A 576716-nucleotide genomic window follows, 5' to 3' on the forward strand; every position below is an offset into this window, starting at 1 on the left:
CAGGAATGTAAAAATGCCCTGTACTCATTACATAAAGATAGTAATGCTTAACAATTTAGTGTATATAAATTCATAAAAATAAACATTAATTAAAATAGAAAATGAGGGTCTGAATATGCATTCTCAGTTAGTACCTTCATTTTTAACCTAACAACTTTCACAAATACCTTTTAGTGTTTATATAAATCTATATTTTTTCTTTTTCTTTTAATCACAGAATATTTTTCCATTGAATAGATACATAAGAACACTGCATAGTGGTTAAGAGCATGAGTTTTGGAGTCAGTTCAACCTGGATATGAGTCTAGGCTCTGCTAATGAGCAGCTCCAAATCATAGTTTGCTGGTTCTTCTTTTTTCTTTTCTTTTTTTTTTTTTTTGCTCAACAGGAAGATAATGATAATATCTAATTTGTAGGTTGTTGATTGTGAGAATGAAATGAGATTAAAAAGTGCCTTGAATAGTATGCACAATATTTAGCACGCTGCTTGGGTTCAACAAATGTTAGGTATTATCATTGTCATAATTTATTGAGCCAGTCCTCTAAAATTTAATGTTTGGAACGTTTTCTATGCCCTCTACTATCTCTAACACTTTGAAGAATCCTTGTGAAACCAAATTTATGTACCTGTCTGATTATAAAATATTTTTTAGGATTTTGATTCCTCTGGCCAACTTTCTCCATGCTGAAAAGGTGGACCAATCTGAAATCCTATTAGCATTGTATAGGTAGGAAAGATTTGTCTTATCCCATCTGAACAGTTAAGATAGTAATTTTTTGATGATGAGCTATGTAGGTGAGAAAAATCTTCAAACTATGTGAAAAACCATTTTAAGCCACTAAAATACTCCTCTAATGGCCTTAAAAGATTACGATGTCCCTTGTAAAATATTTTAAAATACAATGAAAGCCATGTTTTTTTTATTCCCCAAATAATCATCTCTACAACTCCATGGTGCAACTTTTAGTTCTGTTATGAAATTAAGTATACTAATTCTAATGTTTAAGAAAAGCTATCCCTTTCAAGGGTCTATGAATACGGTAGTGGCCCAGGTCCTACACTAGAAAGAGTACGGGTTTTAGAGTCATATAAAACTGGGCTCTGATTCTCATCTATCACGTACATAGTAGTTGTGCAAACTTTAAAAGCATAACTAAACCTCTCAGATACTTCATTTACTCATTTCTACATGGGGAAAATTACACTCTAATAATCATTTCTTCACATTGGCTAGATCAGTAGTCCTCTTCTCTCTTCTATTTAACAGAATTCCTCTTTCTTTGGGGAGCTGCTCTTCCCCCACTTAACATGACCTCCATGGGCCTGTCCATTCCAGTTCTCTTCCAGTCCTTTGTTATAAGATTGCTCATGTGATGTAGATTTGACCAATCTTGGTATCCACCTCCTTGGCCACAAAGATTGGTTCAAGGATGCTCACGTGACCTAAGCCAGGGTAACCAGCATCCTCTGAGCTTCTCCAATGACTTAGGCCCAGAAGTCCAAGTTGCCAATTCTATCCCCACTGCAGTGCAACATGGGGTAATGCTACCACATTAAGAGAAAGAGACGGGAAGGAGAGGTAGAGAGAGGCAGAAAGGAAAGCATTTAAGATACATTTCCTAAGGCCTGTTAACACTCCCAGAATTCTCAGCTGCATGAGACCCTCAATTCCTGTATATGCTTAACATGGTTTGCATTATGATTCTGTCACTTGCAACAGAAAGAATCTAATACAAAAATCTATGCCTTAGGGTGTTATGTGTGTTGATTGAGATATAAAGTACACAGCACAAGACCTTCCGAACGTCAATGTCAGTCTCTTTCTTTTTCTTATTTGAAGCACTCATTCCTTTTGAGTACTGATCAAGTTCACTGAGAAAATGGATGACCTATCTTGTAGGATGGAGATCAAAGAGTCCAGATCCCCTTACTCAAGGAGAAGACTGTTGGCATATCTGGGAAAGTTCAAGATGAAAAGCCTGCTCAGTGTGTGGAAGTTGCTTCCTCCACTGTGGCTCCTCTTACCTAAAGAAGTAGCCGTCTCAATTTTTATCTCCAGCCACAACCATACCCAAGTAAGTACTTTGATCAGACACACAGCATATATGACATCTCTCTCCTGTTATCCTGAATAGTATAGCTCTTACTTCCCTAGGAAGTGAACTAAACTTGGTGCTGTTTCTATTCAGAGAAAAGGTTGTCCTAAGTCAAAGCAGCTTTTGGACTAGACTGGTTCTTTCTGAAATCGTCGGATGTCTTTGAGGACTCTTGCAGACTGACTTGATTTGGTAAGTAAATTTAGCCCTTACTTTTTCCCTTTGATAAGTTCTTAATTATTTAGCAATTAAAGCTTTACTACTTGAATACTGTATCCTGTCAATATTTATTACAGTTATTGTCAAAAGAAAAGGCTGGACTTGAATAATCGTACAAGAACAAAAACAACTGGCACCAAAGGGAAGGACTGTGGTATAACGGAATTCCCTTGGAATTCCAGGATTGATGTTGCCATTAATTAGTTGAGTGACCTCAGAAAATCTCACTTAACCTCCATGGATTCTAATTATAAAATGAGAGTTGGAAAATGATCCCCTCTGGTTCTAACATTTAATGATATTATGATTTCATAAAATAATAAACACTGTGGAACTTCCAACCTTCTGGATCAGTAGGTGGTTGGTATCTGTTTTACTATTCAGACCTCAGACAAGATAGTCTTTCCATGTATTCCTAAGGCAATTCTAGGTGTGCATAGAAAGGAAACTGGGTCTGGCCAGGAGCCTTAGGTTGTAACTTGCTGTGTGACTTTGGACAAATCTTTTCTCTCTCTGGTACTTTGCTTCCTCATTTGTAACAATGGGTTTGGATAAAAACAGTGGTCTCTATTATATTTCAAGCAAAGAACCCTTTTGCAAATGTGAAATAAGTACTGTAGATTGCTCTTGTCCAAGTGGGAGTGGAGGGTAAAGACCTCACTCAGCCCCCCTCCTGCTCCTGAATATGGTCTCAGGCATCTCACAAGCACTAAGTCCTCTCAGAAATGCATTTTGACAAATCTAGAGTCCTTTCAATTATATAATTCTACGGCTTCATGATTTAAAAGAGCTGATTTAGCTCATTTCTTTCTTGTGTCCTCTGTTAGATTAAGGCAATCCACAAAAATTTTAAACGTGACATTATTTCTCAAGATTGAGATATGTAGCTTCTGTCTTTATGGGAAGGCCTAAGAGTATCACATTATATGCTTTAATATCATGAACCAAAGTTTTCAAACTTTAATAATTGAATACTGTTTTTGTTCTTTTCTACTATTTTTTATTCCTTTTTATGCTAAACATTCTTACTTAAAGCTCTTTTATGGAGTAAGTGAACTATGATGCCATATGTAACGTGAGCAAAGACTCCAGTTTCCCTGGGACTGTCCTGATTTTAGACCTGAAAATCCCTCACCCAAGGGAACCCCTTAGTCCTGAGCAGACGACGAGAGTTGGTCACCATTATAGCCAGTCATCTCACTGAGAAAAGAAATAGTAGTTTTTTTAAAAATTGACAGTTTTTTAATGCTAAAATGATGAAGGAGTAGGCAAGGAAAAGATGTGTCTACCCTCTGACTGGTGAACCTGGCCCATTGAGCCCGTCTGTGTGCGCGTTCTTGCTGTGGCCTGCAGCTCCATCACCTGCTGGGCTCCAGGTTCCCCTGAGGGCATCCAGGGCAGTCACAAGTCCACTACTCAACACAGGCTGGTTCCCTTTCCTAGGACTACTGCACTTCTGCCCCCCTGTACTCCAGTCCAGGCAGAATTGTTAGTTTGTACCAATTTTCTATTGCTGCTGTAATAAATAATGACAAATTTTGTGGCTTAAAACAGCACTAATGTATTATCTTTCAATTCCAGAGGTCAGAAGTTTACTGTAGATATCACTGGGCTAAAAGCAAAGTGCTGGCAGAGCTGCATTTCCTCCAGAAGCTCCAGGGAGAATCTATTCCCTTGCCTTCTCCACTTCTAGAGGCCACCTGTATTCCTTGGCTCTTGGAGCCCTTCCTTAATCTTCAAAGCCAGGGATGTTGCATCTCTCTGTGTCTCTCTTCCATAGTCATATGTCCCTCTTATTCTTTTCTACCTCTCTTCCCCATTGAAGGACCCTTGTGATTACATCAAACACACCCAGATCATCCACCATAATCCTCTTATTCTAAAGTCAACTGACTAGCAACCTAATCCCATCTGCAACGTTAATTCCTCTATGCTATGTAGTGTAACATATTCACAGGTTCACCGGATTAAGATGTGGGCATTGAGGGGGTGGGGAACCATTATTCTGCCTGCCACACTGTCTCAAACTTTCTAGTGCTCCTTTGTTGAGATTAGGAACCATGGTTTACTGTTATTACCAAGACTAATCCATGACACTTGCTACGTATTTAGGGCAACTACATAATTTATCATTCAGATCAGGATACTTGTGTGAGTGAAAGAAGCACTCTTAGTAATTCCCACAGAAAGACAGACATAAATTGTTCTAGTCCAAGCAAAAAAAGATACCTGGTGACACTGCATAGTACCCATTCCATGAAATTTGTTGAATTTGATGTAATTTATAGACCTTTTGTTGAATGTTCAGTTATATGCTAAGTGGTTTGGGAATCCAAAACATACATTCAAGTTGGGTAGAAATGATTCCTGCATGCAATACTGTAGGTGAGCTAAATTTTCGGATACAATTTATAAAGCATAATTTAGAAAAGACAGAATATCGGTGGAAGCTGATGTTTAGTGGAAGTCACATGGAGGAAATGGGAACATGAAAATAAGATAGCAATACTGCAGAAAGTTAAATAAAAGTGCACATAATTTCTTGTAAATTAAATTCACATTCCTATATTTTCTTCTAGACTTATTCAAATGCATAAATATTACAAGGCTGGTGCTATTTTATATTCTTCTTCTTTTACTTAAAATGTAAGCAAATCTTCATCTTCCATCATTACTTTCATATATTTCAAGAACTCCATAGTCTCTAATTAAATGATATTGATGTGGCTTCCAAAATTTGTCAAGCATAAACAACGCTGTCATGAAAAATATCTGAACTATGGTTCTTTTTCTTTTATAGATTATTAGTAAATTATTAATGCAATCCCAGGAGTGAGAAGATGGGTGTGCTTTAGGTAAATTGAAGGGAAAGAACCAGGGAAGAGCAAAGACATTCCAGATGAGACCATACACAACTCTGTAGTAGCTGAATAATGGCTCCCCAAAGATGTCTATGTTCAAATACCCAGATCCTATAATGTCACACTGTACATGGCAAAAGAGACTTTGCAGATGTGATTAAATTAAGGACCTTGTGATGGGAAGATTACCCTGGGTTATCTGGGTGAGCTCAATGTAATCACAAGCCTCCTTATAAAAGAAGGCAGGAGAGTCAGAGTCAGAGGAGGTGATGTGAAGACAGAAGCAGTCAGTGAAGAAGATGTGACAACATGAGGCTGCTGCCTTTGAAGATGGAGTAAATGGCCACAAGCCAAGGAATGCACATGGCCTCTAGAAGCTGGCCAAGTCAGGGAAACAGATTCTCCTGCAGCCCTGTTGACATCTTTGTGTTAGACGAATGAGACTGATCTTGAACTTAAAACCTCTAGAACGGTAAGATGATAAATTTGTGTTGTTTCAAGTCACTAAGTTTGTGGTATTTTGTCACAGTAGTGACAGGAAACTAATACAAGTCCATATACCAGCCACAGAGTTAGGAATGAGGGTGGCCTCATGCAAAACTGGAAGAAGTTCATCCCCTGTGGGCACAGTGTTCACTTTGAGGAAGTGAATACATAGAGAGTAAAGATGGGGTGAAGGAAAGGGCTTCGTCAAGAGACTGATGGGTTCAAGTCCAAATTCTGCTATCAACTCTGGTAACTTTGTTGTTTTTTAAATACAGAAAATACCATTAGCCTTCTGGATTTTTTCTGAAAATCAAGCAGAATATCATAATAGTCAAAGCATGAGCTTTGGAGCTTAGCATAAGCCATTTGTTCAACTGTCAATTATTAATTATGTGGATTTAAGTGTATAACTTACATTTATTTCTAATGTGAAGTTTCCACATTTCTAAATAAGTGTTAGTAATAGTGCCTCCCTCACAGGGCTGTTAGGAGGGTTAAATCTATATAATGCAATATAATGTTAAGCAATGCAATATATAAATGTGTATATTGAGTCAATTTTTAATACATGCCAAGTCTCAATGCTTGGGGGTGTGTACAAGTGTTCATTCATTCATTCTTTCATTCATTTTTTATTTATTGGATCTCCACCCTGGTGTAAGTACTTTAAAAGTACTCAGTCTGCAGCAGAGCATAAAAGACAGGTATTCTGCCCTTGTGGTGCATATGTTATGGTTCTTTCCTTATTCACTGAAAATGAGTCTGGTTTTCAGTATCTTCTGATAAGCTCACCTTCCTGAAATCACTGCTTTACCCTGAAGTTATGAGGCTCTTCGAAGAAGAGTTCTATTTGTGGTTTGGGGAGCCCTCATGGGAACAAGTCACCCTGTGAGGCCACAGAAGTGCCACTGCTCCCTGTTACTATGGTTGTGCACCTCCATCTGACACCAGGTTAATGATGTATTAGAGAAAATGACTTTGAAGGCTTTCTCACTTACGATGTAGACCCAGGAATATTTCCTCTGCTTGTGACCCTGGGTTCATGGTACTCACCTAAGAACTAAACAATGAACCATTTTGTTATGTGACACTTGGAAAAACACAGAGATATTTATTTTCACTGTCCATAGAACTGAAAAAAGTAGTGATTGGGCTGGGCTAAAGAGATCATACTGTTATAATGAAAGGCGGCTCAACTAGTAGGGGGTGTAATGGATGTATGCCTGAGGTAAATGAATCATTATAAAATGTACACTCCATCTCCACAATGAGTCTATTTTATTAAAATAATCTCTGACATAATGTTGTCCTCTCTTGGCTTTCCCCTACTGTGAATCTATCCATGATTCCACCATCACAAATCCTGTCCCCTGAAGACAGATCCATAATGAGAGTGAAGGGTTTGATTATTTGCTTTTAATAACTCTGCTTCCCAAATGCTACTTAATGCAGCTGAGATTCTATACTAAAGAACATGCCAGAATTATTGGAAGATCAATCAAAATTGGCAATTAATCATAATCACGGCCAGTAATCATAGCTGCAATTACCAATTGATTAATTAGGACAGCTCTTGAAATGCCAGTAGAGATTTAATATCATATTAGATTCAGCCCAATAACCATAAACTTCTACAATTACTTTCCAGCTTACCATTATGTATGTCATATTTCTTCCTATTATTAGTTGCTATATTTATTTATCATTTTATTTGAGCAGGCCAAACTCTTTCACTGTCTTTTTATGTTGGGAATCTATTAAAAATATATTTAAGTCATGGCATTAAATAAATCTAGTGTTAGTACCAAGCAAGTATTTGCAAATTTAAGATATCTATTTGCATTGCTTTTTAGGCCAAGAATGATTTTTTCCAAAAAATGGGACGTAAGGAACATATTCTGCATATTGAAAATTGCATAATTCTGGTATGTTGGATTTATGTGTGCAAAGCTTCATGTGTTTCATTAACTAACTTTTGCATGCTTGGCACAGGAAATTTTATGCAACCTTCTTTGAATGATAAGCATAAGGTGAAGAGTAACCAGACCACTTAATATGGGCAATAATCCTAACACTGGTGAAAATACACCTTAAGAAAAATAGGAGAGGCCTAATATAAATAGAGTAGGGGATCTGTTTAAGAAATTCAGCATATATTCACTTCTTTGTTTTAAGGCTGTGAAATATATTGAACCAATACAAATCACCACTGCTTAAATCATATTTCCATTCAATAAAGAGTTTTTAAACACTTACTCTGTGCAAAATAGCATGTTAGGTGCTGGGGGGAGTATAGAGGTGAATGACACAACTTTCTTACCTCAGATTCATCGTCCAATAAGGGAGATGAGACATGGACTCCTACATAAGAAGAACAAATGTTAACTGTGCAGATGAATTTGAAGAATGAGATTTGAACAAGCAAAAAATGGGAAAAAGCCATTTGCCCAGATTTACTGTCTTTTTCATGGGTCTCAGCTTTTTCAAATCTATTTGCAAAATCAAAGATAAAATTTCAATTATCTGCATTTTGAAATTGTTTTTATTCCAAGATTAAATCTTCTCTTCCAAATCCCTATGTTAAAATCCTTAAATTTGTTAACATTAATTTGTCATTAACTTGATCTTGTGTCTCAAGCACAGAAAATTTCTTAAATCCTGATTATAACTCCTGATTATAACTGATTGGACAAAAATGACTCTACTTTTATCAGAGGCATAAAAACCAGGAACATCTAACCAGATTTACTTAACATATTAATGACAGCAGTAAATTGAAGTAAACAGTGAGCAAGTTTTTAGAGGCATATGTGTTTTGGTTTTGTTTTTTAGCCTGAATAGTATTTTTATTTTTTAAATTTATTTTATTTAAGTACAGTTGATTTACAATGTTGTGTTAATTTCTGTTAAGTCAGAAACAGAAAGACAAATACCATATGATTTTAGGTGGAATCTAAAATATGACACAGAAGCATTTGTTTTATTCTGCTATTGAGTTTCTGATAATTAAGAGACATACTCTGTCTCATACTGTCTGGGCATGGACCATAGGCCCATGTGACGAAGGCATGGTCTATGTGAGTAACTAATGTTCCCTCAGCCCCCTCTCCATTTGCAGCTATACACTGCTATGTTGTGCAGAATAATGTTCGCTCATCTTCAGAGAGGTTAATTCAAACTATGGAATCAAGAGCTGCTGCTGAAAAGGTAATAGACATATATGTTGGCTACATTACAGGGGAAATTTTGATGGCATTGTGTATTACATCCATATTTATGGCAAATTACTTTAGCATGGGTAATAGCATTTCACAATGAACACCCAAGGAATTAGGGACTGTTAGCCTCATCCTCAAAAGCACTATCTGCCTCTTAAGAGGTGAATTCTGAAAACTGGAGACTATGAGCGTAGTACATCCTTAGACATTCCAGTGTTGTCAATGCATACTGAGTTCTATCATCACAGCCTTCGGTCTGCTAAGCCATGCAAATTCCAGTGCTCCTGGGAGCAGAGTAATAGGAGTTACGCATTGTACTGGTGCTGCTGATTCAACTCCCATTTCCCTCGATACAACTCAAGGCAATGTCCTTTCAGTGAAACACTCTTTCAAAAAGAAAAGGAGAGAGGTGGTTTTTAAACATCATTCCTTTAACGGATGAGATGTCACGGTCTCCTGGCAAGTGAATACTTCAGTGGCATAGTACTTTGATTTGCAACAGTTATAAAACAGCTATTCCTAGAGCAGAGTTAATTACAGAGAGTAAGCGGTTTGGAGGAGTTAATTTATATTGCAATGATTTGGTTGGCAGGAAAGAGAAGGTTATTGTAAGTAACCCTTTTCCCCAACTCCCCCAATGGGTTGTTGCAAATTCCACAGCAAGGGTTCCTTTAGGATACTAACTTAAAGTCAAGCAATGATCTGAACAGGTCCACGCTTTTGACCATGACTTAGGTATCTAAGATGGCTAGATGGCAGCTAGGGTACGTTGAGGTTTGAGTTGCCATGCAATGTTACATATATCCAAAGAGTCATGGATAACCACTGTGAATATCACCTATATGTTGAGGCTTCAGATTTACAAATTTTCATGGTTCAATAAACTCAAACAATTCACAACATTTTATATAGCACAACACTTACCAATGGCATTGATGATGATAGTGATGGTGAGAGTACAGCAAGGATGTAGGGGACAATCTTGCCCAAAGCAACTGGGAATAGAGATTTTATCATCTAAGCCCTCATAAAATACTTGCTTAGATGTCTTTCATTTCCAGTAAAGAATGCATAATCCCTGAAGAGCAAAGGCAGAAGAATCCTTCTTATCTATTTATTCCAATAGTTATTTCCCTATTTGGCTGAAGGAGGAGGTTGGATTATAGCTCCTCTTTTAGAGACAGTCACTTTCATATACAGAAAAGTACTATGCCCACTTGTTATGATGCCCTTAGTATTAAAAAAAAAATTCCTTGATAAAGATCAAACTTCTTTCCATGATCATGTGACCTCCCTCTCTTTCTGCCCTCCTAGTCCCTCCTCAGCCAAACCCAACTATAAATCAGAGACCATGCAGTCCAGGTCTTTAATGATCAGCCTCCCTCACCCTACTGAGGACACAAACCAGGACATAGAAAGGGGAAGAAATGGTGGTGTAGGAGAACAAAATGAGAATAACCAGTAACCCTACCACATGTGTTGATTTAAGAACAAAATTGAAGTATACCAACAGTGTTTATTAATAGTAAGCTACTACATCAGTGTTAGTTACTTTATTGTTGTTAATAGTATTATTATCATCATAGCATTATGACAAAGTAAAAAGTCTTGGTAACACATAATGTTCTAGATGCCAACTGTAAATAGAAAAAAAGGTCGTATCAACTGCTGGAGCTGAGTGAAAGTCCGTCATGATTCAAGGATTTGACAGGGCTGATATAGCCACCAGGAAAGATCATGCCGGACTCCTTTCATTTCTGTACCTTTTCAATAACCATTCACCCTCCCTTAGTTCTCACCTCTCTGTTTCCTTTGTTTGGCTTTATTCACTCATAAATAATTTACAAATGTACCAATATGCTGCTACTCAGTCTGCTGTCATTCCAACTTCTAATAGGTTCCCGGAGAGCAAAGGAGCAGGGGTTCATAACTGACAGGTAGACATCATTATACTGAGGACAGAGCCTACTTTTTAATAAAAGTTGAATCAAGAGTCGCTTTTTCTTCCCACCCTTTCTTTGTAAGAGATGACTCTGGGCTTGAAGAATTTTTCCCTGCTGCCATGAGATTTATTGGACCTCCACTTGGAGGAATATACATTCTCCCACCCTACTGATGTTGGCTTTGATCTGTGTGACTTACTTTGGCAATGGGATGTGATTGGATGTGACAGAGGCATGACTGAGCACAAGCTTTAAGGTCCATTGAAGATTTAAAGGCCAGCCATCTTGCTCTTTCCCTCTGCCACAAGAATTCATGTCTCAAATAGGGGTTGCTTCTTCAGCCTGGCTCTTGGAAAAAAGACAGTGCATTCAATAGCGAAGAGCAACAGCTGACCTGGAGCCACCAACATGTAACAAGAATGAGAAACAGACTGCTGTTTTTGTAAATCAATGAGATTTTAAAAATTGTTACTGCTGCATAATTTAGAAAAACCTAATATAATCACAAATCACACTTAAAATATTTAATATTTTTAAAAATAAATTTTCTGAAAGATATTTCAACCTGTTTCATTGGAAGTATTACCAAATCCTTATATCATTTCTTTCCCTCCTATATCTCAACAACTTTTAATCTACTGTTTGCAATACTAGCTTTCCTTCTCACCCATGACTTACATATCTAGAACCAAGAAAATGTTATCTTCTGAGTATTTTATAAATCTTATCTATGTCTCTGAATTATTTCACCTACCTGCTTTTTCTGTTCCTGTCATGGGGCTGTAGAGTTGTAACGGAGAAAGTCACAAAATCATATATATATCTAACTAATTGCACATTCTTTATGTTCAAATAAACTACAGTGTTGGATGTATTTTGGATTCATTTATCATCTTTCTATTCTAAAAACCCCAGTTCTTCCCTGTTTACCAAAATTTACTCTCAGAAGCAAATCTAAGGCAAAACTTCAACTTCAAATAATGTGTACTTTCCCAGATATCTGCCCTTTTACCTCCTTAATTCATTATTCCTTTACCTAATCTTCAAATTTTTCATTTGTCTCAGAAAGCAAATTTAACTCTTCTAAAATTAATTTTTAGCCTGTAATTTTATTTTTTGAAATTCTTAGACCTAAGGTTTAGCTGAATTAATTATGTTGATCTGTTTGTGGCAAACCATCATCTTAATTAGGTGATGCTCCTTGTAAAGTTGCCTTCCTTGTTTTGTTCTGTTCTATTTTTTCTTTTCTTTTTTTTAAAAATATTTTATTCCTCTCCCTACCCACAAGCATTCATTATAATGTGTTTAACAAGTGTCTTTAAAAAATTTAAGTTATTGTTTCATTTATGTGCAAGTTTTTGATTTATATAAAAAAGTGTTATATATCTCATCTTTTAAAGATATATCCAGTTTGGTCAATGCACATCTAATCTGTTGCTCGTGACTATGATATAGTACCTTATGGCTTGTATCCATACCATTTAACTTATCTATTCCCTTTATGAAGGATACCTATGGTTCCTAATGTGCTGCCATTAAGAAAACAAAACAAAACACACCAAGATGCACTAGCTTCTACATTTTATTTGAAATCTGTAAGGCAGGAGTGGCTATATATTCAAAAGTGGCAATTTCTATGTCATTAGGTATTAAGTTTCACCCATCTGATCTACAGAATTTTTGTACCAATTTATACTCTTTCATTTACCTATATTCTTGCTAACACAATTTTCTGTTTGACTTGTTATATAAGCATAAAGTTATAACATTGTTGTGTTTTTATATTTCTCTGTTTACTAATTAAGTTGAATATTGTTGATTACTATTTTAAATTACTTTCTGTTCTAAATATTTCATATTTTCTTTATGATTTCTTCATTAATCCACAAGTTACTTAATCTTAGATTTTTAGCATTTCAAGATATATAGATTTTTATCTATTTCATTTTCTCTTAATTTCAAATTTTATTTCATTGTAGTCATGGATTGTAGTGTTATTGTATTGATTCTGTTCCATGTTTTAAAAGAGCACTTTTGCACTATTTGGTAAAAAGAAAGGGAAATTTTATTAATCACATTATTCAAATAGTCTGGCCTTTATTTTCTCTCTGCTTTATCAGTTTCTGAAAGAACTGTGCTAAAACAACTTAAAAAAAAAGTTGATTTTTCCATTTCTTACCTCTATCCCAGTTTTATTGGTTATTGTCATGTACATTAGAAGGCTATATTGTTATTACAATATATGGTAATAATTATCTTCTTGAACTTTTTTATCACAAATGTATAATATCAGGGCACTTTTTCATCTTGTTTCATATTTTTACCACATTTTCTTTTTTATCTTTTTGTACCTTTCTTTATAAAGATGTACTTTTTAACTTAATGATTCAAAAGTTATATATTCAATTTTTTTATTGTTCTGGTGATTTGGGATAGCCTATTAACCTCATCCATTTATCCATGTGTGTCTTTTCATTATTATAATTTTTAACATGTGCCATAATGTGAACAAGTTTGGGTCACTTTAATTCTGGTTCTAAATTTTTATGGCAAATTTTTATTAAGTCATTTGATCTTCTTTACTTTTCATATTTCCTAGATTTTTTTTTTTCTCTTTTTATTCAATAACTTCAAGGATCTTCAGACTATGCCCTCTGTTCTATGGGTCAAACTTGTTTGCAGCCTGTTTTGGTATACATCCAAACTAAGATTTTTTTTTAAAGTGTTATAAAAAGCAAACAAACAAAGAAGAATGTGCAACAGAAACTTTACGTGACCTGAAAAGCCTAAAATATCTAATATCTTGGACTTCACAGAAAATATTTTCAAGTGCCTGGATTACTTCATCTGAGAATAATTTCAAAGAACATTTCTGTGTGGTGAAATTTTGAAGGTCTTATATTTTTGACAATATATTTTACTTTCACATTCAAATGATAATTTAGGTTGATATATAATTCTATGTTCAAATTTCTTTGTTCTTTTCCTTTAACAGTTTAAAAATTATACTTCATTGTCTTCTTATAACTGTGTAGTTGATGGTAAATGCTGACGTTAACCTGATTCTTGTTTCTGGGTATGTCATATACTTCTTTTTTCTTGAGTTTTTTCAAATCTTCACTTATTTTTCATGCTTTTAGTTTTCATTTTATCTCTTTGTATTCTTATTTGATGGTGTATTTTTAATCTACTCTGAATGGCATTCTTTGAGACTGTTCAAATTTGAGGTTTTACTTTTTAAAAAAATTCAGGGATATTCTCAGACATTATTCAAAAAGTACCTCCCTCTGATTTTCATTTTTATTTCTCTATTTTTGGAGAAACAAAAATTTGACACATTTACTATTCTCTATACCTTTGAAAGTTTTTGTACAGTTTCTGTCTCTTTAGCTCTCTCTTATTTCTTTTGGGTTTATTTGCTTAAAAGTAGTGTTACAGACTGAATGTTTGTGGCCCCCACAAAACTCATACTTTGAAGCCCTAAATCACAGAGTGGCTATATTTGGAGGTGAGACCTCTAAGAAAGTAATTAAGGTTCAATGAGGTCATAAGGGTGAAGACCTGATCTGCTATGATTAGTGTCCTTATAAGAAGAGACACCAAAGCTCTCCCTCTCTACCTATGCATGAAGAAGAAGTGAGCACACAGCATGACGGTGGCAGTCTACAACCCACGTGGAGGGTCCTCACCCAAACCAACTCTGCTGACACTTTGGTCTTGGACTTTCAGTCTCCAGATCTGTGAGAAAATAAATTTCTCTTCTTTAAGCCACCCAGTCTCTGGTACTTTGTTATGACAGTGCTAGCAGACTAACACAAGTAGATAATTGTTTTTAGTCAAGATTTTGTTGTGAATGAAAATATTCAGGTGAGCAAATTACATGTTAGAAAAAAACTACCTTATAATCTAAGGTATATTAGATAGGGTGCAAATGTGACAGCAGGAGCCAGGGGTGTAGACATGGTAGTTTTGAAGGATTAACACATTTAATTAATACTCTTATCTGTTTCAGTGAGATATTGCTACAATCCAGACTAGAAAATGCTTCCTTCCTCTCTCTACCATCCAAATTTAATCTATACCAAAAACTCTATCTGTGAGTTTCCTTTTGAAAAAGATTTTTTTTAACTACTGTACAACATGATATACATAATTATTCCCTAATTGGTTCATGTGTTGATTTTGTCTTAATTGTAATAATACAAAGAACAGAGCGTAGCTCACCACCCAGTTCTACAAGAATTAAGTCATAACCTGCTGCAGTTGCTGACCTACAGTGCGCCCTGAGAGGAATTCAGGATGAAAAACAGTATGGAACACTCCATGCATTGAAAAAACAGGATCCATAGATAGTTAGATGTACACCTCAGGAGGAATTTTAATGAACCCAGATTCTTGCATCTTTTCATACATAGAAAAGCGTTAAAATCATTAACTTGAGATATCTGTTCTTTGTGACTAGCAGTAATCTTGTACAAAGATGTATGCTTACTGCATGTATTCCATAGCCAAATATCCTACATAAAGTAGCTCCCTCTCCTCCCTCTCTGGAGCAGTTTCCTCAGAACTACTGAGAGGCTGTCTACTGAACTATAGTCCTCAGTAAGACCCTGAAGAAAACTCAAACTCACAACTCTTACGTGAGTTTTCTCTTTGACATCCATAAATCCTTAGCTCATGTCAAATACATATTTACTTTCCCCAGTTACTGAATTAGTCTTTGGCATAAAATAGCATTTGATGTATGGCAATATAAAATCATCTGGTTACCGTGAATGCCATATCATAAAGCATATCTACCTATGGATCACAATTTACCAGAATATAAAAATCTAAGTGGGAAGTTATAAACTTTTATTCTGAAGTGCATATTGATGGTATTCAGTTTTTCACATAATTATTTTTACAGTAAATATCCTTGATTACACTAGACTTTACGATCTGCATCTAGGGCTTTTTTTTTTTTTTTTTTGGCCATACTGAGTGGCTTGTGTGACCAGGGACTGAACTCAGGCCCTCAGAAGTGAAAGCGTGGAGTCCTAACCACTGGACCACCAGGGAATTCGCTAGGGCTTTTATATCAATGATTTAAAATGAAAATACTTTGTACTAGACTAAAACATAGATTAGTTTGTCTAGTCTTATGAGTAAGTATAATTATTTTTTAACAAAAACTAAGCAGAAATGTTGTTCTCCCAGAGTTACACAAACCAAGCCTAAGAAGTCATTCCAGAAAATTCTTAGGTCCAAATTCATTTATTATGATGCAATTTTTTTAAAAAAAGCTTGAGATCAGAGAAAGAGAATCAGACAATCATAACCTTGAACTTGTGTGCAAATAAGTCCCCATATGCATTTTCCTAGAGAGGAATTTCATAGCTTTTTAGGATTCTCCAAATTGTTTCTCACTCAATTAAGAGTGAGAAATTCCTATTTCAGTGTGTTTCGAGAATTGCACTGTATCACAATTCAAGAAGTTAATGGAAGACACAGTCTTGAAACATAAGTGTGGAAGGACATCAGACCCAAATTAGGGGCCAAATAGTTTAGAGTTCAAGCTGTACTCAAACTTGGTAATGTTAGGACACCTCTGATGAAGTGAAAAGATTTTTTAAAAATCTTCTTTGAATTTCATCAAAATCTATTAATAAAACTCTGATAAGTGCTCTATAAATCTACTACTATTACATACTTAGAGGGATCCAGATGGCATCTAAAGATGGTCAGCAGCTATCTTAAAAGGCTGTCACAAGTAAATTGACTGCAACTGAAAAAGAAGGTAACCTGTGTACAATGGTACGGATGAGTTCCCTCTCTCTCTCTTTCTCTCTCTCCTATGATTGCTGATAGTTCTCCCAGTTATTCTGGGGAATTTAGAAAAGGAATTTCAAGTACAACTCTCACAAAGATCTTATTCACTGGGATGAAAAATATGTTTGAACATTTCAGAAGTGAACAAGTCTTGTATTTTCATTTGCTAAAATGTCAAATCACCAGTAGTTGAACTTCTGTCACTGAGATCCTTAAAACATTGTAAGGGAGGAAAAAAAATATTTTTCCTCTACTCATCTTAGGTCTCCAGCTGGAGTACTGTGAATTAGATTGGCAGAAGACAGATTAATGAGAGAAAAACAAACATAAGTTTATTAACATGTGTATTGAGTATGTACACCCAGAAATGAGTAACACAAAAGGGTGGTTTGATTTGGGCTTATAAACCTACTGCCTTAAACAAAGGAAAGAAGGTTTCTAGCTTCTGGGAAGGGGAGACAAATTGTGGGAAAGTGACCAGGAAAAGTATGGTAAAAAAGGGTTGTTTAGTAAGATCTGTTTTGCAGATTTAAGCTGGTGCCTTCTCCATTGATAAGAGTTGTTAAGAGCCTTCTTCTTCCACGTAGGAGAGAGGGACACATCTTTACAAATGTAAATTTCCTTTTTAAATGTAAATTTCCTTTACAAAAGAAAAACAAACATGTGCCCCCGTTTTTAGAGCTTTTCCTGCATCTGCTGGTTCTCAGGGGCCTTTAGCTCTAAATAAGCCATATGCCAAAGAGGTATATTTTGGGGTGGCATATTCTGGTAGCCTTCAAAATGTTAGTCAATACTTTCACTGGTAACTGACCAGGACCCTATGGGACTTTCCCGGGATAGACCCCTCCCCGCATGTCCTCTGCCTACCTCTTCATTGTAGAAAAGCTATAATCTCCCAAGCCTCCCCCCAAGTCACAAAAGCCTGGCTCAAGAATTAATGATGGGGAGGATGTGAACGTGTAGTAACAAAAGTAGCAGTCGGACCAGGAGAACTGGTAACAATTTAATCAGTAAATCAACCATATGGCAGTCACAGAATCTTTAGTTCCTCTCTGAAGTACCTAGATAACAGTATTTCTTGCACATTTCCTGAGTTGTTTCACAGATGCTAAAACCCCCAGCAAATGGAAGAAGTTAACTACTTGATGACCATGAGCACATAGCCCCCAGACCTACTGGAGCCTGAGGATTGATAATGTTAACCCCTATGACACGACCCTGTTACTTCACCATCAACTAATCAGAGAATTGAGCCAGTCACATACCTCGTGAATCACCTCCCTCACGTTGCCTTTAAAAAATGCTTCCCTGAAACCCATTGGGGCTTTTTTTTGAGCATTAGCTGCCCCGGATTCCTTTTCTGTTGCCTTATGATAAATGCTGCACTTTCCTTCACCACAACCCAGGGTCAATAGATTGGCTTTACTACATACAGGCTAGCAGACCTGAGCTTTGTTCGGTAACACACTCATTAAAAACTCCATAAAATAATGTGTCTATACTAATATTGTGTGTCTCTCTAAAAATAAAATTTTATAGTATCATTATTAATTCTAATTAGTTCTTTGCCGTATACTTTTAACAAATTTCTGTGTGAGCAGAGCTCTAAACACAAAGATTAAGCAGCTCCTTATATTAAAAAGTTCAGCTTCTAATCGAATTTAGCTTTCAAACCCATAAATCTCTAGCTCACCAGTATATGTATTGCATCAAAGGAAACTGACCACAGATAAGTGGTTATTCTTTCATTTCTCTGGTCTTCACTGATTAAACACAGTAATTTTCGGTGGTGATTCAGGGAGTTGTGTGAAATGCAATTCCAAAGAAGAGACATAAAGGTCTGTCAGCTGGAAACACAGTCCACCCTCAAGGTGAAATAAATAAATAAAAATACAGAGGATTAAAGGTACCCAAACTTCAACTGTTAGGGGAACCACTGACCAAAACCGCCTGCCCTGGCCAGGCCCAATAGTAACCACTTGCATGAGTTATCTCACAACAGGAAGTCCTGGTAAGGAACGCGTAACTAACAAGCTACCACCAACTGGAAGAATTCGGGTAAGGTCAAAGGGAGAGAGGAAATGTCACTTCATATGTCCTACCAACCTCCCAGAATCCTCCTCCCTGGAATCCAGCCTGGCTGAGCAATGAGCATACCACCAGAATGATTGGCCAGAGACAACCCAGAAACTAAACCCATTACCATAAAACCCAAGACTGCGAGCCACGTGGCAGAGCAGTTCTCATGGGTTCCCTTACCCGGCTGCTCTCCACCTGGGTGCCCCTTCCCAATAAAGTCTCTTGCTCTGTCAGCACGTGTGTCTCCTCGGACAATTCATTTCCGAGTGTTAGACAAGAGACCACTCTCGGGCCCTGGAAAGGATCCCCCTTCCTGCAACACAACTACCAGTTGAGATTTTTCTCCTTGGAGAAAAGCAGAATTTCTTGACATAAATTTCAAGTGTCAAATGCATAACATCCTGAAGTTTTTAAATATCCCCTATAGAATACTGTTTTTGTAGTACCTTCAGTGCAAATTCCCTTCCTAAGTCATGTATGTAGCTTGTCAGAAGTCTGAAGGAATACACTAGTGACTTGATGCAAGCACAACAGTCTGGTATATTTTCCTCACTTTTCCATTTGGAACATCACATGTCCTCAGGTGCTTAGGTGTCTGCTTGAGACATGCTCACCCACACAGACACACACAGAAGAACGCACAAAGAGATATGGTCAGCAAGTTACTCTTTCAAGTCTCTACAGTTAATTAACAAGTTTATTCAGGACAAAGAGGGAAAGGGCAGTGTTCTGGGTTGATGTGTGCCCCCCACCCCATTCACATGTTCAATTCCTAACCCCCACTACCTTAGACTGTAACTATATTTGGAGATAAAGTCTTTTAAAAAGCGGTTAAGTTAAAACAAGGCTGTTAGAGTGGTCCCTAATCTAATCTGAGGAAATTTTTGACATGCAGAGAGACACCAAGGGCTCAGGCACAGAGGAAAGACCACTTAAGGACACAGGGAGAAAGCAGCCGTCTGCAAGATAAAGACAGGCTTCAAAAGAAACCAGATCTGCCTTGATCTTAGACTTCTAGCCTCCAGAACTGTGAGAAAATACATTTCTGTTGTTTAGGCCACCCAGTCTATGATATTATATGATGGCAGCCCTAGAAAATTAATATAGGCAAAAAAAAATTAAAGAAAAAAAATGAGGTTTTTGTATCAAGCGTTTAAATTATTCTCCAAGGCACCGTGCTGTGGTTAGGTGATAAGTAATTACCTTTGAAAGTGACATTATTGTGTAGCTCAGCAAAACTTAGTATTTGGTGTAAATTTAAGGTGCTAATTAATTTATCTGTTTATTCAGTCATAATGATTGTACATGAATTATTTGCATATTTTTTTCCTAAGCCATGCTATCTTCTCTGAAGGAGTTTATAGCATAATTATGGGAATAAACTAACCAAATACAGTATATACAAAGTGAGGATATATGAGCAATATAAGACAAGTAAAGTAAAAGGGCTATGTGATTTCAGAAGAATACACATGCAGATAATTTATTTAATAATATCATTTGTTAATCAGTTACACTATAACAGGTACTGAGCTAATCCTTATAAATTCATGGACTCATTTAATAGTCACAAAAATTCTGTGACCTGGGCATTAATACCTCCATTTCTCAAATAATTTAAACTGAAACTCAGCATTTAAAGAAATTGCTCAAGACCACACAGATAGTAAATGGCAAAGAGAACGTTAACTGAGGTTAATCTGGCAACAGAGCTTGTGTTTAGATACCATGCTATCTAGAGATTCAGCTCTCCAATACTTGAAATACCCATAGGAATATTTTAATATTTTTTCAGATACTTCTCAGTGCCTTAATGTGAAAAATGAAGGCCTTTGCTATTATACTTACTTCATCCTGTCACTGTTATGTATGTTTAATTCTAAATAATTTATCATCATTAAATGATGCTAAGAGCAGGAAAAGATGTTCAAATTATTTTTGTTCAGATCTCTTTATTTTTGAGGTCCAGAAAAATTACACAAGTCATTCATGCTATGAAAACAGCAGGTGTAAGACAGTGCTACTCCAAGTGCCAATCTCTTTGTTAATAATTTATGATGAAATAAGCAGCTTGCAATAGAATGTTAAAGAAAATGTAACTCACTGCTTCCCTCATAGAAAAAGTTTTGCTATGAAAATAGTCAGTAGAACTTTAACACTCTGCTGAGTGGCTCAACTACATTTGAAGCAGTATTCTTATCTCACTGTGGACAATTAGTCTCAAACAAGAAGTGCTTTGCAGCCCACACTTCTAGTATGTATCGCTAGAAGACATGTGACTATAACCTTTTGTTTCTAACTTGGCTTCTCTTCTTTTTCCTGTACTTGATAATGAGGCAGAAAGACTTGAGTTCAAATTATAGCCCTTTACCTTATTAGCTATGTAAGTTAATTAAATGTTTGAAATAAAAAATTTTCATCTCTACAGTGAAAAAATAATTACTTCATATACAGTCTATCAGGTAAATTAGAGATCATTTACATAAAATATGACACATAGTAGGCGCTCGATAAAGTAACTAAAATTAATATGTAAAACCTATGGACGGAAGTTTATTTAGAGCACATATATCTCTGATTTAGTCTATGACAAAATTAGTTTACTAAGGAACACATTTTTGCCCAGAAAAGATCATGGCATTTACTAAAATACTTAAGTCTTCCAAGTGCAGTGGCAGCAGCAGGAGAATATCAGAAACGATATTGATGGGGTTAACTAGCAAAGTTATGGGAACAAAATGCACTCCCACTCTGGTAATTTCTAAAAGCAGCAATAATAATGATGGAAATTCCACCCCCAGCAGTGATGGAATAAGTTGGATCGACTTACCCTTCTGCTTTTAAGAAATTTTTAAAACAAAAAATACTATATATTTTTAAAAAGCTATTTTCAGACAGTGGATGACAGCACAAGATTGTGACACTTGAGAATAGGAAAGCAAGTAAGATGATCTTTAAATTTGCCACAGATTTTTGGCTGGAAGCAACTTCTAAACAGTGATGCACTGAGAGAGATCATAAGTAGAGAATGGCAGTCCCACTGAGTTGAGGAGACAGAGATAAGAGTTCAGAGAAAATAAGGTAGCTGGAATTTATAAAAAGGATTTCAGGAAAGGAGGAGTTATGCAGAAAACAACCCTTGAGCTTTGACTATGAAGCTCCATGAGGCTGGGCAAAGAACAGAGAATAGTAAACCAAACAATTCTGAGAGCTCACACAGAGCTTGAAAATATTTGACTTCCAACATCTCAAAATTGCCAGTCCTTGTTGAATACCAAGAGCAACCAGGAGAGAGCCCAGAAGTGTCATGCCTTAGGGCTATGGCTGAACTATCTCTAAAGTAAAGACATCGCTAGAATGACTTTAAAAACTTAAAACCAAGTCTGGGAAGGATTAATCCAATAGCGAGTAACTTAACTACCTGATAGAACAAAACTCAACATTCTCTAGAACGAGACAAAAAAATTGGACCTCCAACAACATAGTATATGATGATTTCAGCATTTAATAAAAAATTCACTAATCATTCCAAGAAGCAGGAAAATGTGACCCAATCCAGAAGAAAAATTAGTAAATAAAAACAGATCCAGAAATGTTAAAGATGATGAAATTAGCAGACTAGGATATCAAAACAATTCCAACAATATGTTCAATAATTTACAGGACATCATGAATATAAAGGTGAAAGAATCAAAGGGAAATTCTAGAAAGAATAATGCAATATGTGAAATGAAAAATTTATTGAATGAGATTAACCTCAAATTAGAGACTGCCGAATAAAAGATTAATGAACCTGAAAGTATAGAAATAGAAACTGTCAAAACTAAACACAAAGAGAAAAAAAAAGATTGAAAAATATAAAAATAACTTCAGTATCTGTGGGAAAATATCAAGTAGTTTAGCATACCTATAATGAACATCTCAGAAGAAAAAGTGTAGAGTGAGTAGATGGTATATTTGAAGTTATAATGGCCTCAAATTTCCCAAATTTGTTGAAAATTTTAAACTCATGGAACGAAATACCTCAATAAACCCTAAGACAGATAATACCTAAGCATGCACTCATATGTTTATGTACACACACACACACACACACACACACACACAGAAAAACAGCAAGCCATATCATAATACAATTGCCTAAAAGCATTGATAAAGGTAAAATTTTAGTAGCTTCCAGAGCATAAAACAAAAGCTATTCCAGAGCTTTCTATATACATAAATAATACACATACTGAACATTTATGCCTGGTATCTATCTAAGTACTTTACATGTATCAATTCATTTAATCCTCAGTATAATTTTGTGATGCAGGTACTAACCTCAACACTTCTCCTTTACAGAACCCAAAAGTGTAAGGCCATCTGAAACTTAGCTCCTCCTGGGACATCTGCTCCCATCTCCTCTGTCTCTGTAGACTTCACTTTCCTTGTTTTTTTTTTTTTTTTTCATTCATAGAGAAGAACATGCTTGTGCTTATCTCCTAAGTGTGTATGCTACATTTCTAATATATTCAGAAGCAGCTTCTTAACTCCAATCACAATTTCCAAGGAAATATAAACTGGCCTAAAGATTTCAGAGAATTGGTGGGTGTGTTATGGACTCATATTCTAAAAGGTGTCTGCTAATTGTAGTAATAAAGTTATGAAATTAGAATGCACAAATTCTTGAAGACACCAGGTTCTTCATGTGGATGTAAGAGTAAGGTAGATGAGGTACTCTTCTAGAGCTGAGGTCTATATACTCAGCCTTTTGGTCACTAATCTCATATGTACCTATAAAACTTTTTTCCATGATTTCTCCAGAAAACAGTGATAAAGAAAAGTTTGTCCCTATGGGGTAAATTATGTCCCCATGAATTCACTAATAGTGGTCAGAACACACATCTCTGTTTAGTATTTTGAATTATTAACACAACATTTATTTGGGTTACAGGGAGCTGGACTTCCACGCTCCATGATGGAAGACATTCAGAAGCCACAAGCTACTTATAGAGCAGAGTTTTCCAACATAAGTTCTACAAATCATTAATCTCTGGAGATGGATTCTGTCATAAAAACACATCAGGGGATAACTATGTATGATATACCTCCTTCCAAAGAAACACAGGACATATTAGTAGATAAAAAAGCTCTGACAAGACCTGTAGCAGGGGAGGAGAGAAGATGGCGGAAGAGTAAGACGCGGAGATCACCTTCCTTCCCACAGATACAGTAGAAATACATCTACACGTGGAACTGCTCCTACAGAACACCCACTGAACGCTGGCAGAAAACGTCAGACCTCCCAAGAGGCAAGAAACTCCCCCCGTACTTGGGTAGGGCAAAAGAAAAAAGAAATAACAGAGACAAAAGAATAGGGACGGCACCTGCACCAGTGGGAGGGAGCTGTGAAGGAGGAAAGATTTCCACGCACTAGGAGCCCCTTCGCGGGCAGAGACTGCGGGTGGCAGAGGGGGGAAGCTTCGGAGCCACGGAGGAGAGCGCAGCCACAGAGGTGCGGAGGGCAAAGCGGAGAAATTCCCGCACTTCCCGCACGGAGGCTCGGCGCTGACCAGCACTCACCAGCCCGAGAGGCTTGTCTGCTCAGCCGCCGGGGCGGGCGGGGCTGGGAGCTGAGGCTCGGGCTTCGGTCGCAGGGAGAGGACTGGGGTTGGTGGCGTGAACACAGCCTGAAGGGGTTAGTGCACCACAGCTAGCCGGGAGGGAGTCCGGGAAAAAGTCTGCAGCTGCCGAAGAGGCAAGAGACTTTTTCTTCCCTGTTTCCTGGTGCGCGAGGAGAGGGGATTCAGAGCACCGCCTAAACGAACTTCAGAGACGGGCGCGAGCCGCAGCTAACAGCGCGGATCCCATAGCAACAGGGGCGCAGAGGGAAAAACGGAGAGATTCCCGCACGGAGGCTCGGCACTGAGCAGCGCTCACCAGCCCGAGAGGCTTGTCTGCTCCCCCGCCGGGGCGGGTGGGGCTGGGAGCGGAGGCTCGGGCTTCGGTCGGATTTCAGGGAGAGGACTGGGGTTGGCGGCGTGAACACAGCCTGAAGGGGTTAGCGCACCACAGCTGGCTGGGAGGGAGACCGGGAAAAAGTCTGCAGCTGCCGAAGAGGCAAGAGACTTTTTCTTGCCTCTTTGTTTCGCGGCGCGCAAGGAGAGGGGATTCAGAGCGCCGCCTAAACGAACTCCAGAAACTGGCGCGAGCCGCGGCTATCAGCGCGGACCCCAGAGACGGGCGTGAGACGCTGGGGCTGCTGCTGCCGCCTCCAAGAAGCCTGTGTGCGAGCACAGGTCACTCTCCACACCGCCCCTCCCGGGAGCCCGTGCAGCCCGCCACTGCCAGGGTCCCGTGATCCAGGGACAACATCCCCCGGGAGAACGCACTGCGCGCCTCAGGCTGCTGCAACGTCACGCCGGCCTCTGACGCCGCAGGCTCGCCCCGCCTCCTCTGTACCCCTCCCTCCCCGCGGCCTGGGTGAGCCAGAGTCCCCGAAGCAGCTGCTCCTTTAACCCCGTCCTGTCTGGGCGGGGAACAGACGCCCTCAGGCGACCTACACGCAGAGGCGGGTCCAAATCCAAAGCTGATCCCCAGGAGCTGTGCGAACAGAGAAGAGGAGGGGAAATCTGTCCCAGCAGCCTCAGAAGAAGCGGATTAAAACTCCACAAACAACTTGATGTGCCTGCATCTGTTGAATACCTGAATAGACAACGAATCATCCCAAATTCAGGAGGTGGACTTTGGGAGCAGGATATATTAATTTTTCCCCTTTTCCTTTTTTTTTTGTGAGTGTATATGTATATGCTTCTGGGGGAGATTTTGTCTGTATAGCTTTGCTTTACAATAGCTTTATTTTACTTCACTATATTATAGCTTCTTTCTTTCTTTCCTTTCTTTCTTTCTTTCTTTCTTTCCTTCCTTCCTTCCTTCCTTCCTCCTTCCTTCCTTCCTTCCTTCCTTTCTTTCTTTCTTTCTATTTTTTCTCCCTTTTACTCTGAGCCGTGTGGACGAAAGGCTCTTGGTGCTTCAGCCAGGCATCAGGGCCGTACCTCGGAGGTGGGAGAGCCAACTTCAGGACACTGGTCCACAAGAGACCTCCCAGCTCCACGTAATACCAAACGGCAAAAATCTCTCAGAGATCTCCATCTCAACATCAAGACCCAGCATCACTCAATGAACAGCAAGCTACAGGGCTGAACACCCTATGCCAAACAACTAGCAAGACAGGAACACAGCCTCATCCATTAGCAGACAGGCTGCCTAAAATCATAATAAGGCCACAGACACCCCAAAATACACCACCAGACGTGGACGTGCCCACCAGAAAGACAAGATCCAGCCTCATCCACCAGAGCTCAGGCACTAGTTCCCTCCACCAGGAAGCCTACACAACCCACTGAACCAACCTTAGCCACTGGGGACAGATACCAAAAACAACGGGAACTACAAACCTGCAACCTGTGATAAGGAGACCCCAAACACAGTAAGATAAGCAAAATGAGACGACAGAAAAACACACAGCAGATGAAGGAGCAGGGTCAAAACACACTAGACTTAACAAATGAAGAGGAAATAGGTAGTCTACCTGAAAAAGAATTCAGAATAATGATAGTAAGGATGATCCAAAATCTTGGAAATAGAATAGACAAAATGCAAGAAGCATTTAACAAGGACGTAGAAGAACTAAAGAGGAATCAAGCAATGATGAAAAACACAATAAATGAAATTGAAAATACTCTAGATGGGATCAATAGCAGAATAACTGAGGCAGAAGAAAGGATAAGTGACCTGGAAGATAAAATGGTGGAAATAACTACTGCAGAGCAGGATAAAGAAAAAAGAATGAAAAGAACTGAGGACAGTCTCAGAGACCTCTGGGACAGCATTAAACGCACCAACATTCGAATTATAGGGGTCCCAGAAGAAGAAGAGAAAAAGAAAGGGACTGAGAAAATATTTGAAGAGATTATAGTTGAAAACTTCCCTAATATGGGAAAGGAAATAGTTAATCAAGTCCAGGAAGCACAGAGAGTCCCATACAGGATAAACCCAAGGAGAAACACGCCAAGACACATATTAATCAAACTGTCAAAAATTAAATATAAGGAAAACATATTAAAGGCAGCAAGGGAAAAAAAACAAATAACACACAAGGGAATCCCCATAAGGTTAACATCTGATCTTTCAGCAGAAACTCTGCAAGCCAGAAGGGAGTGGCAGGATATACTTAAAGTGATGAAGGAGAAGAACCTACAACCAAGATTACTCTACCCAGCAAGGATCTCATTCAAATGTGATGGAGAAATTAAAACCTTTACAGACAAGCAAAAGCTGAGAGAGTTCAGCACTACCAAACCAGCTTTACAACAAATGCTAAAGGAACTTCTCTAGGCAAGAAACACAAGAGAAGGAAAACACCTACAATAACAAACCCAAAACATTTAAGAAAATGGGAATAGGAACATACATATCGATAATTACCTTGAATGTAAATGGATTAAATGCTCCCACCAAAAGACACAGGCTGGCTGAATGGATACAAAAACAAGACCCATATATATGCTGTCTACAAGAGACCCACTTCAGACCTAGAGACACATACAGACTGAAAGTGAGGGGATGGAAAAAGATATTCCATGCAAATGGAAATCAAAAGAAAGCTGGAGTAGCAATTCTCATATCAGACAAAATAGACTTTAAAATAAAGACTATTACTAGAGACAAAGAAGGACACTATATAATGATCAAGGGATCGATCCAAGAGGAAGGTATAACAATTGTAAATATTTATGCACCCAACATAGGAGCACCTCAATACATAAGGCAAGTACTAACAGCCATAAAAGGGGAAATCGACAGCAACACAATCATAGTAGGGGACTTTAACACCCCACTTTCACCAATGGACAGATCATCCAAAATGAAAATAAATAAGGAAACACAAGCTTTAAATGATACATTAAACAAGATGGACTTAATGGATATTTATAGGACATTCCACCCAAAAACAACAGAATACACATTTTTCTCAAGTGCTCATGGAACATTCTCCAGGATAGATCATATCTTGGGTCACAAATCAAACCTTGGTAAATTTAAGAAAATTGAAATCGTATCAAGTATCTTTTCCGACCACAACGCTATGAGACTAGATATCAATTACAGGAAAAGATCTGTAAAAACTACAAACACATGGAGGCTACACAATACATTACTTAATAATGAAGTGATCACTGAAGAAATCAAAGGGGAAATCAAAAAATACCTAGAAATAAATGACAATGGAGATACGACGACCCAAAACCTATGGAACGCAGCAAAAGCAGTGCTAAGAGGGAAGTTTATAGCAATACAAGCCTACCTCAAGAAACAGGAAACATCTCGAATAAACAACCTAACCTTGCACCTAAAGCAATTAGAGAAAGAAGAACAAAAAAACCCCAAAGCCAGCAGAAGGAAAGAAATTATAAAGATCAGGTCAGAAATAAATGAAAAAGAAATGAAGGAAACAATAGCAAAAATCAATGAAACTAAAAGCTGGTTCTTTGAGAAGATAAACAAAATTGATAAACCATTAGCCAGACTCATCAAGAGAAAAAGGGAGAAGACTCAGATCAATAGAATTAGAAATGAAAAAGGAGAAATAACCACTGACACTGCAGAAATACAAAAGATCATGAGAGATTACTACAAGCAACTCTATGCCAATAAAATGGACAACCTGGAAGAAATGGACAGATTCTTAGAAATGCACAAACTGCCGAGACTGAACCAGGAAGAAATAGAAAATATGAACAGACCAATCACAAGCACTGAAATTGAAACTGTGATTAAAAACCTTCCAACAAACAAAAGCCCAGGACCAGATGGCTTCACAGGTGAATTCTATCAAACATTTAGAGAAGAGCTAACACCTATCCTTCTCAAACTCTTCCAAAATATTGCAGAGGGAGGAACACTCCCAAACTCATTCTACGAGGCCACCATCACCCTGATACCAAAACCAGACAAAGATGTCACAAAGAAAGAAAACTACAGGCCAATATCACTGATGAACATAGATGCAAAAATCCTCAACAAAATACTAGCACACAGAATCCAACAGCACATTAAAAGGATCATACACCATGATCAACTGGGGTTTATCCCAGGAATGCAAGGATTCTTCAATATACGCAAATCAATCAATGTGATACACCATATTAACAAATTGAAGGAGAAAAACCATATGATCATCTCAATAGATGCAGAGAAAGCTTTCGACAAAATTCAACACCCATTTATGATAAAAGCCCTGCAGAAAGTAGGCATAGAGGGAACTTTCCTCAACATAATAAAGGCCACATATGACAAACCCACAGCCAACATTGTCCTCAATGGTGAAAAACTGAAACCATTTCCACTAAGATCAGGAACAAGACAAGGTTGCCCACTCTCACCACTATTATTCAACATAGTTTTGGAAGTGTTAGCCACAGCAATCAGAGAAGACAAAGAAATAAAAGGAATCCAAATCGGAAAAGAAGAAGTAAAGCTGTCACTATTTGCAGATGACATGATACTATACATAGAGAATCCTAAAGAGGCTACCAGAAAACTCCTAGAGCTAATCAATGAATTTGGTAAAGTAGCAGTATACAAAATTAATGCACAGAAATCGCTTGCATTTCTATACACTAATGACGAAAAATCTGAAAGTGAAATTAAGAAAACACTCCCGTTTACCATTGCAACAAAAAGAATAAGATATCTAGGAATAAGCCTACCTAAGGAGACAAAAGACCTGTATGCAGAAAATTATAAGACACTGATGAAAGAAATTAAAGATGATACAAATAGATGGAGAGATATACCATGTTCCTGGATTGGAAGAATCAACATTGTGAAAATGACTCTACTACCCAAAGCAATCTACAGATTCAATGCAATCCCTATCAAACTACCACTGGCATTTTTCACAGAACTAGAACAAAAAATTTCACAATTTGTATGGAAACACAAAAGACCCCGAATAGCCAAAGCAATCTTGAGAACGAAAAATGGAGCTGGGGGAATCAGGCTCCCTGACTTCAGACTATACTACAAAGCTTCAGTAATCAAGACAGTTTGGTACTGGCACAAAAACAGAAATATAGATCAATGGAACAGGATAGAAAGCCCAGAGATAAACCCACACACATATGGTCACCTTATCTTTGATAAAGGAGGCAAGCATATACAGTGGAGAAAAGACAGCCTCTTCAATAAGTGGTGCTGGGAAAATTGGACAGGTACATGTAAAAGTATGAAATTAGAACACTCCCTGACACCATGCACAAAAATAAACTCCAAATGGATTAAAGACCTGAGTGTAAGGCCAGACACTATCAAACTCTTAGAGGAAAACATAGGCAGAACACTCTATGACATACATCACAGCAAGATTCTTTTTGACCCAGCTCCCAGAGAAATGGAAATAAGAACACAAATAAACAAATGGGACCTAATGAAACTTAAAAGCTTTTGCACAGCAAAGGAAACCATAAACAAGACCAAAAGACAACCATCAGAATGGGAGAAAATATTTGCAAATGAAGCAACTGACAAAGGATTAATCTCCAAGATTTACAAGCAGCTCATGCAGCTCAATAACAAAAAAACGAACAACCCAATCCAAAAATGGGCAGAAGACCTAAATAGACATTTCTCCAAAGAAGATATACAGATGGCCTACAGACACATGAAAGAATGCTCAACATCATTAATCATTAGAGAAATGCAAATCAAAACTACAATGAGATATCATCTCACACCGGTCAGAATGGCCATCATCAAAAAATCTAGAAACAATAAATGCTGGAGAGGGTGTGGAGGAAAGGGAACACTCTTGCACTGTTGGTGGGAATGTAAATTGATACAGCCACTATGGAGAACAGTGTGGAGGTTCCTTAAAAAACTACAAATAGAACTACCATACGACCCAGCAATCCCACTACTGGGCATATACCCTGAGAAAACCATAGGTCAAAAAGTGTCATGTACCACAATGTTCATTGCAGCTCTATTTACAATAGCCAGGACCTGGAAGCAACCTAAATGTCCATCGACAGACGAATGGATAAAGAAGATGTGGCACATATATACAATGGAATATTACTCAGCCATAAAAAGAAATGAAATGGAGGTATTTGTAATGAGGTGGATGGAGTTAGAGTCTGTCATACAGAGTGAAGTAAGTCAGAAAGAGAAAAACAAATACAGTATGCTAACACATATATACGGAATCTAAGGAAAAAAAAAAAAAAAAAAAAAAGGCCATGAAGAACCTAGTGGCAAGACGGGAATAAAGACACAGACCTACTAGAGAATGGACTTGAGGATATGGGGAGGGGGTGGGGTGAGATGTGACAGGGTAAGAGAGTGTCATGGACATATATACACTACCAAATGTAAAATAGATAGCTAGTGGGAAGCAGCCGCATAGCACAGGGAGATCAGCTCGGTGCTTTGTGACTACCTAGAGGGGTGGGATGGGGAGGGTGGGAGGGAGGGAGATGCAAGAGGGAAGAGAAATGGGAACATATTGTATATGTATAACTGATTCACTTTGTTATAAAGCAGAAGCTAACACACTATTGTAAGGCAATTATACTTCAATAAAGATGTTTAAAAAAAAAAAAGACCTGTAGCAAAGGAACATACTTAATATTTTCTAATCTACAACGTGTGTTGCATCAACTCACTGTTACAATTTAACAATAGGAGATAACTAAGCACTGGCACCATAAAACTGTTAAGATTTGGTTCTTAAAATTCAAGGAGATAGTTCTAAAGCACTGAAAATTCTGTTTTAATACCAACCTGCAGCATCAATAGTTTTAAAAGCTATAACCACGTGATTGGTTCTCATTGCAGCCAATGATTGTATTCCTGGCAACTGTAAGACTTCCATTACTAAAATGGGATTAAATATTTATTGCCTTGAAACCAACTCTTCAAATTAGAATTTGGGAAGAGAATGTTAATTAGCCTGATTTAACCTATGAGCCTATTCCTGAACCATTCACAATATCTCAGGGGGATGGGATAATTAATTAGTATATCCTGGGCTTCCTAATCTATCAATATTAGTTCAGCTAGGCTAGGTTTGGAGGTAACAAACAACTCCAAAATTTCAGTGGCTTAAAATAATGATAATTATTTCTCACTCATACCATAGTCTGTCATTAGATCAACTGCAGCACTACTTTATGTCATCTTTAATCCAGGATCCAAACTGACTGAACAGTATATCTATATGGAATATTTACAATGTCGTGAATAGGGAACACCATACTTTGGCTCACTAGACAGGATACACATTATTTCTGCTCACATGTCACTGGCCAAATGAGTCCCATGCCCAAGCCTGATATTGGAACAGAAAAGTGTAATCCTTCTACAGGGAAAAGTAGAAGATACTTTTAGGCAATAATACTGTCTACCACAGTTGACTTCGTGATCACAAGTATTCACACTTCTTCTTCTCCCATGTTCAGAACACTTCTATCACTAATATGGCTGATAGAGCAGCTTCTACACAGAACATTTCTCTTCTCATGGAAGAGGGAAGAGTACCACACACTGGCTCCTAAAAGTTCTCAGGAAATTCCGTTCACATTTTATTGGCCAAAGAAAGTCGCATGAGCAAGCCTGACATCCATAGTGTAAGGAAGAGAAATCCTCATTCAGGGAGGAATATAAACATTTTTTTAAATCAAAAATATAATTTATCCCCCCGGCCTCCCATTTGGTGAGAAAGCAGATACTATGTGTGGCAGTTTCAACAAGACTGCAGTCTGGGATAAATATTTGTCTTACTGATGATGTGAGTAAATAAATTCTATGGTAAATTGAGTTTGGAAACTGCTGAGGACAGGATCTTTTTCTTGGTAATTTGCTATGTGCACTAACGTATTAAATAATGTCAGTGGTACTGCAATAAAGATGCCTATATAATCTAACTCCAAATTACCCAAATTATTGATTTTGAGGCCTCTTCTCATGCTGGAAGATACCATTATGGAGATTTTAGTGCAACTTTGGAAATTTTTGTGGCACGGTGGAACCACGGCATTCACCAGAAATATCTCCTGAGAAGTCTGCAAATTTTTTAATTTGGTCATAAGACATTTCTCACCAAGCTTTCTTTTTTATCATACTACTGTGGATAGTCATGTTCTTCCTTCACCACAGTTCAACACTCCTTCAAGTTCATCCAGAGTTCCATTTTTCAAGAAATACCCTTTTCTTTTTTACCAAATAACCCTTATATTGCATTATGAGAGTTAACTACATTTGGCATGAGAAGACAATGAGAAGTCACACTACTATATACTTTTTAAAAATTGTAGTAATGGTATATATATATATACATATATATATATATAATTTGCCATTTCAACCATTTTTGAATGAAAAATTCAGCGACGTTAATTACATTCACGGTATTGTGCAACATCATCATTACTCGCAAAACTCTTTCATCACCCCAAACAGAAACTCAGTAACCATTAACCAGTAACTCCCCATCCCTCTCTTCCCGCAGCCACTGGTAAACTCTGATCAACTTTGCCTCCCTGATTCTGCTAATTCTATATATTTCATATAAGTGGAATTATATAATATTTGTTCTTTTGTGCCTGGTTTATTTCATTTAGCATAATTTTTTAAGGTTCATCCTTGTTGTAGCACGTGTCAGAACTTTATTCCTCTTTATGGATAAATAATATTCCATTGTATGTATATATTGTTTATCACTTCATCTGCTGATGAATATTTGGATTATTTCCAGCTTTTGGCTGCTATGAATAACTCTTCAGTGAACACTGGCATACAATTATCTGTTTGAGTCTCTGTTTTCAATTATTTTGGTTATATATCTAGGAGTGGAATTGTTGGGTCACATGGTAACTTTAGCTTTTTGAGGCAGTTTCCAAAGCAGCTTCCTCATTTTATAGTCCTACCAGCAATGTACAAAAGTTCCAATTTTTCCATATCCTCAAGTTGCTCACTTTTTAATATCTATAAGTCTTACCATGAATACCAGTCTCCTGCCATGCAAGGTTCAAATTCACACTTCGGAAATATTACAAATTATACATTGTTACTCATTTGTGCATCTTTGAAGGTGTTAATGTTATTTTTATTAATAATAATCATAACAATAATAACAATTATTGTGATGATAACAATAGTCACTGTACATCAAAAGTCTACTCTAATCAGGAACATTAAAAAAGTAGCTTAGGGGCTTCCCTGGTGGCGCGGTGGTTGGGAGTCTGCCTGCCAATGCAGGGGGCAGGGGTTCGAGCCCTGGTCTGGGAGGAGGATCCCACATGCCGCAGAGCAACTAGGCCCGTGAGCCACAACTGCTGAGCCTGCGCGTCTGGAGCCTGTGCTCCGCAACGGGAGAGGCCGCGATAGTGAGAGGCTCGCGCACCGCGATGAAGAGTGGCCCCCACTTGCCGCAACTGGAGAGGGCCCTCGCACAGAAACGAAGACCCAACACAGCCAAAAATAAATAAATAAATTAAAAAAAAAAAAAAAAGTAGCTTAGACTTGAAAAAGACTGAGTCTGATGAAGTAATTTCTTTATGTATTTTTCCTGGATCAGGTCCCATAAATGCATCAAGTAACTGATCTTAATTTGTTTTCTTTAAATAGATTTCCTGCCAAGGAAAGAGATATTCATCCATTGTAAATCATTAAATGAGCTCTCCAGTATGAATGAGTCCCTTGAGAGTTGGGCAAAGCAATGTTTCTTTATTTTCTAGCATATGAATCCCCAGTAATCCAAGAGCCACAGATCTGAGAGGAAGAAAGGGGAGTGAATACATATCCACTGAGCTCATATTTTGGAAGTTTCCCATTTAATTTTCACAGTGGCACTATGAGCTAGGGAGACAATATAAAGGAGCAGTGAAGCACTGTGGGTTCAGATTACTGGGGTTCAACTCCTAATTCAAATCCTGAATAGATGTATCACTTTTAGCAACTTCCTTTCTTTCTTCCTTCCTTTCTTTTTTTCTTTCTTTCTTCCTTTCTTTCACATGTATTTATTGAGCATCAATTTCTGTGTCTGCAGTGATCAAAAAATGGCACAATTTCTGTCCCTTGGAAAGTACACACTAGTTGGAAATATAAATATGTAAATGAAAATGCCATAAACAAAAAATAAAGCATGGATAGAGTTGGAGAGTAACCAGTTTTATCATCCGAAAATGGGGTATTAAAAATACCTACCTCAAAGTGGTGTTGTGGCAGTTAAAATGGGATGATTCATGTAAAGTGCTTTTCAGAATGCTTGATTCATAGGGAGTGTTATGAGGTAACGAAGAAACTAAGGTCCAGGTAGGTTAAGTATCTAACCCAGAATCACTCAGCTAGGAAGTGCAGAGCTAGCATTGAAATATCATTTGCCTACCCACAAGGATCTGTCCATTACTCTATGCTTCTTTCCTGAGATTCTAAGTGCTAAGGGAGATAGCAACACTGATGCACCTCCTGGAAAATATCTTTCCTCTACATTATTAAAGACATGTTTCTCATAAATCATGTAGCTACCATGAAAAGGGAGTTGAAATGAGTCAATTCTATATTTAGAGTCAAAATCAACATACTTCTTAAATGAAGTATTCAAGATAGGGAATTTATAAAATTCCTTTTTTTTTTCCTTAGAGTCTTTCATTATCTGGAACAATATCATATGATCCTTGACTTTGAGTTCCAAGGAAAAGTTATCTATCCATGAAATTCAAACATCTCCCTAGGCCAATGTGAGTAATGGCCAGAATGAGAATTTGGGGAGCTCACAAACTCCCCTGCCATCAACAAGCCCTACGAAGCATCTTTTGTCAAGAGTGTAGGAAATCAGTAGATGTTAGAAGCAGCACCCACTGCTAAAGTTGACAATCAGGAATATACTCTAGATCTCCTAGCTTCTTTGAAATTCCAACAAATCAGGTGACAGTGTATCTCAGTTAGCCTGGGACAGTTCACATAGATGCTGATTGTCCTGCTATAATTGTTAATATCTCCTTTTCCTGTCAAAACCATTCCTCTTTGGATAATAAATTGCATGTTCCTCCTGCATATAAGCACTCAGGCACAGAGCGGGTAACAGTCTGTGGTGTTAGAACTTCTCAATAAAGGAAATTTACTTTGGGTTATTTAACTGAAGTCCTGGAAGGCAGTCAAAAATCCATCTAGTTTGATATGATGAGATGCAGTTTGAGATTTTACATTTACTGGCTTACAATGAAATTGTTAATAAGTACTTGTCCATTATTTTCTGTGCTCAATTCCACATACCTACATTGTAAGTGAATAATTGACTGTCTAAATAAACACAGGAAAAAACCATCATCTTTGTGGTGGTATTTCAGGTCACTAATGAAAGCTTCATAAATAAGGTTTTTATCCCTCTTCTTGAATAGAGACAAAAACAAATAAGCAGGCTCAATAGAAGCAATGCTGATCTGAGAGGGAGGTGAGGATTACTGTGCTTCCAGACTTACTGCGGCTTTAGCTACTTTGTTTTCTAACTGCAAATTGGTAAGCTGATTAAAAAGACATCAAAAAGAAACATAATCTCATGGCAGGTGTTCATTGGTCATAAGAAAATATTTTAGAGGAACTTCAACTAATATTCCCTTCTCTGGTGTCTACTGAAACAGCAAAATAAACAAACTCTTAAAATGTCCCTTTGGTTTTGCATCAAGAGATAGACAATTACCCTGAGTAAAAATACACGTTTAAGCATTGTCCAAAATCTGATAGTTTTCTCATCCAACTGGGACTTAGAAATTAGAACTTTGAACTTCGAGTGAAAATTAAAGCCTAAACTTCTTAACCTGGCATTTAGAGTAGACAATCTGGCACCGACCTACATACTGCTCCCCTAATCTTTTCTTTGCTACAGCCAAATTGAAGTACTTATCTGGATACCAGAAAAGCTGCTCCTTTCTATCTTCATAAATGTGTTCATACTGTTCCTTTCACCTATGATGGTTTATCCTTGCATCACAATAAATATGAATCCAATTTATCCTTCAAAGTCTATTTTAACTGTCAATATTTTCAAATACAGTTGACCCTTGAACAATGCTTGGGGATTGGTTCCAAGACCTGCCCCATCTACTCAGATCCTCAGATGCTCAAGTCCCATAGTTGTCCCTCCGAATCCACAGTTCTGTGTTGGTGGATTCAACCAACTGTGGATCATGTAGTACTATAGTGTTTACCAGGAAAAAATCCACTCATAAGCAGACCTGTGCAGTTCAAACCCATGTTGTTCAATGGTCAACTGTAAATTCAATTTCTTCCTTCTTTGAGTATCTATGAAGTGGTCTCTCTGAGCCCCCCCTTTTCAGTTTATGCTGTAAGCATTTATACATTCATCTAAGGTCCTGAGGGCAGGCTTCATATTTAATTGCTCTTTTTTAACTTATTAATATCACCATGATTTTTGCTGAAATGTGGTGTCCAATGCAAGTTAGTTAAAAATTAAATCAAGGTAGAAAGGAAAAAAGGGAAAGGAAGGAAAGGAGAATGGGAGGGAGATAAAGAAATTATGGGGCTTCCCTGGTGGCGCAGTGGTTGAGAATCTGCCTGCCAATGCAGGGGACACGGGTTCAAGCCCTGGTCTGGGAAGATCCCACATGCCACAGAGCAGCTGGGCCCGTGAGCCACAATTACCGAGCCTGTGCGTCTGGAGCCTGCGCTCCGCAACAAGAGAGGCCGCGATAGTGTAAGGCCCGCGCACCGCGATGAAGAGTGGCCCCCGCTTGCCACAACTAGAGAAAGCCCTCGCACAGAAACGAAGACCCAACACAGACAAAAATAAATAAATTAAATTAAATTAAATAAAAAATAAAAGATAGCATCATGTAATGGCAATTCTATAAATCTGGGTTTAAAAAAAAAAAATTATGAGCACAATGTTTCCAGGATAGTAGACATCTCTCATTGTTATGCATTGGCTGACCAGAGTAAATAACACACCTCACTCAAAAAAACGATAAAGACATGTACTCTTTTGAAGTGTTAAGTCAGTTAATCTACATAAAGTGCTTAGAAGACCCTGGCACGTAGTAAACACTTTTTATGGTTATTATCTGAAATAATTTGCCGACATCATACCTTAAACCTACTGAAAATGGTAGTGGCTTAATGTAGTGCATGGACACATGATTTGACTCAGATAATTCAAATCTCAGCTCACCCACTTACAAGGTACATTCACTTGGCCAAGTTACTTTATCTCTTGTGACCAAAATTTCCTGATGTGTAAAATGAGGATTGTAGTAGAACTAATGTCATAAGGTTGTGCTACTTATTAAATGAAGTGGTGTCTGGGACATAACAGTCATTTAATGAATGGGAGTTATAGTAGTATTAAAAAGCACATTTTCTTAGTCAATTTACTGTTTTTTAATTTTTAGAAGCAGGACTCCAGAGTTATTAAGCTGTTAATTGTAATCTTTTCAATGGTACATAACTGTAATAGATATTACTGATACATCACCCAGATTCACTTGAATCCTTTTACAAATTTCCGGTATATTATCATATTCCCCTTGTGTTTTTCTTTTAATAGACTTTATTTTAATAGCAGTTTTAGGCTCATAAAAAATTAAGAGGAAGGTACAGAGATTTCCCATATATACCTGCCCCCACACATTCTATAGATCTGGATAAATGTATGACATATATCTACCCTCATGGTATCAGACAGTATTTTCACTGCACTAAAAGTCCTCTGTGCTCAGCCTATTCAGCCCTCCCTCCTCCGTAACTCCTGGTAAGCACTGAATTTTTTAGTGTCTCCATAGTTTTGCCGTTTCCAGAATGTTATATAATTGGAGTCATATAGTATGTACCTTTTTTTAGATTGGCTTATTTCACTTAGTTATATGCATCTGAGTTTTCTCCATGTCTTTTCATGATTTGATAGCCCATTTTTTTTTAGTGCTGAGTAATATTCCATTGTCTGGATATGCCGAAGTTTCCTTATCCATTCACCAACTGAAGGATATCTTGGTTACTTCCAAGTTTTGGTGATTATGAATAAAGCTGCTATAAACATTCATGTGCAGGTTTTTGTGTGGACATAAGTATTCAGCACTTTTGGGTAAATAATTCTCTTCCAAATTGGCTGTACCATTTTGCATTTCCACCAGCAATGAATGAGAGTTTCTGTTGCTTCACAACCTCACCAGCCTTTGGTATTATTAGTGTCCTGGATTTTGGCCATTCTAATAAGGTGTGTAGTTAGGAAGTGATTTAATTTGCTTTTCTCTAATGACATATGATGTGGAACATCTTTTTATATGCTTATTTTCCATCTGCATATCTTCTCTGTTGAGGTATCTGTTAAGGTCTTTGGCATATTTTTTAATTGGCTTGTTTGTTTTTTTATTGTTGAGCTTTAAGCATTCTTTGTCTATTTGGATAAGTCTTTTATCCGATATTCTTTTTGCCAAATTTTCTCCCAGTCTGTGGCTTATCTTTTCATTCTCTTGACATTGTCTATTCAGATTGTCTACTTCTCCTTATGTGAGTTTTGCCATACTGCCTTTCATGGTGTAGTTTGTTGGTGTTTATCTTACAGGATATTCTCCAAGCTTCCTGGATCTGTGGTTTTGTGTTTGACATTAATTTGGAGAAAGTCCCATTCATTATATTTTTAAATATATCTTCTGTTCTTTTGCTCTTTCTTATCCATCTGTTATTTCCATCACAAATATGTTATGCCTTTTATCGTTGTCCCAGAGATATTCTGTTATTTGTTTTCAGTTTGCAGGTATCTCTTGAGATATCCTCAAGCTCAGAGATTTTTTCCTCAGTCATGCCCAGTCTACTAAGAAGCCCAGTAAAAGCATTCTTCACTTCTGCTACAGTGCTTTGATCTCTAGCATTTCTTTTTGGTTCTTACTTAGAATTTTTTCTCTGCTTACATGACTCATTTGTCCTTGCATGCTGTCTAGTTTATCCATGAGATTCTTTAGTATATTAATCATAGTAGTTTTAAATTCCTGCCCTGTTGATTCCAACATCATTGTCATATCTGAGTCTGATGCTGATGTTTTTTCTGTGTCTTCCAACTGTGTTTTTTGCCTTTTCATATGTATTGTAAGTTCTTCTGGAAAGCTATACATGATGTGCTAGGTAAATGGAACTGCCATAAATAGGCCTTTAGTAATGTGATAGTAAGCTTTGGGGGAAGAGGAAGCATTCTGTAGTTCTTTGATTAGGCTTCAGACTTTTAGTGAGCCTGTGCCTCTAGGCTGTGAACTTCATACAGGCTTCTCAGCTCTCCCCTGCATTTAAGTGGGACAGTATGGTAGAGTGGCCTGGAGTTAGAAATTTTTCTTCCTCTTCCCCCAGGTCAGTTGGGTTCTGATAAAACCCCAATAGTTTAGGCTGTGGTAAAATAGATTCTTGTGAGGGTAGACCTTGTTAAGGAGAACAGAATGTTCTGGCGTATTTCAAAATGGTCCCTTTTCTCCTTCCCCTGCCAGAAGTATGAGGGAATTTTTTTCAGCATTCACTATGAGAACCTGATTAGAGCTCTGGAAGGTAAAACTCACAAAAGTGTGGGGTTTCCCAATGACTGAGTCCCTCTGTAGTTTTTAACTCTCAGACTTGTACACAATGAGTCTCCAGGAATTCATCAATTATAGTTCAGGGTTTCTTATCCTATATTAATTCCTCAGAGGTTTCTGCTCTAACATGTTGTTATTCTTTGTATTTGCCTGTCATTCTCTCCAATTTAGGGGGCATTGGCTTTTCCTGTGACCTCACTTCTCTCATGGATCCAAGAAGAGTTGTTGATTTCTTAGTTTGCTCAGATTTTCACTTCTTGTTAGAACAGAATGGTAATTTCCAAGCTTCTTTCATACTGTACTGGAAACCAGAAGTCCACCTCCTTCTGTTTTTTCTTTAACTGTCTTCTCCTGTGTCTCCCTTCCAAGACCTGCCCCTGAATTACTGGAGCTGCTTTTGATTTTGCTCATATTTGTAGTGAGATGGCAATGCCAGCACCAGGATGTTATTCGCCAATGACTGACTGCTGCCAAATATGAAACCCCAAACTTCTGGTCCCAAGTAAGGATAAATTTTAGTGTACAATAATACTTTAGATTGCCAATGTGAGATTCAGCTACAGCTGGGGTTTTGCCTGAAATTGTCTCTTTGCTTGGCTTCTTCCCTTTCTCTGCTCAGCTCTCCCTGGGAATATTTTCATTAAGAATCTTGTGCATGTGAATCCTTGTCTTAGGGTCTGCTTCTGGGGAAACCACCCTAAGAAAATGACATATTAAAAAGGAGAGTAGAGGGCTTCCCTGGTGGCGCAGTGGTTGAGAATCTGCCTGCCAATGCAGGGGACACGGGTTCGATCCCTGGTCTGGGAAGATCCCACATGCCTCAGAGCAGCTGGGCCCGTGAGCCACAATTACTGAGCCTGCGCGTCTGGAGCCTGTGCTCCGCAACAAGAGAGGCCGCGATAGTGAGAGGCCCACGCACCGCGATGAAGAGTGGCCCCCGCTTGCTGCAACTAGAGAAAGCCCTCGCACAGAAACGAAGACCCAACACAGCCAAGAATAAATAAATAAATAATTTAAAAAAAAAAAAAAAAAAAGGAGAGTAGAATGGAAAAGTTTGGTATAGAGCGTCTATCCCCAGTGAGTTGAAGATTCTTCTTCTGCAGCAATATTAACATCCCTCCCAACAAATTGATTTATTTCTACTTTATTGAGCTCATAGTACCTACCATCTATCACTCATTTGACAGTTAATTCAATGTACTGAATATTAGTTTTCTATTAGTTAGTAACAAATTATCTCAAACTTAGCAGCTTAAACGAATGTCCATGGGCATGGCTTAACTGGGTCTTCTGCTCAGGGTCTCCTCAGGCTGAAATCAGGGTGTCAGCCAGGGCTGTGATCTCACCTAAGGCTCAAGGTCCTCTTCCAAGGTGAGTGGCTGTTGGCAGAATTGAGTTCCTTGCAGCTATTGGAATAAAGTCCTCATTTGCTTGTTGGCTATTGGCCAAGGAATGCCCTCAGCCCCTAGAGGCTGACCTGGTATACTTGGCACATGGCTCTCTCTATATTCAGTTCACAACATGGTTCTTTTCTCCTTTAATGCAAGCAGGAGTAAACTCTCTCACTTTGAATCTATCTGATTTCTTTTAAGGACTCATCTGATTGGATCAGGTCCACACAGGATAACCTCCCTTTTTATTAACTCAATGTCAATTGACCAAAGACCTTAGTTACATTTGAAATATCCTTTCTGTTGTATAATGTAACATAATCACAGGTGTGATGACTCATTATATTGACAAGTCCCACTTACATTCAAGGGGAGGGGTTTATATAGTGGGGAAGGGGCAGGAATCTTAGAGATCAATGAAATTTGCCTGCCACACTTATTTTGCCCTCTGTGCTTATTCACTGCATATAGAACTTTTCCCTTGAGAGTGATGCGCCGTAATCCACAAATTATTGTGGATTTTAGGTGGTGGTTGTGATGGTGGACATGCTCATGGCTATTACTGTTGTTTTAAAAAAGGGGGGTAATATGTCTTCATTATATGATTCCCACAATCCAAATATCAAATCAGAAAACACTGCCCCTAACACTTTATAGTAATACAAATACTTGGATTCAAATTTTATTTATACAGCAAATGATTTGATTTCCACAATTCTTCCTTTGCCTGATGTGTAATATGTAATATCACCTATTTCACAGGGTTACCAAAAGGATTGGAGGAAATAATTAGAGGGGTGCCTGACAGATAGCAGGTGCCTAACACGTGGGAGGGACTTCATTTTCTTATTCCCTGTATTACAGAATGTATTCAGTGAATTTTCTGGAAAGAAAAGCGATTTTCACAAACACATGGAACATGTTTGCCTGACAAGCAACAGATGCTTTGGAAAGCAATTAACCAGTGCATATAACCAAAGAGATTTAGCAGTCACAGGAAATGTTTTACACTAAAAGGTAGTCTGAAAGAGGTGAGGAGAATTAGAAAAAGGCAATTGCCAAGTGACTTTTTCCCCCAGAGTAGAACAGAGGGGGAGAGGGGTTTGTGCCATGGAAAGTTGTCAGAAAAGCCCCACATTTTGCAAGTGGTAAAATATAAAAGCCTCAAGGTGTGAAAACTTGATGGATTTTATGGAATGGGGAAAATTAGATGTTTTCTAGTAAAGGATGTCTTATCTTCAGTGTCTGGGGATTCCAGGGCTTCTGTTACAGAAGGACAGAACTAGATGCACAGTAAGAATTTAACAATATTGGTTAATGAACTATTTAGCTATTTAGAATGTTGGTAAACATACTGCTTCTGTATTCAAACAAAAAGTATTTAAGTTTGATAGATTTCTTTTTGGTTTTGAATTTCAGATAACATTTATTGAGTGCCAGACAGCTTCGTGCTGTGCATTTGCATACATGGCCTAATTCAATCCATGATAAGATGAACACTACCTTTATTATCACTCATTTACAAATGAGGAAACTGAGACTCAAAGAAATTATGTAACTTGCCCAATCAGGCTAACACAAAGGACAGAAAGGGACAGAAGCAGGGTTGGAATCCAGCTCTGTAAAAGGCCCAAGCTGTCCTCTGAACCTCTCAGCCACACATATTTAAAGTCACCTGCCCTTAGCATTCTCTTGCATGAATTCTTGGTTGTCAGTTAGGAACCACCCTGCTAAGATCTCTTCAGGGGACCTTTTCCACAGGGTTTTCTGATTTGCATTCATTGATGTATTTCTATTCTTTCTATTCCATGTGCCTTGTGGGTTGGTTGGGGGATGGAAGTCAGGTCCGATATGAGAAATTCTAGCAGGAAGAAACCTCTGGTGAATGCTTGATTTATAGAGATGAAGGCATGCTCATGGGTCTCACCCATGCTCTCTAATGCCTTCACACATGCTAGTGTGTTAACAGCGAGACCCATCACAAATGACTATTTCTACTTTCAAATCATGTCTTATCACCTCTGCTCAGTGACTGTGAGCAGGTTTAATCTATTCCTTGCCATTCAAACCGTTTTATTCTATCTACCGAATAACATTTCCCATTTCCCATATTCAGGGAGAGGCCGAATCATTTAAATAGAGTTTTGCATGACTTACTTAAAGCTGACAGTTTGCACGTGTGGAATTCAAACTCTCTAGAAACCCGATGAATTCCTCTAGATTTTATTAGTTTGCAATTTTTTGAAAGATGCAATAACACCCTAGCTTGAAGGGATGATGGTGATATAAAAAAGCTTTCTTAATATCAAGACAAATCTCTCAGTCAGGGTCAGCACTGAATCTAAATGGTAATTCTCCCAAATCCAGATGTAGAATTATGAATTCTATCCTCCTTTCTTATTCTAAATCACTTTGCCATGAATTTGAATAGATTTCCCCTGGGGAATTTAGGCATCTTTGTATGGGCCATATTTGTATGACAGTAAACAGATGTGATTGAAAAGAGTTTACCAGAATGTACAGATGAGAGCATTGTCACAGAAAACAGTTCAGTGTGCTAATAAAATTGTAAACTAAACTATATATTTTTAAGAAGGTCTTTGACAAAGCCTTTACTCTGTCTTATTTAGGTAGATGAAAACATGCCACAAGGTTTTGCACAGAGAATAGTCTCATTAAGTGAAAACAAGTAGAAAGTTAATTAGCAATAGTTGCCCATATAGAATAGCCAAACTATCTTACACATTGAAGACACATACTGCTCCAGAAAGTCATAAAACCTACGAACAAATTAGAGCAATTCTAATTTTTGCACATTCCAACTGGCTAACTATGGGAAAGATACTTAACCAACATAGTGTTTTAAGTTTTATTATCTATTCAATGGGGATAATGGCAGGTATTTCACAGAGTTAGTAAAGATGAAGTGATATAGAGGTATGCACATAACCTTGCAGAAAATAACTATTTCCTTCTGATTCCTTCCTAAATGTACTCCAATTTAATTAGCAACTTGCTCACAACAAAATCATGCATCTAAAACTGGAAAAAAGATCATGAATATACTTAACTGTCTCAAAATATTATCTATTAATTGAACCATGAACAAAACCAGTTTGAATTATAACTTCTCTTTGTGTTTGTATTTAATTGAACTAGGTCAGAGCTAGAGTATCAAAATATTATCCTACTGAGACCTTAGTAAAATCACATTTGATTCAGTTTAGTTCCATCACTGACTCACTGTTTCACCCTGTGGAGACTGCCATTCTTTGCCATCTAAGAAATATCTTGAGGAGCTTCAAGATGGCGGAAGAGTGATACGCGGAGATCACCTTCCTCCCCACAAATACATCAGAAACACATCTACATGTGGAACAACTCCTACAGAACACCTACTGAACGCTGGCAGAAGACCTCAGACCTCCCAAAAGGCAAGAAACTCCCCACGTACCTGAGTAGGGCAAAAGAAAAAAGAAACAACAGAGACAACAGGGACGGGACCTGCACCAGTGGGAGGGAGCTGTGAAGAAGGAAAGGTTTCCACACACTAGGAAGCCCCTTCGCGGGCGGAAACGGCGGAGGGGGGCGGAGGGGGGCAGCTTCGGAGCCACGGAGGAGAGCGCAGCCACAGGGGTGCGGAGGGCAAAGCGGAGAGATTCCCGCACAGAGGCTCGGCGCCGAGCAGCACTCACCAGCCCCAGAGGCTTGTCTGCTCCCCCGCCGGGGCGGGCGGGGGCTGGGAGCTGAGACTCGGGCTTCAGTCGGATCCCAGGGAGAGGACTGGGGTTGGCAGCGTGAACACAGCCTGAAGGGGTTAGCGCACCACAGCTAGCCGGGAGGGAGTCCGGGAAAAAGTCTGCAGCTGCCGAAGAGGCAAGAGACATTTTCTTACCTCTTTGTTTCCTGGTGCACGAGGAGAGGGGATTCAGAGCGCCGCTTAAAGGAGCTCCAGAGATGGGCGCGAGCCGCGGCTGTCAGCGCGGACCCCAGAGACGGGCGTGAGACGCTGGGGCTGCTGCTGCCGCCACCAAGAAGCCTGTGTGCAAGCACAGGTCACTACCCACACCGCCCCTCCCGGGAGCCTGTGCAGCCCGCCACTGCCAGGGTCCCATGAACCAGGGACAACTTCCCCGGGAGAACGCACGGCGCACCTCACGCTGGTGCTACGTCACGCCGGTGAAACGCCACGCCGGCGCAACGTCACGCCGGCGCAACGTCACGCTGGCCTCTGCCGCTGCAGGCTCGCCCCGCCTCCTTTCCCTTTCTCCCCCCCACCGAGTGAGCCAGAGCCCCCGAAGCAGCTGCTCCTTTAACCCCGTCCTGTCTGAGCGAAGAACAGACGCCCTCAGGCGACCTACACGCAGAGGCGGGTCCAAATCCAAAGCTGAACCTTGGGAGCTGTGCCAACAAAGAAGAGAAAGGGAAATCTCTCCCAGCAGCCTCAGAAGCAGCGGATTAAAACTCCACAATCAACTTGATGTGCCTGCATCTATGGAATACCTGAATAGACAACGAATCATCCCAAATTGAGGAAGTAGACTTTGGGAGCAATAATATATATATATTTTACCCCTTTTCTCTTTTTGTGAGTGTGTATGCATATGCTTCTGTGTGTGATTTTGTCTGTATAGCTTTGCTTTTACCATTTGTCCTAGGGTTCTGTCTGTCTGTTTCTTTTTTTTTTTTTTTTTTTTATAGTATAGTTTTCAGCACTTGTTATCACTGGTGGATTTGCTTTTTGGTTTGGTAGTTGTCTTCTTTCTTTCTTTTTTTTAATTACTTAAAAAAATGTTTTTAATATTTATTTTTTATTTTAATAGCTTTTAAATTTTATTTTTTCTTTCTTTCTTTCTTTCTTTCTTTCTTTCTTTCTTTCTTTCTTTTCTTTCTTTCTTTCCTTTCCCCTTTTTATTCTGAGCTGTGTGGATGACAGGCTCTTGGTACTCCAGCCAGGCATCAGGACTGTGCCACTGAGGTGGGAGAGCCAAGTTCAGGACACTGGTCCACAAGAGACCTCCCAGCTCCATGTAATATCAAACGGCAAATTTCTCCCACAGATCTCCATCTCAACCCCAAGACCTAGCTTCACTCAACGACCAGCAATCTACAGTGCTGGACACCCTATGCTAAACAACTAGCAAGACAGGAACACAACCCTGCCCATTAGCAGAGAGGCTGCCTAAAATCATAATAAGGCCACAGACACCCCAAAACACACCACCAGACATGGACCTGCCCACCAGAAAGACAAGATTCAGCCTCATCCACCAGAACACAGGCACTAGTCACCTCCACCAGGAAGCCTACACAACCCACTGAACCAACCTTAGCCACTGGGGACAGACACCAATAACAAAGGGAACTACAAACATGCAGCCTGCGAAAAGGAGACCCAAACACAGTAAGTTAAGCAAAATGAGAAGATAGAAAAACACACAGCAGATGAAGGAGCAAGGCAAAAGCCCACCAGACCTAACAAATGAAGAGGAAATAGGCAGTCTACCTGAAAAAGAATTCAAAATAATGATAGTAAACCTGATCCAAAATCTTGGAAATAGAGTGGAGAAAATACAAGAAACGTTTAACAAGGACCTAGAAGAACTAAAGAGCAAACAGTGATGAACAACACAATAAATGAAATTAAAAATTCTCTACAAGGGATCAATAGCAGGATAACTGAGGCAGAAGAACAGATAAGTGACCTGGAAGATAAAATGGGGGAAATAACTGCCAGGGAGCAGAATAAAACAAAGATTATTACAAGAGACAGAGAAGGACACTACATAATGATCAAGGGATCAATCCAAGAAGATATAACAATTATAAATATATAGGCACCCAACATAGGAGCACATCAATACATAAGGCAAATAGTAACAGCCATAAAAGGGGAACTCGACAGTAACACAATCATAGTAGGGGACTTTTAACACCCCATTTTCACCAATGGAGAGATCATCCAAAATGAAAATAAATAAGGAAACACAAGCTTTAAATGATACATTAAACAAGATGGACTTAATTGATATTTATAGGACATTCCATCCAAAAACAACAGAATACACATTCTTCTCAAGTGCTCACAGAATATTCTCCAGGATAGATGATATCTTGGGTCACAAATAAAGCCTTGGTAAATTTAAGAAAATTGAAATCATATCAAGTATCTTTTCCGACCACAACGCTATGAGACTAGATATCAATTACAGGAAAAAATCTGTAAGAAATACAAACACATGGAGGCTAAACAACACACTATGTAATAACCAAGACATCACTGAAGAAATCAAAGAGGAAATCAAAAAATACCTAGAAACAAATGACAGTGAAAACACGACGACCCAAAACCTATGGGATGCAGCAGAAGCACTTCTAAGAGGGAAGTTTATAGCAATAAAATCCTACCTTAAGAAACAAGAAACATCCCAAGTAAACAACGTAACCTTACACCTAAAGCAGTTAGAGAAAGAAGAACAAAAAAACCCCAAAGTTAGCAGAAGGAAAGAAATCATAAATATCAGATCAGAAATAAATGAAAAAGAAATGAAGGAAACAATAGCAAAGATCGATAAAACTAAAAGCTGGTTCTTTGAGAAGATAAACGAAATTGATAAACCATTAACCAGACTCATCAAGAAAAAGAGGGAGAATACTCAAATCAATAGAATTAGAAATGAAAAAGGAGAAATAACAACTGACACTGCAGAGATACAAAGGATTATGAGAGATTACTACAAGCAACTATGTGGCAATAAAACGGACAACCTGGAAGAAATCGACAAATTCTTAGAAATGCACAAACTTCCAAGCTGACCCAGGAAGAAATAGAAAATATGAACAGACCAATCACAAGCACTAAAATTGAAACTGTGATTAAAAATCTTCCAACAAACAAAAGCCCAGGACCAGATGGCTTCACAGGCGAATTCTATCAAACATTTAGAGAACAACTATCACCTATCCTTCTCAAACTCTTCCAAAATATAGCAGAGGGAGGAGCACTCCCAAACTCATTCTATGAGGCCACCATCCCTCTGATACCAAAACCAGACAAAGATGTCACAAACAGAGAAAACTACAGGTCAATATCACTGATAAACATAGATGCAAAAATCCTCAACAAAATACTAGCAAACAGAATCCAACAGCACATTAAAAGGATCATACGCTATGATCAAGTGTGATTTACCCCAGGAATGCAAGGATTCTTCAGTATATGCAAATCAATCAATGTGATACACCATATTAACAAATTGAAGAAGAAAAACCATATGATCATCTCAATAGATGCAGAGAAAGCTTTTGACAAAATTCAACACCGATGTATGATAAAAACCCTCCAGAAAGTAGGCATAGAGGGAACTTTCCTCAACATAATAAAGGCCATATATGACAAACCCACAGCCAACATTGTCCTCAATGGTGAAAAACTGAAACCATTTCCACTAAGATCAGGAACAAGACAAGGTTGCCCACTCTCACCACTATTATTCAACATAGTTTTGGAAGTGTTAGCCACAGCAATCAGAGAAGAAAAAGAAATAAAAGGAATCCAAATCAGAAAAGAAGTAAAGCTGTCACTGTTTGCAGATGACATGATACTCTACATAGAGAATCCTATAGATGCTACCAGAGAACTACTAGAGCTAATCAATGAATTTGGTAAAGTAGCAGGATACAAAATTAATGCACAGAAATCTCTTCCATTCCTATACACTAATGATGATGAATCTGAAAGTGAAATTAAGAAAACACTCCCATTTACCACTGCAACAAAAAGAATAAAATATCTAGGAATAAACCTACCTAAGGAGACAAAAGACCTGTATGCAGAAAATTATGAGACACTGATGAAAGAATTTAAAGATGCTACAAATAGATGGAGAGATATACCATGTTCTTGGATTGGAAGAATCAACATTGTGAAAATGGCTCTACTACCCAAAGCAATCTACAGATTCAATGCAATCCCTATCAAACTACCACTGGCATTTTTCACAGAACTCGAACAAAAAATTTCACAATTTGTATGGAAACACAAAAGACCACGAATAGCCAAAGCAATCTTGAGAAAGAAAAACGGAGTTGGAGGAATCAGACTCCCTGTCTTCAGACTATGCTACAAAGCTACAGTAATCAAGACAGTATGGTACTGGCACAGAAACAGAAATATAGATCAATGGAACAGGATAGAAAGCCCAGAGATAAACCCACGCACATATGGTCACTTTATCTTTGATAAAGGAGGCAAGAATATACAATGGAGAAAAGACAGCCTCTTCAATAAGTGGTGCTGGGAAAACTGGACAGCTACATGTAAAAGAATGAAATTAGAACAATCCTTAACACCATACACAAAAATAAACTCAAAATGGATTAAAGACCTAAATGTAAGGCCAGACACCATCAAACTCTTCGAGGAAAACATAGGCAGAACACTCTATGACATAAATCACAGCAAGATCCTTTTTGACCCACCTCCTAGAGAAATGGAAATAAAAACAAAAATAAACAAATGGGACCTAATGAAACTTAAAAGCTTTTGCACAGCAAAGGAAACTATAAAGACAAAAAGCCAACCCTCAGAATGGGAGAAAATATTTGCAAATGAAGCAACTGACAAAGGATTAATCTCCAAAATTTACAAGCAGCTCATGTAGCTCGATATGAAAAAAACAAACAACCCAATCCAAAAATGGGCAGAAGACCTAAATAGACATTTCTCCAAAGAAGATATACAGATTGCCAACAAACACAGGAAAGAATGCTCAACATCATTAATCATTAGAGAAATGCAAATCAAAAATAAAATGAGATATCATCTCACACCGGTCATAATGGCCATCATCAAAAAATCTGCAAACACTAAATGCTGGAGAGGGTGTGGAGAAAAGGGAACCCTCTTGCACTGTTGGTGGGAATGTAAATTGATACAGACACTATGGAGAACAGTGTGGAGGTTCCTTAAAAAACTACAAATAGAACTACCATATGACCCAGCAGTCCCACTACTGGGCATATACCCTGAGAAAACCACTACTGGGCATATACCCTGAGAAAACCATAATTCAAAAAGAATCATGTACCACAATGTTCATTGCAGCTCTATTTACAATAACCAGGACATGGAAGCAACCTAAGTGTCCACCAACAGATGAATGCATAAAGAAGATGTGGCACATATATACAATGGAATATTACTCAGCCATATAAAGGAACAAAACTGAGTTATTTGTAGTGAGGTGGATGGACCTAGAGCCTGTCATACAGAGTGAAGTAAATCAGAAAGAGAAAAACAAATACCATATACTACCACATATATATGGTATCTAAAAAAAAAAAAAAGGTCATGAAGAACCTAGGGGCAAGATGGGAATAAAGATGCAGACCTACTAGAGAATGGACTTGAGGATACGGGGAGGGGGAAGGGTAAGCTGGGACAAAGTGAGAGAGTGGCATGGACATATATACACTACCAAACATAAAATAGATAGCTAGTGGGTAGCAGCCACATAGCACAGGGAGATCAGCTACGTGCTTTGTGACCACCTAGAGGGGTGGGATAGGGAGGGTGGGAGGGAGGGAGACGCAAGAGGGAAGAGATATGGGGATATATGTTTATGTATAACTGATTCACTTTGTTATAAAGCAGAAACTAACACACCGTTGTAAAGCAATTATACTCCAATAAAGATGTTATAAAAAAAAAAGGGCATTAAACCCTTAAAGAAAAATAAATAAATACATACGATCTTTACCCTTTAAAAAAAAAAATAAAAAAAGAAATATCTTATTTCACTCTGTCACCCAACCTGGCTTTTAGAACATATGGTTAATTTGTGTTAAAAATAAATAAAGACATTTAACTTCTGCCACAATTTCTCCATTTCAATTATGGTAATAACAATATATGCTTTACCTCACTAAACAGATGTTTGAAATTCTAAGTAGATAATAGACATAAAATGGCTTTGAATATATATTATGTGCTATGAAAAAAACATTATTTAACATAGGGCCAATATATTACTATGTATTTTTGATATTAGTAAAATTTAAACATCATTGCCAATATAATTCATCAGTTTCTGAGTATTACCCCAGATATAATCATAACTGACCCAATTATGTTCTGAGAGAATGGTTTTAAAATATGGATAGGGTCCTGTATACCCTGGAAGTAAGGCAAATATCAGTCAGATAGTCAAGACCCTAAAGTGTCTCATCAGTCTTCGTGATGCAAAATGGAGCAAAAAAGCTAGCTCAGATTGACTGCAAAGCCTTCAATTCCCTTCACTCTCAGAGTTACCCTCATATTCTAGGTTTTGTTAAACTTAGATGTCTATACACTTGGAACCAGATCATACTTTAGCTCCATTCTTTTTTAACAATAAGACTGACCTGGTAGGGCTTTAAGAGGTATTAACCACTTGGTAATACCTGTCAAATGCATTCTTTAGAAATACATGGATATTACAAGGCGGGGAGTAGAGGTGGTGAAGGGTCAAAATGCCAGGGTCACAAGTCACTTGATCTCTCCTTAATTACCTACCCTCATTTTAAAAATAAAAATGCTAATAAAACTTTACTTGGTTTTTGCAAGAATTAAATGAGATAATGTATATGAACTATACTTAAAACTGTCTCTGAAATATTTATCCAAGTATTTCCAAGGCTGAGAATTGGCATTATTTGTTAAGTTATCTCATAGAGAAATGTAAGGAGAGTTTCACACAATGCTTGCAGCTCATTCCCTTCAGAAACAACCAAGTGGCCATTCTAGCTTTGGGGAAGGTGTTTTTTGGCCATGTTTGTTTATTTTCCCTGTGCAGACATTAGGAACCAATAACAAGCCAATCATAAATTTTTTTTTCTAATGGAATCCAAAGATAATTTTTTTCCTCTTTTTTTTTTTTTTTTAACAGATAATTAGAAAGCACTGTGTTTCTTAAACATATGAAAGATTACACACTCAGTTTCCTTTCCATTTGGCTGGGGTCATATGACTAATTCTGGCCAATGAACTCTGAGTGGAATTAGCATGTGTCACTTTCATGTTGAGGCAATGAAGAGGCCCTGTGAAATAGTCCAATATTTCTTCCCATTCTGAGGCAAACCTGGATGGCTAAGTTCACTGCATAAGTGGTTCTTCCTCGGGCATTGCCAGCCGAATTTGTGTGAATGAGAAATAAACTTTATGTGTTATGCCACTAAAATTTTGAGGGTTATTTGTAGCCTCAGCATAAGCCTACTCCATCCTTACAAATACACGTTTTGTAAACAAAAAAGTTTTAGTAGAGTATTCACAGGTATTACACGTTCTCTTAGGAATCTGTCCCTAGTAAATGACACATGATTTTGACCTAATTTATTTAAGACAAATAGAAAATAATCACAATTTGTTAATGCAATTATTTTCCCAATGAGAAAGAAAAGATGAACTTGGTGATATCAGGATTAGTCAGCCTCCACATTAGAGAGTGAATCTTTTAAGAGCAACTGTTAAATATCACTGCAAATACATTAGCTATAACAAAATGCAATAAAATGCAAATAAAATAAGAACATTTGTTACCATAATTACAAGACCCTGCCCACGTTCTGTTAAAAACTTTGGAGAGGTTGAGGCTTTACCTTGCTTGCAAGCTAAAAAGTTGGCCTGCCACAATTCCACGGAGGGTAGCAGAAGACATGAGGCTTCTGGATCAGAGAGAAAATACTTTATCAGTTGCAGCCACAGCAGTTTCTAGAGTATCAGCAGTATCGTGCTGGTTCTCAGAGTCCCACATCCCATAGAATAGCACAAAAAAGGCTATGTGACGTCTACATATGCAGTATGTGTTTACAGGAGAGGAATCCCAGCTTGGAGAATCCGAGTCTTTGATAATAGGCAATGAGGCTACTTGACCTTTGCCCAGGATGGAGACACCATATTAATTATACTGTACAGCAAACAAATCTGCACTTTTCTCTAGAGGAAGCCATAGTATAGGACAAAAGGATTCAGTGTTTCTGCTTGTAAGACATGCAGAAATGTGAGGGACACATGGAGAATTACCTCCCCAGAAGATCTACCCCTCATTACTACAAGGTCAATAGAGTCTGACCTTGGTTTCTAGAACATGTTCTCATGAATATGATAGTCCATCAGCCACTCTGATTAATCCAACAAGCTAGTCTAGAAATAAATCAGTTCAATTTTTTTTTTCATATATAATAGCACTGAATAAAGACTTCTAACAATAGGACTCCAAGTAGCAGGATGAGGTCCACCTACAATGTTGACCACAACCATGCTTGGGGTCCTGGACTCAACAGGTTGAACAAATCCCAAAATTATCAGGGTCTATCTTAGAAAGTCAGGTGGCTTTCTCCTTAAAAGTCTCTATTAACTTTTCCATTTGGTCCATGGGCATTAATCCAGGTACAGAAGAATGTCTTAGTGATTATATTAAACTGGCTTGCAAGGAGGACGTCTAGGATAACTAGATCATCCATAACAATCCTGGCCAGCGAGTAGAGTCTGACCTTCAAGCATTTCAGTGATGAATTGTGACAGCATGACCCCTATCATCAAGACAACTGCCTGCAGGATATACAAAAATAAAAAGTTGGTTTTCCTTCTAAGAAGGTCCCCTAGTAAATAGGGAGGGTCTTACTTTAAAGAGATCTCTGCAGTCATCTGAGGTTTCCATGACCTCATAGTACTGTTTCCTTAAATACTTGAAGGTTTTTTGACCCCTAAAGTGTAGTCGCCATGTTCTCAGGAAGAAGGCAAGCTAATGTCTGACTTCCACAAAAATTGCATTCTCAAGGGTATACATGGTGCCTCCGGAAAGAAAGTGTTTTATACCATTGATTCCCTCTCCCCCGTTGCTATCTATATGAGTTAGAGGGCACAGGTTGACAGTGCCTCCAATGTAGACTTCAAGCTGATTGGTGGTCACAGGGTACCTAGTTCAGCTTGAATAATTGAGTTTCATTTTTCTTTCTGAGGGAATTATTTGCAGCAGTTTAACCTGTTTTGTTTGTTCACACCAACACCTGGGTGGCATTCATCTGTGCGCCACATAAATACTAGATGTCAATTACAGGAATGGGGATGGGTAGATAATTGGAAGTTTTGATAGATATTTTGTATGGGGGAGGTATACATCTTGTGTCAGGGGATTATTTGCACCCGAATATCCAGCTAAAGACATTGTGCCTATAATTTATGTCCTTACAGATTCAAAGTTCATATTGGGTCATTTTAGAATAGAGACTACAATCAAATTTGCTAACTCAGGAACTATTTCATAAAACTACCTAATAGCCTTTAAGATGATTTTGCTGGGGATGCTGCCACTGATAATGAGGATAATGATAACAGTGATGACAATAATAATAACAATAACTAAAATTTATTTAATGTTTTTAGAAGCCTGGCACTTTGTCAGATATTTTTGTAAAGTTTCAATAACCCTTATTACGTGCACTTTGCCCTACTCTTTCATTTGTCTCCAGAGGGCGGGTTAAGATTAACAAGAGAATATACTGAGGCTAGAACTTTAATCTGATGAAGAATTTTCAACCTTGTTATTTGCCCTTCTCCTGGCCTCCCTGATAGCCCAGGTTTCCCATGTTTCCCAAATCTCTATTATAAATGAGGTTCAAGCTTATCTCTCAATTAGGAATTGGCTTAGTCTGGGAAGTCCCAGGAGAAAGGGCTAATAATAAAATTTGTGGTTTAAGTTTTAGGTCAGAGACATAATATCCATGTTTTGGATTGTTCATGATTTAGCTACATTCAGCAGGGTGAGGGATTCCTAATAGACTTTAGAATTCTAGCCTAGATTTTTCTGACTGCCGAACAGTCCCTTTACCTTGGTTTTCTATCTCAAAACTATAGAGTTTAAATGATTTAGAATGAGCACACTGATAATTACTGGTAGCATCTAGAACTCTATCTTATCTCTATCCCCTATCTCGAGTCCATGGATTATCACATCCTGCCGTTCGGGCTTAAATAAACATCTCACATTATCGGACATAAATTCAGTTTGTTCAGACTTCATCCCCCTTCCTTTTTTCCCAGATTGTTATAGGCTAAGGTCAAAGCTTTTAAATGTTCCCAATGGAGTATAAAATATGCGTTAAATTTTTAAGACATTCCAAACATTTGCCTCTATGGTTTGTGACCAGTGTATGCATTAATTTGCTCTTCGGTCTTAGCTTTTGCCATGAGTCTTAGGTCAGGTAAACATTGATGTGTTCAATTTTTCTTCCATTCACTTAGCAAACAGTCACTCCCGAAAGCCCCAGGAAATGAATACCAGGCGAATCCACAACAGACAAGGATGTCAATAAATAGGCAGAATTGTTCATTTTCAGATGGGATTTGCTTTGCTCAACTTCCTTTTATGTTGCAGAGCAACCTAGTGTGATGGTAATGGCAGAAGTGTATAGACCTTTAATTGGATTGGGCTATTATGGATCTTGGAGCTGCCAAAGCAGATTGAAAACGTTGTGTTCTTTGTCTTCACCAAAATAAAAATGTAGTTCAAAAGCAAAATGGAGTTGCTTGAAGTTGGCTATTAGCCCACCTAGGTTCACTTTCAACAGCAGGGCTCAGCTTGTTGCTTGTAACACCATCACATGGTCTCTTCTCAAAGGTGGTCTTTCCTGGCCATTTAAAAAAGTGACAAAGCTTCTTAAATGCAAGAAAAGTAACTCAGCCCAAACGCTTCTGATTAACACTTGCTGTCTCAATTTTCTCATCTACAAATGCAAGAAACAGGTATCCATTGGAACCATCACATCGTATTGTTGTGAGAATTAAATGAGATAATGTTTGTAAGGGTGCTCTGCAAATTGGAAATCTCTTTATGGAAGTACAATTATTATATTGTTCACTGCCATTCAATCAAACTCTCCAAATATCTTCAAAGTTTGAAGGAAAGTTTGAAACATTTCCCCTATTTTTAAATCCCCTTAGATTTTTTTCCCCTTTTAATTTCACTTGGGGTGCGAAATTGCTCAACTACTGTCCTGGTAGCTATTGAAGCTGAAATTTCAACATAGACATTAGCAAAGCTTCATGGACAACCTTATGTGAAATTCTATATCCTTGGAATTTTCATCCCATTCCACATTGAGAAAGACCTGAAAACATGAAATTATTCTCTGAAAATGGAAAAATTAGTGAAGATTCCTCACTCTCTCTCTGTATGCTGCAAAGTTTTTAAAATAGTGAATTGAAAAAAATAGATGATTGCTCTGTCCAGCTAAGCCACGTTTTGGCCGGTGTTAAATCTTGACATTGTGCTGACTGGAACTAAACCACAGACCATAATCTATATAAGAGTGTGTGTGTGTGTGTGCCTGTGCATGTGTGTATATGCATGTGTGTTTGTGAGAGAGAAAGAGAAGAAATAAACATCTTGGGTAATTTGATACAGCACATAAAACTGATACATATTTACTGAACCTGAAATGGAATGGGTATAGAGAATGCAGAAGTAAATAAGAAATCATCCTGGCCCATAAACAGCTTTTCACCTGGAGGGCAAATAGAGAATGCCAGTGACATTTTCAGTTATTTTATTTTATTTTTTCAGTTATTTTATTTTATTTTATTTTTAAAAATTTTATTGGGGTATAGTTGATTTACAATGTTGTGTTAGTTTCAGGTGTACAGCAAAGTGAATCTGTTATACACATACATATATCCACTCTTTTTAAGATTCTTTTCCCATATAGGCCATTACAGAATATTGAGTAGAGTTCCCTGTGCTATACAGTAGGCCCTTATTAGTTATCTATCTTTTATATAGTATTGTGTATGTATCAATCCCAATCTTCCAATTTATCCCTCCCCCCCATTACCCCCAGGTAACCAGAAGTTTATTTTCTACATCTGAAACTCTATTTCTGTTTTGTAGATACGTTCATTTTTTTAGAATCAACATATAAGCGATATCATATGATATTTGTCCTTCTCTGACTTACTTCACTCAGTATGACATTCTCTAGGTCTATCCATGTTGTTGTAAATGGCTTTATTTTGTTCTTTTTTTTTTTTTTTTTTTTGGTACTGGCACAAAAACAGAAATATAGATCAATGGAACAGGATAAAAAGTCCAGAGATAAATCCACGCACCTATGGTCACCTAATCTATGACAAAGGAGGCAAGGACATACAATGGAGAAAAGACAGTCTCTTCAATAAGTGGTGCTGGGAAAACTGGACAGCTACACGTAAAAGAATGAAATTAGAACACTCCCTAACACCATACACAAAAATAAACTGAAAATGGATAAAAGATCTAACTTTAAGGCCAGATATTACAGAACCCTTAGAGGAAAACATAGGCAGACCAATTTTTCAGTTATTTTAAATGAGATAGTCGGATCATGTGATATTTAAAGCTGTCTCAAATACCAAAATGGTGTGATTGTACTTAATTTTTACATTTACATTTTCTTATTAGAAGAAATTTAATACCTTGGCTTTAGCAGGCTTCAGCATCAAGGAGGGGAAGGTTTTCACGAAGAAAATGGGGCATCTTTTGCCTCCCTGGAAGGATCAGACTAACCAAAACAAAACTTCAGCTCTTCAGGGCTGGAATCTATCTTTTTTTTTTTTTTTTTGGAATCTATCTTTTTATAATCATTAGAAGTAAGGAAGATAAAAAGTTTTAGTGGAAAAAAAACTGGTGGATGTCATTTTTATTCTTTCTTCTTTGGGTCATTTGTTCACTGTTCATTCCCAGGCCCAAAATTAGATCTAAATCCAGGTGGACATCCCAAGACACTGTGGTAGATAGATGATTCTGTTCAATGGCTGTCCATCAGAAAACATCAGCACTTTTAGAAAAAATATAGCTTTCCCTGCCCTATCCCAGATCTACTCAAATAGAATCTCAAAAGGCAAGACCCAATCATCTGTAATTTTTGAAGCTCCCAAGTTGATTCTAATCTATCCAACTTGGACAAAATTTGGCGCATCCCTGAGTTAGAGTATGTTGCTTATGACGTCACTTGTTCTCCTGTTTTCAGACTAATTAGTTTCATTTTATTCCACATCCAAAATTGTTCATTGTTTTTCCCCTGCCTCCAATGATATTTATTTATTTATTTTTTAACATCTTTATTGGAGTATAATTGCTTTACAATGGTGTGTTAGTTTCTGCTTCATAACAAAGTGAATCAGCTATACATATACATATATATCCCCATATCTCCTCCCTCCTGCATCTCCCTCCCACCCTCCCTATCCCACCCCTCTAGGTGGTCACAAAGCACCGAGCTGATCTCCCTGTGCTATGCGGCTGCTGCCCAATAGCTATCGGTTTTACATTTGATAGTGTATATGTATACGAAATTGAGTTATTTGTAGTGAGGTGGATGGACCTAGAGACTGTCATACAGAGTGAAGTAAGTCAGAAAGAGAAAAACAAATACCGTATGCTAACACATATATATGGAATCTAAGAAAAAAAAAAAGGTTATGAACATCTTTTAATTTTCCTTCTTTTTCAACCCTGAAATTACTCACTTAACTCTGAACTGTAATTGTTTAATAACTGACAAATTTGACCTGTTTCCCCTTTCTGCAAAGACTACTTATTTTTCAATATATAACCCATTTTAAAGTAGGTTGACTGTAGTCAAATTAAGGATACAGATCTCTGAGTTCTGCCACTCATTCTTTGTATCCTGTAGTTACAGTTGGAAAACTAGCAAGCCAGACTATTTTAATATCTCCCTAACTGCTCCCATCTGATCAGTCTTTCCTTTGGATCAATCATTCTTGATGGTTTCTGAGAATTCAAAGTCATATATTATATCATATCATTCCACATTTCCAAACATATTTAACATTAAACCTCAAATCTCTCCAAATCTGATGCTCCAGTCATAAGATGACTCATTCTTCCTGGAACATATTCTGTATGCCCTGAGTACCAAATCACACTCTAGGGCAAAGGTTATGTCTCCCTCGTGCATTTTCATATTTTTATATACCATGTAAAGCACTGCCTCTAGCCAGATCTTACTAAATGAATGCTGCATTATTGCTTATCATCATCAGAGTCTATACTACTAATCTATACATTTCATTATTAAACACATGCTGATTGAATATCTACTGTATGCTAGAACTATTTCTAGGTACCATGGACAAAGAAATCGTCAGCTAGAAATGTAAATTATTTGTTACAAGTTGGATCAAGCAAGAAAATGTGGCGTGTGCACTGCTGTCTCAGTTAATGCAATTCTATCGCCTCTATTGGAAAAACAGTCTGAAGTTCTCCCTAATGATGTCCCTAGTGATGTGTAAGTTTTATTCTTTCTTTATTTAAAAGGGCAGGTTTTTTTTTTTAATGGCTGAAATAGTAGTTACAATTTTTGAGCACCTCTTATGTATTAAAAACATTATATTAGATACACTCTGCAGAGGTATAACTTATCCTCATGAAGGTGAAATAGAAAGACCCAATAACTTAAAATTCTGAATCTAAGATCTGAACCCTGCCCTGACTGGTCCAAGTCTGATTCCCTCCCACAGGGTGCTTTTCAACAGACGTGCTCAGAAGTGGCCCCACATGAGTTCTGATTCCAGAACACTCTGCTAGCGTTCCATCTACCTTCCTGTTCCCCTTCGCCTGGCACCACAGGAGACCTTGAAGAAGGTGAGCAGTTTGCAGGGGTTCCTCTTTCATAGTGAGAAACTTGCTGTGAAATCTATCACAGCAGCTGAAAGATACAAGTAAATGTTTTCCAAATAAAAATCCCTCAGTGAGTCAAAGAAAGAAAAGGTATAATTTTCCTTTGGTAAACGCAACATGCACATGTTATTTGAAACAGCTGGTTCAAGTGGAAATGAATGACTTCCCCAGGGTCACAATCTGACAGTGAGTGCTTGCTGCTTACATGTGTGGAAGAGGGAATGGGGACAGATATTGTAACGGAGCAGAACAATTTCTTTGCCTCATCAGTTCATGAATATTTGAATGGAGAGGGTGTGATTTGGAGAGTTCCTTCATGGCTTTGCTTTTTTATTTTCCCTGCAGTATCCCTCTCATTCAGCGAGGATCTATCATATACCTACTACAGTCCAGACATATTTCTAGGCACTGTGACCATAGAGTTCAATATGACACATTCCTCTGCTTCAAGGAACACTCTTCTCTGTGTTATTCCCCAAATTATCATACAACCTTATTAGACAAAGGAGGGCAGGTGTCCTTGCTTATACAAAGTGAGGGTGAAGAAATAAAGACAGCTCGGCACGTCCCCACCGCCACTCTCTAGGACTATACTCTGTGCTACATGCATAGACAATTGTGAACTTTTGGAGAGAAACACTGAGCTGGATCTTCATATACTTTTCTAACTTACTTGCTATGTTATCTGATTCAATGAACATTTTTTTTGGCATCTATATGAGATGTAAAATTCTCCATTCTGGTGCTTTTTCAACCAAAGTCTTTTATTCTCCTGCATCGCAGGCTGTCTTTTGCTAAATGAGAACACTTATGTACCTCAGCTAAAAAATATTTGCTGAAAAATACATTCAAAAGCTTTACATGGGTAATGATGCTGGTTAGCAAGGACTCTTTACAGACACCAAGTGTGGTTGTTACTGCTCTCCTTAACCTACATTCTATAGTCTTTATTAGAGACAGTGAATTACATGGGGAACAGAAATCTAGTCTGTTTATTCATATAAAGCTGCCAAGAAGTCAATCAAGGTCACGCATTTCAAGTTGTGAGTTGGAGCTGGTGATAAACTGGTTCTATTTAGCTGGAGAAGGCGGGGGTTTATATTTAAAGGAAGAACAGGGGCCAACAATTCATCAATGTCCAAAAAAGAGAGAAGAAGATTAACGCAGGAGTTGAAGAAAGATTGATGTAGGAAAATCCCACTTGTTGAAGCCTGTGTAAAGAGCCAACATCATTTACTGATAGACAGGAGTCTGGAAATTCAGAACAAAATGAGCTAGAGAAAATAGCATGAAGGGGCAATCATTTCCAGTGAAATGTGTAAATGAGAGAGAGGGGACACCTTCTCAGTTCAAAACTCTGGGTGATGGTAAATTCTCAGTGAGGTGGATTTGTGATTCACAATAGTCTTTAATACATGGAGACTTCTTCATTTTCATCAGAGGGCTGAGAAACTTGTAATTTCTAAGAACACAGTGTGATACCAACAGGCAAACTAGAACCTTGGAGGGAAAAATCCAAACCTACTTTCCTTCACTTGTCTATTTACTAAATATGATGCTGGCTAAAGAGTATGCTTTTTTTCTTTCTTTTTTTTTTAAAGAAAAGTTATAAATTTGGAGGTGTTTTGGAGGAAATATGCTCTTTGTAGCATATTCTACTGTGTAAAAATCAGTTGATGACTAGGAAGAATGGCAATGATGATAAGGTCCCAGACCCCATGTGGAAGAGTAGCAGATTACAGAGCTCCAAATCAGTCTGAAGTCTCAGAGCTGAAGATTACTGTAAGAATAGTTATTCCATTGTATTCCTTGATTTCTGGGATGATACCCATTTATAGTCCAGTTCCAGAAAAGGGAGACTTATGGTAAGAATACAGAAGAGACTCTATAATAATCAAAGTGAAAGAATTGCAGCTCACCTTTGCCTCCTAAGGATGGGAACAGGAGCTATAGCAATTGCAAGGATTCTCTGTATGTGCATTATTACTCTCTTTTTTCCAACTTCCTTGACTAACTCACTGTTTTTTCTCCCTCAAAACCTGAGACAACCACTCCTCCTCAAAAGAGTAGTGGGTAGAGATAACTTGCAATACATTCAGTTCCAAACAGTTACTAAAATGTCAATCACTGCACAACTATTGCAGTAAATCATTGAGTTGAATTTAAGTTTTTCTGAAACTGGACATTATGAGTAGAGAATTGCAACAAGAGAGGTGGCAGTAGGCAATTGAACAGTAGTAGTGTCAGTAAGAGATACAGCATTGTACACACTCAGATTTGAATTGATACGTGGTATTTGACAATCTGGAAATGGTGGGTAACAGGTAGGTAAATATGAACTTCAAGTTCTTTGAAACTGTTCTCCAAAATTCAGAAACAAATCAGTGGCTAGGAAGTCCTAAGAGGAAGACATGTTGGTCAGTAGCTTGATTGAAACTGGTGCAAAAGGAGGAAATGTAAAATCGTGATGAAGGTGTCCCCACGATCAGGGATATATAGTGAGATGCATGCTGTAGATGGGTAAGGTCCAAAGTAACACTATCCTGGGAATTTCCTAATCCCTTGGGCTACCTGAGTCTGTTCTTGGCTCAAGTACAACCACAATAGATAGTGATCTTATACAGAGTTTCATTCTTTATATGGGGACACCAGAAATCCCTGATCACTCTGGCCAATATCTCAAATGGGTTGAGGAGGCCACAACAGTTTAAGTGCAGATCTGGAATCTTATTGGTTTATTCAGCTAGGCCATACAGTCATGTGGACAAGTCATGTCCAAATTGTGGTACCCAAACCAGCAGCTTGACTATCACTTTTGGGCTTGTTAGAAATGAAAATTATGAACCCTGCCCCTATTTAGTGAATCAAAATGTCTGGCTAGGGGAGGGGAGAGAGATCAGAATTTCTAAATATTCTAAAGTTTGAAATGCATTGGTATGAAGACAGTTTTCCCAGCATTCCTCTCTTCATTCAACAAGTATTTACTTTGTGCTACACACTTTTCTAAATATTGGACCTTCAGTGATGAACAAGGCAGAGCAAATTTTAGCAGTGAACAAAAATATTAAACAATAATTTCTTCAATTAATGATTTCAGTACAGTTGTGGTCAATGTGTTAAAAATAGACACAGGAAAATTCTGAGGTATTTTGAAAACATATGATGGAGAAACTAATGATGTCTTTGGTATATCTTGGCATTGTGATGATACATATTGAAAAAAACCAGAATGTCACATAAAAGCCATAAAAAATATTTTATATGATGCTGGTGTAACCCAGGGGATCACCTTTCATAGATGACAGACCCAAGAAGGAGAGGCCTGTGTGGAATATGGTACCACTGGCTTCCAGATATTTCTTATATTTAGGCTCCCCTCTCCTTTTAAATAGAATTAAGTGATTCAATAAAACCAGTATCAGAATCTATTCTAACTCAGTCTTCAAGGGATGATTTAACTCCTGAATGTTCAGTGCAATGGTACTTAAATTGATTTGGCATTTGCTAATCACAGCAGAAATATCAGGATGCTGAGGCTTGAAGGTTAGGGCATATGCAAAGGCACAGTGGGAATAAAGGATTGAGTCCATCATTGAACAAGGTACAGTTCCTGCTTCTGTGGTCCCCATTGAATACTTAACAATTCTATCCTGTTAATGTAAAGGAACTATTTAGATGAGATAGATAAGGGATAATGAACTGAAATAAATTGAAATGTACTTGCCAAGTACATTTTTATAGCTTTCATTCTTTTTTAGTCTATGAACCTTTCAGTTTTTCAATTGAAATTGAGAGAAGAATAATCTATCTTTGCATTCTGATATTATCCCTCTTATTTTTGGGCAGGAAGAGGGGATGTGATTTCCTCAGTGCTGAAACCTCCTATTCCTCTAGTTACCAAGAAGTTTTCTCTCTTCCATCATTCTCTTCTGTTTAAGTCAATACTTCATTCTCTGTTGGTTGTTGTGTTCTATTTGATTCAACACTTCATAGTACCAGTAAAATGTCAATTGTGTCATACAGTGCCTGACCCATATTCGATTCTTGATAAAGTTTTATTTGGCAGATAAATGAATGAATAAGTGTGTGTTGCTTTAATCACTGTCTACAAGCCTTCTAGAAAGAGTTGGAGCACTGAAGAACAGTTTATAAGGCTGTATTCAAACCTGGATTATGAGATGGGATGGTGATGAATCCAAGGGACTTGATACCTTTCATTAGCATTATATTGTCCCTATGCCATCTCGTTTCTCCTAATAGCAGTTAAACAATTTTAATTTCTTTTTAACATGATGAATCTGTTTCCTCCACCAAAATATCGACTCCATGACAATAGAGATGATTTGCTTTATAATCTTTTTTCACAAATGCAGCAACTCCTACAATAATACTTTGAACTTAAAAAATGCTCAAGTAAATATTAGTTGAATTATGTCTTATTTTGAAGGTGACCCTGAGGCAAGGATTTAAGCACAAGTATTTTTGGGGGGGGAGCTGAAGGAAACATCTGTGGAGGAGTAGGGAATTGGAAAAGGGAATAAAATGCAGTTAATAGAGGGTATCCAGTTAATAGAGGATATCAAGAGTCACAGCTAGCCCCCACTGGGAATCAACTCACTTTGTTTCATTGAGGCTAGATAGGGGTGGAGGCTCAGCTCCCCACTGCACCCCTCTGACACAGAGGTGAGGAGCTGTGTGTGGCTAGAAGTCGAGTGTTAAGTAGGTCTGCCTTCCACTGTCTTGGTCACTCTCATTGGTGCCAGGTGGGTTTGTGGAGTTTTGGCTCCCCACCAGCTCCCAGTGACAGCAGGGGTGGAGGAAAGTAGGATGCTGATTTCCTCTGACTTTCACCACTTAGTGGAGTCTCATTGCTACCAGATGGAGGTGGAGACTCAGCTAGCCACTGGAAGGCCCCTATGGGGCCTTGCCAGGACAGATTCCCCCCATGTTCTCAGCCTGCCTCTTGCCTATAGAAAAACTTTAGCCAAAGAATAAATTTAATCAGAGCAGTGAGAAAATGCAGAAGCAAAGGAAAGCAGTCAAACAAGACAAAATTATAGTTTAGCCATTAAACAAAGTCAAGGACCTTTAGTTCCTTCTCAAGGGCTATAGATAATATTCTGAGCCATATCCTTTGAGCTGGTTTGCAGATACTGAAGCCCTCACCAGGTGGAGAAAGTTAACTACACGATGACTAGACTGGAGCCATGATATAAGCTGCTCCAGCTTGAACAATTCCAAGAACTGGCCTCAAGGAAATGGAACAAACCAACCCTGGAACTGAAGATTTTTTTTTAATTAATTAATTAATCAATTAATTTTTTGTTGCGTTGGGCCTTGGTTGCTGCATGCAGGCTTTCTCTAGTTGCAGCGAGCAGGGGCTACTCTTCGTTGAAGTGCGTGGGCTTCTCACTGTGGTGGCTTCTCTTGTTGTGGAGCACAGGCTCTAGGTGTGCGGGCTTCGTAGTTGTGGCCCTCAGGCTCAGTAGTTGTGGCTCGTGGGCTCTAGAGCACAGGCTCAGTAGTTGTGGCACACTGGCTTAGTTGCTCCGCGGCATGTGGGATCTTCCCAGACCAGGGCTCGAACCTGTGTCCCCTGCATTGGCAGGCGAATTCTTAACCACTGCGCCACCAGGGAAGCCCCTGGAACTGAAGATTAACTACTTAAAACAATCAAGATGACACTGATCAGACTGCTATATGACCAATTTCAAGTTGATTTTTGGAGCTGACTGTGGTTTTGCATGTAGCCCCCTCCCTTCGCCTATACACCCCTGAAAATCCCCTTTAAAAGCTCTTGCCCTTGATCGGCAGTGGGGAGTTGGTTCTTTAGGACATGAGTCCACCTTCTCCCCAGGTTGCTGGCCTCTGACATAAAGCAGCTTTCCTTTCCTAGAAACACTTGTCTATTGAGTATTGGCTTTCAAGTGATGAGCAGTCTAACATGAGTTCAGTAACAAATCCTGCTGACACTATCCACAGCCTGCTTCTGCTGAATGGGGGATGGAAGAGCAACTCCCAGCTCAGACTCACATACACTACCTTGGCTGCCTGGAGAAACTGGGTGCCTCCTGCTTGCATTGAGCTGGGATGAAAGATTAGCAAGTTGCTAGGCACTCTCCTCACACGGTGGGGTAATCCTAGCACCTTGTCTGCTTCTGTGGGTTGGTGGGGTGGGTAGAACTCAGACAACTCAATCAACCCTCCTGAAACCATGGGGAAGGAGGTAATAGCTTTTCTGTGAGTGTTTGGCTTAAGTAGGATCGGTATTGCAAAAAAGGTTTTTTGCTGTCTTAGACCATGACTTCCCCAGTCATTTTACTAGGGATAACAGAGTTTCTCATATCTTCTTTTAATCTGTTGAATGTTCAGGATTGAGAGCTTCTATAATGCCCTTTCTGGAATATATGGGAGCCAACAAGCAAACAGGGAACTCGTTTTCATTTCCCTAATTCTCTAGGCAACCCACCTGATTTTCACCTTTTTACATTCCTGTGCTTGCTTGTTGTGATGTATCCAGATTTTTTTAGCTTCAAAGAGGAGAATCCAGTAGGAATGGGCTACTTCATTTTGGCCAGAACCAGAAATCCTCTCAAATTATCATTAAAGCCCTAATGCTTCTGGAAAACTTCAAGTGTTATGTTCTGATGAGTTTAACACGTATTCTATTTATGTTATTCATTTTCCTCCATAGTTAGTTAGGTGAGTGAGAAAAAAAGTTTCTATTTTATTTTAAGTGGTGCCACTAGTGGATGTTATTATACATGTTTCACTTACAATCTTCCTAGCAGGGAATTTTTTATGAGGGAAGATAAACAAAAGATATTACAGCATGTTTCACATGGTAAGTTTTTTTAAACTGTTCTTAATATTTTTTCTCAGTCGCTAGATTCAGGGTACCCATATGTGCCATGTACTATATTTTTCTGGCTCGTTTATTGAGAAATTAATCTCACACTCAAAATCCAAAATCATTTTCTATTCCCAGCTGCAGTGACATAAAAAGTTTGCCTTAAATATGACTTCATAGATGTATTTATATTTAATCAAGCCTCTTTACTGACACTCCTGGCTACAGCTGCTGATTCTGCTGCTGACAAGGGCAGGAAGGACTTTGAGTAAAGTGTCATGGGATCTAGTTAGTTCAAGGCAGAAGCTTTTCCTTTGAACATCACACAGGGGTCATATAATGTAATCTATTTATACTACCATAGTTTCCAATAATGTGGTTTGCAAAACAGAGATCCAAGAATGAGGAAGTATTAGAAACAACAAAAACAACCAACAACATTGAAGAAAATGTATCCAGATTATTCTACTCCTGAACTTCTAAAAATAGTCTTGTGAGTAAAGAAAACGCTCATTCAGTTCAGTGAGCACTCAGTTTGCCTGGGTTCAAATCCTCACATTCCCACTTATTGCATATGTGAATTTTGGAAAATTATTAACAAATTGACATCTGTGACTCATCTTCCTTATCTGTAAAATGGTCATAATAATAGTACCAACTTCAGTGATGGATATAAAATTAAAAGAAATAATAAATGTGAAACACAAAGAACAGTGCTTGGCAAGACATACGTGCTCAACAAATGATAGTTATTATTCAGTAATCATTGGGGCAATCGGTTACTAAAGTTTTGTCAACTTTAAAAAAAAAGGCTTAAATCTATCAACATTTATAGATTTATCTGGGACATCAAAGATACATAATCATAGCATCTGACATCAAAGAAATTATCATCTGCTAGAAATAAAGGAGAGAGAAATTATGCTGTTGATTAATACTGTGGAGTGAACACTACATGCCAGTTAATAACAGTCATTATTGTCCCCAATTTGCAATGAGGGTCAGAAAAGTGGAGGAATGTGGTCAAGGTGACAGAGTTAAATTTACAGATTCAAGTGCAGGTGTATTTGAAGTCAGAGGTTATAAGAAACTCTTACAGCATTAAAGTAATCGATAATCAAAGAAAAATTAAATGTTACCTTATGGGCTGAAGGTGATCCCGAACACCGTGAGCTAATGTCAGTTATACCTTGTTTATGGCCAGTGACTTCCCTGGAAGATATTCTAAGTCCCAGGAAAGGAGGAACCTTATCATCACAGTCTCCTCATCTGTAAAATGAGGTGAAGAGAGACTATATCTCTAACAATCCACAATCTTATGAATGTTTATGCCCTGAAACTTCATTTCTATATTATTAACCACAGTATTGGGTGCTATTTGATAAATTGGAATAAAATGTAGTGGATGGGCTTGCAGCTGACTGTGAAGGTTGATGTCACAGAGAAATTATTTTCAAAACTTTTATAACATAAAGTAAGAAAGAGCAAGACAGTTACAGATATTAGGGGTGAATTAGAGGAACCAAAAGGGGAGGACAGATATGAAATTCTTGGAGGTGCCACAAGATTCCATGCTCATTTACTGACTGACTAAAACACCGTGACTATACCCAACACTTAATGCACATTATCTTATTTAATCCTTACCAAAGCCCCGTGGAGTCGGAATATTTGATCCCCAATTTTATTGAATGATGGATTCTCAGAGAGGTTAACTAATCACAGCTAAAGGGTCACACAGTTAGTTTGCAGGGATGCTGGAATTAAAATTCAAGTCGACATGCAGCAATGCCCATGGTCTTTCTGCTGTTTTATAAAGACTCTCAAAGTTTTCTAGGTACACAAGGCACTTTGACTCTCATCTATTTATGTAAATGACAGTATGGGTCATTAATGAGGCAATCGGTATTTTAATGTGTATTGACATTAACCTTTCTGAACACTGAAATGAAAGTGCTATTTTCACTCACCGATGGAGCTGGTCCTATTAAACATTGTAACCTCTCATTGTAATTTTCTTAGAAAGTGTTTTCAGGAGATAGAAAGGCAAAGAGACTGACATTTGTGAGTACTTACTCTGAGCCAAGCACTTAACATTTATTATCTTATTTAAACATTACAATAACTTTGGGGGACAATATTATTTTCCCTTTCTAGTAGATAAAGAAATTGAGGCTCAGAGAGATTAAGTAAAAAGCCACAGTTTCCTGGGTTGCAAAAGTCCCTGTTTTATGGTACTCCACACTGCTTTCCATGGCCAATTTCCAAATCAGGCTCTAGTTTTTCTGTTTCTTTGAACTTACAGCTGGAATGTTTTCTTTTTTATTTTAGGGCATCTCCAAAAGTGCATAAATATACATTGACATCAATGATTAAATTATATGTTGTTCAGACAATGATCAAGTCATTTTCAAGACTCACATCATGGAAATCTAACTTACGCTTTTAAAGAGCATAAAAATACATAATATCAGTAATTCCTGATTTCTGTAGGCCTTCAGTATGCATTTGATTATTGAGTGACTCAGTAATTTTTTTAATGAATAACAACCAACATTTGCTGAGTACTTAGGTCTGACCACCATGTTGAATCAGTTTGACAGCAAATAGTGCCAGTTCCTTAATTTTTTCCCTTAAATAATTTTTTTTCCCCTAAGGATACTTACCTTCAGCCATTTAAAATTTCCTTGAGTTGAAGAATACATATCCCTTGACACACATACCTAAATCTTTGTAATTTTTGAGAAAGAATGTGATTTGCTATATGCCATAAGCTAAATGGAGAGTTTGGGGCACACATTTGTCTGGAGACAAACTCTTGCTCTAAGAAACAGTTTAAAATGTTTCAGTGAGCACCTATGGAAAGTGCTATATTATGCAAGCAGCTTCTTTGTAGTTGTCTGTAGAAATAGCTCAGCTACTTCGACATAAATGAGTGGTGAAGCCAAGGTGAGGTGTTCCCCAAATCCCCGTGCTGAGCTGCTCTGTCCTTTGTGCTCCCATAGCACTTTTCTCTTACTTCTGAAATAGCACTCACCAGCTTGTATTTATTTGTTTACATACAAGTCTTCTGCCACAATTGACCATTCACTTTTCAAGGTCAAGGACCAAGTCTTATTCCTCATTGTATCTCTAGCACCTAGCACAGTGCCATAGACATAATGAGTTCAGTAGATATTTCTTGAGTGAGCGATTGAATGAAAGAATAGAGGTCTCCGTTTTCTTCTAACATGTTAGGATTTGTGGGAACCTATGTCATGTGCTACCTGGCTTCCCCTTTGACATTTCACCCTAGCCCCCAGGAATATTGTCAGCAGCTAACCACTGTCTTAGAGTCTATTTCCCAAGGAACTCAATCTGCAACAAGTTTAAAAAATCATATTTAGACAAAAGTTGTGAGAATCTGCTTTAGTGTCTTACCCGTGCCCTTAGTCCTCCAATGGGAATCTATGCTGATTTATAGATCACATGTAAGGAACTATATTATGTACTTTCACCTACGTGATCTTATATCTAATTTTTAAAATAAATCCTCGTCCTTTTTTCAGGGATTTTAGGTTGGGTTCCCTAGAAGTAGAACTTGAAATGAGAACTTCTTATTCAAGTGATTTATTAAAAAAAGGAAACTGAGGAGAAGGGTAGTGAAGAAACCAGGATGGAGAGATGGAAAATACTAATCCAGGTTTTATGTTTTCAGCTGAAGACTAGCTTCAGTCTGACCACAGTGTCTGGACAATTAATGCACCATAATTATTCCTTCTTTGAGTCAAGAGGGCAGCCTTTTGTACCACTCTGTAACCAGACATTAGAGATGGGCTGTCTTTCCAAGGTATAACCAAACAGTTACCAACTGGTAGGCAGAGAAGGAAATGTCTGTATGCCATTAACAGTGAACTCACAGCAGCTGGGAGATGAGTGCACTGGCCCAGAAAAGTGGACCAGTGAGAAGTGCAGAGTATCCATTACCTCAGGTATTTTTAATAGCCCACAATCTACTTTATTCAATTAGCACTTATTGAGTGAGCATCTACCAAGTCTGGGTTTATGAAGAATAGAGAAGGAGAAGGGTTGTAATTTTAGATTCCAAGATTATCCTTAGGCAAGGAAAGCTTCATTGAGAAGATGATGTTGGAGCAAGGACCTCGAGGAGATGAGTGGACAAGTAATGCAAATATTCTGAGAAAGAACTTTCTAGGAGAAAGTATTGCAGGTGCCAAGTTCTCGAGGTGGGAGTGCTGGTCATTTGCAGAAATAACAAGGACACCAGTGTGACTGGAGTAGAAAGATCAATAGGATGAAGATTTATTTAAAAAAAAATTAGACACCCCCTCTTCAATCTATTTTTTGAAGAAAAATATAGAAGGCAGTGAAATGGAGAAGGTTACTTCTATAGAAAATTTAAATGAGCACCTATTAAAAGTGACATATTAAGCAAGTCCTTGGACTCTTTGCATGTGTGAAGGATAAAATAAAATCTCTCAGGCTTTCAATTTAGCTCTTGCCTTTATCACATTACTTGGGGATAAGGAAAATTTAACTACTAGCTTCAGATGAGCCATAAGATCGTGGACATTTTTGTTAGACTCTTTGAGCCACATAAATATAAAATTTAGAATTAAAAAAAAATCCCTAGCTATCAGGGCTAAAGTAAGAATTATGTAACATCATGTAGGTGAAAGTACATAATATAGTTCCTTACATGTGATCTATAAATCAGCATAGATTCCCATTGGAGGACTAAGGGCACAGGTAAGACACTAAAGCAGATTCTCACAACTTTTGTCTAAATATGATTTTTTAAACTTGTTGCAGATTGAGTTCCTTGGGAAATAGACTCTAAGACAGTGGTTAGCTGCTGACAATATTCCTGGGGGCTAGGGTGAAATGTCAAAGGGGAAGCCAGGTAGCACATGACATAGGTTCCCACAAATCCTAACATGTTAGAAGAAAACGGAGACCTCTATTCTTTCATTCAATCGCTCACTCAAGAAATATCTACTGAACTCATTATGTCTATGGCACTGTGCTAGGTGCTAGAGATACAATGAGGAATAAGACTTGGTCCTTGACCTTGAAAAGTGAATGGTCAATTGTGGCAGAAGACTTGTATGTAAACAAATAAATACAAGCTGGTGAGTGCTATTTCAGAAGTAAAAGAAAAGTGCTATGGGAGCACAAAGGACAGAGCAGCTCAGCACGGGGATTTGGGGAACACCTCACCTTGGCTTCACCACTCATTTATGTCGAAGTAGCTGAGCTATTTCTACAGACAACTACAAAGAAGCTGCTTGCGTAATATAGCACTTTCCATAGGTGTTCACTGAAACATTTTAAACTGTTGTTTAGAGCAAGAGTTTGTCTCCAGACAAATGTGTGCCCCAAACTCGCCATTTAGCTTATGGCATATAGCAAATCACATTCTTTCTCAAAAATTACAAAGATTTAGGTATGTGTGTCAAGGGATATGTATTCTTCAACTCAAGGAAATTTTAAATGGCTGAAGGTAAGTATTCTTAGGGGAAAAAAAATTATTTAAGGGAAAAAATTAAGGAACTGGCACTATTTGCTGTCAAACTGATTCAACATGGTGGTCAGACCTAAGTACTCAGCAAATGTTGGTTGTTATTCATTAATAAAAATTACTGAGTCACTCAATAATCAAATGCATACTGAAGGCCTACAGTAATCAGGAATTACTGAAATTATGTATTTTTATGCTCTTTAAAAGCGTAAGTTAGACTTCCATGATGTGAGTCTTGAAAATGACTTGATCATTGTCTGAACAACATATAATTTAATCACTGATGTCAATGTATATTTATGCACTTTTGGAGATGCCCTAAAATAAAAAAGAAAACATTCCAGCTGTAAGTTCAAAGAAACAGAAAAACTAGAGCCTGATTTGGAAATTGGCCATGGAAAGCAGTGTGGAGTACCATAAAACAGGGACTTTTGCAACCCAGGAAACTGTGGCTTTTTACTTAATCTCTCTGAGCCTCAATTTATCTACTAGAAAGGGAAAATAATATTGTCCCCCAAAGTTATTGTAATGTTTAAATAAGATAATAAATGTTAAGTGCTTGGCTCAGAGTAAGTACTCACAAATGTCAGTCTCTTTGCCTTTCTATCTCCTGAAAACACTTTCTAAGATGAGATGAGACCTTAGAGCAGTAACAAGGTCAGGTAGGACTTTGTAGGTCACTGCAAGTACTTGACTTTTACTCTGAGTGTGACAGAAAACTATTGGGAGGATTCTCAAAAGAGTGACATAATCTGACTCATGTCTTGAAAGGAACACTTTGCTGCAGTTTTGAGGAGAAGTGGGTGGACAGGGAAAGAACAGAGACAGCAGTTAGAAGGCTGCTCTCTAGAAGGTTACATCATCTAGGAGAGAGTTGACTATGGCTAAGATCAGATTAGAGCAGTGCAGGTGAGTGAGATTTTTTCAAATTCTGAATATATTTTGAAAATACAGCCAACATAACTTGTTAATGGATTGAATATGTGGAATGGAGAGAAGAAAATGAGTTGGAAGTGATTCCAAACTGCAATTGACCAGCAGCATTGGTCTTGGTTTCAGACTGATGGTCAAGTTCATTAGCTACAATATTTCACTAAGCATCACGTTTATTTAGCTTTAAGAAAGGATGCAGGATAAGAATCAATGTAGAATTCATGACAATAGCATAGCAGAGATCTGACTCACAATTTCTGAAACCCCCAAACCACTTTGCATTCTGCACGCATTCTGCATGCACAGGTTCATAAGAGAAGAAGCTGAGTGGAACAGGTTGATGTCAGCTCAGGGAGACCATCATCTCTGTGGTCCCTCTGTTTTTATATTTTGTGCTCATTTTCTGGTGCAGCAGTCTCTCTTAAATATTGGTTAGTCATGACTTGATAAACAACCTCAACAATGAGGCACAGGTGCTTGGTCCTGTATAAAATAATCTTGGCCAGAATCTCACTCAGCTTGGATCTGTTATACTCCTGTAAATCTCATGAGTTACTGTAGTGGGGGAAGATTTGATCAAGGTTTGAATCATCAGTCATCCCTGAGAAGAAAAGATGACACTAATCAACCAATGGCAATTTCCTTCCAACAATGGTTTGGCCTCAGCACCCAGAAGGATGGTGTTGCCATCCTACAGGAACAGTGGCTTTGGAAAGCATAGGAGGAAGAATATTAGGAATTTAGTTTTGGACACGTTAAATTTGAAATGCATTTTATATGGTACATCCAAGTGGAGAAGATGAGTGAGAAATTTGATACGTGAATCTGAACTTCAGAAGAGAAGGCTGGGATAGACATATATATTTGAGGGTTAATAACAGATAAATGGTATTTAAAGCCCTGAGTCTAGATGAAAACAATGAGACTCAAAGAGAGTGAGTATAGGTAGAAAAGTCTAAGAGTTGAGAATTTTGGTTGTCAAGGCAATAAAAGAGGACTAGCAAAGGACACTGAGATCAAGAGGCCAGTAAAATAAGAGAAAATCAAGAATCTCTCATGCTCTATAGGCCAATGGAAGAAAGATTTAAAAATTAAGGATGTAGCAATCAACTGCATCAAATTCTGACAAGCAGCTGAGTAGAATGAAGACTGTTAGGTTTAGTCACAAGAAGGACAATGCTGACAGTTACAAAGGCAGTTCTGTGAAATGGTGTGGAAAGATTGACTAGAGATGGTTCAAGAGAGAATGCGGAAGAAAGGAATTAGAGACAGCAGGTACAGATAATCTCTGCTGTAAGAGGGGCAGGATCAGAGAATTGCACCAATAGGTGGAGAGATAGTAATCCAATGAGTTTTTGTCGTTGCTGCTGTTGTTTAAGATGAGCAATATTGCAGGCTTGGGAGAATGATCTGGTAGATGAGGAAAATTAATAATGAAGGAGAGGAGAATTACTGAAATGATGTTCTTAAGTGGGTTAGAGAGAATGGGACCAAGGCACAAGTGGAGATGTTGACCCCAGAGAGGAGTGCACACAGCTCCTTCATTGTAACAGGAGGAAAGGAAGAAATACATGGGCAAAGATGCAGGTTAGTGGGTGGAAATTTGTGGAAGTTCTTTCCTCAGTATCTATTTTCTCAGTGAAATAGAACACAAGGCAGATGTCCGAGATGGAGGAGAGAAGAGGAGGTGTTGGATGTTTAAGGAAAGAAGAGGTGAACTAGGTTTGTAGGAGAGTGAATGGATAGAGAAATGTAGTTAGGATTGCTTGGCAGAAGTAAGAGTCCACCTGAGAATAGTGGCCAAGGTTTTACAGTAAGACAGAGCAGGATGGTTGTGCTTTTCTCCAGCCATGCTCAGTTGTGAGGTTTAGTCAAGCTATGGGAAGGGAGTTAGTGATAATCAAGGTTAGGATTTTGTCAGGTGAGTATATAAAGTGAGAAATGAGCAAGATAATTGAAAGCATGCACAAGGGAGTTATTGCAATGATGGACCATGAAATCCAAACTGTTTAAGAATCAAAATGAGGACACAGAAAGTAGGGGAAATGAGGGCCATTAAAAATGAGATAAAAATCAAAAGAGTGAAGGTTCTGGCAAAGTAGAAAATTTGTTAGACAGGCGCTCCAAGGAGCAACTTAGAAAGATAAGAGGTGATGGTCTAAACGCAGGATGCCTAAAATTTAGACTACAGAGAGACCGCATTTACAAGCCATATCTTGACTTAGGATATGACTTTGACAATACGTGGTTAATGTAGTAGAGGACACATTTATTGAATCAGAGAAAGCTAAGAATCTATAGTCCAATAAAATGGAACTTTCATCCTGATGGACATTAAAACCACTAATAGTTATGACGGGGTATTGTTGGAGTGAACCAAGAGCTACAATATTCAAAGAATTAAGAAGTGACCCAAGAGTATGTAGGTGAGGACAACAAGGCGGGGTGGTGAGAATTTGTGTAAAGGTGGGAAGAAGAATTGTCTGGAAGCAGCAGTTGGGAGCAGAGGGTATATACCCTTGTTCCAGCCCAGTGGTGGGCTGCAGGATGTGCAGTGGCACGTGGGAGCGAGCATATTACAGGTTTAGTGACACAGAGACTACCTTATTCACAAGCAATTCCAAATTCTGGCAGAAAGAGTCATATTTGTCCAACTTGTGTTTGGTGAGCACTCCTGATTCACATAGCTGTCACCGAGGGGTGGGGAGGGGGACAGGCACAGAGGACTAACATGGTTGCCAGGGCCTTCTCCTGTCACCTTAGAAACAGAGCCCAAACTCTTAAATATATTTACTAACTTCTTTCCACCAAAGAAGAGTTGCTTCCGAAAAGATCATTAACCTTTCCATTATAGCCCTTTTTTTTGTTTTCCTTTTCAAAATTCAGAACCGGCAGTTCTCTGTCTAGGAAGAGTTGCGTCAATGGTCAGGCAATGGTCCACACAGTTGAGCTCCAGTTGGACACCCTAACACACTCTTCGTAATTACATTGCTATTCCACAACTAGAAACTTCCCAGCTTGAAACGAGCTCAAAAAGAAACTGCAGCAACTTACCTGGCACTGCCACTGTCTATTGTTGGGCAAGCAACCCTGCTTGGCACAGGACATCTTGATTTGTGTTAATGTCCTAATGCACTATCTTTGTAATACCCCTTATATTTATGTATGACATAAATCAAATCCTGCTCAGAACTAAGTTGTTGCTGCTTTTTTTCTCCTACTCTCCGCTGGGTGTATTTATGTTATGCTGTGTCGTATTGTACCCTTGCAGCAAATTTATCTGAGCTTCGACTTTTACTGCTGATTCAGCAAATATTTTATATTCTGCAATGAACTGTAAACACTTTTTTTTTCTGACAGCTCCATTATGACAAGTGTTATAAACTCTTCACTGCAGACTATCTCTTCTATTGAGCTGCTCTTTATATCAATTTTACTATGCACAGAAAATGACGCTGGTAGTATTGTACTTGTCTGAGCTCGGCCAGGACAATCAATAAGTCCTGCAACATAGAGCATCTATATACTTAGTTTTATTGCATCTGTTTCTCGTTTATACAGCATGTTAGTGGGAATCAAGTTTTAAGAGAAGTCAAATGAGCTGAAACTAGTCCATGAGCTCCCGTTTCTTTCCATTTAAGAGTTTGTGTATAAACATACACAACATTTTTAAATAGCTTATAAAGCTTCCCATTTCCTATCAGGTCTAAAATGTCAAAATGTATCTACATTAAACCCATGCTACATCTGGGAATAAACATTGATCCCAAAGAAAAACCTTCACTCTGCTAAGCCACGCCCATAGCTTTGCTTACCTTCTGTGATGGCGGTAGGAGGTGTCTTTCATTTACCAGTAGCTTTCAGTGAATAAGAGTATCAAAATCCTACCCAAAAAAGTGAGGAGGAGATAAGAAAGGAAACTCAGGTGTTGTGGGCTGAATTGTGTCCCTCTCAAATTTCATATGTTGAAGTCCTAATTCCCCAGTTCCTCAGAATGCCACTCTACTTGGAGGTAGGATGTTCAAGGAGGTAATTAAGTTAAAAGGAGATCATTAGAGTCAGCCCTAATCCAACATGGAGAAGAAGAATAGGACACAGATGTAAACACAGAGGAAAGACACATGAAGACACAGGGAGAAGACATCCATCTCCAAGCCACAGAGAGAGGCCTCAGAAGAAACCAACCCTACCGACACCTTGATTTCGGACTTTTAGTTTCCAGAATTGTGAGAAAATAAATTTCTGCTGTTTAATTCACCCAATGTGTGGTACATTGCTATGGTAGCCCTAGAAAATTAATATACCATATTTATTATCTCTAAGTTTCATGGAAATTTTCACACATAATTTTATTTAACTTCCACAATAATCCTGAGATGTATCTAACCATTCATTTTTAAGGATGAAGAAACAAGCTCAGAGAGATTAATCAATTTACTCTAGGTCACCCAGCTAGATGTTAAAGAGCTATGGGTAAAATCCACGTTGTTCAGACTCAAAATCCATTCTCTTTTCCCTTTACATATTATCTATATGTTTAGCTTTCCAGTTAATTTCCATTACTGAGATGGAAAGGAAGGCCATGTCTGGGCTATATGCAAATCTTTGAAGAAGTTTTCCACCTGCAGTTAACGCTCCCATTCTTGCTGAATAAGGCATGCATTTTGTGAAATTTTCAAATCTAAGAACAGCTCATTTACATCAGACCTAATTATTAACATTCATGGAACCACCTCTAAGGAAGAATAGAAACCAATATTTTATTTGAAGAAGGAATTCTGGTTAACAATACCACATACCTTGAGAATACTTTGAGAGTGTCACTTTTCATTCATTAAATTAAATTTGAACAAATAGCTGTTGATGGCCTTCTGCATTTTGGGCACCATGTTTGGCACAAAGAATGAAAAGTGGATAAGACAGACTTTGTCCCTGCCCTCACACAGATTTCATTATAATAATCACACTGAATTAGGTGGGTTTTGCTTGCCAGCCTGTTTGTTTTGCTTTTGTTTTTAAACATGTCTCTCTTCTGTCTGAATGGAAAGCCACGAGATCACGAACTGTGTGTTGTTTGCCTTTGAGGTTCCTGTGCCTGGCAGAGTGCCTGGCACATATTAAGAGCTCAATAAATATTTTTAAATTGAATTGGGATTCCAAATTTACAGCTGAGGAAGATGAATGAATAATATCTTGTCACTTGACAGGTGTTCAAGCGACATTCTGAAAACTGATGAGAGCTCAGCCTTTGTGTACCACACATAAATACCAACCATTCAAATGGTTCATAAAGCTGCACTAATGTGAAAAGGTAATCTTAAACCCCAGATCACTAATTGTTGCCTTCTCTTTCCTATTTCTTCCACTCCTATTTTTATACCATAATGTGATTTTTATAACATTTTTACTTTGATTTAAGAACAAGAATTATAGAAATTATGAAATGCACAAAATATGACTCATCTTTGTGTCATAACCTAGATATAACCACTGTTACATTTTTTAAAAATAGTTATCCTAAATATATTCTTTTACATATGAGAATCATACTATACAGCAAGTTGTTCTACAACATCTCTTTCACAAAATATTTATTGAAAATATTGACCCATGTCATTAAATATTCAAGCATGATTTAACAGACTTGAATGGACTTAATGGATTTAATGAGTAGTACTTAGTTTTCATTCATTTATTCAGTGCATATCTACTGTTTACCAGACACTAGGGTAGACACCAGAGCTACAAAAATTATAAGGTATAAGACCTACTCTTAAAGGTTGTACTATGATCTTTGGATATTCTCTCTCCACTGTATGAAATTATCTAGTATTAATTTATTTCTTTACCTTGTATTAATTTTTTCAGTAAGTATTATTTGTTGAGCATAACTTATGTGCTAGCTCCCACTCCTTCAATCCATTCTTTCATTCAAAAATATTTATTGAGTATCTAACATATGAAAGTCTCTGTTCTAAGCAATGGGAAGATATTAGTGAACAATGCTGTTAATACTTCTGTCCTCACGGAGTTCATTTTTTATTGGGGGTATAGAAAAAGTAAACAGGATAGAGAATGTAGCCTGTGATTAGGGGTAAGAAGTATAGAGAAAAATAAAGCAGGTTTGGGGGAATATAAAACTATGGCTAGAAGATGCAATTTATATAGGATAGCCAGGGCAGATTTTTAGACATAAGGCAGCATTTCAGCTGTGACATTAATGATGCGAGAGAACAAGTTCTTCAGATGTCTGGGGAAAGGGTTTAAGGCAGAGGAAACAGCTAGTGCAAAAGCTCTGAGGCAGGAATATAGGCCTTGTTGGCTGGAGGAATACTGAGGAGGCCTGTATGCCGAGCATGGAGTGAGCGTGGTAGGGGATGGAAGAAGGAAATGCGATCAGATGGGGATCACAGAGCGTTGGAGCAGTAGGTAGGTAAAATGATATTGCGAACTTCTGGAAGTTCTTTTCTAAATACTTTCATTTTCTCAGTGAAATAGGAATTAAAGCTATCATTTGAAAGTTGGGAGAAAAAGAGGCAGAGGAAACTAGTCTTTGAGGGGAGAAGGAGCCTGATTAGATGACTAGGGCATGGTGTAGGACTGCAGAAAAGCACTAAGATCTCCCTTTTGGAGCCGTGACTCTGTATCACTTCTTCAGTGGAGCTTTCCTTCTTGTTCCTGTCACTATTAAGTGATTCTTCCTATTCTGTCCCATAGGACTTTGTGCATTACTCATTTACAGGCCTTATCACGTGTTATTGTAATTAGTCTCTTACATGACTTTCTCGCTGGATGGACTGTAAACTCTTCAAAGGCGAGGATAATGCTTGATTCACCATAGTAACCACAGCACAGTTTTAAACACCCAGTAAGTAACTAATAAATCTCTGCAGCATGAATGTGTGTAATGAATGAATGTTTTTAATAACCTGTTTTATTCCATTTTTTTGTCAAGGGTCTCAGCAACCAAGACCAAGCATAAATACTAAGATTTACCATCCAGCCTTATTGGAAAAAATCTTGGCCTTTCTTAGAATCTAAAATTACACACTTTTATCAGCAGCAGCTTTTTTATACTTCCAAAAATAGTAGTATCAGTGTCAACACAACACACACACAAAAAAAACATGAACCTAGGAGAGGCTCAAGAACATTAAGTCACCAGTTTAGATTTAGTCTGTATAGTCTAGGACACGGGAGAAAAATAATTTTATCCCACGTGGAAAATGCTGGTGGTTGGAAGTGGATGCATGTTTAGAGGAATTATAATGTCCTCCTTAAGACTGAGAATGGAAGAGTGGCATCATTGGTTAGGGACATCTACATTGGCTGTGGCACTGATGGATGACGGCAGGCCTGCTGTGAAATACCAGATACGGATTAAGGTATTGTTAGACTTTTGTTAAACCCAAGACAATGTTTGTTATCTATCAGTTGCTTAGTTATTCAATACTATTTATTGAGAACTTCTCTGCTTATTGTGCTCTGTACTGAGCCTACTTTGGTGAATGAGTTTAGATTCTTCATGTCTGTGGAAGAGAAGCAAGTAAGTCTAATTTATATTATGATCTGAGTGGGATTTCTTAGAGGAAGTTTAGGGTGCAGTAGGAATGCATATAATGAGGCAACTAAATCAAAATTGGGGGAAACAAAAAAATATTTGTCTGAATAGGTAACCTCTTGGTTCTGGTACTGTATATAAAAAGCTTGGAAGTCAACACTCCGTCCTAACAACAAGTGAAAAGCTGAACAGACTTAAAAATTGACAAATCTTTTTGGATCTTTAAAAGAGGGAAGGACACAGGGCAAATCTCTGCCCCCTGAGATTGGAGAGACAGACAGGTGAATACAGGAAGTCGTGGCTTACTGGAGCACAGACTCAGGAGCAGAAACCGCCATGAGAACCATGGGAGCCTGGCTAGGAAACTGGAACTGAAATTGATGAACCGCTGGCTGCTCAGTGGTGGACAACTATGAGAGTTAAAAACTCCAGGGGGACACAGTCATGGGGACCCCAAAATATTGTGAGATTTACCTTCAGGAGCTCAACCACATTCTCACAGTAAATATCTGAGAAAAATCCCTTCAAGCTCCTGGCAGGGGAAGGGGAAAAGGAACCATATTGCAATATGCCAGAGCACTGTTCTTTTCACAAGGCCTATTCTGAGGGAAAACTAGTTAACCAGAGCCTAACCTGCTGGGGTATTATCAGAGCCTAATTCACCTGAGGGAAGGGAAATACCCAACTCCAGCTGCTCTAGCCATCCTGTTCCCCCTTCGCGGGGAGAAAAACACTGCAACTCTTGTGAAGTTCACAGTCCAGAGGCATAAGCTCCCTTAAAGACTGAGTCCTAATTGTAGGAATACAGAATGCTTCCCCTCCCCGCACATCTCACCACCACGTTACCAAAAGACTATATATAGCTGTTCCTTTTACCCTGCTATCAAGAAAAAAATTTGCGAAGGCTTACCAAAATAAACAACTTCTGAGCAAGAAAATAAAGAATGAATAGCAGTTAACCAAGAAGAAGATAGAAGCATGGTTCAAACACAGATAAGAATGCTTTAGGTGGAGGGCAGACTATATTCAAAGACCCCAAGGTAGGAAGGAGCATGGTAAGTTTGAGGAAAACAAAGAAGGACAATGAGGCTAGAGTTAGAAGAAAGGGGAAAAACAGTATGAAAACTACTGCAGAGATAAGCAAGGTCCATATTATAAATCTTAAAATTGGATTAATAAAATTAGAACTTATTTTAAGAGCATTGGAAAGGCTTCAAAAAGTTTTAATAAGGAGAATGACAAAATGAATTATGCATGTTAAAATTACCATTCTGCCTACCTTAGACAGGGTGAATTGTTAAGAACCAGGTCTGATGATAGGCAGATAAGTAAGCAAATATTACAAATATCAGAAAAGAGAAAATGGTGGCCTAAAATGGGATAATGTCAAGGAAGATGAACATAAGTGAATGGAGTTGAGTGGTATTTATTAAAATCAGTGAGACTTGGTACATGATTAGAAGTTGGTAATACAAGAGAAAGACACATGACCTTTAGGTTACTTGTCTGGCCAACTAGATGAATTACAATAACATCAATTGAGATGGGGGAATGAGAAGCAGGTTTGAAGGAGGCAGATTATGACTTGAATTTTGCAGGTTGAATTGCTGGAGTTTGGGGAACATTTAACAGGAGATGCCCTCTAGGCTAGTTAGATATGTAGGTTTGAAGCTCAAAAGCAAGATACAGGTGGGACGAATAGGTCTGGGTGTTATAAATGGTAATTAAAATCATATGATGATGAGATGATTCAAGGAAAGAATATAGAATGAAATGAATAATTGTCATTGTTTCAGTCATCTGCCTGATTTTCCAAGTTCCACTGATGTTTTTTGATTCTGAAAAAAACTCTATTCTGAATTGCCATTATATTCCAAGCCTGTCGCTCCTCCTGGGCCTATGGTCTCTGGATTCCTTCTCATATCTGGTCTCGTTCTTAGATCTACTCACTATCAATCAACGAACTTCAGCATTTTTTTGCTTTCTATGCAATCCCCTTGCTCCTAAGGCAAACTATAACATCTGTGCTGGCATCCAGTACCTTCAATAAACCCTTATATTAGGGTGCCTAGCCATGGAAAATTGGTGGACACTTGCAGAGAAAGATTTGACTCTCAAGTTTCCTGTAATTCTTAGGACCAGAGCCCTAAAGGAACTATTTGCACCAAGGGCAGCAAGAGCCTCTTCATTACTGAATTTTTTAAGCAGTCTTAAAAAATGCATTTCTTGACCTTTTATCCACGTGTATTAGTGTAGAGAATTCTCATCAACCTAAAACAATCTCTTCCTTTAATTTTGTGCCAACACATACTTTACAATTCATTGTGGCCTCTCTAGATATTCATTAATACCGATATGGTTTCCTCCTCCTCTACCTAAACATAAATTAGAGTCATTCAAGGTTATTTTTATTTTTCTCTTTTCCCATTTTATTTCCTTAAGTCATCTTATCAATTTGTATGATTTCCTTCTCTCTCATTGCCAACCTTTGGTCATGTACCAAGTCCTGTTGATTTTCCCTACTAAAATACTATTCATCTCCATTCCTTTATCTTCATATTCCTTGACATTCTCTCACTCTAGCCACCATCCCATCTTGTCTTATCATTGCAATACCTGCTATGTATGTCAGTGAGGCATAGGGAACAGGAGCGCCCAGCTCCATGTACAGTCAATTAAAACAGCTACATTTTAGTCCTTTCTTTTTAAAATACATTACTTAATTAATGAATTAATACATTTCAAAAAAAGTTAAATTTTAAGACTTTCCAATTGCCAATTGTTTTATATTATATTATCCAAAGGAAATGATTTTACTAACAAGATGCATCACAAGAACAGCTCAGAAGTGCATTATGAGTAATTATATCTCAAGACAATTTACACTCTGGTATAAACAGTCTCTTGCTGCATTAAAACCCCTTGGGAAATGACCCTATTGTAATATTAATTCCATTTCATAAAGCTCTGGTAGATGTCATTGAGATTATAGCCAGCACTCTTCTTGTTAAATAATAAGTCATATTAATGTGTATATAAAGCATGTTTTGACAAGGCAGTATAATATTATTATTATTTATTGTGTCCAAGGCACCTCTCAGCCTGTAGGAAACTAGCTTTAATATAACATTATAGCTCCTCTAGCTTCTGCTTTAATGGGCTTCCAGACAACAGCCTGCTTCCACTCCTTGAAGACGGCTTAAGAGTCTGACTGCTCCTGCTGAGCTGGTCTCCATGAAGTGTGAAGTTTTTGAACTGATCTCTGTTCAGCCTCAAGCATTTAATTTGCAGCTTAGTAATTAGTAGAGGTCTGCTATGCAGATCAACAAGGGTAAAAATTGTTAAGATTTGCCAATACATATTGAAGAAAGCTGAGTGGGAAAGAGCAAACCAAGTGCACTGGAAGAAACTGTACGCTAAGACCTGAAGGACTGAGTCTGCTTTTTATTTAGAGAGTTTGAACTCTTCCTGCACTGCCCTGAGGCACCACCATGCTCTCTTCACAGAAGATTCTAAAACGGGGAGTTAGTGCAAGGACACCTTGACTTCCTGAAGCTCAGGAAAAGAATAGGATAATTCAAACCAAAAGAATACAACTAGACAAACAAACAAACAAACACCTAATAGTTACCCAGTGGTTCGAGCTGTGAAGTTTGTCATCATAAAATGAATACACATTTATAATTGTTGCCAGTTCTTTTTTTTTTTAACATCTTTATTAGAGTATAATTGCTTTACAATGGTGTGTCAGTTTCTGCTTTATAACAAAGTGAATCAGTTATACACATACATATGTCCCCATATCTCTTCCCTCTTGCATCTCCCTCCCTCCCACCCTCCCTATCCCACCCCTCTAGGTTGTCACAAAGCACCGAGCTGATCTCCCTGTGCTATGCGGCTGCTTCCCACTAGCTATCTATTTTACGTTTGGTAGTGTATATGTGTCCATGCCACTCTCTCACTTTGTCCCAGCTTACCCTTCCCCCTCCCCGTATCCTCAAGTCCATTCTCTAGTAGGTCTGCATCTTTATTCCCATCTTGCCCCTAGGTTCTTCTGACCATTTTCTTTTCTTTTTTTTTTTTAGATTCCATATATATGTGTTAGCATACGGTATTTGTTTTTCTCTTTCTGACTTACTTCACTCTGTATGACAGTCTCTAGGTCCATCCACCTCACTACAAATAACTCAGTTTCATTCCTTTTTATCGCTGAGTAATATTCCATTGTATATATGTGCCACATCTTCTTTATCCATTCATCTGTTGATGGACACTTAGGTTGCTTCCATGTCCTGGCTATTGTAAATAGAGCTGCAATGAACATTTTGGTGCATGACTCTTTTTGAATTATGGTTTTCTCAGGGTATATAAACTCAAAATGGATTAAAGACCTAAATGTAAGGCCAGACACCATCAAACTCTTTGAGGAAAACATAGGCAGAACACTCTATGACATAAATCACAGCAAGATCCTTTTTGACCCACCTCCTAGAGAAATGGAAATAAAAACAAAAATAAACAAATGGGACCTAATGAAACTTAAAAGCTTTTGCACAGCAAAGGAAACCATAAACAAGGCAAAAAGACAACCCTCAGAGTGGGAGTAAATATTTGCAAATGAAGCAACTGACAAAGGATTAATCTCCAAAACATAAAAGCAACTCATGCAGCTCAATATCAAAAAAACAAACAACCCAATCCAAAAATGGGCAGAAGACCTAAATAGACATTTCTCCAAAGAAGATATACAGATGGCCAACAAACACATGAAAGAATGCTCAACATCATTAATCATTAGAGAAATGCAAATCAAAACTACAATGAGATATCATCTCACACTGGTCAGAATGGCCATCATCAAAAAATCTAGAAACAATAAATGCTGGAGAGGGCGTGGAGAAAAGGGAACCCTTTTGCACTGTTGGTGGGAATGTAAATTGATACAGCCAGTTCTTATCTTTTGATGCAGCAAGAAAGGTCAAATCATCCACCCTGATGATAGCTCCATCAACACAACACCACAATCATTCTATCCATGGCACTCCACCTAACATCCCTCCCTACATCTCCCAGTTATTTAAATCCTGCACACCACTGGCTCAAACTACTTATACCCATATTCATACCTCCTCAGGAGCTTTCTTGATTATTCTAAAATCATAGCACACCCATTTCTCAATTATTTCACATATATATGTAGGTTACATGTAAATTTAATTTAGATATGTATTATTACATATGTAATATGTAATATTACATATGTAATTATTACATATGATTTACATATATACCGACACCATGAGGTTAATTCAGAACAAGTGATATGGTGTATGACACTGATTATATCTATACTGTATCACTTCATTGTTTTTAATTGTCTCACATATGTTGGTTCTTCCTCCACATTTGGATTATAATTTTAGAAAGAGCAGACACCTTCTCCAAGGTTTAGGTGGCCTGGATCTTAACCCTGGTTTTCATACCAACTTGCTTTAAGGCTTGGTCAGGGCTGCCACAAAATTACATGGAAAATTCATATAATTATGTAAAAAAGTTTTGTTTCTATTACTTGGAAACTTCATTTTTCACCTTCACAAAGATAATGTTGGAGTAGATGGATCTTTTTCTTTTTTACAACTCATATTTTAATTTGATTTGTGCTTCTTTTTCTCATATTTTCCATGAAAGTTCATATAATGCTGTATGCATTTTAATTAGTCAGTAAATAAATGAATTGCATTGTGGTGGTTGGCTGGCTGGATATATGGCTCACTGAATGGCTATCTGGATGGATGCATAAATAAGTGGAAGGATATTTATAGGAACTGGCTTTTTGGAAGGATTTTATTTCTTCCTGGCATCCAGTAGAAGGCACAGATTGATTTACAACTGAGTTCTTGCTTTACCCAACATAGAATGTTATGAATAGAACTCTGAGACTCTTCTCTGCTGGAAACATCACAGGACAGAAACTATCTGCATAAGAAATGAATTTCTCTCTGATCTATTTCCCTGGAGTACTAATCCCCAAGGGTTTCAAAGGTAGTGCCCAGTACTTTGAAAGACCCTTGGATCCTTAGCCAGGGAATAGAAAAAGAACTATTCCAAGCCATTTATTTTTTCAAAAGGAAAAGGTGCCCACTTTTCCTCATTCAACTATCACATAATGAAAATGTCTCCCAGACAACATCAGAGTTGATTGAAACTCATAACCCCCAAGCTCATTTTTTTACCTTGTTGCTGGCTGGTCTATTTTTCACTTTGGCTTAGTCTTTTGACAAGTCATATAAAAGAAAGGGTGAGAGAATGTCTCTGATGTCAAAGGCTGCCTCTCTCTCTCTCTGGAGCCCACAGTGTCATGTAGGCAGGTGAGAAATGACCCTATTATTGCTTCCAAGACCTAAGAATGGCCAAGACTTTCCAACGGAGCAATTTGCCCTGAACAAGTGTATTCCACAAACAGACAGTGCCCACTTGGCCTGTTTATGTGCAAAGCCATATGTACCATTTAGTTACATCCACCAGTAGAGAAGAAATAGACAGGTAACTTAATGCAGTTGCTAATTTTTAGACAATACAGTCATTTAGATTTTATTAACTGGTTGAAGAACCACAACTTAATTTTTGAGGAATCTAACTAAGCCTATACTGGCGCTTCCTATACATACTTGCTGCATTCTTAACTTTTTATACCGAATGGAGTAGTATAAGGTAACACCAGTAAGGATCACCTAGATCATTTCTAGATGACTCCATGTCTCTTTGCTTATCAGAAACCTCATTTTCTCTTAAGATAAGCCAACCCACCTCTTAACTTCCTGAGCTCCCTGTTTACCCACTGACAAGAGAAGCCTGACATAACCAAGTAGAATACCAAGCTTTCCAATTTAATAGAATCTGTTCTATCCTAGAACAGTGTTGGGTTCTCTGGTGGAAGCATTCTTACTCTGAGCATTAAGATGCCTGCACTTATAGGACTCAGAGTCATAGATTCTAAAAGCTAAAATGTCACTAGTAGGAATTAAGGGTAATGATAAACAGAATGACCTCTAATTATGTCTTTTGGTTCCTAGATTTATGTACACATACTAGACTGTATACTATACAACTGTATCACAGCATCTCAACATTATAAGGCATTACCTCCAAGCTAGGTCTTAAGTGAGTTTCCCTTGCTATTCTATCATCCTGCAAGTCTGTCTCCTTGAGTGATGAGGATATGGTAAGATTAGTGATTCCTATAGATATCATTGCTTCATTATGTCTTTGAAAAGTGAGTTCACTTTGCATGGGATAACATAATAAAGCATTCAGTAAGTTTCAGATGGCATTTCAGGCAAAAAAAGAATGATGAGCTAGAAGAAGCAAATACCAACTCAGGTGTGTTTCAAGTTAGGCTAAATTAATATTTCCCACCTGATAAGTGGGAGTTCATCACAATCAAACTATTGCTGTGTGGCTTCTTTATTAAGTCATAACTTTTGTGGGCCAAAGTTTGACTGCCATTGCTTACAAGTTGAACAGTAGCAAAAGTGAAATCAACCTAATGAAGGGAAGCCCATATTATTGAACCCATGCATACTTTACTTGTTCACAAGCCTATTGAGCAGCCTCTGGATTGCTGAGGAAAGAAGCTATTACCTGGCTGACCTCTTCTTAATTACCTTCTTCATAGGAAGGGTACGTAATAAAAATTTATTTGGAAAACAAATATTATCAAATTCTGCGCCTATTTCAAAAGATCCATCCATATAAGTCTTCCACAGTTATCTTTGCTATGAACTCTAGCTTCTTCCAAGTCCTTGACCATTTATCCAAATCATTATCTCACCATTTATAAATTACTAGTATTTTCCTTTCCCACTATCTTTCGGTACCTAATTAGGCTTAGAATGGATTAGCAGTCAATTTCCATTGGATGCCAATTTATCATGCAGCTCTATGTCTAAACTACTCTTGATTGTTTTCCTCCTTAGATAACTGGTCACAGGTAACTCCCCATAAGGCTATAATTACATGTTAAAAGAGAGATGACATTGAACCAGGAGTAGCCCATAGAAAATATGTGCAATTCTGTATTTTTAATACCTTTTTGATTTGGATCCAGCACTTTCACATGATTTTGAAAGTTTAGTAGACACAACAAATGTGAAGCATCAATGGATCAAATAATAAACATTTTATGATTGGCAGCTTGAGCTGCATGGTCACTGGTATTTCATAATTAGGTTTTAATTCTGTCTTAGTTTCTTGTAGGAGAGAAAAGCTATTTTGTTAAATGGTGGGAAGTTAAATTTAGAAGATGGTAAAATTTTTCTCCAAAATCATGAAGGTCTCCACTGGGAAGCCACTACTGGAGCATGTCAAAGGTACAATATAACATTTCCATCTTCCCCAGACATTTCAAGCACTCCTGGGCCTGTCCATCCATAAGGGTCAATGAGCAGTGCTGCTTGCTCATTTACCTACTGGAATATATTTTCACATCCTAGTTTCCCATCCCCAAACTAGAAGCATTTCAGTTCATCTGGCAAATACATCAGAGCAGCATACCAAAATGTGGTGTATTTTGCTATTGGAACTCAAAGAGGCATACCAATCATTGGGTATATTTCTTAGTATGGGGGCAAAGTGATGTTCTAGACTTTGCAAACGATATCTCAACATGTCCCAGATTATTGGACCCACAGAAACTTCACTGAGGTGACATGTATCTATAATGAAGTTTATCTCTAACCTTATTATGTGCACATGTCACCCTGAAATATCTAGGATACCAGCTATTTCCTGCTAAGATACTAACAACATGAAGTCGTCATTGAAGTCAACCTCTGCAGAGCTGTATGGGTTGATGAGATACTCAAGGAATCAGCAGGCTAAATTGTGATACAAAGCCAAAGAATGACATAATCCTGATGTATTTTAGCAAAGGTGTACTGTCTTTTTAGCCAAATAACTAAAGAATAGTGTTTTCAGTTTATTAGGATAGAGAAAAAAATATCAGATCAATAGCTGTATCAAGATGCCAAAGGCCATTTTGAATTTCTCAAATGATAAGATTATATCTGGAACAGTAGCTTTAATCAGTCATCCTTGGAGGAGAGCAGGAGCTATGGAGATGCTCCACTTAGGTCCCACTTCAAAGAAAGATTTGCTGCCCAGCTACACAAGGTGTGGTTCCAGCTGGTAGCGTCTTCAGGTTTCATTTTCACTGAGCTGAGATTCTATTCTACTCTTCTCAGTGTTGCCCCAGTCATCGATTTAGCAAGGTGATGGGTGGCAAAATAGCCTGACCATTTTTGCCCAATGTGGGACTTCTCTAACAGACAGTTTTGCCCTGGAGCTTCCTGTTGGGTTGGCAGAGATTTTGTCAGATCTGTATCATGGTCTTATGGATTCCCTTGCACAATCCTGCTTCCTCCTCCCTTCTTTTCACAGATGTTACAGAGCAGTAAAACTTTAGCACTCTTAACTCCATCTCAACCTCTGCTTCCTAAAGAATCTAACCTGCAACATGAAGTCTGCATTAATTTGCTGTGTTTTTGTTTTTGTTTTTTTTCTTTTTCTAGAAACTGTCTATCCTCTGTACCCATGCTAGAGACTTAAAGAGGTTTTTTTTTTTTTAATAGAAATCATCCTTTCTTCACCTTTACATTATTTTGGTGGTGGCACAAACTGTCAGGATTTTTAGAGGTGAGATATTGGTTCAAATGTACTATTTTGGTAGAAAAGGTTAGCAGCAGTGCTCCTTCCTTGACATTCCTGACATAATAATTGCCATTCCATAGATTATGGCACCTCTCCAGGGATGTTGGTAGGTTCCGAGCCTGTACCAACTATATATTCAGGAACTTGGAAAGAGACAACAGGGTCATAATGATTTTGCTTTAAGTGTTCCCCTGCCCTGATCTCTGCACTGGCTGTTTCCTTTGAGTTCTTTATTTATTTTTTTTCTTCCTATTTTCTTCGGTTTTTGTCTTTAATATTACAGGACTCTCTCAAATGTCTGGTGATCTTTAGCACTCTGCTCCTATTTAAGATTGAAACAGAGAGAAACTGGATTAGTAATGTGTTCTGTGTAGCCTGGGCTTCAGGACGATCCTCTTGAGTTGTTTCATAGGAAAGATACCTAATTATCTGTTTCTCTAGGTATTTTCTTCTGAACTAGTCACTTTACCCAGAGATATCTGCTTTTCTGCCTGAAAGGTTTAAGTCTGGCTGCCAATATTCTGGAAGCTTAGGAGGAGGGGGTGCTAGTAATCTCATTTTTCACTTAACTTCCTTGATGTAATTATGACAGCCCAGCTCACAGTTGTGCCCAGTGTCACCAAGATCAGAGCCTCTCTGGCTCACCTGCTCCAAGGAATCATTCCTCAGTTTCCTTCTTGGGTGGGGAAGAAGATATGAGTGTCTAAATGATTTTTCTCTAGCCCTCCAACCAATCTTCCAGTTTTTAGCCACACACCCAGCCTATTTTCAGAGGTATTTTCTATCTTCCATTCTTGATGCATTTTTGTGGTTCCATGGTGGTAATCCCCTGGCTTTGGGACTTCTCCCATACTGGTTTAAGGTTCCTTGTTATCTGGCCTGCTAAGGCAGTTACTAACCACTAGACATTATTTCTGCCATCTCCTCTCCTTTTATTTTTGTCCTTGTGGGTTAGAGCTTTCTGCTTTCCACCAGGGTTCAGAGTGTAAAACGTTAGTATCCAATCCACCGTGTGAAGTAGAAACGTCCCCTGCTTATTTCTGTCCTCATTCCGGAAATAAAGTTCTCCCAAGCATCTAACTGGCCAAGCCTAAGTGCATTCTTGAGCCCCAGATGCTGGAATTCCCAGAAAACAAATTAGGGCAGACATGAAACAGGCATCTCTCACCACGGCTGATACAATAGAAGTTTTAAACATCTAAGATTTCAAATGCCAAGTAGGCAAAGGGCGTTGGGTGGGGAGGGGGTGGATCTATTACACAGTCCCAGTGCTCAATATTCTTCACCTACTGCCATCCCATGCAAGCCTGTAGTTAGAGAGTAGTTTCTTCCTGAGCGTTCTCTCCATCAAACTGTACCTGCTCAATATCTCAGTCCTCAAGAAGCTGGCCTCAAAAAGTATAATTAATAATGATGATGATAACGAAAATTACAATGACAACAACAAGTAGATTTTTATCATCAGATCTTGAACAATTCCTTTTGGTGCTGTTAATAAACAACACCAGAGAAGTGTCTCGTTCTCAAATTAATTTGATAAAGTCTCAGTAAATAAATGTAAACAGGCTTCTTTCGGGTAAGACTCCTTAAATTTTCTTAATATATTAGTGTATTACAATGGAAATAAAAGGATATTACAAGAAATGATAGAATACCAGTGCTGAAAAGGATATCACGGACTATTTAGCCTAAAACCTTAAATTTCCAGTGATATAACTCAGGTCTACTGTGGAAAATTGACTTGTCCCAGCAAACTCAGCGAATTTTTGAAAATATTAGACCATGTATCAAGGACTGCTGACTTCTACTTAAAGGCTCTTTCAAATTTATGTTTCCTGCCTTCCAGGAACTAATAAATGGAATATATGTGAATTGCTGAAGGTGGATACATTTTTATAATAATATGTATATTTTTTCCTAATGTTTAGGAAATTAAGGTAGATGATCAATTAAGACATGAATTATGGTCCTGGAATGAGACAATTCTGGGTTACATTTGGGTTCCACTGTTTAATACCAAATGACCCTGGACAAGTCATTTTTCCACTTAAATGAAAATTTTCTCCTCTGTAAAATAAAAATAAAACCTATTTTATAAGTTTGTTATTGAGTCTACATGAAGTAAACTTACTAAGGTACAGCACCTAGCACATAATGATCATTTAATAAATTGTATATTTCTCACTAACATTATTTTGGTTACTAGTATTCATGAAACAATTAAAAATAGTTTGAGTCAGATTATAATAAAATATTTTATGTGGAGGTCCAGCGGATTAATCAGGCTCTATTGTCCACACCCATAATAACTTATCAATAAGTCTAAGATTTCTCAATTTATCTTTATAGCTAAGCTTCTTGATAAAGGATGGACATTTTGTCTATGCTTATATACTTTTATTTACTTGTCAACCAGCCTCAAATAGCTCTTACTGTATCACTCCCACAAAAGAATATTTGCTGTCAAATCATGACCTTTATGTTGGTAAATAGGTAGACATTGTTTTCTCTTGCCATCTCACTTGATCTTTTAGCAGCACTCAACACATCTGGACCCATTCTGTCTTTGTGTCATGCTTTTGATTTTCTTTTCCTCACCCTGTCCCCAGCCCCAAGCAGTGTCTGTTAGAATGCTGTGCAGTTCAGGAGCAGAATGGGGTTAGTAAGGAGACCTTGGGCTTAGAATAAAACAGACTTAGGTTCATATCTACCTACTTCTTCATTTGACAAAGAGTTACTAATCATCTACCTCATGCCAGACACTGTGGTAAACACCCAGAGGTTTGCCCTCAGCCTCTTTTCTCATTCTATATACATCCCAAGTGGACTCATTCATTCTAATGGCTACAACTCTGAAAGCTACACCTCTAGCACAGACTTTGATTCCTGAGCTTCTAACCCCATATCTAACTGCTTCCTGGACATCCGCATTTGGATATCTCACAGATAACTTTGACATCAAACTGTTCAAAAATAAACTCATTATATGTAAACACTTGTGAATCTGCTCTTCTTCTGGTGTTTCCTGTTTTAGGGAATGGCATCAGTAACCTCCCAGGAACTCAATGTAAACACCTGGGGGTTTTCCGTGTATCCACCTGCCTTCTCTTCCCCAATATCAATCCAATGCAGCACCAAATTCTATCTATTCTATTATCTTAGAGCCTTTCAAATTTGTCAGCTGCATTCATTTATTGATTCATCATACATTTATTCAATAGTTCTTTCTGCCAGAACCTGTCCTGGATTCTGAAAAAAATAAACCTGTGCTTCTCAAGCTATCTCTAATAAGTGGCCATTTTTTCTTTCTTTTTTAAATTTCCAATCAGTCATGGATAGTCTTTTGTAAAATACAATGAAAATCAATCTGTAGTTGAATAAAATGAAAAAGGACATAAAAATTCAAGCTCCAGTTTTTCATTATTAGATTCAATGAACATAAAATTACTCACCAAATTGCTGTAAAATTCCTAAATGCTTCTATCAATTCCTGTACCTATCTTTTTACAGACTGGTAAATTTTGCAAACTGGTGTCATCCATGGACCATACTTTGAGTAACACTGAAGAAAGAGAGGCTGATTATTTTTTAATTAATAAAACATGTTATGCCATTAATTTGTGCTTACATTGAGGAATCAAACAGTAGAAGAATGTATAAATAGAAAAAATAGGATCCCTATTTTCCCCATTCCCTAGTCTCATTCTAAAATTTTCCATATATTTACAAGCATATTTATATCTACAGGAAATAAAATGAACAAAATCATACAGTGCATATTCTTTTATAATTTGCTTTTCTATTGAATTAAACTTATTTTGAGGATGTCTTTCTTTATAAACATCTGGAATTCTTTCTTTTAAACTACTGAATAATAATAGGTGAATCATATGAAATTGCTGATATTTGATTGCTTTTGATTTTCAAAATGCCAACTTTAAATGGTTCAGTGTCATATTTTATTGTATGGCCATACCATAATTGACTTAAGCAATCCTCTATTGATGGACATTATGGTTGATCCCACTATTTTATGTGTAACATCTTTACAAACTTTAATGGGAATGACAAAGGAAACATTATTTCTCCTAAAAGTTTACATTTTTTAGAAACTAGAAATATTAATAGAATGGATTTTTTTTTAAAAAGGCATGTCATACCACGGTTGATTATTAGCCTTAAGGAATCTGGATTTTATTACTATTGAAAAGATAGTATTAATATTATGGAGTTCTAAAGTACATTTTAAGAACAGACTAATAATTGTACATGTATAAATGCAAATGACTTCCAATGGCAGAGGAAAGTATTTGTAAAATTTGTCACTGTCAGCTCATGTAGAGGAAATACTAAAAATATCTCTGCAGGCAGCAAAATAACTGATAAATAACCAGCAATAAAGGTTACCTGTATTATAAGCTTTAATATTTATTTTCCATCAGTGAAATTGTCCAAAGTTAATATCTGAAATAATGTCAAAATCTGATATTTCCTATTTAAAAACAGCAGCTGGAAGAATGTGTTTATTATATTAACAAAATGGAATAGAAGAAATCAATAAAGCATATGTCTTCCAGACCACAAAACCTAGATCTCAAGGTACTTTAGAAACACATGGCTAATCAGAACTTAGTTGTTACTATTATAACTTTTTTTTTCAATCCACTTCATAGTGAATGAAAAGTGATATATTGCATTTTCTCCATTGAACAAGGCAAAAATGTGCACTTTTAGTGAAACAACTGAAAGCTAAGCAGACTTCCAGATTTTTTCTTATTTATTTATTTATTTATTTATTTATTCATTTATTTATTTATGAAATTGAATAAGTACTGGAAAAATAAACTCTCTTGTTACATGAGAGTCTTAAGATGAAAGAATTGTTGTAACCCTTCTGTTAAGTGGATTTTAAGTCAAAATGAAAGACGTTTGAAGACAAACTTCAGTTTTTCCCACTTATCCCATAGATTACTAATAAAGAGAGACCATTTTGAAATTGTTAAGTGTGTGCTAAACGTCTATTGTTTACGATCTGAGCTGAGCCATCTGTAAACTTCAGGGGTAGAGAAGATGCCCTCATAGACTTCCTTGTCCCTGTTACAATGTTCTCATTCAGCTATTTAAGACATTTAAGGCTGTATTTTTAAAAAATATTATGGCTAAGATTCTTAGTCATGTTTCTAATGATCAGAAGACAGCTGATTTATGAATGACAGCTTGGTTAAATGAAGAAACTTGGTAACTACATTGTTATCCAGAGTGGTCAAAATTATTTTAAGAAGTACAAGAAAATCAATTGATTCAGGCAAATAAAGGAGCTTTTGAAGTTGTTCTGGATTTAGGACATTGCTGTTTAATTGTATGTGAGGACTTTTGTGGATAGTGAGAGTCATGGCCTGAGTGAGTGGGTCCCTCTTCTCTTACCTAAATTAAACAGTAAATGCCAGGGAAGACTCTCTTCCTTTCGCCCTAGCTGGCTGGGAAGAAACAAACTTCCATATCGTGAGAGGACCCGCAGGGAGGCACTTACTTTGAATAAAGAACAAATAAACTGTTATTTTGTTAAGCCACTGAGATTTTCAGATTGTTTTCACCAGATTAGAGCCAAGGCCACCATAATTGGTGCATGGATAAAAGAGAACAGAGAGAGGGGAGAAAAATTAAGAATGACAAAGAAAAATAGTAGGGTAAGAGAATAAAATCATTCTAACTTGGTTAAATGTATCTATTTCTAAGAAGTCTATTTTAATTACTTTTGCGATGTAGCAACAATACCAAATTTGGGGCATAAAACAACAGTCGTATTATATTCATAAATTCTGTTGGTCAGGAGTTTGAAAATAACTCAGAGGATGTGACTTACCAATTGTGGACTTACAGATCTCATTTAATCATAAAGAAAATCTTGTATGATAGATATTTTTCCAAATATTTATACATGAATCTGATTTTGAGAAGTATTACATAATTTGTAAGTGACAAGATTAGATAGAATTCAGGACCAGCTCTTAGTTAAAATATCATTTATTATAATATATTAAATGTATAACCCTCAGCAAGTACCTACCTATTAAGCATTTTATTCTAATTTCTACAGAGGTCACCTCTCTAAAGACCAATCCATCTTTTTTTTTTTTTTAATTTAACAATCCCTATGGTTAAATATCATAAAATACTTAGAACATTTTGAAACTCTCTTATGCCACATGATATGCCAATTTGAACTTCTAGTGGAATTCATCTCTATAACCTTCCTGCTTTGTTCTGCTTTGTTTGTGGTTAGCACATTGTTTTAACTAGTAGTAACTCAATACATGCAGGTTGCTTTCATATTTACATGGTCAGAGGTCTTTAGAAATATTTATTTAAGTTACAGATTCCTAGTCATTGGGAAGAAAAATTTTTCTTATAATTGCACATAAACTACGTTTTCTTTGCTAGGATAGGCATATTCTTATATTTATGTGTTTAAAACAGTGGTTTTTGAGCAAAAGTCTATGGAGCCTCAGGAAGTCATCAGAAGTACCACAGGAGCTTTGAAAGGAAATGAGAAGCAGGACAGAGAAGGAGGGCTCCTCAGACCACCTCCTCTCGAAGACTGCTTCAACCTGAGAAGTCTACACTTTTAAATTGAGAGGAAGGTAGGGCATCTCTATCAAGGAAGATTCTAAGAAGCCTAACAAGAAGTAAGAAAGCAAATGAAGAGGAACAATATTAAGTGTAAATGACTGATAATATAAAGATGAGTATTTTAATCCTTAAAACAATCACTTAAAAAATAATGCCAAGAATCATGGCTAAAAAGTCAACAGAGGAAATGAAATGGGTTCTTAAAAAAGCGTTTGATTACTCCAAAAGAATCCAAGAAAAGAGGAACAGAGTAGGGGAAATGACACAATTAGAAAATAAATAGCAAGGCTTTATACTCAAAACCATTCTACCAAAAATTAGATTGAATACAGATGAATTTTTAAAAATGAATATAAGGCAGAGATTGTCAAATTGGATTTTAACAAAGGACAATTCTGTTTTCTAAGAGAGATATTATAAATAAGAATGAGAGATCAGTTGAAAACAATGTTTAAATAAATATATATATTATATATATATTTTATACATGTATATATAGTATGCCTACAGTAAACATAGGAAAAAAAGAGAATGGATGTGTAAGATGAGAAACATCACCAGACAGAATGAATATATTTCATAATGATGAAAGCCCATTAGAAATATAACACTAAAGGTATAGGCAACTGAAAATACCATTTTAAAATATATAAAGAAAAAATTGACAGAAAATTAAAGGTAAAATTAGACAACTCTACAGTCAAAATTGAGGATTTTAACATTCCTTTGTAAGTAATTAGTAGCAGAACTACAGAAAAAAATCAAGGTCATGAAATATTTGAAAAATACTATCAATCAACTTGATCTAATTAAAATTTATAGAGCATTACAACAAAAAGCTGAAGGGTACATATTTTTTAAGTGCATGTGGAGTGGTAACAAAGATACACTACATGATTGCCAATAAAATGTCTCAATAAATTTCATATAACTAAAATTGTAGAGTATTTCTGAAAACAATAGAATTTTATTAGAAATTAAGAGCAATACCCAGAAAATCCACAAATATTTGAAAAATAAACAACACAATTGCACATAATTTTGTGTCAAGAAAAAAACTAAAGGGGAAATCAGAAAGCAAAATTTCAACTGAAAGACTAAAAAAAGTACAGCATATCAAAATTTATGGGATGCAACTGAAACAGTGCCTACAGGCAAATGTGTAGCTTTAGATCTTGATATTAGCAAAGAAAGGCTCATAATTAATTCTCCAATTTCCAGATTTTTAAGGATCTAGAAAAATCTGGTAAAGGACCTACAAAAGTTTTCTAGAGCTAATAAGTGAATTTAGCCATGGAAAAGAATACAAGATAAATATACAAAAAAGTTGTATTCTTATAAACTGATAATACCAAATGTGGAAGATGTAGAGTAACTGGAATTCCCAAACATTGCTGGTGAGAGTGTAAATAATGCAAGCATTTTGAAAAACTAAAAGTTACTTATAAATTTCATGTACATGTACCCTATATCATGTAACACTTCTACTCCTGAGTATTTACTAGAAGGAAATGAGAAATTGTACACAAAATTTTTACAGAAGCTTGAGTCATAATAGCCAAAGACATGAAAAAAAAAGGAAAAACACAGTGATAGTTATCATAAGAGTGGATGCCTCTGGGAGTGGGGATTGACTGCAAGTGGGGAAAAACAAAATATCCTGGAATTATGGAAATTCTCTATATCTTGATGGTATATCTTGTTATACAGATGTATATGTATATACTTTTGTCAAAACTCATTTCATTTCACTCAATGTCAGTGAATTTTATTGCATGTACATTTTACTTCAACTGAAAAAAATGAAAGATCCATTTCTCAGTCACATCCAACACAGGTTGGCTAGAATCTCTACTCATGTCATTTCACTTTGGAATTCAAGCTGACAGGATAGACGCCATGTGGAATACTGCTAGTTTCTGAGCAAAAAGATTTACAGCAAATCTTTCATAACGCTGAAAGGTAACTCCATGGAAATAAAACATATCATTTTGGTTCATATCTTATTAAGCACGTTAGGTAGAATTTTAAGCCTCCTCCACCAAGATTTTCAAATTTATTCTCTGGAACTATAATTATAATCATATATCACACCCATAATTATGTTACATCACATGGAAGAAAGGGATTTTCCATAGAATATACAATCCTACCATATGCTTAGAAATAGGAGACCAGACTTGTGATACTTAAATCCCTTTATATAAGATATCTTCCCCAGATGACAACGTCCATATACTTTCTCTATTTTGAAGTTCATTTTTCTGGGTTAAGCATTACTTTCTCCTTGAAAATCCATTTTACTGTTCCTAACTACAATTTAGCATCACTACCCTCTCTTGGGGGAATTTGGTATTCAGTTGCTTGGAAAGGGCAGTCAGTGCTTCTCGGCAGCAAGCAAATTAATGAAGTAGAGCTGAGACTCCCTAGGGCCATGCAAGTAAATGCAGAATTAGGACACTGGGGATAGTTTTCAGAGGTTCACTTTCCATTCAGATAAGCCAAAGAGTTGGTAAACTTTTTCTATAAACCTACAGATAGTAAATATTTTAGGCTTTGAAGGTCATATGGCCTTTGTTGCCACAACTCAGCTCTGCCATTGCAGCTTGCAAGCAGCCATAGACAATATGTTAATGAATGAGCATGGCTGTGTTCTAATAAAACTTTATTTACAACAGTGGGCAATGGGATGGTTTTGCCCTCAGCCACAGTTTCCTGACCCTTGGATTCAGCATTAATTTCATAGACTCTGAGAGGTATATGAGACCAGAAGATTTATCTCCAAATACTTCATCTGTAGAAGAAGAAACTGGGACAGAGAAGGAAAAAAATGACCCTAACCTAAGCTCACACAACTAATCAGGGAATAAGTCTGGACTAGAGTCAGATCTCCCAAATCACAGTCCAGTGAGTTGCTGCTATACTGTGCTGAATCTATAATTGTCCTGGTTTTTTAAAAAAACCTGTTGCCTTAACCTTATTTTTCTATTTCTCCTTTATGCCAATTCTGAATGTTCAAATTCCTTTCTTTAACTGTAGGAATAAATATTTTCAAGACTTTTGGTACCTGAATGTAGGAATAAAAACAAACTCAAAACCTCTTTCCTCAAATGGAAACTGAGGTTTTAAGTCTTTTGAGTTGCCTATTTCATGGGTGATTGCTTAAAACAGATCCTAATTAGGTAGAGTCTTGGGAGATTCATACATACGAAACTGTGAGCAAAACTATTGCATACCTTTTTTTTAGTCCTTCCTGAATTCCAATTACACATATATTAGACTGCTTGAAATTTTTCCACTGGTTATTTATATTCAATTTTTTAAATTTTCAGTTAATGCTTATTGACCTATTTTCAAGTTCATTGATCCTTTCAAGTGCAGTGTCCATTCATCTACTAAGTTGACCTAGTGTTTATCGTTTTCTTTTATGCTTTGTTTTTGTTTCTTTTTCATTTTAGGTATTGAAATTTTGATTCTATAATTTTGACTCAATTATTTTTTATAGATTCCCTTTCTTTGCTGAGAATCCACATCCATTCATCTATTCATTTTATCTTTTCCTCTAAGTCTTTAAACATATTTAAAATTGTTATAAATTCTTGTGTGCTAATTCTAATATTTGTTGCGTATTTTGCATTTTTTATTGTAAATGAGATACCTCATATAGAATAATAGTGGACTTTGAAGTATACTACTGTTTTGTTCAGTTTTTTCCAGAAATGGTGAGTCTTTTCCTATGTCTGGCAACTAAGATGAAGTGTCAAGTTAATCTGCAACTGAGCTTCAGCTTTAAAAAATCGAATGCCCTTTTGGTTAGTCCTACCACCAACCAGTGTGTTATTGTGGTTCCTCTTAGTTACTATGACTAATCTCTTTTATTAGATTTGGTCCAAGGGCAGTTCGTTCATGCTTTCACCTTCAGAATCAGCAGGAGGGGTCACTTTGTTCCAAGCAAGTGCTCAAGACTGAAAATATTCTTTGTACTTTTCAGCCCTGTCTTCATTGCCATTTACTCAGATAAATTGGGTGGAATTGTGAATTGCAAGTCTGAAATGATTGCTTTTACTTTTGTTGGACTAGCAACTTCAAACCTCCTTACCTTCCCTACCATTGCCAATAGCTTGATCTTGTTAAGGATCTCTCCTTAACTCTGCAAATCCTCTAGAAAGCATTCTCTTGCCCACACCTAAACATGAAATTTTCCCCCAGGAAAGAGCCAGGACTCTCTCTTCACTAGTGAAGGAATGCTTTCTTCTGAAATGAATTTTTCCAGACTTTCTTGAACCCACCATTCTTTAGCAGTCTCATATATAAGTATGATTTTTATTAAAGTGTTTTTTCGGTATTAATATCCTTTTACATTGTAACTTGAGATAAAAATCTCTATCTACTTGTACATTATTCTCTTGACTGCCCCCATTTGCTGCTAGTTAATAGTTCAATCTAGTCTCCAGTCTGATGCATTTACTAGTGACTTACAAGCATCTGACTACTGTCACCCTTGTTCATTTGTTGCAATCAGTGTGCCACAAAACTAGAGCACTGGATTTTCTTTGGTTCCTGAATCCTTAAAGTTTTGAGGTTGCATGTCGTTGCTCCTCCATTCCTTCCTGTTTTCTATTTGACATCCATATTAGGTAGGTTCTTTAAAGCAGAGACTGATGTTGACATTTGTGTACATGTGATTTATTTTGAGAAATTTCTCAGGAGAAATGAGTACTTTTACTTCAGGTGAGAGGAACAGGATAATAATGTTGAAGGGGCAAAGCCAGAATGTGGGTTCAGACGAAGTTTAAATACAACATGATCCCTCAGGGATTTGGAATCTAAACTGCATCAGAGGCTATCCTTTCTTGAGGCAAAGGAAGCAGAGGGACACATAATCTCCAAAACTCTCTAGGTAAGGCAGCGTTAGTCTATAAAGGACAATCCTCAAGGAAAGAATGCAGATGTGAACTGTCATTCAAAGAACTCCCAGCAGCTAGGGGATGGATGCCACAACAGAGTTGAAGGAAATATCAGGGAACTGGGCGGGGCAAAAATAGCATTCTGCTGTTTCTAATTCTCCTTAAATCACACATTTCTTCTACACTAAATCCTCCTGGGAATGACCCAGAAACAGAAACAACCCTCACAATAGAGGGGCTATTAAAAGATCTGGCATACTAAAAATTAATTACCTAAGACAAAAGTTGTCCATCTCTAACTTCCTGCAGTAGAAACTTCATGATGAAAATTTTAAAAAATGAACAGAAACATTATCATTCTATCACAGACAGAAATCCAAACGGTGTGCTGTCTTCAAACAATAGTTGGTGAACCAAAAGAGAGGTCAGAGGATAGGCCCCATGTTTTACTGAGCAACTTTACCTAGTTAATCATCTGGGATCAAAAAGAATCTGATTATTGGCCCATTTGGGCTGACTTGGGTCAAACTAAAGTGTCAAGTTTCTTCATGGATCATGACCCCTTTTTCCAGTTTTTAGAACTCTTGCTCCTAAAGGAGGAGATCACATTGAAAGGCTATTCAAAAATAAGTCTTTGGTTTTTTTTTTTTTTTTTTTTTCATAATAGATCTTATTTTACTTTCCTAAACATGTCTGTATGTAGTCTAATAACAATTTCTTGTCGAGCATTAATCACACGGAGACTGAAAGTTCAGGAAACAGCCCATTATGTAGTTCCCGTCTTTAAAGTCTGTGGCCTAGTTTTGATGGAGGATAAGGTTATAGAATGGATTTTCTGTCTGGGAATATGGGCACATAGTCCTTATAATTAGAACACTAAGTGATAAACTATTCTGGTCATAGTGTAGAATTCTGTTTGGGATAAAATTACACATGTAGTTTTCTTAATTTTTCCTGTGTAAGTCTGTGTGTGGGCTGATTTTGGATAATTTCTTAATGCATTTCCTTAGGTGTGTTTTGTGAGACAATAAGAAATGTCTCACAGGTAAAAGCAAATGGATTCCATGGTCAGTTATCTTCCCTCTACATTACCATATTAAAGGCAAACAAATGTTTGATAGCAAAGAAATCTGCTTAAATTTGATTATTTTAGTGCTGGTCAAATTGTATTTTTGTTAGTGTTGTATTTATTTTCTATTTCTATTAATATTTCAGACAACTGAAACACAGTTGGAAAATGTTCCTCTAGAGTCTTATGGGCCTCCAGTATAAGTGGAGTCTAGGTGAAATTAAAATTTGGAATTTCTTACCTCATTTTTCTTTCCTTTTCCCTCAACATTCCTTGTACCCCTACTTTGTTCCTTGGGTATTGGAATGGACACTCAATTTGACTTTAAAGCTCTGAATTCAAATAGCAGATCTGCTATTAACTAGCCATGTAACTTTGATAAGTTAACCTTCAGATTTCTGCACTATAAAAAAGAAACAATAATGTCTCCATTTACCTTACAGAGTTAATATGATGAGAAATGCAAGTTTTAATTAATAAGTGCTCATTTGTTAGTAGTGACCTTTTTGGACATTAAAATGCTATGCAAATTTAGGACGATTGTTAAATGTATATAATTGTTATATATATAGAATTATATATATACAGTTGTCCCCCACTATGGGGGGTATATGGGGTTTTGCTTCCAGGATGCCTGAGGATATCGAAATCCATGGATGCTCAATTCCCTTATATAGATGACCTAGTATAGTCATCCACCATATCCATGGGTTCTGCATCTGCAGATATGGGGGTCTGACTATATATATATTACATATGTTATGTATGTGTATATATTCATGGCCTTGTTACCAAATATATGCCAGATAGTCTTAAAAGTAAATTTATTTTCAAATATAAAAAATGAAGCTAAAAATCAGATTCAAGGAAGGCTAAGGGCCAGAGAGTAAAATGAAATCATGAAGAGTTAATATATAGACGTGCATGCTGCATGGGGCTACCCACATGATTGAATCCTTACTGCTCTTAAGTGCTCTAGTCAAAAGATCATTTTCATAGCAAAAACAGGAAAAATATGAATATGGAGGAAAAGTTTGGAGGGAATTAAAGATAGGAAAGAAATATTTTGGGGGGACAAAAATGTCATGTATCTGATTTCTTAAAATGCCAAATTTATTGGTAACAAAACAAATGTATTCAAATGAAAAGAGGTTATTATGTAATATTCCATCAAACATTTTGTAAATCAGTCAGAAAGCTTGTCAAGTCTCTGGCTTGATCCAATGACTGACACCAAGGACTTTTCTGCTCAGTGTAAGGACTCATGGGACATCATTAGCTTTCGGTTTTCTGGTCATTTAAAAAGTAAGTATGGAAAAAATATTTGGCTTCCATTGCTTTAAAGCCTAAAGATATTTATCTAAGTATTGCTCAAGATAAATGCTTTTAATCTTTAACACAATATTTAAGTAAGGATCTACCTTTTAAAAACATTTTACTGTTCCTTTCTTTCATAGCATTCACATATTTTGAAATTATTTATTAGAGTTTTTAAACTTATTACTAATTCTCCAGCTTGTAGCTTGAAATCTCCCTGAAGGAATGACCATAATTTCTTTCTTTGCTATATTTTGTCCTCTGACCAGCCAACTTTGCTCTCAATAACTAAATATCAAATAAATAAGTGAATAAATGACTGAAAAATCATTCTCTAACAAATACCTGGTTAGCAAAAATTCCTACAATGAATATCATAAACCAATGAGTATGAATGAACTAAAACATAAAAATGATACTGAGTGAAAACAATCAGACTAAAACAAAATGCTGCTATATGGCTCCATTTATAAACAGTTCACAAATAGGCAAACTTGAAAATCAGAAATCACGATACTGCTAATTCTTGGGAAAAATAGTTACCAGAAGGGAACATTATGGGGCTCCTGAAATGCTAGGAATGTTCTGCTTCTTGAACTGGTGCTGGTTATATGAGTGTCTTCAAGTTTGTATAAAATTCATTGAGGTTTGACATGTGCACTTTTCTATATGTATGCTATCCTTTATGAAAATGTGTTCAGAAATAATATATAATCACCTGGAGCAAAAACAGATTAGATCATTTGATTGTTCTTTTTTCCTAATAGAAAATATTAAGTGACTATTCTGTCAAAAGTCTTAAAGACACTTCATATCCTCTCTTCAGCTTAGCTTTTATGAGACATTTGTAAGACGAAGAGCCACATCATCAATGATCATCAAATCACAGATTCTGCAGAACAGACATGTACTTGAGCATGACAACCTTCACAGCAAACTAATTTTCTATTTCCCCAATACTCACTCTTTCCTCACATTCTTATTGTGCTACCAAATTTAAACTGTATTTCTCTCTGTTCTCTCAGCTAGATGCCATGACATGATATGACATAAATTATGTCATATCTTCCTTTCTACAATCTCATTCCCAAAAGATATTGAACAGATCCCCAGGTACAGGAGTAATGGAAATATTATCCAGTGGGTGTAATGAACAGACTTATCTATCATTCTTTCTCAAATTTTCCTCTTGTAGCTGAGAAACTTGTTGGCTGATTCAGAGATAGACTGTTGACTTTTTTTTTTAATCTCTGATCAAGCCACAATCTTGGATCCTCTTCTCCACTGGAAAACATCCATATCATTGGCATTCAAACCAGTGAAAAAAATCTGCCCAGAATCTTTCCTAAAGACAGATGTCCTATAAAAGCATTCTGAGATCAATCCCATGATGAAGAGCTTGTTACTTCCATATGGACGGGTTGGAAAATCTATAGTTTGGATGTGTGTGTGCTGAATGAGGAATGCACATTACACAAAATCACAAAATGAATGCCATGACTCTTCATTTACATGCTAGACAGAAACACTGGCATCAGCAACACAACTATGAGTGTCTAGTCTCCCTATTTTCGTATGTGTATTTGCAATTCTTTTTGAATTGTTATATCATACTCATCAGATACTGTTTACCAAAGCAAGTTTTATTTGGCATCTGTCCAAACTTTCCCTACCAAACATTAAAATTGCTAAAGAGAGAGAACTGGTGAGACCTGTATTTTCAAACTATGCCATCCTTTGAAAGACAGAAGAGTAGTTTAAGAAGTTTATGGAGATTCAACTATTTCCCTGGAGTTTTAAACCAATAATACAATACATCGTGAAAAGTTAAATTTAAAGACTCAGGTTTCAATCTTCATTCTGATACTTCTTACATGTCATGCACCCTTTGTAAATGTTAGTTTCCTTATCTGTGAAGTGAAAATAATAATAACAATTATTATATTTTCATGCAAAATTTTAAGTGGATTTTTATAGAAACAAATAAATTAGAGTAATTAAGGGCATATTGAGGACATAATACAAGTAAATATTGAATGATGTATTTAGCACACTCCAAACTCTAACAAAAGGGAATATGTAGGCCCTCCTCAGACCATTTTTTGCATTTTCTTCCAAAATAATTAATCATCATTTTTCAATTTTTATAAAACAACTTTGCTACTTTTTTCCATTTTTAATTTTTCTTTAATTCATTTACATAATTGAAAGCAGAGTTATAGAAATATTACTAGGACTCAATAAAAAAATGTATTGAATGACATCATTTTGAACAAACCTGATTCTCATTCCACACACACACACAAATGACTTGATTCTCTTGAAGTGTAAATTTTATTTGTCCTTCTTATTAACTGACATATATTTATATATCACAATATTCAATAAGTATTTTACCAGAGAATTGTGAGTTACTATAATTATTTAGTTTTCTCTGTGAAAACTTAGAAATATGTTTAGCTTTAGTGATCTTGTCTTTAAATACATAAAAATTCAAAAAAATTGGCAGAGAAAAATGTCCAATGGGAAAGCTTCCCGAAAAGTGGGATTTAGAAATAGTCCTCAAAATGTGGATGATAGCTCAGAATATAAAATAAATATTGCCTCTTTATTTCAGATTTTCTGAAACTGTCTTGTTACAAAATGTTAAAAAATGACATGTAAATAATATAATCTTTGCTAAAACAATAAAAATTATAGAAGATAAAAAGCATACACTCATCCTCAGGCACAAGCAAGTGCTAAAATTAAGGTTTTCTGTGGTCATATGCCCTTTTGGGGAAACCAGGTGCTCTGGTTTAAAAAGTTACACACAGTGGTCAAGAGACAAAATACTAGATTTACAAAAGATGGAGAGTTGCATAAATCTAGGAAGCAATTAAGTTTGCAATCTCATATAAAGTTTAAACAAGAAAGACAAATCTCCTGTCCAAAGAGAGATGGGGAAAAAATAATTGACTTAGTTTTGGCTCTGTATAAGCAAGAAAGTATATAAATTAAGTTTTCCTTGAGATTTAATATCTACAAGAAAGGCTGGGATTCAGGCCCAGATTGAGGCTACTTTTGTAAATTAAAAATAAGGCAAACAATAAATTTGATTTTTTTTTCCCAGTGGGTGTCAGTTTCAGGTAGATAAAGCTGATCCATGCTTTATAAATATTTAAGGTTTATTTTGCTTTCTGTCTCTTTCTATCTATGTGTAACACTGATTTGTTTGTTTCATCCCTTTAGTTTAACACATTTATTCTATCTATGTTTAACATGCCCTAATGGTTAGTGAAGGACTTACTAACTAGAAACAAATAAAAAAACAAGCAAAAGCCAGAATCATGTGCATACAGATTTTAAATACTAGAATTATGGGTACATAAATGAAAATAAAAATATTTATTATGTTTAAGGAAATCTAATGAGAGAACGAAATCATGAATTAAAAAGCTGGCATCTACTCAAAATTATCAACTACAAGTTGGTTTTTTTTTAAAATCAAATAAGCTTCTACAAATGAAAGACATAAAAAATGAAATTAAGAACTAAATGGCAATAACAAAAAAAGCAAACAATCTGATTAAAAATTGGGCAGAAGATCTGAATAGACACTTTCAAAAGAAGACATACAGATGGCCAACAGGTGCATAAAAAGATGCTGAACGTCACTAATAGTCAAGATAATGCAAGTCAAAACCACAATGAGATATTACCTTTCACCAGTCAGAATGGTTATTATCAAAACAAACAAGAAATAACAAGTCTTGGCAAGATGTGGGGAAAAGGGAGCCGTTGTGCACTGTTGGTGAGAATGTAAATTGATGCGGCCACTATGGAGAATAGGAGAGAGGTTCCTCAAAATATTAAAAATAGAACTATCATATAATCCAGAAGTTCCATTTCTGGATATTAATAAACACTAACTTGGAAAAATATATGTACCCCTAAGTTCATTGCAGCATTTTATATACCATATATATATATATATAGTAGGATTACATATATATGTATGGTAGGAATACATACATACATACATATATATCTATATATAATTAAGCCATGAAAGAAGAAGGAAATCTTTTCATATGAGATCACATGGATGAACCTCCTTGAGGGCATTATGCTATGTTAAGTAAGTCAGACAGAGAAAGACAAACACCATGTAACCTCACTTACATGCAAAATCTAAAAACAAAAACAAAAACTGAGCTCATAGATACAAAGAACAGATTGGTGGTTGCCAGAGGGGTTGAGAGGAGAGGTGGGCAAAATAGGTAAAGGGGATCAAAAGGTACAAACTTCCAGCTATAAAATAAATGTCATGGGATGTAATGCACAGCATGGTGACTCTAGTTAATAATTCTATATTGTATATTTGAAAGTTGCTAAGTAAGTAAATCTTAAACATTCTCAACACAAGAAAAAAATTTTTTTTGTATAGTGATGAATCTTAACTAGACTTATTGTGGTCATTTTGTAATATATACAAATATCAAATATATATAAATATCATGTGTACAACTGAAACTAAATATAACCTTATATATCAATTATACCTCAATAAAAAATAAAATTAAAAAAAGATATACAGAGGGCAAAAAAGGCATGAAAGTGTTCTCAGCATCATTTACATTAGGCAAATGAAAATTAAAATCACAATGATATATCACTACTTATCAACCAGAATGGCTACAATTAAAAAGACTGACTTTTCCAAATCTGGTGAGGATAAGCAACAAATGAATCACTTATACTTGTTGGTATAAAAAATACTCTATTGGGGGACTTCCTCGGCGGTCCAGTGGTTAAGACTCCGTGCTCCAAACTGCTGGGGGCGCGGGTTCGATCCCTAGTTGGGCAACAAAGATCCCACATGCCAGGCAGTGCGGCCAAAAAGTAAAAATAAATAAATAAACAATAAAAATAAATAAAAAATACTCTGTTGGTAGTGCAAAATAGGAAACACAATTAAAAACACTTTTGGAGTTTCTTAAACATAAAGTACCATATGATGAAGTTATTCAATTCTTTGGCTACTATCCAAGAAAAATGCAAATATATTTTCACATAAAGGTTTGCACACAAATGCTCATAGCACTTTTTTTTTGGATAATATCCAAAAACCAGAAACAACCCAATATCCACCAACAGGGACATGAATAAATAATATGTGTCAAATCCATATAGTGGACAACTACTCAGCAATAGAAAGGAATAAACTAGTGATACACAAACATGCTGGGAGAAGGAAGCCAGAACAAAAGAGTATAGCCTTTATAATTCAATTTTCAAATGAATTTCTAGACAATGCAAGCTACTATATGGTGACAGAATGTAGTTTAATTTTATTGCCAGAAATGAAGAGGCGAGAGGAAATTCGAAGAGCCACAAGGGAATTTTGGGAGTACAATTTCTGTGCCCATTTACTTGACCATTTACAATTACAATTACAATTTCTGTGCCCATTTACTTGACTATGATGTTGGTTTCATGGGTGTATAAGTATGTCGAACTCAACAAATTATACATATTAAAAGCATACATGTATCCATATATATTTATATACCCCTCAATAAAGTTGTAAAACATTTTTAAAAATTAAAAATGTAAAAGAAACTATAGCTGACCCTTGAACAACACAGGTTTGAACTGTGTGGGTCTACTTATATTTGGAATTTTTTCAATTAATATATTAAAAAAAAATTGGAGACTTGCAACAATTTGAAAAAACTCAACAGATGAACTGCCTAGCCTAGAAATACTGAAAAAATTAAGAAAAATTTAGTTATGTCATAAATGAATATTAAGTAGATACTAGTCTATTTTATCATTTACTACCATAAGGTATACACAAATCTATTAGAAAAAGTTAAAATTTATCAAAACTTTCGCACAAAAATGCTTAAACACCATACATGGCACCATTCATAGTCAAGAGAAAAGTAAACAAATGTAAAGATGCAGTATTAAATTATAACTGCATAACATTAACTGTAGTACACACTGTATAACTGTAACAATTTGTAGCCACCTCCTGTTGCTATTGCAGTGAGCTCAATTGTTGTGAGTATTGGCTTAAAATGCCATGTGACACTAATCATCTCTGTATGAGCAATTCATCTCTCCAGTGAATTGTGTATTGCAGTAAAATGTGATCTCTCACAGTTCTCGTGTACTTTTCATTGTGTTTAGTGCAATACCATAAGCCTTGAATAACACCACAGGACCCATGCAAAGTGTCACTAGTGATGTTGGAAGTGCTCCCAAGAAACAGAGAAAAGCCATGACACAACAAGAAAAACTTGAATTGCTTGTTATGTACCATTAGACTGAGGTCTGCAGCTGCCTGCGGTTGCCCACCATTTCAAGACAAATTAATCCAGGATAAGGATCATTGTGTAAAAAAGAAAAGGAAATTCATGAAGCCTTCACTGCAGTTGCAACAGCAGGTGCAAAAACCTTGCACTTTTTACAACATACCTTTTTATCTCATATTGAAAATGCAGCTTTTATGTGGGTGCAGTGCTAGAGACTTTAATATGATTTGATAAAAAGCAAAGTCATTATATGACAACATAAAGTAAAAGGAAGGTGAAGAATTTAAAGCTAAAGAATTTAATGACAGCAAAGAATGGTTTGAGAATTTTAGAAAGAGGTATGGCCTAAAAAAATAAGTCAAGATAGTAAGATAAGCAGTTTCTGCCAACCAAGAGGCATCGGACTAGTTCCCAGATTCCATTAAGAAAATCACTGAGGAGAAAAGATATCTGTTGAAACAGGTTTTTAATGCAAATGAAAGTTCCCTCTTCAGGGGGGGAAAAAATGCCACAAAGGACATTTATTAGTAAGGAAGAGAAGCAAGGACCAGGATTTAAGGCAGGAGGGGTAGGCTAACTCTAATGTTTTATGCAAATGAAGTCAAATTTATGATCGTGAATGTTTTTATCTCTAAAGCTGCTAACCCCTGAGCCTTGAAGGAAAAAGACCAACACCAGCTGCCAGTCTTTTGCTTGTACAACACCAAGGCCTGGACAATGAGAACACTTTCTCTGGCTTGGTTCTATCTATGCTTTGTCCCTGAATTCAAGAAGTATTTTTCCAGTAAGAGACTGCCTTTTACAGTTATTTTTATATTGGACAATGTCCCTGGCCACCCAGAACCCAATGAGTTCAACAGTGAATGTGTCAAAGTGGTCTACTTAACCTGAAACACGTCTCTAATTTAGCCTCTGGATCAGGGGGTCATTAGCATCTTTAAGGCTCATTGCACACTGTACTCTATGGAAAGGACTGTCAATGCTATGGAAGAGAACTCCAAAAGAGAGGACATCCTGAGAGTCTAGAAGGATTACACCATTGGAGATGCCATCACTGTTATAGAAAAAGCTGTGAAAGCCATCAAGCCCAAAATAATAAATTCCTGCTGGAGAAAACTGTGTTCAGAAGTTTTGCATGACTTCACAGAATTTATAACAGAGCCAATCAAGGAAATCATGAAAGAGGTTGTGGATATGGCAGAAAAGGTGGGGAGGGGGTGAAGAGTTTCAAGATATGAGTCCTGAGAAATTCAAGAGCTAAAGGACAACACACCAGGGGAATTACAGAAGATGACTTGATGGAGATGCGGGCTTCTGAACCAGTCCCAGATGATGAGGAAGAAGACGTAGACGAAGTGGTGCCAGAAAACAAATTGACATTAGACAATCTAGCAGCAGCTTCCAGTTATTCAAGACTGCTTTTGACTTCTATTATAACATGGACCCTTCTATGACATGGGCACTGGAACTGAAGCACATGGTGAAAGATGGATTTGTACCACATGGAAACATTTTTAGAGAAATAAAAAAGGAAAAAGACAGACAAAAATTATGAGGTATTTCCATAAAGTTACACCCAGCATGCCTGCCTCTCCTGCTTCACCTTCCATCTCCTCCACCTCTTCCACCTCTGCCACCCTGAAGACAGCAAGAGCAAATGTTTCCTCTTCCTCCTCCTCCTAAGCCTACTCAATGTGAAGACTAGGAGGAGGAAGACCTTTATGATGATTGACTTCAACTTAGTGAACTGTAAATAATTATCCTGCCGTACAGTTAGTAAACTTATCTGTCGTGTATGTGTGTCTTCCTGTGAAAATCTAGTAACCGTATGGCAAGAACTGTATGAGACACTTTTGTGTCATCACCATCTTCATCGCCTAAGTTTTCATCATGTAGAACATCGTGTGCAAGACTTGTATTGAAGTGGATAGCCTATTCTTCTGTAGGTATAAGATGAATGATATTTAATATAAAATTAGTTTTTATATTAGTTCTAATGTCATTCTTTTACATGTAGCTGTCTAGTTTTCCCAGCACCACTTATTGAAGAAGGTGTCTTTTCTCCATTATATATTCTTGCTTCCTTTGTCAAAAATAAGGTGACCATATGTGCGTGGGTTTATCTCTGGGCTTTCTATCCTGTTCCATTGATCTATATTTCTGTTTTTGTGTTATTACCATAATGTCTTGATTACTGGAGCTTTGTAGTATAGTCTGAAGTCAGGGAGCCTGATTCCTCCAGCTCCATTTTTCTTTCTCAAGATTGCTTTGGCTACACAGGGTCTTATGTGTTTCCATACAAATTGTGAAATTTTTTGTTCTAGTTCTGTGGAAAATGCTATTGGTAGTTTGATAGGGATTGCACTGAATCTGTAGATTGCTTTGGGTAGTAAAATCATTTTCACAATGATGTTTCTTCCAATCCAAGAACATGGAATATCTCTCCATCTGTTTGTATCATCTTTAATTTCTTTCATCAGTGTCATAGTTTTCTGCATACAGCTTTTTTGTCTCCTTAGGTAGGTTTATTCCTAGGTATTTTATTCTTTTTGTTGCAATGGTAAATGGTAGTGTTCCCTTAATTTCTCTTTCAGATTTTTCATCGTTAGTGTATAGGAATGCAAGAGATTTCTGTGCATTAATAGTGTACCTGCTACTTTACCAAATTCATTGATTACCTCTAGTAGTTTTCTGGTAGCATCTTTAGGATTCTCTATGTATAGTATCATGTCATCTGAAAACAGTGACAGCTTTACTTCTTCTTTTCCGATTTGGATTCCTTTTATTTCTTTTTCTTCTCTGATTGCTGTGGCTAAAACTTCCAAAACTATGTTGAATAATAGTGGTGAGAGTGGGCAACCTTGTCTTTTTCCTGATCTTAGTGGAAATGGTTTCAGTTTTTCACCATTGAGGACAATGTTGGCTGTGGGTTTGTCATATATGGCCTTTATTATGTTGAGGAAAGTTCCCTCTATGCCTACTTTCTGCAGGGCTTTTATCATAAATGGGTGTTGAATTTTGTCGAAAGCTTTCTCTGCATCTATTGAGATGATCATATGGTTTTTCTCCTTCAATTTGTTAATATGATGTATCACGTTGATTGATTTGCGTATATTGAAGTATCCTTGCATTCCTGGAATAAACCCCACTTGATCATGGTGTATGATCCTTTTAATATGCTGTTGGATTCTGTTTGCTAGTATTTTGTTGAGGATTTTTGCATCTATGTTCATCAGTGATATTGGCCTGTAGTTTTCTTTCTTTCTGACATCTTTGGTTTTGGTATCAAGGTGATGGTGGCCTTGTAGAATGAGTTTGGCAGTGTTCCTCCCTCTGCTATATTTTGGAAGAGTTTGAGAAGGATAGGTGTTAGCTGTTCTCTAAATGTTTGATAGAATTCACCTGTGAAGCCATCTGGTCCTGGACTTTTGTTTGTTAGAATATTTTTAATCACAGTCTCAATTGCAGTGCTTGTGATTGGTCTGTTCATAGTTTCTGTTTCTTCCTGGTTCAGTCTTGGAAGGTTATACCTTTCTAAGAATTTGTTCATTTCTTCCAGTTGTCCATTTTATTGGCATATAGGTGCTTGTAGTAATCTCTCACGATCCTTTGTATTTCTGCAGTGTAAGTTGTTACTTCTCCTTTTTCATTTCTAATTCTATTGATTTGAGTCTTCTCCCTTTTTTTCTTGTTGAGTCTGGCTAATGGTTTATCAATTTTGTTTATCTTCTCAAAGAACCAGCTTTTAGTTTTATTGATCTTTGCTATTGTTTCCTTCATTTCTTTTTCATTTATTTCTGATCTGATCTTTATGATTTCTTTCCTTCTGCTAACTTTGGGGGTTTTATTGTTCTTCTTTCTCTAATTGCTTTAGGTGTAAGGTTAGGTTGTTTATTTGAGATGTTTCTTGTCTCTTGAGGTAGCATTGTATTGCTATAAACTTCCCTCTTAGAACTGCTTTTGCTGCATCCCATAGGTTTTGGGTTGTTGTGTTTTCAGTGTCATATGTTTCTAGGTATTTTTTGATTTCCTCTTTGATTTCTTCAGTGATCTCTTGATTATTAAGTAGTGTATTGTTTAGCCTCCATGTTGTTTGTATTTTTTACAGATTTTTTTCCTCTAATTGATATCTATTCTCATGGTGCTATGGTTGGAAAAGATACTTGATACGATTTCTATTTTCTTAAATTTACCAAGGCTTGATTTGTGACCCAAGGTATGATCTATCCTGGACAATGTTCCATGAGCACTTGAGAAGAAAGTGTATTCTGTTGGTTTTGGATGGAATGTCCTATAAATATCAATTAAATCCATCTTGTTTAATGTGTCATTTAAAGCTTGTGTTTCCTTATTTATTTTCATTTTGGATGATCTGTCCATTGGTGAAAGTGGGGTGCTAAAGTCCCCTACTATTATTGTGTTAACTTTCAATTTCCCCTTTTATGGCTGTTAGCAGTTGCCTTATGTATTGAGGTGCTCCTGTGTTGGGTGCATAAATATTTACAATTGCTATATCTTCTTCTTGGATTGATACCTTGATCATTATGTAGTGTTCTTCTTCGTCTCTTGTAATAGTCTTTATTTTAAAGTCTATTTTGTCTGATATGAGAATTGCTACTCCAGCTTTCTTTTGATTTCTATTTACATAGAATATCTTTTTCCATCCAGCATATATGCAGGTCTTGTTTTTGTATCCATTCAGCCAATCTATGTCTTTTGGTTGGAGCATTTAATGCATTTACATTTAAGGTAGTTATCGATATATTTGTTCCTATTAGCATTTCTCAATTGTTTTGGGTTTGTTATTGTAGGTCTTTTCCTTCTCTTGTGTTTCCTGCCTAGAGAAGTTCCTTTAGCATTTGTTTTAAAGCTGGTTTGGTGGTGCTGAATTCTCTTAGCTTTTGCCTGTCTGAAAAGGTTTTAATTTCTCCTTCAAAACTGAATGAGATCCTTGCTGGGTAAAGTAATCTTGGTTGTAGGTTTTTCCCTTTCATCACTTTAAATAGGTCCTGCCACTCCCTTCTGGCTTGCAGAATTTCTGTTGAAAGATCAGCTGTTAACCTTTTGGGGATTCCCTTGCATGCTATTTGTTGTTTTTCCCTTGCTGCTTTTAATATTTTTTCTTTGTATGTAATTTTTCATAGTTTGATTAATATGTGTCTTGGCATGTTTCTCCTTGGATTTATCCTGTATGGGACTCTCTGAGCTTCCTGGAATTGATTTACTATTTCCTTTCCCATATTAGGGAAGTTTTCAACTATAATCTCTTCAAATATTTTCTCAGTCCCTTTTCTTTTTCTCTTCTTCTTCTGGGACCCCTATAATTTGAATGTTGGTGTGTTTAATGTTTCCCAGGGGTCTCTGAGACTGTCCTCATTTCTTTTCATTCTTTTATCTTCATTCTGCTCTGCAGTAGTTATTTCCACTATATTATCTTCCAGGTCACTTCTCCATTCTTCTGTCTCAGTTATTCTGTTATTGATTCCTTCTAGAGAATTTTTAATTTCATTTATTGTGTTGTTCATCATTGTTAGTTTGCTCTTTAGTTCTTCTAGGTCCTTGTTAAATGTTTCTTGTATTTTCTCCATTCTATTTCCAAGAGTTTGGATCGTCTTTACTATCATTACTCTGAATTCTTTTTCAGGTAGACTGCCTAGTTCCTCTTCATTTGTTTGGTCTGGTGGGTTTTTGCCTTGCTCCTTCATCTGCTGTGTGTTTCTCTGTCTTCTCATGTTGCTTAACTTACTGTGTTTGGGGTCTCCTTTTTTGCAGGCTGCAGGTTCATACTTCCCATTGTTTTTGGCGTCTGCCCCCAGTGCCTAAGGTTGGTTCAGTGGGTTGTGTAAGCTTCCTGGTGGAGGGGACTACTGCCTGTGTTTTGGTGGATGAGGCTGGATCTTGTGATTCTGGTGGGCAGAACCGCATCTGGTCGTGTGTTTTGGGGTGTCTGTCACCTTATTATGATTTTTAGGCAGCCTCTCTGCTAATGGGTGGGGTTGTCTTCCTGTCTTGCTAGCTGTTTGGCATAGGGTGTCCAGCACTGTAGCTTGCTGGTCATTGAGTGGATCTGGGTCTTAGCGCTGAGATGGAGACCTCTAGTAGAGCTTTCACTGTTTGATATTACATGGAGCTGGGAGGTCTCTGGTGGATCAATGTTTTGAACTTGGCTCTCGCACCTCAGAGGCACTGGCCTGACACCCAGCTGGATCACCAAGACCCTGTCAGCAACACGGTTCAGAAGAAAATGTAGAAAAAAAGAAAGAAAGAAAGAAAGAAAGAAAGAAAGAAAGAAAGAAAGAAAGAAAGAAAGAAAGAAAAAATAAAATAAAGTTTTTAAAATAAAAAATAATTATTAAAAATAAAAAAATTAAAAAGTAATAAAAAAACGAAAAAGAAAAAAAAAAAGGAAGGAAAGAAGAGAGCATCCAAACCAAAAAACAAATCCACCAATGATAACAAGTGCTGAAAAGTATACTAAAAAAAAATAACAAAAAACCAAAAATCAACGGACAGACAGAACCCTAGGACAAATGGTAAAAGCAAAGCTATAGAGACAAAATCACACAAAGAAGCATACACATACACCCTCACAAAAAGAGAAAAAGGAAAAATATATATATATCGTTGCTCGCAAAGTCCACCGCCTCAATTTTGGGGTGATTCATTGTCTATTCAGGTATTCCACAGATGCAGGGTACATCAAGTTGATTGGGGAGATTTAATCTGCTGTTTCTGAGGCCACTGGGAGAAATTTCCCTTTCTCTTCTTTTTTCGCACAGCTCCTGGGGTTCAGCTTTGGATTTGGCCCCACCTCTGCCTGTAGGTCGCCTGATGACATCTGTTTCCCACCCAGACAGGATGGGGTTAAAGGAGCAGCTGATTAGAGGGCTATGGCTCACTCAGGCTGGGGGGAGGGAGGGATACGGAATGCAAGGCGAGCCTGCAGCGGCAGAGACCAGAGTGACATTGCACCAGCCTGAGGCGCGTCGTGTAATCTCCCAGGGAAGTTGTCCCTGCATCACAGGACCCTGGCAGTGGCAGGCTGCACAGGCTCCTGGAAGGGGAGGTGTGGAGTGTGACCTGTGCTTGCACACAGGCTTCTTGGTGGCTACAGAAGGAGCCTTAGCATTTCGTGCCCATCTCTGTTGTCTGCACTGATAGCCGCAGCTCGTGCCCATCTCTGGAGCTCGTTTAGGCAGTGCTCTGAATCCCCTCTCCTCGCGCACCCTGAAACAATGGTCCCTTGCCTCTTCGGCAGCTCCAGACTTTTTCCTGGACTCCCTCCCGGCTAGCTGTGGTGCACTAGCCCCTTCAGGCTGTGTTCACGCCACCAACCCCAGTCCTCTCCCTGGGATCCAACCTCCGAAGCCTGAGCCTCAGCTCCCAGCCCCCGCCCGCCCCGGCGAGTGAGCAGACAAGCCTCTTGGGCTGGTGAGTGCTGGTCGGCACCGATCCTCTGTGCGGGAATCTCTCTGCTTTGCCCTCCGCACCCCTGTGGCTGCGCTCTCCTCCGTGGCTCCAAAGCTTCCCCCCCCCCGCCACCCCTGCCCTGTCTCCGCCAGTGAAGGGGCTTCCTAGTGTGTGGAAACTTTCCCTCCTTCACAGCTCCCTCCCAGTGGTGCAGGTCCTGTCCCTATTCTTTTGTCTCTGTTTTTTCTTTTTTCTTTTGCCCTACCCAGGTACGTGGGGAGTTTCTTGCCTTTTGGGAAGTCTGAGGTCTTCTGCCCGCATTCAGCAGGTGTTCTGTAGGAGTTGTTCCACGTGTAGATGTATTTCTGATGTATTTGTGGGGAGGAAGGTGATCTCCACGTCTTACTCTTCCGCCATCTTGAAGGTCTCACAGGAAGATGATGTTTAAGGTGATGGCTTGGGCCATTTCAGGGAGTTAGTTTTCCTGGGTATCTCCCATGTATACTGGAGGTGTACATGTTATTAAACTTCTGTTTGTTTCCTCCTGCTAATCTGTCTTCTGCTACAGGGGGCTCTCAGCCAAGAACCTAGATGGGCACAAGGAAAATTATTTTTCCCTCCCCAACATAGTCTTGAAAAAGAAGGAAGAGAGAAAGGGAGTGGGGAAGGGATGTGAGGGAGGCACTGAGAGAGAGAGAGGGAAAGGGAGAGAGATAAAGGAAGAAGAGAGGGAGTTGGGAGGGATAAAACTGGTTAGCAGCAGAGTTCCACCCAGGGAAAAAGTGGTACATATTTAGGAACCCACTTACATGGGTATGTTTAATCATTCAGATAAAGACCCTTGTGGATATCCTTTGTGAAATAGGACTAGAAAAGATTTAGTTACACTGAAAGAAGTTAAACATTTTTATTATGGAATAGAATCAAATACAAAGCATAGTTAAGACATTGTGAAGAAGGATGAGGGGCTGAGCAGAAACCCCAAGGAGAAATTCCTAGCGGCATCTCTGCCACAAAAAATTTTAAAATTGGACAATCTTACTTTCAATTTTTAATTGTTTGCTGTGTTGTTACACAAGTTTCATGGGTTCTTCACTGAAGTTTTATATACTAACAAATGTTCTTTTCAAGTAATAGTGTTACTGAACCAAACTTGGATTTGCTTGTCCAATGTGCAGCAAAGCCAATCTACTGGTACCAGATTGTGGTGAAGGAAATAAAGCATTTACTGCAGGGCCAAGCAAGGAGAATGGGCAGCTCGTGTTCAAAAGATCCAAACTCCCCTATGTCCCTCAGGGAAAGGTTTTTAAAGACAAGGTGAGGGAAAGTGTCTCAGGGTGCCTGATCAGCTCATGGACATTCTTCTGATTCGTTGGTGATGAGGTAACCAGGTGGTATTTTGGGAGTCAACATCATCAACTTTCTGGTTCCAGCTGTTCTGGGGTCCCTTGTGGTCAGCATGTGGTTAACTTCTTCCACTTGGTGGGGGTTTTAGTATCTGCAAAACAACTCAAGGATGTGGCCCAGGAGATTTTCTATAGCTCTGGAGGAGGAACTAAACATCCTTCACTTTGTTTTATGGCTAAACTATAATTATTTCATCTTGCTTGACTGTTTTCCTTTGTTTCTGTAATATTTTCACACTTATTTGATTAAATTCGCTCTTTGGAACTTGGGGAAGGCCTAGGAGACTAAAGCTTTTCTATAAACAAGAGGTGGGGATTATGGGGGTTCTGTCCTCAGAAAGGCCCTGTAGGGTCCTGCTTGGTTTCAATAGTTGGGAAAATCAAGGGAAACCAGCAGAATACCATGTGCATCTCAGCACATGCCAGAGAGAAGAGAAGAAAGCACTGGAATTAAAATAGGTGGCTCATTGAAAAGAGAGGTGATGACGTGGGAAATTTGCAAAACTCTTTTGGAGAGTGCCTACTTTCTTGGAATGAGGGTTAAGGCAGTTCAAACCAATTTTCTTTAAATATCAAAGTCTTGTGTGACCTTTGATACCCTAGTTACTATATAACTAGAGGGTAGAATAAGAAGTAGGAGCAAACGACCTTTAAGGCCTCCTTCAACTCTGAAATGCTTTGATTCTAAGAGGAGCATATGACTGTTTAGCAATATATCAAAGTCTTGTCAGTGTCACTGTGGTTTGGGCCAATTACTACATTTATTTACCGTTTGGGAACTTCATTTAGGGCTTGCAGTACAAGAATAAAATAAGTCAAGTTCAAAGAAATAACAGTGACATTGACAGTTCACACGATCAGCAAGTCTTTCAGGGAGTTACAGAATGGTAACATTTATAAGACATCACTGCTGTTACTAAAGTGGAGTAAGAGATTAGTAGAGAAAACTGTCCCTAAAGCCTCTTTACAGAGTAAATCAAACCTGACCTACTGGCCCAACGTTGCTGTCACATCAGGAGAGACCAAACCACTAAAAATGGCAAATGCAATCAATCCCTTATTGTTTCTTTGGGAGAAACAGAAAAAAAGCCATTCTGCAAGCTCTTCTTAAAAGTGGGAGGCCCTATATACTGCCAGCTTTTTGACTGGATTACCCAAGACAGTTTATAGTTAAGTATCAAAGAGAAAAATCAACGTTTGCTTATTAACTCTGGACAAAGACGTTTTGAGTTTGCCATAAAATTCACAGTTTAGTTACCTTAACCACAAAAGTTCAATGATAAGAAAATATGGTCATTGTCATGCTTGTTAACTCTTTATACGCTGTTATATTTAGACAGCAGAGAGGTGATATATTAACCGTGATGGTAATTTGAATACTAGAGGAACTTCTGGGTTCTGATACTTTGACTTATCTATAGTACCCTGATGAACATCATTCTGTAATTATAAAAAGGACTGCCTAGCTGAAGCAAGATTGTACAAAGTTTGTGAAAAGGAAAATGTATATGTGTCAATAAAATCATGGCCGAACTCCGGAGAAATGACAATAATTGAAAACCAATAGGTATCATACACTATGCTAGAATATTTCATTGTGGAAAAGGTAAGCCCCTTGTTAATAGATTCAACACCAAAGCTATGGAGCTAGAATTCAAACCCATCTCTTATTTTTGCACTCTAAACTCTATAATATTACTTGATGGGACAAAATGCATAAGGCCAAGATTTAGAATTCAAGGTCTAAATCCAGCTCTGCCACTAACTAGCTGGGAGACATTCAACAAGCCACTTCAACTCTCTGGATCACGTTTTTCTCATCCATAAAATGAAGGTGATGGACTTTGTGACCTTTCTTCCAATGGTAAAATTTAGGATTAATTTGCTACCTCTTCATTACCTCTACCTTATGGTACAGAATTTCATTCTGAATAATCAGAGGAGGAACTTTCCTTTGTCTAGAGATCTAAGGCTTACACAGTCATTCACCTATGTCTTGCAGAAACATTCCTATCTCTCTTTTTCCAACTTTAAATCCCCCACTGGACTCATTTTATTTGAAGGAGTGTTCCCACTGAGCTCTGTGTGAAAAGAAACTGCCATCATATGAATATTTACCCATCCACATTAAACTAGACATGAAAATATTCCAACTACTCTACTCATTCTATTAATATTTTGGTTTAATGGTTATGGAAGACTCACTGACTCCTGATCTCTTTCCCAGCTGGTCTCTGCAGGAAGAACTGGACCGATGTGTACATACATTTCACTTACTAACTGCATAGCTGGATGTTTCAAGATCACTCTGACGCTCAGCAGAGCAAGGTATGTTACAATAAAAGATTTCTGTGTGGGAGAGGCTACTGCAATTTTTCAAGATCCAAAGGATTTATTAGTTAGAACCTTTTAATTGCAAGAGGTGGCGTACCAATTTCCAATTGCTTCAAAAAAGAGTGGAGGGCTTCCCTGGTGGTGCAGTGGTCAAGAATCCCCCTGCCAATGCAGGGAACACGGGTTCGAGCCCTGGTCCGGGAAGATCCCACATATCACAGAGCAACTAAGCCCATGCACCACAACTACTGAGCCTGCGCTCTAGACCCCGCGAGCCACAACTACTGAGCCCGCGCGCCCAGATCCTGTGCTCTGCAACAAGAGAAGCCACCGCAGTGAGAAGCCCACACACCACAACGAAGAGTAGTTCTCACTCACTGCAACTAGAGAAAGCCCGCGCGCAGCAACAAAGACCCAACACAGCCAAAAATAAATAAATTAAATAAATAAAAATTTAAAAAAATACTGGTTTTCATTTATATATAAAAAAAGAGTGGGGATATATGAACGTTTTAGCTCATATATATGAGAAGTTACATGATATTCAATTTGACATTGTGCAAATTATTCTCTTTTTGCCCCATTTCCCATATGTTATCCACTTTTCTTCATCCTTCTCTATGACACTGGAGGCTGATTTCTGTTAATTGCCTCACTAATTTTGCTAGCTCTCTTCCAGTTGGGTGATGACAGGGGAGTTACTAGCCAGAATTTAGAAGGCTGGGTGAGAAAAAATCACAATATTTCTTTTCTACTCACTCTATCCTTCAGGGCTGAGTTTCCATCTCTCCACTATTAATATCCACCATAAGGCACTACTTCTCTACTATTCCAGCTTTTACTGAGCTGGAATGACACTATTTCTTCCCCTTGTCCCTTTACCTACAGAGATGGTAACAACTTTTCATTCTTTCCTAGATTTTGAGTGCTGCAGCCTTCCTTATTTATTTCCTTAACTTTGCTCAATCCTCTGTAAATAATTGTTTCATTAAAATAGTTTCATATAAACTATCTGGAGTGAATTCTGCTTCCTCCTGGACCTGACTGACACAAGCTAAAGGCTGCTTGATCTGGAGCTCAAACTATGCTATTAAATCCTACTCTTTCTCTATTTCTCAGCTTCATGCTCCTCCATCTTGGTTCATTTTTAGGCTCCATGTGGTAGCAAGACAGTTACTAGTAATTCTAGATTTATAGCCTTCCATGTTGGAATCCGGGAAAAAAATGTTTTTTTCTTCCTCAGAAATTTGAAGAGAAATCTTGAAGTATCAGTTATTAGCCCAAGTTGGAGCACATGCCCAAAGCTGAACCAAACTTTGTGGCCAGAGCAATGAGATGTCATAAGTAGTCAGGCAAAGATCACAAATGCCATCCACCCCACACCTCCAGGAACATGGCAAGGAGTCAACATCATTTGAGGTCCTTGGACTGAAAGTGGGAGAGAAATGACTCCCAAGTGTGATTTCTGTGTACTATTTGCAAAAGAAAGGAAAGTCACAAACCAGGAATGCTCACAGAAAATGAATTCACTTCATTGACATGAAGGCTGAGCCTTAGAAAAATGTTATATTGTCTTCTATTGTAGCTCACTCTACTCCTTTTTACCCAGACCCCAGGCCCATCTTTATTTCCCTTCCTATCTCTGGGGTCTCTGTACAACCAGGATACCATAATTGGATCAGTATTTCCACTGATGAAATATTTTGATGACCCCATTCTTATATGAAGTTTGGAAAATTCTGTCAATTTTCACTCATTTTGTATTGAATGTTTATTAAAATTAACACACTCTTAGAATAAAATCCGAAGATCTTAACATAGCCCAGAAAACCCCACTATCTGGTTCCCTCCTCCCTCTATGATCTCATTTCATATAATGATGTCTTCATCTCTCTACACTGCAGCTTCATTGATCTACTTAAGTTTCTGGAACATACTCAGCTTGTTTTCTCCTCAGCGATTTTGCATTTGCTGCCACCTCTACTTGGGATAATCTTTCCTACATTTTCACAAGCGGAGTCCTTCTTATCATTCACGTCTTAGGTCAGATGTCACCTCTTAACTGATACCGTCTTATGACCCCTCATCTTTTTTTAATCCATTATGTCATATTGTCCTTTCATAGAATTTATTCTTATTGAAAATGTTTGCATTAATTTGTTATTTTTCTGTCTCCCACCAGATTGTCTACTGCTTCTATCTAACACATGGTAGGAACTCAGTAAATATCAGTTGAATGAATAAGCATGGTATTAAAGTAACCCAAAGTATTTGTCTCTTTTTACGAAAAAGGAATGATAGAATTTCAGATTCTAGAGGGAAAGACATTAGGGAAAGATCTCTTGATACCTTACAAATGCTTATAGATATATTATTGAAATGTGCAAGTAAATAAAAATTTTAGAAATGGAAATAGATATAAATATACTTAATGGGGTATAAAGCAGGTTGGTCAAGTTGGTTTTTTTTCTTTCTGATTAGGTAAAGAAATTGAGTAGTAGATGTAAAAACCATATGAACAGGGTAGAAACACAAATGTTGATGCCAATATTGGAAACTAATGTTGTTCTTAATACTTAATAGACATACTGTTTGGTGAATTGGGAAATGGCTCAGGGAAGGACCACAAAATGATTATTGCAGACCACCTATCTCCAGATTAACATACTTCAAGTGCAAACTATTCTTTCACCACCCTCCCCACCCCCATGTGCAGTAATGAGGACGAGTACAATCAAATATAGAACAGAGGTTGATAATTATTATGGCATGAACAATGGTATACATGAGGACAGAGGGCTGGGATGAATACTGTATTTTGGTAAGTGTCATGTTGCTCTAACAACAATAGATTTTCCATTGAAAGTGCACAATTGAAAATATTGGGTCAGTATAACACCATAATTAGAGTGGTTAGGCTGTATGGAATTCTGGCTCCTCCACTTTATGCTTGACATTGGGAAAATTTCTTTGCTCATCTGAGCCTCAGCTTTCTCATGGCAAAAATGGTGATAATATTATTCATATAGTAGAATGATATTATGCATAAAAATACATTTTAGTATGATTATGGGGAACTAAGTTATAACCCAGGTAAAGGTAGCACACTGTCTGATACAGAATGTAAACTCTCAGTAAATGTTGGCTTCTACTAATAGTATTATCATTACTGCATGCATTACTCTAGGAATTCAAGGAAGTTATTAATATCTATTTACAGAGTTTAGTGTAAACCAAGTCAAAATTTCTCAAACTTTAAGATTTATTCCTAAGTGCATTATTCCCACCCCTCCCCAAAAAAACATGATCCAAAAAACGGAGATTTAGTAATAAGTACAAATGTTGCTAGCATTTATATTTGTATGTGTTATTGAGTTTATCTATTTGAAACTTAGTTTCATTATTTGCAAATTAGAAAAATAAGAAATACCAATTGATTGGATGTAATTAAGATGATTAAATGAAATAATATAAAATAAACTTAGCAGGATGAAGATGTAGTAAATACTCAGAAAATCATCATTATTATTCTATGATTTTATATTAACTTTTATTTTTTATATGAAGATTAACTTTTTAGTAGTTTTGACAAATTTTATTAGTCCTATTATATGTATGAGGAAACTGAGACTCAGAGAAACTAAAGACTCACTGAGGTAGAAGCTAGAAAATAAGATCTTGACCTCAAGTTTTCTCATGTCGATAGCCTTACTCCTTCCATCACACCATGTCACTTCCGATTTGTGGTTTTTATTTAAAGTCTCTGGCATAGTAAATAAGATGAATCTATTGTCTGCGTAAGACTTTGTTAGAGGATAAAAGCAAAGACATACCTCTACAAGTAGCATTACTATAACTCAGACGTTCCCTGAGCTACAAACTTGATAAGTCTAAATTTACCCAGCAGAGAAAGAAACTCTGCAAAGGCCAAGAGCAAAGGAAACTTCTAAGCAGTAGTCCTTGGTCCACTTCCCACTTCTGAATGCAAGTGTTGCAGGTCTTGAGAGAGGTAAAACATGACCTCTCTAGACACAGATGTAGAGAACAAACGTATGGACACCAAAGAGGGAAAGCATGGGGGAGGTGAGATGAATTGGGAGATTGGGATTGACATATATACACTAATATGTATAAAATAGATAACTAATAAGAACCTTCTGTATAAAAAAAAAGAAAAGAAAAATATAAAATTTAAAAAAACCTATGTTAACTGACAACTAAAAAAACAAAAACAAAATTATGGCCTCTCTGTTATATGAATATGCCAGGTCTCTGGATTCCTAACTCAAAGAGTGGTAGCACAGTTCTGGAAGCCCTTGACATAAGGTCATGTATCTTTTTAACCTGAAGGAGCTGGCATTTTCACTAGTTCTTTGCAATAGAAGTCATTCTCCTTCACCCTGTTTATGGGGCTCCAACCTTTTTTAGTGTAAGTTGCTTTTACATCCTTTTGCTGCAGTTTCTGTAAACCACTTTCTTTTCGACACCTACCATCCTGTTTTACAGTGCCATGCATTTGCACACATTGTTGCCTGTGTCTGGAAAATTCTATTCTCCCAATCCCAGTCCCTGTTATCCATTCCACAACCTTCAACCTGGTGTCTAGTCACCCTTCAAAACACAGACTTTTCCTGCTTCTATGAAGTCTTCCCCCAGGACTACCCTCTCTTTCACAACAGAGTTTATCAGAGTATGGTGTCTTGAACATAATCCTGCTTTTATATCTACCATCCAATATTGTTTTTAATTTGCTTAACAAAATGTGTAGAATCATACTGTCTCAGGAAATAATCCAAGCTCTCACAAATCAAACATAGTCCCTGCCCTAATGGTTCTGTCAAAATAGTATATTTGTTTAACTATTGGTCTCACCTTAACTTATTGGGTCCCATGAAAGCAAAGAATGTGTCTCATTCATCATCAAACCTATAGTGCCCAGCACAATGCCTGACAAATATTAGTTACTGATTAAATATTTGCTGAGTCATAATGTTTAACGAGTTGTAGTCTTTGTTATCATAAGAATTTGAGCTTCAGAGTCAAACAAATCAGTCTAAGATGTGACTTTAGCTTCCTCTCTGCAGATTCCCAAAGGACTGGTTCCTTACATTAGAGGCAACTGAAGCTGCCCTTCAGCACAATTTGTTGACTTCGACGAGTTATTCCTTCAAGTACTCAACCAAGTTTCACTTAATGAGAAGCTAGAGGTTCTGGGATTATTGTAGACAATATTTAGTTGCATGATCGCTGGAAGGACATATGAGGAACATTACAAATAAGGGAAGCTTTTTATTATAAAAGAAGCAGAGATAAAGCCCCTTTTTCAGAAGGTGTTTTGGCACAAGCTTTCCTTTTGCAAAAGGCAATTGAAAACGAGCAGAGAAATTTTTCAATTTTCTGATTGTCTTCAGAATTCCACCAGGGTATCTTCATTTATGGTCATATCTGAATTCCTTTTAATCCTGTTCTTTCTCTCTCTTCCTGTGAACATACCTTTGAACATATATATTGTATAACCTAGATAAATATAAATAGTCCTCATATTTACTCACTCAACCAATATTTACTGAGAACGTACTAGTTGCCAGAGCCTATGATAGACATAGAGGCAAAAGGATAAATAAAACATAGTCACAAACTCACTAATATTCTCTGTTCCTTGGGGGAGGCAGACTCCAAAGCAGAAAAATATCATGTCAATGCAACAGATGCCACATTAAAGGTATAGCCACATGCTGAGACACCTCAGGGGAGGCAGCAATTCAGTTTTGCCCTTGAAGGCAAAGAAACAACCAGAGGTGGTAACATTCAGCTGAGATTTGAAAGATGAGGAGAAGAGTGGCACTATGGACTGAATGTTTGTGTCTCCCCTCCACCCCACCCCAAAATTCATATGTTGAAGCCCTAACTATTAAGAGGTGAGGAATTTGGGAGGTAATTAGGTTTAGATAAGGTCACTAGAGTGGAGTCCCCATGCTAGGATCCATGTCCTATAAAAAGAGACATGGGAGAAATGATCTCTCTTCCATGTGAGGACACAGCAAGAAGGTGGCTGTCTGTAAACTAAGAGGAGGGCCCTCACAGGACACAAAATATGCTGACACCATGATCTCAGACGTCCAGCCTCCATAACTGAGAAATAAATGTGTGTCGTTTAATATACCAGTCTATGGTATTTGTTACTAGGCAGAATAAGTCTTGGTCTGAGCAAGCTAAGACAGAAAATGGTGCTAAGAAAGGCATTCTGCTGTTTAACAAATACCTGAATATGTGGAAGCAGCTTTGGAATTGAGCAATACGTAGAGGCTGGAAGAGTTTCGAGATGTGTGTTAAAAAAAGCTTAGCTTGCCATGAGTAGAATTTTAAGGATTCTGATGAGAGCTCAGAAAAAAAAAAAAAAAAAAAAGAGAACTGTAGAGAAAGCTTCCATCTTAGAGAATACATACATAATCATGAATAGAATATTGGTAGAAATATGAACTGTAAAGACCATTTTGGTGAGGGCTCAGATGGCAATGGAGAACATGTCATAGTCTAATGAGAAATATATAATCTTCTTTATAAGGTAGCAAAGAACTTGGCTAAATTGTGTTCATATTTTAGTGTTTTGTGGAAGAAAGAACTTATGAGCAATGAAACTGGATGTTTAACTGAGATTTCTAAGCCAAGTATTGAAGTCGTGGCTTGGTTCTTCCTGACTTAGACTAAAATGCGAGAGAGAGAAATGAATTGAGGAAGGAATAATTAAGAAAAAAAGAACCAGAAATGAAAGATTTGGGAAATTCTGTCTGTTCATATTGCAAAAAATGGGAGAAACCTGTTCAAGAGAGAACACTAACAGCATGGCAGGACCAACCATTTGATAAGCAGATTGCTGTAGATGTGAACCATGGACCAAATCAGCCACTCTAGCAGGAGCACAGCCAGTTTGGGCTGAAAGGGATGGAGACAGTGGAAGGAAGAAAGGCTGTCAGAGTTCTTGGATTGTATAGGAATGGACCATAGCTGCTATTGTTTCAAACATCTAAAATTCTTCATGAATTCGTACAGGGAAGAATGACCTGAAATCTATTTGTCTATTCAGAAATCATCAGGGCTACATTCTCAGTTCCCAAAGGGAGGTGGGGGGCATTTCCTCAGTTTCAACAGGCCAGTTAGGTTCTGCCCAAAGCCTTGGGAGTGGAGCCCCCCAGAGCCTGTTCCTTGCACAAGCCAGTCTCAAATATTTTCAGTACCTTTGCATGTGCCATCTTCCTGTCTGAAAGTCTCAATACCCCCAGTCTGCCTGGCTGACTTTTTTATTTTTTGACAAGCATTGGGATTTATTCTTTATAACAATAGGCAAAACTGTTATAAAAATTTAAGTTAGTGCAATAGTATAAAAGCAAGGTCTTTTTTTTGAGTTAGTAATTATTAAGAATCGAAAGCACCAATTTTTTTCCTAGCTAAGTAGTTAGCGCCATTAAAAAATCACCTTTATTACTGAAGGTCCTGCAGGAAAATTAAATTTATTATTAAGACACTGGAATTCTCTAGCTCCAATCTCTTTTCCCCTCCACTGAACCAACCCCTCCCTACCCCCCACAGGCTGCATTGTCATAGTAAGTGGTATGTGTTGTCCAAGCCCCTGCCTTCCTAACTGCCCACTATTGTCTTTCTTTTTTTTCTTTAATACCCTCTTTATCCATTTCTCCCTTCCCCTCACTCCCCACCTCTGGCATCACCAATTGGCCCCACTAATCTGTTTTCTGTGTCTGTGAGCTTGCTTTGGGGGGTTGTTTTTGTCTTTGTTTTTTAGATTTCACATGTAAAAGAGTTCATATGGTATTTGTCTTTCTCTGAGTGACTTATTGTTCTTAGCATAAAGACTTCTAGGTCCATACACGCTGTGGCAAATGGCAAGATTTCACTCTTTTTATGGCTAAATAGTATTCCATTGTACATATATACCACAATTTCTTTATCGATTCATCCATCAATAGACACTTAGGTTGTTTCCATATATTGGCTATTATAAATAATACTGCAATAGACATGGGGGCATATATATCTTTTTGACTAAGTGTTTTTATTTTCTTCAGATAAATATTCAGAAGAGGAATTGCTGGATCATATGGTAGTTCTATTTTTAACTTTTTGAGGAATCTCCATACTGTTTTCCATAGTGGCTGTACCAATTTACATTTCCACTAATTTCTCCACATCCTCACTAACACTTGTTATTTCCTATTTATTTTGATCATAGCCATTCTAATAGGTGTGAGGTGATACCTCACTGTAGTTTTGGTTTGCATTTCTCTGATGATTAATGATGCTGAGCATCTTTTCGTGTACCTATCTGTATGTCTTGGCTATCTATATGTCTTCTCTGGAAAAAAGTCTATTCAGATGTACCTATTTTTAATGGGATTGTTTTTTTTTGCTATTGAATTGTATGTGTGCTTTATATATTTTGAATATTAAATATACATTATTATATATTTATAATATTATATATTTTTAAACTTAGTTATATAATTTGCACATATTTTTCCCCATTCAGTATATAGCCTTTTCATTGTGTTGATTGTTGCCTTAACTGTGCAGAGGTTTTAATTCCATGTAGTCCCACTTGTTTATTTTTGCTTTTGTTGCCTTTGCATTTGGTATCAGATTAAAAAATTCATCACCAAGAACTACATCAAGAAGCTTACTGCCTATGTTTTCTTCCAGTAGTTTCATGGTTTCAGGTCTTATGTTGAAGTTTTAAATTCAGTTTGAGTTAATTTTTGTATATGGTGTAAGATAATGATCCAGTTTCATTCCTTTGCATGAGGCTGTCCAGTTTTCCCAACACCATTTATTATTGAAGAGACTCTCCTTAACCCATTGTATATTCTTGTCTCCTTTGTCATAACTCATTTGACCATATATGCGTGGGTTTATTTTAGGGCTCTCTATTCTGTTCTGTTGGTCTATGTGTCTGTTTTTAAGCCAATACCATACTATTTTAATTTCTATAGCTTTGCAATTTATTATTAAATCAGGGAGCTGGATGCCTACAGCTTTGTTCTTTCTCAAGATTGCTTTGGCTATTAAGGGTCTTTTGTGGCTCCATACAAACTTCAGGGTTGTTTGTTCTATTTTTGTGAAGAATACCATTGGAATTTTTACAGGGATTTCACTGAATCTGTAAATTTTATTTTTTCCTCTAGGTCTGTTAATATTTGCTTTGTATATTTAGGTGCTCCTACATTGGGTGCATAAATACAAATGTGATATCCTCTTGTTGAATAGACCCCTTAATCATTATGCAATGCCCTTCTTTGCCTCTTCTTGCAGTCTTCGTTTTAAAGTCTTTTTTTTTTTTAACATCTTTATTGGAATATAATTGCTTTACATAGGTGTGTTAGTTTCCACTTTATAACAAAGTGAATTAGTTATACATATACATATATCCCCATATCTCTTCCCTCTTGCGTCTCCTTCCCTCCCACCCTCCCTATCCCACCCCTCTAGGTGGTCACAAAGTACCGAGCTAATCTCCCTGTGCTATGCGGCTGCTTCCCACTAGCTATCTATTTTACATTTGGTAGCGTATATATGTCCATGCCACTCTCTCACTTTGTCCCAGCTTACCCTTCCTTCTCCCCATATCCTGAAGTCCATTCTCTAGTAGGTCTGCGTCTTTATTCCCGTCTTGTCCCTAGGTTCTTCGTGACCATTTTTCCCCCCTTAGATTCCATATATATGTGTTAGCATATGGTATTTGCTTTTCTCTTTCTGACTTACTTCACTCTGTATGACAGACTCTAACTCCATCCACCTCACTACAAATAACTCAGTTTTGTTCCTTTTTATGGCTGAGTAATAGTCCATTGTATATATGTGCCACATCTTCTTTATCCATTCATCCATTGACGGACACTTAGGTTTCTTCCGTGTCCTAGCTATTGTAAATAGAGGTGCAATGAACATTTTGGTGCATGACTCTTTTTGAATTATGGTTTTCTCAGGGTATATGCCCAGTAGTGGGATTGCTGGGTCATACGGTAGTTCTATTTTTAGTTTTTTAAGGAACCTCCATACTGTTCTCCATAGTGGCTTTATCAATTTACATTCCCACCAACAGTACAAGAGGGTTCCCGTTTCTCCACACCCTCTCCAGCATTTATTGTTTGTAGATTTTTTGATCATGGCCATTCTGACTGGTGTGAGATGATATCTCATTGTAGTTTTGAATTGCATTTCTCTAATGATTAATGATGTTGAGCATTCTTTCATGTGTTTGTTGGCAATCTGTATATCATTGGAGAAATGTCTATTTAGGTCTTCTGCCCATTTTTGGATTGGGTTTTTTGTTTTTTTCATGTCAAGCTGCATGAGCTGCTTGAATATTTTGGAGATTAATCCTTTGTCTGTTGCTTCATTTGCAAATATTTTCTCCCATTCTGAGGGTTGGCTTTTCGTTTTGTTTATAGTTTCCTTTGCTGTGCAAAAGTTTTTAAGTTTCATTAGGTCCCATTTGTTTATTTTTGTTTTTATTTCCATTTCTCTAGTAGTAGGTCAAAAAGGATCTTGCTCTGATTTATGTCATGGAGTGTTCTGCCTATGTTTTCCTCTAAGAGTTTAAAGTCTTTTTTGTCTGATATAAGTATAGCTACTCCAGCTTTCTTTTGGTTTCCATTTACATGGAATATCTTTTTCCAACTCTTCCTTTCAGTCTATGTGTGTCCTTATACCTAAAAGTAGTCTCTTGTAGACAGCACACAGATGGCTCTTGTTTTTCTGTTTCTGTTTTGTTTTTGTTTGTTTTTAAATCCATTCAGTCACTGTATGTCTTTTGATTGGAGAATTTAGTCCATTTATATTTAAAGTAATTATTGATAGATATGTAATTATTGCCATTTTGTTAATTGTTTCCTGGCTGTTTTTGTTGTTCCTCTCTGTTCCTTTCTTCTCTTGCTCTCTTCCTTTTTTGTATGATGGCTTGCTTTAGTGGTATGCTTATATTCTTTTCTCTTTATCTTTTGTGTATTTAGTATATGTTTTTGCTTTGTAGTTACCATGAAGATTATATATAACAACTCATATATATAACAGTCATAGACATAAGTTGGTTGACTATTTTGTCATTTAGGTTTCAGCACAAAAACTGCTGCTTAGAGAGAGCCTCCATAAATCCCAAAATGAAGCAGACTACTCTCCCTCAATATATCATTCTTTATCTTGATTGTTTTTTTCTTTTAAATAGAATTTTGAGCACCAGGAAATAATGGATTAATGGATTCAATCTGTCTTGGGTATTGCTTTATCCTCAACTCATAGAATAATCCCTGATATTTAATAGGTACTCTTTAAATTTCCTTACATGATTGATTTTTCATCTTTTATTTGTTGATTTATCTAATAAAATTCTCATGAGAATACTTTATTGCCTACATTTTGGAGTTCATAGGTGACTCCAAGCTTTTTTTCCCATGTGTGTTAGTTTGCTATGGCTGTCATAACAAAGTACCACAGACTGGGTAACTTTAATCAACAGAAATGTATTTTCTCATAAGTCTAAAGGATAGAAGTCTGAGATCAAGAAGTAGGTAGGGTTGGTTTCTTCTGAGGCCTCTTTCTCTGACTTGTAGATGACTGTCTTCTTCTCATGTCTTCACATGGTCTTTCCTCTGTGTGTCTGTGACCTAATCATCTCTTCTTATAAGAACACATCATATTGGATTAGGGTCATCCCAAATAACTCTGTTTAACCTTAATTCTACTTTAAAGATCCTATCTTCATATATAGTCATATTCTGGGATTAGGAGTTCAAATATACGAATTTTAAGTGATACAATCTGACCCATAATCCATGTAATATATCACCATAAATCTGCTAGAAAATATAGAGGTTACTACACAGAATTACACGTAATTCATAAAACTTTCTAAGAGTATGGATCTTGATTTTTATTTCAGTAAACATTGATCTAATAAGATATATACTAAGCTCATGTAACAAAGATACCCCAAAATACAGTAACTTAAGCAGAATAAATATATATTTCTCTCTCAGTCCAGAAGTATGCAGAGTCCACAGCAGGTGGGCAGTTCTGCTCCATAAGGTTGTCCAGGAATACAGTTGCCTTTCATTTTGTCATTCCACTGTTCACTACAGTGGTAGTCTTGTGTCTTCATGGTTGAATCTATCTTCCTAACACAACTTTTTCTTTTAGACACAAAGAAGGAATGGAGAACAAGCTGTTTTCATTTAAGGATATGGCACTGAATTAAGCCCTTCACTTCCTCTCATATTCCATGTAATTAACTTACATAATCTTATTATTGCAAGAAGAGGTTGGAAATGTGGTATCTATCTGAGTGATTATGTGAAATGTCATGTAAACAAAGCCATGAGTGGTGGTTGAGGAGTTCTATTACTAAAAAGGGAGGAGAGATTGTATATTGAGGGGAAATTAATCTTTGCCACGGTGGCTTACAGCAGTATTTTACACAGAAAATTGTATAAGGCATGGTCCTTGCCATTTGTGTAATATTCTGATTTAAAAGTTTTAAGATTAACTCAATCTGTTGTGATTATCATTGGAACCTAGGATTATTTTTTTCCTAAGCTTGACATAAATTCTATTTACTTTGGCCAAATTTTCTGACCATCCTAGAATTATCTATGATAGAAATTTAAGCCCAAATATTTCATATAATTTCATGCCATTTTATGTAAATTAGAGGCATAAGAGAAATCCAGCAAACAGAGAAAAACTCAGTAAGCAAAATATAGAGACAGCATGACACACTTTAAACGACACTGTTTTGGAAGTGACACTGAATGTGCAAGCATTAGCCAATTACCAGAAGAATGACTGTGGGCAAGGTATTTCACGTCTCTGAGTCTCAGTTTCCACATCTCCACACTGATTACAATACTTATCTTGAGGGCTGTCACAAAGACTTAGACTAATATATGAAAATAAACCTGTGGAGACTCAGTAAACCCTAATACAGTTTGGTGGTTTCCTTCACTTAAGTGTATGATTTCTAAATGAGACTGCCTGATGCCTATTTCACATTTGTGACATTGGACAATTCTCTTAATCTCTCTAAGTTCTAGTTTTCTCAACTATAGAATGAAGATGACAGTAGTACAATAGTATTCACTGTGTTGCTATGTTCGTAAACTGCCTATCAAGGTGCTTGGTGCATCCTAAGTGTTCAATAAACATTACTGCCATGATTTTTCCTCTGCTGGACATTGTAGCTCAGATCATTAGACAGGTTGTTCCTTCAGCGCCATCTGATGCCTTAGCTCTCTAAAAATTGGCTGTATTGCTGGAGAAAAAGTGAAGATGCACAGCACATCTGTTTTCTATTTAGGAGGCCTTCAGGCTGGCCTTAAAAAATAAACTGCATTTTTGTCATTATCCGTGTGAAGCCTTCTTATCATGGTGAAGCTGTTCATACTTAGAGTGGAAAATTACAACTTCCAAAATTGTCTCCCTAGGGGAAATCTAATGGGTATGCTTTTTACTTGGTGTCTCTCATAAATGATCCCTGCCAAATGAAGAAATCTGATTAAAGTCATGGGAACTTTTCAACAGACAGTGACAGAACTGTGGAGCATGCCCCAGCCATGTTTATTGTCTCAACTCCTCTTGACCCATTAATTCAATAAGAATATTTAGCTGCCTTTTTTTGTGGCAATGGAAGCATAAAAAAGTTAGAAAATTTCTGACAGCAAATAATTGCCCATTTGGGAAGAATAAGGTCAGGTCACAAAAATAACCACCAAGAGACACCATTTAGCTTTAGGAACATTCAGAGTTGACATCCTCCATTCTTATGTCTTATCCTTTTCTATAGCAGACATGCTCTTGGGATATAACATAAAAGCACACTTCCATTAAGCCCTGAGAGATATCGACCTTTCTTGAGTAACTCTACCTGGGCATTGGTGATTACCATGTCAATTCTAGAAGTCATATTGGAACCAGTTAAAATAACTATTTAAGAAAAAATGAAAGGAACTTAATTTGCCACCTTATAGCATCTGTGTGCTTCATCGGCTGAATAGATAGACAGATAGGTGAGTTGTATAGCCTAAGGAAGGAAAAAGCATCTAAGAATAAAGCTAATGTTCAAAGTAATAGGAACCCTTGAAGCTTGGTTTAAGACAATTGAATCACAAGCACTTGTTGTGGGTGGGATGAAAACATAATAGACAGTGTTCTCCTTAACATAGGGACACTTATACCTAGGAAATCTGTTCTTTTCACATTCTGAATTTGTGTGTTTCCTCATCACTAGAGTCAAGTTAAACAGTTAAGGTAGGAATACTACATAGAGACATTGCTTACTTCTTTTTGCATCACACAAGGAAGGTTATATGGTAAGGTGTCCCACTGTTAATGATGCCAAGATTGATAAATTGGTTAATGTGACTAGTGAATCATTTCATAGAAAGGTATATTTATTCTTTAGAAGTATCAGGTTAACTGTGGAGAGATACTTTGAGACCATGTGAATATCCTGCTCCCTGAAAGTATTTTAGTTAATAGGTTTAACGATATTTGATAATGCTTGTCTAAATCAATTATTACATCAGTTATTGGAAATGGTGATTTTGGAATTTTAACATTTCTTGATTCAGCTGAGCTCTGGTTGTTTTAATCTTACACATATTGGGGATCTTCTAACTTAACTTTAGTTGTTAGCAGCTCACAGCAAAATTTCAGCTGAGTTCTAATGATTTTTCAAAAACTTATAGCACAGTACTAAAATTCCCAATCCTTCTTGCACCTCACTTTACTATTTCTGCACCCTGATTTCTTCTTATTTTATTTTGATTTATTCCATGTTTTTCCATTCTGCCTCAAAATCTTCTTGAAAGGAGATTGATATAAAGAAACACATGTTTCCAGAATCTGAGTAACACCTTTCTATTCCTGAATGGCCAGACAGGGAGAGAAGAGGGGCCCTTTATACGTGTCTTTTGTGCTTTGAGATTTTCTCAAACCATATTGGAACTAGTATCCAGCTTTCAGAAAATGTTTTCTGCTGATACAAGGAGAAGGGTAAGATTAAAGAAACTAAAAATACATGCAGAAACATATGTTACACTGATTTCTAGTCAATGAAACTTGGTGCTGAAATTTGTCAATTTTATATATAAACCAAGTCCTGGCTTTATGTTTTGTTTAGAAACATAACATCTAAAGGATTAGAAATGCTATTTCTTTTCAGTAGATTGTAAGGAAAGGGACAGTATAACATTTTAAAATGTAATTCAGTAGTTATATTCTTCCTTAATTACTCAATGTATTTTTTGTAAAGAAAAAGAAAAAACAAGTAAGCTCTCATCACTCAGCCATAAGTCTGTGAATCTTTTCTCAAAATCAGTTTGCCATTTTTTCCTGCAAAGTACATTCAATGCTAGGAAAATGGTTCCATATTAATATGCCACTTCTGTTCGATGTTAAGCCAAATTGTCTCACACTCCAAGAATGATTTTGTGAAGCCCTGGAGTGGAGCTTTCCCATAGTTCTGCTTTAAAATAGTGCAACAATTTCCCTGGGAGATGGTTAAGAGAATCCATTACCAATTGGCCAGCCATAATTATTATTCTCTCTAATCCAGAAGTCTGGTCTATTGACCAAATGGTTCAGTGGTTTACAGGAGAATGTTAATAGGACTAAACATTTTGACCACCCTGACTAGCTTGCATCTTCAGCCTTTAATCAAAGCTTCAATCCATTCAATTTAGAAGAGCCTGTCTATAACAGTGAGATGCTGAACGCCTGTCAGCTCTCACCATGCAGAGCTGAACTGCTGTGGCAAAAATGTGGAAGACACCACATATACTTGGTTCATGAGTATCACCTCACCCACCTGATAGGTAACCCTGAATGGCTTTTGCAAGGCACCCCAAGCCCCTTCACACAGCTTACACAGTCTCTCACCACAGATATTTAGGGTCAATTACTCTATGGAAGACCTGCAAATACTTTCTTCCTATAAAAAGTTAATGGCCCAAAGAGGCTGGTAGATTGAGACAATGAATTGAGTGTCCATTTCAAATCAAATCATTCAAAAATGATTAACCTAAGATTTGCTCAACAATAGAATGGAGGAAATAAGAATAATATGAACCTATATGTTGGTCATTGTCGACTCTCAGTACTACAACTCTCTGTGCTCTCACCTTCCTGAGAAGTGTACAACCTTCAACAGAGTTGTTATAATAAAGAAAGCTACACTGAATTCCTTTTAAAAAACAAAAACAAAAAACTGCATGCTAACCTGATGTGGTAGAAACAACCAGAAATTAAGATTCAAAACACTTAGCATCTTGGTTGAGCTAACACCCTCATCTGTAAAATTAGTTAACAGTTCCCACCTTACATATTTTTGTGATGATTGAGCAAATAAAATATGTAAGATACATCGCATAGGGTCAAATTGAATCATGACATTGGTAATTTTATATAAAACAACATGTGAAATATAACCCATCACAGTCTCCTTCAGCAACCACCAGGTCTCTAATTACTACTCATTCCTTCCATATTCGTCCATCAACATATACTGCGTACCTATTATGTGTCAGGTGTTGTGCTAAGACAAGATAAATGCAATCCTAGTTCTCAAAAAAATTCATGAGTGGCACAGACAAGTTCAAAGATGACCCCCATGTTGCAGAGCTATGGGTAATGGCAGGTTTATTTCAAGAGTTGACTTCAGCTTTCTTTATCAACTTGACAGTTATATTATAAATTTTCTTCATAAGAACACCTAAGGATAAAAGTCTCATATAAGAACTTAGAAGTCATACATCTAATTCCAAGTCTTATTCTTCCACTACTCCTCACTCATTATATTGTACAACCTTGAAATAGTTATCTAACATCTTTTTACATCACTTCTTCATCTGTAGTATGAGGTAATAATAGTACTTATTTTATTGGTTCATTGTGAGAATTTAAGGTAATAGAATCTAGAACAGTGTGTGACATTTAAATCCTAAAAAAAAATGGTAGCTATTATGATAAAGTCATTGGTACATGTATTTAATAAATATTTACTCAGAGTCTTTTGTATTGGAATTAATTAGGTTAAGGGAATATAATGGGACAAATACAGTCTTAGGCCCTGTACTCATGGAACTTTCATTCTTTTTTATTCATTTATTTATTTATTTATTTATGAATTTTATTTTATTTTTTTTATACAGCAGGTTCTTATTAGTTATCTATTTTATACAAATTAGTGTATAAAATCCCCATCTCCTAATTCATCCCACCACCACTACCTCCCTCCCCCCGCTTTCCCTCCTTGGTGTCCATACGTTTGTTCTCCACATCTGTGTCTCTCTGTCTGCCCTGCAAACCGGTTCATCTGTACCATTTTTCTAGGTTCCACATATATGCATTAATATACGATATTTATTTTTCTCTGACTTACTTCACTCTGTATGACTGTCTCTAGGTCCATCCATGTCTCTACAAATAACCCAATTTCATTCTTTTTATGGCTGAGTAATATTCCATTGTATATATGTACCACATCTTCTTTATCCATTCGTCTGTTGATGGGCATGTAGGTTGCTTCCATGACCTGGCTATTGTAAATAGTGCTGCAATGAACATTCGGGTGCATGTGTCTTTTTGAATTATGGTTTTCTCTGGGTATATGCCCACTAGTGGGATGGGATTGCTGGGTCATATGGTAGTTCTATTTTTAGTTTTTTAAGGAACCTCCATACTGTTCTCCATAGAGGCTGTATCAATTTACATTCCCAGCAACAATGCAGGAGGGTTCCCTTTTCTCCACACCTTCTCCAGCATTTGTTGATTGTAGATTTTCTGATGATGCCCATTCTAACTGGTGTGAGGTGAAACCTCATTGTAGTTTTTTTCTTTTTTGTTGTTTTTCTTTTTGGCCACGTTGTGCAGCATGTGGGATCTTAGTTCCCTGATCAAGGATTGAACCTGTGCCTCTTGCAGGGGAAGCTCATAGTCTTAACCCCTAGAATGCCAGGGAAGTCCCCCTCATTGTAGTTTTGATTTGCATTTCTCTAATAATTAGTGATGTTGAACAGCTTTCATGTGCCTCTTGGCCATCTGTATGTCTTCTTTGGAGAAATGTTTATTTAGGTCTTCTGCCCATTTTTTGATCGGGTTGTTTGTTTTTTTAATATTGAGCTGCATGAGCTTTTTATATATTTTGGAGATTAATCATTTGTCTGTTGATTCGTTTGCAAATATTTTCTCCCATCCTGAGGGTTGTCTTTTCGTCTCATTTATAGTTTCCTTTGCTGTGCAAAAGCTTTTAAGTTTCATTAGGTCCCATTTGTTTATTTTTGTTTTTATTTCCGTTACTCTAGGTGGTGGGTCAAAAAATATCTTGTTGTGATTTATATCAGAGTGTTCTTCCTACGTTTTCCTCTGAGAGTTTTATAGTGTCCGGTCTTACATTTAGGTCTCTAATCCATTTTGAGTTTATTTTTGTGTATGGTGTTAGGGAGTGTTCTAATTTCATTCTTTTACATGTAACTCCAGTTTTCCCAGCACCACATATTGAAGAGACTGTCCTTTCTCCACTGTGTATCTTTGCCTCCTTTGTCATAGATTACTTGACCATAGGTGTGTGGGTTTATCTCTGGGCTTTCTATCCTGTTCCATTGATCTACATTTCTGTTTTTGTGCCAGCACCATATTGTCTTGATTACTGTAACTATGCAGTATAGTCTGAAGTCAGTGAATCTGATTCCTCCAGTTCTGTTTTCTTTTCCCTCAAGATTGCTTTGGCTATTCGGAGTCTTTTGTGTCTACATACAAATTTTAAGATGTTTTGTTCTAGTTCCGTAAAACATGTCATTGGTAATTTGATTGGGATTGCATTGAATCTGTAGATTGCATTGGGTATTTAGCCATTTTCACAATATTGATTCTTCCAACCCAAGAACATGTTATATCTCTCCATCTGTTTCTGTCATCTTTGATTTCTTTCATCAGCGTCTTATAGTTCTCTGAGTACAGGTCTTTTACCTCCTTAGGTAGGTTATTCTTAGATATTTTATTCTTTTTGTTGCAATGGTGAAAGGGATTGTTCCCTTAATTTCTCTTTCAGATTTTTTTGTCCTTAGTGTATAGGAATGCAAGAGACTTCTGTGTGTTAATTTTGTATCCTGCAACTTTACCAAATTCATTGATTAGCTATAGTAGTTTTCTGGTGCCATCTTTAGGATTATATACATACAGTATCATGTCATCTGCAAACAATAACACTTTTACTTCTTTTCCAATTTGGATTCCTTTCATTTCTTTTTCTTCTCTGATTGCCATGGCTAGGACTTCCAAAACTATGTTGAAAAATTCCTGATCTTAGTTTTTCACCATTGAGAATGATGTTGGCTGTGGGTTTGTTGTACATGGCCTTAATTATGTTGAGGTAGTTTCCCTCTATGCCCACTTCCTGGAGAGTTTTTATTATAAATGGGTGTTGAATTTTGTCAAAAGCATTTTTCTGCATCTATTGAGGTGATCATATGGTTTTTATTCTTAAGTTTGTTAATATGGTGTACCACATTGATTGATTTGCATATATTGAAGAATCCTTGCATCCCTAGGATGAATCCCACGTGATTATGGTGTGTGATCCTTTTAATGTGTTGTTGGATTCTGTTTGCTAGTATTTTGTTGAGGATTTTTGCATCTATATTCATCAGTGATATTGGTCTGTAATTTTTTTTTGTAGTATCCTTGTCTTGTTTTGGTATCAGGGTGATGGTGGCCTTGTAAAATGAATTTGGGAGTCTTCTTTCCTCTGCAAATTTTTGGAAGAGTTTGAGAAGGATGGGTGTTAGCGCTTCTCTAAATGTTTGATAGAGTTCACCTGTGAAGCCGTCTGGTCCTGGACTTTGTTTGTTGGAAGATTTTTAATCACAGTTCGAATTTCATTACTTGTGATTGGTCTGTTCATATTTTCTGTTTCTTCCTGGTTCAGTCTTGGAAGGTTATACCTTTCTAAGAATTTGTCCATTTCTTCCAGGTTGTCCATTTTATTGGCATAGAGCTGTCTGTAGTAGTCTCTCATGATCTTTTGTATTTCTGTGCTGTCTATTTTACCTTCTCCTTTTTCATTTCTAATTTTATTGAATTGAGTCCTCTCCTTCTTTTTCTTGATGAGTCTGGCTAAAGGTTTCTCAATTTTGTTTATCTTCTCAAAGAACCAGCTTTTAGTTATATTGATCTTTGCTATTGTTTTCTTTGTTTCTATTTCATTTATTTCTGCTCTGATCTTTATGATTTCTTTCCTTCTACTAACTTTGAGTTTTGTTTGCTCTTCTTTCTCTAGTTCCTTTAGGTGTAAGGTTAGATTGTTTATTTGAGATGTTTCTTGTGGTAGGATTGTATTGCTCTAAACTTCCCTCTTAGAACTGCTTTTGCTGCATCCCACAGGTTTTGGATCATCATGTTTTCGTTGACATTTGTGTCTAGGTATTTTTTGATTTCTTTTTTATTTCTTTAATGATCTCTTGGTTATTTAGTAATGTATTGTTTAGCCTCCACATGTTTGTGTTTTTTTACGTTTTTTTCACTGCAATTTATTTCTAATCTCATAGCACTGTGGTCAGAAAAGATGTTTGATATGATTTCAATTTTCTTAAATTTACCAAGGCTTGATTTGTGATCCAAGATGTGATCTATCCTGGAGAATGTTCCGTGTGCACTTGAGAAGAAAGTGTAATCTGCTGTTTTTGGATGGAATGTCCTTTAAATATCAATTAAATGTATCTGGTCTATTGTGTCATTTAAAGTTTGTGTTTCCTTATTAATTTTCTGTCTGGATTATCTGTCCATTGGTGTAAGTGAAGTGTTAAAGTCCCCCACTATTACTGTGTTACTGTTGATTTCCTCTTTTACAGCTGTTAGCATTTTCCTTATGTATTGAGGTGCTCCTATGTTGGGTGCATACATATTTATAATTGTTATATCTTCTTCTTGGATTGATCCCTTGATCATTATGTAGTGTCCTTCCTTGTCTCTTGTAACATTCTTTATTTTAAAGTCTATTTTATCTGATATGAGTATTGCTACTCCAGCTTTCTTTTGATTTCCACTTGCATGGAATATCTTTTTCCATCCCCTCACTTTCAGTGTGTAAGTTTCCCTAGGTCTGTAGTGGGTCTCTTGTAGGCAGCATATATATGGGTCTTGTTTTTGTATCCATTCAGCAAGCCTGTGTCTTTTGGTTGGAGCATTTAATCCATTCTCATTTAAGGTAATTATTGATATATATGTTCCTATTACCATTTTCTTAATTGAAAACAAAAGCGTTTGTTTTTGTAGGTCTTTTTCTTCTCTTGTGTTTCCCACTTAAAGAAATTCCTTAAGCATTTGTTGTAGAGTTGGTTTGGTGGTGCTGAATTGTCTTAGCTTTTGCTTGTCTGTAAAGCTTTTGATTTCTCTGCCAAATCTGAATGAGATCCTTGATGGGTAGAGTAATCTTGGCTGCAGGTTCTTCCCTTTCATCACTTTAAATATATCATGCCACTCCCCTCTGGCTTGTAGAGTTTCTGCTGAGAAATCAGCTGTTAACCTTATGGGAGTTCCCTTGTATGTTATTTGTCATTTTTCCCTTGTTGCTTTTAATAATTTTTCTTTGCCTTTAATTTTTTGTCAATTTGATTACTATGTGTCTTGGCATGTTCTCCTTGGGTTTATCCTGCCTGGGACTCTCTGTGCTTCCTGGACTTGGGTGGCTATTTCCTTTCCCATGTTAGGGAAATTTTTGACTATAATCTCTTTAAATATTTTCTCAGGTCCTTTCTCTCTCTCATCTCCTTCTGGGACCCCTATAATGAGAATGTTCTTGTGTTTAATGTTGTCCCAGAGGTCTCTTAGGCTCTCTTCATTTCTTTTCATTCTTTTTCCTTTATTCTGTCCCATGGCAGTGAATTCCACCATTCTGTCTTCCAGGTCACTTATCCGTTCTTCTGCCTCAGTTATTCTGCTATTGATTCCTTCTAGTGTATTTTTCATTTCAGTTATTATATTGTTCATCTTTGTTTGTTTGTTCTTTAATTCTTCTAGTTGTTTGTTCTTTAATTCTTCTAGGTCTTTGTTAAACATTTCTTGCATCTTCTCAGTCTTTGCCTCCATTCTTTTTCCGAGGTCCTGGGTCATCTTCACTAACATTATTCTGAATTCTTTTTCTGGAAGGTTGGCTATCTCTACTTCATTTAGTTGTTTTTCTGGAGTTTTATCATGGTCCTTCATCTGGTACATATTCCTCTGCCTTTTCATTTTGTCTGTCTTTCTGTGAAATGTGGTTTTTGTTCTACAGGCTGCAGGATTGTAGTTCTTCTTGCTTCTGCTGTCTGCCTTTGGTGGATTGGAACTTTCATTCTTGGAAGAAAAAAAATAACACGACTTCTATGGATCATTTACTCTCATCATTTTATTTTATAGATAATAAAACAAAGTCCCAGAGAGACACAGATAAGACAAAAAGCTAATACTTACTGAAATGTTACTATGCACATACCTGGTACTTTTATAAGTGCTTTAGATGTTTTGTCAAGTTTAATTAGGACAACTGGTTTACATAATATTTACTATTAGTATCTATGTTTTACCAATAAGAAAACTAAAGAATGGAGATTTTAAGTCAATTCCCTAAGGTCACACAGCTAATAAACTGCAGAGATATCATTCAAATTAGGCAGTTTGGTTCCGAGAATCAGGCTTTTAATCACTAGGCAATAGAGTCTGGTAATTCAATGACTTATCTAAAGACACTCATCAAGAAGATAGTGACAAAAGGGGCACTTTCAGGTGCAGAGCAGTATGAGGTCACCACATCACACCCACCCCACTGTGTATTTAAGTGTCTGTTAAAGAGAAAGTAACTTTAATTCCAGTCTCCACGAGGTTGTTAGTTTGGTTTCTTGTGTGTGTGTTTTATTTGTTTGTTTGTTTTTAGATCACCATTTGGAACAGCCAACTAAGTCTCTGCATTAATAAACAAGCACCACACACACACACACACACACACACACACACACACAGGAATTCCTTTAAATCTGAAGTGCCCAGTCTTTTTAAATAAGAGAAGAGGCCATCTGAACTCAGTTTTATCGATAATAATCTATTCAAAATTCCTGAACTCTTTATCAGGTCTTACAATTATATCATCTGTCATATGTTTCTAGGGTTCACAGAATAAGAAGTATTTCTTTTTTTGCTACTGAAGTATTATTGCCTTAATTTTACATTAGTCACAAGGAAGTTATTGTCCATAAAGACCTTCTAAGAGAAGAAATGATTAGAATTGTTCTTGCTCTGAGAATCAGCATTAACTATTACTTAAATGTATGTCAGTATAAATTAAGTAATGCTGTAGTGACAAATATCCCCAATTTTTGCTAGCTTATCACAAGTGTATTTATTTCTCACATATTATCCACATAGGTTGTCTAGAGTTCTGTCCACTCAGGATCTAAGCTGGTAGAGATTTCATTATCTTGTAGTTGATCTATCTGGAGTAGGGTCTCACTAAGGGAAGAGAGAATTGAAGGGTCACTTGCTGGGTCTTTTGTACTTTTGCCTAGATATGAAACACATAGAATCTGTGCATAGTTTATTGGCCAAAACTAGCACTTTGCCCTGCCTAGTCACAAGGGGTTGAGGATGTGTAATACTACTCCAGAAGCACAAGAGGAAAAGGAGCAAGATTTGGGTAAGCACCATGACGAATCTGTACAGACCTGCTGTACAGATAATGATATTAAATGTTTCAGTGTAATGCAACAACTACCACTACTACTACTACTGTTACTACTACTACTGCTATATTACTGTTATATCATGTAGTGAGCACATACTATGCACCAAGCATATGTAGCAACTTTTATATAACATCTATCTCCATAAAGCAACCCTCTGAAATAAGTATTATTATTCCCAGTTCATGAGTAAGAAATCTGAAGTTCAGAAAGCTTAGCATCTTGTTCAATGTTCCACATATGAGAAGTGATAGATAATTTGTTCACATATAGTTTGTTCTTACTTCAAAGCATTTGCTATTTCTACTATGAAATATTACCTTTCTGTAAATCTGGAGAACCAGCTAGAAATCTAAAGCAAAGTAAATGAGATAAAGCTTCCATACGCTAAGCAGAAGCACAAAGAATCTCTCTCCCTTAAGGAACTTACTATTTTATTAGATAATTCAAGCATATGCAAAAGTAACTTAAATATACTTTCTTAGCATTCTACACTTAGAAATTAAGCATGAGTAACACAGACAGTTTTCTGAACATGGTGTGATTTCCTCCCCTCTGCACTTTGCATTGTCTTCCATTTTCATCACATTGTCCCATTGATGGTAACTACAGTCATACTGTATTTAGTGCAATACTTTGGACAAAAGTATTAGAGGCTGTATATCTATCATAGTAACGCTTACACAAACCCTGAAAAGTATATATTTTTACCCATGTCTTATAGATGAGGAAAGTGAGACTTAAAAAATTCAAGTTACTTGATCTAGACTATAAGTTATAAATGGAAGATCTGGGATTTGAATGTAGACATTTTTGGTAGAGAACTCACATTTTTTTGGAGCTACATTAGACCACTTTAACCTACTAAATGTCTCAACATCATAGGCTCAGCTAAAGGATTACCTGTCTTGTGAAGCATTGTAGATAGACCCAGTTACAGGTAGGTGTGCTCTTTTCTATCCTTAAAGAGTACTAAGTAAAAGCCATAATTTTAGCAATCATCACATTCTATTGTAACTGTGTATTTAACGACTATCTCACAGAAAGATTGCAAATTTTGTGAAGAAAGCCTAGGCAAACAGAGTGGTCATGATTAGCTATAAAGAGAACTGGGAGGATTTACACAGAGGTGCCCTGGCTCCAGACCAGCCACAAAGGACACCAGCCTCAGAGTAAATGGACCATCCCAGACTTTGGCAGCAGGTCAGTTTCAGGCTATTCATCCTGTGTCTCCCTTTCTGAATAGGCTCAGGGTATGGGCATAACTGGTAGTGAAGGACTTAAAGAGTAAGACCTGAGAAGAACATAAAAATACCTATTTACTGCACATAAATTTGTGCATCTGCTACATGCAGGAGCTGTTAGGCAGGTACTGGGGATGCAACAATAAATAAGATAGTAATGGTCTGGGAATTTACAGGGCTTATATCACTGTAAGAGGATAGATAATAAACTAGGAAGCAAAATTTTATGGTAACTTTGAAGTAATTTTTGAAAAGAAATCAGCAACAATTACAAGACTGCAACACAATAAAATGATAGATACATAGGTAGACAGATAAATGTAAGCAAGATTACGTGAGAGAAAAAGGTGGTCGCATTTGATGGTTTGGTCAAGGAAGACGTCTCTAAGAAGATGGCATTTAAGCTAAAACCTGAAGGATGAAAAAGAGCCAAACAGATAAGATCCAGAATAAGGACATTCCAGGCAGAGCAAAGAGCCTCAAGGTGGGAAGGTCAGATTCATTTTGACAACTCCCATATATAGCTACAGCCGTCAATTCCCTCATGAATTCCAGATGGCTTATTGACATTAGCACTTGTATGTCTAATAAAAATTTTGACTTTAACAAATTCTTGGTTTTCTCCAAAAATATGTTTCTCCTCTAGTATTAGTGAACAATTCTACAATTCACTCCCTTGTTATAGCCAAAAAGCTTGAATCATTCATTTCTAAGCAGAATAAAAAAAAAAAGTCACATTGGCTCTACCTTCAAAATATTTCCCAAATCAAAATATTTCTCATCCATACAAAACCACACTTCCATCATCTCCCACCTGGACAAGAGTAAATGTCCTATTTGGTCTTTCTGCATCTACTCTTGCATTCCTACATTTTATTCTATGTACAGCAGCCAATGAGTTTATATTCATTTTCTGGCCAAAATATCCATTGTACTCTATACATCACTTAGAAAAAAATTCAAATCTTACCATTGGCAGCCTCTTGCTCCCTTTATATCTTATTTCTTACCATGCTTTTTTCTCTCACTTTGCTCCAGTAACTCTGACTCCTTGATGTTCCTTAAACATACTAAAAATATTCTCGTCTCTTGTACTAGATTGTGATATACAAAGACAGTATTTGCCATTTTGTCCATTCTGCAGTCTTTAGCATCTCTATCTGGAACATAAAAGTTCTCAATAAATATTTGTTAAAGGAACATGATCAAGGAAAATAGAAGGAAGGAAGGAGGAGGAAGGTAAGGAAGTAGAGAAGGAAAAAGCAGAAAAGGAAGGAAGAAATAAAGGCAAGCAGTCAAGAAGTTTTCTTGTATATTCTAGAATCCCCCAGAAGGTCTTGAGCTTCAAATACAAGAAGAAAGAAGAATAGTATAAGGGGATGTAAATGGGATTGTTTAGAGATGCCAGGCCTCATGGGGTCTAATGGCATCAGTAAGAAGCTCAGATTTTATTCTAAGTACAGTGGGAAGTCCAGAAAGCCTTTTCAAAATAAACATAAGTGAAATACAATGAGGCTGTAGCTACACATACAAATTATTAGCACTTCCCTTCTTTTCTTTTTTTTTTTCTCTACTCACAAAGTTTTGATTATCCTGGCTGCTTGACTGAGCTAATCAATTCCATTCAGTCAAAATGATTAGGTTTAACACCTTCCCCAACAAAAATAACTGATACAAGGACACATACCTGACCCATATGAACTGCACTAAACTATACGTGTGCCAGAAGGATTCAATGAACAGGACCCAATGCAAACATGGGTTTAGTACAGTTGTTTCCTGCATTAGGAAGAGCTATCAACTTAGAAAGACTGGGGCACAAAGTCCAGCCCCATCTCTAGCTGGGTGACATTAGTCATATAACCTAATCTCTCTGAGCTTCGGTGCTCTTATCGTTAAAGAGGGAGCAATTAAACCTGCATTTCAACCTTGCTATGACTATTAAGTAAAATAGGATACAAAAGGACCTGGAACCTAGTAGGTCTCTTATTTTTCCATAGCCAGTGAAGGGCAAGAGAGAGGGCTCTTAATCACTGAGTCCCTGCTTAAAGGATACACTCTACCTATTGACCTGCTTCTGCTTCATGAACTTCCACCATCTCCTACTGACAAGCCATAGAAAGAGAGCGCTCTTCTTTCGTTACAATCATTGGAGGGATGTGGTATAAGAAGACAAGAAAAAACTATGAATGTTATGACAACATTTGGTGCTGAGACTAGACTCCCTGCCATCCAGAGAGGTTGTTTAATAGGAGTATGTTACATAAGGAATCGGAATTGTTTGAGGTTTTTTTTTTTGAGAACTAGAGAGTCCAGGCACTAGCCTGCTGGCTTCCTATAATTATGATTTCTGCAGTGTTCAAATATACACACGAAATCATATTCTCAGTGTCTAAAGGCTCCTTTACATGAAGCCAAGTCGTTAATGCTTTTTATTGGGTACAACAGGGCAGTGTCAAGAGTTTCAGTGGCCACATTTTCAAAGGGGAGCTGCCAAATAGTGTGCTACAGCTTTAAGAAGAGCCTAAAGAAAGCCAGTTAGCAGAGTTTTGTGTAACACCTTCAGATCTTTCAAATTCATTTTCTTAACAAGCATTAGATTTACTTACAGGTTCCTGGTGTAACGTGTAATCTGGTCAGGACTACTTCAGAAATAATAAGAAATGGTTCTGTTGGACAGATACAAATATTTTTTGGACAGAACCAAATGTCTTTCAAGATTATCAGGTGTTGCCAGTGTTTATGCCCAGAGAGATGCAATCATTCTGTTTTCATCACCTGTTGCTTTTTAATTTCCTCTCTCATTGAGAATCCTATTGCAGCACAGACAATAACATTGCTGTCTATATGTATATATACACTGTACGGGAGCTTTGGTGCTGGGACAAGATATGCTAAAATAACAAAGGAAAACAGATTACACCTTCCAAAGAGCTGTTTGGAAATACTGAAGAAGATGTGCTATCAGTGGCCATATTTACACAATGGAAACTGTGAGAAAAAAGAATCATACGTTTCCTGACATTTATTTGAGTCTCTCTTAAGGATAAATTAAAATTGTCTAATAAAATCCTCATTATTGTTTAGCTTTTTACATATTACTCCAAAGAAATATGTGACTGTGGAAGGATACAGACTTTAAGGAATTTGGGTTACAGATTCAAGATGTTAACCACCAAGTTGCTATGTGGCTGGCACTGAGCTAGTTGATTATTTTACATAAATTCCATTCTCCTCATTTGAAAATAGGGTAGCAAATATTTGCCCCCAGGTTTGCCATAAATATAACATGAAAACACTTAGGTGAAAGCTCTGGGTACCTTGTAAATTAGAGTACAAAATATTATTGTTGTATATTATACAATAATATATGTCTAGTAATAATAATAACTGTAATAACATCTGTGGAGAAAACCTGTGGGTGTTTTGAGACCCTCCACTGCTTGAAAAAAATGTTTCCAGCATGTTTGTTTTCTAGAGCTCATACCATTAAGTCTTAGTCCTGTCAGGGACATATGGGTCTTCAGCTTACCCTAAAATAGGCTGGTATGAGGCCAGGCCCAAGAGTTGAGTAGGAAATTCCATTGCAAGTTTCCCGTAGAGATCAAAAATCTGGACAGATTTGAAAATAGAAATCAGAACATTTTCACCATCCCCCTTCCCCAGGAAAACTGATGAATAGCCATAGGATAATTTAACCTCCCACCCCTTCCAGAGCATTCTGGTGCTGGAAGGGCAATCAATGGGATAGGGAGATTTGGGGGCTACAGCTGTGTCTTTGGGGTCTCCTTTGGAAAAACAGCATTAAGTAGGAAATGATGACCCAACCCTAAATTTAAAAGGGTAATTTCAGTTTAAGGATAAGAGATTTAGTGAGGGAAAACGTGTATTATCTGAGCTGATCTTCCAACCCTTTGGTGAAGGCAGGGTAGCAAATACCATGCCCATGGAATGTATTTTGTATGCCTGTCCACCAAGTAACAGGCACCTTTCCTTCCAAAAAAGGCAGCAAATTTTCAAGAAAGCTTTTCCTGACCTCTCCTATCTCCAGCCCATCCTGGTTTAGGTATTTCTTCTCTAGTTCACATTTAGAAGTTATTTTCTATTAATCGGTATCTCTTCGCCACTGAACTACTAGCTCTGAGGGCATAGGGCACAGGAGGGTCTATTCAACTCTTATTATTACCACTAGGCCTATGATCTTGCAAATATAAAGCGTTCAGTAAAAATGTTGGAAGAACTAATAGCTGATAAGAATCTGATGAAAAGAAGTACCAGACTTGAAGTCCTCAGAAGTGTGATTTTACTATGTTATTGATTGGAGCAGAACAGGAAGATGTTAGGTAGATGCTTCCTATAGAAAACACATCACCAAAAACAAAAAAACAACACCATATATGCACAGATTTCTTATTCTGCTCTAATAGACTACCTGCCTATTACTCTACTAGTACTACATTGACTTAATTTACATATGTTAGTATTTTTTTGTTGTTTGGGAGTAGGTTCTACATGTCATATCAAGTTACTATTATGTATTTCAAATCATGTATATGTTTAATAATACTGTTTTCTGTTTGACCAGGTTCCCAAGGAGCATGTTTAATCCATCACTGTATCTGTAAATTTATCCCCATATGTCCATTATTTGTTTCTTTATATTTATTTGATCCTGTATTGTCAAGTGTGTACATGTGCATGATTATTTGATTGTGGATTATGCATTCATTTCATCAGTAGAAAATAGTGTTCCTTGTGCATAATAAATTTCCTGTAAATTTTATTTTATCTGTTATTAATGTTGTTATAACATTAGTTTTGGTTACAATTTTCCTGGCATAGTTTTCTCCAAACCTTTGTTTTCAACATATTTGGGTTATATTGTTTTCACTGTGTCCTACCAAATTACTCTCATATTATTTCATAGAATTTATTCTACACAACTTGTATTATTTCACATTGCCTGGCACATACTGCATTTGTGAACCACGCATGATAAGAAATGTTCATTATGTGAGTCTTTGTTCAAACACAAGAAGGAATCCAGTTTGGATCTGAGACAGATCATGATGTGAGAATACTACACATTTTACCATGTTGAGTCATTAGGTCACTATATCTTCCCCTTTCTTCACTTCTCCATGGGATTCCCTCCCAATTCTGAGCTCTCAGCAAAGGAAGATGTGAAACTTTCCTAAGCTTGGTATCAGATATCTGCATGTCAATGTAATCCCTTTCTGGCTTTGTAATTGTGCATAGGCTGTATAACGTAACACTCTGAGCCTCAATTCCCTCACTGCTCAAATGGAATGACTCCTGCTACTTCATGACATTGCTCTACAGGTTAAATGAAATACCATGTTTCAAGTACCTCATAAGGCACAAGGCATGGAGCTGATGTTCCCTGTAGCCCTTTTTACATAGCGGACACTAATTAAATGCATGTGAAACGATGTTGAGCTACTTGGCTGAAAAACTATTCCATATTTCTAAAAGCACATAATGTTTATCTAAGATTAATTACATGAACATCTTAGACCTCTTTCCTACTCTAACTTGTATCCCCAGGGAATAGGTTTAGCAAACATAAATCTCTTCAGTCAGATCAAAGATATAGTTTTAAAAAAACTCACAATGATTTGTTTTTCTTCTCAAGTGACAGAGCTAACCCCACAAAGGCATCATTTCACACACAAAACAAAGATGTTTAGTTAGTTTAGGATAGCTCTGTCCAGCCCATCACCCACAATCTCACTTAACAGCACAATCCCTTGTTTTTTGTGTCATTCATAGAAGTATCCCACAGGGAAAACAGAGCAATAGAAATACAATATTATTATAGAAGGCAGATCATAGATCTCCTTTCCTTCTCTCCCTCTCTTTCTTTCCTTTCCTTACTTTCCTACTAACAGGCACACATGCCAAGAACCATTGTTAGAATGCGTGTAGGAAAGTTGTTAAGTTTTAGCTCCAACATAGTGGCCTAGAACTTAAAATGTATAGACAATGGGAAGAATGTGACCCTGAAATGTTTCTTAGATTATTTATCAGAGCCAACAATTGGCAAAACCGCATACATACAAAACAGCATGTATTTTCAATGTTCTCACACTTCCCTGCTGGGAACGACCATCTGACACATTCTCAGCCATATCCAAAATTCCCGTACGCACAGCACACATTCTGAAGTCAAGAGACTTAGACTTGAAACCTGCCATCACTGCGTACTTGCAAAACCTTGTGCTGGGTTAATTCAACTTCTTAAGCCTTAGTTTCTCATCTATAAAGTTAGGAAAGCCACCTCTATTTTGCCCACCTCACATCAAGGACTGTCAAAGTATAATTTTCAGAACATGAAAAATATGCCTCTCATATAAACATATGGTGAGTACATGTCAAAGATTTATTTAACTCATTAACGAGGGAAACAGCACAATGCTAAAACTAGTTCAAAGTTAGAATGAGAGAAACTGAGTAAATACAGGCGCTGAAAGAAAAAATATTGGAGTAAGGTAACCACAGGGCATTAAATTCATAAGCTTTACAGTTATCTTTTCTACCGGACAGAAGTAATTTGCATGTCTACCAGAAAAACCCATCTTGAAACATATAATTTTACAGAGTCATGGTTCTCATAAATAGTAAATAGTATGCCGATCAAAAGTGCGTTCACCGAGAGACTTCCCTGGTGGCGCAGTGGTTAAGAATCTGCCTGCCAATGGAGGGGACACGGGTTCGAGCCCTAGTCCAGAAGGATCCCACATGCCGCAGAGCAACTAAGCCCGTGCACCACAACTACTGAGCCCGCGCTCTAGAGCCCGTGAGCCACAACTACTGAGCCCGCATGCCACAACTACTGAAGCCCGCATGCCTAGAGCCTGTGCTCCGCAACAACAGAAGCCACTGCAGTGAGAAGCCCACCACAACGAAGAGTAGCCCCCCACTCACCACAACTAGAGAAAGCCCACACGCAGCAATGAAGACCCAATGCAGCCAAAAATTAACTAATTAATTTTTTTAAAAAGTGCATTCACCAAGAGGAACGAAATGATTCTTAGGCAGACCTGTTATACAATACTCCAATATTATTTTGAAAAGATATTGAGTCATCCTTTTCCACATCTTTTCCACATTTTGGATAATATTTCTTAATTGTATAAAACATTTGTTAAAGTTATTTAATGTTATGTTTTTCCAATATTCATGATTACTGTAATGGCTACGACTACTTTCAACACAACCATTATTTATTTTGAAGGAGCTTATATGCACAGAAGTCTCTGTAAATTTATAATATCTTTCTTCATTTCTTCTCCTATTCATTGTTGTAAGTCATACAGATTCAGAGGTGAGGAAAAATTTTTTCAAGGCTTTAAGAAACGTTAAGCCTAGAATGGGAAGATGCAAGAAAACACAGATAAGAGTATGTTCTGTCCGTTATGTATATTATGAGGGTATAAATGAGCTGACAGATTTGTCTAATTCTGCCTAGGGTAAGCAAGAGTCTCCACGGATGAACTCTTGCTTCAGATGTGTAGCCAGGCAGCCAATCGGCAGGAGACTGAGACTCTAACTGAAGAATTACACACCGGTAACGAGGAATGAAATAACTCATCTCCCACACTTGGAGAACTGAAAATACTAGTTTACTGTGGCTAAAGCACAGAGGGTGAGGAGAGAAGTGATGAGAGATGACAATGGCGAGGGGAGACACGGTCAACTTGAAAAGCTTTCTCTTCTCAACTCATAGAAGTTGCAAACAAATGGCAATGTTTGCATCACAGGGAAAGAGAACTGAACTAGAGTCCAAGATACCTGGACTCTAGAACCTATTTAGCCAATGACTAAGAGTAACAATTTGAAACATTACTTTTTTGTGGGTCTGAATTGTCTATTTGTAAAATGAGGGCTGCTGGACTGTGTGATGAGCTAAATCCCATAGATTTGGTGATATCCATAACAGGCTGAAATCCCTGGGAAGTGGATTTTGAGTCAGGATTATTAAGCAGTGCCCTCAAGATCAAAACCTTTGGCAGTGACCTGAAGGGAGCAAGAGTCAGGTCGGGGAGAGGTTGAGCTGTGATGCGAGGCTAAGAGAGGTACCAGCCAAGCTCATGGGAACCTCTGAAGCTAAAATGGCCTTTCGAAGTAGTCCCAGGTTGGGTAGACATGGCCAGATTTTTATATTGCTCCACTGCCCAGCTATTTTGTATGGGCTACCCCAGGAAGGGTTGTGACTTTGAGCAAGGTGGCTCTGCAGGTGACACAAAACCTGAATGGCTTTTGTCACTTCCCTGACAGTGAAGGCTATTGGCCAACAGCACTCCCAAATGACAGGAAAAGAAATCTTTGGAGGGAGGTCTGGGGGGACATCACAGTGTCCACCAAAAGGTAGTTCATAATTAGTCACATTGCCTGTCCAGTTCATTTGTGTATGTACTACCCTCCTTTCCCTATCCCAACTCTGTTCCACCTAAGTAACATTATTTACAGAGCTTCAAACTGGCCCTGAAAGCACACTCTCTAACCCCAGCACCACTACTCTGACCTACTTACCCCTATGTTCTCAACTTAGACATCACTTCTTTCTGGATGCCTTCCGTGACATCCTGGGTGTGGGTTAAGTTCCTTACTTGTGCACTATTGTGACATTAGTCATTCTTTCTTCATGCATCTGACTCCCTTTCCAACTGTAAGTGACTTAAAATTGTTTGATGGGGCTTCCAATACCTCCTAGCACATAGGAGCTACATAATAATAGATACTGAATGGATCTTTACTGAAATAAAAAGATAAATGAGTGAATACACAAATTTCAGAGATGGCAAATTAGAGTCAGAATGTGAGTATTTCAACCCAAAGGATTGGAGAAATAGTCTTGGAAAATTAGAAGATAAAAAATACCACAAGAAACTGGGATGGAAAAAACCTGCTTTGGCATAGGAGTTTTTCTTTGTTACGAAATGCTCTGCCGTAAAGTGAAGGTGTACAACTACATTCATAGATCCCTGGAGAGAAAGAGAGAGAGAGAGAGAGAGAGAGAGAGAGTTATATCTCGTGTTTGTTTTCATAAACTTTCTTAGTTTTCATAAACTTTCTTAGTGCAATCTTCTAACCTTAAGGTTTGATTTCTTCCACCCCTTGATTGTTGGTCATTTTTGGCTTCAGAAGTCAAAGAAAAGGAGAAAAACAAAAGCCTTCCTGCATGTGTGCACGATTTCCCAAACTATTACCAGCAATTTTTAAATCAATACTCTCTGCAAAGCTGTGAAAATGCCTCCATTCCTGGTCCTTCAGGTATTCTGACCAAGGCTTACTTGTGGGATAAATGGTATTTTACAGAACTTATCTTTCAGTCAGATGCTTACACATATTTAATCCCCTTTATCATTAACAACACAGTGTGGGATCTGTCAGTGCCCATACTTTTCAGAGAGTATAAGAGGCTCAGAGAGGCCAAAAAGTTGCTTAAGGTCACACAGTAGGGTAGAACGTGGTTGCAAACCCAGCTCTTTGAAGTCTTAAAAGTGTTCTTCTTAACATGTTGTCTCTAATCCCATCATTAGAGATATATTTATTTGGTATTAAAGGCTTTTGGTGTACCAAGAATTAAAAGATAAATATCCCTAAATATGATAAATATGTATCTTAAATACATATCTTAGTGCGTTAAATAAAAGTGGAAAAGAAAGCAGCAATTATTGCAGCCTAGTGCTTAATGACTTAAAATTACCATCTCCTATACTTTAAAAAAAAATATGAAATGCCCATCATTATCCTTGTTCTACCGATAAGAGAACCAAAGCTCTGAGGGGCTCAGCTACTTGCTCAAGGTCCACAAGCATTTATGGAAAAACTATAATTTGATCTCAGTTCTTTCTGGTGCCAAACTCTCATCTTAATATTATACTGTCCATTACATTCACATAACCTCCAGATTTCAGACTTTCATCCTCCTTCACCCTTAGAAAAATAGCATCAACAAGTTTAAAGCTGTCTAAATTGCTCAGGTCCCTTGTGAGAACCAAAGCGTTAAGTCCCCACCTGCCATTCTGAGTGAGATCGCTAGATCCAGAGTTATGCATCATTTGAGATCATTAGTGTAAAATCAATAGCTGCAGGAAATAATTGTAGCTATCCCTGTGACCTTGCCCCCTGTGGTACTTCATCCTTGAAGGTTATTTAATTAAAGTCCAAGCAAGATGGGTTAGCTCTGGAGTTATGCATAAAGTGGAATTGACACGACACCAGAGGGAAACAGCCTTCTCGCCCAGCATTGCAATGTGTGGCCGAGGCTGAGAAGGTCTCCTGATACTTAGAGGCAGAATACAAGGTTCTGCGAAAAGGCTCTGCTTGCAGGTGATTAGAGCATCCCTGCCTTGGGGAGAAATGAGTGGTATACCACAAATGGGCAGTTATGATTTAGTAAATATCTATTGCGATATCTACTGGAAAGCTACTGTATGTTAAATACGAATAACAACGCTGAATATGACATCAACCCTAAACCTTCAGGAGATCATATTTGAATGGAAGCAAATGACTCAATAACTATATAAGCCAAGTATCTCCCAGTTTGATAGCTCCATAAGCACAACAGCAGGATCTATCTTCTGATTATTTAGATTCAGCAAAATCTGGCAAATTGGGGGAGAGGGGGAAGTTAAATCTGAGTTTTTAGCCCATGTCACTTCCCTTATGGATTCAGGTCACAGCACTTCCCCTTCAGCATCACCAGTTCCCAGACTGCCATGGTTCACGCTTCCCCTAACAATGCTTGAATGTTTCCTATATTTCCAAACCATCATCCACCCTCAAGTTTACGGTGCTAATTCCTTTAAAAATATTTTATCCCATAACACTTATGGTGCCTCTGTTTCTCTGATAGATACTCATATTGATCCTAGAAGTAGAGCCAGAAGAACAGAATCTTAAGGATGGGAATCCATAATTGGCTTCTGATGGGTTAGATTTAAAGGCACTAATAACACGGGTGCTAGCAGTAAATGGAGTGTTGGTAGTTCATTGCAGGCAAATCAGTCATTTAAATTGTTCACCTGTAGTTACCTGGAATCAAATGTCTGTAAAAGACAAGACTTTGAGAGACCTTAAAACAATTCAGTAGAAATAAAAAGTATAAAATCTATGAAGCTGGCTGGTTACTTGTAAGTATGCCAGAGCAGATTTAAATTCTCAGCTCAAGTTTTTTGTTTGTTTTCAGAAACCAGAAAGCTTTTATAACTGGAGGGAAGGATTTGGGGAATGGCAGAATAAGAACCTCTGTAAATCTGTTTCTCCATAGAAGCAAAAAAATGCTGGCAAAATTGTCCAAATCAACTTTTTCAGAGCTCTGGAAATTAACAAAAGGATTGCAACAATCTAAAGAGCATTTACCCAAGAAAAACTGCTGAACCTCAGTAAGTACAGTGGAGGTTTGGGATATTCTAATTTGGCCTAATCTCATCTCTCTATCCCCAGCTCCATGGCAGTTTCAAAAAAAGGAGTCTTGCAACCACAGAAGGGTGCAGACTGGGTTTGGATCGCCTCAAAAAGCTTCAGCTCCAGAGCACTGTTACTATTTTATACATCTCACAGCTTCCTAGTAGAGCCCCATTCCCAAGGCATTGTCATTATTTGACCTCACTCAAAGTTCACTCAGGGGGAAAAAAATTCTACTCCTTAGCCATATTGCAGAATGTAGAGAAAAAAGCAAATCCTAATGCGAAGGAATAAAAACCCATGGCTTTGTTTTTACTTATTTGATTTGAGCTGGGCAGTTGGCAACTGGTTTAACACATGGGATGTAAATTTCAGAAGCGCTTACCAAGACGGAAATTCAAGCAAGCGAGAGGTTCCAGAAAAAGAAAGAAGCAACGCGTGGAGAACTTCTAGGTAGATAGGAGATAGGAACTCTGCTCTGGCCCCTATTTTTCTGAGGTATGCGTGTTAAGGTTTGGGACTTAAGATTGTACTCTGAGAATCACAGTGTCTACAGAACTGAGTTTAAGCCTCAGGAAACATGAGGATAAGAGAGAGGAAATGCCAGATTCCTGGAAATAAATGATGATGGCAGGAAGGTATTCAGGGAGCCTGCTGATGCTCTGTGATACTTGTCACTATTGCCTGGGAAGCAGAGAAGGACAACTGTCAAACCTCTCTGGCAAATAGGGTAAAGACAATGGGTATTCTCTAGGATGGAATTCAGTGTTCTTAGGCTTGAGACATTTATGGGAAAGATGGATGAGCAGGTATAAAAGCAGTTAGGAGGTGCCTGTGCATTCTCTATAATTGACTATGATGGAAATAGAACAGGACTGAGACAGAGATTATGATATGATAAAAGAGCTGGTGAATGGTACTCACCAAATGATAGAAAAGTATAAAGGTTCAGCAGAGCAAATTGGTGAAACTGTATTTTGATGCTGACTGACTGAGAGGTTTTTTGTCTATGTGACTAAATAACTACAACCACTTTGTATTTTTAAGTTTCTATTATGTTTTCAGTAAGAGCTAAGCTATAGATTTGTAATCACCTTGGACCCATTTCAGGTTAGGTCATTGGAAGCTGCCAGGGAGTCTCCTCTGGGATTTTAACTGACAACAAAACATACCGTCCCTTCCAACGCTAGTGGGACTCAGCTGTGTCTACAGAGTATCATTTAGCCATGCTCAAAATCCAGGTTTAGGAAGATTCATGATACTATGCTAATATTTCTGTTTTTCTGTTTTGACCTTAGGGATTTTTAATTATCAGATAAATTTGCATGCTTTATAGAAAGGATGGCAGATTCAGAGGAAAAAGTATTAAAACCGTACATATAGTGCACAATCAGAATCAGCTAAGAATATGTTCCATAATTGCCAAGTTTGTCTTATTCCCTTTATTATATTCTCAAAATGTATTTGCCATAGCTTTATAAATATCATATGTAAGTGGATAAGTGAATAACATAATGAATGATTTATAAATGAATGAGTTAATATTTTGGTCTATTTTATTCCATACTACATTTCTGCATAATATTGGTTTTCCTTTAATTTTTCTTTTTCTACATAGTTGCAATTATACTATGTATATACTATTGCTTCATTCCTTTTCCACTTAACATTAAGAGAAAAAAACTAATATGTGATTGTATACTCATAAAATATATGAGTTTAAATAGCAGATTAGTTAGTTTAGCTCACCAGTATTCTCTCTTTAGGCCTTGAGGATACTTTCCATTATTTCTTATCATAAATAGCATTACCAAGAATATTTTTATTCATAAACACAAATATCATAGTTAGTATGTGACATAATAATGTTGTGAACATATTTGTCCCTTCAAGCACACTCTTCACACCCCATCTGAAGACACGTTTTCCTAAATCTTTCTAAGTTTTCTTTTGGTGGAAAAAGGATGAAGGCTTAGCTTTTGCCCCAAGGAGTATTTTATTTTGTTTTGTTTGTTTTTTGTCTGTGTTTAAGGAACCTGTTCAACTGTCTTTGCATCATTAACATGTTATACATTGTATGACATAAAAACGCCCAGAGGCCATTAACATGCTCTGGATGCTGCTATAAGGTTGACCTTGAGACAAACAGCTTTTCCAATATGCCTGACTGACTTCAAAGAGAAAATTACTTGATCAGGTGAGAGACAAGGTAAAAGGCAGCTATTATTCCAGTCGGTACATTTCATACGTGCATCAGTATGCTTATTTGTTAAGTAAGGAATAAATTTTGCACACCGCCCCCTCCAACTAATGTTTCAGAAAGTTCACCCTCCCAACAAATGTTTGAAAAAGGTATTTTTACTTATTCACATTTTTTATGCCTTATGCAATAAACCACTCTTCATCCTAGAGAGACCTCCTTACTTTATGAACTGATCATGTAATACAGCATGATCCTGGGCAGCATCTGTTGCCATGACGACTTAATCTTCATCCAAACATTGGTTTCACATCTGAACCCCAAAATAGGCACAAAGTAGCCGAGTTTAAATATTTTGGATTAGTTATAAGCCACATACCTGTGTATTTATTTCTGTTATTAGGTAAAGTTACATGTATATAATTGTTAACCAATATTACTTTTTTAATAAAATTGGTTTGTGAAAGCAAAGTTACAAGAGATGGAGTAAAGATTGTGTTATAAATCTAAAGCAATGGCCAATAAATCACATGAAGAGGTGGGATGTAAACTGAGCAAATTTGGTGTAACTTCTCAGATAATTTCTAAATCCAACACTTCTCTGTTTCTCAAGTATATAACTTGTGCTTTTATTGTAATACATTACATGGTTTCTGAAGCCTTATTTTAGTTGTCTGTCTGTCCCAATAGACAGTGAGCTCCGTGAGGACAATAATTTTGTATTTTTTACTTCCATACCTGCATGATTTAGCCCAAAGTTTAAAAAAAAAAAAACTTGATAAATTTAGGCCTATCAAATAAATTCAACATTGACTGATACCACTGGTGCAAAACAGTCAGCTTCGAAAAAGAGCAGATGACATTTCAGGTACAAACATCAATTTGGTAGAAAACTCAGATGTGGCCATTAGATGATCAGGCAGAGTAAGAGTTATGCTAGGTAAATATCCTTTTAAGCAGTGGAACACTTTTTACCATCTTACTTTCAAAAATTAAACAGAAAATCAAATATAGCAACATGTATTAATTACAATATTAGGAGTACAAAATTAAACAGCAACTAAATCATGAAGTGGAAAAAAAACCACATAAGATTTCCCTATAATTATCAACCCATCCATGTTAAGCAAATGCTGGATTTTAATTAGTAGTCAAGCTCTAGAATGCATTCTTTAATTAAATGAAAAACCTCCTTTAACACAAAATTATATTTCCACATTTAAGGAACTAGAATGAAAGAAAAAAAACAACAACAAAGCTAAGCTTCTTGCAAGAGCAGAGTACATAACAAACAATGAGAAGGTAGCATCTTATAATAGATGTATATAAAGGGAGCAAATATTGTTGTAAGCAGCTTAGAGTCTGTCTACATTTAACAACTTGCTTTCATTGCAAGATTAACTTCCTTCCAAAGCTAATGCTTTCTTACAGAGGTTATTTTTCTTTTCTTTTTTTTTTTTTTTTTGAGCGGTGGTGGTGCCTGAGCTGGGGTTTAGGGGTGGTCATGCTTTATTGGAAGTGGAATTTGACAATTTTATTCTTAAACATTTAAAGAATGCCTGCCTCAGTTCTTTACAGCAGTATAGCCAAGTCATCAACTTGCCCCCAACTTTCAAAGAGTGTTTGCAAGTCCTACCTCCGTTCTTGGCAAATATCCTGGGTCCTCATATTTTGAGGCCATCTTTCTTCCTCACTCTCTCTTTCACTACTCTGTCTAAGATTAACTTGCCCTTTGAACTTGGTCTTCAAGCCAATCAATCACCAACTCCCAAGGCCTCACTTCAGGCATGAATCTGAATCTCCAGCATCTCCTCTAGGATTTTTTTGATGCTTCAACAGAAGGGGACCAGAGATAAACTAGCAAAATTGTACAAAAATTCAATAGAAGAGGTTGTTTAATCTCACTGAATCTTGCAGCAAGTCCCAAAGTCCCAGAAGTTCAGCATTCAAATCTGTGAATGCTTATCTATTTTTAATTACTTAACAATGATCAGTCACAGAAATTAGGACATCTGAAATCAAAACAAGGCTTGTTAAGACTGACACCACAGATTAGGGGTAGATGCTAGCCCTTATTTGCCTTTTTTAACAGATGTGTGGATACTCAACAATGAATTTGGCTTTCTCTTGCTAGGATGCTTAATAAATACTGACAGCAATTATATAAAATTAAGATTTTTCTACAGGCTCTTTTCAATCCCAGGACTAGATATAGAAATAAATAAAGGTCTTGCAATTACTCCAGGAAAAGATCCTTTCAGAATATGGTCTTCCTCTAACAAAATCCATCACCTACTCAAGTCCCTTTAAATTGCTTTTGGGGAATACCCTCTATTAGAATTGCCTTCATTCTAAGTATCTCTTCTGGTTAATTAAGGATTCCAGTGGGACGAGGAAGGGAATCTTACCTTAGCAAAGTTAATTTTAGCTATCACAAACTATGTTCAGAATGCAAAAAGTTTAATGAAGGCTGTTGCTGTGAAAAACATGAGGGGTTTTGCAGGGGAAGTGGAGACATTTAGACTAAATCCTGTCTCACCACTTATAGACTGGTCAATCTTAGGCCAGTAAATTTACCTCTTTTAATCTTAGATTCCTCATCTCCTAAATGGAGAAAATAATGGTTTGTATTTCATATATTAGAATTAAATGTGCAATTTAAATGACTATATATATAATGTGGCTGGCATAGCAGCTGACACATAGTAGCACCTTTAAAGTGATAATATAGTAGCTTTATTGTCACTGTTATTACTTATAGTGTTGGCTCTGCAACAGAACTGTTTTGTGGCTAAAGGAAAAAGACAATATTTATAATGTTTCACATTTGAAAATTAAGTAAATGGGTAGATTTTTTAAAAATTTAAGCCTCTTACCCTTGAAGATATTTTTTATTTTCCTGAACACTAAGGGCCTGCTACCTTTTCCTGCAAGTGAGTGTTAGAATATGATAAAAATACATAAATGAAAAAGGAATCATAACCCAAAAAAGAAATCATAACCCAAACAATTTCTCCTCCTAAACACCCACATTAATGGGTTTAATTTTTAATCTTATTAATTTAATTAATTTTTTGCTAGAGAAAGAAAACAAGAGAGCATAGTGAAGTATAAAATCTTTAAGCCAGACTGACTGCCTTAATGGCCTACCAGCTTTGTGACCTTAAGTAAGTCACCTAACCTCTTAATCTCAGGTTCCTCATAGTAGAAATTATGTTAGTACCTCTTCCTAGGCATTTTGCAATAACTAATTACTTAATATTCTTAAAGAGTTTACAGAGTCTAGTCATAAAATAATCAACCACAACAAATAAACACGAGGGCATTAATATTCTAGAACAGTATTGGGATTTTCTGTGCTGCATTTCCTCAGTAACACTGAGATCTTTCAGTAGGAAATGTTGGGAAGAAAGGAGGAGGAACTAGTCAGAGGCTACAGCCTTCAGACATATAAATCCTATGTAATTTTAACAAGTATGCCATGTGCTAAAAAGAAGAGTATAATCTAGATACGGACATGCAAACTGCATTCAGCCAGCCCCAATGCAGATCTGGAGGCTTGAAGTCACATTAATTTGAAGCACTCTCAAATTACCTGATGGGCTTTATTTCATCTGTCCCAACTAATCTTATCTATCCTAATTAAATTTTCTGTCAAGAACTCTATTACACAAGCAGCTTCTTTGTGGGTTAAGTCTGGGTGTCCACCAGGTTTAGAGGTATTTATGTCTTACACAGACCTAGAGAGCAAAGACTGTAGATGTAATTAACTCCAGAGCAGAAATGGAGCACTATTGTGCAGCATTATTGACATTTGGGGCCAGATAATTCTTTGTTGTGGAGGTTTGTCCTGTGCATTGGGAGATATTTCTCAGCATCTCTGGTCTCTACCCACTAGATTCTAGGAGTACCTGTTCCCCCAGTTATGACAACAAAAGATTTCTCCAGATATTGACAAATGTCACCATGGAGGCACAACCTCACTAACTTGAGAACCACTGCTCTAGTGATATAAGAAATGGCCTCATAAGTAATAAAAATAAACCACAATGGACTATAAATTATTATCTGTCCCCATAGTTTTGCCTTTTCCAGAATGTCATATAGTTGGAATCACGCAGTTCGTAGCCTTTCCACATTGGCTTCTTGCACTTAGTAATATACATGTAAGTTTCCTCTATGTGTTTTCATGACTTGATAGCTCATTTCCTTTTAGTACTGAATAATATTCCATTGTCTGAAAGGACCACAGTTTATTTGTCCTTTCACCTCCAAAGGACATCTTGATTGCTTACAAGTTTTGGCAGTTATAAATAAAGCTGCTATAAACATTTATATGCAGGTTTTTGTGTGGACATAGGTTGTCAACTCCTTTGGGTAAATACCAAGGAGTGCTTTGGCTGAAGCATATGGTAAGAGTATGTTTAGTTTTATAAGAAACTGCCAAACTGTCTTCCAAAGTGGCTGTACCATTTTGCACTCCCACCAGCAATAAATGGGAGTTCCTTTTGTTCCACATCATTGTCAGCATCTGGTTTTATCGGTTTTCCAGATTTTGGCCATTCTATTGATAATATGTGTGTAGCTGTACCCTAAAACAAAAAATCATTGTTTTAATTTGCATTTTCCTGATGACATAATTTGGAGCATTTTTTCACATGCTTATTTTCCATCTTTTGGTGATGTTTCTGTTAAGGTCTTTCGCCCATTTTTTAATTGGGTTGTTTGTGTTCTTATCATTGAGTTTTAAGAGTTCTTTGCACATTTTGCATAATAGTACTTAATTAGATATAAAATCATTCTTAATTTACAGTATTTCTACTATCTCTTATTCATAGAAGTCTGCTGTTGTTTTATACACCCTTGAATCTCTCTAAGGATGAATAATTTATTTAAAGGTAAAGATTTTTATGGTTTATTAACTGTTTCATTGGACATTATTTTTTATCGTTGCCTTATTTCTTTTCTTCTTTGATGGTTTTCCTCACACTTAAGCGAGCTTTGGATATCCATTTATTTCTGTTATTGAAACGAAGGAAAATCTTTGTTCACCTGCTGAAAATATATAATCTAGGTATTAAGAAACTGTCATTAAATTAGGGTGGGCACAGGGAGAAACTCACTTCCTGGAGGATCCCTTTATTTCCTGGCTTCAGGGCTCCTGGGGAGCAGATGCATTTGCAACCTTAACCGGAAGCCAAAAGCCTGTATCAGCTTCCCCGTGGCCTTTTTCTCCCTCTGCTATGCACGTGGTGGTTTGGTGATTCTGATTCTTTCTGCACACCAGCAGTCCTGCTGGGATTCCTCCCCAGGCAGATGCATTACTGTTTTCCAGACCATTTGGATAAACTCACAGAAGGGAGAGAGGAGAAGCAAAGGAAATATAGTAGGGAAGGGAGGTGAGTAACTTTTCTTAATCATTCATTATGCTCCATACTTCATGGTACAATCTTTTTATTCACCCAGCTAATCCTCACAGCAGCTCTGCAAGATAATTAAGTCCATTTTGCAGATAAAGGAAATGATGCATATAGGTCAAATAAGTTGATAAATTCAAAGGGAGATCAAAAGTTAGTTAGCATTTTATTTTACTTTTATTTTGAGCCCAGTTTTTGCCTCAAGAAGCAGTAATATGGTTTACCTCAATCAACTATACTCAGGGTGAGTCCCCAATAGCTAGTAACCATCCTATTTATTCCTCTCTAGGCTTATGCAACCTCTGCTACATTTTCTCAAGGGTTTCCAGCTCAGAAGGCCGTGGTTCAGGCAGATATATCATAATAGGTCACACTTTTAAAAGGATAAGGGAAAGCCATCTATTTTGTACATTGAACGGTATTTCTTAACATAGACCCATACATTTTAATTAAGTCTCTTCACCACAAGCAGAATGTAAGTGATAAGATTGTGACATTGGTCATGCCAGCGACTGTCACAGTTGATTCCTCTAGGACACTGGCTAGCCTGTGTCCTTTTCCTCCCCCACCAGCCCTTCTATGTCCCTCTGGACTCATTCTCTGGACAAAATGGGGAAAGTCATTCTTTATTTAAGATTTCAAACTCAAAGATTTCAGAAGTTACTGAGGAGAGAAGAGGAGTGTATAAGAAGGCAAATATAGACATCTAAGATAATAGGGAAGATGGAGTGATTCAGGTAAAAAGGTTCTGAATATTAAAATCACTTGACACGTATGGGACCTGGGTGGATAAAAGGCATCATTGTCTTCAACAACATTTACTGACAAACACCCATAGGATATTATTATGGGGATAAAAGGAAGATCCGAGGGAGGCAGCATTAGATGAAGGGAACAAGGACCCAGTTTTGTTTCCACTGTTAACTAACTCCTTGCTCTTCAAGCTGCTTATCCTCCTTTGGGTCAAAAGAGGCAGTTGGACTAATTCCTAAGGCTCCTTCCCACTCTAAGAGACTATGAATCTAAGACACATACTCCACAAGCTAGTCTATCATCAGGTTACATCCAGGAAAAGAGACGTAGGGCAACCACAGTCCAGGTGAGTGTCAGGAGTGTGCGATGCTGAAAACAAGTGTTTCAGGAGCCAGACAAAGGAATAAAGCTCACTGAAACCTCTTCTAAGGTTTCATTGAGAAGAGTTTCAGAAGTCCTTTGCAACCTGGGAAGTTCTGTATAAATGTGAGATCTGATTTTTTACAGACATTTACAGATCTCCTACCTGGTTCCAACCACTATTTTAGGCACCAAGAATGCTAAAGTGCTTTGCTTTAACAACGTAGAAGGCAGGCTTTATCATGGGCAGGAAACATTTCTGTGGATGATATGACTGACCAGAGCTTTTCGCTACTACACGTTGGGGCCAAGCAGAGATTTTCAGGTGTTGTAACCTGCAGTGAGGGTTGAAAGGACAAGCTCTAGGGGCTCCTGTCTTGGGGATCATGAGTTGACTCCTGTAACCAGCAGCAGGCTGAGCGAGGACTGAAGTCCTATAAGGTGAACAAAATCACAGTCTCTGCCTTCCAAAATATCCTATTCTATTTCCATAATAAGTTAAATTATAAATGAGTTATTTTGAAAGCTAATATATAAAAATGTGAAGGCTGATTTCTGTGTATGAAATCCTTTGCCCTCCTTTACACATTTCAAAGCACCAGAGAGTTTCCATCATCAATGACACTCTTAGGCACTGGAGAAGGATGGTGTCATAAAACATACAGAGCTGAGGGAGGATCAATAGCAAGCAAATAGCCCATCTACAAACGCATAAGGCCCAGCCATTCTATATGTTTTGAAGGAATAAAGCATGGCACAGTGAGAGAGTTGAGTAATGAAGACAAAATTTAAATGGGGTGGCCAATCTGAAGAAGCAAGTTTTAAGCTGGGTCAGGAAGGGTAAGGATTCAGCCTCAGGTTGTTAGGGAGAAGAGACCAGTAACCCTGAAGAGTAACATGGGTGGAAGAAGCCAGGGCATGAAAGGACTTGGCACATTTGAGGCAGATCCATCTTCAGAATCTCATTTACCTGATTTGGGAAATGCCAGGTACCACTAAAGAAGCTTTAATAAAATTACTTGTTTTTCAACTACTTCCTAATTTAAGAAACTTTTGTGTACCTATGAACTCATTACAAAACAAAGAAAAATAAAATAGCTGCCATAGCAAATCTATAAATGAGACATAATAAATATTAGCCCAAAGTTCCATTATTGCTCAAAGTGCTTTATCTGTGAACTCACACAGAAATTCCCCAAATATTGATACTCAAAAGCTGTATTTGCCTGCCTAACAGAAAGTCCAGGCTTTCCTCAGATTTTCCTGCCCAAATACTCCTAAGAATTAGGAGGTGGTTACCGGTCTGTCCATCAGAGGTGAGGTCCCTTTTTTCCTTAGAGTCCTCTGGGTGGACAGATGGTGCCTCCCCTCTGCTTCAGTGTCAATTATTCTTTTGATTCATCTTTCTGGTCATTCCCCTCTGTTTTAGTTACCTAGGGCTGCTGTAACCAGTTACCACAAATTTGGTGGCTTAAAACAACAGAAATTCATTCTCTCACTGTTCTGGAGGCCAGAAGTCCAAACTCAGTTTCGCTGGACAAATCAAGACGTCAGCAGGGCCGTGAACCCTCAGTCTCTAGAGAAGAGTTGGTTCTTTGCCTCATTCAGCTTCTAGTGGCTGCTGTCACTCCTCGACTGTGGCTGCATCACTCCAATCTCTGCCTTGGAGGTCACGTTGTCTTTTCTGTTCAAATCTCCCTCTCTGCCTCTCACTTATAAATACACTGTGACTCCTTTTAGGGTCAGTCAGATAATTCAGGCTAATATCTCCATCTCAAAATCCTTAATTTAGTCATATCTGCAAAGATACTTTTTATATATTAAGTAGCATTTACAGAGTGTGGTGGCATTTTTCTGCCGCCACACTCTCCTCCCACATCGATCCATTGCTCTGTTGCCCATGACTATAGAATGCAAACATCTCCAGATCTCTGACCTTCCCAGGCCACTCCTTATCCCTTCCAGGCCTCTAGAGCTCTTCTCCTTCCCTATCTGTAGGGAAATGATTTGGCTTCTCACCTCCATCTTTCTTACAAGGGGTTCTGCAGAAGAGCTGCTGGACCCCTAAGTAGAGAGCTTCTTTCTTTATACCAGAGTCCTGTCCATGTACTCTGTGAGATGTACTGTAGAGTTAGGGTGGGATTCAAGCTGTTCTAGAATCACTAATCTGCCCACCATTCAGGTCCTAGTTCTAAGTCATGGCTTATGCTGCTGTGATCTTTAGTCATACAAAATTATTTTCTTACAGGTGTGTTGTGATGGTTAATTTTATGTGTCAACTGCACTGGGCTAAAGGATGCCCAGATAGCTGGTTAAACATTATTTCTGGATTATTTCCTTTATAGAAAGGAGTTTCTAGAAAAGATTAACATTTGATTCAGTAGAATGTATAAAGAAATCTGCCCTTACCAATGTGGTCTGTCATCATTCAATCCGTTGGGAGCCCAAATAGATCAAAAAGGCAAAGGAAGGGTGGGTTCCCCCTCTCTCTTCTTGAGTTGGACGTCCGTCTTTTCCTGCTCCTGGACATTGAAGCACCTGGTCCTCAAGCCTTCAGACTCAGGGTCTTATACTAGCAGCTTCCCTGTTCCTAGGCCTTCAGCCTCTCACTGACTTTTCTGGTTTGCCAGCTTGAAGAGGGTAGACTGTAGGCCTTCTCAGCCTCCATAACTGCTTGAGCCAATTCCTATGATAAATCTCCTCATATACAGTTGGCCCTTCATATTCATGTGTTCTACATATGCAGATTCAGCCAACTGCAAAATGACAATACTCTGAAAAAAAAAATTCCAGAAAGTTCCAGAAAACAAAACTTGAATTTGCCACAGATAGGCAACTATTTATATAGAATTTACATTGTACTGTATTATAAGAAATAGAGGTGACTTAAAGTATACAGGAGGATGTGCCTAGGTTGTATGTAAATATTATGCCACTTTATATAAGGGACTTGAGAATCCACAGGGGTCCTGGAACCAATCCCCTACAGACACCAAGGGATGACTGTACATCTATATCCTACTGGTTCTGTCTCTCTGGAGAACCCTAATATATGCCTGTTTGTCTTTCTCAGTATCAGGCTTTGTTCAGTGTGCCAATTCATCAGAAATATATGAAAGTAGAGAAAGCCCATTTGTCAATAGGGTGATTTACTATCTCATAGTAGAGACAGATTACCCCACTTATCTCCCCCAACCAAAAAAAAAAAAAAAAAAAAATGATGTTACAAGAAAAAAAATGGGTCCTGGGTGATAAAACATCACCTTGAAACTCCATACTAAAGACCCTTTGGAGGAACCACTGTGTAGATATGTTGTGCTCAGCTATATCTTCTCACATGTTTTTTAGGGGGTTAATTAGATGGTTTCGGTTGCAAAAACCTGAGAGTTACTCAAGCCACTCAAGCAATGGATATTTATCGAACGGCAGCAAATACTCTACAGCAAAATTGTTGCAGGCAGCCAGCAGAAATAATTGATAGAAACTTAGCTGTGCCTCCAAGCCTCATAAAAACCGAGGATAACCTATTGCTATAAGCTTACATGACCACAAGAGAAGATGCACAATCAGAAGTATAAAAATACTGGAAAAGTCAGAGTCACACACCTTAAAGAGATAAAAACCTAGCTGAGCAACTAAAAGGATGGTCCATAGTCAATAAATATCTTCTGACCTCATTGACTTCTCCACATCTTCACAGCTAGAGTCTGTTAATCCCCAGCTGGTGCTGTCATTATCCTAAATAAGCTATCCACTGGATAGCTTGTCATATCTACTTTTGGTCCTTCTACTAATCTTGCAATTACCTTTGTAATTCCTCCAGGAAGAGGATCTGATGGAGCCAGTGTGTCTCCATTGGACCTGGTCTGCAGAGTTTTTATTGCAGTTCACTCCAAAGACTTGCAAATTGACTTCCTTTGGGGCAAAAATCCACTTATGGACAAATCAGCTATGGATGGTGGGGTCACATAGAACTGGCTAGCCGTCAGATATGGTTGAAAACCACTAGTAAGGAGTTGGAGGTGGGAACTTCAAGAACATGGATTTGGGATAGCATATACATACTTAAGTCTTGGCCTATCCAGGGCACCTACTTGCTCAGAGACCATGAAAATCAGCCCCACATTGCTGTAGTTGGAGCCTAGTACAAAGTTTTCCTTCCCTTTTAGAATGAAACTAGGAGCTCAGTTGTGTAACAGGATATATGCAGAGACTGGCGACCAGGTACACACAGTCTTCTCCTGCCCAGAATGTGATACCCAAAAAGCGAGCTAGGCAATGTGGTAAACCTTTAACATAAGCTGAAGGCGGTGTCAGCACTGTGCTAGCCACTCTCTTTGGTGCTGTTAGATACACATGGCAAGACTTCATTCCCATCATGTTTATCGTTCCAGCATTGCCTAAGGGGGGTATAAAAACTAGTAGCAGCCTGTGTAATTTTTCTGGCGTGGCTAAGAGCATAGCCTTGCACTTGAGACTGATCTCTGGGTGTAAAGTGGTAATGGGCTATCATTCATGCCATTCCTTCCCGGTTGCATTAAATAACACTTTGGTATTTAGCCATAATTCACAGTCTGCAGCGGCTGTGTCAGAGGGAAGGAGGAAGTTCACTCAGTTTGACTGCAATTCCAAACACAAATGCGGTGAAGAATAGCCTTGCTGAGCCTACGGAAATTATTACTCTAGGCACAGCATTTACAATTTGTGTAAATGTTGGATTCTGTACTTACAGAAGGAAAGAAAACAGTGACTGTGACTAGGGAGATGGTTATGTCACAGAGTAGTGGGGATAAGACACAATTTTTCTTAATGAAATGTCCTGAGTGAGGTGTTAAAACACAAAGTTATTCCATTTCAGGGAGACATAACTTACGAATTCACAATCGCAAGATGGTGGGAAAGTCTCTGGGGGTGGGAGGGGCTGCTGCCCTTGCCGAGGGCCCATCCTGTCCCTGGACACCTGAGTCCAGGAGCACCAGATGTTTTTTCTGCATGGCAGAGAACACATCTCTCTCTCTGTGTGTTTCTGGAGCAGCTCCATTCTCATAAGCAACATAACGTTAAAGGAAGAGAAACCGGATGTCCCATGAGATAGGAGACAGCTATCTCAATGGGACATTCGGAGAAATGAATGAATGGAGAAAGAATTTTCCTTCCTTGGTTCCTGGGAGTTGAAGTTCAGGACAAGTAAAAACCATTAATGTCTTATATGCATATAGGGAGTGTAATATAGTTTAATAATAACAGCAATAAGAAGAAGAAGGAGAAGGAGGGGAGGGGAAGGAGGAGGAGGGGGAGGGGAGGGGGAGGAGGAGGAGGGGGAGGGGAGGGGGAAGAGGAGGGGGAGGAGGAGGGGGAGGAGGAGAAGAAGAAGAAGAAGGACGTGAAACTTGCAATCAGTTAGACTTTGATTAGAATCCCAGTCCCTCACTTCTTAGCTAAAAGACCTCAGACTAGTCACATTAGCTGCCTGAATTTTGGCTCCTTCAAAGAAAACTATTAACGTGTACAAGGTGTTATGACACAGTGGGTAGTATCTATAAAGCACTTAGCACAGTGCCTTAAGAATGGCCCAACATAGGCTGACTCCTGGCTTTCCTGCCAGCCTCATTTTAGACCAGTTTTCTAGTCTGTCTCTACCCTTCCGAAACCCTGGCCTTATTGTAGTTTCTCAAACCCTCTAGGCTTTTTTTCATTACTGGGCATTTACCTATAATGTTTCCACTGTCTAGAAGGCTCTCTTAGTCTCCAGGTCTTCTTTTGCCTGGGTAATGTTTTCCAACATTTAGGTTTCACCTTCTAAATGAGATTCCTCAAATAAGCACATTTGTCTGTCTTTATCCACAGAAATGGTGAGATTTCAGGCATGTGTGTGTTTTGTTTCATTTTTCTTAGCACCTTGCAGTTATTTGCCACTGTGCACTTTTTAAAGCTGTAGTTACATATATAATTTACAAATTATCTTTTTAACTATTCGTCTCCCATGCTGAACGGAAAGCTTTATGAAGGAAAAACTTATTGTCTTGTTCACCAAGTACCTTCAGCCCTGGCCGCAGTAACTGTACCCACCAGTTACTCAGTCAACCTACGTGGATTAAATTAGATTTCCATTCCCTGCATGGTGGTCCATGGAAAGAAAAATCAGTGAGCATTACCCACCTGGAAGGACAATGTCTGCAGAGCAAATAGGAAACATTACCTGGATCCACACAATGGATCATTGCTCATCATCCCTCTAAGAAGGTGTTGCTTTCTTTGCTGTCTTTTTCCTTTTTCCTGCATTCCTGAAATACAGACAGAACACGGGAGAGCCCACAGGGATGCAGAGAGTCTCTCTGGGCCCTTTAAGGATAGGCCAGCTCTCCTGGTAGAGCATCACATGTTTTCTCAGCTCAGTTTTGATTAGGCTCATTGATTTGGCAAGAACATAATCAAAAGGACCCCAGAGAAGATTCAATATGTTTGATCAAGTAGACATGCTCTAGAGTAGATCTTTCAATGTCAAGCCATATTTAATAGTGAAACTTAGCTTATCCGATGCAAAAAGGTACTTTGCAGAACTTGACAAAATCAACCATGAAGAGTCATACCCATGCTGCTCTTTCCACGATGATATGAACCCTTGAAAGAAGGGCTGCATTTAATTGTTTCTGTGTCTCTGGTGACTGAAAAAGTACCTGGTACAGGGTAGCATTTTATACATTTTTTGAATAACGAATGACTCAAACATAAGCTGGTAACCCACATTGTGAGTATATGTGGAAAAGATATGTTGAGTATCTGTTCCAGATATTGTTCATTTAACAGCTTATCTAATTTGTACAACAATCTTATTGAGAAGCACCCTCTATTTACAGATAATAATACTGATAAAATCTACCTTTTATTAAACACAGCACAGAACTGGTCCTGGACTTTGTGAATCTGACTTTAAAGTATAAGAAAGACAATTACAGGACTGCGTGGTAAGTTCTAATGCAGAAGTTTTATCTAGAAATTCTATATATGAGGTGACATAGGAGCACATGAAATGACACTTAAAATCTCCATGGATAAAAAGATACTTTAGAAAATGAGTAACTTTTTCTAATCCTCAAAGACTGAGAAGCAGATACCTAGGCAATGAGCAGTGGATGAGATTTCCAGCAAAAAGAAACAGCTAATGTGAAGGTTTGTTGTAAATGTGTGCTTGGCGCACAAAGGAAACCACAAAATATTGGTGTGGCTAGAAGACAGGCTTAGGCACTGAGTTGTGAGAGATGAGATTGCGGAACAGCAGGGACTGGCCCAGCAACATTCCCTTAAATCTACGGCTCAGAGGAACGATGACATGCTTTTAAGTCATTGGAGTGTAAAGATTTTTTTTTAATTTTCACAGAACTCAGTTATAGTCTAGAAAATGGATTGGGGCAGAGCACAACTAGAGAAGCGGGTGAGAGGACCAGGAAGAATGCATTCCTGAGTAAGGGATGACAGTGGCCTGCACCAAAGAGGATAAGTGATGGTCGGGATGGAAGACGTGGATACATTTTGAGATATGCAGGAGAGAATCAACATCTCATGTGGTAGGTATTATTATGTCTGATTTATAGGTAAAAGATTCTAAGGTTAATACAGGGAAAGTGATCTGTCCAAGAGCAGAGAAAGAACTCAAAAAAAGACAGACTCCCAGCTTTACTCTTCCACCACATGACACCATCTCCCCAAAGCTTGATGTCCCAGGCATTAGAAGCTGTGGTCTCTGACGGAGACAATCATTATCCACAGCGACTCAAGTCCTCTTTATATGGCATTCACACCACCTTCTGTTTCTTCCCCCAAATACTGGCTGTTGTGCAAAACACTTTAAATGATCAAGTGCAAATTCTCTTTGAAAATCAATTTCAGAATGCTTAGCCAGAGACTTTGTTAAGCAGTTATTGATGGAAAGGAGAAAAGTTCACATGCAAATCAAATCTAGGTCACCTACGTCTCCAACACACATACCATCATCCTCCACTGACATAGATAGGACACTGTTGCTTGGGAAAAAAGAGAAGAAAAAAGAAATCCTCTTTGTTGACATCCCAGAAGCAAGCACCCCTCGGCTTATTTGCTTCTTTCTTTGACAAGAACAAACAAATCTTTAAAAATATAATGAGTCAGGCCATTCTCTCTGTGGTATATAAGTGGCTCCTAGGCCCTCCAGACGGCTCCTGTAGAGGGTCATTACCTCTCTCAGGCCCTCTGGGAAGCATTCCGTAAATAACTGCTTCCCCATATTACATAGATACCCTGGTGTTCCGAGCGTGAGCCTGGGCCAGGGAGTAACTTCCGAACTGGGAGGATTTGGCTGATTAACTTTCCGTTAAATGCTTCCCGACTCCATGCTGAAACTTCAGGGATCAAGCTGAGAGCTGAGAAGAAAGAAACAATCTGAACGCTTGGCTGGTAATTAACATCACCAGGTGACAAATCAATACTACCTGGCTGTTCCCATAAACAATGATAACAGGGAGAACCTAGGCTTCCAGCCCGAAATCTCCTGGTTATTTTTTGGTGGCTCCTATTACTTTAAAGACAGAAAGGTAAAAAGAGAGCTGGATGGTTTTCTTTAGCTATAGGTGGTAGGGAGGCCTGAAGATGCAAACAGATCTTTCAAAACAAGAGGGTTGGCAAAAAAAATTATAATCTGACATGTTGGACAAAAATGTGAATTTGAGTGAGTGATTTTTAAACTCCAGCATGTATAAAAATTAACCAGAGAACTTGTTAGAAATGCAGATTCCAGAAATTCTGTTTCAGGAGTATTCACTATAAGTTTCCCCAGAACATGCTGGTGCAGGTGGGTCACAAATCATACCTGAAGAATCACTGTTAAATACCTAAGAGTTCCATTTGTTAGACAGTTAGATCCAAACAACTTAAGAAGCATTTAGGTCCTTACAACTTGGTAGCTCTTTGAAAAAGTAATGCATATCAGTTGAAAGAAGAATTAACTTTCTCCGTTATTCAATTACCAGAAGTGGTGGTGGCCAGTGGGCAGTGTGCACCTGTGGGGCACTGCCCAACTTTCCAAAGCTTGGAATCAGATCAGACGCTTCCACTCTCATTTCTTGTTCACATTGATTTTCACACGGGGCTTGCTTTTTAATTCCAGCAACTGCTGAAAACCCAGCTTCCCAAAGATATGACACCATTGAAAGGAATATAGAGATTGTGCAAAATGTGAACGACTTCAAGCTAGTAACCCCTACAGTGTCTGACACAAATTGAATATCGCTGTGTTTTGCTAACAATTTAAAATATCTCACTGAGTCCTTGTGAGTTTGGTGTGGCACCCCAGTGTGCCTCGGCACGTACTTTGGGAAGCATGCGCATAAGCAGCAGTAAAACAGAAAAGATCAGATAGACTCAGACCCCCAGAGTCTCTTTATTGGCAGAGGACAGGCAATTAGATGTTTGGGAATAAGGAACTGCCCATCCTTTGGAGATGGAAATGAATTTCTGTTCTGGGGTAGATGGTCTCAAGGAATCTAGCTTTAAGCTTCTCAATAAGCCTAATTGGACAATTTGTTAGTAAATGGTATGGTTTATTTAAGCCTATACAACTTTAAATTTAGAAATGCCTTTTTTTTTTTTTTTTTTTTGCCTATCTATGTTCCAGGAAAATAGTCAGTAAAATGAGTATATTAATTCATTCAATCTGCCCAACAAACCTGTAAGGTATTGTTATCCCCATTTTTCCAGTTGGGGAAGCTAGGGATCAAATTGACCAAGATACTGACCCGATATTCTACAGGTAGTAAGTGTTGCAGTCAGGCCTGGAACCCAGGTTTGACTGGCTCTAAAACCCAAGCTCTTTGCTCTGTAAGCCAGGCCTTCATTTCTGAAGGGTGAGTCCCTCAGGGGGCCACCACCTATGTCTACAAGTTCAGTATGAGATGCTCAATTTATTCTTGCTTCACCATTCAGTGCTCATATAACCTTGGGTCGATAACTTAACCCCAATAGCCTCATCACCCAAAGAGAGTGAATAATAGTTACTACCCCATAGTTATTGAGAATAAAACTAACATAAAGCTTTTTGTACAGTTTCTGGAACATAAGAAACATTCCATCAGTGATAGCTATTATTACAGCTGTGTAAAATGATACCATGAACAGGTACATGTTCCTTTTATGTTAAGAATTTAGAAGAAGAGGTTATATCAAAATATAGGCTGTGTTTATTGTACATTAAGCAGAATACCTAATTCTTCAGAAAGGTGACAGTGCTTTGGAAAATAAGATCTCTTATATAAACCCATTGTAAGCTTTGGGCATATATATTTTTCACCCCTTAGTACTTCACTAGACTTTTGGTGGCAAATGTAGATTTTTCACTGGCCATTATATTATTATTTAAAAACCAAATACGATTAAATGAAAGATATATCAATGAGATTCCCACGTCAGCCTACCACGCAGAGGGCCAGTATATGTCCTTCTCCTTGTGCCTGTACATCTAACTAGAGGAAACGTGGGAAGTGGAGAGAATTTACGTCTGTCTCCTCCCTTCTAATTAATTCCAGGTTAAGGTAGCTCCACCCTAACATCTAGATTTCCCCCCTGTCTCATTTGGGGAAATCACTTAACCCCCTAATTTCTTTGGAACACGGTTCTCTTATCTATTTATAATTTACATGAAATAATGTTCTCTATGTTATTCTAACATTACCTAGTTCACCTAAAACCAACAGATTTTTAACTGATCCTTAAATATGTGTCAAGCACTAAGCTATGGGAGATAATGTGAATAAAATATACTCTACACACCAGATGTTTACAACTGTGGGTGTGTGTGTGTGAGAGAGAGAGACAGACAGACAGAGGACAGACAGAGACACACACAGAGACAGAGACAGAGAGAAAGATACAGTTTCATTATACCAGGACCAAAAAAAAGGGATCTTTCTACCCCTTCTATTTTGGAACTTATACTAAAACTGACACCCTTCCTCATACCTTCTGTGCTTCTACTGGTCTGGTTTGAACAATTTTCTTGAGACCCATTAAAAACAAAATACAGCAATTAACTTTCCATCCCCCCATATTTTTTAAAATTGTGGTTTCAGAGCATTAATCATATGTCAGTGGCTGAAGGAAAGGTGAAAATTGAACACCCATAAAGCTCTAACTCAGGTAAAGGTTAAGGAATCTAGGAAAACCTTACTTTTAAATATTACTGTTCTGCTTAAACACACACACACACACAAAACTGATTTGTGTAGATTTTCAGGGCTTACGATTGTCCTCAATGTTATTCAATATTAGGTATGTGTATGAGGTATTATTCTTATTAAGTCTATTATAATCTCTAACTTGAAATATAGATAGTGATGTTATAGATACAGATATAAACATAGATATAGTCATAGATATACACACAGATCTAGGTATCCATTTATAAGCTACCTGGTCTCCTCTTCACATGTGGGGATTTCCGGAGTGTTTTAATCATACTAATGTATCAATTTCTAAGGCAAGAAAAGGCAAGGAAAACAGTGCTTTTTCATTTTTTCCCTCTAGTTTCCTGATCTCAATCACTAAAGCTTGCGATTACCAGGAAATATTTATTTATCTTATGTATATATCTTTTTTCAAATTGAGGGTAGTTTATAGGGAGTGGGTAAAGAGAAGAAGAGGAGAGGCATTGATTGTGTTTTCGTGATTTTTCGTTTCAATTCCCTTTTGACTGTTTAAAGGTAAAGGCTCACGTTGAGCTGAGAAAATGAGTGACATGATTCTCATTTGTGTTACGGGGGTTCACTGTTTAACATAAACTTGGCTGTGTTTATAGCTTCATGGATGAATGGGTGAGTGTTTAACAAAGTACATATAGGATTGAAAACACAACCCTATGGCACATTAAAAGCAGAGAAGAGGAAAGCACTTAATTATTGGTGCTGCTTTGACACGTGAGTACGATATTGTCTCTCAATACAATGATCATGTTAAGAAAAGTTAGTGCCTTCAGCCCCTACTATGTGTCTGACATGGTATTTGGGGTGGGGTGGGGTAGGGGATGGGAAGGTCAGTGGTAAACAAGAAAGATTCCTTCAACGTCTTGGAATTTACAGCATCATTCGTTCCATGCAGTCGTCACAGCAGTCTCTTTAGGGAGGTCTTACCAGTTCCGTTTTATAAATGTGCAAACCAAGTTTCAGAGAAGGAGGTGACTTATCTACAGGTAGGAAGCACTGAAGTCAGGATCTAAAGTCTTTTTGACTCCAGAATCCAGTCCTCTTCCCTACACTGGGCTGCCTCCCACCCCAGGTATATTGATGGTACAGAACTAATTACTTAATTAATATGCTCCTCAATTTTTTGTTCAGCATAGACTGGTTTCAGAGATAGTTTGATACTCTCTGGCTAAGTAATGATGATTTTAATTTTGAATGCATTGTAACACACACATGGTAAGGATTATCACTCATTAAACCTAAGAGTGAGTGTTTTCACAAACCACAGGACTCCATCTAAATTTTCAGAACAACACTTAGCCATATCACCATAGGCTGACAATAGTAATGATGAGGTTAGAACATGTTCCATCTACATCCCCATTTCTTTTAAAGTCTTTATTGAATTTGTTACAAATACTGCTTCTGTTTTATGTTTTGGTTTTTCGGCCCCCTGGCATGTGGGATCTTAGCTCCCTGACCAGGGATCGAACCCACACCCCCTGAATTGGAAGGTGAAGTCTCAACCACTGGACCACCAGGGAAGTCCCTACATCCCCACTTTGAATGATAAATGGCCCATAGCTGTCCTTTCCAAATTTCAGTACTCTGATCAACTACCTCACCATCACCTGGGAAGCTTATTAAAAAACAGATTCCACACTATTGAATCAGCATCTCTAGGGGGAAAGAAAAAAACCTGGGGAATCTAATTTTAAGCCATTTTGTCTAAGTCATTTTAGTCTATAGTAAGTATGGGAACTGCTTCACTACAGATGGAGTAGAAGTAGAGTCTCATTTGTTTTATTGCTAAAAATGGAATTATTAAAAGCTCAAAACCTCATTGAGAATAGTAGCAAGTCCAGTACTTTTCTCTGAGGGGGAAATGAACTCCCCACCACCACTGTTGAAACAAACAAGAGAACAAACAAAGGCTGATGCAAACAATTGATTCTACTATAGGACAAATCAGGGAGAGTCCGGACTATAATTGGTTCACTAATGCTATTGTTTCTGTTGCTCTCCCACACTGTTGCTATAGAAAGTAGGGTTTTTGTAGTTGTTGTTGTTGTTTTAAATTAGGCCTCCTGGACCATTGAGGAAAGGCGGCTCCAATCATTTGATGCTGAGCTCAGGGATGTCGACTGCTCTGACTCTTTTAATCCTCAACTCAGCCTTCCCCTAAGGCTGATTCCCCAGGAGTTATATCAGATGTAGTTTCTACATTCTTCCCTCAATTCCAAAGCAAAAAAGTGTCGTCTACTCCTTTTCTCAGAGAAGAGCACTTGATTAATTTCCAATGGGGCAGAAAACCCTGGAGCAAAAAAGATACATTGGTGAAAGGTTTCCAGCTTCTCCCCTACTCTACCCTCCCTCTGGACACATTTCATTCTTTATCATTTATCACAAAAGGTTAATTATACTCCCCCTCCTTGACAATAGAGTCTGATTAGCTTAAAAAAATAAGCCAAGACTTCAAAAACACAAAAGATACTGTTTTCCTGGGAGAGTCAATCATTCAGGGTCTCTGATCCAATTCACTCTTCCTAGGACCACCAAATGAATCTCTGAGTCTTATTAAACACAGCAAAACTGAAACAGAAATTAATGCTAGAGCTTTATAACCTGGTTATAAATACACACATCCCTTATTATACACATCGTTGCCATTATTTTTTTCAGTTACCATGTTCCTTATCTCACAATGAGATATAGTAGTAAAAGCTGCTTTATAAGAATGTACACCAATTCCTTCCTAAGTCATTGCCCTAGAATATCAAGGGAAATTAGAGCTCTGTGCACTACAGATGTGTGAAGTGATGTGTCCACACCTTTCTAGTTCATATGAGTGATCTAAACCAGTTTCTATAAACCGGTTCCTCTCTACTTCATAGAACACAAATTCTGGACAATGATAAGCTTTATACATACTAAACAGAGATTTTTGTCATCAGGAGTTTTGGAAAATTGCCAGTACAATAAAATCTTTTTACTACAAGTTCTACAAAGCACCATGAATCTGCAGAAGAAGATATAGTATTGGAGTTTTCCTCAAACTAAAATCATGGAACTATTTTTCCACAGAATATCTTAAACAGTTGACATTCTACAAAATTCACCGCCGGAAATGTTGATTACAACCAACTTCTCCTATTGATCATTCTATCAACGAACAGGGTTGAGACCCAACAGTGTTCTCAGCACTCCTCAGGGCAAGAGCGTGGGAATGGAGAACTGCCTAGGAGTTAAAGGGAAAAAAAGCAAATAACATTTTCTCACTTGTCAACTTCTCACACACAATGATATAACAACTTTAATAACTACTATAACTACCTTATATGCTTTCTCATTCAATCCTTTCAAATGTTTCCTGAACTCCTGCAACTGTACAGAGCACACAGACCACACATTGTAAAGTCCTTCAACAACCCTCTTCCCTTGCATTTAAAAAGAGTTTAAAAAAAAAAAAAAAAAAAGAGTTTAAAACTTTTTATCTATGAATATACAAACATAAGGTTATAGTAATGCAAACATATAATCACATATATTGGGACTGTTTTTAATTAATTAATTAATTAACTTATATTTTTCAGACTACTTTTTCCCCAGAAGTTTTAGGTTCACAGCAAAATTGAGAGGAAGGTACAGAGATTTCCCATGTACACCCCCTAACCCCACATATGTGCAGCCTCCATTATCCACATTCCCCCCCAGAGTGGTACATTTGTTGCAACTGATGAATCTACCTTGACACATCATAATCACCCAGAGTCCTAGTTTACATTAGGGTTCGCTCTTGGTATTGTGCATTCCATGTGTTTGGAAAATATATAATGACATGTATCCACCAATATAGTACACAGAGTAGTTTCACTGCCCTAAAAATCCTCTGTGCTCTGCCTATTCACCTCTCCCCTCACCTCACCCCAGCTCTGGCAACCACCGATATTTTTACTGTCACCATAGTTTTGCCTTTTCCAGAATGTCATATTGTTGGAATCATACAATATGTAGCCTTTTCAGATTGGCTTCTTTCACTTAGTAATATGTACATAAAGTTATCCATGTCTCTTCATGGCTTGATAGTTAATTTCTTTTTAACTGAATAATATTCCATTGTCTGGATGTACCACAGTTTATTTATCCACTCAACTATAGAAGGACATCTTGGTTGCTTCCAAGTTTTGGCAGTTATAAATAAAGCAGCTATAAACATTCGTGACCATCTTTTCATTACGTTTATTTGCCACCTGTATATCTTCCTTGGTGACGTGACTGTTAAGGTTTTTGGCCCATTTTACATGGGCTGTTTGCTTTCTTATTGTTGAGTTTTAACTGCCCTTTGTATGTTTTGATTAACAGTGATGTATCAGATGTGTCTTTTGCAAATATTTTCTCCCAGTCTGTGGATTGTCTTATCATTCTTTTGATATTATCTTTCACAGAGCATACATTTTTAATTTTAATAAAGTCCTACTTATCAATTATTTATTTCATGGATTGTGCCTTTTATGCTGTATCTAAAAAAGGGGTCACTATACCCAAGGTAATCTAGATTTTCTATGTCACCTTTCAGGATTTTTATAGTTTTGTGTTTTACATTTAGGTTTATGATTCATTTTGAGTTAATTTTTGTGAAGGGTGTAAAATTGGTGTGTAGATTCTTTTAGCTATTTATTTTTTGCATGTGGATGTCCAATGCCTTGTGTTGAGAAGACTCTATTTGCCCTATTGTATTACCTTTGCTCCTTTACCAAAGGTCAGTTGCCTATATTTATGTGATTCTATTTTGGGGCTCTCTCTTGTCTTCTGTTTGTCCATTTGGTTATTGTTTAGCCAGTACTCTATCTTGATTACTGTAGCCTTATAGTAAGTCTTGAATTCGGGTTGTGTCAGTCCTCTTACCTTTGTTCTTCTCCTTCAATATTGTGTCAGGTGACTGTGTTTTTAGTGCAGTATTTTTTCCCCTTTCTGACGGACTTTCTTTCATTCTTAATCTTCTGTCCACATCATGTGCCAGCTCAGCCACACCTACCTCATGTTAACAGCTTAACATGTTTTCTACCGTAGCTTTCTCCATCATCATATAATTACTTACACAAGCATATACATATTTCATCAATTCTAAGATGCATCTTTGTCCCATTTTCATGTCGCTGAAATTAAGGTACATCTGATAATTGCTGCAGAACACCCAAGTGGCGACATAGTTGCTACTGTCTTTACTGGCATATACATATCTAAAGAATGAGAGTTTGGGTCCCAGAAAAAAGAGCCTGTAGTCAATGCTGGAGTTCTCATTTTTAAAATGCTAATAATCTTGATTGCAGAGGAAGACATCTGTGGAAGCCAAAATATCTATGACCTCATTTTGGAAGGGACTCAGAAAAGTTTAACTGGGGATGTGAAGTTTTAATAAAACTTTGATCAATTTATGTTGCTTACATGTTCCTTTTTATGTATAAGCAAAAGTTATGTAAGACAAGCATTGATGTTTAGTTAAATCTGAAAGAGCTCTTTAAATGAAAGTTAAATTTCTAAGTGATTAAAAAAAAAAGCCTTCTGTCAAAGAGTGATTTAAAAAAAAGCCTTCTGTCAGAGTTTAATCTCAGCACTTTTTTCTTTATATTATATGAAATGATGGTGTGTTTTACAATCAGTGGTACTTTAGGTTCAATAAAATACAGTACTCAAACACATATAAATACTCATAAAGTTTTTCATCTTTTTATGCAAATAGAATCATATTTTTTACAGTTTACTTTTATTTTGTTTGTCTCACTCGGTGATATCTTATGGAAATTTCTCCAAATCCAAGAGGCACATTTCAAATCCATTCACTTTATTGGCTAAATAATATTCCATAGTGAATTCATTCCTTTATTCTTCTATTGGTAGACATTCACTTTGTTACTGCTTTGTTTCCACTATAAACAATGCTGTAATAAGTATCCTCATAAGTGTGTTTTTATATACTGTAGACTTATCTATTTGGGATAGATTTCCAGAATTGGAATTGCTAGGTCAATACCTGTATGCAGTATAAAATTTAATAGATATTGCCAGTTTGCTTTACTAATAGGATAGAACAATTCTAACTTATACTAGCGATGTACAGTATTACTCTTTTCCCTGCAATCATGCCAGAAATATATTATTGCTCTTTATTGAAGTCAGCTATATCTTAAGAGATAAATCATTATTACTTAGCATTTACCAAGACACCAATGATTTTTAAGACCTTTCCATATGCTTATAAGTCATTAGGATTTCTTTAGAATTTCCCTATTCATATATTTCCCAGATTTTTCTGTTTGGTTATCTATTTTTGACTTTAGGAGTTTTTGTATGTAATAGATATCACACTTTTATCATCAAGGACACATTTGTTTTTTCCAAAGCTTTGTCTGCTGACTTCATATATGATAATTTTGCCTGATGGTAATCTTAATTTTTTAATCTTTAGTGTTTATCTTATGGCTCCAGGGTATCCAACTTGGTTAAATTCTACTATATATTCTTACAAGACTTTTTTTTCCTTTTTCTTAAATTTTTATTCCATTTGAAATTTATTTTGTATATATTAAGATAGAAGTTGAGTTTTATTTTTATCCAATTGTGTCATCACCATTCATTAAATATTGTATTCTTTCCTGTTTATTTGATTCAACTATTAATTTTATATATATACTGTCTTCTTATGTACGCAGAGCTATGATCTGAATTATCTGTCAGGTTGCAGTGATCTCAGTCTATCCCTCTATCAGCAACACAAAGGCCTGAAAGTATATCTAGAGGACACGCACCCTTTACTGATCTTTAATTTTTCCCCCAATCCTTTTTCTTATCTATTCTCAGACATTTACTGTGCTATATGAGCTTTAAGAAATTTTCATCCAACCCTTTTGAGCAGCCCTTGCTGTTTAAAGAAAGAAGACTTTAACCTGATATTAGTTGGGTAACACGCACAAAATAATACATGAAAGGCAGAGGGCGCATTTGATCCCAGCCTGATCTGCCTGCAAAACAATTAGCCCTACACCATCCTGCCTGCACTCACAGTCTCCTTTGATACTCATTACTCAACAAAAGACTGACAGGTAGGGTTTTCAATTCTTAGAGATGAGGAAGTGAGACTAGGGGAAGGGGAGCTAATTTGTGTAAGACCATGAATGTCATTTTGAGGAATATTCCCTTTTTTTTGTACAATCCAAGCCTCCATGTATGGCCTCTTCTTCCAAAATCAGTACATGCATTTTCATTGACTATCTAAATACTGATATTTCACTTTTTATCCCCAGCATGAAAGGCCTGTGTACCTTAGGAAAATCAGCTTCTGTGGCTTTGGACTTAAAAGTAAGGCAAAATGGGGTGTATTTGGAAAAAGGGACATCTGTATTCAACATATAATACTAGTCCAGTGGCCCTTGAGTCTTGCTGCCACTAACCTGGACACGGCACCCAATTTTGACTAATGTCAAACCCACAGACCAGCACGCACTCCTGACAATACAGCAGGAATCAGAGGCCTTTCACATCAAATCCTAGGATTCAAGTATTAAAGTCTAGGCCATGCTGCCTCAAAGTGGGAGTCACAAATTCAGTACTACTGGCTTCTGTAAAATCTGACCAACAGAATCCTTGACACTGTACTTGTTCATATCCTCATAACCAGGAGATCACATATTCTGGTTTGCCTAGAACAGTCTAAGTTTATGTCTGTTGCCTTACTGTAATTTATAATGAAGTCCCCTTTCACACTCAAAACCATCTCGTGGTCATGCTCTTCAGAAGAGACAATGTGAGGCATGGCAGGTCTACGTGGTAGTACAGAGCTGATATAGCTTCCCACTGGTGAGGCTTATGGGATTATTAGTGGACAGCAGGAGCGGAAAACTCCAGGACCAAACAACCATCACCTATTTTGTCAGTCATTCAATAGAACTGCTTTCTCTGGAAAAATAGGATGTTCTAATTTTTGGAAAATTTTCCAGTCAAAATGGCCTACATGGTGAATTGAAAGAAAGAGGTAGCTTGAAGACAGGCCTACAATTTCTGTCCTCTGAAAACAAGACTCCAGGATGGTAGACCTGATATTTTTCTGAGACTGTGTATCTCAGAGACAGCATGATGCTGAGAGCCCTTACACCCAACCATCAGTGAGGAGACCCCAACAGATCTCAGACGAAAGCTCAGAAAGATTCAAATCAGCTTTGATTTCAACTCTTTCCACCATATTATCACATTCAGGAAACCAACAAGCTGGTTTAAGTTAGTAAAGCAAATACATTGCTACCTGGGGTCATGTAACTATAATAGATATATATATTTTTTTCTACTGAGGTGAAATTCAAATAACATAAAATTAACCATTTTAAAGTGTGCAATTCAGTGGCATTTTGTGCAACCACACCTTCTATGTAGTTCCAAAACATCTTTATCACCCCTAAAGGAGGCCATGTACCCATTAAGCAGTCACTTTTTACCCACAGCCCCCCCTAGCAGCCCCTAATTTGTTTTCTGTATCTATGGATTTACATGTCCAGCATATTTTATATAACCTGAAACACAAAATGTGTGATATTTTATGTCTGACTTCCTATCTTTTTCCTTATAGTACTTCTTTCCTGTGCATGGTGAATCATATTCCATTTATGTATGTAACACATTTTGTTTGTCCATTCATTCACTGATGCACATTTGAGTTGTTTCTACCTTGTGGCTATTATGAATCATGTTGCTCTGAACATTCATGTACAAGTATTTGTTTGAATATGTGCTTTCAGTTTGAGGTGGTATATATGTAGGAGTGGAATTGCTGGATCATAAGGTAATTCTATGTTTAAATTTTTGAGACACTGCCAAACTACATTCCACAATGGATGCACCATTTCACATCCCCATCAGAAATGTATAAAAATTCCAATCTCTTCCTATTCTCACTAACACTTGTTATTTTCAAATTTTGATTACAGCCATCCTAGGCCTGTGAAATGGTATCTCATTGTAGACTTTCTGAATATGGGATCCTATCATCTGAGAATAGACATAGCTGTACTTCTTGCTTTCCAATGTGGGTGCTATTTACTTAATTATGTATTTATTCATTCTCTAATTGCTCTGCCGAAAACTTCAGGAATGAGTTTTAATAGAAGTGGCAAAATGGATATTCTTTTCTTGTTCCTGATTTTAGAAGAAAAGCTTTCAGTCTTTCACAGCTGAGTGTAATGGTAGCTGTGGCATTTTCATAAATGTCCTTTATCAGGTTGAAAAAATTCCCCAGTTTGTTGAGTGTTTTTATCATGAAAGTGCATAGATTTGGTGAAATGCTTTTTCTCACAAATAAGATTTTGAGTAGTAAAGAAGGTATCTGTGAAAGTAACAGATGGATGGGTTGACCAGGAAAGCTAAAGTTAAAGGCTGGGTGGGTTTACATGTAGAAAGGTAGAAGAAAAATCAGAGTGTACATTAGATGTAAAGGAGTGACAGGATCAAATACACACAGGCAAACGTAAACATGATTTCAAAACAAGTAGGTAACTTCTATCTAGTTTTTACTAATTCCCCAGATTATGTATAAAAACAATTCTATGCAGGTGTTCCAGCAACAGTCCTTACTGAGGTCTCAGCTGATAGCCAGCATCAATTGTTAAGTGTATGAATGAAGAAATTTTCATGGTGATTCCAGTCTGAGCCCTCATCTGTCACGAACTGCATAAAACTGATTAAGAACCACCTGGCTGAGCTCAGTCAATCCCCAGAATCATGAAAAATTAATGAAGAAATAACCATTGTTGCTTTAAGCCTCTGAGTTTTGGGTGCTCTTTTGCATGGTAGAAGATAAATGAAAATACACGCAAAGACAAACACACCCATAAGCATAGTCAAGGAAGACTGTATTATGGAGGGAAAAGTAGATGCCAGGCCAGAGCAGTGTATAGTTGTTTATAAATTCAAGTAATTCATTCACTAGGCATTTTATCTAACATACACAAGGCCAGGTCATAGACACTAAAGAGATAAACATGAGCACAAAATAGTTTCTGCTCCAGGGGAAGCCACAACCTAAGGAAGAGGAAAGACATTATCTACAGCAAGCAATAATAAAATGGCATATGCCCTACCCAAAAAAAAAAAAAAAAAAAAATGTGGGAGCAAGAAGGAGGGAGTCATAAATTCTGGATGGAGACAAGGAAAGGAAGAGATTTTCAAAATGAGAGGGTGAATGCATTTTGAAAAGTGGAAAATAAAAAATAAAACTTGCCAATAAAAAGGAACAGCATGTATAAAAGTACAGAAGTGTAAAATTATGTGTCTTATTCAGGGGCTGTAAAAAGTCAGATATGGGACAAGTCGGGGTGATGAGAAATAGTAGAGGTTGAGGTGAATGACATTTTAAAAGGAGTTTGGACTAACCTGCAGGCAGAAAGAAGATAGTCACTGAGATGAATAAAAGCATAACTCATCGACCAAAGATCAAGATGACAATCTTGATGGCTTCAGATTTTTGCCAAAGAATCAGAAAAGTGTTTACCCCATTAGCATCACTACAGGCTACACAGTCTTCCTCAGCAAGTAATGATGGAGGGATAGGCAGTCTCTGTAAGGGTCTTCTGGGAAAGGATCGGTCACTCAATTTCAGTCATAATACGCACTTGAGTTTATTAGATGAAAGCAACCTATGTTATGTGTCAGTGTCCTTTCTAATTTTCCTTCCCTGTCTCCATACTCTTCTTTACTACTATACATATAACCTCCAACTGAAGAAAATCATTGTTTATATATCCTTACATACTGGAACAAATTTCATTTCAAAGCTGAATGAAATGATCGTCACAAATGAAAATGAAATTGTTAACAAATGAAGGCATTAGTGTATGGCTATGATGCAATCACCACATTGAGACTTGGAGACACAGTTCCAAGAACACCCACATTATCTTATTTCTCGGATTATGGTAGTATCCTTGATCATCCTTCCTGGCAGCTCTCTTTCACTGGAACTCAAAACTTGTCACAATCCTCTCAGATTACACTGCCCAGCTCTTTCAACATCAGCTAAAATCTCTTACTGAAGCCCATGGACTACTAGTAAAGAATAGGGGTGCAGCCTACCAATAAGCAACTGATTTGTTTAGATAGTAACCAAAAAGGTGATAAATGCACCCCCCACCCCTAGATGCATCGGAATTAAATCACCTGGGATCTATGTGAAATATTATTACTAACATATTTACATGAATAGTTACTGCTAATAATACTATTATTACTAATAATAGCTAACTCTCATTAAGCACTAGGTGCTAGATAATGATCTTAGCATTTTATATTAAGTAATTGATTTCATCCGCACAGTAGCACCATCAGGTTCTCTTTCACTTGGGATGCTTGCTCTTGGAACGCAGCCACCATGTTGTGAGGAAGCCCAGGCCATGTACAATGGGACCAACAAACCCAGCTAAGCCCACAGCAAGCAACCAGCATCCACTGCCAGGCATGTATACAAACAGGCCTTCAGATGATATCAGATGATATGAGCCTCTCCATCTTTGAGTCTTCCATCTGAGGACTTAGAAGCCATGGAGCAAAGACAAGCATCCCTGCTGTGCCCTGACTTAATTTTTGACCCACCAAAACTGGGAGTTTTAATGTAATGTTATGCAGAGATAGACAACTAATAGAGTAATAAAATACAACTAATATTCCCACATTACAGATGAGGAAACCCTGCTGTAACTATTTGGTGAAATGTCTGTTTCCTCCAATACGCTCCCTTATTTGCCATAGCATTTCCTGCTTGAAGCACTGGCTGGCCCTAATATACAGCAGATAATGAGAACCGTAGCGGGGGGGGGCAGAGAGAGCCATTCTCTTAAGTGTACTTTTCCTCTCTTTATCCAATTCTCCTTGAGAACAGTCAGTGTTCACATAGGCAAGCAGGCCTTAATTGTTCATTTATTACAAAGAATGAGGCCTGTGAAAACTACATAAGGCAGGTGAATTACAATCTGGAACTGATTTAAGAGTTATTTTTGCAGGAAAGTTGTTGAGCAAAAGTACCTTTTTCGGGCTTCCCTGGTGGCGCAGTGGTCGAGAGTCTGCCTGCCAATGCAGGGGACACGGGTTCGAGCTCTGGTCTGGGAGGATCCCACATGCCGCGGAGCGGCTGGGCCTGTGAGCCACAACTACTGAGCCTGCGCGTCTGGAGCCTGTGCTCCGCAGCAAGAGAGGCCGCGACGGTGGGAGGCCCGCGCACCGCGATGAAGAGTGGCCCCCGCGATGAAGAGTGGCCCCCGCTTGCCGCAACTGGAGAAAGCCCTCGCACAGAAACGAAGACCCAACGCAGCCATAAATAAATAAATAAATAACCTTCTTTATAAAAAAAAAAAAAAAGTACCTTTTTACCAACTACTGAGACAGAAGTATATTCTTCTTTCCTGACATTATGTTTCTCAGTGCTGCTAAACCAATAGATGGCAATGCCACCTAGTGATGAAAGAACCCAGAGTCCAGAATCCTTCCTGTCTTTAAAGTTTTCATTTACTCTTGCATTAGTGCCTTCTCAGATACTGTGACCTGCTCCCTGGTTCTATGTGCAGAAGTAGAGAAACACACATAAGCCCACGGAGATTCTCTCAGCTCCCTTTTACTGTCTATGTACTTCCCTTCCCTGGCTTCTCTGCGTGCTTTGCATCTACTGGTCTATCCCCTGTGACGTTCTGCAACAGGAGCCTGCCTTTGCATTACTGGGGTCTTTTGTCAAAACTGGATGGGAGGTTATGCTCCCCTGGGTTGACCCTAAGCTAATGACTAATGGGTGTAGGCCTATGAAAGCGTAGCTCCTTCTCTTGAAGTTGGGACAAATTCTTAAGTGCAATTTACATTCCAGAGCTGCCCTTCAGGATTCATCTGAGGCCAGGATTTGAGATATTCTTCCTTCCTCTCCAGCTTCCCCCACTATCTTACAGGCTTTCCTGGGTGCACATCTTTAATAAATCAACTGTCCATAAATCCTTATCTCAGGATCTGCTTCTAGAGAACTAACCCCAAGGCAAAGGGTATCAGCAGTTTTTTTGAGGAGGAGAAGTAAGCATCCTACTAACAGACAGTCATAAGGCAGGGCACTGTTTTAACTCCCGAAGCTATTATTTATCTTCCTAACTATATTCAAATTTTCCAAGGGCACTGAAACAAGGCAGAGAAAAGAGAGATGATCAGGTACATCGAAAATGTGATAAGTAATAGTGACTTTATAATTTTCACTATCATCTTAGGTACAAGCTTTATGACAGCTCAAGTATTCAGATGTGTCAAATCATACATGTATATGCAAATTATATATAATACTGCAAATTATATATTTATTTATAATATATATATATTACAATATAGGAGAATCTTATTAAGGTAAGGAATAAGTGTCAATTCTATTACAAGACAGACACTTTGCTAATGATGTTGATCTTGTGCTCAAGGACTAAAATAAGGGCGGAGAAATATTAACTGTGACCATGGGGTTGGCCCCATCCAGCAGATGCAGGCATACAATTAAATTGAAGTCAAATATTACAAACTGCAGGACATACATGGTATAAAACCACATTCGATCTGGGAACCCATCCAAAAGAGTCTGGCTTGAGTGAAATCTGGATGTTCTGTAGAGTGCCATGCTGGGGTTTTAAGCAGCAATTCTTGGTATTTAACAAGAATCAGAATTTTCAAAATATACTGATTATTGTGAGGGTGACTCTAACCAAGATTTGAGTCTCTGGAAAAGAAGCTGTCACAAACCAGCTGAGGGATTCAGATTCAAAACTAGCTTCCAGATTGTTGAATAGCAATAAGGCAGCCGGAGACTTATGGATAGTGACTAATTGCACAACACAATTAAGTGAGTAAAGAGACTGCAGTACAATGCTCTCACTGTGTAAGGGGTTGGGGGCTGGTATAGTGAACTTCTCTCTGCTTTCCTCCAGGTAAGAGGTATTAGAGAAAGAGTTTTAAAGTATTCATAGATCCTACTGTTCATGAGGAGGGGGTGGGAATGCCCAGCTGTGCATTGTTTTAATGGGTGCCAGGATCATCATCATCATCTTCTCCTTCTTTCACCTTCCCCTCCTCTTCTCCTCCTCTTTCTCCTCCTCTTTCTTCTTCTTCTTCTTCTCCTCCCCTTTCTTCTTCTTTCTCCTTCTCCTTCTTCTTCTCCTCTCCTTTCTTCTTGTCCTTCTTCTTCTTTTCCTTCTCCTTCTTCTTCTCCTCTCCTCCTCCCCTTTCTTCTCCTTCTTTCTCCTTCTCCTTCTTCTTCTTTTCCTTCTCCTTCTTCTTCTCCTCTCCTTTCTTCTTGTCCTTCTTTTTCTTTTCCTTCTCCTTCTTCTTCTCCTCTCCTCCTCCCCTTTCTTCTCCTTCTTTCTCCTTCTCCTCTTTTTTCTTCTTCTTCTTCTTCATTCTGATTGCCAGCAGCAGCATTTATTGAAATGCTTACCATGTGCCTAGTACTATTGTACATCATATGAATGTAATAACTCACAATCTTTGCAATAGCCATATGAGAAAGATATTATAAAATTCCCAGTTTACAGATGATAAAACTGAAATATATAATTTGCCCATGTCTCCAATGGTGAAGCCAGGAGTTGAACCCAGGCAAGGTACCAGAGTCCACACTCTAGGAAAATACGTTCTGATAGGCAATGTTTGCTATACGGACAATTCAGGTCATGCTGTGGCTGACTGTGTCTTATATCCAAAGGAATTACCTTTGAATTTGAAGAAAGGGATTCATCTCTCTTTTTCAAATTCTATTTTAAACTATTATTTCCAAAATCCTCTGGGACCCATCTATTTCACCTTTTCACCCTCTGAAATCCTTTATTGCTTATTTGAGACTTATCATTTATACTGAATCACCAGTTCTCATTTCATGTACCTGCCTTCTTACCCCAACTACACTAAATTATCTCTGAAGGAACACATTGCATCTTACAGGTATTGCATATTACAGAGCTTGGCAAACAGGAAGCACTTAATAGAATCTTGCTGACAGACAAATTGTAGATGGATAAAAAGGGGATTTTCCAACAATGGAATATGTTGTCAAGAGGATGCCATCAAATCCCCTTTCAAAGAGATATTTATAAATAGGATTCAATCTCAGCCATTTCAGGTGATTTAATGTGGTCCTACTCGAAGTGAAAGGAATAATCTCCAAGAATCTCTTCTATTACTTGATACTTCTGGTATCTGTCTTCCTAAATCCCCACAAACCTTCTTTTCAAGGTATTTGTGGCATAAGAAGACTGGACAATCTTGCCTTTAAGCCTAATGTAATACTTTGGAAAGGTCATAAGCTTTGGGGAAAGTCAATTTGGGATATTAATTTAAGCTCTATAATGTAATAACTGGGAAATCTTGATTGATTTTTACCTCTCTGAGCCTCAGTTTCTTCAATTGCAAATAACCCTATAGGTTTATTCTAAGAAAATGTAGAAATGTGTACATTAGTGTAGCATCTGAAGAGTCATGATCACTCAATAAATATTAGTCCTCTTCTTTCCTGTTTCCTAACTTAACTCTTAAAAAATCAGATCATTCCACAAGTTGCTCTATTTCAGTATAAAATGGCCATTTAACATGCATGAATTTGTGAATATGCATAAATATAGAAGAAATAGTTATACCACAAAGCTCAGTAAGGTAACTGGAAGACAGGTGAGCTCCAGATGTCAACCTTAGGGTTGTCAACAATCTGATAACACAAAAAAGAATCCATACCTTATAAGACTACTAAGTAACGAAAAAATTTACCAGCATTCAGATCAGAAATTGTCTGTTTGTAGAAAGTGAGTGGCTGTAATGGGATGACGATTTATTGCTGCAGCTCAGAGAAACAAAGAATCTGTAAGCAGGGACTTCCCTGGTGGTGCAGTGGTAAAGAATCCACCTGCCAATACAGGGGACACAGGTTCTAGCCCTGGTCTGGGAGAATCCCACATGCCACGGAGTAACTGGGCCCGTGCACCACAACTACTGAGCCTGCGCTCTAGAGCCCGTGAGCCACAACTACTGAAGTCCGCGCGCCTAGAGCCTGCGCTCCGCAACAAGAGAAGCCACCGCAATGAGAAGCCCGCGCACCGCAACGACGAGTAGCCCCAGCTCTCCGCAACTACAGAAAGCCCATGTGCAGCAACAAAGACCCAACGCAGCCAAAAACAAACAAACAAACAAACAAACAAACAAATAAATAAATAAAAGCATCTGTAAGCAGCCCCAGGAGCTATACAAAGAAAATGTTGACAACTGGAGGAAATGTTAACAGTTATATGAATCTGTGCAATAGCAAATAAGGATGGAAACAGTAAACTAACTGATAACAATGTAGTTAATGAGTTCTGTACCAGAATGTCTCAACTTTGAAAGATTATAGGGGAAGACAAAGAACTACATCAAATCAACATACTGACATTGATCAAAGTAAGTGGCTATTCCATTTGGGACTGGAAAGGAGTGCCAAAAAGGTATCAAAGGATGATTAAGAATGAGAACAGAGTTCAGAAAACACTGAGAAATCAGTACTAAGAGGTTCATCACTTTACCCTAATAAAAAGGTTCTGGAAAAAGACATGGTGGTTCTATCTGAATTAGCTTGTTGAAGGAAGTAAAAGTGTGTTTTTAATTAAAGTATTTAATGAATTGAGTTTTCATTCTACAGATTTAGATTCTTCTCAACAAATTATATATATGTATATATACATATATGTGTATATGTATATATACATATATATATATATACTTTCAAGAGAGTCAATATAGAAAAAAATCCCTTTAATTTGTCAAGGATAGAAAATCCAACAAAATTTATAGTCAAAGTCTTGGTTTCCAGAATGGCTTCCAAAGTTATGGCCTTTGTTAATATACATCCCTAAACTTTATCTTCTCAGTGATAAAGGATTATACCAGCACAAAATATAAACTAAATATATATAATCATTTGTATGAGTGTGCACACACACATACACACTCATGTTTTAGTTTTTAATGGAGTATCTTATGGGATAAATACTCACTTTAACATTAGATAATTCACAAAACAAAAAAGTTAATTCAGGATTCACTGATTTTTTAATCTAAACGCTTTTATGCCAGAATAATCAATTCTCAGAGAACTAATGTCATCAATCATTCAAAATAAAAGTGAATGATCTCCACATAAAGATCATAAATGCTAAAAATATTTGTACATATTTAACATATGTGAGAATTTTACTTGGGAGCTGTATAAATGAAATTCATTTAAAATTTTGCATTCATGATATCTCTTGAGTTGGTATTTAATAGCAATTATAAATTTAGCTTGTATACACAGGCAAATTATGCAATCCAAGTTTAAGTTAATTTTCATTAATAAAAACAGTATAGTACATTGAGAACATCCAACTGAATTCAACTGCATTTGATTTAGCAACTAAAATTCATCTGAAATAAGTAGTAATTTTCTATCTGCAATATTAACTCAAAATTCAAATGATATACTAATTACAGACTTTTCAGAGAGCTAATTATTTCAGTTTAAAATACAGAATTACTTTCATTTTTTTAAACACTTATTTAACTTTGAGAATTACACACTTTAAACTTGGATATTTCTCCATTTGTATAGTGACCTTCTATAATTTTGCAGGTCAAAGACCATGAATTAATATATGATTACTTCAAGCGTAAGTACTTGACGTCACTCAATTGAAAATGGTTAAGAAAACAGGTTATCTAGACCCATATCATGTCTACTCCTGCAAAATTCTAGGTTCTCTGAAGTAAGAAACTATGCCATCATCAACTTATTGGACCCATCAGAACCTGCCACATAATAGGTGCTCTGCATATCCAATAAATGAAACCCCAGGCATAATTCTTTGGGGAATTGGATATGATTAATACACATTTTTTCTACCTGTAAAAATTGTTAGTTGCTCTACAATAAAACATATGTCTTGGTAGTGGGATAAGGAGACCTGGAATAAGACACACTATATTAAATATGGTGACAGACTGAATATAAAATGGACAATGGCCAGACCATATATAAAACTAGAACGCTGGCCCACAATTAGCAGCAACCACGCCAGGAAACCAGACTACTTATCTACAGGTCAGACTTGTAAGGTCAGACCATTATCTCTAGCAAAAAAAAAAAGAAAACCAGGAAGCCAAACAATAACCCCTGTAACATTCATAATTGTCTAAAACAATTGGCTAAGATGTGACTAATAACTGACAGTTTCCCTAATTTTTGCTCCCACTTCGAACTTAGGACCAACCAATACCTCTAACCGATCCCATAATATGCCCTACTTCTAGTTAGCCCATGACAGTTTCCCCATGCCAAAAGCCTCCCTTCAAGGCATTCCTGAAGCCTTCCCCATTTTTAACTATGAAGCTTTCCCACTCCTCTGCCTGCCTTTGAGTCTCTACTAAACACAAGTGATAGTGGCTATTTCCCTTGCTATAGTAAGTTCTGAATAAATAGCCTTTGTTTTCCTCATTTGGGTGGCCTTTTTTCCCACAACAGAAAATTTTGGATGGTAGGTTAATGGATGATTTTTTTCTTTATGTGTTTTCTGTATATTACATACATTCTGGGGAGTTAATAAACTTCCATAATAAGAAAATGTAAATGTTATTTAGTCAGAGAGAGAAAATATACCCTTCATATTGACATCTCCATATATTCTGGATGTATGTGTGTAGTTAGACAGGGGTGACAGTTCAGGAGACATCTAGAAGAAAGGCTTGGGTAGACTATGCATTATGGATCCTCACTTGGAATATTACCCTCCTTAGTGGAAGCCACTTTGAAATGCTGCACGTAACACTTTGTAGTTTTCTTTCTAACTCAAGAACAAACAACCAAAACTCTGATTATCTTCCAACTCTTGACATCCCAGGTTTGAAACGCCTTTTGCAAAGAACTGCTAATTTGGGGCAACCAATTGCTGACAATCAGAAGACATTACTAACATTACTTCTAGTGCATCCAAATGATACATATACCTTAGTGTGACAATCTTTTATTGCCATGAGAACTTATCTTGTTATCCACCCATTGCACAGAATAGATAATCTAGCAGTAAAGTGCTATGAAAAGAAAAATAGCCAGCTATTAATGAGTAATTAAGATGTGACAAGTATTAAATATTTTTACATGTAGCTTATCATTTCATTTCACAAGAACTCAATATTGTAAGTGCTATTATTCTTCCCATTTTCAAATTAAGAACTTGAGACATAAATGGATAAGTAGCCTGTTCAAGAAAAAATATTTACTACTGGCTTAACTCAGATACTTTTACCCCAAAGCCTATGCTCTTAACCATTAGCTATAATCTCTCCCTCTCCTAACCCTCAAAAGAAGACACACATATGCACATACATACCTGACAATAAAATATGGGTCAAGCACAAATAAGAGGAGTAAATGTATCATATTCTCTTTTTTAGATCTGATAGTCTAATATTCATATTTTTTCTTACATATCCAGATGTAGTAAGGAAGTCTTTAACCTATATCTAAGAAGTTAGGAATATCAAATTTAGGAAGCAAGCATATAAATTCCATTTTGAATAGCTTAACATATAAAAAAATATTGCTTATTGCGTATTTAAGAAGGATGTTGTTACTTTCTCATTTTCTGAAATGATATTACAAATTGCATAATATACAGACACTCAATATGTACTCTAAAGAAGCGATAACAAGTACAATCTATAGATTTAGGCTACTAAAGTTTACCTTTAAGGCTTTGTGGTCTCTGACATGTAAATTAACTTCTTCATGACACAATTTCTACATCTAACAAATGGGAATAATCCATGCAACAATTCTTTGGGGTTGTTACAAATAGTAAAAGAGATAATACATTAAACACTGTGTCAATGAGTGGAAGCATCTTGAACCATTTGCATTAAAATTTCTCTAGTTCGAAACAATGTAAAATGTTGGAAAAAATTACCAAGATGGCACATCTGTAATTGCTCAATTTCATGCATTCATGAGAGGCTCTTTAGAAACAAACCAAACAGGTTTCCAGAGAAAGGGTACCCTTATGGGAGATGGGGAGGAGGCCAGAGGAAAGGGGGTAAAAATCGAGGGAGAGAACACAGTAAAAAGAGAAGGCCAATGTGCCCACTATTAATTGTTTTGTCCCACAAGCAGAGCTTCCCAACACCTTACCTTTCCTGATAACCTTCAAAAACTCTCCCAATAGTTCCCTTTTCAATGGTTTCCAACTTGTTTCTTAGTCTCTCAGAGAGAGGAGAGGCAGTTGATTGCTTTCTAATGAAATGAGAAGCTGTATTTTAATTAAGTTAACAATGAGACTAATGCATTTAAAGTTTCTGACTTTGTTGCCAAGGTAAATAGTAATTGAAAACAAAATGGTTAGAGGCAGGCAAAATAGGTTCTAGGTTGAGCTGATGCCAAGTTGTCCTCAGTAAATCAGCAAAGTCCTTCTAACTCTATCCTCTACAGCTTGGTCTCTCTGTAAACTGGAAAGAGATAGTGCAGGACACTCTTTCCTAAACATAGGCAATATATGAGCAAATGTAGGAGAGATAAGAAAGACAATGAGAGAGAAAGGTGGAGGGAGGGAGGAATGGTGAGAAAGAGAGAGAGAGAGAGAGAGAGACTGAGAAAAGTGTAAGAAGATAGAGCCAAAGCCAGTTACAGAAAAATTCAGAGACTGAAATTATGACATAATAACAAGGTCATCACTTTAAGTTGAAAAATACTAGGTTATAATCTATCAATTACTTTTCATCTCTTTGATTTGAGGAAGTTATTTAATTCCTCTAACACTTATGTTTCACATCTGCATCCTGAGGCTAATGTCATCAACATTAAAGGTTTGATTTGGAGTTAAAAGGTATCTGTCTCAACCACCCAACGCATACTAGATGTTCTATATATGTTAACTCATATTATTTAACTATATTTCCCATAATTGTCTAATTTTACACTTCTGCTCTTGATATTCCAAAGATCATGATGCCTCCTCATGGAAACATGTTGTATTAGTTTGCTAGGGCTGCCATAACAAAATACCACAGACTGGGTGGCTTAAACAACAGAAGTTTATTTTCTCATAATTTTGGAGGCTGAAAGTCCAAGATCAAGGTGCCAACAGGGTTGGTTTCTTCCGAGGCTTCTCTCCTTGGCTTGCAGATGGCCACCTTTTTGCTATGTCTTCACATGGCCCTTTCTCTGTGTGTGCACAACCCTGGTGTCTCTTCCTTTTCTTAAAGGATGCAAGTCATACTGAATTAGTACCTCACTCTATTTTAACCTTAATTACCTCTTTAAAGTCCATATCTTCAAATACAGTCACATCGGAGATTAGGGCTTCAACGTATGAATTTGGGGTGAACATAATTCAGTCCATAATATATGTTGTTCACACTGGTCATATCAATGGAGATGGCTCAGTTTTGACTTTTAGAGATTCTTCTACATGTTCCTGAAGAATATCCAGTTTTGAGACAGAACTTATTTCCAATACTATTTCATTATTCAAGCCCTACTTCCAAGATTCCTTTCGTTAACATGCCCCCAGTCTGTGTACTCTTACAAAAACTTTAGGTGACTGATTGGAACCATTGGATTAAAATCTATTCCCCATGCCAAAGGCAGTGAAATACCATTTGGATGCTATTATTGATACTGTCTTCTTTAACTAATGTACAGGTTATTTTTACTTTTTCAGGGAATTTTTGATGAACATGAAATATTCATAGCGGACAGATAATATTTAAATGACATCGTTAAATAATTAAAAATGTGAAGATCTCCACTGGGGATTACTACATTAAGACTGCGAATACACTCTCATTATCTGCTCTCCATTTCTGAGATATTGTGGAATAAAAGGAACTTCTGAGTAATTTCTCTAAGCTATTATCTACCTTTAGAGAGACTTAAACTTTGCATTAGATTTTCAGCAGAATGAATGATTATTAAAATGTTCTTGAATAAATTTAGGAACCTAAAACTCAAGTGCCATATGTAATAAATATAGGATATACCAAATGTTAGCACTTCCAAATATCAGTGTGACTGAAGGTACAAGAAAAACTTTTGAGCATCCAAAGGATTAAGTTTAATCTCAGCTACTATATTTGCCAACTACATATTCTATTTGTTTCCATATTCAGAATTGGTTTATGGCTATATCTGCTTGTGCATGGCATGGCAATGGAAAAAAAGATGGAAAGGTCAGATTTTTGAGCATTTGATTAATTCATTTAATTTTCTCAATATGTCTATAAGGTAGACATAACTATTTTACAGGTGAAGAAACTAAAACTAGAAATGGTTAAGTGAAATGAGTAAGGTCATACAAACAGAGAAAAACACTGGAAGTTTTCTAAATCCAAGCCCAATTATAAACTTTACTACCTTCTCTGGAAATTGATAATATTATGCCTTGCTTCCTTATTGGGTTGCTGTAAAATTCATTAAAACAATGAAAATTAAGGTGCTCTACAAAATGTACCAGGATTCACAAATGAATTTTTGATTACTATATGCTATTCCCAAACTATTTGTGACATTTTTTCTGTTTACTAAATTGAGGTATCAACTTGTTATTTCTATAAATTTTATCCATTATTTTGCAACAGAAGTAAGACTACTGTGGATGTCAAGAAAAGGGTAATCAGAATATAGATTAATATACAAGTAAAATTAATGGTATTTATAAAAGTGTGTTGTGCATTCAGCATCATGGTTAAGGCTGTGAAGGATCACAAAGACTACTTCAACAATATATAATGTACATGTTCTCACTTTTAAGCTTAAACTATCCAAGACATTTTGAAATAGTAATTATTATATAAAGAACAGAAACAACATTTACTGTGTGCCAAGAAATATTAGAAGCCCGGCATGTATGACCTCACACATATATGCACAACCATGAAGTAATAAGAAAATTCTTTACTCACTACATCAATTTCCAATTACTAATTTACTTACTAACATCTTGGGATCTGTGTGGTTTATTCCTATCATTCAACTGCTCTCTCAAAATTCATCTTTGTCTTCCATACTAACAAATCTAGCAGCTTGCTCTTCATTATTTTCTGAAAAATTCATTATTGAGGACCTCATTTTTGAAAAGTTGGCCTCCCTTGGATGCCATGACACTACATCATCTGAGTTCTCTCCCATCTCTTTGATACTATCTCCACCTATTTTGTCGCTATTTCTTCCTCATTGAACCCAAAGTGTAGAGATACGCGAAGAATCTGTTTTAACATAACAATCCCAGCCACTTCCATAGCTTCAATTAGCATCTCCCCAGGTAGAGGGAAGTATTTAAAAGGCAAATGCAGACAATGCAATGATGCACTGATTTATTAAATATTTACTGAGTGTCCTCTTTGATAGATACTTCTTTAAATGATGGGAAAACTGCAGCAACAAAAAGAACAGAAATTCATTCCCTCATAGAATCTTATTCCTAGTAATGAGAAGGAAATAATCCTCTTAATCCAAAAAGATGATTTTTCTAATAAAAAACCAAAACAAAAAAAAAGGAGGGTAAGGAGAATTTTATTTATGGCAGATAAAGACAGTTATTAGAATTGTGTTTCCAAAGACTTCAAAAATGACCATTTGCGGTTTATACTTTTCACAGCCATCCTTATAAAAGAACAAAAAAATTGAACTTATTTAGTATGATGTTAAGATGCAACTAAAAGGAAACAATGAAAAGTCACTTAATCCAAAGTGATGAAGTTTTTTTCTGATGTTAAAAAAATTCTGGGCTTCCCTGGTGGCGCAGTGGTTGAGAATCTGCCTGCCAATGCAGGGGACACAGGTTCGAGCCCTGGTCTGGGAAGATCCCACATGCCTCGGAGCAACTAGGCCCGTGAGCCACAATTACTGAGCCTGCGCGTCTGGAGCCTGTGCTCTGCAACAAGAGAGGCCGCGATAGTGAGAGGCCCGCGCACCGCGATGAAGAGTGGCCCCCACTTGCTGCAACTAGAGAAAGCCCTCGCACAGAAACGAAGACCCAACACAGCCGTAAAATAAAAATAAATAAATAAATAAATAAAAAATTCTATGGTACACACGTGAAGGCAAATTTGCTGGCTCTCCAGTGCTACTGAATATAAAGGACTCAAAAACTGTATACATTTTCATTCATCAATTCCTATCATATCAAAGGTACATACTATCAACATATTTTATGACTTGATGTTGACCTTGATCACCTTGCTGAAGTAGCATTTGTCAGATTTCTGCACTATAAAATTCCTCTACTTTCCCCCTTTTCCATATTGTACTCTTTGGAAGGAAGTCACTGTTCACAGCCCACATAAAGCCCATATAAAGCCCATATAAAGACTGTAGATTTATGCTCCCTCTTTTTGAGGACAGAGAATCTACAAAATTTATTTAGAATTCTTCTGCACAGAAGACTTGTCTCTTCCCCCCCATTTATTAATTTAGTCAAATATTTGTTTACTTCTATATGGATTCATGGATATTTATTTTATACTTTGGGTTATAATCCAATATTACTTCACAAATTTTTCCAGTTTTGGCCATTAGGAGTTCTTTCAGTCGGCTCCTGTGCCTCTTAAGACACACTCATATCTGTATAGTTTCTTTGTTTATTTGTTTTGAGCACTTGCATATTTTATGACACTAGAAGATGCTCTAGAATCATCTCATATGTTGCCTAGAATCAGTCATTTCTCCAGGGACCTCTGGTTCTTTTTTCTAGTAAAGGGTGTCAGAAACAAAGATCTGGGTGGTAGCTACGCTCACTGCTACTGCAGTGCCATTTCTTTCAGGCCTTCTCAGCAGTCAGAGAAAAGAAATACATATGTAACTAACTCATGTATATACACATATTCATTTTAAATATTTCTATATGGAACCATATATATTTATATTAAGTTAAACATGAGTTCTTACCAATGTCTCCAGCTCTAAGCCCTTACCACATGGTTTATTCTAGCCTCCTTCTCTTGCTTATCTACAAATTCCCACCCCAACAGTGTGAAACCTGGCTCCCACTATCCACCATCCCTTTGCTTAATTGTTCAATTCCAGTATACATGTATAGAAGTATCAGAAGCGTTAACCCCTACCCCTAGGGGAAACAATTTATCAATCACAGCACAGTGAGCCTGTGCAGTTTTTTTTTTACTTGTTTGTTTTGGGTTTGGTTTTTCCTTTTTTTTGGTCTTTAGTATTACATACTCCACTCATTTCCAAAGTTACTTAGGTCAGCATTTTCACCCCTTTACCCTCCTCAGTGAGGTTGTTTCATACATTTGTAATACAGATGGATATTCTTGACAGAGCCTACATTCTTGCCCGTGACACCTTGAGCTCCTAAACGATATTTTAAATTTGCAAACATTATGATACATTATCTGTGCTGTGAAAGTCTATGCATTTTCAAAATATAAATCCTGTGACGTACGATACATTACATGTATGATAAAGAATAGTTTCACCATCATAAAGATCCCCTGTGCTTTGCCTATTCATTCTTACCCTAAACTTTGAAACCATTGATCTTTTTACTTTCTCCATAGTTTTGTCTTTTCCAGAACGTCATATAATTGGAATCATACAATATGCATCCTTTTCAGATTGGCTTCTTTCTTGTAGAAATGTGTATTTAACGTTCCTACATGTCTTTTAGGCTTGATCGCTCGTTTCTTTTTATTGTAGAATAATATTCCATTGAATGGTTATACCAAAGTTGGTTAATTCATTCAACTATTGAATAGCATCTTGGTTATGTCCAGTTTTAGCAATTGTATAAAAAGCTGCTATAAATATTCATGCAGTTTTTTTTTTTTTTAAATACGTTTTCAACTCAAGTGGGTGAATAGCTAGAAGCACAATTGCTATCCCATATGATAAGAGTGTACTTAGGTTTATAAGAAACTCTTAAAATGTTTTTCATCATGGCTGTATCATTTTGTATTCCCACCAGCAATAATTAAGAGTTTCTGTTGCTCACATCCTCATCAGCATTTGGTGTTTCAATGTTTTGGCTTTTAGATATTCTAATAGATGTATAGTGGTATCTCTTTATTGTTTTAATTTGCAATTGCCTAATAACATATGCTGTTGAACATCTTTTTATATGCATATTTGCTTCTGTATATCTTCTTTTGTGAGGTGCTGAGTTTTAAGATTTCTTTGTATATTTTAGATGCAAGTCTTGTATCAGATATGTTTTGAAAATATTTTCTCCTAGTCTGTGGCATGATTTTCATTCTCTTAACTGTGTTTTTTGCAGAGCAGAAGATTTTAATTTTAATGAATTTTAACTTATCACCTTTTCTTTCACAATTGTGAAAGAAAACACATTTTCCTGGAAAATGTCATGTAAACTAGTTCACTGAGTGTAACATGGAAACGTTCAATGTCTGAGACAGTCATCTTCTGAGTCAGTGATGCAAACCACACGAATTGTTTAAGAATTTCGTGTTAATCTGGGTTAGTGTGCCTCTGAAATGACAAACAAGAATCTGGGAAACTATGGTCCTAGGGATTTTCTGGTTTCTCCTGTGCATTATGATTCCTTCTGTCCTTGAAGCTATTAGTAAAGTTTTACTTTAGATAAGATTTCTGGTTTGTGAATCTGGTTTGACTGATTCTTTGTATTATTTCACTTTCTAGTTAGAACTTAAATTACTGATGTGCTCTTAAATATATTTGTATCCCCTATGGCACCATGAGCAAATCTGACCAAATGTTTGCAGTTACCCAGCATGTATGAAAATTTTCACATATTTATTTTTCAATAAATCTACAGGAATTATTGTCACTATTTTACTGATGATTTCATTAAGGCTCAGAGGTTAACAAAGTTTCCCAAGCTTATGTAAATATCAGGGACCAAATCACCCAGACATGTGTCAACTACAAATTGGCATGTTCCACTGGCACTTGCCATCTACCTGTACAAGGATTAAATCATGTGCTGCAGCAGCTGCTGACTTTCAACACCCCTTGAAAGGAGTTCAGGTAAAGAGCAGAAATGAGGCACTCTGTACTCTGGAGGAAAACTGGCAGAACAGGTCTTCAAATAGTTAGATATTTTCAGGAGATAATTTTATGAGCCCAGTTCTTGTATCTCCTCATATCTAGAAAATCACTATAATCCTTCATGGTGACATCTGCTCCTCGTGACAAGCAGTAACCTGCACAAGACTAGCAGAAACCTTCTGTAAAAAATATGTGCTTCATTGCATGTACTCCCCCTTCACCAAAATCACATGTATACTGACCTTCCCCCCCTGCCTCTTTGGAGCAGTTTCTCAGAGCTATCTGGGATAGCTGTCTCCTGGGCTGCAGCCCTCATTTTGCCCCCAAATGAAACTTAACTCACAACTCTCACGTTGTGCATTTTTTTAAAAGTCGACACATGTTACCTCAAAGCCATGCTATTTTACCATTCCATGATAACTTCTATGGGTCTGGGCAAATGGGTAGTCCTCAATAAATAAATTTAGTGTATTTATTCTGACCACCAATCCTGGGAACAAATAAACCTGTTATTTAATAAATTCAATAAGTAAAATGGTTCAGTTATCTTCAGTGTTATGTTATTTACCATTCCTCTGTCTGGGTTCCCTTAGAAAACTTGTTGATTGGTGAAGGGAACACAAATTGCCACCCCAAATGTGCTTCTTCAGCATATTGATTATTTGAGCTGGTTATTTTTAAGAAATTGCACACACAGAAGAAGTTCTGAAAACAAGTAGAAGTTACCCTTTTGTAAGACATATTTACATTTATAAGGGAAATCTCCATATGTAAGAGTATCTACCTCTCTGGACCAGAAGAGGATGACCAAATCTGTGGAACCTCCTATCAGCGGAGAAGCGGGGACTTAAATCTGCATGACAACCCTACCCTTGTTTACTATGCTTTTCCTGACAGCCTCCCCCATAGTAACTGGTTCCACCACCCACAGCATCCTCTTTAGTCTTTAGCTAAATATGTTATTCAAGGTAGTGGTTTGGGTCATTTTGGAGAGTTACTCAGTTTTTCTGTGTCTCATCCATGTATACAGGGGGTGTATGTGTCCTTAAATTTCTGTTTGCTTTTCTCTTGTTAATCTGTCTTTTATTAGAGGAGATGTCTCAGCCAAGAACCTAAAAGGTTAGATAGAAAATTATTTTTCCTTCCCCACATTGGCACTTATGATGGAATAAATGGTGGGCTCTAAACATCACTGCCAGAAAGTTAGAGTTTATTGAATCTTCTGTTTTCCTTATTTTTTTGTTTCTTCTTCTAACTTCTTTCCTCTTTCCATCTGCCTAGCCCTCTACTTGCAAAAATAAAGATTAGCAACCAGGGCCCTAAGGTTGAAATAATGAGCACTGGCTTTAATTAATCTGAAAAAATGTTACCTATTTGTGTTGAAATTTTTCAGACTGCTTCTTCCCCTCCTGCAAAGAATTTAATTAATCCCCTCCTTCACAAAGAAGTTATAACTCACATTCCAAGCTAATTAAATCTGGAGAATGTATTACCTTGTTACAATACAGCCTATCATTTATATAGTGACAGTGGTATTATTACTTTTACCAATTATTTTGTATTTCATTCTATCTAGAATGGGACCACCTGAAGCAACCTCATTGGTCCTCACAAACATGAAACAGTAGTCAGGAATTGGTGGTGAGGTTATTGATGAAAGCAGGGTACATGCATCTTAACATAATTCTGAAAGAGTTATGCTCTTTCAGAGCATAACTCTAGCTCATTTCTCTCTAGCTCATTTCTCAAATTGTTTAAACTGACTGCCAGTATGTCCATGGCTGTAGAAGCTGCTGACTCCAAGGAGCAAAAATCTACTCCAATCACAGAAAAGGTATTAGAATTGGGAACAGAAAGCCTAGGATATAGGCTGTGGGGATATTTGTGGCATTGCATCTAACCAGCATTTACTCTACCACTTTGGGGGGACTCTCCTCCCATTTGACACAATCTGGTAGGACTTCATCAAGGTGTCTGGAGAAAAAGCAAACACAAACAAGACCAACCAAACTCTCCCCTCTACAGAATTTGAATCTTGAGAGACAAACAAAGCAGACGATAGAAATAATTTGCTCCAGCAATGCTCTTGAGATGACACAGAGACTTTGTAAGTTGCTTTATGAGCTTGATTCTTCAGCTTTTCTGATTTCGGTGAGCACCTCCAAGTCTAACAAATTCATTTTTCCCTTTAGGTAGGTTTATTTTGCTCTCTGCAGAACTACCCTAACTGATACAAGATCTAGCTGTTCATTACTGATTGTGTGACCTTCAGCAAGTCACTTAGAATCTATAAGCTCAACTTTTGTCAAATGTGAATAATATATGTGTCCTATAAATCTCACATAATCTTCAGGACAATAAAAGAGATTATAAATTGTCCTAATTTTGCAAATGATATTCAACATAAAATTAATAGACCTAAGAATAATATGTTCTATATGTTCTTATTTTGCAAATTAAAAATTATGACAATAAATATTTATTTATAAACTATATTACATATCACATATATATCTGTATATCTATGCATATATCTATATCTATCTGTCTACCTATCTATCCATCTACCTAATCATCTATCCATCTATCTTTATTGGTTAGGATAAAGAGCAGAATAAATGGAAGGCCAGAAGCAGAGGAAAGAGACCTCCATTGATGGTTAAAAGAATGTATAAAAGGGATGAACAGGAGATATGAGAATAATTCATAGCACCAAAGTGGTGTCTTCATTGCTATCATTCTGGTTTGTCTGGATGAATATGGAAATTAGAATAGGGCTCCATATTTACTCTCGTTGGCATGTTGTAATGCAAAGAGATTGTAAGACTAAGGACTTAAAACTCATTTAATGGCTTAAAAATTTGAGTAGAACAAGATTGCTATTCTGTTTCTACTAAAGGGAGTAGAATATGACCAGGGTTTTCCATGCATATTTTTGTCATCCGATCATCAGATGATTACTATTAACAATCATTTTGTAGGTTTGGCATTTAAGAGAAGAACAAACTTCTGCTCAGAGATCACGTCTATCATTAGGTTATCACCTAAGCAGCAGGTGTAACGATGGACACCTTGTGCATTCCAAATGCAAGGAGGGTCAAGAACTTTTACCACTAGAGTTATGGTTCGATTAGGACTGTGTCCTTGGGTTGCAGGTAACTTTATGTTCCTCTATTAGGAGATTTACCTTGGATATTCTTGGAAGAGTTTTACTGCTGTTACCCAGGTAACTGGTGAACTGGCTAATGGTAATAAGGAAACTAACATTTGCGTTACCTCTCCTAAGTGCTCAAGAATTTCCTCTTTGTGTTTACAAGCTTTACCCCATTAATCCGTTAGACTGTCCCTGTAAAGTTCATATAATTACAGCTATTTTTCTGGAGAAACTGCACTGTAACATAAAGCTGGAAACTCTCTAGCAAAACTGCACTGATTTTTAACAGATGTTGGTCTGCAGTGTGACAAAACACACACTCTCTGAAGTGAGGCCAGCTACCTTTCTCCTTCTCCTCTCACAGAGTTTCCTTTGTGATGGCCACTGTGAATTGTATCTGACTTATACTAGGAGCCAGGCTAAATGGGAGGAGGTTGCTCATTAACTACAGTGTGTGATGAAAATATGATTCCCTTTTAATATGTATGAAAAATATATTCTTTATAAGTATAAAATTTTAATTGTTGCATAGCACTTTTGTGGTATAAATGATAAAGTTGTTGAGGTGCTAAGGATACTGATGATGGAATTTAAAAGTGGTAAAGCACTATGCAAATAAAATTAACTTATCAACTTAAAATTTAACACATTTATCAAATGCCTACTATGTGCCAGGGGGCTCTGAAAGGACTGAAGATAACAATGGTTAACAAGACATGTCTCACACTCAAGAAACTTATACAGTGTCATTGTTGTTGCTATTGTATACTATTAGCTATATTTCCACACATTTGACTTTAATGCTCTACAGCATTGGATGTGAAGTTACAAAGATGCAGCACAGTGTTTTGGGGTTTTTTTTCTTCACTTTGGTCCTTGATCACGTCAATCACACTTATGCAGATGATTCCCAAATTCAAATCCCAAATTCAAATCTCGTGAGCTCCAGTCTTGTGTTTACAAAGTACTTGCCCAACCTCTAAATAACCTGCTGGCCACTCAAACTCAATCTGCCCCAAATGGAGTCTCATAATCTCCTTCTCTCCAAACCTAGTTAATCAACCATAAAAACATAGGTTCAATTTTGGGTCCTTGTTGTCAGCTCAACCAGTTGTTAAGTCTAGTGAGTTCTATCGTTTCCATATGTCCTTTCTGGCTTTCCTCATCTAGAATTCCCTCACACCAACCTTTTCTATTTCTTAGTGGTTTCACTTTCTTTCTAGGTATGGTTCTGATCATGTCGACTATGCTCAGAAACATTGGCACTCAACAAAATGTACTAAAATTCTTCAGTCTATTGTGGAAAGCCTTCCATCATCCAGCACCAACTTCTCATCTGGCTTGTCTTCCATAGTTCCTAATGTCCAGACCACACAGGAAAATTGTTTGTAGAACATGCCAGCACATTTCTTCTTCCTGTTCCTCCACCTTAGACCCTTCCACTCTCCACCCACGTGGCAATCCCTACTCATCCTTCCAGGCTAATCTCAAAGTGTATTAATTAATTCCATTAAGCATTTCAGATTCTACCCAGGTATAAGAGCAGTTCTAACTCGTCTTTAATTCTAGGACCTTTGACTTGTATCATATGTATGGTTCTTGATACTTTTAACATGAAATTAAAGGTATATGTTTATATACCACATCTCTCTTAGCAGATGTGAACTCAAAGCAAAAACACGTCTGATTTGTATCTGTATATATAGAGAAATACATATCTCAATATTATAGATTCAGAAAAGTACATAAATCACAAATGTACATCTGGATAAATAAATATTCACAAAGCTAGCATATCCATATAGCTAATATCCAGATTGAAAAATAAATAAATTAGCAAAACACCAGAAGCCACCTCGTGTTCCCTTTCAGTCACTACCCTTGCCCCGATGGAAATCTACAGTCCTGATCTGTAACATAGCCTAATTTTAAACTTCATATAAATGGGATCAAATGAATGTACTATTTTATACCTGGCTTCTTTGATTCTAGTTTACATTTATGAGCATGTTGTTTCATGTACTTGTAGTTTATAGAGTCTCATTATTGTATCATGTTTCACTGCATGAATGTATCCCATTTTGTTTATCCATTCTTCTGTAGAATGGCTTGTTTCCAGTTGTGGGATATTACAAATTTTGTTGTTTTCCTGAGTCAGTCTTCAGGTGCACATATATAATGCATTTCTATTGGGTATATAGTGTCTGATGTATTTTTTTGTTGTTGTTGTACCTCAGAGTATCCAATTCAGTGCTGCTATTTGAAAAAAATGAATAAATAAATAAATATATACAGTATATCTTTTTTTCTTAAATTGATTTTAATTTGCCTATGCACTACGCATTTTTGTTTCCTTAGGCATCAATGCTTTGTTCAGAATAAATGTGTAAAAAAACTGGATTAATATTATTTTTTTCCCGGTCCTTGAAGGTGTATGTCATAGGTTAAGACTTTTTATTACTTAGAATTTGTCAGATGCTAAAGGAATATGGTTCCAGTTGTATCTGTACCCAAGACAGAGCTAAACATGAATGAGATTTTTAGTGAGAGGCTAAACCTGGCCCATCACTTTATCAGAGTGCAAAAGAGATGGGTTGGGTATGAAGTTAGTTCTAATTAAGGTTCTGAAAAAAAGAGTAAAATAAAAACAATAAAATCTGCATTTAGAATCAGATAAGCTTTCAAAGTTATGTATTAATAAACTAAAGAAACTTTTTGTGTGTTTATTCACTGTCTCATACCTCTAATAAAGTGATTCAAATTGCTTTAGTTTCTTCCTTCATCAACAGAAGAAACTGCATACTTAAAGCTATAAAAACACTTCACCTAAGAAGAGTGAGGCTCCTTCAGGTAGCAAAATGAACATATATTGTTAACATAATATGGATTTTTCTGTCTCTCTGTCTTTCTCCTTCTCTCTTCCCTCTCTGTCTCTGTCTCTCTGTCCCTCCTTCCCTCCCTCCTTCCATCTCTCCCTCCCTCCCTTTTTCTCTTTTTCTCTGTTAGTTTGGTCTCCCTAGAAGTAGACCTGATACAAGGATTTGAATGCAAGGACATCTTTGAGAAGTGAACGGAACAGTGACAGGAGAGTGGAGAAATGATACATAGAAGAAAAGACAGCTCAGTAACACAGTGAGTGACTAGAGCTCAATCCAGTGGGTAAATTGAGAAATGGTACAAAACAGGAAATGATGCAAAACAATTCATAATTATCCCATCCAAGGGGTGAGGGAGGTGGAGTGTTTCTGTACTAACCTGAGAGTCATTGATAAAGATATTTTCACAGGGATTGTTAATCCCTGGCACTTCTAGCCTTTCAAGCACATGTGCATCACAGTCTTCCGCATTTCCAGAAAGTGACCTCAGCATAGATAACAGATACTAGCAGTTCAGACTCAGTCAGGACCCATTAAAATAGTAGGGTCTGACAGAATATGGACAGAAGGCTGACAGTAAGTATTATTTCTTTCTTCCACTAGTTCTTTCTTTCTCTTTGTCTCTTTAATTCTTTCTAACACCATAGCCACCATAAAAGGCTTTAAATTCACCTTGATACATTCATCGAGCATTAAAAAAAATTAAAGCTAATGAGATCTAAACAATGGGAAAATAAAAGTTTAAAAAAATAAAAAGAAAGAAAGAGAAAAAAAAAAAAGATGAACCCAAGGTGGGGTTAGTACCAAAATACTTTTCATGCAAGGGATGAGCCACAGGTGCCCTTGAAAGCTTTCTAGACACCAACACCAAAGGTAAACATGATACGATTTATATTATCTATGGCAGAATAAAGCAATCCTGTTTCCCAGGAAAACCACTTTTTACTAATACCAAGATCATAGAGACTTTCTACACCAGGCCCTCATAAAGTGTGTGCGCTATTCAGTGTGGTAAACAATGTCATTGTCAAACTTCCTAGAGAAATAGAAGATGTATAAAGCTGGAGGGAAATCAGATTTAAGGCCTTCGGAGCAAAACTGAAAGCAAGCCTGAAAGGAATCATGTCTCCTTTGAAAACTATTCTCCAGCTTCAGAATATCAAAAACAGTACCTTCAGGAAAGAGCTGTCACAACCAGGAATCTTTAATGGCATCATTAAGAAGTTGATAATTGGCCTGAAGATGCTTCAAGAAACCAGTGACCATCTCAATGACACACTGACCTTTGAAGAGCCTCTGGACAAAGATCAGGGGCAGTCAATCCAAGAACTGAGGAAAACAAAATACAAGGATCAAAATCATTCTTGCTGTCATCAATGGCTATCCAAGCATGACCGCTCCAGGGAGTGTCACCACTCTGGGCTTCAGGGGCAATGAGAAAGAAAGAGCTGGCAGCCATCCGCCCCAGATGGAGTAACACAATTCCTCCAGCAATTAGACCCCATAGCCACACTGTTTAATTAAACCAACAATAAAACTGGGTGATAGACCTTTCATCCCTGTCGTGAAAGTCCTCCCCCTCAACCTGACCCTCTAGTGTTTAGAGTTGCTGTCATCAAGATGTTCTACAGTTCCTTGATTCTAACTAGCTATACCCTATGTTTACATTTTCAAACTATTCACTCTGCTTTCTTGAAACACTACTCTGTAATAAACAAGCTCACTTTTATCGTTAATCTTTTCCCTTAGCTTTTTCTTTACTTCCTTGCTTTAATGAAAACATTACTTTCTCCTAAAGATATAGTTTCCCATGATAATTCTGTCTTCTATCAAAATTCATATATTATAAATTTGAGGAGAAAGTTAGGGTTTTTGTTTTTTTTTTTCATTAAGCCTTGGTATTCACAAGAGTGTTAATCCCCTGTATAAGTCAAGATAGGCTTGAATAAGCCACAGTAACAAAGACATCTGAAATTTCAGGGTGTGACACAGAAGTTTCTTTCTCACTCAAAAAACAGTGTGAAGAGAAGGTCAACTGACTTTCCTCAAATAGGCTGCTTTTTTGTGGTTGTTCCAATCATCTTTTGACATTAAGGTCATCTTGGTGTCATTCAGACAAAAAGAAGAGAAATATATTGAGGAGAATACACACTATGTAAGTATTCACCTCAGCCAGAAAGTGACATGTTAGTTCTGTTTACATCTCAGCAGCCATAAATCAGTCATGTGGCTCCAAGCTAACTGAAATAGTGGTTTTGAAACATAGACTTTTAGGGTTCCCATGAAGAGGAAATAAGACTGTGGGTATCCACCACAACTCAGTATTCTGGTCAACAAATAGACATTTTGTCCTTTCTCCAACACATAGAATACACTCTTTATTCCGAAGAGGGATAGGCCAAATTACTATCTGGTCACTGTTTCTAACTCAAAATCTGGTATTCCAGGAGATTCCCAGTCCTCTACATCAAGTCCACATGCAACTCTTTTTTCATTTAGATAAAATATATACCTCACTTCAATATAAAATATTGAAGTATGAAAAAGATATCCACATCAGACACTTTCCCTCAAAAAGAAAGGGGTCAGGAGATAATGGAAGACACATGGCAGCCACAGGTTCATAGCAATTTTGAAATTCAGGGGACCAGGCACTGGGAACTATCCTTGTCTGGGAGGTAGTCAAGATTCCATGAACTGGTTCTACTCTTCAGATGAATCTCTTTTGGTTATAGCTCTCCATGACCTCAAGTTGATCTCTCAGTAAGTGTTCTCTTTCCCACTATCTTACATGGCCACATCTTAAATAAGGATTAGCTAGTGTGACCTCCTTGAGGCAATGGCTGCCTCTTGATTGTGGGAAACTAGGGAAGTTGTGGGAAACTGGAAGTTGCTTTCATAACTAGAACAGTATTACAGATTTTTTATCTGGTCTTGAGGTTTTCCTGGCAATACATTTTTTTTTATTTTTCAAAACTTATTAGGCTTGGGTTTTGTCTTCTTCTAGGCAATTCATGGCCCAGTAAACACATCCAAAGTTCTTTCTAGATATAATTGTTGAGCTGTGACTTTCTCTATGTTTAATGGCTATTACCTTGATGCTCCCTTGAAATAAACATGAACACAGACTATATACTCTATTTCATCTTCACCCTAAACCATTCTGGTAAAATGAAAAGTTGAACTGGATTTTGACACTCAAGAAAATTTTAATTCCATTTCTTACTATTTGGAGTCTAAAAAGATGCTTTTCTGACCCTACATGGCCCAAATATTTTTGACTCCATATATTCCCTTTAATTTCCACTAGAAAACCAGACAATTTTTCATCATGTAAGCCCTTTCTTATAACACTTTGCCAAAGCAGTCAATAACAGCCAACTCACATTAATTATATGATTTTTTCAAATCTCTTCCACTAAACTTGCCAGCTCAGTTAGGCAAATCATCTGCTTTCAAAGTGTTACCAGAAGTGACAATTTTCCAAATGTTCTGCCTCAACAAAACATGAGTTAACTTTTTCCAGGCTTCCAATAGCGTGTCCTACCTGCTTACTCTCCTACTAATAATAAGCCAGTGCCATATATTTGTGGAATTCTTTGTGTGTGATATAAATTCACTTCTGCTCAAGATCAAACCTGAATAAGTATTAAAGTATTAAAATTCAGTGACTTAATACAATAGAAGTTTAGTTCTCACTCATGCCATATTCAGTTGTGAAAGTTAAGATTTCCTGGCAGCTTTCCTCTAAGTGTTCACTCATAGATCCTGTTATCTTCTATCACGTCTCTGTCATCTCAGAATCCTTTTTCCATCCACAAAAAGGGAAGAGAGATAATGGCCAAGGAGATTTCAATTGTTTTGAGAATTCAGGCCTGGAAATAGCCTACATCATTTCTGCCCACATTTACTTGACCATAACTAATCATATGACTCCTTCCTAATTGCAAAGGAGGTTGGGAAATCTAGTCTTCTCTACTCCTAGAAAAAGGACATAAAATTGATGAGATTCAACCAGTTTCTGCCAGAGTTCAGGCTTCTGGTCAACAAATACCTGCCTAAATGCATACAAAATTCTCACTCATAACAAAACAACCCAAAGTCTCCATTCAGCCACTCCTTCTGGCTAAATTTCTGGAATAAAGAATGAGTCTCAGCCTTCTCTCTAATCTTTGGATATGGTTTATCCTGATCCCATAAACTATGGACTAAAATACATACATATACATACATATGTATGTATGAAATACATGCATATACATGTACATATGTATGTATAAAATACATACATATACATACATATAGTAGTGAAGCAGGGACAGGATACCAGCAGTACATATTCCCATTTGGAAAGGTGAAGAATAAAAATCTCACCATTCTCACTGGTCCAAACAATTCTGCAGTGTTGCTGGCAGACACAGTGAAAGTGTCTTCCACAGGGTTTGTGATTCTAGCTCTCTGGGAGACATCTCTCGTCCATTGGTCTCCATGAGCTTTGGATCCCTTCCTTTGGGAGACTTTTTATTCTTAATCACATCACTGGTCTGTCTAATAAATGCAGTTAGAACATTTCTCCTCTGAGAAGTGACTCAAAAATCAATCTATTTCCATCTTTTGTTCCTTACATCTTACAGTTTTAAGTTAATTCTGAAAACATCCAGCAGAGGCAGATGGAGGGAAGACATCAAAGGGTAGATATACTGGTTATTTCATTATCTTGTTAAAAGACTGACAACATCACTTTTTTTTCATACCAGTGGCCGGAACTCAGTTGCATGGCCCCAATATAACTGCAAGGGAGGATGGGGACTGTTGTCTTCTGATGTGGCCAAGAAGAAGAAATGGGATTGGTTAGTCTCTGAAACTCTTCCCCACTCTTATAAAAAGCTGCTCCTTGAGAGCGATTGTTATTTGACTCTATGATTTTCCTCTCTCCCAGAACCATCATTCCCAGTAGTCCTACTCTTATCTCTCCTGCATCAAAAAAGTTGGTATTTTGAAAACTCTTCTTTTCTACCTTTATTGTCATTCACATGGTTAACTCATCCACCCTCAACTTTCTTGATTTCCTCAGCTCTGATGACCTCTTCCAACATGATGCCTTAAGCACCTACTCAGATTCACATCCTAGAACTTATCATCACCTGAAACAGCTCCATTTCCAAAATACTAATCCCACTTTCTCTCTATGCCCCCACCCAACTCAACATTGTGGTCCAAACAACATCATCTTTATCTTTCTTACTTTAAAGACTCCTTCATAATTCATCATTTAAAAGCCACTCTGGGGCTTCCCTGGTGGCGCAGTGGTTGAGAGTCTGCCTGCCAATGCAGGGGACACGGGTTCGAGCCCTGGTCTGGGAAGATCCCACATGCCGCGGAGCGACTAGGCCCGTGATACACAATTGCTGAGCCTGCGCGTCTGGAGCCTGTGCTCCGCAACAACAGAGGCCGCGATAGTGAGAGGCCCACGCACAGCAATGAAGAGTGGCTCCCGCTTGCCGCAACCAGAGAAAGCCCTCGCACAGAAACGAAGACCCAACACAGCCATAAATAAATAAAAATTTAAAAAATAAAAAATTTAAAAAAATTTAAAAAAGGAAGATGTCTTAAAGCTCTCCTCAACGGGGATTGGTTAAGGCTTTAAAAAAAAAAAAAGCCACTCTGAACACTTTTAATCAGTCTCTATGCTCATAGACCCCTGTTACTCCAGCTGACTTAGTCAATTGACCCCTTTGTACCTAGGCTAATTCCCTCTCCTTTTTCCCAATGCAATAACCTTCCCCTTTCACTAATTCTCTCATTATCCAGTTTAATTTCTTTGATTCACCATTTCAAAAACATTCTTGGCAAAAGCTTCCTTTCTATTATTCATTAAACCCATTTTGAAAGATACCAACCCTGAATGAAACCAAATATTCCCTTTCCCTCTGCTGCCATCCAAGCAACTGGATACTACTTGAGAAAACAGTACAAAAGAGCATATTGATGCTATGAGTTTTTATGATCTTCAAATTAAGAGGCCCTAATGCTCTCTTTAAATCAGACATTTCTCTGGTCCACAAATCTTGTCCACTTTCCACAACAATCATTTTAAACTTTTGTGCTCCCCACAGAACTCTGACTATCCAGCTTCTCGCCCCACTCTCATTGCCTAAAAAAAGAGAAATGTAAGCCATAACACAGGAATCCTTTATCATCTCACTATCAGCCTCAGAAGACTACTTTCTTCATTCTCGGAGCCCCTTCACCTCTCTCATTATAACTGAAGAGATATACATTCTCCAGTATATGGCTTACCTATATTTCAGTCTTCATTCTCATCTGATCTCATAAGAAATTACTCTCTTCTTCCCCTCTGTTATTACTCACCCCAATACTTCACTTTTCTCAATAGCATTTAATTCCACTTAAGTTTGTCTCATCTGAAAAATACAGTAAATACATTAAAAATTCTCATTTATATCCATAGCTTCCATCTCCATCTTTGTGTCGATGACTGCTAATTCTCCTCTGAGCTTCAATACACATAATCTTCAACTACCCTCCTGACACACAACAAGCAGCTTGAACTGAACACACCCAAAACTATAAACACTGGCTATTTTACATTCTAAAATCTTCTTGTTTTTCCCCCTCTCTTAGTGAATGACACCACTGTTAATCCTTTTCAGAATGTCAAGTGCCTGGGAGTCATCTTTGACCACACCCTCTCTTTTTCCACCTCCATTAACAAATCCTGAATGCCATATCTCCTAAATACACCTCAAATACATCCCCTTCTATTTCCATTACCAACACTAGCCTGGACCAAAGAACCTCACATCCTTCTAGACATCAAAACACTCTCTTTCCCCTTTCAGTTTTTAAATTCCCACTCAACCCCATTTAATCAATTCTCTTCCCTGCAAGCAGAGTGGTAGTTCCTAAATGCAAATCTGGTGATACATCACATCTGTGTAAAATCCCTCAATGAATTATTTTTGCTCTTTGCTCTTGGGGTACAATTAAAATAGTTAATATGGCTCAACAAGGCCTGGGCCCTAAATACTGCTTTAGTATCATCTCACACCATGACCCCCTCAGCTTTCAAAGCTCTAGCTATATAGACCTTCTTTTTAATCTTCAAATAAAACATGCTCTCTCTCACCACAGGGCTTTACACATGCTGCTCTATTTTTGAATATCAGCTCTCATAACCATTTTTCACCAATTCTTTCTTATCCCTTTAGTCCTCAAATCAAATGCTATTTCCCCAGGAGAGCCCCCCTTGACATGTCAGACTAGGTCAAACACCCTTTTTCATACTAACATTGTATATTGTTCAGTTTCTTCATAAGATTTATGATTTCATATTTATATATATGATTTAAATTTATTTATGCTATTATTTCATTGGAGTCTATCTCACTCTCTCCCTAAAAACTCCACAAGTATAAGGACTATGCTTTACTCTCTGATGTGTATTTCCAACACCTAGCACAGAACAGGGGTATAGAGAGTACTCAGTAAATATTGTTGAATAAAATATATTAATTAATTTCAGGATGGCAAGATAAAGAGCAAAACAGTGTGTCCCAGATAGGCAGCTACCTTATTCAGGGATGAACTACGGAAGAATAGATGGAGAGTACACACATTATACATTATTCAACCCCCTATAATATGTCCCTCAATTTCATTTTTTTACAATAGTGGATGACAGATAGTTCAAGATTATCTTCCTTGAAAAATAACTAGAGAGGAAATATTTTGTGTTACCATTTTAATACAGATCCTACCAGGCTTGGGGTTAATTAATATACTGTACACACCAGGAAGATAAGTATAGATATAATCATGAAAAATTAATTTACACTATCTCAGACAAGCCTACTGAGAAAATGCTGAGTGAGACCGGCACCATATTTCAGGAACTCCAGGTTGAGGGATCTCATGGTTATGTTAGGATATGTTCTCCTAGAATTATCTCTTTCCAGGGTGAGTTTCAGAGAGGTCATATAATGGAAGGGATAGGATCCTTTGTCAATAAAAATGGTGATATAGCAGGATAAACTCTTGATTAGAAATTAAGAACATGTTTCAGTCCTGGCTTTGTCACAGTGTGATATTCTGTACATTGAATAAAGTCTCTGAAACTCAGTTTTGTACCTTTCAAAACGTGAAGGTGAATTTATAAAATCCCATTCACATCCAAGAATCTAAGACTCTTAATTCAGCATCCTTGTTATGTTTCAGTAACAACTACGATGGGCAATTCAGAATTCATCTGAACACAGGGTTTAATCAAATACTGCAGGGTCAAATATAAATTCCAAAAAGTGAGAAAACACACACACACACACAAAGAGAAAACAAATAAATAAAACATCAAACCCTTCAATAGTTTCTTATTCTTGGCCCACCTAGTTCTTTTGTTGCTTGATATCCTGAAGAGACATACTTTATCCAAGTTTTATGCTCTTGTTAAAAAATTAATATGAATATACTAACAATTTTCCCATTGGGTTTGCAATTATTATTTCCTACAATGTTTGGCATGCACATGGGTGGAATGAAAATATAACTTGTCCTGATTTGTTTTCCCTTTGGTGGGTCTGGATATTATCCCAGAACAATGAAGCACAAAAGGTTAAGAGAGGTAGTAAAATGAAATACAGATGGAAGTTAGGAAGTGCTCATACAGCTTGGGAAGAGTTTATCTCTAAAAATAGCTACCTGTCGTGAGCAGAGAGCCTCCTTAAAGCAGTAGCTGCTTATTGGGCTAGATTATTAAAAATAAATACTATTGTTGTGTCACAAACCTGGAATAATAAAACAGCATTTCCTGAAACTAATAAAGTACATTATGGTATTCGAATATGGGAAGATTTGCTAAAGAGAGCAACTGCTATTTAATGGCTAAAAAAGGGAAGGGGACAGAGAGGAGGAATCTTTTTGTAGCAGAAGTCCACGTTTTGAAGTTTCAACTCACCTCAAGGCAAGAATAATCCTCATTCTCCAGTGAGGGTAAATAAGGAAGTCTTCATCAGTTAGATTCTGGTAGATAAGTAACCAGATTTGAAAGCGAAGTACCTACAACCACAAAGGTGTTTTAGGAATAAAATACAGTTAAAGGAATTAGAACAGATTCTAGCTTATAGTAAGCAATTCATAAATATCAGTTATTATTGATCTTTATAGTCAGGGCCTTCTAAATATAACCAACATGGTAAAGAATCTAATAATACGGTTATTCTTCATTAGTCTCAGATTTCATATTTGCAAATTCACCTACTTGCTAAAATTTATTAGTAACCCCCAAAGCAATACTCGGGGTGTTTTTGTAGTCATTCAAGAACATGCATGAAGGAGTGATAAGGCACAGTGGAATCCAATGTACAGAGTCCCAGCTGAGGTCCAATGAGGTGATGATAATATGTCCTCTTGTTTCAGTTCTCATACTGTAAAAAAGTCTCCTTTCTGTGGTCTACTGAGTCCACATTTTCACATTTTTGTGCTTTTTCTTGCTGATTTTGCTGTTTAAAATGGCTCCCAAATATAGAGCTGAAATGCTATCTAGTGTTCCTAAGTACAAGAAGGTTGTGATATGCCTTATGCAGAAAATATGTGTGTTAGATAAGCTTCATTCAGGCTTCATCCAATGCTAATGACTCAACATAATATTTAACAAGGTGTCTTTCAACAGAGACACACATAAAACAAGGTTATGTATTGATTGGTTGACAAAAAATATTGCAAGCTAAGGCTGGCATGATTCTAAACCTGTATTTCCCCCAGAAACAGTATTTGCTAACTCAGTGTTCATGGCAACTTTATAGAATATAATTACTACAAATGAGAATCAGTTTTAATAATAATAGTAATAGTAATAATAACAACAACAATAATAATGTACTATTTCTTGAGTTCCAGGTATTTCACATTTATTCTCTCACAGGCAATTGCTGCCCATCTCAAACACCCTCAGATCACTGCCACATTTGCCTGAAGCTGCGGCAGACAGTTTTCGTATGCTGATAGCTTTCTGCCTCAAGAACATATATGTCTCTGCCTCTGCCTATGAGGTCTCTCTGCTGCACCTGAGTGCAACTCAGAAATGTGAGCAAGTTAAAGACCCAGGGGCAGATAACCAGTGAGAAATGGGAGATTGTGGGTAAATACCCTGGTATCCCAGCAATCCTGTGGGACAATGCTGAAGTATAGTACATCTCAGAATTCCCCAGCAGAATTTAGTCAGTTTCCTGTAGGGATAAGCAACCTTGGTGGCCAATCTCTCATATTGACTAGGCTTATCTGTGTAATCAATAGGATATTAAGGAAGTGATACTGTGTGACTTCTGAGGATATGTCATGAAAGATATTAGGGCTTCAGCTTTGTCCTCTCTTAGATCACTTGCTCTGGGGGAAGAGAGCTGTCATGTGTTGAAAATATTCAAGCAGCCCTATGGTACATATTATAAGGAACTGAGATCTACTCCCAACAGCCAGCATCAACATATTAGCTATGTGAGTAAGCCATTTTGGAAGCAGATCCACCAGCCCCAATCCTTCAGTAACTGCATCCCTGGCCAACATCTTGATTTAAACATGTGAGAGCCTCTGAGGCAGAACCACCCATCTAAGCCTCTCTCAAATTTCTGATTAACAGAACCTATGTGACATGATAAATATTTATTGTTGTTTTAAGTAACTTAGTATTGGGGTAATTTGTCACACAGCAGTAGATAGCTAACGTACCCAAACACTAATAATGATTTCACTGGTCTTGGTCATTTCCCTCACCCACTTTCCTCACTCTCACATGTATGCTTCACAGGATCATCTCAAAAATAAACTATACATGCCTATGTCGTTATTTCAGGATTTGCTTTTGGGGAGCTCAAACTTTTGACTCATGTATCGAAAAGGTCCTTGAAAGCAAATACTCAGAATGGGATCCTGGGATTGAATCACTCACTGTCAATGGATCCCATTTATGGTGCTAATAGGGTGATGATATCTGGAAAAATGTGATTTCATAATTACTAAAACTCTTACTTTTGGTTTATTAAGAATTAGACACATGTAGAAAGGAATATATTGGCTTAGGTTGTTCTTCATTAGTCTCAGATGTCATATTTGCAAATTCACCTACTTGCTAAAATTTATTAGTAACCCCCAAAGTGATACTCAGGGTGTTTTTGTAGTCATTCAAGAACATGCATGAAGGGGAGATAAGGCACAGTGGATAAGGCACAGTTCTTGAATGATATTGGGAAAACCGGCTTTTGTTAACTGTCCTAGAAGCCTTGAAAAAGAATGGCAAGCATAAATTAATCTGCTATTCACTTCAAGTATTTTGTGAAAAACAGGAGGCATTCATGTCAAAATTTAAAGAGAATAGCCTTCCCTGCAGCTAGAGTGTCGGGTCAAGTATTTGACCATAAGGGTAGTAGAGCTATAAAGACTTAATACACTGGCAGCTCTCCTATGGTAAAGTGAAAGCCTTATTAGGGACATGTAATAGCATTAGATGAGGTGTATGTCTCACAAAATGATGCTTGACTTCTTCAATATCTACTCCTGCTTCTCTTCATTGCCTCTAGACTAACAACTAGAATCAGTCAATGAATAACACAGAGAAGTACAGTCTTACTTTGGTAAAAAAATTTTTATTTACCCAAGAACTACAGGATTTTGTTAATATGTACCAACAGTGACTAGTAAGACAATGATCGGAATGGATCTTAAAGATGTTGTATCAGGAGTGTGTAATTTGAGGAAGGATGGAGGAGTTTATTGATATGGGAGTTCTCTCCTATGACCAAACTTTAATATCCTGGTGAGGACACTAGGATCAGATTCAAACATTAAAACGTATGGCTCCCGTACTTTAAATAGGATAGTGACCTACAGGAAATGAGGTTTAGGTGCCAGAAATCCCTTGATATAGAATTTAAGAAGGAAACAGAGAGGTAAGCATTAGAATAGATTTATTATGTGAAATCAGATAACCCACCAGCTGATTACTCCCTGGGAGGCCCAGAGATAACTCCATTTACTTAAGCAATAAAAATACACTAGTAAGGAGAGGGGCAATGGCTGCACTGAGAAGTGTAGTGGTGACTGTCCTCTATAGATTAGGATTAATAATAGAAGATGCTGTTATGGATCTGGGTTCACTGATATCAGTGGGGATGGTAGGACTCTGGGAGAGCAGAGGCAAAATGGTGACACATAACATTGAGGCAAGATGGATGGATTACTGTCATAGGCAATAAGGCTGGGGTGGAAACAAGAGGGCCTTGAAACTCAGGGAACTGTTGCAATAGCTAATAATCCAACATATTCCTAGAAATGAAATAGAAGGGCAGCCAAAAAAGAACTACTTGACTTATATCAAAAGCTGGTGAATTCCATTACAGCAGTGGAAAATCATGATCTCTCACCTAGTTTCCAAATTTGTGCCATTTTGAAACCCATCTATTGAAGGAGAGACTGGGCTTTCTTGAGGTAGGATCTTACAATGATAGAAGAATATGTATTAAATATTCTCTAAAACCTTCCCCAAACGGTCCTGTGGTCATTCTTCAGTGCAAAAGTATACTGTGGTAAAAGAAATATTTTTATCATCTTAGGCTTGTCAGAAACATGATGTTGATCTGATAACCAGGAGATCTGAAATCCTAGCATGAATTCCTCTTAGAATGAAGGTGTATAGATATCTTTTGCTGAACCAAGATGGCGGAGTAGAAGGATGTGCTCTCACTCCCTCTTGTGAGAACACCAGAATCACAACTAGCTGCTGGACAGTCATCGACAGGAAGACATTGGAACTCACCAAAAAAGATACCCCACATCCAAAGACAAAGGAGAAGCCACAATGAGAAAGTAGGAGGGGCGCAATCACAGTAAAATAAAATCCCATCACTGCTGGGTGGGTGACTCACAGACTGGAGAACACTTATATCACAGAAGTCCACCCACTGGAGTGAAGGTTTGGAACCCCACTTCAGGCTTCTCAACCTGGGGGTCTGGCAAGGGGAGGAGGAATTCCTAGAGAATCAGGCTTTGAAGGCTAGTGGGATTTGACTGCAGGACTTCAACAGGACTGGGGGAAACAGAGACTTCACTCTTGGAGGGCACACACAAAGTAGTGTGCGCATCGGGACCCAGGAGAAGAAGTGACCCCAGGGGAGACTGAATCAGACCTACCTGCTAGTGTTGGAGGGTTTCCTGCAGAGGCGGGGGGTGGCTGTGGCTCACCGTGGGGACAAGGACACTGGCAGCAGAAGTACTGGGAAGTACTCCTTGGCGTGAGCCCTCCCAGAGTCTGCCATTAGCCACACAAAAGAGCCCAGGTAGGCTCCAGTGTTGGGTTGCCTCTGGCCAAACAACCAACAGGGAGGAAACCCAGCCCCACCCATCAGCAGACAAGCACATTAAAGTTTTACTGAGCTCTGCCCACCAGAGCAACAGTCACCTCTACCCACCACCAGTCCCTCCCATCAGGAAGCTTGCACAAGCCTCTTAGATAGCCTCATCCACCAGAGGGCAGATAGCAGAAGCAAGAAGAACTACAATCCTGCAGCCTATGGAACAAAAACCACATTCACAGAAATATAGACAAGATGAAAAGGCGGAGGGCTATGTACCAGATGAAGGAACAAGATAAAACCCCAGAAAAACAACTAAATGAAGTGGAGATAGGCAACCTTCCAGAAAAAGAATTCAGAATAATGATAGTGAAGATGAGCCAGGACCTCGGAAAAAGAATGGAGGCAAAGATCAAGAAGATGCAAGAAATGTTTAACAAAGACCTAGAAGAATTAAAGAACAAACAAACAGAGATGAACAATACAATAACTGAAATGAAAACTACACTAGAAGGAATCAATAGCAGAATAACTGAGGCAGAAGAATGGATAAGTGACCTGGAAGACAGAATGGTGGAATTCACTGCTGCGGAACAGAATAAAGAAAAAAGAATGATAAAAAATGAAGACAGTGTAAGAGACCTCTGGGACAACATTAAACGCAACAACATTCGCATTATAGGGGTCCCAGAAGGAGAAGAGAGAGAAAGGACCAGAGAAAATATTTGAAGAGATTATAGTCGAAAACTTCCCTAACATGGGAAAGGAAAGAGCCACCCAAGTGCAGGAAGTGCAGTGAGTCCCATACAGGATAAACCCAAGGAGAAACATGCTGAGACACATAGTAATCAAACTGGCAAAAATTAAAGACAAAGAAAAATTATTGAAAGCAGCAAGGGAAAAATGACAAATAACATACAAGGGAACTCCCATAAGGTTAACAGCTGATTTCTTAGTAGAAACTCTACAAGCCAGAAGGGAGTGGCATGATAATATTTAAAGTGATGAACGGGAAGAACCTACAACCAAGATTACTCTACCTAGCAAGGATCTCATTCAGATTCAATGGAGAAATCAAAAGCTTTACAGACAAGCAAAAGCTAAGAGAATCCAGCACCACCAAACCAGCTCTACAACAAATGCTAAAGGAACTTCTCTAAGTGGGAAACACAAGAGAAGAAAAGGACCTACAAAAACAAACCCAAAACAATTAAGAAAATGGTCATAGGAACATACATATCGATAATTACCTTAAAGGTGAATGGATTAAATGCTCCAACCAAAAGACACAGGCTTGCTGAATGGATACAAAAACAAGACCCATATATATGCTGTCTACAAGAGACCCATTTCAGACCTACGGACACATACAGACTGAAAGGGAGGGGATGGAAAAAGATACTCCATGCAAATGGAAATCAAAAGAAAGCTAGAGTAGCAATACTCATATCAGATAAAATAGACTTTAAAATAAAGAATGTTACAAGAGACAAGGAAAGACACTACATAATGATCAACGGATCAATCCAAGCAGAAGATATAACAATTATAAATATATATGCACCCAACATAGGAGCACCTCAATATATAAGGCAACTATAAAAACAGCTATAAAAGAGGAAATCGACAGTAACACAATAGCAGGGGACTTTAATACCTCACTTACACCAATGGACAGATCATCTCAAATGAAAATAAATAAGGAAACAGAAGCTTTAAATGACACAATAGACCAGATAGATTTAATTGATATTTATAGGACATTACATCCAAAAACAGCAGATTACACTTTCTTCTCAAGTGCGCACAGAACATTCTCCAGGATAGATCACATCTTGGGTCACAAATCAAGCCTCAGTAAATTTAAGAAAATTGAAATAATATCAAGCATCTTCTCTGACCACAATGCTATGAGATTAGAAATTAATTACAGGGAAACAAAAGTAAAAAACACAAACACATGGAGGCTAAACAATACGTTACTAAATAACCAAGAGATCACTGAAGAAGTCAAAGAAGAAATCAAAAAATACCTAGAGACAAATGACAATCAAAACATGATGATCCACAACCTATGGGATGCAGCAAAAGCAGTTCTAAGAGGGAAGTTTATAGCTATACAAGCCTACCTCAAGAAACAAGAAAAATCTGAAATAAACAGTCTAACCTTACACCTAAAGGAACTAGAGAAAGAAGAACAAACAAAACCCAAAGTTAGAAGAAGGAAAGAAATCATAAAGATCAGAGCAGAAATAAATCAAATAGAAACAAAGAAAACAATAGCAAAGATCAATAAAACTAAAAGCTGGTTCTTTGAAAAGATAAACAAAATTGATAAACCATTAGGCAAACTCATCAAGAAAAAAGAGGGAGAGGACTCAAATCAATAAAATTAGAAATGAAAAAGGAGAAGTTACAACAGACACCGCAGAAATATAAGGCATCCTAAGAGACTATTACAAGCAACTCTATGCCAATAAAATGGAAAACCTGGAAGAAATGGGCAAATTCTTAGAAAGGTATAACCTTCCAAGACTGAACCAGGAAGAGATAGAAAATATGAACAGACCAATCACAAGTAATGAAATTCAAACTGTGATTAAAAATCTTCCAACAAACACAAGTCCAGGACCAGATGGCTTCACAGGTGAATTCTATCAAACATTTAGAGAAGAGCTAACACCCATCCTTCTCAAACTCTTCCAAAAAATTGTGAAGGAAGGAACACTCCCAAAATCATTCTATGAGGCAACCATCACCCTGATACCAAAAGCAGACAAAGATACTACAAAAAAAGAAAATTACAGACCAATATCACTGATGAATATAGATGCAAAAATCCTCAACAAAATACTAGCAAACAGAATCCAACGTCACATTAAAAGGATCATACACCATGATCAAGTGAGATTTATCCCAGGGATGCAAGGATTCTTCAATATACGCAAATCAATCAATGTGATACACCATATTAACAAACTGAAGAATAAAATCCATATGATCATCTCAATAGATGCAGAAAAAGCTTTTGACAAAATTCAACACCCATTTATGATAAAAACTCTCCAGAAAGTGGGCATAGAGGGAACCTACCTCAACATAATAAAGGCCATATATGACAAACCCACAGCAAACATCACTCTCAATGGTGAAAAACTGAGAGCATTTCCCCGAAGATCAGGAACAAGACTCGGATGTCCACTCTCACCACTATTATTCAACATAATTTTGGAAGTCCTAGCCATGGCAATCAGAGAAGAAAAAGAAATAAAAGGAATACAAATTGGAAAAGAAGTAAAACTGTCACTGTTTGCGGATGACATGATACTATACATAGAGAATCCTAAAGATGCCACCAGAAAACTACTAGAGCTAATCAATGAATTTGGTAAAGTAGCAGGATACAAAATTAATGCACAGAAATCTCTTGCATTCCTACACACTAATGATGAAAAATCTGAAAGAGAAATTAAGGAAACACTCCCATTTACCATTGCAACAAAAAGAATAAAATACCTAGGAATAAACCTACCTAGGGAGACAAAAGACCTGTGTGCAGAAAACTATAAGACACTGATGAAAGAAATTAAAGATGATACCAACAGATGGAGAGATATACCATGTTCTTGGATTGGAAGAATCAATATTGTGAAAATGACTATACCACCCAAAGCAATCTACAGATTCAATGCAATCCCTATCAAATTACCAATGGCATTTTTTACAGAAGTAGAACAAATAATCTTACCATTTGTATGGAGACACAAAAGACCCCGAATAGCCAAAGCAGTCTTGAGGGAAAAAAACGGAGCTGGAGGAATCAGACTTCCTGACTTCAGACTATACTACAAAGCTACAGTAATCAAGACAGTATGGTACTGGCACAAAAACAGAAACATAGATCAATGGAACAAGATAGAAAGCCCAGAGATAAACCCATGCACCTATGGCAACTAATCTATGACAAAGGAGGCAAGGATATACAATGGAGAAAAGACAGTGTCTTCAATAAGTGGTGCTGGGAAAACTGGACAGCTATATGTAAAAGAATGAAATTAGAACACTCCCTAACACCACACACAAAAATAAACTCAAAATGGATTAGAGGCCTAAATGTAAGACCGGACACTATAAAACTCTTAGAGGAAAATATAGGAAGATCACTCTTTGACAAAAATCACAGCAAGATCTTTTTTGATCCACCTCCTAGAGTAATGGAAATAAAAACAAAAATAAACAAATGTGACCTAATGAAACTTCAAAGATTTTGTACAGTAAAGGAAACCATAAACAAGATGAAAAGACAACCCTCAGAATGGGAGAAAATATTTGCAAAGCAATCAATGGACAAAGGATTAATCTCCAAAATATATAAGCAGCTTATGCTGCTCAATATTAAAAAAACAAACAACCCAGTCCAAAAATGGGCAGAAGACCTAAATAGACATTTCTCCAAAGAAGACATACAGATGGTCAAGAAGCACATGAAAAGCTGCCCAACATCACTAATTATTAGAGAAATGCAAATCAAAACTACAATGAGGTTATCACCTCACACCAGTTAGAATGGGCATCATCAGAAAATCTACAAACAACAAATGCTGGAGAGGGTGTGGAGAAAAGGGAACCCTCTTGCACTGTTGGTGGGAATGTAAATTGATACAGCCACTATGGAGAACAGTATGGAGGATCCTTAAAAAACTAAAAGTAGAATTACCATATGAGCCAGCAATCCCACTACTGGGCATATACGCTGAGAAAACCATAATTCAAAAAGACACGTGCACCCCAATGTTCATTGCAGCACTATTTACAATAGCCAGGTCATGGAAGCAACCTAAATGCCCATTGACAGATGAGTGGATAAAGAAGATGTGGTACACATATGCAATGGAATATTACTCAGCCATAAAAAGGAATGAAATTGGGTCATTTGTTGAGACATGGATGGATCTAGACACTGTCATACAGAGTGAAGTTAAGTCAGAAAGAGAAAAACCAATATCATATATTAATGCATATATGTGGAACCTAGAAAAATGGTACAGATGAACCGGCTTGCAGGGCAGAAATAGAGACACAGATGTAGAGAACAAACGTATGGACCCCAAGGGGGGAAAGTGGTGGGGGGGTGGGGGTGGTGGTGTGATGAATTGGGCGATTGGGATTGACATGTGTACACTGATGTGTATAAAATTAATGACTAATAAGAACCTGCTGTATAAAAAAAAAATAAAATAAAATTTAAAAATTAAAACAAAAAGAATGAAGGTATATAAATTCCAGGTAACAAACAAAACCCTGGATGAGGTCTATATCACAACAAGCCCATAGAATTGTCCCGTGTTTTGGTTTTCCATCTAGTACCTGGATACATAGACTGGTGGTGCAGAGATTAGTGCTACCTTAAAATATTTGAATGGGAACTGGGATATCCAGCATATCCCCATTTGATTCATTGGAATGGCCTCTGCAAGAGACAACTGTATCATGGCAGATTAAGGATATCATCATTTAAACATAACTGAATGATAGCCCCAATCATGTCTACTCTGCTGGATATATCTTTAAAAGAACAAATCAACATGGGCTTGGCAGTAGGTACGGGGTCATGGATCTGACAAATGTGTTCTTTTCAATCTCCAACAGGAAAGAGAATCAAAAGCAGCTTTCATCCACTTGGCATAGATTCACTTATCTTAACTTTCCAGCTTTCACTTGGGGTAATGTCCAAAGGGACTAAGATTTCCTTGGTAGTCTGAAGAATATCATCCTGCATCCTCTATATTAATAAGGAGGACAATGTAAAAAATGGCCCAAATCTCCATGTAGGCGTGAAGACCTTCCAGCTCCTGGGTGTATTGCCAACATATAGACCTCAGCTCTTAGTCCCCCTGGGGATTCCCCCTGCTGGAAAGAGCCACCTTAGCCTGGTTTGTGCCCTCTTCCTGGGGTGGGCTGTCTCCAATGACTGATCAATGTTGAGGTATGAAGCCCTGACTGACTCTCCTCACCTGGGGAAAATTCTTAAGGGAAAAGTTTATTTCAGCTCCAGTGTTTCTACTGAAACTGCATCATAGCTCACCACCTTCTGACCAGTTATCCTTCTTCATTTACCTTCTACAGTGTTGCTCCAAAGAACACGCCGTAATAAACCTCCTGCATGCTAACCTCGGTCCTGTGATCTCCTTCCTTGAGAACTCAATCTGAAACATTATAGTATTTGAACCTAGTGAAGAAAAAAAGGACAAATATTTTGAATACCCTGTCAAGACACATGCATGTGAGACTACAGAATATAAACCTTACAGAAATTCAAGGGACTGCCACTTTTGTGAAGCTTTAGGAGCAAAATTGTCTGGGATATGCTGGAACACTGCTTTTAAAGTAATACAAAAGTTACTGTATTTTGTATCTTCAGCATGAAGGAAAATGCATAGTGCTTGATGAACCACTTTGGATTTTGAGGCAGAGAGTATTTCTAAAGCAAAAGAGGATTTTGCATTAGATATAGGCTAGAGTACAACCTGCCGTTCAGCTCAGGTCATAGCAGATCCATTGATGCTAGAGAGTCTGCGGCAGCTAAGCATGGCATGTGGAGGCTTTAGTAAGTGTAATAGGAAAATTACAATGAAGTTCCCTAGTGTTCTGGAGCAAAGCTATGCCTTCTTCAGCAGAGTATTACTCATTATTTTAAAACCTGCTTCTGGAATGCTACTGGGCCTTAGTAAAGACTAAATGCTGCACCATGGGAAACAAAATATCTATGAAAATGTAGTTGCCTACCATGTGTTGGGTATTGTCAGACTCCCCAACTCATTGAGTTAAATGGATGCAGAACCAAACCATCATATGATAATAGAAAATTTGGTACTAGAACTGATCAGGTTCAGAAGGCCAAAGGAAGTTACATACCAGATACTCTACATGCCAATGTCACCTACCTATGCTATGCCAAGACCTTACCCTCAGTTCACATTATGGATTTGTGGGAGTCCCTCAAGACCAGCTGACATAGGAGAAAGAAAATCAGGCTTGGTTCATGGATAGACCAGCTCAAAATACTGATGTGAGCGGGCTTCCCTGGTGGCGCAGTGGTTGAGAATCTGCCTGCCAATGCAGGGGACACGGGTTCGAGCCCTGGTCTGGGAGGATCCCACATGCCACGGAGCAACTAGGCCCGTGAGCCACAATTGCTGAGCCTGCGCGTCTGGAGCCTGTGCTCCGCAACAAGAGAGGCCACGATAGTGAGAGGCCCGCGCACCGCGATGTGGAGTGGCCCCCGCTCGCCGCAACTAGAGAAAGCCCTCGTGCGGAAATGAAGACCCAACACAGCCATAAATAAATAAATAAAATAATTAAAAAAAAAAAATACTGATGTGAGCAAAAATGGACTACGTTCACTTTATACCTCCACTCAGGGGCCCTGGTGAGGAAAAACCTTCCCAGCAAGCAGAATATGGAGGTGGATTTGGTCAACACCTTCATATAGAGCACAGATTGGCAAACAGTGGCCCATGAGCCAAATACAGTCAACTGCCTGATCTTGTAAATAAAGTTTTTTTGGTCATAGCTACACCCATTTTTTTCTGTATTGTCTACAGCTGCTTTCACACTAAAATGAGAGTTGAGACAAAGTTGCAACAAATATTATCTGGCCTGTGAAGCCAGATTTAAGTATTTATTATCCAGCCTGACCCCTGATATAGAGAAAGAAGTAGCTTAATATATGGGTATACATGTACTATTAGGTAGTGGAGAGTGGCTCAGATGGTGGGAAGGGGTCTGGAAAGAGCAAGATCAGATGATTGGAGATAAGAAGTTTGGGGGAAGAGGTAGTTTATGAGAATGAGCACAGATTGTGTGGGTAATGATCTGTCATTTCAATGTCCATCAGAAAGCATCCACTTCAGATGAAGCATTTAATAAGAAGTGGATAGAACGGCACATCCAGAGGTGGTTAGCCATCCTCTTTCAAGAATAACCTAATGCTTGAACATAAAGTAGCCATGGTGGTAGGAATGGAGGTTATTTTTGGACAATTAGCATTAACTCCCTCCTAGTAAAGCTAATCTAACAGCTGTCACTGTTGGCATGTCAGTGCCCAAAACACACACTGAACCTTTATAAGTAGAGTCCTTTGAGAAGACCATCCAGCCACTCGGCAAAATTGTTTACTTTGGGCCCCATCAATCCTGGAGATGCATCCATTCATCTCTACAGGGATCGTTATTTATTTGGAATATGAGTTTTACTTCCTTGTCCACATTTCCTGGGCCAGCATCATCATCCGAAGACTCAGAGAGTAATTGATTAGTGACATAAAATACCACCAAAGATTGCTTCAGACTAAGGGAACAATTTTATGATTAAGAAGGTACACATGACCATGGAATTAATAGGTGCTAGCATCACTCAAACACTACTATTTGGACTGAATTTTTTAATGGACTTTTAAAGACTCAGCTAAGGAACCATCTTGAGAACAATACCCTGAACGGTTGGCACATTGTCCTCTAGGATGTGGTGTATATCAATACTTTTAACCAACAGCCACTAACATGTAGAAGTAGCATTGGCCTCTTTCATTCTCAGGGACTAGCTTGGGGAAATTCTGCCTCCTTTACTCACTGTTATTGGTTGCATTGTGTCCACCAAAAAGATATATTGAACTCCTAACCTCCTGTATCTGTAAATGTAAATTTGTAATCCTCTTGTCCTGCCTCTGGATTTACTTGCCTTGTGATAAACGATTTCTAGAATGATGGCTGTGCCCTATCTCAAGTGCATGCATCTTTCTACATCTCTTGCCTGAGTGTTTTAAATGGCATCATGAGGGTGCTTGGATGTATGAAGGTACAAACTACTCAAAGCAGAGGGAGAGTTAAAATTCCCAGGGAAGAAGAGAATGTGCAAAAGTGCCCCAACCTCCCATCCTCTGTCAGGACCTTTCATGTGGTTTCTCCAAGGGTCCTCAGGGCAATTGTGCCCCAGTTGCCCAAAGTGTAATCTATACCCTTTATTTTTTTTGTTCCCTAACTCAGTTTCACACTCACTTGTATTCCCAATGATTATATTCAAGTCCTTATCTCATGGTCTGCTTTTGGAGAAAACTCAGCTCATATACTTATCTTTCAAAACTATCATAAGGTGAGTATAATTATCCACATTTTATGGATAGAAAAATAAGACTCAAAAAATATTAAATAACCTGACCAAACTCCCAAGCAGTTAGTGGAAGACAATTTTAATTGCTACCTAACTTTATTTCTTTACATAATTTTGTTTCATTTGCATGCCACTTAGATTATTTTACCCAATTTGAATATATATATTTAAAAGGAAAAGTCACTATAACAATAAATGTAAACCCCCTAACACTTGCTATAAATACAGGATAACAATAAAAATGTGTACAATAATTAAACTAATCCATGACACAACTAAAGGCCAATGACAGCTATATTCTAATGATATGAGGTGATTCTAAAAAGACTTTTCTTTTTGCTCCTGGCATTAGTTTCTCCCTTTCCCCCATCTTCTGTTTTGCTTCAGCTAAGTTGCTCAAAACTAAATACAACATTCATTTATCTCCCCCATCCCCACCATGGAGCATGCTCTTAAAATCATCTTTACCACAGCTCTGAAAACTACATTACATTGTAAAGGCATAGCCTGTGAAATTCTCCCCATTGAATTTCTTTTCCTTCTAGAACACTTGTTAGCTTTTAATGCCTAACTTTATAGAATGCACTTATCTCTAGATACAACCTTTTTTCAGCCAATATGCCTAAGAAAAATTTATATCTACCTTCCCAGTTCTAAATGCAACATTTACAGTGTGCAGTGAAAAGACAATGGGCAGTAACAGCTATGAGTTACCATTCCAGACACAATTGATAGAGGGTTAGCATCGTGGTGGACCTTTTGAAAAGCACTCTGAGCGTCAACTAAGGGGATGTGGAACTCAGTGTTGCTGGTGCCGAGAGGCAAAACAGGGTCATACTCAATATGAGTTTTTTTCCTGCCTGCCATCGTGACCTTGTCCTGAGTGGATTTCTGTAGTATTTTTTATGTTTAGAACTTGTTTTTGCTTAGTGCTGTTCAATAACTCCCCCGGGAAGTTAACATTTTGCTAAAGAATAGAGAAATAGTCAAACTAAAGGAGAAAAACAATTACAATAAAAGAAAAGATGTTACTGCATAAAAGGTGATTCAACATGATTACTACATTGATCATCAGTTTTAGTTACATGTTGGGAAAGTGGTTGTGGATTTCGAGATCATGTGTAACACATTATAATTTTTACCACTTAAAGTAAGGGGAAATTGGCTCCCAGTTGCTGTTTGAACGCAGAATGCCTGATTTGCAGGAATAGATTACTGATGACAGTAGTCAGGTAACTATCATTCATCTATCATCTATCTATCTATCTATCTATCTTCATCATCATGATCATCTATCCTTCTCATCTTTAAAAAATAATCAAAAGTAACTCATAGTACAGAAAATATAAGGTTTGAAAAACTGAAATAAAGGAATATAAAAACAAAAATCCTAGGAAGAATAAGAAAATAAATATAGCAGACGAACATGAGTGTAGCATCATCATCTATATCTGTTTCCTAATAAGAAAAATAACAAAGTGTAATTTCTGCCAATTTCTGTGGCAGAAAAAGAAAATTCCCAATACAAAATTTTAAATTTTATTTTTCATATGGACTTTTATACAGGGAATGATTTAGCAAAAAATATGAACATGGTATGGATATGGCTTTTTATTGTGAAGACCCACAAGGTCAGCCAAAAGCATTCTGTTAAAGTATAGCTCCACAATGACAATTTAATGAGTGGTTAAGATGGTATGTACTCATTTGAAAAATGATAGAACCTAAATGTAGGAAATAATGTAAAATCTATTTCTTTATTCCTTAACCTTTTTCTTTCTTTTCTCCTCTCCCTCTCTCTCTCTCATTACTATTTCTCAGAACTAACGTTTTGGTGCAAGTTGGTCTTCAGATAATAGGGATGTACCTACTTTTATGAAAGTAAAAATGCTGACATTCCATGTTAGTGGCTAGGACAAAAAGCTACTTTTAGGAAGTTAGACATTATTGGCACTTAACTGAGACTAAATCGTAATCCCAACCATTTCCCTACACATTCTTCAAAGGAAGATTTTCTCCTGAATGTCTCTTCCTATTGAACTTGTGTAGTCTTGACATTTAGTTGACAATCAACAAATATCTTTTAATCGACTAATACAAAATAACCACTCCATTCTGGGTGGGAAATGGAGAGCCTTCTTTAGCCAGCCATTACCTTAAGCCAACATTCAGCTGATACTATTGTTTCAAAAAGAGACTGAAGTCTCCTTGACAACTTGGTTCCTCTGGTAGCTAAGGTTGACCAAAGAGAACAAAATTCATAATGAAGGAATTGATGCAAAGCCAGGCTTATCCACTGGTCACCATTGTACAGATACAGACATATCCTGTATACTTCAGAGTTGAATATTCATAAGCCCTCCTTTTGCCTTTGATTGTGAGGACAGTGTATACATGACTGATCTCCCTCTATTTACATCATTTTTTTGCTAATTGTTCTAAATGTTTCTGAGTTATTCTTTGAGATAATTATATTAAAAATGTATATGTACATACAGTTCTTTTGTTATCCCTCTAAAATCCATTCATAGAAGAAACCACAAGCATCTTCCAAGGCTGAGATCTATGAAGTCTTAAGTAAAATAGCAACATGGTCAGTTTGTTGGAACTATATTATAGCAATATCCCAAGGAAGTATTTCACAGCTACCTTTTTTTTCTCATGAAAGTGATGGTATGTGCTCTGAACTGTTTTCCCAAATAAGATAAATAAATTAAAAAACATCCATAAAAAAAAAGTCACCATAGTTTCAGAAGTTGAATGTGTCCTATTCCTCTTGCCTAAGTGGAATAAGAATTGTGCCAGGCTATTGGATTGGCTTTGATCCGAGATTGGCATCCACCATCTACTCTGAGGCTGCTCAGGAAGTCAAAGGTGGGAGGATAAGATAACTTTGTGTTCCTATGAGGAAGTCAGCCTCCAAACAACAGGAGACTGCATGCCAACACTAAACACACACACACACACAGAGGTATATATACCTATCTGTATCTACATCTATATCTGTATTTGTATCTGTATCTATATCTATATCTGTATCTATATCTATATCTATTTCTATATCTATCTGTATTGTGCCAAATACTTAGAAGTGGGATGGGACATGATATAGGGGTAGAGACAGGTAATTGGCAAATAACAGAAAGCACTGAGTGTATGTCTGGAACATAAATAAGCATTACAACTTATCTCACCTGGTTGGGGCTTGTGTACTAAGTTTAGACAGCTCATTTGTCTAAAATAAAAACAAAATAAAAAGATTCCCTCAATATATCTGACATTAAATCAAAACAAATCTTTCTCCTTCAACCCACTATAATGAGACTGGGGGCAGTTCTACCTCTATCCATTTATCTGAATAGTATAAGAGAGAATAGACAAGGAAAACAAAGTCACTTTCTTCCCTACAGGATGCCTCTTGGTGGTATCCCTGTTTTGTAGTCTCCACCACATTGGCTGGCCCTATGTTAACACTTCTGCCTATTTCCATATGGTTTCTCTTTTCTCTGCCAACATTGAACTGTGTACAAATAGCCATCTGGATTCAGGCCAGAAGCATGATGAATCACTGCCTAACTTGCCTACTGCTCTCTTCTCTTTCTATTTTCTCTAACCTGTGCTCTTAACCTATCACCGAAAAGAAAAGAGAAGACAGAGGCCACTGGTGAATTTTGTATTTCATAAATCTTGTAATGCAGGCCAGGCTTCAGTTGCCCCCTCTCTTTATTCAAGTAGGGAACTCGATGAGTCGAATATCACTGGCTCTGGGTTGGATCCCTGAGAGCTACCCATGGCTAAGCCCTTTGCTTTCCAGGACAGCAAGCACAGAGGACTGCCATGCAAGGTCAAGGCTCTTGGTGACCAGCTCATTGCCTTTTCCCACAAAGCACAGCTTTCAAAGACAGAGTTCAGGAGGGAGCCATCAGGGGTAACTCACTTTGTCCAAAGAAACAAAGCTACACGTTTGTGTGATTTTTTCAGGGGGTTGCAGAATATTTGCATATGTTGAAAAGAAGAATACCTTGCAAACACAGAGCTCTGTATTCTTCGGTGTGTGACAGGTAAAAATGTTATTATGTGGTTGTTATAGTACCCTACCCTCTGAGGCAGAGAGGCCTGGCATAATTGTGATATATTGATAAATGAGAAAATGGAACCATTGAGAGTTTAAATAACTGGATCATGGCGTCACACCTCTTAGAGGGGAGACTACAACCAGAAACTCAAACCCAGAGCTCTTTTTAGTGCACTACACTCCCCACATTGTCTACTAGAAATTTGGAAATTCTTTGTGTGCTTGTATGACCAAGTTTTTTTCCTGGATGAAACCTACTCTGTATCCACTTTCATTTTATGAAATAAAATTGACAATCAAAAAGGAAGCAAATAGTGTCAGAATTGTATCTCTCCCTTTGACTCTCTCTGCAACTTTACAGCAAGCACCCTTCCATCTTCTTTCACAAGACTCATATTATCAAGGAAAATATTCTCCAACAATGAGAAACAACCTTCCTCAGGGCACCAGGAGTGCAAATACCATAAAAAATATGTATATGAATAGGGTGGCTTCTTCTTCTTGACAAGCATCCTTGTTTTGTGTTACAACCCCCAGATAACTGAACTCCCTATTCATGCCTCTGTAAATAGCCCTTCTACTAAATTCTTCTCCAGTTAACTTACTTTGTGTGTGTTATCTGTTTCCTTTTGGCATTTTGACTAATATAAGCCAGTCCCTTTATCACTCTGAATTTCTTTTTCCTCATCAACAAAATGGGACTAATAGTATTTATCTTGTATGATTCTTATAAGAATCAAAATTTGTAGTCAATAAACAAAAAATTGACAAAGGCTAATTAGGTGTCAGGCAATTAGCTGGGCTCTAGAAATCCAGCAATGAATAATATAGACAAGGTATAACAGTTATAATACTGCTGTGTAACAAACCATCCCCCAAATTCCACAGCTGGAAACGACCATTTTATTTACTTATAAATCGGTAGGTCAGTAATTTGGGCTTGATATACCTGGGTGGGTTTTCAACTGACTTCACTCGGAATCACTCACTGTGGTGTCAGTCAGCTGGTGGCTGGACTGAGGCTGAATAGTCTAACGTGGTGTCATTCACATGCTGGATGTTGGTGCTGACCTCTGCTCTATATGGTTACTCATCTTCAAGAAAGCTAATCTTGGCTTCTTTACACGGTGGCCTTAGCTCCAAGAGCAGAAACTACAAGGCCTCTGAGGCCTAGGCTCAGAACTCAAAATGTTACATCTACTGCACTTCATTAATCAAAGGCCAGCCTAGATCCAAGGAGCTGAAAAAGCAGATTCCACCTTTTCTTGGAAGGAACAGTAAAATCTTATTTCAAATGGGGTATACACCCTGGTTTGGGAGGAGTTTGCAGCCATTTTTTTCCATTGTACTGCACAAGGTTTTTGACTTCATAGAACATAGGCTCTGGTATGAAAAACTCCTGTATAATATAAGATGCACAATTTATTCATTCATTCAACAAAGATATATTGAGCACAAGGCATTGGGTACATGAGATACACCAAACCATAGTAGTTAATCACAATCCAAAATAAATGAAAATATACCTTGCCAACTGTTGCTTTATCTCCAGTTTTGGTCAGAAATAATCAGTCAGAAAGAAAACTCCTTGCAACTAAATCCAAAGGCCCACACTTCAACTTAGGCAAAATATATAATGGATAATGACAGTAATTATATCTCCCTCCTTTCCTGCTGTTAACGTTATTGCCACCTCCCCTTGAATTGAAAAACAATGTCTTAACCCCACTCTTCTGGGTACCTGGCAAGTTTGTATCTGGACCATGCTTTGGTGCCCTCTTACTCCCATTCCAATTCCATAGCTTTACCTGGGCAATCTGGCACCAACAACAAGAGGGCACCCTCCTCCCCAATGCCCATTCATCTTATGAGGATTTCACACAGCAACAAGCTTGTCCAAGGAGTCATTGTGCCTTTTCTCCCCTCGATATCTTCTTTTTTCCTTCCAGGTTTATTGAGATATAATTGACATGGAGCACTGTATAAGTTTAAGGTGTACAGCATAATGATTTGACTTATATGCATCATGAAATGATTATCAAAATAAGTTTAGTGGACATCCATCGTCTTATATGGATACAAACTTAAAGAAATAGAAAAAAATTTTTCTTAGTATTTACTCTCTTAACGATTTTCATATATAACAGACAGCCACGTTCATTATATTTATCATGTATATTACATCCCTAGTACTTATGTACTTTACAGCTGCATGTTTCTACCTTTTGACTACATTCATCCAATTCTCCCTCCCCGACTTCTCACCTCTGGTAACCACAAATCTGGTCTCTTTTTCTATGAGTTTGTTTTTGAAGTATAATTGACCTACAACACTATGTTAGTTCCTGTTACACAACATTGTGATTTGGTATTTCTATAAGTTGCGAAATGATGACCACGATAAGTCTAGTTACAATATGTCACCATACAAAGATATTAGTTATTGACTATATTCTCCACACTGTACATAGCAATCTCTCTCTATAAATATGTAACTATTTTAAATTGCTGATCTCTTCGGTTCAAACACATTTTAACAACCCTGCATTTTTTACTCCCTCTGCCCCAGTATTTACTGTTTTTGATATCATATTTTATACCGTTTTATTTCATGCATCCCTTAACTATACTTATTGTGGATATAGATGATTTTACTACTTTCGTCTTTTATCCTTCCTACTAGCTTTATGTACGGCTGATTTACTACCTTTACTGTATATTTGTCTTTACGAATGAGGTTTTTCCTTTCATAATTTTCATGTTTCTAGTTGTGGCATTTTCTTTTTTGCTTAGAGAAGTCCCTTTAACATTCCTTGTAAGGCTCATTTGATGGTGCTGAACTCTTATAGCTTTTGCTTATCTGTAAAACTTTTGACCTCTCCATAAAGTGTGAATGAAAGCCTTGCTGGGCAGATTATTCTTGGTTGTAGGTCCTTCCCTTTCATCAATTTAAATACATTGTGCCACACCCTTCTGGTCTGCAGAGTTTCTGCTGAAAAGTCAGCTGATAGCCTTACAGGAGTTCCCTCATATGTAACTTTTTGCTTTTCCCTTGCTGTTTTTAATATTCTTTTTTTAATCAACATCTTTATTGGAGTATAATTGCTTTACATTGTTGTGCTAGTTGCTGCTGTATAACAAAGTGAATCAGCTATACGTATACATATATCCCCATATCCCCTCCCTCTTGCATCTCCCTCCCACCCTCCCTATCCCACCCGTCTAGGTGGTCACAAAGCACAGAGCTGATCTCCCTGTGTTATGCAGCTGCTTCCCACTAGCTATCTATTTTACATTTGGTACTGTATATATGTCAATGCCACTCTCTCACTTCATCTCAGCTTACCCTTCCCCCTCCCCATGTCCTCAAGTCCTTTCTCTACGTCTGTGTCTTTATTCCTGTCCTGTCCCTGATGGTTCTTCAGAACCATCTTTTTTTTCTTTTTTAGATTCCATATATATGTGTTAGCATACGATATTTGTTTTTCTCTTTATGACTTACTTCACTCTGTATGACAGACTCTAGGTCCATCCACCTCACTACAAATAACTCAATTTCATTTTTTCTATGGCTGAGTAATATTCCACTATATATATGTGCCACATCTTCTTTATCCACTCATCTGTCGATGGACACTTAGGTTGCTTCCATGTCCTGGCTATTGTAAATAGTGCTGCATGACTCAGTTTGAATTATGGTTTTCTCAGGGTAAATACCCAGTAGTGGGATTGCTGGGTCATATGGTAGTTCTATTTTTACTTTTTGAAGGAACCTCCATACTGTTCTCCATAGTGGCTGTATCAATTTACATTCCCACCAGCAGTGCAAGAGGGTTCCCTTTTCTTCACACCCTCTCCAGCATTTATTGTTTGTAGAGCTTTTGCTGATGGCCATTCTAAACAGTGTGAGGTGATACCTCATTGTAGTTTTGATTTGCATTTCTCTAATGATTAGTGATGTTGAGCATCCTTTCATGTGTTTGTTGACAATCTGTATATCTTCTTTGGAGAAATGTCTATTTAGGTCTTCTGCCCATTTTTGGATTGGGTTTTTTGTTTTTTTTATATTGAGCTGCATGAGGTGCTTGTATGTTTTGGAGATTAATCCTTTGTCTGTTTCTTTGATTGCAAATATTTTCTCCTATTCTGAGGGCAGTCTTTTTCTCTTGTTTATGGCTTCCTTTGCTGTGCAAAAGCTTTTAAGTTTCATTAGGTCCCATTTGTTTATTTTTGTTTTTATTTCCAATTTTCTAGGAGGTGGGTCAAAAAGGATGTTGCTGTGATTTATGTCATAGAGTGTTCTGCCTATGTTTTCCTCGAAGAGTTTTATAGTGCCTGGCCTTACATTTAGGTCTTTAACCCATCTGGAGTTTATTTTCATGTATCCTGTTAGGGAGTGTTCTAATTTCATTCTTTTACATGTAGCTGTCCAGTTTTCCCAGCACCACTTATTGAACAGGCTGTCTTTTCTCCATTGTATATTCTTGCCTCCTTTATCAAAGATAGGGTGACCATAGGTGTGTGGGTTTATCTCTGGGCTTTCTATACTGTTCCATTTATCTATATGTCTGGTTTTGTGCCAGTACCATACTGTCTGGATTACTATAGCTTTGTAGTGTAGTCTGCAGTCAGGGAGCCTGACTCCTCCAGCTCTGTTTTTCATTCTAAAGATTGCTTTGGCTATTCAGGGTCTTTTGTGTTTCTATACAAATTGTGAAATTTTTTGTTCTAGTTCTGTAAAAAATGCCATTGGTAGTTTGACAGGGATTGCATTGAATCTGTAGATTGCTTTGGGGAGTATTGTCATTTTCACAATGTTTATTCTTCCAATCCAAGAACATGGTATATCTCTCCATCTGTTGGTATTGTCTGTAATTTCTTTCATCAGTGTCTTATAGTTTTCTGCATACAGGTCTTTTGTCTCCTTAGGTAGGTTTATTCCTAGGTATTTTATTCTTTTTGTTGCAATGATAAACAGGGGTGTTTCCTTAATTTGTCTTTCAGATTTTTCATCATTAGTGTACAAGAATGCAAGAGATTTCTGTGCATTAATTTTGTATCCTGCTACTTTACCAAATTCATTGATTAGCTCTGGTAGCTTTCTGGTAGCATCTTTAGGATTCTCTATGTGACAGTTTTACTTCTTCTTTTCTGATTTGGATTCTTTTTCTTTCTTTTTTGGCTCTGATTGCTGTGGCTAAAACTTCCAAAACTATGTTGAATAATAGTGGTGAGAGTGGGCAAACTTGTTTTTTTCCTGATCTTAGTGGAAGTGGTTTCAGTTTTTCACCATTGAGAATGATGTTTGCTGTGGGTTTGTCATATATGGCCTTTATTATGTTGAGGTAGGTTCGCTCTGTGCCTACTTTCTGGAGGGTTTTTATCATAAATGGGTGTTGAATTTTGTCAAAAGCTTTTTCTGCATCTATTGAGATGATCATATGGTTTTTATCCTTCAATTCCTTAATATGGTGTATCACATTGATTGATTTGCATATATTAAAGAATCCTTGCATTCCTGGGATAAACCCCACTTGATCATGGTGTATGATCCTTTTAATGTGTTGTTGGATTCTGTTTGCTAGTATTTTGTTGAGGATTTTTGCATCTATGTTCATCAGTGATATTGCCCTGTAGTTTTCTTTCTTTCTGACATCTTTGGTTTTGGTATCAAGGTGATGGTGGCCTTGTAGAATGAGTTTGGCAGTGTTCCTCCCTCTGCTATATTTTGGAAGAGTTTGAGAAGTATGGGTGATAGCTCTTCTCTAAATGTTTGATAGAATTCGCCTGTGAAGCCATCTGGTCCTGGACTTTTGCTTGTTAGAATATTTTTAATCACAGTCTCAATTGCAGTGCTTGTGATTGGTCTGTTTATATTTTCTATTTCTTCCTGGTTCAGTCTCTGAAGGTTGTGCTTTTCTAAGAATTTGTCCATTTCTTCCAGTTGTCCATTTTATTGGCATATAGGTGCTTGTAGTAATCTCTCAGGATCCTTTGTATTTCTGCAGTGTCTGTTGTTACTTCTCCTTTTTCATTTCTAATTCTATTGATTTGAGTCTTCTCCCTTTTTTCTTGATGAGTCTGGCTAATGGTTTATCAATTTTGTTTATCTTCTCAAAGAACAAGCTTTTAGTTTTATTGATCTCTGCTATTGTTTCCTTCATTTCTTTTTCATTTATTTCTGATCTGATCTTTATGATTTCTTTCCATCTGCTAACTTTGGGGGTTTTTTTGTTCTTCTTTCTCTATTGCTTTAGGTGAAAGGTTAAGTTGTTTATTTGAGATGTTTCTTGTTTCTTGAGGTAGGATTGTATTGCTCTAAACTTCCCTCTTAGAACTGCTTTTGCTGCATCCCATAGGTTTTGGGTGGTAGTGTTTTCATTGTCATTTCTTTCTAGGTATTTTTTGATTTCCTCTTTGATTTCTTCAGTGATCTCTTGGTTATTGAGTAGTGTATTATTTAGCATCCATGTGTTTGTATTTTTTACAGTTTTTTTTTTCCCGGTAATTGAAATCTAGTCTCATCACATTTTGGTCAGAAAAGATAGTTGGTACAATTTCAATTTTCTTAAATTTAGCAAGGTTTGATTTGTGACCCAAGATATGATCTATCCTGGAGAATGTTCCATGAGCACTTGAGACGAAAGTGTATTTTGTTATTTTTGGATTGAATGTCCTATAAATATCAATTAAGTCCATCTTGTTTAATGTATCATTTAAAGCTTGTGTTTCCTTATTTATTTTCATTTTGATTGATCAGTCCATTGGTGAAAGTGCAGTGTTAAAGTCCCCTACTATTATTGTGTTACTGTCGATTTCCCCTTTTACGGCTGTTAGTATTTGCCTTATGTATTGAGGTGCTCCTATGTTGGGTGCGTAAATATTTACAATTGTTATATCTTCTTCTTGGATTGATCCCTTGATCATTACGTAGTGGCCCTCTTTGTCTCTTGTAATAGTCTTTATTTTAAAGTCTACCTTGTCTGATATGAGTATTGCTACTCCAGCTTTCTTTTGATTTCCATTTGCATGGAATATCTTTTTCCATCCCCTCACTTTCAGTCTCTATGTGTCCGTAGGTCTGAAGTGGGTCTCTTGTAGACAGCACATATATGGGTCTTGTTTTTGTATCCATTCAGCCAGTCTATGTCTTTTGGTTGGAGCATTTAATGCATTTACATTTAAGGTAATTATCGATATGTATGTTCCTATTACCATTTTCTTAATTGTTTTGGTTTGTTATTGTAGGTCTTTTCCTTCTCTTTTGTTTCCTGCCTAGAGAAGTTCCTTTAGCATTTGTTGTAAAGCTGGTTTGGTGGTGCTGAATTTTCTTAGCTTTTGCTTGTCTGTAAAGGTTTTAATTCCTCTGTCGCATCTGAATGAGATCCTTGCTGGGTAGAGGAATCTTGGTTGTAGGTTTTTCTGTTTCATCACTTTCAGTATGTCCTGCCACTCCCTTCTGGCTTGCAGAGTTTCTGCTGAAAGATCAGCTGTTAACCTTATGGGGATTCCCTTGTATGGTATTTGTTGCTTTTCCCTTGCTGCTTTTGATATTTGTTCTTTGTATTTAATTTTTGATACTTTGATTAATATGTGTCTTGGCATGTTTCTCCTTGGATTTATCCTGTATGGGACTCTCTGTGCTTCCTGGACTTGATTGACTATTTCCTTTACCATATTAGGGAAGTTTTCAACAATAATCTCTTCAAATATTTTCTCAGTCTGTTTCTTTTTCTCTTCTTCTGGGACCCCTATAATTCGAATGTTGTTGCATTTACTATTGTCCCAGAGGTCTCTGAGACTGTCCTCAATTCTTTTTTCTTTATTCTGCTCTGCGGTAATTATTTCCACTATTTTATCTTCCAGGTCAATTATCCGTTCTTCTGCCTCAGCAATTCTGCTATTGATTCCTCCTAGAGAATTTTTAATTTCATTTATTGTGCTGTTCATCATTGTTTGTTTGCTCTTTAGTTCTTCTAGATCCTCGTTAAAAGTTTCTTGTATTTTCTCCATTCTATTTCCAAGATTTTGGATCATCTTTACTATCATTACTCTGAATTATTTTTCAGGTAGACTGCCTATTTTCTCTTCATTTGTTTGGTCTGGTGGGTTTTTACTTTGCTCCTTCACCTTCTGCATATTTCTCTGTCTTCTCATTTTGCTTAACTTACTGAGTTTGGTGTCTCCTTTTCGCAGGCTGCAGGTTTGTAGTTCACATTGTTTTTGGTGTCTGCCCCCAGTGGGTAAGGTTGATTCAGTGGGTGTGTAGGCTTCCTGGTGGAGGGGACTGGTGCCTGTGTTCTGGTGGATGAGGCTGGATCTTGTCTTTCTGGTGGGCAGAACCACCTCTGGTGGTGTGTTTTGGGATGTCTGTGAACTTATTATGATTTCAGGCAGCCTTTCTGCTAATGGTTGGATTTGTGTTCCTGTCTTGCTAGTTGTTTGCCATTGGGTTTTCAGCACTGGAGCTTGCTGGTTGTTGAGTGGAACTGGGTCTTAGCTTTGAGATGGAGATCTCTGGGAGAGCTCTCACCAATTGATATTATGTGGGCCCAGGAGGTCTCTGCTGGTCCAATGTCCTGAACTCTGCTCTCCCACCTCAGAGGCTCAGGCTTGACACCCAGCCGGAGGACCAAAACCCTGTCAGCCACATGGCTTTTGGGAAGTCTGAGGTCTTCTGCCAGCTTTCAGTGGGTGTTCTGTTGGAGTTGTTCCATATGTAGATTTATTTTCGATTTATTTGTGGGGAGGAAGGTGATCTCCACATCTTACTCCTCCGCCATCTTGAAGGTCCTCTAATATTCTCTCTTTATCTTTAATTTTTGCCATTTTAATTACAGTGAGTCTTGGTGTGATCCTCTTTGAGTTGAGACTCAAACCCAAACTTCCTGGACCTGGAAGTCTGTTTCCTTTCCCAGGTTAGGAAAGTTTTCAGCTATTCAAATATGTTCTCTGTCCCTTTCTCTCTCCTCCTTCTGGGACCCCTACAGTGCAAATGTTAGTATGCTTGATGTTGTCTTAGAGGTCTCTTAGACTGTCATCATTTCTCTTTATTCTTTTTCTTTTCCCTTTTCATCTTTAATGGTTGCCACTACTCTGTCTTTCAGCTCAGTGATCCATTCCTTTGTATCAGCTAATCTGATGTTGATTCCTTCTAGTGTATTTTTCATTTCAGTTATTATATTCTTCATCTCTGTTTGGTTCTTTACATGTTCTAACTCTTTGTTAGAAACTTCTAACTTCTCAATCTGGTCATACAGTCTTCTCCCAATATCATTGATTATCATTACCATCATTACTTTGAAATCCCTGATGGTAGACTGGCTAGCTTCACTTAGTTCTTCTTCTGGGGTTTTATCTTATTCTTCATCTTGAATATATTCCTCTGTTTCCTCATTTTGCCTAAATTGCTGTTTTTATTTCTATGTATCTAGTAGTTTGGCTACATATCCTGACATTGAAGAAGTGGCCTTTTGTGTCCTATGTGTCCCAGTAGCACACTCCCCTTTGGTCACCAATGCTATATGCTCTACGAGTGCCCCCTATTTGGACTGTATGGGTCCTTCTGTTGTAACAGACTAACCATCCAGTTGATTGCTAGTCCTTGCCTTGTGCAGAGGCTGCCAGCCACTGGTGGGTGGGCTTGTTTCACAAGGCTGCTGGCTGCACATCCCTGGAGGGGTCCAGGGCTAGTGCTGTCCCACTGGTAGGCACATTCATATCCCAGAGTCTCTGGCTGCAGTCCCTGAGGGTCCTGGGGCTAGTACCTGCACACTGGTATATGGGATCAGGTCCTGGACCCTCTGGTGGACAATCCCAGATCCAGGGGCAGCTTTGGGCTCAGGGGGTCTTAAGGCTGCAGGCCTGCTGGTGGGTGAGGCTATGTCTTCTCCCGGCTAGTTACTTGGCCTGAGCATTGCTGTACTAATGCTGACAGGCTGGTAGGCAGGGCCAGGTTCTGGTGCTAATAAGCTAGAGGAAGGACTCCAAAATGGTGCTTGTCAGCACCAGTATCCACATGGTAGAATGATCTCCCCAAAATGCCTGCTCCAAGGGTCTGTGTCTCCAGGGTGCTCTCCAGTTGCCTCCTGCCTCTCTGGGAGACTTTCCAAGATCAGAAGGTTGGTCTGACCCAGGTTTCTTTCAAATTACTGCTTCTGTCTTGGGTCCTGAAGCATGTGAGATTTTGTGTGAACCCTTTAATAGTGGAGTTTCTGTTTCCCACAGCCCTCTGGCTCTCCAAAAGGTAAGCCCTACGGGCTTTCAAAACCAAATATAGTGCAGGCTTGTCTTCCTGGTGCAGGACTCCCCGGCTGGGGAGCCTGATATGGGGCTCAGACCCTTTGCTGCAATTGTAATTTTCCTCCTGTTTGTGGGTCTTTTCCCAGGGGTATGGGTTTTGACTATACTTCATCTCTGCCCCTCCTACCCATCTCACTGTGGCACCTTCTCTATATCTTTAGTTGTAGAAGATATTTTCTGCTAGTCTTCTGGTTATTATCATCAATAGATCTCTATAAATAGTTGTAATTTTGGTATGCCTTTGGGAGGAGATGAGCTCAGGATCTTTCTACTCCACCATCTTGGCTGCTCCCACCCCCAGATATCTTATTAGTAATTAGAGGTGTTTTAGAATGACAACAAATCATTATTTTGCATGTAGAAGAGCAAGCAAAACAGGAAGAAACTGGGTCCCCTTCCAAATACTGGAATGAATGCTAACTGGATGCTATTAATGACCTCTACCACTAATGCTCTCTATTCTTCCAAAATTCCCAGCTCACAATATCTGCCAGTTTTGCCCTCTGGCTGCCCCCCAAAATGCACTGGCTCAGAACAATTGTGGGGAATACATGAGGCACAGGTCCAAGAATGTTAACCCAGATAACCCTTGTTCCTACTAAATGGTCATATTGCTCTCACTTATTTCATGGTTAAACAATTCTAGACTTCCATCCTTGACCCAAATTAATGTTGCACTCTAAATAAAGCCTTTGTGTTTTTCATCCTTCCATTCCATCTGTCTAAATGTTTTGGTGTACCTGGCCAACTCCTTCTTGTACTTAAAGTCCTAGCACAAATATCAGCCCTTCTCTGAAACCGTGCTCTATTTGCCTAGTTCAAGCTGACTCATTCAACACTTGGAATACCATAGAATTCAGTGTACACATCAATCATTGTCACATCATGTCAATTTTCTTTTTACAAATATTTCTTTTCCTCACTTGAAAGTCATCTCTTAAGTAAAGAGATTTTTGTTTCATGATTTTCTCTGCCTCAGTGCCTGGCCAAACATGTGTGTAACTTCTATGTTGAATGGGATTAGACTTTAAGTTTGTTTTTAGCTTGATATCTAATTTAACAAGATCTCTCCTCCAATATGTCCATAATGACTCTTGGGCTAGAGATTTTTAGTCCTCCACTGGCACTCAATCAGCTCATTCCATTAAATGCAAAACCAATCTGGAATAGCTGCTCTAAGAAATTAAACTCTGTTCTTCTCTTTCCAAAAAAAAAAAAAATCCTACAAACTCTCCAGTCTTCAGGGAGGTATTTCATATATATACATATATATGATTTTCAATGAAGAAAAATAAATAAATGGTTTCCTTAATTAGTCCCACATAGCTGAGTCTGTCGCTGTTAAATCCACGGCTGGACTACCTCAGAGCTTAAATAAAAGGAAGGGAAACTCTGAGCCTAATTCACCTTCTTCATAAGGGTGAAGGTTATATTTTTTCAAAAGGCAACTAATAGGAGTATTTCAAATAGAACATTTAATATTTAGGGTTCTGAATTTCTTCTTAACAAGTTGTTTTGATTTAAAGGCAAATGCACTGTCTAAGAAGAAATTCTTTGCTGGACATTTGGATCCTATAACATCCTTATCCTATTCCTCTCTTTGCCAAATCCCACATTGGTAAAATATAGTTAATTGTAAACAAAGGAGAAAATAGTCATTAAATGGAGGAATAAAGACTCAGATTTTTATTGCTCATCCAGAAATTCAATCAATCAACAGTTTTCTTAGAATGATCTACTAGAAAAACACAAAGAGAAAGTTTACTTTAAAAGAATAGAATAAAACTCATTTTACCTTCAATTATCATACGGGTTCATTGAACTCTTTTGTTTGTAAAATAACTTAAAATTTTGAAAATTGAAAAAGGTACAGTAGACTCAAATGGCAAATAGTGATGGATATTTTCCTGGAATTCCAAGGCTTAAGGTATATTTTGTTTGTTGTCTTTGTGTTTTTGATGTTGTTGTTGTTTGTTTCGGGGTTTTTTTGGCAATTATTTCTCTCCTGCAGGGATGTATAGTCAAATCACTGTGTTTTTAAGTTACTTCGAATAGTCCTATCCTAAGATAGAAATTTGTTAATTAGCTTTTTGTTTTGATTTGATTTTTAGGATTGCTTTTAAAATTTTAATTTTATTGTGTAATTGTGTATAATGCTTTCATGATTCCAAATTCAAAACAACAAAGAAGTCTAGACTTAATACCCTCCCCCTTCATTCTATTCCCTTTCTTTTCCTATAAAGAAACATTTAAAAATATATTACGGTTTATCTTTTTTTTAAATATAAGCATATTATAAGTATAATTTAGATTCTATACTTCAATACAAGTATACATATTAATAACCCCTTTTTCTTAAATAACCAGATCTATAGATTGTTACCTATTTCTGTGTAACAAACCACCCCAAACACAGTGGACTGAAATAGCAATCATGTATTTGTTCATGCTGGTTGTTGGCTTGATCTCTTTTTTCCTTGTGTTGTCTCATCCTGAAGGTTAGCTCAAGCTTTTTTACACAGCAGTTCTATGGTAGCAAGCAAAAGTAGAAGTTATAATGCCTTTTGAGACTTAGGCTGAAAAGTTTCACATCTATTACAGTGTATAGGTTTAAGCCGCTTCCAAAGCAAGTCCAGATTCATGAGGTAGAGAAATAAATGCTACCTTTTCAGGGGAAGAGCAACCAAGGCACATTGTACAGAACACGCACTTTATAGGAAGAAATCTTTGTGACTATCTGATCTGTTCTCAGGACCTTCTTCCTACCCATGTCTGAAAAGGTTTCAGTAAAGCAACGCATTAGCAAAAGGGAATGATAAATGTCATGGGCTCTAGTCAATCGTGTTAGCAACTAGTCTGCCTTTTGGGGGAGGAAACATGGAATAAGTGTGGAAAGAGGGGCAGAGTTCTTCATAAGAGTGTGTTTGCTGCTTACTCAGAAATTCAATTGTGTTCTTCCAAACATAGTTCCCATTTTGTGAAAATGTCCCCTTAATCCCCATGAAACTAAGGGAAGTGACTTCATCTCTAGTTGTCCTGAGTTCATCAGTGAATGACATTCTTATGGTAACTCTTTCTCAACTAGCAGTGGTTTTGAGATATAAATTGGCCCAAACTAAAGGAAAGTGTGTTCATGTAATTCTTGGCAGAACAGTTTCTCTCTCACCCCTGCTGGACATGAAAAAGAATCCCTTTGGTCACAATTTTTTTGCAAAGTATTTAAACAGCATAAAGGCAACCAGCCTTAGAGGAAGCCAATACTGAGGATAGAAGATTGGAAAGACAATAAGAACCAGGCACTCTGACGATTCTATTCCATTCCATACCTGGAGCCTGCCCTGCTGGACTTTCATTTATGCAAGAGTTCAACACTTTCATTTCTTAAAACAGGTTAAGATTATTTTTGATATTTAACTTTGGATTCTGCAATCACTAGTATGGGGATTTGAGTTTAGAAAATTATTTTCATATTTATGATATATTTAACATTGATGCTACATCATTTGCCTACCACTAGTGAGAAAGGTTCTATTGTTCTCAACACTATTTTGGAGTTAAAGAATCTGACGCTCAGAGAATGTTAAAAAAACAAAATGAGACAATGAATTAAACAGTGTGTTAGACCCAGTCCAGAGCCTTAGAGTAGAGGTTTGATGAATGTTAGTCTTAGGATGATATTCCCATTTCCCAAGGGCCTTACTACAACATTCCTAGCCCCAAACCTTATTACTAAAATTTGCAGATTCACAACTTGAATTCAAATTCTATTTCTTTCTCATTATGCCACCGTGCTTATAGTTGGTATTCATCCCAGAAATTCTTTGGTGAGACCAAACTCTTGAAGGAAACAGTGTTCTGGGACAAGGAGAAGTATTTTTTGAACATTAGAATACTCCCCTAGAAAGGAAGACCTAGAAAAAGATGCTTCCAGGGCAGCATAAGGGTAATATGTATATAAATATGAAGAAGACAGTAAAAGTGACCTAAAAGGAAGTGGAAAGGATGACAGATTTAGAGCAGTGAAAAACCTTGAAAAGAGCACTGATTTTGGAATCAAGCAGCCTGGTTTGAAATCACAAATATCCCTTGGATATTATCTCTTCAAGACAATATCTTTCTGATTAACACAGGGGTAACAATATCTACCTAGAAGGTCAAAAACTTATTAAACGACAATATATAGAGCAGGGGTCCCCAACCCCCAGGCCTGCTAGGAACCAGGCCGAACAGCAGGAGGTGAGAGGAGGGTGAGAGAGTGGAGCTTCATCTGCCTCTCATCACTCGCCATGGCTCACATTACCGCCTGAAACATCCCACACCTCCACCCCATCCATGGAAAAATTTTCTTCCATGAAGCCGGTCCCTGGTGCCAAAAAGGTTGGGGACCACTGATATAGAGGATACCTAGCACAGGTTCTACTTCATATCTGGTACTCCATAAATGTTACTGTAAAGACATGCTCTGGTGTGAATGGACCCAAGCTTTTGGAATTCTGACTAGAAGTGTGTGTGTATATGTCTTTAGGAGTGGACTTCCATTTTATAGCCAGAAATATTCTCCTGCTTTTTTACAGACGAACTCTTGATTTCAACTTTGGGGCAACACTTCCTTTCTCTTTTATGAAAAGAAATATTATATTTGTAGTTTGTTGATGTAATAGTAAAGCAAAGCAAAAGGAAAGGAAAGAAGCTTGAGATAAGGGATAGCTAAACTATACTACACAATATTATATTTCTTTTTTTCAGGAGCGAGAGAATATGCTTCTTTCCTAAATATGGGTTAAACTTTCCTCTCTCCAAAAATCATGTTAATTCTTGAGAGATATGCATGAGCTAGCTATTATTACCCACTGGAGACTGGCATAGAGACATGCTGTTGGCAGGAAGTTCTCAGAGGCACAGCCTCACCGCATGATGTTCAGGAATCTGGTAGGGAAGACTGAAGCCCAATCTGTATCTTCCACTGAAGTCTTCCATGTGTTATTTTCCTGAGCTTCAAAACTCAGACTTTGGGAAATGTCCTGTACTTGGAATGTGCCATTCAAATGGCCTGGCCAAAGACATGTTCTTTGGGTATGGGGAGTTGTTTTGATAAAGACAGTGAACATTCTGGCAACCATCGTGGGCATGAGGAATATTTCAGGAGAGTGTAAAGACTCAAAATTGGAATCCTCTGCACAAGATAGGTTCAAAATCATTTCCATGTATTCATTTTTTTGTCCACTCAATAAACATGTATTGAGTAGCTATTATGTAGCAATTACTATTCAGGTGTTTGGAATAGAGTCATACAAAACCTCTGCTTAAGGAGTTTCACTCTAGTTGGAGATATGGACAATAAAAAAGTAAAACAATACATAAGCAATATGTAAGCAAATAAATGCAGGTAATAATCATTACTGTGAAAATAATATTTTCTCTGATCAAGGAAGACCCCACTGAGAAGGTAACATTTGAGCAGATGTTTAAATAATATAAAGAAGCAGAGTAATGGCCCCAACAAAGATGACCACATCCTCATCTCTGGAACCTATGGATATGTTATTTTACATGGCAAAAGGGAATTTGCAGATGTGACCTTTAGGGTTAGGGACCTTGACGTGGGGAGATGATGATCCGTGTGGATGATCCACGTGGACCCAATCTAATCACTGAGTCTAAAAGTGGAAGAGGAAGTCATAACAGTGGGTCAGAAAGATGTGGCATGAGAAGGACTGAACACACCGTTGCTGGCTTTGAAGATGGAGAAGAGAAACCACAAGCCAAGGAGTGTAGTTTGGCTTCTAGGAGCTGGGAATGGAACTCAGCTGACAGCCAGGAGGAAAACAGAGACCTTGGGCCTACAGTCCCAGTAACTGAATTCTGCCAGTAACCGTAATGAGCAGTAAATGAATTCTCCCCTAGAGCCTGCAGGAAGGAATGCAGCCCTGCTGACCACTTGATTTTAGCTCCATGAGAGTCATACTCGACTTCTGACTTACAGAACTGTGAGATCATAAAAGTGTGCTGTTTTATACCATGAAGCTTTGTACAGCAACAACAGAAAACTAATACGCATGCAGAGATAATAGGGGCCCGCATTCCAGACTGTGGGTACAGTAATGCACAAGCCCTAGCATGGCTGAGGTGGATAGTGACATCAGCACAGATTTTTGCAATATTTAGACACTCTCCAAAATGTCAAGATGTACTTGAAGAAGGAAACTTGGTAAAGATATCTAATGCCTCACCATCAACTGAGGTACAGGTTTAGGCTTTTATGAGCTGGAGAAAGATGAATTATCTCACAAATTTGTGAAACCTAGATATCTGGGTTTTATTAGTAATGCTTCACAGCTGGAATTCATACCAAGTCTCTCAAACAAAAGTTTGCTGTTCGGCAAGCACTGGAGTTCCAGGGTAGAAATCTTAGCGATAACAAGGAACCAGCCTGAAGAGTCCATTTGTATTATGAGCATTTGATAAAAAGAAAAAGGATGGAGGCATTACTCCATCAGTGCAGCAGCATAGCTGTATGATCCCCTTAGTAGGGCGGGGCATCTGACAATAAGTAGAGAATGAGCATTGGAAGGGTGACCCTGGTTGAGCAGAAGAGGGTGTTTATGGTCCTGAAAGAGCTTTTCTTTTTGCAAGAGAGGGAAGAGCCTTTCTGAGGGAGGATGCCATTAGCTTTTTCATAGGGGACACTGACGCAGGCAATTTAACCACCTTTCAGAAGCAATCTCTCTGCTTTTCTATTTTACTGTGCTTCATTTCAGCTTTTCTCTTTTTCTCTAAATTGTGTAACCAATTGCAAACATGTCCCAGGAAAAGGGGAGAATAGATGCCATCCTGTACTCTGGCTTCCAGCCATGTGCTGCCCCTTCCCTGCTTTTACAGACTATAAACTTCACACCAGCCAGCTGAGAAATGGCCAAAGTGAAAAGCAATTTGCAAGCGGGAAGCATCCTGGCTGTCATTATTAACCTGTGGTAAAGGCAGATGGGACATGTGCAAGGGTCTGGGGAGGGAAATAAGGAGACAGTGGACACAATAAGAAGCTGGTGTGGGTGGACACTGCTTCTTGAAGAGGGAGCTGAGATGAACAGAGAGAAATGCAGGCATTAATGCTTCCTATATATACATCCTGGCATGGAATCGGGGTGAAGGCTGAGGAAGGGCCAGCTGGGATGGCACAGCATAGTGGTTAATAGTCCTGGCGATGTGAAGCCTGGGTGTAGGTGCTTGCACTGCCACTTTTTATCTGTATGACCTCAGCAATTAATGTACATCTTCTGCACCTTATTTTGATATTGTGATGATTGCATGATACTACATATAAAGTGCCAAGGACTTACGTGCTCTTGGTAAACATTAGTAAATGCTATTACTATTCTTGACATGTATTTTTAAAGGGTGGCTAGGTTCTAAATAACTTTTAGATACTTTGCTACAACTAGGAAGTAAGTAGGAACACACACTGTGCCTCAGAGGAGACACATCATATAATCAACAAATGTTAGAGCTGAGAGACATTTTGGTGATCAATGAAACCAATCCCCTTAACTGACAGGTAAGGAAAATGATGCTCACAATGTTTTGTGATTTGTTCAAGGTCACAAAGCCAGTAAGGGACTAGGCAGCCAGGTAAAGACGGGACGTCTCATTCTCATTCTGTGACTGTCTAGACACAAAGTGTTTGTTGTTTTTTCTACATGATTTGAAATCATTGCCTTCTATGATCCATAAGACTGAGAGCATGGAAATCACATACATGTTCCCACGTACCGCCAGCTCATGCTGCATTTTATCCCCACCCGCATTACAACTTCTGTGGGGAGAATAGCCTCTGCCTATCTCCTATTTCTTCACATTTTTCATGTTTCCAGGAAGATAGCTGTGGATCTCCTGAGTCACCAATCCCAGTGGAATCATCTGATTCTAATAGTTTTAATATTTTTAGGGGGAAAAAAAGATGTATTTCAATTTAGAGGTTACAAACTAGCTGTAGCCAAACCACAGACAGTTTTGTTTTTTTTCCAAAAATGTTGTGAACCTTTTGAATTCAACAACCTGCTCCAGTTTTCACAGGCTCCGCCATTCTCCTTCTTAGACTCAACTTTATCCACACATTTACTTATTATTGTGTCTGGCTGGGAACTGTAGATTTTATGTAGTGACTCCTGGTATGTACGAGCTTTTTCTAATTAAAAAAAGTATGTACTTTCAATAAAGCTTTCTATTTAGACATTCCCATTGCATTAATGAGAAGCTGTTACATATTTTCTGAGTTTAAACTTCTGGATTTAAGTAAAGAGGGCTTTCTTCACCAGGACGTGGCAATTTAATGTGATATCCTAACGAGAGTTATAAAAACTAATATAGTTGTTGCTGGGAAAGTATCTTGTAGATGTAGTTAACATCAGTAAACTTTCAGTAAAAAGATTGCCTCAATTATGTGGGAAGGCCTCATCCAATCAGTGGAAAGGCTTTAAGAGCAAAACAGGTTTTCTGAGGAAGAAGAAATTCTGCCTCAAGACAGAGTTTCCAGCCTGCAGGACTGCCCTGTGGATTTAAATCTTGTGGGCCCCCATAATTGTGAAAGCTAATTCTTTGAAATAAATCGCTTTATACAGATTTAAATCTATATAAATATATATACTGTTATATAATATATAAATACATATATCTTATTATATATATCCTACGGGACTGTTTCTCTGGAAAACCCTGCCAGTTCAGAGGGAAAGTAAAACATTAGCCAATGGTTCATGGGAGACATTACCAAATGTTTTAGATAAGGTAATGCTAGCCGCTAAAACAGCTGGACCATGAATTTCTACAGCTTAACCCGATAGAAAATTGTTTCTCACTCACACAATGAACATCTAACAGGTGGAGGTGGGGAGAAGAGACCCAGCATAGCAAAGGCTTAGAAACTATGTGACATCCAAGGTCACCTACAGCCAGCAGAGAGGGAAGAAATAGAATGGAGGATCCAGTGAAAGGTTTTCTAAGCCAGGATCACTTCTATACACATTCCATTGGCCAGGATTTGGTCATCTGGCCATACCTAACTTCAAGGAAACACGAGCTAGCTCTTTCCCAGGAGAAACTGAAAAGGTGCTTGGCAAATAGTTAGCCATTCTCTGTCATGCAAAGTCATTAGTAGAGAAGCTTCTTGGAAAATATCATGTATTCTTGCTAGGACTATCTTGTTTGTTAAAATTTGGTGACTAACTTGATATGTATTGTGGTCTCAGTACAGGAACAAATATAGAAAATGGAAAAAAAAAAAAAAACCAGAATGAGATGGCAAAGAAAGCAAAGTCTGAGGCAGGAGACAATTTAAAACAGCAATTAGAGTCTAATTAAATCCAAAGTTTGGTATCATTATCAGAAGTGAAGACATAGCTAATTATGCTGAAAGCAAGTTTCAGTTCAGGTTATGGTCATTCAATAAGGGAATATTTTCTTCCCAGCAGAAAACACTAATTTTGAAAACCACTTAAAAGATTCTCAATAATGGATGGTATGTATGTGTGCATTTTAATCTCTTTATCCATATTGTCTATGTGGTATTTAGTCTTTGTACTTAAATCAACAGTAATTGTTTGTTGTAGCATGAGAAATTTTTGGCTCATTGATTTTCCATAGCACTGAAATGTCACATTAGCTCAAGGTGAAAAGCTAATAGGATGTGAATAATGATAATAATAATCAGAACGATAATAGAAAGAATCATACACCTGAATGTACATTAAAATCCTCTATTACTCTCAGGGCTCTGGTGACATTTCAAACAACAGGAGAAGAGAGAGAAAATGGTTTGTTAACATCATTCTCTCTAGAGGCCACTGCAACCTTGGCTGCACATTTTGGTATAGATGGCAATTTACAGAATGAATGAATGAGAACCAAGGACATGGGTCCCACCTACTATGTAACACTCCCCTCCCCCAATTTTACTCTGTTTCCAGGTACAATTCATTAATGTTCAGTCTTCCACATTCCTGTCTGAGATACACATTTGGACTTACAAAAGTAGAGAAATCTCAAAACAGGCATTTGGAATTTGCGATATGCACAGGATTTGGTCATCCGGCCATACCTAACTTCAAGGAAACATGAGCTAACACTGAGTAAATGCACTTGAGCTAGACATAGCTTGGGATCCCAGGGAGACTAGTTATCACCCAGACACCCAGAACATTCACTGAGTCTCAGAATTTTCGGGCCAAGGACCCTGGCTTATGCTAATGATATTAAAAAATAAAAATGAAAGAAAGAGTCTCAGATCCTGATCCCACTTAAGCAAAGTAATATCTTACTTTGCTTTTTAGGTATTCTAATTCCCTGCTGGTAATTGTGGATTCATAATTATAAACAAATGAATTTATTATTCTATTATTCCAGAAAGTTGCTTCAGAACCCAGTCTCTCCCCACCCACCTCCCACCAGATTCTGTTTAATTCCACTGTGATACCTTCTCATGGAATTCTAAATTTCTATATTATAGCACTTTGTCACACGTCAAATGGATTTAAAAAAAAAAAAAAGGTTAATGTCTTCTTTCCCTCTAGACTGTATGGTAGGGGATACAGTTCCTACTGTCTTTCAGCTCTGCATCTTCAGGACCCAGAAGAGGGTAAAGACAGTGGCACTCAATCAGTGGATGCTCCGTGACTAACCTGCGAGTGCCCCATTCCTCCCTATGTAGGGCTGACAATGGTTCTGCTTTCAGACTGAATTTTACCGCAGTATTTCATTCTAAATCTGCAACTATCTACCTCTAGTCCATCTTACTCCATCATCTGTTCAAGTGATCTCATAACTCTTGACTATATTTTTATTTGTTCAGAACAGGCCAGTCTTTAACTCTTCAGCACATTGTTCGTTACTACCTGTAAGTCCTCACTCGTGCCATGTTGGTGTTACATTACACAGGCTTAGTGTTAGGCTTACATTATAATAGGAACAGTCTCAACATTTCCAACTCTTCCTGTTGATTCCAACTGTTCTTAAAGACTTATGGGCACTGCAATGAGATAATGATGACATGCCCCTAAACTATTTTTTAAGAAAAAGAGGTATAACTTTTCAGAGACAAACTATAAAATCAACACAAGATGCATCACAGCAGTGATACACAATTAAATGGAAAGGAAAATTCCCAGACCAGATCAAGACTTGATACTAATCAAACTAAAGAGGTTGAGCACATCTGAAGCGTCACATTTGGAAATAAATTCTTAGCCATGTTTTATGAATACTGACTCAAACTCTGATTAAAAGGAAGGGTTCTAAATTAATTAACTAATATCCTGGTCCTCAGAGACAGTATATCACAGAAAATAGTTATAACATTAAATTGTCCACTCTTATAACTAATTTTTATTATGAATCTATACTCATCAAGCTAGCCTCTGATCATTGGTTTTTAATAAGGAGATGAAATCGTCTTATTTATCAAAATATTGACCAATCACTTTCATTTTGATATACATACTTTAGTCTCTTGTGAATTTATTCAGCACGAATCAGTGTCCCTGAATAACCCAACTCAGCTCACTGACAAGTTCAAGTTTCTGTACCTGCAAAGCTGAGGAACTTTGGTGTATTAGTGTATTACTCAGGGTTTCTAGAGAAACAGAGCCAATAAAAGATATATTAATAGATAAATGATTGATAGATATAGAGACAGATATCTCATATCTATTTACTTATATCTATATTTGAAAGTGATTTCTTATAACATTTTGCCTTACATGATTACAGAGGCTGAAAAGTCCCACGATCTGCCATCTGCCAGCTGGAGAGCCAATGGTGTAGACTGCAGTCCAGGTCTGAATGCCTGAGAGTGAACCAGGAGCCCTGAGGACAGGAGAAGATTGATGTTTCAGATCAAGCAGTCAGGTAGAGAGCAAATTCAACTTTCCTCTGCCTTTTGTTCTATTCTGGCCCTCAGTGGGTGGGATAATACCCACCCACATGGGGAGGGCCATCTCCTTTACTCAGCCCACCAATTCAAATGTTAATCTCTTCCAGAAACACCCTCACAGACACACCCAGAGATAATGTTTAACCAGCTCTATGGGCACCCCACGGCCCAGTCAAGTTGCCACGTGAATTAACCATCACACTTAGACTTCTACTTCATAAGACTTCTACTTCTAAGGTAATGTAGGCCTATTAGATTTCTAGAAGGTCAATCAGGCAACTTTCCCTGGAAATAGTCTAACATCTCAATCTCTACATTTTCTTCCTCTCACAGTTACATAAAATTCATCACCCCCATGGAGTTCTTTGTGACTGACCCTAGCCCATACCACAGGCACCTTATTTTGTGAGCATTTTGGGTTAGACGACTGTTTGTATATACCAGCAAAAGAATGCATGATGGTAGTTTGTTGCCATGTAAAATAATGATGATTTTTAGGATTATGTAATACTAACATGGTATGAATTCTCATTAACTGTAAACTCTATTTTCTGACTATTACCATGCACTATAATCATCATGATCTATAATCTCTCCAGGAATTACCAAAACAGAATGAGCTCTCTCTTCCAGGTCAGAAATAATACTGAAATCCTAAAATCATCTCTTTTATATGATAAGCCCTTTGGGAGTTAAGGGAGACCCATACCATAGGCACAGGTCTTCAGGGACTGGTGGATTCCACACCTTTGATAATGGCGCTAAGCAGAGACACAGAGCAAACAGGCAAGCTAATTCCTAATGTCAGAAAGCAATTAGATATGCTAATTACAAAATAATATATGTAAATGTTCAAATGTATGTGTGTGTGATCATTATCCACCACACAGTGAAAATCACTTCCTTTTTACAGAATTCTCTTCTCCCCACGGTATTTCCAACAGATGCAGGACCCTACACGTACCACTTATCAACTAGAATACCATCTCAAATTGGCCTTTAAAGTCCTAGCCAGGGTCAGAAATGACTGACCATTTGAGTGCTATGGACTCCAGTGCAATAAACAAGCAATAAACAAGCTGTTGGGTTTCATGTGTTATAAATTCTCTGATCGAAATTTGGACACTCTTAGTAACTCAAGAATACTTCTGATCAAGCAGTAAATAGTAACACTTGAGGTGAAAAGGGAGTTGCATTCTGATTTAATCTTAAAGATTAAAGGATCCTTTTTCCTTTCACTCCCTCTCTTCCTTTAACCAACTGTGAATCCTTAGCCAGCAGTTTTTCCTGTCCAATTTCCTTGAGCTTCTGTATCCTTATCTGTAAGACAGGAATGATTCCACTACTTGATATATCTTAAAACAAATTACTGAGAGAAATCATATTGAATACTGAACATGAGTGTTGTAAAACATATAACAAAGTACGTAAAGACACATAACAATGCAGTCCTGTAGAAATTTAAATTCCTGCCAATTTATATCCTGTATATATACACAGAACTAGGAACCTGAAAATTGATGAAAAAAGACCCTGCTGAATTGAGATTTGAATTAATTTTTGTTTTCATTTTTTCATTCCTTAGCTCTGAAAAGAGAAGAAAATACTGTGTGATGAAATGAGAGAAAAAGCACAGGTGAGAAAAAATGAACACTGTAATCTAAAGAAAATGGATTTAGACTGTGAGTTAGAACTGCTTCTGGTTCCAATTCCCCTGTGTGAGTCTTTGGCCTCATTTTTCTCCACTTTCAAATACATATTTCTTAGTTCTCTGATGAAGTTACTATATGAGAAACTTGGGTTATCTATTTAAACTCTAGAGAATTGGCAGGGGATGGAAGACCAAGGGAAATCTCATTTTTCAAGGAGAGATGAAGAGATGATACAGAAAATAGAAGACAAGTTAGTTACCAGTAGCACCATCCATTTACAAGGGTCTTTAGAGTTTATGCACAGCATCTTATACAATCTTCATGCCACCTGAGAGGTGGGTAGAATTACTTTTTCTTAAGGAAAAAGAAATTGAAACTCAAAATATTTACACAAGACCAAGGACACACAGAGCTAATAAATGGCAGCCTTGGATAGAATAATTCTTACTTCAGTGCTCTCAATGGATGGCAATCAGAATCGTTAAGTTGTGCCATTTTTCAAGATAAAATAAATCCAGGGGTAAAAGACACATAACTCATGCACCAAAAGATCTAGTCATCTTTCCCCAAATTAAAAGAAGTTGGCAAGTTGTCAATGCATGAGTGTATATGTATGTGTGTCTGTGTGTGTGTGTAAATAACTAAGCAAGAGTAGAAACAAATTTCCATTTTAGGAGCAATCAGATTATCGCCTAAATAGGATGATTTACAAATGTCTCTGCCCCAAAACAGGAGGGTGGACCCCAAAAGTTACCAGTTCAAGTTAGTAATTAAGAGCATGCATGGCCTGAAGCCAGACTTCTTAAGTTTGAATCTTTCTTACCTCTACAACTTACAGCTATGTGACAAGCAAGTTATTTAATCTCTCCATGCCTCAGTTTCTCCTCCCTAAAGTTGGAAAAATAATCGTACCTACTTGTTGTAGGTATTAAAATAATACAGCACATGTAAAGTTCTTAAAAGGGTGCCTAGCACTCGAAAAACAAACATATAATGTAAAGGAGAAGTTTAAGGGCCCCTCAAACATACTCAATACAGGCGAGCAAACTGGCTTCTGCAAGGATCATAGCTATAGGCAGTCAGGTAATAAGAGTTGTTTCTTGCTGGACTGATTAAAATGGAAAGAGATCAAACAGTTTATTGTTTCTGTTTGTTTTCTTTTATCTTTAAACTGCTGTAGAGTTATTCTTTTGTGATCCACCACATAGTACTTGAAATGTTCTTCTACCTATAATCCACTCTTGATCAACTTTATTTTTTCTTCTCTTCCTCTGGCTCTTTGAGTCTTCCCCCTTAGTTCACATTAGTCAAAGGGGTTAGAAACAGAGTAGGTAAAACAGAAAGGAAAGTATCGTATAGAAATCTGCATAAGGCATCTATCTTTTAACCCAGATGTCAGGGTTTTAATTGATAGTTACACATTATAATTTATTTCTATTAACATTGTCATTAATGTTTGATAGTGATACAATTATTTTACAACTTAAAATGGTAATCACATGCATTGTTTTCAATCTTCTCAACAAACCTGGGATGGTAGACAAGACAGGTTTTAGCCATTTTTACAATCTGAAGGAAATGAATCTTTGGTGGCAGAATTTTAGGCTTAGTAACAAGGAGTGGGAGAGTCAATTCTGTGATGTAATATACAGGAAAGATTTTAGTTATTTATTTATTAGTAACAAGTTATATACTTCTTTTTTGCTTCCACTCTCTGAAAACTACCTGGGAAGAGAGTGGAGAAGAACAGTAATTGATGGGATATCAGTCTATTCTGATAAATATCAATCCCAAACTATTTCCTTCTCGCTTAAAGTGGTCTCATTTTGGGCAGTTATTTGGTCAGCTCTAGGTATCAGTATTATCTTTTGCACTCCAATTGTTCACTACCAGAACTTTTGGGAGACTTACCAGCAGAAGTGTGTGTGTGTGTGTGTGTGTGTGTGTGTGTGTGTGTGTGTGTTGAGATGGCAAATGGAGGGAACAGTCTGAATACTTTCCCCTCTTCCTGTGAAACACAGTGACTGCTCTTGAGAATAACTACCCAGTTGGCAAGCTTGTTATCTGCTTCTCTATCTCCTCCCCCTTTCCAATTTCTCATCTAAGCTCCTGGCAAAAAAATACTAGAATCTTGTGGGACACATATTAGGGTTATTTGAGGGTTCATGGAAGCTGCTCTTAGAGTAGATGCCCAGCATTGGTGACCCTGGAAAGAAATGATTCCTCTGTCTCTCCATGTCACAGAGGATCTACTTAATTTTCTGCCTAAATTCCCTTGCTCGGGTATATGGCTGCTCATTTAGGGGACTCACAAAGGGCCTTAAGCTCTGCTGCTTTTCACAGTATCCTTTCTACCCAGAGAAAACTCCTGTGTCCTTGCCAAGTTGTGGGAAAGCAGGCTGCCCTGGGTCCCTTTTTTCTTATCTCTCTCTGTCTCTGTCTCTATTCCTCTCTCTTTTATGTGAGTGCACACATACACGTTGCCACTCACTGACAATACCAGGAAAGACTACCAATTTAGCTCTGAAACTTTTGGAAAAGCTCTGTGAGATGGGACACAAGTTAGATCTAACACCCTTATCCCCTTATTCACTACATACCACCCATACAGAGGGATAAATGCTTCAAAAATTTTGCTTTCCCTAAGAAAATAACTTCTTTCTTTGACTTTTGGCTGATTGCTTTCACCTTTTTCTTTGCAGTAATTGCCAATCTAGTCCAGCTTCACTGGAACATGTAGACAGAGAGACACCACAAATTAGTCTTTCTCTGGCAGGAAATTCCCTCCTTTTTAATCGCTTTCAGTTTAGTCAACAGACAGGACCAGCTAATCCTGCACAAAGAAGAAAAGTTCCCCATTATCCCTTTGCCTCTAATATACATCCTAACAATGTGTCGGTCTATCTATCTATCTATCTATCTATCTATCCATCCATACATACATACATTTCTGTCTACCCATCTATTCATCTAAGCATCTATCTTCATTTCAAATGTATCACTTTTCCATGTGTTGTATTGAAATATAGAGCTTACAGACTCAGTCTTTGAAAGCTCAGGACATTACCTTCTTACAAAACTGCATCCAGGCCATATCATTTCTAAAGTTTTGAGTTTTTTGTTTTTAATTCAAAGCTAGTTGTTTGAACACAGTGGTAACTTCCCAATTTCATATCTTCTCAACATCCTCTCCACAAAACTCGTAGCATCAACAAAAATAATATGCCTTAACATTACTAGAAAATAAAAAAGCAGGACCACCTTTAAATTAATTATAAGTAAATTTAAAAATTTCAATTCCAAAATTCCAAAGGGCTCCCACACATTGCTTCAGGCTTGTAGATATGGAGAATGGGATAGAAGAGACTTAAGGGGCTTAATGAAGAGGACACAGAAAAAGCACAGACAAAATCACCTGAGAAAGTGAAAGTCCAGTATTAAATGCCAATATGGTGAACACAAGTCAGACCTTGGTGGTTCGCAGTACTGGCTACAGCAAAGGAGCTTGGCAGGTAGTGGCAATCACACAGAAGAATTGCTTTTAGAGGATAACTGGATACGTAGAGGATGGATGGTACTCCTTAGCAATGAGACAGCAAAAGGAAATAAGGAACAAAGTGGGGGGAATTAAAGATCACACAAACAAAAGAGAAATAAGGCACATCAACCTTTCTTCCCCCAATCCCACTAAATTTCTCCTTTCCTCCGCAAAAAACCTTGAACTTGAGAAAACTATAACACTAAACTCAAAAATGAATTAAAAACCTCAGCAAACATTTGGAAATGTGAAGATGAAACTTTGAATCAGAAATATACTGATCGGGACTTCCCTGGTGGCACAGTGGTTAAGAATTCGCCTGCCAATGCAGGGGACACGGGTTCGATCCCCGGTCTGGGAAGATCCCACATGCCATGGAGCAACTAAGCCCGTGTGCCACAACTACTGAAGCCCCTGCACCCTAGAAGCCCGCACACCGCAACTACTGAGCTTGTGTGTTGCAACTACTGAAGCCCGCACGCCTAGAACCCGTGCTCCTCAACATGAGAAGCCACCACAACGAGAAGCCTGCGTACCACAACGAAGAGTAGACCCTGCTCACCACAACTAGAGAAAGCCCCCCGCGCAGCAACAAAGACCTAATGCAGCCAAAAAAAAAAAAAAAGTAATATACTGTCAGCAAATGCTGGCAAGGATGTGGACCAACAGGAAGTCTCATTCATTGCTGGTGGGAATTCAAAATAATACACTTCAGAAGACAGTTTGGCAGTTTCTTTCAAAACTAAACATAAGCTTACCGTACAATTCAACCATCGTGTTCCTAGGTATTTACCCAAAGGATCTGAACACTTATGTCCACACAGAAACCTTAACAAGAATATTTATATCGGTTTTATTTCTAACTGCCAAAATTTGGAAGTACTCAAGATGCACTTCAATAGGTGAATGGATAACAAACTCTTGTACCTCCATAAAATGGAATATTCTTCAGCAATAAAAACAAGTGTGCTGGATATGGGGATATATGTATATGCATAGGTGCTTCACTTTGTTATACAGCAGCAACTAACACAACAATGTAAAGCAATTACACTCCAATGAAGATGTTAAAAAAAAAAAAGTGCTATCAAGTCACAAAAATACATAGAGGAAAGCCTTAAATGCATACTGCTAAATGAAAGAAGCCAATATGAAATGGCTAAATGATGTATGATTCCAACTTTGTGAAATTCTGGAAGAGGCAAAACTATGGAGACAGTAAAAATATCAGTGGTTGCTTGGAGTTCAGGGGGAGGGGAGGAGGAGTAATAGATAACAGGGCATTTTGGGGGCAGTGAAACTATTCTGCATGATATTATAATGGTGGATACATTATACATTTATCAAAACTCATAGAACTGTATTACATGAAGAGTGAATGTTAATATAAACTATGGACTTTAGTTAATAACAATGTATCAATATTGGTTCATATTGTAACCAATGTACCACACTAATGTAACATGTTAAACAGGGGGAACTGATGGGGAGGAGAGGGCATTTATAGGAACCCTTGATATTTTCAGCCCAGTTTTTCTATAAACTCTAAAAATTAAAGTCTATTAAAAAAAAAAACCAAGCAATTATCTGAACAGATGATTCACCAAAGAAGATATACAGATAGCAAGTAAGCATATCAACAGATGATCAACATCATTTGTCATTGGAGAGTTGCAAATTAAAACAATGATCAGATATTATATACCTATTAAAATGGCTAAAATCCAGAAAACTGACAATACCAATTCTGGAGAAGATGCAGAGCAGCAGAGGAACTCTCACTCATTGCTGGTGCGAATGTAAAACGGCACAGCCAGTTAGGAAGACAATTTGGCTACTGATTACAAAGCTAAATATGGTCTTATCCAGCAATCTCACTCCTAGGTATTCACCCAACTTATTTTAAAACTTAAGTCCACACAAAAACCTGTATGTAAATGTTTACTGTAACTTTATTCATAATTGCCCAAACTGGAAGCCACCAAGATATCCTTCAATAGGTGAAGGAGTTAACAAGTTGGTACATCCATACAATGTAATATTCACTGATGAAAAGAAATGCATTATCAAGCTACAAAAGACATTGAATAACCTTAAATGCACATTACTAAGTGAAAAGAAGCCAGTCTGAAAAGGCTACATATTTTATAAATCCAATTATATGATATTCTGAAAAAGACAAAACTATGAAAACAGTCAAAAGATCCCTTGTTGCCTCTGGGTCACAACCTCAGGAACTTTCTGGGTAAAATCTGAAACTGACTTCCCTAGAAAAAGGGTAAGGACAGGCAGACTACTCCAGATTGACAGGATGCAGGTTTAATAAGCCAAGGAATTTACATACCAGGCTTGTCTTGAGTGTCTGCAAGACAGATTTCTGCACGCAAGTTATATAGAGGTCTTAACTGGATTCAATCACATGTTCAGTCCAGATAGTCTCAACACATTTTTCTCTCAAGGTTGAGTTACCCATACGCATGCATCTATGTCAAAGCTGTAACAATGTGAACATAAATAATGATAATATTGAATTACATCACATAAATTAAAAATAACCATCCCTGAGTCCATCCTGATTTAATAAATAATTAAATAAATAAATGGGGAAGAAAGGCAGCATTTTTTACAGTTGATTTTCAATTAGTAAATGTAGAAGAACAGAAGGAAGTAGAAAAGAATCATCTCATAAACACCACAGTATAATTTCCGTGAACAAGATCCATGATGGATGTTAAAAGTAGTAAGCAAAAGTTTGAGGAGAAACTGGATTCGTATAGTCTCAAAGTATCTCCCTCACAATATTTATTACTATAAAGGGAAAGATACTAACTTTGCAATGGAGAAACGAGCCAAAACCACCTTCAGCAAGTGACTAAGGTCGATATCACCAGTAATAACACATATCAACATAATGAATCCCATGATAGGATGCACTGAGGATATAGCATCATTTCTGCAGTATTTTTGCCCAAAATACATATCTGCAGTCTGTACAATCATGAGAAAACATCAGACAAACCAAAATTGAAGGACATTTGGCAAAATAACTGATCAATATTACTCAAAAATGTTAAGGTCATAAAAAACAAGGAAAGACTGAAGACTATTACCGAGTGTAGGAGATTACAAAGAAAGAAAAATTAAATGCACTTTGGGGTCCTGGATAAGACTCTGGAATAGCAAAAGGACATTAGTGGAAAAACTGGTGAAATACAAATAAATTTTGGAGTTTAGTTAATAGTATTGTACAAGGTTAATTTCTTGTTCTTGATAATTGTACTAAAGTTATATAATGTATTTATATTAAGGGAAGTGGGATGAGAGCCAGATGGAAACTCTGTTTTGTTTTCCTTTTGTTGTGTTTCTGTAAGGTTAAAATTAGTTTAAAATTTTAAATTTTATAAATAAAGAAGCTAATACCTTGGTCAAATATATTAAATATGACAGTGTATACAAAGCATTAATGGCAGTGCCTAGAATAATTACACACAAAAAAGTGAACATCATTATCATCATAACATTATTATCAGTATTATTAATATAATAAGATGGTGTGAGGTACTACAAAGAATTCTTCTGTTTACCTAGGTTGACAACAAATGCCCATCGCTGAGGACAAAAGCGATGCTTACAGCATTGTGAGCTCAGACTTTTTAGTTCTTGGTGCAGCCAGTTCGCCTCACATCTTGCAGAGAAGCAGCATTTCAGCAGACCTAGCTATCACCTCCACTTACCCCAAGATAATTTTAAAAAGACTGGGTGGGGGAAAAGTTTATCATTTTTGAGCCATGCAGTATTCACGAACAAATTCTACCTCTTCTCTTCACATTCCATTTGGGGAAGGATGGGATCATGTGACTACTTCTGCTTCTCAAAATCAAGGGAATCACTTGTCAAATTTGGCAGTGCCTGAAAAGAGGGGTATTATGGGTGGAATCATGTCCCTCCTCGAAAGATGTGTTGAAGTCCTAACCCTGAGTACCTCAGAATGTGATCTTATTTGGGTTAACATTTGTAGATGTAATTAGTTAAGTCAGATGAGGTCATACTGGAGCAGGTAGGCCCTAAATTTCATAAGTCTTAATAAGAAGATACTGTGGAGACACACAGGGAGAATGCCATGTGACAACGAGGGAGAGATTGGAGGGATGCCAGCCAAGAAATGCCAGGGAACAATGGCCACCATCAGAAGCTAGGACAGGACAAGGAAGGATTCTATTCAGAGTCTCAGAGGGAGCATGGCCCTATCAACACCTTGATTTTGGACTTCTAGTTTGGTGAGAGAATAAATTTCTGTTGCATTAAGCCATGCAGTTTGTGGTACTTTGTTATAGTAGATCTAGGAAACTAATACAAGGGGAGAGGGGTAGATGTCCAGAGGGCTACCAGTTGGACTAACCTGCCCAATGGTCCCAGAGCAAGGGGAAGAGGCTTGCAGAGGAACGGTATGGTAGAACGGACAGGCATAGAAGATGGTTTCTAGTAGTGTCCACAGATACTAGAGGTGAGGTCACAGTGCGTAGGTGAGATTAGAACCCCAGAGTGTGGACCAAGGAGACATGCACAGCAAAGAAAGATGGCATGACATCATCAGCATGACTAAGGGGCTGAGCTCACCAGGGGGCACCAGGGTCTAGTGGGACTGCTTAGATTTTAACCCCCATCAGTACAAAGTCTCTTAAAACGACCAGCTATCCACATCAAGCTCATAATCAACAATGTAGGAAAGTAGTCTAAGCTACGCAGGAAAAAACAAGTCAACTTGCACATTTTCCCCACTTTTTCCTCTCACCCCTATACCCAAGAGATTACCATAGTGAAGGAAGGATGTGTAAAGGAGAGCAGAATGCCATACTTCAACCACAGAGTAGGAGAGGAATGGGAGAGCTTTCTTTTAGATATGAAATTGAAGTTTTAAAATTGAAAGTTCTGAACCTTAAGAACTAAAATAAAACTGTTTTAATAACCTAAAGAGACTAAAATGTTATGAAATTAGATACCATGAAAGGCACCTGCTCCCCTGTAGGAGAGACAGGCGTCAATTGAGCATTTATTGGAAACAAAAAAACTGTTTTATGTTTACACCACAATAAGCCAAGACTCCCTAACTAAACTGTAAATATAATAATAATAACACAACAATAATGTAATAATATTCATCACTGTATCTTTTCATCTTATCAGCAAAATGTTCCTTATCTGTAAGTAAGAGAAGGCTTCCTTTCCTGTTTATCTGAGGGCAAAGCTCCTTTTGATCATAACATAAAACAAAGAATAATTGATAAGCAAAGGATTCAAAGGACTCAGGGAATTTGGCAAGGCTTATGGGTTCCTAAATTATGAACATTTTAGTAAGTGAATGGTGGAGGTGGCGAGGTCTCCAGGGAGTCTTGTGCCTTGAAATATAATGAGTTTCTTTGGGGAGTAATTCATTAGGAAATGAGAAAGCAAATGCTCTGTCAAGAGGAAGCTTTCGAAACTATTACTTTGTTTTAATCAGCAGGCTTGATTTTCTATTAAGAAACAAGACAAAATGTTTTCCCTGGCCAGGCAACTCTTTCAACAGGAGATTCTGTTGGTTTTTAATAAGGCACGGTATTTAGAAACCTGGAGATTGGTCCACCTCAAGAGGTTTGCGGAATTTCAGAGTCAGGAAAATATGAAATGTTTTTAATTATTATAGAAGAGAAAGTTGCTAACCTTAGGTAATCAGCATTGTCTTACATCTTAGAGCTAGGTGTGTGACCCTGGGAAAACAGGGCCTTCAGAAAACAGAAAAATCTTCACCTCTCTGAGCTTCAATTTGTCCTCTACAAATGAAAATAAAAGCACGTCTCACATAGAAGTATTTTTGAGTTTAAAATGACACATGTAAAGCACTTAGCAAAAAAAGAGCTAATAAATAGCAGAGCCAGGATTTGAACCCCAGCTGTTCTGACTACAAAAGCCAAGTTCTTAATCTTTACCCTCTATCGCCTCTATTTTTACAGAGAATTGTCATGAAGATCACATACAAATGCAAGAATATAAATATAAATTTTAGAGTCTGCCAAGATAGATCCAGGACTTTACAATCAGAACTAAAGGCTTTTGGTAGTGATTTGAAGAAAAAAAGAAAGCGCTCCATTAGAGTACAAAAGATATTTCTTTTGTTCACCGCTGTATCCCTAGCTCCATAATGCATAATGCTGGCTTATTATATGTATTTGTTGAAAGGATGACATATAACCAACACCTATCAAAGGAAATAGAACATTTGACAAGTACCTATTTCAAGACTAAGCCCTGTAAAGGTGGTGACATCATTATTCTTAAAGGTTTAGCACACATAAAAAGTACCTACTCTTTAAGGAAACTTCTTTATAGATGTTGATTATTTTGAACTTAGTATGTGAAAGATAGAAAAAAGCATCATTTTAGAAGATGTTATGGCTTGACGTGCATACATACTTTTAGAAAAAAAGTTATTCAGTTAATCCTTATCTAATCAGATATATTAATTGAAAATAGATTATAATTATGCTTCACACATATGCTGTTATTTTCTAGACGTTAGTCAGGCTCCTCTAAGCCCTCTAAGCCTAGACCTTGATGTCCATTGTGGCAAGAATCTTACTAAGTCAGTTTAGTGAGAATCCGCCCCATCCCATCCCTACCTCAATATCAGATCAAATTCCTCGTCCTTCACCATCCCCCCAGCTGATATCTGGTCAGCTTGAACTGTCTTCAGCAAGAATCCTGTTAAATCTGTTTAGCAAGAATCCCCTCTTACCCCTGATATTTAGTAACTTTCCATCCACTGGACCCTCTGGCACCATTCTTGCTGCATATCTTACTCCAGTTCTGTTAACATTTCAGTTGCTCAAATGTGCCATCCTCCTTCCTATCTCAGGACTTTATGTGTGTAGTTCCCTTCAATTAATCAATTCCTATGTAGCATCTTTCAGATTTCAGTACAGAGGTCACTTCCTTAGAGAATCATCTTTTAACACATCTTGCTGTAAGTCTCAATGTACACTGGACATAAAACATTCATCACAGTAATGACATTTTCATTTCCTTTTTTGTTTATTTTTTTTCTAACTAGAACATCAAGCTCCATAATGTAAATGATAATACACATAAGCCACATTTTGCAAATTCCTTTACTCAACTGAAAGTGCAAAAATAAAAAAATTCTCTAATATTCAGTCCAAAGGTCTTGTTTATTCTGCCCACCTCTCTCCTTTTCCTACCTCTTCTTCCTTCTCCATATCTTGTCTACCAATTTATTTTAGTCTCTACAACATATCAGGGAACAAGTGACACTACACACAGTATCTCTAACTCTTAGGACAATAAACCACTCAAGGGAATTATTACTTTCCCGTTTGACGGATAAGCAAACTAAAACCTAGAAGTATGATCACTTGAACCAAGCAGCACAGAGAGCAGGTGCCGTAGTAGAATTTGGAACATAGCTCTGTACAGCTTCAAGCCCATCATATTCTTTCTCCAAGCTCCACACATTGTATTGTCTCATCCATCATCAAGACACCCTCACAGCATTACTATTGTATCACCTCTCCTGTGGGTACATGGATTGGAGTTCACAAGATTGAGAGTCCCTGCATAGCAGGAAATATATCTGACATTTCTTTCATACTTTCCTAAGCCAGAAAGGCATTGTGCCAGAAGTAGGTGCTTGATGCCTATGCTACTAAAGAATCACAAACTGTGATAGAGGGAAGAAAACCTGGTGATCTGGTCCCATCTCTTATTTCATAGCCCAGGAACACCAGTTAAAAAAGTGGCAGAGAACTTAGGACTTAAAACCCTGAAGTTTAAATTTTCTCTTGTACCATGTTGTGTGCCCTTTCCCTGATTAGTGAATGAATGATAAGATACATGAACTGATTTTTAAGATGAATAATGTTAGTCATTATCAGACCGTCTAACCTTTTGGGGATGCCTAGCGATGAGTAGATGCTCTGTTCCTGGTTAATATCAAAGAGGGTTTTAACCATGGGGGAAAAAGGAAGAATGAGAGCCACATGATCTCATTACTTTTCCCCAAACATCGTGGCATTTTATTACCCATTTTCTAGTCAAAGAGTCTCTGAAACATGGCCCAACATGCAGTTGTGCTTTCAGAGAACTGGGAGAGACAAGTTCTGCCTCTCTTGATGCAGACAGACAGAATTTCACCCTCCCTGGAATCATCCAAACTTGATTCTTGGCTGCAACACTTCAAACAAAAAAACATATTCTATTGTTTTTACTTCAAAGAGGAGTTTTATAGTTTTAAATCCAAAGCCACAGTTTCATGGAAATTTATGAGACCAAAAAATGCTTACAACTAAATAGTGGGTTTCTAGGTAGTAGCTGCTGTGAATGACACTCAGCACAGACTCTTTGTATGGTGCATTGGGCCAAAAGCCAGAACTAAGATCTTGGCCTTAATCCTAGAGCCCCCTCTCAGGGGCCAATACATGGCACAGGGACACAGGGTACAGGTATCACTGGTACTAAAGGCCTTGCATCTATCATCTGCATTCCTGCGTCATATCTTTCATATCTAGAGGGGTCACCAGTCTGCAAGTCACAAGATTCTAATGACAACTCCTTAATGAGGCTGGGGTGACTATTTCATTGAGTTACTGGAAGCATAAGAGTCAAGGGAAGGTAATATAGATTATCTCATTGAAGTAAATAATTTAAGTTCCCGGTAGTACATGATAAAGATACTAGACTTTTTGATACCCTCTCAGAGAAAAGAATCACTTGATATTTTATGTGTCCTGCAGTGATTTTATCTAACCTGAAAGTGAAACATACATGCATATTTATATATCTACAGGTATTTGTGTGTATACATATATAATTAGTCAGATTGAGATATATGTCTATATCCTTTGTGAATACTAGAAATAAAATATATTTAAGCAATGCCACTGATTTGCATAATAAAAAGAGAAAATGAACATTCTAAATGAATACATAGGGAATGTTTAGTCTTACAAATAACAATGCAAATTAAAACAGTAAGGTGACATTTCATTGCTATTGCACAGATGAACTTTTAAAATAAATCACAATTACCAATGACAGTGAAGATGGTAAAGTTTATAAGCTCAAACAATTCGGGATGTAATTGCAATGTGAGTCTACCACTTTCAAAAGCAATATATCAGCGCATATCTATAGAAATAAAGATATCCCAGTAATCCCATTCTCAGAAATTATTCTGGAGAAAGCATTCATTTAAGCTTTTTTTTCTTTCAATTAGGATGTTCACTGCAATATTATCTATAATACCCCAAAATTAGAAATAATTAAAATGTCCAGCATTATGGTATGCCCACTCATTGGAATGTTATACAAATATTTTAAAACCTTTTTGAAATTTGCAACATTATGTAAAGTATATGTGACATATACTTTACATATACTTTAAAGAGCAAAGTATAAAATTCTATGTTCATACTGACTACAACCATGCAAAGATATATTTGCCTAAATTTTTATATAAACGTAATATCCTTTAATTAAACTGTTGGCATCAGGAATGCTTTTTAATTTTCTTTTTAATTTTTAGTATTGTTATTTTCTCAATTAAAATGGGAAAAATAGAGCCAGATTCTATTGCAAAGAAATAAAATTATTTTCTCATTGTAGAGGGTGTGTATGCAGATGTTAAGAAGCAGAGGTTTCGAAGTCAGTAGAACAGTTGAGTTCGTGGCTGCCCCTTCCCTTGGAAGCTGTGAGACCTTGGAAAAATAATTTACACTATCTGTCAGTTTACTCTTATGTAAGATGGAGATAATCATTTTTTATAACCGTGGAGATTCAGTGAAATAAAGTCTTTACCTCTTAGCAAAGTTTATGGCCTACCATAAATGTTCAAGAAATAATAGTTTTGGTTTGTTTCGTTTTTCATATTTTGGCAGCAACCAATTTTAGGTCACAAAAACACCATCCAGAAAGTCTTCTTAATGCCAGAATATCTAAATAAAAAGTAAAAAACAAAGAAAAGCCTGTCAGAAATATATGTGACAAAATATTTCCTTTTGGACCTCACCAAGACAACATACTTTTGTAAATGCAATTTTTTTTTCCATTTTCTTTCAGGTACTTTGAATTTGGAGTACGCAAGTTTTTGCAAAAGAAATGCTTTCATAAAATTAAACTTAAGTCCATATCTACATGTGAAGAGGGACACTGAAAATTACATTAAGTACATTGATTTTTCTATGGAAATGAAATATTTATATAGCTGACATATGAATTATAAACAACTCTTCTTCTCTTCCCCACCTCATATCTTATATACCTATGCCGGCATCTGTACTTAGTCTCCTGAAAGAGTTAATCTTCCCCTCCCCAATCCCACCCAGTTCCACCAAATGAATGAGCAGTTTACTATTTTTTTTTTATTCCCAGTGGGGTCTGGCCTAATTCACGTGGGCACAATGCACGTAGGTTCCAAAGGATCCCACTGATCTATGTATTACAGAGAGCTTCTAATACAAAAGTCCATAGAGAGTGCTTTTAGATTTTCAAATATCCAGTTTTAACTTGAAAGCTGTGCACATTTGCTCTGGAAGGACATAACAATGACTCCCCAACATTGTTCCCCTTTTCAATATAGCCACACTTGAAAGGAATTCAGTTTCTTTAGCAACAAAAGTATCCCAAGGACCCAAGGTCCTCAGTGTTCACATCTCAGAAAGACTCCATGTGAGAAGAGCCGCTGTAGTTTCTTTTGAACATCCATCATTGCCTCTCAGCCCATCTGGATCAGTGCTGGGTGGAGGACAATCTTTCTAACTTGAGACGTGGGGTGAGACAGGAGAAAAACCAATGAGATTTATCACCTTCCCTTCGTGATGTACCCTGGCAGCAAAGTGACCCAGGCAGTTAAGAAGCATATTGCATGCATAACAATTTAATGAGATCTTGGAGACTTTGGTCTCCAGTGAGTATTTCATTGGGAAATTTCTTCATTAGTTGGTTTTTATAGGTAAATCTTGCCTCAGATCCCAATGGGAGCTTGCAACATCTTTGAGAAGCGAATGTGAACTCACAATCAGAATTTCCTCTAGTCAGGTACTAAGGCTGGTAAACAGAAAACTTTTTTCCATGAAGGAAATTTCATCTTTTCTTTGGGGAGAAGAGGTCAAAATATCTACTCTCTGAACTCATTTTTTTAAAAATATGCACAATCCTGTATGAACTAACTACTACCTCCATTTCAAAAGATGCCCTAATGAGATTCATTAAGTGATAATTATCCTATCCACCTTTCACTCATTCATTTATTCATTCATTCAGCACATATTTACTGAGTGTCTACTATGAGCCAGGTACTATTCTAGTGAATCAAAAACATTAAAAAACAACAACAGGTAAAAATAATTCCTGCCTTTGTAAAGCATCCAGTCCAGAAGAAGACAGAAAATAATAAACATAAAACACATAAATATATAGTGCATTAGAAGTGCAGGTATTTGGCAGAATTTTCAAGCAGAGGGGGCAACCAGTGCCAAGGCCTTAAGACAAAAGCACGCCTGATCTGCTTTTAGATTTTCAAATATCCAGTTTTAACTTGAAAGCTGTGCACATTTGCTCTGGGAGGACATAACAATGGCCCCCCAACATTGTTCCTCTTTTCAATATAGCCACTTGAAAGGAATTCCGTTTCTTTAGCAACAGAAGTATCCCAAGGACCCAAGGTCCTCCGTGTTCACACCTCAGAAAGACTCCATGTGAGAAGAGCCACATGGAGAACAGCAAAACAGCTAGCAATGTCTGAAGCAGAGTGAAGGAGGAGGAAAGTAGCAGGACGTGAGGTCAGACAGGTCAGGAGTGCCATGAGGTTACTGTCAGGATTCTGGTTTTCACTCTGAGAAAATGAGGAGCCAGAGAAGACTTTGGGGTAGAGGAGCAGTGCCATCTGAATTATCTGTTAAAGAATCACTCTGGATACAGGGATGGAATAGCATCAAGTGTTGTATCTTCTAGGAAGCCTTACCTGATCTGCCATCTCAAAGGAGCTGTCTCACCTACGTACTTCTTACACATTCATGTATTCATTCAACCACATTTACTGAACATTAGCACTCTTACAGGAATTGGAAATACAGAAATGAGTAGTATTTTGTCACATTTGGATTCTCCAGCATCTATAATTCCTTCTTATTTGGGAAAACCCCCATTATATGGGTGTTCTGAGGTGACATAGGGTCTTACCTTTCCTCCTGCAAAGAAAGTTTAGTTAAACATGCCATGCTTAGGTAATGGGAGAGAGGGTGATATTCTATGATTTATATGTGAAAAAAGGAAATCATAATAGTTTCTAACTGGAACTCTCACCAAACTCAACCATCTGCTTAGAGAAGACAAATTATTCTACCTTACTTCAACTTAAGTGCTTACTGTTGCTTGTTTTATTTTTATTTTCACCAAATTCAGGCATTATTATCTCCTTTACTATCCAAACACTTTGGATAAATACTCAGATTTTCAGTATTTCTTTCTCCTTTTCCTCCCCTCCCTTCATCACTCATTAAAATATGTCAAGGGTGAACTGAGAGAAGGAGACTTCTGTTCCCAGTTTTTGCATTGTCTTGATTTGGGAAAATTACCTCTGGTTCTAAATGGCCTTCATTTAGGGTGACTTGTGGAGTTTGTTTTCCTGGGTGTAGGTCTCTGTCCGGTTGTCATCCTTGGGTATAACTGGTCTGCAGTGGTATTTACTGAAGTGTGGCAAGTTCTGTTCGGTCTCGTGGACATGATGCTAGCACATGATGATGATGGTGATCGTCTCTGCCACTGCCTCAGGCCTTAGGTTGATACATAATCTGCATGCCTGTCCTTATCGTCCAGTGTTCTGAGCACCTCTCTATCCACAAAGGCAACAAGGAAATCTTGACTTCTCTCTCCAAACCTGGCTAAAATGTGTAGGACAATATGAGGCTAATCTCAAGTCCATACTCTTAAAGATCTCCCTTAGACAGCATCCTCTATTTTCTCACGGTGCCAATTGCAGTGTTTTAGTCTTCCAGTCTTCTGCCTAAGCTCAGGGAATGGAGGGCTTACCCAATGTTTTCAGAATTCCCAATGTTATTCTCTCGTTCTTTTTCTCTTTTTTCTCTTCTCTCCCCTTCTTCTTCTCTCCCTGCTCTTCTTCCCTCTCTCCTTCATTCTCTCTCTCTCTCACCTCTCTCCTTCATTCTCTCTCTGCCCTCACCCTCTCTGTCCCTCCTATGTCCTCCTTTTTATAACATAAGGCTCTTAACATAACATAATGTTTCTTTCATAGCATAAGGCTCTTCTCTTTTAGGTTTGAATATTAACATTTAAACCCAGTTATGAGAGTTCCTGGAAAATTCCTTTCTCTCTCACCAAAGTCAGTTTTTGTTTCTATTTTATCCACACCAAAAGCACTTCCTAAGTCTCCTTGTAGACTTAGAAACTCGATTTGTAAGATCAGGGCTGGGTTCTAGGCTGCATTCCCCCCTCCCAAAATAATCAATCCCTTCACTACAGTGGCTAGAGAAGCAGCTGAAGGACAACCAGGAAAACTAAGATTTTCAAAAATGTTATCATCCATATACTAATAAAAATAATAAGAGCTCATACTTATTGAGAGCCTCCTCTATACCCAGGTCTGTCTATTCCCCAAACACTGCCTCATAACATTTTTCCTCTATGGAAAAGTAAATAGAACAAGGAAGAACTTCCCTTCTCATAACAAGCTAAGTGATTATGCCACTCAAAAAAACTTAGGCATATTTTTAAAAATATAAAGGTTCAAATCCCTCTTATCAATATTTTCTTTAAATAATAATAAGAGAATACATTTGTTGAATGCTTACTATCAGTATATTTTCACTAAGTTTGTTGTAATCTGTATACCAAAAAATATAATGTTTTGAATATAAAAAATATTTAAATAATGATTTAAAAAAATAGGCTTAGAGGTGTTAAGTTTGCCCAAGGTCACATGGCTAAGGAGTGCTGAGGGCAGCATGATGCCTAAGCCTGTACCTGTATCCTTTTGAAGAGTCATAGTGCAGAAGCATATTGAAAATTAAAGGCTCTGAGAGATCAGGTCAGAGGTAAAGATGCCTGTTTAACTGTATTTAATAGTGTTTCCTCTAAGTGTCTTTGATTCTAGAATGGAAATATCAAGACAGTTTAGGAACTGTAGGTGGGGAGTGGGGGGCAAGTTTCTCCAGTGGCTCGTGGTTACATGGGAGATGGAGAACAAAGAAAACAAAGTGATGGTGAACCCGTGCTGGACCAACATCAGCAGGACAACAAAAGATCCATTCACTCAGTTTTCTGGGTTTTTTTTTTTAACATCTTTATTGGAGTATAATTGCTTTACAATGGTGTGTTAGTTTCTGCTGTATAACAAAGTGAATCAGCTATACATATACATATGTTCCCATATCTCCTCCCTCTTGGGTCTCCTTCTCATCCTCCCTATCCCACCCCTCTAGGTGGTCACAAAGCACCGAGCTGATCTCCCTGTGCTATGCAGCTGCTTCCCACTAGCTATCTATTTTACATTTGGTAGTGTATATATGTCCATGCCACTCTCTCACTTCGTCCCAGCTTACCCTTCCTCCTCCCCGTGTCCTCAAGTCCATTCTCTACGTCTGTGTCTTTATTCCTGTCCTGCCCCTAGGTTCTTGTTACAATAGCCAGGACATGGAAGCAACCTAAGTGTCCATCAACAGATGAATGGATAAAGAAGATGTGGCACATATATACAATGGAATATTACTCAGCCATAAAAAGAAACGAAATTGAGTTATTTGTAGTGAGGTGTATGGACCTAGAGACTGTCATACAGAGTGAAGTAAGTCAGAAAGAGAAAAACAAATACCGTATGCTAACACAGATATATGGAATCCATTCACTCAGTTTGCAGAGCAAATACAGCATGTCAGTTGTCTGTTTAGCCCTAGAAATGTACAAATAGGCAGGACGCCCTCTCTGTCCTCAGGAAGCTCTGAGTCAAGCGTTCTCTACTTCTGTTAGAACAGTCGACTCTCAACCCTAAACAGGGGCTTTATTAAAAGACAGATCGCTGAGCCCCACCACCAGAGTTCCGATTCAGTAGCTCAGTAGGGTGGTGCCAAAGAATCTGCATCTTCTACAAGCCTCCAGGGGATGCTGACGCTACAGGTCCCAAGTGCACACTGAGAGAGTGACTGTGTCACAGTGTTAAAGTACTAGCTTCTTCAGTCTCCTGGGAGGATATTTTCTGTCAATTTCCACTGTTTCCAAAAAAAGAAGCTCAAAATCTTAATCTTATTGGTACCTCTGTGTTCATGGTAATATAACAAAGGCCACAGTTATTTGTTTATCTAGGCCATAGATGTGCTGGGAACATTATATTTATCACCATCTTTTTACCCTCAGAATTAATCAAAGATAGATTTGTTAATCAGTAATCAGTACCTGATTTGAGAGGCTCAGAGAGGTCAGGAGTTGACAAAATGCAAATAGCTTGAAAGGTGTAGAGCTGGGATTCAAACCTCTTATCCCCAAAATTCTATATTTTTCATTTTATTGCTGAGACCAGTTCATTTGATGGTGGTGTTTGGAGATGGAGGCCTGTGAGATGAGTGGCTTGTTAAGCATCAGGAAGCCTCAATAAATAATTGTTCGAATTTCTTTTTTCCTCTTCCTGCTCATGAGGAAAGCACCTCATATGTAAAAAAGACTGCAGCTCAGACAGTGTTAACAGTAAAAAAAAAAAAAGAAAGAAGGAAAGGTGGCCTGCTGCCCTGCTGCCCAGTGCCTGGGAACTTTGCCTTCCAACACCTGCTTTGCTTCTGGAATTCAGCTTTCAGCCTCACCCCCACCCGTCCACCTCACCCCTGAAGTGGAAGGGAAAGGCCATCCGCACAGAGTCATGGCAGCTGTGGCAAAGAGTGCACGTCAGCGGCACCGCCAGCAGGAGAGCAGGGGTACCATCTTCTTTGGTGCTGCCTGCCTAATCCCTGTCCTGTGCTGGTTGTCATGGTGACAAGGGCAATGCCTGTGCAGGTGCCTTACTGCGACTGAGACACGTGTGACTCCAATGATGACGGGAATGAAAGAGGATCAGCCACGAGCCCTCAGCTACAGCAGGAGGGCTCTGGATCCTGTGGTGCTCTAAGCAGTGGTTAGAGGATTAAGACGGCTGAGGAAGTGCAGGAATCCAAGTCAGGTGCTCCTGAGGCAGCCTCCCACCTCCACCCCACGTGGCTTTGCCTGGCTGGAAGCTTAAAGAGACCCGTCTGGAGGCACAGGCTCCAGATTTGTTACGGTTGATTAGAAAAGGTGCTTTCCCAACCTCAAGAGAAGCACGTATGTTGTTCTAAAATCTCCTTTACTTTCCTACCAACTCTTCCATCTGCAGGAAAAGCACAGGAGTGACCTAGAGGGCAGAACAGAATTTACATCGTCTTTCTCTATGAATCAAACTGAAGTGGCAAGAAATAGGAAAATGACTCCACAAAAGGGAGCATGTTTTTGAGTGTGTGTGTGTGTGTGTGTGTTGAGTGGTTTTTCTTGAAAAACAGTTCACAGTTTCTCAAGTATTGGGGAGTTATCGTTTCAGCTGGATTCCAGGGTGGTTCGGAGAAGCAAGAGAAACTGGAGATATAAAGTTGAACATTGCCTTACATGTGTATCTGACCACCGGCTGCTTCCCTGCCGCCTCCTTCACAGCCAGGTGCACTGACTGTCCCTCACCACTGCACTTCCATCTCCTCTCTCAACTCTTTCAACGGGAGACACATTAATACCCGGCCTGGAAGAGGAAAAGGAAAACAGAACCGCAACATACTGAGCACGATTAGTGTGCTAGGCGTTTGATGAACACTTCCTCATGAACTCCAGACAATGTAGCACTTGGAGATAAGTGCAACCATCTCCATTTTACAGATAAAGACATTGGACTTCAAAGAGTGTAAGCAAGGTGCCCTAAATCAGAGACAGAATGTGGATCCATATTTAGGTCTTTATTGTCACCAAACTTCAATTTTTATTCCTACTACACTGCCACATCACACTGTCCCTCAAACAGAAGAAAGAAAATGTTCTCTTCTCCCCTCCGGTAATTTTGACACTTAATTGGCAAGAGTTAGAAGCTTGCTTATTTTTGATGCCTTGTCCCAGGATGCTTATCCTAATCTTTATTATTAATAATAACCAGTATTGCATGATTTTACTATGTCCATTCACAGCACTATAGCATAAGGAATATGTTTAAGAATTTTATTCCTATTAAAGATATGCAAATTTAGGCTTAAGGAGAATATTCGCCAAAGGTCCTACAGTTCATAGAGGTCTGAGTTAGGATCTAAACCGAGGTCTGTCTGTTTCCAGAACAGAGCACTTACTCCCTATGCTGTGACATAAGGCACAGTTCTTATGAGCTTTCTGGGAGAAAGGAGAAAAAGGAAAGGGATCTTAAACTTTTTCTGTTGCTCCCCATGGAAATAAAGCTAAACCATGTGAGTTTGGAGCTTAAGCAAGGGCATTTCAAGAAAGCTAAGAGCCTTTCCCATGTTATCTTTTATAGATTTTGTTTGAATTCTGGGATGTTCCCAGTGTCTATTGTTTTGGGCTGGATACTTAGGTATGGGCAACCTAAGTCTGCAACTGAAATGACTTTCACAAAAGCTTTCCTTCCAGGATGTGCTTGATAGAGATCAATGCACTTAATATTCATTTCAGGCTAATTAGCTAAAGCAAGGGTCCCATGAACACCAAGAGCCAGGAGAAGGGACAATTTAGGACATCTTTGTCTAATTCCTCTTTAAATGCTAATAGCTTTGAGATTATTCTATAAACAGGCAGTATCAGAAAAGGAATAAAAGGACCTGTTTCATTTAATAAAGGAATCACCAAATGGATTGGAATGTTTATAACAGCCTAAGTAATTATCTGTTCATTTAGGTCAGACTACTGTGGGCATCCGGAAAACATAACTAAGAAGAGCAATTCGATTTAGGTGTAGCCTGCAACAGGGCTCCGTTATGAAACACCCCCTGATCCTGCACTTCTACATGCCTGGTGGAAAACAGATTAGCTCTGCGACAGAGAGTGAAGACCCCTTTCCTTGGTGCCCCAGAACTGCAAGTCAAATATTATAACAGAACAAATAAAATCTATGTTCTAATGTAATACATGTTGTTACCTAAACAATGTATTTCAGTAAGGGGGCACAGGAGGCTGGGATAGACACTAAAACATTATCTGGAAAATCAGAATGACGTGTGTTCAAATCCTGGTTTCTCCTTAGTAATCCCAAATACACCCACCCCAAAGGGTAAGAGTTGTGCGGTGCTACGGCTCTCCCATTATTTATTAGGAGACTAATTAGGCAAGTTACCTAACTGTTCTAGGTCTTTGTCTTCTAAAATCAGCATTATCATAGAATCAAGCTCGCAAAAGTTGTTGTAAGGATTAAATGAGATAATAAATGTGCAAAGAGACTAGGCTATAGTAAATGTACAATAGATGGTCATAATTGTTACCTGGCTCAGCTACAGAAGTTGGCTCTGAAAGAGACACCTGAGAGGGCCAAGGGCAAGGTGATTAGCTTAAGAGTTTAGGCACTTATTACTCAAGAAGGATCCATCCAAGGAGTAGTAGGTCCTTCCAAAGAAGATGAATTATGCTCTTGTTAGGTGAGTGGCAACATCAATCTGTTCTTAGGACTTTAATTTTTGGCTTTCACAGAGATTAAGAAAATGGTACAGCCATCTGGAAAGGGAGTTGGGAAAGCTCCAATGAGTATCTGTGCTCCAGCTGAATAGGCAGCAGTTCATCAAAGATCTACAGTTCTAATAGTTGTTGTTGTTACATGCTCTGCCTTGGCCAGGATTGGCTGCTGAATCACCAGAAGAGCTTCTGAAAAACGCAGATCCTGGGTCCTAGTCCAGATCTGCTGAATCAGAATCTCTAAGGGGTAATGCCATGGAATATGACTTTCCTAAAATTTCCTCAAGGCACAGGACACATTCTGTGGGCTACTGTTCAGAAACCAGTGAGCTAAGGAAGTAGGTGAGACTGAGCCTGCTGTAGTAAAATGTCACCTTGGTGATGGGGACCTTTCTGAATACATTCTACTTGTCAGCTTGCACTCATGTCTCATAGGGATGTATCTGAGGCCCATTAACATCCACTTCACAAAACACCAAGTGCCTATGTGTCTTATTCGTGCTTTCCTACACTAATAAGCTATTTTTTAAAATGGATGGTTTAAAATGATGGTTCCTAATGACAACTTACTGACATCCCATCAGGCCTCCTTTGTCTTGACCCATCTCTTGCCTACACATGGGAAAACAGAAGTAATGCAGCAGGAGCTTTTAAGCAGGGATATAAAAAACACCTAGTTATCATGACTAGCAACTTAGGTGTGATTGTTTGACTTCCCCTGCAAAGGGCCACTGCAGCATATTAATAAACCAAGAATCAGGTTGAAGTTTTTTTAGATGTTTCCTCAAAGCAACTTCAGAAGGTAGAAAATAAACATATCCAGGAGTGGAACTGCTGGATCATAAGTCAGGTGTATGTTCAGCTTAGGCAAAAACTTTTAAGTTTTCCAAGGTGACTGAACCAATTTGTACTCTCTCCAGCAGGTATGAGAGTTCCAATTCTTCTACATCCTTATCACCACGATATGGACTTTTCAGTCTTTTTAATTTTAGCCATCCTGGAGAGTGTTTAGTGGGATCTCATTGTGGTAGTAAATTTGCATTTCCCTGATGTGTAATCATTTCACATGAAGTGCCTATTAGAGCGTTTTGCCCATAACTCATCAATTTCATTCCTAAGTATATGCCCAAGAGAAGTGAGTGCATATGTCCACCAAAAGACATATACAAGCTGTTTTATTTATACAGCAAACTGGACACCATCCAAATATCTATCAACAGGAGAATAAATAAGGCAATTTTTATGCAATGGAATATACACTGCAAGAAAAAGAAAAACTACTAAAACATGTAACATCATGGATGGTTCTCATAGATATGTTACGGGATAAAAAAAGCAGACACAAATGAGTATGTGCTGTATAATTCCATTTATATAAAGTGCATGAACATAACATATTACAACTTCAGATAGCAATCGAAGTTGGAATAGTAGGTAGCTCTGCTGGCGGGGCATGTAACTGGGGCAGGCTTCATGGGCACGTCTCATAAGGCTCCACATTTAGAAAGGCCCTTTGCTTACTTTAATGCTCTGCTCTCACTATCTGGAAATTCTTAATATTCTTGAACAAGGAGCACCAGGTTTTCATTTTGGACTTTGAGCTGCACATCATGCAGCTCACATGTAATCGACTAGACAAAGGCACAAGAGAACTTCCCAGGTGTTGGAAGTTTTCTATATCTTGATTGAGGAGGTAGTTACATGGGTGTATGTATATGCTAAAATCTACTAAGCTATACACATAAGACTTGTGCACTTTATGTAAGTTATAAGTTAATAAATTAAATTTTAACAAAAACGTAAAAGAATAAAAGAACATATAGTAATGCGAAGAGCAACCTTACTAGGATTGCCAGAGGCCTTCCTGCATAGCTCTGGGGAGGATTCTAATAAAAGTGACTCCAGCTGTAAGAAAGAACACGGAATGGTGGAAACTGACATGCACTGAGAGTATCTACTATGGAATGGTGGAAACTGACATGCACTGAGAGTATCTACTATGTGTCAGGCACCGTGGAAATCATTTTACCTGTTCTAAATCATTAAATCTTCCCAGCAACCTTCTAATATAGATACAATTAGCCTCAATTTATGGATAAGGAAAAGGAGGTCCAGAGAGGTCAAGCAACTTGTCTAATGATGGACAGTAAGTGAGTGGCAAAATGGAGTTGGAAACCCAGATCCACCTGCCTCATAGGCACATCCTTTCCACACTATTATGCCACCTCAACTTGTAAAAATCTCCTAGTCATGTATCTGGGGAGACAAAAAGGCTGACCATGTTCCAAAAATATTTCAATGTGACTTAACAATTCAGAGGCTAGATACAACGTGGAGAAATCCTTTTACTGCCCTTGCAGACATGCTGTGCCCTCCCAGGGCATGAGATTCGATTTTACCTAGTGAACATAACTGTAGGTATTAGTCCTGGAAATACAATGAACCATCACAAGTATTTGACTCAAGGGCTTGGTTCAGCCTCTGATTCTACAGCTTGCCCATGGGCCATAAGAAATAAGCATTGTTATGTGACCTTCAAAACATGACAGATGAGTAGCAAAATAAATGATTCATTTAATGGGTTTAGATATACAGGGCCTTCCCTTGCTTCAGCACTGAGATCTTATTTATGGCCTGGTCTTAACTGAGTTTCTTTGTGTGGAAGCTTTGAAAAGCCATTATAGTCAAAACCTTTCACAGGATTTATTATTAGAATGCTTTGAAAATTTCTATGTAGAAAACAGAAGCAGGGGAACTATTATGTCTGTTATGTGAATGCAAAAAAAAAAAAAATCCACTTAAAACATAGACTTCTGAATGTTTGACACTTTGGAAATAACCAAAATGGGAAATAATCTATACTAAATCTGGTTTAAAATATATGCTTATGTAGGGTTTCATGAGACCTTTGCATAATTCTTATCCAATGTATTATTCAATAAACATGTATTGAGCATCTTTATATACATGTCAGAATGCTGGGGATTCTCATGCATATGAGATGGATGAGATAGGCATTTGACCTTCTGGAAGATAAGAATAAATAATGGTATAAAATATGTATCTACAACTGCCTAGTAAAAAGATAATGTAATAAATTAAAGCATTATAGCGTCAAGAGAAGGGATGATGGGAGGAGCAAGCCGGTACCCCCTTATCTTTGTCAGGAAAATTAGTGATTGCCAGAAATATAATGGAATTGCCAAATAATATGAAATTAGCTATGCGGGCAGTGTGGTTCCATTTACTTTTCGTTTTCCTCAAGGCCGTTTTAGAGTCTATCGTCTTAATCCTTTATCCATGTCTCCCTCGCAATCTTTATCTCTAGCCCATTGTGCTTTTTCCTTTTCTTTCCTCACCTGGATCAAAATTCTTAGGAGAGATTAAGGACATACCCAGAGGGGTGTGAAACGACTGTGTCCTAGCTCAAGACAAAGCATGGATATAGAAATGGACACAGTAATAGCTGGCATTTATTAAGCACTTATGATGTAAGCTCTTCATGTTTTAACTCATTTACTCCTCATTACAGTCCTGGGAGGTGGTACTATAATCATGGCCACTTTAAATGTGAGAGAAATGAGGCAAAGATTTCTTAAGTAAAATGTCCAGTCACATCATATGCTCGTAAGTTATGAAGCAGAAATTCAAACCGAGGCAGATTGGCTCCAGAGCGTCACTCTCAAACATGATGTTATATTACACAAGGCAGTAAAATTGTGGGACACAGAAAAAAGGATCTAAGATGCACAGTAAGTATGAACAATGCATCTGTGAGCCAGTTTGGCCTCTTTTTATCATATGACCCAGTTCCCTCAACTATTAAGGGATGCCATGACTACTGAATTTGGAATGCGATGGGAATCATGTCACTGGAAATAGTCCAGTTATAGATAAGAAAAGTGAGGCTGGAGAAATCAAGTGATTCCTCCTAATATGCATAGCTAGGATTAGAGCCTAAATACTCTAAACTCTAGGACCTATATGCTTTCTGTATAACCACACCAATGAATACACCTGATTCTAAGGCTTCCTTCATCTCCTCCATCCTTTTACAATCTCCCAGTCACATGGCCTGTCATTGCACATCAACACATTCACTACAAACCAAAGATAGAACCTTTGAACACGAGAGGAGAAATGTTCTTAGAAAACCCTTTGTTCCCCAGACTTGTTTTATATAGATGGGAAGACTGAGGCCTAGAAAAGCAAAAGATGTGTTGCAAAATCATATATATATATATATATATATATATATATATATATATATATATATATATATATGTATATATATATATATATATATATGTATATAGTAGCTAATTGGGAGTTAATTTCTTCCACTTCCTACATCATCCCCTATATAATAAACTGTTTACCAGCAATGACATGTATTAGATCATGTGACTAATCTCCCACCTCAAATTTTCACATTGAATGTTCAAAACGACTCATGAAAAACATATTATGCTTATTTTTTGAATTCAGGGTCATTAAAATCCCAGCTCTAATGACTTCAAACTCAGTGTTGTTTCCACTTTGCTACAGCTGTCTCTCACTGTTTAGTACCATAGTATTCTTGGTTAGATTTATTGGCTCTAGATTTATTGCCATTCAATATCAATTAGCTACCAACCACATGGCAGTGATATGTACCCTAAGATTTATACCGTATTTAGTAAACATGCATTGAGTACTTGCTGTGTATCTTGTATACTAGTATATACATGTGTAGACATATATGTGTGTATATGTATATATGTATATATTTTATATACACATACACAGAGATGTATACCTTCATAATATTTAAGAAACACAGATATATCTCCTCATATGTCCATAGCATGTCATATGATCCCTTTCTTCAAAATCGTTACATCAAATTAATACGTAAAAAGGGTTAATTTGAAATAGTTGACGTATAATACTTATGACAATGAGAAATATCAGACAAATCTGTCCGACTAAATAATCTTTTATATATCCTCCAAAGTTTTGCTTTCTTAAACTACAGGTACTAGAGTTAATTTCTTATCTTGCTTTTACATATTATTCAAGATCAAAAGACAATGAAGTTAAATTAGGCTTCCCTGTGAGCTTTGAAAAGCAGAAAATGGCTGAAAAGTACAGCAAGAAGTTGCTCCACACCTGAAAACTGGCAGAATAGAAGACTAAAACCTTCACCACCAGACTCCACCACAAAAGAGATTGAAATGGGTGGTAGGGCAGGTCAGAAAGCCCTGAGGGAATCCTTCCTGAGTCCCAGGGAAACAAATAAAGAAAACTGGTGTGCAGGAAAACATGATCAGCTAATAATAGGGAGAACAAACAAGTCCAAACCAACCAAAAATATGTCAAGCATGGGTCTATTTTAGCATCATCTGGCTGTGTCCTTGAAATAATAAGAGATGATTGCTTCACACTTAGGAGAGTCTGACATAACAGCTGGCTGTAAGTACATGCTCGATGGGCATCCTCCTCTGTGATCCTTATTGAACAGTGCTTGCTAAATAAGAAAGTCACATTCTTTCACCACTCGGATCAAAATGGTCTATGGCATTCTATGCTACTTTTATTAATTACCATTTAATACTAGCCCAGCACACAAGCACCACAGAGCCCTTCATATAAACCTCGTATTAGGCTGGATACTTTGTGAGCATTATCATATTTAGTCCTCACAAAAGCTCTGTGAGGTAAGTCTTATCAGGATCACAATTTTAGAAATGAATAAAGATGAATACAGAGTTTAAACAACTTTCTTACCATTTGCACAATTGACTAGTGTCAAATAAGGTAATAAACCAAGGCCTATTTTATGCCAAAGGCTGTGCCTTTAACCACCAGAGACACTACCTGGAGAAAACTCTCGTTCAGAAAAGAAGCTTACAAATGCAGATTTCAATTAAACACACAATAAAGAAAACTGCCATGAAAGACAATTTCCAGCATTTTGGAAGATGCTCTCTGTTCTGCCTCTGCTCTGAGTTTTAAAGCAAAGAGAATCCCTTCATCCCTTCTCAGCCATTGGACTACTGGCCTTGCCCTTAAACCTGGTAGCTGTACCTACTCTCCAGGGCACCGGGTTCGACCTTTGGGGGATTATAAAAGTAAAGCTGAGCGAAAATAATCTCCACTATGGCAGCTTTTAAGGGACCCAGTTTAAGTGGACTGAGGTGTCAAAATTCATCATAACAATTCACGTCAGTAAAGGCCTTAAATGTCAGTTTATCTTTGCAGTGAGAGTACCTTAGAGCAAAAACTGAGAACATATCCCAGGACAATAACCTTCCTTAGCTGAGAGCTTCTCTGAACCACTGTTAATGTCTCTTCATTTCACACACACTAAAGAGCAAAATTAATTCTGCAGTCAGAGAGCGTGCTGTCTTCCTCTCTGGAGATACTCAGCCTGTATTAGTTTGCCAGGGCTGCCATAACAAAGTGTCACAGACTGGGTGGCTTAAGCAACACGATTTTTATTTTTTCACAATCCTAGGAGCTAGAAGTCCAAGATCAAGGTGTTGGCAGGGTTGATTTTTTTCTAAGGCCTTTTTCCTTGGCTTGTAGATGACTGACTTCTCCCTGTGTCTTCACTGGTTCTTCCTTCTGTGTGTGTTTGGGTCCTAATCTCTTCTCATAAGGACATGTGTCATATAAAATTAGGGTCCATTCATATAGCTTCGTTTTACCTTAATTATCTCTTTAAAGGTCCTGTCTCCAAATTCAGTCATACTCTGAAGTACTGGGGGTTAGGACTTTAACATATGAATTATGGGGGGTGGGAGGAAGGAATACAATTCAGCCAGTAACACAGCCCAATTAAAATAATCCTCATTTGGTACTGTTCTATCCCAGTGCCTCTGAAAATTTCAGTTCTTACTTAAAAGCCTATTCTTGCCATTCAACAAGTCTTCCCAACCTGAAACCCCAATCCTGCTCCAGAATATAGTGATAAAGTCCAGTGCTATGTTATCTTGTACTCCCAGATTACAGGGTTTGGTCCAGGGATTAGCATATGCCCCAAGCAATAAAATAAAATGTAATAGAATTTTTCCTAGCAGAATAAAGCCTCCTACTCTTGCCTCTTGAAAAAAAAAAAAATCCAGAATGATGTAACCCAGTGGGCCAGTGAAGAGATTTTATAGCCAAGAAGGGCAAGTCTGAGAATAAGTCAAATAAAGTTGGAGAGCAGAGTAGACATGAAAGACTGAGAGAATAGCATGTTGGTGACACTTTTTGAGGCTCTGGAACAAACTGTGTCTGGAGTTAAAATTATGCCCAGTCTTTCCCATCACAACAATATCTGTTGCTTTAGCCATTTGGAGTCTGACTACCTGTAATTCTCAACGGAAAGAATCTTAACTGAAACAACAGTCTCATATAGATGAAAGAGAGGAATGACCCACAGGAACAGGCTGCAAGAATAAATTATGAAAGTTTCCTCATGCTTTCACCTGTTTGCTCTATGCGGATAGGGTGTCTGTGTTAAGTTTCTAAAAGTCAAGATTACCTAATTAATTCAACAAATGCCTACAAAATGCATAATAAAATCAGATATTGTGCTACAGCATGCGTTCTCCACAGGGGTGTTATTGCCCCGAAAGGGATAAAAATTAGTTCTTCTGGGAGTGGAAAAATCTTGTTCTATTTTATGTACAAAACACAGTGCACACAATGAATACACAAACATAGAGTATATTGTTGGTATTAGAATTTCATGGGGGAAGGGGACAGTTGGGGGCAGGTGGGGATCTGTCCAGAACAAATTCTTAGGAGGGCAATAATTTTCAAAAAACGTTGAGTAACACCATGCCAAGGGAAATTTGGAGAGATGCACACACAAACAAATGTGAACACAACAGGCACTGTGATAGAGAAATATACACGGTACAATAAAGACCAAAAGAGAAGACATTTTCAAACCTATAGGGACAGAGGATTGACTGAAGAGTCAAAACAGTTATGTAGAAAATGATACTGTATCTCATTCTGAAAGCTAAGTAGTCAAGGAGAAAAAGCACATCCTGGTCAGAGGGGCCACATGAGCAAAGCTTGGAAGCATCAAAGAGTATAACTCGGCAGGACTGGAGTTTAGACTGTAAAAGGGAAAGCAGGCAACAAGCCAGGCAGGCATATTAGGGAGGAATATGTTACTAAGAGTGGATTAAACATATAAGGCCTTTTCTTCTCTCTTAAAAAGAATTCTGGAGGTAGGAAGCTTCTGGCTTCATTTTAGTAGCTCAAAGCTGTCAAGGTTGGCATTTCTGAAATTCTCTTAGCCTTTTCCTTCATGTTTGTCACCCCATCCGTTCTAGGTTTCTGGGGCAGCTCCACACACACACTGAAGACAGGCAAATGGAGAAATTGCATTTATGATATACATCAACTAGCTTTTATCAGGAAAATAAAATCTTTCCCAGAATAACATCTCCCTCCTTACCCGCTTGATTCATTGGCCTGATATGGGTCACTTAGCCATCTCCAGTCACAAAGGAGACTGGTAAAATGGAGAACAGAATTGTCATAACTTGTTTAGACTAAGTATCCCAACACTAGAGACAAGCAAGTTGCGGCTGCAAATTTAATCTCAGTAATATTGGGAGGAAATATGTGGGAAATAGAGTTTTAGGCTAAAGAAGAAATGATCTAAAATCAAATTATTCTTTAGTTCTCTGTAGCTAAGACTAGGCATAGAATAAAATTCCAATGTAGTTTAAAAATTATTACTATAGAAATGATAAAATTATTGGAGATTTTTATGTTCCTCTTCATATTTCCAAATTTTCTAGAGTGAACATGTATTAGTAATATTATCAAGAAAAAACAAATATTATAATATTTTAAAAGGAACAGTTCCCAGTAAAATTATTGCTTGGGGAAAAGAACTAGAACTCTTTAAGAGCTAAGCTGGTAAAAAAATTAAGTATAGTGTATTTAGGTAATTGGACTAGAACGCATAGAGACTATGGAGAAAATAAGTGAGGCTCAAGAGGAGAGAAACATTAGTTTTCTGAAACCTACTCCTACCAGTGCTTGAAAGCTGATTGCTAAATTCTGGGGAACTTGTAAGCCAGTTTGTCAAGCACAGCCATTATTAAAAATTAAATTATATAAACTGGAGGTTATGTTGGCTGTACTTGTATGGTGGAAATACTAGATAATGCTTACTCCTGAGTATCTCTTCCCAACTCTACTTTCAGTCACACCAAATTGATAGCCTGAAATAGACCACAGCAGGTGTATTTACACCATGGGGATTGGCAAATACTACAAATCAGAGTTTGATTTATTGTTTTGTTGATTGTACTTATATGATGGCAAATGTTATTAATAAAAATTAAACTTATATTGTGTCTTGTCTGTAAACAATATATTGTAATTAGCACAAAAATTTGGAAAGTGTTTTTCCATCAGCATTATCACAATAATCACCATCTAATTCTTAAAACCTTTTCCCTACTCTTCTCTTAAAAAAGAAAAATCAAGATTTCTTTATTCGTAAAAAAACTAAATATGCAACTACCATATGACCCAGCAATTGCACTCCTGGGCATTTATCCCAGAAAAATGAAAATTTATGTTCACACGAAAACCTGTACAAGAATGTTTATAACAGCTTTATCTGTAATAGCTCAAATCTGGAAACATCCCAGGAATCCTTCAATGGCTGAATGGTTAAACAAACTGTGACAAATCCATGCCATGGACTATTTACTCAGCAATAAAAATGAAGAAATTATCAATACATGCAACAACCTGGATAAATCTCCATAGAGTTATGCTGAGTGAAAAAATCCAATCCCAAAGGTTACATACTGTGTAATTCCATTTATATAAAATTCTTGAAATGTGAACATTATAGAAATGCAAACAGATCAGTGGTTGCCAGGGATTAATGAATAGATGGAGATGGGAAAAAGCAGATATGGCTACAAAAGGAAAACATTAAGGATCTTTGCAGTGATGGAAGTGTCCTGTATCTTGACTATCAATATCAATATCCTGGTTGTGATGTTGCAAGATATTTATTATCATTGGTGAACACTGGATAAAAGGTATATGGGATCTCTCAATATGATTACTTACGACTACATGTTATCTCAAAATGATTATCCCATGATTATCTCAAAATAAAAAGTTTAACTAAAAATTAGAAAGATACCAATAGTTTATCCATTGTACAGTAACAAATAAATTGCAAGCTGAAAAAAAAAATGAAACTTTCTTAATTCCCCCCCTGCCTGTCTGTCTGCTCTTTTCACTCTCTTCTTCCCTTTTCTTTTTCTCATTGCATATATTCCTCTTTGATTATATCATCTGTTCTCATAGATTCAATTACTATCTATATAATAAAGTTTTCCAAACATGTACTCACTCTTCTCTTGAAACTCTAAACTCAACTACTGACTAGTCGTACCCCTTGGATATCATATAGGCATTACAAACTGGGCATGTCCAAAACTTAATGCAAAAGCAATTCAGTGGAGAAGGGCTAGTTTCTTCAACAAAGTGTGTTTAAGCAATTGGACATCAATGAAAGAAAGAGAAAGAAAGAAAGAAAGGAAGGAAGGAAGGAAAGAAAGAAGAAATAAAGGAAGGAAGAAAGAAAGAAGGAAAGAAAGGAAGAAGAAAAGAAAGGAAGAAAGCAAGAAAGAAAGAAGAAAGAAAGGAAGAAAGGGAGAGAGAGAGAGAGAGATGGAGGGAAGGAGGGAGGAAGAAAGGAAGGAAGGAAGGAAAGAAAGAGAGAAGGAAGGAAGGAAAGAGGGAAGGAAGGAGAGAGAAAGAAATTAATTCTATCCATAGCTCTCACTTTATTTAAAAATTAACTCAAATGGATCATTGACTTAAACACAGTACCTAATACCACAAAACTTCAAGTAAAGAACATAAGAAAATATATTTGCTACCTTGGGTAAAGCAAAGACTTCTAGTAAACAGCACAAAACACACAGTTCAGAAAGAAAAAATGACCAATCAGTGTTCATCAAAATTAAAGACCCCTACTGTACCAAATATACTGACAAAAGAATACAAAGATAAGCCATGGACTGGGAAAAAATATTTGCAAACACATATATGATAAAGGATATATATATAAATTACCTTAAAATTCAATACTAAGTATTCAAACAACGCAATAAAAAAACTGGGCAAAATACTTGAACAGAAACTTTATCAAAGAAGATGTACGGGTGACAAGTAACTCAAGAGGAGATATCCAACGTCATTAATCACCAGGAAAACAAAAATTAAAACCTCCATGATATATAATCATAATTTTATCAGAAAGGCTAATATTGAATACATGACCATACCAAATGCTGGCAAAGACGTAGAGCTATGAGAACCCATATATTACTGGTGGGAATATAAAATGCTACTGTCAGTTTGGAAAACAGTTTGGTAGTTTCTTTAAAAATTAAACATACAGCTATTTTTATAATCTAGCCATTCTACTCCTAGGTATTTAACCCAGAGACAAAAAAGCATACGATCACACAATAACTTATACATAAATGTTCCTAGCAACACTGATGAATGTCCAATTAATTATGCTCAGTGAAAGAAGTCAACTAAGAAGAGTTATTACTGTGTGGTTCACTTTACATAAAATTCAAGAAAATGTGAATTAATCTAAAGTAATAGGAAGCACATCAATGGTTGCTTGGGGATAGCAACATAGAGGGGGTGTAATCCAGGAGGAGGAGGAGAGGAGAGATTATAAAGGGGTTCAAGGAAAGTATTGAGGGTGATAGATATGTTCTCTGTCTTGATTATGGTGAAAACATCAAACTGTACTCTTTAAATGTTCAACTTATCATATGTCAATTAGACTTAATTTTTAAAAAGAAGAGGATAAACTGCATAAGAAAAATGTGAGATGGGTGAGGGAATTGGACAAGATTGGATTAGGGTCAATTTTTTTTCCAGTATTACAGGAAGAAAAGAGAATATACCAAACATACATGTGTGTGTTTTGTAGTGAATAGCTAATAAAGTTTCTTTCTTACCTTTCATATTTCCTCTATAAACTGTGAAGTCTAAGGGAGATCATGGAAACTATAGGAAGAAGTTGGACATAACCACTATATAAAATGGAAACAATGGCAGTGTTTCTCCAGGGTAATCTTCCCTGATTTCCATGCAAATGACAAATTCTCCTTTTACAAGTTATCATATCATCTTCTACTATTCCTTCATAGTATGTGCCACTGTCGTTACTTTACATGTATCTGTATGATTGTTGGTTTTACATATTACTCAACCAATAAAGTAGATGATGATCTCTATGAAAGGAAAGTTTATTCTATTTTTACTAACCTCTGTGTTCCCAATAGCATTCAAGCAGAGTGCTTGTCAGAGAGTAAGCCCTCAGGAAACTACTATTAAATGAGTGAATAAAGAAACTTAGAAGGATCACCTGGCAACACTGATGGTGTAAAAGAGATTGGAGGCCATGATTTCGCAGAGGAACCTATCTGCATGATTTTGTTATTTTTTCCATCAGTACTTGGTCAGCCAGAGATGGATCGGCACTGAAATGATAAACAGCTGCATTGGATTAGTTATTGTTTCCCCATGATAGGTTGGTGGAAGAATACTGGGCAAAGGCATTGACACGAGATAGATTACAAGTATGTTTTCACAAAGAAGTCAAGTTGAAGAAAGGATTGAACTTTAACAACCATAATAATTTTACAAATACTTGAAGGGATTCAGTAAAACAAGCCATGGAAAATCAGTTCCTTACAAATGAATGATTGAATATTGAATAACTGATTCCTTCTCTTAAGGTTATGTTATGGAAAAGTTAAAATAGAGTCCAATCTTGAATATTTAGTTTTTTTCTTATTTTTATTTTATTTTTACTTTCTTTATATTTTATATAAATATTTTATATTTTATATTTTATATTTATTTCTTATTTTTATTTTATTTTTATTGTAACTGTGATAAAATCACAAGTACAATAATGTACTTTTTAATAAAGACTTTATTTTTAGAGCAGTTTTAGGCTTACAACAAACTTGAGAGGAAGATACAAAGATTTTCCAGATACCTGCTGCCTCCACACATGTATAGCTTCCCCTATCATCAACTTCACTCACCAGAATCATACATTTTTTCCTAAGGATGAACCTACATTGACATATCATAATCACGCAAAGTCCATAGTTGTTTACCTTAGGTTTCACGCACATTCTTTGTGTTTGGAAAATGTGTCATGACATGTGTACATCATTATAGTATCAAAGAGAGTACTTTTAGTGCCCTAAAAACCCTCTGTGCTCTGCCTATTCATCTCTCTCTCCCCTTGCCCCACCCCAACTCTGGCAACCACTGATCTTTCTACTGTCACCATTGTTTCGCCTTTTTGAGAACCTCATGTAGTCAGGATCATACAGTATGTAGCCTTTTCATATTGGCTTTTATCACTTAATAACATGCATGTAAGATTCCTCTATGTTTCTCATGGTTTGATAGCTCATTTATTTTTAGCACTGAATAATATTCCATTGTCTGGATGTACTGCAGTTTATCCATTCACCTACTGAAGGAGATCTTGGTAGCTTTCAAGTATTGGCGATTATGAATAAAGCTGCTATAAACATTTGTGTGTGGGTTTTTATGTTGACATAAGTTTTCAACTCCTGTGGGTAAATACCAAGGAGCATGATTGCTAGATGGAATGGTAAGAGTATGTTTAGTTTTATGAGACCTCCAAAATGTCTTCCAACATGACTGTGTCATTTTGTATTCCCCCAGCAACGTGTGAGAGTGGCTGTTGCTCTACATCCTCAACAGCGTTTGGTGTTTTCATGGATCATGATATGGAATTTGGCCACTCTAATCATTGCATAGTGGTACCTTATTGTTGTTCTTATTTGCACTTCCCTGATGACATATGATGTGGAACATCCTTTCATGATTTTTTCCAACTCTATATTTTCTTTGATAGGGTGTCTATTAAAGTCTTTGGCCCATTTTTAAACAGGTTATTTGTTTTCTTATCATTGAGTTTTAGGAGTTCTTTGTATATTTTGGATATCAGTCCTTTATCAGACGTGTCTTTTGCAAATATTTTCTCCTAGTCTTTGCCTTGTCTCCTCATTCTCTTGTTATTCTCTTTTGCAGAGCAAAAGTTTTTAATGAACTCCAGTTTATCAGTTATTTCTTTCACGGATCGTGCCTTTGGTTTTGTATCTAAAAAGTCATCACTGTGTCCAAGGTCATCTAGATTTTCTCCTACATTATCATTTAAGAGTTTTATAGTTTTTCATTTTACATTTAGGTCTGTGATCCACTGTAGTTAATTTCTGTGAAGGGGGTAAGATCTGTGTCTAGATTCTTTGTTTTTTTTTTTTTTTTTTTGCATGTAGACATCCAGTTGTTCCAGTATCATTTGTTGAAAAGACTATATTTTCTCCACTATATTGCCTTGCTCCTTTGTCAGAGGTCAGTTGACTATATTTACATGTGTCTATTTCAGTGCTCTCTATTTTGTTCCATTGATTGATTTGTCTGTTCTTTTGCCAATACCACATTGTCTTGATTACTGTAGGTTTATAGTAAGTTTTAAAGTTGGGTAGTGTCCATCTGCCAAATTTGTTCTGTTCCTTCAGTACTGTGTTGGCTATTCTGGGTCTTTTGCCTTTCCATATAAACTTTAGGATCAATTTGCTGATATCCACAAAAAAAAAAAAACTTTCCAGGATTTTAGTTAAGATTTCACTGAATCTATAGATAAGTGTGTGGGGCTTCCCTGGTGGCGCCGTGGTTGAGAATCTACCTGCCAATGCAGGGGACATGGGTTTGAGCCCTGGTCTGGGAAGATCCCACATGCCGTGGAGCAACTAGGCCCGTGAGCCACAACTACTGAGCCTGCGCATCTGGAGCCTGTGCTCCGCAACAAGAGAGGCCGCGATAGTGAGAGGCCCACGCACCACGATTAAGAGTGGCCCCCACTTGCCGCAACTAGAGAAAGCCCTTGCACAGAAACGAAGACCCAACACAGCCATAAATAAATAAATAAATAAATAAATATGGATAGATAGATAGATAGATAGATAGATAGATAGATAAATGTGGGAAGAACTGATATCTGACAACATTGAGTCTTCTTATTCATGAACATGACATACCTCTCCATTTATTTCCTCCTTATTTGATTTTATTCATCAGAGTTTGTAGTTTTCCTCATATAGATCTTATACATATTTTGTTAGATTTATTCCTAAGTATCTCCTTGTCTAGCGTTCTAATGTAAATGATATTTTACCTTTAATTCAAATTCAACTTATTCATTACCAGTAGAGGAAAGCAACTGACTTTTGTATTTTAACCTTGCATCCTCCAGAGTTGCTATAATCACTTATTAGTTCCAGGAGTTTTTTTAATCTAATATTTTGGGTTCTCTACATCAGGGACACCCAACCCCCGGGCCGCAGACTGGTACCCGTCCACGGCCTGTTAGGAACTGGGCCGCACAGCAGGAGGTGAGCGGCAGGCGAGCGAGTGAAGCTTCATCTGCCGCTCCCCATCGCTCCCCATCACTCACATTACCGCCTGAACCATCCCCCATCCCCTGGTCCGTGGAAAAATTGTCTTCCACGAAACCAGTCCCTGATGACAAAAAGGTTGGGGACTGCTGCTCTACATGGACAAACATGTAATCTGTGAACAAAGACAGTTTTATTTCTTCTTCCCAATCTGTATACCTTTTTGTTTTCTTTTCTTGCCTTATTGCATAAGCTAGAACTTCCAGAACTATGTTGGAAAGGAGTGGTGATAGGGGACACCTTGCCTTGCACCTGATCTTAGTAGGAAAACTTTAAGTTTCTCACTATTAAGTATGATAATAGCTGTAGAGCTTTGTAAACATTCTTTATCACTTTAAGGAAGTTCCCCTCTGTTTGTAGTTTGATTAGAGTTTTTAATCACGAATGGGTATTGAATTTTGTCAAATGCTTTTTCTACAACTATTGATACAATCTTGTAATTTTTCTTTTTTATCCTATTGGTGTGATGGAATACACTAACTGATCTTCAAATGTTGACCCAGTCTTGCATTCCTGGGATAAATCCCACTAAGTTGTGGTGTATAATTCTCGTTGTACACTGTTGGATTAAATTACCTAATATTTTGTTGAGGATTTTTGCATCTTTGTTCATGAGAGAAACTGGTCTTCAGTTTATTTTTTTTTGTAATGTTATTGTCTGGTTTTGATTTTAAGGTAATGCTAGCCTCATAGAATGAGTTAGGAAGTATTTCCTCTGCCGCTAGCCTCTGAAAGAGATTGTAGAGAATCGATATAATTTCTTCCTTAAATGTTTGGTAGAATTCACCAGTGAACCTACCTAAGCCTAGTGCTGTTTTGGAAGGTTATTAATTATCAGTTCAATTTCTTTAATAGATATAGGCCTATTCAGATTCTCTATTTCTTCTTGTGTGAGTTTTGGAGGCTTATGTCTTTCAAGGAATTGGTCCATTTTCTAGATTTTCAAATTTGTGGACATAGTGATGTTATAGTATTCCTTTAATATCTTTTTTTTTAAATTAATTAATTAATTTATTTATTTTTGGCTGTGTTGGGTCTTCGTTTCTGTGCGAGGGCTTTCTCTAGTTGCAGCAAGTGGGAGCTGCTCTTCATCGCAGCGCGCGGGCCTCTCACCATCGCGGCCTCTCTTGTTGCGGAGCACAGGCTCCAGACGTGCAGGCTCAGCAGTTGTGGCTCACGGGCCTAGTTGCTCTGCGGCATGTGGGATCTTCCCAGACCAGGGCTCGAACCCGTGTCCCCTGCATTAGCAGGCAGATTCTCAACCACTGCGCCACCAGGGAAGCCCCTTTAATATCTTTTTAATATCCATAAGATCTATAATAATTCCTCCTATTTTTTTCTGGTATTAGTAATTTGTGTTCTCTTTCTTTTTTTTTCTAGATAAATAGCTAGAGGTGTATCAATTTTGTTGATCTTTACAATGAACTAGCTCTTGGTTTCACTGACTTTATCCATTTCCTGTTTTCAATTTCATTATTTTCCTTCTGATTCTTACAGTTATGTATCTTCTGCTTACCCTGGATTTAATTTGCTCTTCTTTTTCTGGCTTCCTAAGGTGGAAATTTAGAGTATTGATTTTAGATCTTTCCTCTTTTCTAATATTCGCATTCAATTCTGTAAATTTCCATCTAGGCTCTGTTTTTGCTGCATCTCACAAGTTCTGATAAAGTATGTTTTCATTTTCATTTCATTCAAATATTTTAAAATTTCTCTTGAGATTTCTTGTTTGACCCATGTGTTATCTCAAAGTGTGCTGTTTAATCTCCACATATATTGGTATTTTCCAGTTAGCTTTCTGTTATTAATTTCAAGTTTACTTCTACTGTGGTCTGAAAGCAGACTTTATATAATTTCTGTTCTTTTAACTTTGTTAAGATGCATTCTGTGTTTCCAAATGTGGTCAGTTCTGGTGAATGTTTCATGTGAGCTTGAGAAAAATACATATTCTGCTGTTGTTGGATAAGGTACTCAATAGATGTCAATTATATCCAGTTGATTAATGGTGGTGTTGAGTTCAACTATGTCCTTACTAAGTTTCTGCCCATTAAATCTGTTCATTTCTCAGAAAAGGGTGTTGACATTCCCTTCTGTGATAGTAGATTCATCTATTTCCCCTTGTAGTTCTATCAGTTTTTGCCTCATGTAGTTTGGTGTTCTATTGTTAAATATATACATATTAGGAATTGTTACATCATCTTGGAGAATTGACCCCTTCATCATTCTGCAATGCCTTTCTATATACTTGATAACTTTCTTTACTTTGAAGTCTGCTTTGTCTGAAATTAATATAGTACACCCATTTGCTTTTGATTAGTGTTACTATGGCATATTTTTCTCCATTCATTTTCCATTCATTTACTTTTAATCCATATGTGTCTTTATATTTAAAGTGAGTTTCTTGTAGACAACAAGTTATATGTAGACATATAGTTGGGTCATGTTTTTTGATACACTCTGACAATCTCTGTCTTTTAATTTGTGCATTTAGACCATTGGCATTCTAAGTAATTACTGATGTAGTTGGATTAGTATCTACCTTATTCATTACTGTTTTCTGTTTGTTGCTCTTGTTCTTTGCTTTTATCTTTGTCTTCCACTATTTTTCTGTCTTTTGTGGTTTTAACTGAGCATATTATATGATTCCATTTCCTCTCCTTCCTTAGTATATCAGTTGTATTTCTGTTTTTAACTTCTTTTAGTGGTTGCTCTGCAGTTTGCAGTATACTTTCATAACTAATCAAGTTCACTGTCAAATAACACTACACCACTTCACGAGTAGTATGAGAACCTTATAATAGTGAAATAAACCTAATTCCTTCCTCCTGTCCCTTATATCATTGCTGTTACTTAATTTATACAAGCATAAATACACATATATTATGTACACATAATAGAATACATTAGTGCTATTATTATTTTGAAAAATGTTATCTGGTAGATCAATTGAGAATAAAAACAATAGAAGGGTTTTTTATTTGTTTTTAGGTTTTTGTTTTTTACCTTCACCTGTTCCTTCTTCAATGTTGTTTCTTTCTTTATGTAGATCTAGGTTTCTGACCTATAATATTTTCCTTCTCTCTAAAGAATTTCTTTTGAAATTTCTTGCAAGGCAAGTCTATTGGCAATAAATTACCTCAGTTGTTGTTTGTCTGATAAAGTCTTCACTTCTCCTTCCCTTTTGAAGGATAATTTTGCATGGTACAGAATTCTAGGTTGGTGGGGTTTTCTCCTAGCACTTTAAATATTTCACACCACTGTCTTCTTGCTTGCATTGTTTCTAAGGAGATGTTGAACGTAATTCTTAATTTCCTTCCTCTGTAGGTAAGGTGTCTTTTTCCTCTGGCTTCTTTCAAGATTTTTTCTTTATCTTTGGTTTTCTATAGTTTAAAAATGATATGCCTAGGTGTAGTTGGTTTTGATGTTTCTGTTTGTTTGTTTTGTTTGCATTTATCCTGCTTGGTGTTCTCTGAGTTTCCTAGATCTATGATTTGGTGTGGATATTATCTGGGGAAATTATCAGTCATTATAGTTTCAAATATTTCTTCTGTTTCTTTCTCTTTTTTCTTCTGGTATTTCCATTATGTGTATGTCATGCCTTTTGTAGTTGTACCACAGTCATTGTATATTCAGTTCTAGCCATATTTTCAGTCTTTTTCTCTTTGCTTTTCTGTTCCATTGATATGTCCTCTAGATCAGAGTTTACTTCCTCAGCCATGTCCAGTCTACTAATAATCCCATTAATGATATACTTCATTTCTGTTACATTCATTTTTTATCTCTTGCATTTCTTTCCAGTTCTTTCTTAGGATTTCCTTCTCTCTGCTTGTATTGCCCATTAGTTTTTGCATGCATTCTATTTTATCTATTAGAGCGCTTAGCATATTAATCAGATTTGTTTTAAATTCCCTGCCTGATAATTCCAATATCCTTGCCAGGTCTGTTTCTTTCTGATGCTTGGTCTGCCTTTTCAAATTATGCTTTTTGCTTTTGGTATGTCCTGTAATTTTTTCCTGATAGTCAGATGATGTACTGAGTAAAAGGAACTGTTGTAAATATGCCTTTAGTAATGTGGTGGTAAGATGTGGGGAGAGGGAAAGTGTTCTATGCCCTATAATTTGGTCTCAGTTTTTAGTGAGCCTACGCCCCAGGGCTGTGAACTTCACATTCATTTCTCAGGTTTTTCCTCCCTGCTTAAGTGGGACAATATGGCTAGAGTGGCCTGGAGTTGGGTATTTCCCTTCCCCAAGTCAGTTAGGCTCTGATAATATCTCAGCAGTTTAGGCTCTAGTTAACTAGTTTCCCTGGAGACAGGCCTTATTAAGAAGAACAGAGTGCTCTAGCTTATTACAAAATGATTCCTTTCCCCTCCTACTGCTGGAAGGATGAGGGAATTTTTACCAGATATTTAATATGGGACTCTGGTGGAGCTCCATCTCTGGTGGAGAGGTAAATCACACAGTATTGTGGGGGCCCTCCGATGACTGTGCCTCCCTGGAGTTTTTAAGTCCAAAAGTTGTCCACACTGAGCCTCCAGCAATTTGTCAATTATAGTTCTGGTTTTTCTATCCCAGCACTGGATCCTGTAGTGATTTCTGTGGCAATTTCTGCTTGTGAGTCTGCTCTGTTAAGCTGTGACTTCCTGTATTTGTTCATCTCTCCAGTCTCAGAAGCAGCCAGCTACCTGTGTCTTCTTCTCTCTTATGGATCCAAGAGGTGGGATTGATTTTTAAGTCTGTTCAGCTTTTTATTTCTCATTAGGACAGAGAAGTAACTTACATGCAGAACCAGAAACCAGACGTCCCTCCAATAATGCACTTTTAATAAAGAATAAAAAGTGGTTTATTGGCAGAAATCATCATGAAGAAACTGCATGGGGAAGGCATCTATTTGGGGGAACTTGTGATTATTCTCTACCCCTTTGTACTCTTACCATTTCAATAAGAACTTGAAGCTCCTCCCATAATAAATTTGATTGTCTTTCTTTGCCTCTTAAATGTGGGTTGGGCTTGTGACTTGCTTTAGACAATAAGACGTGGCAAAGTGAAGATGTGGCAGTTCTGAGGGTAGTCTTTAAGAGGCATTGCACAGTTCCACCTTCTCTCCTACACCTCTGCCTAAGTGAGCTTGCTGGAAGATGACAGACACATAGAGTACAGGAAAGTTAACTGAACCAAACCATCCTAGATCAGTCATTTCCTCTGCTAATGGTCTTTTCAGAGGGACAAGAATGGAAGAAATCACATAGCTATAGTTAATAATACCAGGGAGTAAGGGCTGCAAAGGTGAGGGCATCAGGAAAAGAAGTGAGATGGAGAGCGATGGAGCAACAGGGACTGAATTTCTGCCCTATTTGCATCCCATTCTAAAATGTGGAAGTGAAACCTTACCTAACTCAGGAAAAGATTATTTTACAGGTATACTCTTTTGCCATACTTTTTGCAATAAATTTATTTGATGTTTTGTATTCCTAAATTATTCTTTCTGACACGATGACGTTTTTGGAATATGTCTGACTAAAGACCTGTAAATGTGTTTTTAAATATTGGTATAATTATCACATATGTTTACACCATATTTTGTTTTTGACCGTATGTTAAGGACACCTGTTATTTTTACTGACTCGGGATTCATCCTGTTTTTTGCTCTCTCTACTTCCAGTGGGGGATTCATTCTCTAATATTTGAGTAGAGATGAACTCCATAGAAGTGACCACAAAATCCAGGCTTGGCCAATCAGAATACCCCATACCCCTAACTGGTTCAGGAATATATATATATATATATTTCCCAACCTATGCAAAGCAGTCTTCTATAGGAGTTCTCTGCAGTATTTACTAAGAAAGACTGTCCTTTTCCTCTGGGTTACTAAACTAGTAAGATGTGAGTTTGAGGCATCTGGAGCCGTTTTACCTATTATTTGTGAGAGAGCTTGTAAGATGGAGGGAAAGAGAGTTCCCTGATAATATCATTTAAGTTCCTGGATCCAGTCCTGGCTGAAGCTTACGTGCCAATGGACTTTCTAGATATGTGAGCCAATAAATCCCCTTTAAAACCTAATGCAGTTTCAATTGTGTCTCCATCTCTCACAACTACGATTTCTAACAAATATATCATGACTTTAGGATCTTGGTAGCCACCACATCCATCCTGCACACATTAACCTGCTTGATCAAGAACTGACTGCATCATTCCCTGAAATTACAAACTTAAGATATAGCTCAAGGGAAAACACTCCCAGCCAAGCCTTTGTAATGGTTATACAAGAAAGTATGAGAGCCTATCCATGCAAGAAATGTCTCAGAAAAAACAAAAACAAACACAAAATACATAGGAAATATACAGGAAAAACATGATCTGACCATGGGCCACATAGAATAAGAAATGATTAATTCCAGCAAGAAGCAAGTGAACTCAATTTGTGCCAAGCATATGTTCACAGGTAACAGGAAAGTTTGTGGAGAGCTAGTTAATCATGATCTTACAAAGCCTGACAATTCCAACGAAATGAGAGGAAAGGGAGGAAGAAGAGAGGAAACTGCTTCCCATAAAACAACACTAGATGCAATTTTCCCCCATTTGTCCCCGGTGCTTCTCTTATTGGATGGCCCTGTGTACATTTCAAGTTATTATCAGGCTTGGGTGTTCATTGTTTGTGGGAGGTGTGCCTAGGATATGTTCCTGTTTGTTTTAATCACTATTACATAAGGAAATGAGAAAGAATCCCAGAGCATCTCTTACCAGGCAGCGTCCTAAAACCCTCCTTGAGGCAGTTTATGGAAATCACCTCCCTTCAGTCATGTCCTGGTCCTCCAGTACAAGGCCAGCAGAGAGTCAATAAAGTCTCTCTTGGTCACTGACTCAGCAGCAGAGGATGTTTAGTCTGAGGCATTGACTTCTTTGGGGAAAGAAGAGCTACATCATATTACAGATGAAGCTCCCTTATAAAAGTTTCTGGATAATGTAGCTATTTCCATATCCCCTCAGGTGGCTCGGAGAAACAGTTCTCTCAACAGAGTCCTTAGGGTGAAAAAATGTTTAAGCAGTAATCAATTCTTCCAAGGGAAGCACCTGCTTATTCACTGTTTATACGAAAATAAGGAGAAAGGAAGCCTTTAAAAAGTGTACAATCACTTTGTATGTTAGTATTTAAAAAGGACCTTCAGGGATATTAAATTTGAAAACAGTCCTGAGAGTTAGATAGGAAGAAAGATATTGTGTCCATGTTATGATATAAAAACTGAAATATAGAGAGGTGAACTTTACTTCACTTTAAGGTGAACTTAGAGTTGCTATATAGCAACTAAATAACAGAGCCAGGATTCCAGCAAACCTCTCCAGAAGGCACTCATGCATTCATTTATTTAATAAACCACAACTGACCACCTATTAAGTTCTTGTTAGTGCTTCGATACTGGAGATACAAGTTTATATCTAAAATTGCATTGCTTATACCAATTTATATTCTGATATAATTTCTTGAGTGGAAAAAAAAAGGTAGTAATAAAATCAACATGTTGAAAATTGCTTAAGACAGTATGTTGTAATATATACATGTATAACAGAATAAAAGAATAATGGAAACAATGAACAGATAAACAAGTACTCTACAGGGAACAGCAGAAATCCTAAGGGACAAATGTTCAGTTCTACCCAGTACAAATTGGAGAATTAAAAGTAAAGAAGCCTTCCCAGCATAGATGATATAAAAGAACCAGGCCTGGAAATATGAGTGGGGTGTGCAAGTGAATGATGAACCTCAATGACAAGAGGGAAGAGTGTAAGGAGAGGCATGGAGATCATATATGGAAACATCAGACATTCATGGAGGATATACAAGGATACATGATGAATTAGACAAGCAATTCCTTTCAAGAACATGTTAGTATTTTTCCTTAATACTGTGAGGCTGCTTCTGAACTTCAGAGAACTTTTCTTTGGTCTTTAAACATCAATTCCCCTCATAGCCTTACTATTAATTGTCATTTAAAAAATTTCTCTCTGGCCTAAAGAATAAGGAAACTCCAACCAAGAAATCCTACCTAACTCCTAAACTACTAGTTAAAATCAAATATAACAGTATCTCAATAATTCCAGAAGCCTGAAGAAAAAAAATAGCCTTGAAGATGGTATGTTTGTGTATATATTTGTGCATAAATAAGAATATTATTTTCTTTTTCTAAGAAACTACCTAGGAATTAAAGTCAAGAAAAACCTCCTCCTTGATTGTAAATATTAAAAATATAATAATGTACATTTTGTTTCTGAAGACTGAGCTTTGTCTGAATTAGCTCTTATTTACACTTTTTTTGTATAATTCTAGTCTAGATTAATAGAAACCAATTGAGTTTTCTTAACTGCTTCTTCATTCAACCTGTTGCAATAATACATACTGCCTCTGGAAAACACCTTTTTATACTTGTGAGAGAATGAGAATAAAAAGACAATGTTTCAATATTATTATGAAATTTTTTTTGATCTTATGGTTCCCCTTTGACACAAAAAAAGATATCATGGAGACTCCAGGGATTCCTGGACCACACTTTGAGAACCACTACTTTAGATGCAACGTCTCTAAAGATTAGGACGATTTCCATTTGCAGCATGAGTCACATTCTACATGAAGCTCCTGCTACCTAAAGTTCCTGTTTACTGAGTCATGATGATGATAGCAGCAGCGGCACACCAATTTATACAACTAAAGTACAAAAGGCAGCAAACAGCTTGCCAGCTTTGATGGAAAAATAGAGAGACCCATTCCTCATCCAAACTACCAACATCTACTACTCTGGGCACCAGTGGCTCCACCTGTACACCTTTGCCTCCTCTCAACTCATTTTCCCACATAACTACCAGAATATTCTTTTCTTTTAGAAAATCTGATCATGATACCCTCTCTTCTTAAAAACCTTCAGTGGATGGCCTTCATTCTTAATAAGGCCTACAAGGTTGAGCGTAACAAGCCCCTACTTACCTCCCTAACTTTACCTTACTTTCTTGGTGCCAACAATATTGCTTTATTTTAAATCTTTGGCTGTAGGTTGCTTCTCATCATAGGGCTTTAGTGAATTTTCTTCCTTCTATCCTGAATGCTCTTCCTTCCCCTTGTAACTTAAATACCTATGTCTCCTTCAAATCTTTACTTAGTTGTCATTTCTTAGGAGACAGTTTCCTTTCCCCATCCCCAAACTAGGTCAAATCTCTTAACTGCCCTACCATATTCTTCCCCTTCATAGTATTTAATACAGTTGTATTTTTTACATTTATTTCCCTTATTCACTGATTAATGTCTGTCTGCACCACTAGAATATAACGTCCCTGAAGGTAGGAACTTTGTTATTTCTGTTTGTTTGTTTTTGCTGACCATTATATTCTTAATGCCCAAAAGCAATGTCTGGCAATGAACAAATATTTGGTAAGTGGGTGAATGAATAAACCAATGAATGTACAGTGCAGCATCGAAGGCATGCAATTTGGAGTTGGACAGATCTGAGTTTGGATCTTTCTTTGCCACTAATTAGCTAAGTCTCCTTGAACAACTCACTTTTCTTCTCTGAGCCTCAGTTTCTTCATCCATAAAGAGTAAATAACAATAATTAATCTATTTACACAACAAATAATAACTGAATATCTCTACATCCCTAGTGCTGTATTTAGAGCTGGGGATTCAGTGGTTAAAAGTTAAAAATAACTCATATACTCATTGAAATTAGGTTCTCACTGGGGAGACAGACAAGTAAACAGACAAATACAATTGTGATAAGCACTATGAAGCATCCATATTAGGAGCTGAGATAGAGCCTAACCAGGGGGTACCTACATTACACAGAGTGGTGAGAAAAGACATCTCTGGTGAATAAAAATTGAAACTGAGACCTGAAAGTTGAGAAAGAGTTTGTGAGAGAAAAAATTCTAAGCAAAAGAAATAATATGGGCAAATGCTTTGAGTCTAGAAAAAAAGTTCAGGGAGCTGAAAGAAGATGACAATGTAATGAGTATAAGAGAATGTGGCATAAAATGACAGATAGTCAGGGGCACAATTATGCAGAACTTTGTGGGCTGCCTGCTCAAGATATCACATGAGTCAGCTGAGAAATGTATGTGAAAGCACTACAAGGAGGGAGTAGGCACATGAGGAGAGCTCAATACATAGGAGCTATTAGGGCCACAATTATCTTTTTCAGTAATCCCAAGAAGACAGCAGATAGATAACAAGGTACTGGAACTGGCACAATCCTCTGAAGAGGTGGCTTGGTCTCTATTTGAAGAGAATCCTTTTTTTCTTTTATAAACTTATTTATTTTTATTTACTTATCTTTGGCTGCGTTGGGTCTTTGTTGCGGCGCGTGGGCTTTCTCTAGTTGCGGCGAGCAAGGGCTACTCTTCATTGTGGTGCACGGGCTTCTCACTGCGGTGGCTTCTCTTATTGCAGAGCACAGGCTCTAGGCGCGCAGGCTTCAGTAGTTGTGGCGCATGGGCTCAGTAGTTGTGGCTTGCAGGCTCTAGAGCGCCGGCTCAGTAGTTGTGGTGCATGGGCTTAGTCCGAAGCATGTGGGATCTTTGTGGACCAGGGCTCGAACCCATGTCCCCTGCATTGGCAGGTGGATTCTTAATGACTGTGCCTCCAGGGAAGCCCCTGAAGAGAATCGTGACTTGTTGAGGTCTCTAGAGAATTGAATTTCACCAAAGTAATTAGTGACCTTTTCTATTTAACGGTATTCATCTTCAGAAAAAAAAAAAAATACTGGGAGAAGGAATATAATGCTCAAGTTAACATCTCACAAACCTCATCTCCTCTCTCTCTCTCTCTCTCACACACACACACACACACACAGACACACACACACAAAACACACATGCATACCTGTATGTAGGTTATGGTTTTATTTATTTATTTTTTTATAATCAGGATGAAATGCTTTCTTCCTATCCCCAACCTCTAAGGTCTGGGAGGCAGTTGCTTTCTCTGCCAAGGGCACCGTTTTAAAAGTGGTCACACTAAATATGCATTTGCTGTTGAGTTTCTCAGATTGCTTAGGGACTGTATCTTTTCAGAATAAATCACTTTCAACAGCATATTTAATATGAGATGAGGATATCTGTCCTACTCATCAGAGTAATAATTTTTTTAAAAGTCTAGAATTATCCTGGGGGTATTCTCAGCTATATTCTTCTCTTGTTGGGTATTTTATCAAGCTGGTGATTTTTTTCTTGAGATGCTGGGTTTGATCCTATGATATTCTGCCTAGCTGATTTGATAATGGTTAGATGACAGGTGTACACCCTTTGCATTATAACTGCCTTCACCTCTGGCTTCCACTGGTTCCCCTCTTCCCAGTCACAGACAGTAAATCAGCCAGCATAGATCAAGTTATGCTGTAGTAACAACTAACCCCAGAATATAAGTAGTTTATACCAACAGTTTATTTCTCACTCCATCACAGGCTGGCTGCTGTTTCCCATTAGCTTCACCCTGGAATCCAAGTTGACTAAGCAGCCTTCATCTGGAATAGTGCTGGTCTTGTGTTAGGGAGAAAAAGAGCACAGTGATGTATGACTTGGCTGATAAAGCGTGCTGCTCCAAAGTCACACATGTTACTCTCACTCACATCAACTGGCCAAAACAAATTACATGCACAGGCCTGCCATCAATGGTGCAGAGAAGTTTAATCCTCTTAAAAGGAGGGGTAGTAAATATTAGTGATCAATGGAAGAGTTTAGTACAAGCAGGCTTCCCCAAGGAGCAGTCTGCTCCTCCTGGAGGGAGAAGATCAAAAAAGACATGGGCTTAGGAATCTGTGAGACCTAGATTTGGATCTTGGCTTTGCTACATAGTAACTATATTATCTCAGACTAATTATTTCCACATTTTTGGCCCTCTGCTTCCTCATCAGAAATATGGTGATAATAATAGAGCCTCAAAGGATCACTGCAAAAATCAGAGACAACATATATAAAGCAGAGCATCTAATCCATAGAATTGTTTAATCCATTTTAGGTTTTATCTTGAACTGTTTGATCTATTTCCTCTATTCCAATTCTATATACCATCCATGGAAACCCGATTTTTCTCCACCATTCTCCTGCTTCATTTAACATCACAGTGACCACTTATTTGCCAAGAGGACACTACTTAGTCCTTAGCCTTCTTGACTTATCATTCACCATCACTGACCACTCCCATGCTGAAATTCTTTCCTCTCCCTCCAAGGCTTAGGACTCTGTGGCTACTACCTCACCAAAAGCTTCCCTTCCAGCTCCTCTTCTTTTTTCTTCTCCTGCACAGATTGCCTACTTTGCCTAAGGTCCCAACCCGGGCTCTCTTCTCTCTATACCTCTCCCTTGTGAGACAGGTAGAGTTAGTAAGAGCAGAAATTTCAGAGCTGGGAGTCCTGGGTCTTGATCTGACCTCTGCTACTCACTCCTGTATGGCCTAATTCACCACTTCTTCGTGAGCAAAATCAGGATGTTACTACTTACTTCAAACATTTGTTGGAAATATGAAATGAGAAAATCTACATGCAGTGCCTAGCACTGTATGCAGAATATATCAAGCATGAAACCCATTTTAGTTCCCTCTTCTGTCGATGCATGCCTTGAAAATCTTCTGCAAATCCTATCACTTGATGTGGAAGTTGTACAAAATCATAGCTACTCACTTTTCTACTTGAGTAGTCCAGGAGGAATAAGTAATGTCAGTGTTTACGGAAAATCCCACTATCTCAGACTACCTGTATTTTGAAAGACTTATAGGGGAAAGCATACATGAGACAAAGGAATGTATCACTAACTATTTACTTCAGATCTTAATAGAGCATTATTTCCACAGTATAGTGAGCAGTTGAGTTTGAGATTTAGAGCTAAATTTGATTTCATTATTTTGTTTTGATTATTGACTCAAACTTCCTAGTTCTGAGCAAGTCACTTAACTCCTCTTTACACATTTTCCTCATCTGTAAAATGAGCATAATAATGTTAATAATCTCATTGTAGTGTTGAGAGGATTCAATTTGTTAATATAATCAATGTGCTTATAGAAGTATGTGGCATATAAGCATTCAATCAATATTAGCTATCAACATCAATAGAAATTACATTGCTGGGAAGAGAGGTTTTGCATTACCTATCAAAATATACCATATCACTGTTCCATTAGAAGCTACCCTCATCCTTCTTTGAAGACTTCTGTGTGTTCTACCTTCCCTCCTTATCATTTTCTCTCCTGCCACTCAGGATAGCAGAGTATTTGCTCCTGGCCTCATAGGGATGTCAGGAGGATTCATAAGATAAAATCCATAAGGCACTTTAAGCTCCCTGGAAGGAAGGTGTTTGATAAATAAAAGGTTATTACCATTGCCAGTGATATCTTATATTCCTCTCGCCCTTTTCAGCCCAGAGGGATCCTGAAGTGGTTTGCAAAACTTGAAGCACAAACAAGAATCATTCAACAAAAGCTGAGATGAAGCAGTCACTGCACATACAGTCATTGATTCTTCAGAGCCTCCAGCGATCTGAAGCCACTGTTTCCATCAGGGGCATAAAAAGCACTGAAATTGATTCAAAGGGTGCTTTGAGATATAAAGTACTTTGAGGTCAGTCCATTGAGCAGAACAGGAGACAGACACTGGGTCAGACACTCAAAATGATGTGGAAAATCACAAGTCAATGAGGAAAACCAGCAGGTCAATTTCCAAACTAAACAAGGATGAGGCATGGTTCAATATGGAATTCCCTTGTAGTTTTCCATTCCATATTCTTGCAGTCTTATATGGTGATTCTACCCTCCATAAAACAAGCTGTTCCTTTAAGACAGTCCAAATTAAAAAAAAAAAAAAAATCCTGCAAATATGTAAACATGACCCTAGTCCTTCAAAATGAATCCTACCCCAGCACAGCATTATTTCAGAAATCAATATAAAGTACACTGCTCTTGAATCCAAGCTTTCTCATCTGAACTGTTGGCATAGCTCTGACTTGAAATCTTGACTGTGTCCACTAATTCTGCCTTATCCAATGCAAAGACTCCCACTGAAGTTATCCTAGTAACCAAACCTTGGCTACACTTTTCCATCTTCCTTCCAGCTTGCTGCCTTGACTCTGGAATTTAACCCTGCATCACATGATTCTTTGGGATCATTGATAGTCAACCACTGTAAGTCAACATTCAGACCAGGGGCTGAATTGCTAGTTTATGCTGGCCTCTTTGCTCTGTGACCTACAGTTAAGCATTCTACCATGAAACATGCTACAGGAATATCCCCAAATCATGTGACTCGATTCATCCCACAAATATCAAGTGGGAGTAAGTAAAATGTTTATAGCCAAACATACCCTATATGTACAATCAAAACAGTCATTTGAAGAAAGATAGTAAACTTTTAACTTTAGGCTCCTAATTATATCTTCCTCATTAAACCTACCTTCTCATACCTACACCACAAAGAAGTTTTGGAAACACACTAACAATATTAGAAAAGAAGCATAATGAATTAGAACCACCTCCACTAGGTTTAAAAGTAAACTATTAAAGTAGAGTAATTTTTAAATTTTGGAAATAAAACATAATGGAATAAAAAATAACAAATGGGATTAGTGCTGATTACATTTGGACATGAAAATTAGTCACAGGTATTTATCTTATACTCTATACCAAAGACAAGTCCATAGAGATGCAAGATTTAAAAATTTTAAAAAGCCTTAAAAGTCTTAGAAGAAAATATTGGAGAATTATCTTATGATCTCAGGGTGGGTGTGGTTAATTTAGCGTGACATTAAGTCTAGGGACTATACAGAAAAAAATTTTTAATGCTATTACAGAAAATAATAAAGCCCAAGGTCATCAAAGTGTGTAAAATTTTTAAAATGAGAAAAACATTTTGTAATTTAAATGAAAAAGAAAAGAAAAGCACTGTTGGGGTAAACCATGCCTATAACAAGAAAAATTATAAAAACCTAAGAAGAAACTGAAGAAAAGAGAGGCAGAATAGAGTTGTAGAAGATGAAGTATAACATAAATACAAGATTAACACCATTCATAAACAAACTCTATGTAAATTAAAACAATAATGAGGTGCCATTTCTGAAGAGTACTGATGAGAGTAGAGAGGAAAAAGCATTGGTATAAAGTTGGTGGGGACTCAAATTAGTACAATATTTTTCAAGGTAATAATTTTCCAATTTCAATTTTTACGTGGTTCTGTCCTTTCACATAGCATCTTCAATTCTAGTAATCTATTCTAAGGATACATCTACACAAATATATATGAACTGAGAAAAAAATTACTTACTGAAGCAATGCATATAGTACAGAAAAACTGGAAATCTCTTTCGTGTCCATCACTACCTGTTAGAAATGACACAGAAATAAATGTGTATGAACCACTTGAAAATATGAAATAAGCACGCTGAAGAAAAGTACAATGTCATTTTTGAAAAGAAATACACACACATACGTAAGTGTGTGTCAGTGTGTGTGGTGGGTGTGTACATATAATATAAAAATATTTGAAAAGATATAAACCAAAATGTTACCAGTGCTTATCTTTGGGGCATAAGATAGCAGCACTCTTCTTTCTGCTTTTTAGAGGTTTTTTTTTCAAATTTTTTATTGAAAACATTTTCTAAAGTCAATAAAAGATACTAAAGGAAATCAAAGAAGAGCAATGTGAGCAAGTTAGAGAACAGTATTTATAACACGAAAATATTTGAAATAGTGGGTATCTAAAATAAATACTTTGAATATCTTTATGGAAATCTAGTATTAGTAATTCAATCTGAAAGTGAGATTATACTGAGATTTCACCAATTTTTTTACAGTATATTATTTTATTTTTACTTTACAGCACCACTCAGCATTAGAAAATACATGAAAACCTGATCATAAATATTGTCCTGGAGACCAGTCTCAGTACTGTGTTAGCCACCATCACTGAAGAGTTCGTGTTGACACAGGGGCATCTGTGTAGCCTCAAGTCTCTTTATCAAAATCATAGTGATAATGTCAGCTTCTCATTACATTTGTGCAATTTAAGGGTGAGTCAGAGATAGTGCCTTGACCTGTTTCAAAAGCAAGTACTATAAAAATATTAATTTAACCTGGAACTGAGCAGAAGGTGTAGTAAATGTACCCAATCTTCCCAACTCATTTATAGTTCCCAATTCTTTAGGATTGAATGTTCACTAACATAAATAATTGTGATATATTTTACCACACCTGATACACAGCAAACTCTCAGCTTTTGTCTGTTTAATTGAATTAAACTGATTAGGATTTTTTTCGGTATATTTTATGTTGGCCCAGTAATCTGAAAAGTGGTTGAACCACAAGTAATCACTGGTTCAGTCATGTAATCTAGGGATTCATTTGTAGGAAGATTCACTGATACTTCAAATTGAGCCCCTCTTCCTTATTCATATTGATTATTATTTCTATATTAAGTTTGTTGTCAGTGGCCACTGTATTCTAGGTGGATGGTATGCGGAAGGAAGAAGAGAAACAGTAGGAAAAAGAAAAGATATCTTGGTAACAGAATGCCAATAGAATAATCAAGTTTGACAAGAGAAAGTTAGGACCCAAACCATCTTCTACAGTTACTTAAATAAATGTTGTCAATTAAAACAGCATGTATGCTGTGAGTTGCTTAATTTCTCAAATTGTATTTTCTTATTTCCAACGTGGGGACAATAATACCTATTTTACATTTAAGAATTAAATAATTTAACATAAGAGAAGTGCCTGGAGCAGTGACTGGCACATAGTAGGCACCCAAAATATCAATAATGTTAACAATATTTATTCCTGTATCCCAGTGGTTCTCAACCAAGGGCAATTTTGTCCCCCAGGGGAAACTAGGCAATGTCTGGAGACATTTTTGGTTGTCACAGTTTGGGAGGGTGTTTAATGCTGGCATATAATGAGTAGAGGCCCGGGATGCTGCTAAACATCCACGATGCAGAGGATGGTCCCGCAACAGAGAATTATCTGGCTCAAAGTGTCAACAGTGCTAAGGTTAAAAAACCCTGCTTTAGGCCCTAGTTTCTGAAATCCAGTATCTCATGGTCGGAGATCGAGGAACTTCAAGTGCACATTCTGACAGCACATATAGACACACAGACACAATCTAGGAAGATTTACTTAGAAATCTTCCCTTCTTCTTCTCAAGCACTACAAGGGTCTATTTGGCGTGCCCTGTGTTTACCATTCAAATTATATCACTCCTTTGCCACAGCACCTCCAAGCCCTTTTCCTTCTGTATCTGGACTGTCCATGTTCTTCACTGTTGCAGTGACTGTATTCCTCCCCTCCCCAAGGTCCCAGTCTGTCTCCTTATGGTCTTTAAAATCCAATGTAACTGGGTTAAATTGCCTTTATACTCCTCCACTCCTCTGTAACAGCAAGTCCCTTTAATTCTTTCTCAGACTCAGTCCCTCCTCTCACTTCTACCACTCACTAATTGAAGTTAATATATTAGCCTTAATTTATTTTGGGAATCTAAATAACACACCATAGAAGTTAGCATTTATAGCATGTATTCCTTTTTTTGCTATCCCGTTACAACAGTGGAGTTAATAAAATTGACATCTAACTGAAGTTAGCATGTATAGCATGTATTCATTTTTTTGCTATCCCATTACAACAGTGAAGTTAATAAAATTGACATCTAACTACAACTAACCAGCATAGTCTTATTAAAACTAAAACAACAAAGAAAGCAGTGAAGATTGCATTACCCATCTGATGCACTCTCCTATAGGAACTACTAGCTACCAAGACTATTGCTCAGTGTCCCCACATTGAGCTGAACTGATGGGCAGTGTCAGCCACACTGGATAGTTCACAGGTGGGCTCCAAGGGACAGGAAAGAAACCTGGAACTTCACTGAATGTTTAAAACTGAGTGGCAATCCTAGAATATGATAAGATTGAAGAGCATTTAGGATTAAACCAAAGAAGTTGGGTCTTGTTAGTATCAAGAAACAAGGGAGGAACACCTGTGAAGGAGGTGACACTGGACAAGAGGGAGAGATATGCAAGAACCAAGCAGAATGTGTGAGGCAAGCTTCAAGAACTGCTGCGACAAGCAGGTCTGTGTTGCTCGGGTCTCTTTCTCATAGTCTAAGTGTTGGATGGATGTCTTGCTTTGTGTTTAAAGCACAAAGTCAGAGCTGAGAAACAGAGACTCTAAGTGCAGGAGAGAGTCAGAGGAGACCCATCACTCCTCCCCACATCCAGGAGGGCACGTTATTAAAGCCATCTCTGGTGCAAAGAAACTAAAAGAAATTGTGAGCTCCTGGATTTTCAACCAGACATGGTTTATTAATCAGAAGAGCAGGAAGGATAATTTCGCTTTAGATTAAAAGCTGCATTTCAAAGGTCCAAGTTCTGTTTCCAGGTACATCAAATGCCAGGTTCTCTAATAGGAATGATAAGGATAGCGCCACCTTATAGCTATACACACTTCAGACCGCTATCACTTGTATTGTCTCATTTGATCCTTGACAAAACCCGTGAGGTCAGAGGTTCAAGCAATCACATTCCCAATTTAAAGAATTTGGAAACTAAGACTCTGAGTATAGTGACTTCAAGTCACATGCTAAGGGCATGGGTAAAACTATAACTCAATCTACTGCTCTTAAAAACCATTCCCATCCTCCTACTTCTACTTGAGAAACTATATACTCTATATGCTAAGGGTGCATATTCTTAACATTACCTGGGTTCAAACCCCAGCACACCTACTTGCTAAGTATCAGACCTCAGGGAAGTTACTTATCTTCCTTCAGTTTGCTCATTTGTAGAGTGGGTTAAATAATAGGACTTACCTCATAGGGTTGTGGTGAGGATTAAGAGTTAATGCAAGAGTTAATGTTAGGCTTTAAAGATTTCTAATGTGTTCCTTATGAACACTCAATAAGCCTTAAGTTTTCTTTTTCTTTTTTCAAGCTTTACTAGTATAAGGTAATTTAACATGTAAGCTTTTATGCTTACAAGGAAGTGAGTAAAATTATCCTTATTTTATATACTGTTAAGAGAACTGAGATGCCAGTTACTATTTTTGCATTAACCACTCCAAAAAGTAGTGGCGTAAAATAGTCATTCTGTTGTGCTCACAGAGATTTTGGATCAGGATTTTGGACAAGGCACAGCAGAGAAGTCTTGCCTCTGCTCCACATAGTCTACAGCCTCAGTTGAGAAGACTAGAAGGCTAGGAGTGACTCAACGTCTGGAGGATGGAATCTGGAGGCATCTTCATCACATACCTGAGGCTGAAGCTGGCTGTTGGCTGGGATCTGAGCTGGGCTGTGGGCCATGGCCTCTCTCTGTGGCTTGGGCTTCCTCCACAGCAAAGCAGCCTCAGAGCTCAGGGATCAGAATGGAAGCGGCCTTACCTTTGATGACCTACTCTTGAAAGTCACACAGCATAGTTTCAGCCACATTCTGCTGTTTGCAGCTAATTACAAGACTGTCCAGATCCAAGGAGAGGGAAATTAAACCCCACCTCCTGATGGAGGAGCAGCAAAGCACAGGGGATGGCAGATATTGTTGCAATCATCTTTAGAAAATACAAGATGCTATACAGAGGAAGATAGGATTTGCCAAATATTTTTTTAATTACTGAATACACCAGAATAAGAATGTCCAGCTTTTGATTTGTAAAGTTCTGTTCTTTCACTGGCTTCTCGGACCTTTCTCTCATTTGTAAACAATGGCGATGAATCTTACACGTTCACTGGCAAGTACTTTGAAAGACTTGGCCCTGCAGGGATGCAACTGAGGGCAAGTAGGTTACACCAGGAAAGCATTTAAATAAATTCTAAAAACTTGTAATGGGAGTTTACTGTATGGTAGTCTTCTTTCTTCCCCATGCCTTCCATACTATCACCTCTTTTAATCAACCCTCAGGGCGGAAAAATACTAATCAGAATTGATCAGATTCCAGAGCATTGATTGGGCTCCTTTTACAAGTGGGCAAATAACTATATCTAGCTCCAGCTTGGTGCTTTCGTTTCAGCCCATGTGACTATCCTCACTTTCAGCTCTCTTCCATCTGGTCCTTCCTTGTGAGCATTTCTCATCACCTCCTCTTCTGTCAAACTGGTTCAATATCACCTCTCCTGCATTAGATAATAGCTCCTAACTCACCTCCCTCTTGTATTCTCATATCCCACAGTCTTTTTTCAGAGCACCAGCCAGAGTGATCCTTTTGAAAACTAGGTCAGATGATGTTATCATTCCTCTACCTTCTGATTCCCATTTCATTTAAGGACTGTATAGAGCATCCTTGGAAAATTCTGAGATAGACAGGCATAGATTTGATCTGAGCAGGATCTAGGAATTCCTGCTTTCCTTAGCCTCAATGCTATCCAGTAGTTCTCTACTGTGGTAAACAAAAAAAATGTCTAAAGATGTCCACATCCTAATCTCTGAAACCTGTGAATATGTTGTGACACATGGCAAGAGGAAATTCAGGCTGCAGATGGAATTAAGACTCTTAAATTAACTGGAGATATGAGAGAGTATACTGGATTATCCAGGTGGGCTCACTGTTATCACAAGAGTCCTTATAAGTAAAGAGGAAAGGAATGTCAGAGTCAGAGAGATATAACAATGGAAGCACTTGAGGTCAGAGTGATGCAACTGCCGACTTTGAAGAAAGAGGCCATAAGCCAAGGACTTCAAGTGACCCTACAAACCGGAAAAGACAAGAAACCATATTCTCCCCTAAAGTCTCCAGAAGGAGCACAGCCCTACTCATATCTTGATTTTAGCCCAGTGAGATGCATTTCAGACTTCTGACTTGTAGATATGTAAAAATAATAAATTTGTGTTGTTTGAAGCCATCAATTTGGTGGTAATTCGTTATAGTGGCAATAAGAAACTAATATACCTACCATAATTTCTAACCAATGCCTTCATAATTAGCACTACCATCAAAAGAAGATCCAGCCCGAAAGTGTACAGTCCTGCTACAGCATTCGATAGAGAGAAAGGCAATCTTTACTGGTTCTGTCATTCAACTTACATATGCCCCAAAGGGTGAGATTTGAGTCCCTATTTTCATCAAGTACATAAAGCAAATGTTATCACCAATCATAAAGTTTTGGTGATAAACTTTACTTTCTATATTCCAAATGCCATCCAAATAACAACTCTGGCTAAAGCTTTTATTTTTTTTTTCCCCCTTTCCCTAGACACATATTCTGAAGAGGTGGCTAGACTAGACCAGTAAAAAAATAATATCTCCTTCCTTTTAGCAACTGATGAAACATGCTTTCCACTCACACTAAAAAAAAAAAAAAAAAAAAAAGAATTTAGATTAAAATGCATCTTTCATGAATTATGATGGATTGAATATTTTTAATTTAGCCCAATTCAAGTAAATTCCTACCTCTTTCTTCTAATTATACCATTTTCCTCTTATTTTTTTATGGAGACTAGAGATCAAGAAAGAAAGAGCTAGCACTAGAAGTTGATTTTTTTTTAAGGAATGTGTTCTCTCAATTCGAAATGGGAAAGGCTTTCAACAGCAGGTCTGTAGATTTTAGAAAACCCTAATTAGACTGAATTAAATGACTAAAACGCTACTAATTACTTTTTAATTTCAAGAGAGATGTTTACAAAGCACAGTATAATGAGTAATACAGCACTTCAAATGATTACTAATGTTGCCATTTTGTCTGACTTAATCTCAGTTAGTATAAATCACATTGTCATCATTGTTAATTGCCATTTCTTTCAAGCAAAATGCTAATTTCTCTTTATAATGTTACAATTGCTGTTTGTTTTCTTCAAAATATTCCACTTGAAAGGCCTAATAAAGAGAACATTTATAGCCCCCGAATTTTCTGCAGTTTGAGGCAAATGCATTTGTTTCTTTTTATCCTATTTGGAAGGTAGTGGTAATTCCTATTTACTTTTTAATAAAAAGAAACTTTTAACTTTGTTGTCATGCCAAATGTAAATTCATGAGTATAGCTCCATAGAAGAGTCTTTTTCCATCTGAATGCCAGGTAGAGTTTTCATTAATGAGATCTCAGAGGTATCATTTATGTTTCACCTCTCTGAAGAAATTCATCATTAGAAAAGGGAGGAAACAGCTTGTAATCAAGAGAATATATCAATAGAATTGTTCTGGGTTTTTTCCTCCTGCTTCTTTCTGCTGTTCTTCTACTCATGTGGAAGTAAAATCCTCCCCTTGAGGCAATTATCTCATCCACTGTAGACTACTGGTTTTCCATTCCTCTGTCACTGGATATCCTTGGGAAATTTCCCCCTAGTTTTAACTGTCATAAACATAGGAAACCTTAAAAATCATGAAGACACAAGAATTCTCAAACGAGATTTTAACATTATACTATCATTTTAAGAGCTCTTCTAGACTTAAGCCCATTCTTCTCGGAAAAAAAAACAGTTTAGGAATTAAATAGTAATTTTTTTTCTCACACGGATAGTTTTCTTAAGCCTTCAGTGCTTTATTTATGTGGTGTCCCATAAAAAATTACGCCCGAAGCTTAGTAGCTTAAGAACAAAACACTGTTTTCACTCACGATTTTGTGGGTAAGAATTTGGGGATGGGCTTGGCTGGCTGGTTTGCCTGTGTGCCATGTACCACGGCTGGTACATGGAAGCAGCCGGAAATGCAGGGTCCACTGCCAAGAGGGCCTCTTCGTGCACATGTCTAGCAACTTCGTGCCTTTCAGTTGTCTTACTCCACACAGTGACCCATCCTTCAGAACCTGCTCTGTGGTTTGGGCTTCTCAGAACGGGTTGGCCTCAGTGTAGATGAACTTCTTTCATAGAAAGTCATTCCAAGAGACTGAGAGAAGCTGCATCTTAGAAGTTCCAGGATGTCCCTTCCCCCATATTCTTTTATTCAAGCACGTAATTAAGGCCAGCACAGATTCAAGGAGAGCTTAATGATGCTCTCTCAAAGGGGGACTAGCTAAGAAGCTGCATCCACTTTTACTCCACCACAGTACCTACAGCTTATGTGCAAGGTAACAATACAATGAAATGATTTAGAATGTAGATATTCATGGAAAATCTTGATAACATCCTTGCTTAGTACAGTTGCCAGTCTTTTCCCCTCCAAAACCTAAAATTCATGTGCTGAATTGTGTCCCCCTCCCCTCCCCAATCCAAATTCATATGATGAAGCCTTAACCCCCAATGTGACAATATTTGGAAATAAGGTCTTTAGGAAGTAATTAAGTTTAAGTAAGGTTGTAAGAATGGGGCCCTAATCCAATAGGACTAGTGGCCTTATAAGAAGAAGACTCTCTCACTCTTTCCCCACCCCCGCTCCCCCCTATCTGTGTACACTCAGGAAAGGCCATGTGAGGATAAAGTAGCCCTCTCCAAGCCAGGAAGAAAGTCCTTACCAGGAACGAGATCAGCTGGCACCTTGATCTTAGACTTCACAGCCTCCAGAACTGTGAGAAAATAAATTTCTGTTGTCTAAGCCACCCAGGCTATGGTATTTTGTTACAGCAGCCCATATAACATGTATTTGGGATCTTATATGATTTACATGATAAAATTATAATTTGGGGCAGGTTTATTATGTTTAGTAGCTGCAGAGTTCTGTTGATTTTGGCCTCCTCAGTATCCATTTCTCCTCTGTTAATAGCGAACTGACTTTTTTCTTTAAGAATCCACCCTTCTCCCTTTGGATACAGTATTCTGGGACTGTCAACCAAAGACTCCGTTACTTTTTTTGGCCAAGAGGTGGATATTTTACTTGATCTAGGCCAAAAATGCTTTTTCTATAGAATTTAAATCACAAGAAGAGTGACACAAAGATGAAAATTATTTTTGGTCTCCATATTTCCTGATGTTGGTACCCTGCAACCTCTAACACTTAAATCTTCTCCAGCACCTTTATCCTAAGCTTTCCCAAACATGGTCTTTCAGAGTGTTTCCTTTGATCCTGTGAGCTACTTTTTAGTTTTGATTTGTTGTTGCTGCTCACCATAGCACCATTTTCCATTTCTTAAACATTAAAACCAAAAAAACCCTAACAGACATCAAAATTGGAACAGTGAGTGGGGTTACCCATAAACATTAGAATGTAAGCTCAATGAGTGTGATGATACAGCAATCACCAATCATTAGGCATTAACTATATAATTTAAAAATACATTAAGCAAACACTGATAGACATTAAAGAAGAAAATAGTGAATCCACAGTCATAGTTAAAAATATATAATGGCTATACTCAATATAAAAAGGGAAAAGAATAAGTCGGCATTCAGGTTAGTTAAATTAATATCTTAAAACTTAGTGTCACCCTTATATTTCTTTAGCCTTTCATGCTTTGAAAACATTTTTACATGTATTCATTCATATGAACTTCTCCTCACCTCTCTAAAGTAAACCAGGTAAGCAAGGAAAAATGTGATCTGTGGAAGAGCTGGAATAGTTTAGAATGCAAGTCTTCAGGTTTCAAATGGTATTCTTTTCACTGGACTTCTGGTTATGCAGCTTCTTGGTTCTACCAGCCAGCTCATGAATCCCTGCTCATGATGTGAGCTTTCAAAGCAGTAGATATGTGCTCCTAAATGATAATTTACTAGATAAATTCACAGAGACATCAATCTAAATAATGACTAGAAGTTGCTTGTTCTAGTTCCTGACCTACAGTGAGTGTTCAATAAATGGCAGTTATTACTACTATTGCTGAATACCATGTGAAACTCTCTATTATTTCTAAGTTGACTTTTCCTTTAGCTGTGTTCCAAGAAAGTCATTTGTAGTACTCAAATCACTCGTTGGTCTCAAAATGCTCTTCTGGATGAGATCTCAACTTCAGAACCTTTCTCTATGGCAGTAAGCCTTGACAAATCATTCATTAAATGGTAAGAGACATGGATCTAGATCAAAACAGAGAATGCAAACCTTCCACAGCAGGGCAATTGCTGTGCTTTGAACTTCTCTTTTAAATACCATAAGGTTACCTTTCCCTCTCAATTCTGCTGATCCAGTATGAAAGAAAATTCCCCCAGACAGCACCACAGCATCTGAATTCCACCAAAATGGCTGAATTTCTTTTGCAGACACAATTAGTTGGTACGTCACAATGTCTTGTCTTTGAGACTGATTCTAGAACCAGGTTGCAACACAAGTTGGAGTCTAATAAAACCAGTGATATTTACTCCTTAATGCAGTCCCTCTTTCCAGGGTGTGCTTTCTCTGAGGATTGATCACAGTTTTTATTATATGAGCTTGTAAAATGCAAAATGATTAAAGGTACATCTATTTTCTTAAGTCCCATCTCTGTTATTTCTTTAGTCAACAGAGCAGAGTCCTAGCAGTTTCACACATGCGTACATAAAAGGTCAAGTTTAGCCATCAGCACTGAAAAAAATTTTAAAAGGCAAGATTGCTACATCGTGATGAGTTTGAGGAGCTCTTTCAGGCTGACTATAAGCTGAAGGACTCGTGATCTTTCAGAAAGTTCCCCATTTCGTTTCTCTTCCCCAGCGTGAGCCTCACTAAACAGATCCATTTCCATATCATTATAGAACATGAAAAGGAAATTTCTTCTCCAGAGCCACAGCTTGGAGTCATTCTGTTAAAGCCTTTTCCATCTTCCCAGACCCCACTGCCTGTTTCTTTGACATTCCAGGACACCTCTCAGTTTTGACTTCCACTTTGATTTACTCTCCCTGCAGGCTGCCAAGATTTCTCACCCTTCCTTTCTGAAAATCAGGTCTGTTCATTTCTTCTCTGTCCCATATCAAGCTTCCCAATTGCACATTTCCTTTAGGAATTTTAATGTGGCAGGTAAAAGATCTCAACAAAACTGTTGTGGATGGAGAGTGATTGAAGTGTAATTGCGAAATGCATGCTCAGCATAGCTTATACCAGAACGTCAGGCAACAGGGTAATAGATTACTGAGTGAGCCACCTCTCCCCAGATGTGGCCTTGTTAACCACAGAATAACACACACACACACACACACACACACACACACACACACACGTTCCAATGTTCCCTCTCTCTCCTGGAGCGAAGGCAAACCTGTAAAGAACACCCACCCCACCTGTCCTAGGGGACAGGCTGCTGTTATCCAGGTCACAAGAAGCAAGCTTGGGCTGTGGCGTAACTTGGACATGGTGGGAACTGAGTTGGGGCAAAGAATTCAAGATCATTAGAGAGAAAGTAAAGCCAAGCCTCAGATCCTAGGGATAAGTATAGAGCTGCAAATGTGATACAAAACCAGAAGTTAGAAGCTAAAGAATCAACTGTGTGAGACAGGTGTTTGGGGGGAGGGAGGAGGTCATACGTTCTGGGTTCAAATTCCAGCACAGGTATTGACTGACTGGAGGCTTTGGTAACTTTCCTAAACTACTATAATCCTTCATTTTTTCACCATTTAACTGAGTTCAGTGTTACCTTCCTCTAATGTCAAGATGAGGGTTAAATGAATTAATGGGTACTTACTGGTATGAGTATTGTTTAAAATACTAAACTCCTATGGAAATAAAGGAAGACCAGTCAAATGAGAATAAGCAAAAGCTATTTAATCAGAGCTTGCTCTATCAGGGGGGTCAGCCACCATCACTTCCATTTGGCAGAGACTCAGAGGCAGCCAGAGGAGTGAAAAAGCTTTATAATTGTAAAAAGGAAGACTTCAGGTATGCTCTGAAGTCTGTTGGCATGGGGAAACTGGAGGTGAGCTAACTAGGAGCAGGGCATCCTACATGATTAGTTACAGTACATATTTAACTATTTCTAATTGTTCCTAAGTTGGAAGCAGGGACAAAAGTTGTAAAGCTCTCAGTTATTAATCAAATTCCAGCTATTTTAGGCCAATTGTTACAGGGTTATTGTTTAGCTTCCTTGGGCTTGTTGCTAGAGATAGTGGTCTGACTTCCTGCAAGACTGACTTCTAGCAGGCTGGCTTCCTGGGCTGGTTACTATAGATAATGAGTTAATTTCCTGGGATACTTGTTGCAGATTATGGGTCAGAGTTCTATTTTTACATATGGTCTGGCCAATGTCTGTTTGTATATTCAGTCTCTCACTTCTGTAGTTTTCATTTCTCTTAAGTAAATGACTACCTAGACCTCCCCCACCAAATCTTACCATCTGTTTCAGTGCTTCAGGGAAAGGGTAGAAATAGGCAGGAACACTGAGGCTATTGCTCAACTTTTGTTTTTAAATTAAAATTTAAATGTATTTTAAATTAAATTACTCTAAAGACAATAGTCTCTAGAATAGCAGCTTTTGCAAAGAGAGAAAAGAGATCTCTAGATTCCAAAAGACTTCTTCACGTCAAGATGTGATCCCAAATTACTCAGATCAAGGAAATCCTCATGGCTCAATGTGAAAAGTCCTTTTGCAGTTTTTCTTCCAGGGGGAGATAATAAAAAAGACAAAAAAGAAGAGAGAAAGTTTTGTGCCAAGTTGCTCGGGCATCCTAGGGTCATATATTTGTTGAACATATTTGTTGAACTGAAATCATATGATATTTAATGGTACCTAGAGGATTCTCAGTTCCTTGCATCCTCAAGAACACCTGAACTGCTACTATTAATAAATCATCCTGTAAAAGGATGCATTGCTTCTTCACCTCCTCTTAAAAAAAAAAAAAAAAAAAGAAGTCTGGTCTTTATTGTGTTCAGTCCTTTCTATGCATTACATTTAGGAGACATTCACACAGAGGGTAAGAAGTCAGCCATGATGGTGAGGAGACTCAAAGCTATGTCATATTAGAATGCAATAGGATTTCTTAACCTCAGCACTGTTGACATTTTGGACTGGATAATTCTTTATTGTGGGAGCTGTCCTATGTACATTTTAAAGCTTAGCGGCATCCCTGGCCTCTACTCTCTAGATGCCAGTGGCACTCCCTTCTCCAGTTATAACAACCAAAAATGTCTCCAGACGTTGCCAAATGTCCTCTGGAGTACAAAATTGTCCCAAGTTGAGAATCACTGGAAAGTAACTATTCCTGTACTCACAGAATTACCTGAAGAACTTGTTTAAAACTATTGACTGCAAGGATCCACTGTGGCGATTCTGACCCAACAGGAATAGAAAACTGTATGTTTTAAAAGTTCCTCAAAGGTCTGATGACCAGCCAGTTTGGAAATCCCTTTTTGGTTACTAACCATGGACAAGAAATGACTCAAAGGGACCTTATAGCCATCTTCAAATATATAAAATTTTACCTATAGAAATGAGATTCAACTTTTTCTGAGTAGCTGTAAAGAGGAGGGAGCTCTGACCAAATTATAAAACAAAAATGAAATAAAAATAATTCTAACAAAACAGTAGATTTTTTAATTGAATTGTAGTTGGTTTATAACATTATGTTAGTTTCATGTCCACAGAATAGTGATTCCATATTTTTGCAGATTATACTCCATTATAGGTTATTATAAGATAATGGGTACAATAGATTTTTATAACTGAAGGTATTTAAAGTTGAATAACCATTTGTCAGGAAAGTTGTAAAAAAAAAAAAAAACATAAATCAAGGAGACTTTGAACCAATGACCTTTAAGGCATATTCTAATTCTGAATTAATATGATTCTGTTTAAATAAATTATGCCTTAGTGTGAGTTAGAATATTAGATCCTTTTCAGTCTAAATAGAAATAAAGGAAAAGAAATTAATGTTATTTCCATCTAAATCACAGGTTCTCGATCTTGGGTAGACAGCAGAACCACCTGTAGAGCTTTTAAAAAATATAAATATTTGAGCCCATGGGAAGTGAGACACATTGGATTACTCTGTGACAGGCTCCCTTTACCTCAACACTTCGACATAAGTTTATCATTTTGCATTTACAGATGAGGGCACTAAATATAAAAGATTACACAGTTGGCTCAGGCCACATAATTTCTGAGTGGTAAGCCAGGAATCTAGTTCTCTCTGACTTTAAAGACCAGTTCGCTTCCTCATGAGCCCCACAGTGACTCACCAAAGGGAAGGAAGGAAGAGCAGATATTTTTGAATGGCTGCTATCTTCCAGGACTTTTGTGGGTGACCTCGGAAAAACGTTAAAATGACCTTCATCTTTTTGACAGTTTTGTTTCATGTTAACCAAAGGGCAGAACTAAAATAATGAGAACTAGAAAATATAGTTGTTATGGAAAAGGGAGAAAAAATATATGTTTAAAATAAAATTTAGTGAGCCTTAATTTCCCCGAGAGGAGCACGTCTACAGAGAAGGTGATCATCATGCCGTGTGCATGAGGAAGTCTGTTAACCTGGCGTGGTTTACGCAAATTCCTTCCACTGCTGAAAGCCATGATCCACATTTCACAGTGTAGTTCTGACTTCCAGTCCTAAGGTATCACCCCAAAATATGAATTTTAATCAGACTGAGGAATTAGCTAAGACTTCTATCATATCCTAACCATAGGCTGATTTGACCCCCAGTACTGAGATGTTTCTCATGATGGATAAGGATTCAGTTTGCATTAGATATGAGTAGATACGATATGATGGTGGAGGGGAGTGGGAAGGGACAAGGCAGGGGGAATCAAGCTGATGAATTAGTATAAACTTGAAAAAAAACACAAAAGAACAGAATTCAGGAATAACAATAATCAGTCATAGGTATTAAGTGCCAGAAGATGTGCTAAATACTTTATATACATTTAGCACAATTAAGAGTTTCAAACAGGCTTTATGTAATCATTGCATTTTACACCTAAAGAAATGGAGTCAAATAAAGTTAAGTACTTGCTCAGTGTCACACAGATTGGACACGTGGATGTAAACCAAATCTTTCTAACTTTAGTATATGTACTTCCAGTGTGTACCCACCCGCTCTCCGTTTTGCTCCCACACAGATCTCTTCCTTCTTCGAGCACCAGTAAATGACTGACTATGTGGAGATGGCAGGCAGGAATCCCGAGGTTTCGTTCCACTCCCCTTCCACCCACTCTTTTAGGTTTTGTTATTGGAGTTCATCATTAAAAGATAATTTGGATGCCCCAGTGATTTACAGAACCTTCTAATGAGCATAATAAAAGTGAGGAAGCCATTTGCATTTGAGGATGCTCTCAGCTCTCACATTCCAGCTGACTTGGGAGAATGAGTTCAGCTCGTGAGAAATCAGATTCAAAGGTCTTTGGCCTGAATATAGCTGAGCAGATGGGCAAACTCTCTAAGATCCTGAATTTGTTTCAGCAAAAGTAAGGCAGCTGAAAAGCGGGAAGGGTTCGAACTGGACCCACAGGTATTTCAATTTCCTACTTGAGCATCCAGGCACACTCAGTGTTTACTCAGAACTTCAGAGCCCCTGCATTCTAAGAGCTGACCCCACACAGGTGCCACCCAGGGCAGCAGGCCACCCAGGGGTGGAATTTCAGGACTGCTAGGACTACAGACCTCAAGGGATATGTGCTTCCTGTTGCTGAACTGAAACCCTCACACTTGTCACTGTAACTTGAGGTTTGTTTTCCCTTAAAATTCAAATAGCCTCTTTTAAAGCTGCTATCAGGAAACAGTCAGGTCCAGCAAAGTTCATTTAAAGCCACTCTAAACACAATCCTTCCATCCTTGCACCAGACATCACCAACCGAAAAGGAGACTGTAGGTCCCACCGCTGTTGCCTTCACCCTTCACTGCCTGGAACCCCGATGCCTTTGCTGGGACCACCTTCTATCCTGCTGTGGATCCTCCTTCCTTCACCCCCGCACTCCCTGCCTTTCATGCTTTCTACCTTACACATCTTCAAGGATACCTTTTGACCTCAACCCAAGCCCTCCTTGCCATGCTACTGACTCAAACTGCCCTGAATAAACATATTCTTAATTTTCTCATCTCTAGACACCCCTGCTTTCCCACTTCTTGCCTCCAAGTGATAATAAGGTGGTGAAGCGTAACATGAACCAGAGAGGGAAATTTCATAAAGAACAGAGAATTGTGTAAAACCCAGAGGCTGAGGCACCAGAGAAGCCAAACTAGATTATCAGCCCTGTATTCAGTGTGTACCATGGAGAGATTAAAAGTGAAGACAAACCAGCAAAACCACCATGTCATGTCAGGCAATGGCAGTGTAGATACCTATATAATCTGTGTATCTGGCTACGTATTAAACCTAACAATAGCAGTAATAGCAGAAACAAAACATGCATTTTTTAAAATATTTCACAAACCACTTTCACTTATGTGACCTTGCTCAATGTCTTGTTCAACTCTTCCAAGTGTACTGTGAGGTAGTGGTTATTACGCCCATTTTAGAGATCATGCAGTTGAGGTCCGAAGAAATTAAATGCAGCAAAATTAGATAGTAACAGAATCACAGTGGGAGTCTGAGGTCTGCCTGACTCTAAATAAAATGCTTGATAGAGCATCCCTGGCCCTTTGATTTTTCCCTTTTGACACAATCTGAATGGTGACAATGACGGGCAGGCCCACATGAAGCAGGAGTGTGTAGGAGTGTGAATCCCAGTCCCCTTACTTTTTCTGGCTATGTGAATTTGGTTAAGTGGCTTAGTTCTTTTGTACCTTTGTTTCTTATTCTCTCAAGTAATAATTGCACCAACCTCACAGGATTCTTGTATTAAACAAGATAATGCATATAGAGATTATGGCACATGGCTCTCAACAAACAAATGTTAACTGCTATAATTACACACGCTATTGTCGTTGTTATTTATTAATATGATGATGATGATGATGATGAAACTCCTCTAAGATCCTGCAGGACTTGGGCTCTGTAAAGGAAGGATGCCTCCAAAGCACAGCAAGAGTGGTTTTTGAGACCTGAGAAAGTTAGTTCAAAACTTAACCTGAGACTTCTTTTAAAATACTAGCTCAAAGGATAATTTCTCAGTGTTTTCGCTGTCTTGAACGCTCCTTAATGACAGGGCCATATCCGGAAAGAAAAGTAGGTATTCCAAATGTACCAAAGTCAAAATTGTGATAAAGGACTACAGCATCTCCTCTATCCCAATCTTCCTGCTTCTCACATGTCTGATGTCCTTATACGTTATGGCTCTGCTATCCAATGTGGTAGCCACTGGCTATTTGTGGCTATTTGAATTTAAATTAACTAAAAATAAACAAAATATAAAATTTATCTTATCAGTTCTCCCTAGCCACATTTCAAGTGATCAGTAGCCACATGTCACTAATAGCTACCATATTGGACAAAGCAGAATAAAACATTCCCATTATGATAGAAAGTTCTGTTGGATGATGCTGGTCTAGACATATCAAAACCACTTTTCATAAAAATACAAGTGCAAATAGTGTTCTGATATTTACTCTGCCAGAAGATATGTGTTTTTTAATAGGCACCAATGCCACGAAGCTCAGTGAAATTTTAGGCATCCCACAGCATGTGAGTAAAATATTTAATGAACTTTCTAGGATCACATAAACAGCACTATTCTGGCAGTTGCTTACTTAAGTCAAGGGAAACCACCAGTTATTCATTTGAAAGGGGCTAGGGATGGCCCTCAGAAACATATGTTACCCATCAATATCTGTAAAAGGAAGGTCATCATGAATAGGGGAGAACTAGAAACATCCAAATGGGAAGGTGAATAAAGAATGGTGTATTTAGCTATGGTAAATCATACAATGGAATGCTGGGTTACCATTAAAAACTATTTTTTAAAAATAATTCTGGAACTTCTACTTCCAGTAAGATAGAGTTTATATACTTTTCCCTATTCCTCTCTTGCTAATTACAAATAAAAACAGTGAACATAATATATAAGCAGAGGGACAAAGGAGGGGTTATATGATTGGTAAGGGAGCTACTCTGTTTGTATAGCCCTGTACAAATGGAGAAAACACTAATTTTTCATATAAAGGATAGATGAAAGGCTACTGAGATTATGGGGGATGAACCCCATGCAAGCCACGCTTGACACTGCTACTTTGATAAGCGGAGTTGACCTTTTTTTTATTGGGTTGGCAAAAAACTTCATTTGGGTTTTCCATAACATCTTACAGAAAAACCCAAACGAACTTTTTGGCCAAGCCTATATCGAAAGCTTCAATTGTAAAAAACACAATATCTGCAAAGTGCAATAAAGTGAAGCGCAATAAAACGAGGTGTGCCTGTGTTTTCTCCACATCCTTGACAAAACTTTATTTTTTTTGATAGTGACCATCTTAATGGGTGTGAGGTGATATTTCATTGGGGATTTTATTTACATTTCCCTAATGATTAGTGAGCATCTTTTCATGTGCTTATTGGCCATTTGTATATCTTCTTCGGAAAAATGTCTATTGAAGTCTTTTGCCCATTTTAAATCAGAATTGTTGTTGTTGAGTTTTAGAAGTTCTCAATATATTCTGAGTATCAATCTCTTTTCAGATATATGATTTACAAATATTTTCCCCCCTTCTGTGAGTTGCTTTTTTACTCTGTTGCTTTTATACTCTGTTGATAATTTCTTTTGATGTACAGAAATTTTTTTGTTTTCATGAATTCCAATTTGTTTGCTTTTTCTTTGTTGCCTGTGCCTTTGGTGTCAAATTGTGCCAAATTTGTTTGAAGTGTCATGTCTCATTGTTGAATATACTTTTCCTTGCTCAGAAAGGTTGACTGGTTAATTACAATTGTAAGGAACTGTGTTTTTTGTTCCACTGACACAATGATCTTTAACCATGGGAAAGTAGCTTGGTTGTCTTTCCCTGGACGTAAAGAGGGCAGTTAAGATCATGGTTAGAATACTGGCTCTGGCAGAGTAACACTGTCTGTTCCTGAACACCAACTCCACCACCTAAGAGCTGTGCAACCTTGAATAAACTTGTTAACCATCTGAAGTTCCATTTCCTCATCTGTAAGACGAATCATATTAGTGCCTAATTTGCACAGCTCCTACAATGAATAAATTATTTCAGTGAAGTACTGAGCAGAGTACTGGTTCACTGTAAGTGTTTAGAAGCCTGAAGAATCTGCACAAAGTTCTTTCTACTCACTGTTAGCTAGGAGATTTGGTTCAAAATGCATCAGAGGAGTACATTTCTAGCACAGCCCTAATCAATGATTTAATATTGATATGTCTGTTTATTCCTACATAGGTAGTAATTAAAGTTGGATGTGGGAGCCAGAAGGTCCACGGACCCTACAACCAAGGCTGGGGAATCTCTTCTTGCCTGGTTCTTGTGGACTCATAAAACATTAGCAAAGAAGGAACATTATGGTAGTCACCTCACAAATTTAGTAGCCATAATCATTGAGTAAGGAAAAGAATAAGAATGCAGTGTTGGGCTTCCCTGGTGGCACAGTGGCTGAGAGTCTGCCTGCCAATGCAGGGGACATGGGTTCGAGCCCTGGTCTGGGAAGATCCCACATGCCGCAGAGCAACTAGGCCCGTGAGCCACAATTACTGAGCCTGCACGTCTGGAGCCTGTGCTCCGCAACAAGAGAGGCCACGACAATGAGAGGCCCGCGCACCGCGATGAAGAGTGGCCCCCTCTTGCCGCAACTAGAGAAAGGTCTCGCACAGAAACGAAGACCCAACACAGCCATAAAATAAAAATAAATAAATAAGCAAATATGGTTAAGAAAAAGAAAAAAAAAAATGCAGTGTTTTATAAGTTTAGTAATGATGACATATGGGCATAAGGTACTTTTAAAATATTGAAGGCTACTATAGTAAGTCCCCTGCATATGAACGAGTTCCATTCCAAGAGCATGTTCGTAAGTCCATTTGTTTGTTAAGTCCCACAAAGTTAGCCTAGGTTCCCCACTAACGCCATCGGCTACATAGTACTGTACTGTTATAGGTTTATAATACTTTTCACACAAATAATACACAAAAAGCAAACAAACACAAAAAATAAGGAAAACATTTTTAATCTTACAGTACTGTACCTTGTTTCCATCGTTATCGCTTGGCACTTCTTAGTACCAGCTACATCACCGCTGCTTTTACTCTTGCTTCAGGACATCCTGGGCTTGAAATAAAGATACTGTACTACTGTACTCTATACAATACTGTAAAGAACACAAAAGCACGACCACTTGTAGAGAATGCACACATGTGACAATGTACGCCAGACACGTGAACTAACTTACGTGATTGGACATGCGAACGCACGGGCGCATCTTTGAAAGTTCGCAACTTGAAGGTTCCTATGTAGGGGACTTACTGTACATGCTACTCACTGTTGAAAGTACACAAAAGATCAGAGCACAAAACAGTTTAAGTCCCTGCTTTCACAGAGTTTATTGTCTGGGCAGGATGGTGGACAGAGATGACAAAACACACATACGGTCCCTATAATGAGACTCCTAAAGCAGGGATGAGGCGAAGTGAGTGGTTGCAGGTGTGTCATTTAAGACAGGTGAGCAGGAAAAGCCCCTCTGACTTTTGAGCGGAGGCCTATGGCATTTAGGAGTAACCCATATGAAAATCTGTAGGATGAAACATAAGCAGTAAGTACAAAGGCCTTGCAGAGAAAGTTTAGTGACTGCATTAAGGCAACAGTAGAGAGGAGTGAGTAAGAGAAAAACTGGAAAGAATTCTCATTAAAATTTAATTGTGTTTATTACATGCTAGTGCCTGTCTTCGTCACTAGAATTTAAAGCCTATGAGGACGTGGACCGTGTTGATCTTTTGTACCCCTTCATCCCCAGGGACAATATGGTTTACACAAGATTTACATTAATGAGGTAAGTTTTATTTTATGGACAAACGGAAGAAAAGAAGGAGAAATAAATAAGGGATGACTGAGGGTGGCTGAGGGCTGATAGTCTGGCTTGTCTAGTTTTCCCATGAAGAGAACTTTAGGACACAGATTTCATGGTAACTTACATAGGATACATAAATTGGTACAGCCACGGAAACATCAGGCAGTGTGATAGCCCTTACCTTCACTTATTTAAACAACTGCCCAGCATAAGCCAGTTTTATACATCCAAGATGGTATAAAACACATTATGGTAGATTGAAATATTGACCCAAATTCTTCATGCATCTCTAGATCCATAATGGCCCTTTGCCATGAAACTGTTCAATGCTTCTCCCTGTGCACAGGGTGACCTGCATTGCCTCTGGGTTCGGAGCTTGCCTATGTGATTTACCTAAGCCTAGAGAACGAGGTGAGATTGACCATGTGCCATGTCTAAATTGGGTTTCAAGACACATAGAACAGAATTGGGTCACCCCAGTCATTCCAACAGAGACCAGCCAAAATCAGCAGAGCCACCTATTCAATCCATACTGAATACATATACATGTGCAATAAACACTTTCCGTTATATGTCACTGAGCTTGTGTGGCTGTTCATTGAATATCAAATGCAAACTGATAAACACAACCTTTCAAATTCCCTCTAAAATGTCCTTCAGGCTTCTCTTTATGACAAAGAGGAAAAAATAAAATTGCAGAACAGGAAGATCTTCCAGTTTACAAGGAATGCTATGATGAGCTCCACCTTCCACCCTGGAGACAACAGATGCCTTATTGCTCAACTCTGAAGGTCATGTCCCTGGTTCTCTTGCCATTTAAAATATATTTGATTTTCTTCTCAAATGGCTCGTAAATGATCAGCTACTGCTATATGCTTTAAGGGAACTAAACAGCCTTCATGTTTTAAGGGAACTAAATTCATCTCTACCTGTTATACAATGGAAACATATTTGAACAGAACACAACAAGTATAACAACTAGAAAATAACGTGATTTTCCTACACAGCCTGAGATTTGCTATAATCAAACTCCTTAAAGCACATACAATACCCATTTCAGCATAACTCCTTGTATTTGCAGGTGTTTCCCACTGGCTATCTAGATGTTCAGCTGAGCTCTGTTCTGCACTAATAAAAAATGATAATGAATGCTTTTATATTTTTTAACAGCTTACCCTCTTATAAATTGTTTAAAGAGTGTATCAGTCAGGTTCTTGCCTACAAGCAAGAGAAACTTTTCTTTACTAAATTAACCAGAAATGAAGGTTTGGGGGTAAAATATTAGGGAGGCAGATGGCTTAATTCACAGAAAAGAGTGTGATATAGGGTGAGTTTGGTCAGAACACCACTGGCACTGAACACCAGACACCAGGCACTTGGACTCTGGATATTCCTGCTGTGGTTGGAACGAATTCTCCACTGACTTTTTACATCACTCACCACAGTCAGACTCAGAGGTAGTGGCATATGACTGGCCAAGTATATGTGCACTAAAAATCCCACAAATCAGGGAACTCTTTAGTCCCCATCAAACGAGAACTGTGGTTATCCCATCTAAGATATCGATTTTTTTGCTTTCAAGAGCAGTAGGTAGGTGCTTGTATACCCCTGAGACATGTAAATCAAAGATTTCCCCAAATATAGTAAGAGAATTTTAAAAAATAACAAACATGTACAGCACAGATAATATTTTTATTTAACACTCAGAAAAAATAAACATGAGATTTCCAGGGTAGGTATTATCATAACTATCTGATGTATAAAAAACTAGGAATCATTTATTAACTCATTCAACAAATAGTTTTTGAGCATGCCAGACATTCTGTTAGTCACTTGGGATGCTTATGAAGACAAAATTCAGGAGTGCATATTGCAGTCAGGGTGCTTTACGTAAAGGAATTTATTATATCAGATAGTCACATTTGCTCTGAAGAAAACATAAGTAGGGTAGGGAAAGTGTGATTAAAGTGGGAGAATGAAAGTTATCTATTTTAAAAATGGCAGTCAGAGAAGTACTCTCTGAAGAGGTGACAACAAAATAAATCTTCAAGTGAGGGTACAAGCATTACAAACAAATTGAACAAGAGCACTTTAGGCAGGGGAGAAGCAAGAATAAAGACCCAAGTCTGTAGCAAACTTTGCATGTTTTAAGAATAGCAAAAAGGGGAATTCCTTGGTGGTCCAGTGGTTAGGACTCAGCGCTTTCACTGCTGGGGCCCAGGTTCAATCCCTGGTAAGGCAACTAAGATTCCCGCAAGCTGTGCAGCGCGGCCAAAAAAAAAAGAATAGCAAAATAGACAAATGTGCCTGAAACAGATGGAACAAAGGCAAATGAATATGGGCTATGAAGGAAAAGGCACAGTTATAAACCAGATCATGAAAGTTCTTACAGGACATGGCAGACCTACTTTATACACAAATTCAGAGAGCTCCAAAAGGAGCATTTGGAAGTATGAAGCTGAATTGCAATTGAATTAAGCTACTTGTCAAAACTAACTCCCACAATCTATAAGGGAATCCCAATACATCCAAACCCTCAATATTATATGCACAACGTCAAGTATTCAAAACAATTAGTAACATGTAAAGAATCAGACAAATGTTACTATAAATATCAAATTATTCACAAAATATTATTTATAAATAAACAAAGAAAAGTCAGTGAGTAGAAACAGGCTCCAAGATGACAGAAATGATGGAAGTAGTAGACAAGGACTTTAAAACTGCTATTGTAAATATGTTCAAAGATGTAAAGTAAAAATATGAAACATAACAGACAGAAAAATGCAAACTCTGAGAAAGAATCAAAAGGAACATGCAGAGCTCAAAGACACAATACATAAAATTGAAAATTCATTGGAAGAGTTTAATGGCAGAGTAGGTTCTGCAGAAGAAAAGATCAGTAACCTTGAAAACAAGGCAATAGAAGTTATATTTGAAATAAAGAACAAGAAATAAAAGGCTGAAAAAAATGAACAGAGTCTCAGTGACCTGTGGGACAATGTAAAGTGGTCTGAAACATGAGAGTCCAAGAAGTAGAGAAGAGAAAGGGGAGGAAAGGTCAAATAATATTTGTCACTAATGTATCAAAATTTTCAATCTTTTATAAAACTTATACAGCTACTGTTTCAGGAAGCTCAGCAAACCCCAATCTGGATAAACTGCAAGAAGGTGACAAGGCACAGCATGATGAGATAGCTACAAAATAGTGATAAAACCACAGACTCAAGACTCTTTGTAAACCAGAGCAGTATATATACATAACAAAAGACATCTAGACATATGGTATCATATCATAGTAAAGTTACTGAAAAACAAAAACAAAGAGAAAAATCTCAAGAGTAGCCAAGGAGGTGGGAAAGTTGGGGATGTAAATATTACTTCAAGAATTTTAGAAAATTCCAGGCAGGATAAATAGTGCATGTGCAGGCATGTGAGCACACACACACACACACACACACACACACACACACACAGACATCTAGATACATCATTATCACATTGCAAGATTTTTTTTTAAATCTTGAAGTCACCCAAAGAAAAAAGAAACATTAACTACAGAAGGACAATGGTAAGAATTACAGTAGATTCATCATTCGAAATTATGCAAGAGAAAGGAGTAATATGTTTAGAGTACAGAGGGGAAAACACCGTCAGCCCAGAATTCTATATCCAGTGGAAATAACTTTCAAAAATAAAGATAAAGTAGATTTTTTCAGGTAAACAAAGACTAAGAAATTTCATTGTTGGGAGACCTGGTATGCAATAAAGAATTAACTCAGCAGTAAACAGTTAATTCAGTTGACTTGGGTGTTCTACCCTGCACATCCCAAAGAAAGGTCTGGCTCTTGGGAGGTAACCTCTAAGTCCTTGGAATATTCTACCTGATTAGAGTGTCTTTTTATACCTAGGGTCTTGAGCCATGCCAGATAGCTTATGCTAACAATGTGATTTATGATTGGGGCTTTGGAACACATTATAATAGTTTGACCTCTGGTAGGGCTGGAAATTGAGTAACCAAGGCCGGCCACATGGGTCCATGCCTACTGACTCATTCCTGCTAAAAACCCTATACCACTAAGGCTTGGGGGAGCTCCCTTGGTTAGCAATATTTTGTAGATGTCATTATACATCATTGCTTGAGAATTAAGCACTGTTCATATGACTCCACTGGATAAGGATAGTTTCTATATGCTGATATGAATGTTAGCTGCATGTATGTGTTGACTTTATAAAATTTTCCTGAGCTGCAGATGTAACTTATTTGTGTACAATAGATAAATAAGATGTATAGATAGATACTTCAATAAAAATGTATAAAATACATTATAGACATACAACTGGGGGGTGCCTATGAAGACTGATATTCCTAAGACAGTAAAATTATCATGCTGATGTGAAGAGTTTCAGTTCCCAGATAATGTAGCATCACAGAAAGATCATAAGTTTGTAAGTCAAAAGGAACTCGATCTGTTTTTTACTGGCTAGCTAGCTATGTGTTCTTAGGTAAATTCTTAATCTCTCTCAGAATCAGTTTCCTCATTTGTAGTTAGGATAATCATATTTACCTTTTAGTATTCTGGTGAAGAATTAATGAAATAATATCTATAGAGGGACTCAACAAAGACTAGTACAACTCAATAATTTATGCAAGCAATCCTTTTTCACATTGTTGTTAAGATGATGGGGAGGAAGGGGGAAAGGAGGAGGGTAAGGATGCTGAGGATATTTCAGTTCATCTAAAAACATGACCAGGTGAACTCTTTGTTACTATTATCTGTACCCACACCCTCAGAAACTCCTTTTCTGATTAATTTTGGTCAGAATTGGAAGCAAAAATAATTACATAGGTAACAAATGCAGTACATTATGAACATATCTATGCAGAGTCAAGGAAAAATAACTATCAAGAAACTGGAACTATATCTAGAGATTTTGGCATTTAAAAAAATCATCTTATATCAGCACCTTCCAAGCCCTTATGGTCATTGCCAAATTTCTTCTTCTTGGATTTATAAAACTTCACAAGATACTAATCATCTTTCTCCTAATTCACAGAGGAAGGTGCTGCTGAATCTGAAGCTCCAGTAAAATAAACATATTTACTCCCCAGAACATGGCAAGTCCAGACTTGGGAAATTAGTGTTGTTAAGTAGTCAGATTATTTATTCTATCTGTAGATTTCACATGTCATCCTCTGAGCTTCTGAAGATGTGGTTTCTTCATTGGCAAAATATGGAATAGAATACCTATTTCAGAAGGACAGTTCTCTTTTAAATATCCAGTCCTGCAGTTTCCATAAATACATTTCCACACTCTATGTTTTGTATCCTAATTTGGAATTAATAAATTATAATGAGTACTGTGAAGGAATTTTATAGGGAATGATAATACGGAGAATAACATAAATACTAAGTAAAAATAAAATTTAGTTTAAAAAGTACTGTGGTGCAGCAGGTACTGATATCTATGCCAGGATGATCCTGGGAAATTACTATATCCTGCTGTGAGTTAATGAGTTTCCATTTCTGGCATTTCAATCATTCAATTCTTCAGTTGCAAGATACATCAGAAATAATTGTTCTCATCATCCATTCCCCTTAACAAATGAGAAAACAGGCTCAGAGAAGGAAAGTGACTTGCCTGAGCTTACACAGTTTGTCAGTACCAAACCTGGAACTAAAGCATTTGACTCCAGTCCGAGTGCATTCTCAAGAACTCTAACAAAGAATGGAAATTTAGAGCACAGCCTGCCTAGTCAGATAAACTGGATTCAAGCCTTGCTTTGCCATTTTTCAGTAGGTACAACTCTGTACTAGTTATTTATTTTTAACCCATATTTATTTTGTAAGAAAATGGCACCTATCTTAAGGACTATGCTGATAATAAATAGAAGTAAAGACCCTAACACACTGCCGGGAACATTGTAAGAGATCAATAAATAGTAGATGTTAGAATATTCACTAACAAGTTGATATTCAAGAATGAAATCTTGACAATAATGATGCCATTGATCCCTGTGAATCAGCCAGGAACAAGGATCTCCATGTGTTTTTCTTACTATGAATAATGAATCAGAAAAGGTCATTTCAAAATAAGTCATTAATTTCATTCTTCCAGCCATAGATATTGCTTACATCATGCTTCTAAATCTGCTTTCTGTTATAAATATGAGTTCATACTTGGGTCAGAGGAATTACAGGTGTCTATGGAGCAGTTCTCAGAGCCTTTGCTTACACTCTACTATCAGAAAGTCTGCTTAATTGTTTTCCAGACTTTCCAATAAGCTATTTCTGCCATTTAGAGAATGTAGTTAATTTTTGCGTATACCTTTGTATGTTCATTTTTATGTGGCACTGTAAATCAGAACATATAGATCCTTTGCCTTAGGTCATTCTTTAATGAGGGGACATGATAGAGTAAAAAGAAAATTGTTTTAGGTTCAATTCCACCTCTTCCACCACTTAGCTTGCCCAGACAAAACACTAAACTTCAAATCTCATTTTTGTCAGCTGGAAATGGAGATAAAGCCACCTACCTCACTGGTTGTGAAGATCAGTAGAAAAGACCTACAACCTGTCTCTCAATGCCCTTCTTTCTCGCTTCTTTGAAAAAGATACAATACTCAGTGATTAAAGGAGAGGGGAAAACAATCTAAAAAGATTACTATGGTGATAGTAATCAAAAAGATGATGAAATTTTTCTTAATCTAACTTAATCTATGGCTGTTTACCTTAAGGAGAAAAACAATCCTGCCACATTTCATGAGATCTGGACTACAAATGAAAATACTAAAGCAAAAAATTCATTGTTCGTGGAAGTAAATGAGGTGGGAATAACTAAAAGAATTGCTAATGCAATAATAATGATGACCAATGGGATATCCATGAGTAGAGTTTAAATAAAAAATAATTCTTTATTAGTCTTTAACAAAGTCCACTCTTTCACATGGTATGTTGTTCTCTCATTTAGCCTGAAATACCAGTTTTGGAACAGTCACTTGGATTTATGTAAAAACATGAGTTTAGATATGAAAGGCAGAAGGAAGGGAAGAGAAACAAATGGGGTAAAATAATTGACTGGTTTAAAGACACAGCCTGGCTCTTAAAATTAAATAATCCATACATTATGTCCCATATTCATTATTTTTAGAAACATTTATTGAACCAAGTACCAAGCATTGAACTGCATGCCAGAAATGCAGAGATTAATAACATTTCCCAGACCCTCAGGGAACTCACAGTCTAGTGGGGCAAAGAGGCAATGAAGAAGACAATTCCATCACATACTTCTATAGCACGCTAAGTGCTATAGAAACACACTGTAACATTAAGGGAAAGACCCCAGCAGAGATACACCCTAACTGATTCCTAAAACACATGAAGGAAGTTAGACAGAAGGGTAGATAGAGGTCTTAGATAAAGATACGGGGGAGTGTGGCATTCTGGAATTCAGAGCTGTCACTGGAGTAAATCTAGATAAACTGTCTAGATTTACTAGAGTGACTTACTAAATTCACTAGTTTGGCATGGCCATAGAATTAAAGTAGGGAAGCTTGGAACTGGAGGAGGTTAAAGAAGTCGGTAGGGACAAATCACAAAGTCATCTCAAGACAAGTAGTTTGAGTTGACTATTTTTCTGAGGCTGATAGAGATGCATCTAAAAATATATATTTTTTTAGAAGTAGAACTATATGATCAGCTTTACTTTTTGGTAGAAGATGGCTCAGAGCAACTGTCTGCCTGTATCGAGTCCAGATATTGGAATAAAAATGAGGGGTAGATACAAGAAGTTAAGAAGGTAAAATATCCAGAACTTGGTGACCAATAAAACAAAAGAAATGAAGCAAAGACTTGATCACGGGAATTATTCATTTCACCTCTTCCTCTGATTAATTCAGCACACCTTCGTGTCATGCCATGGAATACAGTTTATACGTTTTTTATCTTGTTACACATAGATTGTGCTGTATAATTAAGGTATCATTTTCACTTTTCCTTAAACATGCCAAATGCCGTCTGACCTCAGGCTCATTACATTTGCTAGAGAGACGATTTTTTCCAAAATAATTGCAAAACTAACACAGTAATTTAATTCAAGTCTCCATTGTTATCTCTCAGATAGAACTTTCCTAATTATCTAAAATAAACTATCCTGCCCAGACTCTCTCTCTCTCCCACCCCACCCCAAAACCTGTTTTAATTTTTTTACAGCATTTATTAATACCTAAAATTAAATCATAAAATTATTTTTTTACTTGTTTATTGACTGTCTCTCCACCAGAATTTAAGCTCTCCAGGGTCAGAGGCTTTTTCTCTCTCATGACTATATTCCCAACACCAGGAACAAACCTAACATAAAGTAGTAGGCAGTCAACACATAGTTATTGAAAGCATGAAGTCTTCACATGTTTTGGGCCTTTCCAGTTAGGTAGAAAACTCCTTAACATTCTGTAATGTTTGAATCAGAGCTGTCACTGTAGTAAATATATATAAACTTTCTTATTTTCAAGATAAAGAAATAACATCCTAGAAAGGTTTTATGATCCCTTTAAAGTCCAAAAGCTAGTTAATAGTAAAATCCAGGATTTCTGATTTCTTCCACCATGGTTAGAAATCATATCTTCTATTTTGTCTACTTTTTCTCTTCCACTTTTCCTATAACCATATTAGATACACTGGTGCACTGAATGTTTACTTCTTAATGAACAGACAATCAAATGTATTCAACATCTCTCACCCTCGAGAAGTAAACCAACTTACCTATTTCAATTCCACCTGAAATTCTGACCCTTTTTCTCTTAATAATAGTGTCTGCATTTTCAATTATAGAAACAATATGGCCTTTTTTTGAACACAAATAATGTAAGAATCACCTCCACTGGCTTTCCATTGCTTTGGTGTAGGGTGGGGAAGTATTACTGGTAGGAAAATCAGGTTGTAGCTCTTCATGAATAGAGCAAACTTTTGAAAGGAATGAATTTAAACTATTAACCATGCATAAAGCCAGTAGAACATAATTTATCTATGAAGCTCTAATGTCTTGAACTGATGCTAGAATAAAAAGAATTTGATAGCTATTACTTCACACCTCAAGAAACAGTTGCATTTAGCTCCCCAGCTGTCAATGGTCACGGCCATTTTTCACTCCAGAGTTGCATGTCTCCTTCAATTTTAGCTTAAAATATTGCCCCAAAGCGTACCATATTTCTGCCCCCCCCCACTGCCACCAATACACAAAAGAGTATTGTGATTACCATATCCTTGTTAGACAGTAATATGTAAAGATGTATCAGCCACATTTCAAAGACTGGAAGAAAGAGTACTATTTCATAGATTTACCATTATATGGTATCAATTCCACTACCAGTACTTCCTAAATTTGACTTGTGACCTCTATGTTTCTAGGTTTACTAGTTGCCAATGCTTTTCTAATAAGTTGCATTTTGAAACAACAACAAATAGCAGAAGTCTGAATTGAGGACCCTTACCCTAGGTTCTTCAAAGTACCTCAAGATTAGTCAGACCATTCCATCTCCTCCTCTCACTGTGGAAAGAGTGTGTTTCCCTAGCTCATGAATGCAGAGCTGGATCACATATCTCACTTCAACCAATGGAATGTGAGTGGACAAGATGCAAGCAAAGACTTAAAATGTGCTTGCATGGATGGAAGTGCCTTCTGACATTTCATTGATCCACTGTGAAAAAAGTGGCCTCTGGATGGCTTCTGTTACTCTAGCCTGGGCTCAAGAATGCAACAGATAGAGCAGACTTCAACTCCACCCCCCCATGCCAAAGCAGAGCTGCCCTGACTGACCAGCAGATCATGAGTGATAAAAATAAATATTTGTGTTGTAAGCCTCGGAGATATTGTAGTTGTTTGTTAAATAGCAAAATTGATTAATATAGACCACAACCCCTGTCCCCTGCTGACATTCAAAACCATTCAGATGATGCTGGTTATGATGCCCATGGCTGAGTGAAAAGAATCCAGAAACAAAGTCAAATAGTCTTAAATTTAGTTCTTGGCTTGGTCACTTAGAAATTCTATGGAATCAGGCAAGTCACTTTGCCTTGCCTTACATTAGCTCCTTACCCATAACATGAGGCAACTAATATTTGCCCCCAGGAGTTGTGATGAGTCTTAAATGAGATAATTTCTACAAACCAACAAGCAGAAGGCCTGCTCTGCTCAGAATAATGCGGAATCCAGGGACAGATTATTTGTGTCTAAATCCTGGATCTCACACCATCTGACTGAGAGTAGAGGATGTTGAAGTGTATAAATTTGTGACTTGCCACACGCGTTCCCTTCCTCCATCCCTTCTTGTATGAAAAGCCCTGTTTTGATGGGGAACAAAAGGATGTAATTTGTGTGAAGGTGACTCCTCCCCAGTCTTGTACTTCAGAGGCGGGTGTATAACTATGACCTACTTAACTGAAGTTCTATACCACTCGTGCCATGGTGATTGGATCATGGATGGGCACATGACCCAAACCTGGTCAGTCAGGGTCCTTCCCGAGGCCTTTTCTGAAGCTGTAGAGATTGAGGTGCTCTGTCTTTTCTTGTGATTGCATGCTAAAAGTGCAATACAAGCTTAGAGCTACACTGGCCATTACGGACAATATATTGAGGGAGTCTATACTAAAATGACACATAAAAAACACAGAGGAAATCAGACCAAGATGTGGAGGGAAAGTAAATCTGATTGAATTATTTAAGCCTCTAAATCCATCTTAGGCTGTAGACAGAACCACCAATAGACATTGCGATAATGTGGGCCAATGTACTCCCAATTGCTTACACCAATTCGAGATGGTCATCATCACTTGCAAATAAAAAAGTGTGATCTTGAAAAATTTGGCTAATTTCTTTGAATCGAATTAGTTTCCTCATCTGTAAAATGGAAGAAAGAACAGTATTACTTCCTAGTATTTAAGTAAGTGGGTTTTCAGTGAAGATGTGTCTCACACATAATATGTAGCCAGTAAGAAGTATCTGTCATCATGTGATCATCATGATCACCATCATCATCTTCACATCCTCCTATTTTACACCTGCTTTGAAAAATGTTACAGACTAATAAGCCAATATGGATGCATTTATTCACTCCTCTCTCTATTGGTCATAGACAGATGGCAATGTTCAAAGGTACAGTAAGACAACGGAAACAGAGAGGTTTGATATGCCCAAAACACTTTTAAGGCTAGGACAACCTCAAGATGGGCTACTCAATGATAGAATATAAAGGGATTGAAAGAACCAATAATTCCTGAGATGATGGACTCAACCCACAGTGATTTTAGCAAAAATAAGAGCCTACATGTGGGAGAAAGGCAAAAAAACACACAAAAGAGAAGCCTGCTTATATCTGGTTCCTTTCTTCATGCTCTCAGCCTGTGAAAGATATGAAATTCCAACTACTGGGAGCAATGGGCATAGAGACCTGCAAAGTCCTCAGTTCTGAAGATCCCTGTCAGCCCTATATTACAGATGTCAAAGTTCCTACAGCCCCTAGGAGGCCACAGTAATTACTGGCCATCCCCTGGACTAGAGGAAATTGGTAGCTCCTTCTGAGTAGGCTTTCCTACAGACCACTTAGTAAGAGAAAGGGCAAAACCCAAACTATTTTGTTCCACAAGACTCAAGTACCTTTTGGCAGACAAGCTCCCATCTGCAAACACAGCTCAGTCACAAAGATTTCATTTTCTGGTATATCAGAACCTCTTACACGCTTGCTTTTAGATACACAAGTCCAGCCAGCACATCCCCTTCTAGTCTGTTGATTCCTAGCCTAGTCTGTCCTAACCTCATCAGGCAGTGACTCAGAGGAAGATGTAAGTATCGAATGTACTGTAGGTACATCCTTGGGCAGATGAATCAGTGTGTCAGTGAATTTACTGTCCTAAAAACTCTGCTTATTTCTAAGCACTTGGAGCTCATCAGTTTCAAGTAATTGGCCTCTTGGTATTTCCTATTTCCTAAATTTATAATGATCAAATTCCCCAGGGTTCAGCTCAATTTTCTACAATTAGGCAGATCATCCTTAGGTCAACTTGTGGATATTGGCTTTGGTACCCTCTTTTTTCCCCAAATAATGCCTAAGAATGCCCTCCATTCCATAGGTATCATGAGGTCAAAATATTTGTGAGCCTTTTGGTGGAAGTCATCAGTGTGGCTTGAGCCTGAACAAAGTTAATTTCTGATGAAAGGTGGGATGATGTAGAGAAGTCATAAGGGGCACTCACTTGAAGAATAAGAGCAACAGGAGACAATTTAGTTAATATTTTATTTATTTTCAAATGGCTCCATGTTCTATAATCTAGTTGCCATAAAAACCATGACTCAAACATTTATTCATGTACCTTTGAAAGCTGGAGGGCTCATAAATTTTATGCAAGCTCATTTTATAAATAAAAAAACAGAATTTCTTATTTGATACAGGCTAATACCAAGGCCAAATCACTGCAGAGAGGAAGCAGTAGGTACCCTAGATTATTATGGCTGTCCTGGCTTGCCTTTCCTCCATGAAACTGTATGTGTTTAAACTTAAATAGTGTAATAGAACAAGTGCACACAGAAACCCACATATATACATATGTGCAGTGCACAGGGTGGTTTTAAATTACTTGGAACGTTTTCTGGGGTCATTTGTGCTCTCTTGGTTCTACCCACCCGCATAGCTAAACCTCTTTAGTCCTTGTAATGTCATTCCTCTCTCTTTCCTGTAGTTTGCAACATTCCCAATTTAGTATCATCTGAGAGCGTAATTAAAGTGCCATTTATTCTCTTTTATATAACATGAACTGATAAAAGTAGAAAAGTTGAAAACTCCTAAATACAGTTGGTTTTTTCTTCAGGTTCCTCCCTCAGTGCAATGGAGAATCTAGCTATAGTGCACCACACAGTCTTAATATTCTTTTGAAAAAGATGATGCTGTAAATCCAAAGTAAGATTGTGTTCTACAAAATAAAAATCTTATTTTGGCAAAGGTGAGAGAAGAAATGTTGAAGATGCAGCATTAGAAGCATGAAGAGGAAGTAATAGTCATATTCATGTGTGGAGTCCAGGGTGTGTGTGGAAATGAACAAATAGAGACATCAGCATACCTTCCTTTGAATTCAAATTGTTGAAACCTGTGGGAGAGGGTCCGGGGAAGGGAGGAATGGACATGGTCAATATACTAATGCAGGGGAAGAAATAATGTCCCTAAGATAAAAATCACGTCAAGATTAAAAAGAGAGAAGAGTTGTGAGCTACTTTTTGTATTGAGTATGTGTTTTCATTTCTCCCTTTCGATTTGACTTTCAGATATTTCATCCTTTGTCCTTTAGAATGCTAATTCAGTATTCAGTTGTGATCATTCCATTTACAAACTGTTTTTGATACTTTTACAAATTAGTAAATCAGGTAGGAAAATGGTTACATTTTCTTACAACCCTTCTTTCAAATTGATTAAAATAGAATGACGCTTGGGAGTCATGGTGCTGATGGTCACTCCCATAATGAGCAAGGATCTCATAGGGGACCAACCTAATTACGAAGTAAACCTCAAAGTAAAATATATCCCATTGCTCTACAGAGATTTAAATGGGATGATATACAGTAGCCATAGGGACACTCCCATAACAGTTAAGAATATCAGTAGAAAAAACCCATTTATCATTGTATCAAAAAAGAATAAAATACCTAGGAATAAACCTACCTAAGGAGGTAAAAGACTTGTACTCAGAAAACTATAAGATACTGATGAAAGAAATAAAAGATGACACAAACAGATGGAGAGATATACCATGTTCTTGGATTAGAAGAATCAGTATTGTGAAAATGACTATACTACCCAAAGCAATCTACATATTCAATGCAATCCCTATTAAATTACCAATGGCATTTTTCACAGAACCAGAACAAGAAATTTCACAATTTGTATGGAAACACAAAAGACCCCGAATAGCCAAAGCAATCTTGGGAAAGAAAAACGGAGCTAGAAGAATCAAGCTTCCTGACTTCAGACTATACTGCAAAGCTACAGTCATCAAAACAGTATGGTACTGGCACAAAAACAGAAATATAGATCAATGGAACAGGATAGAAAGTCCAGAGATAAACCCATACACCTATGGTCAACTAATCTATGATAAAGGAGGCAAGGATATACAATGGAGAAAAGACAGTCTCTTCAATAAGTGCTGCTGGGAAAACTGGACAGCTGCATGTAAAAGAATGAAATTAGAACACTCCCTGACACTATACACAAAGATAAACTCAAAATGGATTAAAGACCTAAATGTAAGGCCAGATACTATAAAAATCTTTGCGGAAAACATAAGCAGAACACTGTCTGACATAAAGCGCAGCAAGGTCTTTTTCAATCCACCTCCTAGAGTAATGAAAATAAAAACAAAAATAAACAAATGGGACCTAATTAAATTAAAAGCTTTTGCACAGTAAAGGAAACTATAAACAAAATGAAAAGACAACCCTCAGAATGGGAGAAATATTTGCAAATGAAGCAGCTGACAAAGGATTAATCTCCAAAATATACAAACAGCTCATGAAGTTCAATATCAAAAAAACAAACAAGTCAATCCAAAAATAGTTGGAAGATCTAAATAGACATTTCTCCAAAGACGACATACAGATGGCCAAAAAGCACAAGAAAAGATGCTCAACATCACTAATTATTAGAGAAATGAAAGTCAAAACTTCAATGAGGTTATCATCTCACACCAGTCAGAATGGCCATCATCAAAAAATCTGCAAACAATAAATGCTGGAGAGGGTGTGGAGAAAATGGGACCCTCCTACACTGCCGGTGGGAATGTAAATTGATACAGCCACTATGGAGAACAGTATGGGGGTTCCTTAAAAGAACTAAAAATAGAGGTACCATATGATGCAGTAATCCCACCCCTGGGCATATATCCAGAGAAAACCATAATTTGAAAAGATACATGCATCCCAATGTTCATTGCAGCACTATATACAATAGCCAGGACATGGAAGCAACCTAAATGTCCATCAATGGAGGAATGGATAAAGAAGATGTGTTACATATATACAATGGAATATTACTCAGCCATAAAAAAGAATGAAATAATGCCATTTACAGCAACATGGATGGACCTAGATATTGTCATACTGAGTGAAGTAAGTAAGACAGAGAAAGGCAAATATCATATGATACCACTTATACATGGACTCTAAAAAAAGGGTACAAATGAACTTATCTACAAAACAGAAATAGAGTTACAGATGTAGAAGACAAACTTATGGTTACTAGGGTATAAGGAGGGGGAGGGATAAATTGGGAGACTGGGATTGACATATACACACTACTATATATAAAATAGATAACTAATAAGAACCTACTGTATAGCACAGGGAACTCTACTCAATACTCTGTAATGACCTATATGGGAATAGAATCTAAAAAAGAGTGGATATATGTATATGTATAACTGATTCATATTGCTGTACACCTGAAACTAACACAACATTGTAAATCAACTATACTCCAATAAAAATTAATTTAAAAAAAAAGAATATCAGTAGAAACAAGCTGAAACAATCAATAACTCTGGGTTCTATGGTATTCCCTGAGATGAATTTATATCTCAAGGAAGATGATTCTAATAAAGGAGGAGTTCCTAGGAGTAGCAATTACCCAGTATCCTCCTTGCAAAATTAAAACTGAAATACACACAAGATTCTCAGAAGACAATAGCCTAACATTGTATGGAGGCCCATAGATATGCATGCATTCCTCTGAGATGTCAAGATTTCAAAGGAGAAAAACTTAAAGCAACATTCCTACCCAGGAGTTTTAAGAAGAAAGGAAAATTAGTGATGTTGGGATAATGGTGATAGTCCTATGTCAGGAAAGGCTCTCAGCCATATGCAACTCTAGACTGACAGTTAGACAGGCAGCCAGTGGCTCCTGCAATGACAAGTAAAGATTTAAAAGGTCATTATAGGACAAAGGGCAAGATTTCCACCTGGGAATCAATCATCATTTATTTTTTGTTTATTTGTTTATTTTTGCAGTTTAAATACAGGTGAAAGGACGTCAAGATAATACTGAGGATATAAGCAAAATAAGGGAAAACTGGAACACCTAAGATGTTCACAAATTTCAGAAGAGACTATCCAAAAATAAGATTTTCTTGGGGGTAAGATAGCACCTACTCTGTTCTCTAGGAGTTTCAAAGGGCATGTGAAGATACATGTGTCATTCCCAAAGTCTCATAAGAGGTTTCTCAGTATTCTCATGATGTCTGAGAATATGAAAGGAAACTAAGGCAGGAAGGCAATTTCCCAGTCCCACCCAGGAATGACTATCATCTACTCTATTCTCTTTAGTTTTACATCAAAAGGTATGAAAGTATGAAGGTGGCTGGTGGGCATTCCTAGGATGGGTCAACCATTAGAGAAGTAATGACCTAAGTCAGGAAATCTTTTTATTTAGATGGATACCCCAAAAACAGGCTAGAACCCAGAGGTGACCAGACTAAAACAATAGACCTACTCCTTTAATCAAGTTTTAAACAGTGAGCTTCACTGATGTCCAGTGCTAGTTGCACTTCTGGGAAGCTCCATGTTGTCTGAGGAAATCAAGAAAAGACAGAAGGGGCTTCCCTGGTGGCGCAGTGGTTGAGAATCTGCCTGCCAATGCAGGGGACACGGGTTCGAGCCCTGGTCTGGGAAGATCCCACATGCCGCAGAGCAGCTGGGCACAGCTACTGAGCCTGCGCTCCACAACAGGAGAGGCCGCGATAGTGAGAGGCCCGCGCACCGCGATGAAGAGTGGCCCCCACTTGCCACAACTAGAGAAAGCCCTCGCACAGAAACGAAGACCCAACACAGCCATAAATAAATAAATTAATTAAAAAAAAAAAGACAGAAGAATTGCCTTATTATTTATGAGTTTCAAGTGGATAGATTTGCACATGCCAACATACTTCTGGGTATTAGTTGGTATTTACAATTATATCAGAGGTAAATTTTGATAGTAGGATCAATGAGAAATAAATCATCATTAATTAATTTCTCCATAATTTTAAAGAGGATCCAGGTTAATAGTTTAAAATATATGTAAATATGTACATGAAAATGTTTGTTTGTTTATATTTGATTTTGTTTGACCTTAGCATTGCACTTATTCCTTAAGTGTCCTAGGTCACATCATGAGAAGGGCAAAAGTTTTGAGAATCCCCAGTCACTATTTATGCCATTCCAGAATTGATGCTAAGTGTTAAATAGCGTAACTATGCTTACTCATTAACTGTGATCACTGCTTTCCTTATTTGATTTTTTTGTGGAGTAGCTGACTCTTCTAGATTTAATGTCTTTGGCTCTTAATCTAATGCCTTCCCACCTCCATGATAAGTGTGTGACTCATTTCACGTTGTTGCTGGAACATATCTTGATCTGAATACTTGGGTTTCTTGAATTAGCATTGAACAGATTTACCTAACCCACAAAGAGAAACAGTTTTACCCCACAAACTCATTAAACTTGGCATATAACTATTAAATTCTTCACTATCATGAGCTAAACTAATCATAATATAAATTTCTAGAGTGCAGAATGGATGGCCCTTCATTTTTTTTTTTTTTTAAAGCAGTTTTTTCTTGAGGAACTTATAGTTGGAACAGCAGCACCATAAAGCCTTTTAAATTTTATTTATTTATTTATTTATGGCTGTGTTGGGTCTTTGTTTCTGTGCAAGCGCTTTCTCTAGTTGCGGCAAGCGGGGGCCACCCTTCATCGCGGTGCGCGGGCCTCTCACCATCGCGGCCTCTCCTGTTGCGGAGCACAGGCTCCAGACGCGCAGGCTCAGTAATTGTGGCCCATGGGCCCAGCTGCTCCGCGGCATGTGGGATCCTCCCAGACCAGGGCTCGAATCCGTGTCCCCTACATTGGCAGGCGGATTCTCAACCACTGCGCCACCAGGGAAGCCCCCGGCCCTTCATTTTTTTAAAAATTTATTTTATTTTTTGGCTGTGTTGGGTCTTCGCTGCTGCACGCGGGCTTTCTCTAGTTGCGGTGAGCAGGGGCTACTCTTCGTTGCAGTGCGCGGGCTTCTCATTGCGGTGGCTTCTCTTGTTGTGGAACACAGGCTCTAGGTGCGTGGGCTTCAGTAGTTGTGGCTTGCAGACTATAGAGCGCAGGCTCAGTAGTTGCGGCATACAGGCTTAGCTGCTCCGCGGCATGTGGGATCTTCCCGGACCAGGGATCGAACCCATTTCCCCTGCATCGGCAGGCAGATTCTTAACCACTGCGCCACCAGGGAAGTCCCAGCCCTTCATTTACTGTACTGAAATATTCTCAGAGGTGTAGGGAATTATCTGTGCAATTCATATTATGATTAACAGAGGCTGAGAAACTTTTTCATTCATGAAACTCTTCCCCTGAATGAGAACACAGCAAACTCAAGGCCAGTTACATAATGTTACATTATTTCCACAGTACTAATAGAGCTGCATCCAAAAGAATTTCCATGGATGAGCAGCAAAGTCAAAATAGCCACAATCAAGGAAATGTATCAAATAGACATTCCTATGGGACACGAAAATTACATAAAGATTTATCAACATATAAATTCATATAATTATTTAAACTTTCCTACATTGCATAGACTGATTACAGCAGTATTATTCAATGTGTGGTTTGAAGACCTCTCCCAATTAATTAACCTGCATGTTTAATCCTTTGCTCCACACCAGATCCAGGAAATCTTTGTGTACTGGTCCTTAGGAATCTACACTGTAGCAAGATTTACATATCACTTCTACACATAATAAAATTTGAGAACCACTGGTATAAAGAGTGTTACACTAATGGGAAAGGTAAGAAAAGGCATATAAGAAACATGTGTTAGTCCAGGTTCTCCAAGAAGCAGACAGCAAGATAGGATTAAATGTACAAGAATTTTTATTTGGTGAAAAACCTGATACAAAATGGGCAGGAAGCCAAGTGACAGTGTTGAACTTTAGCTGAGCTCCGTGCTCCTGGAAAACTGTAATGGTTAAGAAACCCACCCTGCTTTTGTGTTCCAAGAAATGGCTTCCTGCAAAAACACACATCCTTGACTTAGACAAGACTGGTAGATGAACCGCTTGTTTATTTATGACAAAACCAGACAGAGTACAATTTATTTGTCACCTAAATTACTGGCACCACTGTCCAACTGGATAAAATGCCCATTAACTTAACCATATTTGAGTCAGCCTTCCCCCAGTCCCTGAACTTTGGCTCACCACTGAGCACTGGAATGCAGAAAGACCCCTTTCTCAGAACCCCCTCCAAGAATCAGCTGATTTCAGGGGAAAATATTTCCTGATTAATTGTCTGATCACACCATTTACTCCTTCCACATGCCCATAAATGGTTCTAGCTTTACTTACTGCTCTCCCTTAAAAAAAAAATTTTTTTAAAAGCCCTTTTTTTGCCTGACCCTGTAAATCTCATGGTCAGAAAACTCTCCTTATTTCAATAGTTCCTACTCCCTTATTGCAATAGTCTTTTTTGAATAAGTCTCTCCTTATTCAAGTCTGGATTTATTTTTTCTTTCACACAAATAAGACTGGAAGAGCCAATACACCGGGATGGAAGTTTGCCCCAAAGTGAAGAAGAGAGGGAAGGAAAGAAGGACAGGTGGAATGGAAGCATCCTAGAGTTTTCTGCAATCTGAGGAAAGTTTGCCATCATATCAGGCATGTCTCCCAGTAACAAACCTGCCATAGGAACTACGCTCTGCTCCATCATTGGCTGGGAGCAGCCATGGGAAGCATGGATTTCAGAGTGCAGGGCTGGGGCCCTTGCGAGTCAGTTATGCACCCTGAAGTTGAAGTCTTCAAAGCATATACTTAAGGCTGCTACAATGTGTTTCAAACTATAATTCCTGAGCCCTTTAGGACTCCTCCATCCACCACATCCAATACAATAGCAGCAGTGAGCCACTACTAGGGACAGTTGTGTAGAGTTGGCAAAAGGTGAACAGCCTCTAGGTATGGATACTTGCTTATGTGAGTCTGTGAATACGTTATGACCAGAAGGTAGAATGAGCAATAAGTTGTGTTTCTAATGGGAGAATATCAAACCGATGCTTCTAGTAATTTTATCTTCTGAGGCTGAGAATACTATGGGGAAAGATATGTTTGTTTGAACTTCTGCTGTCTCTAGTCAATGTGCTCATTTTGAGGAAAGCATAAATGAGAAAACAAGGTAATACAGATGGGCAGTGACACTGCTGGAATTGAGCTTTTGTAAATCTGGACAGTTCACTTTACCTTGCTGGGATTATTCATCTGAAAAATAGTATATATGTATCACTATACCTCACAGGGATGCTGAAAAACAACATGACATGCCTATGAAATATTTCAATATTCTTAGGGAAAAGACACAGCCTAGATGCAGATTTGAAGTCAGATGGAATTTTCCCAGAGATGAAAGGGAGACATTGTTTTGCATGGTTTTGAGACATGGTTTTGCAGTTCATGGAAACTGCAGGTCCTGTTTGAGTTATTCTGTGAAGCTGAAGTTTTAAACGGAGTAGCTAGAGCTGGAAGGAATATAGGAGGAAAAAGAGAAAGGGAAAGAGTGCTGAAGAAGGAGACAATTAGATTTGTTGATTTCCTACTCTGGTGCCTGGAACTGTGTGAAATACAGACTTAACTGCACATGATGACAGCTCAGTTAAAGAATAAGCACCATCCTGATAAGTGATATGGCTATTTGGACACTGACTCTCTTTTTTTTCTGTATGATGATCTTTTTCCCCAAAACACATTAAATAAATACAGTATAGAAAGAAGGTAATACTTCAACATTATGCCTTCAGGCAAAGACATATTCACCAATTTACTTGAACCAAAGTTTCCAGTTAGAGAATATTGTAAGGAATAAATTTGATGAGTTACATTTTGAATAAACTTAAATGGGTTTTCTTTGCATATAAATGCCCAGCAAGTGTGATGACAAGGCACTAAGACTCTTCAGTTTTCTCTACATGTATGTTGTTCTCATGTGTTTCAAAGTACCATTGTTGCAGCTTTTATTTTTGTATAAAAGGGTTTGATATTGTGCTATAAACTTAAGTGTAGCTTGAGGGTAAAATCACCAAAAGCCCCAAAAGGCTAAAAATTTGTTGAAGAAAATAGTTTTAAAATAATGTATTTCGAGATATATATATCTCCAAAGGAAATGAAAACAGGATATTGAAGAGATATCTGAACCCCCATGTTCATTGCAGCATTATTCACAATAGCCAAGTTACAGAAGCAACCTAAGTGTGCATCAATGGATGAATGGATAAAGAAGATATGAGGTATATATCTATATATATCATCTATGTATCTGTGTATCTATCTACATATTTATATTATTTATATATATTTAGTTATATATAAATATAACTCAGCCATGAGAAAGAAGGAAATCCTGCCACTTGCAACAACATGGATGGAATTTGAGGGCATTATGCTAAATGAAATAAGCCAGACAGAGAAAGACAAAATACTACATTGTATCGCTTATGTGTGGAATCTTTAAAAAAAATGTCAAACTCATGAAAACACAGAGTAAAGTAGTTGTCAGGGGCTGAGGAGTGGGGGAAATAGTGAGAGATTGATAAAAGGGTACAAACTTTCAGCTATAGAATGAATAAGGACTGAGGATCTAATGTAAAACACGTGAGTATAGTTGATAATACTGTATTGTATAATTGAAATTTACTGAGAGTGTAAGTTAAATATTCTCACCAAAAGAAAAAGAGAAAAGAGAAATATGTGAGGTGAAACATATGTTAATTAACTAGATGGGGGAATCCTTTCAAAATGTATATCAAATCATCACAATGTGCACTTCAAATTTCTTACTATATTGTATGTCAATTATACCTCAATAAAGCCAAAATATAAATAAACAAATATAATGAAGTCTTTGCACTTTCTTTTACAACTGTCTATTACCCATTCACCTTTCCCTTACTCCTTCAGTGAGAAAGAAAATGTTTGTTACATTAAATTTTACCTACAAATCATGTTAATTTACTTCCAAATAGTTGTTTATTACTTTTTTTCATTATGCAATTGATATATTCTTCTCTTTTTGAAAATTGCCTTAGGTTGGGACCAAAAGCATCATCACTTTCCCATTAAAATTAATAGAACTGTATTTATATTTAATAGTTTTCAGCTAGAGGCAGGGTTATCAGGAGTGGATTTAGGTTATAAAGAAAATGACCTGTCATGAGCACTCTTTCATTTAAACCTCATGGCAACCCTGTGGGTATGTATTACCATTATCACCATCATTGGTATTATCATCATTGGCATTAGTATCATCATCACCATAATTACTTTAATTTTTATCACAATTCGCAGATAAGGAAACTGAAGCATAGAGCAGTTCTGGGACTTGCCTGAGATCACACAGCTAATGAATGACAGAGTCATTGTTCCATCTCAAATTCACCTGACTCCACGAGTGCATTCAGATCAACGTGAGCAAAACTTAACAGGGAGTCAACCAAGACCTTCAGTTTCTAACTCTTTCATAAGAAGCTACATGATGTAATTCATACTTTGAAATTCACTAGCAAAACACTGAAATAATTACAACAGAGAACGTAGAAAATAACTGACTATAAAGGAAATAAAACTTTGGGAGCCTCTCTAGCTGTGCTGTGGAGAGTGGGGAGGAGGCTGAACAGGAACAATCCAAGGTCACAGACTTCAGTCAAAGCGGTTTCTTTTCTGCATGTTTTATACATTTGGGATTTTTGCATATTTTATTTGAGAAGAGGGTTGCACTGTGTTTTTTACAGAAAATGAATTTGAAAATTACTTATAATAAGTGAATTCTGGGAGCCAACTCTGAAAGTCTGTGCTTCTCTGATTCTGTGTAGCTTCCTAGAGCAGGGATTCTCAACCTTAGTAGCTACAAACTGGTGGCTAACAATCAACTTTGAGGTCTTTTGTGAGGAAAAGCTAAAACTTCATATGAGTGAAATATTTAAAATTTATTCAAGGTTATCCCATTCATTATGTCAACTATCATTTACTTGAATTTTCATATATCTTATTAAGTGGGAAAAAACCATGGAGGAATAACAGCTCTTTATATGGGTGACAGCCCTTTGAGAATCCAATAGAAGCTATAAATTTTCTCACCAAAAACAAAGCACATATTTCAATACATAATTTGTGTATGTGTGAGCGTGTGTGTGTGTGTGTGTGTGTGTATACACTCATGCACATGCAGCTGATTGCTCAGGAACATCCACAGGGGTAGGCTGTATTTGTGAATGCCACCTCTGACTACCACTGGAATATAAACTTATTTTTTGCACATGAATCTGATGGTTGAAATGAAAGTGACTCTTCCTAAACAGGTATAAATTGCTAAGCTCACCTTAGTCTATGGTATAACTTTCCCACCTCAAAAGATTTCATTCACCATCTCCCACCTAGCTTACATTTGTGGGTCGAAAAGTGAAGTCTGCTCGTAAGCATCTAATTTCCCCAAACTTGTCAACAGTTGTGATTTCAGACTCCACCATCTACACAAGACTGAGTGTCATTCCTCTTAGGACTGATAACTATACTGTGCCTAGAGAGACACAGAACAGACTTTTTGCCAGTTAATTTTTACCCTTGAAAAATATCTCATTAGTGTCATTTCTTTTTCCTGGGAAGAAAACCAGGTAGGAATCCTTTTGTTGTTGTTTCTTTCTAATTTTGTGTGCATGCGCTGATAAACAGATTTAATGATGAGAAAGAATAGAACATGGCAATACTCAATATACATGTAGTGAGGAATTCTCACTAGCAACAAAGTACTGTGCTGGGCTTGGGGAATGGGTTAAGGCATTGGAAAGAGGATATATGGTTCCTTCATCCAAGGGGAAAGGAGAAATATTGAAATTAAACATGTTAACCATATGGTATTAATTGGTGTCATCAAAATCCAAAAGCTACCTTTTCTTTTAGTTGCATGTGTTATGCATACTTGTCCTGGAAAATATATCATTACACTTTTACTCTTTGTACCTATATTTCTCATATCCCAAGACAAAAGACAACTACCTCTTTCCATTATTTCAGGTAAGATCCTTATTTTTATCTTTGCTATGTGCAATAAGCCTCCTACAACTGCACGGGGCAAACACTATTACTCTTTTCAACTCTTAGACCCTCATTTACACACAATCAACATAAGCATTAGGTCACATTCTGTTAGCGCTATACAGAACACATTCATTCTGTTTTCTTATTTGAATTTCTTTTTTTCTTAAGTCTTTTTTGAATTTGTTACAATATTGCTTCTGTTTTATGTTTTGCTTTTTTGGCCACGAGGCATGTGGTAAGATCTTAGCTCTCTGACAAGGGAGAGCCCAGTAGTGGAATTGCTGGGTTGTATGGTAGTTCTATTATTAGTTTTTTAAGGAACCTCCATACTGTTCTCCATAGTGGCAGTATCAATTTACATTCCCACTAACAGTGCAAGAGGGTTGCCTTTTCTCCACACCCTCTCCAGCATTTATTGTTTGTAGATTTTTTGACGATAGCCATTCTGACTGGTGTGAGGTGACACCTCACTGTGGTTTTGATCTTCATTTCTCTAATGATTAGTGATGTTGAGCATCCTTTCATGTGTTCGTTGGCAATCTGTATATCTTCTTTGGAGAAATGTCTATTTAGGTCTTCTGCCCATTTTTGGATTGGGTTGTTTGTTTTTTTGATATTGAGCTGCATGAGCTGCTTGTATATTTTGGAGATTAATCCTTTGTCAGTTGCTTCATTTGCAAATATTTTCTCCCATTCTGAGGGTTGTCTTTTCATCCTGTTTATGGTTTCCTTTGCTGTGCAAAAGCTTTGAAGTTTCATTAGGTCCCATTTGTTTATTTTTGTTTTTATTTCCATTTCTCTAGGGGGTGGGTCAAAATGGATCTTGCTGTGATTTATGTCATAGAATGTTCTGCCTATGATTTCCTCTAAGAGTTTTATAGTGTCTGTCCTTACATTTAGGTCTTTAATCCATTTTGAGTTTATTTTTATGTATGGTGTTGGTTTTGATAATATACTTAAATGATGGATATGGATGCACTTTGTAAACTGTAAAAATGTTAGTCACAAATTCAAGGTAACATTCATGCAAAGAACAGCGACTATTCAGCTGATACATATCTCAATGTCTATGTTCTCACCAGAAATCCAATTATTACATTTCTATACTTACTATATTTATACCAATATTTTATATATATTTTAAGTGGAATTATGGTTCTCTGCTCCTTATTGCAGTATCACCAAACCAATAAGACAAATTCTAAAACAATGAACATCTAAAATCTATGGAATATTAGAGTCGGAAAGAATGTAAAATATTACTTCTATATTATTTTTCTTCGATGCATGAGGAGATTGAGTCCCAGAGACCCACTTACTCAACAGAGCAAGGCAAAGATAAGACCTGAATCAGAAATATTTACCAGTTCTATGTAACTTTCCATTACCATACTATTCAAAAATCTGTTTCTTTTTCCTGTGGGACTCTTGTAGTATAAAATACACCTTGAAATAATAGGACATCAGTCAGAGTTTAAAAAGTAATTTTTGGAAATGAAAAAAAACTCTGCAAGATTAGTGTATTAAAAAATAGGACTTGACCTGTACTCAGATGAATTTAATTTTTCTCTTGGGATGACTTGCTTTCCTCCCTCTGATTAGTTTGCCTTTTCAGCTAATTTTGTAGCATCTGAGGTTACTATTTTCATTTTCCAATTTGTAAGCCCCTTTCCATTTTCCAGATCATTACCATTTAAGATGTTCTGATCATTCTTCTTGAGAATTCCTGAAGTAATTAAAAGAAATCCTCCAGAGGGGTCCCAGGACTTTGGCAATACTCATCAAATGCTATAGGGCTGGTGCAAGGCTCAAAGGCCTTATATATAGTCTCCATTGCAGTGGCTCATAAGGCATGCTCTCACTTATTTATTCGACAGAGATTTATTAAATGCCGACACTGTCAAGCACTGTGTTCACCACTGGGTTAACCTCCTATTTAGAGAGAGGGAAACAACAATTACAATATGTCCTGATAAGTGCTGTGATAAAAGTATTCACAGGCTTCTGTGTGAGCCCAACATGATAGGGCCAGGCAAGTAAGGGTTCTCAGCACAGCCGTGTAAACTTTACAGGGCATATCAAGTATAAATCACAGAAGAGGGGTGTTCAGGAACTGCATGATGTTCCGTATGCCCAGAGAAAGGATGCCTTCCACCTTTATCAATAAAATAGTAACCCTTCTTTATTCTACTTGCTAAATATATTCAAAATCCATCCACTTCTCTTCCCTAATACTATTACTGTTGTCCAAACCTCCATCATCTCTTACCTGAGTTATTTTCCTTAGCACACTAATTGTTCTCTGTCTCCACTCTTGCTCAGTGCAATTTATTCTCCTTTCAGCAGCCAGGACTATTGGTTAAAAAGCAAATCAGGGGCTTCCCTAGTGGTGCAGTGGTTGAGAATCTGCCTGCCAATGCAGGGGACACGGGTTCGAGCCCTGGTCTGGGAAGATCCCACATGCCGCGGAGCAGCTGGGCCCGTGAGCCACAATTACTGACCCTGCGCGTCTGGAGCTTGTGCTCCGCAACAAGAGAGGCCGCGATAGTGAGAGGCCTGCGCACCGCGATGAGGAGTGGCCCCCGCTTGCCGCAATTAGAGAAAGCCCTCACGCGGAAACGAAGACTCAACACAGCCATAAATAAATAAAAATAAATAAATAAATAAAATTAAAAAAAAAAAAAAAAGCAAATCAGATCATGCTCAAACCCTTCATTGGCTTTCCACTGAACTTAGAATAAAATTCATATTCCTTGACATGACCTGCCAGACTCTGTGACCTAGTCCCTTCCTCTTGTTTTTCTTTCCCATGTTCACTATGTTCAGAATACATGGCCTTTACTCTATTTCTAAAACACAACATATCCTTTCTTTCACACCATAGGGACTTCATACTTATTATTTTCCTTCCCTGGAATGACTTTATCCTAAATATTTGTATGGGTGAGAATGTCTTGCTCATAGTGTTCAGGTCTCATCACCTTCTCGATGAATCCTTATCTAACAATTCAATCTAATACTATCTGCCCAGATTATGTCACATCACCCTTTTTTTTAAAAAATTAATTAATTTATTTCTTTATGGCTGTGTTGGGTCTTCGTTTCTGCGCGAGGGCTTTCTCTAGTTGTGGCAAGCGGGGGCCACTCTTCATCGCAGTGCGCAGGCCTCTCACTATCACGGCCTCTCTTGTTGCGGAGCACAGGCTCCAGACGCGCAGGCTCAGTAACTGTGGCTCACTGGCCTAGTTGCTCCGCGGCATGTGGGATCTTCCCAGACCAGGGCTCGAACCCGTGTCCCCTGCACTGGCAGGCAGATTCTCAACCACTGCGCCACCAGGGAAGCCCACATCACCCTCTTTTTTAATATTGATATAACAATTATCACCACATAGACTCATTTATTAATTTGTTTACTTATTATTTGTTTCACTGTGCTAGAATACAACATCTTATTTATGTTGTTTTCTACCATCTCCCAAATGCCTAGAGAGTACATGACATATAGGAGGTCCTCAATAAGTATTTGCTGAATGAAAATGTAGAAAAGTAGGCTAGCACTAGATAGAAAAGCCTGGTGTATGTTGTAGTCCCGCTGATAAGTAGGATGGACCCCCAACCAAAATGTGGTTCAGATGTCAAGACTGATGATTCCACATACACCAAATGGGTATGAAAATGTTTATTAATGATATAATGAGACTTCTGAGGGAGAACAGAGAAGGCTTCCCAAGCTGGTCCAAAAATGGCTTGAGAGACCAAGGTAAGGAGACCTGCTTGGGGTTTTCACTGTGGTTAGGATGCAGGACTGGCGTAAAGATTCTCACATGTGGATAGGGGCTTACATGGATTGAATCTTATATCACTGAAGGAGGTAGCACCCAGGCTTTCTTATAAACTTGACCAGACAGAAGCAGAAGGAGAAGAGGGAGGGATGAGGCTTAAAACTTATTAGAAGTCCACCACCAAAAAATGGAGTTAGACTCTATTACAGAACACCACCCCAAAGTGTTCAGTGTTAAAAGGTGTGCATGGGAGATTCTTGAAGTATTTTAAGCATGATGAGATTTATATTTTAGAAACATTGATCCGGCTGCACTTCGGAGAAAGTAACAGGGGCATGAGACAGAAGACCAGGAGAATATTTAGACTATTGAAGTGATATAAGTGAGAGATAATGGAAGCTCTGAAACCAAGATTCTTGGAGGCGCTGAAGAGCCAGTGTGGAGACACAGGGACAAATTTGAGAGACATGTAATCCTTAGTGGGAAAAAAATTATATTACCAGCTTAAATTTCCTCAACATCATAACTTTGGATTTGGATTCTGACAAAACAACCATAGCAAATTCAATAAGTAGCATAAGATAAAAATGGCCCCTCAACATGGAGAAGACTGAACTCATGGACCATTGCTGACAATGGTGTCTCTGACAATTATATGAGTGCATCAGGTAGATCACACCAAGGAAGAGATGTGTCATAGGGAAGTAACTCATAATTCAGGTGAAATTTTGAGCAGCCTCCAGATACTTTTGAGATTGATCATTAGTGTTGGACTGATATTTGAGATGCTAATCATCTCAAATATCAGACTGATATTTGAGAGGCTTAGATCTTATTTCAAGCTCTGCTTCCTACTGAACTCAAATCTTAGACTGTTCCACTGGGACACGCTGAGCTCTTCACACACTTGCAACTGGTAGATAAGGAACTCTTAGAAACCTGATTCAAACATTCAGGATGCTGGCAAGGGAAGCAGGCAAGATATGTCCTGTCAAAGATGACAAGAGTGATAAAGTTTCAAAAATATTTTGTTTGTTAGTACTGTTGTGCTGTAAATGTATGACTTTATGGCTAAGCACTGTGTCTTTTAAGGTCTGGGATTTTTACTTCTGCTGTTCAAATAAGTTGTCTTCCCTTCCTCTGGATCATCCCTGTAACACTCATGTCCTCATTGCCAGAAATCTGGGAGGTGTTGTCAAGTTAGTTTCTTGGTTCACTTTATGCAGTCTTTCTCTTAATTGCAATGCTGTTGTCTTATCATTAGGCTACATTGTTACGGTGATAACAGTGTGGATTAAGAGAATCCAAAGAATCAGTGTGGATTAAGAGAAATCTTATCTGCTCTTAAGGTTGGCTCTATCTGGTTAATGCAAGTGTGCCCTTAAAGGATTAACCCTCACCACTACTACTTTGTTGGGCTAGCTCTTTTCTGTAAAGCAACATAGGAGTCAGTGGTATGAAGTAAGAAGTGGTAAGAAGTATGTAACAAGGCAGAAGTCAGTTGGAAGGTATATGTAGCCAGTTTCATCTTCTCATTAAATGTATTTTCAGATATTTTACTTCACAAATTCATTAAATTTGCTCATTTTCAAAAACAGACAGAGACAGATACAAGCCATTTCACTATTCTATCTTTTTTGCTTTACCTTAAAATGGGTCACTTGTATTAGACCAGAAACTTCCAAACATCTTTTGTTGAAGTCACCATAATCTCCGTATTTTGAAAGATGAACACTACTAAGAAAACACCATTTATTAAGCAGCTATCTCACTTCATAATTTTTATTCATCAAAATCGTATTTGTACTCTCAAAATGAGCGCTTCTAATAAGCTATGTGGGATCTTCTTGCTAGAGTTTTCAAAACACAAAAACTCAAATGTTATAAAGGAAAAGTATATATATATATATGTAGGCATATATATAATGGCAAAATAACTATGTGTGCTTGTGTTTACAGAAAAAATTAACAAAAAGTCACATCCACATATATTAAGCTAGAGAAAATTTGCAACATATGTAACAGAGAAGTAATTATCACTACATAATATACAAATAACTCATCCAAATTGATCAGAAAAATGATAAATCAATGGACAGCTGATAAAAGAGTATGTATTTGCAATTCACAAAAGAAAAATTTCAACAGGCAATAAACATATAATAATATATTCAACTGCAATAGTCATCAGAACAAAGCAAGTAAATAATGAAATTATATTTCCACACTTAAAATGGAACACAATATCACATCTTTGAAGACATGGAGAAATGGCTATTCTTATATATATATTTCTGGTTTGAAAATGAACTCCTACAACTTCTTTGTAAATTATCTAGTGATATCCATTAAAATTTAAAATAGATATAACCTTTGATAGAGAAATAATAGTTTTAGGACTCTGTTGTGTTGAAATAAAAGTACAAGTTATCAAGCCAAAGTATTAAGGGAAGTTTTATCAGATCATCAAAGGAGAAAAACTGGAAAGAATCTGAATAACATCAATAAATGAATGGTTAAATAAAGTGTGGTACTTTATTGCTGTGAAAACTTAAGCAGCTCCTTGAAATACAATGCTTTAGAGTTATAGTTACTGACTTGAAGGGATGGTCATGACATATTACTAAGAGAGAAAATAAATTTTCAAAGTAACATGTAAAATATGATACCGTTTTTTTCAAGAGAAATAATCCCCAGGTGTCTCTATATAATTACATAATGTGATGGGGGAGGCAATGAAAATGGGGTAGGGGAAGATTTTGTTTATTTGCAGCTTCACCTTTTATCTGCAGTTTCAGTAAATAAAGCTTTTTTGTTGATGTTGTTGCTGTTGTTTTGTACCATGGGAGAGAAATTTAATAGGAAAAATGTGTTTAAAAAATAGTTCACAGAAAACTCTCTCTCCACTTCCAAGATTCTGAAGGGCCCAGACACTCCAGTTATGGGAATAACTGGAGTAAATAATCCTGGGTCCCTTAATCTTTCTAAAATTCTACTGTACCTGATACTGGTTTAATATTAACCCCCCAAAACTCTTCAGATTGATGCCATCAGCTCATAGTTGCTTCATTTTTTTTAAGCAACCCTTCCATGCAGTTTGATTGAATATAAACTTTCCTCTAAATGTATATTTCTCTCAATTACCATTTGGTATTTCTCTGCAAACACAAACTCTGAGATTATAGGGTTCAGGTAGAGGATATATTGATTCATCTAAACAGCACCTGCTTTTATGGGAAATGCAAGCTCCCATCCACTTGGCTTCCGTGGAAGCAGCAATTTTTGTACAATATCATCCTACCACATTTTGCACACAGGTAGGCAGCAGACCCTGGCTAGGATGATGAGACCCTTCCTCCGGGTGTATATAGTATTTGGGCCAGAAAGAATAGCAAAATAGTCTCCTTTCAGTGATAAAACTATAAAATATAAAATTTGTGAGTTGTCAAAAACTAGGTTTCCTACCATGTGAATAAAGCAAAACTGCAGGGAAAGAAAATGAAGCAAAATTCCCAAGAATAGTAAAAGTAATAGATGAAGAGAGGATTGATGGTATTAGAGTCCCTAGTTAAGTTGTTTCTGAGTCCCAGAACTGCCCTATACGATCAACTGATTTTTCAACCTTCCTTTGGGTTTGATATCACTTACAATAACAAATATGTTATCCTAACAAATATGGATCACATATTTTGTTTCCTTTGGAAAGTCCCCCAGAATCTAAGACAGGGACTGATACACAGAAGATATCTAAACCATAGGTAACTAATCCATTAATCTGGATTAAACTGAGATAAGCAGGGAGAAAGGCAGAGTCCAGAAGACCCAATACCGTCAGAAGAAAGAACACAGGCAGTGGGCAGATAAAGTTCAATATAAAATTAAAAAGAACGGGAAGATTTTTTTAAAAGCCATAAAATGAAGAGAATCTACAATGCAAAGAAGAAAAGGATAGCAAGGAAACCTGATATTCCATACAAAACAAAAAGAAAAATGTTAAAAGATCTGAAGAAACTGAATTAGTGAGCTATATAGATATTTAAGGGAAGACAGTTCTGGGCAGATGTAGGTGTCCTGGGTCAGAGTTGTACTCTGAGTTTTTACAGAGAGGGGAATGACCAAGATGAAGAGTGAGAGGTAATGAAGTCAGAAAGGTTATAGATTGGTAGAAAGCTATTACAAGCAATGACTTACACGTTGGTTGAAATGGGGAATCAATGCAGGATTTGAGTAGGGGAGTGACAAGATTTGACTTAGGTTTTTAAAGGATCTCTTCAGCAGTCATGTGAATAGAGTGTAAGGGACAAAGCAAAAATGTAGTGAGACTACTTTGGAAGACAGAGATAATAATGGCTCAGAGCATATCGGAAGCAGAGGAGACAGAGAAACAGAGAAAGAGGGAGACACAAAGATAGAGAGATATAGACATCTAGACTTTGGAAATGAGGTCTTGAATAAATATATAAATTTGAGAGTCATGAGTATAGAATCATTGATATACTTCTGGATGAAATCTTTAAAAAGAGAGTAGAGAGAAAGAAGAGATGAGAAACTAGGTTTTATTCAAAGTAAGAAGATAAAGATAATACTCAAAGAAGAGTTTTAGAAATAGGGGTTTTGCTGATGATAGACCACAAATTCCCGATGTGAGAGTGGAAAAGATTCAGCAGTTAGGGAAGGTGGAGAGTTAGGGGGGGAAAAAAGGATATGCAGAGCCTTCACGTAAAAAGAACAGGGAGGTAAGGAGTAACCAGGTTGTTCGGCGCTTCTTGTTATGATTGACATAAAGGATAAGGTGTATGATGAAATCAGTGCTGGTCAATTGAAAGCATACAGCATGTTAAGTTGAGAGTATTGTGAAGTCAAGAGTTGTGTCTCTGGAGTTTTTCTCTTGATCCTTTCCATTGGGGAAGTGGGCTTAGTCCCAGATTGTGGACTTAGTCCCAGACTGTGGGCTTACTACTGATCTATTATTATGGAGGGCATAAATCTAAGAGACATTAGCTAAGAGTATATATTTAGAAGGCACTAAAGTACCAAGGTGAAACAACGTGAAATGATTAACTAGCTAAGCAGCCTCCAAGTTGAGAGCAGGGTCATCTGACATTTCCTAAAACTATGCTCCATTAATAGATAATACCAATATTTTATTAAGCTCTTTACACAGAGGTACTAAGCCTAGACTGACTTCATCTCTATGTATATCAGCTTCCCCATTAGTAAAATGTAGTTTAAAATAGAATCTACCACAAAGGGTCACTGGGAGGATTATGAATTGGTATTCACAAAGAATTTAGCACAAAGCCAGAAAATTTTAAAAGATCTACAAATGTTAGTATTCTTGATATTATATATCCCACCTAAATACTTTTCAAATCTGCCACTTTTCCAAGTCTATAGACTTCTACTGCTACCACCCTAGTCCTGGCCACCATCATCACTCATCCTGAATTGCTGCAATTTTGTCTCTAAATTGGCTCTCACTATGTACACTCTTGCCTCAAATACATCCATGAAGTATATAAAGTAATACTTTTGATAACATCTTTGAGATATCCCTATACCATCAACTGATTCAAATTGTACAACTCACATGTTTTTAATATACTCACAGAGATGTGCAAATATCGCCACCATATAATTTTAGGACATTGACATTACTCCCAAAAGAAACTGCACACCCATTAGCAGCCATTCCCCATTGCCCCCTGACACAGCCCTGGAAACTATTCACCCACTTCCTATCTCTATAGATTTGCTTATTCTGAACTGAATGGAATCATACAATATGTGGTCATCTGTGACTGGCTTCTTAAAATATTATTTTCAAGGTTCCTTCGTATTTTAGTGTGTATCAGTACTTCACTCCTTTTTATTGTCAGAATAATATTCTCTTGTATGGATAAACCACAGTTCCATTGACCAGTTGAGAGATATTTAGGATGTTTCCACTTTTTGACTATTATATATAATGGTGCTATGACATTCATCTACAAGTTTTGGTGTGGCATACGTTTTTATTTATCTTAGGTATGTACCTAAAAGTGGAATTTCACACTGATATAACTTTCTTAACATTCTGAGGAACTGTCACGCTGTTTTCCAAAGTGGCAGCACCATTTTCCAATGCCATCAAAAATGTATGATAATTCCAATTTTCTCATGGTCTTGTCAACACTTCTTATCATCTGACTTTTTGGTTTTAGCCATCTCAGTGGGTGTGATATCTCACTGCGCATTTAATTTATGTATTTCCCTAATGACTGATGATGTTGACCATCTTTTTATGAGCTTATTGACCATGTGTATATATTCTTTATAGAAATGTCTATTCGAATTGTTGCCCATTTTGTAGTTGGGTTGTCTTTATTGTTGAATTATAAATATTTCTATGTATTCTGGATCCGTGTCCCTTATCAGATATATGATTTTCAAATATTTTGTCTTTTCACTTCCTCAGTGCTGTCCTTTGAGGTAAATATGTTTTTTAATTTTTATGAAATCTGATTTGTCTATTTGCTTTCTTGTCACTTGTGCTTTTGGTGTCAGAATTAAGATACTGTTGCCTATCAAAGGGCATGAGGAGCTACTTCTATGTTTTCTTCTAAGAGTTTTATACTTCTAGTTCATATTTAGGTCTATAATCCATTTTTAATTAATTTTTGAATAGAGTATAACATAGGGATGCACTTCATCCTTTTGTATGTGACTATCCAGTTGTTTCTGCACCATTTGTTCAAAAGACACTTCTTTCCTCTTAACATGGTCTTGGCACCCTTGTCAAAAATCAGTTGACCATAAAGATTTATTTCTGGACTCTCAAGTCTACTTCATTGATCTACATGTCTACCCTTATACAAGTACCACACTGTTTTGTGTTCTGTCACTTTTTAGTAAGTTTTCAAACTGGGAAGTGTAAGTCCTCAAAGTTTGTTCTTTTTCCAATTTTTTTTTTTTTTTTTTTTTTTTAGCTATTCTGGGTCCCTTACATTTCCATGTGAATTTTAGGATCAGCTTATTAATTTCTACATGAAAGCTGGCTGGGATTTTTCATATGGATTGCACTGAATCTATAGATCAATTTGGAGACTATTGCCATCTTACCCATACTAATTCTTCTTATCCCTGAACACAGAATGTCTTTACATTAATTTAGGTCATCTTTAATTTCTTTTAACACTCTTTTTTGTAGGTTTCAGAGTATATATTTTGCATTTTTGAGTGTGTGTGAAATTTATTCCTAAGGATTTTATTCTTTTTGATGCTATTGTAAAGGGGAATTAATTTCATGTTAAATTTTTTGTAGCTAGTATACAAAATTGCAATTAATTTCTGTATATTGAGGCTGTATCTTCCAATCTTTCTGAACTCATTTATTAGTTTTAATAGTTTTTAGTGGATTTCTTAGGATTCTCTATGTACAACTACATGTCATCTGTGACTAAGGATAGTTTTACTTCTTTTTCTTTGGGATTTGTTTTATTTCATTTTCTTAATTGCTTTGATTAGAATCTCCAGTGCAGTGATGATTACATGTGATAAGAGTGCACATCACTGTGTTGCTCCTGATTTTAGGGGGAAATATTCAATCTTTTACTATTAAATATGATGTTAGCTGTAGGTGTTTTACAGTTGCCCTTTATTGTGTTGAAGAAATTCCTTTCTTTGCCTAGTTGATTGAACTTTTTCTTCATGAATTTTTTTTAATGCTTTTTCTGCATTTACTGATACGATCATATGGTTTTTTTTTTAAATTTTATTTATTTATTTATTTATTTTTATTTATGGCTGTGTTGGGTCTTCGTTTCTGTGCGAGGGCTTTCTCTAGTTGCAGCAAGTGGGGGCCACTCTTCATCGCAGTGCGTGGGCCTCTCACTATCGTGGCCTCTCTTGTTGCGGAGCACAGGCTCCAGACACGCAGGCTCAGTAGTTGTGGCTCACGGGCCTAGTTGCTCTGCGGCATGTGGGATCTTCCCAGACCAGGGCTCGAACCCATGTCCCCTGCATTGGCAGGCAGATTCTCAACCACTGCGCCACCAGGGAAGCCCAATCATATGGTTTTTGTTTTTTATTCTATTTGTATAGTGTATTACATTAATTAGTTTTTAGATGTTAAACTACCCTTTATTCCTAGGATAAATCCTACATGGTTGTGGTAAAAATTTTGTTTTATGTATGTTGCTTGATTTGGTTTTCTAGCATTTTTCAAAGGATTTTTGCATCTATATTTAAAAGAGATATTGATCTGTAGTTTTCTTCTCTTGTGATGTCTTTGTTGTGTTTTGATATCAAGGTAATACTGGTCTCATAGAATGAGTTACAAAGTGTTCCCTCCTCTTCTATTTTTGGAAGAGTGTGTGAAGTATTCACATACTTGTGAATTTTCAAAATTTCTTTTTGATTTCATTCCTTTGTGATTTTACTTTTGATGGTTTCAATCCTTTTACATTTATTGATATTTGTATTATGGTCTAACACATTGTCTATCCTGGAGACTTTACCTTATGCACTTGAGAACAATGTGCATTCTGCTGTTGTTAGGTGGAGTCTTCTATAAATATCTGCTAGGTACATTCAGGTTATAGTGTTTTATGAGTCTTCTATTTCCTTGTTGATCTTCTGCCTACTTGTTATATCCATTACTAAAAGTGTGGTGTTTAATTCTCCATTTATTATTTCTTCATTTTCCCTTGTTCAGTTTGGCTAAAGTTTTGTCAACCTTGTTGATCTTTTCAAAAAACGAACTTTTTCTTCCTTTCAATTGTGTCAATTTTTTCTTTATGTGTTTTGGGGTTTTGTTGTTAGGGACATATATATTTACAATATTTGTTGTTCTGATGAATTGACCCTGTTACTGTTATAAAATGTCCTTCTTCATCCTTAGTAACCATTTTTATCATAATATCTATTTTGTCCAATATTATTGCTGCCACTTACTGTGTTACTGTGATGACATATTTTTTTCCATTGTGTTACATTCCAACCTACTTTTGTGTTTGAATTTAAAAGGTGTCTCTCGTAGAAGCCATTTCTATCATTGTTCTTATACTTTTCTTTAATTCATTAGACATGGTTTCCTTTGGTTCTTCGAACATATTCATAATAGCTGGTTTACAGGCTTTTTAATAAGCCTAATATCTGGACTTCCTCAGAAACAGTTCTTATTGACTGCTTTTTCTCCTTGTGTATAGGCCATACTTCCCTGTTTCTTTACATGTCTTCTAAATTTTTTTGTTTAAAATTGGTCATTATAAATAATTTGGCATAAAAATAAGTACATTGTGGCAACTCTGAAATCAGAACCCCCACTCGTGCAGGGTTTTTGTGTTGCTGTTGCTGCTTTGCTACTGTTCATTTAGTGAATTTCTTGGTCAAATTCTGCAAACTCTGTGTTCCTTGTTATGTCTAACCACTGACTGAAGACTCTGCTTAATTATATCTCAGTGGTCAGCTAATGATTGGACAGAGATTTTCTTAAATGCCTTGAACCATGAAGTCCCTCACTCTTTGCTATGGGGCTCTGTTTGTGTGGTAGGGTACATCTTCCACCCTCCAAAAGTTTACAAATCTGCGTCAGCCTTTATTTCCTGCTTGCACGGACCCTTAAGGTCAGCAGAGGTGAAAGGGCCTTCTTAGGTCTTTTTTGGGTATGTGCACTGGCCTGTACATGTGCATGGCCTTCTAAATCCCCAGGAATATGTTAGAGCTTTTCAAAGCCCCTATAGACATCTTATTCCCAGATTTTTTTTTTCTTTTTTTTTTTTTTTTGTCAGTCTCTTGCAAAACTGCCTTAGGCAGTTGTGGTGTTAAACAAATGCCAGTGATTGTCAGCAGGTGCCCTGAAAAAAGGGGCTTTTCACACTGAGTGATCCCTGAGTCAGATCAAAAGGAAATAAGCCCTGTGAATCAGTTCTTCCAGGGAGCTGCCAGGCAGGTCAAATAGTGACAACTCTCGGAGGATAAGGCTTTTTGAGAAGCTCCATAACCTTGATGCCCCTTCCAGTGGTTGTTAGCCTTCTGGACTTCATAGTTACCATGGTGCAAGGCTGCTACTTTTCAAAACTACTGGAGAGGTGGGGAGCCGGAGATAGGAAAACAGCAAGTTAAAACACCACAAATTCATTGTTCTTACTGAGTTTCAACTATTTTTCTTAATAAAACAGTCCTTAAATTTTTGCAAGCCTTTGGTTTATTTCTAGAGTTCTGAAAAAGCTGATTTTTGCAATTCTTGCCACTACTGTTTTTATAAAGGAGTGTGTTTTTGATGTCCTTACCTTGCCACTCTGGAAATTCTTCTCCTAAAGCAATATCTTTAAACGCATAGTCTAAGTATTTAACTCCTCTTCCTAAAATTATGTAATAGCTTCCCTTTAACTTTCAAATAAAATCCCAAAAATGACCTACAAAGTCCCACATAATCTGGCCCCTCCCTCCCTCTTAGCCTCAAACTTCACGTTCTCCCCCTAGACTTCCTTTCAATACCTATAATAAACCTTCTTCCCGCTGCCCTTTTGCACAGATTATTCCTTCGCCTATAACCCTCTCCCTCTCCTCATTCCAACACCATTCCTATCAACTAACTCCTATCTCTCAGGTCTCACAGTAAATGCCACTTCCTGGGGAGCCTTCTCTGACTCACAAGTTAGATTCAGTCTCTCCATCAAATGCTCTCACAGCACCCTGCCTATTTCCTTCATAGCACTTATCATGACTGTAACAAAATGTAATTTGTGTATTTGTTGAATTTTAAGATCCATGATGGCAGAGATTTAATCTGGTTCAGAGGCAAATGTTCAATAAATGTTTGTTAAAACAATGAATGAATAAACAGAAGAAGAGAATAAATGCATTATGCAAACACCTGGCCACAAAGTTGTTCTTGTTCTGTTTTGGGGAAAGTTGATGAGGAAAGGGACAAGTAACCTCACTAAAGCAGCTCTGAAACTCCCTATACACGTAACTGCTTCAGCCAGTGCAGCTTCTCAGAATATCTATGTTGAAAATTAAAGAGGATTATGGTTTTACTATGAAAATCTCTGATCTAAATTTCTTGTTTTATAGATAAACGTATCAACTCCAAGGGAGCAAGGAATTTTTTCAAGAGTTGTCAGACAGCAAATTACATGAGGAAATTTTAAAATATCCATGCCCAGCCTGTCCCCGTATTTTATCTGTCATAAATTTGCTTTTAATGTGGCCCAAGAGCATGGGTATTTTTGAAAAGCTCGCTAAATAATTCCAACATGCAGCCAGGTTTCCTGAGAACTGTTATAGGTAAAAAGTATCTTGTCTCAGGCTTCCCTGGTGGCGCAGTGGTTGAGAGTCTGCCTGCTAGTGCAGGGGGCACGGGTTCGGGCCCTGGTTTGGGAGGATCCCACATGCCGCGGAGCGACTGAGCCCGTGAGCCACAACTACTGAGCCTGTGCGTCTGCAGCCTGTGCTCCGCAACAAGAGAGGCCGCGATAGTGAGAGGCCCGCGCATCGCGATGAAGAGTGGCCCCCGCTTGCCACAATTAGAGAAAGCCCTCGCACAGAAATGAAGACCCAACACAGCCATAAAAATAAAGAAATAAATAAATATTAAAAAAAAAAAAAAAGTATCTTGTCTCAGGTTTGTTCCTGTCAACCTTCCATTCAAGGTGCTCCAGTCCTCACAGCAAGGAACATAATAAGATTTGGGGACAGTCTGATAAATGATCATCTCAGAAAGATAGGAATATAAGCAACACGGGTGTTGGTCCTCAACCAAAAAACTAAAGCAAAGGTACTCTTCACATTTGAAGTAACAGAAAAAGCTTGTCACTGGGGAACAGACAACCTGTTTTCTGCTAATAAACTCTAGGGTGGCTTTTGTGGCTGCCTTGATTAATTGGTGACGATGAAATAACCAGTGTTCAGGGATACATGAGACGGCAAAGGATTGTAAGTGACAATTTGCTGTTAAAATTCATCGGGCCCTGCAAAGCGCCTTGATTAATGAAGTCGCTGTGCCTGCCTCTGCTCTGAGGAGGGGGCCACTGTGGGAGGGAAGGGAAAAGAAAATTGCAAGGATGCTCTCGCTAAAGAGGTTCGGCACCCGGTTGCATTTAATCTATCTGCCGTTCCATTATGCAAGTACCTTCTCCCTCTCAGTTGTTCGCTGGCGCTGCCATTAATCACAGACTGCTGCAAAGAAAAGGCGAGTAGGGGGGAGGTAGGGGAGACACAGCTGTCCTTCCCGGCTTGTAGCGGGGGAGGATGATGGGTAAGCAGGGGGCCCAGGAGGGGAACTGCTGGGTTATGACCAACCAGAGGAACTTAAAACAGGATTCACAGAGTTGAGCCTCAGCAGGCACAGCTGGATGCGCCACCCCCCCACCCCTCCCCCGCCACTGGCTCTGTGGAGGTGCTTGGTGCACATCGCCATCTACAGCTAACTGTGTAAACTGCTCCGAGGGAACCGCTGAGCTCCAGAAAAGGCCCAGAAATCAGAGCACTCGCAAATCCAGTGGCTTTAGCAAGTCCGTGCGCTGGCCAGGGAGGCAGGACAGCATTGGCTTCCGTGACACTGGGCTGCCTTCTTTGGTGCTTGGCCCTACAGCGTGTCGTCCTGCACAAGGTTTAGCTAGTGCCCATGGAAACGGGCCATAAAGAATGGATTCCCATGAAATCATTTGAATGAGCTCTTTTGTCCCTAGAGAAAAAACAACAGCCTGTCCCCATATTCGCAATTTACCCAGTTAGAGAGGGTTGCTGCACTGCATTGGACCTTTCTTTGAAAACAGTCTTAAAATTTTTCTGAAGTCAGTGTTAAAATCTCTTTATGCTACTATATTCGATGTAAGGAAATTTCAGTTTTAAGGTTATAGAGTCATATTCTCCAAGTTGCATTATGTTTAACACCTGAATACTTTCTAATACATGATGAATAACAAACAAGTCAGTATTTGTACAGCCCAAAATTCTAATATGTCAGGAATGGAAGGGTCTATTTGGAGTCTCTCTTCCTCAACAGTGTTCCTAAAGTGTATTAAGAGTTTGTGAACATGATCTCATCTAATACACACAAAACCTGTTGTAGACAATATAGGTATCCCCATTTTACAGATGAGAATAATTCAGATGAGAGGTTTTCAAAATATCTAGGTAGCTCCCTCAAGGTCCCACAGCTACAAATTTCCTTCAAACTTTGGTTCAATCAATAAAATAAAGGCATCCTCCCATGCTCCGTGAATGTTACTATTTCTCTATGAGGACAATGGGGCTAATTCACCAGCAGAAGATGTCATCCCAGCTCTGCTAGTATTAGCTGTATGACTTTGAACCAGTCACTTGACCTCTCTAAGCCTACCCTCTTTTTTGTCTGTACACTGATAAAGTTGGGTGAATGGATTAACTCTGGGATGCTAGAATAGAAGTTGAACATTTTTAAAAAAGATACTGAAGCTCGAGGCCTCTTAGCTTGCAAAATGGAAGTGACTCAGTGATTGAAAGGAGTCAGATACAACTGGACTATTTCACTGTTTATGACAACACAAGGCACTGGTCATCCCTGGACCACTCCCCCAACCCACCTCTCTCCTTTGCTTTGGGCAGTAGGCCCCAATTATTGACAGGTGGAAGCATCTTTCCATCCTTGCCTTTGACATGCAGTATGGGAGACAGCTTTGAATTTGATGGAGTAAAGAGCCTGTCTGCCTTCTTGCTTCACAGCATTCAAAGAAAGCTTACCTGCACAAGTGCGTGTTGGCAGCACATGGGCCACTTCTAAGAGGACTGCACATCAGGATCAAGACATGGAGAGCAACTACTCCCTGGAAATGTTTAAACAAAGAAAAAGGTATAGTCTAAGAATCTTCAGATTTTTTTTTACAATCTCTTTAATGAAGCCAGCTTGGGATAGGACATGGTTGACAGCATTTCCCCAGACAGAATGTTAAATACTGCCTTCAAACCAGAAAATTACTCATTGATTTGACCTGTAAAAAGATAAACGTTCTATTCAACTCTTTTCTATTCCAGTGTGGGCTTTATTGTTTTTAGTGAAACAATCTGAGCCAGCCTCCTAATGAAGCAACCCAGCATATAAACACAGCAAGTATATGGCACAGGCACAGAGCCCTTGCCAACCGAACGCAGCACCCCAGAAGGCCACCCACAGCTGCTGAGAGCAGGGTGTGCACACCAGCTTAACAAGGTGGCTGCCTGACCGCAGCACGACAGCAGATACACAGCCCAGGAGCAAACAGACATGGCGAATGAAAACTCTGGCTAAGGATGGAGCAGAAACAAGAACTTATAATTCACTGCCTCAAGAGTCTCTGAAGTCACTACCATTTCAGCTTTGGCTAAAGACAATTTTCATCATGACAGGTGACTGCCATCTGTAAGACCCTGTCAGACCACATATGCCTAATAATGGTCTCTCATTTTTACCCAGTGTTTTACAGCTCACATAGGGCCACCGCGTGCCCAGTCTCATTTGATTCTCTTAACAACACTATTAAACATGTGGTACAGGTACTCACTGCACTGGCTGCATTTTGTTTTTCAGAGAGATGCTATCAAGTAGTATTGTATCTATTTGTTGGTGCAGCGAGCTCGTATGGAGGGTCTGCTCTGTTCCAGGCACTCGGAGAAGATGGAGGAGCACACAGAAGGAAGCAGACAAAGTGGAGGTGAGTCCAATATGGCCTCCATGTTAATGTTTTCAAGGAGTTAATCTCAAGAGGAGGCAGAAGGGTAGACAGATAACTCTAATTCAATCTTGACAGAACTGAGAGGGAGGTATTCATAATCCCGAAGGGGAGTAGTGATGTGATTCTCAAGAGTTTTCTAAATGGTAAAAAGAATTTAAGTAAACTTTTCATTCTGATTCTTAGAAAAAATGTTATAATTATGAAACAATATGCACTTTGAGTTTTTAGATTAGTTAATAAGCTTATGAAATATTTTATTATTACTTATTTTCTTAAGACTAACAACAAAACTTCCAGGTAAGACAAGCAGGCACTTTTATCCTTATTTTACAGAGGCTCATGGAAGTTGAATGGCTTGTGCAAGGCAACAGGTCAGGAATTCGAATTTACTAGGGAATTGCTTGATGCTCAGTTCAAATCTGGATTCTAATCCAGATGCTTCTCAAATTTAATGAATACAAAAACCACTTGGGGATCTTGTTCAATTATAGATTCAGGTTCGTCAGTCTGGAGTGGGGTCTGAAAGTCAGCATCTCTAACAAGCTGCCTGGTGATACTGATGCTGCTGGCCCATGGACCTGGCTTTGAGTAACAAGGATCCAGAGTGATGTCTTTGCCCTAGATGTGTGTATTATAAAAAGACGGGGGTGGGGGGCACAATCAGAGTGCATGAATGCTAGCAACAATGAATTGGTTTATCAGAAATTAGAGGGAAGGCGGCACCTTCAAGATGGCGAAGGAGTAAGACATGGAGATCACCTTCCTCCCCACAAATACATCAAAAATACATCTACATATGGAACAACTCCTACAGAACACCTACTGAATGCTGGCAGAAGACCTCAGACTTCCCAAAAGGCAAGAAACTCCCCACATACCTGGGTAGAGCAAAAGAAAAAAGAAAAAACAGAGACAAAAGAATAGATAGCTAGTGGGAAGCAGCTGCATAGCACAGGGTGATCAGCTCGGTTCTTTGTGACCACCTAGAGGGGTGGGATAGGGTGGGAGAGAGACGCAAGAGGGAGCGGTATGGGGATATATGTATACATATAGCTGATTCAGTTTTTTATACAGCAGAAACTAACACAACATTGTAAAGCAATTATACTCCGATAAAAATGTTAAAAAAAAAAAAGAAATTTGAGGGAAAAATAGTAGAAAATTAGGGGAAAACACCCTTAAAATTTAAGGACAGGCCCAGGGTTTTGAAGACCTAACTTAGCTGAAGGAACCTTAGACAAGGCCAGTAGTGCCAAACCTGGAGTTCTCAATTTTCCAGGGGTCCAAGAGAGCACCAAGAAGGATCTGTGAATTATTTTAGATATTCAAAAACTAACTACTGGAAATTGAATGTTTATACAAGGCCTCATATACTAGTGAAAACATGGACTCATTAGAAATATTTACCACTGTTTTGTTCCTATCGTTGGCTTAATCCTTATTGTTCATGCTGCATGCTCAGATATATATATATATCTTTGATTAATTAAGAATAGGAAAACAAATTTAGTATTAATGCAGTTCAAGTAGTAGATGGAGATTAAGAGAAGGAATACTTGGTAGTGAAAATGTTGGGATCTAATCCAAACCCCTTATTTTATGGAGTTGTTTTTATTTGTTGCTTTGTTTTATCTTTTGTGGGTTTTGTGTATTGGTTTTGCGTTAGATTAGGCCCATAAATATTAAGTAACTAAGCAAAGGTTTAAGAGTAAGCAAATAGAAGAGCCAGAACCAGATCCCTAATGTTCTGACTTCACGTTAATAATAAATAATCGTTACCATTTAATAATTTATTAAATTATTACCATTTAATAATAGCCTATTATGTGCCAGTCACTTACATTAATTATCACATTAAATCATCAAAATAACTGTGAGGAAAAAATCTTATATCACCATTTTAAAGGCGAGGAATCTGAACCTCAGAGACATGCAGTAACTTGCCCAAGGAAACACAGCAAGTAAAATGTTTATCCAGAAATGGAGCCTAAATCTCTACCCCAAAGCCCATTCTTGTAATTGAAATCCCAGTTCCAATTCTCTCAAGTTGCTGTTAGACTCCAGGATCATCATACTGGGTATTTGAGCACTGGAGAATTTGCTGGTTTATTTATTTGAAACTGGGCTCTTTCCGAAACAGCCTGTGAGGTCTAGAGGAAATGTGAACAGAGAGCCGCCCTGAGTTCCACCCATAGCAATGTTCCCCTCAGCAGCAGATCAGTATGTTGCCATTCCTCTAAAAACCTCTGAAACTTTCACTGCTACAGACACACAAAAAGAGGGGCATTCATCTCAGAAAGAGACTGGTGAGAATGCAAACCGAATTTTCTACCTTTTGCCCTATGGGTGCAGCAGAATAAACACAAGTTTAGGCATCAAATAAATCCAGATTTACATCCAACTCTCCACTTATTGTGCTGGCTTGTGATCACTGACAAATCACTGTTCTCTCTGAGCGATTTTTATCATCTGATAAAAGAGAAATAATACCACCTGCTTCACTGGACGGTAGTGAGGATTAAATAAGCTTGTGTAGGTAAAGCCCCTGGCACAGGTGAAGAACCAAACAAATATATCAGTAGCCCTTATTCGATGAGCTAGTTACCACCTTAGGAAACACAATTTACTTCTGGCGTGTCTCAGCCAGATCATGGGCTGCCAACAGAAGTTGCCCTCTTGGCTTGAATTAATCCAGAATGAAAAACCTGAGCATTTGTTTATCCAACCTTATTTTGGGCATATTCCAAAATACTGATGCTGGATGGCCATAGGCTAATGACAGCATCCATTCTGAAAATAAATGTCACTTGGCAAAGACCACTAATGTGGCCAGAGCAGAAGCAGTGTGACCAACCAGAGGACAGTGTCCATTTCTCAGGGAAAGTATCAGACTGGATAGATCCTAATTTGGACTTCATTTTTAATCTCTTTCTATTGCCAACTAAAAATTGTCACTCAACATCGGGTTCTAGAAGAATGAAGTCACTAGTCACTGCAGTCACTGGCCTTCAGCACACCCTCAAAGGAGTTCAGGGAGGAGATCAGGAATGAGGCCCTCTGTGCTCTGGAAGAACTGGCAGAATGGGCCTTGAAAGGATTAGATATTTTGGGGAGAAGGTTTTATGAGCCCAATTTCTTGCATCTTCTCGTATATAGAAAAACACTAAAATCAGTAACGGGGACATGTGTTCCTCGTGACCAGCAGCAAGCTTCTTGTGACTAGCAGCCAGCCTCTGCCAACATGTGTGCTTGACTGCACACCTCCCACTTCACTAAAATCACATGTATATTGACCCTCTCCCTTCACTCTTCGGAGTAGTTCCTCAGAGCTATCTGAGAGGCTGTCTCCTGGGCTACAGTCTGCATTCTGCCCCAAGTAAAACTTAATTCACAACTCCCACGTTATGCATTTTTTTTCAGTTGACACTATCACGGTTGGAAAGTTGAGTCTGACGAAGTCATTTCTCCCCTGTCCCCCCAGCCCAATCATGTTTTGCTTACCTCACTCAGACTGAAAAAAAAAAAAAAAAAAATCAATTTTCCCAGCTAGCACTCCAAAGGAAGAAAGCATGAACAGAAGAGCACTATGGTGCCAAACTGGTTATACTGTGACATCTTGGAAAGTAAAAGGGTGGACGGTGAAACACAACAATGCAACCCTGTCTTTCCTGTCTTTAAAAACAGAGAATGATGGTTTTGTTCAGGGAACTAAAACAAAACCCTGGGGGGAGAAAACTAAACTTTAATTTTTAAAGACTTCTAGTGCTCAGTGAAACCAACTGATGCCTCTGATTCTTTTGCTCTATTCAGGCTCTCCGTGCACTGTCAGCACCAGACCTCCCATATTCAAACAGACTGACAAATAATGATTTTTAACGCCACCAGTGAAGGACTTCTCAGTCGGCTCTAGAGAACACATGTGTGGAATGAGTTTTGCAAGTTGACTCAAGTCAGCCCCAGCTGGATCCCTTCTCCTGCTGAAAAGGCAAGCCCAGACAGGCAGCCTGGATTCCAGCAAAGAGCAATCTGCCATCCAGTGCAGCCACAGCTTTCTGAGAATCCCCTGTACTTCCTAAGACATGGGTCACTCTACAGAGTCAGAAAGGGAATAGGTTAGACCTGAGTAAAAAGATATTTGGGGTTGAAGTGGATGAAGAGTAGGGAATTTAGGACTCCCTTCTCAATGTTGTGAGAAACTGAAAAGTCTACCATGACTTGACTTAGCTCACTTCTCCAGTCTGCCCTTGAAGCTCCAGCCAATTTAATTACAGTTCCTTGAACTAGCCCTGCCTGCTCTCACATTACAGGTTAGCTCAACAATTGTGTCCTCCAAATATATTCCCTTTCAGTAGCACTTACCCCACTGCATTGAAAATGCCTGTTTTTTAACCCCTATTCTCTAGGATATGGCGAGTTCTTTGAGCATGGTGGGCTGGATCTTTTTCATTCTTGTGCCTTCAGTGCCTGCTAATAGGTATTTATTAATATTTTGGAATGAATGCTAAGTGCATGAATAAATAAATAAAAGAATGAGAAAAGGTTGCTGTTTCTGACCCTGTCACCAGTAGGCTCTTGAAAACATATTAAGCCATACCATTTAATGAGTTCTCACTTTGTGCTAGTAACAAGCTAAGTGCTTTATATACAGTGTTCCTTTTCATCTTCACACTACCACTGTGAGATAGTAAAAACTATTAGCCTCATTTCAGCAGGAAAAAAAAAAAATAATTAGAGTCTTGGGAAATAGAGAAACTTACACAAGTTCACACGTTTAAAAAGTAACAGTCAAGATTTGCATCACGATGTGTTGTCTCCCTATGATACTCAAGATGTGAACAAATGCTAAGGGCACTCAGGGTATAGAATATTTAAATTCCTCTCTTGAAGCTATTTATTTTTTTCATTCATTCATCCATCCACCAGTTTTCATATCCATTAAGTATTTATTTAGAACCTACTTTAAATGGGGCTCTGTGTGAGGCTCCAGGGGATGCAAAGTGAACAACACCCCTTATTTTCAAAGAGTTTTCTGTTTAGTTGGAAAGATGATGACACAGAGAGCTGCAATACTAAGTTAAATCCCTCAAAAGCTATGAAATGTAAAAGAAATTAAAGGAGAAAATAATCTCAATCACAGTAGTTTTTAAACAGACCCTTTGTCTCTTTCCACCCCCCAAATGGTACCCCACCTGCTCCACCAGCAGGAATCCAAGAAGTAGCACATCTTTTTTTTTTTTTTTTAAATTTATTTATTTATTTATTTATTTTGGGCTGTGTTGGGTCTTCGTTGCTGCACACGGGCTTTAGTTGTGGCGAGCGGGGGCTGCTCTTCGTTGCGGTGCACAGGCTTCTCATTGCAGGGGCTTCTCTTGTTGTGGAGCACGAGCTCTAGGTGCATGGGCTTCAGTAGTTGCAGCATGTGGGCTCAGTAGTTGTGGCTCGCGGGCTCTAGAGCACAGGCTCAGTAGTTGTGGTGCACGGGCTTAGTTGCTCCGTGGCATGTGGGATATTCCCGGACCAGGGATCAAACCCATGTCCCTTGCATTGGCAGGCAGGTTCTTAACCACTGCGCCACCAGGGAAGCCCGCCCATCTTTTATTTAATCACTTAAAATGTATTTTCATCAATGTACTGCCTGTTGTCAGGGAGGGGGAAATTTTCCCCTCTACCCCTCTTAAATTCTTCTGGCTGAACTAATAATAAAATTAACATAAGACAGAGTAACAGAAGAAAAAGAAACAAATTTCAATTTGTGCACATGGAGGTCTCATAGAAATAGGACCTGAGAAGTGGCCAAAGCAGACAACTTTTATACTTTTTAGGCAGAGACATGATACACTTGTGAGGAATTGACAGGACGAAGAAACTTGGGTTTTGGGTGCTCAATTAGTGATGAATCTAAACAGAGTTTGTGTTTGGGGTAGTAAATTAAAGTAACAAGGTCTGTTTATACAGGTTTTTCGGACTGAATTCCCTGTCTCTGTCAATAAGAGTGTCCTTCTACCTCCAGATGCAGGGAGTACACCTTTCAATGAGAGATTTATTTCCTGCCTTCAGGGAGGGTCGGAACGTCCCTTTTGCATTGGCCATTTTTAAAGTAACTTTAATTCGAAATAATCAATATACTGTTGTGGCATATTTTGGGGCAGTCCACCCTGAGCCCCAGAACATTCAGTGACTTCTGAATGTTCAAAAACATTCAGTGACTTCTCATCATTATGCAAAAATCTCTGAACTCATTCAGATGCTATAATTTGGTCCCACCTACATTTCCAGGTTTATGCCCTGCATCTCTTTTAAAATTCCTGACTGGTTGTCACCATTTATAAAATCTATTCTGTTCCTTCCTGCTTCTGCATTTTTGCTCCAGCTACTTCCATTGGGATTAGATTTATTCTTTCCATTTAGGCTTTTCTGCCACCTGTACAGTTTCTCCTGGATTCTTCTAAAACATTTTGCTTCATAAAGATATCTCCTTTCTCATACAGCTTCGTCAAAAAATATTGAATTATCCTAGGTTGGAATTAACTGTTTATATCTCAGAGTCCTGTTCTAGCCTATGAACATCTTAATAACCACAACAGTTTCTCATCCATCTTCATATCCTCAGTGCCTAACACAATGGCATGTGCTGTATTCTCAGTGAATGTCTGCTAAAATGAATGGACTGACCAGTCTTGTGTAACATTTGCTTGTTCAAACATCCTATTTCCCATTCAGTTTGGAAGCTTTGTGAGAGCTGAGACTATATGTATATCTTGGCATCTTTCACTTTCACCTCACCATAGTTCCTAGTACAGCCTTTGTATACAGTAGGTGCCCAGAAAATATTTTTCGATGAATGGAAAACTGTCCATTATAAGATAGGAGTGATTTTATTTAGTTTCTTCATTGCTGCATTTTTTGTATCTAGACATTGGAGATATTCAATAAATGACTGTAAAGTCATTCCCAAATATCTAGTCAGGGAATTAAATGGACATACCTTTTGTCTGACCTGCCCCTGCTCTTCTGACCCTTTCTCCACTCCCTGCATGGTAACTGCAGAAGTAGACACTTTACGAAATGTGTGATTTTCTCCCAGCTGGAGTTGGTGGATCCAAGGAAGAGAAACCATAATCAAACTACTAATTCTGGCTCTTTCCTAGAATCTTTGGACTTAAGACGCAATGAATCAAGTTGATTAGCTAGAGCTGTTAGATGAAGAAATTAAGGTAAGAGATAGTCATGATGACCCCAAGTTTTTGAGTGCAATTGTCCCTTAAGTTAAGTTGCAAATTTGTCCTCTCTATGACGTACTTGTGCTGTATGATATCTGGGCAAACAAACATCTAATGCTTTTTCTTTTTTTTTTCTCAAACTGTTCAAGATGTATTTTTGTCACTTACTTCCAAAAGAGCCTTAATGATTGCAGAGACCATTCTGGTAAAAGACACAGGTGATGATAGAGCCTGGAGAATAGGAAGAATAACTAACACTAAATTACACTACAGAACTATAGACATTTACCTAGGACTTTTCCAAGACAGGGAGACTCAAACAATAAGGAAAGCCACTGAGATGTTGTTTGACAAAATAAGACACTGCATGATAGTTTCATTTAAAAAATTATTAAGCAGTAGAGAAAGCAACCCAGGCTGGATCATATCAGTGGTATTCAATGAGAAGTTAGCAGTAGCCCAACTGGATTTGGAATGAAAGAGACAAGGGTAGAGAATAGCACTAAGAACTTGGATAAGAGCCTACCTTGTCACAAAGAAATTCCTTCCTTTTTTCCTTCCTTCCATACACGTATATATAATATCTTTATATCAATATTATGTGCTAGGTGTACTACTTAATGCTAAAGTTATGGAGAATAAAGACTCCCTTTCCCTCAAGGATCTTTCTCATGTCGAGGAGATGAGAATCTGGTGTGAGAGGCAGAGTACCTTGTGATAGGTATTATGGTCTAGAATTGCATTATGGGAGTGCTGGTTAGGGGAACCAAGCCAGTGTAAAGATTCCATGGAAAGTTTCACTGAAAAGGCACTGCTTGAGAAGACCTAAAAGGTGAGTAGATTTTATTTGTGCTAAGGATAGTGCTGTAGATGGGAGAGGGCATTCCAGGAAGAGAAAACAGCATATGCAAAGGCATGGTGACTGGATAGAACATGACATATTCAGAAGGGGTGGTAAGTCTTCTAAGTTTATGTTTCAGTGGGATAGGTAAACAGGTAAATCAACAATTGCGCTAAGTCCTTTGACAGAAATGAGCATATAGTGCTATGTAAAAACATATAAAGGAAAACCAACCCAGCGTGTTCAGGTGGTTAATGTTATGGAAGATTTCCTGGAGGAGGTGACACTATAGGTGAGTTTGAATGATAGAGGATATTCAAGTAGAGAAGGGATGGTAAGGAAGGATTTTCATGCAAAATGCAGAGTACCTGAACAAACACTGGAAAGCTTGCCTTACTCAGTAAGCAGAATGAGTAGTACATTCTCTCTGCTCCAGAAGCAACAGAGAGGAGGGTGTAATTTCATTAGCACTAAATATTGTCTTCCCAGAGAAGCTATATTCTAAAGCACAGGTAGCAGATTCAGTACAAGAAGCAAAAAATCAGTGTAAATGAGGCAAACAGTCAAGATGGATGGGGTTAAGTGGGAACTGGCACTTGGCCACCATGTTGAGAGGCAATAGGGAGTGGCGAAGACTGTGGCCAAGCAGATATAGTGCAGGGCCTATCTAGATATACAGCACTCTTCAGTTCCAAACAGTTGTTGTCATGCAGGAACACAGCCTCAAAGTTTCTAGATCTTTCTCATTGCCAAGCAGATACAGATTGCGTGTGTCTAAGAAATTTCCTGATACCAATTTAACACTCCATGAATGTCACTCTTTAAGTTAAGCAAAACACTTCTGCAAGTCAGAAACATATTGGAGCCCTATAGCTTGTGATGTTTGAATTAAAACTTAGATGATAGACATACTAAAAATGTACTTCAATAATCCATCATGAATTTCTCCCTTCTAAGTCTGAATTAAACTTCAGAGTCAATTGGTATGTGGTATAATGACTTACTTTTTTTCTAAAGGAAAAACCGTAAAATCTGATTTTTCCCATTTCTTTATGTCCTGAGATCTGGCCTGGACTGAGAATTATATCAGAATTGCATATCAGTATCAACTAGCATGTGCTATAACAATTTCTATATTTTCTTTAAATGAAAATTCATAAAAGCCAAATTTTCCCATTTCCTTAAGTCCTAAGATCTGGACTTCTGTATGTATTATATCAGCCAATTGAGAAATGTCAAGGTTATTTAGGATGTCATGTACTGGTTAGTAATAGCATGCCTAATTACAGACCAGAGGAAATAGTTAGTCGGAGGGAATAGAGGAGAAGAGGACAAGATAAGAGAAGAATCCTTATAAATACCTCTTCCTGCTTCATCTTTCTGCTTATACTCATCTCTCATGTTCCCTACTCTGTCTTGCACACATGACAAGGAATGTTAGATTGTCCCCACCTGCCTCTGTGGAACATGTAAATGTTTCATGTTACTGTGTTAAAAACAGTGATTAAGTAAAAAAAATGTTATAGTTATGAAAATTGAGGCTCCAAGAGATCGATAATAATAACATCTGACATTTATGTGATGCTTTTAGTCTTCCAAGTGCCTTTCTGCCGCCTAAGTCATGTGACAAACGTGATAACATTTTTGGTAAATGGGGCAGAGATTGCCATCTTTATTATGCAGAGGAAACTAAGGTTTCAAGCAAGTCACTGATATACCACACATTAACTGTGTGAGATCAGACAAGGTATCTTACCTCTGTATGTCTCAGCTTCAAATCTGAAATAAGAACATCAATAAAACTTACAAAGTTGCTGTTTTGAAGACCAGAAGAGATAGTTCATGGGATCTCAATGCTTATCTTAATGTAAGGGCTCAGATATTAGCTGTTCTTATCACCATTGTAATTAAGATGTTAACACTAACTACTCTAACAGATAAATCCTGGAATCTCAGTGGTTTTACCCACTTATTTAAAGTCCTGTTGGCAGGCTGAGGTGGGTGGGCAGAGTAGGGAGATAGAAATGATCTTGGCTCCACTCAGGAAGCCAGGGTTCTCTGTCAGCCTCTTGGTGTCCCTAGAAAGATCCCCTGTACTTGGCCTACATGAGGAAAAGGAGAGAGAATGAAGGGAGGTTTCTACAGTCTAGGCCTGGAAGTGGCCTTCTTTCCTTCCACCCGCGTTCCATTAACTAGAACTCAGCCACATGGCCAAACTGACTATAAGGAGCCTAGGAAACACAGCCTAACTGTATTTAGGAAGAGCAGAGAATCACTTTGAATGAACACAGAGCCATCTGTGCCACAGGAAGTGACTTTGCACAGGTCCAACCAGATGATAATTGTGAGAGCTGGAACTTTAAAGCAAGTCATCTGGCTCCAGGCCCAGAGCTCTTCCCTCTACAATTGCCCAAGGTCCTACCTGAAAACAGCAAGCAGGTGTTCCAATTTGGAATTCCAGGATCTTTTCTCCCACCCTTTCTGGCTGGCAAATTCATGTTGATGAATTATAACTGGTAGGGTTCTTTCCATCACTATGCTGTGCTTTATTACAGGTGCTCTGATAGTACGTTCATTAAACTAGAAACCCAAGCTTTCTATTCTTTGATGGCTGAGATCACCAAGAACGGTCTTACTCTGTGACTGTTCATGTCTCCCCTGGGTGACAGATAGAACTGACCGTTCATTTCGCTTAGACAAGAACAATTTAGAGCAGCAACTAATTACACAGGGAGTGCTTATGTGTGCTGGATTTATGGTATGAGGTAACATTGCTTCATCATTTTTCTGCACACTGAAATTGAAGATAATTGGGCTATTTTTCAAAGCCAATGGAGTGTAGCTTTACTGAGAGGCACTGGCCACATCCAGATTCCTCTTTACTTGCTCTTGGTCCTGATTTAGGTTCTTTCTTCACCTTTGGATAATATTAGGATCTTCACCTGCTTGGAGGTGAATTTAGAGTGATTCAGAGAGAAGCCCTTCTGGAACCCTGAATGTAAACCCAAAGCGTCGACATGGTTCACGGTCCAAGCTAGAGAGTGCCAAGGCCCAATCAGAGCACATCTGGCCCATTGGTGTCATGCTTGTCCTCACGAAATTGGACCAAACATGCAAGGCCTGCCTGAGAGACACAGCCATTTCTCTCCAGACATGAAGCCTCTAATTCAAGGAATTTCTCCTGAGTTAGCTGTTGTGCCAGTTTATAAGCTGTGGACTTTGGAAACTGAGAACTGCCATCTAGCAGGATACATTTGGGTTTCTTTCTAATCTCAAAGCCTGCTGGGAGAGAGTAGATATTAATGCAGAGTACATATGCTCTGAAGGCAGACAAAACTCATTTCAAACAGTGGTTTTACCTCATAATCACTTCAATCTATGAACCAAATCCATCTCACCATCTGCTTTTGAAAATAAAGTTGTATTGGGACATGGCCACACCCATTTGTTTACATGTTGTCTGTGGCTACTTGCACACTCCAACGGCAGACTTGGGCAGGATGTATGCAGCCTGCAAAGCCACAGATGTCTATCGTTTGTCCTCTTACAAAAAATATTGCGGATCTCAGCTTCTTCATCTGTTAAGTACAGGTAATTCTAACACAAAACTGTGGTGAGAATTAAATAAAATAGTGTATAAAAAGCACCTGGGGCAATTCCAAACATAAAATAGATCTTCGCTAAGTAGGGGGTTTCTTTTCTCAAGTTATTTTGTATTGGGATACATGTGGGTGGCTGGAGTGCAGAGGCTCAGGGACACACACATTCAATGTGACATATACAAAAGTAACACTCTTCAAGGAATAACCCTCTCACGGCGCCCCCCAACTCACGTGCAGCTCCAGGACTAAAAGAGCCAAGGAAACAAAATGTGAACACTTTCTTTTTTTTAACTGAAGTATAGTTGATTTACAATGTTGTGTTAGTTTCTGGTATACACCAAAGTGATTCAGTTATACATATATGTATATTCTTTTTCATATTCTTTTCCATTATAGTTTATTACAGGATATTGAATATTGTTCCCTGTGCTATATAGTAGGACCTTGTTGTTTATCTATTTTATATAGAGTAGTTTGTATCTGCTAATCCCATGCTTCTAATTTATCCCTCCCCCATCCTCTTTCCCCTTTGGTAAACATAAGTTTGTTTTCTATGCCTGTGAGTCTGTTTCTAAAACATGACCACTGTCTAATATTAGCTGTACTCCTGCAGAAGGTAGGGAGATCGAGAAGGGGGCCTTCCATTATCTTGATATCACTGATATAAGGTAAATCAGCCCGTTTTGATATTCTTTTACCTTATTTACCTAAGAAAGAAGTACATAGCAATTTTTCACTAAAACTTCCCCCAAACAACCCATCTTACTCTGGAATTTATTATATGCATCCTTACTTCCACTAAGAACCAAATATTCTGTAACTCAGAGGAAGGCTTAATATTCTTAGTGTTCTAAGACCCATTTATTAGTAATTAATGCATGTGGCTCTAGATTAGGCCATTTATCTATATTATAAAATCTCATCCTCTCAACAACTCTTTAAGACATATATTATCATTCTGAATCTACTGATGAAGAAACTGGGAGATGAAATAACCTTCTAAGTTTGTGCAACCAGTAATAGGCATAGTTATAATTCAAAGCCACTCTAACTCTCTTCTGAGTCTGCCTAATCTTTAACAAAATTGGCAATGTCAGGAACTGCAAAAGGAGTGGATTTTAACTGAACCGAAACAGTATTGTCAGAAAGCCTGAACAGCTGGCAAGAGGACAGAAGAAACAAATTTTACAAGTATACTCTGAATAACAAGTGTCAATATATATTAAATCCTTTCTACAGGTACTTTATATCTCTCACTCTTCTCAAATAAAAGTGTGGTGAAAAAGCTTTGGATCAGAAATAATAGGTCCTGGGCTCTAGTAATGAATGAACCATTCCCCTGCTCTCAACTTTCCCATTTGTAAATGGGCAACTCAAATGGTCTTTCAGATCACTCTTTCTGAGTGTTTACGATACTTCCCAGGGAGCAAGCCTCAGTCACTGGGGACTGATACTCAAATGTGCAGTATCCTACCGTGAGCCTGTCCCAGAGCCCCTGCCACTGGGAACCACACACACACACACACACACTGAACACACACACACACTGAACACACACACACACTGAACACACATTTTCTTTTCATAGTGCTTGATTTAAAACACATAACAATTAAAAGAAGTCAGTAAGAGAAAAATAAGCTCCATAAAAGTGCAGAGCTGGGTAGATAAAGGAAGAAAATAGAAACAAACAAGATATTTGCATAAGATTTCTGACACAGATTGGGAATAAAATATACATGAAAAGACAGCAAAAAATGAAAGTGTATCAAGTGATAAAAGCAAAGAAAAGCTTAATCAAAATATGCGCTTGTGTGTATACACACACACACACACACACACACACCCCCAAAGACATGCTCCTTCTATGAGCAAACAGAAAAAAAAGTGAAAATTCTAAGTTATTTCTGAGTCCAGGCACCTACTTGAAGAAGAAAAGTAAAGAAAAAAGGGGGCCTGGCTAACAGTTATCAAGGAACTACCCTGGGCTAGACCTTGGACATAGCTGACTTTCATAGCAATTTACAGAGCAGCCCAGCCCAACTAATCTTAACACCTTTATGAAGAAGGCATGATTATCCCCATTTTTTAGAAGCAACCATTGCTCACAGGGGTGAATATTTTGCCCAAGACCACACTGCTAGTTAGTTGTCAAATCAACCATCAAATCCAGATCCAAAGTTCATGTTCTTTCCTCTGATGCTACCTTACAACTCCAAAGCAATTCTTACCTTCATCATATTATCCTACCCTAATTTTTAAAAGATAAGAATAAAGAGGGCAGATATTAGTTTCCCTGTTTTTATAAAAAAAGAAACTAATGCTTAGGAAAATTTAGCAACTTGCCCAAATTCACACATCAAGTAAAAAGAGTGGTGTGAACCCAGATGTTCTGACTGGTAAATCAGTTCCTCAGCTACTATTTTATGATGAAACTATTGACTCTTAATATCAGACTTTTTCTACTGAGAGGCATATGTCACATGTTCAGAGAACAGGTCTTAATAGTTGCATGAGTCTGTGTTCAAATCTGGGCTGGAATATTTATTAGCTATTTGGGAAAATTGTTTAATGTGTTCTTCTGTAGTGCAGGGTTAATGATATCTACTGCAAAGGTTTTTTTGGTGAGAATTAAATAATTTAATGTGACTGGACAGCAGTAAGTGCTTAATTGAAAGCTGGTGGTTGTCTTAGGTAGGGTTCTTCAGAAGCAGACCATGAAAACAGGATGTGTGCCCCCAGGAGAAAATCGAAAGGGAGTGGGAGACGCAGGACAGGGAAGGGGAAGGAGCCAAGCTAAGTGCACTCTCAGGAAAAAACCCCAGCTGTCCCCTAGTCCTGCAGAAAAAGACCAGAGAATAAATTATATCTCAGATTTGCCATGCTTCCCACCTTTCACACTCCTGTACCACTCAGTCACTGAATAAAACTCGTGGCCAGAATGGTGAGGAAAGATGGGATGCAAAATCATAGAACCTTCTGGCTCTATACACTTGCAGGCAAAGTAGTTGGAGTGCCCTAAGGGCAGAGTTACAGGACAAGATCGGGGGCAGGAGTGGAGTTGGAAGGAGAGAATGTATGAACAAACAGAGGGAGATCCTAGGGCCTGGGCTGGATGAGGCAGTGCCTGCTACATTAGCATCATCATCATCATCATCATCATTATTATTACTATTACCTTTTATTACGATGGAACTGGCATCTTTCTTTTATGTGCCTCATTTCCAGGAATACTGGGGAAAATACATATATTCTCCTGGAGTCCAAGGTAGAAGTCAAGCCAATGCCAGATAAAGGATATTAGTTCACAGGAAGATATATCCATTCTAGATGATAGTCAAAAATGGAAGCCCTAAGCTGAAAGCTTTATTAGGCAACCTACAGCATCCATTTTAGGCACTGTTCTCAGCCAAGGGACAAGATCCCAGCCTCTGTGATTTACTGGAGATGCAAAGCAATGAAACAATGCAGCAAATGGAGACTGGGAGAGATGGCTCTTTTATCACAGTAATAAATGCATGTTCCCAGAACCATTGAAATCTTATTTTTAAATTCTCCACCCCTTATTTAGTACAATTAAAGCCTGAATTCATTACACAAGGGGTAAACAAAGAGATATATTGCTTCCCAGAGACTCAAAAGGAGGTCTAGATTACCTTCGGAATTAATGCTACCTAACAAATAGACTTCCAGCCCAGGCATAAGTTAGCATTAGGCATAACTTGAAAAAAATTAATCTGCATCCAGATTTTCTGGTTCCAGCTGGTTTCCTTTAATAATTCCTATAAAAAATGTGTTGTGCTTTTTTCTGCTTCACATTTTTCTTTGAACAGGACGTTGTATTTCCTAATGTCATGAGAATAGGTCATTGGGTAAAAAGTAAGCAGATGGACACATGTAGATTTTTCCTAAGTAATGACTCAGAAGTCCTACTCTTGGTTTTTTTGTGCTTTATTCATGGCAGTGGATTCTTCTGAGTGTGGGAAGCCTTGATTTATTACTATTGTAACTGGTTCTGGAAAATAAAAGATTTTTAAAAAGGTATATTTTAAAGTTGCAGTATCACCAGGAGATACAATTTGCCAGAGCCTTCCAACAGAAGGAAATTGGTGTTTGTGCTAAAAGCACAGCTCTAGGCTTGAATTCTGGATCTGAGGTTGGGCTGGGTTATTTCTCACAGGTACCTCAAAGTCTGTGAATCTCTATTTCCCTATCTGTACAATGGGGGAAATAATGTTACACATCTCATAGTTTTATTGTGAAGATTAAATGGGGTAATTGATTAAAGATATTCTGGGAAGTAATGGCCATAAAAAGCTCTCAATAATTATGAGGCATTATTAAGGTGTCATTTACCCTGCTGTATGATTTTGGGTCAGCCTTTAAGGCTTGGAAAAGTCTAAAAAAATCACCTGATATACCAGACCACCATAGTGGTGGAATAGTTGAGTGATTCTGAAAAGTAAACTAGCTAGAAAGAATTCATGATAGTTGTATGATATCAGTTGGAAAGGCAGTTCTAGAGAAAACTGTGTGACATATGATTTGGTTGGAGTGTATGTTAGTTTGCTCTTGCTACATACATAGCAAATTACCACAGATGCAGCAGCTTAGAACAACACACACCTTTATTCTCTCACAGTTTTTGTGGGTCATGAGTCTAGGCATGGCTTAGCTGAGTCCTCTGCTCAGTGTCCCAAAGCTGTAATCAAGGTTTGGTTTGGTCTATGTTCTCATCTGAAGGCTTGACTAAGGAAGAATCCATCTTTGCACTCATTCAGGTTGCTGACAGAATTCATTTCTTTGTGGCCAGAGGATTCAGTACCTGGCTTCTTGTTGGCTGTGGGCTGGAGGACACCATTAGGTTGTGAAGGCCACCTGCGGTTCTGAGAGACCACCAACAATTCTTTGTCATGTGGGCTTCTCCAACCTGGTCACCCACTTCACCAAGCCTCTATGCAATGCACTATGATGGAGTCTTATTCAGTGTAACATAATCACTGGAGTGATTTTAAAGGAGACCATCCATTACCTTTGTCATATTCTATTGGTAGAAATAAGTCACAAATCCCACCTCCACTCAAGTGGGTGGGATTATACAAGGATGTGTGTATATAAAGAGTCTGCCTCCATTTTCTGATGTTTGACTTATGACAGCTTTTGATCCTCATCCCTTCCTCTTTCCTTTCTGCCCCATATCTGCACAAGCTGATATGAAAGCCTGGGCGCTCTCTCACTTGACCCTGGCAGGAAGTTCAAATCACACAAGTCTCTGGCAATACACAGGAACCCTCACTCCTGCCCTACCCCTTAAGCACCATAAAAACCTCAAGCCATTTTAGACATTCATGGGAGCCACCTTGGCCTCCCCAGAAAGCCTCATTATCTTAGTAATAAATATTTGCATACTCTTGGGGTGTGTGTGGTGTCATCAGTCTTGATATCCCAGCCAAATTTGGGGTGGAAGTCCATTCCATTCTGTGCGGTGGCTATAACTGTGTAGTTATCTCTAGGAGGGGTCATGGGGGATAACCTAAAGTCAGAACAACAAATCATGATTACTGCTAATATGAACAGGGATCTGAAGTTTTCTAAATTATGACTCTTCGACTATATCAAGCAAATATTTAAAACAAACACTTAGTAGTTTTAAGTGCAAAGGGTTTGAAATGAATTCTTTAACTGCTGGAAGGATTAATCTAACTATTTTGTTCACTCATTCATGATTTCATCCATCCATGCATTCAAAAAGGAGTTACTGAACATCTGTTGTACACCAGACCTGTGTTTGATGCTAGGATACAGTAAAACATGACATACACTATCCCTACGTTCATATATTTCCCATTAATGGGAACTACAGAGAAGTGAACAAATAATTACATCACTTAAATGTGGTGACCTGAAGTGAGAATTGAAAGATGAGTAGGAATTAGTCAAGTAAAATGTGTAACCATAAATATGGGGGAGAGTGTTATGGAAGACCAACTGGGGGCATGGGGAATGGTCCCAAAAGATAGAAAGCATGTGAAGATGTTCAGCAGCAAAGAAAGAATTGGAATATTCAGGGAACTTAAAAGTATTTCAATAATTTAGTGTAATGACAGAATGTGTCTGTTATTTTAGCTTGACAACTACTTTTTAATAAAACCAGACAAGCAGTCTGGCAGTTCTTTTTCCCAGCAGAGGTCCCCAACCTTTAGCAATGCATGTCCCAAATGAATATCATTACTTACACCTTTATCTAGTTATCTGTAATTTATAGTAACCTGTATCACAAGCCCAATTCAATCACTGGTCCCTAAACACAAGGTCGGCAGTGGATTCTAGCAATGTGTTTCCCAAGGCAAAAGGTATTCTGTCAGCAGCAGAAATGATGATTGGATGATATGAAATTGTATTTTATTAGCTGACTCAAAACATATACAGTTAAATCTTGTTAAAAGTGCCTCACTGTACCCTAGATAGCTGGTGCTCTATCAAACAGCTGTCACCAAAAGACAACAACTCTACAGCAGAGTTGTTCTCTTATACTCATAGTAGCCTCATAATAGGGGCTGCCAGGATTTTGAATGGAATGCAATAGATATTGATTTGCACACCCAGGTGTGAATGTTGTACTTTTCCTTTTACCACCTTTCAGCTTGGAAATAAATGAGCTTCTATTTCTGTTCACCATTGCCCCTTTCCTCACTCCAGATGTTGCTCCTTGCTTTTCAGTATGGTAATTGCACATCTAAAACCTGAACACTCCTTGAATACTGCAAAAAAATGCCAGATTGCATGAAAGTGTTTTGTCAATTAACAGGAAAAAGTCTTAATGCAGTTCATAAGTATCATTAAATCAATGAAAGTTTTAAGTTAACTTGTTTCATCTATGTTATATATTTGCATCTTCATTTATTTGTGTATTTATAGACCTTTTCTCATTTATCATGAAATTTCATGAAGATTATCTTCTACTCCAAGAACAATTCCTAATCAGGTCAATGGCAATAAGAATGTAAAACAAGGCAGTCTGTTAAGAGGAAGGGATAAGATATAATAGCTATTGCTATCTGATGTTTCCTGGCACAGTATTAATCCACTGAGAGTTTCGGCTAAAGACCATGAACAAATGTTTCAAGGTTCCACAGAGCCCTGCCCAGGATTTCACTGGCTCACCAGAAGTGGCAGCAAATGTGGCAGCATAGGTACCTTTGATTGGAGAGAGGAATTGATTAATAAATGGTAACCAAGTTTATACAGTGTGACAATGACTGATTTGACACACCAATTCATCAGGGTTGTATCTTCATGCTGGATTAGAAATGGCAGCTTCAAGAAAGGGGAAAGGTCAGGGGTAAGAGGAAAATACAGCAGCCAAGATAAGAGCACAAAAGCCTTTGCTAGGAATTGAAATGGAAAAGGCAAGAGAAGTCCTTGGTAAATCCTTTGCTCTGTGGTTCAGCATCATTAAAAAACTAATTTGTATATTCATCTAATTTCCTTTTATGCAATGAGCAAAAGTCACTAAAAGACCAGAACAAACAGAGAATAAAACAACACTGAGAAAATAGATATAGATGTGTGTGTACATAATAAATTAAAATATGTATATAATATATACATATAATATTCTCAAGGAAGAAAGCCCATATCAGATAAATGAAGGATTCGGTCATGGTTTTGCTAATACATGTCATTTGACTAACATTCCTGAGTATCTACTAGGTACTAGGAATTCTGCTAAGCCCTGGAGTTTAACGTAGAAGATGAAGTCCTGTGCCTCTCAGAAGCTCAGAGCTGGTGGAAGTTCACCACTTCAACAAGGCCGGAGACACACAGAGATGGCAGAATGCACAAGATAGAATAAGATACATTAAGGGAACTAAAATAATTCTCATAGCTGGAATAAAGAGGGTTTTTGAGCAGGTAGGGTGGTTTGGAGAAGTCACTTTCACTTTGTGTCATGCAACATAGTATGGAGAACATAGCCAGAGTAAGACCTGAGTCCAAATCCTCCATACATCACCTAATAGCTCATAGCTTTGGGCAAATTACTTAATCTCCTTGAGCCTTAGTTTCTTTATGTGGAGAAAGCAGATAATAGTAGCAGGCTTCTCATATGGTGCTGGCACATAGTAGACTCAAAAACTCAATAAATTTGATAGTAAGTTTTATTAAATAGTATTACTATTATTGAAAGCCACTGATCCATGGTTCTTGGGTCGTCCCTTAAAGCAAAATAGTTTTCCTTTAGCCTGCTGTCTCCGTTCACTTCTGAAGAGAAACCGTCCACATCTTAGGGAAGGTAAAGTTCACCACAGACTACCACAGAAACAGTAGGATGGCAAAGAGTGTCACATCATCTTGAGTCCTAGGATGGTCAAGTCATACATTTGTCTACTGCCCCTGTGGGTAACGCCTTGTTCTGAAGCAGCTATTGGGATCTGCAAATGCTAAAGGTCCAATAAACTTCATCTCTTCACCCCGCTGCTAGAACTTTCACCTCAGTAACACAGCTCAAGATCTTCAGCTAGATTCACATGGGTTCCATCATGACATGGTGGTTTTAAGTGCCCCAAAATCCAAAGGAAAGAAAGCAAAGAAAAAATGACTCCTCTTTGTCTTTCTAGCCACCGATACTACTTTTTCCCCCCAGTTGCTGCAGTGAGAATTGGTGATTGAAAGCCAATAAGGTCTCTATTGACTCAGAGTACAAGGGGATTTGATTTATCACGGAACATGGCAGAAAAAAAAATAATACAGGTGTGTCCTTTGCCATAAATAATGCAGATTTACTCTCTGAAAATTTCATAACTTCGATGATGCTGAAAACATACTGATTCAAGTGTATAAGGCAAAACTCTCTCCCGGCAATCAATTGCTTACACGGTTGACATTTTTCTAACATCTGTTTTAAGATTTTGAAGTTTAAGACCGCTATTTTTCACTGACTATACTGACACATTCACCAAGCTCTCCTTGGCTAATCTACTACCTTGGCTTGTTTAATACAAAAAGCACAGGAAGCTCTTCAGAGTTTCTAGGGACAAAATGCAAAGAGCAACATACAACACTCTACTCCCCAGCCTCATTTAGGAAACAGCTTGTAGCTCTGCTGTGGGAAGACTGACTCTCGGAACTTAGGACAAGGATTTGCTTTGCGGTTTGTTTTTGTGAGTCTTGTCAAGGCAGCATATTGCTTACTTAAAAAGGAAAAAAATCTTGGGTTCTTCTGTGTATGTGAACAGAATATGATATCTGGTTAGTTCAAGATTAGAAAATAATTGAAACTATCGCTTTGTTTATTGTTGTGTTCCTAGGCTGAGGGACAAAGAAATCCTATAGAAAAAATTCTCTGGATTTTCTGTAAGGTATTTAACAGATACTGTTTTATTATTTTTTGTGAATGACATAGAAAAAAATAAGAGCCCAATTAATGAAGCCAGCCATTTCTGGAAGAAAAGAATAAAGGCAGACCTTCAAATAATAAAAGGGGTTCCACGTGGAATAACAATGACAAGAGCGACGTTCTAATATGATTCAGGGGAGCTTGGAAAACTCTAAGAAGGTATTGAATGTCTTCCCATTGATGAGTCCAAGGTAATTTCAGAACAATTTTCTGAAGTCCTAAAATAGGTAAGTCATCTAGATATAGGAAGACTCTGGGAAGCTGTGCTCAACTATGAGATCAAACCACATTCCACTGCTTTTTCTCATAGTCAGAACAGGTCCATATTGTGGTCCTTTGATGTGTCAAGTTGGCTAGGCGACAGCTACCACCCCTACCCCATAATCCGAACACTAATGTGGGCGTTGCTTGAAGACATTAGGTATATGTGTATAAGTCCATAATTGGTTGACTTGAAGTAAGGGAGATTATCCTAGATATTCAGGATGGGCTTCATTCAGTCAGTTAAAAGGCTTTACCAGAGGGCTGCGGCTTCACTGATAAAGAAATTTCGCCTGCGGACAGCAGCTGTAGCACGGTTGAGAGTTCCAGCCTGCCCTTCCTGCTTGCCCGTCCTATGATTTGGAACTTTCCTAGCCAGTCCCTGCAATCACATAAGCCAATTTTTTTTTGCAATAAACTTCTTAATTTATGTCACCTACAGGTTCTCTTTCTCAGTTGAAGCATAACTAGTGCACTCAGATATCAGCAATCTCATGTGGTTCAATCTGATAGAAGGTCATTTGGCAAAGGAAATATATATGAGAAAAATGTAAAGTTTACTGAAAATGAGAAAATTACTTTAAAATGAGTATGATGAAGCTGTTACGTTGTAACTGAATATTACCGTCTCTATTACATTGTTAACATTTTATACTTCCTTATATTTGGTATTTTAATATAAATGCCTGAATATGTGTAGTAAATATAAAACATACTTAAAACTATGATTAATTACTTATTATTCAGTGAGGTTTAATCTATGTCACCATTTCCTAGTCAAATAATAAAAAAAATGGGACAAAGGCCACATACATTTTGATAAGAAGGTTAAGAAAAGGTTTTCAAAATGTCAGAATTGCTCAGGAAAGAGCGACCTTGGCAAAGTGTTTTGGTGACAAGGATAATGGAAATGTGGTACCTCCCTTGTTGTTGCAGCCGATGTCTCACTTTACCAAATGCATAGTTTTGACAAGAGACCTTCTTACCCTCTTGTTATCCTAGTTTCTCTACTTCTTCAGATCAACGCTTTACCATCAGAATGCTAGGGGAAGCCAGAAAATGTTAAATATCTGAAGATCCATTCTTTTTGTCACCTTTTACAATATTATAACTATAGCCGTCACCTCAAAACACTTTGGAGTCAAGTACAGCCATAAGGTTGAAGCCAAAAGGCCAACCCTGGCTGTAATGGAGAAAAGTAAACTCGAGTCACAAACAGTTTCAATGAAAATCATCAGCAATGTGAGTAGCACAGGGAAGTAAGGTTCTTAAATGGATGTTTCAGAATCAGACAGATTCCCTTTAAATGAGAATTTATGGTTTTACAAACACAGGGCATTTTAAAATGGACTCACATGCTGGGGAAAATAATGAAGAGAAATACTAAAGGTAAGCTGTAAAGACAGCAATGGCTCTTGCACAATTTCTCTAAAATCCATCACAACTGAATCACCAACATGTTCTATATTTAATAAAAGGTTGCTCTCTGACACCATAAATCCAGCAATAATATTTTAGATATTTACCAAGTGATTAAACTGCAGTAATTTATTCTGCTTTTACACCCTTATTTTTCCCTCAGGATCCTAAAAGATTTTACTGCCTCCCATAAAGCATTTTCACTCTAAATAATCAATACGGATTTATCTACATCTTATTATTTTTTAGATTTATCTTATTTTGCATGAAATTTTAACCTCCATGAAGTTTATAAAAAGATAAAGTAGCTCACTTCCAAAAACCCTTTCTGAGGTCCTTGTTCTATATCTTTTATCTGGCTGCCAATTCTGGGGAAATTACATTTGACAACACTCCAAAATGTGACTTGATTTTGTTGCTCCTCATAGGCATTTTTAAAGAGAGGAGGGATGAAATGGATGTGCTACATTAAAACTAAAAACTGCATTAAAAATGTAAACTCTCAGAAAACAAATATTGTATATTAATGCATATATGTAGAATCTGAAAAAATTGGTATAGATGATTTTATTTACAAAGCAGAAATAGAGACACAGACGTAGAGAACAAACATATGGATACCAAGGAGGGGGGGTGGGATGAACTGGGAGATTGGTATTAATATATATACACTATTGATACTACGTATAAAATAGATGACTAATGAGAACCTACTGTATAGCACAGGGAACTCTACTTGATCCTCTGTGGTGATCTAAATGGGAAGGAAATCCAAAAAACAGGGGATATATATATACATATAGCTGATTCACTTTGCTGTACAGTAGAAACTAACACAACATTGTAAAGCAACTATTCTCCAATAAAAATTTTGAAAAAATGTAAACTCTCAGGCCTCTGAGTGAATATTTAAGGCAATATTGGGGTAACTAGCTAGCATACCTGATAAAACAATGTTTGTCATCACGTGTCCCTTATACCTCTAGGCAGTGATGGATATGAGGTTGGGGAGAAATCTTCAATAAAAGGAGAAACCACTGGATGAAGTTAACACAACATCCTGGGCAAGCATTTTTCCTCAAATATTTGGGGGAAATATTTTATAAGAAACCAATAAGAATCATATTATTTTACATGCTAATGTATTCTATATTAATATATTATTAAAATGATATCAAATACTAAATTTACATACAGTTTTATATAGTTTGGCACTGTATATTGTAGAATGGAATGATGAATTGTGATGGGAATTTATAAGATAAATTGCAACAATTATCAAAAAATCAGGCTTTGGGATAAAACTTCAGATATCATTAGTATCACCTTTTATGTTATTCTCCCAATTTCTTCTGTTTTTCTTCCCCCATCCTATCTAAAAATATATGTTCACTCTCCTCTTTATTTATGAGTACTTTGGTGAGACATTTTGAGAAATATTATGCTAGAGGTGCTGATCTTGGGCAAAGGCGTTTCAGCAATGTGATCAGGATGGAGCATGGTTACTTAGGATGAGTCAGACAAGTTCTTAGCAGGTGAGAGCTAAGAGCTACAGTTCCTCATGGACGATCTAAACAAATGTCTAGGTTGTTTAAGGGAGCCATGAGGATGGGACTAAGTAAGCAGTCATGTTTCATAGATCCTTGAATTCAGGAACCTCTAACAGAGATCCAAGGCAGTAATTGCTACCAGTGTGTTTCTGTTGGCATCTAATACAGAAAACCTAGGCATCAATGGGCAAGCCCTTCAGAAGTTGAAAGGCTTCTGTTGGTCTGCAGCCAGTGTATCTTATCGTCAGTGTCTTTAGACAGAGCTACACCTTTAAGACAATAGGCTAGTCTGGAATAATGCAAGGGACATGTAGAACTGAAACCACAGGCTTCAACTTCCCCCTTTATAATAGCTATAAAACTCTGAGGATTGTACAAGGACTCTTGTCAGAGAGAAACTGACATAGTCCCATCCCACTCCTCCTCCTGTTCAGTGAAAAATATTCATGGGAGAAAAGATAGGCTTTTCTTTCCATAAGAATACCATTCAGTAAACAATGCTGCTTGGAACACCATATAAGAAAAAGGGGTGTTGACCAATGTAAACGGAAGGCCATTGAAATCTGAGGGGTTCTGTTTCCATCAGCTCTGAAATGCTTGATTTCGTTCTCTTTGGGCCTATTCCCCAAATTACTAAAATGGAGGACATAACTCAACAAAACCCCATTGAGATAAAATGCTTGCTGCTTTTAAAAGACAATTTTAAAATAACATTTATAGATTTATTTCATACATGTGTATATATCTCTTCTTCAAAATCAGTGAAATTGTGTATGAAACAAGTGAGGACATTTAGCGTGATCACCAGTTAGAGTTAACTCAATAGCTTTATCATACAATTTACAATTCTGTGAGTTGAATTATTGCCTTTAAACTACTGATAAAGAATGGTTTTTAAAGAATACCAACTGAGACCAAATCCAAAGCAAGATGTAAAGTTTAAGAACACCTCTGGATAATAATATATTAAATTTACTTGGTTTATGGAATTTTGCTCTATTGAACGTTAGACATCTTAATCCAAATAGGCATGTGATTATGATTGATTAAAAAGACATACTTGTCCTTTACCTCTGATTTCTATCCTCTACCTAATAGTGATGTTTACTAGCCACACTCTAACACCACATAATATGTGTGACTTCTCTCCCTTTTGTACAAATAAGAGCATACCTTAAATGGGAGCTTTTCTGTGCATTTTCCACAGACAATTTTAGCACATTAAGTCATAAATATTGATATTCATTTGTCTCTTAGTTTATTTTCTTAGTCCACTCTTATGCCTCAAGTTAAGTAAGTCAGATTTTTAACCTAATAATTCTCTCTTTAGCAAATAAAGTGTAACTCTTTGAGCTGAATTCCCCACCAGCAAGATACTAGAATTTCTGAGCATTTTGCAAATAGGCCAATGAAGTTCCTATCATTTGTACCAAAGAGTGCTGCATCCCTTCATCCCCCACATTCTGAGCTTGGATAATTCACGCACACACACACACATACACACACACACACACACACACACCTCTTTCATTTTCAATATCACCCTTAAGTAACTGTGTGTTCACAGAAAAACTCTTTTCTTACCCACACTAATAATCTTATTTTATTGAGTGAGAAGAAACAAAAGAAATGCAGTGCTTGTGCCCTTACCTAATCCATATTTACTGCACAGATGTCAGGAGTGATCAGATGGAAGAAAAAGGAGATATATTTTTCTGTACTGCAGAAGAAAGGATTTGGATTTGGGTCTGAATTTTCTATTTATGCATCCTTAAAATACAAATGCAGTTATGCTGGCACAAAATGACCTGACTGTGTTTTTCAATAAACAGCAAGACTGTTAGCCAACTCATTTCACAAGATTATCTTAAAGGTGAAAAAAGAAGCATTAAAAAGACACAATTATCTTAGAGTTGTATTACACCTTTCCTCCAAGACTCTTAAAACATTCTGGAAATTATAGTCCAAATACTGTGCTCAGCACATAACCATCCTCCTCTGGTCCTCTCAGTGAGAAATACAAGTACATAACAGTGGATAAAAATGACCTTCCAAATAAATACAGTTCATCATTCCCTCATGAAATACAACTATTTTGGACAGATACACACAATTCAGAAAACCAAAGGTGTGTGAAACCTAAGAGGTCATTCCCATGTGTTTCAGGCTTGCAGAACCCCAGGACTGAATCCAATTCAGGGATGCTGTTTGCTTGGCCTCCGAGTGTTTGAAAGATTAGACAATTTCACATAAGTCTGGGTTTCCATCTTCCCTTGAAAAAATTGAGGCATTTGGCAACACTGAGCCCACATCCCTCATGGCAGTAATTGGCTGCATCTGAGAGCAGCTCTCTCCTCTTTACTGGGTACAGGATACACAGTTCTTCTATTTTCCTCCATTTGCTACACTTACCCTATTTACATAAGCTGCTCACCTCTGGAAGTAATCAAGCTTGAAACCCTGGTTTTAATCTGTGCAGACATACTACCATCCTTACCTTAAATAGGTTGTTTTTCTCCAGATGCTTCATAATCACACCTTAAAATTTAGTTATTGAGACAACCCTGGGATGACAATTCATATTGTAACCTGGTCTTAATTAATTATTTCCTCAAATATTTGTTATATTATATGCAAGGCAAAAGTCTGGGACCTGGAGAATATATAGGAATGGATTGGGCATATATCCCATCCTTGGAAAGCCACTGGCCTAATAAGGAAGATAAAACGTGAATGGAAATTTCAAGGCAGAAATGTACGAACATTGTAAGAGGGGTATCTAAAAGGGATTTCAGAGACAGGGAAACCCATGTCCACTGGGAATGGGCGAGGGAGAGCTCTGTGAAAGAGGTTCCTTAGGTCCCCTTCTCTGGGAGCAGACTCTAAGATGGATGTTTGTATGCAGGTGACTGACTAAGGATGCTCTCAGGATCAATTCCTGTGGGGGAGTGAAAGAAGCAGGACTGGGAAGAGGAGGTGCTGAAGCAACATGCAGTCACAGCAAATGGCTTCAGCAGACCTCATAGGGAGCTTTGGAACTGGGATGGCCCTTGAGAGTTGTTCCAAATTGGGGCAAGTGGGCCAACCCTTATAAGCCACATCTGCCAGTCAATGAATATGGTTTACCTATAGGCAAAGAGGCTGGTTTCCACTAACTCCTTCCTCTTTTCACTTTCTGGACTCGTCTACAGCCAAGCCTGCTTTATCCTGCAACTTTACCATATTCATTAATTAGCTCTAGCAGTTTTCTGGTGGCAGTTTTAGGATTCTCTATGTATAGTATCATGTCATCCGCAAACAGTGACAGTTTTACTTCTTCTTTTCCAATTTGTATTCCTTTTATTTCTTTTTCTTCTCTGATTGCCGTGGCTAGGACTTCCAAAACTATGTTGAATAATAGTGGTGAGAGTGGACATCCTTGTCTCGTTCCTGATCTTAGAGGAAATGCTTTCAGTTTTTCACCATTGAGAATGATGTTTGCTGTGGGTTTGTCATATATGGCCTTTATTATGTTGAGGTAGGTTCCCTCTATGCCCACTTTCTGGAGAGTTTTTATCAGAAATGGGTGTTGAATTTTGTCAAAAGCTTTTTCTGCATCTATTGAGATGATCATATGGTTTTTATTCCTCAATTTGTTAATATGGTGTATCACATTGATTGATTTGCGTATATTGAAGAATCCTTGCATCCCTGGGATAAATCCCACTTGATCGTGGTGTATGATCCTTTTAATGTGTTGTTGGATTCTGTTTGCTAGTATTTTGTTGAGGATTTTTGCATCTATATTCATCAGTGATATTGGTCTGTAATTTTCTTTTTTTGTAGTGTCTTTGTCTGGTTTTGGTATCAGGGTGATGGTGGCCTCATAGAATGAGTTTGGGAGTGTTCCTTCCTCTGCAATTTTTTGGAAGAGTTTGAGAAGGATGGGTGTTAGCTCTTCTCTAAATGTTTGATAGAATTCACCTGTGAAGCCATCTGGTCCTGGACTTTTGTTTGTTGGAAGATTTTTAATCACAGTTTCAATTTCATTACTTGTGATTGGTCTGTTCATATTTTCTATTTCTTCCTGGTTCAGTCTTGGAAGGTTATACCTTTCTAAGAATTTGTCCATTTCTTCCAGGTTGTCCATTTTATTGGCATAAAGTTGCTTGTAGTAGTCTCTTAGGATGCTTTGTATTTCTGCAGTGTCTGTTGTAACTTCTCCTTTTTCATTTCTGATTTTATTGATTTGAGTCCTCTCCCTCTTTTTCTTGATGAGTCTGGCTAATGGCTTATCAATTTTGTTTATCTTCTCAAAGAACCAACTTTTAGTTTTATTGATCTTTGCTATTGTTTTCTTTGTTTCTATTTCATTTATTTCTGCTCTGATCTTTATGATTTCTTTCCTTCTGCTAACTTTGGGTTTTGTTTGTTCTTCTTTCTCTAGTTTCTTTAAGTGTAAGGTTAGATTGTTTACTTGAGCTTTTTCTTGTTTCTTTAGGTAGGCTTGTATAGCTATAAACTTCCCTCTTAGAACTGCTTTTGCTGCATCCCATAGGTTTTGGGTCGTCGTGTTTTCATTGTCATTTGTCTCTAGGTATTTTTTGATTTCCTCTTTGATTTCTTCAGTGATCTCTTGGTTATTTAGTAACGTATTGTTTAGCCTCCATGTGTTTGTCCTTTTTACGTTTTTTTCCCTGTAATTCATTTCTAATCTCATAGCGTTGTGGTCAGAAAAGATGCTTGATATGATTTCAATTTTCTTAAATTTACTGAGGCTTGATTTGTGACCCAAGATGTGATCTATCTTGGAGAATGTTCCGTGCGCACTTGAGAAGAACGTGTAATCTGCTGTTTTTGGATGGAATGTCCGATATATATCAATTAAATCTATCTGGTCTATTGTGTCATTTAAAGCTTCTGTTTCCTTATTTATTTTCATTTTGGATGATCTGTCCATTGGTGTAAGTGAGGTGTTAAAGTCCCCCACTATTATTGTGTTACTGTCGATTTCCTCTTTTATAGCTGTTAGCAGTTGCCTTATGTATTGAGGTGCTCCTATGTTGGGTGCATATATATTTATAATTGTTATATCTTCTTCTTGGATTGATCCCTGGATCATTATGTAGTGTCCTTCCTTGTCTCTTGTAACATTCTTTAATTTAAAGTCTATTTTATCTGATATGAGTATAGCTACTCCAGCTTTCTTTTGATTTCCATTTGCATGGAATATCTTTTTCCATCCCATCACTTTCAGTCTGTATGTGTCCCTAGGTCTAAAGTGGGTCTCTTGTAGACAGCATATATATGGGTCTTGTTTTTGTATCCATTCAGCCAGTCTATGTCTTTTGGTTGGGGCGTTTAATCCATTCACGTTTAAGGTAATTATCGATATGTATGTTCCTATGACCATTTTGTTAATTGTTTTGGGTTTGTTTTTGTAGGTCCTTTTCTTCTCTTGTGTTTCCCACTTAGAGAAGTTCCTTTAGCATTTGTTGTAGAGCTGGTTTGGTGGTGCTGAATTCTCTTAGCTTTTGCTTGTCTGTAAAGCTTTTGATTTCTCCATCAAATCTAAATGAGATCCTTGCCGGGTAGAGTAATCTTGGTTGTAGGTTCTTCCCTTTCATCACTTTAAGTATATCATGCCACTCCCTTCTGGCTTGCAGAGTTTCTGCTGAGAAATCAGCTGTTAACCTTATGGGAGTTCCCTTGTATGTTATTTGTCATTTTTCCCTTGCTGCTTTCAATAATTTTTCTTTGTCTTTAATTTTTGCCACTTTGATTACTATGTGTCTCGGTGTGTTTCTCCTTGGGTTTATCCTGTATGGGACTCTCTGCGCTTCCTGGACTTGGGTGGCTATTTCCTTTCCCATGTTAGGGAAGTTTTCGACTATAATCTCTTCAAATATTTTCTCTGGTCCTTTCTCTCTCTCTTCTCCTTCTGGGACCCCTATAATGCGAATGTTGTTGCGTTTAATGTTGTCCCAGAGGTCTCTTAGGCTGTCTTCATTTCTTTTCATTCTTTTTTCTTTAGTCTGTTCCGCAGCAGTGAATTCCATCATTCTGTCTTCCAGGTCACTTATCCGTTCTTCTGCCTCAGTTATTCTGCTATTGATTCCTTCTAGTGTAGTTTTCATTTCAGTTATTGTATTGGTCATCTCTGTTTGTTTGTTCTTTAATTCTTCTAGGTCTTTGTTAATCATTTCTTGCATCTTCTCAATCTTTGCCTCCATTCTTATTCCAAGGTCCTGGATCATCTTCACTATCATTATTCTGAATTCTTTTTCTGGAAGGTTGCCTATCTCCACTTCATTTAGTTGTTTTTCTGGGGTTTTTTCTTGTTCCTTCATCTGGTACATAGCCCTCTGCCTTTTCATCTTCTCTATCTTTCTGTAACTGTGGTTTTTGGTCCACAGGCTGCAGGATTATAGTTTTTCTTGCTTCTGTTGTCTGCCCTCTGGTGGTTGAGGCTATCTAAGAGGCTTGATGGGAGGCTCTGGTGGTGGGTAGAGCTGACTGTTGCTGTGGTGGTCAGAGCTCAGTAAAGCCTTAATCCACTTGACTGTTGATGGGTGGGGCTGGGTTCCCTCCCTGTTGCTGTGGCGGTCAGAGCTCAGTAAAACCTTAATCCACTTGACTGTTGATGGGTGGGGCTGGGTTCCCTCCCTGTTGGCTGTTTTGCCTGAGGCAACCCAACACTGGAGCCTACCCGTGCTCTTTGGTGGGGTTAATGGCAGACTCTGGGAGGGCTCACGCCAAGGAGAACTTCCCAGAACCTCTGCTGCCAGTGTCCTTATCCCCACGGTGAAACAGAGCCACCACTCGCCTCTGCAGGAGACCCCCCAACACCAGCAGGTAGGTCTGGTTCAGTCTCCCCCTGGCTCACTGCTCCTTCCCCTGGGTCCTGATGCACACATTACTTTGTGTGTGCCCTCCAAGAGTGGGGTCTCTGTTTCCCCCAGTCCCGTCAAAGTCCTGCAATCCAATTCCCACTAGGCTTCAAAGTCTGATTCTCTAGGAATTCCTCCTCCCGTTGCCTGACCCCCAGGTTGGGAAGCCTGACGTGGGGCTCAGAACCTTTACTCCAGTGGGTGGACTTCTGTGGTATAAGTGTTCGCCAGTCTGTGAGTCACCCACCCAGCAGTTACGGGGTTTGATTTTACTCTGCTTGCGCCCCTCCTACCGTCTCACTGTGGCTTCTCCTCTGTCCTTGGACGTGGGGTATCCTCCTTGGTGAAGTCCAGGGTCTTCCTGTCAATGATGGTCCAGCAGTCAGTTGTGATTCTGGTGCTCTCGCAAGAGGGAGTGACAGCACGTCCTTCTACTCCGCCATCTTGGTTAAATCTCCAAGCCTGCTTTATACCTTGCTCCCACCATGCAGTAAGCATACAGGGCTGGGCTTACTCTGCCATTTTTTCCTGGTTGAGGCTCTGATTGGGTAGATGAGGCAATACTCACTCCCCCATGCAATGAAATGGGTAAGTGGACTCAGGCTACTTTATGGTCACATTCAGTCACACTTCTCTATCATGGTCTCACCCCCATTTCTGACTCACTCTTGCTCTTGCTCTCACTCTTTCCTGGGCATGCCTGAATTTGCAGATCCCTAAGTGTAAATTCAAAATGAAAGATAAGCAGTCCCACTTTGGCATTAGGTCTATCATCTTGTTTCAGCCAGCATTTACCAGAAAGTCCCTCATTGGAGTTAGATTTTTTTTTTTTTTTTTCTACTTTGCTAACTCTTTGATATCCTTCTATGTATGTCCATCAGCCAGAATGCCAGAGGAGAGGGGAGAGAGGTGAGTGGCACCCCAACTCTAAGGAAGGAATGTGTTTGGGTACCATTACTAATATCACTCTAACCTGTGCCAGCATATTATTGCAAGCATTTTATACCACTGACTTAAAGAGATCATCACTGGCCATAGCCACCTTGATAATAATAAAAAAGAGTCATAGTTATCAATTAATGACCACTTTCTATAATGGCAGGTACTGAACTGGGCAATTTGCAAATATTGTCTTTATTCTAATATCAACTCTTCAAAACAGGTATTATTCCTCTTTTATAGATTAGTAAACAGAGGCTAATAAGGAGAAAAAATCCTGCTCATGGTTATATAGCTAGTAAGTTGACAGCTACAGTTCAAATACTGGTCATCTGGCTCCTTCAGCCGAAGCTCTTTCTCCTATACCACACCACTTTTAAAAACAGTAATTACTTATCAGCGCCTACGAGGTGTAAAGTTCTTTACATATATTACTTAACTGAATGTTTACAACAGCCCCATGACATTTATTATTGCCTGATTTTCCCACGTGGAAAATGGGGGTAAGAAAACTTGCTAAGAATCAGTGAGTTGATAAGTGGCCATGCCAGGATTCAGTCCTAAGTCTGACAGTTCCCTGAGCCTATATCCCTTCCACTCTGTCTCACAGTCTGTCTCCTTGGTGAGGAAATAGAGGGCTCAGAGAAGTCACATGGGAATGTTCATACATCAGTAAAATCTACAGGAGAGGTCATCAGATACGGTCAACGTTAACTCCTACATAGGTAGTTTAATGTCAGAGGTCAATGGGCTTGTGTATTTCAGCAGTAAACCAGATTTTAATGATTGGTATCCTCTCCTCCAGACTGAAGTCGACTTGTAAGCCTTTAGGAACACAGACCCCTGGGTCTGTAGACAAACCTCAGAATTCTCAAGGAAGATAGTCTTCACTGTACAGAGCCATTGAGAGACTCACCAGTACCCATGAAAGTCCTGTGGAAGAGTACAGATGGGAGAGGGAAAGTTCAATGAAATGTTTGTAATACTTACTGAACCTATCACTGGGTTACTAGAGTCCTTGGGGCCCAAGTATAACTCCTTAGAATGACCCCAAATACATATAAATCTCCACTAGCCCCTGAGGAGAGATCCAGGGGAAATAATATTTGTATATCATAGCCCTTTCCAACATTCACCAGGATGAGGTCTCTGAAAGATGACTTCAAAACAGCAATTCAAGGAGCAGGTGAGCCAGAATGAATGGAAGATTGGCCATGATTTCAGGGTTTTGCCACAATCTGTCTAAAAGCTGAGATCTTAATAAAGCTGACTCATGATACACCATGTGAAAGAATCCAGATACAAAATAGTACACATTGTATGATTCCATTTATAGGAAACGTCCTAAATAAACAAATCTATAGAGACAGCAAGTAGATTAGTGGTTGCCAAGGGCTTGGTCAGGGGATAAAGAGCAACTGCTAATTGGCACAAGGTTTCATTTTAAGGTGTCAAAATATTCTAAAATTAGATTGTAGAGATGGCTGCTTGACTTTTTAAATACACCGAAAACATCAAACTGCGCATTGAATGGGTGACTTTTATGGTATATAAATTATATCTAGATAAAGTTGTTAAAAGGAAAGATGATTTACCACATACTAATGAGACATCAAAAAATGGCACATTATAGTAAAAAGAATAATCAAAAAGCATTAAAAATTAAAATAAGTAAAAAATAAATATATGATAGAAATCAACATAAGATTTTATCAAAAATCATTAATTAAAATCTAGGTCTGAAATTCAGTGCACACTGTGTCTAATTTGAATTGGTTTTCCTATTTTGAGTCTTTAGTTAAGGTTGCTTGAGAAGAGAATCTGAAATCACAAAAGGAAATCAATACCACAGTTGACCAAGGCTGGGTTTAATACTGCTGCCCACATTTGAGTGCAGTGAGGAAAAACAGTATTTATTAGTCATATAATAACTACATGGCCTCCTGCTTATCTCAGAAATTTCTCCAAGGAACACAGCCATTTCCCACCTATTATTTCCTATTGATTTTCACCATCTGTCAAGAAGCAGAGCAAGAAGAGGAGTTATAACCAAAGAAGGTGAGACCAGAGAGGGCAAAAGGAGTGGGGAATACTGCACAGCTCCGTGGATGTGATAGCAGATAGGCATGTAAAGCTTTCAACTTGTAGCTCACTTTTCTGTGCAGTCAGTTCTCTGACTCCAAGTTGATCCTGTGAGAGCAGGAATTCTATGTGCTCACCTGAGGCCTAAATTCAAAAGAATTTGAGGGCAGATTATTGGATTGAGAATTCCATCATTATCACCATCATCCTATTATTGTTGTTATACATGTTAGCATATATACAAGTATTATCACAATTCCAGTTCACTATTTTTGATGATGAACGATTATCATAGCTAACATTTGCTTCCATCATCAGGGAGCTCTCCCCTGAGCAGCCAAGGTTTTCAGAGGATCCCTTAGATGTCAATGATAGACAGAACCAGTTTCTTATAACACGTGAAGAAACTTAACACATGTCATGTTTAAGTACCAGGCTCTGTTCTAAGTCCTTTATGTATATTAACTCATGTAATTCTCAGAATAACTCTATGGGGAAGGTATTTTAATTAAGCCTCTATTTTACAAATGAGAAACTGAGGCATGAAATCCAGGAAGCTATACAAGGTCACATAGCTGTGAAGTGGTGGAGGGGAACTTGAGCCAAGGCAGTCTGGTTTTAAGTGCTTACTCATAACTGCCATGCGAACTGCCTTCACAGGAGAGGGAAGCTCTTTCGAAGGAGAACATTTTGACCTAGATTTATATTGTTCACAGAGACCCCTTGTAGCCAAAGTGCAGTAGAGGTAGGGATTCTGATGACCGTCATTTCCTAAGTCATGTAATTTTTATCCCACCAATGACAAATACCAGCAATTTGGCTTTTTCTAAGATCATGATATTCATCCAGCTTTTGAGATCAAAAATTGCTTAAATATAATGTATCAGACATTATATTTAGGATTATATAATCATCCTAAATTATAAATAGGATTATATAATAATCCTAATTATTATCCTATAATTAGCATTTTAATTATAATCCTATAATTAGGATTATTATATAATCCTAATTATTATATAATTATTATATATAATTATATTTAGGATTATATAATAGGATTCTGGATCCTATTAAGGCCTTACAAACCCTATGTTCATATATTTATTTATTCAGTATATTTACTGAATGTTCAATATATGCCTGGTCTTGTTCCAGGCACCGGGCATAGAACATGAATAATCCTGGCAAAGCCCCTGCTCTTTTAGTGCTTCCTTCTGGTGCAGAGCTTCTCAACCTCAGGCACTATGAACATTTTGGGGCAGATTACTATTTTTGTGAAGAGCTGGCTAATCCATTATAGAATGTTTAGCATGTCTCTAATTATGACAACCAAATATGCCTATAGATATCGCTAAATATTCCCTGGGGGGACAAAACCACCCCCAGAACCACTGTTCTAGTATAAATCAAATTGAAAATAAATGAAGAAATAAACCAGTAAAAGATAAAAAGTATCACATAGTGAAAAAGTGTTCTGCAAAGTACTAAAAGATAGTGATATTTTAGGAAACAACTGTGTGGCTACTTTAGGTTGGGTGGTCAAGATTACCTCTTTGAGGAGCTGGCATCAAAGTGAGACCGAATGTCAAGAACGAAGATTATGGAAAACAGTATTCTGAGTACAGAGTGAATCTAGAGCAAAGCCTCTGAGAAAGCTACAAGCTTAACTTGTTCCAGGGTCAAAAAAGCCACATTGGACAGAATGAGAAAAGAGAGAGCAGTTTAAAGTGAAGTCATGGAAGAAAACAGAGGTCCGATCAGGCAAACCATGCAGTGGGCCTCCAATGGAAGGCTTCAAGCAGAGTAGTCTGCTATGTACAGGGCAGACTACAGAGAGATAAGAGTCAAAGCAAGAAAACTAGAGAGTTGGAACACTGATGCAGAATTTCAATGGAAAAATAATGGTGGCTTGGAAGAAGATGCTATAGGTGGGGATGGAGAAAAATGAATTGTTTGAGTGAATGAATAAATGATATGTTTGTCAGAACTTGCTGATGGATTGAATGTGATAGGGAAGATACAGAAATATCATCCCTCCTCCCTCCTTTTACTGTCTGGAACAAGAGAATGAACAGTTGTTGAAAAGACTGAGAATAGAGTGGAGGGAAGAGACTCAGAGCTAAGAGTTTTAGTTTGCCTATGTTAAATCTGAGATGCCTATTAGACATACAGGTGAAAGTACCATGTATGCAGTTGAAGTTCCAGGGACAGGTCAGAATTAGACATAGAGTTCGGGAATATTATCTTAGTTATTAAAGAGTATTTAAGTCATAGGTCTGGATTAATCCATCTATGGAGACTTACTTGAAAGACAAAATAAAGGGACCCAGGATAAAACAGGACTCACCAAGATTTAGAGTTGGAGCCTAAAAGATAGAGAAAATAAATGAAGAAAATGAGAAAGAACTAGCCATGAACACTGAGAAAGAGAGGCAAGATGGCTGAAAAAACACTTCATAGGATTATCAGGAACACCGTGAAATAAACTGCCAAACTTAAGGAACGTACAAAAGGAAGTGTTATGCAGATATCTCATCATTGAAACAATTCTTCCTTAAGAGAGCTATCAGATACCTAATCTGAGAACAGAAATGAGGGTGAATCCTGGAGTGTGCTTGTTAGTCTGCAATGTTTGTGTCAATCTGTTTACTATTACGGTTCCTTAACCTTAATATAAGTTAACAGAGCACTTAGTGTGTAGAAGCATTATGCTAAGTGCTTTTTAATCAACAGTCACTCTTTTAGTCCTCTCAACTAGCCTATAAGAAAGTACTAGTATATGAAGAATAAACGTGGATATAGTGCTCACTGTGAATCCAGCCCTGTTTAAGCACTTTACATAAATAACTCATAAGATAGGAACTGTTCATATTACCATCCTCATTTTATAGATGAAGAAACTGAGGCAGGGAAACTTTAAGTAGACTGTTCAAAGTCACACAGCTAGTAAGAGGTGGATCCAGGGTTTGGACCCAGCAATCTGACTCCATTCTGTGCAATTTACCACTGAATTATATTGCTTCTGTATAGCTACAGGCATTTCCCAAGTGTTATTAACGATTACACTAAGCTAATTTTACAAATGAGGAAACTGAACCTTGAAAGGGTTAGGTTACTTCACCAGGATCACTTGGATAGTCAGTGGCAGATCTGTGTGTTTTGAACCCTAGTCTCTCAAACACCAGTGTTTTCACTCTTAAATATTAAGCAAATACCATAATCAGCAAGATATACGGAGAGAAGCCAAAATTAAAAGAGAAAATATGATTTTCTGATCACACCTCTCTAAATTAATGGCAGAGAGAGAAATAGAATTCAGATCAAGGCTTTAGCTAAAACATACCATGGCCTTGTTCTTCAAAGCAAATGCCAATTCCTCTTTATTTCTTCTGTGGACTTTGTGGAGTCGGGTGTAGGTCTCCATCACTCTTAGCACCTGATACCCTGCTATACTTCCAAGGAACCATCTCATTCTTAGAATGAACCACTCTATTTTTTAGTGGTTTCGCTTTTTGAACAATTCAGGTTTAATTAATTTTATTTTTATTAAGGTATAGTTGATTTATAGTATCACATTCATTTCAAGTGTAAAACATAGTGATTCAAAACGTTTATACATTATACTCCATTTAAAGTTATTATAAAATAATGGCTATATTCCCTGTGCTGTACAATGTATCCTTGTAGCTTATTTATTTCATAAGTAGTAGCTTGTACCTCTTAATCCCCTACCCCTATCTTGCCCTTCTTCCCTTCCTTCTCCCCATTGGTAACCACTAGTTTGTTCTCTATATCTATCTGTTTTTGTTTTGTTACATTCATTCGTTTTATTTTTTTTAGATTCCACATATAAATGATAACATAGAGTATTTGTCTTTCTCTGACTTATTTCACTAAGCATAATACCTTGCAGGTCCATCCATGTTGTTGCAAAACGCAAATGCCATTCTTTTTTTATGGCTGAGTAGCATTCCACTGCTTATATACTACAACTTTATCTATTCATCTGTTGATGGACACTTAGGTTGCCTCCATATCTTGGCTACTGTAAAAAATGCTGCTGTGAACATTGGGGTGTTATGAATCTTTTTAAATTAGTGTTTTCATTTTCTTTGAATATATATCCAGGAGTGGGATTGCTGGACCATGTGGTAATTCTACTTTTAGTTTTTTGAGGAACCTTCATACTGTTTTCCATAGTGGCTGCACCAATTTACATTGCCACCAATAGTGCCATCCTTTTCTCCACATTGAACAATTCAGTTTTCTATTCAGATATCCATCTTTCAGGTTATTTCTTAGAAAATCAAACTTGCTCAATAAACATCTCTTAAGTAAATAGAATGCTAGAGTTGTTGAATGGATCAAATTAGATAATGCCTACAAAGCACTTAGTTCTGTACCTGGAACACAGTGACTGCTCAATAAATTGTAGCTGCTGTGTTATTATTCTTATTGCTATTATCATCATTCTAGCTTTTGTCATGGCTATTTATTATAGGAGAGAAAATATATATAGATACATAGTAAAGCCCAAAATATAAGTCTAGTCACTGGAAAGAATCCATAGAGGAAAAAAGGGGAGATTATTTTCCTGCCTCCCAATAGGGTGTCCAGTAGAGAGTTCAGAGGGTATGACTACAACTCAGTATGGCATATCTTCAATTCAGCATCTCCTAGGTATGATCTAGATTAATTATCAGATTTAGATTGGCTTATATATAAAAATCAATTGAGAAAAAAAATTACTTAAAATAATATTTTAATAACACTACTATTTGGTTTATTTCAAATACATAGTTCTAAAATACCTAGTTACTATTTTAATTACAATAGATTGCATGAACTTTAGAAAATGCAGATAAACAAAATGAAAAAACAAAATTAAAATTATTTAATATTAAATAATTTTATGAATTACACATGAATAATGTTTTTATACGTATTCTTATATATATATAGTTTAGTGTTACTATTTAGTATTTAGCATTGCTAAATTTAGTTTTTAGTATTTAGTTACTATTAGTTACTATTTAGTGTTACCAAGCTATTACTTGAATCACATATATCCTTTCAGAATCTTCCTATCAAATGTATATATTTCTCTCTTCCCCCCGTACACATATACATGCACACACAAACATATCCACATATTCTATTTTTAGGGTTGTATGTTTTTATGGTTCTTAATAATTCTGTTTATGTGTATAAATAGGTCCTTAGACCTCCTTGCTATTAGCAAGCATCTGATCCAGGATAAAAAGTAGCAAGGCCTCTAGAACACTGTAGAGGACATTGATTTTTCTGACTACCCACTAAACTTTCCATGTTTAGTCCATCAACTTCAGGTAGGGCATCACTTTTATTTCCAGATAGAGAGCACATCACCCAGTCCCAGTCACCCAGCAAAAGGATTTAACTTGCCACCATGATTGGTTCAGAAACATGGACATGTGACCCACATTGGTCCAATCAGAATGCACCTAAAGACTAAGTGTAAGAGTTCCTTTTTTCTGTTAGACCTGAAGCTACCATGTGGAGCCAGTGAATGAAACTAACAAGGGCCAGTTTTGATGAGATACAGTGAAAATTCCAAGAATTTATGGTAAGTTTTGAGTCCCTAGATCAATACCTGAGTACATTTGCACTCTGGCCTCCTCAATCACATAATCAAATAAATTCCTGTTCTTAATATAGCTGATTTGGGTAAAGTTTTGCTTATGTGCAACAGAAGTAATCTTAACTGTTACAAGCACAAATCAGAGAAGCCAAACTTGAGTTTTAGTTCTAATGTCTCCCCTATGTCCCTTTTTTTAAAAAAGAAATTCCTTTTCAGTATAAACTAATGGGCAGAGGAAGTCGGTGCACTCAGACTTAGGCCAGCCGAGAACACATGGCCCATTAGAACAGATCATCCCATCTGTCTCCTGTTGGAAAGGCTTTTTTTCTGTATGTTTCAAATATTCCTCTGTGTCATGGATCTCTAAATGCCAAAAGTTGTTCTAATTCCTCAAGCTCAACAAGCAAATAGAAACTATAAAATTTTGATGAACATCTATCAGGGAAGAAAATCTTACAACCAGATCATAAAAGTTTGCTCATGAGATGGTTGCACTTGGAAAAGAGATTTGTGGTCCAAAATAACAAGTTATTTCCCCACCTGTCCTCATCAAGCTTAACAACTACCTAACACATAAAATAACTCCTTTTGTTAGTGAATTCTATGTCCTGTTAGGGATCAGACTCCCTCAGCACATCAAAATGGTAGTACCTGCTCCTTCCCTACCCCAGGCAAAGTGCTATAATATCTCCATCCATCTTTGCCATGGACCCATGTGACAGAGCCTTTCCCAGATGAAAAGACAAACTTTGTATCAAAGAAAGGCATCAGAAGACCATGTTTGAAAACTAGAGCAAAGAGAATAATAATGTAGTCAGATATATTCAAGAGGGATACTGAACAAATATACACACTGTTTTACAGTATTTACATTTTGAAGGGAACACTTTTTATCTATTTTAAAACCTTGTTATGTTCTGTAACCTCCCTAGCCTCTCGTACCCATAGCAATTTATCTGCACCTCTCTTGTGGAATTTAGCATTTGCTACTTTTATTATTGCTATATGTGTAGTATAAGTCTTATCTTTTCTACAAGAATTCAGACTCCTTGAGGGGAGGGAGCTTGTTTATCCTTGTATCTCAGACATGACATAACACAGCAGCTTGCAGATATCGGGCCTTCCATAAATATTAGAAAAATGAAAAAATGTTTGTGTTTTTAAAATCAGGGTAAACCTGGATGGAAACAGAAAGCTTTTTTCACTTGCTAAAAGAGATTGGTTAGAAGAAAGTTGTAAAAGTTGATAAAGAGTTGCAGCTCAAATTTTGGTAAAGAAATTGGTTCTTCATAGAAACTCAGCTGTTTATTCATACATATAAACTCACTCATTAACTGAACTAATATTTTTAGAAGCTATTGATAAAACTAAGAATAGAATAAAAATTAGAACAAGCTAATTCCATGGAGAGATGGAAAATTGCTCCGTTTTTCCAGATTTCAGTATTTTACGCAGTGACATCATGGAATTCATTTTATCAATCTTCTTGTTTAATTAGGACATAAGAGAAAGGCAGGATGATAAGAGTAGAGAATTTTCAAATGAAAAGTAGCTTTTCCCCTAGCAAGTTATGTAAAGAAAATTAAAGAGTTTCTTGTTTGTTTGCTTTTGTGGTAGGGAAATTGAAATCTAGAAGAGAAAAAAACATGAGAGAGAGAGAGAAAGAGAATGCAGAACTTCTCTAAATTTCCAAAGAAGAAAAGACAGAATTATGAGTGAGTCCCAGAAAGCCTTCAGAGCTGAGATGAAAAGACACCATTTTAACAAAAGAAGTATTCCTTTCAAGCCTAGCAGCTTATCTTAAAAACATGAAAACCTGAATTAAGAGCAGTGAAAAATTAGTGTGATATGAGTAGCAAGTTGTACCTTGTTCACTGGTTTCACTCAAACCTATTTAAAATACATAAATAGTTTAATACATTGTTATCTTCAAAGTCTACACTTTTCTACTGGGAAAATGTGTGGTTGTATTTATTTGTTATTTTACCTTGTTCACACTCAAAAAGAAATTATTACATGCAGTGTAATGGAATTGTTAAAATAAAGTGTAAAACAAGAGGCCAATAATGGTGATAGATGACTAAGAGATCCTAAAATGTTAGTCAATGTGCAGTTAGTGATAAAGAACAATTTCCTGTCAATTAAACCTCAATAAAGCTGAAAAAAACTGTGTGTAAAACTCTTAGGAGTTTTTCTAATATAATTACCTTGTAAAGAGAAAAAAAAAAAACTTTCCTTTGAGTTTGCTCCCATTCATATAAATATTACAAAATCACACACCCCCCCAGTAAAGTACAAAGAATAAAGAAAACTATTTATTATTCTTAATTCTGCAAGTAGAATCCTTAATTCTATAAATAGCAAGTAAATACATTTGTATTCAACAAAATAACTGTATTTGAATCCATTCTAATAAAAAACAACAAAACTTTTTCTTCCATTTTTTTTTTTTCTTCCATTTCTCTGTGTAGGAGGTATCCCAGTCCACAGTTCAGGCATACAAAAGAAGCTCTATTTTTTCTTCCACAGAAGCATACATTATCTTTCAAGATCTGGATAATGTCTTGAAATCTCTGCCAATTTGATGCTTCCCTTCTCTTCTCCTTGGGGAACCTTCTGAGTTCCAGAGAGGGTTTGTATAGGCTACAGGGGTCAAGATGAGGGTTCTGTTCCTCGGTGTCATTTCTCCATGCAGGCAGGATTGGTAAATCCATCATCCTGTTTTGTCTTTGGTCATAGGTCTACACGTAGCTATAGCAATAGGCCCCATTCCCATTCACATGAGCCCTGCAGGTATAGTTTTTGCTGCTTCTGTGCAATGCTTGGCTTTAGAGGAACCATTCAACTTCTAGGTCACTCTGGGGCACTCCCTGAGGTTTTTGAAAGACCCCTTTGGTCGAACTCAACAAGCAACCATTTCTGGGGATACTGCTGCTTCCTAGAGTTCAGTTTAGGTGAGTCTATTCTAGAGAAGATGGATACCGTGATAGAAGGGATGGAACTGTGGAATGTGCAGAGTCAGCAGGGGAGGTGGACCATTTTTCCTCCATCTCATCATGTTTTCCCAAACATTTTGTTTGGGCTTGGAGCCCTCTCAATTCTATTAAGTGCTTTAGGCTGGAAACCAAAGTCAGGGAAAAAAACTGGCATGCTAATTCTTTTTTCTTTCTGGCTTGCTACATCCTTCTCCTGAGGCAATGGCCCAGGAGGCCTTAGCTGCTTGAATAAGAAGAAAGCTCAGAGGGACAAAATTATCAGGAGGAGTGAAAAAAACCCAAACATTGTTTAATATTTCAAAACTTTCCCAGGAAATAGGAAAAATGCCTATGAGGGTATAGGGAAGAAAATTAGCATAAAGTTGAGGTTAGGTGAAATAAATTAGCATAAATTAGAATAAAGTACTGATTTTGCTGATTTCTTTGCCTCTAAGCAATCCTATAGAAATGAACTTTGAACCTCTTTCAAATCGAGAAATTTGTGACAAAAGCATTATTTCCTATTATGCATTCTTCTATAGACTTGGTGGTACACCCTGAAACATCTCTAGGGATAAAGCTTTGGTTTTTTTTCGAAGAAACTTTTCCCTCTAAAAAATATGTCCAATACCACTAACTGGTCATCCTGGGCTTGCCCTTGGATGTCTTTCTAAGTCATGCAGATAAGGTTATTTCAAACTCCTTAATAAATTAATCCTTTCCAAACCAACGTAATCTATTCAGCTATTTTCCTTCAGAGTTTATAAATTCCTTCACAAAGAAAGTGTCACTAAAAATAAGCAATGTCTATGTGTGTTCCTTGCATCACGCAATACCAGAAATTTTTTATTGATTAGGTCATTCTGTCACACATCCGTTACAATAACAATCCAAACTTGCACTAGTCTGAGAGGACTATAAATAGCTTGACAACACTGTAATTTATAGATTAGCGAATGTTCCCTTTTATTTGAAAAGAGTTCAGACATTTCAAAAGCCCGTAAGCCTCTAATACTGTGTACAAATTGTGCACCTGGATTGCTTCTGTGTAGTAAACATGCATCATTTGTGGCTCCGCAACAGGCCTGAACACCCTCCTTATATTTTGGTCATTTTCAACTTTAACGAATCTTGCCATTCCAAGGAGGAGCCAGAGGACTTGCATAACTGGACACCCCTGCTACTAGGGTGCAGATATGTGACATGGTTCTGCCACTCATATGTACCTTAGCACACTTGGGTTCTGAAGGAAGTGACAGACATACACTTTGACATACACATACTCTCATAATTAATATGACAATTAATATTCTGGCAATTGTGGTGAGAGAGGCACCTGGTTCCTTGTGGATAGCCGTGGCGGAGCTTCCGGCATCCAGACCTAAGGATTACAGACTATCATAGGCCAAGCAGTGATGGAGCAGCATTTTCCCTGCAAAAAGTCCTTTAGTGGAACTAAGAATTGTCCCTGCACTTGTGGCTCAAGAATCTAGTTCTCATGCCCTCCTAGAGAGTCATAAGTTAAAAGTAACCTTTCATAAGTCCCTTTTCTGGTTAAACTGGCTGTTGTTTACAGTGCAAAACACTTTTATAGTTACTGAACAAATAAATAATCAATCAGACAGTATTACAGTTATATGTTAAAAAAACTAATTCCATTCATGTTGATATGTTAACATTGTTACTGAGATTCTTAGGCGAAAAAAATCCCAAACATTTAAACACCAGCCATTTGTTGTATTGTCCAGGGGACATGGTAAGCCAATCTTAGTATACTAATAGATTTTCCACTTCTTTTCTTTCTAATATTTTTGAGTTGTTCACAGGAGGGAGTGCTTACAGGTATAGTTGTTATTATGGTGATTCGTTTTAATACAGTTCTATGAAAGATGAAACTAAGCTGCCTAATACAATTACTCTATAAACACCAAGGCATTCATTCTGTGAGCAATTACAGTGGGAAGCAAAGATGGAATGCACAAAATTAATAATAGGAGATAGTCCCAGTTATCAAGTAGCTCTATCATAGTTCCCTTGGGAAAAGAATGATATCCAAACTAGAAAAGTTCTCATTATACTTCCATAATTTCTATTTATTCCTCAAATCAATTGTTCTTTCCTTGGAAATTATTATTACTAAGACTACCCAAGGAAAATGACCTATCCTGTCCCTATAGACCTCACTGGCAGTATTGAGAACAGTTGTGTTACATTTAAAAACAATATTATTATTCTGCTCTCATGGACCATATTAACATAACAATCGTCCTTTGGGAAAACAACCAGATGAATTGGGTATGTATCTCCAACAATGACCATGTGCCTTGTGAGAATCCTAGAGCCACCCATCCACCCTACTCTCATTCTAGCTAAGCCCTGCTTTGTGGTATCAATAACTAATTACATTACAGTTCTGCCTCAAGAACATAGATTGATGACTTCATTATACCATTTAATTAGAACTGTTTTTAATTTATCAGGAAGAAATGGTATAATTGGTGACAGAACAGCTGTTGCGGGTCACATGGAAAGAATATGATTGAGTAACAGAAAATGGCAAACTTTGCCGAGAACTCCAAGCTGCATTTAAGTCTTTAGGAAGGCATTATGTAGAGGGAAAGGAGGTCTGCCATCTGTCATATTTCATCTAATCAACACCTCTGAGCTTTATCACTGATGTTACCAGTACAGGGTGCATGGGCAACTGCAGGAAGTACTTGCAGAACCAGGGTCCACTCTGGCTCAGTAAATCCTATTTCCCCATAACATGGTATCACTGTAGCTTCAAGGCATACAAAGGAGAACTTTAGTCCCTGGATGTAGCTGCTTCTTGGATAGTAAACGCTAACCTTCTTGTGTTGTCCAAAATAGTGGCAGGTATAACTATTTCTTTATTAAAGGGATAACTGGAATTAGACTTGCCATACTCTAGCCTGTTTTCCTCGTGGTATCAATCAGGGAGCCTGGCAGGCTGGAAATTCAGGAAGGATTTCTATGTTAAATTTTGACACAAAAGTTCTTTTCTGAGAAACCCCAGTTTCTGCTCTTAAGGCCTTCAACTGATTGGATGAGACCTACCCACATTATTGAGAGTAATCTCTTTTAATTAAAGTCAACTGATTGTAGATGTTAATGACATCTACAAAATACCTTCACAGCAATATCCAGACAAAGTTTTGACCAAACAGTTGGATACCGTAGCCTAGCCAAGAGAACATAAAATTTAACCATCATACCTATTTGCAAAAGGACCTCCCTGGGTTGTTTTCATATTTTACCCTTAGCTCTTTTTTTTTTTTTTTTTTTTAAAGAATTTCACTTTTATTTATTTATTTATTTATTTATTTATTTTGGCTGTGTTGGGTCTTCGTTTCTGTGCGAGGGCTTTCTCTAGTTGCGGCAAGTGGGGGCCACTCTTCATCGAGGTGCGCAGGCCTCTTACTGTTGTGGCCTCTCTTGTTGTGGAGCACAGGCTCCAGACGCGCAGGCTCAGTAGTTGTGGCTCACGGGCCCAGTTGCTCCGCGGCATGTGGGATCTTCCCAGACCAGGGCTCGAACCCGTGTCCCCTGCATTGGCAGGCAGATTCTCAACCACTGCGCCACCAGGGAAGCCCTACCCTTAGCTCTTTAGGATGAGAATGAGATGTTTCTGCATGAATATAATCTCTCTGTCTTCATGTATACAGGGACCCATTAATCAATTATGGTATTCTTTTCCACTGAGTACAGAAATACTTCTCAACCCAGTGCTCTAAAATGCCACTTCCGTTTTACTTGAGCTAGCATGCAAAGTAAAATGTATTGACTCTCTCGTCCTAAGCAATTGAGTCACCTTCTGCTTTTAGCTTTTGTTTGTATGCTGATTGTCACAATATAGTTGGGAGCTGGATATTGAATATATAAGAATCATTCATAAACAGGCTGTAGTCAGATGAGTGCAAGAAGAGAAATAATGGAACTGCAAAATCCCAACACCAGTACAGGAGGACTAGAGGACCTAAATGACGATGTACCACAAGGCAAGTAATGCATAGAGTAGTTAAAGTAAGTTTGAGCCAGTGTGAGAGACAGAAAGTTGCTCCAGTCAATGACAAGTGGGAAGAGATGAAATTTCATGGATCAAAGGGGACGAGGCTGAGTCAAAGATTTCCACGGCAAACCCAAGGTGAGTGTTGGGATGGAGAAGATGTTCTGAGTATGTTAAGGATCCATCCTGGATTTAAAAATTGTGTTCTGCCTAGTTGAGGAGTCACGATAGTGGTTAGTAGAATGGCCACAATCACCGTTTCATAAATCTAGGTTACCTCAGTCTTTATGGCCTGGGAAGACACTGAGCCTGGTTTTTAGGCTTTCTGGTCAAGGTAAGTGAGCACTGTGACACAGTGCTATTCTTCTTCTGCCACCACAGAGTTCAATCAGGATCCATATGATTCCAAAACTGTGACTCTAATTGTCACCTCCAATCTATTGCACTGAATTTTTATTGGGCTTGATTGATCTTTTATCAATTGTGTATAAATCATAATCTTTATCCTCATTTTTATCTTTGCTTCCTTATTTCCCCTCATGATTTGAACAATCACAACAATCATTGTCTCATACAATCAAAATGCCTCAGTCATCTTTGCCTCATGCTCAAAGCCAAAGCACCAAGTCCTATGATTTCTCTCCATTCTTTCCTTTGTCCTTTGTCCTCTTTGTTCATTTATCCTCTGTTACCTAGACTTCTGTAAAGATCTCTTTAGAGACCTCCTTGCCTCCCGTGTCTGCCACACTGGTATGTATTTCCCCCTTTTAATAGATCAAAGGCCCTTAAAACATGATTCTGGTAATGTTACTCCTTTTATCAAAGGCTTTGATAAGTCCCATAATCCTATAAAGATCCAAATTCCTTAATTTAATACTCTGTGTCTTCTGTAACCTAGACCAGACCCATCTTTCCAGCGTTGTTCCCACCAGTATCCTACTCTGAACTTTATAATTCAAAAGGTTGTGCTAATTGCCATTTCCAGAAAATGACCTGCATTGTTCATTTGCAGGTCCTTCCACATGTGTACTGCCTATTAGTTGGTTTCTATCCCTCTGTTAGTCCATTCTTCAAACCCCAGCTATAAAAATAGCTCCTTTACAAACATCTTCCCTGACCTCTTATGACAAGGAATTCTCCTTCTTTTTAATGAATCACTACATCACTTTTTAATGAATCACTACAGCATTTTATATAGTTATCCAAGAACAGACTGTATTCCCCTTACCATATAAACTCCTTGACGATATGAATCAGTTTTCCACTCACTTTTCTTTTGCAAGTGGTGTCTTTCACCACTAAACTAACTTTCACTAAGAGGGTTGATTGTACACTGTATTTTTGGTAAGTGGAATAATACACTGAAGAGTGAATCAATCCTTGGAGAAAGCTCATTCCTCAGTCATCTCTCCTAATCCATGTGAATGAAAGATTTGGTTAGCAGAGATAATTGCAATCTCAGGAAAATCCCTCAATTTCGCAGTACGCACTTCTCTAGCAAATCTTTTTACTGAAGCAATTTACAAATAGCAAAAAAAAAAAAAATCAATATGAGTTATCACCTTTATGCTCTATACTCAGCCTCATTTATTATATTCTGCCATTCAACAAATATTTGCTGTGTTTTTAATGTATTCCAGGCCCAATGCTAGATGCTAGAACTATGGAGAACATAGTTCCTGCCTTCAAGGCCTTTCTATTAGGGCTGATTTAAAAAAAAAAAAAAAAAGTCAACTTTCATGTAATCACAGTAAAGTAAGACAAGGGCTCTAGCAGAAATACAGATGGACTTGGAAGGCAAAGGAAGAGTATCAAGATTCAGTGGAGATTTTGCTGAGATAGTAATATCTCAGCTGATAATTTTAAGGAAAAATAGAAGCTATATAAATGAACACATTAGGAGGAGGGGAGGTAACCCTCCAGGAAGAGGGACTGCATATGTGAGAGCACAAAGGCCAAGCCTGCCCTTGTCTTCTATTAGGAAAAATTTCATCTGAGCTCACAAAGAGCAAGGTTAAATTACCAGTTCCTAGTGTCTTCTTTTACAGTTCACAATGTAGTAAGCAGTCCCAGAAAGTGTGCTAACCAGGGCTTTGTTCAAGTACTCTTATGACTGGAGTCCTGGAGGACAGAATGCATACCTTAGGGCCTTGAAGTCCATCTGAATTCTCATAGGGATCAGGTGGTCTTCAGCTGTCAAGGTCACTCAGAGAGTCACTTCATGTGTGAAAGAGTCAGCTTCTACCAGTCACATAGACTCTGGTCTAGGTTTCATGAGTATGAAATGAACAGCAGTGATGCGAACCACCCACCTTATCATTATAATTAAAAAATACAGTGACCATTTGCTTAGTAACTGATTTTTACAACGTGCTTTTGCAAACAATTGTGCTTTTTACAGCCCTTCAAGATAGAGAGGGTAAAAACTGTTCTTCCTTTATTAAAGTTAAATAAACTTGGGAAAGAGAATTCAAAGCTTTTACCTAAGATTGCACAGTCAATGAGCATCAGAGCAGACCCTGAATTCTCTCCACTCTACATCTGAATGGATATACCTCTCATTTCAAGAGTAGAAAAGAAATTCTCAGGTAACAACTACATTCAACTTCACAGTATTACCGTGAGTGAAAAGAGAGGGAACATACTTCTCTTCCACTATAAATAGAAAACTCCAGTTTACAGAGGTTAAGACCCCAAAGATGCCCAGCCAGTCAGATGCCAAAAAGTGAGACCCCAGAATCTCAGCATCTGAGCTCCTTCTTAGACCCTTATTCCTAACCACACCAAACAAAACAATAGCGAAGTGTGGAAAGCAAGAAGACATTCTCTCCAAAGTAAGAAGCCCTTATACCCTGCGTCTGGTGAGTGATTCCATCATTTTAACTTTTAATTTGTAACTTAAAAAGCCTAGTCAGCCAAATGACACTGATTTTATTGCATATTCCAAGGTATCATAATAATAATTAATCTTCTAGAACAACAATATAGTCTTTGAATCTCCAGAAAAGCAAGGGGCTAAGTTTGTTCTTGGTGAATTATACTCAGAGAGTGCAACTAACTTCCAAATGTGCTACTGTATTATTTAACTTTTAGACATTTTAATACAGTTCCTGATTATTAACACAATTTTAGTATCTGATAGTGCAAAAGGGTAATAATGTTGTAGAGCTAAGACAGGAGGGAAAGAAAAAATTAGCATCACTATTGGTGACTCACTGCTGGTGGGTGATGCTAAAAATATGCTTTATTCTTGGTTCTAACTTAATAATTCGGAAGAGAAAAGAAGCCAATCAACCAGAGCCAGAAAAAGGGGGAGTGGCTAAATTCTCTCTGTTTTCCTCCTGCGTAATTCAATAAAAATGAGTTATGAAGGTGTTTCAATCATCCAGAGGAACAGATGTTTGTTCATCAAACATTTGCTGAGCACCTACTATGTGCAGGGCCCTAGATTCGGCATCCAGGCTCCAAAACTCCCTTTTCTCAAGTGCTCAAGGTTATTCGGGGAGTCAGATGGGAAAAGAATAGATCACACTGTGTTACAGGCTACAGTAGAGATAGGTACCACGTACCCTAGCCTCGCACAGGAGGAAACTACTTTTTCTTCCTGGATAAGCCCAAAAAAGGTGAAATCTTGCAGAAATAATCTTACAGAAAAGGTGAAAGCAGATGAAGGATAACAGCTCCTTTACCTGAAGGAGAAAGGAAAGAGAAAGAGAAAGTTCCTGGGCCTGTGGTAGAAGATGCACATAAGTATGGATTTTGTCCATCTTGTTTGCTGTAATATCCACTGCCTGGCAGGCTGTTGCTGTCACTCAATAAATATTTATTGGACAGGTAGATGAACTCTGGTACAAGGATAACAGAATGTGAGACGTTTTGTCATCTTGACTCATATTTGACCATAATTTTCTATCTGTCCACCTTCTAATGCAGGTTCACACTCCACTAGTAGCAATACCAAAACACAAAAACTTCTGAAAGCCAGAAGTATTTTTCTGACTCATTTGGTGTCAAGATATAACCTGACTTGATCTCATCCAGTGGAAAAAACCTGGCTTGGACTGACATAAGGCTATTTTTAATCTTTGTTTAGTCTATTGTGAATATGTATCCACTCTGCTGAGAAAGTAATAGTGTGTTTGATAATGGGGTGCTGCCCCAGACCTTGCTGGGGGTGGTGTATAATATGCACTATATGGGCTGTAACACCTTTCTAAACCTGAAAAATTTTGAATTCCAAAACACATTTGCCCCCAAGAGTTTTAGATTAAAAATTGTAGACCTATAAAACATTACAATAAACCTGATGAAATTTAAAGATCCTATAAATGTTTGCTTCTTTATTTCCTTCTGGCTTATTTTTCGGGGTTTGTCTTATGCCAAACTCAGTACAGGTTTGTGTGTTGCTTTATTGTGGTCCTGAATTATTGTCACCCCATGTATGTGATCAACACCAGTCCAAACATCCCCCCTTGCGGCGGACCTATCCAGGGGCCCAATATTGGCTCCAAATGACCAAAGGTACTTCTCATACCTGAACCTGATATACTGTCACTGCTTTAGTGATCATAAACTGTATAATACCTCTTTCGTAGTAATGGAAGCAGGGTTCACCCTCTGCGTGCCAAATGGAAAGAGACAGCAAAGTAAGAAATTACCTTCACCTTAAAGTGAATGGACTATTGTAGGGTGCCTCAGAGACCAGATCATTTAATACATTGAAAGAGAAAAGTGCAGAGAAGCAAGGAAGTCCAGTCAAGGACAAACACTGTCTATTGAAAATCTTGCCAAAGACAAACCCTGAACAGGAAGATAAAGAAAATCTACTTGTACTGAGCAGCTAGTATTTATTAGATGCTGCAGCCAATGATTTGTTGTTACATTTAATCCTCACAATTACCCAGAGAGATCTATTTAGATACCTTTATCTTACAGAGAAGAAGGAAAGGTATATTAGGATTGAAAAACTTCCCCTAAAGATATAGAATTGGACAATGGAATATTACTCAGCCATAAAAAGAAACGAAATTGAGTTATTTGTAGTGAGGTGGATGGACGTAGAGACTGTCATACAGAGTGAAGTAAGTCAGAAAGAGAAAATCAAATACCATATGCTAACACATATATATGGAATCTAAAATAAATAAATAAATAAATGGTTCTAAAGGACCTAGGGGCAGGATAGGAATAAAGACGCAGATGTAGAGAATGGACTTGAGGACATGGGGAGGGGGAAGGGTAAGCTGGGACAAAGTGAGAGAGTGGCATGGACATATATACACTATCTAATGTAAAACAGATAGCTAGCGGGAAGCAGCCGCATAGCACAAGGAGACCAGCTCGGTGCTTTGTGACCACCTAGAGGGGTGGGATAGGGAGGGTGGGAGGGAGATGCAGAGGGAGGAGATATGGGGATATATGTATATGTGTAGCTGATTCACTTTGTTATACAGCAGAAACTAACACACCATTGTAAAAAAATTGTACTCCAATAAAGATGTAAAAAAAAAGAAAAGATATCGAATTGGGAAGATGCAAACCTGGAATTAGGTAGGACAGAGACAGGTTTCTCCCGCACACTATGCCGCACTGTGTCACACAGCCCTGTGCTTAAAGTCACATGCAAAAGGATGCTGGCCTGGAAAAAAAGAGCAGCCCTCATTTTGCACTCCTATAAATGTGCAAAACACCCATCTTGCTTATCACTATTAGCAGCATTCAATAGTGAATAGTCCATAGGCCATGCTTTTGTGCATAGTGTCATCTGATTTATTTTTATTGTTATCAATTGCAGTGGAATGCTGAGCAGCTACTATAGCCTGGGCTTTGTGCTGGACACTTCACTTACAGTGAATTGTCTTCCCCTGTACCCTGCAATAAAAGCATTACCATCTCTAAGATTCAGAGATATTGAGTAAATTTCATAGGGTTCCTCTACTAGCAAGTGGTAGAGAAGGGATTTAAATATACAGTTATCTAACTCCAAAACGCATGTTCTTTCCATACATCATGCTGAAACTATCAAATACAGAGCTATTGCCGGCACTGAATCATAAGGGCCATCTATTATTCACAGCACTTACACTTGAGCCATTATTGAAGGAGAATAGAAGGCTCAGTGCATGGCCACATTTGATCTCTCCCAACGAGTGAGAGACACGAAAGCACATATGGAATTTAGAATGCCCTAGCATAGCCACCTCTGACTCACCTGGCTCTGAGAATACAATCTCCTTTCAGAAATAGGAAATCAAAACATGTATTTCAATATCTTATAATCAGCTCACTCTTTATACACACTGAGAAGGCCATCCATTGATTCTGGCAGTTCTCCCACATGTACACCTCTGGGGCCACACTGGACTGAGTTATGGACAGGCCACCAGTGATGTGATTTTTCAAACCTTGATCACCTAGCATATGACAATATGGATGAGAGGATGCACAGATATAAGAAAATTGGCCCTACTCCTCTGAGGAGGGATTGCAGCAAGAATATTCTCTTCTGACTGTAACATAGAGTGGGATTGAAGAAGGGGGATATGTCCTTAGCACAGAGCTCTGCATCCACTACTTCCAAGTCTTCTCGCTGCAGCCATATTCCCAATGACCTATGAGATACCCCTTCACACCGCATCCCTGGCACCTAAGAACGAGATAATGCAGTGGTTCTCAACCATGGAAGATACGGCTCACCCCCTTCCCCGGGGTATTAGTATTGGTGACGGGATTTGAATATGTGTATGGAGTGTGAGAAGTGTTGCTCTTGTCACAGGGATTGGAGAGTTGGTCTGTCCTTTAATGGGAAGGGATGAGAAATCTAAAGGAGATATATGAGGCTATCCTGCAAAATACCAAGATATCAATTCTTTTTTTGGGAAATACTGTCATAGAACTGTTGTTTGGTCCCAAGCCTGTGGTTGAACTCTGATGCCAAAATACTTCCTTGCCCCTCTGTCCCTCAATTATACTGCTCTCACCCAAAAGGTGTTACTAAAACCAACACTGCCTCAGATATTGAAATTAATATTAGGTATGTTCTAAAAATTTAGCCATAAATGATAAACAATGGGGGGGGAAAGACTCAATGGGAGAAACAATACAAGAATTCTTAATACAAGTTGCAGATATCACGTTTCTTGATTTTAAGTATAACTTTTAAAAAAAAAGAAGGCTCAACCTAGAAAAGATCATCGTACAAAAAACAGTACTGTTCATCATTGTCCTAGAGCTATCTTTCTGGCATCCTCCCCTAATACTACATCTTACCTTCAATCCCAAATTTAATCCTTGATAGGTGTAGATGGATAGAATATCACTGTTCAATTACCTGGTTCTGCACCAATAGAGGTACTTTCTGGCCGAGTATTTGAGTATATAATGTATTACAGTGGTCAGCATGCCGTGGCCTGGAGGCCACATTCAGCCATGCCCTGTTGTTGTATGACCCAGGGGCTAGGAATGTTTTTTACATTTTTAAAGGGTTAAGAAGAACAAAGAGGAGGAGAAAGAGGGAATGGAGGAAAAGGAGGCTATGTGACAAAGGTCCTATGTGGCTTCACAAAGCCTAAAATATTTACTATCTGAGTCTTTAGAGAAAAAGTTTGCTGAGCTCTGTATTAATAATTTGTACTTCAAGCATTTTGAGAACAGGGATGGTGATGGCGATAGATAACATTGATGAGCCACGGCACCATGCAAAAGGCCCCTAACACAGGATATGTTTTTAATTATGAAGATGAAGAATAGACAGCTCCTAACATGCCATGCCTGTCTGTGGATAGGAAGAAGGTAGCAAATATAAATCCCCATGCACCTTAGCAAAGGATCAAGTCCTGGGGCTTATTGGGAAGAATGACCTCATTTTTGTCTTAAGGTTATTACCAACAGCCCTCTTCTCCTCCAGGTCTTTATTTCTGTTAGTGATTCTAGGGCTCAAACAGTCATCCTGAGCTCTCTTTATCACTCCTACCTCAGTTTCCATTAATTCTTCTCTACTGAGTAGCAATCAATTAGGCAAGTATTGCCAAGAAGGGAATTATGAAGATCATAATTAACAAAGGAGACAGTTGGAGGATTTAGTGAAGGCTGATCCCAGTCTAGTTTCACTGGGAAACAGCACTGTCTGAATCTCATTTGCCAGTAATTAGCTCTGCCTTTATTGCTTTGTAAATACTGCTTTAATTACCATGCTCCTTAGTTCAGAAGATGGAACTCAGTATCCTTATTGGATTTCATGTTCTGGCAATCCCTCCTCATCACTCTCAGAGCCTTTGCTGTGCACAATAGATATATGCAAATGCAGCTGGCAATGGCAGTGTGAGAGGATTACAAGGGGTAGAGATGAGGATATGAGAGATGCACAGCTCTGGATAAGGAGCCGCTTGCCTCTCCCTAATTATCATCCTGATACCTCTCATCCTGGAGTCTCAGGAGGAGTTAACAAATATGGATAAGGCAACCCTGCTGGGGTAGTCTCTGAAAGGCCTCAACTAAGCCAGTGGAGACAACCGTCTTCAGAACTTCCAGGTTACAAAGGGGAAGTAGTCATTAATTAGGCATTAATTAGCATCAGCTAGGAAGCGGGCCAAGAGGTACAGTGGCCAGAGTACAGGGGATGCGAATTTGAGGCTCAGTTTATCCACTACTTCACTGTCGGTCTTAAATAAATGATTTCTCTTTTGGACCTCAGCTTCTACCACTGAAAAATGGAGTTAGATTAAGTGGTTGCATATAACTCCAGATCAAAACTTGCATGGAGGGCTTCCCTGGTGGCGCAGTTGTTGAGAATCCGCCTGCCAATGCAGGGGACACAGGTTCGAGCCCTGGTCTGGGAAGATCCCACGTGCCACGGAGCAACTGGGCCCGTGAGCCACAACTACTGAGCCTGCGCGTCTGGAACCTGTGCTCCGCAACAGGAGAGGCCGCGATAGTGAGAGGCCCACGCACCGCGATGAAGAGTGGCCCCTGCTTGCCGCAACTAGAGAAATCCCTCGCACAGAAACGAAGACCCAACACAGCCAAAAATAAATAAATAAATAAATAAAAATTAAAATTAAAAAAAAAAACCTTGCATGGATTTATAAATTCTCTGTTGAAAGATATTTTAAAGAGCATCTATTCTAATTCTGTGTCACAGATATCCCCTAAGCCCACCTCCGATTTCAGCTGCAAGTGTGGTGGACAGTTCTGGGAAAGCTTATGCTTCCTTTGCACTGCCAATTTCCCACCTCAAGCAGGTGTCCCTCCTTTCCACATTCTGCTCCACGGTCAGCTCACTAAGCATCATGCAAGTAGAGCCATTGGGTGCAACTCTCAACAAACAGGGGATAAAAGTGTGTGGGTGAGTGCTCCAGTCTCCCATCTTCCAGGTAGATGATTCTGGGCCACATCTGGTAGGCTGCTCAGGAGTCCCAGAAGAATTGAACCCTGTTGCCTACAGCAGTGACCTCAATAATGTTCCCTTATTTGGGCTTTTCTTCCTTCCTTAGTCCTTCATATCTGCTTCCTAAGTTCACCTCTTAAAAAACTCCTTCCACCCAAGTACTTGTCTCAGGTTCTCCTTTCAGGGAACACAAACTAAGACACCCTTTCAGTTTAAAAACAAAAAAAATTTTTAAATGGTGTAACTAGACCAAGGGCAATGTTATTCCCACTTCCCTGTGTACAGATGGACAGTCCAGTTGCAAAACATACCCAGAAGAGACCTACCATGATTCCTTCTTAGCATCTCATCCAAAAAGATATAACCCAGCAATAGAGAAATATTAATAAACCCCATTACATAAAGGAAAAGAAATATCATAGGTGATGGAAATTAGTATCAACAAAAATAAAATAAGAACACAAGCTCTGATATCAAATGGACCTAGATTTGAACCCTAGTTCTGCCTAGGGTTTTGTGGCTGTGTGACCTTGATGCAGAAGCTCTTTATACCTTACTTTGCTCATCTGTAAGAAATCAGGAATAAATATACCTAAAATACAGTAACCTCCCAATAAATTATCATTATAATCTTATCACTATTATATATAATAATAATTTTGTGATTGCCATTCAAACAAAAAAGAAAACTATAATGCTGCAAATGATGAACGCACTCAAAACTTGAGTTTTAGTTACTCTGTGCTCTTTCAAAACAATACCCAGGGAGTGTTTTTTTCTTCTTTTCTGATAATCGTAACACCAAGACAGGGAAAAACACAAATGAAAAGGAGCACTGCAGATTGTACCCCCTTTCTCTCTGTCTAGGACTTTGACAAGGCCCATTGATGACACTTGGCACCAAGGCACTTCATTCCTTTGGGTTGTACACTGACACTCCCAGGGTTGATGAAGACTGAGACAGAGATCCACCCTTCCTGGCTCTACATTTTCCTAAGCCACCTGTGCCAACTGTTAGGGAACACATCCCAGATTCTGCAGAAGTAGCAGGCAAGCATCCAGTGATGAATACTCAGGAATGCAAAGCTTGTCAGAAAATCATCCAATCTCAAGGACCTTAAATGTCACTAGATCCCTGCTACAGCAACCTTGCCAAGTGGTTGCCCTGCTTCTCCTGAACACTGCTACATCCAAGATGGCCTTTCCATATTTTGACAGCTCCAACTTCTAGAAAGCTTTTCTTTACACTCAGCCAAAATATTTTCCCGGTAGCTTATGTTCATCATTTGTTATACTTCTAATCTATTAAGTCATTTAGAACAACAGGGAATATTTTCTCCATATGGCAACCCTTGAAAAAAATTGGAAACCTCAGTCACATCTTCCCTTGGTTACCACTTCTTCTGGCTAGACAACTCCATATCTTTCCTCAGTTCTTTATTTGTTTCCCACCATTCATCCCACAGAGATCAGAGAAATAACTTGAAAGTATCTAAGTAGCTAACTGACTTTGAAATAAAATAATAATAATAATAATATGGTTTAATTCCTAAACAAATAATTGAGAGTTGGCAGGATGATCAAATAGAGTCCATAAATACATGTCACTTAAAAGGCAGATAGTTTTATAGGAAGAGCATGGACTCTGGAGTTGACCAACTTGAATTTGAACCTCAGCTCTGCTACTTACTTGCTGAGTGACCTTAGACAGATTATGTAACGTCTCTCAGCCTCAGTTTCCTTGTCTGTAAAAGCAGACTTAAAACATGCATCCCAGAGGGTTACTGTGAGGATTAAATGTGAGAAATGGTGTGAATGTGCTCAGCGTGCAGCCTGGCCACATGATGCAACAGAAAGAACATGAGCTTGGAAGCTGGATGGAAGAGTTGGAATCCTAGCTGTGCTACTGCTTATCCATGAAAATCTGTAGGAGTAACTGAGGTATTCTGAGCTTCAGTTTCCTCATCTGTCATATGCCAAACAACACTGAATTTGAAAACTTATTGTAAAGAGGAGAAATATTATTTGTAATGTGCCTAGAGCAGAGCCTGTTTCTTGAGTTGTCCTTAATTTTTTTTTTAATTTTCTTTTTCCTTTCACTTCCACGGAATCCCCTTAGAAGATGCAAACCAGTGTAATCTGCTAATTTGGGGTGGTGAGAGGAATGGATGTTGTGAAAAAAAAAGATGCCAAACATAAATTTATAAAACATGAAGAAAAATCCAGAAGTTTCCCCCAAAAAGTAAAAAATTTACGAAAAATAAAACAATAATGCCAAGACAATATACATTCTGATTTTTTTACATATTTATATTCAAAAAGAGACCAAGAGAGTCACAACTGTGATAAAACAGGATACCAGTGATTCTGTGATATTTTTTTTTTTTTTTTTTTTTTTTTTAGTTTCAAATGTCAGCAAAGGAATTCACAGGAATGAAGCCAGATAGTGTTTGGACCACTGGGAAGAATGTCAAATATTCTGGAGGGTGCAAAGAAAAGGCAGAAAGAGCACACGGAGCCTCTATACAGGTTGTATATCTTCTATTCACGAGGTGTGCTCCTGCTCAACAGATGTAACAGAAAGATGACTAAAATGGGCTGGATGCCAATCCATCACTGCCTCTGGAAAAATATGCCCAAAACACACGTACTGTCTGAGTGCATGAAAAGCAAATCAGAAGTAACAACCAGTAGGATAAGGACACTATGACTTCCAAGTCTAAATTTAAAAGCAACTCTTAAAACATACAGTGGAAAAGGTATCAGAAGATTTCACTTCTGACCTGTTTTTCAGTCTGCTTTGTACCCTGAACAAATCACTTTTCCCTCTCTCTACGCCTCAGTGTAAGATGTGAGATGGAGTGAGGGCGCACTGGCTAATTTCTGGGTTCCCTTTCAGCACCAACAAACGTTATGTTTCTTTTCTGTCAAAAGTATTCAAGAATGATTAGCATCAAAAAACCAGCAAATTGCCAGGCAGCTCCCAGCATAGAGCCTGGAACGGTAGAAGCTGAACGAAAAAATATGCCTGGATGTGTAATGCTTCAAAATTAAAATCAATCAATGAATGTCCAGTTAATGCTCAAAGTGGTTAGTTAACATCTGGTTAATTGAAACCTAAGATTACTTTGAGGACACTGGCTTTTACTACATTGGAACCAGTACAGACTGAAACCCAGATCCAGAAACTCTTGGATAAAGTGTAACTTCCCCAAGAACATAAGTGAGTCTCCTCACTTCTTCTTTTAAAAGGGTCTTTATTCAGTCTCAAAGGTGGCAACATGAGCTATTGTCCTCTAAGCCAAGAAGGAAGTCTCCATCTCCTCTTTCACATACATCCTCCCATCCTTCCTCCCTAGTCTCAGTGCCTGGCACTTCTTTATCATGAGGCAGAGGCTGGATATGTTCAAGTTTGTGTCCTGTGCAGAAAGCAGAGATGGTCTGGGGGAAGGGCTTGGTGTCTGGAGGCCTTAAGGATATGAATACAAGGCAACTCACACACCATCTGCTCATTTGCTATCTAGATCTAAGGAAAAAGGAAAATGGAGCTCCCAGATGCAATATCCTCAGAGATGTGTCCCTCCTGTAGATACAGCCTAAATAGTCAACGTTAATGACATCATTACGTAATTATTACATGGGATGATAATAACGATATAAATCCTTCTGACCAGCATCCTGGAACGCAAACACCCTCTTTCAGCCACGTACACACAGCATGTTGTCATTATGGAGGTCATAAATTGCTTCTTCATGGACTATTTCCTCACAGAAATGAGGATGCTCCAATGCTTTATCCTCCTGGCCATCCCTAAGGAAGCTGGTTACCCTGATGAGCTGCTAAAGAAAATAAACTCCGAGCTCCTTCCCTTAGCACAGAGGAAAGGCAGTATTCATCTTGGGCCACCCACTCCCTATCTTACACTTTATCCCTTCCATTAAATGCCTTTGCCATTCCATTCCAGCGACAGAAGGTTGGGGTGGGCCAGCTGGATGGCATGGTGCTGAAATCACTCCCCATAAAAACGTGCCTGCAATGTTACAACAGCTTTGATGCTGTTGTAATGCACCCATAAAATCAAGGAACATATGTAGAGGCAGCTGCTGGTGGCAGCGAAGGAATGTAAAAAATATGGGGCTGTTGAAAAACTTTGATAGATTTTACTGCCAGCCAAGTATATATATTTTTTATGGTCTGCTACATGAAACTACAAAAAAAATCATGCTTTTCTTTATTGTGTTTATTCATTGCATCATTTACAACAAATTCCTGAGACAAACTAGTAGACTAGATGACTAGTTTTAAAATCAGTGGTTTCTGTTTAGTCTTAACAAACTCAAAGAAAAAGAAAAAGGCTTTAAAAACTGGTCCTTGGAAGGCAGTGAGGAAGCCCTAGGTATTAGGAAGATGTTAATGTCGCTCCCCATAAACCATTTCCCTACATCACACCTTCTGTATGCATCAGGACCCTCAGAGGATGGCTATTCAACATCTTTGATCTGGCAAGCAACTAAGTGATGGTCAGGCAGGGATATGATAATTAGGGAGGAAAAAATCAGATTGCCTAAGCCTAAGGGCAGTGTTAGTAAAAGGTAAATCAATAGGATGTGAGAAGAAAATGTTAGAACTACTATTACATTTATATGTTCCAAAATTCTTTACTATAAATGTATGACAAAAAAGTTTAGAGACTGCTGAGTTAATAGTACAAAACTCTTTACCTAACACTATGAGGAAAGGCCCAAACCTTCAAGAAATAGATAATTCTTATGTGATATAATATGTTTTAGAGCATGAAAAATATGGCAAATTTCCAAATCATTTTATTTGGCTGGAACATGTGTTCTCTGGTTGGCTGGCTTCTATTTGTTTGTTCTTGCTTTGAACGTGATCCTTCTGTGACTTCCATGTTGACACTAGTTTTTTGTTGTTGTTGTCATTGTTTTGTTTGTTTTATTCTTATAGTTTTTATCCTACTGGCATTTTAATGGGAATATTAAAGGGTCAAAATACACACACCCACAATGTCCCCTTACCCTGCTCTTTCCAGGACACCATGTGATTCTCTTTGCTGCAAACCATAATCGGCTTCAAAAGAGTAACAAAATAGTAAGCATCAGGTCCATGGCTAGAGCAACAGCCATGACTATGAATTTTAGTAACAGAGGATTTGGTATAGTTTTAAATAAGCATGGGTTTGATAATGGAAGAAGGTTCATATTCTGGATCTGCCATTAACATGGCTGTGTGCTAAGTGGGCAAGTTAGTTACTCTTTCTTAGACATAGTATAATCATCTATAAAATAGAGATACTTTATACGTATCTTTGCAGGATTGCTGGTACTAGATAAATGTAAACTATTATCATGAGTATTATAATATTTATTTCCTGTAACATCTGTCCACTGAAGAGAAAATAACTCACAAGATTTAACATTGTCATGGTGAAAATAAGGTTGTGAAAGGAGGAAATAGCAGAGGAAAATAAGAGAAGCTTGGATGCAGAATGAGAATGAAAGAGCTTAAAATATGGCCTAACAAATCTCTTTCAGAGTTCTGCTTAGCCCTGCAAGATGAAGGAGTTAGCACAAGTCTAAAGAGCCAGGAACTGCTGCTATATTTGGGAAAAGACACTGTTTGGTTTAAATCTTCCCAATGGTCTTCAATGATTTATCTCTTGGCAACACAAGAACCAATGAAACAAGCACGTTTCCATTTCTGACTTCTTGGGCTCGAGTGAAAAACCTATTAATAGGCATGAAAGGCCAGATGGACTAGCCAAGGCCTGGAGCACAGAGGTTAGTTTTAGAGGAACCATCTGGGGCTTGTTCTTACGCCTTAGTGAAAAAGCCAGTGAGAGCCCAGAACACAACACAGTCATTTAGTTGGAGGTCTGCTGGTTCCGTCAGCCTTTCACTGATACAGAAACATGCTGGTTTGGAGAAGGGAAAAACTTAGTTATTTTCTTCTTCCTTTTTAAAATTTTAAAAAGTGGATACATTTTCATAGCTAGGAAAGTAAACAGAAAATTTAGGACTCATCCAGGTACACATTTCCCAGTTTCACAGGAGACAAAGTTTCCAGAACCCCCCGCTCCTTCCAACTGAGGTGTTGTTCCCATGGTAGGATGTGAAAGAGGCCTGGCTCTGGGCATCCACTGGAGTAAAATGCGACCTACTCATCCGAGTTTATCAAACACCCTCACAACTTGGCTCCAATCAGTATTACCCAACTTCCTGAAGAGTTCATGTCAAACTTTCGGAAATACTGAGTTTCTAAATGTAAAAATAAAAATCTCCATCATCACAATAATGGGACAGAATGGTTTTAAATGTCAGCTCTTTACTTACTAGCAGTTTGATTTCAGACAGTTAACTTAATCATTCTGACCTGTAGTTGCTTCATGTTAAAAGATAATGATAGTGTCTTCATGTTAAAAGATGACTTAGAAAAGAAACAATTTATGTAAGAAAGCACAGTTCATTCATTATTTTCATCCATTCATTTTGTCAACATGTGTTCACTGGGTACCAAGTCTGTGCCAGGCAATAATGGCGTAGCAATGAAAAGATACATAATATACTAGCTTATAATAGGCAACTAAATAACAGCAGTTATTTTATTTTATTTTATTATTTTAATTTTTAGTTATGTTTTGATTTTCTCTAAAAACTGACATATCATTGAGACTATACTGATGTTGACAGACCAGGGTTATAAATATATTTATGGGAAGAAATGTTGCATTAACTAAACAAGCTATTGCACCAAGAACAGCCCCTGGGCATTTATATTCAACTTCTGGTACATTTCCAAGGGCAGGCCACCCTGATATGGCATGTTCATGAAAAGTAAGTAGCAGTGAATACTGGCAAGTCCCAATATAACCTCTGTAGAAATGTTATATGGAAAACATTTCTTCTGGGACTAGTAAGAACTTGCTGTTATTTGCAGTAGCATGTTTCTTTCCTATTTTCATTTTGCCAAACTTTGAGTATTTGACAGTACTTTTTTTTTTTTAAGTTTTGAATTTTATTTTATTTATTTTTTTATACAGCAGGTGCTTATTAGTCATCAATTTTATACACATCAGTGTATACATGTCAATCCCAATCACCCAATTCAGCACACCCCCACCCCCACCCCCCCACCGCTTTCCCCCCTTGGTGTCCATACGTTTGTTCTCTACATCTGTGTATCAACTTCTGCCCTGCAAACCAGTTCATCTGTACCATGTTTCTCAGTTCCACATACATGCGTTAATATACGATATTTGTTATTCTCTTTCTGACTTATTCACTCTGTATGACAGTCTCTAAATCCAGCCATGTCTCAACAAATGACCCAATTTCATTCCTTTTTATGGCTGAGTAATATTCCATTGTATATATGTACCACAGCTTCTTTATCCATTCGTCTGTCGACAGGCATTTTAGGTTGCTTCCATGACCTGGCTATTATAAATAGTGCTGCAATGAATATTGGGGTGTATGTGTCTTTTTGAATTATGGTTTTCTCTGGATATATGCCCAGTAGTGGGATTGCTGGATCATATGGAAAATCTATTTTTAGTTTTTTAAGGAACCTCCATACTGTTCTCCATAGTGGCTATATCAATTTACATTCCCACCAACAGTGCAAGAGGGTTCCCTTTTCTCCACACCCTCTCCAGCATTAGCTGTTTGCAGATTTTCTGATGATGCCCATTCTAACTGGTGTGAGGTGATACCTCATTGTAGTTTTGATTTGCCTTTCTCTAATAATTAGTGACATTGAGCAGCTTTTCATGTGCTTCTTGGCCATCTGTATGTCTTCTTTGGAGAAATGTCTAGACAGGTCTTCTGCCCATTTTTTGATTGGGTTGCTTCTTTTAATATGGAGCTGCATGAGTTGTTTATATAGTTTGGAGATTAATCCTTTGTCCGTTGATTCGTTTGCAAATATTTTCTCCCATTCTGAGGGTTGTCTTTTCATCTTGTTTATGGTTTCCTTTGCTGTGCAAAAGCTTTGAAGTTTCATTAGGTCACATTTGTTTATTTTTGTTTTTATTTCCATAACTCTAGGAGGTGGATCAAAAAAGATCTTGCTGTGATTCATGTCAAAGAGTGTTCTTCCTATGTTTTCCTCTAAGAGTTTTATAGTGTCAGGTGTCAAATTTAGGTCTCTAATCCATTTTGAGTTTATTTTTGTGTCTGGTGTTAGGGAGTGTCCTAATTTCATTCTTTTACATGTAGCTGTCCTGTTTTCCCAACACCACTTACTGAAGACACTGTCTTTTCTCCATTGTATATCCTTGCCTCCTTTGTCATAGATTACTTGACCATAGATGCGTAGGTTTATCTCTGGGCTTTCTATCTTGTTCCATTGATCTATGTTTCTGTTTTCGTGCCAGTACCATATTGTCTTGATTACCATAGCTTTGTAGTATAGTCTGAGGTCAGGGAGTCTGATTCCTCCAGCTCCGTTTTTCCCTCTCAAGACTGCTTTGGCTATTCGGGGTCTTTTGTGCCTCAATATAAATTTTAAGATTTTTTGTTCTAGTTCCGTAAAAAATGCCATTGGTAATTTGATAGGGATTGCATTGAATCTGTAGATTGCTTTGGGTAGTATAGTCACAATATTGATTCTTCCAATCCAAGAACATGGTGTATCTCTCCATCTGTTGGTATCATCTTTAATATCTTTCATGAGTGTCATAGTTTTCTGCACACACGTCTTTTGTCTCTTTAGGTAGGTTTATTCCTAGGTATTTTATTCTTTTTGTTGCAATGGTAAATGGGAGTGTTTCCTTAATTTCTCTTTCAGATTTTTCATCATTAGTGTATAGGAATGCAAGAGATTTCTGTGTATTAATTTTGTATCCTGCAACTTTACCAAATTCATTGATTAGCTCTAGTAGTTTTCTGGTGGCATCTTTAGGATTCTCTATGTATAGTATCATGTCATCTGCGAACAGTGACAGTTTTACTTCTTCTTTTCCAATTTGTATTTCTTTTTCTTCTCTGATTGCTGTGGCTAGGAGTTCCAAAACTATGTTGAAAAATAGTGGTGAGAGTGGACATCCTTGTCTTGTTCCTGATCTTAGAGGAAATGCTTTCAGTTTTTCACCATTGAGAATGATGTTGGCTGTGGGTTTGTTGTACATGGCCTTAATTATGTTGAGGTAGGTTCCCTCTATACCCACTTTCTGGAGAGTTTTTATCATAAATGGGTGAATTTTGTCAAAAGCTTTTTCTGCATCTATTGAGATGATCATATGGTTTTTATTTTTCAATTTGTTAATATACTGTATCACATTGATTGATTTGCATATATTGAAGAATCCTTGCATCCCTGGGATAAATCGCACTTGGTCATGGTGTATGATCCTTTTAATGTGTTGTTGGATTCTGTTTGCTAGTATTTTGTTGAGGATTTTTGCATCTATATTCATTAGTGATATTGGTCTGTAATTTTCTTTTTTTGTAGTATCTCTGTCTGGTTTTGGTATCAGGGTGATGGTGGCCTCATTGAATGTGTTTGGAAGTGTTCCTTCCTCTGCAATTTTTTGGAAGAGTTTGAGAAGGATGGGTGTTAGCTCTTCTCTAAATGTTTCACAGAATTCACCTGTGAAGCCATCTGGTCCTGGACTTTTGTTTGTTGGAAGATTTTTAATCACAGTTTCAATTTCATTACTTGTGATTGGTCTGTTCATATTTTCTATTTCTTCCTGGTTCAGTTTTAGAAGGTTATACCTTTCTAAGAATTTGTCCATTTCTTCCAGGTTGTCCATTTTATTGGCATAGAGTTGCTTGTAGTAGTCTCTTAGGATGCTTTGTATTTCTGCGGTGTCTGTTGTAACTTCTCCTTTTTCATTTCTGATTTTATTGATTTGAGTCCTCTCCCTCTTTTTCTTGATGAGTCTGGCTAATGGTTTATCAATTTTATTTATCTTCTCCAAGAACCAGCTTTTAGTTTTATTGATCTTTGCTATTGTTTTCTTTGTTTCTTTTGCATTTATTTCTGCTCTGATCTTTATGATTTCTTTCCTTCTACTAACTTTTGGTTTTGTTTGTTGTTCTTTCCCTAGTTCCTTTAGGTGGAAGGTCAGATTGTTTATTTGAGATTTTTCTTGTTTCTTGAGGTAGGCTTGTATAGCTATAAACTTTCCTCTCAGAACTGCTTCTGCTGCATCCCATAGGTTTCGGATCATAGTGTTTTCATTGTCATTTGTCTGTAGGTATTTTTTGATTTCCTCAGTGATCTCTTGGTTATTTAGTAACGTATTGTTTAGCCTCCATGTGTTTGTGTTTTTTACGTTTTTTTCCCTGTAATTCATTTCTAATCTCATAGCGTTGTGGTCAGAAAAGATGCTTGATATGATTTCAATTTTCTTAAGTTTACTGAGGCTTGATTTGTGACCCAAGGTGTGATCTATCCTGGAGAATGTTCCATACGCACTTGAGAAGAAAGTGTAATCTGCTGTTTTTGGATGGAATGTCCTATAAGTATCTATTAAATCTATCTGGTCTATTGTGTCATTTAAAGCTTCTGTTTCCTTATTTATTTGCATTTGGGATGATCTGTCCATTGGTGTAAGTGAGGTGTTAAAGTCCCCCACTATTATTGTGTTACTGTCAATTTCCTCTTTTATAGCTGTTAGCAGTTGCCTTATGTACTGAGGTGCTGCTATTTTGGGTGCCTATATATTTATAGTTGTTATATCTTCTTCTTGGATTGATCCCTTGATCATTATGTAGTGTCCTTCCTTGTCTCTTGTAACATTCTTTATTTTAAAGTCTATTTTATCTGATATGAGTATTGCTACTCCAGCTTTCTTTTGATTTCCATTTGCATGGAATGTCTTTTTCCATCCCCTCACTTTCAGTCTGTATGTGTCCCTAGGTCTGAAGTGGGTCTCTTGTAGACAGCATATATATGGGTCTTGTTTTTGTATCCATTCAGAAAGCCTGTGTCTTTTGGTTGGAGCATTTAATCCATTCACGTTTAAGGTAATTATCGATATGTATGTTCCTATGACCATTTTCTTAACTGTTTTGGGTTTGTTTTTGTAAGTCCTTTTCTTTTCTTGTGTTTCCCAGTTAAAGAAGTTCCTTTAGCATTTGTTGTAGAGCTGGTTTAGTGGTGCTGAATTCTCTTAACTTTTGCTTGTCTGTAAAGCTTTTGATTTCTCCATCGAATCTGAATGAGATCCTTGCCGGGTAGAGTAATCTTGGTTGTAGGTTCTCCCCTTTCATCACTTTACGTATATCATGTCACACCCCTCTGGCTTGTAGAGTTTCTGCTGAGACATCAGCTGTTAACCTTATGGGAGTTCCCTTGTATGTTATTTGTCATTTTTCCCTTGCTGCTTTCAATAATTTTTCTTTGTCTTTAATTTTTGCCAATTTGATTACTATGTGTCTCGGCATGTTTCTCCTTGGGTTTATCCTGTATATGACTCACTGCGCTTCCTGCACTTGGGTGGCTATTTCCTTTCCCATGTTAGGGAAGTTTTCGACTCTAATCTCTTCAAATATTTTCTCAGGTCCTTTCTCTCTCTCTTCTCCTTCTGGGACCCCTATAATGCAAATGTTGTTGTGTTTAATGTTGTCCCAGAGGTCTCTTACACTGTCTTTCTTTTCATTCTTTTTTCTTTATTCTGTTCTGCTGCAGGGAATTCCACCATTCTGTCTTCCAGGTCACTTATCCGTTCTTCTGCCTCAGTTATTCTGCTATTGATTCCTTCTAGTGTAGTTTTCATTTCAGTTATTGTATTGTTCATCTCTGTTTGTTCTTTAATTCTTCTAGGTCTTTGTTGAACATTTCTTGCATCTTCTCGATCTTTGCCTCCATTCTTTTTCCGAGGTCCTGGATCATCTTCACTATCATTATTCTGAATTCTTTTTCTGGAAGGTTGCCTATCTCCACTTCATTTAGTTGTTTTTCTGGGGTTTTATCTTGTTCCTTCATCTGGTACATAACCCTCTGCCTTTTCATCTTGTCTATCTTTCTGTGAATGTGGTTTTTGTTTCACAGGCACCAGGACTGCCGTTCTTCTTGCTTCAGCTGTCTGCCCTCTGGTGGATGAGGCTATCTAAGAGCCTTGTGCAAGTTTCCTGATGGGAGGGACTGGTGGTGGGTAGAGCTGATTGTTGCTCTGGTGGGCAGAGCTTAGTAAAACTTTAATCCACTTGACTGCTGATGGGTGGGGCTGGCTTCCCTCCCTATTGGTTATTTGGCCTGAGGCAACCCAACACTGGAGCCTACCCGGGCTCTTTGGTGGGGCTAATGGCAGACTCTGGGAGGGCTCACACCAAGGAGTACTTCTCAGAACTTCTGCTGCCAGTGTCTTTTTCCCCAAGGTGAGCCACAGTCACCCTCCACCTTTGCAGGAGACCCTCCAACACTAGCACGTAGGTCTGTTTCAGTCTCTCCTGGGGTCACTGCTCCTTCCCCTGGGTCCCGATGCGCACACTGCTTTGTGTGTGCCTCCAAGAGTGGAGTCTGTGTTTCCCCCAGTCCTGTCCAAGTCCTGCAATCAAATCCCACTAGCCTTCAAAGTCTGATTCTCTAGGAATTCCTCGTCCCATTGCCGGACCCCCAGGTTGGGAAGCCTGAAGTGGGGCTCACAACCTTCAGTCCAGTGGGTGGACTTCTGTGGTATAAGTGTTCTCCAGTCTGTGAGTCACCCTCCCAGCAGTGATGGGATTTGATTTTACTGTGATTGCACCCCTCCTACCGTCTCATTGTGGCTTCTCCTTTGTCTTTGGATGTGGGGTATCTTTTTTGGTGAGTTCCAGTGTCTTTCTGTTGATGATTGTCCAGCAGCTAGTTGTGATTCTGGTGTTCTCACAAGAGGGAGTGAGAGCACGTCCTTCTACTCCACCACCTTGGTTCAGGCCCTCAACAGCAGTTATTTTAAAAAACACAACAAATGCAGAAATTTGGGTAATAGAAAAAAGGGAAGTTTTTTAAAACCCATAAGCCTGCTGGCTATAAATAACCAATTTTAATATTTTTATATGATTCCTTGCTTTGATTTATTTTGAACAATAATAATTTAGATAAAGCTAAACCTAAAAAAGTGCAAATCAACTATAAATGATGGGCTTTCTATGAGAATATGTTATAAACAATATTTAGAAAATGCTTATTGCTAATTTTATATTTTTCTTATGTGATAACATACGCGAGCATAGCCAGATTTTTAGATTATGAGGGTATTTTAACTTTGGAATAAATGAGACAAAATATTACAGTTTGGAGCAGACAGATCTCATTTTGAATCTAGGTTCTGCCTCTAACTAGCTGTGTGATCTTGGGAGAATTTACTTCTCTAAGATACAGTTTTCTCATCTTCAAATTTAGTTAAGGTTCTATATATGATCTAGTTATTACCAGTGTCTAAAATAATACAAACTTTTTGTTATTTTATGAAATTAATAAATGCCTGCCTCTAATTTTATGATGGGCTTATGACATTTCTGTAGATAAAATTTTAAAGTGTATGCTTTGACCTAAGGAGCCCAGGAGAAAAATAAGTGTATCTTAAATAACTTTATATTGAAAACAAATGATCGCATAGAACATGTTAAATTTAACTACTGGAGAACTTTTTCTTTCTCTCCTAAAACATACTTTCAGGTATAACTATCTGAAACCAGCCAGTAATCATGCCTTTTTTAAAAAAGCAAATAAAAATAATATGTCTGTAAATTTTTGAACATGCAAGGGATTCAAGTTATGGGAGTAAAAAGTTGAATTTTTATATTTGTTTGTTGTTTGGTTAGTTTTGTTATTAATTGATGTAACTGTCAGAATTTTTTCAACCTCTGTCTTAGTTCCCAAACAAAACATGCCTTTGGTTTAAATGAAGTAGAGACTGGGTTAAAAGTGATTAGAAGTAATTAAAAGTAATTAGAGAAGTATGCGGAACTACCCATTTAAGGAACAATGTTCAGTCATAGAGAGAAGCAACTCATAACTTAAGGTGTCCTGGACTGAGACTCCTCCCTCCCTTCTATTTCTCTTACCTAAGACACCACCTAAGACAGTGGTACCATATATACAATAGAATATTACTCAGCCATTAAAAAGAATAAAATAATGCCATTTGCAGCAACATGGATGGACCTGGAGATAATCATACTAAGTGAAGTCAGACAGAGAAAGACAAACATCATATGAAATCATTTATGTGTGGAGTCTAAAAAAATGATACAAATTAACTTATTTATAAAACAGAAACAGACTCACAGACTTAGAGAAGGAACTTATGGTTACCAGGGGGAACGGTTGGGGGGAAGTGATAGATTGGGAGTTTTGGATTGACATATACACATTGCTATATTTAAAGTAGATAACCAGCAAGGACCTAATGTATAGCACAGGGAACTCTGCTCAATATTCTGTAATAACCTAAATGGGAAAAGAACTTGAAAAAGAATAGATACGTGTATATGTATGACTGAATCACTTTGCTGTACACCTGAAACTAACACAACATTGTTGATCAACTATACTCCAATATAAAATAAATTTTTTTAAAAGACAGACATAAAGGTAATAGAGATTACAGAGATAAAGACAATAATACCCACCAACTTCCACTATCCAAATTTCCTTTCGTACCATTGTTGAGAGATTTGCAATTTTTAAACCTATGACAGAAAATATGATGTCTGCTCAGCCAGATATCAGGATATCTTAGGTTCTATCCAATTCTACATTAGTAGGAATTCTAGAAATTTTTATATTCTGTATTATCTCCAATTTAGACCATGAAGCTGTCCCTCATGGTTCTAACCATCACATCCTAGGGTCTACCCTTGTGTTCCTAGAATATGTTCAGTTTGTCAATTGATTTTAAAGCGTTGTGATTTACTGCCCTAACTTGTGTCTTCCCACCTAAATTGTTCATGATTTAAGGGTAAGGCTACAACTTTTATTTCTCTTCTGTGCTCCATGGCACCGAGCATTGAGCAGCTTTGATGAGTTGACAGTAGGGTTTTGAGATTCCCGATAGGTGAGGAGGCCAGGTTTGTGTGGTATGTGTGCACACAATATACAGAGGGAAACTGGGTCATTCAATTTGCAATTCTTGCTGGAAAAAAATGTTAAAAATTTTACTGTCTTTTGGTAAAGCTGTTAGAGAAAGATGAAATGACTCTCAAAGTGTGACTCATTTCCTACCAGAAGAGCCACCAGCTGATCCAAACATCCTATTCCTCTCCTCAGTTCTTACAAATGAGTGTTGAACAATCTCAGACTTTCTTTCTTCCATTAATTTCAAGGCTCTTTATTAGTGAATATCTAAGTCAGCTATCAAGAACTATGAAAATAATCTCCATAAGCTAAAATTAATGTTTTACTTGAATTTACTGAAGAATTTAATTAAATATTTTATAAAAGCAAAAAAGGAAAAACACTGTCCTCCAACTGGAAAAGCATTTACCATGGAAACATGTATGTTTGGGCACAAGCACGTTATTGGAATCCTGCTTAAAAGTGTGATTGACTGGTCCAGGTGGCTCTTGAACCCTCCTAAGTGTCCTAAGCAGGAAAAAGGTTAAATTGAAAAAATAAAGTTGCTAAGACCCATCTATATTCTAGTTTAGATCAGAGCCTTTGTAGAAATGCCCACCTCACCATTATCCACTGAAGTGAATATCAGACAATACTAGAGTCAGCAACGGTATAGAGAAATTAATACCATCATATATTGCTGTTGAGAATGTAAAATGGTGCCACCACTTTGGAAAACTCCTTGGCAGTTTCTTTAAAATTTAAATACACAGTTACCATGTGACACAAGAATTCCACTCCTAAATATCTACCCAGGAGAAATAAAAAGATACATCTACACAAAGATTCACAATAGTCCAAAAGTGAAAATAATCCAAATGTCCATCAATTGGTGAGTAAACAAACAAATGTATATCCATTCAATGGAATACTATTTGGCAATAAAAAGCAACAGAAATATTGATACACACTAAAACATGATGGACTTCAAATACACCATGCTCAATGAAAAAAGCAAGACATAGAAAAACACATATTTCATGATCCACGTATATAAAATGTCCAGAAAAGGAAAATCTATAGAGACAGAAATAATGGTTGTCTAGGTCTGGGGATGGAAATGGGGAGTGACTGTAAGTGGGCAACAGGTTTCATTTTAGGTTGATGGAAATGTTCTACTTAAATTGTGAGGACGGTTGTACAACTCTATAAATATACTAAATCCATTGAATTATATAATTAAACCAGGTGAAAGATAGATTTTATGGTATCGAAATTATACCTCAATAAAGTTGTTTGGAAGCTTCCCAGATTCAGTTTTAAGAAAAAGGCAAGTAGAACAGGGCACATTCTCTGACGAACAAGACTAGGTGAGGAAAGGAATTATTTCAGAGGTCGGACCATCTGGAAAGGACATTCAAAATATAAACAGCAGGAAGAGTTTTCAAACTGGATTAGGACATTCCTAGGCAAAATGACCTAAGACTCCCTCATAGATAAGAAAGCAGATCTGTATTTAAATTGGGTTAAGCTATTAGAAAAGCAGTTTGCTACAGTGGCTAGAAAGCCAGACTTGGAATTGGATGATCTGAATTCAAATAGCTCTGCCATCCACCTCTGAGCTTCAGATTCCTCATCTGTTACTATTTATAGCTGTGTCCCATTTATAGAGTATCTCCCACCACCTGGTACTCTTTTAAGGTGGCTTTTTTTTTTTAAACATCTTTATTGAAGTATAATTGCCTTACAATGGTGTGTTAGCTTCTGCTTTATAACAAAGTGAATCCGTTATACATATACAATATGTTCCCATTTCTCTTCCCTCTTGCATCTCCCTCCCTCCCACCCTCCCCATCCCACCCCTCCAGGTGGTCACAAAGCACCGAGCTGATCTCCCTGTGCTATGCGGCTGCTTCCCACCAGCTATCTATTTTACATTTGGTAGTGTATATATGTCCATGACACTCTCTTACCCTGTCACATCTCACCCCACCCCCTCCCCATATCCTCAAGTCCATTCTCTAGTAGGTCTGTGTCTTTATTCCCGTCTTGCCACTAGGTTCTTCATGGCCTTTTTTTTTTTTTTTTCCTTTAGATTCCGTATATATGTGTTAGCATACTGTATTTGTTTTTCTCTTTCTGACTTACTTCACTCTGGATGACAGACTCTAACTCCATCCACCTCATTACAAATACCTCCATTTCATTTCTTTTTATGGCTGAGTAATATTCCATTGTATATATGTGCCACATCTTCTTTATCCATTCATCTGTCGATGGACATTTAGGTTGCTTCCATGTCCTGGCTATTGTAAATAGAGCTGCAATGAACATTTTGGTACATGACTCTTTTTGACCTATGGTTTTCTCAGGGTATATGCCCAGTATTGGGATTGCTGGGTCGTATGGTAGTTCTATTTGTAGTTTTTTAAGGAACCTCCATACTGTTCTCCATAGTGGCTGTATCAATTTACATTCCCACCAACAGTGCAAGAGGGTTCCCTTTCCTCCACACCCTCTCCAGCATTTATTGTTTCTAGATTTTTTGATGATGGCCATTCTGACCGGTGTGAGATGATATCTCATTGTAGTTTTGATTTGCATTTCTCTAATGATTAATGATGTTGAGCATTCTTTCATGTGTCTGTAGGCCATCTGTATATCTTCTTTGGAGAAATGTCTATTTAGGTCTTCTGCCCATTTTTGGATTGGGTTGTTCGTTTTTCTGTTATTGAGCTGCATGAGCTGCTTGTAAATCTTGGAGATTAATCCTTTGTCAGTTGCTTCATTTGCAAATATTTTCTCCCATTCTGATGGTTGTCTTTTGGTCTTGTTTATGTTTTCCTTTGCTGTGCAAAAGCTTTTAAGTTTCATTAGGTCCCATTTGTTTATTTGTGTTCTTATTTCCATTTCTCTGGGAGCTGGGTCAAAAAGAATCTTGCTGTGATGTATGTCATAGAGTGTTCTGCCTATGTTTTCCTCTAAGAGTTTGATAGTGTCTGCCCCTACACTTAGGTCTTTAATCCATTTTGAGTTTATTTTTGTGCATGGTGTCAGGGAGTGTTCTAATTTCATACTTTTACATGTACCTGTCCAATTTTCCCAGCACCACTTATTGAAGAGGCTGTCTTTTCTCCACTGTATATGCTTGCCTCCTTTATCAAAGATAAGGTGACCATATGTGTGTGGGTTTATCTCCGGGCTTTCTATCCTGTTCCATTGATCTATATTTCTGTTTTTGTGCCAGTACCAAACTGTCTTGATTACTGAAGCTTTGTAATATAGTCTGAAGTCAGGGAGCCTGATTCCCCCAGCTCCATTTTTCGTTCTCAAGTTTGCTTTGGCTATTCGGGGTCTTTTGTGTTTCCATACAAATTGTGAAATTTTTTGTTCTAGTTCTGTGAAAAATGCCAGTGGTAATTTCATAGGGATTGCATTGAATCTGTAGATTGCTTTGGGTAGTAGAGTCATTTTCACAATGTTGATTCTTCCAATCCAGGAACATGGTATATCTCTCCATCTATTTGTATCATCTTTAATTTCTTTCATCAGTGTCTTATAATTTTCTGCATACAGGTCTTTTGTCTCCTTAGGTAGGTTTATTCCTAGATATTTTATTCTTTTTGTTGCAATGGTAAATGGGAGTGTTTTCTTAATTTCACTTTCAGATTTTTCGTCATTAGTGTATAGAAATGCAAGAGATTTCTGTGCATTAATTTTGTATCCTCATACTTTACCAAATTCATTGATTAGCTCTAGGAGTTTTCTGGTAGCATCTTTAGGATTCTCTATGTATAGTATCATGTCATCTGCAAACAGTGACAGTTTTACTTCTTCTTTTCTGATTTGGATTCCTTTTATTTCTTTGTCTTCTCTGATTGCTGTGGCTAACACTTCCAAAACTATGTTGAATAATAGTGGTGAGAGTGGGCAACCTTGTCTTGTTCCTGATCTTAGTGGAAATGGTTTCAGTTTTTCACCATTGAGGACAATGTTGGCTGTGGGTTTGTCATATATGGCCTTTATTATGTTGAGGAAAGTTCCCTCTATGCCTACTTTCTGCAGGGCTTTTATCATAAAGGGGTGTTGAATCTTGTCGAAAGCTTTCTCTGCATCTATTGACATGATCATATGGTTTTTCTCCTTCAATTTTTTAATATGGTGTATCACATTGATTGATTTGCGTATGTTGAAGAATCCTTGCATTCCTGGGATAAACCCCACTTGATCATGGTGTATGATCCTTTTAATGTGCTGTTGGATTCTGTTTGCTAGTATTTTGTTGAGGATTTTTGCATCTATGTTCATCAGTGATATTGGCCTGTAGTTTTCTTTCTTTGTGACATCTTTGTCTGGTTTTGGTATCAGGGTGATGGTGGCCTCGTAGAATGAGTTGGGGAGTGTTCCTCCCTCTGCAATATTTTGGAAGAGTTTGAGAAGGATAGGTGTTAGCTCTTCTCTAAATGTTTCATAGAATTCGCCTGTGAAGCCATCTGGTCCTGGGCTTTTGTTTGTTGGAAGATTTACAATCACAGTTTCAATTTCAGTGCTTGTGATTGGTCTGTTCATATTTTCTATTTCTTCCTGGTTCAGTCTCGGCAGTTTGTGCATTTCTAAGAATCTGTCCATTTCTTCCAGGTTGTCCATTTTATTGGCATAGAGTTGCTTGTAGTAATCTCTCATGATCTTTTGTATTTCTGCAGTGTCAGTGGTTACTTCTCCGTTTTCATTTCTAATTCTATTGATCTGAGTCTTCTCCCTTTTTCTCTTGATGAGTCTGGCTAATGGTTTATCAATTTTGTTTATCTTCTCAAAGAACCAGCTTTTAGTTTCATTGATTTTTGCTATTGTTTCCTTCATTTCTTTTTCATTTATTTCTGACCTGATCTTTATAATTTCTTTCCTTCTGCTGGCTTTGGGGTTTTTTTGTTCTTCTTTCTCTAATTGCTTTAGGTGCAAGGTTAGGTTGTTTATTCGAGATGTTTCCTGTTTCTTGAGGTAGGCTTGTATTGCTATAAACTTCCCTCTTAGCACTGCTTTTGCTGCGTCCCATAGGTTTTGGGTCGTCGTATCTCCATTGTCATTTGTTTCTAGGTATTTTTTTATTTCCCCTTTGATTTCTTCAGTGATCACTTCGTTATTAAGTAATGTATTGTGTAGCCTCCATGTGTTTGTATTTTTTACAGATCTTTTCCTGTAATTGATATCTAGTCTCATAGCGTTGTGGTCGGAAAAGATACTTGATACGATTTCAATTTTCTTAAATTTACCAAGGCTTGATTTGTGACCCAAGATATGATCTATCCTGGAGAATGTTCCATGAGCACTTGAGAAAAATGTGTATTCTGTTGTTTTGGGGTGGAATGTCCTATAAATATCAATTAAGTCCATCTTGTTTAATGTATCATTTAAAGCTTGTGTTTCCTTATTTATTTTCATTTTGGATGATCTGTCCATTGGGGAAAGTGGGGTGTTAAAGTCCCCTACTATGATTGTGTTGCTGTCGATTTCCCCTTTTATGGCTGTTAGTATTTGCCTTATGTATTGAGGTGCTCCTATGTTGGGTGCATAAATATTTACAATTGTTATACCTTCCTCTTGGATCGATCCCTTGATCATTATATAGTGTCCTTCTTTGTCTCTTGTAATAGTCTTTATTTTAAAGTCTATTTTGTCTGATATGAGAATTGCTACTCCAGCTTTCTTTTGATTTCCATTTGCATGGAATATCTTTTTCCATCCCCTCACTTTCAGTCTGTATGTGTCTCTAGGTCTGAAGTGGGTCTCTTGTAGACAGCATATATATGGGTCTTGTTTTTGTATCCATTCAGCCAGCCTGTGTCTTTTGGTGGGAGCATTTAATCCATTTACATTCAAGGTAATTATCGATATGTATGTTCCTATTCCCATTTTCTTAAATGTTTTGGGTTTGTTATTGTAGGTGTTTTCCTTCTCTTGTGTTTCTTGCCTAGAGAAATTCCTTTAGCATTTGTTGTAAAGCTGGTTTGGTGGTGCTGAACTCTCTCAGCTTTTGCTTGTCTGTAAAGGTTTTAATTTCTCCATCACATCTGAATGAGATCCTTGCTGGGTAGAGTAATCTTGGTTGTAGGTTTTCGTCCTTCATCACTTTAAGTATATCCTGCCACTCCCTTCTGGCTTGCAGAGTTTCTGCTGAAAGATCAGATGTTAACCTTATGGGGATTCCTTTGTGTGTTATTTGTTGTTTTTCCCTTGCTGCCTTTAATATGTTTTCCTTATATTTAATTTTTGACAGTTTGATTAATATGTGTCTTGGCGTGTTTCTCCTTGGGTTTATCCTGTATGGGACTCTCTGTGCTTCCAGGACTTGATTAACTATTTCCTTTCCCATATTAGGGAAGTTTTCAACTATAATCTCTTCAAATATTTTCTCAGTCCCTTTCTTTTTCTCTTCTTCTTCTGGGACCCCTATAATTCGAATGTTGGTGCATTTAATGTTGTCCCAGAGGTCTCTGAGACTGTCCTCAGTTCTTTTCATTCTTTTTTCTTTATCCTGCTCTGCAGTAGTTATTTCCACCATTTTATCTTCCAGGTCACTTATCCTTTCTTCTGCCTCAGTTATTCTGCTATTGATCCCATCTAGAGTATTTTTAATTTCATTTATTGTGTTTTTCATCATTGCTTGGTTCCTCTTTAGTTCTTCTACGTCCTTGTTAAATGTTTCTTGCATTTTGTCTATTCTATTTCCAAGATTTTGGATCATCCTTACTATCATTATTCTGAATTCTTTTTCAGGTAGACTACCTATTTCCTCTTCATTTATTAAGTCTGGTGTGTTTTGACCCTGCTCCTTCATCTGCTGTGTGTTTTTCTGTCGTCTCATTTTGCTTATCTTACTGTGTTTGGGGTCTCCTTTTCACAGGCTGCAGGTTTGTAGTTCCCGTTGTTTTTGGTATCTGTCCCCAGTGGCTAAGGTTGGTTCAGTGGGTTGTGTAGGCTTCCTGGTGGAGGGAACTAGTGCCTGAGCTCTGGTGGATGAGGCTGGATGGATCTTGTCTTTCTGGTGGGCACGTCCACGTCTGGTGGTGTATTTTGGGGTGTCTGTGGCCTTATTATGATTTTAGGCAGCCTCTCTGCTAATGGATGGGGCTGTGTTCCTGTCTTGCTAGTTGTTTGGCATAGGGTGTTCAGCACTGTAGCTTGCTGGTCGTTGAGTGAAGCTGGGTCTTGATGTTGAGATGGAGATCTCTGAGAGATTTTTGCCATTTGGTATTACGTGGAGCTGGGAGGTCTCTTGTGGACCAGTGTCCTGAAGTTGGCTCTCCCACCTCAGAGGCACGGCCCTGATGCCTGGCTGGAGCACCAAGAGCCTTTCGTCCACACGGCTCAGAGTAAAAGGGAGAAAAAATAGAAAGAAAGAAAGAGGCTATAATATAGTGAAGTAAAATAAAGCTATTGTAAAGCAAAGCTATACAGACAAAATCTCACCCAGAAGCATATACATATACACTCACATAAAAAAGGAAAAGGGGAAAAATTAATATATCCTGCTCCCAAAGTCCACCTCCTGAATTTGGGATGATTTGTTGTCTATTCAGGTATTCAACAGATGCAGGCACATCAAGTTGTTTGTGGAGTTTTAATCCGCTGCTTCTGAGGCTGCTGGGAGAGATTTCCCTTTCTCTTCCCTGTTCACACAGCTCCTGGAGTTCAGCTTTGGATTTGGACCTACCTACCTCTGCGTGTAGGTCGCCTGAGGGCGTCTATTCCCCGCCCAGAAAGGACGGGGTTAAAGGAGCAGCTGATTCGGGGGCTCTGGCTCACCCCGGCCACGGGGAGGGAGGGGTACGGAGGAGGCGGGGCGAGCCTGCGGCGTCAGAGGCCGGCGTGACGTTGCACCAGCCTGAGGCGCGCAGTGCGTTCTCCCGGGGAAGTTGTCCCCGGATCACGGGACCCTGGCAGTGGCGGGCTGCACAGGCTACCGGGAGGGGTGGTGTGGAGAGTGACCTGTGCTCACACACAGGCTTTTTGGAGGCGGCAGCAGCAGCCCCAGCGTCTCACGCCCGTCTCTGGGGTCCGCACTGATCGCTGCGGCTCGCGCCCTTCTCTGGAGTTCATTTAGGCGGCGCTCTGAATCCCCTCTCCTTGCGCGCAGTGAAACAAAGAGGCAAGAAAAAGTCTCTTGCCTCTTCGGCAGCTGCAGACCTTTTTCCGGTCTCCCTCCCAGCCAGCTGTGGTGCGCTAACCCCTTCAGGCTGTGTTCACGCCGCCAGCCCCAGTCCTCTCCCTGCGATCCGACCGAAGCTGTGGCTGTGCTCTCCTCCGTGGCTCCGAAGCTTCCCCCCTCTGCCACCCGCAGTCTCTGCCCGCGAAGGGGCTTCCTAGTGCGTGGAAACCTTTCCTCCTTCACAGCTCCCTCCCACTGGTGCAGGTGCCGTCCCTATTCTTTTGTCTCTGTTATTTCTTTTTTCTTTTGCCCTACCCAAGTACGGGGGGAGTTTCTTGCCTTTTGGGAGGTCTGACGTTTTCTGCCAGTGTTCAGTGGGTGTTCTGTAGGAGCAGTTCCACGTGTAGATGTATTTCTACTGTATCTGTGGGAAGGAAGGTGATCTCCGCGTCTTACTCTTCCGCCATCTTTTCTCCTCCCTAAGGTGGCTTTTGTGTGTTAACTCATTCAATTCTCAGAATAGAAGATATTATGATTATTCCCAAACCTAGACACAGAGAGGTGAGCTAATTTACTGAGAGTCACACAGCTACTGAAAGGATAAACTAAATGATATTTGAATCAAGTAGCATGAGTCCAGGGCCTGCAAGGCTTTTTGCTTCACTATGCATACTATATTTTCAGTACTCCCACACATGTAGAAAATTTGAGGAGCATTTAAGAAGAAAGGTTTAGAGGTAGCCCCCAAGGAACATGAGCTCAGAGGGTAGACTGGTAGAGTCCCAGGTTTTGGCCTCTTAGTGCATCATGATATTGAATAAAATGACTATTCTCATAACTTCTGCTTTCCTAATATGTAAAATGGAAATAATAACAAAATATATTCCCAAGTGTTCTGGTATGGACAGTAATACCAGTAAAGCGTAAAATCTAGTACTTGGTTCTTAGTCATAAATGTTTATTTTTACTCTTGGCATTGTTATATGAATGTATCAGAATAGTGTCTGGGTCAATAAATGCTGGTTGAGTCTAAATCTGAATTAGTTATATGACTTTGCTTGAGTAACTTTGTCACTTGGGCGTCAGCTTCAAAGCAAACAGAGAAATGAACCACATGAGCTCTCAGTTCCCTCAGATCTAACAATTAATAACAAAAATTTATCATTACATTAACAATTAATTTAACAATCAAAATTACATGAACAATTACATTGTTAATTTACTTTGCTAAAACTCACAAACACCATAAGACCCTGAAGTCTACCACTTATCAAGAACCAACTATTTAGGATATTGTTATTAATCCTCATAATTTTGCAAGGATATTATTAGACCTCTTTACAGATGAGGACACTGAGATCCAGTTGTTTCAGATTAGAAGGGAATTAGCTCCTCAATTTACCTAGCTGATAAGGAAAGGAATTCAGACTCAAGTCTTTCTGGCTCAAAAGCACCCACTATCATTCACTATATCGCTTATTCTCCCCAGACTTTCCTTGAAAGCTAGGATGATGCTTGTAGTTTGCTCTTTGTAACACTACCTGGAAAAGTCAAGGTGGAGGTGAGTTGATACTGTTGAGATATTGTTCTCAAAAAGCCGACTCTATCTATACACTTTTGAGATACCATATCCCACATCCAGATTTACAAAGAAATGAAAGGAGGGTGAGGTGATTCATTGTGTTAAAAATGTGTTAAAAATGGTTAACTTCTAAATTTCTTCCAAAGAGAACTATTAACACATCATTAGATTTCTATAAGCTCAATTAGCACACAGTTTCAGAGGGACAACCTGTTGTACAAAGAGAGGCAACCTGTGCCAGCCAAGGAGTTGTTAATTTGCCAAGACCTCAGAGACTTGTTTTCAATTAGTTTAATCCCTAACATGATTTGATTTCCTGGGTGTGAGCCCACCCCTTGAGAGGACTAATAGCACTTCCCTGAAAGGGGTTCCAGGAATTTCTACCTCTAAGGCAAAGGAGGAGAGTGGAAAGTGGGAGAATTGGAAGTCAGGAAATTAAGTGGCTCAGTCCTAAGATCCCATAGCCAACCAGAGTTTTACAAATAGCAACAGACACTGAGACCCAGGCTGTCCCAGTCAAGAATATGACATTCTATGCCAGGACACATTTTATATCAGGATCAATCATCTTTCCAAGGGGTGTGTCTGAGGTCAGTTTCTTCTGAGTTCTGGGGTGCTAAGAGGCTAATTCTCAAAGCCAGTTAAAGTACAGAAGTGCAGTTGCTCACATCCCAGTGCACCAACACACATAACTTTGAATATTTCTATAGTCTGCTGACTTTTGATTCTGAGCCCCATAACCAGAGTTCACCCTTCCCTCCTCACTTTATATAACGTAACCACTAATCAAGTCGGATTATTAAAAAATTATTATAAAAAAGTCAAGCACACACAAAAGTAGAAGACTCATATAATAAATCTTAACGTAGCTAACTTCTAGGTTAAACAATTATCATCTTCTGACCAATCTTATCTCATCAATATTCCCCATCATTTCTCTCACCCCCACTGGGTTACTGTGAAACAAATCCCAGACATCATATTATTTAATAAAGCAATATTTCAGGATGTACGTATAAATGTAAAGACTTTTCCTTAAAAATGAATTATAATACTATTGTCATGCCTAATAAAAATTTAAAATTATTTCTTAATGTAATTGAACATCCAGTCCATGTTCAAAGTTAACCAATTGTCCCAAAGAGTAAATCTACAATTATTTGTTCAAATCAGGATTCACATAAACTATGAATGATTGCTATGTCCTTTAAATTACTTTTAACTTATAGTTTCCCTCTATCTCTTCTTTTTTCTTTGTGAAGAACCTAGGTTATGGGTGCTATAAATCAACGTGGTATCATTTAACATGTTCCTTTTTCTCTCTAATTTCCTTCCAAATTGATCATTGAATCTAGAGACTCAACCAAAATTAGGGTCGATATTTTGTCAAGAATAATTCACAGGCCAAGTGAACTTCCATCAGAAGACACATATTACAGGCTGTCTTCCTTTTTGTAATGTTAGAAGCCATCGAGGATCATTGTCTACATCTATTATTTCATCTGAGGTTGCAAAATGGTAGTATTCTAATACAATTCCTTCTTCATTTATTAGCTAGAATGCTAAATAAAAATCACTATTCAGTACCTGTTGGTTATTGTCTTGTATAGTTCCTAAAGAAAAATGAGGATAGCTGCTTAATTATTTTCTCAAATTTATCAGTTTTCAAAATAATTATTTGGCTCCTAGGATCATCCAAAGAACATCAATGAGATCTTAATTTACAGTATCATTATGAATTCATGGATTTGAATGTATTTGATTTGTACAGTCTATTTCTGTGATTCTTACTAATGCTTAAGTTATCTTAAATTTAGCCAGTAGGAGCCTCTTCAACTTGGTTCCTGAATCCTTTTGATGCAGCTCTAGAAGTCTTCAATAGCTTTATTATTCTTTATACAGATGCATTTTTAAATGTAATATTTAATTTTTAAAATTTAAATATAATTGACATATCAAATTATGTAAAGTTAAGGTGTACAACATGATGATATATTTTTATATATTACAATATGATTACCTCCATAGTGTTAGCTAACACCTTCATCATGTCACATAATTATCATTTCTTTGTGTGTGTGGTGAGAACATTCAAGATTTAAATGAAAGACAAGAGATAACAAGTGGAGAGGATATGAAGAAAAGGGAACCTTTGTGCACTGTTGGTGAGAATGTAAATTGGTTAAGCCACTATGGAAAGCAATATGGAGATTCCTTAAAAAATTAAATAGAACTACCATATGATACAGCAATCTTATTTCTGTGTATATATTCAAAGGAAATGAAAACAGGATATCTGAAAGATATCTGCATTCCCATATTTATTGCAGCATTATTCATAATAGCTAAGATATGGAAACAATCTATGTGTCTGTTAATGGATGAACAGATTAAGAAGATGTACTATATATATACAATGGAACATCATTTAGCCATGAGAAAGGAAATCCCGCCATTTACAACAACATGGATAGAACTTAAGAGCATTATGCTAAATGAAACAAGATACACAGAGAAAGACAAATATTACATGGTATCACTTAATATGTGAAATATAAAAAAAAAGTTAAAAATTCACAGAACAAGCAAACAAAAGGTTAAAAACTCACAGAAACAGAGAGTAGAAAAGTGGCTGCCAAAGGCTAGGAGATGGGGAAAGTAGGGAGAGGTTGGTAAAAGGTTACAAACCTTCAGTTAAAAGATGAATAAGTCCCGCAGATCTAAGGCACAGCATTGTAATTATAGCTAACTGCACTATATGACATACTTGAAAGTTTCTAAGACACAAAATGCATTTTAACAATTTTTTAAATTATTTACAAATATTATATGCTCATTTTTGGAAAATTGAAAAACTAAAAAAATTAGGACAAAAAAATTATAATTGTCCCTATGTCACCTGTAAGAGGTTAACTGTGGTTGTTTTATTTCATTTTATTTTTTTCACATGTATGCATATATTTCACAAAGATTACAAAATATGTTTTACCATCTCTTATTAACAGATTCATTTATGACAGTGGAAAATTGGAAACAACCCAACAGTACAATAATGGGATATGTGATTTTTAAGAAACTATGGTGCATCTACATAACAGAATATAATCTAGCCATTAGAAATAATATTTTAGTGAATAAAATGATATATGGACATGCCAATGAAAATATAGTGAAAAATAAGCAACTCTTGAACAATACTGCCAAATTACGCTCCAGGAAAGTATTAATTTTTACTCATGTCAGCAATATATGAGTGTCCATTTCCATGAATACTCACTAGGATTAAATATCATTAATTTTTAGTAAGTGTGAGTTTTCCATACTTCATTTTAAAGTCTTATTTGAACTTCTGGATACCTACTTTGGGGGCAAGTCCTACAATCAGCACAGCTCTTCTATGCCATTGGATCATGCCCCCTCTCTTTGGCTCACCCCCACATTTTGTCACTCTCAGAACCAAGTCTGGCTGTGATACTGGGCATCCTGCAGCTCCTGGCTTCAGGTCCCAAGTTAATTCCACTACACTCTGTGACCTTCTTTATAATCATCCCTAACCTCACTTAATTTTTAAACAGCTAAGCATTACCAGTTTTTTAATATCTACTTCCAACTCATATTAGAAGCACATTTTACTGCTTAATTTTGGGTCACTTTTTATGTTGGATGAAAGGGGGAGAAGGGCAAACCTGAGTCACTGTAAATACAAACACAGCAGCCAATATCAGACTCAGAACATGTGCCAGAGGATACTAATATGTGATATGGTTTTAGAATCTGTGGTAATAAACAGTGAATAAACAGTTTCTTACAGTGAAGTGACCATGTGATGGCATGACAAATATTAAACTTGAATGTGTGGATGTCTGAACTTTAGTTATCAGGCTGTGTCCACACCAGAACAAATCATATAAATTGTGAATTGTATTTTCCAGCCCTCCTCCTACATTGCCAGTGTTCATACATCAACTTGCAGTCGTCAGTGCTGGATTTTGTGAGAGCCGAGATAGGAATTGGTTTTTCTCCCCTCACCGTGGCATATGATGGACCAAAAGTGGAGTATAAATAAATTCCACTGGAGGATGAAAGAAATAAGAGACTTATTTCTATGTAGGATATTATAAAAAAGAGATTGTAGTTACCATCTTCTCTTTGATTAGGGTATTCAAGATGAAATGTGGCTTGGTTTGAGAAGACAAATCACCACAATCTTCTCAGATCTCCATGATGCAATTAACTTATTTGACTAATCTAGGTAGCAGCTATTTTTCATATACTGCTTCCCAGGCACAAAGGAATCAAATCTCTGACAGCATAATGGTAAGAACACTACCTCTGGAGTCAGACAGGTTCAGGCTCTGCCATATTAGCTGGATGATTGCAAAGTGCATACTATACTTCAGTTTCACCATCTATAAAATGGGGATAATGACATCTCATCTCATAAGAAACCTCATCATGTTGTGGAGGATTCAATTAGATAGTGTTAATCAAAACATGTGAACCTTACCTATAGTTATTGAAGAAGAGAGAGTCACAGGTATTCAGGACTTCAGGCTTTGCTTGGAAAGTTATTATAGCAATTTTATTTTATGGCTAGAAAAGCCTGATAATAGGATAGGAATGATTTATTATAACAGATTTTTACTAAAATTTTCAATGTGGCTGTTTGATTCTCTAACATAGCAGGGAGTTGCTGAGCCCAATGCTGTAACACCAAGAAGACTAAGACATAATGATGGAAAAAATGAGATTCAAAACTAAACCCACCCTCTACTCTCAGCCCTGTTCCCACTTCACAATGCTCCAGCACCCTTCTTCCACTCTTTCCCATGATCCTGTATCATTGGGTCAAATAAGTACTAAGGTTTATAAATGTAAAGCCCTATGGAAGTAGGAATCATTTAAGATACCTATCCATATAGTTTATCTTATTCCCTTTTTTTGAAAGTTTGCTTGGGAATTCAGCATTTCATTCTCTGTCAATTTCTGGCTCCTGGTACCAATTCTACTCACTTACTTCACACCATTATGCCCTGAAAGAAGAATGTGATATCATAAATATACTCCACAGATAATGGGACCAAAACCATAGAACAGAAAAGAAGAAATTATTATTTTCATCAAATTGAATAAAAACACCAAGGATGTGTTTTGCTAGTACATTGGGTGTGTGTGTGTGTATGTATGTGTGTGTGTGTGCATCTATCTTTCTTCCTGTGGAAAAGATGAGAAAAATATTGAAACATGAACTGTTTCCTCCCTATATTTTTTCTGATAACTTTAAGCAGTCCTCAACAAAATATAAGCAAACTAAGTCCAGGAACATATAAAAATGACTGCAAAGTGACCAAGTGGGATTTATACCAGAATACAAGGTTGTTTTAACATCTGAAAATCAACTAATGTGATAAACTGTATTAATAGAATATAGAACAAAATGCATGTAATCATCTCAATAAATGCAGAAAAAGCATTTGCCAAATTCTACACCTATTCATGATAAAAACGTTAGTAATCTAGGAATAGAGAACACTTCTACAGTTGAATAAAAGGCATTTATGGAAAAGCCACAACTAGCATCACATTTGATAGTGAAATACTGAATAATTTCTCCCTAAGATCAGGACCAAGATAAGGATGTCTGTTCTTACTATTTCTATTCAACATGGTACTGGAGGTTCTAGTTAGGACAATCAGGAAAGACAATGACATAAAAGGCATCCAGATTGGAAAGAAAGAAGTTAAGCTATCTGTACTTGCAAACAGCATGGTTTTGCATATAGAGAATCCTAAGAAATCTACTAAAAATCTATTAGAACTAATTTAAAAATGCAGCAAGGTGGCAGGGTACGAGATCAATACATAAAAATCAATGGTATACACTAGCAATGAATAATCCCAAATGAAATTAAGGAAACAATTCCATTTATAATAACATCAAAAAGAATCATATACTTAGGAATAGACTTAACAAAAGAAGTACAAAATTTATATTATGAAAACTCCAAAACACTGCTGAAAGAAATTAAAGACTTAAGTAAATAGGAAGACATCTACATTCATGAATCCCAAGTCTTAATGTTAAGATGGCAGTACTCCTCATATTAATCTACCAATTCAATTCAATCTACCAAATCTCAGCTGACATTTTTCAGAAATTGACAAACTGACCCTCAATTCTATAGACATGCAAAAGACCAGAGTACTCATAATAATTCTGAAAAAAAAATGTTGGGTCTCACAATTCCCAGTTTCAAAACTTGCTGGAAGTCTATAGTAATCAAGACAATGTGATACTAGCATAAGGGTAGATAATTACATCATTGGAGTAGAACTGAGAGTCCAGAAATAAACCATTACAATGATCCTCAACTGATTTTTGACAAAGTTATCAAGACAATTCAATGGTAAAGAAAGTCTTTGCAAGAAATGGTGCTGGGACAACTATTTACCCATATGAAAAAGAATAAAGCTAGACCTCAACTTTCACAATAATTAACTCAAAACAGATGAGAGACCTACCAGTAAAAGCTAAAACTATAAAACTCTTAGAAGGAAATAAATATAGGAGTAAATCTTCATAACCTTGGTCTTCATAGAGATGATACTAAAAATACGAGTGTGAAAGAAAAAATAAGTAGATTGGACTCTATCAAAATAAACTTTTGCGGCTTCCCTGGTGGCGCAGTGGTTGAGAATCTGCCTGCCAATGCAGGGGACACAGGTTCGAACCCTGGTCTGGGAAGATCCCACATGCCGTGGAGCAACTGGGCCCGTGAGCCACAACTGCTGAGCCTGCGCGTCTGGAGCCTGTGCTCCGCAACGGGAGAGGCCGCGATAGTGAGAGGCCCGCGCACCGCGATGAAGAGTGGCCCCTGCTTGCCGCAACTGGAGAAAGCCCTCGCACAGAAACGAAGACCCAACACAGCCATAAATAAATAAATAAATAAATAAATTTTTAAAAAAATAAATAAACTTTTGTGCTTCAAAGGACACCTCCAATAAATGCATAAAAGTAAAAATATAAAGTAAAAAGATAACCCAGAAAATGGGAGAAAATATTTGCAAATCATATATCTGCTAAGGAATTTGTATATAGAATAAATAAGGAACTCTTATAATTCAACAATAAAGGACAAAAAACCTAATTTTAAAATGAGCAAAATATCTAAATGAACATTTCTGTAAAGAAATTGTCAATAATTGTCAATAAACACATGAAAAGATGCTCAGCATCATTAGCTGTTGGGGAAATGTAAATAAAGAGACATATCAATTCAATCCCACTAGGATGGCTATAATCAAAAAGATAAATGGTAACAAGTGTTAATGAGGATATAGAGAAATTTTAACGCTCATACACTGGTATTGGTACTGTGAAATGGTACAGCCACTTTGGAAAAGTCTAGCAGTTCCTCAAAAGATTAAACATAAGAGTTGCCACATGATCCATCAATTCAACTCCTAAGTATATATCTAACTTAAATGAAAACATATGTCCACACTAAAACTTGTACAGAAATGTCCACAGCAGCATTATTCACCATAGCCAAAAATTAGAAACAAACCAATGTTCCTAAACTGACGAATGGATAAATAAAACATGGTCTATCCATACAATAATATATTACTTAGCAATAAAAAAACGAAGCATTAGTACATGTTACAACATGGATAAACCTTGAAAACAGTATTCAAAGAGAATAAAGGTAGTCATCACGTATTGTATGATTCCATTTATATGAAATGTCCAAAATAGGCAAATCTATAAAGACAGAAAGTAGATTAGTGGTTGCCTAGATTTTGGGAAAGGGAAGAAAAGAGAAATGACACTAATGGATAAGAGGATTTTTTGGCGGGTGATGAAAATATTCTAAAATTGATTGTAGTGGTGTCTGCATAATTCTGTGAATACACTAAAAAGCCATTGAACTGTATGGTACGTGAATATCTGAATAAAGCTGTGAAGGAACAAAAAAGAATTCAGGTATGAGTTTTTGACTTATAAACCACCAAGTCAAGACAACGGACCATTTTCTCACTTACATTATTTTACGTTTGTTTCAGAAATCTGAAGACAGAGTGGTATTTCCCAGTGGGGAAATATATTTCTTCCAGAAATTATCCACCTAATATGGAAACAATATCCTTAACTGTCTTATTCTTCAGATAAGAATGAGGCTAAAAAATATGTTAAATCAAACACTTTGCTACAGAAAATGGAGGAGGGAGAAATAATACACAATGGCTATTCTATTTTACAGAAGTTTTTTTTTTCCCTGCTGTTGCTACTATATCACAGTAAATACATCAGGATATGAAAGTTCCACCTATTTTTTGACATAAAAACTACAAAGTTATACTTGTCTATGATACATTACAGTAAGTCATTAGACACATTCTGTTAAAGAAGGCCATCTTCTCCGGGAAAGGATGAAAATAATCCCTTCTCTCAGAAAACAGGAAGGTAGTTAGGTAACCATTTTATTTATTTCAAAACTGACCCTGGAGTTAAGGGGAAACATTTATTCCAGGGTAGATAGTTTGAGCTTGGAAATGATTCGATCTCAGACCCTTCTTGGTTGGCCATTAAAGGCTACCGTGAAAGGGGAAGAGAGAATGTGTTTGTATAACAGACTGAGAGAATATCAGGGAGAGTTTTTGGTGTGGAGGAATAAAGGAAGTATAGATTGGAGCTGAAAGAGTTTGAAAGAGGCAGGCATTAAAAAAAAAAAATTCTAGGATACCAGAGCTGGAAAAGTCATCCAAGAGGGGAAAATCTGATATGAGTATGTTGGTGGGTGGACAAGAGAGGGTTTATTGTGAGTTCCTCTGCACTACTTAGTGTCCTTGATGGCCAACCCGATAGGACTGCACCTGTGTCCAGACATCACACGGACAAGACCTCCCCTCTGTCCACACCAATCCCTCACTGAGAATAAGAGCAAGGCAAGAAATAACTCTGCTACTACCTGGATGTACCCTGAAGATGTCCCTTCCTGCAGTGCTCCAAGGACAATTTTAAGACTAAAGAGTATTCTAAGAGAGGTGCTATGGGACAAGGTGGGGTCAAAGGGGAAAGCTTCAAACTCATACTTGAAAGGACTGCAGTCAACAACCTTGTCTGCTAAGTGGATTCTCTGTTACATACAGAGAAAGTGTCACACTCATCAGGTGCTCATGATACATACTTTTTAATATGATTGCTTGTAAGACAAATCTTTGAAAAGAGAATTCTATTTTATTGAAAATATTGCTTATGACTTACAATTGAGTCTGGTACCTCAGGTAGGATTGAGAATAAATAAAAATTTTATGGGGGAATCCTACGATTTATTAAAATGTCTGTTGAGTCCAAAACACTGTTAGTCTACATCATGGGAGGTAAATGTTGTTTCCATTTTATAAGTAACCTGAGTCTCTGAAAGAATAAATATCTAATTTAGAGTCACACTGCTAGTACCAGCAGAGAAAAACCTCACACCTTCATCTTCAAACTTATAAGACTGGGCGTGCGAAAACACCTTGTGATATTATTCTTACTTGGTTGATAACATTGCTTCAGAAGAGTGAATGAACAGTAGATGCATCATTAGGAAAAAGTGTGTAGTGACACCTTTGTAGGTAGCAAGGTAATATTGCTCACAGTAGGTGCAAAATATGTATTTTTAATTATCTTATTTTATTTTTTATTGAGATATAATTGTATTGACTGAAGGAACAGAAAAGGAAACAGTGTTGTTTAGGAAACTTCTGACCAGCCTGAATGTTATAATCAGAAGCTTTTTGCAGCTCCACTAATGCTTTGGACTTCCCATCCTTTTGCTAATAATATGATTAAATGCTTCTGCCTTGGTGTCTGATCCCAGCAACACCCCCAGAGATATCCCACTTCCAGAGAACATCAAGGTGAACTTCTATCTCTAGCTTCACTAATAATAAAAGCCATACATCATAGCTGCAAATTGCCAGGGACCCTGGGGTAGGCTAAGAAGAGATATTGTAATGGCCTTAGTTAATTACAAAGCACAGACATTTGCTATAATAGGAAATGGAAGAAGCTGTATCTCATGGATAATCCAGACAGTAAGAGGGCTGACCCTTCTTTTCTATAGGCATCTCCCAGCAAATTAGACAGTATCACAGGAAGAATTATAAGATCAAATCAGCTTTGTTGAAATATCCCAAGCTGTAGAGCTGAATGAATAAGCAGAATAAACTGAAGTTTAAGATTGCCCCTGAGCAAAAATGAATGACTACAGTTTTCCCCACTCACTAATTCGTTTAATAAACATAATTACCAGGAGACCTTCAAGATGGCAGAGGAGTAAGACATAGAGATCACCTTCCTCCCCACAAATACATCAAAAATACATCTACATGTGGAACAACTCCTGTAGAACACCTACTGAATGCTGGCAGAAGACCTCAGACTTCCCAAAAGGCAAGAAAATCCCCATGTACCTGGGTAGGGCAAAAGAAAAAAGAAAAAACAGAGGCAAAAGAATAGGGATGGGACCTGCACCAGTGGGAGGGAGCTGTGACGGAGGAAAGGTTTCCACACACTAGGAAGCCCCTTTGCGGGCGGGGATGGTGGGGTAGCAGGGGGAAGCTTTTAGAGCCATGGAGGAGAATGCAGCAACAGGGGTGCAGAGGGCAAAGTGGAGAGATTCCCGCACAGAAGATCGGTGCCAACCAGCACTCACCAACCTGAGGTGCTTGTCTGCTCACCCACAGGGGTAGGTGGGGGCTGGGAGCTGAGGCTCGGGCTTTGGAGGTCAGACGCCAGGTAGAGGACTCGGGTTGGCTGCATGAACACAGACTGAAGGGGGCACTAGCCTATTACAAGAGACAAAGAAGGACACTACATAATGATCAAGGGATCAATCCAGGAAGAAGACATAACAATTGTAAGTATTTATGCACCCAACGTAGGAGCACCTCAATACATAAGGCAAATGCTAACAGCCATAAAACGGGAAATCGACAGTAACACAATAATCATAGGGGACTTTAACACCTCACTTTCACCAATGGACAGATCATCCAAAATGAAAATAAATAAGGAAACACAAGTTTTAAATGGCACATTAAACAAGATGGACTTAACTGATATTTATAGGACATTCCATCCAACAACAATAGAATACACTTTCTTCTCAAGTGCTCATGGAACATTCTCCAGGATAGATCATATCTTGGGTCACAAATCAAGCCTTGGTAAATTTAAGAAAATTGAAATCATATCAAGTATCTTTTTTGACTACAACAGTATGAGACTATATATCAATTACAGGAAAAAATTGTAAAAAATACAAACACATGGAGGCTAAACGATATGCTACTAAGTAACCAACAGATTACTGAAGAAATCAAAAAATACCTAGAAACAAATGAAAATGATTACAGGACAACCACAAACCTATGGGATGAAGCAAAAGCAGTTCTAAGAGGGAAGTTTATAGCAATACAATCCTACCTCAAAACACGAAAAATCTCAAATAAACAACCTAACCTTACACCTAAAGCAATTAGAGAAAGAAGAACAAAACAAACCCCAAAGTTAGCAGAAGGAAAGAAATCATAAAGATCAGATCAGAAATAAATGAAAAAGAAATGAAGGAAACAACAGCAAAGTTCAAAAAAACTAAAAGCTGATTCTCTGAGAAGATAAACAAAATTGATAAACCATTAGCCAGACTCATCAAGAAAACAGAGAGAAGACTCAAATCAACAGAATTAGAAATGATAAACGAGAAGTAACAACTGACACTGCACAAATACAAAGGATCATGAGAGACTACTACAAGCAACTCTATGCCAATATATGGACAACCTGGAAGAAATGGACAAATTCTTAGTAAACCACAACCTTCCAAGACTAAACGAGAAAGAAACAGAAAATATGAACAGACCAATCACAAGCACTGAAATTGAAACTGTGATTAAAAATCTTCCGACAAACAAAAGCCCAGGACCAGACGGCTTCACAGGCAAATTCTATCAAACATTTAGAGAAGAGTTAACACCTACCCTTCTCAAACTCTTCCAAAATACAGCAGAGGGAAGAACACTCCCAAACTCATTCTACGAGGCCAACATCACCCTGATACCAAAACCAGACAAAGATGTCATAAAAAAAGAAAACTACAGGTCAATATCACTGATGAACATAGATGCAAAAATCCTCAACAAAATGCTAGCAAACAGAATCCAACGGCACATTAAAAGTATCATACACCATGATCAAGTGGAGTTTATCCCAGGAAGGCATGGATTCATCAATATATGCGAATCAATCAATGTGACACACCATATTAACAAATTGAAGGATAAAAACCATATGATAACCTCAATAGATGCAGAAAAAGCTTTTGACAAAATTCAGTACATATTTACAATAAAAACTCTCCATAAAGTGGGCATAGAGGGAACTTACTTCAACATAACAAAGGCCATATATGACAAACCCACAGCCAACATCATTCTCAATGGTGAAAAACTGAAAGCATTTCCACTAAGATCAGGAACAAGACAAGGTTGCCCAATCTCACCACTACTATTCAACATAGTTTTGGAAGTTTTAGCCACAGCAATCAGAGAAGAAAAAGAAATAAAAGGAACCCAAATCGGAAAAGCAGAAGTCAAACTGTCACTGTTTGCAGATGACATGATACTATACATAGAGAATCCTAAAGATGCTACCAGAAAACTACTAGAACTAATCAATGAATTTGGTAAAGTAGCACGATACAAAATTAATGCACAGGAATCTCTTGCATTCCTATACACTAATGATGAAAAATCTGAAACAGAAATTAAGGAAACACTCCCATTTACCATTGCAACAAAAAGAATAAAAAACCTAGGAATAAACCTACCTAAAGAGACAAAAGAACTGTATGCAGAAAACTATAAGACACTGATGAAAGAAATTAAAGATGCTACAGACAGATGGAGAGATATACCATGTTCTTGGATTGGAAGAATCAACATTGTGAAAATGACTCTACTACCCAAAGCAATCTACAGATTCAGTGCAATCCCTATCAAACTACCAGTGGCATTTTTCACAGAACTAGAACAAAAAATTTCACAATTTGTATGGAGACACAAAAGACCCCGAACAGCCAAAGCAATCTTGAGAAAGAAAAACGGAGCTGGAAGAATCAGGCTCCCTGAGTTCAGGCTATACTACAAAGCTACAATAATCAAGAAAGTATGGTACTGGCACAAAAACAGAAATATAGATCAATGGAACAGGATAGAAAGCCCAGAGATAAACCCATGCACATATGGTCATCTTATCTTTGATAAAGGAGGCAAGAATATACAGTGGAGAAAAGACAGCCTCTTCAATTAAAGGTACTAGGAAAACTGGACAGCTACATGTAAAAGAATGAAACTAGAACACTCCCTAACACTATACACAAAAATAAACTCAAAATGGATTAAAGACCTAAATGTAAGGCCAGACACTATAAAACTCTTAGAGGAAAACATAGGCAGAACACTCTATGACATAAATCACGGCAAGATCCTTTTGGACCCACCTCCTTGAGAAATGGAAATAAAAACAAAAATAAACAAATGGGACCTAATGAAATTTAAAAGCTTTTGCACAGCAGAAAACCATAACCAAGACGAAAAGACAACCCTCAGAATGGGAGAAAATAGTTGCAAATGAAGCAACTGACAAAGGATTAATCTCCAAAATATACAAGCAACTCATGCAGCTCAATATCAAAAAAGCAAACAACCCAATCCAAAAATGGGCAGAAGACGTAAATAGACATTTCTCCAAAGAAGACATAAGGATTGCCAACAAACACATGAAAGGATGCTCAGGATCAGTAATCATTACAGAAATGCAAATCAAAACCACAGTGAGGTATCTCCTCACACCGGTCAGAATGGCCATCATCAAAAAATCTGCGGAAAATAAATGCTTGTGAGGGTGTGGAGAAAAGGGAACCCTCTTGCACTGTTGGTGGGAATGTAAATTGATACAGCCACTATGGAGAACAGTATGGAAGTTCCTTAAAGAACTAAAAATAGAGCTACCATATGACACATCAATCCCACTACTGGGCATATACCCTGAGAAAAACATAATTCAAAAAGAGACATGTACCACAATGTTCAGTGCAGCACTATTTACAACAGCCAGGACATGGAAGCAACCTAAGTGTCCATCGACAGATGAATGGATAAAGAAGATGTGGCACATATATACAATTGAATATTACCTAGCCATATAATGAAACAAAATTGAGTTTTTTGTAGTGAGGTGGATGGACCTAGAATCTGTCGTACATGTTGAAATAAGTCAGAAAGAGAAAAACAAATACTGTATGCTAACACATATATATGGAATCAAAAAAAAAATGTTTCTGATGAACCTACGGGCAGGACAGGAATAAAGACGCAGACAGAGAGAATGGACTTGAGGACACAGGGAGGGGGAAGTATAAGCTGGGATGAAGTGAGAGAGTGGCATTGACATATATACACTACCAAATGTAAAATAGATAGCTAGTGGGAAGCAGCTGCATAGCACAGGGAGATCAGCTCAATCTTTATGACCACCTAGAGGGGTGGGATAGGGAGGGTGGGAGGGAGGCGCAAGCAGAAGTGGATATGAGGATATATTTACACATATAGCTGATTCACTTTGTTATACAGCAGAAACCAATAGAACATTGTAAAACAATTATACTCCAATAATGATGTTAAAAAAAAAAAACATCATTACCAAGATGGTGGTTTGATGCTATGAGTACTAAAAGGAAGTGCTCTGAGAAGACATAAGGGACACTTAAAGACGTTAAATGAGACTCAAAAGCATCCTATATAGAATTACACATATAGGCCATACCTTGAAATTTAAAAAATGAATAGTTAATTTTTAAAAATTTCTCAGTATCAGCCAAGTGGGAAGTGAGCTTATTTTTAGCTGTCATTGCCTCACCAGGATGTGATATGGATGCAATATGAGCTCTGCAGTTCTCTTAGCTCCTGTTCTTCAGTGAGCTCCCCTGGGCAAATTTCTTATTACTTTACCCAGTATGGCTGGTGCATCTTCAGATGCCATGTCCTATTTCTGTCTGCAGCCAAACCTTTAGTTCAATGTTTCCACCTGGAGTTCTATTAATGAACAGGGGCAAGTTCAGCTTAATTTCCAAATCATATCAGCTTCCTATTCATTTAGTGTCAAGATCACCAATGACTTTCATGTTGTTAAATCTAATGGACAGTTCCTGGTTCTTAAAACACATTTTTCACTTGACATCGAGGATCCCAAACTCCCTTGGTTTTCCCCCTACCCCTCTGGCTCCCAGAATTCTTTACTGATTCCTCCTCATCAATCTTCACTCTAAATTTTGGAGTGTTTTAGGTCTCATCTACTGAGCTTTGTATCTTGTCTATCTGCATTCACTCCATTGGTGATCTTACCTAATCTCATAGTTTTAAATGCCATTTCAATACATTCACAAATGTATTTCTCCAGTCTTGATCTACTAATTCCTGAGCTCCAGACTCAGTGAGCCTACTGCCTACTCAACATCTTTATTTAGATGGCATCTGAAATTTAATATGTATATTAAAATTTTATACCATTTCTCTATGCCTACTATCTATATCTGCAAACATGTGATCTTCCACTCTTAATCTAGTTCTCTTCAAATTCCCCTCACAGTAAACGGCAACACACCCTCAGCAGCTCACAGCAAAAACCTTGGAATCACCCTAGTTTCATCACTTTCTCTTACACTCCAAATCCAACCCAGCAACGATATTGATGTTTACCCTTTAAAGTATCCAGAAGCTTATCACTTTTTCCACATCCATCACTACCCACCCTGATCCAAGCAACTCACCTGCTTACCTGCATTAGCTTAACACATCTATTTTTGGCTTTGTTTCCCTATATTCTATTCTCAGTACAAGTAAAGTGATACCTTTTAAAAGTAAGTCAAATTATGTTATTCTTCTATTCAAAACCTACTAATGGTCTTCACTCTCACTCAGAGTAAAAGCCAAAGTCCTTAAATGGCTCAGAAGGCTTTAAATAATTTTTCCCCCTCCCAACTCACCTCTCGGATCCTGTCCGAGATCCAGAGGTTCTGTCACTAGCTCACTCCACTCTAGCACAATAGCCCCTTCTTGCTTTTCGCTAAGCACAACAGTCAGGTCCAATTTCAAAACTTTGCACTTGCCCTTTCCTCTGCCCAGAATGTTCTTTCCTGCATTCCCCACTTCCTTCAGTTCTTTGATTAAAATGTTACCTTCTCTGTGAGAACTTCTCTGACCTTCTTATTTTAAATTGCAACACCCACCCAGAATTACCTGTCGCTCTTCTATGCTTTTTCATTTTTCTTCCTAACATTTTTTGGCATTTGGCACACCATACATTTTATCTTTTTTGATATATTGTCTGTCTCCTCCTATGTATGCAAATTCTATGGAGTCAGGTTTTATCTTTTTAATTCAAGGCTGTGCCCCAGTTCCTAAAACAATGCATGTCAGATCCAGAATAGGCACCCAATAAATGGATTTTGTATAAATGAATGAATTCCTTCTATACTTACCCCCTTCATATTTAATAGCATGACATATTTACTTAAAGACCAAGGATAAAACAACTATAGTACGCCATGATCTTCAAAATCACCCTGTCCAAAGTGTCTCTCTCTATACCTCTGGGTACTTCCCGAGAATGGGTCTACATGGACTGACCGTCCAGGGCTGTTTCATAATCTGCAGCCACATCAGAGGTACAGGGATCTCCCATTTCCTTCAAGAGTTTTCCTGCTACTTGTGCCAAATGTGATGATGACAATGATGATGATAATGTCACAGCACTAGCTAACATTTTTTTAAGTGTTTACTATTCATCAGCCTTTGTACTAAGAATTTCTCTTTGCACTATCTCATTTAATTCCCACAACAAATCTGTTTGGCAGCTACTATCATTAATCTTTTTTTTACAGATGAACACAATACTTAGCAAAATTAAGCAATATGAGAGTTATACAGCTAATTAGTAGCAGAGCTGGGTTAGGAGCTGAGATCTGCCCAACTCCAGAACTCAAGATCTTAGCCTCTACCCTACACTGCCTCCCTCAAGTCTCTGCTTCATTTGTACTCAGCCCCATCCAGAGATGGAATCTTCTTGGTGGTCCTGATGGTGGCCACCATGAAGAAGAGGCTTTATTGAAAGATCCAGATAATGAATGTTTTGACATCCTTTGGGTTGTAAGGGCAAGGCTCCTCTCTATAAATGACAAGAACAAAAATAACTGCAATTGCTCATTTAAAGTCAGGCATCTGGGTATAAACATAGGAAAATTAAACGTTATGAAACTTTCAACAGGAGCCTCTGTTTCAGTTCCAACACTGGCCAAGACATTAGAAAGAAAATTTGGATTTATTGAAACTCTTGATGTAAATGTATACTCTCTTCTGGTTCATAAACAAAAAATAGATACATCTAATCCTTTAAAAGTCCTTGCTAGCTGGAATTGACTAAATTAATGATCTTAAAAAGCAATTTTGAAAAATTACATAATGAATTAAATTCCTCATTTATTAAATTATTAAAAGGTTTATGAGTTTATTCACATGGACAAAAGATGTACTCATATCCCATGAAGCAAAATCGGGTAGACTCAGTTTAAATCCTGGTGATAAACACTTATTAGATGTAGGCCTTAGGGATGGATTTTAGCCATGGCAGGACTCAATTAATTCATTTTTAAATGGGATTAATGCCACCTATCTCTCATGTGTTTTGAAGACTAGATGATATTATATATACAAGTGCCTTGCATAGCTGACATATAATAAGTCATAGCTGACATATAATAAGTTCTCAACAAAGGTTAGCTTGAAATTAGGGTCTCTAAAAAAGTTTTAATTGGCAAAGTGCAGTGGCATTTTATCATGTGTTAAAGGAGTTTCAAGAGAATTTCCAAAAGTGTTTTATTAACCTTGTCATTTCTGAGGCAGCAAGGCTTACTATTATGGGCCCACAGATCTTTTGGGTTTTGTAAATGTAAAGCTTAGAAGAAAGATAGTGAAGTGGGACAGTGAAGCCACCTACACATCATTATGAGAAACCGAAAACGATTCTCCATGTGTTGACCCTGAGCATGCGTGTGGCTGCCAACACCAGCATGTGGTCTTGGAGCAACTGATGGAGTTAGAGTGTCTCATAAAGATGAACAGGGTGCTCCAAAGGAAAGAAACACCTGGCTATATTCTTTATCAGAAATATGTAACTATTCTTTATAGCAAATAAGAGATGTATTATAAGGAATAGGCTCAAGTGATTATGGAGGTTGAAAAGTCCCTAGGTCTGCAGTTGGCAAGCTAGAGACCCAAGAGACCAAGGTTTATATATATTTCTGCTCATGGTTCTGCTTCTCTGATTGAAGCCTGCATGATGTGTATTATTATCAACACGAAGCCTAGACAGTGAGAAACCCCCATAGCGCCTTTTTTGCAAAAACTCAATTAGAAAACCTGAGGTCATACAAGACCATAGAAAGCAAATTTGTCTGCCAATACATAACAGCTTTAAAATATGTCCATCTGCGTCAAAAGCCAAAATGAGACTGAGGCGTATCAAGATTTTATGATGATAGTATTTCATCAGAAGAACAAGAGATGTTCAAATCCTACTCTTAGACACAACCACCTTTTCAAAGAGAGACAAAGTAATATATCATGGATTATGGACCTTCACAACTCTATTAAATGGTGCACAGATGGGTAAATGTGTGGTGCATTGTAAGAAGTGGTATAAAAGATAATTCAATCTCATTTTCCATAGTGTAACTTCAACAGACCATGCTGAAATTTGAAAATTAACATGTGCCAAAATAAGCACATTAATTAGAAATACAGAAGTAAATATCAAAAGGAATAGCTACAATAATAGAAAGTGGTTGCCTCTAGGGAGAGAAAACTTGTGGTGATGAGGAAGAGAGGTATAGAACAGTGGTTTTTTTTGTTTTTTTGTTTTTTTTAATATGCCTTGTACAAGTACCCGATTCTTCAAAATATATTGATGCATAACTTTGATTAAAATTTTAAAATAAATGCAAAAGATTTATACACAAAGATGGTCATCACAGAGTTGTTTATAAAAATTTTTTAAATTGACACTAATATCCATATTCACAAAATGAATAGCTAAGTTACTATTTGCTATATAAAGGAATGTACTATTAATGAAATAATCTTTAGAACGAGTTTTAGTAAATATACGCTTAAAAGTTAATAGAGAGCAGCAGGCTTCAAAACTATACAATCAGCATCATCTTAAATAGGAGAAAAATTAACTGTAGTAGAAGAGAAATTAACTGAATAATGGAAATTTCTGGATTATAAATGGTGAAGTATAAGTTTTTTCCCCTGCTGCTTTTCATGTGTATATTCGTGTTTTCTAAAATTGTTAAAATATAAAAGAGAGGAAGGTTAGAAGAACAGGAGGGGGCAAAAGAGAAAGGGGAAAGACGAGGGAGGGAGAAGTGGGATGGGAGAACAGAGGAGGAGGAGGAGGAGGAGGGGCAGGAGGAGGTGGAAATCACTGTCCCTCTGGGAGAGGCAAATCTTCCCCTCAACCCCACTTGAGTCCTTGTGGCTGAACTAATAATGAAATTGACACAGGATAGATTAACAGGAGAAAAAGAAACAAATTTTAATTTGTGCACACAGATGCTGCATAGAAATAGGACATAAGAAGTAGCCAAAGCAGGCAGCTTTTATACTTTTTAGACAGAGAAATAATACATTTGTGAGGAATTGACAAGACAAAGAAACTTAGGTTTGGGGTGCTCAATTAGTGGAGAATCTAAACAGAGTTTGGGCTTAGTGTAGTAAATTAAAGTAACAAGGTTTGTTTACATAGCCTTATTGCCCCAATTCCCTATCTCTGTTGATAAGGGAGTTCTACCTTCAGATGTAGGAGTGCACCTTTCCCATGGGAGATTTATTTCCTGCTTTCAGGGAGACAGAAAGGAGGGTCAGAGTGTCCCTCTTGCACTGGCCATCTTAAGTAACTTTAATCCAAAATAATCAATATTCTATTGTGGCATATTTTGGGGTGGCCTGCCTTGACCCCCAATATCACCATGACCCCATGAGCAGGAGCAGGAGCCCGATTGGTCCTAGCTATGAACCCTTCTCTCTGTACCTCCTTCAAGGATACAGAAGTGTGGATTATAGGAACTTTGTGCCCTTGGAGCTAAAGACTATCTCAGACCATTCTGAACAAACTGAATGTTATTTTCTTAAGGGATTGCCCTGATAATTGTGTAATTACACATACTCCTCTGCATTCCATTTTCTCTACCTTTAAAGTACAATTTACAAACAATAAAATGCACCCAATAAGTTAACACTTTGATGAGTTTTGACGGATGCATATGCTGGAGTAAACATCACCCCAATCAGGACATAGAGCATTTCCATCACCCGGAAAGTTCCTTTACGTTCCTTTCAGGCAATCCATCACTGCCCTAGGAAATCACTGCAGTTAACATCTATCATCACAGTTTATTTCTGTCTGTTAAAGACCTTTATATAAATGTAAATGCACAGTATGTATTCTTTCCTTGACTGGATTCTTTTGCTCAGCATAATATTTTCGATATTTATCCATCTTGTTGCCTGCATTACTAATAGTTTGCTCTTCTTTTTATTGCTGATTAGTATTACATTACTGGAATATACCACAATTTGTTGATGGCTATTTGGATACTTTCCAGTTTGACCTATTATGAAAAAAACCACTGCTATGAAAATTTTGTACATGTCCTTTTGTGGGCGTATGTCTTCATTTCTTTTCATTAAATATTTAGAAATGAAATTGCTATGCAATAGGGTAGGTGGATGTTGAGCTTTTTAAGAAATTGCCAAATTGTTTTCCACAGAGGTTATACTATTTTATAGTCCTACTAGAAATGTAAAAAAAAAAAAAATCCAGTTGCAATTTTCTGATTCTTTCTATTTATTGCCTTGTTTAGAATTTTGTGTACTTTTGCCTTTGTGTTTCTGGTAGAAGAGCTCCTTTCAGCAGTATGGTGACAGATGGAAACCAGGTGGTGGGCACTCTGTAGTGCATACAGAAGTAAAAGTATAATGTTGTACGCATGAAACTTACATAATGTTATAAACCAAATTTACCTCAATAAAAAAATATTTTAAATACATTAATTAATTTTAAAAAATATCAGTTGCTCTATATCTTCACAAACATTTCATATTGTCAGTCTTCTTAGTTTTAGCCATTATATTAGGCAAAAAGTGATATCTTAAAATATTGAATATATTTGCTTCTTGGCCATTTGTATATCTTCTGTGAAATGTCCATTCTACTTTTATTGGGTTGTTTGACTTTTTCTTGAGGAACTGACTTTTGGTTTTCATTTGTTTGTCTTCTAGATACAAACCATTTGTCAGAAACATGCATTGCAAAGATTTTCTCCAGACAGTGGCTTGCCATTTTTTAATGGTGTCTTGTGATAAGCAGAGATTTTTACATTTTTATTTTGATGAGATCAAACATATCATATCTTTCTTTTTTATTTAGTGCTTTTTGAGTTCTAAGAAATTTTTGTCTACCTCAATGTTGTAAACTATGTTTTCCTTTAGGTACATTATTCATCTCAAATTAATTATTGTGTACGGTGTGAGAAAAGAATTGAGTTTAAAGTTTTATTTTGTTTTTCTATATGGCTATCCAGTGATTTCAGCAGGTGTGTTGAAAATATTTTACTTTTTCCATTGAATTATCCTTTTGCTTTCATAAAAATTAAATTTGCTTTTTATTAGGGTTCTACAGGCACAGCCTCCTTCCAGAAGAGAGGTGATTGAGATTTTCTATGTTCATCACTTGCAAGAACAAACAAGAGTAGTGCCAAAATCATTTTGAAATACCACCCCTTTCCTGAGGTGTTCCCTGATGACCACGAAGCACTTGTCTAAGAAAGGAAGCATTTCAAAGAAGCAGCTAGATGACGTACTACAGAAATCTAAATTTCCGTCCATGCCTCAGATTCGCTTTGGTGCTTCCAAAAGTTAAGCAGAGGGAACTGACACTTACTGAGTATTTATGTTTGCCAGGTACTTCAGTGAGCAGTTTACGAACACTGTGTCTCAACTGATGCTCTCACTGATAACAGGGAGTATCTATTTGAACTCTACTGTATGGATAAGAAAACTTAGATCTTGTCACAGTCACTTGGCCAGTTGGTGGTAGAAGCAGGATTTGAATCTGTGTCTGCCTAAGTCCAAAACCACAGTTCTTTCTCATATCTCATGTGACCATATCACAAAGGATATCTGAAGGACATCCCATTAGGAGCTAAGGAAACAAATGAAGAGTATTTTCAGTTATTCTTGACCTACCAGATCGCTGATTCTCTTTCAGTCTCCTTAAGTTGTTACAGTTTTCTTCTCTCTAAAATGACCATCTCAATTTTGGTCCTTGAACTATGTTTCAAATAATATAGTATACTGCAAGTCATGTATTGTGAGCAGAGCCCATGAATAGTCCTAGGAATGTGTGCTGGTAAACTCAATTACAAGAGAAAATATAGCTTTGATATATTTCCCATGGAATTTTTAAAAATAAATAATTTACCCTAAAACAAATTTCTTGGATGACAACCTGCAAATTTACTTATAATTACTTCCTTCCCATTCATGTGCACATAAACCTTTGAAACTAATAATTACAGGATTCTCTTGACAGCAGTTTACTTTCCCATGCAGTAAATAATCACTGTCAGCTGTAAATAATAATAAAAAAACAACAACTGCAAGTTTTCCATTGTAAAATAGAGTTAAGGTGGTTTGTTCTAATGTAAAAGAAATAAGTAAAGCAGACATTTGTCCTAACAACCACGGGAACGTGGGGTGTTTAAGTAGAGTTCTCTTCTGTTAATTTGACAATATCAGTTATCATTCCTATATCTTTCTTGCTACATCTTGGAGAACTGTTGAATTTTATTTGGGGAGTGTGGTATGCAGCCAGACCTGTATTTATTAAAAGGCATGTGTGTTTTCAAGGAGACTGAAAGTATACAGCAATAAAAGCTATTAGCATATTTATTATACCTCTTTTATTATAATCTGAAGGGCTAGGTATAGGGACCATGTAATAATTGTTACCTGCCCACCAGGTCTTTGAGTTTCTATCACCCACCAGCTCCAGAAGTGAAAACAAAACCAATCACTGATATCACAGTTGTTAGCTGAGCTTTGGTTATTACCTCCCCTTCATGATATTTGCTGGTAGTGTGAGTAAAACAAGCACTCCCCTTTTAAAACGATGACAATGCAAAAACGTAAGCTTGGTGCTGCCATGAGCCTTCTTTGCTACCTTGAGACAAGAGCTTACCAATGTTTCAATCCAATGAAGAAAAAAACAGGTCTCAGAAATAGAGGGTGAGACTGAATGCTGATATAATTTGAATTTTGGATTCATCCACACCTAAATCAGATTAGGTTTCTAGCAACAAAACTATCCCTGACAAATATTCAAGACAAGTCCATGGGACAAAACGCCAAGCATGTTGCCAACGTGCATTGATGCACAAGCATCAGAAATTTCAAGCAAAGTGGGCAGGTGAACAAGCTTGAAGGGCCAGAAAAAGGAAACATGATTCTCAAACCAGCTTCTACTAACAAGATATTTTCTAAAGATGGTCTTTTGGGGTTGGACCTAACACCAAGGGCAGATAGAACAGAATACAACAGAACTGGTTGGTAGGAGGCATCAGGTAGAAGAGAGATAGGAACATCCTGACATACACCTATCCCACTTACTTGGCACGTAATCATATACTGCCTGGTGACATCGTTTATATCATGTCTTGTGTTGTTAGGTAAATTTTCATGCGAACTTGCCCTGAATCTCCTACTACATTCTAAGCTCCTAAAAAAAAGCACTGACTATACATGATGCTCTTTTAAAATTCCTAACAGTGCCTAGCATAGGACTATATATACATAGTGGATTCTCAATGAATACTTAATGAATAAATGGAGGAACGAAAGTCGACTGAAACAACAAATACCATCTAATTATTATTTAAGTAAGATCACTGTATAAATAACACGTTATCAAATCCCACTTATCTTTTTGCTTGATCCTGTTTTTCCCTTCCTTGTCCTTATTTAAAATAACTCTCTAACACTTTTGAGTCTCCAAAGTAATACCTATGTAAGAAGTTTAGTTTTTTTGTCTGAATCTGTTTAAAACTCAAGCAACCTTCTCCAGCTCCGTTCTCTTGACTTCCATTTTCATCTTTTAAGAATCAAATGATTTTTCTTACTCCAGTAACATCTGTAGGATATATGCCCATGGCTTCTCAAAACAAGGCAACCAGCGTGTAGACTTAACTGTCTGGAGGAAATTCAGAGGAAAAGAGCTGCCCCATTCTAACCCACAAGCCATATTCATTGGCAAGAGAGAATGAGAACTGCGTCCCTCGGAGTGAAACGTGCATAGGGTTGCTGTTAAAATGCTGACTCCTTAGCCACGTACCAGAACTACGTCCACGGACTCAGATCTCTGGCAGTATCAGAAATTCTCTCTCTTGCTCCCTCCCTTTTTTTTCAGTTATCCCCAGGTGAATTTTGTGTTCATTAAGAATGAGGATTGCTGTGAATTTCGTTGACTGGAGGGACAAAGGGAAGCATGGCAACACCCTAATTTCAAAGGACTCACTATGGTAGCAGATATAATGTTAATTGTTAACAAGCACCTGCTTCTCCTAGAAGAGGCAAATTCCTAAACAAGAAAGATTATTTTGGATAATCAAAGGCATTACAAAGAAACATTCTACACTAGAGCTGAAGCTGGAAGCCATTTACTGTCCCAACTTCAGGCCTGGGAATCCCTTCCAAAAATATTTTCAGCATAATAAAGGAATCTCAGTTTAAATTAGAGGCTCAGGACACAGGGTTATCTTTGGACATCTTCTCCCTCTTTGTTTAGGATAGAGCCACCAGCATACAGGTTTATATTTAATAACTTACTTGGATCTTGCTGAGACTATTCTGACAGAAGTGTGGATGGGAAATTTTCCTTTATGGGACCCCTGGAATTACCAGATAATGATTTTTCCTCCTCCCAAGAGTAGATGTCTTGTATAACTGTAGTTATTTTTTCTATATAACATATACTATGTTCTCTGGACTCTTTCTAAAATATAAGCTACGTATCTGTGATACTTAGAAAAACACGTGTGATCTAAAAATTTCCTCCCTTATAGTTTTCCTGTGTTAAGAAGCCATGTATGCCTGACTTGTGTGTTTCTATAAAATAGTAGGGAAATTTCTGCCTCATGGTACTCTAAATAAGGTAGAGCATATCATGATTAGAATGTATTTTGGCTCATAGTTTCTGCTCTAGGAGAGAAAATTAAAAGGGGTCAGAAGACCTCTTGATTCCATAACAATCCCTCAGTGTAGTCCACAGAGTATGGTACAAAGAGCAGGTGACCCTCTATCATCACCCTGTTACCAGGGAGCCATGGGAGTTCAGGGGTCCAGTCCCCATACAATTAAATAAGACCATCTCTGGAAGAAGGTAGGCACAATGGAGGTAACACTTGGACATCTTTTGGTATTATAGTAATTTGATTCTACATTTGCTAAAGCGGGGTGGGAGGGAAGCATATTCCTGGCTAATGTCTACCTCACTGTGATTGTGAAAAATAAATAATCAAAATTTGGTCTAGAAAAGGGAGCCAGCTCCTCAAATATCCTACCTGGAGAAGACATGGATAATATAGGGCACAACACATTTTTGATAACTTTAAATAATGTAGACTCATGAAATTTTGATGATAGAAAATCCTTGGAGATAATTTAGTTCATTGGTTCCCAAATCTGGTTGACCATACAAATTACCCTAGACTTACTGAATCTGAATTTTCAGGGGGAGAAGCCAGAAATATGTATTAATTTTTAAGTCTCCAAATGCATCTGAGATCATCCAAATAGATAAGAGAATTGAAGAATTAAATGATTTGTTGAAAGATGCATATCTTGTCAACAGCACAAGCAGTTCAGAACCTAAACCACAAATTCCCAGAATTGAAAAGAGTCTTTGAACGTCATCCTAGCATAACTATCTAAGAGTGGTCCTTAAACTATAAAAGATCTTCTGAGGGAACTCAGATTCTAGCCCCTGAAGACATTTTCAAATGTTGAGTGTGAGGTGAAGCCCAGAAATAGACATTTTTAAGACGCCCTTTAGTTGATTCTGAAGGAGGTCAGCTACTACAGGGCACAATTAAGGACACTTGGCCTGTCAGGTGTTGGAGTCCCTCGTATGATGTTCCCTCACTTTTGTTGAAACTCGTTGCATTTATAAGAAGCTTAATATCATTGTAATACCCTTCCTTTACTGTAGTTCTGTTAGAAACAGTTTTTTATATTTTTTCCCAGAAACCTACTCCCATAACTCTCCCTCACAGAAGTTATTTCTGCCTTTCTGAGCCATATGAAACGTTTTTCCCAATGCTGTATGTTGTTAGCTTTTTGAGCATTCATAACCTTTCTAAGACTCCTCTTTCCAGGGGAGAATGGAGATTAAAAATTCCTCTAGTTCATCTCTCACCTCTCACTCCTCTCACTTTGTGACTTGTTTCACTTATGACCAAAACCCTTCTCCCACCAAAAAAAAAAAAAAAAAAAAATTTAAATCATTGAAGCAGCTTCTTGCTGTCTTATGGCTAATAGCCATAAGCCTTATGCAAAGCAGCTGGGTCTGATCCTGAAATCAGAAGGGCCTGGCTGCACAGGAACACAGCCAAGCCTGCTTTCCAACGATTAACTTTTCTCAACCACAGCCATTCTCTGAGGAAAAATCAAAGGTAGAGTGGCTTCCTTCCTCCTCACACCTTCCCCACCCTAAAGGGTGAAAACGCAGCTCAAGTGGGCACCCCTGGGAAAGCAAGTCTGAAATGACTGAGTCGCCAGGTACATGTTGTCCCTGCCTCTTTTCTCCACTCCAACTTAACTGACGGGTCTACCCTGCTTCCTGTCTCAGCTAAGCAGCTGTCTTTGTTCCCTGCCTTTCCAATACTCGCTCACTCTTCTCCCTTTCTGTTTGTTGTTTGTTTAAAACAAAGTGTTTTCTTCCATGAAAGGGATGGAAGCAGACACACTTCTCAGGGACCGCAGAGAGGGAGAGCAATGGAGGACTTATTTAAAGTTGAAAATCATTCAAGGGCATGTGCAAAATGCCCCAAAGTGTGGAGGGAAAGCTAGAACGGTGCTTAGTTTTTTTTTTTAAAGAGTTTAAAGTTATTTGAGGGCACAGGCTCAGAATAAAGAAGGAAACAAGGAGGTAAAGGAAAACAGGATGTTCTGAAGACTCAGAGTGAAAAAGATCCCAAAGACACCAGACTTGGCTGTACAATTGTGCAGATCCTTCCTCAATAGCACCTTATCCTTCTGGCTGACAGCCTTTGCCTGTCTTCTACTTCAGAAGACAGTAAGTGCGGTGATGTGGATCCACAGTATGGGCTCTGACGTCAGGTGGGCAGGGACTTGTTGCATCCCTGCTCTGTCAATTACTAGCAATCCACTTAACTAGTCTACCCCTAAGTCTCATCAGCTAAAATTGGAGATAATAATGCCTACTTATGTTAGCATGGGCTAGGTTCAGCTAGCAATCCCACAGGTTCAGGCGCTGCATCCACCGGAAGTTTATTTGCCACTGAAGCTGCATGTCCAACATCAGTCAACAGGCGTCTCCACCACCCACAACCACTCCCTATATGGGCAGTCGGAAGACTAGGGCCTCTGTCACTGTCACAGGGAAAGAGAGGATGAGACAGCCTGAAGGATTGCTCAGGGCTTCACCCGGCCTCAGCCTGGAAATGAAGTGTGTCTCTTCTATTCATGTGTCAGACTTATGAACTAGCTTGTAACCCCTTCCCATCGTGGGACTGAAAAGTACAGTCCTCTTTGTGCCTGGAAAAAAAACAGATAATAAGATACTGACAAACCTCAGTAACACGGAGACATAGATAGGGCTGTTGTGAGGAATAAGTGACAAAATGCCAATAACATGGTCTGTGAAGTACCTGGCCTGGCATAATGGAAGTGTTCAAAAACAGCAGCTGTTATTACTCAAGACCCCTGGCAGCAACCTTGTTCCCTTGGCCTTTAGAGTTACTCAGATCTGATTATTCCCCTAACACACAAGAAACACCTCACCCAGAGCTAGAACACATCCCCAAGAATACCATATCCCAGGATCCATCTTTTTGAACTAGAGGACAGGAAACAGGAATCATTGGCTATAGTCTTCTATAGCTTAGAGGCTGGTGGCCCTTGACATGTCACTAACACACTACAGCCAGTATAAAGGGGGTCAATACTTAATGGAAGGAAATGTGATGAACTGGAAAAGCAGCGATTTGAATTCCAGTTCCAACCTTGTAATTTATTAGAAGTAGAACCTTGCACGAGTCATTTCATCTTTCTGGAATTTGATTTTCTTATCTGTAAAAGGAGTGGATTAGGCCAGATTATGTAAAGCTCCATAAACTAAGAATATCAATGATTACAAATAATGCCTTTGCAAGAATGGTCCTATATCCATGGAAAGTTGGAGTTTCCAATTATCAATACCTATCCAATCCTATAGCCCCAGGCCCTACCTTCTATCTAGTTAAGCCCTCCCAGAACCCTGAATAACTTAACCCATGTCACACTGTATGGGTAACAGTGAAACAAGAGCGACTCCTAGTTGCTCCAGCAAAGGGGAGAATGTATTAGGGCTACAGAGGAAGAGTTATGGGTGCCCTTAGTTCTCCCCAAAGTGGGCTTTAATTTCAGATCACTCCCGATCAAAAAGAATCTCTTCCCCCTAATAAATATTATATAACCTCTTTCAGATTATCAGAGAACAGCAGAGAATGAAGAGAGGGAGAGACATTTGAATCAGAGAGCAGAGATAGCAGGTAGAAGCGCCAGACAAAGGGAGGTAAAACTACGCCCTCCATGTGGTAGGCAGAATAATAAGCCCCCAAAGATATCCATGTCCTAATCCCCAGAACCTGTGAAAATGTTTCACAGTGTAAGAGAGAATTAAGTTTATAGATGGAATTAAGATTGCTAATCAGCTAACTTTAAGATAAAGAGATTATCCTGGATTACCCAGGTGGGCCCAATGTAATCACTAGAGTCTTTTACAGTGGAAGAAGGAAGCAGAAGAGTCAGTGCTAGGATGATGCAGCATGAGGAAGACTTGGCCAGTCATTGCTGATTCTAGATAGAAGGGGTCATGAGCCAAGAATGTGGGAGCCTCTAGAACCTGAAAAAGGCAAGAAAGGGGATTCTTCTCTAAAGCCTCCAAAAGGAGCACAGCCCTATTGACACCTTGATTTTAGCCTAGTGAGACCCATTTCAGACTTCTGACATCCAGAACTGTAAGATAATAAACGTGTTATTTTAAGACTAAGTTTGTGGTAATTTGTTACAGCAGCAATAGGAGACTAATACACTCCATGATGAATAATTAGCAGCAGGCATTTAGCAGAAGTGAGAACAAATTTTCATAGAAATCAGTCGATAAGGATTATACTGATAGGTAACCTGGAGCAAATGTATGTGCAACAACTAAAATTTTCTGTAAACTATAAAAAGTACCCTAAAAAATATACCAGTAATTTTGATGCAGACCAGGTAAAGGCAAGAATATGGGTACTTTCTATGGAAGTGAAAAGCAACTAAGAGTTTAAAATAAGAACTGTACTGAATGTCATTTACAGGTTTTACACATATTCTGAGGCAGTAAAAGCTCATGGTTAAGAGTTCATGGTTAAGAGCATTAGCTCTGTCAGTTGTTCATTCTGTTGACCGTGGGCATAAACACTCAAAGCTTGCTTTCCTTATAAATAAAATCAAAGATAATAATATTTACCTTATGGAGTGATGAAAATTAAAAGAGTTAATTCAACATAAAACACTTAGCACAGTACCTGTGTATAATAAGTTCAATAAATGTCATCTATCTGTAATATATTTACATTCCTATATTGATAGAATTTTCATTCCAAATGTTGGCACTTTAAACAAATTATTTTGTTGTTTTCATAAAGGCCCAATTACAGTTGCTCCTGGGATGTTATAGTGTTAGGATTGGGTGGACCCAATGGAAGAATCACAGTCAATATTCAGGTACCACACAGTAGGAAAAGCCAGGTAAGCATCTCTGCTGGCAGAATTTTGTCTTAATGAGGGAGTATTTCTTCTTGGATGACTATACATTGTATCAGCATCTGGAGCTAATCTCTGCACCCAGCAGGTGTCTGTGGACACCAGTGACTCCCATTCCTACTATAAGAGAGGCAAGTAAAGAGTTGAAATCAACTAAAAAGTAAGGTATCAGGAACACCCAGGGTTCTTGGCATTACTAAGCCTGAAGAATGGCTGAACTGCTTCCTATGTGGCAGCACAGATGTTAGTAACTTGCACCTGTGCTTATGCATGAAAAAGGAGAGGGGGGTAAAAAAGAGAGAGAGAAAAACAGAAACATCAAGGGAAAAAGAAAGACCCATTTTCAGGAGTAGTCACTTAGACCATCACTCACAGTCTTAAAATAAATAGCCATTTGAGGGCCTATGCTCCTCACCAAACTGAGTTTTTCAACTGCAGAAAATGTCTTCATCATCATTGTCTCACATAGTAGATCTCAACAAATATTTATTCAACTGAGCTGAAAGAGTTAAATACTATAAAATACAAAATTATGAAATGTGTGGCAGGATAATTTATTAATATATGATGTATTTTCCCTACTGCAGAAGAATAAGAAAGAAATAGATACATAACATCCATCCCCAGGGAGAAGACGGAAGTCTTTAGATCATGAAATCCAGAGCTCTCCACAAGAGACTTTAGTTGCTTTTTTGTTAAACGTCAAGGCTTACAGAGGCAAAGAGCTAAAGTCTCTGCATAGGGTGGAGGATACAGCCCTGAGATATGGCACTGGAAGAAGCAGCTGAAAGGGAATGTCCTAAGGCAAGTTAGGGGTTTGGGGAAGATTTGAGTGGAGGATACCCAGGAGAAAAAACCTTGGACCAGGTGGCTTGTAGATGTTGGAAACCTCAACACTGAGAGAAATGGTGTTGAGAGCTATGGCTTTCAAAGCCTTACATAAAGCTTCCTGGTACAGTGGGATAGATAAGAAAGATCAAGAGAGCCTGGTCAGTGAACATCTCAGTTGGGACTGTAATGGATTAAAGACTAATAGCTCTTCACTTTTGGGGTTCCATTTAAATCCCCAGATTTCTTGTGAAACTCTAGGAAGGAAGGATAGCATAGCAAAAAGGATGCAAAGACATTTAATTCAATTTGGAGAAATAAAAATGTGTCATGCTTCTTGCTAATATAGTTGGAGGGCAAAATTCATACACATTACATATGTATGATAACAGGACTACAATAAAACATTAAAGTGGTAATCTCTGTACAGTGTTATTATAGGTAATATTGAATTTTTCCCATATATATATATATATATATATATATATATAAAGTCATATTTAAAGACAAAACTACAAAAAACCCACCTTGCTACCCATGACTAGACAGATGATGATGTGATGACTCTTCCTAGGAGCAATGGGCCCCAACCTTCCTTGGAACAAGATCAAACTTTGTGCTTGATTTGAGTCCCTGAGAAACTGGAGAAGCTGTGATATTCAGAGAAACACTCCGACTCTCAAAGAGTTTTTATCCTTGAAAAACTCTCACCAGTGGTCTGTTCCAACACACATAATGATTTCGTTGGATGTTGAAAGAGTAAAAAGTTCTCAAAGAAAAACAAACAAACAAACAAACATTTCTTCCCTCCACTGGCAACATCAAGTCACTGAAGTTATTGAAATTAGAAATGTTTCCATGAGACAGTCTATGGGAAAGGTGTGTGTGTGTGTGTGTGTGTGTGTGTGTGTGTGTGTGTGTGTTTTAATATATATCATTTCCAGTGCTCTGTATTTCTTTATGTAAATCCAGATTTCCATCTGGTAATATTTACCTCCTGCCCAAAGGACTCCCTGCAAGAAGAATATTCTTTTATATAACCAAAGTACAATCATCAAAATCAGGGTATGACCACTAATATATTACTACCATCTAATCCTCAGACGCCATTTAAGCCAGTAGTCCCAATAAATTCCTTTATAGCAAAAAGATGCAGTTGCAGAATAATGGGCACTAGGTTAAGACAACTGTTCTGTTTTCTAGATTTGTTCCTTTATTCATTCCACAGAAAACATTCTTTCATCACCTGCTCTATGCTGACTCAGTCAAGAAGATGATTCTTGGTTCAAGCAGGGGGTGAGGCCTCTGCTTAGGACCTGCATGGAAGGGGAGAGGCAGCATGTGGAAAGGAGGGCCTCTGGAGTGTGGAGTTCGGGAGTTTGGAGTTTTTTCGTTGAAATGAATCCCTGGGTTGTGACCTTCAGAAATATTTCTTGGCCAGCCTCCCGGGCTTCCTCCCTGCGCAGCCTATGAGTGACAGCCCTTCCCTTGCACCTGACTGGGCCTCTGGGGTGAGGAGGTGCTGCATGGAGTTTTATGGTTTCAGTTCTTATGTAAAGGAAATCTGAGGCACAGAGAAGTTAACTGCCTGGTCCAAGATCACAGAACCACCGTGTGGCTGACAGGGTCTTGGTGCTCTGGGCGGGTGTCAGGCCTGAGCCTCTGAGGTGGGAGAGCCGAGTTCAAGATACTGGACCAGCAGAGACCTCCTGGCCCCACGAAATATCAAATGGCGAGAGCTCTCCCAGAGATCTCAGTCTCAATGCTAAAACCCAGCTCCACTCAGTGACCAGCAAGCTCCAGTGCTGGACACCCTATGTCAAACAACTAGCAAGCCAGGAGCACATCCCCACCCATTAACAGAGAGGCTGCCTAAAATCATAAGTAAACAGACACCCCAAAGCACACCACTGGACGCGGTCTGGCCTAACAGAAAGACAAGATCCACCCTCATCCACCAGAACACAGGCACCAGTCCCCTCCACCAGGAAGCCTACACACCCACTGAACCAACCTTAGCCACTACAGGGGGCAGACACCAAAAACAAAAGGAACTACAAACCTGCAGCCTGCAAAGAGGAGACCCCAAACACAGTAAGTTTAGCAAAATGAGAAGACAGAGAAATATGCAGCAGATGAAGGAGCAAAGTAAAAATCCACCAGACCAAACAAATGAAGAGGAAATAGGCAGTCTACCTGGAAAAGAATTCAGAGTAATGATAGTAAAGATGATCCAAAATCGTAAATAGAATGGAGAAAATACAAGAAATATTTAACAAGGACCTAGAAGAACAAAAGAGCAAACGAACAATGATGAATACAATAAAAGAAATTAAAAATTCTCTAGAAGGAATCAACAGCAGAATAACTGAGGCAGAAGAACAGAAAAGTGACCTGGAAGATAAAAGACTGGACCTAACTACCACAGAGCAGAATAAAGAAAAAGAATGAAAAGAATTGAGGACAATCTCAGAGACCTCTGGAACAACATTAAACATACCAACATTTGAATTATAGGGGTCCCAGAAGAAGAGAAAAAGAAAAGGACTGAGAAAATATTTGAAGAGATTATAGTTGAAAACTTCCCTAATATGGGAAAGGAAATATTCAGTCAAGTCCAGGAAGCACAGAGAGTCCCATACAGGATAAATACAAGGAGAAACATGCCAAGACACATATTAATCAAACTATCAAAAATTAAATACAAAGAAAAAATATTAAAAGCAGCAAGGAAAAAGCAACAAATAGCATACCAGGGAATCCTCATAAGGTTAACATCTGATCTTTCAGCAGAAAATCTGCAAGCCAGAAGGGAGTGGCAGGACATATTGAAAGTGATGAAAGGGAAAAACCTACAACCAAGATTACTCTACCCAGCAAGGATCTCATTCAGATTCAACAGAGAAATTAAAACTTTTACAGACAAGCAAAAGCTAAGAGAATTCAGCACCACCAAAGCAGCTTTACAACAAATGCTAAAGGAATTTCTCTAGGCAGGAAACACAAGACAAGGAAAAGACCTACAATAACAAACCCAAAACAATTAAGAAAATGGTAATAGGAACATACATATCTCTAATCACCGTAAATGTAAATGGATTAAATGCTCCAACCAAAAAACATAGACTGGCTGAATGGATACAAAAACAAGACCCGTATATATGTTGCATATAAGAGACCAACTTCAGACCTAGGGACAAATACAGACCGAAAGTGAGGGGATGGAAAAAGATATTCCATGAAAATGGAAATCAAAAGAAAGCTGGAGTAGCAATTCTCATATCAGACAAAACAGACTTTAAAATAAAGACTATTACAAGAGACAAAGAAGGACACTACATAATGATCAAGGGATCAATCCAGGAAGAAGACATAACAATTGTAAATATTTATGCACCCAACGTAGGAGCACCTCAATACATAAGGCAAATGTTAACAGCCATAAAACGGGAAATCGACAGTAACACAATAATCATAGGGGACTTTAACACCTCACTTTCACCAATGGACAGATCATCTAAAATGGAAATAAATAAGGAAACACAAGTTTTAAATGACACATTAAACAAGATGGACTTAACTGATATTTATAGGACATTCCATCCAAAAACAATAGAATACACTTTCTTCTCAAGTGCTCATGGAACATTCTCCAGGATAGATCATATCTTGGGTCACAAATCAAGCCTTGGTAAATTTAAGAAAATTGAAATCATATCAAGTATCTTTTTTGACAACAACACTATGAGACCATATATCAATTATAGGAAAATAACTGTAAAAAGTACAAACACATGGAGGCTAAATGATATGTTACTAACTAACCAAGAGATCATTGAAGAAATCAAAAAATACCTAGAAACAAATGAAAATGAATACAAGACAACCAAAAACCTATGGGATGAAGCAAAAGCAGTTCTAAGAGGGAAGTTTATAGCAATACAATCCTACCTCAAAACACGAAAAATCTCAAATAAACAACCTAACCTTACACCTAAAGCAATCAGAGAAAGAAGAACAAGAAAAAAACCCCAAAGTTAGCAGAAGGAAAGAAATCATAAAGATCAGATCAGAAATAAATGAGAAAGAAATGAAGGAAACAATAGTAAAGATCAATAAAACTAAAAGCTGGTTCTTTGAGAAGATAAACAAAATTGATATACCATTAGCCAGACTCATCAAGAAAAAAAGAGAGAAGACTCAAATCAACAGAACCAGAAATGAAAAAGGAGAAGTAACAACTGACACTGCACAAATACAAAGGATCATGAGAGATTACTACAAGCACCTATATGCCAATATAATGGACAACCTGGAAGAAATGGACAAATTCTTAGTAAAGCACAACCTTCCGAGACTCAACCAGAAAGAAATAGAAAATATGAACAGACCAATCACAAGCACTGAAATTGAAACTGTGATTAAAAATCTTCCAACAAACAAAAGCCCAGGACCAGATGGCTTCACAGGCGAATTCTATCAAACAATCAGAGAAGAGCTAACACCTACCCTTCTCAAACTCTTCCAAAACACAGCAGAGGGAACAACACTCCTAAACTCATTCTACAAGGCCAACAACACCCTGATACCAAAACCAGACAAAGATGTCACAAAAAAAGAAAACTACAGGTCAATACCACTGATGAACATAGATGCAAATATCCTCAACAAAATACTAGCAAACAGAATCCAATGGCACATTAAAAGGATCATATACCATGATCAAGTGGGGTTTATCCCAGGAATGCAAGGATTCTTCAATATATGCAAATCAATCAATGTGATACACCATATTAACAAATTGAAGGAGAAAAACCATATGATAACCTCAATAGATGCAGAAAAAGCTTTTGACAAAATTCAATACCTATTCATGATAAAAACTCTCCACAAAGTGGGCATAGAGGGAACTTATTTCAACATAATAAAGGCCATATATGACAAACCCACAGCCAACATCATTCTCAATGGTGAAAAACTGAAAGCATTTCCACTAAGATTAGGAACAAGAAAAGGTTGCCCACTCTCACCACTACTATTCATCAAGGTTTGGAAGTTTTAGCCACAGCAATCAGAGAAGAAAAAGAAATAAAAGGAACCCAAATCGGAAAAGCAGAAGTCAAACTGTCACTGTCTGCAGATGACATGATACTATACATAGAGAATCCTAAAGATGCTACCAGAAAACTACTAGAACTAATCAATTAATTTGGTAAAGTAGCACAATACAAAATTAATGCATAGAAATCTCTTGCATTCCTATACAGTAATGACGAAAATTCTGAAACAGAAATTAAGGAAACACTCCCATTTACCACTGCAACAAAAAGAATAAAATATGTAGGTATAAACCTACCTAAAGAGACAAAAGAACTGTATGCAGAAAACTATAAGACACTGATGAAAGAAATTAAAGATGCTACAAACAGATGGAGAGATATACCATGTTCTTGGATTGGAAGAATCAACATTGTGAAAATGACTATATTACCCAAAGCAATCTACAGATTCAGTGCAATCCCTATCAAACTACCAGTGGCATTTCTGACAGAACTAGAACAAAAAATTTCACAATTTGTATGGAGACACAAAAGACCCCGAATAGCCAAAGCAATCTTGAGAAAGAAAAACGGAGCTGGAAGAATCAGGCTCCCTGAGTTCAGGCTATACTACAAAGCTACAATAATCAAGAAAGTATGGTACTGGCACAAAAACAGAAATATAGATCAATGGAACAGGATAGAAAGCCCAGAGATAAACCCATGCATATATGGTCACCTGTTTTTTGATAAAGGAGGCCAGAATGTACAATGGAGAAAAGACAGCCTCTTCAATATGTGGTGCTGGGAAAACTGGACAGCTACATGTAAAAGAATAAAATTAGAACACTCCCTAACACCATACACAAAAATAAACTCAAGTGGATTGAAGACTTAAATGGAAGGCCAGACACTATAAAACTTTTAGAGGAAAACATAGGCAGAACACTCTATGACATAAATCACAGCAAGATCCTTTTGGACCCACCTCCTAGAGAAATGGAAATAAAAACAAAAATAAACAAATGGGACCTAATGAAACTTAAAATCTTTTGCACAGCAAAGGAAACCATAAACAACATGAAAAGACAACTCTCAGAATAGGAGAAAATATTTGCAAATGAAGCAACTGACAAAGGATTCATCTCCAAAATATACAAGCAGCTCTTGCAGCTCAATATCAAAAAAACAAACAGCCCAATCCAAATATGGGCAGAAGACCGAAGTAGACATTTCTCTAGAGGAGACATACAGATTGCCAGCAAACACATGAAAGGATGCTCAGCATCACTAATCATTAGAGAAATGCAAATCAAAACCACAGTGAGGTGTCACCTCACACCAGTCAGAATGGCTATCGTCAGAAAATCTACAAACAATAAATGCTGGTGAGGGTGTGGAGAAAAGGGAACCCTCCTGCACTGTTGGTGGGAATGTAAATTGATACAGCCACTATGGTGAACAGTATGGAGGTTCCTTAAAAAACTGAAAATAGAACTACCATGCAACCCAGCAATCCCATTACTGGGCATATACCCTGAGAAAACCATAATTCAAAAAGAGTCATTTACCACAATGTTCACTGCAGCACTATTTACAACAGCCAGGACATAGAAGCAACCTAAGTGTCCGTTGACAGATGAATGGATAAAGAAGATGTGGCACATATATACAATGGAATATTACTCAGCCATAAAAGGAAATGAAATTGAGTTATTTGTAGTGAGGTGGATGGACCTAGACTCTGTCTATCTCTGTCCAGAGTGAAGTAAGTCAGAAAGAGAAAACCAAGTACCATATGCTAACACATATATATGGAATCTAAAAAAAAAGAAAATGGTTCTGAAGAACCTAGGGGCAGGACAGGGATAAGGACACAGACGTAGAGAATGGACTTGAGGACATGGGGAGGGGGAAGGGTAAGCTGGGATGAAGTGAGAGAGTGGCATTGACATGTACACTACATTGACATATATACACTATTTTACAAATGTAAAATAGATAGCTAGTGGGAAGCAGCTGCACAGCACAGGGAGATCAGCTCAGTGCTTTGTCTTCACCTAGAGGGGTGGGATAGGGAGGATGGGAAGGAGACGCAAGAGGGAGGGGATATGTGGATATATGTATATGTATAGCTGATTCACTTTGTTATACAGCAGAAACTAACACAACAATGTAAAGCAATTATACTCCAATAAAGATGTTAAAAAAATATAAAAGATCATTCTTAATCTGAGGAACAGCTATAAGCAAACCATAACAATACAATGACTAAGGGCTATAAGAGATATGCAGGGAAGAGTTCAAGATTAAATAAATTGCTGCCAGGCCCAGGAAAGGAAGTGATTCACTCTGCCTAAAGGAATCAGGGACAATGTCACAGAGGAGGAGGCGATTGATCTGACTCTTAAAGGATGAGTAAGAGTTTTTGAAACAAACCAGGAGGACGGAACACCTGAAAATGAGTTTCTTCCCACATTATCTAGCAGAGTTCTATGCTTTCAATTGTAACTCAATATTATTGACTTATGAATAAGACTAAAATGACTAGCCAGTAACTTAGTTGAAAGGAAGTGAATCCCAACTCTTTACCTTTCCTCCTCTGATTCAGTTAATTTGAGGACCTCTACAGATCTCCTTCCCCATTTGAGGACCTATTTCATGAGGTGACATCTTTGTGAAGCATAAAAGCTGCTGCTTGCATGCTTTGCTTGGTCCTAACATTTTTGGTTTTGTTTAATTCCACTGTAATCTTCCAAGCTGAGATTTCTTTGTAATGATCTGACAGTCTGTAACTGTTGTTGCCTTAAGAGTAGGTTTGATTTCATTGATTTTCTTATAACGCTTGCAATTGTTCCAGTCTGTTGGAGCTTTTTTCTTTCCTTTCTTTTGTATTTCCTAGTTGCTTTATCTCTCCCAGAAAAGATCTTTTGTAGCTTGTTGTAGCTTTGTATTCTTTCATTAAGAATGTATGTTGCAAGACAGGCTTGGTGAAGAAAGGCAAGCAAAACTCCATTATCAAAAATTTCATTATGCCCCCTGATTTATGTTTCTCTTTCTTAAAAATACTACAAAATATCTTTGTCTTTCACTTCATGAATAATTAATTGGACTCTCTGGAGGAGGGGAAAAATCTGTTATGTTCAGTACTTTCATTACAATGTTGTGTTATTAGTGTTTGGAATAAAACCTTTTAGCTTGGTTATTTGATCTTCTTTGTCCTTCTTAGTGCCTCTGAATTATCATCTGTGTTTTAACAAATGAAATGAGAAGCCATCCAAGGTCAGTGCAAAAAACCTGAGGAGGAGCATCCCTTCCTACCCACACATTCATTCAGCAAACATTTATTGAACACAAACTAAATACCAAATAAGGTCATCAATTACTGGGAATAAAGAGAGAACAAAATCCAGGTATCCTAATGCTAAAGCTGGGTGAAATTGCAGAGGGGAATCAGGCCTATCAAAGCCTTCAGTTGTGATGTAGCACAGCATTTAGGCTCAGACCAGGGACTCTAGAATCATACAAGTGTGAGTTCAAGTCCCAGTTTTGCTATAAGGTGAGTGACCTCAGGCAAATTACCTGACCTATTCAAGTCTCATTTCTCCTATCTACAATATACGGGCACTAGCAATACCTGCCTCAAGATTTTTGTGAACATTAAATGAAATACTGCAGGTAAAGTGCTAATCAGATGTCAGAGACACAGTATAAGTGCTCAATAAATTTTAGCTCTAGATATATGCTGATCTTGCCTCAGTTATGCTAACTTACTAGATTAAAAACATATAAGTTTCCCAATAAATGTTTGTTGACTAAAGCCAGTCCAAATATTCCACTATATTCCAATGTAGTCAGTAGATGCAACACCAGACATTAAAGTGAGGATTCTCAACCTAAGCTGGGAAGTTCAAAGAGTATTTGAGGGTAGGTAGGTGAGGGGATGAGTACGTAACTTGTGTATTGATGTCCAAATTCTCCCATTAACACCAACCTCAAATTACAGTTGACCCTTGAACAACACGGGTTTGAACTGCATGGGTCCACTTATGCACGGATTTTTTTCAATAAATATGTACTACAGCACTACACCATCCACAGATGGTTGAATCCATGCATGTGGAACTTCAGACATGGAGGAACTGTGGATAGGGAGGGCTGACATAAGGTATAGGTAGATTTTCAACTGTGCCAAGAATTAGCACCCCAAACCAACCCCCGTATTGTTCAAGTGTTAACTGTATTTCTATTCATATAAAGTTAAGATGATGATAAACAAGCAGTCTGTAAGTCCATAATTTCAATTTCTGGTTAAAGAAAATATAACTTGAATGATGAATCAGAATATAGTTCTTGGTAATCAAATTGCATCTTCCATTATTTAGACCCAGTCTAAATATTTAGACCCAGTCTCGGTCCTTGCAATTACAGTAAAATGAGCAGACATTTAGGGATGTAATACAAAATGCACAGGGTGCTTGTCCACCAGGGGTCTCCTCCGTGATGTAAGAAACTGTAAAAACAATAATAGTTCCAGGAGAAGGGCGAATCACGTAAATCTACAATGAAGACTTCACAGAATGGGCTTCCCTGATGGCGCAGTGGTTGAGAGTCTGCCTGCTAATTCAGGAGACACGGGTTTGAGCCCTGGTCTGGGAAGATCCCACGTGCCGCGGAGCAACTAGGCCCGTGAGCCACAACTACTGAGCCTGCGCGTCTGGAGCCTGTGCTCTGCAACAAGAGAAGCCGTGATAGTGAGAGGCCCGCGCACTGCGATGAAGAGTGGCCCCTGCTTGCCACAACTAGAGAAAGCCCTCGCACAGAAACGAAGACCCAACACAGCCAAAAATAAATTTAAAAATAAATAAATAAATAAAGACTTCACAGAAAATGAGTAACATCTTAAAGATCATCATTTGAAAAAATAAGTCAAGAGTTCTTGAGGGGGGAGTACAGCCAGTTCCAACAAGCAATCAGTAGTTAATTATTGAGTACCTTCTATGCATTAAGCATTTTCCAAAAGATTATCTGAGAATAACCTTGGAAATTCTCTGTACCTGAGAGTAACGACCTGAACAGGTATCAGGTATAAGAAATGGAATAAACTGAACTCTGCTGAACTAATAAAATCAATCAAATCACCAAAAAATGTAGTTAATGTTACACAGCAATATGTCTTCAACATAAGACACAAAGAAGAGTGGTGGGCAAAATCTCTATAGAAGTCTAGAATAAATTTGTTTAAGGAGATAAGCTTAAGGCAGATCCTGTCAAAAGTAGCACATAAAAAACTTAGGTACTCACTGTGGTTTATAGAATTCTCCTTTTTTGAAGGTTGATATTTACCATTATCCTGATAAATGCCTCTTTATAGTCTATTCATTCCTTTTTCACCCATATCTCCCACCTCTAGTATTTATTGCATGAAGGAATGTTTCTCAGACTATTCAGAGATAAATCTCTACACTGATGGAGGGTTTTCCCACTGCCTATTATATGCCTATCTAGCCTCAGCCAACAATTTATTACTAGTTGAAAAAGGAGGCAATGAGGTAAAAGACTGAATTGTTTTTATGGCCATGTCTATATTTCTTAAAGAGTAAGAACCTTTATAAAAGAAATTCATCCTGGAACCACATGAACCACCATTCATTTGGAGTAAAGTGAACTTGTTACAAAATACTGAAAACAGAATCACATTCTATGAGGCTGTCACTCTTTTTATTACAAGGAACTATTAAAATCCCCACCCAGTTACTTTCTGCCTTGTACCAACTCAAATAATGCTGTGAGCCTGCAAACATGAGTCCCTCTGAATACCACAGATATTGGCTAAAATCAACACATATCATTAGAATATAGGGTCCTAGCATCACTCTTGTTTAGGGAAAGTCTCCTCTACTGAATGTGATATTTGAATCCTTATCAGCCTTGAAGTATATAGCATGTATAGTGGTAAGAATATAGAATAAGAGTCAGAAAACATCAGGTTTAGCCCCAGGTCAATCACAAACATACTCTGTTTACCTTGGACAAATTATTTAAATTTTCCATGCCTAATTTTCCTAAGGTATTGGGTTGGCCAAAAAGTTCGTTCGGGCTTTTCTGTAAGACGTTACAGAAAAACCCGGACGAACTTTTTGACCAGCCCAATATATACTGTAAGTTTGGATTAAATGACCTCCAAAAGCCTTTTATTTAGGTTCTATATTAGTTGACTCTGTATTTACCAATCAGTACAAACCACTAGGTACCGGCCTGCCTTCTCAACACCACATCCACTGTGGAGAAACATATTTTAGGTATTGCCTGTGCATGTACTTTAGTGAGCATTCTCCAAAGTAAGATATATCAATTGAGCAACACCTATTTGGGAACACAGAGTTTTAACTGTGGCAAAATGTGACTTCACAAATAGACACTTAAATTCAGTCAAATGAGCAATTCGTAATGGGTTAATCTCCAATTGCTAGATAAAATAACCAGAACTTTGGCAAAAATCAACAGATTTCTCCTTTCTTCCTGTTCACAGTATGTGTTAGGATGTAGTCCCTACCCTGAATCTCAAAGTACAGATTCTAATATGGTCAGCACTGCCAAACCCCAGGTAAGCAGACAAGTATCAAGGAGATTTTGTGCCAAAAACCCAATAGAGATATACAATCTTATCAATAGGTAAGTATGTTTCCCCTTGACACAGAAAGAAAAGAAAATGCAAGGACTGGCAAGGTAAGGCAAAGCAAGTCAAGAATGTATCATTTTTCCTACAGCCCTGGCCAGCATAATCCCTGGCCTCTTTGGTTTTCTGAGAGACCCATCCACAAGCACTAGATAATTTTGTTTGGCACTAGAACACCAGAGGATTGTAGTCCATTTTGATGTATTTTCTTGTAAGACATATGTGACCCAAACACAGGCCCTGAGTGGGAGGCAGAAGGTCCTGATAAACACAGATCTCTTTGGGGAAGAGGAAGCTTGTAGGCCCACATGACCATGGGGATGTCCATTAACATCATTAGGCCCACTTTCATAAGTTTAGGAACAAGGATATCATAACAGCAATATTTCCTGGTACACTGAGGTCTGGAAGAAGGCATATAAAGGACTTTGGATCCTCTGGTCCCATGGCAGAAAACAAGTTTCTAAATTTAAAAATATTATTCAGGTTTACTGAAGCATAAGCCATACAATTCACCAATTGTAAGTATTGACGAGTGTTCACAAATATCCACGATAGTGCCACCACCACCACAATCAAGTTTGGAACACTTCTATCACCCCCAAAATTCCCTTATATCCCTTTGTAGACAATTCCTATCCTCACCCCCAGAAAACCAGTGATCCACTGTCACTATGATTTTGCCCTTTCTAGAATTTCCTATAAATGGAATAATCATCCAGTATTTAATTTTACTTCAATCATCTTTCATGTAACATAATTTTTAAGATTAATCCATATTATATTATGAGCAATATTATTTTGCTTTCTTTTACTACCAAATAAAATTCCATAGTATGACTATGCCAAAATTTATTTATTCATTTGCTAGTTGGTGAATATTTGGTCTGGTTCCAATTTTGGGCTCTTATGAATAATGTTGCTGTGAACAAATCCTGTCTTTACGTGGACATATGTTTTCACTTTTCATAGGTAGACATCAAAAAGTGATGTGGCTGGGTCATTTGATAAGTTCATGTTTAACTTTGTAAGAAATGGTCAAACTGCTTTCCAAAGTGGCCACAGTCTTTTTTATTCCCACCAACAGTATGTGAAAGTTTCAGTTGTTCTACATCCCTGAAAATACTTATAATTTTCAATCTTCTTAATTTCAGCTTTTCTAGTGAGTGTCTAACAGTAACTCATTGTGTTTTTAGTTTGAATTCCCCTAATGACCAATGATGCTGAACATCTTTTCATATGCTGCTTGTAATTTGTATTCCTTTTTTTGTGTGTGTGAAGTGTCTGTTAAAATCTTTTGTTCTTTTCTAAAATGGCATTCTATGACTTCTTATTGAGCCACAGAATTTCTGTATACATTCTTGACACAGTTTCTTGGTCTGATATGTTTTTTTTGCAAATGTTTTCTCCAAATCTGTGGCTTACTTTTTCATTTTCTTAACAGTAGCTTTCGACAATCAAGTTTTAATTTTGATGAAGTCCATTTCATCTTTCTTCTTCTTTTATGGTTTGTGCTTTTTGGGTCCAAACTAAGAAACCTTTGTCTAACTCAAGGAAACAAAGATTTTATCCTGATTTCTTCTAGAAAAATTTTAAATTTAGAATTTTTATGGTTTTAACTATTATGTTTAATCTATGACCCACTTTTAATTTTTCTGTAAGGTGTAATAAAAGAATGAAGGGTCTTTTTTTCCACGTGGATATACAGTTATTCGAGCACCATTTACCAAAAATATAATCTTTTTTCAACATATGCAAATCAATCAATGTGATACACCACATAAACAAAAGAAAAGACAAAAAACACATGATCATTTCAATAGATGCAGAAAAAGCGTTTGATAAAATTCAACAACCATTCATGATAAAAACTCTTAACAAAGTGGGTATAGAGGGAACATACCTCAACATAATAAAAGCTGTTTATGATATACAGCATGGTATTAACCCTCCCTAATATAATATAATATGATATGATATGATATGATATAATATACATTATAATATTATAATGTATATTATATTATATTAGCCAATATAATACTCAACGGTGAAAAGTTGAAAGCCTTCCCACTACAATTTGGAACAAGACAAGAATGCCCACTCTCACCATTTCTATTCAACATAGTATTGGAAGTCCTAGCTACAGCAATCAGACAAGAAAAGAAATAAAAGGTATCCAAATTGGAAGGGAAGAGGTAAAATTGTCACTATATCCAGGTGACATGATATTACATATAGAAAACCCTAAAGACTCCACACAAAAACCACTAGAACTGATAAATGAATTCAGCAAAATAGCAAGATAGAAGATTAACATATAGAAGACAGTTGCATTTTTTTTACACAAACAATGAAATATCAGAAAGGGAATGTGAAAAAACAATCCCTTTTAAAATTGCATCCAAAGTAATAAAATATTTAGGAGTAAACATGACCAAGGAGGTGAAAGACCTATATGCTGAGAACTATAAAACATTAATAAAGGAAACTGAAGATGATTCAAAGAAATGGTAAGATATCCCATGCTCTTGGATTGGAAAGATTAATATTGTTAAAATGGCCATACTACCCAAAGCATTCTACAGATTTAATGTGATACCTATCATTTAGGTAATACCTAAATTACCCATGACATTTTTCACAGAACTAGAACAAAAAATCCTGAAACTTATATGGAACCATAAAAGACTCAGAAGTGCCAAAGCAATCCTGAGGAAAAAGAACAAAGCAGGAGGCAAAACCCTCCCAGACTTCAGACAGTACCACAAAGCTACAATAGTCAAAAGAGCATCGTATTGGCACAAAAACAGACATATGGATCAATGGAACAGAACAGAGAGCCTAGAAATAAACCCACACACCTACAGTCAATTAATCTTCAACAAATGAGGCAAGAATATACAATGGAAAAAAGACAGTCTCTTCAGCAAGTGGTATTGGGAAAGTTGAACAGCCACACGTAAATCAATGAAGTTAGAATTTACCCTCACACGATACACAAAAATAAGCTAAAGATGGCTTAAAGACTTAAATGTAAGACGTGACACCATAAAATTCCTAGAAGAAAACGTACGCAAAACTTTCTCTGACATAAATTGTACCAACGTTTTCTTAGGTCAGTCTCCTAAGGCAATAGAAACAAAAGCAAAAATAAACAAATGGGACCTAATCAAACTTACAAGCTTCTGTACAGAAAACGAAACCATAAATAAAACAAAAAGACAACCTACAGACTGGGAGAAAATATTTGCAAATAATGTGACTGACAAGGGCTAAATTTCCAAAATATACAAATAGCTCATACAACTCAACAACAAAAAAACAAACAACCCAATCGAAAAATGGGTGGAAGATCTAAACAGACATTTCTCCAAAGGAGACATACAAATGGCCAACAGGCACATGAAAAGATGCTCAACACTGCTACTTATTAGAAAAATGCAAATCAAAACCACAATGAGGTACCACCTCACATCATTCAGAATGGCTTCATTAAAAAGTCTACAAATAACAAATGCTGGAGAGGGTGTGGAGAAAAGGGAACCCTCCTACAGTGTTGGTGGGAATGTAAGTTGGTGCAGCCTCTAGGAAAACAGTATTGGAAGTTCCTCAGAAAACTAAAAATAGAATTACCATATGATCCAGCAATCCCACTCCTGGGCATATAGCTGGACAAAACTGTAATTCAAAAAGATACATACACCCCTGTGTCCATAGCAGCACCATTCACAATAGCCAAGACATGGAAACAACCTAAATGTCCATCGACAGATGAATGGATAAAGAAGTTGTGTTACATATATGCAATGGAATATTGCATATATTCCATTGTATATATGTAAAGAACATAAAAAAGAACAAAATAATGCCTTTTGCAGTAACTTGGATGCAGCTAGAGAGTATCATACTAAGTGAACTAAGTCAGAAAGAGAAAGACAAATACCATATGATATCACTTATGTGTGGAATCTAAAATATGGCACAAATGAACTTATCTATGAAACAGAAACAGACTCACAGGCACAGAGAACAGACTTGTGCTTGTCAAGGGGTAGGGTGGGTTGGGGAGGGATGGACTGGGAGTTTGGGGTTAGTAGATGCAAACTATTACATATAAAATGGATAAACAACAAGGTCCTATTATATAGCACTGAGAACTACATTCAATACCCTGGGATAAACCATAATGGAAAAGAATATAAAAAAGAATTTATATATGTGTATAACTGAGTCAGTTTGCTGTATAGCAGAAATTAACACAACATTGTAAATCAACTATACTTCAAAAAAATACAAAATCAAACATGGTGTTGATTACAGTAGCTTTATTAGTTTTAAAATCAGATAGTGTTAGTTCTCCAACTTTCTTATTTTTTTTCCAAGTTGTTTTGTGTATTCCAGGTGTTTTGGAATTCCATATAAATTTTAGGATCAATTTGTCAATTTATGAAAAAATGCTGGGATTTTGGTATGGATTATATTAAGTCTAAAGACAAAGTTTGAGTAAATTGCTATCTTAATGATAATATCGAGATTTGTCAATCCAAGAACATCATGTAACTCTCCATCTATTTAGGTCTTCTTTAATTAATCTTAGTAGTATCTTGTAGTTTGAAGCGATGAGAGCTTACACATCAAAATTTATTTCTAAGTGTTTCTTGTTTACTTTTATTTTCAAATTTTTAGTTGCTAGCATCCACAAATACAATAGATTTTTGTATATTAATCTGGTACCCTATGACCTTGCTAAATCCACTTATTAATTATAATATTTTAGTAAATTCCTTAAGATTTTCTGTAAATTTGACCCTGTCATCCTAAAGAAACACAGATTTGCTTCTTCCTTTCCAATATTATTCCTTTTTTCCCCTTACCTTATTGCATGTCACTGTTAAATAAAAGTGGTGAGAATGAATTTCCTTGCCCTGTTCCTGATATTAGGTAGGAAGCATTCAGTCTTTTATCTTTAGACATAGTAGATTTATTGTATTCCTTGCCTGATTCTTCACACTTCCCTTTATCTACAACCTTTTCTATATAATCTTATAGTACCCTACTAATTTGACTCTGGACCTGGCTATGAGACTTACATTGACCAATGGGGTTTCAATAGATATGATTCAACAAGAGGTTGGAAAAAGTGTTTCTACATTTCTACTTGCTCTCTTGCCCTCTCTTATTTCAATAAAAACATGTCTGAGCTAGCCTTCCAGAAATGAAAGACATGTGGTTCAGAGTCAAGCTGACCCAATCATCCTAGCCAAGTCTATCGCATATCAACCCCATCATCTAGAGACCTCCAGACATATAAGCAAGCCCAGCCCTAAACAGCCAAACCACCCAGTCGAGTTGCAGCTGACTGCAGGTTCATGAACAAGGCTATCTGAGATTACCTGAGCCTGGTCAGAGCAGCTATAGCTTGCAAACACATTTATTGCTCTATGCCACTGAAATTTTATGATTGTTTGTTATGCAGGATTGTTATGGCACTAGAAAACTGATATGGTAAATTAGAATCAGCCTGTGTAAATCCCATTTTGTTCAATCTAAGAATACCAATTAGTCATCTGAAATTCTTCCATACTCTTGAAGCATAAAACATGGCCCTACTCTTTCTGCAACTGTCTCAGAGAAAAGGGCATGAGCTATTAAAATCTCATTTTAAATGTATTTTTCATATTCAGATGCTTCCTGCAATAACATTTACAGTGTCCTTGAAAACAGCATTTATATGTGTGTGGTAGGGAAAGGGAGTATGTGATTGGAGAGAACCAGGATTTGATAATACCAAATAAATTTGGCCTACTGTTACATGCCAAGAGTGCTTGTCACCTGCCATGTTTTTCTCCAGCTCCAAAAGCAGCCCTCCTTTCTTTGTGCTCCATCATGGGAGGAATCTCGGCGATGAAAACTCAACACTCCTCTTGTGATTCCAATTTCACAGCTGAATAAGGAACAAGCATGAGCAGACAGTAGCCTAAGAAAGGCATGACAAGCATGGCAGATCGGGGAGTCTAGTCATTCTTCTGCATCCCTTCTACTTCCTATGACCCTTTCACTCTGTACAACAAAAAAATTGAGAGTGGGCTTCAAGTCCTGATGAGGTACCAGATGAAGCCTTTAACCTCCCTAAATGACTAGATTCCAATCAAGCAGAAACATGAATTGGCATCTCTCCATTAATCTCTGATTGTGTTTCTGCTTTAAGGTTTATTTAAAGAATAAGCTTCTCCAGGTCTGTGCAACTGGAGGAGACAGGGAAGAGAGGACAGTGAAAGTGACATCTGTCAGCTAGCAGTAATTAGCAGAGATGTGTGGAGTTTCAGTGCTCTAAATGGTCCCGTTAGAATGTTGATGAGCAGGGAAATGTCTGATTAAATTTTAAGCAGCGATAAATGGGCCAGCCCCACCATAGGATAAAGCTAATGGAGTAGTAGACTGAACAGATTAAACGAACAATGTGTCAGTGCTAGTGAAGAAACAAGCCGGCACAAATATGCCTCTTCTACAGTCTGAACATAGCTTCCTCTGCATGACTGCAAAGAAAATATCTTCTTCAAGTACCCCCTGAGTTTCAGAGTAGGTCATGAGCTACTGCATCAATTTGGATATTAGGAGACGACAGAGGAACAGGAAAAATTGCAAAGGACACAGGAATTAGAATAGAAGAACAGAGCAGTGAGTTGTGCACTGATGGAATCTTAGAGAGCAACCCATTTCCTCTATCCATTGTCAGGAAGACCACAGGCAGAGTGTTTCCTGGCTTCTAACAACAAGACTTCAGAATTTGCAAAGGCGCATGAGATTATGGGGTAGGGGAAATTCTGAAGATGCTTGCTTCAGCTCTTGTTGATCAGAAAAACACTCACATATCCAATGGACCAGTAAAATAATTACAAAGGTCTAAAACTCAACAAGACCCTAAGGATCACCAAATCAGGGTCTCGTATTCAGTGTTTTTCTTCCTCTTTTATCTGCAAATATGATTTCATATCTTCTAAATTCTCTTCACATTTTCACCTCCTTCTATCCTCTCTTTCACATTAATGACCTTACATCATACTTCATGAGAAAGAGGAGCTGTTAACCATGAACTCCCACAGGTCTCACTACTGAATCTATAAACATGTCAGTACCTTCACCTTACCTTTTGTTTTTAACAAGAGAAGTCACCCAACCTCCTATCAGCAGCATTGGGTCCCCTTCTTCCTTGACTCCTCAGTAATCTCAGTTCTTAAATTATTCTCTCTCTTTCTTATCTCTTAAGCCTCTCTCTCTACTGAATCACTGATTCCCATTAGCAATCAAACATGCTCTACTATTTCTTACTTAAAAAAAAAAAAACACTATCCATTTGTCCAGTCCACATTGCCCCCTACGGGGTACTGATTTCTTTCTATTAAGCTTCTTAAAAGAGTCTGTGCACATGCCCACACACATATACCCTACTACTTCAATTACCATTCAGACAGATAGATAGATAGATAGATAGGTAAAGACAGATAGCTGTACTTTTGTTTCTCTCTTACATTATGGCATTTCCTTCATTGTTTTAAAAGTTAGACTTTGCTTTGGGAAGGATTCCTATTGTTAAAGCAAAAAAATCCAGAGAAAGAAAGAAAATATTGCTTGTATCAATTCTCAAGGCTGACATTTTTAGAGCATATAAACATATATTAGTTTTAAAGGGCAGAATTGGTCAAGAAAGAAATTGAATTTTCAAATTCTAGAAATTACCTCTATAGAAAACAAAGCTTATCATGGTCTGAAAGTGGAGTCTTACCAGGAATCATGGATTGGAGAGATGGAGGATATTATGTGAGCAAGTGTTTATCTCCCCACCTGTTAGGAAATAGAAGACAAAAGCCAGTCTAGCAGGTTCTGGATAGGAAACAGCAGTGAGGGAGGGTGAAGCAGTGAAAGATACATGTCCTAGCTCTCCATTCTGAGTCAAAACCGAGTACAAAAAACTGTTTAAAATAATCATAAAATTTGGGCTAAGAGTAAATTAGAGCTTGTTTCTTACTTTTCTGGCCACACATATTGGGGAAATTTCTATTTCCTTTGAAGAAGTACTGATTTCAATAAGATGCTATCTAGGTGGTAGGCTAACAGATAGCTGAGGGATAAAGCTAAGAGAAAGAATCAAAGATAGTGCCACTAGAGTCTCCCTCATCATCCATGGACACGGATGGCATCTAGAAATTCCTATCTACTCAATGGGGGAAGCAAAAGGTAGCTGAGTCAGTAGTCTAGAGGTCTGTCATGGGACTATCTTAGAAAAGTATCTTATAGTGGAAGTTGAAGGGTGATAGCTCTATCCATGCACGGGATGAAAGATATTGCCAAGGTTTAGATTATCTGCTATACCAGCCAGAGATGGAGGCAAGAGGAATGGTATGAGCCCTGACAATGCCATAATAAGAGATTTTTTGCTTCATTAGCAGCATGCCTCAGTACCAGATGCCATTAGGATGCCCAATGATCAGGTGGACTAAAATTCCATCTCCATTGAATTTACCAAGGACCCTCAAGACAGCATAATAAATTACACATGGATGTGCTCACCTTTTCCCACACTTGGTCAAGAGAATACACATATATGCAACTACATTAAGCCAGCAGCTTATCTAGAAGAAAAATAAATCAGAGTTGGAGAGTTGGAAATGCAGTAGGCCTCTCTATTGTGCTCCATTTTCATATAACCACCTGCCAACTTGACATCTTTACTTGTATGTCCCAGAGGCCTGTTTAACACATCCAAATACAGATTTTTCATCTTCCCCGCCTGCTCTGCTCCTCCTTCAGATTTCATCTTCTCCTTAAATGACAAATGGCACTTTGTGAACCCATCCATTCAGACACTTGGGAGACATTCTTGAAACTCCATTCCTATTTTTATAAATCTCACAAGTGAATCTACTTCCCTCCATCTCTACTGCCACCTCTCTGATCCAAGGCAACACCATCTCTTGCCTGGGCTGCTGTCCTCAGCAATGAACTCAGGGAGTTTTCTATTTAAATGTGGGATTTCTGGATATGTGTGGTGGGATTAAAAAAATATATTTGTTGCTTCCCTCTATTCAAATCTGTCTTAACCAAGAGTCGAAAGATAAAGATGTATGACTAAGAAATCACAAAATTCTACAAGAGGGGAAGACATCGAAAAAGTAAGCAGATTGGAGAAAGCCAATTAGCCGGTGCTGGCAGAGAAGAATACTGACCAGAAACCAGTTGATTCAGCAATTTTCGCTGTAAACCACCCCCACTCCGCCCGAAAGGCTTATAAGTAACAGGTAGCAGCATTGGCATGCTGGTAAATGTTTAGCAACAGGCTTTCCTGGAAAATCAATCAAACAAACAAACAAACAAAGCACTGATTTATAGTGTTTGCTGATTTCCATGAAGCAAATATACTATGGTCAATTTCAAATTACTAATGTAATGTCATTGGATGCAGACTTAAGAAGAAATGTATACAATCTGTCAATACAGATGATGCAGTCCCTAAATGATACCCATGGAGCACAAAATTTACAGCTCATGCATTTTTCCGCAGGAAGATCCTCAGACATTTGCTTCACTAAGATAAGGAAGCATATCATGAAAGAGGATCGTGAAAAAACAGTGGCCTTAACCTTGGCTGGAAGTGACAGGAAGTCCCAGGAAAAGAGCAAGAAGTTGGGGGATCCCAGAAGGTAGTGCTTCAAGAAAAAATGAAAAGGAACCAACATATACTTCATGTATTTAATAGAAATTATACAACTTGAGGAAAAACAGGGCTTGGGCAAAAAGCATTAGTGATAGAAACAGAAAATTAAGAGAATGAATAAAAGAAAGAATTATTAACACCAACTAATGAATAGCTATGCACAAAAAAGAAGTGAAGTCAGTGAAAAATACTCATTTAGTAATAATAATACTGTAAACAATGAATAGTGATTTCTGCCACAGGTGATATAACTACACTAGGAGGAAAATATTGAGAAGAGTGGTGATGGCAATATCATCCTCCATAGCTGAAACAGAATATATAACATCTAAAATTGTAAAACAAAGAATATTACTTACAATAAGAATGTAAGTACCAGAAGAAACAATTGAAGTAATCGAAGAGATTGTCTCATAGGGGAGTAGAGGATTGCTATGTTTCTTTCATGGAAGCCTTGTAGGCTGAGTATTGCTGGTATTAAGAGCATGGGGTCTGGCATCAGACTGCTTGGATTTAACTTATCATTCTGAGCCCTAGTAGCTGTGTGACCTGGATGAGTTATTTAACCACTCTCATCCTCAATTTCTTCATCTTTATAATGAGAATAACAAGAGTCCTGTTTTGCAAGGGTAATTGTGAGAATTAAATAAGATAATATATGTAAAATACCCAGAACAATATTTGGCTCATAGTAAATAATAAATATTAACTTTTATAATTACTATTTGGCTTTTTTAAATTATGTAACCAAGTTATTCTGATAAATATTAAAAAGTAAATTAAACGAATAATAAATGTGATGGGTTATAAGGCTTTGAATGAAGTAAAGCCTTTATTCAAAGTTTATGTATGGCAGGGTTTATTTGAGGTTGTAGTTTGGATACATATTTGTTTTTTGCATGAGAAAAACTGTAAATATGCGGTTTTATTTCTTAGGAAGAAAATGGAAAACTTTGTAAGGAAACCAAGGTATTCTTCCAGAGGAAAAGATTAAGACCCTAAGTCATTGTTCCCAAGATTCAAAGTCATTAAAACTTATCCAGGTGTATTGGCTTGACCATGATATAGACCCAGGGAGACAGAAGGGCTATCAGTCTCCTAATATGAAATCAGTATGAAGGAAGAAGATGGCACAATGGGCAGGTTGGTACTAGAACATGGAAGATAATGGTAGTTCTGGCTTCATGAGGACTCAGACACCAGAACCTATTCTGAGGTAGTCATCCTAGTTATCAGCTTCTTCGCTCCAGAAATCATCCTATTAGTTCATAGTATCAGCTTTATCATTGAGAATCCAAGAAAATTTCAGGATGGGGCACACTTGGTTAAGTTGGACAAGATAAAGACTTTCTCTTAGGCCTTAAATTACCAATGAAGCATGCACAGTGTTAAAAGTGGGTGGCGAAGGAGGCTCATCATTTTGCTTCGGATGTGACAGGTGATAAGATCAAGTAGAGGCATGTCTTCTGGGACCTCTGTTGCTCTGTGCAGGCCTCTGCTGGGACTCCACACATCTGGATTTGGCAACAGAAATAAGGACGTGGCACATTATTCTTGAGGTGCCAGCTTCACACCACAGCTGTAAAGTTCTCTGGTCTCATGATCATATCAGAGATTAAGGAACAATAATGGTGTTTTTGCACATGAGTGAGCCTCTGAAAGGTTCTTTTGGTAGTAGAAAGACAGAATCCATGGAAAGAAACTAAACTTCATGTTAACTGAGTGCACAGGTTTCAAGTTTTGTGTTTGAGATACTACTCTGAGATAGTATTCTTATTGCAAATTTTAAGATGGAACATCCTGGTTCCATATACTTATCCCTGATATGAGAAAAATAAATCCGTTGGCTTTTGAATGTACCCTGGTCCCTGCCCTGGTTGATATATGTAAAGAAGCTGGAGCTGTATACAGTTGACCCTTGAACAACACAGAGATTAGGAGTGCTGACCCTCCATGCAGTGGAAGATCCGCATGTAACTTAACAGTCAGCCCTCCATATCTGCAGTGCCACATCTGAGGAGTCAACCAACCACGGATCCTGCGGTACTGTAGTAGGCACTTAGTGAAAAAAATCCTCATATAAGTGGACCCACACAGTTCAAACCTGTGTTGTTCAAGGGTCAACTGTATTCACGTTTTCAGTGTTTTTTACCTGGCTTGGTGATGACACTGAACTAGTGCATCCAAGCCTAGGGATTCCATTTCCCCATTTGCAAAGGAAACATAATGAATGGTTACCCCTTTCCATCTCACAAGAACATTCAAAGAACCAAGGAGTGCATTACATCAAACAGCATAAGTAAGATAATTTTCTAAGCACTTATTAGAAAACACTGTGCTAAGTATTTAACATATATTATTCCACTTCGTCCATTATTTACAAAAAACCTTGTGAAAGAGACAACATTATCTCCAGGTCACAGAGAGGAGAACCAAGGCTCAAAGAGGTTATGCAATTTCTCCAGAGGCCAGAGCTAGGATTTAAGTCTACTCCTCTCCGAATCCAAAGACAATTACCCAAACCCCTACCTATCTGGAGCTCACCAGCAAAGGAAACCACATAAATCCACCATTACTATTTTTTGTCTTTCAAATGTCAAAACACTGTCTTTGTTCAGGATCCTCTGATTTTCCTGGATCACACCCACCAGAGATAAGTTATATGTATTTCCTTTCTGAAAAGTCAGTGTTTGAGGTAGTTAGAAACCTTCTTTAAACCATTTTATTTTAAACATGTGAGATATTTAATCCCTAAATTTGGAAATTAGATGTAAGAAAAATATTTATCCAAAGACCACTATCCTCACACAATTATTTTTATGGGCTTTTCTTCATATACACATAGTTATATGGTTATAATCACCACGTACATGCAATAATTTTGCTCAGTAGTCATACTATACCTTTTAAAAAATGACTTCATGATATTGCTTTGGGTTGGCATGCCAGAGGTTTTTAGCCAACCCCATGATGAAAGGTATTTTGTTTATTTCAAACTGTTTATTGTTATAAATAATTCTGTAATGAACATCTTATGTATATATTTTAAAAACATTTTCAATTATATGCTTGGTATGCTAACCATTTTCAATTCATTATGACGCAAAAATGAATACACAGTCCACAAAAGGTTCATTTTCTCACCAACAGAGAAAATACTCTCTTTTTTAATCAGTCAGCATTTATGTATTAATACCTACTATCATAACGTCTTGATTCCAGTTTCATAGTGTCAGGTTCTATGCCAGGAACTAGAGCATATACTCATTACATGTGGTTATGTGATTAGCCCTGTTTCACCAATACCACACAGGCAATTAGCCTCAGGGTTTCCCTAATCATGAATTACCATGAAAATCATAGAAAAAAGAGATATGAAATAAAAAGCATGACTTTTAGTCCTGCCATCTAATCTCCTTTACTTACCTAGAGTTTAATGAGCACTAGGCACATGGATTGGTACACATATCCATGGCTAGCAATACATCCCAGGAACTTTGAAGTGTGTGCTATGAATAGACCAATTTCCAGGTCCTGTCTTCACATCTCTGCTTTCAGCTATTTGGTCAGGGAACCCGGGCAAGTGTGCTAGAAACTGTGTTAACCCTATCATGTGGTGACAAGCAGTGCCATGAGTAACAAATGAGCCCATTACTGCTTTACAGTAGAGGAGACAGGTTAATCCTCTGTCAAATCCCTGTGCACAGTGTCCTCTTCCTTGTTCCAATTACCCAGGAAGTGATGGCACTTTCTCATCCACAGCCTTTCAACACCTGCTGACATGTATTCAGGACATTGCTGGAATTGTAAGTCTTAACCAAACTGTCTTCAGAAATTCTCATGGAACATAAAAGTTACAAAGGCACAAAGGAGACTGAGATCCAATACTTTCTAGACTCAGGCCACACCCATTTACAAACCAGAGGAAGAACTGAGACAGGCAGAAAGAGAAAGATTGTTTTTCAGTCAAAGATTGTTTTTCAATCAAAATATTTATTTAAATCCAGAATAAAAATAATTGCTGAAACAGAACTGGTCATAGAACATAGAATATCATCATTAACCAACAACCTGATTTTACTGAGGAAGCTAATTCCCTTGAAAATGCAGCAACTTGCCTAAGCTAGTTTGTGGCCAATCCCTAAAATATGCCCTAAAACACTGTTTGCTTTTTTTCATCATTAGCAATTTAGATTCCCTCATTTTTTGGAGTAGCTTTTTATTTATTCAACAAATAACTTTCTAGTGTCTTCAATAAAATTACTACTCTAGGCACTAGGGATTCAGCCAAGGTTGAAATGTAGTGGTGCCGGGAATACAAAATCAAGTCACAGTCTCACAAGGAGATAGGCTTGTAGAGTAATAATTTAAATGTAATGTGATGAGCGGAATCAAAACAAATGGAACCATAAGAAGTGTGCTCCAAAGCCTACCTGAGGGGCTCAGGGGGGAACTTGCCAAAAAAGGTGGCCTCCTTGAAGGAAGAACAGTTTACAAGGAATGAAATGGGGAAGAGCATAGGAGGCAGACAGAATATCACACAAATGGGACAGGAGACCTTGAGAAGCTACAGAGAGTTGGCCCCACTTTTTGATCTTTGATGACACATTAGCTTATTTACAATCTCCTTATTTTTGGTTTCCACGGCACCTTGTTACCGCCCCTTTCTCTGCTTAGCATTTGGTGTTCTTATCGGCTCTGCGGTCAGCCCTCTGTTCTTTCTCTACAACACTCTGCCTTGTCTTGCACTGCCTTCTCTCTATCTCCCAGATCTCTCTCGAGTTACAAGTCAATAAATATAACTGTACAAACACTAAATGTTTCAAAGTATTTTCAACATTTTGTCTTCAAAAACCCTGTTCTTACCCTGTGTTACCTCAATAGATGGCACCATCACCAAAACAGCTACCCATGTTATCACTCCTGTTTTCTTCCTTCACTCCTCACATTCAGTCTGTCACCAAATCAGACTAAAGGTAACTTCCCAAAATAATCCTTTTATGACCCTGCCCAAACTTTCCTTTTTATATCATATTATTCATTAGATTTGCTGTTATGAAGTTTCAAATGTCTAAAGACTGATTTCTGCCCTATTTCCAGGATACCAATGGTTTGCTTTCTCTCAGTATAGACTCATATGCATTTTCTAGAATTTTATATAAATGGAATCAAAGACTAGGTACTCTTTTTATTCTGGCTCCTTTCACTCAGCATAATTATTTTGAGATTTTTTTCCATGCAGTTTTCTATCATTCATGTATTCACACCAAAAGACAAGATCAAGAGAAAAACACACAATAAAAACAAACTCTCAGATGATCCAAAATTGGAGCTAATCAGAAACTGACTTTAAAAAAGTTTTAATTAATAAACTGATACTTGAGAAAACAAAGAGAATTTTGCCAGAAAAGCAAGAATTATTTTTAAAAAATCAAATGGAATTCATAGAACTGAAAAATACCATAATTAAAATTAAGAGTTCTGAATAGTTTGGCACAGCTGAAGTGTGGCTTAAATAAATTTTTACAATGTCCATAGATAATGTCCAAATTAAAACACAGAGAGAAACAAGTGTAGAAAGGAGAAAAAGAGACAAATGGGTATAGTGAAAAAACTTAACATACATGTAAATTGGAGTTTGATAAAGAGTGGATTATAAGAGAGGGCAAGAAACAATTTTTGGAGAGATGATGGCCAAGAATCTTATAAAATTTACAAAAGACATCAACTCACAGATTAAAGAATAACTATGAAACCCCAGCAGGATAAATATAAATAAGTATAAATAGGGTTTCCCTGGTGGCACAGTGGTTGAGAATCTGCCTGCCAATGCAGGTGACACGGGTTCAAGCCCTGGTCTGGCAAGATCCCACATGCCGCAGAGCAACTAAGCCCGTGTGCCACAACTACCGAGCCTGTGCTCTAGAGCCCACAAGCCACAACTACTGAGCCCATGTGCCACAACTACTGAAGCCCGCACGCCTAGAGCCCGTGCTCTGCAACAAGAGAAGGCACCACAACGAGAAGCCCATGCACCACAATTAAGAGTAGCCCTCACTCGCCACAACTAAAGAAAGCCTGTGTGCAGCAATGAAGACCCAATGCAGCAAAAAATAAATAAAATTTTAAAAATAAATAAATAAATATAAATAAAATCACAACCAGACACATCATAATTGCTGAAAATTAAAAAGAAAAAAAAAGAAAAATTAAAAAGCAGTAGACATAAAAGACATTACCTACACAGAAGCAACAATAAGAATTACAAATTGACCTCTAGACCAAAATTATGAGATGGGGAAGACAATGACATTTTTAACATACTGAAGGTAAGTGTCAATTTAGAATTCCACATCCATTGAAAATATATTTCAAAAGTAAGAGCAAAATTAAAACTTTCCCAGAAAAACAAAGACTGAGGGTATTAATCACCAGCCATCTCTCACTAACAGAAATACTAAGAAAACTGTAATTTTTCAGAAAGAAGGAAAATGACCTCAGACGAAAGTAAGAGATCTAAGAAGGAATTAAAAATAACAGAAGTGCTAATATATAGATAAATATATGTGATATATAATAGTGTCATGTGGGATTTTTAAATATACATAGAATTAAAATGTAGGACAGCACATAAAGCAGGAGAGAGTAAATGTAATTGAAAATTTGTAACATCCAGCCAGTCGGTGTAATAATTCTAATGAGTCAAGAATGTGTGCTGTAATGTCTCTAAAGCAAATACTACAAGCACAACAAAAGAATACATAATTAATAAAACAATAGAGGGAAAATTTTGAAACAAAATAATGTATACATCTAACAGAAGAAAGGTAGAGGAAAATGATTATAAAAATCATGGGACAAATGGAAGACAAATGGTAAAATGATATCTATAAACACAAATATGTCAATAATTGCACAGCATGCAAATGAACAAATATTCCAATTAAAAGACTAGTTTAAAACACCATTTGACTATGAGATTTTATTTAAAGGGAAAAAACCCACTTTGTGTTGCTTATAAGAGACTCTCTTTAAAAATAAATTAACAGGGGGCTTCCCTGGTGGCGCAGTGGTTGAGAATCTGCCTGCTAATGCAGGGGACATGGGTTCGAGCCCTGGTCTGGGAAGATCCCACATGCCGCAGAGCAGCTGGGCCCGTGAGCCACAACTACTGAGCCTGCGCGTCTGGAGTCTGTGCTCCGCAACAAGAGAGGCCGTGACAGTGAGAGGCCCGCACACTGCGATGAAGAGTGGCCCCCGCTTGCCGCAACTGGAGAAAGCCCTCGCACAGAAACGAAGACCCAACACAGCCAAAAAAAAAAATTAACAGAAAGGTAAAGGAATGAGCCACATAAACATTAACCAAAAGAAAGCTGATATAGTCCCACTAGCATAAGACAAAGTAGATATTAAAAAAAAGAAAATTGGGACTTCCCTAGCGGTCCAGTGGTTGGGACTTTGCCTTCTAATGTGGGGGGTGTGGGTTCGATCCCTGGTTGGGGAGCTGGAATCCCACATGCCTCATGGCCAAAAGACCAAATCATGGAGCAGGAGCAATACTGTAACAAATTCAATAAAGTCTTTAAAAATGGTCTACATCAAAAAAAAAGAAAAATTATTAGAGATGAAGAACATTTCATAACAAAAGAATAAATCAATGAGAAAGATATAACTGTTCTTATATGTATGTACCTAATAATACAACTTTAATATCTATAAGGCAAAACTTGACAGAACCTAAAGAAGAAATAATAAAGTTACAATCATATTGAGAAATTTTAATACCTTCTTCAATAACTGACAAGAAATCAGTAACAATATAGAAAATCTAAACATTGCTTTAAAAACTGACTTAACACATATAGAAAACACTGCAAACAAAAATGACAAAACTTTATTTTCAAACACACACAAAACTTATAAGAAAATAGCAAATTTCATGAAATTTTAAGTAGTCATATCATTTAAATATGTTCTCTTACCACAGTAAAAGTTAAGCTAAAAACAAAACCCAGAAAATATCCAAATATTTGGTAACTAAGCAACATACTTCTAAATAGCACATGGAATTGAAAAAGGAATCACAAGGAGAATTAGACATTTTAACTGAATGATAATATAAATATGACATGTCCAAATTGTGGGATGCAGCTGAAGCAGTGCTTTGAAGGAATTTCATAGCATTGTATGCATATATTGAAAAGGAGAATAGATAAAAAGCAATGATCTACTAATTCCATGAAAAAGGGGATATAACAGTAGATTCTGCAGATATTTACATATGAATAACTCTATGCCAATAAATGTTTAAAGTCAGCTGACAGAATAAATTGATTTAAAAAATATAATTTATCTAAACTAATACCAGAAGTATTAGATGTTGAATTACTCTCATACTTATTAAAGAAATAAATATGTAATATTTAAAATTTTCAATTTCATGTTTAAATAGCTTCATTGGTGAATTTTTCAACAAAATAATACAATAGAAGGTATAGGGGATTCTCCAGATTTTAGCTAATTGAGGGTACAGAGAGTCAAATGTTGCTTATTAGTAGTGAGTTCAAACTGGAAATCATGACAGGCCTCATACTCCCTCCAAAACTTTAAGCAGTGAATTAATCACCTAGTTGTACTCAGAGAAATTGAAAAAAACATGTTCCTGATGAAACACAGCTTACTTAATCTGTTTTCAACATGGAGGAAGACACCAATAAAGATTCCTCCACACTGTTTACCAGTTCATGTGGCAGAAAGCTACAAAACACACAAAGATAGTTAGGGTAAGGGCAAGAATAAAAACAAAAGCAGCGGAGCCTCAGGGGCTCCAGGATCATGAGTTGCGGCGGGGAAAGGGGACGATGGGGGCGTTGGCTGCTTCTTCTAGACACAAGGGAAGGCAGCTGGACCTGAAATCAAAGAAGGCTCTCCCTATCGACCAGGCCCAAAGGACGGCTCCCGGCTGGATGACTGAGCAGAGTACAGAAGGCCGGCCACCCTGTGCCTTTGGATTGGAGAATTTAACCCATCTACATGTAAGCCGTGTGGCAGATAGGGTCTTGGTGCTCCGGCCAGGTGTCAGGTATGAGCCTCTGAGGTGGGAGAGCCGAGTTCAGGACATTGGACCACCAGAGACCAGAGGCCCCCCATAATATAGATCAGTGAGAGCTCTCCCAGAGATCTCCATCTCAAAGCAAAGATCAAGCTCCACAAGGACCAGCAAACACCAGTGCTGTACACCCCATGCCAAACAACTAGCAAGACAGGAACACAACCACACCCATTAGCAGAGAAGCTGCTAAAATCATATGAAGTTCACAGACACCCTAAAACACACCACCAGACGTGGTCCTGCTCACCAGAAACAAAAGATCCAGCCTTATCCACTAGAACACAGGCACCAGTCCCCTCCATGAGGAAGCATACACAACCCACTGAACCAACCTTACCCACTACTGGGGGCAGACACTAAAAACAACGGGAAATACAAACCTGCAGCCTGTGAAAAGGAGACCCCAAACACAGTAAGTTAAGCAAAATGAGAAGACAGAGAAACATACAGCAGATGAAGGAGCAAAGTAAAAACCCACCAGATAAAACAAATGAAGAGGAAATAGGCAGTCTACCTGGAAAAGAATTCAGAGTAATGATAATAAAGATGATCCAAAATCTTGGAAATAGAATGGAGAAAACACAAGAAACTTTTAACAAGGACCCAGAAGTACTAAAGAGCAAACAAACAATGATGAACAACACAGTAAAAGAAATTAAAAATTCTCTAGAAGGAATCAATAGCAGAATAACTGAGGCAGGAGAACGGATAAGTGACCTGGAAGATAAAAGAGTGGAACTAACTACCGCAAAGCAGAATAAAGAAAAAAGAATGAAAAGAATTGAGGACAGTCTCAGACCTCTGGGACAACAGTAAGCACACCAAAATTTTAATTATAGGGGTCCCAGAAGCAGAAGAGATAAAGAAAGGGACTGAGAAAATATTTGAAGAGATTATAGTTGAAAACTTCCCTAATATGGGAAAGGAAATAGTCAATCAACTCCAGGAAGCACAGAGAGTCCGATACAGGATAAATCCAAGGAGAAACATGCAAAGACACATATTAGTCAAACTATCAAAAATGAAATACAAGGAAAAAATATTAAAAGCAGCAAGGAAAAAGCAACAAAAAACATACAAAGGAATCCCCATAATGTTAACAGCTGATCTTTCAGCAGAAACTCTGCAAGCCAGAAGGGAGTGGCAGGACATACTGAAAGTCATGAAAGGGAAAAACCTACAACCAAGATTACTCTGCCCAGCAAGGATCTCATTCAGATTCAACAGAGAAATTAAAACCTTTACAGACAAGCAAAAGCTAAGAGAATTCAGCACCACCAAAGCAGCTTTACAACAAATACTAAAGGAACTTCTCTAGGCAGGAAACACAAGACAAGGAAAAGACCTACAATAACAAACCCAAAATAATTAAGAAAATGGTAATAAGAACATACATATTGATAATTACCTTAAATGTAAATACATTAAATGCTCCAACCAAAAGACACAGACTGGCTGAATGGATACAAAAACAAGACCTGTCTATATGCTGTCTACAAGAGACCCACTTCAGACCTAGGACACATACAGACTGAAAGTGAGGGGATGGAGAAAGATATTCCATGCAAATGGAAATCAAAAGAAAGCTGGAATAGCAATTCTCATATCAGACAAAATAGACTTTAAAATAAAGACTATTACAAGAGACAAAGAAAGACACTACATAATGATCAAGGGTTCAATCCAAGAAGATATAACAATTGTAAATATTTATGCACCAAACATAGGAGCACATCAATAAATAAGGCAAACGTTAACAACCATAAAAGGGGAAATTGACATTAACACAATAATAGTAGGGGACTTTAACACCCCACTTTCACCAATGGACAGATCATCCAAAATGAAAATAAATAAGGAAACACAAGCTTTAAATGACACATTAAAAAATATGGACTTAACTGATATTTATAGGATATTCCATCCAAAAACAACAGAATACACTTTTCTCAAGTGCTCATGGAACATTCTCCAGGATACATCATACATGGGTCACAAATCAAGCCTTGGTAAATTTAACAAAATTGAAATCGTATCAAGTATCTTTTCTGACTACAGTGCTCTGAGACTAGATATCAATTACAGGAAAAAACTGTAAAAAATACAAACACGTGGGGGCTAAACAATACACTACTAAATAACCAAAGGATCACTGAAGAAATCAAAGAGGAAATAAAAAATACCTAGAAACAAATGACAATGAAACACGATGACCCCAAACCTATGCCATGCAGCAAAAGCAGTTCTAAGAGGGAAGTTTAGAGCAATACAATCCCACCTCAAGAAACAAGAAAGATCTCAAATAGTCAACCTAAACTTACACCTAAAGAAATTAGAGAAAGAAGAACAAAAAGAACCCCCAAAGTTAGCAGAAGGAAAGAAATCATAAAAATCAGATCAGAAATACATGAAAAAGAAATGAAGGAAAGAATAGCAAAGATCAATAAAACTAAAAGCTGGTTCTTTGAGAAGATAAACAAAATTGCTAAACCACTAGCCAGACTCATCAAGAAAAAAAGGGAAAAGACTCAAATCAACAGAACTAGAAATGAAAAAGAGAAGTAAGAACTGACACTGCAGAAATAAAAGGATCATGAGAGATTACTACAAGCAAGTATATGCCAAAAAAATGGACAACCTGGAAGAAATGGACAAATTCTTAGAAAAGCACAACCTTCCAAGACTGAGCCAGGAAGAAATAGAAAATGCAAACAGACCAATTACAAGCACTGAAATTGAAACTGTGATTAAAAATCTTCCAAAAAAGAAAAGCCCAGGACCAGATGGCTTCACAGGTAAATTCTATCAAGCATTTAGAGAAGAGCTAACACCTATCCTTCTCAAACTCTTCCAAAATATAGCAGAGGGAGAAACACTCCCAAACTCATTTTACAAGGCCACCATCCCCCTGATACCAAAACCAGACAAAGATGTCACAAAGAAAGAAAACTACAGGCCAATATCACTGATGAACATAGATGCAAAAATCCTCAACAAAACACTAGCAAAGAGAATCCAACAGCACATTTAAAGGATCATATACCATGATCAAGTGGGGTTTATCCCAGGAATGCAAAGATTCTTCAATGTATGCAAATCAATCAATGTGATATATTATATTAACAAACTGAAGGATAAAACCCATATGATCATCTCAATAGATGCAGAAAAAGCTTTCGACAAAATTCAACACTCATTGATGATAAAAACTCTCCGGAAAGTAGGCATAGAGGGAACTTACCTCAACATAATAAAGGCCATATATGACAAACCCACAGCCAACATCATTCTCAGCGGTGAAAAACTGAAACCATTCCCAGTAAGATCAGGAACAAGACAAGGTTGCCCACTCTCACCACTATTATTCAACATAGTTTTGGAAGTTTGAGCCACAGCAATCAGAGAAGAAAAAGAAATAAAAGGAATCCAAATCAGAAAAGAAGTAAAACTGTCACTGTTTGCAGATGACATGATACTATACATAGAGAATCCTAAAGATGCTACCAGAAAACTACTAGAGCTAATCAATGAATTTGGTAAAGTAGCAGGATACAAAATTAATGCACAGAAATCTCTTGCATTCCTATACAGTAATGACGAAAATTCTGAATGAGAAATTAAGGAAACACTCCTATTTACCATTGCAACAAAAAGAATAAAATACCTAGGTATAAACCTACCTAAGGAGACAAAAGACCTGTTTGCATACAACTATAAGATACTGATGAAAGAAATTAAGGATGCTACAAACAGATGGAAAGATATACCATGTTCTTGGATTGGAAGAATCAACATTGTGAAAATGACTATATTACCCAAAGCAATCTACAGATTCAGTGCAATCCCTATCAAACTACCAATGGCATTTCTGACAGAACTAGAACAAAAAATTTCACAATTTGTATGGAAACACTAAAGACCCCGAATAGCCAAAGCAATCTTGAGAAAGAAAAACAAAGCTGGAGGAATCAGGCTCCCTGACTTCAGACTATACTACAAAGCTACAGTCATCAAGACAGTATGGTACTGGCACAAAAACAGAAATATAAATCAATGGAACAGAATAGAAAGCCCAGAGGTAAACCCATGCACATATGGTCATCTTATCTTTGATAAAGGAGACAAGAACATACAGTGGAGAAAAGACAGCCTCTTCAATAAGTGGTGTTGGGAAAACTGGACAGCTACATGTAAAAGAATGAAATTTGAACACTCCTTAACACCATACACCCAAATAAACTCAAAATGGATTAAAGACCTAAATATAAGGCCAGACACTATGAAACTCTTAGAGGAAAGCAAAGGCAGAACACTCTATGACATAAATCACAGCAAGATCCTTTTTGACCCACCTCCTAGAGAAATGGAAATAAAAACGAAAATAAACAAATGGGATCTAATGAAATTAAAAGCTTTTGCACAGCAAAGGAAACCATAAACAAGGCGAAAAGACAACTCTCAGAATGGGAGGAAATATTTGCAAACAAAGCAACTGACAAAGGATTAATCTCCAAAATATACAAGCAGCTCATGCAGCTCAATATCAAAAAAAACAAACAACCCAATCCAAAAATGGGCAAAAGACCTAAGTAGACATTTCTCCAAAGGAGACATACAGATTGCCAACAAACACATGAAAGGATGCTCAGCGTCACTAATTATTACAGAAATGCAAATCAAAACCACAATGAGGTATCACCTCACACTAGTCAGAATGGCCATCGTCAAAAATCTACAAACAATAAATGCTGGAGAGGGTGTGGAGAAAAGGGAACCCTCTTGCACTGTTGGTGGGAATGTAAATTGATACAGCCACTATGGAGAACAGTATGGGTGTTCCTTAAAAAACTAAAAATAGAACTACCATACGACCCAGCAATCCCAGTACTGGGCATATATCCTGAGGAAACCATAATTCAAAAAGAGTCATGTAGGGCTTCCCTGGTGGCGCAGTGGTTGAGAATCTGCCTGCCAATGCAGGGGACACGGGTTCAAGCCCTGGTCTGGGAAGATCCCACATGCCGCGGAGCAGCTGGGCCCGTGAGCCACAACTACTGAGCCTGCGCATCTGGAGCCTGTGCTCCGCAACAAGAGAGGCCGCGATAGTGAGAGGCCCGCGCACCGCGATGAAGAGTGGCCCCCACTTGCCGCAACTGGAGAAAGCCCTCACACAGAAACAAAGACCCAGCACAGCCATAAATAAATAAATAAATAAACCCAAAGTTTAAAAAAAAAAAAAAAAAAAAAAGAGTCATGTACCACAATGTTCATTGCAGCACTATTTACAACAGCCAGGACATGGAAGCAACCTAAGTGTCCATCGACAGATGAATGGATAAAGAAGATGTGGCACATATATATAGTGGAATATTACTCAGCCATAGAAAAAGGGAAATTGAGTTATTTGTAGTGAGGTGGATGGACCTAGAGTCTGTCATACAGAGTGAAGTAAGTCAGAAAGAGAAAAACAAATACCTTATGCTAACACATATATATGGAATCTAAAAAAAAAAAAAAGGTTCTGAAGAACCTAAGGGCAGGACAGGAATAAAGATTCAGATGTAGAGAATGGACTTGACACGGGGAGGGGGAAGGGTAAGATGGGACGAAGTGAGAGAGTGGCATGGACATATATACACTACCAAATGTAAAATAGCTAGCTAGTGGGAAGCAGCCACATAGCACAGGGAGATCAGCTTGTTGCTTTGTGACCACCTAGAGGGGTGGGATAGGGATGGTGGGAGGGAGACACAAGAGGGTGGGGATATGCGGATATATGTATATGTATAGCTGATTCACTTTGTTATACAGCCGAAACTAATACAACATTGTAAAGTAATCATACTCCAATAAAGATGTTAAAAAAAAAACAAGAGCAAGTGAGTAAGTGAGAAAAAGAGAGACTTCTACGTCTGCCTCTTGAGTAGAGAGATAGTCTATTCTGTCATTAACATTGTGTAATGGATGGATGACGAGCACATCTCACCAATCAGCTAAAAAAAAGAAACCTCATCTCCTCTTACATGCAGGAGCAACTGAGATAAGGAAGACAAAATCTTTGGGTTTCCTTCTAATACTGTTTCCTCTTAAGATGTGAAGCAGAAGCCCCTTGTGAGAAATGTGAGCAATGAAGAAAAAGTGTTTCTCATATCTTACCATAGAAAACTAGGAATGAGATGAGAAAGCTGATGACCAAAGCAAACCATGTATTTGGCTACTGGAGTAGTAGTAATAGAGTACAGCTGCTAAATAATGTATTATGGGCTTTGGAACTATCCAAACCAGGACTAGAGTCTTTACTCTTCTCTTACCAGTTGTGAGACCTTGAGAAAGACTGTCACAGCATCTTACAAAAGTAGCTCAATGGATTTTACAAAATTTAGAGTCTGTTTAGAATAGTGTGATGTATAACAGTCTCACATGAAATCACATGGGGATAGTTCAAATGGGATAGTCATTTATTTTCCATGGCAACTGGCAAAAGTACAGAAAAATGTTATTGTGACTGAAGACTGGAGAGAAAAAGGTTGGATAGATTGATGAGAGGAGAGAGAGTAAAAGGGGGAGATTGCCAGGGTTAGAGAAAATAAAGATTGGTTTTAAATATTAGTTCAAAGTTGAGGATAAATGCTCCAGACTGTTGGCAGTGATCTGTGATTGAGTTACTTCTCACGTAGACAATCCTATGTTAGATTACTCCCTGATGAGTAGCAGCAAGAATTGATTTAAAATTATTACATTTATTACTTATTCTACAAGCTTTTATTGGCTATACACTCAGTGCCAGGCACTAGGCTAAAGACAGTCAATATAAGAGATATGTCTCTAGCTTTCAATCATCCAAATTAGAAGACATGGCTAGTCCACAGAAAAGCAGCAGAAAATCATATCATTTTATGACATAGTTGGAGAGAGACAGAAAATAATGGAAGGGATTTAGAAGAGTCTTCTCGTCAGTATGCATAATTTCTACACTTCAGAAAGTACTACAATTGCTTAACATTGCCTATTAATTGTGATTATGTTTAAATCAAGGAAAAGTCATAGAAAGCTTGACTGTGTGTATACACACACACACACATATATATACATATATATGGTACATTCTCCAAATTGGCTCTAAGTAATAAAGCTGGGATTCTATTCCCCAAAATTGGATAAAATTATTCAAAGGAGTGAATAAACACAAAGAAGTTTATGGATAATGCTGAGCACAGACTAATTATACTTCTACTGATAAAAGTATCTATCATTTATTGAACATGTTATATGCCAGATCAGTGCTAAGAGTTTTGTACATATAGTTTTGTATACTCTACCTCTCTATCTACTTACCTATCTATCTACTATATGTAATATCTTCCTTGTCTTACATTAAGTTTATTCCATCCAGACACACATTCTCTAGGTCTCTGGCTCGTCATAATTTCTGGGTAAATGTATAAGCAGAGGGGGTCAGTGGGATGAACTCCAGCCTCAGCTACTGAAGTTGGTCCTGAGGTGGTAACTAACACTCATCATCTTCTACACCCCACAGAGATGCCCCTCACCTCTGCTGGTGGCTTGCCTGGATGGAAGACCCAGACCCTCATCCCTGAGGGATCCGAACACTTGTTTTATCATGCCCTGATCAGACCAGGGTTGCTATATTTGCCATTTACAGTTAAAACTTGGCATGGCAGTGCCAAAAATATGTTAAATATATTCTTGCCTGCTCCCATGACATAGCGGCAGCCTTATCTCCTCATGGTGATCAGGGTCAATTACCTCTTCCAGTGTAGTAACTCTGCTCTGTGCCTTCTTATCTATTGACATGGAAAGCCCAAATTGACCAGACAACAACTATAACTTTAGCTGTAGTGAGACTCTTAATAGGTCTCCTGTTGGAAGCATCTCTTCACTAAAAATAAGTACTCTAGACCCACAGAGCCTGAAGTTGTAGGAATGGGAAAAACAAATTCCCCCAGTGGGTCACTGGGAGTGATAATAAATAGGACATTCTTTCTTGCATTTCTTGGTTCCTAGACTCAATATTCTACCTCTTGTGGACACCCCCGTACAGTGGCTGTTGGTTTGAGGAGATATATTAAATGTTGAAGGATAGTGCATCATCCTCACAGGATGCTCTCTCCAAGCTGGCACCACAGTTGTACCTTCAAGTGGCCATTCCACTGCTCTATGAAGCCAATAGTTTCTAGATGGTGTGTCATAAAACAGGTCCAGTGGGTCTGGATCCATGGTCATATGCCCAATGTTGTACCTTCATTGCTATAAAGTGGGTCCCTTAGTTCAAGAAGAAGTTATACAGAATCCATGTTGGAAGTGCTCTCAGTGATGTTAACTAAGCCCCGTAGCCAGAAAAGGCAAACCATCCCTGGAATACGTGTCAGTCCAAATCTGGGTGAATTGCTACCTTTTCCAGAACGGTAAGGGGTCTAATGTCATCAATTTTACACCAAGTGTATGGTCTTCTCCAGAGAAGGTACATTATTGAAGACTCAGTGTTGGTCTCTGTTACTGGAAAGTTGACATTCAGCAATGGCAGTAACTAGGTGAGCCTTGGTAAGAGGAAGCCCAGGCTATCACCCGTGCATAGTCTCCATCATTGTAACGGTGGCTTTTTCTTTCATTAGTCCATTGTTCAGTCAAGGGGTGACTGAGGACAAAGACTGGCTAACATCTACTGGCCAAGTCATCCTATATATTCTATTTTAGGTGCTTCTGCAATAGATAGCCTGTGGTATTTATTATGTGATATAAAAATCTTCATACTTTGTATGTGTTCCCTCAATAAGTCCTTCAACATGACTCTCCCCCAGACCTCCCTGTCATAGATCTTCCAATCTTGCTCCTTTCAGGCTCCTAACCAACCAGTAAAGCAATTCATCACTGCACCTGTGTTTGTATAACTCAAGCCACTTAGTTTTCCATACAAAACAGATGACCAAGAAAACCCGTTAAAGCTCCTCCACTCTTCCCACCGGGAGGATTTCCACTCACCACTGTTTTAGAGGGCCACTCATAAGTAGGGCTGTCCTGAAACCACACTCTATTTTTGGTTTGTACCAGTATATTAGAGCTGCTTTCTGCATAAACCAAGCAGAGTTTGTTTGTTTGTTCTCTCTTCTTATCAGTCCCTCATAAGGAACTCTCCATGAGGCCACAGGTGTGAACTGAGGGAGCATGATCCGTGCAATAATAGTGAGTGACATGGGAATCAGGGCCACTTGTTCACGTGGCTACTCTGTGACCTCTGAACCTAATTGAAGAATTACTATACCATCTTGCAACGGATTGCTGCTGGGTCCACTAAACCGTAGACTTGGTGAGTTTAACAGCATGTAGTTCATAATGAACACTGCTGGCTGCACGCTCACTTGATGCCCCATGATCACATGACCAATGTCTACCAGGGCCCAGTATCTTTCTAGAGGCTACTTTTTGAATAATGTAGAGTTCTTTTCTGCAGATGGTGTGGCCTTTCCCCAGAATCTTAGAGGTTTGTGCTGTGACTCTCCTGCCAGGGCTTGGCAGAGACACCACATGGCATCTCTGCTCAGTACAAATACCTCTAGTAACATGGGATCAGCCGAGTCATGCGGTTCAAGTGACAAAGCAATGGCCTGCACCTGCTGCAGAGGATTTTCTTTCTCTGAACATCACTCAAAATAAGGAGCCTTTGACATCAGCCAGTAACTGGATGAAAGCAGTATTCACATTTACAGAACATGCTCTTCTAAAACCTAAAGAATCCTAGTCATCAGCTCAGACTGCCCTCCGTGTCTCAGGAGATTATATCTCTTTAAAAGTTGCCAAGGAGGCCCTCTGAATTTCACACTTTGCTTCAAATTGGTGATTAATAGATAAAAACTTGTAATTTTCTCTCTTCAATGCATTAAATGGTGCTTTGCACTGGCACCCAATTTGAAAAGCCCTATAATTATTATTCCAATAAAATTCCAGTGAGATTGCAAAAGCTAATATGTCCCCTCCACCTGTTTCCTGTCCCAGTTCCTCGCAGGTAAAAACCTAAGCAATTTCACTGCTGCAACACTATGCCAGGACTCATTAATACTTCACCTACCACCAGTAATGGGGTCCTCATTGGCATTCAGCCAGCAGATGATCCCACTTCAGAATCCCATTCTTTACATCCAGCTTTCTAGGATCACTCCTGGTCTTCTGGCAGATTCCCTAAAAGCATAGTCTGAGATGGGATTTTTGTGTAAGTGATTTATTGAGAGAATGTTCTCAAAAGAAAATTGTAAAAGGATAAGAAAGCAGAATAGAGCAGAGCAAAAATCTAAGCAAAGATGTGATTTTGATGAAATCTATCGTTAGATTGATCTCTTAGAGAGCTCTAGAGTATATGTAGACCTACAAGTTGTCCTATTTTAAAGGAAGTGGTCAGACTTTTGAACCCCCATATTTGTCAGGCATTGGCAAAGGACCACCCCAGGAGGGTGGGCACAATCTCCCAAACATTTCTGTGTGAAGAGCCTCATGTCAGCCAAGGAAAATTCTTAGGAGATGAATATAGGTGTGGGTGTGGGATGGGTGCACCACTGTAGTAAAGGATATCTGGATGGGCCACCAAAAGAGGTTACTGCAGAAAACATGAGTTCCAAGATACCTATCACAGTACTCTACCCAGGAGTCAAGTAATCAACTATCCTGCTGGCTACCTGCCTAGACTGCCACATGTGACCTTCACCATCTTCCCAAACATCACCCACTGTCTGTTGTTGAGTACTGCCTGGTGTCAACATCTTTGGCACCTGCTGCAATCAGAGAACATGTCTCATCAGCCAGTATGGTGCACAAATGTGAGTCATGGGAGGTAATAGAAGTTATTTTACTTTGTAACCCTTTCCCTTTTAAATGTGCTCAGTGGGGAGAACTTTTCAACTAAGTGCAAACTCAGGTGAACCCTATGATTTTTCTCACTCTTCTTAGGCAGACTAGAAATTAAAATATCCAACCCAACAGTCAAAATTACAAACTTGCTATAAAGTTCAAGACTCTCCTCTTCCTTGGTTTGGCTCCCTACATTTGGGGAAAATGAAAGTGTGGTTGGTTTCTCTTCCCAGGTTGGTGCTGAGGATGGAGAAGTAAGAAGGTAAGGCAGGAGCACTCTTACTTGGCTGGCACTATTATGGGTTACTTTGTACTCACTGGGCTGAGTGTATAGAAGAGCTGACTCTTTCTCTGGGAGGTACTTTCATGGGTTTTTCAAAAACACATCATTCACCACTGAAATACTCTTATCTGCAATTTTCTTGATCTTGACAAATAAATCTCACTGCAGTTAGTCAGTTACTCCTTTGTCAGTCCCTAGGAAGCTGGTGATAATGTCAGTTCCTGTTGCCTGAAGAATGTTCAGCCTTCTAGATAGCTCTAATGTGAACCCAATTCCAGCTCTCTCTCCTGCATTTGGCCCAGGGGAAACACTCCCTCACTGTTTCCCCCAAACGCTGGGAATGTAAGATATCCCTTTGCTACAATAAACCCCTTTGCTCCACCCCAAACCAGGCAGTTGATCAGGCTCTTGCCATTTAAATTTCTCAAGCAGATTTTAGAAACAGGCCACGCTGTCCTCCAGACCACAGAGGATACCTATTAAGTACTGATCATTGAAGCCAGTCATGAGGTTTGAGATACAAGGCAGGGACATTCTGCATCTCAGTTGGGTTGAGTGATGAGATTCACAGCACACCAAGCTTCTCCAGAATTCCTCTTTACAAAGCTTAGCTCCACTTTCACTTTTTCTGACTTGTTTTATAAATTCTAATGTGGGTAAATGGTCCAAGAGTTTTATAATCAGTTTTGGTTAAATCTTTTAAAAGTACACCTGTAATTTGTGCTTCACTTTGAATATGGTGTCCTCTGTATCTCAGCATTTGTGTAACACTTTTAGTTTAACATATTGTCACATCCAGTTTTTAGTTCCAGGTCTGACCTCTTCAGCTCTCTCTCAAAATTGATATTCTAAAATCATGCCCTTTCCTCAGTTCTCTACAAAACTTTTTCATCCAATCATTTCATCCCTCTTAAACCCAGTCCTAAATAGACTTATTAAATAACTAGCTATATTCAGAAAATAATGTATTTGCCCACATTGAGACCAGAGTGATCTAAGATCAATTCCAGGCTCTGTCATTTATCAGTTATGTGATCTTAGGTAAGCTAATTAGCCTCACTGACCCTCATCTGTAAAACACCTGCCTTAGAGAATTATTGTGATAATTAAATGGTATAATAGTTATAAAATGCAGGTACATAGTAGAGGCTCAACAGATATTAGGGTCCTTTCTTACCTTTACCCACAATTTTCCTTCAGGTTGTTTTTGCCACGTAGATTCCAGTCAAATCCTAGCATCTTTTTCCTTGCCATCTCCCACACAGCAATTGGAAATCAATAACATATTTTCAAGAGTGATGTCACCAAGACAGGGGGTAGGAGACTCCAGCTTCCACACCCCCACAAATATCAACCATATGACAGCTATCTACAAACACGACCAGCTCTGAGAGAGCTCAGGATCCCATTTAATAAACTTCTGCAACACAGTGGAACAAAAAGCCTTAGCATAACTGCACAAAAACTGAAGAACAGCTTCATTTTACCTGCTTCACCTCATCCCCCAGGTTGGCACTGCTCAGTGCCAAGAGGAAACTCCCCAGCTAGAAAGAGCTCCCCTCATGGGAAAGGGAGAAAGCGGTATGAGACTAGCTTCCTTGGCCTTTGGGGGCACTGCACAAGAACCCACTTTAGTTTCATCCCACCCAGAGATCAGCAAAGCTGAGATGTATAGAGATGGTTAGGAATAAGCAAACAGGGCAAGAGCAACCAGTATCAGCCACAGAGTGGGAGCAATCACAGTTCCCAGTGACTTATCAGGAAAAAAAGAGAGAGGACTCAAATAAATAAAATTACAAATGAAAGAGAAGACATTGAAACTGATACCAAAGAAATACAAAGGTTTATAACAGGCTACCGTGAGCAAATGATACCCAAATAAAATTGTACAACCTAGAGGAAATGGATAAATTCCTAGAAACATACAACCTATCAAGACTGAATCACAAAGAAATAGAAAATCTGAAAAGACCAATAACAAGTAAGGAGATCAAATCAGTAATCAAAAACCTCCCAACAAAGAAAAGCCCAGGACCATATCGTTTCACTGGTGAATTATACAAACATTTAAAGAAGAATTAATGCCAATCCTTCTCAAACTCTTCCCGAAAAATTAAAGAGGAGGAGGAAACACTTCCAAACATATTTATGAGGGCAGCATTACCCTGATACCAAAGCCAGATAAGGATACTACAAGAAACAAAACTACAGGTCAATATCCCTGATGAATACAGATGCAAAAATCCTCAACAAAATATTAGCAAACCAAATTCGACAGCACATTAAAAGGATCATTCACCATGATCCAGTGGGATTTTGCCAAAGCAATCTATTGAAAGAACAAAGCTGTAGGCACCACATTTTCTGATTTCAAACTACATTACAAAGCTATAGTAATAAAAACTATATTACTATATTATGCCAGTATGGTACTGGCATAAAACCATACATATAGACCAATGGAATAAAATTGAGAGCACAGAAATAAACCCACACATATATGGTCAACTAATGTTTGACAAAGGAGTCATGAACACTCAGTTGGGAAAGAACTGATCCTCTAATAAATGATGTTGGAAAAATTGAATACTCGCATGGAAAAGAATGAAATTGGATCCCTAGCTTACACCTACACACAAAAATTAAGCAGAAATGGATTAAATAATAAATGTAAGACCTGAAACCTTTAAACTACTGGAAGAAAACGTAAGGGGAAAAGCTCCTTGACATCAGTCTTGGCAATGATTTTTTGGATATGACACCAAGAGCACAAGTAACAAAAGCAAAAACAAACAAGTGGGAATATATCAAATTTAAAAATTTGTACACTGCAAAAAAAAAACAAAACAGTCAACAAAATGAAAAGGTAACCCATGGAATGGGAGAAAACATTTCCAAACCATATATCTAACAAGAGGTTAATATCCAAAATATATAAGGAACTCATATAACTCAATAGCAAAACACACACATACAATAATCTAATTTACAAAATAAGCAAACAAGCTGAATAGACATTTTCCAAAGAAGTCATACAAATAGCCAACAAGCACATGAAAAAATGTTCAACATCACTAATCATCAGGGAAATACAAATCAAAACCACAATGAGATATCACCTCCCACCTGTTAGAACAGCTATTACTGAAAAGACAAAAGATTAAAAAATGCTGGAGAGGCCATGGAGAAAAGGGAATCTTTGTGCACTGTTAGCAGAAATGTAACTTGGCATAGCCGCTATGGAAAACAGTATGGAAGTTCCTCAAAAAATTAAAAATAGAAATACCATATGATCCAGCAATCCGACTGCTGGGTATATGTCCAAAGAAAATCTCAATGAGGTATCTGCACTCTCATGTTTATTGCAGCATTATTAACAATAGCCAAGAAATGGAAACTAAGCGTCCATCAGTGGATGAATGGATATTGCAAATGTCGTATATATACAATGGAAAATTACTCAGCCATGAAAAAGTAGGAAATCCTGTCACTTGGCACAACATGGGTGGACCTTGAGGACATTATGCTTAGTGAAATTATTCAGACAAAGACAAATACCATATGATCTCTCTTACGTGTGGAATCTAAAAAAGCCAAACTCATAAAAAGAGAGTAAAATGGTGGTGGCCAGGGCCTGAGAAGTGGGGAAAATGAGGAAATATTGATTAAAGGGTATAAACTTCCAGTTATAAGAGGAATGAATAAGTTTTGGGGATGTAATGTACAGCATGGTGACTACACATAACAATACTATATTGTATACTTGAAAGTTGCTATGAGAGTAGATATTAAATGTTCTCACCACCACCACCACCACAACAAAGGTAACTATGAGAGATGAAGGATGCACAAATAATCTTGCTATTGTAAACATACCACAATACATATGTGTATCAAATCATCACACTGTACACCCTAAACTTGCACATTATATGTTAATTATATCTCAATAAAGCAGGAAGAAATAAAAACTATCATATTTTCAAGGACAGAGTGATATCCCTAGGGTTTGACACTACATGCAAAAAACTCTGAATCTAGGGTGAATGAATGATTCAGGGTTACTAAAACAGCTACATAATTTGCAGGGCTTAGTGTGAACTGAAAATGTGGGGCTCCTTGTTCATATATCATTAAGAATTATAAGATGTCAACAGAGGAGTATGAAACCAAGCACAGGACCCTTAGTGCCAGGCCCTGTAAAGCCAGCCTTTCACAGAGGTCTGAACTCTGTGATTGGACCCTGGCCTCCTCTTTCTGCTCTCTGCTGTACTAGAAAAACTTACACAGACAAATGAAATAGACTTGCTCCAACTTCAAGCAAATTAAAGCTGATCAGGCAAAACCTTAATGAGGAAGATAATGACCCTCCCCTACCCTCTTTTGTAAATAGAGGGAGTTTTACATGGTTACCTGCCATATTCAGCTGACAGGCAGTGTCAGGAGGCAATTTCTTTCAATTTCTTTGCATACCTTGTTACTGTTTAAATGTCTCTATCAATTCCAAGCAGCTTACTGCTAAAGCAAGTTCAGGTCTAAGAAAGACAGAAAGAGGGAGGGAGGGAGGGAGAAAGGAAGGGAGGAGAAAAGAAAGAAAGAAAGAAAGAAAGAAAGAAAGAAAGAAAGAAAGAAAGAAAGAAAGAAAGAAAGAAAGAAAGGGAAAGAAAGAAAGAAAGAAAGAAAGGAAGAAAGAAAGAGAAAGAAAGAAAAAGAAATCAAGGAAGGAAGGAAGGAAGGGAGGGAGGAAGAAAGAAAGAAAGAAAGAAAGAGAGAGAGGAAGGAAGGAAGAAAGGAAGGGAAAGACAGGAAGGGAAGAAGGGAGGAAGGGGAAAAGAAAAGAAGGAAAGGAAGAAAGAAAGGGAGGAGAAAGAAAGAGAGAAGGAGGAAGGAGGCAGACAGCTGTAGGTCTCACCAAAACACAAGCTGGGGTCCCTAAAACATTCATGTTCTATCTATAGGAGAAGAAATTCCTGACTTTCATTAGTTAGGTTTCAGAACATTAGAAGACTCCTAGATCCTTCCAACTTGGCCACTGCCCATAGATCATGTGACATCAATTAATGATGATTCATAGTTTATTCTCTCTGTATAAAGGCAAGAAAGTATGACAAACACTGAGACCCCATGTTTTCAATTTGTACTTAGATATTAGCAGGTTTTTTTTAAAGTGTGGTATAGAATATATTGTAGACTGCAATCCTACAATAGAAAAAAAAACAGGCCACCAGATTTTGAATTTCCAAGCTAGATGAGATCTTTGAGGTCCTCTAGTGTGAGGTTAACCTTTTGGTGGTCATGAACCATACACACATTATTTTGTAGAGTCCCCAAGAGTTTTATGAACTTTACAGAAACCCCTGAGTCCCCAAAGATCCTCACAGGAAAAGGGCCACAGACTCAGAATTCCCTCCTATAGTATAACCTCCCTAAGTTTTCTTGTTAGCAAAATAGAGATAATGATAGTATGGCATGGATGAACCTTGAAAATGTTATGCTAAGTGAAATAAGCCAGTCACAGAAAGACAAATACTGCATGATTCCACTTATATGAAGTATCTAAAATAGTCAAATGCACAGATTAAAGAGTGGAATGATGAACGATGGGTGTCAGGGGCTTGGGGGAGTGGGAAATGGGGAGTTATTAATCAATGAGCATACATTTTCAGTTAAGCAAGATGAATAGGCTCTAGAGAGATCTGTTGTGCAACATTGTACCTATAGTCAACAAAAATGTACACTTAAAAATTTGTCAGGAAGGTAGATTTCATGTTCAGTGTTCTTATTACAATAAAATAAAATTAAAATAATAATAATGATACCTACTTTACAGGATCATTGCAAGTACGGAATGAGATAACCTAAGAAAAGTGCTTAAAATATGTGCAATGGGCCTCCCTCATCTAATCTCAGGCCTTCAGTCTGCACTGTGCTCTACTGGACCTCCCTTCAGGACTCATTCTCCAGCTGCTCAGTGTTGTCAGCTGACAGCAATCAGGAGTCTGTCATCTGAAGAGAGCCTCCTCCCCAAGATCATACATCCTCCCTGGGGACAGCCTCAGTCCAATGACCAAAAAATGCAAACATATAAAGCCTTGGTCCCATTGCCTCCTTTCAGCGAAACTCTGAAGAGCACTCCCAGCATCAGAGCTTCTGTGGAATGAGCTGAGGCCTTTGTTGAGAATGGACCACAATTTAACTGTGTCTGATCCTGCTTCCTTCAGGCCCCAACAAGGGCTTCTCTAGTAAACTTCTTGCACACAAGTCTCCAAACTAGAGTACGCTCTGGAAAACTTGATCTGTGACTGTATTGCCTCCAGAGATGCATAAAGCCAAGATGTGTGAGTCAATGGCCAACAGATGAATTCTTAAGAAAGTGGTTGGAGAATCACAATGAGGAGAAATGGCAAGTAAGAGCAGGTTCATGAGAGGCCTCAAGTTCACCAGATAATAGAGGACTAGATGGAAAACCTGTCTTTCAACAGTAACATCTCAATCCCTGAGAGAAATGAAGGGGCAAGTGATTACCTCAGGCATGAGTGACCTGAAGTCCTAGGCAAGTCCAATGACTTAGCTGTTGCAGAACAAGAAAAAGAAAAAGAACAAGCTGCTACATCATGAGGTAGCTTTCCTCATGCAGGAAGCTGATTGTTGGGAATGGAAAGCAAGGCAGAATGGAATAAGCAAAATGGGTAAAGAAACTGAGCCCCTGAGCTCTGGATCTACCATCCACTTTGGGAGGGGGGTTCCACTGAGTTTAGGCAGAGCCTGAAAGTGAGACATCCACAGCAGCGACTGGTGAAGTTTAGGAACAAGTTGCTGAGATAGTGAAACTCAGGGACTAAGGAATTCATGGCAGCAACTGGGCTTTAAACTCCAACACTGACATTTGTGAAGACAGATGTCCCTTAGATGTATGATGTGGTTCCTCTCTGTGCACACTACCTCCTCTGCTCAAACAAGATCTTACCAAATGCCTTGTCATTCCACTGCTCTTTCCTCTGGCCTGATACAAAATTATCATCATTTTGTTATTGATGTGAAGTCTTCCTTTTCTATAGCTCTTTTTCTATGGCTTTTTTATATGCTGACATAACATAAAAAATGCTTAATACTTTATTAACTTAATATAACTTAATAAATACAAATATCAATGTGATTAACAGAGTCTTAGGAGGTGGTATGGATAGCACACTATTCCACTCACCTCTTAAATGGACATTCTGGACAAATCCTATTTTTAGAAATAAAAACTTCCTTCCCACACCTTGCCCCTCTGAGCTCCACCCTAATTTGGAGATGTTTGTGTTGGGAGATCTTCTCCCCGGTTCTCTTTGTGAGCAGCTCTCAGTATCCTGTGACATTCATCTTTCCATCTTAGTGTTTGGAAATGTCTCCAGTGATTAGCATCAAAAACTGAGAATGAAAAAGCAGATGCTACAAATCAACCAAAGGAAAAGTAAGACAAGGTATTCTATGATGAAAGGTACTAGAGGTGTCCATCAGTGACTCTAATAAAGAAATATAATGTCTAAAGAACATAAGACAGAAATATTAAACTTTGAATCCAGGCCTCTGCTATCTAAGGGTCAAATATATTGCTAACTCCAACTGAAGCCATCCATAATATATTATGATGACTCTTTGAGACAGACAACTAAAGGCAGAGATAGCATTTCCCGAAAGCTATTATTTTGTTAAAGTTATTCAAAGGGAGTGTAAGCCCTCGATAACCATGTATTTCTCTCTTGGTCATCTCCAACTTGATCAGTAGCACACACTAAATTTATCATATTAATTTATTGCCATTTTATAAGGAAAAGATTTTGCTCTAGGATGTGTATAAGGATTAGGAAATGTTAAAAGAAAACCACAGCAGCTACTTTGAATTTATAAAGTTTAGCCAGGTTTTAAATATCACATTCTATTATCAGACAATATATTCTGACTTGGGGTTTGATTGTTATCTTATGTGCTGGGAAGGGAGAGGAGGTACGCAGGGGGATAATTATTCCTCAATCCTCTGGTTTCCATGAAAATGATTTTCCCTAAATTTTCTTGGCTTCTTTTCCAATTCCCTTGCTCTTCCTTAGAGGTACAGACTTGCTTGATGAGAGTTCCAGAGTAGGGACAGGGATTCAATATTAGAAAGGTCCATGTTGCCTCACACCTAAACCTCATTCTTCAATATCAGCTCTATTATTATCAAATTGATAGTGGTCTCCATTTGCCTCTTATTTCGTCTTATCTCTCAGTCGGCTTAATATTCAGGTGGGAAAGAAAAGTACTATTTAACCAGCCCCCTCAAAATCTATCATTAAATATAGGATACTGGCTCTGCGGAGGTGAGGAGGTGAACGAAAATGTTTGGAACAGTTTGGGACTGTAGGCAAAGAGTGGCATCTCAACAGAGTCCATGTGGGGTATTTCTTAAAAAAAAAAAAAAAAAAAAAAAACACTCTAGACCAGGAGCCAGAAAACCTGAGTTTTAAACAAGCTCAGTGTTGCCTTTATCAATTTTGCCCCTACCCAGAGCGAATGAGAACAAATGAGATAAATTTATTTCTATCTCTGAACTAGATGATTTCCATGTGTCTTGTTGAGCTCCAATAATTCATGATCCCAAGGTTAGCTGCCATTTGACCTGCTTATTAATTTTGATAATTACTGGATTCTCCTTTCCTCCTTTTTCTAATAGTTCTCAAAATCTAGGTAAACAAGTTTCCCACCCAGGGACCCCTTGCCCATCGCTGAGAAAGACCTCTAGCTTTGGATTCATAAGTTTCCTTATTCTATCTTCATCCTTTCTCTTCAACTCTGACAAAAACCTCTCAGTCTTAGACATGAAAGGGAATGCAACCTTTCATAAGGCTGGGCCTGGGCATTCCTATAGTTTGAAAGTTGTCATACTATGGCTGTCTTAAATAAAATTTCAAAATATGTCCAAAAAGATTCTCAATGTTTCCTGAGAAGGTATGTCAAAGCTCTAAAACCAAGGAAAAAGACATATTTGAAAATGCCTAATCACATATCAAATATAGCTCAGACTATGATGAAGTCTCTTCTCAGCTACTCAGTGTTCTCTAGTGAATATGAATGGCTCAGGAAGCAAGGAAAGTGAGAGGGAAGAAGAAAAAGAAGGAAGGAAAAAGAGAGAGGGAGGAAGGAAGGAAGGAAGGAAAGAAGGGAGGGAGGGAGGAAGGAAGAAGGAAGGGAGGCAGGCAACATTTTTACCATTACATTTACAGGTATTAAGCTCGGCACATTCACATACTTTGCTTCATTTAATTAAGATTAAGCCTGGAGTGTAGCATCAGAATTGCCAGCACCCTGTTGTACGTATAGTAACTAATATTTCAAATGGCCCATGAACACACTCCACCAGCTGCTTGATTTCTGATTTTCTATTTGAAATGATGCTTCCTAGAGCATGGGGCCAGTACTTCCTGTAAGGGATGACCCATGTCTTCTTAGCAGCTAAATCTGGCTTTACTGTTTCATTGAGTTTTCGTTCAAGTGCTCAGTCTGTCTTCCCAGTTAGCTGGAGCAAAACTGAGCCAGACTGGTAACAAAGACTCATCGTTCCATAGTCCCAGAACTAACTCCTAATGGCCTCACAACTTTCGTGTAATTCATATCTGATGGAGGCAGAGAGAGGAATGGAGGAGAGTGAGACAGAGGAGGGAGAGGTGCCCCTACAGATGACCTTGGAGCAGTGTGAATGATGTCTAATGTTCAGCAGTTATAGGCTATCAGCCACTAATACACTCTCTGGGCTGAACAGAGTAGGCCCATTACTCTCAACTGCAATTTGCCATCTGTGAAGTGAGCTGGTGGCTTCAAACAAGACCACAAATTGCACCTGATACCAAAAAACACAGGGAGGGGATTATGATGTAAAACCAAGGGAAGAACAGACAGAGACACAGAGTGACCAAAGACTATAAAAGGATAAGAAGAAATAAACTTTAGTCTTCAGAACAGCCCCAAAATGACCCCAACCACTCACAAGATTGAATTCCTGGATCCTAACAGACTGCATGGAAGTTCCTGGGAGCAAAAGTTTGGTATTATTAGGAGAGATGTGCACAGCTGGAGCTGACAAAACCCTCCCACTATCAGGCAGCCCCTTTCAGTCTGTTGTCACAATTCATTAGCTCCTTCTGACATTCATTTGACATCATTTCAGGAAAGGGACCTAATCACAGCCCAAAGAAAAGAAAGAGACTTTGAAAAGAATGATGGCTGCAGATACAGAGCAGTTCATAAGTTTTAAATAATGATGATGAGGATGATAATGACAACCCATGATGTTGACCAATGGCTTGTTTTCCTTCTCATTATAAGCAATGCCAGTTGACAGATGTGGCTTTAAAATTGTACACGAAATTGTGTTTAGATCCTGACTCTGCCACTTAGGAGCTATTATGGACTAAATTGTGTTCTCCAAGATTCATATGTTCAAGATCTAACCCCCAATGTGACTGTATTTAGAGATAGAACCTTTTAGGAGAAAATTAAGGTTAAATGAGGTCATAAGAGTATGGCCCTAATCTGACAGGACCAGTGTTATTATGAGAAAAGGAAGATGTGTTGGAGATCTCTCTCTCTCTCTTCACACACACAAAGAGGAAAGGCCATGTGAGGACACAGAGGGATGATGGTCATCTGCAACCCAGGAAGACAGGCATCTCTAGAACTCAACCCTACCAGCACCTTGATCTTGGACTTCCAGCCTCCAGAACTGTAAGAAAATAAGTGTCCGTTACTTAAGACACCCAGTCTATGGTATCTTGTTATGGCAGCCTGAGCAGACTAATACAGGAGTAATGTTATCTTAGGCAAGGTATAATGATACCTTGGACAGTTGGGGGGTATATTTAATATTTACTGACTATTGAGGGCTTAGCATGGTGACTGACACATAGTTAATAACTGTTTTCACTCAGCACCTTCCCAGTGACATCCCAAGCAACTATTATGTTGAGGATGCATACGCCCAGGTACCAGGAATCTATTGAAGCTAGGCCACCTGGGAAATAGCCTTTTCAGTCAAAAGTAAAAAGTGGGTGAAAGAACCCTCATTAATTGAGCACCTTCTACACACGGGATACTGCAATGAGAACTCCCAAGCTCATTGTCTCATTCTTAAAACAACTCTGTGAAGGAGATTATTGCCACTCAGAAAAGTTAAGGGGCTTGTCTAAGAACACAGAACAGTTAAGCAGTGGAGATTAGAACCCAGATCTCATGGACTGCAGAGTCATCATTTAGCATGATCCACATGGCGCCTAGTAGGTAAGCCTATGTGCGTAGGACATGCAGCCTGGCACAGTGAGCTGCTCACCTGAAACACACACAAGACAAGCAAGCAAAAGAAAGTGGTCTGATCAAACAAAGTATGATCAATCAAGTACCCTGGAGAACTTAAAATCACCTCTTTAGGAATACCTAATTAACATGGGGGAAGTATTATGATAAGTGAAAAGCAGCATATGCAACTTTTTAAAAACTATGATTCCATGTATATATTCATTAAATTTATCTGACATTCACCTGACATTTCAGGGAAAAGATACCTCTCATGGTATGCATTTAGATATATACATATTCATACAAGTAAGAGTGGAAAGAAATACACCAAAATGTTTATTTGTAGGAAATTTCTTTGTTCCTCTTCATACTTTCAGCATTTTCTATAACTTTAAACTAATTATATATTACCTTTTTATTCCCTGAGATTCATACATTAATCAGATTTCTTCAGTTTTAACTTAAATGTCTTTTTTTTCCTCTGTTCTAGGATTCCATCCAGGATATCACATTACATTTAGTGACCATGTGTCTCTAGGCTCCTCTTGACTGTGACAGACTCCCAGATTGCCCTTGTTTTTGATGAGCTTAATGGTTTTGGGTATTGCTCAAGTATTTTGTAGAATGTTTCTCAATAGAAATATGTCTGGACTGGAGACTACCTGGGCTCTTTGTTGGGGTTGATGGCAGACTCTGGAAGGGCTCGCACTGGTAAGTACTGCCTAGAACTTCTGCTGCCGGTGTCCTGGTCCCCACGGTGGGCCACAGCCACCCCCGCCTCTGCGGGAGACCCTCCAACACTAGCAGTTCAAGAGGCTAAGTGGTGCCATTTCTCTTAATTCTTGTTGGATGTGAGCATCATGTTACAGATAGAAGAATAAAGTGTCCTTCCCTTTGGAACTAGAGCAAGGCCCTTTACAAGTAGAATTCTGCCACAACTCTGAAGAATAAGGTATCATTCAACATAGGCAGAATGGAGGATAAGGAACCAGAATGGCGGAGAAGAAGGACGTGCTCTCACTCCCTCTTGTGAGAATGCCAGAGTCACGGCTAGCTGCTGGACACTCATGGACAGGAGGACACTGGAGCTCACCACAAAGGGTACCCCACATCCAAAGACAAAGGAGAAGCCACAATGAGACGGTAGGAGGGGCGCAATCACAGTAAAATCAAATCCCATCACTGCTGGGAGGGTGACTCACAGACTGGAGAACACTTATACCACAGAAGTCCACCCACTGGACTGAAGGTTGTGAGCCCCACGTCAGGCTTCCCAACCTGGGGGTCCGGCAATAGGACGAGGAATTCCTAGAGAATCAGACTTTGAAGGCTAGTGGGATTTGATTGCAGAACTTCGACAGGACTGGGGGAAACAGAGACTCCACTCTTGGAGGGCACACACAAAGTAGTGTGCACATCGGGACCCAGGGGAAGGAGCAGGGACCCCAGGGGAGACTGAGCCAGACCCACCTGCTGGTGCTGGAGGGTCTCTTGCGGAGGCGGGGGGTGGCTGTGGCTCGCCGTGGGGATGGGGACACTGGTGGCGGAGGTTCTGGGGGGTGCTACTTGGCATGAGCCCTCCCGGAGTCTGTCATTGGCCCCACCAAGGAGCCCAGGTAGGCTCCAGTATTGGGTTGCCTCAGGCCAAACAACTAACAGGGAGGGAACCCATCCCCACCCATCAGCAGACAAGCACATTAAAGTTTTACTGAGCTCTGCCCACCAGAGCAACAGTCAGCTCTACCCACCACCAGTCCCTCCCATCAGGAAACTTACACAAGCCTCTTACATAGCCTCATCCAACAGAGGGCAGACAGCAGAAGCAAGAAGAACTACAGTCCTGCAGCCTATGGAACAAAAACCACATTCACAAAAAGATAGACAAGATAAAAAGGCAGAGGGCTATGTACCACATGAAGGAACAAGATAAAACCCCAGAAAAACAACTAAATGAAGTGGAGACAGGCAACCTTCCAGAAAAAGAATTCAGAATAATGATAGTGAAGATGATCCAGGACCTCGGAAAAAGAATGGAGGCAAAGATCAAGAACATGCAAGAAATGTTTAACAAAGACCTAGAAGAATTAAAGAACAAACAAACAGAGATGAACACTACAATAACTGAAATGAAAACTACACTAGAAGGAATCAATAGCAGAATAACTGAGGCAGAAGAACGGATAAGTGACCTGGAAGACAGAATGGTGGAATTCACTGCTGCGGAACAGAATAAAGAAAAAGAATGAAAGACATGAAGACAGCCTAAGAGACCTCTGGGACAACATTCAACGCAACAACATTCACATTATAGGGGTCCCAGAAGGAGAAGAGGGAGAGAAAGGACCAGAGAAAATATTTGAAGAGATTATAGTCGAAAACTTCCCTAACATGGGAAAGGAAATAGCCACCCAAGTCCAGGAAGCACAGTGAGTCCCATACAGGATAAACCCAAGGAGAAACATGCCGAGACACATAGTAATCAAATTGGCAAAAATTAAAGACAAAGAAAAATTATTGAAAGCAGCAAGGGAAAAACGACAAATAACATACAAGGGAACTCCCATAAGGTTAACAGCTGATTCCTCAGTGGAAACTCTACAAGCCAGAAGGGAGTGGCATGACTTATTTAAAGTGATGAAAGGGAAGAACCTACAACCAAGATTACTCTACCTGGCAAGGATCTCATTCAGATTCGATGGAGAAATCAAAAGCTTTACAGACAAGCAAAAGCTAAGAGAATTCAGCACCACCAAACCAGCTCTACAACAAATGCTACAGGAACTTCTCTAAGTGGGAAACACAAGAGAAGAAAAGGCTCTACAAAAACAAACCAAAAACAATTAAGAAAATGGTCATAGGAACATACATATCGATAATTACCTTAAACGTGAAAGGATTAAATGCTCTAACCAAAAGACACAGGCTTGCTGAATGGATACAAAAACAAGACCCATATATATGCTGTCTACAAGAGACCCACTTCAGACCTAGGGACACATATAGACTGAAAGTGAGGGGATGGAAAAAGATATTCCGTGCAAATGGAAATCAAACGAAAGCTGGAGTAGCAGTACTCATATCAGATAAAATGGACTTTAAAATAAAGAATGTTACAAGAGACAGGGAAGGACACTACATAATGATCAAGGGATCAATCCAAGAAAATATAACAATTATAAATATATACGCACCCAACAGAGGAGCACCACAATACATAAGGCAACTGCTAACAGCTATAAAAGAGGAAATTGACAGTATCACAATAATAGTGGGGGACTTTAACACCTCACTTACACCAATGGACAGATCATCCAAAATGAAAATAAATAAGGAAACATAAGCTTTAAATGACACAACAGACCAGATAGATTTAATTGATATTTATCGGACATTCCATCCAAAAACAGCAGATTACACTTTCTTCTCAAGTGCGCACGGAACATTCTCCAGGATAGATCACATCTTGGGTCACAAATCAAGCCTCAGTAAATTTAAGAAAATTAAAATCATATCAAGCATCTTTTCTGACCACAACACAATGAGATTAGAAATCAATTACAGGGAAAAAAACATAAAAAACACAAACACATGGAGGCTAAAAAACACATTACTAAATAACCAAGAGATGACTGAAGGAATCAAAGAGGAAATCAAAAAATACCTAGAGACAAACAACAATGAAAACACAACGATCCAGAACCTATGGGATGCAGCAAAAGCAATTCTAAGAGGGAAGTTTATAGCTATAAAAGCCTACCTCAAGAAACAAGAAAAATCTCAAATAAACAATCTAACCTTACACCTAAAGGAACTAGAGAATGAAGAACAAACAAAACCCAAAGTTAGCAGAAGGAAAGAAATCATAAAGATCAGAGCAGAAATAAATGAAATAGAAACAAAGAAAGCAACAGCAAAGATCAATAAAACTAAAAGCTGGTTCTTTGAGAAGATAAACAAAATTGATAAACTATTAGCCAGACTCATCAAGAAAAAAGAGGGAGAGGACTCAAATCAATAAAATTATAAATGAGAAAGGAGAAGTTACAACAGACACCGCCGAAATACAAAGCATCCTAAGACTACTACAAGCAACTCTATGCCAATAAAATGGACAACCTGGAAGAAATGGACAAATTCTTAGAAAGGTATAACCTTCCTAGACTGAACCAGGAAGAAATAGAAAATAGGAACAGACCAATCACAAGTAATGAAATTGAAACTGTGATTAAAAATCTTCCGAGAGACAAAAGTCCAGAACCAGATGGCTTCACAGGTGAATTCTATGAAACATTTAGAGAAGAGCTAACACCCATCCTTTTCAAACTCTTCCAAAAAATTGCAGAGGAAGGAACACTCCCAAACTCATTCTATGAGGCCACCATCACCCTGATACCAAAACCAGACAAAGATACTACAAAAAAAGAAACTTACAGACCAATATTACCGATGAATATAGATGCAAAAATCCTCAACAAAATACTAGCAAACAGAATCCAACAACACATTAAAAGGATCATACACCATGATCAAGTGGGATTTATCCCAGGGATGCAAGGATTCTTCAATATATGCAAATCAATCAACGTGATACACCATATTAACAAATTGAAGAATAAAAACCATATGATCATTATCTCAATAGATGCAGAAAAAGCTTTTGACAAAATTCAACACCGATTTATGATAAAAACTCTCCAGAAAGTGGGCATAGAGGGAACCTACCTCAACATAATAAAGGCCATGTACGACAAATCCACAGCAAACATCATTCTCAATGGTGAAAGACTGAAAGCATTTCCTCAAGATCAGGAACAAGACAAGGATGTCCACTCTCACCACTATTATTCAACATAGTTTTGGAAGTCCTAGCCACGGCAATCAGAGAAGAAAAAGAAAAGGAATACAAATTGGAAAAGAAGAAGTAAAACTGTCACTGTTCGCAGATGACATGATACTATACATAGAGAATTCTAAAAATGCCACCAGAAAACTACTAGAGCTAATCAATGAATTTGGTAAAGTTACAGGACACAAAATTAATGCACAGAAATCTCTTGCATTCTTATACAGTAATGATGAAAAATCTGAAAGAGAAATTAAGGAAACACTCCCATTTACCACTGCAAGAAAAAGAATTAAATACCTAGCAATAAACTTACCTAGGGAGACAAAAGACCTGTATGCAGAAAACTATAAGACACTGATGAAAGAAATTAAAGATGATACCAACAGATGGAGAGATATACCATGTTCTTGGATTGGAAGAATCAATATTGTGAAAATGACTATACTACCCAAAGCAATCTACAGATTCAATGCAATCCCTATCAAATTACCAATGGCATTTTTTTACGGAACTAGAACAAATAATCTTACAATTTGTATGGAGATACAAAAGACCCCGAATAGCCAAAGCAGTCTTGAGGGAAAAAAACAGAGCTGGAGGAATCAGACTCCCTGACTTCAAACTATAGTACAAAGCTACGGTAATCAAGACAATATGGTACTGGCACAAAAACAGAAACATAGATCAATGGAACAAGATAGAAAGCCCAGAGATAAACCTACGCACCTATGGTCAAGTGATCTATGACAAAGGAGGCAAGGATATACAATGGAGAAAAGACAGTGTCTTCAATAAGTGGTGCTGGGAAAACTGGACAGCTACATGTAAAAGAATGACATTAGAACACTCCCTAACACCAAACACAAAAATAAACTCAAAATGGATTTGAAACCTAAATGTAAGACCAGACATTATAAAACTCTTAGAGGAAAACATAGGAAGAACACTCTTTAAGATAAATCACTGCGAGATCTTTTTTGATCCACCTCCTAGAGTAATGGAAATAAAAACAAAAATAAACAAATGAAGTTTCTAATGAAACTTCAAAGCTTTTGCACAGCAAAGGAAACCATAAACAAGATGAAAAGACAATCCTCAGAATGGGAGAAAATATTTGTAAACGAATCAACGGACAAAGGATTAATCTCCAAAATATACAAACAGCTCATGCAGCTCAATATTAAAAAAACAAACAACCCAATTCAAAAATGGGCAGAAGACCTAAAGAGACATTTCTCCAAAGAAGACATACAGATGGCCAAGAAGCACATGAAAAACTGCTCAACATCACTAATTATTAGAGAAATGCAAATCAAAACTACAATGAGGTATCACCTCACACCAGTTACAATGGGCATCATCAGAAAATCTACAAACAACAAATGCTGGAGAGGGTGTGGAGAAAAGGGAACCCTCTTGCACTGTTGGTGGGAATGTAAATTGATACAGCCACTATGGAGAACAGTATGGAGGTTCCTTAAAAAACTAAGAATAGAACTACCATATGATCCAGCAATCTCACTACTGGGCATATACCCAGAGAAAACCATAACTCAAAAAGACACATGCACCCCAATGTTCATTGCAGCACTATTTACAATAGCCAGGTTATGGAAGCTTCCTAAATGCCCATCGACAGACGAATAGATAAAGAAGAAGTGGTACATATATACAATGGAATATTACTCAGCCATAAAAAGGCACGAAATTGGGTCATTTGTTGAGACGTGGATCGATCTAGAGACTGTCATAAAGAGTGAAGTAAGTCAGAAAGAGAAAAACAAATATCGTATATTAACACATGTATGTGGAACCTAGAAAAATGGTACATGAATAAACCGGTTTGCAGGGCAGAAGTTGAGACACAGATGTAGAGAATAAACGTATGGACACCAAGGGGGGAAAGCTGTGGGGGGTGGGGTGGGGATGGTGGTGTGATGAATTGGGCGATTGGGATTGACATGTATACACTGATGTGTATAAAACTGATGACTAATAAGAACCTACTGTATAAAAAAATAAATAAAGTAAATAAAAATAAAAAGTAAATAAAATAAAATTCAAAAATTAAAAAAAAATGCAAATTCAACAGCTATTACATATGAATTATCTAATGGTGTGCTATTTTTAATTATATACTAAGGGAAGAATTATCCTAAATACATTAAAATAATTATCTATTTATACAAAAAATTAAAAAGAAATATTTCTGATGTTCTTTCATGATTGGGTTGGCGTTATGTGTTTTGGGGAGAAAGAACACTGAGGAAAATTGGCATTTCTATCACATCATATCTAGGGTACATGCTATCATCGTGACTTTGTTGATTTTGAGGTGGCATTTGTCAGATTTTTCCACTGTAAAATTATTCTTTTTCCCCCCTTTCCATACTGTGCTCTTTGGAAGGAAGTCACTGTGAGTAGCTTGCACTTAGAGAGTGGGGAGTTAAGTCCCACGTTCTTGAGGGCCGAGTATCTATATAAACTATTTGGAATTCTTCATGAGAAACGTGTCTGTTTTCCACCATTTATTTATTTATTTAATCACTTACTTATATCAGTATACATTCATGGATGTTTACTTCATACTTTAGGATATAATTCAATACTACTTTATTTTGTTGCTGAAATGGTTTCAGCTTTAGCCATGGGGAGCTCTTCAGTTGGCTCCTGTGTCCCTTTGACATATTACATCATTGTGGGTATGTTGTTTTGTATCTTAGAGCAGTTGCTTACTTTCTGGTACTAAAAGATGCTCCAGATTCATATATGTCCTGCCATAATCCTAGAATCAGCCATTTTATCCATTCTGAGAGTCTGTCTTTTAATTGGAATATTTAGACCATTTATATTAAAGTGATTATTGATATAGTGGGTTTAATATCCACCATGTTTGTAACTATTTTCTATTTATTCTGTTTGCTTTTCCCCCATGCCCTCTTCTTTTGCCTTCTCTTATTTTAATAAAGCATTTTATATGATTCCATTTTTATCTTTTCTCTTAACATATCACTTATACTTCTCTCTTAAAGTTTTTGGTGGTTACTATAGTCCAATATACATTTTGGACTAATCTAATCCTACTTTGAAATAACACTATACTACTTCACGTGTAATGCATGTATCTTAAAACAGGATATTCCTAATTCCTCCCATTCATTTTTTATGACATTGCTATCACTTATTTCACTTATCCATATGCTATAACCACCCAACTCAATATTACTATCATTAAATGGTTATTTTTAGATCAATTAAGACCAAGAAAATTTAAATATTTTATTTTACTCTCATTTATTTGTTCTCTGATATTCTTCCTTTCTTTATATAGATCCATATTTCTGACCTATATAATTTTCCTTCCCCCTGAAGAGCATTAATCAACAGTTCTTGCAGGGCAGATCTGCTGATGATGAAAGTGAAAGTCTTTGTTTCTCCTTTACTTTCAAAGAATCATTTCACTGGATATAGAATTCTAGATTGGTGGGTTTTATTTTCAACACTTTAAATAGTTCACTCCATTCTCTTCTTGCTTGCATATTTTCTTATGAGAAGTCCACTATAATTCTTATCCTTGTTTCTCTATAGGTAAGGGTTTTTTTCCTCCAGCTTTTTTCAAGATACTCTCTTTCTCTTTGGTTTTCTGAAGTTTGAATAGATATGCTAGCAGTAGTTTTGTTTTGTTTTGATATTGATTCTACGAAGTATTCTCTGAGCTTCCTGAGTTTGTGCTTCAGTGGTTTTGAAATATTTTCAGCCATTAGTCAATATTTCTTCTGCTTCCTTCTCTCTTTCTTCTCCTTTTGGCATATACACCTTTTGAATTCATCCTACAGTTCTTGGATGTTCCAGCCTGTTTTCTTTTTCTTTTCTTCCATTCTTTCTTTTTTCTCTCTCTTTCTTTCTTTGCATTTCAGTTTGCAAAGTTTCTATTGACTTATCTTCCAAGCTCACTGGTTGTTTCCCCAGCTATGTCTACTCCACTGATTAGTCCATCAAAGGCCCTCATTTCTGTTATAGTTTTTCATTTCTAGCATTTCTTTTTATTATTTCTTCCATCTCTATGTCTGTATTGCCCATCTATTCTTGTATGCTATCTACTTTTTCCATTAGAGCCCTTAATATATTCATGACAGTTATTGTAAATTCCTTATTTAATATGTCCAACATCTGTGTCATATCTGAGTCTGGTTCTGATGTTTGCTTTGTTTCTTATGACTGGTTTCTTCTTGCCTTATAATTTTTCGTTAAATGTTGAACACATTATTATTAGGTAATAAAAAAATTTAGGTAAACAGGCCTTTAGTGTGAGAATTTACATAAATCTGGCTAGGATTTAATGTTTTTAGAATCCATAAGTGCCAGAGGCTTCAAATTCCTCAAATGTCCTTGTTTTTGTCTCTCCTCTTGACTTTGGCCTACCCTAAGTACTCCTCCTCAGAGAGAGTTTGTGTCTTACAGCTCTTTCAGCTGGAATATGCTGATGTTACACTAGAGCCCTATTGATGTAGGCATAAGGTATTGGAGAAAAGAAGAATTCTATATTCTTATGATTAAATCCTAGTCTTTAGTGGGTCTGTCTTCTTGGGTTGTCACCTTCACAAGTGTTGATCCAGTGGTATGTGTCCCCACTCCCCACCACCACCTCAGGTGAGACAAGAAGGTTAAAGAGTGCTAAAGTAGGAGAAATGAACTTCTCCCAGCTGTGATGAGGCTCTTGTAAAGTCCTTCCTTCTGAAGAGTAGTCCTTTGTTTTCCTGAACATATTTCACAATGGTTACTTTATCCTTTCCCCTGTCAGAGCCCTTTTAAGGGGGTATTTCTCAGTTCTTACCATGAGATTCTGGTGGAGTTCCTGGAGGTAAAATCTACAAAACTGGTCTTCCAGGAGTTTCTCATTTCACACTAGAGTATACTCAGCCTCCAGCAACTTATCAAAACTATCAGTGAAGTGTTCCTACCACGTATGGCTCTTGGTTTTCACCAGTCTCTCCAGATTCCAGGGTGACAGTTTGTCCTACTGCCTCAATTCTCTGATGGGTCCACAAGTGTCATTCATTTTCTACTTGGTAAGTTTTTTCCTGTTGAAAAGACGGGAGTGATGGCTTCGAAGCTCTTTCCATGTTGGAGCTGAAACCAAATATCTGTATATTGCTTTTGTAATCAGGAACAATGTTAAAAGAAAGAAAAAAAAAAAACTTTCACTGTAAACACTGCTTTACCGAAGCCCTGATGCCCAATCTTAACTGTTAGGGTTAAAAAATTAACTATTTTTATTTTTATACTAAATTTCTGTAAGTAGGGGTACTGCATTCCATGGCTTAGTTCAGACCCTATGTAAGTGTTCAGTGTAGCACCATTGCTGGAGCATGATGTTTGCCTGAAAATAGATTCAAACCATATTTATGCCTCCTACCAGCAGAGCAAAGCCACTTAACTTTTCAGCCTCCTTATTTGTCAACCTAGGGTAGTATTTATATCATAGGGATGTTATAAGAATGAAATGACATAATCTACATGGAAAGCACTGTATAAACTACAGACTTCTATTCCTATACAAACAATATATTGGTCAGAAGCCTTTTACTAGTATGGATTCTCTGTGTCTGTCTTTCTGTCTCTCTGTCTCTCTCTCTGTCTGTCTGTCTCTCTCTCTCTCTCTCTCTCACACACACACACACACACACACACACACACACACACACACACATTTCCTGGGGCTGTGACAGATCCATCTCATCAGAAATGAAAATGCTATTTACCTTTCCAACAAATCATTCCAAAACGCTAATCCAGCATCCTTTATAGACTGCTTTTTGGCCCTTCTTTGGATAGAATTTTCTTTCATGAATCCAAAGGCAACCATTTGCCATATTCCCAACTATCACATCCATGGAATCAAGAGCATGAGAGAAAAACAGAAACATAAAAGACATTGTGTGGACTGAAAATGAGTCACTGGGATGCCCACCTAATCTCACAGTGGGAACAACATAAAGGAAAAGATGATAGACCTAGAGGATTTTGTAACTCTCCCTTTCTGGCACACTCCCCAACATCACAGACACCCCTCCTGCCATCTCTCCAAATGTTTCCTTAATGGAGCCAAAGAAACAGTGTCTGGGAATCTCTAATTCCAATTTCTCATGCACCATAAGCTGAGCTTTCCCAATAAACAAGAAGTTAAGAAGTTGCAAGTTCATTAGGAAGTCAACAGTGCATTGACAATTGTGTGAAAAGTTCAGTGGTTCAGAGGCAATTCCATGCATAAGACACGTGGTCTCTTCCCTTAGAAATGGGCCTCCAGATGTTTAATTATGATCCCATGGATGAGAAAGGAAACAAGCTTCCCTCCTATTCTCTGGGTATACTTCTTGTTACATACACACTGTCTTTGTTGTGTTGGGGTGGGTGGAGGATGAGAGAGAGAGAAGAAGAATTGGAACAGTATGAAGGAGAAGGTCTCAACCTTGTAGTCAATGGCTGGTCAGTTAGAATGTTAATTAGCTGGAAATGAGAGGTATCTTTTAGATTAAACTTCCAAACTGGCTGCACATCATCAGAGTTTCATAAAAGTCCTCATTCTAGAGGCTCAGCATTTAGTGAACAAATCCCTGTTTTTAAATTATCCTAATCTACATGATTCACGACATGATAGGTTTCACATCCTATGAACCTTATTCTTCTGAACATGAAAAAAATCTCAATCCCTAGTGTCTATTTGGCTTATTCTGCTAAACTCTAGTTCCCCACGGTTTGGAAGCAGAAGACCTGCTCTTTCCGCCCCTTTGATTCTCTAATTAATCTGCAATAAATGAAGGCTCCAAGTGTTTTATGGCACTTCAGTTTCCCATTCCCCTCTGATATTTGGAGGGAAAACTGAACACACAGCAAGACCTTTGAACAAGAAGTAATAGCCGTTAAATTGAAACACAATGCAAGGTTTCCTAGCCATGAGTTCATAATACGTGTGTTCATAAAATGTGATGTGCTTGCTGCCTGCAGCAAAACCAGATGCTCTCTGTTTTCAGCTGATCAATGTTGCTGTGAGGTAGAGTACATGTCTGAACTCAAGAAAGAATTAAAGGAACAGAATGATAATTCTATCTCCAGAGGCCACACAATAATGCTGATGAGTTAAAATGCAGTGAGTTTTAGATTCCACTCAGTAGAACTAGCATAGAATTACGGAAAAATAATTATACTTGTAAACCAAGACTTGTGGTTGAATTGGATAGGGATTTGCTACTTTCCAGCTAATTGACCTCAGGAAAGAAGAATAATTATCACATAGCAAAACTGTGACAAAATAATGGATATAGAGAGACACTGCCCAGTACCTGCTCAATAAAGGCTGTTTGCCTAAAAAAATGTGAAATAGACATTGTAATGTTTTGTTTAAATATCATATTTATGTCTTGTATATAGAGGTTGTATTAGTCTGCTAGGGCTCTCATAACAAAATACCACAGACTGGGTGGTTTAAACAACAGAAACTTATTTTCTTACAGTTTTTGAGGCTTGAAGTTCAAGATCAAAGTGCTGGCAAGTTTGGATTCTCTTGACGCCTCTCTCCTTGGCTTGCAAATGGCCCTTCTTTCTGTGTCCTCACATGACTTTTTCTCTCTGCACATGCATTCCTGATGTCTCTCTGTTCTTATAAGGGCACTAGTTTTAATTGGATTAGAGCCCCATCATTATGACCTCATTTAACCTTAGCTACCTCTTTAAAGGCCCTGTCTCCAAGTACATTTACACTGGGGATTAGGGCTTCAACATATGAAATGGGGGGGAGGCACAATTGAGTTCATTAGAGAGATATTATAAATACCATCTGATATAATATATGAATACCACTTTAAGATTTAAAAAAAAACCTCTCTGTACCTTTTTGAGAAATTCACGAGAAAATATAAAACAGCAAATCTAGTTTGTCTCTGAACAAGAGTAAAGTATGTTTGTCCCACCCTATCTCTGTTTCTGCAAAGTAAGCATCATTTTTAGTTTCTAAGACACTTGAATATCTGGCTCTGACTGTGAACCATCCTAGAAATACTTAAGTTGACTACACATCCTCCCACTGGAGGTAAGAGCCTAATCATTTCCTTTTTTAAAGTCTTGCCAATAAACTAAGAATTGAAGGACAGAGAGGTACTCAGTGATAAGTTCAGATATTGGTAAAATGTGAGTAAGATTCGCATAACCAGCTTCTATAGTGACCTACTGGGTGATCTGATGATTCTTCTAGGTTTCATTCACTATTATAATTATTCTCTCACACTCCACAAATGAAGAGAATAATTCTGTTCTCTAGAGAACATATGTATAATATGAGGTTGTTCCTACTATATTATATATACACATATATATTATATATACACATATATATTATATATATACATATATCATATATTAAATGTATATATATAATCCAGTGAACCCCATTCTCTCCTTTATCTAATCAATTGCACTTATAGCTGCCAAAGTTAGTATTCTACAATACTATTTAGATCATTCCACTTCTTCCTACAAAAATATCAGGAACCTACTAGGGTTTCCTCTTATTTTTCCTACTAAATTTTTCTCAAATTTCTCAGGATGGCCTCTGAAATCTTTCCCCAGTGCTCCCCCCACCCAGATCACCAGCATCATTTCTTACACCCCCAGTCAAACCCGCCACTACAAGGAAAGAGTAGATTTTTCAGGCATTCTCGCCAAAGCACTAAGTTCCAGCACAATCATGCATTAGACCAGAGGCTCTGCTTGCTCAGAGACTTTGTCTTTACACCTTCGATTCCCTCATTTCAAGAGGATAGGGCTTAGTACATAAAGGGTAAATAAAGATAAGTGATCAACAGAGGGAATGTCTCCTTGTTCCTTTCTACCTATTTAAAATCTGTTTCTAAATCATCCCCCTCCAGGAACTCTTTTAAGACTAATCCATCTGACTTATCGACCTTTGACTATGTGGTCTCCATTCTCATACTTTGATTAGAACTCGGTAACAAGCACTTATTGACAAGTTGCTTTGAGGATGTTATTTCATTAGAAAGCCATTTAAGAAGAATGTTCCATGTCACCCAGAAGGTAGAATAAACCTTTGTGCATAGTACATTCAAATGTTAATTTTGACCAACAATTTGAACTAACATTTCATTCATTTTCATAGCCCATACCACCACTTATTTCTGAAGATTTAAACAAAGCCAGTAGGTAGAGCAATTCATTATTAAACAGTGTTTTAAAATGCTTACTTTTGGTCAGTAATTGGACTGAGAACTGATTTTACACACGCTATTTCCCATGATCCCCACAAAAACCTTTGAAGGAAACTGAGACTAAATGAGTTGACCCACTAACTCAAGGTCACAGAGTTAAGTAAGCCAGGATCCAAATGCAAACCATTCTGACTCCAAAGCCCCACATGTATTTCCTTATGCTTTGATGCCTTTAAGATTAGATTGTCTACTTATTCCTATGCCAGAGAAAGACCTTGCAAGATGTTTCTCCTTCACGTATTCTACAAGGAGAGAAATCAATAGGCAGAGATTGACTTATATGCTTTCTCCCTAAACACTGATAGCTTTGAGGGAGAAAGAGAATCCTATTTAATAAAGTCAACTTGGTTTGGTGCAGACATGCAAAGAGGTCATCTAGGTAAGTCCCCTGCCATCAAATAAAAACACACTTTAAATATTCAGGATTAATTATTGATCATCTTTAGACATTTTGACTATGTAACCAGTGTCTGGAGAGCCACTAAAATAGTAATATGCAGGCTTCCATATCCCTTGTATGGGTCAATGTGGAACTGCTTCAGTATCTTAGCAAATTTTGCAGAATTCTCTAGCATTCCCTCAATTAAAGGAGTCATGATTATGTGGAGCTTTTTACTGTTTGGGTCTCTTTCTTTAAATCCAGCTAAATATTTTTCAAGTCATTAATTACAGATTGCTTCAATCTTTGCACTCGTGAGAGGAAAAGATTAAAAACTGCGTGTGCACACCAGAGGAGATGCTTTCAAGAAAAGGCAAAGTAAATTCTTCAGCAAAGATCTAGAGAATGAAAGGAAATGTTTTTTAAAAACATCTGAAATCAAGAAGCTTAAAAGATCAAGATGAAAAAAAAAATTAATTACATGGGACTGAGTGAACTGATGAGGATGAGTATAATTTTTGTGACTTTCTGTCTGAATGTAAAAAAAAAAAAAATCCCACAAGGACTCAGAGGCAAAGAATATACAAATCAATTTTCACTGCAAAGTAAAGGAGCTGTTACAGTGGAGGATTACTGGACTGAATGTCAATATTATGACATAGTATGAGTGTGTTTCATGTTTCGTAATTGCAATCATTGTTGCTTTTGTTGTGGTCATCCATGTACAATGCTTGGTGGCAGTCGATTTATCTCTTGTAAAAATAAAATACAGTGTGTGTGTGTGAAAAAAAAAAAAAAAAAAGAAGCTTACATATGCCTGAGTTCTGATTGAAGTCTGGTTGGATGTGATTGCAGGGAGTTCCTGATTCCACAGATGAGTTTTAATCCTGTCAGCTGAGGTTGACAGGAACACCCTTTGCTAGCTGATTTTGTAAGCAGATCATCTCACTCCTTGCGTTTTTATTTAAAAGATGCAAACTAAGATATTTCCTTCTTGGAATGAGTTGAAGTTGGAGGAAAAGGGAAGATATTCTGAGTTTTGAGACCCTTTATTAAATGCTCCAGGGATACCTAACTGCTAGAAAACTGAAATGGCATTGCAAGGAAAAGAAATATCTCTTTATAGATAGTGGGGTGTGTGTGTTTGTGTGTGTGTCTGTGTCTGTGCACCTGTATGTTGGTTTTATTGGATTTTTGTTTCTTTGAGATCCAACTACAAACTGTCAGAATGACGCATAAAGTCAAGCAGGGCAAAAACTATTCATCTTAGCAAGTCCTAGGGTTGGATATTGAGTTAAGCTCATTTAGGAAGATAAACCTCCAGGATCTCACATTAGTCCCCATCAAGCCACATCCAAAGATCAGAGCTTTAGTTGAGGAAGATCTCAAATACAAAACATAGCTCAGGGAGGAGGTGCTGCAAGAGTGAGAGAAAACTGGTATATTCATTCTCCATAAAATGCCAACTTGACTTTGTTTGGTAGTACAAGTTTGGAAAGGGAAGTAAAAAACTCAGAAATAAACAAACAAGATATTAGTTTGCCTTTTAACTTTTGGATGTCCTTTACCATGTGACTTTACTGTCCCTCCCACTTAGAGATGCAGTGAACTTTCCTATCCCTTGTCTTTGGAATTTGTCATGTGATTTACTTTGACCAATGGAATGTCAGCAGAGACTATGCAAGCAGAGGCTTGAAATGTGCTTGTGGGACTGGGCTTTCACTCTTGTACTTATTCCGTCATGAAAACAACATATCCCAAGGGGCTCACTGGACCCAGAAAGATGAATGACAAAGGAGTAGCTCTGATATGAACCTATGACCTGGAGCAGGGTCCAGCTGGGCCCAACCAAAATCAGCAGAATGATTCTGGCTGGCACACAAGCATGTGAGTAAGAACAAACGATGGTGATTTACGTCACTGAGTTTTGGAGTGATTTGTTATATGGCATTTTATGGGATAATAGACGAATAGAAGCTTTTAATCTGTTCTTGTTCAAAGACTTCTTTGAGAATATGAGGAAAGCTGTGGACTTTCTTCCCAGTAAAAGCACATGCATAAATTTAAAATTTTGCATGCAGTTTTAGAGGATTCATTGACCTCCTAATTGCCCAAGGAAACATGGTTATTAAGTATATTTGCTTTATCATATGCCTAAATAAAAAGTTATCTGAGTAAACTGGTATTTCAACTTAGAATTCTATGCAGAGGAGAAAAAAACGTATCTATTTTGCTTTGCAAATAATTTTTAACAATTTATTTTAACATGTCCCCTTTTTTCCTCAGCACCTACATTCAACCCATGAGCACGTCCAATTGGTAGCACTCAAAAGCATATTTTGAAACTGTTCACTATTCTCCAGCTCCACTGCTACCATCCTAGTTCAAGCCACCATCATCTCTCACCAGCATGATTGCAACAGTCTCATAACTGACCTCCTTGCTTCCACTCTTGCTTGTCTACAAGTCATTTTTCATCCAACAGCCAAAGTTGTTTCCAAACTTTCCCCTGGCAATATTATTGTTAGTCTAATTCAAAGGGCAGTATGCACTATGTCAAGAAATCACTTTAAAACTCAGTTAAGAAATGAAGTTATATTCTGCCCAGCCTCTGCAACAAGAAGAAGGCATAATGCTTTTAAAATAGCTTACCCATCTATTCACTCATGTGTCTAATATAGTAAATAAATAAGGCAGTTAGTAAAGAATCTTATACGATGGTAAGCAAAATAATTTATGAATCCACTTGTGTGCATGTGCAAATTTTTTTAAAAAAACATTATAAATCAGAAGAATTTATAAAATGAATGTGCAACCTAATATTAATTGGACAGAGCCACTAATGTGTTGCTAGTTGAGAAAACTCAGACCTACAAAGACAGAACACATCTGGGGTTCTCACCAAATTTGCAAAGTTGGTTTAATAAGAAAGAATTCAAAATATTTTTATGGCGTATCTGTCTGTATTTCTGATTTCAGAGGCTTTAACAATGGTCACAGTTTGAAAATGTATAAAATACAATAAAAAACAATTCTCCTGACATCTGCAAGTCCATTCTCCTAGAAGGAGAATCCTGGTAAATGTTTCCCTTCCTTTTTGGCCATTGCATCTTTTGGAAATGGGAGGAGGCAATAAGACTATCTGGACTGGATTGTGGGGAAACCATTAGTGTTATGTAAATCACAGGAATTTGGGGAGTTAGTGGGGTCAGCATGGAATTTTGTAAGCGAAATTATCCAATCAACAAACAAATAAAAGATATGAGATTATCAGCTACTTAACCTAGAATTTAGGAAAGTAGATTTCTAAAATTTCAATGAAAAAATACATGATGCTAGGGTCAGAAACTCTCAAGAGAAAAATTACTCATAAGAGATTAGAGAATTTTTAAAATGAACATCCAGCTATGTAGTAGTTATGGGTATACACAGAACTCTCTGATAATCTCACAGCTAGATAAATAGTGATTCTGGTGATGATCCAACTAAGTGTCACTTGCTCAAGTAAAAAACCAAGAAATTTCTTTGAATCTTTTATTTTCCTCACTATAGCATGTAGTGTATGTACTTCAATCCTCCACATATTCTTACAGCTTTATACCAATCTTTTTGACATCATTGATAACAGGACCATCCTGTCATCTTTATACATAGCTTTCAAAAATCTGAGCCTATTAAAAATGCTGAAGACAGGAGGTAGTACTTTTAATTTATACTTATTATTTATTTTACATTTACGTTTGTTTTATTTATATTTACATAAACAAAATAAGAAAGAACTACTCATCTACTCAAGGAAGGTGGTGTAATGGTAACAGATAATATCAAAAAAAAAAAAAATCCAACAAATGCTCACTGTACACCTGCTTTGTGCCAGGTCCTTTGCTCAGCCCTGGGGATACAGCAACAGGGGATACAGAAACATTTGCAGTGTGTTACATTCTAGCAACTGGAACTATTTTAATTTAGGTGGTCAAAGCAGACTTTTCCAATGAGCAAGGCTTAACCTGCTGCCTTAAAGGAAAGAGAAGCAAATCAAATGAAGAAATGTGATCAGCAAGCCCAAAGCCTAGGAAAGTAATATATTGGGCATGTATCCAAAAAAGTTTATTACCGTAAATAGCTGAAGTATGATAAGTAAAGCATAGAAATGAATGAAATAAAGTCAGAGAGTTAAGTAGGGCTAGATCATTTAGAATTGTCTAGGGTAAAGAATTTGGATTTTACTCTGAGGGCAACAGGAAGTCACAATGTGACTTTAAGCAAAGGAGTGACATGATATGATTTGCATTTTGGAGAGATCATTCAGCTGCTTTGTGAAAAACTGATTGTTTTTCAGAGACAGGCAAGTAGGGTGGGGCAAGGAGACCAGTCAAGAAGTCACTAAAATAAATTAGAAGAAAGATAAAGATAGGTTAAACTATGTTGGTAATAACAAAAATGAAAGATGTCAATAGATTCTAAATGTGATTTGAAGGTACCTCCACCAGGTCTTAATGATGGATTCGATTATGGGGTATGAGGGAAAGAAAAAAACTGAAGAATGATGCCAAAGTTTTTGGTAACAATAACCACAGATGATAACCAATTAAATAAAGTGGAAATCCATGGGTCAAACTGATATAAATAAGCAAATTAAACAATGAGGAGATTATATAAATTATACATTTACAATGGAATAGCAACTAATAAATGTTGAAGGAATATTAGAAAATCATCACTTGACAATCATCATCATAATAATTTAGCCAAAACCCACCAATACATGCTATGACTTATGGGTGAAATTTGGATACAGATGGGATATTTACATAGTCTCACAGTACCTTCCAAAAATACTTATTAATATAGAGGTAAAAAAGTTAGAGTGGTGGAAGTGATCAAAGTTAACAATGGCTAATAACTAGACAAATTGAAATTGCACGCAACCTGATAGGATGCAATGAATGAAAAGACCACATTGATATCCATGCCCAAATTGCATAACCTCAAACTAACCATGAGGAAGCATCATAAAAACCCAAACTGAGAAACATACAAAATAACTGGCTTGTAATCTTTAAAACTATGAAGATTATAAAAGCCAAGGAAAAACTAAAGATATTTTTCCAAATTAAAAAAAGATGATTAAAATAACTGTGACAAATAAATGAAACACATGATTTTGGATTGGATCCTAAAGCACATGATGGGGATAATTGGCAAAACGTGAATGAGTTCTGTGGCTTAGGTAGAAGTAATTATCCATGTTAATTTCCTTATTTTGATAGTTGCATTGAGGTTATAAGAGAATGTCCTTGTTTGTAGGGATTACACACTAAAATATTCAAGGGTGTTGAAGCATCATGAATACAACTTCCTCTCAAATGGTTCAGAAAAAAATTCTTTGAACTATTTTTGCAGCATTTCTGAAAGTTTAAAAGCATTTTAAAAGAAATAGAAAAAACAGCCGAATTATTGTACTATTGTAATTTTATTTTCTTTCAGTTTTTGTTTTTGATTTTGTAAAGAGAATGGTCTTTAAACTGAATTGAAAAATAGAGGCTAAGATAGATGAAAAGATGGTAAGAGTCTCTCAGCCATAAAAAATTAGACAACAGAATGTTGAAACTCAGATATATTTGCAGAGTTGTTGTGTTTTGAAATCTCTGAATATTCACAGGGAATTGGAGAAATGCCGGATTACAGATGGGGAAATCCTCTCTCCCACTCCACTGTGGATTTGGAAATTACAAACCTGTAAGCCTGATACTTATCCCAAGCAACATTTTGGAACAGGCTATTAAGGATATGACTTGAAGCATTTTGAAATGACTAGTGATGATCTGGAGCCAAAACAGCTAACTAAAAACAAGTCATGGTTCCCTTTCCTCTTCTCTTGTTTAGACAGGTGGTTTTAGGTTGACAGATAATGGTAGTGTTGCAGTGTTTCTACTCATTGAGGACATAAAATATGTCCTCATCATATGCTATCAAAGACTAATACTCTGCAGGGACATTATGGGTGCTCAATAGCTATTGTTAATGAGAGAAGGAGAGGGAGAGAAGGAGGGGTGAAAGGGAGGAAGGAAGGGAGGGAGGGAAGGGAAGAGGGCTATGTGCTGGCATGAGATTTTAAAAAGTATTCAGCAGTTTATTTAGGTGAATCAATAAATGACCGAATAACCATACTGAAAACATTTCATTTATGAAATAATACCAATCTGTTCAACTTAGCATATGTATCTTCTAATTCTTTCAAGGCCCTTCTATCAACTCTAATTCTCCTGAAAGCTGCCATATCTTTTCTATTAAATACTCTGAAAGTATAGTCTACCATCCAGCTCTACTTTTACTTCTACTGGTCCTCTTCAGTATATGGGAATCTGCCTTCAGCTCCATCGCTCCACAAAAAATTGTTCTCTCCTGGACACCAATAACACTCTAATTTCCAAATGCAAAAGCATTTTTTGAACCCACTCCCAAAGAAAACACCCTTCTAAGATCATTTCTAACTATAATGCTGTGACTTTAAGCTCCTTTCAGTGTCTGTGTGCCCATATTTAAGGCAGACTTCTTTATAGCATGGAGAAACTGTTATTATAGTGTTTATGCCAATTTCTAAACTCAGAGCAATTTAGCTTTTTAAAGAACTTTTAAAATACATTCTACATGTGGCATGTGATTTAAGAGACTCTGAAAAGGGGAATAATAAGAGGAGATGAGATAAAGATATATGAAATAATGAGAATGATATGGTATAATCCGATTAACCTTGTTCCATAATACAAGATTATGACAGTGTTTAAATCAAAGGAAAGTGATCTTTACATAATGTAAAATTAACCTATGGAGCTCTGAATCAAGGGGTATTATTGAGGAAAATTGCTCAGCAAGTTTAAAGGTAAGAATGAGTAACCTTTCAGATAAGGAGAAATTGCAAAGTCCAGTCCAGAGGCTGGGATGTAATGGTCTCAGTTCCCAGATGGAAAGCAGATGTAATCATCATCTTAATCCCCTGTAATCTATTGTAGCTAGAACTCTCAGCATACAAAATAGACACCTTTGTTTAGACAGAGCCCAATTAGATGTGCATATGTATGATGTATATATGTGTCTGTGCACATACACAAACATACAAACAACAGAACACTGTTGAGAAGAAACAAAAATAGTAAATTAATTAATTAATTTTAAAAAGCAAACATGAAATAGCTAAAATTATTTTATCTAATGTTTTCATTGAAGAGAAAGGAATATGCCTAATCATTTGAATGGCATCCTTTCTACAACACTGTGTTAAATAAAATACCAGTAAAGTACAGTTCCAATTCTTTTTCTAATAGTTAATTTCATAACATTTACTGTAACTAGAGTTTTTTTGTAGAACAATACCTTATTGATTAGATTACCAGTTTGGAAAAGGATCTGGGGTTCAAGGTCCTAGTTTAGGCTATGTCCTTGACTGGTTATAAGACTTCAAAGATACAATGGAAAGACCAACAGCTTTGAAGCCAAAGAGCCCTGGGTTTGAATTACCAGATTGGAATGTCTTCATCAGCTGTAGACCTTCATTTATGTATTTAAATTATTAGTCTCTGTTTTGTATTTGTAAAAGGGGAAACTCACATGACTGCAATAGAGGCTAAAAATTCCCTGTACATTGTAAGAACCCAATAAATATAATTTCTTCTTTTTTCATTAACCAGCCAAGAGTTTTAGTTTCTACACCTATTAAATGAAGTTTAAAAATTATTGGACAACCTATCTTAAAGGGTTATTGAGGGGATAAAATGATGCTACATATGTGGAAGTACTCTGAAAAATGAAAGTTAATCACAAAGATTAGGGTAGTATGCTATCCTTTTTATTCTTTATTAATTTGTATATGGAGATATCAGTTGACAGATGAATGCCAAGAATAGATGAGAACCAAAACACTAAATAAAGCATATGTAATTTTTTTTTTACAATTAATCACTCTTATTTATGAGGATAATATAATAATGATGTCTACCTTTAAAAAAAAAATCTGTATGATGAACAAAGTGTTGAATCCCTACACTGACATTTACTGACAGTAGCACAGGTCACTTGAATGCCAATTCTGTATTAGGCAGTATTCTAGGTGCATAACAGATATCTCATTCAAAATTCATAACAACCCAAATACGCATTACTGCTTCTGTACCTTCATTCTTCCTGGGTAGTAGTATGGATAAGAGCTAATGTACATAAATCATGAACATGATACATGATAAGCATTCCATAAACAAACACTATAGTTATTATTACCATTATTGTACCATGGTGGAGGGGGCTTTCATTTCTTTTATGGATGGGAAAGCTCCAGACCAAAGAGGAGAAATGGTTGCATATACTTACAAGACTGGTCAGGCTCATACACTGTCTAATGACCCTTTAGACTCAGATCATACATTTAGTATCTGTTCTTTTGAAAATTATCCCAGAGACCAGAAAATCTGGATTCCACCAGAAGATTAACCAGTACATGTTAAAACTTACCTTTATTTTTATCTATACCATGAGACCTAAAAAAAAAAAAAAAAGTCAAATTCTGGAGTGGACCTCAGGACTGAGTTTAGCAGGTCCAGTTCAAAATGACGTGCCTAGAGATAGCCCCAGAAAGGAATCAAGCAAAAACCTTCCTGGGCTATGTGATCTATTGCCAAACTGTCAGCACCGCCACTTTTGTTGCTTCCCAGAATCCCTTTCCTATGTAGTTTTAAGTTAGGGATCGCCAATGAGAGGACTTCCCAGGAGATTTGGAAAGTACAAATGAAACTGTCATTAATATTAAGAAGTCATAAGGGTCAGGCAAGGCAGCTTCTCCTGACTTGGCAATTTTCCAGACCTCCCCAGAAGCTCCCCACTTTGCAATCACAGCAGCCTAGCAGGACTTGCCATGGGGTCCCTCTTTGTAATAGCCAGACTCAGTGGTTTCTCAAACTTTCTCAAAAGCTCCCATGATGCTACCCGTGCCAATGCTTTGAAGTGGTTGGTGACTATTTCTCCAGTTCTCTTACTATAGCTTTCACTCCCCAGCTCCTCCTACATTCCTATGTGTGCTAATTCTTGATTTAAAGCCTTTACATCTATATTTTTGGTAGTGGTTCTGTCTTCCTGACCAAACCAGACTGTCGCAGGCTACCTTTAGAAATGCATTTTGAATTAAGTCTCTTTAGCTTCTCTTTTTCTCCCCATTTCTATGGTTACATGTCACTATGCATTTCAAAATACGTAGGGACTGTTGTTTGCCACTTTCAGGAGTAAATCTTATTTTATTTCAGACAGGGTATATGCAGAGTTGGCTGTATGTAACAGACTTTAATTCATTCATTCAACAAATATTTATTAAGTTCTGACTCTGTACCAAACTCTGGGGAAAACCATGATGAGACGTGGCCCTACCCTCATGGAACTTACAATTTAATAGGGAAAATTGGCATGAATTAAATATTTAGACAAGGAAATGTAAAACTTCAACTGTGACATGGAGTAGGAAGAAATTCGGTGTACTCTGCCACTCCATATAGGAAGGTCTGACCCACTCAAAAACATCAGAGATTTCCCTGAGTGATAAAAGTGTAAGGATAATGAAATTAGTCAAGAGGAGAGGAAAGGGTATCACTTACAGCGAATATAGAAAGTGTAATATAATTCTGTGGAGAGCTAGGAGGAAGATAATGGTAAGCAGAAAGAACTACAAAGTACGTGGTTAGAGCGAGGCAGTGGTGGTGGTGGGTAGAGTGAGGATGTTGAACGGTGTGAGGTAGGAAGTGACCAAACCACACATGACAGTGTAAGCCATGTCAGCATTTTGTTTAGTCCTAAAAGCAGTGGAAAGTCACAGAACATTGTTTCAAAGGATACTGGCATGATCATATTTACAGAGTTTAAAGACCAGTCTGCCTAAATATCAATGAATGGATTAGAGAAGGGGCTGAATAAAGGACGGAACTTTAGGAATCTATTTCAATAGCTGAGGAGAGGGACATAATCACTTCTTTCACAAATAGGAAGGCTCAGAGGTGACAGGTAGCTGGTGTGGTAGAAGACAAGATGAAGAAAAGGTGATGAATTCAAGACACATTTAGGAGGTAAACTCAACATGAGGTGGTGCTATATTGGATGAGGGGAGTAGGGAGAGGAAGGGGATAAGGATTCACCCCAGATTTCTGGACTGTGCAACTGGATAGATGGTGGTGTTATTCACTAAATAAAGAGCAGAGCTTTAGGACCAGGCTTTGAGGAGAGGACATGGTTTGACTGTGGACCTTTTAAGTTTGGTGGACCTTTGAGATGTCCAAGAGAAGTCAACTAGGCAATTGGATATCTGTGAAATGGGATTGAAAATGCATACTCTGTAAATCAGATGTACCCCAACCCCAATTTTTTTTCAATTTTCCAAAGCTTGTCTCATCAAGTTCTTAGCCTCAATTCCAATTGTTCAGGTGACAGATTATCTAAAAGCCATGATCATGTGATAATGCCTAAGATAAAAAGGGAAGACAGTCATGATGGGATTCATTCTGACAGTCTCATGCAGAAAAGGATTTATAGCCCAGATAATTTGCCTGCTAATTATGCAACCTCTGGCAAAATCTCAAATCCCAAAGTTGTCAGAGTGAATGAGAAATGAACAAGAGCCACCTAAGGTGACAGCGAACTTAAGCAGGTAGTTGAGCATGGGGGTTCATCTGGCTCCCCAGATCAGGAGATAAAACCTGGAGGATCTCAAAGGTGGAGATAGAGTAGGCTGGGGACTCTCTCAGAGGACACGCAGGTGATATGAAGGTCCCAGTGGAGAGTCTAGTCTCAAAGGCTACAACAACCAGACACACATGAAAGTGCTGAGAACATGTTGATTATACCCACTGCAAACAAAGAAAAAATGTAGTTTAAGAAGTTATCTCGGGCTTCCCTGGTGGGGCAGTGGTTGAGAATCTGCCTGCTAATGCAGGGGACACGTGTTCGAGCCCTGGTCTGGGAAGATCCCACATGCCGCGGAGCAACTAGGCCCGTGAGCCACAACTACTGAGCCTGCGCGTCTGGAGCCTGTGCTCTGCAACAAGAGAGGCCACGATAGTGAGAGGCCCGCGCACCGCGATGAAGAGTGGTCCCCGCTTGCCACAACTAGAGAAAACCCTCGCGCAGCAACGAAGACCCAACACAGCCAAAAATAAATAAATAAATAAATAAATTTATAAAAAAAAAAAGTTATCTCAATCCGATTCTTCATATCCCCTCTGTATGTCTCCACCCAAACAGTGAATATACTCATATCACCACCACTTCCTCAGGTTAATACTGAGTCAACAATTAATCATTATCAATAAACCCAAAATATTGTTTTGACTCTGTATACTTATTATAATGGTCACTTTTAAGTAAACAGATAGATAGTTTGGTTCAATTTGTCCTCACTGTATCTTTAAAAATCAAATTAAAAACCTCGTCAGTGTGAGAAACTGTGTTTCTCAGGTATGCCCAGTGTGGCTGGAGCTAGAGACACTGATACATAATTGAATTTAGATGTGTTATTGTTTGTTTAATCATTCAGTACTTGCTGGTAGTCTATAATGCTCTTGATGCTGTAGTAAACAGCTTGGAAAGGGAAGGAAGTGTGGGGAGGCGGAATTTACAGTCTCCTACTGATTCCAGTCTCAAGTTCAGAAGAGAAAAGAAAAGATACATAAAAACACTTTTATCAAGTGTTTCAGAGCCTGTAACCTATAATGCCAAAGTAAAAACGAGTATAAAACGGGTACAGATAAAAAGCTATGGGAATTCATCAGAGTGATCGTGCTACTTGTGGAATACAGATGTAGACTTTCTGAAGGGATATTGAAGGATAGGTAGAGTGGTGAGAAAGGCATTACAAACAAAAGAAAGAAGATAAGCACAGGCAGTGAGGTGGAACAAAGAGGACGTGTAGAGAGAGCAGGAAGGAGGTCAGCTTTGACTCTGCCGATTCTCTCTCCCCTCTAGGTCTTTGCACATGGGGCTCACCCCCTCTTCTCTTCACATAGCCACACCCTACTAGCTTATACCTCTCTTGAACATAACCCTGGGGAGTCAGTCTGAACCCTAGACCAGACTAAGTTTTCTTCTTTTATCCTGTGCTTCCCTGGTCATGACATTCACCCCTCTCTACTCTAACTGCTATCAACTTGTTTGGTTGGTGTACCCCACTAGGCTATGAACGGCTTAAGAGCAAGGACTCTGTTGTAGGCTGAATAACTACCCTCTAAAAGATGTCCATGTCCTAATTCCCAGAACCTATAAATATGTGACCTTATGTAGTAAAAGGGACTTTGCAGATGTGATTAAGGATCTTCATATTGGGAGATGATCCTGGAATATCTGGATGAGCCCAATGTAATCATAACAGTAGATTTAAGAGAGCAGCAGGAGGATCAGAGTCAGAGAGAGAAGATGTAATGATGGAAGCAGAGGTCAGAGAGGAAAGGAGATGCTAAGCTTCTGGCTTTGAAGATGAAAGAAGAGGTCATAAGACAAAGAACGCAGGTGGCCTCTAGAAGCTGAAAAAGACAAGGCTACAGATTCTACCCCAGAGCCTCCAGAAGGATCACAGGCATGCTGATGCCTTGATGTTAGCCCAGTGAAACTGGTTTTGGACTTCTGACCTCCAAAACTATAAAATAACAAATTTCTGTTGTTTTAACCCACCAAATTTACGGTAACTTCTTGCCGTAGCAATAGGAAACTAATACAGACTCAACCATATTTTTTCCCTAACACCTAACCCAAGAGCTTGCACAAAATACTTATTCAGTTAAAAAAAAAAAAACTATTAGATGAAGGAAGAAATGCTGTCCTGTAATATGAAGATTGGAAGCCAAAGACAGGAGTGATAGAGGTGTGAGTAATATCATAAGGGATCCTGAACATTCCTGAGACGGAGCCTGAGCTGAGCTGGTGGGATCAGCAGTGGTGCAGCGAGAGGAACTATTTGTTCTGAAAAAGCAGAAAGGGAAGGAAGAGGTGACAAAGGCTGGGAACTTGCTGGCACAGAAGACTAGAATGTGTCTGGAATGATCTACAAAAGAATTGAGAAATGTTATGAGCCAAATCTTCTAGTTGTCCCAGGGGTTTTCAAGAGGAGAGCAGTTTGACTTGAAAGAGTTCAGCTGTGAGTTAATGCTCCAGACACTCAGGTTTGGGGATAAATTAGTGAAAGGCAGGAACAACAACTTCCCTCTTACTTATTTAACTTGACATGACCAAGTATTAATTGATTTTGATCAGATTTTGTTTACCTAATTTTCAGCAGATTAATACATTCTTCATTTCTTGCGACACCATCATCATTGGTTTGCATAAGATTTCTCTCCTGTATTATTTATTCTCATTTATCCCAAATATTATAATATACTTGATGTTTACCCTTTTATTTGTATGGGTTCATATAAAACATGTATTATTGTTTTCTCTGAATGCATTTTTATAGTGTTATGCTATAAATCTCAGTTTGTTCTTTTTAAAAAAATCTAGTATTGCATTTTTAAGATTTACACATGTTGCTATGGGTACATCTCATTTCTAAATGCTGTTTAGTGCTCCATAGTGGAGCCTACTACATTGTACCTACTTATTTCTCCAGGGATGGATATCCAAATCACCCAGAATTACTTCCAAATCTTTACAAACAATACTACAGTAAACATCCCCATACATGTCCCCTTACAGGTCCATGCAAGAATTTGTTTGAATGTATATTCAGAAGATAACTTGCTGGATCATAAGGCACATGTATATATACTTGGTTAGATGCTGCCAAATTCCTACCCTGAATATCTATCTGCACCAGTTCTCGCTTCTATCAGGAATTCACCTCCACAGCATAGGGGTGAACCCAAAGAGTAGATGGCTCACGTGTGCAGTAGCAGAGGTAGCAATTGGGACTTCTCTCAGACAGAGCTATTCATATAATCATATCTCTGAAGCTAAGGTTCTCCTGGCTAGATGAAAGCTTTTTTTTTTTTTTAATAAATTTATTTATTTATTTATTTTTGGCTGCTCTGGGTCCCCGTTGCTGTGCGCGGCCCCCCCCCCAAGCTGCGGTGAGCAGGGGCCACTCCTTCATCCCGGTGCGCAGGCTTCTCATTGCGGTGGCCCCTCCCGCTGCGGAGCACGGGCTGTAGGCACGCGGGCTTCAGTAGCTGTGGCACACAGGCTCAGTAGTTGTGGCTCACGGGATTAGTCACCCCGTGGCATGTGGGATCCTCCCGGACCAGGGCCCGAACCCGCATCCCCCACACTGGCAGGCGGACTCCCAACCACTGCACCACCAGGGAAGCCCTAGATGAAAGCTTTATCCCTCCAAAGGGAGCCAGTGACAAAAACAAAACAAACAAACCCACAAAGAGAACATGAAAAAAGTCATTAAACAAACCAATGCTTTCACTCTTCTTCCTGCCTGTAGTCCTGCATTTAGGGTTTCTGCCTTTACTCCCTCCTTCATCTGTGTGAAGATTCCCAGGCTCCCAGGTGCAGGGTGGGAGGGAGTAGTGAGAGGTGAGAAACTCCAGGAGAGAGCTCTGGCCACACTGGTCTTCTCTTCCCCTAAGGTGACACTTCTGTTCTAGTCAGCAGCCTGGGATAGTGTTTCATTTCAGAAGCATCCTCCACCGAGGAAGAGGCCAATCTGTAGCACTGAAAGCAAGGTCGAGTGCCCCTCACACAGTGAGAAAAGGTCGGGGCCATGCTGCAGGATATCTGTCTGTACTGGTTCCACACCAGAAGGGCTAAAAAATTGCTTACTACCTCCTGGCCCCCTCTGAAGCCACAGGATGGTACTGCCCTTCCAAATGTGCCCTTGCAACTGCTCAATTAGATGGCACCCACCTGACAAGACTTCAAATCTCCCAGCTACGGAGTCCAGATGTTGAGGACCTGCCACAGTGAAACTCAAGAAGGCCAGGAGACGACTCCCCAGTGTCTCATGAAAAATTATCAACCCAAGCTTACATCAGTGCTAAGGATAGCCTCGGTCATGTTTGCGACAAGGGGAGGGTTACAGGGCTCGGACAGATGGAGAGGAAGCTATTAGGTCATCCATATGTGGATTCCTGGACTGAATTCAGTCCTGAGTGACTGAGGATGCAGAACCTGGAGGAAATGGTGTGGCAGGATAGGAAAGCATCTTGTGCTCATCTGTCTAGAGAGTGTTAGAACCAACTTGGGGAGGCCCTTTCTGGCACCCACTTCACACCATCAACCTCATTTTCTTCACTGTGTGAGGAGAGAGGCAGGTAAAGATGCAGACCCTGGTGGAAAGAATTCCCCACAGTAGGCAGGTGGGCCAAATCAAGAAGGTATCTCCTCCACAAAGATCTCTCTCTCCTCTCCCCTGTGCTAGCTCACTAATAATAATAATAATAATAATAATAACCAACATCTGTAACTTTAATGGTAGTACTAGGCTGTCTTCCACATGATTAACTAAGGCCCAGAAAGTTTATCACCGTCTAAGCTCCTGCTAGTAGCAGAGTCAGAATTTGAACCCACATCTCTTTGACCCTGGAAATTGTTCTCTTAACAAACATTATACTACCTCTCTCCTGGATGCTTTTATACATCTATTTCTCACCCTAAATCATTATAATTTGTTCGTATTAGTCTGTGAGCTTTAGGACCAGGGTGACGTCTTATTCATTTTTGTAACACTCCCACTTCACACTGTTACCAAACATAAAATGGTGGCAAACATGTACAGAATGCTTATTATGTACCAGGCTCTATATCCAGAAATTCATGTGGATTAACTCATTCAGTCCTCTCAACAACCCTATGATGTAGGCACTATAACTTGCACCATTTTATGGAGAAGTAAATTGAGACACACAAAAGTTAATCAGTGTGTCCAGGGTCACATGGGTAATAAGTGGGAGCCCTGGGCATGCTGGGTCCAGAGTTTGTGCTTTTAAACCCTGAAGTATTCTGCCTTTGAAATCAATAACATCTGAAGGTTGCATTTTTAACACTTTCAGCTCAGCAGCGTGCCACAGCCCTGCTTCCACAAAACAGGTGCCCTATCCACATACATACAGCCAAGGAATATACCTGGTCCAGAGTGTTCAGGCCAGAAAACAAAATCCAAACCTCAGAGTCTGTGCCTCCTTCCCATCTCCATCAACAAATCAGCACTCATTTTTGTCATCAACTCTTTGGCTTTTGCCATGAATGCTTAGTATTATCACTTGCATTTCTGTAAGACTGGAGCTGGCTTCAGTTATTCAGAATATTATTTATCTGTTTCCTAGGTGCCAGAGAGTTCAATGTTACCCAAGAGCCTGGAAGGATTATTGAATAACCAAGAGGTTCAATGCAAGAAAGGCCTGATTGACACTTGGGTATCTAACACTTAACACTTAAATTATAAATATAGTCATGTAAGACAGAAAGCCCCATTGTTTGAGACTTTCTGTCTTACATGCATTATCTGAAACAGTGGTTCTGCAGAATTTAATAGATTACTTACATAAGACATTCCTTGATCCAGTAAGTTTGAGAAATCCTGATTTAAAAAGCAAAGCCAGAGTCTTTCCTTAAGGACTTCTCAGAGCCTTTAGCATGCATTAATGTGTACCGTGATTCTTCTAGACTGACCTCAGAAAATAGCTTTTCATAAAATGACCAGAAAGAAACGAGCACACTACTGGGTTAGAAATAAGACTTGCAATTATAGTCTCATGAGGCATAAAGGGAGAAATCATATTACACCATTGAATAGACGACAACATTGTTTATTGCACATTCATAATTTGGGACTTACCCTAAACTCTGGGACCCAACAAGCACATACAGTGAGTGATCAATACCCAAATTAATAATGTGGAGGAACAAAAGTAGATATATGAGTGGCTGAGAAGAAAGGATATCAATTAGGGCTGAATAGGTCAAAAAAAAAAAAAAGACATTGGATTTCACATCTGAGTTATCTCAATTATCTAGTCTGAGGTTGGTACCCAGGACTTTATCTGCAAAGGCAAGCATATTATTTGTCCAAATTCCAGGTCACATGATGACTGCTACAGATGGTGTGCAAAAGGTTTGATAACAAATCCTGATTACTACAATTCTCACCCACAGGATTACTTTGCCTCTAGATCTTCAATATATCTTAACTTATAATAAAATGAACCTAATGAAACAAAAATGCAATGACATTACCCTTTTACAAAATCTTTTAATGGTTCCTCACTGCATTTTGCCTAACATCCAAACTTCTTAGCTTGGCATTCAAGGCCTTTCATCTGATGACCTGAAGTTTTTCTACCTTGTAAGAACACCAGTTGGGTGCTACTCTCCCACAGAGCCCTCTCCCCAGTCACACCAAATTGCTTTCACTGGGTTACACTGCTTTATGATACCTCTACTCTTTCTCACAAGTGGGCTTTCTGCACAGACACAACCTTAGTCCCCTCACTTCCTGCTAAGAATCAGTTCCAACATTCTATTCCAAGAAGCCTTTCTTGACTATGCCCCAAGATCACGGGTTCTTCTTATCTGTTCTCACTGCACACTTGAGTAAGCTGATCATCACAGACATCACATGTCTAATTCACCTCTGTGACCTCAAAAGCTAGCACAGCACTGCATGGCACAGTACAAGTGTGGTTACCGTCTCCCACATTACAAATGGGGTGGGAACAATGGCTTCAACTCATGCCCCCAACCTACCCATATAAGCAAGAAATCTAGTCTTTCCCTATGCAGCACTTCTTTCCCCTGCTCCTTCCAGAACCCCCACCCATCTCAAAAAGGCTAGTTAATTTCTTTTGCCTCAGAACAGGATTCACTGCCCAGTGGTGCCCCCTTGTGGTTGGTACATCCCACAACAACTATAGGAAATTGGTCGCTTGGGAAAGAGTCATTGGCTATTTGCTCTGGGCTGCCTGTCTCATCTGAAGCAAGGACGGTGAAGTCAGATCTCCTGCTCTATTCCCTTATACAACTCCTTGCCAAGAATGTAAACGTTCTTCAAATTATGAGAGAAGAATGTTCCCGCACTTGTAATACTCAGTCAAGTTTGACCCACACCAAAACGGACCCAGGTTTCCAGTACCACAACTCTGGAACAGGTTTCTCTCTGCATTTCCCCACGGCACAAACTTGCTATAGGAAGGTGGGCAGGGATAGTGAAGAACTTGGGACATCATTTTGTCAAAGACGCAGACTTATTCTTCCTTCCTCCCCTTTCAACAGATTCAGTGCAGGAGCCAATTTGCTGGCCCCATCTCTTCTCTCCAGTGGAAATTTTACAGCAGAAACCTTGGGGCCAATGCCTGCCCTGGCATCGGTTAGAGTCAATCCGGTCCACCCACTGCAAGAGGTTCCAGGAACCTCTTATCTTAGAATGAAGATTTAGGACCTCCATCCTTTCTTCCAACCCCTTACGCAAATGGGTCCATATTTTGTAAGCAACCTTCCCCACATAACAACAGTTTTTCTCTCTCATGCACATATGTATGTTTTAAGTGGAGGAGAAATACAACAGATCCAAGCAGCAAATCCTACGAAAAAGAGGGCCAGATTGACAGAAACAACATCAGGAAACACGACCCCCTCCTCGAATACACCTACTGCTCCCCGGTAAAGGTTTCTTTGCCCCATAACCAAATCTTCCCAGGAGGATGAAAGGTTGATCCAGGCTGCCACACTCTGAGCCCAGCCAGTCCTTGTAGAATCAAGCCTGAGGTATTCCCACTGAGTTCCAACACCCCTTTATTCTTTCACTTTAACAAACTCATTGACATTTCTATTTCTTATTAATCAGCTTTAACATATTTTAC

Source organism: Balaenoptera ricei, chromosome 8, assembly GCF_028023285.1.
Source record: "Balaenoptera ricei isolate mBalRic1 chromosome 8, mBalRic1.hap2, whole genome shotgun sequence".
Taxonomy (NCBI): domain Eukaryota; kingdom Metazoa; phylum Chordata; class Mammalia; order Artiodactyla; family Balaenopteridae; genus Balaenoptera; species Balaenoptera ricei.